Raw genomic sequence first — 482,393 nt, forward strand, 5'->3', positions numbered from 1 at the left:
CTTTTAACTAGCTCATGTGCAGCAAAACTGAAGGGTATTGATTCTTGAATTCCTGTTTCCCACCTAAAAAGGGCTCCTGAACCAGAATGGTATGTAGCAAGAACTGCTGACCTCAAACTCACTTTAAGGCGTCGTCCTAATGAGGTAGAAATACCAACGCCAGGACCCAACAAAAAGAGACTGCTACCCCAAGATGCTGGACCTGACCTGTATGATTATTCGTAATGTTTTCTTCTCAGTTTCTTGGACTCTTACAGATGAATCAAATGGACATGATCTTATGCAGATTTTAAATCAGATTGTTGGCTTTGTGGTCAATTGCCTGCATCCCGTACTTCTGGTTTACCATGGTGGGTTTCTCCCTTCCGAGGCTCTGATTGGATGGCTCTTAGAAAGTTTATTTTAGAAGAAAGGAATTATAGTTCTGTCTGGGCCACCATTGATATCACTAGATGGGACCCACTCACTCGGCCAATCAAACATACCTATTCTGACCCTGGCCATATATACGAAATTTCGCTTTAGGTTACTCAAGCTACATCAGAACAACAAGCTAAATTTCAGTCAAAAAATGTAAATTCTGTGCTCTCAGGAGGGACCCTTCCCCAGTTGTGGGATGGATTTGTCTGGCTAAAACACCAGGCTATTGTTGTAAGTTCTCTAAAGGCTCCCTATGCTGGGAACAGTCAAATCATACTAACTAGCCTAAGAACACTAGAAAATTAGACTGGGTGCCTTATGAAAAATGCCAGTATATCATTTCCCTTAAAGATAGTGATTGGTACGGAACAGATTGGATCAGACAACCAGAAATGTGCTGGGTGGCACCTGCCAGGACCCAGTGGCTCTGTGGGTCTAATCTGTGGCCCTGGGTGGCTGGGAAGGTGTACTTTAGGGTTCCCTTGGTCTCAGGGCCCCTTATGTACAAATTTAGATTTAACTCCAGCAAATTTACCATCCATCCGAGCCTGACGAACTGAGGGATCTGTGTTCTACCGGCATGATCATTCGGCAGCTATTTTTGTGCCTTCCCTAGGATTGGAAGATGTAATTTCCCACATTGAAACCTTAACAAAATTCACTCAGAAGCCTTTAAATGATAGCAACCAGGCTATTAACCTGCTAAATTCTGAGGTCTCTATGATGATGAAAGCTGTCTTACAAAATCAAATGGCCCTTGATATCCTCACAGCATCTCAAGGGGGCACCTAGGCCAAAGTTCAGTCCGAATGTTGTGTTTACACACCAGGCAAATCGTCTAATGTAACACATTTAATGACTCATCTGAAAAATCAGATGGCTGCCTGAGATGATCCATTTCCTAACCTTGGTGATCTTTAGGGAAGATGGTTTGGCTCTGGAAACCCATGGCTTAAATCCCTGCTTGTAACTTTAATAACATTACTAGCTGTATTACTCACAATTTTGTTGCAGCAAAAATAGAAGTGGAATTTTTCCTGAGAACAAGGAAAGTAAAGAGAACTGTGAGCAAACTAGAGAAGAAGCAAATGGGCCTGAAAGAGCTGATCACTCCTGGCTTTACTTTAACTGTTACTAATCTGTGCTGTAGATCTCTCAAAACTAACCTGCACCCACTGCCCTAACTCCGCATGAGTTACACCCTGCACCGACCTCCCCCAACTCTGCATGTTGCACCCTGCACCGACCTCCCCTAACTCTAGGCAGATTACATCCTGTACCTGGTGCTTACCTTCCCCACGCTTCTTTGCAGATCACCCCTGTAGCTTTTTGCATTTTAGAAAGAAGGACGCAATACCATAAACCAGAGACAGACCACGCACCGGCCTACCTGATGCCAGCTCTGACCATTTTGAAACAATGCAAGAAGAAGAATGAAGGCTCACGGCTTTGCGCTTATCACTTACCCCCGACCACGAGCCCTGTCTGTGCGATCCCCTCAGATTCCCCATGGTAGGGGCACGGTTCTTGAGGCGCTAGCCTGCTGCATTCTCCCTTCAGCCAGCTGAGAACTAAAGCCATCTTTCTATTTCCTCCAGACCCTGTCTCCATAATTTTTTATTTGGTGGGCAGAGAAAGCCAAGATTTTGGCCAGAACTATTTTATAAGATTGTTGTCGAGTTTCCCTGGTGGCTCATTGGTAAAGAATCTACCTGCTGATGCAGGAGACATGGGTTTGATCCCTGATCTGGGAAGATCCCACGTGCCCCAGGGCAGCTGAGCCCGTGGACCACAACTATTGAGCCTGTGCTCTAGAGCCCAGGGATCACACCTCCTGAAGCCCACACGCCCTAGATCCTGTGCTCTGCAACAAGAGAAGGCACTGCAATGAGAAGCTCATGCACCACAGCTAGAGAGCAGCCCCCACGCCACAAGTAGAGAAAAGCCCGCACAAGCAGTGAAGATGCCCCACGCCAAAGATAAATAAGATTATTCAGAAAAACAAAAGATTGTTGTCTCTTGCATTACACGATGTGTAACCAGGCCCCTGGCCAAATTAATGATGGCTAAACATCTTGAGTGCAGCACTTTCACAGCATCATCTTTCAGGATTTGAAATAGCTCAACTGGAATTCCATCACCTCCACTAGCTTTGTTCGTAGTGATGCTTGCTAAGGCCCACTTGACTTCACATTCCAGGATGTCTGGCTCTAGGTCAGTGATCACACCATCATGATTATCTGGGTCGTGAATATCTTTTTTGTACAGTTCTTCTGTATATTCTTCGGAGAAGGCAATGGCACCCCACTCCAGTACTCTTGCCTGGAAAATCCCACGGATGGAGGAGCCTGATAGGCTGCAGTCGATGGGGTCACTAAGAGTCGGATACGACTAAGCGACTTCCCTTCCACTTTTCACTTGCATGCGTTGGAGAAGGAAATGGCAACCCACTCCAGTGTTCTTGCCTGGAGAATCCCAGGGACGGGGGAGCTTGGTGGGCTGCCGTCTATGGGGTCACACAGAGTCGGACACGACTGAAGTGACTTAGCACTTAGCAGTCTGTGTATTCTTGCCACCTCTTCTTAATATCTTCTGCTTCTGTTAGGTCCATACCATTTCTGTCCTTTATCAAGCCCATCTTTGCATGAAATATTCCCTTGGTATCTCTAATTTTCTTGAAGAGATCTCTAGTCTTTCCCTTTCTGTTTTCCTCTATTTCTTTGCATTGATCACACAATTGCACTCATCTCACACACTAGTAAAGTAATGCTCAAAATTCTCCAAGCCAGGCTTCAGCAATACGTGAACCATGAACTTCCAGATGTTCAAGCTGGTTTTAGAAAAGGCAGAGGAACCAGAGACCAAATTGCCAGCATCTGCTGGATCATCGAAAAAGCAAGAGAGTTCCAGAAAAACATCTATTTCTGCTTTATTGACTATGCTAAAGCCTTTGACTATGTGGATCACAATAAACTGTGGAAAATTCTGAAAGAGATGGGAATACCAGACCACTGACCTGCCTCTTGAGAAATTTGTATGCAGGTCAGGAAGCAACAGTTAGAACTGGACATGGAACAACAGACTGGTTCCAAATAGGAAAAGGAGTACATCAAGGCTGTATATTGTCACCCTGCTTATTTAACTTCTATGTAGAGTACATCATGAGAAACGCTGGGCTGGAAGAAGCACAAACTGGAATCAAGATTGCCGGGAGAAATATCAATCACCTCAGATATGCAGATGACACCACCCTTATGGCAGAAAGTGAAGAGGAACTAAAAAGCCTCTTGATGAAGGTGAAAGCGGAGAGTGAAAAAGTTGGCTTAAAGCTCAACATTCAGAAAACGAAGATCATGGCATCTGGTCCCATCACTTCATGGGAAATAGATGGGGAAACAGTGGAAACAGTGTCAGACTTTATTTTTGGGGGCTCAAAAATCACTGCAGATGGTGACCGCAGCCATGAAATTAAAAGATGCTTATTCCTTGGAAGAAAAGTTATGACCAACCTAGATAGCATATTGAAAAGCAGAGACATTACTTTGCCAACAAAGGTCCATCTAGTCAAGGCTATGGTTTTTCCAGTGGTCATGTATGGATGTGAGAGTTGGACTGTGAAGAAAGCTGAGTGCCGAAAGAATTGATGCTTTTGAACTGTGGTGTTGGAGAAGACTCTTGAGAGTCCCTTGGACTGTAAGGAGATCCAACCAGTCCATTCTGAAGGAGATCAACCCTGGGATTTCTTTGGAAGGAATGATGCTAAAGCTGAAACTCCAGTACTTTGGCCACCTCATGCGAAGAGTTGACTCATTGGAAAAGACTCTGATGCTGGGAGGGATTGGGGGCGGGAGGAGAAGGGGACGACAGAGGATGACTTGGCTGATGGCATCACTGACTCGATGGACGTGAGTCTGAGTGAACTCTGAGAGTTGGTGATGGACAGGGAGGCCTGGCGTGCTGCGATTCATGGAGTTGCAAAGAGTCGGACACGATTGAGTGACTGAACTGAACTGAACCGAAACATCTTGAAGAAACAGATCACGTGTATAATAACACAGAATAATTGTAACAGTGTGATTCTAGATATGGGAAGAAGCAACAAGGGATAGATCTCCTGGACCATAATAGGTTAGTAGATCGAGGATCCAGAGAAGCTTTAATATCAGAAAGTGAAAGTGTTAGTCTCTCAGTCGTGTCTGACTCTGTGACCTCATGGACTGTAGTCCGCCGGGCTCCTCTGTCCATGGGATTCTCCAGGCAAGAATACTGGAGTGGGTTGCCATTTTCTTCTCCAAGGGATCTTCCCAACTCAGGGATCAAACCCAGGTCTCTTGCATTGCTGCTGCTGCTGCTGCTGCTAAGTCGCTTCAGTCGTGTCTGACTCTGTGCAACCCCATAGACGGCAGCCCACCAGGCTCCCCCGTCCCTGGGATTCTTCAGGCAAGAACACTGGAGTGGGCTGCCATTTCCTTCTCCAGTGCATGAAAGTGAAAAGTGAAAGTGAATTTGCTCAGTCGTGTCTGACTCCTAGCGACCCCATGGACTTCGGCCTACCAGGCTCCTCCGTCCATGGGGTTTTCCAGGCAAGAGTATTGGAGTGGGGTGCCATTGCCTTCTCCCTCTTGCATTGCAGGCGGATTCTTTACCATCTGAGCCACCAGGGAAGCCCTTCGATTATCTCCCAATGAGCCTAATCCAAAAATTAACACCTAGAGTGACGCATCAGTAAGAACTTTTGCCTGATATAGGATGAGCCTCCCAGCACTGTGGGGGACAAAAATTTGTCACGAGATGTCTCCCAAATATTGATCGAATTCTGGACTAAGGGGAGGAACTGAGAAGTGGAGTATTTCCTGCCATATCAGTTGACAACGAATATCACAGTCACCGCAATTGCAGCTGCCAGGGAAGGTGAGCTGGTGAGCCCTGAGGGACCGCAGGGAGGAAAGAACACCTGCCATCTAGCAGCCGTCAGACCGCAGCCACTCCTCCAGCGAGCCCGGAGGAAGCTCAGAATGTGAAAACACAGGAAACTGGCCCCAGATGGCTGAGGCGCATACAAAAGGGGTGATTTCAGAGCGCCCAGACGCTTGCCTCCTCCCATACATAGAAAAGCACTAAATTCCTTAACTTAGGAGATCTGGTTTTCTTTCATTCACAAAAATACGCTTGACATTCAGACTCCCTCCCGGCGTTAAGTCCTAAAAATCTCCACCAAGTAAAGCAGAACCCTCAACTTTAAGGTTGCATGTTATTGAGTCAACAGGGCTAAAGGATCTTTCTGAAATCATTGATGACAAGCACCGAGTTTTAAGTTTCAGCTGCGTTTTGGACACCTGCTCAGAAGAGAAGGCACAGGTGGGCCGTCACCTCCTTCCCCTGGAGGCATTGTCTGACTGCAGCTTCGGTGAGGTGTCCCCGGTTAATGGGGTGCAAGGAGGCCCCCTCCCCGACTCCATCCTGTCTCCCACACCGCTCACTCCCACTGTCTCTTGTCTCCACATCATCCTTTTAGACAAAGTACCGGAGGAGGAGGAGAAGCAGCTCTGTCATGCTTTCCTCTCCAGTTCCATCAGCCCCAGGGTTCCCACTCAGTCTCTTGAAGCCCCTGTCTGGGCTTCCAGGCACCGGCAGGCCCTCCCACTCCTGCTCCTTCTGTTAGAAGGTGTCACCTGCTGAGAGGAGAGCAGGGCGGGTATACCTCCTGGCCCCAGGTTCTTCCAACAGTCCCTTCCTCCTCCTACCCTGGTTCGCTGATTTGTTCTTTACTCACATGGTCGGGGGGGAGGGGGTGGGGTGCGCGGTAAGCAATCAGACTGAGATGGTTTTAGCCCCCAAACCTCCGCTATCTTCAGAATGTTTCCTGTGGGAAGATTGTGCATGCGGGCTAAGTCGCTTCAGTCGTGTCCGACTCTTTGTGACCCCACAGGCTGTAGCCCTCCAGGCTCCTCTGTCCAGGAAATTCTCCAGGCATGAATACTGGAGTGCGTTGCCATGCCCTGGATCTTCCTGACCCAGAAATTGAACCTGCATCTCTTATGTCTCCTGCATCAGGCAGACGGGTTCTTTACCAGTAGCGCCACCCAGGAAGCCTGGAAAGTTTGTATATTCATCCAAAACATAAAGGGTTCTGTGGGTCAGATAAGTTGGGGAAAAGAGTGAACAGAACAAGATTTAACAGATCTTTATATTGAAGGACTCTCTGTGTGTCTTTAATATGCAAATTTGCTTTGTAAATCAATAAGATGAAATAGTCTTCCGTTTTCCAAACATCGTGACCCTGGAACCTTTCTTCTGGAGCCAGGTTCCTTGGAACTCAACTTTGCTTCGTCTTGGGTGTCTCTGGACAAAAGCAGAGCTTATTTATTTCCTGAGGGCTGTGTTTCCGAGACGTTCCTCTCTCGTATTTGATGATAACGGGAGTGAGAATTCATTCAGTGATTACCAGGCACTGCCTGTCCTGAGTGCTTCTCGGACATTTTCAGGTGTAACTTAAACGTCTTTCAGATGAGAATGAGGCCAAGTGAAGAAGCAGTCTGCTGAGTCCCAAGCATGCGTAGCGGTGGAGCCAGAAAGGAACCCCTGGCGGTGCTTCCGGCCTGCCCCACCCCACAGCCCCCTGCCCTCAGCTGGGCCAGGCTATCATCACTGGCTCTCACAATCGTTCTTCCTGAAGCTGATCACCCCTTTTAGAAGAAATGCCTGCCCAATTGTGCCAAGGGCCCTGCCAAGCCCCTCACACGCCTGTCGTGTGCACCCCTCAGAACGACGTTGAATGTGGACTCCAGTAAACGCTCTTCCTGTCGTGTAGTCACTGGCTCCAACCTTGTACGTGATCATCTGTCAAAGCTGCAGCCCCCGGGGAGGCGGGTGTGGGGGCAGGGGCTGAGTCCGTTGAGCCCGTGTTGGCACACGCCGTCCACAGATGGGGACTTGCCAGCCGCTTTCGGAGGAAGGTGATCAGACCCTGGAGGAAGCAGCTGGCCCCACGCCCTCTGGCCGGCTAATCCCCTCCTTCCTGCACCGTCTCTTCCGGGGGGTTCTGGCTTTGAGGCTTTCCAGAGTCCCCGGGGAGGTCAGCCACAGACCCACCGAGGCGGCAGTGGCTCCATTGTTCAGCCCCTCCCTCTGTGCTTATAAATAGAATCCCATCCATCCCACAGCCCCGGCCGGAGATTCTCCACATTGTTTGTGGCCCTGGATCGCCAGCTGCAGAGAGCAAGTCTGTGCAGGCGGGGTGGGTTGGGGGGCTGGCCGGAGCCTCGGGCCCGCTTCGCAGCAGGCCGAGCTCATCCTCCTTTGGGTGGTTTTCACAGCCATGCCTGCCATCGAGAAGGTCCAAGAAGAGAATCCTTACCGTGGCCTGCGAGTCACACATGCAGGCCTGCCTACCCTGGCAGCCCCCTCTTGCTTCACCACCTTCCTCTGCAGGCCCTCTTGCACTTCCTCTTCCTCCAACGGCCGGTGGGCCTCCCTGCCTGCTCAAGGCTCTTCCACACTCGTCTCTGCTGCTGGGCCCTCCACTCACCCTGCAGGTCTCAGCTTGAATCTTTCTGCTCCCCCACCGGCGGCCCCCGCCCCGCCCCAGGCTGCCTGCCCTGCTCAGATTCAGCTGTGTCCCTCCCTGCTGCCATTTTGAGGCCCACATCGCAGTTACAATTATTCGTCGGTCAAACGCGTGGATTGTTGGTTTGTCTGGTCTGTTCCATGCCTTCTCCCCCCGCACCCCCAATTTTCAGCTCTGTGTGGGCAGAGGTCTTGTCAACCTTGTCTGTCCACAGCCCCCGATCGGGCCAGGGTGGTAGAGTCAGAAGCTGTGGGCAAAAGCCACCCAGGATGACTTTCCAGGAGCAAATAGGAGTTCCTTCCCCACCTCCCACCCAAAGCCAAAACCCAGCAGGGGAGGACATGGGGGTGGGGGCAGGGCTGCTGTTCAGGAGTGTGGAGCCAGCTGATCACACCAGGGCCACACAGTGTCCCCCAGCTGGGGGCCTGGCTCTTGGCTCTCTGCGCAAGCTGGCTGGAGCCCCCCACAGGCATCACTGCAGTCGCTGGCCCTGCGATCCCCACCCTGCCCGGTGGCCCCCGGGTTCTCAGCATCCCTGGACAGTGCTCGCTTGGGGCTGGACTCGCTGTCTGTGGCCCGCAGCAGGTGGCATTGGGGGGCACAGGCCAGATGCAGAGAGGTCTGGGTACAAAGCTGTCCTCCTGAGACTTTCCAGCTGGAACTGGTCGTGTCCTCCGGCCAAGTTAGAAGCAGGCAGAGGCCGCACGCCTCTCGGAGCAGGTGTGCACTAGGCCGTGCCTGCGCATCACCGGTGGCTTCCCGGGGAGATGCGAGAGACCCACGAGCTGTGGCAGCCCAGCTCAAGCAGGTGAGCCCCCGTGCCCGCCGCCTGCGCCCCCCACCTGGGCACAGCCTGCCATGCTTTTATCTGCTCAGTCCCTAAGGAGGGACAGGCCTCAGGCTGAAAGATACTCGGCCCCTGCTTCCGCCTGACTCATTCTGGCGCAGGAGGGTGCAAGCCTCACACACACACACACACACACACACACACACGCATGCACACACACCTGTCCAGGCTACACACACACACACACACATCCAGGCTGCAGGTTCCCTGCAAGTAAGAGCCGCCAGATCCACGACTCACACCGCCATGCTCCTCTCCAGCCCCACTCCTTGCTAATCTGCCCATCCCAGAGCCCTCCAGCTGGCCCGGGGGGTGCGGGAGGAGCAGGAAGGGCCGCGGTGCCAAATTTTGAATCACTGGCTGCAGCTGACAGAAGGAGCCGTGTGAGCCGATGGAACAGCTTGGCTGTCACCACCCGGCATTTTCAGAAGCACTTAGAATTCTCAAGTTCTGGGCTGTTTTGCTTTCAAATCACTTTCATGCTCTGCGTTTTAGGGAACAAAGATGTGCCCCAGTGTAGGGAAATGAAACTGCTATAATTGCAAGTTTTTACCTGCAGCGCAGCCCAGACCTCTGCCACCAGCCCTCCTGCCCAGGGCCCACGAGGGCCACGCTCCTCTCTTTGATCGAGTAGCAGCAGTTGCTCCGAGCTGCACTCAGGCCGGCTCCTCGTCTCCCCTTGGGGCTTCGAGCAGCTGATCCGCCCCCTGACCCCTGACTCTTATCTACAGCTGCGGCTTTCTTCATCTTGAGTCATTCTGGAAACAGGAATAAACATCATCTCTGAGACATTCAAGCCAAGTGGTGAGTGTCGCAGATGGTGGCACTGGTGGTCGCCGTCCACAAGCATGTACTCACGTGTCCTACTTCCTCTGTGTGTCTGCACAGCCGATCCCTCGTTAGACGGCGCACCCGTCACGTTTCCTCCTGATGGGCAGTGGGTCCGACTGCTCCAGCCACAGGCCCTCTTCTCACCAAGTGTGTTGCTGGCTGTGGGATGTGTGTTCTGGGCGGAGGCAGGCCCTCCCGTGGCCTTGGCACGCAGCAAAGCCAGCCCCGGCGGGACTCAAAGAAGCGCAGCCTTTGGGGGCTGAAAATGGTCATGTTCGATTCCATCCTCAATACAGAAGGGAATTCAGACCTAAAAACAGGAAGAAAGTGACTCAATCCAGCAAGTAGAATTTATTGGTTAAGATCATGTGGACACAAGGAATTCTGGGCTAGAATTCCATTCTCGCTGTGTGACTTCAGGCAAATCACTTAACCTCTCTGAGCCCCAGTTGTTTCACCTATATAAAAAGGGGAATGATTTTTAAAAAGGGGAGGAATGATAATATATTTGTCCAGATTTGTTGAGGATTAAATGAGACGTTATGTGTAAAGCTGGTATTATTATCCTCACTTATTAGACTGAGCGCAGCAGCCTGAGTTCCCCATACCTGACCTACTTCTCATTTACTGCACATAAGGAGCCTTGCGCTCAGTATATGACAATAATCGAAGAGCTAAAATGAGTCTGTTGCAAGCTCTGAGGCTCTTCTCTGCTAGCTGTTTATACTCCACAACAAATGAGCTTGACTGCCCAGAGCTAAATCTTTCTCAGAGCATTACAACTCAAAAAGATATGTGAGATAGGTCAGCTTGTGCAATAGATGTTCACTGGATAAGAAAAATAACCACAGTCAAACTGTGGTCAATATTTTATCTTCACATTTTCAGCCACGGGCCCTGAGAATCAATTATTCAAAGTTGTATGCTGGGACTCTAGCTATACATGGGTCCCTGTGGTCCTGGAAGGTGTTAGGGGGCAGCAGGAACATGTGGCCCATCTGAGACTCTGGCTCCACAGGTGCCTGTCGCTCAAAGGTGCAAACCGTGGGTCCCTAAGTGCCTCTGGGTGTCCCTAATGCCCTCTCTGCACACATTTCCCCGGTGAAATGGCACCCGTGAAGGTGAGATCTCACTTTTCATTCATGCATGTTAAAGCCAGCTCTCTCAAAGTGCACTGGGCCTGAAATTGGAAACTGCAAATACAGAGAAATTAAAATTCTGCCCCGAAGAAGCTTCTAGTCTGACTTTTGTAGTAGAGATCAGCCTTTTCATGATGGTGTCCATCCACTCTCTCTTGGATATAAAATCACAATGTACCTCGGACTTCTCTCAAACTCATTTCTCTTGGAAGTGGCTCTTCTTGCCTATAAAGGAGTTGTTTAGTCGCTCAGTTGTGTCCAACTATTTTGCAGCCCCATGGACTGTAACCCACCAGCCTCCTCTGTCCATGGGATTTCCCAGGCAAGAATACTGGAGTAGGTTGCCATTTTCTTGTCCAGGGTATCTTCCCGACCCAGGGATCAAACCTACGTCTCCTGTATTGGCAGGCGGATTCTTTACCACGGAGGCACCAGGGAAGCTCTATAAAGGAGTATTTTGTGCCAAAGTTATTGGATTAGGGAATTTGAAACAAGAAAGGACCCCAGCTCTGCTCATCATTTAATGTCAATCAGGGCACAAGAAGAACTGGCCTGAGCAGATAGAGCTAATCTATGCAAGTAAATTGAATTTCCAATTGGATTCTTAATCAAAGATGTTTATTTTGTCTTACCCGCTAAACTTCTGTCAAGAACAAATAGAACAGTCAGAGTACACTCAGCTTAGCTACCTGGTAACGGGAAACAGGACCATGGGGACCTATCTTACGGTGGTCCGTTGCCACTTGTAAGTTTATTAATGCTGTCCGACAGTGACTCCTGTTTATTTCCTGGCACTAACACCAGATTGGATGGGTAGGAGAGGGCAGAGGACTCGAGGGGAAGACAAAACCACTCATCTTTAAAGTAAACCTGTTTCAACCTGTATGCCAGAGGTTTGGACCAAGTTCCCAAACCTCTGGGCAACATCCTCTAGAAGGGTATGTAGGTCTAAAAATGGAAGTTTTTCTTCAACACAGAATTTCTTAGATTTCCTTCACATGCAAGGAAAATGACTTAGAAAAGGTTACCCACATGAGGTATTCCCAGCTGAAAGCATGGGGGAAATCTACAGAGAACCCTAGGTCCCTGTTGAGATGTGTAGCTATCATGAGACTTTCTACTGCATCAAAGCCTGTCAAGGGAGTGGGGATTCTTGAAGTTTGGGGGAGGGCCAGACTTTCTTCAGTGAGCATCAGCACTGCCTTGAATTGGTCACGGTTTTCAGCTGCTACTTATGAGTGAGTTCATAAACCTGAGGATCACTGTTGTCCTTGTGGATGGGTCATTATATTCCTATGAAACCACTGCCGTAATGCCTTTTTCAAAAAAATTAGTCGATGCCTCTAATTCTTGGTTGTTTCAGAGTTCTTTTCCTCTAGAAATTGTAGAAATGCGTGACACCGGCCCACAAATTCTTTTTTATTTCCAAGGATGCTGACTTTGTCTATTTCCAGGAAGATGAATTACTAGATACCAGATTTACCTTCTTTCTGAAACAACTAAAAATCCAGTCAGTTTTCAAGACAGTTGACAGCAATTGGCAAGTGACAGTGATCCCTGAGATTCAAGGAACAAATGAGGTGAATCCTACAACCGCCCCAGTTTCCTGCCTAGGGAACATTAAAGGGTCACAGCACCAGAAAGGAGCATCCGGGGGGGGCCGGTAGTCTTTCTGCATTCGTAAGGTGAAGTGTCAGAGAAGACAGAGGTGCACAGGGAGAATTCTGGACTCTGCCAAGGGTATCTCTCCGGTACGAAGCACTGATCAGCACACACATGTGAGGAAATCCCGTGTCTGGAGAAAAAGCAGCATGAAAGGATTAGAGACAAAGTCCTAAGGACTCCAGGCCATAAACTAGTGCTGGTTCCTATCAAGCAAAGTGGAAAACCTCATTATTCACTTAGCATTAGATAATACACTCAGAAGGGTCTTACCTCAGTAGTAGGGGGAAATTAATCCTAACAAAATGCCACTCTTATCTAACAAAGCTTAGAAGCAAGACCCAGATAAATAAGATCACTTCCAGATCCCAGAACTAAGCTCAGGAAACTCACAGGAATACAAAATACCCAGTACGCAATGAAATAAATTTCACAATGTCCAGCATCCAATCAAAAATTACCAAGTATGCAAAAAGAGAAATGTGAGCTGTTGTGAGGTGAAAAATCAATTGAAACTAATCCAGAAGTGACCCAGGTGATATAATTAGTGGTTAAGAATTTTTCAATCATTATTAAAACTGTATATGTTTAAGAAGCTTTAAAACAAAAAAAGACAACATGTTAAACAGGGGCATGGAAAAGACCAAAGTAGAGATGAAAATTATAATGTCTGAAATGAGAATATCCTGGATGGGATGAATACAGTATTATACACTTTGGAGGAAGATTAGTGAACTTGAAGACACAGCAATTGGAACACCCAAAATGAACCACACAAAGGGGGCTGAGAGAAAATTGAAATTGAGCGTCAATAAACTGAAGAGCAACCTCAGGCAGCTTAACGTATGTGTCATAAAACTCCCTGAAAAGAGAAGAGAGATGAGGGAAATACAAACGATATCGGAAATGTTAACTACACGAGTAAATATAAAAATTGGGGAGGGGTATTTTTCAAGTCTCTTGGACTATTTAGGGTCCATCAGCTACAGGTTAAGGATGTAGTACACCTCACGGGACTGGGGAAGCAGAGACGCACTCCAGGGGCACGAACCAAATGGCATAACAAAGAGTTGTAATCATAGACCAACAAACAGTTATAGCTCATAAGCCAACAAAGGAGATAAGATGGAAACATAAACCAGTCGAAAAGAAGGCAGGAAAAGAGCGGGGAAAGTAACAACAACAGAAACCCATTTGGATCTGGTTTTCTTTATGGGAAAGTTCTGGATGATAATGTCATTTTCCCATAAAGAAAAATCCAGGTCCAAACAACTTTCCTAGTGAGCACCAGCAAATACTTAAGGAAAAATAATGCCAATTGTACACCAACTCTTCTCAATAGAAATCACAGAGAATGGAATACATCCCAATTTGTTCTATGAGTCTAACACTACTCAAATAACAAAACCCAAAAAAGATATATAATTTAAAGGACACCTACAAATATCACTCATCAATATAGATGTAAGAATTTTTAACAACATTTTAGGCATCAACTCCAATTTATCTATCTATATAAGATAATGATCAAGTGGGATTTATTCTAGCAATTAATTGTTTAACATTTGAAAACCAATTAATACAATTATAGTAACAGAGTAAAAAAAAAAAAAAAAATATGATCATCTCAATAGATATGGAAAACACATTTGATAAAATCCATGGTCTAATTCTGACAAAAATTTTCAATGAAGTAGAAATTTTTTAAAAATCTCTTTGACTTGATAAAGGGCCTCTAGAAAAAAAAGCCCACTGTTAACATCATACTTAATGGTGAAATAATGCTTTCACATCAGATTCAAAACAAAGCAAGAATTCCATTCTTACCTCCTCTGTTCTATGTTGTACAGAAGTTCTAGCCAATGCAATAAGGCAAGAAAAAGAAACAAAAGGATCCAGATTAAAAGGAAGAAGTTAAACTTTGCTGCTGCTGCTAAGTCACTTCAGTCGTGTCTGACTCTGTGCGACCCCATAGACGGCAGCCCACCAGGCTCCCCCGTCCCTGGGATTCTCCAGACAAGAACACTGGGGTGGGTTGCCATTTCCTTCTCCAATGCATGAAAGTGAAAAGTGAAAGTGAAGTCACTCAGTCGTGTTGACTCTTAGCGACCCCATGGACTGCAGCCTACCAGGCTCCTCCATCCATGGGATTTTCCAGGCAAGAGTACTGGACTGGGGTGCTATTGCCTTCTCCTAAACTTTGCAGATAACATGATTTTCTATAGAAAACTCCATAAAATCTATACAACTACTAAAACTAGTAAGGAACTTTAGCAAGGTTGCAAGACATAAGGTCAATGTAAAAAGTCAATTGTATTTCCACATACTAACAATGAATAATCAAACATTGAAATTTAAAAAGCAAATACCACTTACAATAGCATCAAGTGTATGAATGACTTAGGTATACCTCTGACAAGATTTATGATACAAGACCTATACACTGAAAACTACAAAATATTGCTGCATGAATTTAAATAAAAGGAGAGATATATATGCATGAATCAGAAGACTCTATATTGTTAAGGGATGCTAATTCTCTCCAAACTGATCTACAGATTCAGTGCAATCCCATGAAAGTCACAGTAGGCTCTCTTTTTTTGAAGCTGATTCTAAAATCCATATTGAAGTGCGAACAACCTATAATAGTCAAAAGTGAAAGTGAAAGCCGCTCAATGTCCAACTCTTTGAGACCCCATGGACTATACAGTCCATGGAATTCTCCAGGCCAGAATACTGGAGTGGGTAGCTGTTCCCTTCCCCAGAGGATCTTCCCAACCCAGGAATCAAACCAGGGTCTCCTACATTGCAGGTGGATTCTTTACCAACTGAGCCACAAGGGAACCCCAAGAATACTGGAGTGGGTAGCCTATCCCTTCTCCAGCAGATCTTCCTGATCGAGGAATCGAACCGGGTTTCCCGCATTGCAGGCGGATTCTTTACCAACTGAGCTATCAGGGAAGCCCATAGTCAAAACAACATTAAAAAAGAAAAAGTTAGAGAAGTTAAGCTATTGGACTTCAAAAGTTATCGTGAAGCTGTGATATTTAAAACCATTCCACACCAGTGTCAAGATAAGCAAATAGATCAATGATACAGAATAGAAAGCTCAAATATAGATGCATACATATACAATCAATTTATTTTTGACAAAGATGAAGAGGCAATTCAATGGAGAAAGAATAATCTTCAGCAAATGATGCTGAACAATTGATAGTATATAGAAAGATAATTTCTATTAATTGGTCATGTGCTCTGTAACTGAGCTAAATTTGCTTATTAATTCTATTATTGTGTTTGTCTCTCTGTGTGTGTATGTAGATTTCTTTGCATTTTCTGCACACACACACATTTTTCATTTCATAGCAAATAGTTTTCTTTTTCCTTAACAACTCTTTGCACATTATATTTTTCTTTCTTTTTTGCTCTATGCACAAGGTTGAACAGAAGTGCTGAAAGTGGACATCTTTGTCTTGTTTCTTCTGCCCTCCAAGCGGCCACAATGATATGTCATATGGCTGAGCCTTGGCCGTGGAGAGCTGGGGTGAGGTGGGTGGAACTAGCAGCAAAAGGGTTTTCTGTAGCACCCAGGTTTCTGGATTCTCAGGCTGAATTTTCAGGACCCCTGTCCAGCTAACAGGGAAGCAGTGCTTCTTCCTAGGGTGTCTGTCTCCCTCAGAGCCCCCCAGGGAAGTAGATGGGTTGTAAGCAGGATTCAGACCTTTTTGGGCTCCCTGGCCATCAAACCCATCGATTCTGCCAATACTGCACCATTTTTTACATCTGTCGTTCCTATGGGATCGTTAGCTTCGTTTCATGAGGTAGGGGTGGGGAGCTGGATTCTCCTCCTCCATCACCATCAGCGAGCGGAGGAATGTGTCCACGTGTCAGAACTGCTGTGATGTATTTCTGTGTCGGAGCCGTGTGTCAAGAGGACAGCTGTGGAAGGTGGATGGCCCTGGAGACTGTCATGCTGAGTGAAGTAAGCAGAGAGAGAAGTACTGTGTGATATCTCTTATATGTGGGATCTAAAAAGAAATGATACAAATGAACTTATTTACAGAACAGAAAGAGACTCAGTGAAAGAGAACAAACTTAGCGAACCTAGAACTTAAGGTTACCAGGGGTAGGGGGTGGGGGAGAAGGATGTGGGAAGGGATAGTCAGGGAGTTTGGGATGGACATGTACACACTGCTGTGTTTAAAATGGATAACCAGCAAGGAGCTACTGCATAGCACAGGGAACTCTGCTCAGTGTTATGTGGCAGCCTGGATGGGAGGGGAGTTTGGGGGAGAATGGATACATGTGTATATATGGCTCAGTCCCTTCACTGTTCACCTGAAATTACCCAACGTTGTCAATTGGATATGCCCCGATACAAAATAAAATGTTTTTTAAAATAAATAAATAAAACATATATGAAAGAAAAATGAAAAAATGGATAACCAGCAAGGACCTACTGTATACACAGGGAACTCTGCTCAGTGTTATGTGGCAGCCGGGATGGGAGGAGAGTTCGGGGGAGAATGGAGACATGTGTATGTACGGTTGAGTCCCTTTGCTGTTCACCTGCAACTCTCATATCTTGCTAATTAACAGCCTTTTAAAATTTGCTAATAGGTACAGGACAGAGATGCCTAGCGGACTACAGTCCACGAGGTCCCAGAGTCAGACACGACCTAGTGACTACACCACCACCATGGCCTTGTTGAATCAACTGTACCGTGATACAAAATTTAAAGTTTAGGAAAAAAAGAGGACAGCTTCAGAAGCCTGGTCAGCTTCCCCTGGTGTATCTGTGCTGGAAATGTCAGGCTGTTTACAGGGAAATCCCTTGGCCTTGCAGGTAACAACATCCTAAGGGCTGCCTCAGTCTCTCAACCCACCTCGCCGGCTGCCAGGCTTAATCTCTGAGGCCCCGCCATGCAGAGCTCCCCACTGATCAGAGACACCAGAAGTCCCAAAGGGAACTCCTTTTCCACTGCTGACAGCCAGATCTGCAGCCAAAACAGAGCGATGGCTGAAAATCAGAAATCAGGGCAGATGCCCCGGCCACTGACCCACAACGAGGCCATCGGATGACCAAGTGGGAACACCCTGGCCACTAGGTCCCATCCTGTCCCTGCCACCTCTTATGATGGGCCGTGTCCAGATTAAAAGAACCAGGGATGATCAAGGTTCACCTGTGAGCACCCGCCCCTGAGGATGTAATGAAAGTGAAAGTGAACATCCCTCAGTCGAGTCCGACTCTTTGCGACCCCAGGGACTATACAGTCCATGGAATTCTCCAGGCCAGAATACTGGAGTGAGGAGCCGTTTCCTTCTCCAGGGGATCTTCCCAACCCAAGGATCGAACCCAGGTCTTCATTGCAGGCAGATTCTTTACCAGCTGAGCCACAAGGGAAGCCCAAGAATACCGGAGAGGGTAGCCTAGCCCTTCTCCAGCGGATCTTCCCGACCCAGGAATAGAACTGGGGTCTCCTGCATTGCAGGTAGATTCTTTACCAACTGAGCTATCAGGGAAACCCTGGGTGTAATAAAGGACCGTCTCAAAGGTCACTCTGAAGTCCAGGTTCACTATGGCACTTGGGAAAGGGCTTCCTCATCCTCTTACCTTCTACGTGCATCAAAATAACTTCATTTCATGGAGAAGAACCTTTTATAGGTAACTGAGTTTTTCAGGTAAGAAACATTTCTCTCTTTAAGCCCTTGGATCTTTTTCATTTAACCAGTTGGAGGGAACTCTTTCAAAGTGGACCACATAGGGACTTCCATGCACAGCTCTAGATCTGCCCATGTGTTGATGACTCACCGTGGGCAGCAGGGACTGGGGCTGTACCCTGGGACACGTCCGCCTAGTCAGGACCCAACGAGGAACGGGTCAGACAGAAACGCTTTAAAAAGGAAGGAAATGCGGACACCCGCTCCAGTGTGGATGAACCTTGAAGACAGGATGCTATGTGTGATGATAAAGCAGACACAAAAAGACAAATAACGTATCATTCCACTCATCTGGAGTGCCTAGACTAGTCAGATGCATAGAGACAGAAAGAAGGGTGGTTTCCAGGGGGTGCTGGGGAGAGGAGACTGGGGAGTTGTCACTGAACGAGCGCAGAGTTTCTGTCGCGTAAGATGAAAGAGGTCTGGAGACAGACCAGTGAGGGCTGTGCCACAATGCAGGTGAAGTGCGATGTGAATGGCACAGAACTGGATGCCCGAAAAACGGGTAAGGAGGCACACCATACGTGTGCACGTTCAGCCCCTTTATCCGTGCCGACCCTTTGCGACCCCAAGGACTGCAGCCCGCCAGGCTCCTCTGTCCATGGGATGATCTCAGCAAGAACACCGGAGCGGCTTGGCACTTCCTCCTCCAGATCGATCTTCCTGACCCAAATATCGAACCCGTGTTTTCTGCATCTCCTTTGGCAGGCCGAGCCTTTACCGCTGAGCTACCTGGGAAGACCCCACGTGTATGTTATCGCAATAATAACAGCAATCAATAACATGCCATCGGCCTTCTCAGCTAAGGATGCTAACAGTGCTCGGGGAGGATAGCCCATAAGCCAAGGTGAAGGCAGTGTTCTCCTGCAGGCCCACAGGTGTCTGAGCTCAGGACCAAGGTGAACGCTCTCTGTAGCCTTCAGTGCCTGGGGCGCACAGGGTAAAAAAGCCCACAGAGCCGGGCAGGCGCAGCCAGGCCGGCTGCCCATCCCAGGGAGGCTGCCCAAGGAGGGGTGGTAGACTTGGTGGAGAGTTGTCTTTTTATTGCTGATTTAATTTCATTACTGCTGGTTGGCCGTAGTTGTCTCTTACGATCCTCTGTGTTCCCGGGGTGTCGGTTGTAACTTCTCTTTTTCTCCTGATTTTATTGAGTTGGGCCTCTCTCTTTTACTCTTGATGGGCTGGCTAAAGATCTACCAGTTTTGTTTAGCTTTTCAAAGAGCCAGCTCTTTTAAGTTACATTGATTTTCGTAATTTTTTGGTCTTTATGTCTGCTCCAATCATGATTTCTTTGCTTCTCACGTTGAGCTTTGTGTTCTAGTTCCTTCGGTTGTAAAGTTTGGTTGTTTATTTGAGATTTTTCTTGCTTCCTGAGGTATGGCAATAAACTTCCCTCTTCCCTCTAGAACTGCTTTTGCTGCATCCCATAAAATTTTTAATAATTGTGCTTTCATTTGTCTCCAGGTATTTTTTGTTTCTTCTTTGATTTCTTCAGTGATCCATCGGTTGTTTAATAGTACATTATTTAGGCAACACATGTTTTTGTTTTGTTTGCAATTTATTTCTTAGAGTTGATTTCTAGTCTCCTTGCATTATGGTTGGAAAAGATGCTTAATATGTTTTTTCTGTATATCTATTATAGATTTTTGCTTTGTAGTTACCATGATAAGGGTGTGTGTGTGTGTGTGTATATATATATATGATTTATTTCTATTAATAATCACACATAATTATTTTAACTTGTTGACCTCTTAATTGCAAACCCATTTTAACTCTGCATTTTAGTCTTCTCCCCCCATGATTACTGGTTTTGATATCATATTTTGTAACTCTGTTTGGTGTATCCCTTAACTCCTTATTGCGGATATAAAGATTTTATTACTTTTGTCTTTTAACCTTCCTACTAGCTGTGGACATGGTTGCTTTGCTACCTGTACTCTGTACTGTCTTTACCACTGACCTTTTCCCTCTGTAATTTTCAGGCAATGTTTCTAGTTGTGTCCTTTTCTTTTTCATTTCTTGGAATGAAAAAGAAGTCCCTTTGACATTTTTCGTAAAGTCGCTCTGGTGACGCTGAACTCTTTTGGCTTTTGTTGTTATTTAGTCATTAGGTCGTGTCTGACTCTTTGCGACCCCCTGGACTGTAGCCCACCAGGCTCCTCTGTCCATGGCGTTTACCAGGCAAGAATACTGGAGAGGGCTGCCATTTCCTTCTCCAGGGGATCTTCCTGACCCAGGCGTCAAACCCGAGTCTCCTGCATTGACAGGTGGGTTTTTTTTTTACCACTGAGCCACCAGGGAAACCCCTTTGAGGTTTTGCTTATCTGTAAAGCTTTTTACTTCTCCATGAAATCTACATGAAAACCTTACCAGCGAGAGTATTACTGGTTATAAGTATTTCCCTCTCATCACTTGAACTGTATCATGACACTCCCTTCTGGCCTGCAGGGTTTCTGCTGAAAAGTCAGCTGTTAGCCTATGGGAATTGCTTTGTACATAACTGTTGCTTTTTCCTTGCTGCTTTTAATACTCTTTTTTTTTAAAATCTTTGTTTAATGCAGTGTATGTCGCTGAGGCCCTCTCTTGGTTGATCCTTTTGGGAGCTCTCTGTGCTTCCTGGACCTCCATATCTGTTTTCTTTCCCAGGATAGGCAAGTTTTCAGTCACTGTGTCTTCAAATATGTTCTCTCCTTTTTCTGGGACTGTTGGTATGCATGATGTTCCAGAGGTATCTTAAATTGTCCTCATTTCTTTTCATTCTTTATTCTTTTTGTTGCTGTCATTCAGATATTTAGTATTCTGCCTTCCAGCTCACTGATCCGTTCTTCTATATCTTCTAATCTACTGTCGATTCCGTATTCTGGTGTATTTTTTATTTCAGTTATTGTATTCCTCAGCTCTCCTTGGTTCTTTTTTATATCTCCTAACTCTTTGTTAAAAGTCTTTCTGTGTTCATCCATTTTTCTCCCGAGTTCTTTGATCATCTTTTTGCTTCATTACCTTGAACTCTCTGTAGGGTAGACTGCCTATCTCCACTTCACTTGGCTTTTCCTCTGGGGTTTCATCTTGTTCCTTTGTTTGCAACATGTTCCTCTGTTGCCTCATTTTTCTTAATTTGCTGTTTTTATTGCCAAGTATCTGGTAGTTTGGTTCCGTTTCCCGACCTTGGAGAAATAGCCGTTTGCAGGAGGCGTCCTACGTGTGCCCCGCAGCGCCTTCCCCTCTGGTCACCAGAGCTGTATGTTTTCTAGTGGCGCCCCCTCTGTGGGCGGCATGAGTCCTTCTGACTGCTGAGTGTGGTCCGGTGGGCGTGGCTGGCCCCCAGTCTGCTTGGTTGCCAGGCCCTGCCTGGGGTGGCGAGGCTGCCAGCCCCTGTCGCCAAGTCCAGGTCACAGGCTGTGGTATCCCAGCGGGGCGGGGGGTCCTGGTGTTGGTGCTGGCTCACTAGTGGGCAGAACCAGGCTCTGAGGTGGGTGGTCCTGGGGCCAGGGTTCCTGGAGGTACTGTCACCCCTGCTGGTGGGCAGGACCGATCCCTGAAAGGGCTGAACACAGGTTCTAGGTGCCCCAAAGTGGGTGCTGGCCCACCAGTGAGGGGGGCTGGGTCCCCAGGTGGCTTGCTGAGGGGTCCAAGGTGTCTCAGAGGTGGTGTGGGCCTGCTTTGCGGGGGGTGGGGCCCAGGCCTGGAGGGGTGGGCTGCAGGCTGCAGTGGTCTTGGGGCTGGTGAAAACTGATCGTGGGTGCGATCAGGGCCCAGGAGATTCCAGGGCTAGTGCCAGGCTACTGGTGGACAGACCCTGGTCCTGGGGTCTCTGGCTGCAGGGCCCAGGGGTCCCAGAGCTTATATCAGCCCACCGCTGAGTGGGGCCCAATCCCAGGGCAGCTGACTGAGGGGCCCAAGGTGTCTCGGTGCTGGTGGCGGCCTGCCCGGTGGGGAGGGCAAAGGCCTGACTCCTTTCAAATGACCACATGTACCCTGGGTCTCCGTGTGTGGGAATCCTGTGTGCGCCCTTTAGGAGCAGAGTCTCCATTTCCCAGAGTCCTCCCAAATGTACGACGCCCCGCTGGCCTTCAAGGACAGAGGTTCTGGGGGCTCCTCTTCCCATGGCAGACCCCAGGGCTGTGGAGCCTGCTGTGGGACTCAGACCCCCTTACTCCTCGGGGGAATCCCTGCAGCTGCAATTATTTTCTCATTCGCGGGTCACCCAACATGGGATATGTGTCTTTCCTACACCCCAACTCTGTCTCTGCTTCCCGCCGCGTCCCAGGGCTGGTGCCAGGCTGCCAGTAGGTAGAGAGTCCTACGGTAGCAAGTTGTAGGACTGTAGTGGTCTTGGGACTGGGGTTGGGCCTCCCACTGGTGGGCAGGCCAGGGCCCAGGGTTTCCTGAGTTGAGTACTTGCCCACTCATCTGTGAGGCTGGTCCCCAGGCTAGATCTGGCTTGCTTATGGGCAGAGCCAGGGCCTCAGGGACTCTGGGATTGGTTCCTCCCCACTGCTGGGTGGAGCCTAGTCTTGGAATCCCCGGCTGCCAGGGCCCTACGAGCCCTGAGTCTAGTGCCTGTCCTTTGAGCCCATCCCTTGAGCCTGTCCACCCTGGTGGACAGGGCCTTGTCCAGGCACACTGTAGGCTTGAGGGGTTTTTTCTTACTGTGTTTATCTTGCTGCACCAGATCTTAGTTGTAGCACTCAGGATATCTTCAGTTGCAGCAGGTGGGATCTCGTGTCTCGAGCTGGGATTGAACCAAGGCCCCCTGCGTGGGGAGTGTGGGGTCTCCGCCACTGGACCACTGGGGAGGTCCCAGCTCAGGATATCTTAAGGCAGACTCCCCGCTGGTGGATGGGGCTTTGTCCCCACCCGGCTCGCAGCTTGGCCTGAGACATCCCAGGCCTAGGGACGACAGGCTGGCGGGCAGGGACAGGTCCTGGCACTAATGACCTCGGGGAGGGTTCCAAAATGGCATTCGCCAGTGCCAATGTCCACACGGGCAAAGAAGCCCCGGGATCCGCAGCCAGCACCTGTGTCCCCAGGGTGTGCTCTGGTCGCCTCCTGCCTCTCCGGGAGGCTCTCCAAGGTCAGCAGGTGGTCTGATCCGGGCTCATTTCAAATGACTGCCTCCGTCCTGGGTTTCCGCGTGTGAGAATCCTGTGTGCGCCCTTTAGGAGCAGAATCTCTATTTCCCAGAGTCCTCTGGGCTTCCCAAATGCACAATGCCCTTCTGGCCTTCAAGGACAGAGGTTCTGGGGGCTCCTCTTCCCATTGCAAACCCCAGGGCTGTGGAGCCTGCTGTGGAATTCAGACCCCCTCACTCCTCGGGGGGACCCCTGCCGTTGCAATTATTTTCTCATTTGCAGGTCACCCCCCCCACTCAGGGGTACATCTGAGTGTCTTTCCTACTACACCCCAACTCCATCTCTCCTTCCCACCTCATCGTGATTCTCTCCTTGTATCTTCAGCTATAGATCCTTTCAGCTAGATTCTGGTCTCTCTGCTGAATGGTTCTGGAAATGGTTGTTCTGGAATTTTCAGTGTTTCCCTTGTAGGAGGGGCTTCCCTGGTGGCTCAGTCAATAAAGAAGCTGCCTGAAATTCAGGAGACCCAGGTTCGATCCCTGGGTCAGGATGATCCCCTGGAGAAGGAAATGGCAAGCCACTCCAGGATTCTTCATGCCTGGAGAATTCCATGGACAGAAGAGCCTGGAGGGCTGTAATCCATGCGGGCCACAGAGTCTGACACAACCTGGCAGCTAAGCACCATAGCCTGGTAGGAGATGAGCTCAGGGTCTCCCTACTCTGCCATCTTGGACCAGAATTTCGTTAAGCAATCATGTTTATCCCCATTCTCCATACCCACGCCCATATATTCTGCTCAAGGTCATGTGGCCCCAGTGAGCTCACTGTGACCCTCTCTGCCTCAGTGGCTGGGATGGAACAGGAGCTGCTGCCATCTGCAGAGACCCGAGAGCTCCTCCCGACACGCAGGGGGTCTGGTACACGGCCTCCACCACTGTCCTTCCCGGAATCATCTCTTGGTTCCCAAGTGATGGCACCTTCCGGAGAGCTGCTGCCACCGCTGCACAATTAACCCCAGGCATAGCCAAGCACCCCCTGTCCTCTCTGCTCCTAAAATAACGAGCATTCCTTCCCCAGGCTTGGCTCCAGCCACCATCTCTCCAAAGGGGTCCTCACCAACCCACCCCGGGGGGCTCTCCCATCTCCGACTCTCCAGGCAGTGCTGCTTCCCCACCCCACTCTCACGAGGCTCAGACTCTTTGGTTCATCCTCCAAGTCTCCCTGACAAAGCCTGCTCCTGCTCCTCTGGGAAGACTTGCCCACCCCCTGCTCATCCTTTGAAGCCTTTTACTTGTCTTCTCCTCGGGACTGTGGGCTCCAGGCTGCTGCCTCTCAGGCACAGAACAAACGACCTCATACACAGGAGATGACCAAAGTGCGTTTGTCAGGACGGCCCTGGGGCTCCAGCGGCTAAGACTCCGTGTTCCCAATGCAGGGGTCCCGGGTTTGATTCCTGGTCCGGGAACTAGATCCCGCAGGCCACAACTAAGAGTTCGCATGCTGCAACTAAATAAGATTTTGCAGGCTGAAACGAAGATCAAAGATCCTGCATGCTGCAATTAAGACCTGGGATAGCCAAATAAGTGGGCTTCCCCAGAGGCTCAGTGGTAAAGAATCTGCCTGCCAACGCAGGAGACACAGGAGACATGGTTTGATCTCTGTGTTGGAAAGATCCCCTGGAGGAGGAAATGGCAACCCACTCCAGTATTCCCACACTCCCACAAAGGAGCCTGGTGGGCTACAGCCCAGGGAATCGCAAAGAATCGGACTTGACTAAGCGACTGGGCACACACACAGCCAAGTAGATAAGTAAGTGAATGTTTTCTAAGTGTGTTTCTCAAAAAGGGAGCGCCGGTGTGTGCCATAGGACGGGGAACCTGAAAACATGTTCCATGAGGAAGCTAGGCAGAAAAGGCCACCTTTCTCATGATTCCATCCACACAAAATATCCAGAATAGGTTGATCTATAGAGACAGAAAACGGATGAGAGTTTGCCAGGGCTGGATTGCTGGGGAGGGGGTGGGCAGGCGATAGTTAATGAGTGCAGGTTTCCTTTTGAGATGAAAATATCCCCGAATTCACTGGTCATGTGTTCACAACTCTGTAAAGATACCAAAAATCATAGAATTGGACACTTTAAATGGGTGACTCTTATAGTATGTGAACTCTATCTCAATAAAGCTATGGGAAAAAAAGTTTAAGACACCCGTCTGGAAGACCAGCTAGCCCTCAGTGTATATTTGTGGAGGACGTGTGTGTGCTGAGTCGCTCAGTCATGTCCAACTCTTTCATGAGCCCAAGGAATGTAGACTGCCAGGCGCCTCTGTCCATGGGATTTCCCAGGCAAGAATACTGGAGTGGGTTGCCAGTTCCTCCTCCAGGGGACCTTCCCGATACAGGGATCAAGCCCACATCTCCTGCGTTGCAGGTGGGTTTTTTACCACTGAGTCATCAGGAAAGCCTCTATTTGTTGAGGATGCTGAGTCCTAAATAACCAACTCCTGTCATCAGGATGTTGTCGAGACTTTTAGCCACATTGAAAGAAGGAATCTCTGGTTTCTCATGTAAACCAGGGTCCAGGGTAATCCTTCTCAGGCAGCCCCCTCTGCACATTTAACATTGAGCACCACCCTCAGGGGAGGGCAGGAGGGCGGGGGTGCATGTCCCAGCTTGCAGATTAGGAGACATGGGCGAGCAGCCTGACCTCTCTCAGCGAGACAAGTGGCAGCCAGGAATAGCGCAAGGCGTCTAACTGCGTCCCGCCTGCTGTAAACAGCCAGCCGCGCCACCCTTCATCTGTCTGATTTTAAAAAGGACCATAAAATACAAACCAGGGCAGCAGCCCTGAAACCTGAGTTGGGCTCAAGCTGATGGAGAATTTCGGCGTTTCCCAGTCTGCAGGGACACGTGGGGAAGGCGCGGCGGCTCGGAGCTGGGCCAGCTTCTGCCAGGACGGGTGTCAACCGTGCGGCTCTGCCTCTCTGGTCACAGGCACAGAGGCCAAGCTCATCGCGAAGATGCACTTTTTTTTTTGCATTGGATAATTTCTGTCTTCCAGCGCCAGAGGGGCTGCTGATGACGCCTACTAAGCCTCATACTTGGGGACCTTGTGTGCCAGTTAATGAAGGAACAGTTAAGGGCAGTGTGGTAGAATTGGGGTGTGGTGGAAAATGGGGGGCGGGGTGGGGTAGCCAAAAAAGCCAAGTCAAAAGACAGCTGTTTGGCTGCAATGGGTGAGCCCCTGTGCTGCAACTGTTGAAGCCCGCGCCCTGGAGCCTGTGTAAGCAGGGAGGCCGCCGCTGGGAGAAGCCACGCACCGCAACTAGGAAGCGGCCCCCACCCTCTGCAGCCATAGAGACCCAGTGCAACCAAAAATAAATAAGTAAATAAATAAATCATTAAAAAAAGAAAAAGGCAGCTGTTTGAAAACAGCCCAGCTCCGGGCCTTCCCAGCTGAGGGACTTTGAGCGAGGCCCTCAGCCCTTTCGGAGAGCCAGTTCCTCGTCCACAGAAGACCATTTGATGATGTATAGGGACAGGAAGGGGCTTCCCGGGTGGTTCCGCAGTAAAGAATCTGCCTGCCAATTCAGGAGACACGGATTCCATCCCTGGGTAGGGAAGGTCCCCAGAAGCCATGGCAAGCCACTGAAGTACTCTTGCCTGGAGAATCCCATGGACAGGGGAGTCTGGTGGTCTCACAGAGTCGAACACGATTTAGCGACCAAACAACGACAGGGATGGGAAGGGGTGGTGGCAGACCAAGTGTTCGCTCTTTAGATGCCCGTCTTGGTGGGATTTCGTTCTACTGATGATTCGGATGGATCCTCGGTGGACAGTGTGTGCACACTATGGTCCATACCTATGACGTTTGCCTTAATTGAGGGCCCAGATCCCAACCAGAAGAGAAACAGTCTCCTTGGGGCCTTTCAGGCAGGATAGATAAGGACCAAGAGACCACTCAAGCCCAAGGAGAGAGTGAGTCCATGAGCCATTAGAAATGTCCAGGGGCCTGAGAGTATCACCAGCCTCTGGCTTTCTGCAGTTGACAAAAACCTGTCTCCCTCTTGGGCCCAAATGGGGTTTCCTCTAGGCCTCAGCCGAGCCACAAGGGAAACCCTGGTGGCTCAGACGGTAAATCATCTGCCTGCAACGCGGGAGACCTGGGTTCGATCCCTGGGTCGGGAAGATCCCCTGGAGAAGGCAATGGCACCCCACTCCAGTACTCTTGCCTGGAAAATCCCATGGATGGAGGAGCCTGGTAGGCTACAGTCCATGGGGTCGCAAAGAGTCGGACACAACTGAGCAACTTCTCTTTCTTTTTTCCAGGCCTCAGGGCCCAAACTGGAGGGACTCTGTCCAGAGCAGAGGCTGGGCTGTACCCAAAAGTGGCGTTAGAGGGGGAGGCAGGCTGGGTGTGGGGGGCTGGCGCATCTGCTCCTCCCTGGTGTCTTGGGGCAGGTGGGCCTGGCCCGGTCCAGACAGCCGACTCCTCACGCCCTGGCTCCTGGGGGGTGGGACGCTGCAACAGCCGGTGGGAGCCGGGTGTGTGTCTCACCCCAGTCTGGGGCTTCTAAATTTAACTTGCTATCAGCCTGAGAGGCTGGAGGCTTCCACCGAGTGATGAAATGCCACTTGGAATCCAGTATGCTCATAAGTGCTCCCCCTGCACAATCTCCTCCCAAATGTCACCCTCAAACGCAGGAAGCCATCTGAGCATCCTCGCATGTCAGCGTGAAGATTCGAATGTCCGAGCAACTGCAGACCCTGATGGGGTCCAGCCCGGCTTCCTCCTGCCGTGAGCCAGGGCCGCACCCCATTGTCTGTTGATACGTGCACACGCATACATTCACACACGTCCAAGCACACACACACGCATGCCACGGTCTCATGCGCAGAGCGCAGGAGCTGACTCTGAGGTCGAAAGCCAAACCACGACAGCAAACTGCACCACCCATAAGCCATCTGGGTGGAGGGCGGCCAGGCCCATTATGCAATTTCCTGCTGTGGTGTTTCAGACCCCGGAGACAGGATGCAGAGTACCGTTGGGATGCTGCAATGCGGCAAGCCCAGGAAGACACCAAACCAGCGACCACAGTGAACGGGGCCCCGGGATCTCTGCAGCCCGCTGACCGGGCGGCCCCTCCCAGGCAGGGACCCAGCGGGCTCACCCGGCTCACCGTGGCCCAGAGAACTGACCACACAGGGACTTCCTGTCGGGGGAGGAAGGCATTTCCTGCCTGGGGAACCCAGGATGGACTGAGCCACAAGCAGGGGGGCCTTCTTATTGTTTTCTTTGTTTCTGTTTTGTTTTTAATTTTTGGCTGCCCAGCAGGGCCAGCAGGACCTTAGTCCCCTGACCAGAGATCGAACCCGCGGTCCATGCAGTGGAAAGGCGGAGTCCCAACCACTGGACCGCCAGGGAGTCCCTTGGCAGGGCCTTGTTATTGATAGGCACCATTATTGGGCACCAAATGTGTGCGCCACAGTGACGCACTGTTGAGAGCACGCAGCGGAGTTTTGGGGTGGGGTTCAAACTCTGGCTCTGCTGCTCCCCAGATGCGTGGTCTTGGGCAGCTTATCCACTTGCATTCTCCCTCAGCTTCCCCATCTGTGGAATGAGGACCAAGATAACACCTGGGGTGTAGAGAGGGTTCAGTAAGTTAACACCCAGAACCCCAGTGGAATGGGGTGCTCGACAATGGCCTTGAGTCCATGGCCCACCTGTAGAGCCCACACCCACTCCAGGACCTCTGGGCTGCCCCAGCTCCCATACTTCCATAAGAAAGTTCGGATAGAAGATGGTATTTAGGATCAGTGCTCTGGCCCCACACAGCCGCTTTCAGCAGCTGCAGGTGTGGGCAGGATGCAGGGCCCTGTCCTCGGTTGACCTTGACTTAGCAGCTGTGTCTCCATGTGAAGATGGGTTTGCAAATCTGTGTGTAAGGACCCAGTCCACACACCAACCCTCCTGTCACACACTTTCTACTGTTTGCCAGAAAACCAAGCTGCCCCCAAGTCCTAGCTCCATCTCCAGTCTCCTGCTCCAACCCGGGGGCGCTGTGGGTGAGGAACCAAGGTCCCCAGGCTGTGGACCACAGAGGATGCGTCGGCAAAGTGACCCGCCTTCTCCTGGGTTCTCATCCCAGGCCCTTAGCACCAGAATCCCCAGGCTCCAGCCATGTACCCACCCCCAAACACATTCACCCGCGAGGCTGGAAATACAGAGCCATCAACACCATCCCACCCCCTTGCCAATGAACCCACTGCTTCAGAAACATCCAGATCCTAGCCAGGCCTACTTTAAAATTCCATTTTATTTCTCTTTGTATTTGTTGCTGTTGTTTTAAAAATGTTCACGGTACATTTTTTTTTTTTTTTTTCAAGAGTCTTGTGCCTCCTGGTAAGTGCACTGGTTTGCTTTCACAGTACTCTCCACGACGGCGGACGGTCCTTATTGCTGAAGGAGTGTGTCCACGCCGGGGAGTGGGGACACCGGAGGGATAGGGGTGGGGAGCCCAGGTGAGAAGCCTGGGTCTGTGCTCCTGATCCGAGAGGCTGAGGGACCAGACCCAGGCTAAGTCGAGCATCCTTAGCTGGACCTCCAGCCTCCCCAGGGTCTTCCCAGCCCTCTCTTTAGAAAGGCCGGGAGGGGCAGAGAAAAAGGGGTGAGGGGTAGAGGATGGGGGTGGGGAGTGAGCCAGGCAGCAAGCTGACTGGGAGCCCAGGCATGCAGTAGGCATGGAGGTAGGGGGGAGGCAGCCGGAGCAGTGATGGCCTCCAAGAGGGCCCTGCTCCCTCTCAGGGGGAGTGGGCTTGGGAGACTCTACCCCCCGAACAGCTCAGGACCACTCCTCCCCCAGTCAGAACTCCTCAGCGATGGCCCAGCCCAGAAGCAGCGCTGTGGTTCCTGACCCCTCGCCCAGAGCCCTCTCTCCTTTTTAGTGCAAGAAAGACCTGAGTGCAGAGAAGGGCCTAGCCGCCTAGAGGCCAGGTCCCGTCCACGGCAGCCGGACTTGGCCACCCCGGCGCCTCCACAGCTTGTCCCCAGGGTAGGGGGCCTCGTATCCCCCTCGCTGGAGGCTGTGGCCTCTCTGGGTGGCAGGCCTCCCTCCAAACACACCAAGGGAAGCTGGCTGTCTCCCCCCACCACCCCCCAACCCCGGGGCCTGACAGGGGTCCCCGAGCACCAGGTGGCCCGCCAGCCACACCAAGTTCTCCCCCCGTCCAGTGGTTCCAGGAGAGCTGCTCACCTCCCATTGGGAGCAGGCTCGGGAGATGGCTGGACAGTAAAGCACCCCTTGAATAAACGCAGTATCCCACGGATAAAGGAGCAGAACGAGGACTCAGTGACCCACGCCCTCCCACGGTCACTGGGGCTCCTCCAAGTGGCTCATCTGCAGCAGAAATGCCTTATTTCACTCATCTGACAGTTTTCTGTGCTTGATTACCATCCGTTAGAATGAGGGACCCAGGTGACGTCGCTGTGGGTCTGGCAAGCTTGGAGGAAGAGGGTTTCAGCTGGGTGTCCCTCAGCTCCTGCAAGCAGCAGACATTGTTAAAAAAAAAAACAACAAAAAAACAGCTTGGTGTCACTCAGGACCAGGTCCTGGGGCCCCCAGAGGGCCCTCGTTCCCTTCTGTGAGGACAGGCAGCGGAGGCGGGGTGGGGGTGGGGGTCTGCCTTCTGCCTTCCCAGACCCAGGAATGCCCATCTGTGGGGGCCCCCACCTCCAGCACTGCAGTGCCCAGAGCCTGTCTGCAGCCCTCCCCCAGAGTACCTGGGAGGGGCGTCCCCTGAGAAGATGCTGCAGGGAGGTGCAGGCCCTCTTACCTCTGAACTACAGCTGGGTAGGGTGGCTGGCCCCCTCCAGGCATTGGGGACCAGTGTGGATGGAAAGAGAAAAGCTGAGATGTGCCAACGGACCCATCCAAGGACCAAGATGCTGGAAATTCTTACCTGCAACTCACAGGACCCGCCCTCTCTCCTCCTAGCCCCACCCAAGGCAAGTTCTGGCTCCAGAAAAGACAGGTGGGACACCTCCGGCTCAGAGCTCAGAGCCCTCTCTGCAGGCAGTGGTTAGGGGATGGGGTTCTACCTGGGGCAGACAGAAGGAACTTCCAGGGCAGAATTGGTCTGTGGTTTCGGCTCAGCTAAAACGAAAGAATGAGCAGCTGGTTTTAGATCTACCTGGGCACCCCCGACCACGTGGGCAATACCCAGGAGGAGGGGCTTGGGGGCATCTCTCTCCCCATCCCCTCCTCCCTCGCCTCTGGCAGAAGATACAAAGTCCAATAGAAAAGAGATCCTGCTTTCTTTGTTCCGGGTTTTTTTTTTTTTTCCTTTAAAATCAGCTTAAGGCAAAAGTTTGGCAAAGCAAGTCTACATAAGGCCGCATGACGGAGGACGGGGCGGGGGCAGGGGGGTGGGTCTTTCCCCTGGAGGGGCCCGCCGCACCCACCAGGCTCATCACCAGCTCCTCCTCAGACCCTGAACCTCGTAAAGAGGCATTTAAAAAAAAAAAGAACAGAAAAAGCAGTTGTTTCAGGGTGTCTGTTGCAAATGAATGAACTTGCGAGGAGAGGAAAGGAGACCCAGGGCGACACTGACGGTGCACGTCGAGGGGTCGGTCCTGCCTGGGCCTCCCCCTCCCCCAGGAAAGCAGGTGCCAGAAGGGCGGGGGCGGGGCGGGGTGGGGAGGGGCCATCCCAGGGGCATTCGCACAGTGAGATCCGCCCCGCCGGAGAAGGTAGAAAGGTTGTATTTCGCTGAATGACCACAGAGTCCGTGTGGGGGGTTGCTTGAGCGGTGTCCTCATCCGGGTGTCACCACGCGGGCGCCCCCGGCCGCTACCGGTGCTTGGGCGGGATCACCACCAGGGGCGGCCCAAACTTGGGGCGCCACATGAGGACCTGAGCGTCGTTGGCGTTGGGCTTGACCAGGGCGCTGGGTGGGATGGGCTCGTTCTTGCTCAGGATTTTGGGCTGGTCCTGGGCAATGGGCTCCCGGAGCCGGGCGCGCTGGCCCAGGGGCCGGGTGGGGTTCACCTCGATGCTCAGCTGCATGCGCCAGTGCAGGGTCTGCAGGATGATCATGTCGTTGGTCGAGGTGTTGGTGGCCACCAGCCACGTGATGAAGCTCTGGTCCCGGTAGATGTTGGTCAGTTTGGCCACGTTGCTCTCACTGACGGGCACGGCCCACGTGACGCTGGGGTAGAAGTTATCGTTCATGCTGATGATGAACTTGGAGTTTCTCTTGGTGGGGCCCACGATGGTGCAGGTCTCTGTGGTGTTGCCGTACCACGGGTAGTTCACCCCGTCCGAGTCGCTGATGGCCTCGATCTTGCCTTCCTGGAGGTCCGGGAGCTCCCAGCTGGACCTGAGGATGGGAAGGCAGTTTACATCACCAGCCAGCCACAGGCTGGTCTGCATCCCTTTGTCCTGGGGGCTCACCTCTTGGGGTGGGCCGACAGGAAACAGACACCCCAGCATCAGGTCAAGGAATTGGGGCTCCCCTAGACCTGGCACCCCCCCCAAAAGCCACATCCTGTTCTCTTGCATCATCTCAGATTGGTCTCCCCCCTCCCCACCCCGGAAACCACTCTAGACAGGGGCTGGACTTTGGGAAGCCCTGGCTGCCCCTGGCCTCAAGGGGATGTGTCCCAGGGAGGGGCCTGGGGGCAGCGCACAGTAATGGGGAGCCCTGACATACGCTGTGCCCCCCACCCCAGGTCCTGGTGGCTGGTGGATCAGCCACATGCAGCCCTGTGGTTTCAGTGAGGGCAGAGGCCACTGATCGTGAGAGGCTGGGGGTCGAGGGGCCTCTCCTGAACACACAGCACATCAGGGCACCCTGCCTGGGAGTGCAGAGGGCAGGGAGTTTCTTTCTCTTGCTTTAGGGGCTGACAGGAAGATTCAGGGCCCAGTGGCTGTGAGGTCGGCACTTCTAAGAGTGATTCCAGTCCCTCCATTGACCAGCACGTGACCTAGGTCAAATGCCTGCGCTCCCTGAGCTTTGGTGTTAGCACCTGGACCAAAGGCACAGGAACCAGTGCCCAGAGCCCTCGCTCAGACTCTGTCCCCTCCCCTCCAAGTCTCCTCCACCACGTGTGGGTCTGGGCTCCCTGGCCCCCTGCCCAGCATGGCCAGCATCATAGGTAGTACCCCCTTCTTTCTGCTCATGTCAGCCTAGAAGAAGAAGCACAGTATGGCCTGAATTGCTCCCACCCAGTCAGCCCATCTTCGGAGCAGCAGAACCAAGAAAACCTGAACAGCCCATCTCAAAACACCACACTCAGTCCCTGCCTCCGGGCCAGCTATACAGTCAATGCCTCCTGGCCTTGCTGCAGCTGCCGGGGAACCTGCACTTGCAGCTTCAGGCCCAGCTGAGTACCAGCAGTACTTGGTCAGCCCGTCTTGCTTTCAGGGGTCTCAGTCTTCCTGGGGTGGAAGAAGGCGGCTGGGCTGTCTGTGGAGTTCAGACTCAAGAAACCTACTGGACTTGCTCAAAGTCTCAGCCACCCTCTCACTGGTGTGACACCTGAGCAAAGTCCCTATATCCCCTGGGCCCCAGACTCATCACCTTGTCCCACCTGGGGTCACGGAAGGATTCAGGCAGGAACATGCCAGCCCAGGGCAGGGCACAGGACAAAGGCCAGTGACTGGTGTCTGCTGGCACTCCTGTCGCCATGGCTATTGCTATAATAATAGCTCTCAGACAGAAGAGGACACTGGCCTGTCCCAAGTCACTCTGAGGACACGTGTGGCTGGACAGCAGCATTCGGGGAACCCACCCGTTAGAGACTCACCAACAATCACCTCCACCCCACTAGGCAGATAAAGTAAGGAAAGCTGCGGGTGGGGGTCTTTTTCCTCAGTGATTCCGCTGGGCAGTGAGACCTGGGCGCCTGCCACACCAGACGCTCTGCCCCCAGAATTCTGCACCTGTGTACACTAGCAGTTCTCTCCAGAATATATATTACAAAATGTATTTTTATTCACAGCAGCACTGTTCACAGTAGCCCAAATGTGGAAGCAACCCAAGTGTCCATCACTGGACGATGGATAAAGTGGTCTGTCCATTACAATGGAATATTATTCACCCTTAAAAAGCAAATTCCGACACACGCTACAACATGGATGAGCCTTGACATCATGCGAAGAGAAATAAGTCAGACACAAGAGGACAAACACTGTGTGATTCCACATATATGAGGCCCCTCGAGGACTCAGATTCAGAGACAGAAAGCAGGATGTGATTGCCGGGGGCTAGGGGAGGGGCACGGACAGCCAGGGTCCCACGGGTGCAATCTCAGTTGGGGAAGATGAAAAATTTCTGGAAATAGATGCACAACAGAGTGGATGTTTTTAATACCCCTGAACTTAAAAATGGTTAAGATGATAAATTTTATATATATCTTTGTTGTTTTGTTTAATCACTCAGTCGTGTATGATTCTTTGTGATCCCATGGACTGCAGCCCGCCAGTCTCCTCTGTCCTTGGGAATTTCCAGGCAAGAATACTGGAGTGGGTTGCCATTTCCTCCTGCAGGGGATCTTCCCACAGGGATCAAAGCTGCGTCTCCTGCATTGGCGGGCAGATTCTTTACCACTGACCCACCAGGGAAGCCCACGTATAACTTAATCATAATTTAAAATGCATTCCTGAGATGTAGCATTTAATGTTGCTGCTGCTGCTAAGTCGCTTCAGTCGTATCCGACTCTGTGTGACCCCATAGACGGCAGCCCACCAGGCTCCCCTGTCCCTGGGATTCTCCAGGCAAGAACACTGGAGTGGGTTGCCATTTCCTTCTCCAATGCATGAAGGTGAAAAGTGAAAGTGAAGTCACTCAGTCGTGTCTGACTCTTAGCGATCCCATGGGCTGCAGCCTACCAAGCTTCTCAGTCCGTGGGATTTTCCAGGCAAGAGTACTGGAGTGGGTTGCCATTGCCTTCTCCGATCATTTAATGTTAGCAATTAGTAAATGTGGTCACTACTGGAGGGATAATTAGGAATGTGATTTTTGCTAATTTTTCTGTTTATTTCATTAAAAAGGTCACAAATTAGCGTAACACCTGTCTCATAGGCCATCTCCAGCCCGGGGCCCTGAGCTCGTCAGACTCCAAGGAAGGAGGTCACAGTTGTGAACCTGGAGATTCAGCTGTCCCAGGGGGATGGCCGCCACAGACCAGAGAAGAGGGTCAGGGTCCCTGTCCTGAATTTCTCAGAAGCCCGTGTCCCACCTGCATCCAGCCTCCTGGAAGGCACCCACTCTACCTTCTCATGGTGTTTCACTCTTAAAAATTGTTTTTTGGGTTTTTTTAAGGCAGAAAGCCATCTCGCCAAAGGCCCCCTTTCACTTCCTAAGAGCTGGCTTGTTTGGGGGAGTGGGGCTTGGTACCCGCATGGCCCCCCTCTCTCTGTGTCTCAGCCTCTGACCCCAAAGCTTCAGGTTCCCTTTCCCCTACCAGCCCCCCCAGATGCCCACGCGCTGGCTCAGTCACAGACGGGTGACGTCCCCATGAGCGAGCAGACAGCCCTGTCTCACGTGGCGTATTACTCAGAACCAGGGCCAAGGGCGTCTGTTTTCACATCATCACAGGCCAGCTGAGCTAGCTGTGGTCTCGGTCCAGTCTCCGAGTCGAGGCGGTACGAGGGGGCGTGGGTAAGGGCACAGTAGCTGAGGGATGTGGGCCAGCCCGGGGCCAGTATCACCCTGGCTACCAGCTCTGGTCAAGTCACAGATGTCAGCTCCACATGGGTCCACCGTGGTAATCACACCCACCTTCCAGGTTTCTGTGATGATTAAACCTGTCGACACATACCACCTGGTACGCGATAAACAGCAAAACGTGGAAACTCCCGGAGAACATCTGAGGGAGGCGTGCCTCTCACACTAATGGATTTGCCAGCCCCGATGTGACCTGAGGCCTTCTGACCTCATTTATGTTTCCAAATTATCTGGGCTCTGAAAGGAATAGTTTCATACAGTTCCTGCCTTGAAGACTTCCTGTTTGTTCTACAGGGACCTCGGGCTTCGAGGCAGAACCTTGGTTTTCCGCTCCCAGCACACCCTGAGCCTTCTGGTTTGCAAGGTGAGGACAGTACAGCTACAGATGTCACCGAAAGGTCTGGGCAAGGCTCTCAGGTCCACACGGATGCCCAGCCAGCACCAGATCTAGGTGAGGAGGGGGATTTGTGAACACAAGCAACCGCCCATCTCTGCCCAGCGCCTCCTGTCCAGACCCCAGGGCAGGTCCTATCAGGCCTCCCACAGGGGAGCAGGGGACATGGTCTCCCCCATGTCCTCTCCCCCTTTGCTCGCCGGCCTACACAGGTCTTCAGGGCGACAGTGGCCACAGGATGTGTGGCACCAGCACAAAGTGAAAGTTGTTCAAAAGTTAAGAACTGCCACGTGGTAACCATGGAGCCAGGCACCAGGCCGGGGGCCCTTCAGAGCACAGGACCCCGCTGTGCCCACGCCCAGGAAACTGGCCCGCTTCCCGTCACTCTCCCGCCCTCATCCTGGAGGTGTGGGAAAGCAGAGGACGGCAGGCAAGTCCAAGCTTCAAGCCGGGCTGCAGATGCTTTCTGGGGCCTGCTGGCAGCACATCTGAGCCAGACTCCTGAGTTCCCCTCAAACCCCACTCCTTCTGCAGCGCCATCCAAAAGCCACTCAACAAACGTCTGCAGGAACCCCCACGGGCGCTGGCCACCCCGCCGTGGCGACCCGGTCATTGGCGATGTTGGGGGCCCTGCACCCTCTGGACGCCCGAATCCATCCCTGATTGCCCCCTTCTCACCTCCAGACTGCCCCCCGTACCCCCCCGCCTCGTCCCTGGCCACAACCCTTCACCTCTCCCAGGTCTCCTCCTGCCCTCTGCCAAGCTCTCCTCCCTGAAACACAAGTGATCTTTAAAAACACAAAATGGATGGCACACTTCCTTTCTCCAACCCGTTTAAATCTGCCGTGACCCCTCTTCCCCATGGCCCTGAAAGTCAGATGCAGGCGAAGCTGAGGGCCCCCAGGTGCATGCCTGCACGCGTGCGCACACAGTCTGCAGCGTGCAGACGCTCCAAGCAGTACGACTGACGGGGAGTGAGTCTGAAGGGGTTACAAAAGGCCTTCCCTGCAGGCCAGAGAAGGGGTTGAGGCTGTGCCAAAGGGCGCCCACAGAGGCTGGGGAGGGTCACCCTATGGCCCCAGGCCCAGCCACCAGCCCGAAGTTGGCTGTGCTCAAAGGCCTGTGGGTAGAGAGGGAAGGAAACCAGAGGTGCCCAGAGACCAGAGGTGTGACCCTCCTGTGGGCACTGTTTCCTCCCACCTCACCGCTCCCTCTGCCCAGGCCGCAGTCCCAGGGCCTGCCACGTGGGGAAAGGGCCCAACAGCACCTGTTTCAGTTTTCAGTTTTAAAAGCTGTGTTTTGTTTCGTTTTTAAAAAGCAAGCCATAGAGAAGTACCCAAAGTGAGAAACGTGAATCCTGCCTTCTGGGCCGCCCCCTTCCTCGGCAAGGTTACTCACCACACCCCACTCTGGTGAACATCCTTGTGAAGCTTTCTCCCTGCACATACCCAGTATATGTTCAGTTTTTAGTGACAGAATCTTGATGCGAGCCCCTCTTCGTCCTATGTAGCAGCCTCGCCATACTCTGCCCTGGAGACAGGACACTGGGGGTGTTTGTGGCTCTTTGCCACGATGGCCGGGGCTGGAGTTTCTGCCCGCACACACGTCCTTTCTGCCCCGCTCCTTCCATTCATGTATTCATTGACTCATTTGTTCAGTAGACATTTTTATGTGCTTACTACCTGCCAGGCACCAGGCCAGGGGCTCAGTTTCTGTTAAGAGATGCCAGAACTACTGGGTTGGCCAAAAAGTTCATTCAGGCATCTCCACAACACAAAGAACCCGAACAACAGTGCCAGAGTTGAAGGTCCCGTGTACTTATAATTCTGAAAGCTCATCTTCCAGAAGCTGCCCACATTGTACCCCCCACACCAGGCATTACTGATCCTTTCCATTTTTAACCCAGATCCTATCAGCAGAAAAAAAAAAAGCATCTCCCCATTTCATTTGCCACTCCCCTGATCATGGCGGTGGCCGGTGCCTCCCCGCACAGCCCGGGAGACGCCAGCTTCTGTTTTCTGCCCTCAGAAGGCGAGGGTGGGCATGATCGCCAGGCGGGGGCCGGCCCAGGGGCAGTTCTTTTGGGGTCGGGCAGTACCCCCGCCCCCAACTTCCTCCCACCCCAAAGCCTGGAAACGAGGACTTCCCTCTCCGGCCACCACCAGGGCCCCGCAGATGGGGGAGGCCGCCTTCCGGGTGCAGAGAGGAAGTACCGTCCCCAATTGTTCTGCCCGGCCCCCCGGGCAGGCCCAGGCCGCAGGAAGAGGCCACGTGGTCACCAGGCCATGCCTCCTGACCCGGCCCCAGACCTGCTGGAGCAGAGCAAGCCTCCTAGGGCAAGTGGCCTCGGGTCTGAGCAGCCCCAGCCTCAGCATCAGTGAGGACCTCTTGGACTCCTTGGGAGACCAGAGAGAGACCGGGGAGCCAGGCAGAGGCCCCTCCACCCCTGCCAGGCCCTTTCCCACTGGCCTCGTCATCCTGCTCAAGTCATCGCAGGTCTGGCTGCAAAAACCCTGAGAGGTCTCATCGCCAGAGATTCCCATGCTCTAGGCGGGTATGGGAAGCCGAACCCAAAAGAAGAAGAGCAACGACTCTAACACAGCAATCTGTGCTGATTCCTTGCCGGGCGCTGTGTAACTGATGATGAATGAATGCTAGTTACGGTAGGGATAGCAACTATGAAACCAGTGCTTTGTACACGCAGACACTGTGCTGAGTCCTCATCAGGCACTATCTCATTTAGTCCCTCAACAACCCCATTTCACAGATGGGAACAGTGAGGCTCACAAAGGTTGGGAACTTGGCCTGAGCTTGCCGTACCTGTGGATGGTGGAGCTGGGGGGCCATGCCCTGCTGAACAAGGGCACGGGCAGGTGGCATTGTCAATCCAGAGAGACCCCCATGTCTTGAGCTGTTCTCCTCCCCTCACCCCAAGCCTGCCCTTTGGCAAAACCTGGAGCCAGAGCCGGCCTTGACTTTGACTTTGGTCGTGAGCCAGATTCCCTGGGGGCTCTAGCGGGAGAGCAAATTAGGGATAATGTGAAGCGTCCCACACACAAGGGAGAAATTGGGACTTGTCACTTGGAAGATTGTGCCAGCTGACAGGTGGCGGCTAAGGATTGCGGAGGACGGGGCTGTGGAGGCAGGCATCTCCAACAGTATTTTTTTGGGGGGGGGGTAGCTTTTAAAGCAATGTGGGCTGAACCCCAAACGATATAGAATCCTCTCAAGCTGGCACAAGAAACTCACCATTTTCTAGCTCTCCTCTTTAAGCTGGGGCATTACTGGGGTTTGGCGTGTGGCATTGTTTCACTGCAAACATTTCCAACCCACAATGTCATTCAAAAGGGTTCTCCTCCTGGATTAGAGATTAATTTCAAGCAGGGATAATGTTTGGGGGTATTACGGGTTTTGGTTAAGTATTTGGAATTAATATTTTTAATACAAGAACAGAAACCCTAACCTAACCTTTGCACCTGGCCATCCGCTCCCCAGGCCTTTAAAGCCCAGGGGGGCTTCATTTTAAGGCTTCAAATTGCCTGGGTCTAGCCCAGCAGTTCTCAACCAGGGGTGACTTTTCACCCCTCCTGGGGACATCGGGCAGTGTCTGGAGACATTTTTGGCTGTTAGGATTGGGGGAGGGAGGCTTCTGGCATTGAGTGGGTAGAGACCAGGGACACTGCTCAATATCCTGCAACGCGCAGGACAGCCCCAGTCCCAGCAAAGTTAAGGGGCAGCTCCGGGCAGCCTGAGGCCACTGGTCACCCCACCTCTCACCACCCCTGACTTTCCTTCACATCACGGGGCTTAAAAAAGTGAAGAAGCCTCGTTATCACAGGAGGTTTGGGATAGGGAAGAGTCTTTCCATCCCATCAAAATGCTTCCATCTGGGACTTCCCTGGCAGTCCAGTGGTTAAGACTCTGAGCTTCCAATACAAGGGACGTGGGTTCAATCCCTGGTTGGGGAACGAAGATCCCATATGCTGCGTAGCAAAAACAAAATGCTTCCATTGGTATTCAAGCTGGCACAGCTGTCCAGGCTTTTTCTGGAGGCCAGAGCCTCCCCACCGGCCAGAGGAACCATGCTACTTGCTAATTCAGTTTCTTAATACAGTTTTGTTGATTAATAATCAAGCAGTTTCCAACTGTGCATTTCAGCCACAGGGCAGTCACCTACAGCTGTCCTCTCCTCGAATCCTCCCAGCAGCCTACAGGCACTTCTAACTCCCCATCCACAGATGGCAAAGCCTAACCTCCAAGAGGCAACTTGCTGAGGCCCCAGAGCCAGCACTGAGGTCATCCTGACCCCAGAGACTGAACTCATTAATGGCCAGTCCCTCCTGCCCCTCCAGGGAGCCTCCAACTCTGCTCTTTCTCTGGGGCTGGTCCCATCTCCACCGGGACCTCAGTGGACCCTGGATAAGGAGGTCCGTAGGACACAGGGGTCCCTACGCTGAGATGTGTTCCGAGAAGGGGAGAGAACAAAAGGAAACACATACAGAATGAGGAAAACGGCTTTCAACCACTTGAAAACTCAAATCACGCGACTCACACTGTTAACTGTTAAATTCTTAAGTCAGGGAATAGGCTCTGTGTGAAAGAGGAAGACCTGGGCTGGGGAGAAAATTCAGCACGAGGAGTAATTTACATCTATCTGAATTCAGCCACGATTCTTTTTACAGGTCCCGTCACCCACTCCCTGTCTGACAGGAGGATCATCACAGTAACGACAGCGTTACAGACAATAGTCACCTGCAGTAAGTATCTACTGTGGGCTTGGCGCAGGGCCGAGAGCTTGACCAATGTCACCTCCCGTAACTCAATAAGCCCATGCTGCAAGGCCTATGACTGGCCCCGATTTGCAGACGAGGAAACCGAGGGTCAGAGTGGCTAAGGTCACACCCTGGAAAGTGACAGAGCCTGGACTGGAGCCCAGGTCCGCTTGACTGCAGTCTAGGTGTGCGCTTGGTTCCTCTAACCAGGAACCAAGGACTGGCACAGACAGAGAAAGGTCAGCTCAGGTCTCCTGACGCAGGCCTGCCTCCAGCCATAGTGCCCCAACGGACCTGGAGCCACCAGAGGTAGCCCAAGGCCTTGAAGACTCACGGGTGGGGAAACTGAGGCTCCAGGCCAGGCCTGCTCCCTCCCCACCACACAGCAAAACTCAGCCCCTTCAATCCTCCGCAACTTTCCTCTTCCTGGCGCTCACAGGAGGAGGACGGAACTTTCCAAGTTCAGAAGGACCCTCTGACTTCCCTATTCCTTCTCGGGAAGAAAACAAGCTTAGCCTAAAAGCCTAGAAAAACCCTTGTGTCTTGCCAGTTGTCCCAGATGCCCTGCAAAGCCTGAGAATATTTTGGGCTTAAGACTTCTTAGGGAAGGTCCACACCAAGTAACTAAGAAGCGTATTTCCCTTCTTGGGATGGAAAGTCAGTACCATCTCCTGCCACCCCCGCCAACCCCGCCTGGTTTAATAACCACTTGGAGAGTCAGACCTGGAGCATAGATGTCAGGTAGACAGAGGGGAGCCGATGAGTGTCCAGATATGGCCCACGTGCCTCTCGGGGTGGCCGTGGTTACACCTAGTTTTCAGTTTTTCCATGATCTTCCTGTTGCCCTTGTAACATCAGAGTCACAGGTGGAGAAGCCACAAGATTTGGTGTCCCCTCCCCATCCTCTCTAATTTCAGGTGGCTCCGGGGGTTCTTAAATCAGTTTCAAGTCTGAGGGCAAGTCTGCTACAGGACGGGGGAGGTGTGTTGCAGGGGTTGATCCCGAGAGAGAGGCTGTGGGCGAGCATCCATGGCCACTCCCAGGGGTCTAGTTGGGGGGCTGCCTGGTGCCTTCAGAAGCCTCCTCGTGCTCAGAAACAGCTATTGTCATCGCCCTGTCTTAGGCACCCCTTCAAGTTAAGTCACTTCCCTCTCTGTCTACCACTGCTCTTTGCACACTCAGGGTGACCATCTCTAAGATCAGGGCACCTGCCAGGATCCTAAGAGGCCTCACCAAGCGCTACATTACCCCGAGGACATTCCAGAGACCGGGCTGGAGAGAAGAGGCCAGTGGGCTCCTCTCAGCTGTTAGGGGCCCCCTGGAGCCCTCTGCACACTGATGATGGAGGTCCACAGAAAGTGGCCTTCTGCCCCAGAGAGAGAGAACACTGCCCTGCAATGCAAACCAAGTTTCTAAAACCCTCTCCAACAAAACTCTATCCTGAACAGAGCAGAGCATCCCCCCAGGTCTTGATGTGCCTCCGAAAATGCAGGGGGACAAGATCAGGCTCAACACAGAGCCCTGCACGCTAACTCTGGAGGCTGTGGAAGCCCATCTCTCCTTCCCTGAGTGCCCACTATGACCACGTGGGCTGGCGGAGGCCTGAGCTGGGCCAAGCCCCTGCCCCTCCAGTGACCCGGGACAGCACGCCTGCTTTGCCAAAGAGGCACCCGATGGAGTGTCCCTCTGCTTCCTGGGCATCTTGCGGGGAGGGAGATGGGAACCCTGGGGGGAGCAGGGACAGTGGAAGGGAAGGTCCTAGAGCCGTGATCCCGATCTGAATCAACAGGCAAGCCCTCTAGGTCGCCTGGCCGAGGAGGACTCAGAGAGCACTTCCACGTCTGCCTCATGCCTCCCTCTGGCCCTGGAGAGACCCCTCTGTAGCCTCCCCGCCACGTCCCCCCCTTCTCCCCCCGTCAGCGGCCCCCTCCCCGAAGCTTGCTTTTGAGCAGTACTCACATGCCCTGCTCCCCATACTGGTTGTAGAACTCCATGTGGCTGCACGCCTGGATCCAGCCGACTATCCAGGTCTCCTTCTTGGGGATGGGCGGCATGACCACCTGGGCCGAGGCACGGAAGTGGGGTGTCCGGTAGCGGAGCACCACGCTGGAGGACTCATCGATGCTGGTGGGGATGGGGTCGATAGAGGCCTTCACATCGATCACCGTGATGCCTTCCCGGAAGACTCTGGCTTTGCCTCCGATGCTCTGAATGCAGCCCATGGCACACAGGACCACTCTGATCTCCAGGGAAGACCAGCAGTCCCAGGGGAAGCTGGGCATTGACAGGATGGAGGCCGCCGGACCCAGTGCAGACAGTAGTACAGCTCTTCAATCTCAAATCCCAAGACCGATATCCATAGGATAGAAGATTCACTGAGTCCAGGGGGTTCGCATATCACTACCGCGGGGCCACTTTATAAATAAGGATTTTGCTGCATTTCAAGGGCCCTGGGTTCTCTCTTCTGCGAGCAGTGAACAAAAATCACCGATATTCTTTGGGTTAAAAAAAGGAAAGTTTGGAGGTTAATGGATAAGCATGTTGTTCAGACATCCAGCCCTTCCCGTGCCTCACACGCGGGGAACGCAGCTCCGAGACGCTCCCTGAAGTCTTCGGGCGAAGAAGGCAAACGCCGGCAGACACATAAATAAGGAAGGCTGCGTCCCCTGCGCGGTGCCGCCACCCTGGCTGCCAGAGACCGACTTCCTGCCCTTCTGCCTTCCGCACGCGCTCGGGCACACGCACCCGGCCGCTCGCCCGGCCCGGTCGAATCAATGGGAGAGCAGTTTCTGTTCAGTCGGCCAAGGTCCGGGGGCCCTCGGGGGCTTCCAGGAGGGCGAGCGCCCGGCGCGGGCCGCCCGCGGGGTCCCCGTCGGCGCCCACTCGCGGGCGCGGGCCGACGCCCCCACGCGGGCGCGCCGCGTCCCCTCGCCGCTGTCGCTGTCGCCGCCCGCCGCCGCCGCCGTGCGGGGGGCCCCGGGGCTGCGCTCGGGCCGCTGCCTGGTTCGCCGCGGCCGCCGAGGACCTGGAGGGGGAGGTGGAAGGGACAGGGCGTCAAGGCCGGCCTCAAAGTTGAACCGAACTTTGCTGCGGGGGACGCGCTGGGCGGCGACGCGTGTGCGCGGGGCGCGCGGGCTGCGGAGCTGACCACGCACCTCTGGGCGGTCTCCCCGGAGGCGGCGGCCACCCCCCCAACACCCGCCCGCCCCGTCAGTGGCGGCCGCACGACCGCGCGCACCAGCGAATAATCGCCGCCCGTGACATCTCCGCTGACACCTCGCGGCCCGGAGGCGGGGTCGGGGAGGGGGAGGCCACTGCCTGGCACTGCAGTGGGCCTCGTGGACTTTGGGTCCTGGCACTGCCCCCACCTCCTCGCCGCCGGCGCCCCTTCCTGGTCAGACTCCCTCCGGGCCCTCCGCACCACGGGGGGCGCAGGGCCACCCTGCAGGCGGGTCAGGTCGGACGCACGCCCCTTCACGAGCCGGGGCTCCCCAGGCTCCTGAAGGGCGCAGTGCCCCTGCCCCACCGCTTTTATGCCCCTCTAGCCAGCCCCGAGTGGCCCCCCATCCCCGCGCGTCCGGCGCGCTCGCCGCCGCCGGGGAACTTTGGCGCGCACGCCCCCACCCGGGCGGCGCCTCCGACTCACCTGCCCCTCGGGCCGCTCCGCGTGCCCGGGCTGCCGCCCTCCGGACGCCCCCGACCCCACCACGGGTACGTCCTGGGGGCGCCCCCACCCCCTTTCTCGGGGAAGTGTCCTTTAGCTCTACAGGGGTTTGGGGGCCGGCGTGGACGACCCCCCGGCCCCCAAGTCCTCCTAGCTAGGGGCTGCCCGGCGGGTGGGGGTCGGGGGTCGGGGGTGGCCGGGGGCGGAGGGGTGAGGCTCGGGACTCTCTCGCCCTCACCCCGCTCGCCTGCTTTATTTTATGATCATCGTGAGCGTGCTGTCGCCGCTCAGCCCCGCCGCCGCGCCGCAGCCGCCTGGCGCGCCCCGCGCTGCCTCGCTCTGCTGCAGCATCGGAAAGGCAACCAGGTCAAACTTTGCAGAAACTCAGCCCCTGCGCCGGCCTGGCCCCTAGTCCGCCCGCAGCCGCCGGCCGGGAGCGCAGCGCACGCAGGGACCGCCGCCCGCTCGCCGGCCCCGCGGGGGTGCAGGTCCGCAGGGGGCGGCGGGCGGGCGGGCGAGCGGGCGCCGCCTCCTCCTCGCCGCCCGCCCCGCTCTCCACCCTCGCTCCCCGCACAGAGCCCTCCTCCCCACTGGTGATCCTCTCCCCCCACCCCTTGCCCCCCTCTCGCTCCCTCTCTGTCTCTGCAGCTGCTGGGGGAGCCGAGCCTCTCCTTGCAGAAACGACATTTCCTTTTTGGCTAGCTCCGGGAATTCTGGGTAGTGTAGTTCGGCTTCTGTCTCCGGTCCAGGTGGGCTGCTCCTCGTGCCCTTTGAACTCAGTGGGCTTTCCCCGGATCTGGGCAGGCGGAGGGGTGGGAGGTGGGCGTCGCCCTGGCCTGGCTGGTTGAGACAGCACAGGACTCTGGGGGAGGGCTCCAGGGCTGGGAGGTTGGGAGTGAGGGGAGAAGGGATAAAGGTCCCTGTGTTGTTCTCTGTGCTGGGCCTCTAGGCACCCCGACAGGTGGTCAGGGCCTGTTGGGCCCCAACTGTGATCAACACTGGACAAGCCTAGTCATTTCATTTACCATCAGCCAGCGCCCCCATGGGAGGCTTATCGTGTGTATTTCACAGAGCCTAGGGAATCCAAAGCTGGGAGATTTCCAAGACTTGCCCACCAGTCCCACCCAGGTGGGTGTCCCGGCTGAGACCAGGAGGTCTACGTGCAGAAGAGGTCCTAGAGGGGTTTGACCCTGGACAGGGGGGATCACTGTTAACCTCTCTAAGCATCTTCGAACCAGGACCCACCAACCCCCAACCCCCACCTTGGAACTGCCTGCCACCAGGAAAAGGGGGAATGGCCAGGTGGTTTGTGACATCAGAAAATCTGGTAGCCACACTAGAGCCATGCCCTTCTGCCATGATTTTGCCCACCACAAGGCACAGGGCAGGTGGTTCCAGCCAGAGCATCCTGACAACAGTGAGGGCAGGATTTGGAGGAGCAGAGGGTTCCCACCACTCTGAGGTCCTCTTTGAGGGGTGATCAGCCAGCCAAATGATCCATCTCATACCAGCAACCAGCTTGGGCCACAGGCAGGAAATGGCCAGTCGAGGTGGCCACTGTGTCGTGCCCAGCTGCACCTCTGCCATTGTCCTGATGACTGCCATGGGCCCTGAGCCTAATGAGGGGTCATCCCTTTCCAGATCAGCTAGTAAGTGGTTTATTCCTGGTCCTGCTGACTGAGACCAAGGTGTGGTGGCCCTTGGGATCTGCCTACTGCCAGAAGGGAGGAACCCCACAGGGCTCTGAGGGACCCCGTGTAAATTTCCACTTCTGGGAAGAAGCTTTCCCAGCCTCAACCCACAGTGTCCTCTCCCTGCTGTGAACTCGTGGCCTCCTCAGAACATCCTGCCCTTCTGGATGCACTTCAGCCTTCACCCACTTCAGCTGGTGGGTGAATTATTATGCTGTTCACTTTATATAGAGATATTAACTTTGGGGGTGTCCCTCTCATCTGCCCACACCATCAGCTCTAGTGCTTGGAATACGGGAGTGGATACCCAGTCCCTTTCTCCAGGGGATCTTCCCAACCCAGGGAAGGAACCTGGGTCTCCTGCATTGCAGGCAGATTCTTTACCAGCTGAGCCACAGGGGAAGCCTGCACTTCTTGCTCATCCTACGTGAAAGAACAGAAGTCAGAACCCGAAAGTGTCTACTAAGCAGCCAGGCCCCCGGAGATGATTTCCAAGAGTCGAGTGTCCTCGATGCCTCTTAGAAGTGGCGTTACACCCTGTAGTTCTGGGCTCGGTTGGCCTGCGTTCATGATGATGACGATAAGGTGTCCACCACGTGTCCATATGCGTGCGTGCTAAGTCACTTCAGTCATGTCCAACACTTTGCGACCCTCTGGACTGTAGCCCGCCAGGCTCCTCTGTCCATGGGATTCTTCTGGCAAGAATACTGGAGTAGGTTGCCGTTTGCTTCTCCAGGGGTTCGTCCCAATCCAGGGATTAAACTCACATCTCTTATGTCTCCTGCATTGGCAGGTGGGTTCTTTACCACTAGCATCACCTGAGAAGCCCACCACACCACTGAGCAGATATTATCTCTTCCGACCCCCTTAGCCCCAGGAGGTGGGCTGGACAGAGAGACCCATGGGTCAGGTGACCATGGTTTTCCAGAGTCTGCATGCCCCTAGATCTGGCCAAGTTCAAAGCCCACTTATCTCCTCCTCCCCCCTTGCCTGGGGGCCAGCCCCCTCTGAGCCCAGGGGGAAGTGACGCTAGAAAACCCTGTGTCTGGTAAGTCCCACCAGAAGACTGCTTGGGTGCCCATGGGGTGAGCAAAAAATAGAAAACCCCTGACCCTCAATCCCAGAGATGCCTCCTCTTCCACGTCACCTCCTAGGCTGTATTTTGTCTCGGGCTAGTTTGAGGGCCAGTTCTGCAGAGGGAGAGCACAGGTGGTGTCTGGGGGCCTTTTTCCCAGGCTCTGAGCTAAGGATGGGCACCCCTGGGCCCGCCTTGAGCGATGGAGGGTCTGAAAGGGCCAGCCCACACCTGCCTCCCCTACCCCGGCTCCCCATGGGCCCTCTGAGGTCCGGTGGCTTCCCTAGCTCTCGGGCCCTCCAGCCCTCCTGCCTCTCCGCACAGCCCTGCTTCCTGCTCAGCGTTTTCTGGAGTCTGTGGGTGTTGGGCACAGACCCACGGCTGTCTCAGCATATGTGAGGGCCCATGAGGCCTCCACACGAGACTGAAAAGCTGGCGTCAGCAGAAAAGAGGGAGGGGTCATCTGCTTGTGATGTGCCCAGCACCACGGGGACGCCCACATGCCCCCCTCAGACCTCAGTCTCCCCAGACTCCTCTGTGTTGATGTCACCGGTGAAGGGGAAAGAGCAGAGGTCAGGAGGCACAACCCCAACTCCTCCTCGGGGATGGTGAACTCCCCAACGTGGCAACTTAGGAGCTCTTAGTGCCGTTGGTGGGAGGACAAGGTCCCTCAGTTTGCAGCACGCTGGCCCAGAGAGGTCGTGAAAACCCAAAATCACACAGCAAACCAGAGGGAGAAACAGCCTGACCCCACCTAGCTGGGTTTATATATATAAACACACACACACACACACACACACACACACATTCATTGGCTGTGCCAGGTCACAGCTGCGGCACTCAGGATCCTTAGTTGCGGCATGTGGGAGCCAGTTCCCTGACCAGGGATCAAACCCAGGCCCCCTGCATGCGGAGCTCAGAGTCCTAGCCTCTGAACCACCAGGGAACACCCTGAGATGGGTTTTAACACAGTGTCAATGAGTCCAAAGCCCTCCCAGGTCTGCAGGAAAGCTGAATGCAGGGTCTCTTCATTGAACATTACTGGAGCCAGGGCCTCTGCATGCATCAGCTTCATGGCTCTCCATGACAACCCTGTGAGCCAGTCCCATCACCAGCCCATTCCACATATGAGGATACTGAGGCCTGATGAAGAAGGAGGAGTGGATAGAACCCCTCAATGGCTCTGAGACCTGGAGGCTGGGGGATTCGATGTAGCAGGCATTCTCACCAGCATTCCCTGCAGTTGTTGGTGTTCAGCTGCTAAGTCATCCGACTCTCTGTGATCCCATGGCCTGCAGCATGTCAGTCTCCCCTGTCCTCCACTACCTCCCAGAGTTTGCTCAAACTCATGTCCATTGAGTCAGTGATGCCATCCAACCATCTTATCCTCTGTCGTCCCCTTCTCCTCCTGCCTTCACTCTTCAGACCAGCATCAGGGTCTTTTCCAATGAGTCAGCTCTTCATATCAGGTGGCCAAAGTATTGGAGCTTCAGCTTCAGCATCAGTCCTTCCAATGAATATTCAGGGTTGATTTCCTTTAGGATTGACTGGTTTGATCTCATTGCAGTCCAAGGGACTCTCAAGAGTCTTCTTCAGCACCACAGTTTGAAAGCATCAGTTCTTCAGCGCTCAGCCTTCTTGATGGTCCAACTCTCACATCCATGCATGACTACTGGAAAAACCATAGTTTTGACTATACTGACCTTTGTTGGCAAAGTGATGTGTCTACTTTTGAATACACTGTCTAGGTTTGTCATAGATTTCCTTCCAAGGAGCAAGCGTCTTTTAATTTCATGGCTGCAGGCACCATCCACAAGGCCACAGCTGGTCCTCCAAGGGCTCTCAGCCTCAAGGGTGCAGTCATCATGAGAACAGAAAGGCATTTCACAGGTGGGAAAGCCCTTGTTTTGCAGATGGAAATGTTAAGTGCTGGAATTCTGTTGCCCTGGGAGACAGGGTTCTATCCTTAACTGTTCGGGACCAGACAGGAAGCCAATGGTGAGGCTTGAAATGTCCACCTGGGAGACAGGCAGGCCGGGTTGGTGGGCCAGGCAGGTGGCTGGAGGGGGACATGTCAAGAGGTGAGGAGGCTACAGGGCCCACCTGGCATGACTGAGACACCTCACCTCTGCAGGGAGTGGGCTCAGACTGGCCAAGCTGGCACAGCTAGGATCTCAGAGCAGGCTCTGAGCTAGCCTCCCCTACAGAGGGAGACACGGGCCCGGCAAGGTCACACAGGGAGGGCTCTAGGACTAGAAGCCAGGCCTCCTGGCCCCCAGGTCCGTGATAGCCTCACTCTCTCTGCAGGGGCAAATGTGCGTCATGGGGCCTTGCATAAAGCCAGGTGTCTAGGGTGGCCGCAAATATTTCCAGCCAAAGGCTCAGGCACACATTTCTTCTAGGTCTGATCAGCTGGCCTCCCCACCATCTCAGGCCCGTGTATTCCCTCCCCCATATTGACTGGACACCTGGGCTGGGCGCTCAGAAGGCACCAGGGAACACAGCCAGGGCCCAGACAGACAACAGACCTGCTCCCCTCAGCACTCACATCCCCGTGGGCCCCAGAGATGCCAAGAATGATGAATGGAGGTATTAATTAACATGAATAATAAATAGGTACAAATTCATACTTGAAACAGTTATGAGTAAGTATTGATTGCTATAAATTACGACGTGTATGAGTAAGTTGCTTTGATGAGCGTGTCCAGTAGCGAGCTTGGGGAGGGGAGGGTGAAGGATGCATGTTCCAGGGGTGTAAGGGGTGTGATGGTGTGTCAGGCAGAGTGTGTGGGTGACTGTGTGTGTAAATGGGTGTGTGTGACAGTGTGAGTTGGTATATGTGACAGTTGTGTATAACTGTGGGGTGCGTTTTTGTGTCTGGGAGGGGTATGTACGTCGTGTGTCCATGTGGGTGTGTGTATGAGGTGTATAGTCATGTGAGTGACCACAAGTGGTGTGGGTGCAGATGAGATTGTGTGTATATTTTGTATGGAGGTGTGTGCCTTGTGTGACGATGTATGTCACACAAGTGTGTGAGTGTGTGAGTGCAGAGGGCAGTTTGCTGGTTGTGCGAGTGTATGTCTGTGTGAGTGTGCACGATGGCGCACGTTCACGCGTAGGGGTGGATGTGAGCCCCTCTGTCTGTGGGTAAGAGTGTGTGTCTGTGCGGATGTGTGTGTGACGGTGAGTGTAGGGGGGAGCACGTTTGGGGTGTGAGTGGGTGGGCCGTAGGGGCGTGTGTGAGTGTGCATGTCTGTGCACGTGTGCGTGCAGGATGTTATTTTGGGGCTGGAGAGGATCCTTAATGAGCCTGTGGGATGAGCAGGGAGGGCGGGGGAGGGCTTGCTTCTTCCAGCCTGGAGCGCAAGGGCCAGTCCGCGTCCCCGGCTTCGCCATCGGAGCCGCAGTTCGGTGCAACAAACGCCTTCTCAGGTCTCTCGAACGTACCCCGTCCCGGCAGGAGGGAGCAGCGGCGCCCGGGTCCTGGCAGCGGCCTGGGCAGCGAGCACGGGTGCCTGCCACCGGTCACCTGGCACTGTCCCCCGGCGCCCCCACCCCGCCCGGGCATCCTCGCGGCGGCGGGGTTGGGCATCACCGTCCCGCGCGCCGCAGGTGCGGGAGGACGCGGACGCCGCGCCTCCGAGGCTTGCTCGGCCCGGCTCCCCGCGCGCGCCCCGCCGCCGCGAGCGACGGGGACGGAGGCGTGGTCAGCAGGCTGGGTGCGGCCTCGGATCGGGTGCGGCACTGGGAGTTCTCCAAGGTGCTAAAATAAACCCAGCGAAGGATCAGGTTTCCCGACCGAAATAACCCAGGAGCGGCCTTGGAAATGCGAACTGAGAAAGCGATCCGGGGCGGGAGCTGGCGGGGTTGGGGGAGGCGGTGATGAAAGATGCTTTTCGCAAGGCTGCCTCTCCCTCCTCTCCCCGCCAGCTCTGCCTCTCCCCAGAGTGGAGCTTCTCACCCCTCCCCTCCTCTTTTTGGGGCCATCACCCCCAAATAGCCCGCCTCCGCTTGGCCATCTATCTTTAACAGCAAGATTTGTAGATCAGAGCCCAGCCAGCCAGTCATTCCATATACGTTTATTGAGCTACTAGGTGCCAGATGGGCTTCCCAGGTGGCTCAGTGGTAAAGAATCTGCCTGCCAATTCAGGAGACGTGGGTTCGATCCCTGGGTCGGGAAGATCCTTGGAGAGGGAAATGGCAACCCACTGCAGTATTCTTGCCTGGAAAATGCCATGGACAGAGGAGCCTGGCGAGCTACAATCCATGGGGTCACAAAGAGCTGGACACGACTGAGCGACTAAGCAATAACACCACCTAGATTCCAGGCTCCCTGGACAACTTGTGCCCCCAAAGGAACAAACAGACAACAGGCCCTGCCTCACGGGCTCTCACTCCGCTAAACCCATGCAGAGCAAGTAAGTGTATGACGTGTTAGAAAGGAAACTGACCAAGGAGAGAATTAAAGGGCAGGAGAAGGTAAGGGGTATTGGGGTGATGTTTGAACTCCGAGGTATCCTGCTGGCTCATGCAATGATTCAGAGAGAACCCGTTCACCTCTGAGCTCTGGTGTTCTCGTTTGTGCCTCAGGGACTAAAAGCCTATGAAGCTGCGGCAACAGTTGAGACGCGGGTTTAGCTCTGAGTCTGCCAAAGAGCGATGTTAAGTACAAGTTAATGATAAATAGTAGTAGTATTTATCATATTTATCATATCATAACTGAGTATTATCAGCTCAGTAGTAGCAGCTGATCTATCTTAAACATTTAAAGACAATGAATAACAAGGGTCTATGATGTATAAACAGCTCTAGGCCCCAGGATGTTGCCAGAAAATCTCTCCTGCCTTCAAGTGACAGGCAGTGTGGCTAAGCGGTTGGGGCAAGGACTTTAGGCTGAGTCCTGAGACACTTCATTGCACACCACACACTCCTCTCTCAGTAACGGACAGTGCTAGAAGAGAGAAGTTATATGGACCAAGGGCCAGGTGAGGCGATGGTTCAGAGAGGCCAGGTGGTCTGCAGGCATGCGACCACCTTTGTCCTGCCCGTTGGTCTTGCATGGGGAGGGGGGCCTGACACATAGCAGACCCCAAAAAGTGTTCCAGGGGCTTCTCTGGTGGTCCAGTGGTTAAGACACCATGCTTCCAGTGCAGGGGGCACAGGTTCAATCCCTAGTCAGGGAACTAAGATCCCTCCTGCCACAAAGTCAGAAAAAAAAAAAATTTAAATGTTCGAAGAGGGAGAGAGCGAATGAGTGAGTGACAAATGAGGCCAAGTGGGTAGGGAACAGAAAAACTGTGGGAAACGGAAAAACTCATGGCTGGGAAGACAGCCTTCTGGCTCAGAGTTATAGGGATCGGCCAGCCCACATCTTAACTCTGGTCTTGCTTGATCAGCTCTGTGGCCTTATAGGTGATGTCACCACTCTAGCCTTTTCTTCCTCGGCTCTAGAAGAGTGTGGTTAGACTTGCCATGTTGGCTAGAAGTGTCTCTGACCCTGTCCTGGTTTTCTGGGTCTGGGCGCTGCAGTAGGTGGCTTAGGTTGACTCATCAGATCTCACGGGGTTGCATCCAAACACCGTTTTATCTGGTACTCGCTGCTATAGCCACTTATTTACATTCTGCCTCAGTGCACAGGGGTGTGTGTGTAAGGATGGCTATGCCGCCTAATACTTAATAGTTTTGAATAGTCACAAAATAGAAACAATCTACATGTCTAAAAACAGAGAATTGCTTCTACAAAGTTTGGCCCAGCCACATGAAAAAATACCAAGCAGTCGTTGAAGACTGATGGGTTGTCATGGAGACATTGCCAGGTCCATATTGTTATATGAAAAGGGAGAGGTTAAAAGGTTATATAAATACAGTCATACTTTAAATGCATATTTGTTTATCTCTGTATTTGCTATACATAGATACAGTTTAATAGATATTCTTTCTGATTGTTAAAATAATACTTGGTTGTCATAAAACATTTCAATAATTGGAAATGAGAAGTGCGAATTCCTTTGTAACCTGACCGTTCTCATGCTAACAGTCGTGGCACCCAGGCAATAGAATTTCATTTTTTTTTTTTGCAGCAACATGCAGTGTGTAGGATCTTAGTGCCCTGACCAGGGATGGAACCTGTACCCCCTGCAGTGGAAGCACAGAGTCTAAACCACAGGACCACCAAGGAAGTCCAGGGTTACACCTATATTATATCATCTGTATTCATTGAATTTATTGCTGTAAGACTGTAACATTTGATGATAAGAAAAAATAAGGCTCTTGGTAAAAATATACTGTTTTGGAAACTGGCTAGTTATTTCACAGGTGTATATACTATCTCCCCAACTATACAGAACTATAAGCAGGAAGAGATCAATGAAAGCATCAATTCAATGGATGAATGAATTCTAAGATGCTCAGAAGTGGGACAGTGTAGCCTGTGGTAGGAGCTCATAAAGGATTGGTGCCTGCTTCTCAGTTGCCTGCTTCTCAGTTGCCTCTCACCCCAGCTTACAGATGGAGGGGCAGGTCTCAGTCTGAGTGAGCCGCCTGAGGGAGAAAGAGAAGCCAGGAGTACTGGCAGGATGTGCCTGTGGTCAGTAAAGTAGAGGAGGCTGAGCTGGGGTTTGAACCCAAGGTTGACCCAATCCAAAGCCCACTTTTCACCACTCCTGGGCCAAAGTCCAGTTGGACTCCATGGCCCTCCCCGGCATGGAGCCCATTGTAGCCCTGGGAACCTGCCGGCAGCTCTTGCTAGGCCAAGATGCTGACACAGGCCTCTGGATATTAATAGCCCCTCTCTAGGCTGGGCTCCTCCTCCCCTCCTGAGGTCAGCCTGGATCATGGGCCCCACCCAGGAAGAGTAGGGGGAATGCCCTGCTGGAAAGCTGAGTGGGCACATCCCAGTCCCTGTGGTCTGCAACATCTGAGTCTGGAGGCCCCAGGGACTTCTTGGGATTTGGGCCTCACCTCTTCTGGATTTCACCCCACTGAGCCTCAGCTTCCTCATCTGTAAAGTGGGCATGATATCATGACTTTGCTGGAAGGCTGGTTACATGGTATCAATAAGCTAGAACACAGAGAGACCACAGTATACTGCTCACTCTCCATGCGTTCTGCACCCAACTTCATGTGCATCTGTCCGAGTTCAGGACAGGGCCGCACAGGTCATCATGGCCACACCCAAGAAGGTGGGATGTGACACAGTCTGGGACATCCTCCTCTGTGGCTGCATGGGCTGAGTGGAACATTCTGGAAGAGAAGTGCCAGGAATCCACAAGGAACCCCAGACTAAGGATTCCTGGTGTCTGGCTTCTCACCAGCGAGGTATGGAGGAGGGGCCAGACTTCGGGGGGCAGGTGGGTGCTTCTGAAAGAGTCACTCAGAGGGAGAGAGGTCTTTGCCTCATATGTTAAACAGACCAGTTCCTAATCCAGAAGCTTGAAGGCTCGCTACGTAGCAGGGACCCTGCTCAGCATTTTGCGTCAGTGAGACATCATCTCTTTGACTTCACAATAGCCCTTGGAAGGTGGACACTAGTATTTCTGTGTTACGAGAGGAAAAACAAAAAAGACTAGGCCCAGAGACACCAAGTGACTTGCTAGGTCCTACAGCTAGTTGGTGGCAGAGCCCCAGGTCATCCCCCATCTGTCTGACTCTGGAGCCCCCAGGCTGGTTCCAGGCGACCAGAGAGCACGCACCCCACCCAGGCAGCTTCCTGTCTTTGGGAGTCTATGGACCTGCTCCCTGGGAGGCTGCAGGGTGGATCTGGGGCTTCCCAGGGACAGGAGGGGGCTCCATGCTTGGGAGGAAACCTGTCTTCATCCAAGGCCTTGGCTGCTATAATAAATCATGACACCAGGGCATTCACTTCTAACTCTGCTGGTTGCCCTAAACCAGCGGCTTCTGTTTGAGTCCAGGCCCGGTCAGACCTTAAAGGGCTGTCAGATTGGGTTTCTGCAGCAGGGGAAGCCCAACTCAAATCCCAAATCCTTGAACTCAAATCCCTCTTGGCTTGCTCCTCTCTGGGTTGGCAGCCTCTCTTGCCCCCTCGGTCCATGTACCACCACATGGGCTCCTAGACCTCAGAGGAAGCAGAAGGCTCTCCCCTATCCGGGGCCTCTCACCTGCTCTTCCTTCTGGGGGAAAGCCCCCCACGACCCACAGGCCAGGCCTGGAGCCCCATTGTATGATCCAGAAACACATCCGTGTGATGCTTGCAATCATTCACACATGTCATTCATTTAATCCCTGCTGAACTATAACTTTTTCCGGGGGGACAGGGATGCACGTGGTGTGTTCCCTTCGCTACAGTGCCAGGCACCTCGTGTGGCACCAGGAGCTTGGGAACTATTTACAGGTTGCCCGAAGCTGCTACAGTGATCCCATCCTCCACAAAGCTCCAGGCAGCGGAGGCCACCTCCAAGGGGCAGATCCATTACCAACCAATTCATTACCCCTCCCTGAAATCAAGTCTTACAGATTGAACAGTGGTGCACTGAAGCCAAATTCAAGACTGAAAAATGTCAAAGCCCAGCCTGCCAGCTTAATGAAATGCTGGCACGGAGGGGAGGGGCTGGGCTCAGCCCCGCCCCCAGCAGACCCAGAATGATGCTGTCAGTGACGTCATTCACCCCATCGGGTGTCCGGAGAAGCTTCTGGCCTGGGCTCCGCTGTCTGGTCCATAGGACCAGATCCAAGCCGTCCAGGCCAGTGGGGCAGGTGGGCCTGGCTCCCCGGGCTCTGGGCTGCTCAGAGGGAAGCTGGTCAAAGCAGGGGTGAGTCAGGGGCCCACCTCTGGGCCTATGGCTGGGGGCTCAGCCAAGGCCAGACCTACAGGAGGACTACATTTCCCAGAGTCCCCCAGGTACCCCCCCCCACCCCCGAGCGAGCCATTGGGAGATTTAAATAGCCCAGGCCCGAGGCAGCCAGGCCCCAGCTGTGGACGCGTCTGCCTCCCGGTGGCTCCATTGGCGCTGGCCGGCACTGGGGGGCTCGATTGGCTGCCCAGCTGGCACTGACATTCCCCAGGAGCCGGGTGGCAGCCGGAGGTAAACAGCCATGTGCAGGCCTGCTCTCTATATTTAACAGCTGCTGAGGAGCCGGCAGGGAGGCAGAGAGCAGGGGCGGCTCCGGCGTCTTTGGGGGAGAAGGGCCTCACGGCCAGGCTAGTACCAGCCCTTGCCAGGAGATCGTCAACAATGCCCGCCTCCCAGAGCCGGGCCCGGGCCCGGGACCGTAGCAACGTCCTCAACCGAGCCGAGTTCCTGTCCCTGAACCAGCCCCCCAAGGGGGCCCCCGAGCCCCGCAGCTCGGGCAGGAAGGCCTCGGGCCCCTCGACGCAGCCCCCAGCCCCTGGGGACGGGGCCCGCGAGCGGCGCCAGTCCCAGCAGTTGCCTGAGGAGGACTGCATGCAGCTGAACCCCTCCTTCAAGGGCATCGCCTTCAACTCCCTGCTGGCCATTGACATCTGCATGTCCAAGCGCCTGGGGGTGTGTGCCGGCCGGGCCGCGTCCTGGGCCAGCGCCCGCTCCATGGTCAAGCTCATCGGCATCACGGGCCACGGCATCCCCTGGATCGGGGGCACCATCCTCTGCCTGGTGAAGAGCAGCACGCTGGCCGGCCAGGAGGTGCTCATGAACCTGCTTCTGGGTGAGTGCACCCGCCCGTCGTCCACCACCCACCCAGCCAGGCCTTGTGGAGGGAGCTGGACCCACCCCGCCCCTGCCAGGGCCAGCGGTGCCCCTCAGAAACTGACTGGAACAATCTAATGAGGTTAGCAGGAAGGGTGCCCCAGAAACAGGCAAGCCTCTGGCTTGGGGAAAGAGGGAGCTGAGGATGTCCAGACCATAGTCCCCTGCAAAGTGGGAGCCTTGAGAATGCAGAGCCCCAGCGGGAACTTCTGAGGAAGAGCCCTGCCCTGGGCAAAGCACATCGCTGCCCAGAAGCAACTTGGAGTGGGTGCCGGAGGCCTTGAGGGATGTGTCTGGGAGTCTGGCGGGTGCTCTGGAGTGGGGTGTCTAACCCTGTCACTCCCATCCCATGGATAGGTCCTTGAGTTCCTAGGCTGCTTGCAGGCAGCAGTTGGGAGCTGCCCACCCCCCCACCCTGCTTGGCTCAGGGACCCTGAAAGTTTCCCAGGATCCCTGGTGGGTGCAGGGGTCCAGTCTGGGGCTCCCACCCGCTCAGGGCCTCCTGGAGTGCTTACCTGCCCCTTCCCTTGGCGAGTCGCTGGAGGAGAGGACCTGGGGAGCTTTGGTTTGTTTGCAAAGTCTTTGCCACCGGCGTCTTTCGGTCGAGCACTGCCCCGTGCCAGGTGCCACGTGGGCCCATGTGGAAGGCAGGCCCTCCCCTCTACCCAGGAGGTGATGCCCAGCCCCCATCTGGCCCACCCTCCAGGCGCCTCCAGATCCCTGAGGTGCTTGGGCCCCTCTGCTGCCACCCTCCAAGCTGGGCCATGTTAATCTCCGGGCCCTTCTCAGCACAGCCACCATTTGGGACACAAGTGGGGGGCGAGGGGGCATGGCTCAGGCTAAGCCAACACTGACAAGGGGTCCCAGTACCGAAGGGGTGTGGGTTGGGCCCCTGAGAACTGCCATCCAGGGGAAGTTACAGTAACTGTGAGTCTTCCCGCTCGGGTCTCAGAGCATCTGGGGTGGGTGCTGCTGGTGGGATGTGGGGAGGGAGAAGTAGCAGACGTTCGTGCAGGAGATGCCGGGTCTGGTACATCAGTGTTTTCTTGTTCTTATTCCTAAATGATCCGTGTTACTTGCTGTTATTCCCAAATAAGCAGTCGCAACGTGGCTGCTGCTCTTACCGTTCCCACTTCACAAATGAGGAAATTGAGGCTCCTGTAAATAAAGCAACCTGGCCAAGACTTCAGAACTTGAGATTTGCACCAAGTCCTGCCTGACATCCTGGCCTGTGCTCTTTCTGGGCACCTGGAAAGCCCTGGGCTTGGGATGGAGGGGCAGAGCACGGTGGCCCAGGTGCCAGGCCGGGGGGCTTTGGGGGGCAGTGCATAACCGTGGTCTTGTCATCTAGTGCCCGTTGAAGCCTCAGACAGAGCGGTGACTCAAGAAAACTGGGAAGGGGGTGCGGTCAGGTTGCCTGGTGTCCAAGGACGAGCGTGGGAAAGTGTCCTTGAGCTTCTCTCTCAACCCCGCTCCCTAGACCCACCTGCACGGTCCGTGTGTGATGCTGGAAGTGGTGAAGCTGTACTGGTGATTCATTCAGCACTTACTATATGCCTGGTTTTTCATAAACCACATCATCATGTATCATCCTCACCACAACCCCCAGGGAGAAGCTGCTATGCTCCCTGTTTAAAGAGGGAGAAACTGAGGCACACAGAGACGCTTTGCCCTCAACCATGTGGCTAGTTGGTGATGGAGCCAGGACTGGAGCTGACATAACTCTGGCTGGTCGGGACGAGGCTTCTGGCTTTTACCAGCAACCAGATTCTATGGACACAAAGTTGTTTGTTTCGTAGGACAGAGAGCAGGATTCGAGAAATCTCCCTTCTTGAACAAGGACAGTTGTCTCTCAGTTTTTAAAACATCATTTAGTGAGCTCCACTTAGATACCAAGTACTATGCTATGGATGTCTTGTATTTTATGATGTTAAAATCTTTTTAATGACCGTATAATGTAAATTTCAATATACCCACTACACAGATGAGTTAACTGAGGCTCAGGGGAGTCGAGGGATTTGTCCAACCCCACATATCTGTAAGTGGTAGACCCAGGAACCAAGACAAGTCCTCTAGGCTGCAAACCCCTTGCCTTCCCGCTCACTTTTGGTCTGCAGGCCGGGCAGACCAGTGCACATTGAGGAGTTACCTGCAGAGAGGTCTCCCTTTTACCAGCACTTTTGCTGGCGTATCCAGGTACCAAGACCACGGAGGAAAAAAGAGCCCGGCCTAGAGAAACTGCTCAGAGCAGGCGGGGTGGTCTGTAGACCTGCATTCTTGGTGGGGATGTGGACCCAGAAAAGCAGCAAATAACTAAGGTGGGTTGATACCATGGCTCTGACCTGGCCTGCCAAGAGCGGCTGCCCACACTGCCTTCTGCCCAGGGATGACAGACCAACCTTGAGGGAAAAACTGCACAGACCAGTCTATTCTTTAGTCTTCGGGACCCTGGGCATGGGGTCAGGGGCTTTCAACCCTGGAGCTCTGAGGTTGGAATGGACTTGTCCTGGTCCTCACTCTAACCCTTACTCACTCTGGTCAAGTCAGGTCCCATCGCTGAGCCTCAGTTTCTTCATCTGTACATGGGGCGTCAGACCTGTGGTGGGGATTCAAGAGGAGCTGGCCAAGGACCAGGGACAGTGGGCGGCAGGTGGACGTGGACACTGCAGGGTCCAGAGGGATGAGGGGCCCAGCCCGGTCCTGCCTGCCTACTCTGAGCACCAGGGATCCAGCAGAATCCTGGGGGCAGAGCCTCCATGGTACCACTGGGACCTGGGCTCTCCTTGGCCCCAAAGGGGAAAACTCAGGAGCCTTGGGAAATGGAGCTCCAGCCACTGGACCCGGGAGAGTCCCAACTGGGCCGGGAGGAAGTCCTCCCTTCTGCTCCCTGAAATCTGCCTCCCTTGCCGGGGGCTGTGATGTGTTACACAGACTCTGGAAGCCTCAAAGCCAAAAGGGGTCTTAGCAGCTGGCACGGGCTTGGCTCCAGAGTTGGCCAGACCTGGGGGCACATCCCAGCCCTGCTGTGGGAACTGGGGCAAGTGACTTGGCCTCTCTGAGCCTCATTTTCCTCATCTGTCTAATGGGTTGCTAGGATACTTCCCTGAAGAATTACACATGGCACATACCCACGCCAGTTAATGCTTGTGGAACGCAATCAGCATTAGCAACCTCATCACTATTGCCATAGTCAAAAGAAGTCCCAGGTCCAGGGGCGATCCAGGTCCCCTCCAAGCTTCAGGCACCTGTGACGTGACCTGATTCCCCCCTTTGTCCTCTCTCTGCAATGCCTAGCTCGATGATCCCAAAGTAGGCAGGTAATAGGGGACCTGGGCCATTCCCGTTCACCAGACCTATCCTGGTTTCCCCCTGGGCCCATCCTCAGCAGGAAATGGTTTCCATGTCTTACTTCCATGATCTATAAAATAATCTTAATTGAAATGTCCCTGATTATGAAAATTGTATATTCCTTTTTTTCTATGTCATTTTTCATTGTGGGAAAATAGACATAACCTAGAACTTAGCGTTCCAGCCATTTTTAAGTGTACACCAGTTTGCAGTACAGGCTTCCGAGGTGGCTCAGCGGTGAAGAACCTACCTGCCAACGCAGAGGACCTGGCTTCCGTCCCTGGGTCGGAAAGATCCCCAGGAGAAGGAATATTCTTGCCCTGAGAACCCCATGGACAGAGGAGCCCAGCAGGGCTACAGTCCATAGAGTCAGAGATGACTTAGCGACTAAACAGCACATTCACATTGTTGAGCAGCCACCACCATCATCTCCAGAACCTGACCATCTTCCCAAACTGAACCTCTATGTCCATAAACACCAACTCCCCACTCCCCCTGCCCCAGCACCCAGCACCCACACTTTCTGTTTCTATGAATCTGATTCACCTAGGGACCTCGTGTCGGTGGCACCACACAGCATCTGTCTAGTGTCTGACTTGTTTCCCTAAGTACCCTGTCCGCAGGGTGAATCCGTACTGTAGCAGATGTCAGCGTCTCCTTCTTTAAGGCTGAATGATGCTCCATGGTGTGGATGGACCACGTTTTGTTTCTCCAACATCTGTTAGTGGACCCTTGGGTTGCTTCTAGCTTCTGGCTATTGTGAATAATGCTGCTCTGAACACGAGGGTACAAATATCTGTACAAACCCACGCTTTCGATTCTTATGGGTGTACACCCAGGATGTAATTGCTGGAACAGATGGTAACCCCAGGTTTAATTTTTGAAGAACCCCCCAGGCTGTTTTCCACAGCAGAAGAACTGTTTTACATTCCTGCCACCTGTGCACAAAAGCTCCAATTTCTCCACAAGTGTTCTTGGCCAGCACTTTAAAAAAAAAAAAATAATAGCTGTTTTAATGGATGTGAAAAGTGGTGTCTCATGCTTCCTTAGTGATAAATATGGAGAAGGCAGTGGCACCCCACTCTAGTACTCTCGCCTGGAAAATCCCATGGACGGAGGAGCCTGGTGGGCTGCAGTCCATGGGGTTGCTAAGAGTCGGACATGACTGAGCAACTTCACTTTCACTTTTCACTTTCATGCATTGGAGAAGGAAATGGCAACCCACTCCAGTGTTCTTGCCTGGAGAATCCCAGGGATGGGGGAGCCTGGTGGGCTGCTGTCTATAGGGCCACACAGAGTAAGACAGGACTGAAGCGACTTAGCAGCAGCAGCAGCAGTGATAAGTGGTGTTGAACGCCTTTTCATTATATATCCTTACGATGAGGAAAATTCAAACCAGGACAGATGACAAAGCAAGGGAGGAATTCCTTGGTGGTCCAGTGGTTAAATCTCCAAGCTTTCAGTGCAGGGGATGAAGGTTCAATACCTGGTCAGGGAACTAAGATCCTGCATGCCTTGAGGCCAGAAAAAAATTTTAGTTAAAAAAAAAAGAATGTCTCCCTTAAGCCCCTTCCTCAGGAATAACCACCGCTGCTGTTTGGGTCATGAGCCTCTGGATGTTTCTCTTTGCTTCTAAAATGACCTCCTGCCGTGTTTTGCCCAGCTTGGCCTCGTTCTCACGGCCCTTTCAGGCCTGCTGGGCCACGTACCTCCCATCTGGGCCCCCTGAATCCCTTCACATCAAGCATGAGGGGTTGAGAAACCAGAACCAACTCCTTCAGCCTAGCAGCACTCCCCCGCCAACTCCCCACAAGCATCTCACAGCATCCCCTCCCCCCACCCAGCCCCTGCTCACCCCCCCCCAATAATCTGTTCTGTCAGCTCCCCCACCTCCGGCCCCCAAGCCCTGCTCTGGGGGACAGCTTAGGTGACAAGCCCTCTGTGGGGCTTGCATAGCCTGTCCCTGGTTGATGGATATTTAGACTGATCCTAAACCCTCACTGTCGGGAGCACTCCGGCTAGAGACGCCAGCTCAGCTCCACAGAGAGAGAACATTCTCCACCCTTCCTGTCTCATCATCTCAGTGCGGCTCAGCTAAAAGGTCCCTCCAGTTGGCCTCTGGCCACCCCCAGATGGGGTCAGGGCCCCCTTGTTGGGAGGGAGCCACTGGGGGGTCCTCTTCTGTGTCACCGCACTCCCCCAGCCAAGCCTGGTGCCCTTCGACTTCTATCTATACCCATGGTTTTGCTTTCCTTGCACCCAGGAGGTCTTCTGAGATGAATCAAGCCACTTTAATATCTGGGTTCTTCAGGTGAGAATTAGGGAAACCTGCAAAGTTCTAGAACTCGCTTAGAGTCATGCCGGCCAGGGGAGTTAGGGACAGACCGGGACACTCCTGTCAGCCCCCCAACCCTGGGCACCGAGGGCTGGGGCAGGGTGTGTGACTGAAGACAGGGCCACTGTGGTCAGGAGAGATGCCTGGTTTGTACACACACACACACACACACACACACACACACTGCTCACACCAACATAGCAGAGGTCCCAGTGCCAAATGCCTGGAGTGTTTCTGCCTCTTCTCAGGGTTTCCCTTCCATCAACCTCTCTGCTCACTGCCCACGTCCCCAGAGCTGTGTTCTTCTAGAACAGTGCGCTGGTTTTTAAAATAACTGTTGTGTGCGCGTACGCACGCCCTAAAACACACAAGGCATAAAATTTGCCATAAGTGTCCAGTTCAATGGCATTAAGTTGTACAACCATGCCCACCACCCATATCCTGAATTTCTTTCATCTTCTCCAGCTGAAATTCTGCACCCATTAAGCACTAACTCCCCAGCCCCTGGCATCCTCTAATCTATCTTCTCTCTCTATGAATCTGCCCGTCCTAAGGACCTCATGAAAGTGGAATCATGCAGTATTTGTCCTTTTGTAAAAATAACTTTTTAAAAACGCACACAGATCATGCCTCTTCACGGTCAGAAAAAAAATGTTAATGCAGAATTACAAAAAGACAACAAAAATGAGCCTCATCCTCCCACCCAGTGAGAATCACAGTTAGTTAACATTTAGTGCGGTGACTTCCAGACTCTTTTCACCACGTATAGACACATTTACATCTTAATTTTACAAAAACAGCATTATCCTACTGTAAATCCGGTGTGGTCATTGGCCTTTTCCACTTAAACCCCAGAGCTGTCCTTCCGTGGCTATAAATACACATCTGCTTCATCATTCGCAGCGGCCCCAGAGCGCTCCGTCGTCTAGACTTGGCCGCAGTCTGGCCCATCTGTCTCCGACTCAAGGGCATCGGGTTGGTTTGGGGTTTTCAGCATCACGAAGGATGCTGCAGTGGACATCTTGACCATGAATCGTGGGGCACATCCCTAACTATTTCCCAGGGAGACAGTCCTACCCATGGAAGGGCTGAGTCAAGGGAGGCCTGCCATAGAGACTTCTGAGTCTGAATCCAAAGCCCTTCAGAAAGTTTAGACCGATTTACACCACCACCACCATCCTAGAACGCTAACCGGGCTGTTTCCCAGATTCCTAGAGGGAATGGAATGGGAGAGCAGAGGCCAGAGGAGTGGGTACCCCTCCTCCCAGCTCCAGGCAGTAAGAGATGTCGGTACTGTCTGTTCCTTGCGGGGTCCCCAGCTGCCCCTTCCTGTCCCCGGCCTGCCCTGCTGCTGAACTAGTCCCATGGTGGGCATCTCAGGGGGAGCAGCCAAGCTCGAGGGACCAGGAGGGACCACCCCAGCAGCACCCCCCGCTCCTGCCCACCAGAGTGGGAGAGAAGGTGAGCGCCAAGGCAGATTCTTTTCGCCTCTGAGGCATCCGCACGGCGGGTAATAGTTGTGCTTCCTGCAAAGGGATTTAGGCATCTGAGCCACCCGCCTGGTGAGAGGGGCAGGGAGTGGAGATTGTTGGTGGGGCCCAGCCCTGCAGACCAGGCAGCCTTTAGAGTAGCTTCTGGAATGACCCCCATTCTATCAATGAAGGGAGGAAGCTCAGCGGGAGAGCTGTGCCAAGGTCATGAAATTCACAAGCAGCCAACCTTGAGGCCCGCCTCTGATCCTGGAGCCCAGGTGCGCAGCCTCTGCCCTACTTGATGGCGGTGAGCAGAGGCCCAGGGAGGTTAGGCCACCAGCCTGGGTCACACAGCGCTGCAGTTCTGGCCCCTGAACTTGCTGCCAAGCAGACCTGTCCCCACAGGCGGGGCGCCCTGCCTCCCTCCCGGTCCAGAAAGAAATATAGGTCAGGGACCTCGACCTGCCATGTGAGCAGAATTCACGGAACCTTGAGTGACGGAGCCATTTGCTTCTATTTCTGGGCGCCAGAGTATGTGCTGACGTGTTAGAATCAGTCACAAGAGGGCTGGCCACGGTGCTGGGGGAGGGGAAGGCAGCCTGGGGGGGCAGTGGGAGGAGCTTGTGGGGGAGGCCCCAGGGCCATCGGCTCTGCTGGGGAGCCATCCCCCCACAGCCTCCTCTACACCCAACCCTCAAAACCTGGCAGCAGGCAATAGTAGGGGGAGAGACCACGGGCTCATCACACCTGTAGAGAAGCCCCCTGTCTAATTTACTGCCCATCTCTGCACCCCACCTGCCCCCAGTCATCTGGTACCCTGCCAGCCTGGGGCACCAGCCCCAGGCCTGGCCCTAGCCTAACATACTCAGGAAGCAGTGGGACCCAAGATCTATAGGTCAAGTGAATGAATGAAGGACCCGAGAAGCCCAGGGTGGAGGGGCAGTTTTCACCTCATTATGGCCTCAAGGGACAGAGCCAGCCAAAAATAGCAGATTTCCAAAGGCCCAGATGTGGGGTTTTCAAATCATGGCACACAGCCAGCCTCAGAAGCCTCTCAGGGGACAGAGGAGGGTCCCCCATTTCCAATAGCCCCAGTGACAGCCATGGGGCTACTTCTCTTATCCGTTCATATCCTGAGTCTCTGTTGTTCAGTCGCTCAGACTCTTTGCGACCTTGGGCTACAGCACGCCAGGCTTCCCTGTCCTTCACCATCTCCCAGAGTTTGCTCAAACTTATGTCTGATTCTTTGCGACCCTGGACTGCAGCATGCCAGGCTTCCCTGTCCTGCACCATCTCCCAGAGTTGCTCAAACTCGTGTCCATTGAATTGGTGATGCCATCCAACCCTGTCATCCTGTTTCTCCCTTCTCCTCCTGCCCTCAGTCTTTCCCAGCATCAGGGTCCTTTCCAATGAGTTGGCTCTTTGCCTCAAGTGGCCAAAGTATTGGAGCTTCAGCTTCAGCATCAGTCCTTCCAGTGAATATTCAGGGTTGATTTCCTTTAGGATTGACTGGTTTGATCTTGCAATCCAAGGGACTCTTAAGAGTCCTTCAGCACCACAATTTGAAAGCATCAATTTTCTGGCACTCAGCCTTCTTTACGGTCCAGCTCTCACATCCCATTGATTACATGACTACTGGAAAAATCATAGCTTTGTCTTACATTGGGAAAAAATGTTTTGCTGCTAAAAAAGTTTGAAAGGTGTGGGTCTAGCTCGATTCCTGGCCCATTGGTCTCGACAGTCCTCGAGGAGAGCTGGGACACCTGGCCTGGGGGCAGCGGGCAGCGAGGCAGAAGCCCACCTGGCCTCCAGCCTCCACATCAGACTGAAGCCCTGAGCCCAGCTCCCCGGTCCCAGGCAGCCCATGGAGAAGCAGATGCTGTCCGTCCCACCTACTTCCTCCTGGAACCCAGAGGCTCCCTCTGGGCACCTCTGCTGCAGTTCACACTCGTCTGGGAAAGCAGATTCCTGCCAGCGAGAGTTTGCCAACTTGCTGAGCCCTGGTTTGCAGCTGAGAAACTTGGTCACTAATTAGATAGATGGCCCACATGGCTTAGATGGTAAAGAATCTGCCTGCAATGTGGGAGACCTGGGTTCAGTCCTTGGGTTGGGAAGATCCCCTGGAGAAGGGAATGGCAGCCCATTCCAGTATTCTTGCCTGGAGAATTCCATGGACAGAAGAGCCTGGCAGACTACAGTCCATGGGCTCACAAAGAGTCAGACACAACTGAGTGACTAATACACACACATACACACACACACCCCCCACATCTTCCTAGTGGCCAGTGTCATGGTTCTGTCTAGGGACCCCATCCTGGTCCACATCAGTCCCACCCCCAAGCCACCAGCCCAGGATGCTGTGGCCTTCCTTCAGGTGCTGAGGGTCTTGGAACCTGGGCCAGATCATTTTGACACTGATGGGACCTCAGAGAAGGAAGTCCTTTTGCTGATGCACCTGCTCAATACCACCCAGCCTCCAGGGTCTGAATGCCTGGCTCAGGCCAGGCTGGGGCTTTGGAGTAACAAGAGCAGTTGTGCCCTCAACCAGCACGTACCGGGCTGTTCTAAGTACTTGGTAGGCACTAGGAGCTCATCTCATCCTGCGAGAACCCTTGTTACAGGTGGGCAGACTGAGGCTCCGACAGGTGAAGGCACTTGTTGAGCCAAGGAGCTGGGACTGGAACCCCACCTGTGACTCTGAAACCTGCACGTTTAACCCCTTACCTGTGAACTGCCTCCTCCCCAGGTGGCGACAGCCTGTCATGAGGTCGGGGAGTGGTCTTTCCGGACTGGAGAGGACTGGCTGCCTCCTCTCGGCCTGGCCTCGTCCCTTCGCTGCTCCGTTGGGCTCAAGGTCCCCGGGGCTCAGATGCCACCACCTTCCTCCAACTTCCACCTGCCCTTTTGGTCCCCTATGTCCTGCTGGGACTGTGGCCTCCATGTCGTGTGGGCTCCAGATTCTCCCAGCCTCAACCTGGGTTAGCAGCCTGCATACTGGAAGGTCTGAGCTCCTGGGAACAAGTTGCCACGCGGAGGGGGCGGGGCATGCAACAAGGTGGGCTCCCTCTGTTAGACTCCTCCCCCTCTCATGGACCGGCAGCCTCTGCATCCACCACTTCCTGCTTCTGCCCCCTCCCTGGGTGGTCCAGGATGGGCAGATATCAGCTGGCCCTATGGCTAATGAGAGGGGCAGGCCCCAGGGAGGGCAGGGCTTCAAATCCCCAACCAAGAGCCCAGACTGCAAGCAGCAACCCTGCAGAGGGCAGGGAGAGAGGATTCCTGCTCTGCCCAGGGAGCGCAGTGTTACCCGGGTGCCTGGACTTCCAGCCCAGGGACCACCAGATAAATACCCCGGGACACTCCAGACACTGCAGCTGGCCAGTTTCAAAAGCAGGTTACAGAACGGTGTGTGTGGAGCACGTCACAGCTTTTATTAAATCAACCCTCTGTAGGTGGAGAGAAGGTTCTGGGATAGTGGCTATCTCTGGGTGGCAGAATTACAGGCGATTTAAAATTTTATTTTGTCTCCTGTTTTGTAAGTTTTCTACAGTGAACATCAATTGTGTCATTTTTTTCCCAAAGATTTTTTTTTTCCCGTTTCTGAACAAGAACGATTGCAGGGCAACAATTTCAGTTATCTCCTGCGAAGTTTCCAGGAAAGCTGTCAGCGCCAGGCTGCCCTGATCTGTCGTTTGATACTAATCTTCCACTTTTCACTGGCTCCCCCTGTGTGCCAGGCACTGGGGGGGACCACCTCGTCTGGTCTTCTGGGGAATCCCTGTTGTAGCCCTGACCTCTTATGTCCCCCAAGCCCTTCCGTCCCAAGCAAACCCGGGACAGGCAGTTGCCCTGCAGGCACCGCGCCAGACCTCCTCTGGGTGCAGGTGGTTGTAATCTTGCCTTAGCGGTGAAAGAAGTTAGGTGACTTGCCCAAGGTCACAGGAGGCTCCAAGGCTGGGGCTCAAATCTGGGTCTCTGGGACACTTGTGAGCCCCCACCTTGGCTGCCTGGGTGAAACGGGGGCCTTGGCTTGGGGCCTTCGTCTAACGGCCCAGAGAGGCAGGGCATCCTCTCCAAGGCCACACAGCGGGGTGCTGGCGGGGGCCGAATGGACAGATTCGTGTCTCCCCTAGGCTCCCCAAATGGGAAAGAGCCCACCCCTCTGCCCCCGGCCAGGACTCAGCTAACACGTGGAGACCTGCCTTCTGTGTCTGATGCTGGGCAGAAGCCAGTGAACAAAACAGACACAGCTTGGCCCCATCTCCACGAAGGGATGATGCGAGGGAGGGAGTGAGAGCTGACGAGGAGCTGCTCACTGCCCATCAGGGAAGCACGGTGAGGATGACGGAGAGGAAGTCAGAGGGAGGGGAAAGGGAGCATCCAGAAAGAAAGAGGAGCAGAGTAGGATGCTCAACCTCCAGGGCTCCGTCTCGTCCCTGTAAAGGGAGGGCAACAGGGCTCCGCTGCCGTGGGAAACAGTTTGGTGGCTTCTCAGAAAGTTACACATCGTTACTGCACGATTGGGGAGCTTCCCTGGTGGCTCAGCTGGTAAAGAATCCGCCTGCAATGCAGGAGACCTGGATTCGATCCCCAGGTTGGGAAGATTCCCTGGAGAAGGGAACGGCTACCCACTCCAGTACTCTGGCCTGGAGAATTCCATGGACTGTACAGTCCATGGGGTCACAAAGAGTCGGATACAATTGAGTGACTTTCACTTCACTGCATGATGGAGCAATTCCACCCGTAGGAATGTGCCCCCAAAGAACTGCAAACAGGTTCTCAACCAATCCTCGTCCACAAATGTTCATAGCAGCATTATTCACCACAGCCGAAAGGGGCAGACCACCCAGATGCCACCAACAGATGAATGGATAAAAAAAAATTGTGGCAGGTCCAGACAATGGAATAATAGGCAGCCATAAAAAAGGAGTGGAAGTTTTGATGCCAGCTGCAACATATATGGGCCTCAAAAACATTATGGTATGGGAAAGAAGCCAGACTCAAAAGGTCTCACATTGTACGACTCCATTCGTATGAAATGTAGGGAACAGGCAAGTCCACAGAGCCGAAGGCAACTCAGGGGTTGCCAGAGGCTGGGGGAGGGCGGATGGGGACCGATGGCTTAATGGGGACTGGGTTTCCTTTTGGGTGATGAAAATGCTTTGGAACTCGATGGAGGAGGGTGTTTGCCCAACATTGTGGATGGTTAGTTGTATTAATAGTTAGTGTTAGTTGCTCAGTCATGTCCAACTCTTTGCAGTAGCCCACCAGGCTCTTCTGTCCATGGGATTCTCCAGGCAAGCATACCGGGGTGGGTTGCCACTTCCTCCTCCAGGGGATCTTCCCAACCCAGGAATTGAACCCATATCTCCTGCAATGCAAGGAGATTCTTTAAAGTCCGAGCCACCAGGGAGGCAATTGTACACATGAATCTCACTTCAACTTAGAAAAGATAGGTATGGTGACACCCTGTTCTTGGTACTGGAGGGGACTTCACTGAAGTTCTTAGGGAAAAACCAGCAGCCCAGAGCCCCTTTGGTCAGGATGAGATTCTCCAGGTGCCCACAGTGGCCCACAAGACCCCTGCTCACCACTCTCTCATTCAGCACCTTTACCTGTCCGAACTCCCCAGGGAGGGCTTCGCTAGTGGCTCAATGGGAAAGAATCCACCTGCCAATGCAGGAGATGCAGGAGACATGGGTTTGATCCCTGGGTTGGGAAGATCCCCTGGAGGAGGGCATGGCAACCCACCCCGGTATGCTTGCCTGGAGAATCCCACAGACAGAGGAGCCTGGCGGGCTACAGCCCATGGGGTGGCAAGTATCAGACATGACTTAGGGACTAAACCACCACCGCCATATCCCAGGGAAGTGTGTTCCAGGGAGAGGGAACAGCCACAGGCGAAGGCCCCGAGGTGGAAACCTTGCTGGGAGGTCCAAGTGGCCCAAGTGAGGAGGCGGTAGGGTGGGAGGGGGCAGGGTGGCGCTGACGACCTGGGGGCCCCCCTCTCTCCCACCCGCAGCCCTGCTCCTGGACATCATGACGGTGGCCGGCGTGCAGAAGCTCATCAAGCGGCGTGGCCCGTTCGAGTCGAGCCCCAGCCTCCTGGACTACCTCACCATGGACGTGTATGCCTTCCCCGCCGGGCACGCCAGCCGCGCGGCCATGGTGTCCAAGTTCTTCCTGAGCCACCTGGTGCTGGCCGTGCCGCTGCGCGTCCTGCTGGTGCTCTGGGCCCTGTGCGTGGGGCTGTCGCGGGTCATGATTGGCCGCCACCACATCACCGATGTCCTCTCCGGCTTCGCCATCGGCTACTTCCAGTTCCGCCTGGTTGAGCTGGTGTGGATGTCCTCCAACACCTGCCAGATGCTCATCTCCGCCTGGTGAGCCACCCGTCCGCGGGGTGGCCCGTCGGAGGAAACGGGGCTGTCAAGGGAGGGGGGAACCGGGCCGCCCCAGCTCATCCCCTCACCCCCATCGTGGTTGGAGGCTGGTGACGTCAGGCCGACACGCCAGCGACCATCCCATCCCTCCCACTGTGCGGGGTGCCCCCTGCCCCCTTAATCAGACTCTGAGTCCCTCTGTAGACGAGCTGGGGCCCAGCCGTGGGGCAGCCCTGCTGGGCTTCTGCTCTGGAGGGTACCAGGCCAGAACCACGCGGGGGGCCAAGTCTCGTCTTGTCCTTTCATCACCACGACCGTTGAGTTCCTGGCTGTGCCCACCTCACTGTAGCACGATGCCTGATGAAATACCCACGGCCCACCGCCCAACGCAGGTGCCATCACTATTAACAGTCACCGACAGCTTACTTAGGGCAGCGCTTTCCAAAGGGTGCCCCACCGGACACCAGCCTGCAAGACGCCTTGGGAGGAAAAATGGTCTTGTGGTCAAACAAATTTGGGAAATGCTGCATACACGCTGGACGTCCCCGGGGGCCGGGACTGGCATAAAGGCTCTGACAAGTCCTGCAGAAAAGCTTCTTGTCAAACCTTGTTTAATCCCTGTTTCCTAAACTTATTTGACCACAGAACCCTTTTCTCACGGAACAGCTAGGAACCCTCCAAGGAACCGCGTTGCTCCAGGGGCATTTGGGGAGACGCTGCCCAGGAGCGGAAGGGCCTGAGGCATGAGCTGGCCTCTTCCGGTGCTGGGCCCTGGAGCCCAGGGAGACCAGGTGTCCGGGCTGCTGCCCAGGAAAAGCCTTGGGCGGCAGTGCCGCTTTGGCCCCCAGGGGCCAGACTCTGTGTGACCTAATAGGTCGTGTCCAGGTCAGCCATGCCGGATGTGCAATTCACATGACAATACAGATGACATGCAGCCATCTCGCCTGTGTGGGTGTTTTTCCTTCTCTGATGCAAGTTTCCAGGTGGGAGAGTCCCTGTTAACTTGAAGGTAGGGGAGCCGATTCCTTTACCCCCAGTCAGGCCACAGGGTCAGGTGGTCAGGAAGCAGTGGGCTCCTAGGGCTGAGTTGCCCTTCTCCCTGAGGTCTGTGCTAGGGTTCCCTCCATCCCCAGGCCCTGCACTGGCCACTCTGCCCCAGGGCCTGGTTCTGATCAGTTTGGGAAGCCCCCACCGTGGTGCAAAGGGAGATCTCCCCTGGGGGCCAAGACGCCCCCTTATCCCCTGCTGGCCAGAGCCCTGACCCAAGGATGTGGTCGGTACCAGGACAGGGGAGGCGGGACGAGGGAGACATTAGTGCCAACCAACCGTGGATTCCTGTCCTGGCTGCCGTTAAGGAAGAGCCACAGACTGGCGGCTTAAAACAACCATAGCATGCTCTCTCTCAGTTCTGGAGGTTAGGAGTCCAAACTCAAGGTGTCAAGAGGGCCACACTGCCTCTGAGACTCTGGGTAGAATCCTTCCCCACCTCTTCCGTGGAGGCTCAGACCGTAAAGAATCCGCCTGCAACGCAAGAGACCGAAGTTCAATCCCTGGGTCGAGAAGATCCCCTGGAGAAAGGAATGGCTACCCACTCCAGTATTCTTGCCTGGAAAAGTCCATGGACAGAGAAGCCTGGTGGGCTACAGTCTGTAGGGTGGCAAAGAGTCAGACACGACCCAGCGACTAACCCTTCACTTCCACCTCTTCCGGTTTCTGGTGGTGGCTACATCACTGCAACCCACGCCTCTGTCATTTCGGGGCGTTCTGCCCTCGTCTGTTGTCCGTCTTCTCTTCCTCTTGGACTAGGGCCCACCCCACTCAGAATGGCCTCATCCTAACTTACATCTTAATCATGTCTGCAAAGGCCCTTTCCGGACATGGTCACGTCCGTAGGTGCTGGGAGTCAGGATTGCAATATCTCAGGAAGACACGATTGAACCATAAGAGGCAGGATCCTCTGGGGGAGAGACAACTTCCTCTCCCCGCCTCCCTGCTGGGAGTGGATAGAGATGTGGCCCAAGCCTACCTAAGGGACCAGCTGCTGATGATGAAGGGCGGGGTCTCCTGGGCCCAGAGCACCACCCCCTCTGCTAGGCCCAACCCTCCAGCCTGAATACCTTCTTCTCTAGATCCCACACCCTCAGGGGTCACGGTTCCCCAGGGCCAATCCCCTGTAGGCAGGCCCCAAGCTGCCCCTGCTCACCCTCCCAAGGCTTCTCTCTGGAGCCTCCTTTTCATCCAGACCTGCTGGGGGTGCAAGAGCTCTGCCCCTAGTCTCTGCCCTAAAGGAGCTCAGGGAGGCCAGACTCGGCCGGCCACCATGATATCGTTGTTGTTGTTCAGTGGCTCAGTGGTGTCCGACCCTCTGCGATCCCATGGACTACAGCATGCCAGCCTCCCCTGTCCTCCACTATCTCCCAGAGTTTGCTCAAACTCATGTTCATTGAGCCAGTGATGCCATCCAACCATCTCATCCTCTTATGTCCCCTTCTCCTCTTCAGTCTTTCCCAGCATCAGGGTCTTTTCCAATGAGTCGACTCTTCATATCAGGTGGCCAAGTATTGGAGCTTCAGCTTCAGCATCAGTCCTTCCAATGAGTATTCAGGGTTGATTTCCTTTAAGATTGCCTGGTTTGACTCTCAAGCGTCTTCTCCAACACTGCAATTCAAAAGCATCATTCTTCAGCGCTTAGCCTTCTTTATGGTCCAACCCTCACATCCGTACATGACTACTATGATGAAGACCCTCAACTTCCAATCTTGAATGCTGGCTGATCCGGGGTCTTCAAAATACATTCTGCATGCTCCCACAGACGCTCCTGGGGGGCGCGTCCATGCGATGCTGAGCAGAAGGGGTGAGGATGGCTTCCTTTGCCCCTTGCCCCCCACCCTTGGGAACCTGGGAGCCTGTCAATGGGGCGAATCTGGCTCCAGCTTTGGACAGGGGACACACTCCCGCTGTGCAAGGCCCACGCCTCCAATGGGCCCCCAGGGCCTCTGCCTCTGCAGGGGTGGGTGGTGGCCTTTAGAGTCTTTAGGATGAGGAAGGGTTTTCTGAAGAACGGAGGGCTCTCAGCAGACCTCCTAAGCTCAGGGTGGGTATTAGAATCCAAGTGCCTAACAGACAGTTAGGAGGATAATCTCCCTGGAGAGGCAGTGGGCAGCTTGCCCAGGAGAAACATCCTGTCCTGCAAAGTGTTAGCAGCACCGGGGGCTCGGGCCAGAGCCAGCGCTGACACAGCGGTCACCTCTCCGAGCCTGGTGTCCTGAACTATCAGACAGGGCTGACAGGGGTCCCTGTGGGGTCGTATGTGACCCAGGGGTGCTCCCCACGGAGGGGCACCTGGTGCAGGGTCCACCCTGCCATCCCGGAAGGATCCTGCCGGCCGGGGGGAGCCCGCAGGAGCAGAGCTGGGCATGGGGGGCAGGGAGGGGCCTGTGACTCCTTCAGGAACACCCCATTCCTGGAGAGACTGGAATGCTCACTCGCCTACGGTTAACGCACTTCAGTGATGGAAGCCAACAGCCGTTCTCACTTTCTTATGGTGAATTATAATATTTGGTTCTTAATGGTAAGCCCATTCTGCATACCTGGGATAAACCCCACGTGGGGTTACCCTAAGTGAAGTGAAGTGAAGTGAAGTCGCTCAGTCGTGGCCGACTCTTTACAACCCCATGGACTACAGCCTATCAGGCTCCTCCGTCCATGGGAGTTTCCAGGCAAGAGTACTGGAGTAGGTTGCCATTTCCTTCTCCAGGGGATCTTCCCTACCCAGGGATCGAACCCGGGTCTCCCGCATTGTGGGCGGACACTTTATCCTCTAAGTCACCAGGGAAGCCCTAACCTTTTCTAAATATCACCGCCTTGGGACTTCCCTGGTGGTCCAGTGGTTAAGGCTCTACCTTCCAATCCAGGGGCTGCAGCTTTCATCCCTGGTGGAGGAGCTAAGAGGCCCCATACCTTGGGGCTAAAGAAACCAAAACATAAAGCAGAAACAATGTTGTAGCAAATTCAATAAAGACTTTAAAAATGGTCCACATCAAAAAAAAAAAATCTTAAAAAAATAAATATCACCGCATGGGATTAGATAAAGATTCTGTTGGGACGTCCCTGGCGGTCCAGTGGTTAAGGCTCCATACTCCCAGTGCAGGGGACACAGGTTTGATTCCTGGGGTGGGGAGGGGTGAGAGCTAAGATCCCACATGGCAAAAAAAAAGAATTTGTTAAAAATGTGTATCCACAGGGGATGTTCACGTTGTCTCCTTGATTTGTTCGCGTCCACTTCGGTTACCAGGGTGAAGTTTGTATCGAGTTGGTTTTATCTCTTTTCACTCCTCTGTATCTGTCCCTCATTCTTAACCTCTCAGAGATCAGCTTGTCCGTGAAACTGGCATTCAAGCTCGTGACTTGGGGCGAGGCGAGGAGGGAGTTTATGGCTTCCTAAGTCCTTCACCTGCCTCATCTCACTGATTCCTCATCATGACCTTGTCCCTACTTCACAAGTGAGGAGACTGAGGCTCTGAGAGGGAAAGTCATTTCTCCAAGGTCACTCAACTAGGACTTGGCCGAGTCAGGATCGGAACCCAGGACCCAGTGGCCTAGGAGCAGAGAATCCTCTGGAAAACAGAAACACAGGGCACCCCACCAACCTTGGAGTGAGGCTTGGACTGATGAAGTGTTGGGCACAGGGGTGGGATGGCTTTTATCACTCTTTTTAAATATATATATTTATGTTTATTTATTTGGCTGCACCAGGTCTCAGTCAACACGCAGGATCTAGTTCCCTGACCAGGGATTGAACCTACGCCCCCTGCATGGGGAACTTGGAGCCTTAGCCACTAGACCACCAAGAAAGCCCCCTGCTTTCTTCTTTTTGCAACAGAGAGTCCAGTCCCACTGTGCCGGATGGCCGCTGGTGCTGTCTGAGCTTGCCCTTGGCCAGACTCTGTGGGCCCCGTCCAGACTGGATGTTGGGTAAGACAGGAACAAGGCCCACCGGCCCCGGTGCAGCCGCAAAGCTCAGCCTCGGTGTGTCCTCCCCGCTTCCTCACTCTGACCCAAACCCACCCCCAGCCCTGTGCGCCCCCACCTGCCCCTCCCCAAGCCCAGAGTCAGTCCTGAACTTGCCCAGCGCCCTCCTGACTCCTGGCATCATCCCCAGGTGTCATGGACAATGTGACCACTTCCCAGAACACAGAAGTTCACCTGGGTTTCTTTTGTCAAGGTCACTGGGATAGTGATCCAAGAGGGGCTCGGGGACAGGCTGGGGGTGGTCTGGGAAGAGTGACCTTGAGGAAGGAGTGCACACATGGGAGTCAGACCCTAAGGGCCCTAAGTTGTTGAGCCCTTCTGAGCCTCAGTTTCCCCCTCTCTAAAATGGGGATAATGCTACCTTGCATAATGCTGGAGCATCCAGAGCTGTGTGGCCCAGGTGGGCACACTGAAGGGTCAAGAAAGGAAGACAGAGCTTCTTGGGCTGCACCCGCCCCCCCCCCCCCAAGAACCACATGTCCCTGCTGGGCACTCAGGCACAGGGCAGGGTACTCTGGGGATCGGGTGAACTGGAACCAAGAGATGGGCACCTATCCATGTCACGGCGGACCCAGTGGCTTCTTTTCACAGATGGGGGCACTGAGGCCCAGGAGGGGTGTCCGGCCCACACCAAGTATGCAAGCACTATGCAGCCTGCTCTGAACCCCACCACCCACCTCGTGCTCCCCGGCTTCAGGCTGTGGGCGGGCGAAGGGCGTGTGAACTGACCCCTCCCACCCTGAGTCTGTCTCATTTCTCCTCCAGGTTGCCCAAAACCTCCTTCCAACAGAGCTGGGATTTAGGGCCAAGGAGGTCACCCCTGCTGACTCTGCATCTTGGTAGGGTCTCTACTGGATTCCTAGTTGTAAAATAAAGAACAGTAAGTTGGGGCTCTGAAGACCCCTGGCAGCTATGGCCTGGCGATGGCGGGCTGGCCTGGGAAAAACCCACTGCCAAGAACACACTATTGTGGTGTTAACAGACTGAACTGTGCCCCCTCACCGCAAATCATATGTCAAAAGCTTAACCCCCAGGACCTCAGAATGTGATTCTATTTGAAGACAGGACCTTTAAAGAGGCAATTAACTTAAAATGAGGTCATTAGGAGGGCCCTTGTCCAATGCACAGGTATCCTTATAAGAAGGAAAGTTGGACATAGACATGCGGAGGGACGACCCCGTGAAGACGTAGGGAGAGCACAGACCTCCACGAGCCAAGGAGAAAGCGAGACTGTTAGTTGCTCAGTTGTGTCCAACTCTTTGGGACCTGTGGACTGTAGCCCACCAGGCTCCTCTGTCCGTGGGATTTCCCAGGCCAGAATATTGGAGTGGGTTGCCATTCCCTTACTCCAGGGGATCTTCCTGACCCAGGGATCGAACCCTGGTCTCCTGCATTGCAGGCAGACTCTTTATCATCTGAGCCACAAGGGAGAGGCCTCCAGCATGGACTTCCAGCCTCCAGGAAATTGAGGGAAAGCATTTCTGTGGTTACAGCCACCCAGTCTGTGGTCCCTTATGGTGGCAGCTCTGGTTTATCAGGTCAGCTGGCCATCACCTGTCACCACAGGAAGAGCAAGCCTCAGGGGAGAATGGGACACAGGTCAGGTGAGTTGGGGATCGGGTGCGACAGGCTGCTTCTGGGCGACATGGGGAGACCACTGAACTAGGAGCTGCCCTGGGGGCGGCTCCTCTCAAGACACCGTCACCTTGTCCTGAGCCCCTGCCAGGGGGAGGCCACTTCCGGGCCGAGGCAATTGGTCCAGTTCAAAGTCCCCAGGTCCCAGCCCCTGCCCTGCCTGGGGAAAACTCCAGAAGGGGCAGGAGAAGGGGACGGCAGGAGCTCAAAAAATGCATGAACTCCAGGATCAGCCCCCATCTGGCTCCAGGAAGAGACAGAACATCTGGCCGCAGCGCTGGGCCCGGCATTTATGTAACCCGCGTGCAGACACACGTGGCTCGCCAGGCAGGCAGGCGAGGCTGGGCCTGGGCCCGGGCCGCACTCCATCTGACCTTCCGCTTGGGAAACGGTCCTCGTAGGGAGAGAGCTGTCGTGAGCCTGCGACGACACCAGGCTGGCATGAGCTGACAGCCAGGGAGCCCTCCCCATGCATCCCAGCCCCCAGCCCCAGCTCGGACACACACGCACGGACACACAGACACGTGGGCAGACTGGCTGGCCTCCACGTTCTCACATGTACAATTACGTGCAGGAGATTTCCAAGCCTCCTTTCAGTTCTAATGTTCTGTAATGTGCGTGTCTGTGGACACTCGCACATCGGACACTTCATGTGCTTGGGTGTCACACATGTGCATGCAAAACAGGAAAACACACACATGATCATCTTTGCACACAGATACATTTATACATTCACTTCCATATCCCAAACACTTCACAGTCGTGCACTGGCTCAAACACGCAGTGAAATCTCTCTACACGTCTTCTGGTGTGCATGCACCCTGGTGACGATGTACACACCTGGCCTTGCATATGTTGATACACACACGTGTGTGCTCTTGCAGGGTGTACACACTTAACCACATCTCATTTCTCTGCATGTCCATTGTTGACAGGTATCAGGCTCACCAGATTAAGCAAATAAAAATAAAGGATCAGGGACTTCCCCAGTGGTCCAGCGGTTTAGAATCTGCTATCCAATGCAGGAGGCACAGGTTCCATCCCTGGTCCAGGAACTAAGATCCCACGTGCTGCGGGGCAACTAAGCCCAGACACCACAATGAAGGACCCTGTGTGTGCCAACACAGATTGCCATGTGCTGCAACTAGGGCCCAATGCAGTCAAACACATTAAAAATATGAATAAATTCTATTACATCTTAAAAAAAAATTTTTAATAGAGGATTCAATCTTTAGGATATAGTGATACTCAAAAACTGTGCGTTTATCTGACATATTTAACCAAGGTGTCTATTTTATCTGGCAACCCAACCCTAATATGTAGTATAGATTCACACACACACACATACACATGAATTCATGAGGCCATCATGAGGCCCAGTCCAGGACATGCTGTTTCCCTGGGAGACCCTCTAAGACCTTCTCTGAGTCTGGTCATTAGAGCCCAGCTCTGGTCTGAGCAGAGCTCCAGGTCCCCAGTTACGGCTTTCAACAACCTAGCCCAGGACCCGGCTTGCTAGTGGGAAGAGGCAGGGCTTCCAGCAGGAGCAGCGTGCCAGTGGGGGCGGCTTGCTGGGACCCTGGGAAAGCTCCTCTCACCAACAGCCCAGCTGTGAGATCTGGCAGCAGCGGCCAAGCCCTGGGAACCCCACCCTAGCCCGGTTATCGTAGGGCCAGGACTCGAGGAGGGACGTCCAGCCGGGGTCAGAGATGCAACGTGAGGCCCTTGAAGCCGGTTTGGCTGCTGCTCCATTCTGGGGCTGCTTCTACTGCTGGGAGACGAGACAGGGCAAGGGGGTCTTGACATCCTGTTTCTTCCGCTTAAGTCCTTCAGCCAGAAAGGTCTGTAGAGGGACAGGATCGGGCAAGGCCCTAGGAGGGGCTTAGCTCTGGGAGAGGGGGTCCCGGGGGAAAGACCCAGGCCTGCCCCTCCCCACGTGACCTGGCCGGCCTCCCGCCCGCTCCCAGACAAGAGAGGAATTCTCGTCCTGAGCCCGGGGCCGGCAGATGTGTGATGAGTCTCCCGAGAGCCTCACAAAGAACAGGATGAATTTTTCTAAGGAAGTATCTGGTTATCTTGTTTTTTTGGTTACATAAGAAGACATTTTCATTATTTCATGGAAAACCAAAAGCAAAAAAAAATTTTTTTTTCTTTTTCCTTGCAGACATTTTTCTCCACCTTCCTAAAAACAGTGACGTGATTTTGACCCAAAAGTCACTGCACGCCTTAGCTTTGTGACCTGCTTTTATCCTGTATAACATATTGTGAACCACCTTTCTGCATCAATAATTCAACATCTCCATCCTGACTGAGAGCAGCCTCCAGTGATTCCTTGTATGGAAGAGACTCTCTTTTTCTTTTCCGACATTTAGATGGCTACCAGTTTGTTTTTAATTGCAGTGAAATTCACATAATATAAGATTAGCCAGTTTAAAGGGTACAATTTGGTGGCGTTTCTCACATTCATCAGGTTGTGCAACCACCACCTAGTTCCAAAATATTTTCATCACCCAAAAGGAAACCCAGGAGGGCTGTTTGTCCTCGCCCTCCCTCCCCCCAGCCCCTGGAAGACACGGTCTGTTCTCTGTCTCCATGGATTTGCCTGTTCTGGGCATTTCGCATGGATGGAACCACAGACTACGCAAGTTCTTGTGTCTGGCTTCTTTCAATTAGCATAACGTCTTCAAGGTTCAACCGTGCTGTGGTAGAGATCAGTACTTCATTACTTTTTATGACTGAATAATATTCTAATGAGGCTTCCCTGGTGGCTCAGTGCAATGCAGGAGACTCGGGTTCCATCCCTGGGTTCAGAAGATTCCCTGGAGGAGGAAACGGCAACCCATTCCAATATTCTTGTCTAGAAAAACTCATGGACAAAGGAGCCTGGCAGGCTACAATCCATGGGGTCACAGAAGAGTCAGACGCGACTGAGCGACTAACAACAACACTCCATCGTGTGGACGGACCACAGTCAGCTGTCCACTCCTCCCCTGATGGACGTCTGTGTGTTTGCAGCTTTTGGTTGTTGATTATTTTATTTACTGCTGCCCAAGTGTCATAGCGTCGGACACGACTGAGCGACTTCACTTGCACTTTTCACTTTCATGCCTTGGAGAAGGAAATGGCAACCCACTCCAGTGTTCCTGCCTGGAGAATCCTAGGAACAGGGGAGCCTGATGGGCTGCCGTCTCTGGGGTCACAGAGTCAGACATGACTGAAGCGACTTAGCAGCAGCAGCAGCAAGTGTCATAGCTTTATAAGTCCTGATATCAGATGGGATACATTCCTGTCTGTATTCCTCCTCTTCTGGAGTAGCACAATTCTTTGCTTGCTCATATTAAACTTTAGAATCACTGGTCAAATTGAACCTGGGTCTCCCGCATTGCAGGCCGACTCTTTACAGACTGAGCCACCAGGGAAGACTCAAATTCTAAAAAAGCCCCCATTAAGACTTCAGTTGGAATTGCATTGAGTCCACAGATCAATCTGTGGAGAATTGTCATTTTTATGCTAACTGGCCCTCCTGTCCTTAAGCATGGGATATCTGTCCTTTTAAGCCTCAACTTATTTTCATGGACTAGTATAATTTTCTGCCTAATTCTTACCTTCATTTCATTAGACGTATTCTTGCATCTGAGTGCTCAATTGCTCAGTTGTGTCCAGCTCTTTGTGACTGCATGGACTATTATATACCACCAGGATCCTCTGCCCATGGATTTTTCAGGCAAGAATTCTGGAATCAGCTGCCATTTCTCCCTCCAGGGGATCTTCCCAACCCAGGGATTGAACTTTCATTTCCTGCATTGGCAGGTGGACACTTTACCACTATGCCACCTGGGAAGCCCATAGACTTATTCTTGGATACTTAAAATTTTTGCACTCTTAGGACTGGCCCTACCCCCTTTTTTAAAGTACATTTTCCAGAGTCCTAGTATCTAGAAATGCAGTTATATTTTGTGTATTGTTCTTGTATCTAGGTGTCTTGCTAAACTCTTCTTTTTGGTTTCCTATGTCGGTGAGCATATCTGAAGATAATGTGTTTTGTTTTCTCTTTCCCAACCTTTGTGTTTTTTAATGAATTTTTTACAGTATTATTGTTAAGGGAGGATTTCCAATGCTCATTGTTGAACAAGAGCAATAATGGGAAGCATAACGTTTCTTTTCTGTCTTTGGCCTCACCGTGCTGCATGTGGGATCTTAGTTCCCTGACCTGAAATCAAATCCACGCCCCCTGCAGTGGAAGCACAGAGTCCTAACTGCTGGATTGCCAAGGAAGTCTGAAACATAATGTTTCTTATGTCTAATCTCAGAGGAAATGTTGCTAATGTTTACCCATTTATCAGCCAAGGAAATTCCCTTCTATTTCTGATTTACTCAGAAGTTTCCTACCACGAATTTATGCTGAACTTTTGAAAATACTTCTTCAGCATCTATTAAAATGATCCTGTAGTTGTTTCCTCCTTTAATCAGTTAATGTGTTAAATGCCATTGATTTCTCTAGCATTAAACTATCCCTTGCAATCTTGGCATAAATCATTCCATCATGTGTATTACACTTTTTTATACACTATTGTATTCAGCCTACTAATATTTTAGGTAGTATTTTTTTAACATTTTATTTTGTATTGGAGTATAGCCGACATCAAGAAGATCCAACCGGTCCATCCTAGAGGAAATCAGTCCTGAATATTCACTGGAAGGACTGATGCTGAAGCTGAAACTCCAATACCTTGGCCACCTGATGCAAAGAGCTGATTCATTTGGAAAGACCCTGAAGCTGGGAAAGACTGAGGGCAGGAGAAGAGGGGGACGACAGAGGATGAGATGGTTGGATGGCATTACCGACTCGATGGACATGAGTTTGAGTAAGCTCCGGGAGTTGGTGATGGACAGTGAAGCCTGGCATGCTGCAGTCCATGGGGTCACAAAGAGTTGGACACGACTGAGCGACTGCACTGAACTGATAGCCAATTCACAATGCTGCGATAGTTTCTGGTGAACAGTGAAGGGACTCACCCATGCATATACATGTATCCATTCCCCCCGAATTCCCTGCCCGTCCAGGCTGCACATAGCATTGATCAGAGTTCCCTGACTATACGGTAGGTCCTTGTTGGTTAAACATTTCAAATGCAGCCATGTGTGCATGTCTATCCCAAACTCCCTATCCCTTCACCCCATCCCCCCGCTAGCAGCCATAAGTTCATTCTCTAGGTCTATGTGTCTGCTTCTCTTTTGTAAATAAGTCCATTTGAACCATATCTTTTTAGATGCCATGTACAAGGATGTCATATGATATGTCTGCTTCTCTGTCTGACTTGACTTCACTGAGTATGACAATGTTCATTGCAGCACTGTTTACAGTAGCCAAAACATAGAAAAAAAAAAAAAAACTAGATGTCCATCAACAGAGGAATGGATAAAGTAGATGAGGAACATATATAGGATGGAATATTGCTCAGCCATCAAAAAAAATGAAATAATACCATTTGCAGCGGCATGGACTGACCTAGAGATTTAGTACTTTAGTATCCTTATGTTTTTGAGTGACATGTGTCCCTAATTTTTCTTTATTGTACTGTTCTTGTCAGTTTCCATGATCCACATTATATCAGCCTGGTGGAGTGAATCACCCTCATTTATTTCCTGGGAAACCTGGTGTGGTATTAGAAGGATTTGTTCCTTAGATGTTCACTAGAATTCACCTACAGATCATCAACTCCTGGTGTTTTCTCTCTCTCTCTTACTCCTTAATACTTAAAAGGATATTTAATTCTTTTTCATAGTTTTGTTTGGGGCTTCCCTAGTGGCTCAGTGGTAAAGAATCTGCCTGGAAGTGCAGGAGACACAGGTTTGATCCCTGGTCGGGGAGGATCCCACTTGCCGCAGAGCCACTAATACTGACCCCGCGTGCTCTAGGGCTGGTGCTCTGGAAAAAAAAAAAGCCACCACAGTGAGAAGCCCTTGAAGAACCAGGAGAGAAAAGCCTGAGCAACAATGAAGACTCAGCACGGAACAATAACAAAATAACAAAATTTACTAAACAAAAGTAACAAAATAAACAAAGTACTTTAAACATAGTTGTATTCAAGTGTTGTACTTCCTGATCCCATCTTGGTAGGTTATATTTTTTCCAAGTTTTGGACCATTTCATCTAAGTTTTCAAATGTATTGATACAGTTATTAATCATACTCAGACCCTGGACTTACCTGGAGGTACAGTGGTTAAGGGGTGGGAGGCGGTCCTTGGAATTTTCTCCTATTTTATGAGACCTGCAACACTTCCAAGAATAGTCTCCACCCAGGGCCAGTGGCTATAGAGCAGGTTTGTCCCTTGGAGCTCCCAGAGTCATCCTTCAGAAGCTGAGGCCCTCAAGCGCTGAAATGTGAGCCTGTTTGCCTGCTGCTGGAACCGCCGCCCTCTGCTGTGTCCCAGGCTTCTCACTGTTGCTGACTCTGCCGTGATGCCCCGGAGGGCTGGCCACTTGCCATGGGCTACCTGACCCCCCACCCACTGACCAGCCAGCCTCCTTTACTTTTAGAGTTCTCACGCCATCCTTTGATAGCTCTCCCCCACCTGCCTTGCCGCCAGACCCTCCAGGGCCACACGGTGCCATGGCCCAGCCTGCCTCACCTTTGGGTCCAGGCTCGCTGTGGTTTGTGCAAAGCGCAACCTGGTATCAGAGCGCTGGGCCGTCGGCATTGACTTTGACAGTGCCCAGCCCAGACCTTTTTCTGCATATTTTCTTGGCCATGGTTGGGCTGAGACCGCTGGGCCGTGAAAGTGCTGTGTAGACAAGGTGATAACTGAGCTCATTTGAAGGAACGGGACTGTGGCCGTGCAGAGCTTGCAGTGAAAGTCAGACAGACTAGGACCCAACCCTGGCTCCTCCACTTAGAGCTGGGTGACCCTGGACTAGCGACCTCACGCATCTAAGCTTCAATTCCTTTCTGTCTTTTTTTTTTTTTTTGGCCTCGGCTTGTGAGAACTTAGTTCCCTGACAGGGATGGAACCCATGCCCCATCCACTGGAAGTGCAGAGTCTTCACCAACGGACCCCCAGGGCAAACCCTAAGCCTCAGTTTCTTCATCCACACAATGGGAATCACAAAGATCTCTCGATCTGAGAGTGCTGGGGACTAGGGATGGTGCTTGTCTGAGTGGAGAGGCAGGCGCATGCCTGCCAGGTTGTTAGTGCTGAATCAATGTGTGTGCGTGCGTGTGACCCACAGAGAGGGGTTTGCAGCCCTGCCTCGGGTACCAGCGGCATACTTGGCCCTCTGAGAGGTAAGACCCTCCATCACCTGCAATCTGAGCCTTGATTCTCTCATCCTTAAGGGAGTGGACAGACCAGTGTGTGAGAATGATGGTGCTTTGAGACCCTGCCCAGAGGGTATATGATATGATATATGGCAGAAACCATATATCAATATACAATATTGTAAAGCAATTATCCTCCAATTAAAAAAACAAATAAAAATAAATCAGGCCAAAGAAGCAGCTGTCCCTCCCCCAGGCCCACCTAGCAAGGTCAGCGCTTCCAAGGGTCACACTCCAGCCCCCAGGGTTTTCTTGTGCCAGTTGAAGAATCCAGTGCTGGGGCTTCCTGTTGTAATAACCCCCTTCCTGTCCCTGGAGTGCCCCTTCCCCACTTGGTAAAACTCAGAAGAGGGGCCGGAAAGTGGCAGGCTCTATTTTCCCCACCTTCCAGGGGCGGTTGGGTAGAATGTGTTCCCTGATAATGAGCTGTGAGGGGCCGGGCCAGGGCGGGCTGCCCGACCTGTGCTGTGTGGAGCTGGCTGATAAGGGCTGCAGAGGGCCTCGGGAGCCAACGCCCAACCCAGGGATGGTACCCATCTCCTGCACTGCAGGCGGATCCTTTGCCACTGAACCACCAGGAAAGCTCAGATCCCTCATGCTGCAGCTAAAAAGTCCTTCATGCTGTAACAAAGACTGGAGATACCAAGTGTTGTAACTAAGACCCAGTGCAGCCAAATAAATAAATAAAAATAGTAAGAACTCTGTAATCACCCAGACCTGGGTTTGAGTCTTGGCTTTATCACCTAGTGGTAGCTGACTTTGCTTTGTGGGCCTCAGTTTCTTCATCCAAAAAATGGGAAGAACAGGTATGTTGTGAGACTTGGAGAACAGGCCATGTGTATCTCACCCAGGCTGGGCTCTGGTGTCTGGGAGGTGCTCAGCGAATAGTTTTAAACCATGACTGGGGAGCTCCAAGGGCCGGGCAGTCAAGAAATGATCCACCTCTCCCCGCCCCCCCCCCTTGCAGGGCCGTGTGGAAGTCTGGGGAGAAACGAGGATGTTGCACGGGGAATGCAGAGCGGCCTCCTGGATACTGGGGTGGGAAGTGGGTACAGAGGGCTGAGAGCCAGGGGCTGGGGGGCTGCTCTCCTGGGGGCGCCTGTCTTTTCACGCGTCTGCTGCAGTCTGGCTCCTCTGTTGCCATGGACACACCTGCATGGATCCCTCACCACCTCCTTCCCCGAGCCCAGATGCTCTTCCCTTCAGCCAGTGCCCACCCCATGTGACCAGAGTCCCTGAGACCCAATTCCAAATGTCTGGGAGAGTTCATCAGTTTGGCCATAGGAGGGGCCCAGCCTCTGTCTGGGCCCAGCTGCTGGCTGGGGGACGCCACGTTGGGCAGGCGGTGAGCTCTTTGAGAACCGGACGGGGCTGTTCTCCCACCCTCCTCCCTGCTCTGCCCCAGCTGCCGGGCCCACAGCAACAAGGACTGGGCTGGGCCCCCGGCAGGGCCTTTTCTGGAAGGGCAGCTCCTGCTCTCAGCCGCTCCAATGTGCCAGGCCTTGGAGGAGCAGTGCCTGGACCGGGTTCTCGCCTCCACCTCTAAGTCAGGTGAAGTGACCTGCCCCTCTCCCGGGCCACCTGACTACTCAGACCCGCAGGGCCCCCAGCCCGAGGTGGGCAGGGCAGGCAGAGAGAGGACGCTGGGGAGTCAAGGATATTCCTGACTCTTGTCTTGTGATGCTGAAACTCAAGAGCCCCCTGACTCAGCAGGATATTAATAAGCCTGGAGGGCTCCCAGGGGGCCAGCTCCGCCAGGGGCCAGAGCGGGAGGACTTCCAGCCCGCTGGCCTGGGATCTCCCTCCCCACATCCACAGCTGGCCCCACAGCCCCAGCTCCTTCCCCAGGGCCCCCTGGGAACCCCCACACCCCAACCTCTCCTGGTACGGAGACCCTCTCCCCATTGCTCAGGAGGCCTGGGTAAACCTCACTGAGTTAAGGGGAACTATCTAGAAGGGACCCAGGAGGAGAGACGGAGCCAAACATCATGGGGGTTGGGGGGCACGTGGTCCACCCTTCGAGCTCTGGGGTCAGGATCAAGTTCAAGCTTTAGCTCTCTCTAAAGTGAAAGTGAAAGTTGCTCAATTGTGTCTGACTCTTTGCGACCCCGTGGACTATATAGTCCATGGAATTCTCCAGGCCAGAATACTGGAGTGGGTAGCTTTTCCCTTCTCCAGGGGATCTTCCCAACCCAGGGATTGAACCCAGGTCTCCCGAATTGCAGGCAGATTCTTTACCAGCTGAGCCACAAGGGAAGCCGAAGAATACTGGAGTGGGTAGCCTAGACCTTCTCCAGCCGATCTTCCCGACCCAGGAATAGAACTGGAGTCTCTTGCATTGCAGGTAGGTTCTTTACCAACTGAGCTATGAGGGAAGCCCCTCTAACTTGGAGACTTGGGCCAAATCACTTAAGGATGCTGAACTCAGTTTCTTCATCTGTAAAGCGGCAGAGGGGGCGCTAACAGCACTTAGCCCAGGTTCGCTGCAAGGACCCCGTGAGGTGGTCCTCACAAAGGGCAAGTCCCGGGAATGACAGCTCCTCCTCACCTGTGACCCCTGCTGGTTTCAGCTGAACAGGATGATTGGTCCATTTGGGACTCGGTTTCTGTCCCACAGCGCCCTCTAGTGTGCAGAGATGGTTATTGCAGGGACTCCCTGCAGATTGTGTGGGTTCCCCTGCTCCTGAGCTCCGAAGGGTCCAAGAGGTACCTTTTCTGATCGACTCAAGTTCGTGACCCCTGTGATGCACTGGCAGTGCAGACAAAGAGGATGAAGACCCGCTCCCTTCCTTTCAAAGTTCAAAGCACACGGCAGCCTGGTTCGGCATCAGTGACACATTTGACGGGAAAAATCTATCAGATTTCTTTCAACAGAAAAGAGATGTTAGATAGGAAACTTCTTTATATCTTGCATTAAAGGAACAGGAGAATGATTTTAAAGGTTTTAGGAGTCCACTGTGGCTCCTTTGCCTGTGTGTGAAAGGGCTTTCTTGGTGGCTCAGGTAGTAAACAATCTGCTTGCAATGCAGGAGATCCTGGGTTTGATCCCCAGATGGGGAAGATTCCCTGGAGAAGGGAATGGCAACCTACTCCAGTATTCTTGCCTAGAGAATTCCATGGACAGAGGAGCCTGGTGGGCTACAGTCCATGGGGTCACAAAGAGTTGGATATGACTTTGCCTGTGTGTATTGAACTGTAACTTCCTCCAATTTTAAAGAAAAACTAGAGAAACATGACAATAAGTGAAACAAAATTAGGCACAGCAGTCATTGTTTTTACACAGTAGAACAGTTTTTAAAACAAGTTTAACCATGGAGTACTTTTTGAAAATAATATATTGATAAAATATTTTAAATGTATTAATACAGCCTTAAAATATAGCAGAGAAATGGTTTCACATATTGCCAGTAGAAATGACAAAATTTTTATTAACCTAGTATGCAGTAAACGGAGAATGCAATGGCACCCCACTCCAGTACTCTTGCCTGGAAAATCCCATGGGCGGAGGAGCCTGGTAGGCTGCAGTCCATGGGGTCGCTGAGGGTCGGACACGACTGAGCGACTTCACTTTCACTTTTCACTTTCATGCATTGGAGAAGGAAATGGCAACCCACTCCAGTGTTCTTGCCTGGAGAATCCCAGGAACAGGGGAGCCTGGTGGGCTGCTGTCTCTGGGGTAGCACAGAGTCGGACACGACTGAATCGACTTAGCAGCAGCAACAGCAGACCTCCGTAAGTCCTGTCCTGGGCCATGCCCCCTTCCAGCCTGAACAAGTCACAACCTCCATCACATGTCTCAGCTACAAATAGGAACACCAAGCCCGAGAGGCTACACACAGGAGCTGGGCACAAAGTGAACCAGGTGCCTGCACACCAGCACTTAGGGGATTGACTCCAGCCCAAGACCCCCACAGTGGTGGATTCAGAGAGAACTTGAGGACCGGGTCCTCGGGGGTCCCTTTTCAAGGCTGCCCAAGGGGAACATTTGCGGACGGCAGACCCAGTCTGTCTTCTCCCCGCCTCCTAGCCCCTCCTGCTCCCCAGGCTGGGCAGCCTGTTGGCTTAAACAGATGTCTGCTTGCTGAGGGTTCCCCAGGAACCCCCCCCATGCCTGCCTCAGCAGAAAGCACCCACATTCTAGGTCTCTTCCCTCCCCTACCCCCAATAAAACCCCTTCCATCTCTGGAGCTTCTGTGGGCAGAATGGGACCAGGGAGCGCAGGCAACCAGGGAACCAGGGCAGCATGGCAGGTCCTGGTGACCCCACAGGGCTGGCAGTGAGCTCCCCAACTTGGGGGTGTTTATGCAGAGTGGCTGGTCACGTGGCCAGCATGTGGGAGAGGTGAGCCCACCTGAGGAGAGCTGAATTAACAGATCTTACATGGTAAAGCATCTGCCTGCAATGTGGGAGACCTGGGTTCGATCCCTGGGTCAGGAAGATCCCCTGGAGAAGGAAATGGCAACCCACTCCAGTACTCTTGCCTGGAAAATTCCATGGACGGAGGAACCTGGTAGGCTATAGTCCATGTGGTCACAAAGAGTCAGATATGACTGAGCAACTTCTCTTTCGCTAAGGGCCCCTTCCAACCCAGCAGGTCTCTGGTTTTCTTCAAAACTTTCTAATTTCTCCTAATTTTTTTTTTTAACCAAAGTCATAAAAGAATAGAATTCAAAAAGAAACATGAGGCCCACCAATGTTCACGGCAGCACTGTTCACAGTAGCCAAGACATGGAAGCAACCTAAACATCCACGGCCAGATGAATGGATAAAGGAGATGTGATACAGCTTCTTCCTGGGTGGGTCCAGTGGCTAAGACTCCAGCCTCCCAATGCAGAGGGTCTGGGTTCAATTCCTAGTCAGGGAAACTCTGCCACAACTAAGAGTTCACATGCTGCAACTAAAGATCCCATGTGTTGCAACCAAGATCTGGTGCAGGCTAATAAAGTAAATAAATGTTTACCAATGACGACAACAAAAGATGTGGTAGAGTGCACCTCAGGGACTCAAGATCGTCTTTCACCTTGCGGTGTGTGACCCCCCGAGAGAGCTCACTTGGTCCTTATCACTGGCTGCAGTCCCTGACCCCAGCTGCCTTCTCCTGAGCGGGGCAGGATTCGGGTTCCTTCACATTCCAGACAGGCTGGCTCTCCCATGGCTCTGTGATAAAGAAAACCACAGACAGATTCCCACGAACTTGTGACAGCCTCGTTGCTGGGAAGGCAAAGCTTCCTTCTCGCCCTCAGCACTGCCCCAAGGAAGCGGGCAGGAGGCAGGTGGGGGACACAGAGAGGGTCAACTGTCTCACTTCAAGAGGACAAAAATTAAAGAAGAAATAGGAGGCAGCTCCATGCTGTGCCCACTCCTTCTTCCATAGCAACTTAACCTCTCTGAGTCTAGATCTTACAAACCCAGCTGTTCTGGTATGTACTCCTTTTCTAAAATTAAAACCCATGGGCCCTTTTTCATCCTGTCTTAACATTTACCACTCACATGTACAGGAGACTTGGGAGTTTACAAGGCCGTGTGTGCACGCTCAGTCGTGTCCATGGACTGTAGCCCAACAGGCTCCTCTGTCCATGGGACTTCCCAGGCAAGAATGCTGGAGTGGATTGCCACCTCCTACTCCAGGAGATCTTCTCAACCCAGGGATCGAACTCACGTCTCCTGGGTTTCCTGCGTTGGCAGGCCGATTCTTCACCACTAGTGCCGCCTGTCTCGTTCAATTCCTCAGTCGTGTCTGACTGTTTGTGACCCCATGGACTGCAGCACGCCAGGCTTCCCTGTTCTTCACCATCTCCCGGAGTTTACTCAAACTTATGTCCACTGAGCCGGTGAGGCCATCCAACCATTTCATTCTCTGTTGCCCTCTTCTCCTCCTGCCCTCAATCTTTCCCAGCATCAGAGTCTTTTCCAATGAGTCGGCTCTCTTCACCTGGGAAGCCCCTTATAAAGCTCATCAACGAGTCAATGCATGGCAAAAACCATCACAATATTGTAAAGTAATTAGCCTCCAATTAAAATAATCAATTTAAAAATTTTTAATGGAAAAAATCTATTATCATAATAAATTCTCACCACAAACTCAGGAGGAAAATAGTAGAAGTCTGTTTTCCCACTTATGAGATTAGAAAACCCACGCTCAAGACGAGGTCATCATGGATTAGGAAAGACTTTAACCCCACGACTCGAGTTCTTATATGAGAAAAGGAAAGCGTGGACACACAGACCTGCCCAGGAAGAATATCACGGGATGAAAGAGGCGGAGGTTGAAGTGACGTGTCTCCAAGCCCAGGAACATCAAAGATCACCAGCGAGCACCAGAAGCTAGAAAGAGGCGAGGAAAAACTGCCCCAGACCCTGCGGAGGGAACATGGCCCTTCTGATACACCGACGTTGGACACCAGCCTCAGAACTCTGAGAGAATGCATGCCTGTTATTTTGAGCCACCAGCTGATGGTACTTTGTTGTAGCAGCTTCAGGAAACCCATTCAACAGCACTGGAAGAAGAGAGGCTGAGTGAGAGATATGTCCAGAGGCCATCTGGGCCTGAAGCTCTGGCCCCTTCCGACTGGAGAAGTCTTTGAGGATTTCATTACCCATGTGATCCCTCCCATGTCATGGAAATCAGGCAAAGCCCCGTCTCAGTTCATTGCAGAGAAGGCTTTCACAAACATTGTACAGGGTTTTTTTTTGTTTTTAACTCTGAGTATTTTTTTATTTTAAAAAAACTTGTAAATTGAAATATAGTTGACTGTGATATTAAAAACATATGTTATACATATAGATATAATGATATATGTGATGGAATATTACTCAGCCATTAAAAAGCCATAATAAATAATATCATTTGCAGCAACATGGATGAACCTAAAGATTATCATACTAAGTAAAACAGGTCAGACAGAGAAAGACAAATATTACATGATATCATTTATATGTGGAACCTAAAACCATTCCCATCAGTTGGTCTTAGCACCCTTGTTGAAAATCAATTGATCATAAAGATGACTGTTTATCTCTGGCCTCTCAATTCTATTCCATTGGTTTATTTATCTAGCCTTATGCTAGTAACACTCATTTGACTACTGTAGCTTTATGGCACATTTTGAAACCAAGAAATGTGAGTCCTCCAAATTTATTCTTTTTCAAGATAGTTTCAGCCATTCTGAGCCCTTTGAAATTCAATATGAATTTTAAGATGGATTTTTCCATTTCTGCAAAAATACCATTGAGGACATCCCTGGTGGTACAGTAGATAAGAATTCGCCTGCCAACGCAGGGCACATGGGTTCGATCCTTGGTCTGGGAAGATTCCGCATGCCTCAGAACAACTGAGCCCATGCACCACAACTGCTGAGCCCATGCTCTAAAGCTCTCAAGCCGCGACCACTGAGCCTGCATGCTGCAACTATGAAGGCCGTGTGCTCCCAAAGAGGGAAGCCACTACAATGAGAAGCCTGTACGCCACAGCAAAAAGCGGTCCCTGCTCACCACAACTGGAGAAAGACCACACGGAGCAACAAAGAGCCAGAGCAACCAAGAAAAGAATAAACGATTTTTTAAAAAACACCATTGATATTTTGGCAGGAACTGAATGGAATCTGTATATTTCTGTGGGTAGTATTACCGTCTTAATAAGAGTTAAGTCTTCTAATCCAGTAACATGTCTTTCCATTTATGTAGCTCTCTTTTCATTTCTTTCAGCAATATTTTGCAGCTTCCAGGGTACAAGACTTATACTTCCTTTACTGAATTTATTCCTAGTATTTTCTTCTTTTTCATGGGATTATAAATTCATAATTATTCTCTTTATTTCCTTTTTGGATTGATCATTTCAGCACCTAGAAACACAACTGATATCTGAATGATGATTTTTTTATCCTACAACTTTGCTGAATTCATTTACTAGCTCTAACGGGCTTATTTTCAGGTTCTTTAGGATTTTCTACATATAATATTGGGCTTCCCAGGTGACTCAGTGGTAAACAGCCCACCTGCCAATGCAGGGGGCTCAAGAGACACAAATTCAGTCCCCAGGTTGGGAAGATCCTCTGGAGAAGGAAATGGCAACCCACTTGCCTGGGAAATCCCATGGACAGAGTAGCTTGGCAGGCTACAGCCACGGGATCGCAAAAGAGTCCAACATGACTTAGCGACTAAACAACAGCAATGGACTAACACATGCAGAACACTTGCCCAGACCTGCATGGAAACAGAGAACCTTGGGTATTTGTGGGTTGTCATTGTCTTCTCTAGGGGATCTTCCCAACCCAGGGATTGAACCTGGGTCTCCTGCACTGCAGGCAGATTCTTTACCATCTGAGCTACCAGGGAAGCCCCCTGTGTAGTTATTAGTTATTATTATTGCTGGGCTGGATGAAGCACAAGCTAGAATCAAGACTGCTGGGAGAAATATCAATAACCTCAGATATGCAGATGATACCACCCTTATGGCAGAAAGCCAAGAACTAAAGAGCCTCTTGATGAAAGTGAAAAAGTTAGCTTAAAACTCAACATTCAGAAAACTAAGATCATGACATCTGGTCCCATCACTTTAGGGCAAATAGATGGGGAAACAGTGGCTGGCTTTATTTTGGGGGGCTCCAAAATCACTGCAGATGGTGACTGTAGCCATGAAATTAAAAAATGCTTACTTGACCAACCTAGATAGCATATTCAAAAGCAGAGACATTACTTTGCCAACAAAGGTCCGTCTAGTCAAGGCTATGGTTTTTCCAGTGGTCATGTATGGATGTGAGAGTTGGATTGTGAAGAAGGCTGAGCATCGAAGAATTGATGCTTTTGAACTGGGGTGTTGGAGAAGACTCTTGGGAGTCCCTTGGACTGCAAGGAGATCCAACCAGTCCATTCTGAAGGAGATCAGCCCTGGGATTTCTTTGGAAGGAATGATGCTAAAGCTGAAACTCCAGTACTCTGGCCACCTCATGCGAAGAGTTGACTCATTGGAAAAGACTCTGATGCTGGGAGGGATTGGGGGCAGGAGGAGAAGGGGACGACAGAGGATGAGATGGCTGGATCGCATCACTGACTCGATGGACGTGAGTCTGAGTGAACTCCGGGAGTTGGTGACGGACAGGGAGGCCTGGCATGCTGCGATTCATGGGGTCGCAAAGAGTCGGACACGACTGAGTGACTGAACTGAACTGAACTACTCCTTGGAAGAAAAGTTATGACCAACCTAGACACCATATTAAAAAGCAGAGACATTACTTTGCCAACAAAGGTCCATCTAGTCAAGGCTATGGTTTTTCCAGTAGTCATGTATGGATGTGAGAGTTTGGACTATCAAGAAAGCTGAGCACCAAAGAATTGATGCTTTTGAACTGTGGTGTTGGAGAAGACTCTTGAGAGTCCCTTGGACTGCAGGGAGATCCAACCAGTCCATCCTAAAGGAAATCAGTCCTGAATATTCATTGGAAGTACTGATGTTGAAGCTTTAACTCCAATATTTTGGCCACCTGATGCAAAGAACTGACTCATTTGAAAAGACCCTGATCCTGGGAAAGATTGAAGGCAGGAGAAGGGGACAACAGAGGATGAGATGGTTGGATGGCATCACTGACTCAATGGACACGAGTCTGAGTAAACTCCGGGAGTTGGTGATGGACAGGGAGGCCTGGCGTGCTGCAGTCCTTGGGGTCCCACAGAGTCACACAGGACTGAACAGCTGAACTGAACTGGACTGATTGATGTTTCAGCAGTACGCCCCCTGCTGGTTCTGAAGAACTCACCGATTTAGCAGCTTTGGTTATGTGACAAAAGTAAAAATATGGCTAGTCCTGTACTGATAGAATAATCTCAAGTGTTTTTAATCTTCCGGGGGTTCCTAGAAAATTGAATGACCTGGGATGCTCTTAATGATCTGATTTGGGGGCATTTTCAAAACAGCTATAAGGCAGAATGCTCTTCATATTGTCTATTTAAAATATATGTATATTTATTTGGCTGTGCCGGGTCTTAGCTGATGCATTTGGGATCTTCTATCTTTGTTACGGTTTACAAACTCTTGGTTGCAGCACATGGGATCAAAACCGGGCCCCCCGCATTGGGAGCATGGAGTCTTAGCCACTGGACCACCAGGGAAGTCCTTCCTGTTGTCTTTTTTTCTATCTTCTATGGCACCTCTTTATGTGCCTGTGTTCCCATGGGTCTCTTGGAAATACTGTTATGAAGGTGACTGGCTGAACGGACCTCACCTTTTAGTATCACTATGTCCTTTTGAGAATATGTTACCCTTGTTCAAGGCCAGGGTGCGCTGTTGCAGGGATTTTCACTAGGTGGGAAAGTTCGCTTCAGTTTATTAAATATAATCAAGGGGCATCACGAGAAGACCCATCATGATTGTTTTCTGTTGTCCCTGATATCATGGAAATTTTGCACTTTATTCAGATTGTTGCTGTTGTCACTCTTACCACCGTAATCCCACAGGCAAGAACACTGTGCATCGCTGAGAACTCGGAGTAAGCTTGCAAAAAACCTTCTCCCAGAAAGTGAATCGGATCTCTACTAGGGCCTCAGACACCTCACTGATGAAATTGTTGATCCAGAAAAATGTCTGGCTTTTTGTGGTGATGGGTGGAGCCTTCCATTTAAATTCTTCAACTTCATGACTTTTTTTTTTTTTTGCCATGCCTGGTGGCTTGTGAGATCTCAGCTCCGGACCAGGGATGAAATCCGGTCAGTAGTGAAAGCGCCGGAGCCCTAATCACTGGACTGCCAGGGAATTCCCAGATGATCCTGGTAGATAAGCTCATTTCCCCCAGATGTTTGTTCTTCTGCAAGAATTGTGTTCAGGACAAGGTTTATTTGCCCCCCAGGTCACAGAGCTTCAGACAGGAGAAGCTGTGCCCAGATTTCTGATTGCATTTCTCCTGGATCCTTCTCCCTAGGTCAAATGTCTTCAATTCCTCCATTTAGCTCTGGAGATGAGTTTATAGGCTGACAGGCCTCGCTGTTAGCAAACAGCGTTTTTATTTGTCTTTTCAGAGTTCCCTTGCTTATAAACCTCTGGCGGGCAGGTCATTCCTCTGCCGCAGAAGCTCCATCTACTCAGTCACACCGTTTCCTGTAACTGCTCCAGACATTGTGGCTATGTGCTTGAGCACAATCTTCCAATCCTGGGTTCCAAACCACTTAGGACTTCCTAGGCTCGGTGGCTTCCCAGGTGGCTCAATGATAAAGAATACACCTGCAATGTAGATGTCTGTTCAATCCCTGGGCAGGGAAGATGTCCTGGAGAAGGAGATGGCAACCCACTCCAGTATTCTTGCCTGGGAAATCCCATGGACAGAAGAAACTGGCGGACTACAGTCCATGGGATCGCAGAGTCAGACACGACTTAGCGATTAAACAACAAGGTTCGGTGGCAAAGCGGGCGCCCTGCCAGGGGTCTCGTGTCAGACTACGACGTCTAGCTTGATCGAAATCTCCTCCACCAAGGTGCCCGATGGCATCCAGGCAGGTCGTTCCCGGGGCAGCGGCCGCCATCCCGCCTCGCCTGCACCTTTGGCTTCCCCCGGCCCCTCCATCCTCGGGCCGCACCGCCTGACCGGCCCCACAACCCCTAGGCCCAGGGCTCAACCCGTGCAGCCCAAAGGAAAGCACCGGGAAACAAGCGCCCACCCGGAGCGCGAGCCTACTCCCCGCGTCGCCGTCGGGACAACGCGAAGGTTTGGCCAACCCCTCACAGCATCTCGGCCAATCGACGATGCTCATCGGTAGATAGGCGGCGGCTCCGTCCAATTGTGTCCTTCCGATCACAAGCGGCTCGCCCAATCGCTAGGGGACGTAACCAAGGACGCCTCCGGAAGAAACTGGGAAGGCGGGGGAAATAGAAGGGGTGTGGCCACAAGGCCCCGCCTCCCATTCTGCGAGGCGGAGGTTCTGCGCGTGCGTGATGGAGCCTGGGGCGGCTAGGGTGGAGGCGTCTGGGCGTCTGGGCGTCCGGTCATGGTTAATTCTTTTTTTTTTTTTTTTTTTTTATTTATTTATTTTTTTTCATGGTTAATTCTTTACTGGAATCTTTTAAAACCTCTTGTCCACCCTGTGAGAGCTAGCTTAGCCGAAACTAAACATATCACACTGATCCCCTTATCCAATGACTGCTTCTGTTTATTCTAGAAAAAAAATCAGTAATATAAAATTTTGCTTATCACTTCTTGGCCTTTGGGCTAAGATCAAGTGTAGTATGGGGACTTCCAAGGTGGCACAGTGGTAAAGAATCCGCCTACCTGTGCAAGAGACGCAGAAGACGCAGGGTGAATCCCTGGGTCAGGAAGATCCTCTGGAGTAGGAAATGGCAACCCGCTCCAGTATCCTTACTAGAAAAATTCCATGGACAGAGGAGCCTGGTGGGCTACAGTCCATGGGGTCTCAAAGAGCCTGACATGACTGAACACAGACAAATTTTACTAATACATATACAGATTGATCCTCAACTGAGAGAGGGTGACAGGATCAAGCTGTGTAATACATACTGGCAAAGTTTAATATCACTCATTAAAAAAAAATTTTTTTTATTAAACTATGGTTGATTTGCAACATTGTGTTTAATTTCTGCTGTCCAGCACATTGACTCAGTTATACATCTATATATTCCCTTTCATATTCTTTTCCATTATGGTTTATCATAGGATATTGAATATAGTTCCCTGTGTGATTAAGTGGCACCCCACTTCAGTACTCTTGCCTGGAAAATCCCGTGGACAGAGGAGCCTGGTAGGCTGCAATCCATGGGGTCACGAAGAGTCAGACATGACTGAGAGACTTCACTTTCACTTTTCACTTTCATGCACTGGAGAAGGAAATGGCACCCCACTCCAGTGTTCTTGCCTGGAGAATCCCAGGGACGAGGGAGCCTGGTGGGCTGCCGTCTATGGGGTCGCACAGAGTCGGACACGACTGAAGTGACTTAGCAGCAGCAGTGATTAAAAAAAAGAATAAAGATGAATCAAGACTTCCCCGGCAGTCCAGTGACTAGGACTCCACCTTTCAAGAGATTGCAAGGGGCACAGATTCAACCCCTGGTCAGGGAACTAACACCCCACATGCTTCATGGCACAGCCAAAAAGAAAAGAATAAAAGGTGAATAAAAGGATCATATTTCCCTCTTCCCTAGTGGACCAGCTGGAATTCCCTCCAGAGTACTAGTGCCTCACTTTGGAGGCTCTGCCCTACAAGTCCATTTGTTGTCTTCAGAGACAGGAGAGTGGCGATGCTTTATCTATACTTTGGAGAAAGTCTGCCTAGAATGACCCCAGGCGAGTCAGTTAACCTCTCTGTGCAATTTCCTCATGGTTAAAATAGGAGTATTAACAATATCTTTCTCAGAGGGGATTGGGGGAAGATGGAGTGAGTCAATAATATGAAAGTGCTTAGAGCAATGCCTAACAGCACAGGATAAGCTCTTAAATGATAATGATGGGTGAGTAGGCGTAGTGTCAGAGCAGCTCCCCGCTGCTAATCTGTCCTTACTTCTTTTCAATTACCAGCTTTGGAGTCAGAGTGATCTGGTTCCACATTGATTTATTCTTCAAGCATGAGCCTCTCACCTCCTTGCTGTTGTTGGGTTGTTGTTGGGTCACTAAGTCGCAGCCGACTCTTTGCAACCCCATGGACCACAGCACACCAGGCTCCCCTGTCCACTCTCTCCCAGTGTTTGCTCAAACTCATGTCCATTGAGTCGATGATGCCATCCAACCATCTCATCCTCTGTCACCCCTTCTCTTCCTGCCCTGAATCTTTCCCAGTGTCAGGATCTTTTCCAATGAGTTGGCTCTTTGAATCAGGTGGTCAAAGTATTGGAGCTCTAGCATCAGTCCTTCCAATGCATATTCAGTGTTGATTTCCTTTAGGATAGCCTTCTAAGATGTACTTAAACTTTCTGAGCCTCCGTTTCCTCCTCCATAAATGAGAGGCGTGCTATGCTGTGCTTAGTCACTCAGTTGTGTCTGACTCTTTGTGACCCCGTGGACTGTAGCCCCCCAGGCTACTCTCTCCATGGAGATTCTCCAGGCAAGAATACTGGAATGGGTTGCCATGCCCTCTTCCAGCGGATCTTCCCAACCCAGGAATCCAGCCAAATGAAAGATGATGTACAGATAAAATGACAACATGAGTGTAACTTATTTATCTCGGTGCCTGACATTTAGTGGATTCTCAGTTTAAGAAAAAAAGAACTATCATTTTTGTTGTAGCAGAGACTAATGTGTTCAACAATCCCCACTTCCTTTTCCTCCAGGGCACTCCACTAGACTATATTTCCCAACCTCCCATGCTGGTAGGCAGGGACACAAGACTGAGTTCCAGCCAGTGGAGTGTGGGCAGAAGTAATATGCACACGTCCAAGGCCTGCCTTTCTCTGGAGTGATGGTAGAACTAGAGGATGGAAGGTTCCTGAATTCCCGAAGGAATTTCCAGAATTCCTGAATTCTGCTCCATTTGGAACAGAAGGAAATAGGAAAACCCACGTGGGAGAAATAAAAAAATAAACTTGAATTGAAATGCACCGCTAAAATGCTGGGGTTGCTTGTCACAGCCTTGAGCCAACCTAATACATAACCATTTCTCTTGTTATCATACTTTTTTTTTTGAAATCTCAACTCTCCTGACTTCAGTTGGCACAAGATTTGTTCTACAATTCAAAAGTATGCTGTTTGGTGATGGCATTTTAAATGTGTGCACCCTGCCCCCTCAGCAGGACTGTAAACCCATCTTTGAGCTGTTTCTTCTGTGCACCCTCCCTCGCAGTCCTGGGTCCCACACCCACGGAGCCCAGATCCTCCAGTGGTACCTGTGGAATGGTGCAAGGGTAACTATCCACAGATGGGTGCAAACGTCGTGCCCGGCTTCATCACATTCCTAGCTCCCCTGTTTTTCCTCCTCTCCTCTCCTTTTTACAGGTTCCTGTTTTAAAGAATGTTAATTGTAGATTGGAGTATAATTGATTACAATGTTGTGTTGGTTTTAAGTGTACAGCAAAGTGATCTGGTTACACATATACACATATACGGTCTTCCTAGGTGGCACTAGTGGTAAAGAACCCACTTGCTAATGCAAGGGACATAATGAGATGTAGATATGATACCTGGGTTGGGAAGATCCCCTGGAAGAGAGCATGGCAACCCACTCCAGTACTCTTGCCTGGAGAAACTCATGGACAGAGGAGCCTGGCGGGCTGCAGTCCATGGTGTCTCAAGAGAGTTGGACACGACTGAAGCAACCTGGCACGTGCATGCACGCATACACGTATATCTATTCTTTTTTTTTTTTTTGGCCACGTTGTGTGGCTTGCAATATCTTAGTGCCATGACCGGGAATCAAACCCATGCTCCCTGCATTGGGAACATGGAGTCTTAACCACTGCACTACGAGGCAAGTCTTTATCTATTCTTTTTCAGATTCTTCTCCAGTTTAGGTTATTACAGAATACTGAATAGAGTTCCCTGTGCTATACAATAGGTCCCTGTGGATTATTTTAATATAGCAGTATGTATATGTTAATCCCAAATTCCTAATCTATCCCTCTTCCCTTTGGGGAACTGTGTTTCTGAAGTCTGTTTTGTAAATAAGTTCTTGTGTATCATTGTTTTAGATTCCACATATGTGCTGTCATATGATAATCGTCTTTTTCTGACTTACCTCACTTAGTTTGATAATCTCTAGGCCCATCCAAATGGCATCATCTCATCCTTGTTTATGGCTGAGTAATATTCCATTGTATATATGTACCACGTCTTTATCCATTCATCTGTTGGATGGACACTTAGGTTGCTTTCATGTCTTTGCTATTATAAATAGGACTGCTGTGACCATTGGGGTGCATGTATCTTTTCAAATTACAGTTTTCTTTGAATATATTCCCAGGAGTAGGATTGCTGGATCATATGGTAGCTCTTGGGCCTCCTCCATGACTCAGCAGGTACAGAATCCACCTGCAGTGTAGAAGACAGGGGAGACACGGGTTTGATCCCTGGACTGGGAAGATCTCTTGGAGGAGGAAATGGCAACCCACTCCAGTATTCTTGCCTGGGAAATCCCATGGACATGGACATAGGAGCCTGGTGAGTTACAGTCCAAAGGGTCACAAAGAATTGGACACCACTGAGCATCTAAGAGCACACACACACACACACACACATGAAGTACCTCTATTTTTAGTTTTTTAGAGAACCTCCGTACTCTTTTCTATAGTGGCTACCAATTTATATTCTCGCCAACAGTGTAGTAGGGTTCCCTTTTCTCCATATCCTCTGTGGATTCCTTTTTCATTACCTCATTTATTTAGCAAATATTTATTGAACTCCTTCCAATGCTGTGCCAGGCACTGTGTGAGATTTGGGGATGTAGCAGTGAACACGCAAACACCATCCCAGTCAGAGGATCTTACAGCCTAATGGGCAAGACAAGCAAGCAGGATTTTCAATGTAAAACACTGGCCCATAGGCTCCATGAGCATCATATCTGTCTTGTGAGCCTTGGTATCCTGGGACTAGTGCCAAACAAGCCATAGAGATATGATGCTATGGGAATTTGGAGGTGGGTGTCAACAGGAAAGTGTTCTTAAAACAGGTGATATCCATGGGAATTCCCTCATGGTCCAGTGGTTAGGACTCCAAACTTTCACTGCAGGGGGCACAGGTTTGATCCCTATTTGGGGAACTAAGATCTTGCTTGCCATGCCACACAGCCAAAACAAACAAACAAAATTAATAAAAAAACACTAAACCCAGGAACATTAAAAAAAGAAAAAAACAGGAGATGATGTCCAGCCTGAGTGTTGAGGGTTGAGTAGGATTCCACTAGGCAAAGGAGGTTGTGTGGGTCCAGGGACAGTTTATTCCAGGCAAAGGGAACATGCAGTACCAAGTCAGCTGGCGAAACCTATGACCCTGGAAAGTGATGGGGTGAGAGATGAGCCTGGAGGGATAAGATCATATTTCAGAAGTCCAAGGAGGTTGGCCTGTGGCATTAAGGAACACCTGACAAGACTATCATCTGGTGTTTCACTGGTTAATTCCTCCCCTGCAAAGAATAGGTAAAACCTCAGGAGTGACTCAGTTAAGCTTCTGAGGGAAAAGCCATTCTTAGCCACTCTAGATGCTTTCGAACTGTGGTGCTGGAGAAGACTCTTGAGAGTCCCTTGGACAGCAAGGAGATCAAACAAGTCAATCCTAAAGGAAATCAATTCTAAATATTCATTGGAAGGACTGATGCTGAAGCTGAAGCTCGATACTTTCGCCATCTGATGGGAAGAACTGACTCATTGAAAAAGACCCAGATGCTGGGAAGGATTGAAGGCAGGAGCAGAAGTGAGCATCAGAGTATGAGATGGTTGGATGACATCATTGACTCAATGGACATGAGTTTGTGCAAGCTCTGGGAGATGGTAAAGGACAGGGAAGCCTGGCGTGCTGCAGTCCATGGGGTTGCAAAGAGTCGGCCGTGACTTAGTGACTGAACAACAAGTTGCTCTAGAAGAACTTTTGCAGGTGTGGCCCCTGACCAGTGGGGACCCAACCCAGGGCAGCTCAGCCATCTCATTATTCTTGCTACTTCATTTTTGTTTCTTTTGGCCTTGCCTTGTGGCATGCAAGATCCTAATTTCGGATCAGAGATCAAAACCGAGCCCCCTGCAGTGGAATCTTGCTACATTTCATATCCTGCAGCTGGGCCCCACTGGTTGTCATTTCCCCTCTCTGGCTATTGTTTGTGTCCAGTCCTCCGGTGGGATGATAAGATTCTGGACACCCACACCCAGCCTTTGTGAGAAGGGGCTTGCTGCCCTGATTATCACCCATCAATCGTTTTTTTGGCTACGCCATACTGCTTGCAGAATTTTATTCTGTGACCAGGGATTGAACCCAGGCCACGGCAATGAAAGCCCTGAGTCCCAACCACTTGACCTCCAGCGAATTACCCATCATTCGTGGTATACCCTCTTTAGACCAGCTCTATAGTTAGCTGCTAACCCACTGGCCCAGGCAAGTGGAAGCATCATGTCTTCATTCACTGTGTTAACTAGGAAGTAAGCATATTTACACAGCCATCTTGTTATTCAAACTTATTTAAAAATTTGCTTAAATTTTCCTCTAATTATTTTCCTTTCTTTTTGTTCATCTAATGCTACCCCAAAGATTTTGCTGCCAAACAAGTTCAGTATGGCATAAGGATCTGAAATCAGGCAAAACTGGGTTTGACTCATGGATCTGGTCATCGTTAGCTGCATTGGCTAGTTACCTACTCTCTCTGAGCCTTGCTTCTCTCATCTGTAAAATGGGGATGACAGATTCAGTGAGACAAGGTATGTGGACTGTTTAGCCCAACACCTGGCATGCAGTAAGCCCTGTAGGTGGCAGCCATTCCTCAAGATTCAAAAAATATTTATTGAGCACGTATTAGTATGCATGCACGCATGCATTATGAGTCATGTGCTCATAAAGTAACTCTACATGAGCCTACTTCTGGTAGTTTTTATCTGTTCTGCTTTTTAAATTTTTAAAAAATATTTATTTGGCTGCATCTGGTCTTAGTTGCAGCACAAGGGATCTTTGATCTTCTTTGGGGCATGTGTGATGTAGTTCTGTCAACAGGGATTGAGCCTGGGCCCCCGTGTTGAGAGCAGAGTCGTAGTCACTGGACCACCAGGGTAGCCCCTACTTTTATTTTTGTTGTTGTTTTTGACTGCCCAGTTTGTAGGATCCTAATTCCTCAAACAGAGATTGAAAGTGCCCTTGGCAGTGAAAGTAGAAAGTCCTTACCACTAGATCACCAGGGAGTTCCTTTTTCTGCTTTTAAATTATGAGAAGAGAAACATACTCAGGCACACTGTTTCCAAATTGTGGCCTACAGACCTCTCACCTCTTAAGGACCTAGAAGAGTCAAAACCATTTTCATAAGAATACTAAGACACTATTTGCTTTTTCACTGCGTAGACAGTTACTATGGTGGGTAAAATTGCTGGCTGCCTAGCTTGAATCAAAGCAGTAGCTCCAAACGGTACTATGAAAAGTTGCATTCTGCATTGCTATGCTCTTTGCAGAAAAAAAGGAAGGCCACTTCTGCTTTAGAATGACACTGATGAAGCCGTAAAAGTAATTTTAGTAAAGCTCAACTCTGAAGGACGTACCTTTTTAGTATTTGTCTCGCAAAATGGGAAGTACACAAAGGCACTTCACTGAGGCAGACCAAAGAACTCCGGTCGTCTCCAAGAAAGGCACTTGTGTGACTCAGTTGCCAGCTGAACTGGCTGCTTTCCTCAGTGATCACCATTTTCCTGAAAGACAAATGACCGCTATGGCTATTCAGACTGGGCTATAAAATAGATCTGCCATCCACCTGATTGCCCTCAGCTTGCCAGCCTCGTCATCATTAGGCCATCTGCTCCTCATGGGGACCCAGGAGACTCCTCAGATGCATTGGAGAAAGTGTCCCTGACTCCATAAATCCCGTTTCCCCTTGGACTCAGATGAATAAGCCATTTAGAAATAAAGTGTGCATTTCCCTTAAAATTTAAATATCACCAGGAAGGTTGGAAACCTAAATATACACGAGGGACTTTCCTGGTGGTCCGGTGGCTGAGATCTGTGCTCCCAATTGCAGGGGGCCTGGGTTCCATCCCTGGTCCAGGAACTAGACCCCTGATCTGGGAACTAGATCCCACGTGCCACAACTCAACGTCTCATGCTGTGACTAAAGATCCTGCATGCCCCAACAAAGATAAAGGATCCCATGTGCTGCAACTAAATAAAAGACCCGGAGCAGCCAAATAAATAAACAGATAGATCTTTAACATTAAAACAATAAATACATGCACGTGAACAGATGGCAGTAATGTAACCGACCGAGATCCCAGCAAAAGTGCCATTTCAAATGAGGATATTTTTATTGTGGTAAAATATACACACTGTGAGGTTTAACATTTTAACTACTTTAACATGTGTACATTTTGTACACTTGTAATGTTGTGCAGCCTTCACCTCTATCTAGTTTCATCATCCCCATAAGGAAATCCCACACCCATTAAGCAGTCACTCCCCATCCCCACTCCTCCCAGCCCCTGGCAACCCTAATCTGCTTTCTGTCTCTGTGGATTTGCCTATCTGGGGTATGTCGCATAAACGGAATTATATAACATATGGCCTTTTGTATCTGGCTTCTTTCTCTTTGTGTAATGTTTCCAAAGTTCATCCATGTTATAGCACCTAACAGTACTTCTTTCAATAGTTAAATAAATAATATTTCACTGGCACTAGTGGTAAAGAATCCGCCTGCCAATGCAGGAGATGCAAGACATGTGGGTTCCATCCCTGGGTCAGGAAGATTCCCTGGAGTAGGAGGTGGCAACCCATTCCAGTATTCTTCCCTGGAGAATTCCAGGGACAGAGGAGCCGGGCGGGCTGCAGTCCGTGGGGCCAAAGAGTGTTGAACACGATTGAGCAACTGAGCACGAGTCTACCACATTTTATCTACTCAGCTGTTAATGGACATTTGGGTTGTTTCTACCTTTTGACTACTGTGAATAATGCTGCTATGGACAGTCCTGTATAAGCTTTTGTTTGAACCTCTGTCTTCGACTCTTTTAGGTAAACACCTAGGTGTAGAATTGCTGGGTTATGTGATAATTCTATGTTCAATGTTTTGAGGACCCTCCATCCTGTTTTACTGAGCAGGTACACCATTTTACCTTCCCATCAGCAATATATGAGTGTTCCAATACATTCCCATCCTCACCAACACTTGTTATTTTCCATACAGGCATCCCAGAGGGTATGAAGCTGTATCTCACTGTTCTTTTAATTTGCATTTCCCTGATGGCTAATGATGTTGAGGCTTTTTTCATATGTTTGTTGGCCATTTGTATATCTTCTTTGGAGAAATGTCTGTTCAAGTCCTTTGCCCACATTTTCATGGGGTTGTTTGTCTTTTTGTTACTGAGATGTGTTCTTTAGATACTCTGGATATCAGACCCTTTTCAGATATATGGTTAGCAAATATACTTTTTTCTCAATTTGAGTTGTCTTCTCCCTTTTGCGTCAGAAAGTTAGATTTTGAGATCTATTATTTCTCCAGTACCACATTTCTGGAATCCTGCCACAAAGGGCAAGACCTGATTCCTAAATTCTCCTGCCAATGACCTTCCTTTATTCTTCCATTAGTCTTACCTCCTGGTCACGTGTCAACTCCTTCAGCTGGTATGGCTTCTCAGGCTCCATGCTGAGGAAGATTCAAAAATGGGAAGATTCTCATTGGGAAAGAGAACCACAATCCAGGAATCCTGCCATTCAGATCAGATCAGTTGCTCAGTCGTGTCCAACTCTTTGCGACCCCATGAATCGCAGCACGCCAGGCCTCCCTGTCCATCACCAACTCCCGGAGTTTACTCAGACTCATGTCCATTGAGTCAGTGATGCCATCCAGCCATCTCATCCTCTGTCATCCCCTTCTCCTCTTGCCCCCAATCCCTCCCAGCATCAGAGTATTTTCCAACGAGTCAACTCTTCGCATGAGGTGGCCAAAGTACTGGAGTTTCAGCTTTAGCATCATTCCTTCCAAAGAAATCCCAGGGCTGATATCCTTTAGAATGGACTGGTTGGATCTCCTTGCAGTCCAAGGGACTTTCAGGAGTCTTCTCCAACACCACAGTTGAAAAGCATTCGGCGCTCAGCCTTCTTCACAGTCCAACTCTCACATCCATTCATGACCACAAGAAAAACCATAGCCTTGACTAGACGGACCTTTGTTGGCAAAGTAATGTCTCTGCTTTTGAATATGCTATCTAGGTTGGTCATAACTTTCCTTCCAAGGAGTAAGCGTCTTTTAATTTCATGGCTACAGTCACCATCTGCAGTGATTTTGGAGCCCAGAAAAATAAAGTCTGACACTGTTTCCACTGTTTCCCCATCTATTTCCCATGAAGTGATGGGACTGGATGCCATGATCTTCATTTTCTGAATGTTGAGCTTTAAGCCAACTTTTTCACTCTCCACTTTCACCTTCATCAAGAGGCTTTTTAGTTCCTCTTCACTTTCTGCCATAAGGGTGGTGACATCTGCATATCTGAGGTTATTGATATTTCTCCCAGCATTCTTGATTCCAGCTTGTGTTTCTTCTAGTCCAGCGTTTCTCATTATGTACTCTGCATATAAGTTAAATAAACAGGGTGACAATATACAGCCTTGAGTTGGGACTTGCTTTTTTGGTACTTGGCATCCCATCTTCATTTAGAAGCCTCCTTAGTGAATTTCTTTTTTCCTTTCCCTCCTGGTGATCAGTTGCTAAATTGTGTCCAATTCTTTGCAACCCCATGGACTGCAGCCTGTTAGAATCCTCTGTCTATGGGATTTCCCAGGCAAGAATACAGGAGTGGGTTGCCATTTCCTTCTCCAGGGGATCTTCCCGACCTGAGTCTCCTGCATTGGCAGGAGGACTGAGCCACCAGGGAAGCCCTGTCCCTCAAAATTTTCACTCTCTCCTCTCAGCCAAAGTTACCAAGTTTTTAACTAAATGTACATGTATTCATTTGGCTGCACGAGGTCTTAGTTGTGGCACGTGGGATCTAGTTCACTGCCCAGGGATCAAACTCAGTCCCCTGCACTGCAAGCTTGGAGTCTGAGCCACTGGACCATCAGGGAAGTCCCAGAGTTGCCAGGTTTTAAATCTTATCTTCACACATCTTTTCTTCCCCAGTCTTGGCTCGTTCCCTCTCCTGGGTCTCTCTCCGTGGTGGAAAACGGAGGGCAAATTCGTAAGACTCAGGTGTGATGTTGAGAAACTGAAAGCACTCCAGCCCTGAACTCCCTTTGTCATGAGCCCCTCAGAGGAGACCTCGCTTTTAAGCCCATCTGTGTCAGATACTGTGGAGAAGGCAATGGCACCCCACTCCAGTACTCTTGCCTGGAAAATCCCATGGATGAAGGAGCCTGGTAGGCTGCAGTCCATGGGGTCACTAAGAGTCGGACACGACTGATTGACTTCACTTTCACCTTTCACTTTCATGCATTGGAGAAGGAAATGGCAACCCACTCCAGTGTTTTTGCCTGGAGAATCCCAGGGATGGCGGGGCCTGGTGGGCTGCCGTCTATGGGGTTGCACAGAGTTGGACATGACTGAAGCGACTTAGCAGCAGCAGCAGCAGTGTCAGGTACTGAGACTCAGATGTGATGCCAAGGTCTGTGCAGGGCCCAGGCTGCCTGTTCAGACCGAAGAGTCATATTTTTAGCCCAAGGCTCCCATTCCTGCCAGAGGGCACATTTGCTGGGATGTGGCCACTTTTCCTATTGACACCAGCCAGCCCATGGTCCCCTTCTGGGGCCCAGATGCTCCCATTTCTGGCCCTTCATTCAAGCTGGTCCTTCCATCTGGAATGTTCTTCCCCAGTCTCCTCTGATTAAACTCTACCCTTCCTTCAAAGCCTGGTGTCAAAAGCACCTGCTCCAGGAAGGCTCCCCCAGCCTCCCCGGCTGGAAATAATTTCTCCCTGGACTACGGTCTTTTTTTCCTTCAGTTAAGATGACCACATTTTCTGAACCGTAACTGGGACTCAGGCTCTCTGTCACTGGTACAATTGCCTTTTGGAGAACAGGTGCAGAGAATATGACAGCAAGCCCATCCAGGAATCCCTGGCGTGTGGGATCACTGCACAAGTTGTAGGCTCACATTCCTAGATTGTACTGCAAGTTACTGTAGTTCTGAGCCGGGAGAGTGTGCTGCTGCTGCTGCTAAGTCGCTTTAGCCATGTCTGACTCTATGCGACCCCATAGATGGCAGCCCACCAGGCTCCCCCGTCCCTGGGATTCTCCAGGCAAGAACACTGTAGTGGGTTGCCATTTCCTTCTCCAATGCATGAAAGTGAAAAGTGAAAGTGAGGTCGCTCAGTCGTGTCCGACCCTCAGCGACCCCATGGACTGCAGCCTTCCAGGCTCCTCCGTCCATGGGATTTTCCAGGCAAGAGTACTGGAGTGGGGTGCCATTGCCTTCTCCAGGGAGTGTGCTACTAGGTCAGAATCAGGCCTGGATGATTCAGACCCAGCTCAGGCCCACACCTGTATAGTAGGGAAGAGTATTTGTATTCTATTACACGTTAAATCACTAAAGGGATGTTGCCTGTAAGCCTCAGTGATACATAATGGCCTATCTCTGAGAACCGTGCCTCCCAGGTAGTGAGCGTTAAACTAAAATACCTTTGTTTAGCTCACCAGGAAACCTCCTGACCAGGCCCACCTGGTAAATGACTGCAGGAAGGGAGAAATGAACACAGATACTCCAGAGGCTGACCGGAACCAGGAAATGTTTGACTTTACTACCCCCTCTTTTTAGTATAAAAGAAGTCTGGATTCTAACTCAGGTAAGATGGCTCTTGGAACATGAGTCTATCATTTTCTCAGTTGGCCAGCTTTCAGAATAATCGCCATTCCTTGCTCCAAAACTCGTGTCTCAGTTTATTGCCCTGTCTTGCACAAGACTACAAGCTTGAACTCGGTGGCACCTGGAGGTAGCGAGAGCTTGATGAATCAGTTTTTATTTTTGTTGGGTTTGGTTTGTTGTTGTTGTTGTTTTAATTCCTCTCGAAAGTTTCTTGAATGAAGAGAGAAGTTATTTCTCACCTTGCCATTTCTCAGCACTCTGACTGGCTGCCATGATGGATCTCAGTAAATATTTTCTGGCTTCCCTGGTGGCTCAGATGGAAAAGAATCTGCCTGCAATGCAGGAGGCCTGGGTTCAATCCCTGGGTCGGGAAGATCCCCTGTAGAATGAAATGGCAACTCACGCTGGTATTCTTGCCCGGGAAACGCCATCCATGGACAGAGGAGCCTAACGGGCTACAGTCCATGGGGTCGCAAAGAATTGGACACAACTGAGTGACTAACACACACACACACAGTTTTTTCAGTCGGATGGAATGTCTTCACTAGACAGAATGAGTGGAGGCTTGGCTAAGACATGGGTGAGGGAAGGCAAGAGGTTTTGAGAACTGACTCACTGACTGACAGATGCATTTGTAAGAGGGCTGTCAGCTTCCTCTTTCACTCCTTTGGAACCCAGCTGTCATCTCTGAGGAAGCCCAGACTGTGTTTCCAGAGAGAGGGACCACAAGGAAGACCCTGGAGCACGAGAAACCTCGTGGAAGAAGAGACAGTGCAGCGGCCTCAGTGACCCCAGTCGTACCAGGTGGAGTAGAAGAACCCACCCAGTTCAGTGCAGTCGCTCAGTCGTGTCCGGCTTTTTGCAACCCTGTGGACTGCAGCACGCCAGGCCTCCCTGTCCATCACCAACTCCCGGAGTTCACTGAAACTCATGTCCGTTGAGTTGGTGATGCCATCCAACCATCTCATTCTCTGTGGTCCCCTTCTCCTCCTGCCTTCAATCTTTCCCAGCGTCAGGGTCTTTTCCAATGAGTCAGTTCTTTGCATCATGTGGCCAAAGTATTGGAGCTTCAGCTTCAATATCAGTCTTTCCAATGAATATTCAGGACTGATTTCCTTTAGGATGGACTGGTTGGGTCTCCTTGCAGTCCAAGGGACTCTCAAGAGTCTCCTCTGACACCACAGTTCAAAAGCATCAATTCTTCGGTGCTCAGCTTTCTTAAAAGTCCAACTCTCACATCCATACGTGGCTACTGGAAAAACCATAGGCTTGCCTAGACGGAACTTTGTTGGGAAAATAATGTCTCTGCTTTTTAATATGCTGTCCAGGTTGGTCATAACTTCTCTTTCCAGGAGTAAGTATCTTTTAATTTCATGGCTGCAGTCACCATCTGCAGTGATTTTGGAGCCCAGAAAAATAGTCTGCCACTGTTTCCACTGTTTCCTTCCTTGCCCTGAAGTGATGGGACCGGATGCCATGATCTCAGTTTTCTGAATGTTGAGCTTTAAGCCAACTTTTCCACCCATCCAAAACCCCCCAAATTGTGAGAAATTACAATTTGTAGTTGTTTAAATTTATGTATCTGTTTATTTTTGGCTGTGCTGGGTCTTTGTTGCTGCGAGCAGGCATTCTCTGCTGCTGCTGCTGCTAAGTCGCTTCAGTCGTGTCCGACTCTGTGCGACCCCATAGACAGCAGCCCAGGAGGCTCCCCTGTCCCTGGGATTCTCCAGGCAAGAACACTGGAGTGGGTTGCCATTTCCTTCTCCAATGCAGGAAAGTGAAAAGTGAGAGTGAAGTCGCTCAGTCGTGTCCGACTCTTAGCGACCCCATGGACTGCAGCCTACCAGGCTCCTCCGTCCATGGGATTTTCCAGGCAAGAGTACTGGAGTGGGGTGCCATTGCCTTCTCCAGCAGGCATTCTCTAGTTGTGGCTAGCAGGGGCTCCTCTCTAATTGTGGTGTGCCGACTTCTCGTTGCAGTGGCTTCTCTTGTTCCAGACTCAAGAGCTCAGGCTCAGTAGCTGCAGCACATGGGCTTACTTTTTCCTGAGCCATGTGGAGCCTTCCTGAAGCAAGGACCGAACCCGTATCTCCTATATCTGCAGGCAGATTCTTAACCACTGGATCACCATGGCATTCCTTGTTGTTGTTTTAAGCCACTAAGTTTTGGGGCTGCTTGTTACAAAGCAACTGATGACTAACAAGGCAGGCTCCAAGGTGTGTGAGATGAAAAAGGAAGAGCAGTAATAAGCAACATGTGCTGAATGCCTGCTAGTTGCCAGCTTGTGCTAACAGCTGATACCGTGTGCGCATCACCTCATTCAACGCTTGCGACAATCCTCTTCCCCAGTTTTCAGAGATTCAGTGAGTCAGAGCCACTTGTGTAAAGACACACAGTAAATGAGAATAAAGACAGAATCTAACTCAGAGGCATCTGACTTTGAATCCTGCATTCTTTTCAGACCATGGCTCCAGGCTGGGGGCAAGCCCAGGGGAACGGCATAGACTCAGTGCCTGCTTCAGGGCTGAGCATGGACACCCACCGAAGAGGTGAGTTCAGGTGAGCTGACTGGGCCTCTGTGCTTTCTGGAACCTGTGGGTTGTGTGCATGGCCATGCCATGGACAAGACTCAGGCTTCGAGTGGCTGAAGGGAGCCTTGGCTCTGAAGCCAGACGGGGCCACCAGGAGAGGCTTCCAGAGCTGTCCCTGGACTCCTTGCCTGGGTCAGTGCTTTAAGGCTGGCTTCCTGTTTGTGTTCTGTGTCCAGTGGTCCTCCACTTCCCTTCCCTTCAGTGGGACATTGATTTGCCAGAGCTTTCTGAGGTCTGGAGGGCGAGAGAGGTTCTCTTGTCCATCTCACAGCCAGGCAGTGGTGGTGGATGAAGGTCCAGTAGCCTCAATAGATTGATCTGTAAAATGGGGTTGATGATAGACCCTAACTCACAGAATCATGGTGAAGAGGCTGTGATATACAGAAAGTGGGAACGGTGCAACAAGCCCTCAACAAGCGTGTGTTCTCCTTTCTACTCAACTCTGTCATCAGCTCCCTATGGAAACTCAAGCAACTCAACAAATCTGTGTTTTAATTTCCTTACCCCAGAGTGCTCAATAAATAGTGACTATTCTTTTCGTGTGTGCATCTGGTTTGGGTCTTAGTTGCAGCATGTGAACCCAAAGGTGCAGCATGTGGGATCTAGTTCCCTGACTAGGGATGGAACCCAGGCCCCCCGCATTGGGAGCACCGAGTCTTAGCCACCGGACCACCAGGGGATGGAAAGAAACCCGGCAAAGTCTCAGACTCTCCAGGCAGTGGAGTGATGAGGGGCAGCTTTTCTGGCTTCCTTTTGAGACCAGGACTATAGGGCACCAGCAGAGGTCAAATTCTGACCCTCAAGATTCTCTGTCCCTTCATTTTTTTTCTCTTCTTTCATTCAATCATCTCTTATTAAGCACCTACGATGTGATACAGATTGTGGGCTAGGGGAATTAAGAAAATGAACAATTCACTGAGTCTGTCTGGAGAAGCTCCTAGTCTTGTAGGGGCCACAGATATGTACAAAGATGAGGACCACCAAGAAGACTGGGACTGTGATAGAGGGAAGGTTGGAGTGTGCCACTGGGGGTCAAAGAAGAAGAAAGTAGAAGGGAAAAAAAGAGAGACAGAGGAAGAAAAGGGAGCATAAATGGAGGCAACTTTCCAAAGGACTAAAAAGAAAAAAAAAAGACCTGAATATGACCAATGATGGGCTTTCCATGTTCCACGTGAAATTAACACAAAGGAAATAAATATCTATCCATAATGTGGTTTTAGAAAAGAAAATCATGAATAAAGAAATATATGTGTTATACAAAAATATTAAATTTCAATGTAACCAAAAACAGTGAACACATTTTGGGACAAATAAAATTATGGATTCATAAAATCTGCAATTGGCTGTGAGAAATAGATGGAATCCTCCCCCTGACTCAGTTTAGGGGTTCAGAGAGATTTCTCCACTCATAAGCATAGTTTCTGAATATTTAAAAGAAGAAGAAGAAAAAACCCTAAGCTGAACAAGCTATGGTTTTTCCACTAGTCATGTATGGATGTGAGAGTTGGACCACAAAGAAGGCTGAGTGCCAAAGAATTGATGTTTTTGAACTGTGGAGCTGAAGACTTTTGAGAGTCCCTTGGACAGCAAGGAGATCAAACCAGTCAATCCTAAAGGAAATCAACCTTGAATGTTCATTGGAAGGACTGATGCTGAAGCTCTAATACTTTGGCACCTGATGCAAAGAGCCAACTCATTGGAAAAGACCCTGATGCTGGGAGAGATTGAGAGCAAGAGGAGAAGGGGGTGACAGAGGATGAGATGGTTGGAGGGCATTACTGACTCAATAGACATGAGTTTGAGCAAACTCTGGGAGATAGTGAAGGACAGGGAAGCATGGCATGCTGCAATCCATGGGGTTGCAAAGAGTAGGACACACCTTAGCTACTGAATGACAAAAAAATAAAACAAAACAAAACACTGAACTAACTCTTGTCCATTGCTTCAGGCCAGCTCTCCCCAGCTTTGCCTCGCTTGGCCCACTCAGTCCACACTTCCTTTCAATGTTCCAGCTCTGACTACTGCTATTTACTTTATAGCTGTTGTTCAGTTGCCAAGTCATGTCTGACTCTTCTCGACCCCATGGACTGCAGCACACCAGGCTTGCCTGTCCCTCACCATCTCCTGGAGTTTGCCCAAGTTCATGTCCATTGAATCGGTGATGTCATCCAACCATCTCATCCTCTGTCGCCCTCTTAGTAACTTTAACAAAATGAAACTGGCACATTGATTGTTCCCGTCTACATTGCCCATAGTCTCTTGGGGATAAATGACCGCAAAGTCCAGCCCTGGTCCAGCCCTCACACTCTGATCCCTTTCTCCTTCCTACTTCTGTCCTCTCTAGGTTTTCAGTTCTGGGAGAGCTTGATGGACACTTCCAGGGTCCTGGAGAAACCCCAGGTACCAGCCCTAACTGACAGTGTTAGTCCAAGGAGTTGGACTAACTAACACTAACTAACACTGTTAGTCCAACAGCCCCTCTCCCTGCTCCAGCACCTTCGCCTTGTTTTCCCCACAGACCAGCACAGCTGGGGTCAAATCCTTGCTCCACCACCCATGATCTCAATTTCCTTATCCATCAAGTGGGAACAACAGTAACTGTCTCCCATGTATTGAGTTATCTCTTGTAAAGTGCTTACCAGCCTGCCCAGCCCAGAAAAGTGCTCAACAAATAGTACCTAGCATTGTGGCTGTTGTCACCCCAGAGAAGTGCAGGATGAAAATGATTTCCTGAGTCTGGGACAAAAGCCGGGTTTCCTGGTGCTCGTGAAGCACTCCATTTCAACTAGCAGGGACTTAGCAGCCCTTGCTGTCCCCAGAGGGCGTCACTCTCCTTTCACGTGCCCACTTGACTTTCTCTCTTCCTGCCATTTGTAGTATTTCCTAGCCTGTTTTCCAGAGCACTCAAAACCCTCCAAATTTTTCATCTTTTTTTTTTTGGTCCTCTCTCTCCAGATAATAAAAAGAGATAACCTCCTGATTCTTAAAGAGTTCCAGAGTCCCTTAACTCCCAGCCAAGAAAGTCAAGCGCCAGACACTCATTCATCTCCATTCCACAAACCAACCAACAGTCACTGAGCGCTACTACGTGTCAGGCACTACGGTGCTCAGTGCTAAGTATAAACTTCACCCTGATCCGAGTTAAGTTGAAGCGGGTTCACTTTCCTCCCAAGTCTGGCTGTGTGGCCTCGGACAAGTTCCTTCACCTCTCAGAGTCTCCGTGTCTCACCTGTGAATTGGAACAATCAACATCCGCCCAGCAGTTGGGATGAAACGAGACCGATCACTCCCCCGCGGCTGGCCGCTCCCCGTCGGTGCTGTGTGTATGGACAAGTGCCAGACACGATTTGGATTCCCGGCTCCAGACGCATTTCTTTGTCTTTGCTCTTTCAAATCGCTTGCTTTCCTAAGTGCCCAAGTATCCAGACTAAAAAGCGAGAATGCCTCCTGAGCCCTCAGAATGCCCCCTGAGCCCTCAGACCGCAGAGGTCTCCGGGGCAGCGTGCCTTCTCCCTGACCTTTTGTTTGGCCTTCACACACACACACAAACACTCAAGAGGCTGGGTTTATTATTGTCCGTCTTACGAAAATGTAATAAAGTATCTAGACTGGGCGACAACCTTGCTTTTGAATTAACAATGTATGATGCCTGCGGTTCCCTTTCCGGGCTTCTGTGAAATAACGTGTTGTAACAACAGCCGGGCTCCCCGTCTGGCGGCGGGCGCCGCAGTTCTGCGGGGGGGCGGGGGGCGGGGATCCGGGCTCTCACCGCCCCCCGAGCGCCCCCCCACCTCTCCCCACTCTTCCCAAGCCGCCCTGCGCCAGGGCCTCGCCCGCCCCTGGCCCCCTCCAGCCCAGCCCCCTCCTCTTCCGGCCCGCTCCGCCCGGCTCCCGACCCAACCCCGCCTCAGGGCCTCCTTCCCTTTCCCTCAGCCCCGCCCCTCAACCCCTCCCCCCTCACTCCCCCGGCCTCTTCAGGGGGCCCCCCATCCCAGATTCCCCCTCTCCCAGGCCCCCTACTCCCGGCTTCGTCTCCTAGGCCCTGCAGGCCCTCCCCTGGGCCCCTCGCGCGAGCTCGACCCCCTCTCCCGGGACCCCAGCCCCTCCTTTTCGGGCCCGGAGGCGGCTGGCGACCGCGGGTCCCCGGAGGCGCGGCAGGGGGCGCTGCGCGGGCTGAGGCGCGGCTGCGGGCTGAGGCGGCGGCGGCGGTGGCGGCGTGAGGAGGAGGCGGGCGGAGGCGGGGGCGACGGCAGGCGGGGGGGCGGGGAGCCGAGAGCTGAAGGGAGGCGAGCGGCGAGACACAGGCTCCGAGGCTCCAGCGAGCGAGCGAGCGACGAGCGAGCCGGGAGGGAGGGAGGGAGGGAGCGAGCGAGCGAGCAGCCGCGCCGCCGCCTCGCAATCCGCCGCCATCCCGCCGCTTGACCGCCGCCCGATCGCCATCGCCCGGCCCAGTCGCGCCCGCGGAACTACACCAGGTGGGCCCGGGGCGCCGGGCGGCCGGGGGCGGCGCGGGGGCCGGGGCGGCGGCGGCGGGCGCGGCGCTAAAAGATGGAGGCGGCGCGGCCCGGGCCGGCTTTTGTCTCTCTGTGGCGGCTGACTGACAGCGGCGCTCGGGCCGGGCCGACCTTTGTCCGCGATCGCGGGGGCTCGGCCCGCCCCGCGCCGCCGCCGTCGGCCCGCGGGGCCGGGCTGGGGGCGACCGTGGGGCGGGGGGTGCGGCGGGCGGCCCTCTCCCCATTGTTGTGGCGGCGTCGAGCGGCCTGGGCTCGGGCGCGCGGCGGGGTCGGGGCGCCCCCGGGGCCGGGGTCCTCCGAGGGAGGGGCTGCGGGGCGGCCGAGGCTGCGGAGAGCCCGGGGAGTCGCCTTTCCGGCCTAGATTCCGGCGGCCGCGGGTGTCTCGGCGGCCGGAGGAGTCTGGGCCGGTTTCCTGCCGCCCGGCCCCCCATCTTGCTTCCTCCTGAGAGCGGCCGCGGGATGCAGGGCCGGGGCCCGGGGCCGACCCTCGGGGCCGGGGGGCGGAGTCCCTTGCCCCCCGCCGGGTGTCCCCGAAGTTGGTGATCAGGGTTGCCGGCCTGGGTGCGAGGGGCCGGGGGCTCACAGCCGCCCAGACGGCCGCGCTTTGAGTGCGGGAACGAGAACATTATTTTCAAAACACTTAATGCTCTGTTGCTGAAAATGTTTAATAATAAACAGGATCTCTCCCCGCTCAGGGCCTGCCAGATGGGTTTTTTTCTCCCCCTCTCTTCCTCCCCGCCCCACCCCCAAGTAAAACCCAGCACTGTTGAAATCGCGGGCCTCTGAAGAGTGGATTTGCCTTCGTGAAATTGGAAGGCGTTTTTTTTTTCTAACCGTTTTTTCCCTCTTTCGAAATACCGTGGGAGGTCCAAGCCCACCTTGAGGCGAGCCGAGGAGGTGTTTTTCAGCCGAATGGTCGCTTGAAGGAAGTCGGGGGTAGGGAAGGGGGGCTGGGAGCTCTCCGGAGTGTGTCATTTGCTACATGGCTGCCCGAGAGAAACCTTTAGAAGGCTTTGGTTCACAGGATTGTTCAATTGTCCCTGAGATTGTTGTTTTTCTGTAAGGTTTTGTGTGCATTTTAAGTGGCCTTGTACATCATCCAGTTTGGTTCCTGTAACCGTCCGTTTGAAGTCTCAGCATGGTTTCTGGGAATCCACTTGCAGCCATCTAGCCCTTTTTGTGCAGTGCTGGGGTGTTAGGTGGGCCTGGGGAGGCCCTGACTTTGAGGTTCAAGCCCTGCTTGTGTCAAACAGCTCCGGTTCCCAGAGCCTTCGTTGACACACGTAGGGACATTGCATCCTCTCCCTCATAAGGCCTGGCACACAGTTGGTGCTTAATGGTGGTTTCTCCTGTGGCTGTTTGTACACCTGCCATCAAGTCCTAGGATGGAAGCTGAGCCACTGGTGGTGCCACCCTTCGTGCTGAGTGGTCAGGCAGATGCCACAGGTGCTGGGCTGAGGCATGGCCAGGGAGAAGGATTGCAGGGCACAGAACATCACTGGGCTCTTGCTTGTTCAGCGCTGGGGCTCAGTGGGGAGACCAGGCTGGAGAAGAGCAGGCTTTGGAGCCCTCAGGAGCTCCATCGACCTGGGCTGTGTGGTGGTGGGTTTCTCCCCTGGGATCCGGGTGCCTGCCCTTTCTGAGGCTGTTCCCGCAACTGGGTTTAAGGCACAGCAGAAAACATGAGATGCTCGAGGCTGAGGACAACAAGCAGAGGCCCAGGGAGTCCTGCCTCTTGAGGGTTACTGCTTTCTGTTGGGAATGGCAAATAAACATTTGCTTGGACACATGTGTCCCTTGGAACCTGGATTCTGGTCCTCATTGGGTTAGCTTACGCAAGTCTCAGCCTCAGCTCCTGCATCTGTAAAATGGGAATAATTACACCTTGCCTTGGGTATCTGTTGGGGCTCTTGGGAGCCTCACATACTATTTGCAGCAAAGCACTTCCATCCATGGGAGGGTGATGAAAATGTATGTATGTTTTTGTTGGTTATCTGGTTTTTTGGTGTCTTTTTAATTCCTGATCTTTTGCTCCTGTCATTTTGGTGGATGGAACCACCCCAAATTCTGTCCGCAGCTGATGTTTTGATTTTGCCTGGTAGCACCAGAACGGCCAAAAGAGCGAGGCTACTCAGCCAAGTCTGAGGTTTGTGCTGTTTATGGGAGACCGTAGGAAGGACTGAGGCTAGTTAGGGGAGACTGACCCCAGTCTTGGCCATGGGTAAGGACTGAGACCTAAGTTACCTCTGAACCAAACCTATAGCTTGTTTGTAAAGGGCCCTGGAGACTGCTTGAACATAAGGTGGTTCTGCAGTCAGTGGGGAATTTGTTTCAGTTCATTTTGGCATTCCCACAGCCACCTTGGTTTTGTTTTGTTCTCTGTGTGTGGTTTTTTTTTTTTAAACCTCCTTGGAACCTTCTGGCCTCCTGGCTGTGTGACTGAGACGTTCTAGTGGGTCAAGTCATCCTTTCAATTTCCCTGCTTCCTGCCTCTTGGCCCATCCTTTCCGTCTGATTTCAGTCTGGCCCAGCACTGTGGATGGAGGTTAGCTGGGTGGTGATGTAATGAATTCACTGCCCCTCCCACAACCTTTTTATTTACCTGTGAATTTCAGCTCTGACTGGCTCCCTAATGCTACCTGCACGGTGGAGGGGCTTGTTCCAGCCAGTTGTGGGTGCTTGTCTCTCCTTAAACATTCTGGGTCCTCTCCAGTCTCCTTCAAGCCCAAATGGGTAAAAAGGGAGTCTGGGGAAGGAAGAGCCAGAAAACCTTGGGAGAGAGGAATTTCAGGAATGGCAAGTCAGAACTAGTTCCTGCCCGGTCTAGTTGCCTGGAGCCTGGCCCAGGGATTTTTGTTGTGCCTTTTGGTTGGCCCATCCCCCACTCCCTTTTAAATTTCAGTTTTTTTTTTTTTCCCTGAAGGATTATTTATTGTGCTTTCAAGTTTTTTTTTTTTTTTTTTTTATTGCACAAAGTACTGACTCATGTTGCTAATGGATGTATGCTGGTTGTATGTCTCATTATTCTACCGCTTTAAGATTGCTCATTTCTGTATTTGTTTCTATTTCAAACCAGAATAGGCCAGTTGGGCCAGTACATGTATTTCTAAATTTGATAATGAGGCTTCTCTTTTGTCAAAGGTGTGTATCTTGCTGTGGGTGGGCAGGTGTTAAATAGGGCCTGTCTACACTAGATTTTAAAGCAGTGCATTTCCCTGTGAAAAAGAGAATTTCTGAGATGTTGGGGTTTGTGTCCTGAATTTCACATTTTAGTCAGGGCAAACTAGACTGGCTTCTTTTCCAATCATTGCTTGATTTCTTTCTTAAGATTTTTTTCCTGGGGGTTGTATAGACTTAAACCTTAGATTTGTCCTTTGAACAAAGAAATAAAGGCATAATTTGGAAAATATATGTACATATAACTGAGTCATTTTCCTGTACACCTGAAACTCAGTATTGTAAATCAACTATAAAATTCAGTGAAAAAATAAAAAGGCAACGAGGTATATCACAGGAGTATATTGAGTATCTTGTAATAGTGTATAAGGGAAAATAATCTGAAAAAGAAAAATATATGTAACTAGATCATTTTGCTGTACACCTTAAATGTGTTGTAAATCAACTGTACTTCAATTAAAAAAAGAAAAGTAAGGACGTCTCTGGTGGTCTAGTGGTTAAGACCACTAGAAGACTCTGTGCTTCCAACAGAGGGGGTGCGGGTTTGATTCCTGGTCAAGAAACTAAGATCCCACGTGCCTTGTGGCACAACCAAAAAATAAAGTAAAACAAAAAAAGAAAAGGCATGGCCTGTGGTGTTGGAGATGAGAGAGAGGTGGGAGATGGTGAGCTTTCTGATGGAATAAAATTGTTTGGACAGGCTTTTGGGTGAACAAGGTGCCATTTGGACTGGCGTCTTGTGCCATTTGGACTGGCGTCTTCCCCTGGGAACAGGAGGACCTGGGCTTTGCTGTAGGTGGTGTCGCTGTGCCTCTGTGGGTGGCACGTGGGAATCTGCTCTGGGAGGGAGGCCTGCCTTCCTGAGTTGAGCCAAAAGTCTTGGTTGGGCTTGTTCTGAGCTGTGCTTGCTTTTTTTTGGTGGTGGTTTTCTGTGTGGCCTGAGCTCAGGGCTGGGTTGCTCCTGTGAGGGTGTTGGCTTGTGAAGCTGTGCAGGTGGGGAGGTGTCTGTGGGCAGAGCGTGGTCTATCTTGAGTTGCTGGCAGTCCTTCACATTCTCCCAGGTGACTTCCTTCCGCTCTCACCTCTGCAACTGGTTTTGTAGCTCTGCTCTGTATTCTTCCTCCTTTCAAGAAAGCTGCCAGCCTTTTCCTCCTTGTGGTAATGCAGAAACAGTATGTGTTGCTTTTAGAAGTCACTGCTGGACTTTGGCCAAGCATGGTGCAAGGCTCTTTAAGTACTTTTCCCCCAAAAGCAACCTTTCCCCTGAGGGGTGGGGGGACTGCAAAATACTGAAAAGAATAAAGACAAAAATAAAAACACAAATCACCTCTAACTTCACCATCCAGAGATAACTGCATTAAGACTCGTGTATTTCTTTCCTTTGATTATATGTTTTTTTCAAAATTAGAAAATACTGCTGTATACACTATTCAGGGATTATAGATCCTCTTAACGTTATAGTATATTTCCCCGAGTTATTGAAAACATGATTTTTTAATAATTGTGTAATTGCTGTTACATGGATATGTCATGATTTACTTAATCCTCCATTATTAGATTGTTGTTACCCACTTTTTGTTCTTACAAATAAGACTTTAGGGAGCATCCCTGCTTACAAAGCCTTGGGTCCACATTGATGTTTCCTGTAGGTAGAATTCCCAGTTGGAGGGTGCGCAGGCTCCTGCTTTGGCTCAGCAACAGTGTCTCCTGCAGCCCTGGCTACCTCTATGTCCAGCCTCCGTCACAAGGTGGCTTCCTTCTTAGACCCCGGAGTTCTGGGTGTCTCAGTCCTGGCGAAGCCCTTTGATGAGCGAAGTTGGGGTCTTACTCTGTTTCCTGGCTTGGGTGCGGACAAAGGTCTCGATTTAGACATTTACTGTTCTGGGACTTATACGTGGATGCCCTGCTCATGTTCCTCAGGAGCTCGTGTCCAGTGGGGGGAGACGGCACCTCCTTAGAGAGGCCTTCCAGGCCCCCAGCCCATCTCCATCATCACCCTCCGTGATTCTTCCCTAGCCCTTGCTGCTGTTCTGTTTGCTTTTTTCCTCTTGCTTTTCTTTTTACAACTTTAAATACAGGGTTTTTGTTGTTGTTGTTTTAAAAAATTATTGTGGGATAGAAATGACATAAGATTTACCATTGCAGCCATTTTTAAGTGTGCAGCCTAGTGGCATAAAGTACATGCCCAGCGTTGTGCAACCACTGTCTCCAGAACTGCATCGTCTCTGCACGCTGAAACTCTGCGCTGATTAACACGCCCCCCCTCCACCAGCCTTCCCCCTGCCTCAGGCCCTGGCAGCTTCCAGTTACTGTTTGTCTCTATGACTTTGGTTAGTCTGGGTCCCTCAGATAAGTGGAATTGTCCGATATTTGTCCTTTGGTGAATGGCTTCTTTTACTTAGCATGGTTTTTCAAGGTTCATCTATCTGTGGTGTTGTGGCATGTGTCTGAATTCCATTCCTTTTTAAGGCTGAACAGTAGTCTCTTACAGGCTTCCCTGGTGGCTCAGCTGTAAAAGAATCTGCCTGCAATGCAGGAGATCTGGGTTTGATCCCTGGGTCGGGAAGATCCCCTGGAGGAGGGCCTGGCAACCCACTCCAGTCCGAGTGCCTGGAGAATCCCATGGACAGAGGAGCCTGGTGGGCTCACACAGAGGTGAAGGCGACTGAAACGACTAAGCAGCAGCTGCAGTCTATATTACACACACAGCGACCGCATTTTGTTTATCCCTTTGTCTGTAGATGGCCTACAACTTAGAAATACTTTGGGTTTTTTTGTTGTTGTTGCTGTTTGTTTCTGTGCTGCCCTGCATGCAGGATCTTAGTTTCCCCACTAGGGATCCATCCTGGGCCCCCTGCAGTGGTAGCGCAAAGTCCTAACCACTGGACTGCCTGGGAACAGCCCAACATTTTTGCTGTGTTTTTTTGACTCGCCCTTACGCCCCAGTGGAATGCGTGTCACATGAAGCGGATTCTTCGCTTCCCGCCTCCCGATGCTCTGCGTCTCACACAGACGGCTCTGCATATGTACACATCGGGTGAGAAGTTGAGCCCAGCTCGGCCTGGGTTCAGGCGGTCAGGGAAGGCCCTCTGGAGAACGTAGCTGACTTGAAGTAAGCACCTCTTGAAAATAGGGAGCCCTGGAGTATTAAAAAATGTGTTTCTAAGTTGAAATGCCTAGGCTGCAGAAGAAAGCTAGTGAGTCAGCTTGCTTTCCAGAGCGCTAGGCCCTTCAGTGTGGATGCGGTGAGAGTGCTGGGGGTGGGGTGGGGGGTAGGACTTCAGCTCCAGGCCTTGAGTTGATTTTCCCAACGTGCTTCGAGCTCTTCTCTGTGTGGAATTGGGGGGGTGAATCTCACTGCCGCACCAACTGGAAAAAGGAGGTCACCTCCAGCACTCTCTCCACGCTTCCTTTGTTTCTTTAGAGCTTTTTTTGGCAGGTGTTGTTTACATCCAGTTCAGAGCTTAAAGAACTGCTCTGTTCCAGGGCGTGCAGAACACACAGGCTGGTCTGGGAGGGCCAACCTGTCCGCGGGTCTGAATGGGCTGAGTGTTCAGAAATAGCTGGGGAGAGTGGAACACTGCCCCGAAGCATAAAGTGGAATTCTTTCTGATATAAAATTAATTGCAAAAATATACTTACTGGGGAAAAAAAAAAAGCAAATGTGTGTAGAAAAATGAATGATCTTCTCTTCAGCTTCCAAGGCAATAGGCGTCATTTATGTTCGGTGTGTTTATCCTTCTCATACTAAAGAGCAAAGATGGGCTCATGCTGCTGTTTTCTTCATTTTCAAACTTAATCATGAGCTTTTTTCCCCCAGACTAGTATATACAGATCTATCATACTGTTAATGTTTTAAAAATAATATTTGTAAGTTTTTTTTTTTAATATGCATGTGTATGGAAGAAGAAAACAAAAATAGGTCATAATCTTAACCTTGGCCCAGACAGTCCCAGTTGACTTGTTTTAGAAAGTACTTAGGAAAATTAAATCTATATTGAAAAATATAAGGGTTCTTCCCCAATCTCTCTGAAAGGAGACCGTTGTTTGAAGTTTTTTTTTTTTTTTGTGATTCCTAGCAGGGAAGAAAAATAATGCACATTATCGTGTGTGTGTGTGTGTGTGTGTGTAGACCTACAGCAGGCTGCCCCTCACTTAATGTCGTGGTGTGCTCCATGACACCTGTGTAGACTGATTACATCATTTATTTTAGCAACTACAGAGAATGATCTGTGGATTCACATGATTTTACCCTGTTTCCTATCGGTGGACATTGGGCTATTTCTAATTTTTGGATAATAATACAGTTTTGGTGAAATTCAGTAAAATTTGTCTTCATAAACATATAATTTGCATGTGATAACACTTGAGAGTATGTTTCTGTAGTGTGGGGTCTTCCCGTTGAGTAGCGTTTCGGTAAGAGTTCCGTTAAACTCTTTTTCAAAAAATTTTGTGCCAATTTACATGAAGTAGTATACGAGAGTGGGTGTTTCTGAACTGGGGGCTTTTCTAAGTGAATCATCATTTGAGGTCATTTTGGGCGTGCACGTTTCCCAAATTAAAAGCAGCGACTGTTGAAGGCTTCCTGTGGTCTGGTGTAGGATCTCAGCCTTTGATTGGCATTGACAGGCACAGCAGAGGTGGTGTTTCCCGAGGACTCCCAGTGCAGGTGCCTGGGCATCTGCTCAGATGAGGCCGGTGGGGGCTGGTGGGGCCGATGTGTGGAGAGGCGCAGGTAGCCAGGTTTACTTTGCTTTTCCTTTTCAGTTAAAGTCACGGTGCTTGGCACAGGTGTTTTCTTCTAGCCTTTGTGTATTCAGAGACCGCCCCGTTGGGGAGTTCTCACAGCAGCCCTTCCGCGGGTTTCTGAGGCTCGGTTACAGCCTTCGGTGGTCTTGCTGCTGGGATGCAGCTGACTGTGTGGGAGGGGTTTATCTGGAGGCCTCTGATCTCTTGCTCCCAGTTCCCTACTCATCCACTTGGTCTCTGGCCCCCACTTTCCCCGCCTGTCTATTCTAGGAGCTCACACCTAGTGGGCAAAGTGACTACGGAAATGAAGACCCTGGAGATGCCTGGGTGGGATTTCATCAGGCCAGGTGCTCCGGGAGACGAGTGCCCAGGGCGGGGTGCCGTGGGAAGTACAGAGTGCCGGCCCTTGCGCTTGCTATTGTTAGTTGGAACCTGAAGAGAATCCATCAGATTCCTTTTCCTGAGGGAGAGTAGCCCTTGGCTTTGGTCAGCTGTCTTCATATCCAGGTTCTTCCACTTGTGAGCTGTGTGATTAAGATGATTTAATCTTCTGGAGTCTCCATTCTCTTTGTCTGCAAAATGTCACAGTGACACCTGCCTCCTAGCATTGGGGGAGGATTCAATGGGTCCTATGCTGAAGTGTTTCTAAGGTGCCTGGCACAGGTGGGCAGGCGCTCAGTAAACAGTAGCTATTAATGGCTCCTGGATCCAGCACTAGCTGAGGGCCTGGGGGTTTGGAGCAGGCAGGTTTATACACTTGGGGCTCTTTAGTTTGCTAGAGGTTAGGGTTTCTAATTGTGTGCTTAGCCCTGTGCTGAAGATTTAAACCCAAGTCTCACAGCCCCTGCCCTCACCAGCAGGAGCTCAGTGTAACCAAGGGCCTCTCTGGGGCATTGGCGCTCTCCCTACTGTCCACTCTCTCCAAGGTAAACACCCCCAACAGGAGCATCTGATAACTGCCTGCTGCCCTTCACTGAGTTTGTTCTTTTCTTGGAGAGTTTTAGGTAAATGTCTTGAAAAGAATAAAGACAAGGTTTGTTGAAGTTGATGGCGTCAGGCAGACAGACCTTCTGGACCTTAAACAGACCTCCTTCACCCCTGTTTGCATATGTGAGCCTCTGGTTCTCAGTCTGCCCAGAGCGGGTGGAACTTGCCTCCCAGGGTTGCTCAGAAGCAGGACGCCATGTCGATTCTGTACCGCCAGGTTTGGTGGTGGTTTAGTCGCTCAGTCGTGTCAGACCCTTGTGACCCCATGGACTGTGGCCCGCCAGGCTCCTTTGTCCATGGGATTCTCCCCACAAGAATGCTGGAGTGGGTTGCCATTTCCTTCTGTAGGGGATCTTTCCCACCCAGGGGTCGATCCCGGGTCTCCAGCATTGCAGGCAGATTCCTTACTGACAGAGCCACCAGGAGTTCTCACAGCTCAGTTTACCCAAAACTAAAAGAATGTAGTGAAATGACAGGACAGGCCTGTGACACAAACCCCAAACACTCCAGAAAGCTCACAGAGTAGAAAATCAGTCATTCCTTGCAGTTGCTCTCTCTCTTTCAGATTGAGAGATGAGTGCTGTCTTAAATAATTTCGTTTTCTAGTAATGGGAATGTTTTAACCACCTGTGAGTGCTTACCCTGGCGTGACCACTGGGAAACGGGAGCTAGGAACCTGCCTTTATGTGTATATACTTAGATGTCCTGTGTGTGGTTCCCCAGCGCTGTCACTTTGGCCCTTTCCTGCCTGGAAAGGGCCATGGTCGCTCTCTGTCCACTTGGGTGAGTCCTCACGGCGTGTTGGTCGTGTCTGGCAGCAGCAGAGCGTAGGGTTCGCCAGGCACTGCTCTCCACAGAGCGTCAGGCGAGTGATAAGGTGTTGGCGTGGGGAGTCCGGGGAGCGGGGGCAAGGTGGGCGTGTGCTCTGTGGCGTGGCCTTGTCGGGAAGGGGCAGCACAGTCTGTGATAGTTGGGAAACGGGGGCTGTGAGAGCAGAGCTCTGTCTGGAGGGGGCTGGTCCTGTAATAGCCGATTCTCATTAATAACCCGCTGGGAGGGATTGGGGGCAGGAGGAGAAGGGGACGACAGAGGATGAGATGGCTGGATGGCATCACCAACTCGATGGACGTGAGTTTGAATAAACTCCGGGAGTTGGTGATGGACAGAGAGGCCTGGCTTGCTGAGATTTATGGGGTCGCAAAGAGTCAGACACAACTGAGCAACTGAACTGAACTGAACATCAGCCTGTGTGCGTGCGGATGCATGGCTCCTCTTCTCCAGTGCCGAAAAGACAGATTGGCATCCTCCTGAAAGCCCCTGGGCAACACTTGGCCCTCCTTTTTGGGGTTCTTCTTTTTCAGACCTGGTCTTGCCTGATTGGTGGCCCGGGACTGTCATCGTTCTGGGTTTCCTCTGGAGTCCGAGGCTTGGAGAATAAATGGCATACAGATTCCCAGACTACAGTCCTTTGGACATTGTTGGAGAGCGTTGAAACCAACCCAGCCCTTTTATCCCCCTGCCTTCAGTATGTGTGTGTGTTAGGCACTCAGTCGTGTCTGACTCTCTGCGACCCCATGGACTGTAACCCACCAGGCTCCTCTGTCCATGGGATTCTCAGGGCAAGAATACTGGAGTGGGTTGCCATTCCCTTCTCCAGGGGATCTTCCCGACCCAGGGATCAAACCTTTCAGGAGGATGTCGACCCCATAAATCTCAGCACGCCAGGCCTCTCTGACCACGAGGGGTCTCCTGCATTGCAGGCAGATTCTTTACCATCTGAGCCACAAGGGGAAGCCCTGCCTTCAGTATATTGGGATTTTATTTTCTTCCAAGAGGAGTGGCTTGGGGTGCTTAGTTATTGATGGACCATCTGTGTCACAGCACACACCCTGCTGCAGCGGCTTAGCTCTGAATGGGCATGATAGAGTGCGAGAGGGTGTGGTGCGACCTTGGCCTGGTCCTTCACTTCTTAGCCTCCACTCCCTCATCTACAGGAGCCACAGAGGACGGCCACCCCAGCGTTGTTGGCAGGATCCTCTGCACAGCTGTAATTACTATTCTGCCAGCCTGGTGGAGTAATTCCCTGCTCGGATTAGAGGGAGGCGTTGCCCTCCAGGTGGAATGCTTTGTTGCTAACAAGCCTCCTCTGGGGCCACGTGCAGCCTGAAGCTGGGGAGGGCGGTGGGTGGAGGAGGGCTGCCTGGGGAAGACAGGGTCTGTTCTAAGGGTGCTGTGTGCCACATCCCCGTGGGCATGAGCTGCCGGAGGGCTTCCCGTGTGATGAACCTGATTATAGAGGTCTGGGGTCTGAGCCCTGCTGGTTTCTCTGCACTGCGTCCCAGTTCTCTCCTTCCTCATCTCTCTGTCTGCCCTGCGGTTCTTTGGGCACAGACTAAAAATAGGCTTCACAGAAATGTCAGACAGTTCAGGAGTATTGGCCCATGTGTAAAGTTACATGTAGCAGGACGTTGGCTGTAGCATTATTTGTCACAGGACAAGGTTGGAAATCAGTTACATGTCTGGAGAGCGTGGGTAAACACATGTGGCACAAATGTGCAGTGAAATACCAGGCAGGCTTAAAAAGAGTCTCAGGGTGGTGTGCATTTTCTTGGGAAAAAAAAAAAAAAATGGCCACAGTGTGTAATAAAAAGCAAGCAATAGTAAAAGAAAGAAGTTTCTGCATGGTACAGTAACAACCCTCATCTATAGAATAACAATCCAAGACCACAAACTGCTGATAGCTTTACACAGCATCCACCAGGTTCACATTGTTACCTTTTGAGTTGGATTGACTTGTTCTGCGTATTTTAGGATCATTTGAATTTGTTACACTGAATGTGTGTTAGAAATACCTGTTAGTTAACAGAGATAACTAATTACAGAGGTAACCCATATAAATTCAAATGAAGACACATACCTATGGGCCAGACCCCTGGGTTGGTGCAGACTGGCTCTTGCCTGGTAAGAGCATCATCCAGGCTCTGAGTTTTGCTCAGACTTGCCTCAAGTGTCTCACCTCCTGGTTCCAGGGCCCTGGTGGGGGTCACAGGAATCCAACCAATTCAGTTATGTCTGTTTATATATCACTGGTCCTCAGAAATTGCTTTGTTGAGCTAGTTAAAAGGAACAATCCAATACAAATGCCATCTCCAACTTCTGTCCTCTGCTAAATCAGGTTTTACAATATGGATTGCGATGGCATTTGCAGAGTGCTTCTCACTTGATAATTTGCCATTATTTGGAGGCAGAAAAGGAAGGAGAAACGGAAATAGAGCTTATGTGTCCTGTGTCTCTTTTATTTGCCAGGTCCTTGGTAAGTTTTGACCCTGGGCAGGGAGACCTTTGTGTGGCACATCCGTCCAGCTGTCCATCCCTGGCTGTATGTTGAAATTGCCTTAAGTTTTTTATTTAAAATTTTTTTTTCTACTTGCTAAGTGAACTGCATGTTGAAAAGGTGAGATAGGCCAGTAGCTGTCTGCAGATTGCAAATGGATTTCTAGCTGAGTCCTCTCTCAGGCTTCAGCTCAAGCTAGTGTGCCGCTGAGCTAGGTGAACAGGGACTGACCCCACTGCCCGTGAAAGAAGGAGTTTTAAGAGTTTTAAGTAGATTAGCAATGATGATGATGGTCACCGGTCCCATTGAGCAAGTGCTGTGCTTGGGGACACGCGAGGCAGACCCCAGTGGGTGAGGAGCCTGTGGCCGGCGCACACCATGTGCCCGTTGGACCCTAAATTAAGAGTGGGGTTCTTTACCTGATGCTTCCCTGCTCAGACCCCACTCCACCCTGGGCCAGACTCTCCCTGCACAGTCACCGGGGCCCCAGGGGTACGGACAGAGCCTGGGAGAACTGTGGGCATTTTATTTTGGGCCTCAGGGCCCCTTGGTGGCCAGCATGGACCTTGTAATCACAGTAGCAGGTGTTTCTCCAGTGCCCAGCACTCCTGGAGGAGTGCCTGGATGTTAGACTTGACTGGGTTCAAGTTCAGGTTTTGCTGTGCCTTAATGGCACCCCACTCCAGTACTCTCGATGGGGGAGCCTGGTCGGCTGCCGTCTATGGGGTCGCACAGAGTCGGACACGACTGAAGTGACTTAGCATAGCATAGCAACCTGAAGCTAGTGACCTTGGGCCAGTCATTTAGCCTCCCTGAGCTTTGATGTCTTGTCTGTAATTGAGGGTACAAGTACTTTTCTCTAAGTGGCTATTTTGTTCCAAAGAACTCCTGTTTTAAATTCCAGCTTTATTCAAATGTGCTCATTAAGTTACTTTTGGCTGTTTTCTTTGTTAATTGTTCCTGCTTGCCTTCACATTCATTTGTGTCTTTTTTTCTGACTTCTTATCAGATGCTTAATTTCATTCTTCTCTGTTAGGAATTTTAAGTTTTTAGATGATTAAGTTTCCTCTGAGTACAAATTTGTCTTTGTTTCAGGTGTGGTGTTCTTTTCTCCATCTGTGCTATTTTCTAGGTATTCTGCAACTGTGATTTTGAATTCCCCTTTGAGTCAAAAGTTTTTTAAGAGGGAGTTTTAGGTTTTCCAACTGATAGCGTTATTTTTACTTCTGCTCTCATTACATCTTGTTTTATTGCACTGTGGTCGGAGATTTTTGCTTTTTCAGGATTTGGGGCTTTCCTTGAAGTCACACGTATAGAATAACTTTTTGAACATGTTTGCTGATGTACCTTTCACATGACTCATTAGTTTCTGTTTGAGTGGGCTTTAGATCAAATCTTACCTAAGACCAAGGTTTCGCGATTTCTGTGTTTTCCAATGTTCTCTACTTATAGTGATTCTTTTCATTTTTAAATTATTCTATAAATATAGGTTCATGACAGTTGTACTTTCATTGTGGAGTGTACTTCCCCCCCCACGTAAAATTGACTCTCTTCATTCTGCTTATGTGTCTGGCTTCTTTCATCAGTGTTATTACATGTATTTGTGAGTTTCACCCGTGTAGTTGTGTGTGAGTTTATTCCTTCTCATTTATCTTTTATCCAGTTTTATTGAGATATAATTGACAAGGTGTACAGGATAGTGACGTGACTTTCATACACTGTGAAATGATTACCCACAGTAAGTTTAGCGAATGTCATCTCATACAGATAACAAAATTAAAGAAATAGAAAAAACTTTTTTTCCTCCTGATGAGAACTCCTAGGATTTACTAACAGATTTTCATATATAACGTACTGCTGCTGCAGCTAAGTCGCTTCAGTCGTGTCCGACTCTTTGCGACCCCATAGACGGCAGCCCACCAGGCTCCCCCGTCCCTGGGATTCTCCAGGCAAGAACACTGGAGTGGGTTGCCATTTCCTTCTCCATGCATGAAGGTGAAAAGTGAAAGTGAAGTCACTCAGTCCTGTCCGACTCTGAGCGACCCCATGGACTGCAGCCCACCGGGCTCCTCCGTCCGTGGGATTTTCCAGGCAGGAGCACTGGAGTGGGCGCCACCGCCTTCTCCACTGTAACATACAGTAGTGTCAGTTATGTTTATGTGTTGTGTATTGCATCCGTGGTACGTACTTATCTTGTGACCGGAAATTTGTACCTTTTGACCACCTTCATCCTTTCCCTCTCCACTCCCCTCTGGTAGGCACATATCTGCTCTTTTTCTGTGAGTGAGTTATAGTTACTTAGTTACCTAATTACTGGCACTTTGTTTAATTGGCCCACAGCACTATATTGGTTCTTGGTACACAGCATAGTGATTCAGTATTTTTCCACGTTTCAAAAGATCACCACGGTAAGCCTAGTTACCACCTGTCTGCTCCTTCTCATTGTTAAATAGTATTCTGTTATGTGAATATAGTGGCTTCCCTGGTGGCTCAGACAGTAAAGTGTCTGCCTGTAATGCGGGAGACCTGGGTTCGATCCCTGGCTCGGGAAGATCCCTTGGAGAAGGAAATGGCAACCCACTCCAGTACTCTGGCTTGGAAAATCCCACAGGGGAGCCTGGTGGGCTGCAGTCCATGAGGTCGCAAAGAGTCAGACATGACTGAGCGACTTCCCTTTCACTTTCCTGTGAATATAGTATTTGTTGGTTCTAGTAGTGATAGATTTTTTAGCTTGTTTCCATTTTGAGCTATTCTGAATAGTGCTGGCTGCCATTAACACTCTGACACATCTTTCATGCGTGTGAGTATGTGTTCTCTTGGGTTCATACCTAAGAGTGGAACTGCCAGGTCACAGGCGAGACGCTTGCTCGGCTTGAGTGGACGGCTGCCTGTTTTCAGAGATGCTAGCGGTTGGCATGCCCGCTGTGGGGCAGGAGCAGTGTCCTTCACACTGTAGCGCTCGTTGTCAGGTTGTGTCGGCCCTCCCCACACTGGTCTCCGGATTCCGTGTCATTCCAATTCCAGACTGATTTCTGAAATTGATATGAAAATCAAAGGCCAAGGATAATCAAAGCATCCTTGAAGAACACAGCTGATGTACTGAAGAACACAGTGCTAGATGTGGGGACTTGGTAAGAACTACGGTAAGTAAGGCATCGCAGTGTCGGCAGAAGGACAGACAAATAAATGGATAGAATAGAACTGATCTTGAAACAGACTGCACATGAATAGTCACTTAATTTGTGACAAAGGTGCCACATGACAAATGGGAAAGGTGGCCTTCTCAAAAGTACTGGGAGGGGGCTTCCTCCGTGGTCCAGGGGTTAAGGCTCAGCCTTCTAACACAGGGGGCATGGGTTCAATATCTGGTTAGGGAACTAAGGTTCCACATGCCATGGTGTGGCCAAAATTTTTTAAAAAACATAATATTAAATAAAAAGTACTGGGAAAGTTGGATTCTCTGTATAGGGGTAGGGGGAGAATTTTTCTACCCAAAATCATATCCAGGATCAGTTTTAGGTAGATTACAGAGCTAAACATGAAAGAGAAAACAGCTTCTAGAATAAAACAGACTTAGCTTTATGATCTTGGAGAAGACAAAATTCTTTAAATAGGATACAGAAAGCACTACCAAAATAGGAAAGATTTATAAATTGAAGTGTACTTTAAACTTCCTATATTCTTGAGCAAAGATTACAGATGCTCCAATAACATGCAACACATACTGTTTTGTAATTGCCCAGATGCCTTAGAAGACCTGCCAGTTCCGTCTGCCCTGGGGACCCCGGCCCCGCTTTCGTCATGGCTGGTCCGCTCTTACTGTAGTGCAGCTGCCATCTTGGGCCTTGGGTGGTGGTCCCTCTGGGTCTTGTCTCTCTGTGCTGGACCCCTTGTTTCTTGCGTCCTGTGTGTATCATCAGTTGGGGAACGTGAGCATCGAGTAACAGCACCTGTCTTAAGCTGTCTTAAACAATAAGGAATTTATTGGCTCAAGTAAGTAGAACTCCAGAGGTGGGCAGGTTCTGGGTGTTGGTCCTGTGTGGGGTGTCCCTAAGGAACCAGGTGGGTCACTGGTAAGGAGGCTGAGTTTTTCCCTTAGACCAGGTGTGCCCCTCGCCCAGCCGGGTATGGGCCAGCCTCTCAGGCCTCTTGTCTGCCTGGGGGAGGACTAGGTCACTTCCTCTAGAAAGGAAGAAGGGAGAACTGGCTTCCAGGCAGGAATGGCTACTGCATTTATTTGCCTCTTATTCACTGGAGCATCTTTCCTTGCACCTTTCTAAGAACGTAAATGTTTTGTGGCCTTGTGTGAGTTGAAAACGTCCTTCCATCTCCACACTTGGCTCGGTCAGCTGGATACGAGGGTTAATGATGCTCATGAGAGTCAAGTCACTGGCTCATGAGGACTCACTGCCATTCCCTTTGTTCCTCCCCGGGACCTTTTTTGTGGGTCGTGGTTGGCTTTTGGCAGCTTTGGGGTTCTTGTCTTTATCCCTGATGTCCTGAAGTTTCCCGTTGTCCTGTGTTCTTTTTACACTCATTTCTCTGAGCACTTGGCAGGTCCTTGCAATCTTGTGTACTTCAGCTCTGGGAATTTCTCGTGTAATTTTTATTTGATAATTTCCCTCCTCTTGTGTTTCTGGAAATCTTAGTTAAATCTGGACCCTTGGATTAATCTAATTTGGGGTAGGAGTAGAGACTAGTATTCACTTATCCCCCTTGTTAATTTTTCTGGGAGATCCTTTGTCTTGCATTTCTTCTACTGATGTGAAAGTTAAAAATTTGTAAGAATAGTTTGGATTTATAGAAAAGTTGGAGGTTCTGTATATTCTGCTCCCAGTTTCTCTTAAAAAGATCTTCCATTATTATGGTCCATTCCTCCTGGCTACTTAACCAGTATTTATACATTGAAGTCTGTATTATTCACATTTCCTTAATTTTTGCCTAATGGCCTTTTTCTGTTCTAGGATACAATGTTTAGTTGTCACATTTAGGTTCTTCTAGGTTGTGACAATTACCAGATCTTCCTTGTCTCCAGTGACCTTGAGAGTTTTGAAGAGAGATTTTGTAGAATGCTCCTACTTGTGATTTGTCTGGTACTTTTCGCATGATTAACCTGACATTATGGGGGTTTGGCTGTCTTGTCTTTAATTCTTCCTTGGGCTTTTTCCTGTTTTCTGATTGCCCCTTAAGAGAAAAAAATCCTGATGCTTGCATGCTGCATCTTCTCTTAATTTCCTCAGGACATTAATTAAAAAAAAAAAAGTCTTTGTTTCCTGGGGCCTCGTCTGTTTCCTCCAGGTTCTTTTGTTTGTCTGTTTATTTGGTTTCTGTCTTTCAGTCAAGCTCTCAGATGAACACAGCTGATTGGAAAACCTGGTGGGTGGGTCAGAAGGAGCTCTTGGGGGTGGGGTGGGTGAGTGAGAAGCCATCCTTTTATTCTTGAGTCCCCAAGAGCCTGCATTTTTTGAGAAGACCCCTTCTTTGCCAGGAGTGTGGAGACCTCGAGGGAGGCAGTCTTGTTTGTCTCCCTCTCTCCTGTGAGGCCAACAGCAGAGGGAGTCTCAGGCCCTCAGGGTCTGCGCCTCAGGTTTTCACTTAGCTTCTGTTTTTAGCTCCTTTCTTCACTCCCACCACCCTCTTTGACCTGGTGTTCTCAAGTCCAGACTTCTCTTAATTTATCCAGAGGGGTGGGGAAGAGGGAGCTGACGTGGGAGGCTGGCTGTTGTACATACAGTCTTTCTGCAAGTGCTCCCAGCTCTAATATCCTCTCCCCGCTCCCACCCCTGCCCTGCAGTCTAACAGGGCACCCAGTGCTCCTAGAGCTCCTGAGCTCTCTGGAGTCCTGTTTCTAGGCCCCTGTAATCTCCTAAGTTTGTTACTACTCATGTCTGTTATTTGCTCAAGTTGTCCCTGTCGTTTGGGGTCTCTTTGTTGTTGTTTTTTAGAAGGTTTTGGAAAGATGAGCCATAAATGCCCGTGGTCCTTATGCCCTGTTTAACCAGAACACCCCTGCTTTTTAAAGAGTTTCTGTGAATCAAATGAAATTGAATGAAGGGTCATATCTGGGATGTGTGTGCACATGTAGATAGGTATACAGTCACGTTTACGTACGTATGTGTAATTGTGTGTGTGTGTGTGTTGATGACACCACTCAGCTGCTTTTTTCCACGTGATCAGTGGTGGTTGTCTCATAACATCAGGACATCTAGAGCTGCCTTTTGCAGTTGTGGCAGCAGAGGTTTGCAAGGCCCTGAAGAAAGGATGGGTTAGGATGTCTGGTCATTTGGCACCATGTCCTTACAGAGCTCTCTGTTCTCTTGAGAAGGGAGGGAGCCTGAAGATGCAGGGGGGCTGGGGGTAAGGGAGTGACCAGGCCTGTTGGTGGATTCCTGCTCTGCCATGGAGGTCTCCATCGCACCTTGGGACCACTATCTCTAGTCTCTGCAACAGCCTTCCAAGTAGATCTTCTGTCCCCACAGCGGGTTTGGGCTCACAGGCTCCTTCCATCTTGGCGATCTGTGTGGAGAGAGCTGCTGCCTGCTGGAGGGAATTGGTCCTCATGGGGAGGGCTTGCCCCCAGAGCCTGTGCGGCAGCACTGGCTGCTCCCTGGTGATAGAGCTAATCTCTCTCTCTCTCTGTACCATCCTCTGTTTTCAGCAGTGGATCTGTGAGGTCCTGGGGTTTGGGGAGGTTGGAAGGCGTGCTGTCTCCTGAGCTAAAGAAAAGCACTTCCTGCCAGTTAGTCCTCTTGCTTGCTTCCAGTGCCCAGACTCCAGCTGCTGCGGGTGACGTCATTCCTACAGGAAGGGCTTTGGGTGTAAACAGAGTCGCTGGTGGCGGGGAGAGTGACAGGCGCAGCCAGCTGGGCCAGCGGCCTCCAGTGCTTGTGCTCAGCTTGTCTGCAATATTCTCTAAGCTCTCCTTAAAATCGCTTTCATAATTTTTTTAAACAATGATCTGTTTAAAATTCAGATAGTTTTTGACTTCCGTTGCTGAACTCTTGAAGTAGGAAACAAAACCACAATGGAAGAGTAGCAGGAGGCAGATAATTAGCATCGCAGCCCAGTGGCCCCTGCGTCCCAGTGACTTGTGCTGGTGAAGAGGTCCAGCAGTGTGACTGGGAGCTGGGTGACGGGTGATCATTTTTCATTTTGTTTTTTAAGCTTCACGGTTTTTCTGTATCAAGCATATATTCCTTGTTACTAAGACATGTTGGGGGTAAATGAATGAGCAGGACCAGGGCTGTCCACCGCAGGTCTGTCCTCACCCCGGCGTGTGGTTGCCTTGGATACCCCTGCTTACTGCCCTCACGTGGGATGCCTTGAAACCGGGGCAGTTCAGTGCTGTTCAAAAGGTGGTTGCAGTGAAGTGTTGATCTCGAGGGTTCATCTCGAGGTGAAAAGATGTGATTAAAGCACATCTCTGTCTCCTAAGAATTAATTAAAGGCATTCACAGGCAGATCTTGAACCCCCGAGAATTTTCGGTCTTGGTTTGAAGGTCTGCTCTCTGCCGTCAGGGTCCATAGGCTGTGAGACCACAGAGAGGTCCCTGGAGCCTGGAGGTAGGCAGGAAGCTGGAGGCGTCACTGGCCGCAGAGGAGAGGGAAGATTGAGTAGTGTTGCAGGGCCAATGGTGCTGCTGAGCCTGGGGCCCGACCTGTGGGAGAGCCCTGGATCGCGTGTGTTGTGTTCTTCATTCATTTATTCCTGATGCCAGCCTTTGAGGTGCATAGCAGGGTGTTCATCTCAGTAAATCCACAGGGAAACCGGCCAGTGTGGAGGTGACATGCTGACCTGAGTTTGGAGAGAGGAGAGCGGCGGGGGTGGGGTGGGGACGAGAGTGGCAGGGGTGTGGGGTCGCCTGTTGGTCCTGGATTTGACCCTCCAGCAAGCATCGGGATGAGGTTGAAGGTGTCTGAGCAGGTGCCCGTGACCTGGTTTGGTTCTGGTGGGGGGTGTTTAGGGCTGGATGGGGTTCAGGGCAGCGGGGGGGCAGGGCTTGCAGACCCCATGTGCCGGAGAAGTGGGGGTGGGGAAGGGCTCTAGCCCCTGCAGCGTGGCCTTCGCCCTTACTGCCTTTATGTTTAACTGCTATAGCTTCCTGAGTGTGCTGTCTCCTGGGGGTGTGGCCCTCCTCGCATTTCTCTCCTGCATTGTTCCCACCCCTTTGTTGTCCCTCAGGCCTTTACTTTCCTTCTGCTTATTCTCCTTCCTGTGGAGGTTCGTGCTGTGTTCTGCAGTCATGCCTCACGCCTGTCCTGCAGAAACCTCACCTGCCTGGGGCTCCTGCAGGTGGAATGATTGGTCCCAAGCTCCAGCTTTGCAGGTGGGCCAGCTCCTGCCTGTTGGGGCCTGGAGAGATGTGGCGGGGGGTCCCCTACTTCTGGCCAGCCAACCTGATTTTCTGACTGGGGCCCTGAAGGGAGCCACTGAAAGCCGGAGGTGTGGAGTTGGTGGTGCTATCGCTGGGCGAGACAGCAGAAGCTCCCCTGCAAACCCAGGTGGGGTTCCCCACCCTCCACCCTCCACCACATCCTGGGGCATATGTGAACCCCTCTTGGTTGAGCCCATTTCCATATCTACTTCTCCCTTTAGACTAGGGGTCCGGTGGCCGCAGCCCCCAGTGCCGGCCCCCTTCCTGTTTCTGTGAATGGAGCTTCGCTGGAACCCAGCTCTGCTGCTTCCTGTGTTCTGGTCGCAGCAGTGCAGGGCAGGGTACTGTGTGCCGGAGGTGCCTAGTCCAGCCCTCCACAGGAGGCACCTCCACATGCCCAGCGCTGAATAGCCCCTCGGCAGCCACAGAGTGGGCAGCACACATCTGAGAACTTGATGGTTGGCACCTACCCTGTGTTAACGTTCTTTTTCCACAGATGCTGACATGTTGGAGAAGGATGGGATTATTTATTCATCTCATCCTGGATTGTATGGTGATGGTTCTTTATGTTCTGACTGAGACTGGACAAGCATACTGTCTGGCGACCATGTCCTTTCCAGACCTGCTTATTTCCTGACCTGTTTACCCAGCCTCGCTCTCCGCTTCCATTCCTGAGCGGTTCATGCTTTTTGGTGTGTTCTTTGTGGCAGTGGGATCTTTCTTTGCTTTCACCTCATCCCAGGTTGGGGGCTTCTGCTTGTGCCTGGTGACTGTGGCACCTAGGCTGAATGCACTGTTTTTGTGGCTTGTGGGTCTTCCCCGGGGACCCCCCCCTCTCTGAGCTCGCAGTGGGCCCTTCAGTGTCGGTGACTGGAGGAGAGAGCCACGTGGTGCTGGCTCCAGGTATCCTCAGGATTGAGGACTGCTCAGGAAAGCAGATGATTTGCCCAAATGTTGCCAGACTCAGGGACACCTGTGAAAAGCCTGGATTTGCCCCGATGTAAACCTGGCTGTTGTTGGTCAGCAGCATTGGCGTGTAGAAAATGTTTTGTTTTTAAGCACTTTGTCCAGTCCCGTCATCTGTACAGTCGCCCAGGAGGCACCCTTTGAGCCAGGGTTGCCACATGTCTGAGCCAGGGCACTCGCTGTCCCCCAGGCCGAGCCCCAGCAGCCTAGAGTCAGGGTCCCTGGGCAGAGAGTCTGCAGTCAGGTGTCCGCGCCTGGGCTCCAGGCCTGCCCCAGCACTCAGTGGCCTGTGACCCTGGACGGTTTACTGCTCTGTCCTGACCATAATGTAGTGTCCTTCTCTGTAAAGCGGACTGATGACCCATAGTGTCTTCTGAGCATGGAGGGCAGCGAGTGTCAGCGGGTGCCCCGCTGTCCCTGAGTGCTACCCTGGGGAGTCCCTGGCTGGGCGGGCGGGCATCTGCCGCTGGCTGGTATCCAAGTGGAAGTGAAATGAATCCTATTACTCGGAAATGGCTTTTTATAAGCTGGAAGCTGGGAGGTCCTCCCTCTAGTGGACGAGAGCAGGCGTCTTCTGGTGACCTGACGGCTGGGACTACTGTCTGGAGGGGCGGGGCCTGGATTAAGTTGCCTTTGTGGGCGAATCTTTCTGGCTCCTTTGTTCTTGTAGAGCCTGGCCTCTCAGCACTTTTAGGAAAGGAAAGTTGCCAGATTAGGCAGATCCGGATTTAAGATGTCCTTTTCTTCATTCCCCTAAAGTTGTCTTCACACAGATTTGGGGTGCTTTTTGCTTCTTTCTTTCTTGGTGAGAATGCCCAGGGACCCAGGCAGGGCCTGGGGAGGGCGGGCCTGGATGGTGGGGAGGGCTTCCAGTAGGAGGGCAGGACGGGGCTCTAGTTGCTGTAGATGGAGTACCAAGGACCCAAATTAGATCTTGTTTAGGAAAAAAAAAGCAACACCCCAGATAAGAATTCTGCTGCCTACAAAAGGGAGCGCGTGCAGAGCGAGAGCCCTGGCTGGGCTCCAGGCTTGCTCTGTGCCGCCCACAGAACCTGGAGTCTCCACTGGTTCGTCCCCAACGAGCCAGGCTGAACAGACATGCCCCTGACCCACCAGAAGCGTGTTCTCTGGCCTCCCAGCCTCACGAGCCACACCCACATGTTTGTCTCTGCCATGTGACAGGCTAGTGGAGCCCTCGACTAGTAATCTTTGCATGTGTATTGACAGACCAGAAACTCAGCAGATATTCATAAGCTGGGTAAAGCCATACCAGCAGTATTCTGGGCCTGATGTTTGTGAAAACCCAGGGGTAGGTAGAGCAGCCAGAGACGCAGGTGGGGCAGAGCTGGGCCCTAGACGTGACCCCGATTCTTGGAGGAGATGGATACCTGTGTGCTGCTGGGGAAACCAGAATGGGTTTATTTGTATTTGGTATTTGTTCAGTGAAGTCTTCATGCAAAGAACCCTTGCGTGCCCCGAGGCTGGTGTCTGTAACCTTGCTTTGTAAGGGGCCAGGTATATACCAGTAGTTGTTGCTCTCTGGGCCCCCTGCGGCCTCTCGCAGTTTGGCCAGGCTGGCTGTGTGTAACTGGCCTGCCCTGCTGGAGGGAGAATTGGGCCTGAAGGACGTCCATCTGTGCGCTCTACGTGGAGCCTTATGGTGAACAAGTATCAGGCCCCCTCCCCCACAGGGGCTGTTTCCATAGCAATGGTGACTCAGTCGCATTGCCTGTTAGCACCCCAGATTTCTGTAGCAATGCAGAATCCAGTCGTGATGTGTGGTGAGACGCTGCTTTGACAATAAACCACGTAATTTCATGGCCGTGGGTTATTAACATTGGGTATGTTTGATTTTAGAACCTGTTGGCATTTGTGAAATCTGGCTGTGGTCCCTCAGTCTGTGTGGGAAAACAGGTCTAGAGCGGCCGGTAGTGTTCTCAAGTACATAACTTGGTTAAAAAGTGGGAAAAGGGCCTTCTAAAAAGTATGCCTATGGGTTCAGAGCAGGTGTTAGCCCAGCGTGTTCCTGTCTTGGCCTCACTGAGGGGCTTTTGTCAAAAGGAGTAGAAAGCATATTCCCTAAACGTAGTACGTGCTCAGTTAGCATTTGCTGAGGGGTTGAGTTATTTAGAGGGTGTAATTCAAGCAACAATTGTTGACCGATTAACACTCCTTAGCTCCCATTGGTTCATTTATTTTCCTTACTTTTTTCCAGGATGCCAAGAGTGGGGGTGCAGTCAGGCTCTGGTTCCCTAGTGCTTCTTGTGGGGGGACTGGTTAGTTCTGAGTGGTGTGGTGTCACCAGGAAACCCACTGAGCGCTCTGTGTCCACTCTGACCTGTGTGCACTCTGACCTCTGCCCCGGGGCCCAGGCAGTGCAGAATCAGGGAGATCTGTTTGTATCAGTGAACTGGTGGAAATTTGGACTAACGAATACTTATTCCCTAAGATTTATTTTTTATTGCGGTAACACTGGTTTATAACATTGTATGTTTTATCTGTACAACTTGGTGTTTCTATTTCTTGTGCCCCAGAGCATGCTGACCACAAGAAATGAAGTTTCATCCATCATACAGATGATCCTTGGCCATTTTTTCCTCTTCTTGTCCCTTCCTTTCTGCTCACCACTGTTCTCTGTATCTGTGTGTGTGTTTGCTTTGGTTTCATTTATTTTTTGTTTGTTGGTTTGATTTTTGTATTCCACCTGTGGGTTGAAATCATACAATATTTGTCTTTCTACATCTGATGTATTTCATTTAGCATTATACCCTAAAGGTTCATCCTTGTTGTCACAAATGGCAGAGTTTTGTCTTGTATTTCATTGTGTATATGTATCACAACTTCTTTATTCGTTCATCCTTTTGGCTACTGTAAATAATGCTGTGATGAACATTGGGGTACATACATCTTTTCAAATTAGTATTTTCGTATTCTTTGCATAAATTCCCAGAAGTGGGATTGTCAGGATTATGTGATAGTTCAAGTCTTAATTTTTTTGACTGCCCAGAATGTCTGATGAATAATTTTTATTTCACTTGTCTTTGTTGGTTTGGTTTTTAATTCAGTAAGGAATAGTGTATCTGGATTTAAGTGGGTGATGCTGCATCTGTAGTCCTGCAAGTTGTGTGGCTGGGAGGAAGGCACCGCTGGCTTTGTTTAGAAGTGTTTGTAGGTTCAGGGGGAGCAGAGATGTGGCTGTGACTTAGCGTTTCCCACGACAGTGCTAAAGTGAGACATTCTGGAACATGCTTCTTATTAATCAGCTATGTGACTGCAGACGTGTAGGCTGGACGTGGGGCGGAGGTTGTATCCCAGGCCCAGCTCAGGGCGTGGACACATGGCAGTGCCTGCCTGGTAAAGACGTGTTGAATGAATGAATATATTAGTTTTCTGTTGTTGCTGTGACTGATGACCATAAAACTCTAGCGGCTGAAAACAAAACAGACACATTCTGTCCTGGTTCTGGATGCTGGAAGTCTGCAGTGATGTCGCTGGGCTGAAGTCAAAGCAGCGGCAGGGCTGCGTTCTCCTGGGGGCTTTCCTGGCCTGTGCAGCTTTTCCGGGCGGCCTGCACCCCTCTGCTCTTAGTCCTCTTCCACCTTTAAAGAGCCTTACTCCAACCTGTGCTCCTGTTAACCACTCAGACTCTGACCCTCCTGCCTCCCTCTCTAAGACCCTTGTGATTACATTAAGCCCACCCGGATAATCCAGGATGATCTGTCCATTTCAGGATCCTCAATTTAATCATACCTGCAAAGTCCCTGTTGGCTGGGAAGGTAACATACTCACGGGTTCTGGGAATTAGGGCATCCACACTTCCGTTACTCAGCAGGCCGCGGGAGTGTGTGGAGAGTGCTCAGAGTCCTCAGTGGAGTAGTGCCCTACTGATGAATATGAGACTGCACCCCTCTGCCTGGGCGGCTCCCACTTTGGTGGGGCGCCCTGCTTGGACCCCTGCTGGAGCTGTAGGGCCTCCTCAGGGGTGCCCATCTATTTCCCGTGTTCAGGGCTTTTCCTTTTAGACCCAGAGTCAGCAGATTTTGCCAACCACATGTCCTGTTGCATATTCTTTATTTTTTAAAAACAAGTGTGAAAATGGGGGGTGGAAATCATCTTTACCTTGAGGGCCTTACAAAATGAGCCATTGACTGGGGCCTGACTAGTATTTTGCCAACCCATGGTTTGGACTGAACCCTGCAGGCTGGGGCTGCCTATGGCTGTCACCTTGGGGGCAGTTTTCAAGGGCTCTTGTTAATAGTGTGATGTGTGCGCGCACGTGAGTGTATTGGGAGGGGTTCATGTTCCTACCCTAGTGAACTTTTCTATTGTTCTATCTGACAGAAACATCTGAAAATTAGATCTTATCTAGTCTTAATGGAGAATTTCAGGTGGTTTTCCATTTGAAAGCTTATTAATTACTGGTCATTTTGACATGGGACAAGATCCAGTCTCTTTCCTACAGGGCCTTGCAGCCCAGCGTTGGGAAGCAGTCTGGGGAGGTTAGTTATTACCAGTTCTGACTGTGGCAGAAACTCCCTGTGTGCAGCTTTAGAGGCGGGGATTTAAAGATAGAGGGTGTGTAGCCCCTGGCATGTGGGCAGGCACCAGAGAGGGAGCTGGCGTGGAGCGCTCTGATGGGCCATCTTGGTGAGCACTTGCGTTTGTTTCTTCATGGGCCTGCTCTCCTTTCCTGGCCACTGCCACACTGTTGGCCTCCTGGGGCCTGAGCGCTAGGCTGCGTGGGGGCCTCTCCCTGGCCGGCTGTGGCTGCCTAAACCGGGATCTGAGTGAGGAAGGGAGTTAAGTACCCATCTTGGGTGGCTCTGTCCTGGTGGCTCACTGGTAAAGAACCCACCCATCTGCTAATGCAGGGGATGCGGGTTCCATCCCTGGGTTGGGAAGATCCTCTGGAGGAGGAAACGGCAACCCACTCCAGTATTCTTGCCTGGAGAATCCCGTGGACCGAACAGCCTGGCGGGCTACAGTTCATGGGGTCCTAAGAGTCAGACATGACTTAGTAACTAAGCCATGCCACACCGTACCTGGGTGGCTGAAGCCCTGTGGGGAGGAGAGGGGCACTTCCGTGAAGGAGGGTGACTGCTGGGTAGGTGACCCCTTCACATTGTATGCAACTCAGGACGCTCAGCCCTGGGTATCCATCGAGGTGCTGGAGTGTTTCCAGATGCAGAGCGTGTGCTTCTCTGTTCCTGCACCCGAGACAGTGACGGCAGGGCTTGAGTGTCATGTTTCATGTGACATGAGTGGAGGGACGGATGCGCCCAGCTCACTGGCTGTGCTCCTCCGGCCGTGCTGGCTTCAGAATAGGGCGAAACGACTGCAGCAGCTATGCCGGGTGCCTGTTGTGAGTCATGGATGTTTTCACTTCCGTTTTGTCATTGAAAACATTTTATCACTAGGCCTAAGTTGATGCTTTAGCTTTTTTCCCCATATGTTAATTCCAGTGGGAAGTAACAGTCACTTGTACAAGTTTTTGTTCTCCCACGATCAAACTTAGAACCTAAAGCCAAGGGTGAGTGTAGAATGAAAGCACTGGAGCCGGTGGTCCTCAGTGCCCGGCACGTGGCCTCACTGGGTATTTAAATTGATGAATGCCAAAGTGAACAAGGAAGGTGCTTCTGGAGGAGCCAGCGGAAAGGTAGAAGGTGGCACTCAGGAGACGCTGCTTCCTGGGCTGGCCTTTGAAGATTTTCTCCCAGTGGAGGGCAGGTGTGGACAGTACTGCCCACATGGGCTCCTCTCCCCAAGGAGGCCTGCTCTCCTGTCCATGCCTCAGAGAGCCCTGCTCTTGGTGCCTGAACAGGTGTTTCCCTCTGGGTGCTGGTTCTTTGGTTTGAAAAGCGCCCATACCAGCTGCTTCAGGTGATTTCCTGGCTGTACACTTCCTCTGGCTTGGTTTTGCTCATCCTGGGAATGGACAGCTTTCCATGAGGAAGGCGTTATTTGTGATGTTACATTGTTGTGCTACAAGGGAATGAGCCTTTGTTTTTCCACCTTGAGGAGCTGTCCTTGATTCAGAGGGCCTGATGTGTGAAGTTTACCTCTCATTGTGGCTGGTGAGTGAGGGAGTGCAGCTGATTTGCAGGCAGGGAGAGTTCCTATCATTGGAGGTGGGGTGGTGTCTACAAGATGCTCTTTAAATGTGAGAAAGGCTGCCTGTGCGTGGGAAGGGCATCTTTCTAGGGACAGAGTCCGAAGCTTTCTTCACATCTTCAAGGAGATCCATGATCCCTAAGGATTCAGTTCACTGGATCAGAGGTTCTGGTGGATTAACACTTTTTTTTCCCCCCATTTCAAAGGTAGATCGGGAGCGGTGCCGAGAAAAATTTCCTTACTAGATGACATTTCATCGCAATGTCCGATCGTTTGGGGCAAATAACCAAGGGCAAGGATGGGAAAAGCAAGTATTCGACTCTCAGCCTGTTTGACAAGTATAAAGGAAAATCAGTAGATTCAGTCAGATCCTCAGGTAAGAGCTGGTGGGGGCCCAGTACCCTGTGCTCTCCCTCAGGTGAGACTTTCGGGTCTAGGACCAGGAAAACCTAGGGTCCCCTGTCTGGTCAGACAGATGTGGTCCACACAAGCCAGTCTTCTGGGCCCATGGGGTCACCCGCATAGTTACTGGGGAGGCCATTACCCTCTACTTCTATTCCTGACTGCTGTAGCAGGATTTTTTCCTCATCTGTCTTGTCTTATTGAAGCTCTGGCTATTTTGAGCCCGATGGGTAGAATGGAATTTAATTTGCACTAGAGTTACCCTTTTTAGCTTTTGTGGTTCTGCTGTTCCGGAACTTGGTGGGAAAATTTCCTGTTGATTCTGTCCACACCCCCTGAGAATCTTTTGAATGTCGGGGGCCCTGCTTAGGCTTGGCTGAGTCCCCGCAGTCCTGCTGTCATGAGGCCAGAGCAGTCTCCCCTTGCAGAGGGCTGGTGACTGTGTGGGATGGACGTTTTGGGGCCTGGCTCTTCACTGTGTCCTAAACTTAAACTCCCTGAGCCTACTGCCCACAAGTAACCGGAAGCCTCTGCAGTGGCTTCAGCAGCCTGTGTCTCTGAAGTCCTTGGTGAAGTGACTGCAAGTTACGACCAGGCACTTTTGTGTGTTTTTGTTTCTGTTTAAAGTATTTTTATGTATGTATTTAGCTGCACTGGGCGTTAGTTGCCACACGCAGGATCTTTAGTTGCAGCATGAGGGATCTTAATTGTAGCGTGTGGGATCTAGTTCCCTGACCAGAGATTGAACCCAGCCCCCTGCATTGGCACTGCAGAGTCTTCAGTCACTGGACCACCAGGGAAGTCCTTCTGTGTGTGTTCATGGCAGATCTGTCCCTCGTGTTTCGTTTGGTTGCCATTGTCATCATCACTTAGAGTTTAGAAGAGCAGCTGAGTAAACCCAGCATCTCTGCTTCCGTGACTTCCTGTGCAACATCTCTTTCCATCCCTCCCCCCGCAGTTATTCCTCGACATGGCTTACAAAGTCTTGGGAAAGTTGCCACGGCCCGGCGCATGCCACCACCTGCAAACCTGCCAAGCCTGAAGTCTGAAAACAAAGGAAACGACCCCAACATCGTGATAGTACCCAAGGACGGAACAGGATGGGCAAACAAGCAGGACCAGCAAGACCCAAAGAGGTGAGAGTGAGGGGTGGGCGGTGGGCGGGAGTTGGAGGATGTCTCTTCCACCTCTCCTCCTGCTGCTGAGTTGTTTCTCGCTTCCTGGCTCCTAGAGCCAAACAGCAGGGTTTCTGTGAGCCACCTAGTCCCAGTGATCAGTGTCCCTTGTGCCTTATTAAAAAAGCCCTCGTCACTCCCAGAGGAGCTTATGCAATGACTCGAGCCAGTTCCTGCACAAGCCACTGTGGACAGAGCCGAGTGCTTGATTTTGGTTGGGGTCCCCGGGTACTGAGCCCCAGGTGGAGAAGGAGGAGCCTTCTGCATTGAGGGATCGCAGCGCCCCACACAGGCAGGTGCCCTGCTCCCCACGACCTGGTCACTGAGGAGAGCCACACTGGGTCCAGGCACTCCGCGTCAGTATGCAGCTGCCCTGCATCGGGGACGGGCAGGAAAGCATCAGGGAGGGACATGGTGTCACTAAGGCCGGCAGGCAGAACCTGGCTGCTGGGGTTTGCTTGTCAGGCGGTGGAAACGGAGCAGTTTGGCCTCGTCCACCTTTGTGTCCCTGAGGTCTGGCTGCTGATACTCTGGACCCAGAAAGTAAAGGTGGCCCAGATCACGGCCTGCCAACCAGGGTCCTTTTCTCTAATTGAAAATGGCCCAAAGCTTCCTGTAGTTAATTCAGACAAGATGTAGAGAGTGAACAGATTATTTGGCCAGGTGATCGATCAGTAATAACCAAATATTGTAAACATTTCCTAACAGTCTGAATAGGAATCGTCCCGATTCATGGTATAGTGTGACTTGTAGAATCAGACACTGCTGTGTGATTTCTAGCCAGGCCATTTATTAGCTTTGTGGAAGCTGGGGAACCATTTGACTTCTGACCATCAGTGTCCTCCTGTGAAGTACAAATAACCCCTGGCTCCAGGGGCGGCTACAGGAGAGGGACGAGAAGACACGGGTTACGTGCTTGGCACAGGGCCTGGTGGGTAGCAGATGTCAATGTTACTCTTCCTGTCAATCATAAACACTGCAGCCTCTAATGAAACTGATGCTACACGTTTCAGTGTAAGCAGTGAAATGCCTCTGCTACTGCTAGTTCTAGAGAGAGAGGACAAAAGCTCGCTCCCTCCTTTTATCCAGTCTTAATGCACCGTCGGCATGGCATCAAGCAGCTTGAATGGGGCTGGTGTGCTAAAGCATGTTTGCCAGCGAGAAGTGGAGAGCGTTGGTAGTGGCGGCAGACACCGGCACTGTGTGTCTGCTGCCCCTCCCTGGTGGTCGGGGAGGTGGCCAAGTGGGGAGGGCCACCCCTGCTGGGACACGGTGTGTGGAGCACACAGAGAAGTTCGCTGTGGTTTTATCTGTCATGGAAGAGAACCTGGAGATTGGCACATTCTAGGCCTTTCGCCTGTGTCATTAGAAGAAAGCAGTGGATCCACATGTGTTGTCATAGAAAGATGTCGGGTACGGAGTAAAACACAAGTTACTGAGGTGTGTGTGTGGTGTTAAACCACTTGTGTTAAAAAGTACTATGCTAACGTGTGTAGAAAAATCTGCTAGAGTTTCTCTCTGGAGGATGAGATGGTGACACATTCTGTATTGTATGTATTTATTTTTGCCTTGAGCATATATTTTTTTTTCATAAACCAATAGGTTAAAAAAAAAAAATCTCCTGTTTCAGAGTGGTCAGCCCCTGAGGAGCTGTGAACCCTTGGTCAGGAGTGAGAGGCGGGGGCCCCTCCACCCACCGCTGTAGCCGCCCTTGTGGCAGATCCTCCGTCTCTTTGTTGTTCGCCCCTTTGTTGTTCACAGCGGGCTTTCAGTCTTTGCAGACAGAAGCTGTGCAGGAAGGCAGAGAACTGGCCATCCTGTTAGGGGTCGGTGAGCAGACCTCATATGTGGTCCAGTTTCTCGTTCTCTTGGCCAGCCTAGGAGTCTGCCGGGTGGAGGTATTTTTATCCGCCAGAGGAGGTTGGAGTGTGGAGGGACCCTGAGGCCATGGCCTGTCTGATCCTCATGTGTGTCCTGCCTTTGTCCAGTTCCAGTGTGACGGCCTCTCAGCCGCCGGAGTTGCTGCCGCAGCCGGGTTTGCAGAAATCTGTCTCCAATTTGCAGAAGCCGACACAGTCGATCAGTCAGGAGGTAGGTGCTGGGGACCCTGTCGCCGAGAAGGGTGGCTCCATGTGACCTGCCCAATCCAGAGGCCAACCTGAAGAGTGACTTTCAAGAAAGACCCAGATTCAGGATAGAATGTAGATGCCTAGCTGGATTCCTGTTGGCTTAGCTCAAGGTGAGTCACCTGAGCAGCTGCATGCTAGATCCGGGCCCCCCAGTGTCTCCCTGGAAGCGAGAGCCATAAGGAGACAGCAAGCATTAGGCCACAGGAGGTTCAACAGTCTGGTGAGTTTAGAAAGCAAAACAAAGCAGTCGCCTTCACTGGGTTTTCTTAGTGTCAGACTTTCTCTCTGTATCTTCAGTATGCTGATGTGTCCTGGGTCTCCAGGTGAAGGACATTGTGGACAGCAGTCCCTGAATTTACTTGTCCTTGGAAATGTCTTTTAGCAAACTGTCTCTGGGGACTAGCGTTCTCAGAACACACTTTGTGGAATAATGAGGTATAATCCTTCATTTGTTGATGTATTTCAGACACCTCTAAACAGAAAATCATGGTTAATCAAGAAGTCTTACTGTACTTGGTCCATCAGCGTCTGTGGGTTACAGAGGCTGGTAGCTGGAAATCTGGACAGATACCTGGCACTCGCTGGCTGTCTTAAAAGAACCACTCTGTGGGGAACATTCATGGCTTTGCCAGAGGGACACCCTCCTCCAGCCAACACTGAACTGTGCTTTAATTATTGTTATTTTTTGAACTGTGCTTTTAAATCAAAGGAAAAGAAGAAAAAAAAAATCTACGTTCATGTGAGACTCCATGTTCACCAGCCTAAGTCCACTGAGGCGTGTTGAACAGTGGGTATCATGGAGTTCGTGTCTCTTTCCCAGATTTGAGACCGAGTGCAGTTAAGGGGCCTTGGTTGTTTCTGCAGCCCTGGCTCTGTGTCAGAGCTGGCTCTTCGAGCCCGTTGGAGATGAGCTCACTGCGCCCCTGCCGCGCGGTGCCTGGGCTCCTGTGGAGCATGGGTGCTATGGGACTGTTGGGGTTGGGTCTGGCCATGCCCTGGAGCCAGCCCGCGGCCCCTCTGTCTGGCGCTTCCTGGCTTTCCTCTCCTGCAGAGATGGTGAGAGGAAGAGACCCCCAGTGTTTTCCGGCTTTGAAACCTCATCTCAGAGGCAGTTCGACTCTGGGCACATGATTTGCTGCAGTGTTAGTAACCCTTCCTTGGCCGGCCCCATAGGCCTTCTCTTCCAGTTTGGTGCCCTTGGTGGGTGAGGGCCAGGGGCCCTGTGACTGCAGACCCCAAGGGGGTGGCTGTGGGATAGCAGTGACCTGGGGCCTCTGCCTCCTGGTCTGGAGGCCTACCTCCGGCCCCCAGCTGTTCAGACTCCCCAGGGCTTGTGGGCATTCCAGGTCACTGGGGCAAGTGTTTGATAAATGAGTTGTTGCACCTGGTCAGCTCTGCCTTGCAGGCTGGAGAGACCACCGTCTGCCCTGAGCGTGTGTGGAGGTGGCAGCAGGGGAGGAAAGAAGGAGGAAATTATTTGATCTGGGATCCAGTCCAGTGGGTGATGAGCCGTCACGCTGCGTCAGCTTGGTTTTGTGTATCTTTACCTTCAGTTGTTAAGGCACGTTGCTGGGAGAGGCAGCTGAGCTCAGTGGTTGGGGACCTGAAGGGGCTTTGGACCCTGGCAGGGTGGGAACAAGTCCTGGTCCTCCCTCCCTAGTTGGGTGTCTAACCCAGGTGACCCTGGTGTGCCTGGCACCTGGTCTGCATGTAGGGAGCTTTCAGCAAAGCTGCGCCTAGCTGGCGAGCCCAGATTAGGCGGGAGTGGAAGGCTGGGCTTGGGGAGTCGGGCCTTGGAAGATGACAATAGCCATGGGAAGTGGTACTGGGCTGGCCAGCGACACAGCAGGCACGTCAGCTTTCCCACGCGTGTGTTCTCTTAGCAGTGGCAGTTTTTAAGGTACGCACTGGAGTTGGGTTTGGTCTTGTCCCTGGAGCAAGACAGAGGAGCTCTGTGTGGGCACGTGTTCCAGGCTGTGGCTCCGGCTCTGCTCTGTGACCCTGGGCTGGCCGCTTGCCCTCCGGCCTGCTCTGTATCTGTCATGTGGCCAGTGCTTCCTGAGCCCGGGCTGCTTCCTGAGTGGAAGGCTATGTGGCAAGCACGTGTGCTTGGGTCCTGCCCAGCTGGTGGTAGTGGGTACAGCGATGTAGCCTCGGGGCACCTTGCTGTGACACGGTCGGGGCATGGACAGCAGCCCGCTGGGCTGGCCCTGTTCTCATTCTCTTCCTTCTTTCAGAATACAAATTCAGCTCCAGGTGGACCAAAGTCATGGGCACAGCTGAATGGAAAGCCAGCAGGACACGAAGGTGGTAAGTGAGCATGTGGTGTCGCACTGGGTTGTGGGAGGGACGAGTACCTTTTCTGGACTGTCCCAGTTCAGTCCAGGCGGTCTTTAGCCTGAAGCTTTGTGGACTGTCCTTGCTGAGCGAGGTACTGCCTTTGCCTGGGATGGAGGCGCTGATTCTGTGGACCATGTCAGCTCTCTGGTCTCATTGAACATTATCACTGAAGACAGTCCCCCAGGTGTGCGGAGGAGACCCCAGCGCTGGCCCTGCACACCCTGGTTGGTTGAGCTGCTAAAGGAACAAGTCCTCACTCAGCGAGCACCCGCCTCCTCCCTGCCCCACCAGGGAGGGGCTGGCTTGCGGCCCGGGTTTGTAAATCAGCAGCCCTGGGAGCTGAGCTGCTAGCTTTTGGACGGTGGCACCAGAGCAGGCAGAGGTTACGTGGGGTTTGTTGCCATAGTGTCCTGCCTGACACAGGGAGACACACTCAGACAGCTATTCAGCCCAGGGATGGCGGAGGGCGCGTGGGAGGAGGAAGTGTCCAGAGCCTTAGGTCAGTGCTGAGTGGCACGCTGAGATGGCCCCAGGGCAGGCCAGGGTACAGTGGCTGCGTGGTGCGGCGGGGGGCTGGGCTGTGGGCCCAAGGTCAGCAGGTGTTTTTGCAAGGAGCCAAACATCCGGATTTCTCTCTGGACTCTCCTGGTTTTCCAGTATTGGGGGTGTGTTTCTAGCACGGCGTGGCACCAGGCAGCGCTCCGAGCTGGAAGGAGAGGGATGGAGGTGTGAGCGGCTCGACCACAGCTGCCCTTTCCTCCATGACCAGCGCAGGCCACCGTCTTTACCCTCAGCCCTGTCCTGGCATTGCCTCTGTCTTCTGCTCATCCCTGCCGGCCGAGGCCTTGCCAGGCCACACGTGTCATGGTTGAGAGTAGACACCAGCTCCACGCGCCAACTGCCCTGCGCACCTGGCTGCTCTCATGCCCTGAGCACGGGCCCTTCTGGGTTGAGTTGCCATGCAGAACGTCCTCCGTCTCCAGTGGGGATGTCAGTCAGTTGGTGTGGCGGGTACACGCAGCTCCAGCCGGGAGGGCGAGGTGGAGGGAGCCAGACAAGCAGAGAGGGGTGGGTGGGGGGTGTGACAGGGCCTTTCAGACCTACACAAGGTCCTTCGAGAGGCTTTGTGGAGACCGTTCACTGGGCTGTTCACAGTGGGTCTTTGCTCTCTCTACCCTCTATTTCTGTGAAGTTGAAGTATTTTTAAGTAAGTTCAATGAACTTGTTTTTAATGAACAGGAACAATAGAGGTTACTTGAATTGAAGTTGGCACAGCTCTTATGGAGGGCAGCCTGGCACTGCCTATCAGTACCAGCCTGATACCCTCTGACCTGGCAGTTCCTCTGTGGGGCGATCACCCTGCAAGTGATACCTGTTACAGCTGTGTGACACAAGATCTCACTGCCACATTGTAATCGCAAAAGATTGGAAGCAGCCACTTGAAATGTCCATCAAATTATGGTACTTTAATGAAATGCTGTTTGGCTAGAAGGAAAAAAATGCAGTTTTCTACTGATCTGGCAAGCTTTCCAGGACATATTCTTAAGTGAAAAAAGCGTAGAATAGTACTTAGAGTATTTTATCATTTGTGCAAAAAATCAGGATGAGAGAAAATACATTTCTAGAAAATGTATGTGCATTAAAAAAAAAAATCTCTGGAGGGAAACATAAGAGGAAGGAAGAGAGGGAACAAAACAGAAAAGTGCATATTTTGTGAGGACATTTGACGTAGCTCAGGGCTTCCCTGGTGGCTCAGATAGAAAAGAATCTACCTGGAAAGCTGGAGACCCCAGGTTCAGTCCCTGGGTTGGGAAGATCCCCTGGAGAAGGAAATGGCAACCCACTCCAGTATTCTTGCCTGGAAGATCCCATCGACGGAGGAGCCTGGCGGGCTGTAATCCACAGGGTCGCAAAGAGTCCCACACGACTGAGCAACTGACACTTTCACTTTTCTTTGATGTGGAAAGATTGGGTACCTGGGTGGGAGGAGGGTTTCTGTTGATTCTTCTTTAAGGCTTTTTACCTTTGAACCTTTTGATTTACTTATGGAAATAAAACTTGGTTTAGAAAATAATTCTAAAACACAGTAAAATATCCTGTCAACATGTGGTAGCTCTTCTGGGAGGCGGCAGAATCCAGTAGCCCAAGAGGAAAGAAAAGACGTGTGCTGACTATGACCCCTTCTACGCGGGGGTTACAGCCTGTGAGGCTTCCAGGGCTGTGCACAGACATTGTCACGACTTTGGCACTGTTGAGGTTCTTCCGGAGTTGACAGACTCTGCATGTGGAGGGTGGTCCCGGGCCTGTTTCACCTGGACCAGGCCCAGGCCTAGGCCTGCCTGTGTGGTTCAGGCAGAGGCCGGAGGTGCGTGGCCCGCGGGCTCTGCTGCCTGAAGCACCAGCAAGCAGGTCCCTCTGGGGCTGTGCGAGAAGCCCCTGACTGTGCTGTCTCTGCTCCTCCTGGCAGAGAGCAGAGGGCAGGAGGGAGTGCTGGGTGAGCATTACCTTAGGAGTATGACTTTGCTGTGAATGCTGGAGTTCTTCACCTTCTACTTTTTATCTCTGGAGGGCAAGTTTTATTCATGATTAGAATATCAGCTTCATGATTATCAAGACAGGAAAAAAGTACTAGGCTTTTATTGTTTTTTTGGTTATTATTTTGACTTCACACTGTCTACTTTTTTGTGTGTGTGTGGCCACATGACATGTGAGATCATTCCTTGACCAGGGGTGGAACCCATGCTCCCCTGCAGTGGGAGCTCGGAGTCTTAACCCCTGGACCACCAGGGAAGTCCGTCTGTTCATGCTTTTAAAGTATTGACTTTCATATTTCACTCCTGCCAGTGACCTTTTGATACAGTGAGGCAACTGTGAGAGCAATGGTCCTCCTTCCTGACACCTGGCGATTGTCTCTCAAGTGAATCATTGGTTAGTAATGTGTCTGTTTACCCCCCTGGTGGGTTCATTTGACCCCCCCTGGACCTTTTTACTAAGGGGGATGGTGAACGGATGGCCACCTTGAGCTTCTGCACTAACCCTGCTGCCTCTTTCTCACAAAGTCTGCTGTCGTCAGCAGGTCCTCTGATTAATGATTCCTAGGGACAGACTTGGGTCTGTCTGGGGGTCAAGGTGAGCCACGGTTGGATATTTTACTGTGTAATGTTGCTGCTGTTAAGTTTGCGTGGTGCTGCACACGCGCTGTGTGTTCCCTGAAGGGACCAGTCCCGCTCCAAGCCCTAAAATGCATCACTTTTCAGTACCCGTTCATCGAAGAGATGATCTCAGGGTCCCAGTGCTCCTTGCTCTGAGTGGTAGGAGCGACGCTCAGGAAAGGCTATTTCTCTGCAGGGGTTGATAGTGTTGGGGACTGAATGAAAGAACAAGGAAAGAAGTTGTTCCTGGGATTATAAGAGTTAGAGTGTTTGGCCTTGCAGAACTTGAGGAGCTTTGTAGGAAATGGTTTACTAGAGTGGACAGACAATCCAGGAGGCAGTGTGAGCTGTGAGGTGTTGGGGAGGGGCGTTACCTCCACCCAAAAGCTGCTGACTCCACTGGATAGGTTTCCCCAAAGACCATGCTTGACTCCCCCTGCCCAGGACCACCGCCGAAAGGACGATACTGCCTTCCTCCAGGAGTGGGAAGGAAGGCTCAGACCACAGTAGCTGCCATACCCAACCCCTGCTGTCTGTGACCAGCTCTGGCAGGGGGCCTGCTGCGGTCTGCAGGCAGCCTCCCCTTGTCACCCTCAGGAAACCCTGGTGCCACTCTGTGGGCACAGAAGGCCAGCACAGACGGCACCGCGGGAAGCAGCGCCCTCAGAGTGGTGGGGCCGCCAGTGTGCTCCAAGGCTGAAGCAGAGAACCATGGACCCCAGTCTCACCTGCCCCCTGAGTCTTTCTGATTCTCTTGACAGGTTTAAGGGCCTCAAGCCGACTGTTATCCTTCTCTCCCGAGGAATTTCCGACGCTGAAAGCAGCTGGAGGGCAGGACAAGGCTGGCAAAGAAAAGGGCGTCTTAGATCCGTCGTATGGGCCAGGACCAAGCCTCCGCCCTCAGAGTAAGTGAGCTGCAGCCCCCGTCTGGGAACAGGAGAGTTCCCCTTCAGCTTCTACTTCTCAGACACGAGCCATCTCTCAAGCAGCCAGGCTCCCTGCCTGGAGAGCACAGCTGCCGATCCTGTACCGGGTCCTTGTGTCTGTGCACTCACTTCCCGCGCTGGGCTGAAGGTCGCGCCTCCCTTCCCGTCCTTTGGGTCAGTCCAGGCCTGTGTCCGTCTTCCCAGCAGTCATCGGAGGCTGTGCTGTGCCTGGGTGGTCACGGTAGGGACAGCTGGACCAAGGGCCAGTTAACTTGATTCCCAGTTCAAGAGCTTATCTTCTAAGCAGTGGTTTCCAGAGCTAGCTGAGTCCTGTCAGAATCACTTGGGCGTTCGTTAAGTCTGATTTCCAGCCCTCTCCTACCCACTAGCCGAATTAGAATCTGTTTTTTAACATGTTTCTCTGGTTGAGTAGCCAGCCCAGCACTCATCTCCATGGCCCCTCATCTGGGGTCTGGCCAAGGGGTAAGCAGGGTTGTGTAGCAATTCTTATCGGTAATACTTTTTTTCATAGCCTTGGGTGGTTAGAATTTAAGGTGTTGTTTGGGAATGGGATTTTCCATCAGTTTTAATCACGGATTCTGAAATAGCCCTTGAGGTGGGGAGTTGATCAGGTTTTGAAATATGAGAGACTTTTTTATCTGCTTGTTTTGATTAATTCCCAAGTTATCCCAGAGTCAGAATGGATATCCTATAAATGAAATGATCACCATGCAGCTCTTTGATAAAACATACTGTCTTCTCAGTGGTCTATGCTGGGTTATTTTGTTTGTTCCAAATATATAATCAGATTTCTTAGGCTAAAAACATCAACTTTCTGGGATTAATTAAGATGAGCTGCTGTAGGACTGTAACAGTTTAGAACTAGAAGAAGTTTCTGGAATCAGTTCTGTCTCATTGTTTGAGAAGATGAACAAGCAGATGACCTTGGGTGACCAGGGCTTGGCTAAGGTCATGTACAAGGGGACTGAAGAGTTGGGAACAGAGTGACTTTGTGGCTCCGATCCTGGGTTCCATTCTCTTAGGGGTCAAGTACTCAAGGACCTTTCATGTTTCAACTTCTGTAACTATAAGTTGACTAAAAAGAGAAGTCTTTTTGGCTCATCTGATTCCTTGTTGGCCTGTAATCCCACCAGGTTTTGCTACGTTGAGCAGGAGAAAGCATCATCTTAAAACGACGGTCAGAGAGGGTTGGCAAATTTCAGTCTGTGAACTGCAGGAGGTTCCCCCAGGCCACTGTGGGAGCAGGTGGGATGAGGCCTGGGCAGGGGGGCCCAGACCCTTCCAGCCCCTACTTGAGGGGACCAGTAGCTGTTTTCTACATCACATCTAGGAAGTCCCTGACTAGAGTTAGCACTGCTGAGCAGTGTTTGAACTTGCGTCAGGAACTCTGGTTCCAACATCAAGTCCAGTGCCAAGCCCGGTACCAATCCCAATGGGACTGGGTCAGTATTAGTGGAAACAGTGGCCCAAGACTGCTCTTATGGGACCTTCTGGGTCTCTTTGGGGTGTTAGGTCTCAGGTTGTGTGGTCTCTGAGTTGATGAAGGAAGACCACCCCTTGTTTACACTTGCCTTCCCTCTGAGGAGACTGTGTTTTGTGTTTCTCTGACAGTCAGACACCCTCAGCAGTTTCATACTCATTGGCCAGATGTCTGCCCCCCACCTTCCCTTACAGACTTGACCAGTCGACTCAATTCTTCACTTTGGGTTTTTTTTTTTTTTTTTTTTTAATTTTTGGTGAGTGAGGGGGGTCCCTTGACCTTCAGAACCTCATACAATCCCTCCTCCCCCCTCCTCTTTCCTCTCCCCTTTTGCCCCCTTTCCATTTCCAGATGTGACAAGCTGGAGGGAGGGCGGTGGGCGAAACATAATTTCTGCCACGTCTCTGAGCGCCTCCCCAACTGAGCTGGGCAGCAGGAATTCGAGTGCGGGAGACGGAGCCCCCTCCTCGGCGTGCGCCAGCGAGTCTAAGGACCCCTCGCTCCGCCCGCCTCAGCCTGTCCGCAGAGGGGCTTCACAGTTCTTGGGGAGTGTATACCACCCACCTACATACCATGACATGCTTCCTGCCTTTGTAAGTCTTCAGAGTGTGCATTCTGTCCCCACAGAGTCAGATCGTTCATGTCCAGCAGAACCTACTTCATGGGGTTGAATGTCCTCCGTGGGCGTCCCCCATCCCCGCCCAGTCTCTCTGCCCTGGTGCCTTACCCTGAAGGTTTCCATTGCTTTTGCATTTTCATTCCCCCTGTTTCAAATTTTAAGGGCCTCTGGCTTCTTTCCCTGGTGATGCGGATGTTATCTTAACCTTGGTTCTTTTAGAAGAAGGAGAGGCAGGTATTCCCCAAGACACAAGTCCCCAGATTTGTGTACTGATGGCAGGAAAAATGGGGGAGATGGTGATAGGATTAATTGGGAAACCCCAAGACTTTACTGTTTCTGTTTCCCATTTGCCAGAACAAATTCTGGTGCCAGTGGAACTTAGACTCTGGGCCATTACTGGAAAACCCTGTTCATTGATGTTATGTTTCAGATGTGTTCGCCACAGTCATCAGAGAACCAGGGTACAGTGGAACGAGGATCTTTTCCCCTTCCTCAGCTCCGTCTTGAACCCCGTGTTCCTTTTAGACAGTTCCAGATGAATGACCAAGACGGGTAAGGCCATTGCATTGTAGTCACGGATGTAGAAGTCACCCTGGTTGGTGATATTGGGACAGTACAGTGGGTTTACATAGGAAAGTGCTTTGAGACCTCAGAAGCTAGAGACCCACCTGATACTCCAGGGTGTGTGGGAGGGCTGGCCTCTGGGGCAAAACGAGAGGAGGGGTTGTGAGTTCAGGTTCCTGATAGTTGTTTATTGCTGTCACCGTAGATTTAACACCGAGCATCTAAAACTGTAAAATGAAGTAGAACTTCTCTTGGGGATGTATTTGTTGATTATATGTTCTTTAAAAAGGGGAGGATTATAATATCAAGGGCACACGTGAACCTTTGCAGTGAGGGATGTAGTTTTGGAGAAGTATTTGGGTTTGCTTCCATCTGTGTATTTGACACCAGCCCAGCGTCTTTACCCTTCTCTCTGTCATCAGAAAAGAAAATAGACTGGGAGTGAGCCGCCCGATCCGTCCACTGAGGCCGCTGGTGGAGCGGGTGCCACGACCCACCATCGTCAATGCAGAAAACCTGAAGGGCCTCGATGACCTGGACACTGACGCCGACGATGGCTGGGCAGGTGGGTGGTGGCATTTGCCTGTGGGCTCTCGACTGGCGGTTCAGCAGGCGGGGATTGCACTCTTGTTTCTGCTTCTTGCCAAGGTTGGCAGTTCCTGTGACAGAGTCTGCGGGGACCCCTGAGGGCAGGGGCAGCAGACGGCCTTGGGCCCTGAGAGGTCCTTGCTGGTGCCCTTCCCAGCAGTCGCTGCCTCACGCAGCCACGTTGTCCGTCTTGGTCTTTCATCTTACTCTTGGAGGGAGAAAGAGTTTTTGTAACGAAAGAGTTAAAACAGGAGTGTGATGAGCCCCACACAGTGCCCTGTCACTGCATTTCAGCAAGTTCCAACATTCTTCATTCTCATAATCACCCACACTCCTGATCTGATTATTTTCTTTAAAAATTCTTTTGGATGTTTGTTTCCAAGTAAAAGGCACACATTTAGTTGTACAGTTTTGGTAAACCCATGTGCTTGAGCAGCACAGCCACGTCAAGACACAGTGCTCACTTGTCCCTTCCCAGCCAGTCTTCCTCCTGACTCTGCCCAAGGCCTCCCCCTTCTGATGAATCCTAACTGCAGATGGGTGGAGTGGTGCAGCTTTCCTTCAGCTGTAAGGTTTGTGAGATCCATCAATGTTATTACGTATGTCCGTGGTTGCTTTTAATTACTGAGGTATGTGTCATTGTATCAAATCCTGTAATTTGCCCGAAAGTTTATTATGGATGCTGTTGTCCTTTCTCTTGAGTTAATATCCAGTAGTGGAGTCGTTGGTTAAAGAGGAGGTGTGTGATTAGGTTTGTCAGAAGCACGCAGACCTCCGTGGTGGCTGGTGTGCACTCCAGCGGCAGTTCTGAGAATTTGGCTCTGCATCCTTACAGTGCTCTGATGTTCATCTCTTTAATTTTAGCCATTCCAGTGGGTGTGTAGCGTTAGCTCATTGTGCTTTTAATTTGCATCTTGCTGATGAGTAATCATACACTCGTTTTCATGCCGATTTGGCTACTGGTATCTTTTTTGAGTGTTCAGATACACATCCTTGGAGACTTAACATTTCACAAAAGTTTTGATCCATTTTCTCAGCACTGCGTTTTGATTAGCAGAAGTTTTAAATTTTGGTGAAGTTTAACTTATAAATTTGTGTTTTTTATGGTTTATTGTGTCTTTTATAAAAATCTTTGTCCCTCCTGGTGGCAAAGAAACTCCCTTATGTTTTATAATTTTAACACTGATTTTTAGATGTGTGGTCCATGTATTAATTTGTATATGGTGTGAGATGGGAGTCAGGGTTCATTTTAATCCAACAGGATACCCAGTTGTTCTACACCATTTGTGACAAGACTCCTCTTTCCCTGTGGCATTGCTTTGACACCTTTGCCAACAGTTGATTGATCACATAAGTGTGGGCCTAATTCTGGACCCTGTTCTATTTATTCATCCTTATGCAATACCACACTGTAGCTCTGTAGTAAGTTAGTGTAAGTTTCCCAGCTTTGTTTATTTTTAAGGTTATTTTACTCTTCTAAGTCCATTTTCATATAATTTTAGAATCTTTTTTTTAAAAAATGATGTATGTAAGATTTGTAATGATATAGATATCACTCTTTTTCATCCCTGATAATTAGGTAATTTGTATTTTTTTCTCTTGTTCACTTCTGCCAAGAGCTCATTAGTTTTACTCATCTTTACAAAAAGCTTTTGGCTTTAGTTTTCTCCATTGTTTTGATTATTTTCTAGTTCACTGATCATTTTAATTGGAACTTCCTAGATTTCTCATTTAATTCCATTGTAGTCACAAGGACATATTCTGTGTGATTTCCATTCTTTCCAGTTTATTAAGACTAGTTTTATCACTAAGATACGTGGTCTGTTTTGGTGAATAGTCCAAGTGCATTTGAAAAGAGTGTATTCGATAGTTGGATATCACATTCTCTATGTATCAGTTTAGTCAGGATGGTTGGTAGTGTTGTTCATAACATTTTTGTCTAGTTCTATCGTTACTGAAAGTAAGGTATTAGACTGTCGACTACAATTGCAGATTTATCTGTTTCTCCCTTTAATTCTGTCAGTTTTTGCTTCATTTATTTTGAAGCTGTTCCACACATTTTTTATTTTTATGACTGATGTGCTGACCGTTTATATTGTTTTCACATACTCTTCATCTCTCCTAACACTTCTTTTTTTTTTTTTTTTGTGTAGTAAAGTTTTATTAAAGTATAAAGGAGATAGAGAAAGCTTCTGACATAGGCATCAGAAGGGGGTAGAAAGAGTACCCCTCTCCTAACACTTCTTGCTTGGAGTCTGTTTCGCCCAGTGTCAGATCATTGTTCTGACGGTATTTATTGCTGTCGTGCTGTGTTTTTGCACCCACACCCTTCAGCCCACTTGTGTCTGTATGCAGCGCGAGGCTCTGGGAGATGGTATGTGATCATACTTGCTTTGTTGTCAGATCTAACTCTAACTGGATTGGGCTTTTTGTCACATCCCTTTTTTCAGTGATATAATTCATGTGACAGATTTTCATATTATATAAAATTTGCCCCCTTAAAGTCTACCATTCAGAGATTATTAGTATATTAACAAGTTTGTGCAGTCATCCCCACTGTTGAATTCCAGAATATTTCCATCACCCACAGAAGAAGCCCCATACCCATGAGCACTCACTCCCAGTGACCCCTCCCTCCACACACAGCCTCTGGCAAGCACCATCTACTTTCTGTCTGTGGATTTACGTGTTTTGGATGTTTTGTACAAATGGAGTCTCACAGTAGGCTATGAGGCCTTTCACACCTGGCTCCATCACTCAGCATGATGTCTTCAGGGGTCATCATGTTGTAGCGTGTGTGTGAACTTTTTTTTTTTTAATATGGCCAAATCCTGTTCCATTGTGTGCATCTGCCGCATTTTGTGTACTTGCTCATCAGTTGATGGACACGTTCTGCCGCCTGAGCCACTCGGGTTGGGGAAGGCCCTGGGGCGAAGCAGCCACTCTCAGATCTCACCTCTCGGGAGTGTGTGTTGGCGGGGAGGCCTCCTGGCTGGTTTCTACCTGCTTCTGCTCACTCCTCACCTTCTAACACACTTGCAGAAAACTTGGTCTGCACAGATTTAAGGACTGTTCTCTTAACAGCATTAATTTAACCAGGGAGGCTACTGTGCTGTGACCAAAGCCAGTACTGTCTTTCGCTTGTATTTTTGTTGGTGTTGTTTGTTTAATTTATTTATTTTTTAATTGAAGGATAATTGATTTACAGAATTTTGTTGTTTTCTGTCAATCTTCAACATGAGTCAGCCATAGGTGTACATAAAGCTCCTCTCTTTTGAACCTTCCTCTCTCTCTCCCCATCCCCCCGCTCTAGGTTGATACAGAGCCCCTGTTTGAGTTTCCTGAGCCAGACGGCAAATTCCTGTTGGCTATCTATTTTACATATGGTCACTTGTATTTGTTTTAACATGATATGTGTTTATTTGGCTGCATCACGTGTTAGTTGTGGGATCCAGACCCCTGAGCAGGGGTCAGGCCTGGGCCCCTGCATTGGGAGCGTGGGGTCTTGGTCTGTGTCCTCCACTTCTCTCTGCAGTGTGTGTTCTGGTGGTGGCAGCCGGGGGTGCCCCTTAGCCAGGTGGGCTGGCGCCCTTCTTGCCTGGAGGCAGTGCTCCCCCCGCCCCCAGCGGTGCTCTTCCCACTGTTGGGATGTGCATCTTGTCTCCTTCTTGCTGGCCCTCCTCCTGTTGCAGGCCTCCATGAAGAAGTGGACTACTCCGAGAAGCTGAAGTTCAGTGATGATGAGGAGGAGGAGGAAGTGTTGAAGGACGGCAGGCCAAAGTGGTAAGGGCGCCATCCCTGCTCACAGCACCGCTCCCGGTGGCGGGGGTTGAGGGGGGCATGTGACACTTTACAGATGTTTGTGCACTGGTGTTCTCAGAGCTCCCGTGCGCTTTGCATGTCCTGATCACCCCGGCGACCTCACGTGGCCAGACACCGTTTCCATTTTGCAGATGGAAGGACAGCTGTTTGGGGGCGGGGAGCCAGGGTGGTCACCAGGCGTGGGTGGCTGAGTCCTAGCTGTTTAGCCACCGTGCCCGCATTTTTCCCAAGTGTGTCTTGTAGACTGACTGTTCTGCAGACTGCCATGAGTGTGTGGTGCCCCTAAAGGCTTCTCTGGCCAAGCAGACTTGGGAAACCGCCTGGGTTCAGCTCTACTCCAAGGGTGCCCAGAGCCTAGGATGTGCGTGCTACAGCCTGCTGGGGATCTGGGCGTGGGGGGGGAGCCGAAAGTGGGGTATGCCACGTAGCCTAAGCATATTTGACAACTTGAATCTTTTCTCTCTCTTTTTTTGGATCATTTCATTGGATTGATGCTTGCTCCCAATACCATTTGGAAAATACTTAAATTGTAGTCTAGCCAGTCTAGTTTTTAGCAGAATACCAGTAGCATGGGCTTGTACTTTTAAAGTAGTACCTATAGTCGCTTTAATTTGCATCCCCACCCCACCAGCACCCCAGTATTGGCAAATGTGGATGCTTCTCTTTGTATGGAATTGCCTGTTTCCTTTGTATATATATCTGTTAGACTTACTGTGCTTTCTGTTAAAATGTGAGTACTGGTTTATATTGCTTAGATAGTAGTGTTTTGGTATTTTTTCCCTTTGTCTGTTTTACTGTCAGTAATTGAATGTTTATGTAGTGGGTCTGCAAGTCTTGTTGTGTCATCTTCGGCTTCATGGCTCCTCTTCTGCAGGGAGCTGGTAACGCTCTTCTGTCACTCTTCCTCAGCTGGCACACAGGCAGTTAGCTAATTGAGGCTTCTGTAATTTATTTTAATGCTGCTTGATTTCAACTGAAGCTTTGGATGCCCTTGGGAAAGAAATATCTATGGGTCAGTTTTTGGAACTAAGCTCAGAAGGAGATGTGATCCAGAATTTAAATCAGTGGAAATGTGAAGCCCTGTAGATTCATTGGAGCAGCAGGCCACTCCGTTCCTCTCTCTGAATTGATGTGACCTGACTGTCCATCTGAGAGAGTGAGACTCTGGCTGTAGTGACCAGGGACACACCACATTGAGTCCCCAAGCCGGCCACCACTCAGTGTTCTCTGAGCTGGCTGAGACTCCTCCTGCAGCCCCCACACGCGATGGACTCCCGAAACCTCCCTGGCTCCATCCCTTCCTGTTCACTGTCTCTGGGAACACTGGGACCTGCATCCTTTCTTTCACGCAGCATCCAGAGGCTGGCCGGCCTGTCCCTCCTTCCCTGTCACCGTCGCCCTGTGGCTTAGTCATCGTCTTTGATAGACTTGGGTCTTTCCTGGCAGATCCGGAACCTTTTGTTGGCCCTACACCTCGGCTTGCCGTCAGGAGGCACCGGCAGTTGTTGCTCTGTCTCTGGTCTTCTGACTCTCCTCACCTGCCTCATCTCCCTCCACCTCCAGAGCGTCTGTGCATGTGTGTGTGTGCTTGCAGGAGCACGTGTATTAGCCAGGCCTGACTCCCTGGCTTTCTCTGTGCTCCCCCTGGGCTTTTGGGCACCACTTCTGCACTAGCAGAGGTGTGAGTAGATGCACACGTGTTTTGTCACAGAGCCTTTGTTTGCACCACAGCGTGTAAAGGTGAGCACCACTCAGCAAGCCTTCCCGGAGCCTCTGCTGGCATCTGTCTCCTCCTCCTCTATCCAGTGTGTGCGTTGCTCCTCCTGCTCTTTGTAATGTATCACTTAGTGAGCCTTCTGCTGTCGTGAGGAGCATTTGTTCAGTCCTGGGACGGGGCTTTGGCATAGACAGAAGGGCCTGCAGTGGGAGGCCTGGGTTCAACTCTGTTAGCTCTTTCTTGTGAACAGCTCCCCAACTTCCCGGAGACTCAGTGACCAGCTCTTTAAAATGGAGGAAGTAGAGGCGTTTTTGTTTTTGTTTTTTTTGCAGTAGATGAAGTAATGGGTGTGAGGCATCCTGACTGGAGCTGTGTCTTTAAGACCGACTTGGTAAAATGGGTGCTGGTGTAGGTGCTCTGGATGGGTGCGCCGTGGGTCTTTTATGAAGGAAATCAGTTTGTAGAAGCTAACTTTCGAATTGCTAATGGTCTGATGAGACCATGCCTGGGCCAACCAGGAAAACCAAGTCTTCACGGTTTGTCCTAGGAACAGTTGGGACCCCAGGAGGCAGCGGCAGTTATCCTTGAGCTCTGCAGACAGTGCTGATGCCAAGCGCACCCAAGAGGAAGGAAAAGACTGGAGTGAAACAGGAGGCGTGACCCGTGTCGTCCGGAAGGTGCCGGAACCTCAGCCGCCTTCCAGGAAGCTGCACAGCTGGGCGTCAGGCCCTGACTACCAGGTACCGTGGGCACTGCGGGGGAGGAGTCCTGTGCCCGTTTGGCTGGGGGACATGGATGTTCGTGTGCGCATACACAAGCCGTTTCCAAGTTCAGCTGACTAGAGATCCAAGGCAGAGACTCCAGCAGGTCACCTGAAAGGCTGTTCTGTGCATTTACAGTGAACAGGAGGGGATGGAGCCAGGGAGGTTTCAGGAGCCCACCGTGCGTGGGGGCTGCAGGGGGAGTCTCAGCCAGCTCAGAGAACACTGAGTGGTGGCTGGCTTGGGGACTCGATGTGGTGTGTCCCTGGTCACTACAGCCAGAGTCTCACTCTTTCAGATGGACATTCAGTTAGGTTTCACTGAGTTCAGTAGTCTGGTTGGTTTTCTGAAAAAGTCTAAGCAGACATTTCTCTCTCTCTTTTTCTAAGCTATTTTAAATTGGAGGATATTTGCTTTACAGTATTGTCTTGGTTTCTGCCCTACATTAACATGAATCAGCCATAGGTATGATATGTCCCCTCCCTCTTGACCCTCCCTCCCTTTTTGTTTTTTTTTTGACCGCACTGTGCAGCATGTGGGATCTAGTTCCCTGCCCAGAGATTGAACTCGGGCCCCCTGCGTTGGAAGCGCAGTCTTAACAACTGGACCTCCAGGGAAGTCCCTCTTTTTATTTTTTTTTAAAGTTAAAAATTATTCTTTTAAGATTTTGAGAACAGTCACAAACTTACAGAAAAGTTGGTGTAATGCAAAGAATATTTTTTCCTGAGCCGTTTGAAGAGTAAGTTGCTAGTCTGATCAGGCTCCACCATACAATGAATGCTTCTTAGGTCAGCACAGTCGGATCCAGGAAGCTCGCGTTGACGTACCACTGCCACCTCGTCGGCAGACTCCATCCCACTGCCCCCACTGCCCAGTTGATGGTCTTGGTGCAGAGGAATCTGGGTCAGGGTCAGGTGTTCTTCAGTGTGAAGTGGACCCTCAGCCTCTGCTCCGCTTTCCTGAGGTTGACGCTCTGGAAGATCAGAAACCAACTGCTTTGTGCAGTGTGCCGTTTGTCTGGAGCTTCCTCATGGTGGGGTTCAAGGCTTCCCTTTTTTGGCTAGAGTCTCTCAGAATTGGCACTGACTGTTCTCATTGCTCCCGCCTGGGTGACCCTGGTCCCTCTCTGCCTGCTGTGACAGCCTTACTTTAATCTCAGGATTGAGGTGCTGGCTACTGGGTTTCACAACATCGAGCTTTTACATGCACCACAGATTCGTAATTGATAGCAGTTTTGTGGCTAGTTACTTTAAGACTATGAATATCCAGTTTCTCATCAAATTTTTAATTATATTGTTTCTGTGGATGTTCAGGTTTTCTTTGGTTTGGGGGCTTCAGGCTGGCAGCCGGGTGCTTTTCACTGTCTCCATTCTTTTTTTGAGGGATTCCTTGCTTTCTGGTAGAATAAGCTTTTCCAAGCTCATTTTGTCCTTATCTAGCTTTGGAGTCAGCCTTTAATGACACTTATAAATCAGTATGTGGGCACCAGGAGTGCTGCTGCTTCTGGCCTTTTCCGTGGATAGTTGGGAAGTGTATGTACGTGAGAGAGACACACACACAGACACATACACATGGAGTTGGGGAATGTATGTATGTGAGACACACACACACACACACACTTCATTCTGGCTGTTTTCCGTTGTCTCCCTAGTCTTCCTGTTTCTACCCTCACCCTGTCCCTTGCACAGGTGCCCTCCTCAGCTCCTCAGATGTCAGCCCCTCTCCCAGAGACCCTGAATTCCCTGCTGAACCATCTCTTCTAGAAGTTCCTTCCTCCTCCCACTTGATTGGGCTCCACCTTCCTCATCAGCCACACCTCCATGTGGACACCCTGCTCAGCTGCCTAGGTTCTGACCCTGCCCTGAGCTGTCTGACCCCCTGGGCGCAGGCCTGGCGCTGCTGCATTGCCTGACTCTGAGATGGAACTGAGCAGGAAGGGTGAGCTGCGGAGGGGAGGCATTCATTTAAACAGACTGGCAGCCTTGCCATTTCCAGTGCCCTGTGCTGTTTAAAGGACTTCCACGTCTTCCTCTAAAGTGAAAATACCCGTTATCTTGAGTCTTTTGTGCTGAGCACATATCATCTCTTGCTAGGCATTGTGCTCATACAGGGGACACAAGAATGAAAACAGACTCAGTACAGCTCTTAGGAATTATCTTGCGATTAACCCAGATTTCATCCTTATATTGGGGTTGCTCAGTATTCAAAAGAAGGTTCTTTTTACTTTGATCTGCTCATAACAACCCTGAATTATCTTGAGTGTTTTTATTATTATCTAGAGTCAACAAAGATAAAATCTCTTATCATTTCATGAATCCAAATTTCTGAAAAGATTGTCACAGCTTAAATGTTTTGCAGAATATTTAGTTTATAAAATGATAGCTCACTTCCGGCAGTTTTGAAAGGCATATGTATAGTTTTGATGAGATGCACATACCCTTTGATGGTATTTAATTTCTGGGAAATTGTGAAGGGAATAATCAGGGGTACGCCTTAGGGATCATCCAGGTGTCCTGAGCATCAGGGGGTGAGATGTGTCCTGGTGAAGACTCGAGGTGAGATAGTACACGGCTGTTACAGTGCCTGGACAGATGGCAGTGGTCGGGGCAAAGTAAAAGGAGAGTGCACACTTGGCCCCAATTAGATTATGTAAAAAGTACCTTTGTGCTTCTAAATTAGACATTTATAATCTTGTAGTAATTGTCTCTGGATTATAAGAAGTTAGTTTTTAGAAGAAAAATCACTCTCTACTGTCACTGCTACTTACTGCCTTTATGGAGGTGTAATTTACATAAAGGGCTTCCCTGGCTTCTCAGTGGTATAGAACCTGCCTGCCAGTGCAGGAGACATGGGTTCAATTCCTGGGTCAGGACTGTCCTGTGGAGAAGGAAATAGCAACTCACACCAGTACTCTTGCTTGGGAAGTCCTGTGGACAGAGGAGCCTGGCGGGCTACAGTCCATGGGGTAACAAGGAATCAGACACAACTGAGCAACTGAGCACTATTTTAAACCTGAGGCAGCCTTTCTCTTGAACCTTATAGTCCATGGGGTTGCAGAAGAGTCGTACAAGACTTAGCAACTGAACGATGACAATTAAAATACAAGAAAAGACACAACAGATCTTGGTTTTATATGTCTGATGACTTTTCAACAGTTACATTCATCTGTGTAACTATCCCTCAAAACAAGAAGTTGCTGTTTTTCTGCCAGTTGTATGTCATTAGACTTCCAGCGGCTGGGGTCCAGGGACCCAGCCCATCCTTTGGACTGCTGCATATTCTGCCTGCAGCCTCTCTTCCTGCAAATCAGTAAGAAATCTTCCCAGAATGGAGAGGTTTTCACACTGCATCGTTGGCACCCTATTGGTTGTCTAGTAACTTAACAATCAACTTGAGACTTAAAAGTAGATAAAATACCTTGAAGAGATGTTTTTAGAGATGCTGTTTCGTTTTTACATTTGATCAGTTTGAAACCTCACGTGTGAGTGTGAGTTCTGGTGTCTTGGGGCTCTTTGTATCCAGAGGTTCATCTGCTTTCGTGGGAGGAGCAGTAGGGCAGCTCTGTGGCTGAGGAGTGATGAGCATGTGGTTTTCTGCTCCTGTTCTTTAGCAGTGGATACCCTGACCTTGCGTGCCCAGAGGTGGCTGCCGGAGTGCCTATTCTCTTGAGTGTTTCCTGCATTTCAGTCATGGTGTTAAGAGGTTTGCAAATGATTCCGTGCACCTTTACAACCCGGAGGGCTTCCTTGATTATCAGCAGTTTCCAAAAGAGAAATTAGGGTTTAGACTGTTGGTGCTTGCCCAGCCCTCTTTCCAAATACAGTGTAGGGCAGAACAGGATCGAAGCTCAGGTCCTCTTGCCATAGGCCTCTTGAAGGTACCCAAGGGTCTTGAGAAGGGAGCTGACCCCCTCCAGGTGGTGACCTGTCTCTGAGTTGTGACATCCTCTGACCGTCTTCTCTCAGCAGAAATCCTCCATGGGCACCGTATTTCGGCAGCAGTCTGCCGAGGACAAAGAGGACAAGCCCCCACCGCGGCAGAAGTTTGTCCAGTCTGAGATGTCCGAGGCTGTGGAGCGAGCCCGGAAGCGCCGGGAGGAGGAGGAGCGCCGTGCGCGCGAGGAAAGGCTGGCTGCCTGTGCTGCCAAACTCAAGCAGCTTGACCAGAAGTGCAAGCAGGCTCAGCGGGCCAGCGAGGCCCAGAAGCAGGCGGAGAAGGAAGCTCCCCGCTCTCCGGGGGCTGAGAAGGTGACTCCCCAGGAGAACGGCCCTGCCGTCCACAAAGGTGAGCAGTGAGCCTGGCCCCTGACCTGGAAACAAGGGCTGTGTCGCTGGGCATCTCCCTGGCTTCTTAGCATGAACTGTGGCCAATGGCTGGATACACAGGGATCCCAGTTGTTAAGAGTTCAGGCCTGGATCAGGGGCCTGGGTTCACGTCCTGTTTTCACCACTGAAGCCAGCTGGCCACGTGCTTCCCCTCTGACAGCTCCCCTCTGACTTCCCACTTTCCTCGCCCATGAAGTGGGTTGGGGAGAGTTTGTACCCACCTCCTGTGCTCAGGGTCCTGGGAGATGATGTCACGAAGCACATGGCACATTTCTACATGCAGAAGCACCCGCCTTCTCACGGGTGCTTCTAACGAAGCACTGTCTTCGTTACCACTACTGCTTGGCAGAGGAGATGTGGGTGCCGGAGGACCTCAGTAGGAGCACAGCACTCTCTGTGACGCTGAAGGAAGCCTGCCCACTTTTTAGAATACATTTTCCCTGATGTTATTCCTAAAAGGACTGGATCACGTGGCTGCACTAGAGACACCAAACAGTGTTAAGTGGTGAAGGGTGTCTCTTGCTCTAGTTTTTAATAATATGATCAGTTATGTTCTTTGTGACTTTCTTAAATGAACTTAAACAAAGTCTCTAAAGTAGAGAAGGGCCTGATGTTAGTTTTAGTTGCTGAAAGCTTCTCAGATGGAGGGCGTACCAGTGACCTGGTGGTCATCAGCGCCCTTTTGGCCGAGGAACTCAGATGCTGGTCCTTCTGTAAATGCTGTGTCACTGAAGTCTGGGTGAAGCCTGGGCCCAGTGTCAGGGACCTACTGAGGGGGCAGTAGAGAGTCAGGGAGTGGACCGCAGGGTGTAGAGTGGGCCTGGGTGTGGGATGTGTCCCCGGCTCTTCCATATGCCCCCTGCCCATCATCATTCCTCTGGAACGCTGCCCTACCTCCAGGCTTTGCACTGGTGTTTGCTCTCTGCAGTAGATTTCTTAAGAATGGAAACATCAGTTATAATAAAGCTGGAAAAAAGAATGCAAAGCTGGGATGGGGAAGACAGCAGGGGATTCCAAGGGGCACAGTCTTGGAGATGGTAGGGAGCATTCCATTTGAAGTGCACTCCGTGGACTGGCCCAGTTAATGCTCACAGAAGCCTCGTGGGATAGTTGCAGCTGTCGTCCTCAGAGGGGCTGCCTGGCTGGCCTGACTCACATAAATGGATGGAGGTGGGGGCACGTGGGCTCCCTTTGAGGCCTCATCCACTCTGTTGCGCTGGGTCCATTTTAATAGACCCTCTCTCACTTGGAATTGTATCCCAGCTCTACTGCCGACCGTGCGACTTCAGGCAATTCATCTGATCTCTCCACCCTTCGTTTTCTAATCTGTGATGGGGGCCAGGGGGAGGCTGTGAGCTTGGGCATGGGAAGTGTTAGCCCAGTGCTGGGGTTTGGGGATGCAGATAGTTTAGCAGTGGAAAGTATGTGCCTACAAGAAAAAGCATTTGCCATTAAATATTCACTCAGCCAAGCTTTCATGAACTGACCTGGCCACTCCCCAATTACTTGTTCTGTAGGCTCCCCTGAGTTCTCTGCCCAGGAGACCGCCAGCACGTTTTCAGAAGAAGCCCCCACAGCTCCTCCAGCAGTGGCTCAGAGCGGCGGCAGTGAGGAGGGGCCCCGGGAGGCTGGCTCCCCTGCACAGGAATTCAACAAGTACCAAAAGTCACTCCCTCCCAGATTCCAGCGCCAGCAGCAGCAGCAGCAGCAGGTAAACAGGAGACGCTTAGCCCATATTGTAAACAGACCCGCCCCTCCGTCTCCCTGGCCCCTTCAATTAAAGCAGATGACACCCACCCTCCTGTACCCCAGTTGCCAGCAGGGACATGGAGAGTGGGGGCCTTGGAGATCAGCCCTGGCCTTTCATTTCTCCAGGTAATTCATCCTCTGGATGAAAATCTTTGTTGGTAGTTTGTGGACCCTGTTGGCTAGCATTGAAAGGAATGGCTGGTGGTGTCTGAGTGGTTTTTTCACTGAGAGGTGTACAATGTGGCCACTCTTCAAACTGACGGCGGCCCCACCCTGGAGCCTCTCTGGGAGGAAGAGGCCTGGGGGCTGTGTGGTGAGCACTGGAGAGGAATGTTGGCTTTGAGTTAAAGGCGGAGGCTTGTAGGATTCCGTCAAACAGCTTTGGGTTCTGGTGCTAACGGTGCTGCTTATCTAGCCATGTGGGGCTTGGACAGGTCAGTGTGAAGCGGAAGGAATGAAGCCCTGACTCGGCGTGGCGGTGAGGAGTCTGCGATGCCTGTAGACTAGTTTATCGGTGGTCCAGTAGTGTCTTTATTGGTGTTCCATTAATGTTCTTAAAATGTTGTCTCTCTCTCTGTTTTGGCTGTGCTGAGTCTTCGTGGTGGCATGTCAGCTTCTCTGGTTGCAGAGTATGGGCTTAGGTGCCCTGTTGCATATGGGATCTTAGTTCCCTGACCAGGGATCAAATCTGTGTCCCCTGCATTGAAAGGTGGATTCTTAACCACTGGACCCCCAGGGAAGTCTGGTAAATTATTGTTAGTAATCGAAAATGTTCCAAAATGCGGGTGCCCTGGGGAAACAGATCAAATTTTACACCTTTACCCAGAAGTTTTTTAAAGTTGCCTTTACAACCTTCACCCCAGACCCTGTTTCCCTTGGGCTCCTAGGAAGCATTCCAGAAGCCCACCGTGGCCTGTGTTCTAGACAGTTAGGTACATTCATTGTGCTGTTGTAGTTTTGTACCGTGAGCAGGCACCATGCAGTGACTCCTGGGCTTGGTGAAGATTTACTGCCCACTGGAGAGATCTCTGGAGTCACTCCAGCCAGACACAGTTGTAACAGCTGCTCTAGGGAAGCCTTCTGGGGAGGGTGGGGATGGGCAGTGACAGGTAAATCCTTCCTGAAGAGTAGGAGAAAGCCTGAACGTGCCAGAGTAGCCTGAGGGAGTCTGGCAAATGGACTGTCTGGTCAGCTTCCCTGGGGACCTGGGGTTTAGACAGGAGGAGGAGCTGTGGGCAGAGCCCTAGAGAGCTCCGCTTACTGAGTGCCGAGTGCTCCTAAGAGGTGCTGGGAGCACCGGCGAGCCATCCGGGGAACCCAGCCCAGGCTGGAGTTGAGCCTGCTGGCTGGTGGGATAGGGCATGCTGGGTCAGCTGTCCCACTTGTTTGACTGTATCTGTGTCTGGCCAGGATGCTGGTTTGGGGTCCGCTTGTGAGGAAAGCCCCGGGGGTCACTGGTGCTGTGGAGCAGGTCTGAAGTGAACCCTCATTGGGTCTAGGTCCTTGATTTTTAATACTCTTTTGATGTGTTAGTTCATTCATGCAGTGAACTCTTTCCATACCATGTCTGATGGTAGAGGTGAGTGGACTGCAGTGAACTTGGCATATGATCCCCTGATATAGGGAAGGGAGGCAACCGCAGGAGAAACACCAGTGCTGTGAGAGCCGAGAACAGGGTGCCTGACCTTCCTTGGAACTTGTGGCAGGCTTCCCAGAGGAAGTTCTCTTTAAGCTGAAACCTGAAGGAGGGGTGTGGGTGAACAGGTTTGGGGCCCAGGGAACAGATGGCCCAGCGTGTTTCCAAGGCCTGAAGCAGGCAGGCAGGCAGGTGTGTGGACTGGAGGCTGGGGCAGTAGTGGGAGGTGATGCTGGAGAGGCAGATGGGTCAAGACCCTATAGATCACATGTAGCCCCATGGATCCCAGCTGTTAGATGGAGAACTGTGGAGAACCCAGGAGGACTCTGGCCGTGATCAGGGTATCGGAGTGTGGAGAATGAATTGAAGGGACAGTGGGGGCTGGGGATGGGGAGGAGCATTGGGGAGAGGTGCTCTGGGAGGTGTGCTGGTCACGTGTCAGCTCCAGGAGAGCCTTTGATCTGCGTGAGCACCCAAGCTACCGTGTGTAGTGGAGGAGCCCAAGGGCCCTGTGTGACGACGGGATGGCTGTGCATCCGTCCTGGGAGAGGGCCTGGGCCTGAACGTGGTCATGCGTACACTGGGGCCTGCCCTCTCTGGTCTTCTGTCTGGGTGGGTTTTCCCTGGAAGCGTGTGTATGCGGGCATGCGCAGCCTGTCTGCTCCGTGGCACCTGTGCAGCCAGGTCTCTGTCTCTGCCAGGAGCAGCTGTACAAGATGCAGCACTGGCAGCCGGTGTACCCTCCGCCGTCCCACCCGCAGCGCACCTTCTACCCGCACCACCCCCAGATGCTGGGCTTCGACCCCAGGTGGATGATGATGCCCTCCTACATGGACCCACGGATCCCGCCCACTCGGACCCCAGTGGATTTCTACCCCTCGGCCCTGCATCCCTCAGGTAAGCACCAAGGTGCAGTGAAGGCCAGGGTATGTGGTGTGGGCAAGGGCGTTGCCTTGGGAGGTAGACAGACCCCACCTGGATTCCAGTCTGGCCTCTGTGCAAGTCACATATCCAGTCTGAGTTATAACCTCCTTGTTTGCAAAATGAGGGTGTAATAGTACCTCCTACAAAGAATTGTTAGGAAGAGACTAAGATTATGAATCATAAATTGTCTTTGTTAATTTTCATATCTCTGCTCCATTCTTGAGTGTTCTTTATGTTCTCTCTTTTCCTTGATTAGTCTTTCCCAAGGTTTGTCAAATGCCATTTTTTTAATGCCATTTTTTAAAAAGTATCTTTTGAGGTTCTTAATTCCTGTCTTTTATTTGGTTTTTATTTCATTAATTTCTGTCCCCCCCATTATTTCCACTGAAATTATTTTGTTCTTTTTCCGATTATGTTGGATGCTTAATTAGATCACTAGTTCCTGAGTTTTCTGATGTATTTACGTCTCACCTGAGTTTATGAGCCATTGAGTTTTAAAATAACATTTTTATTACTGTACAGTTTTAAATATTAGTCTGATTTTGAGTGATTTTTAATGGTATATTGTAAAATTTCCAAATACAGAGTTTTAATATCATCCATATGTTGTTAATTTCTACTGTGGCTGCCTTTTGGTCATATATCATGGTCTGTATGATATAGACGAGCAGTCAAAATTTTTTTCCATTAATACCAGATAATAAATATTTTAGTCTTTGAACTGCTACTCCAGTTTTGCTGTTGTAGAACAAAAACAGCTATAGACAATAGTAAGTGAATGGGTGTGGTTGCTTTTCAGTAAAACTTTATTTTTAACAAGTGGCAGATCAAACTTCACTCAGGGGCTTGAAAAGAAGTATTCTCCTATTGGACATGGTCCATTCAAGTGTGCTTGCTGACTGTGCTGTATGAAGATCTATCATCACAGTCTTTTTACCCCTTTGATCAGTTTCTAGAGGTGTGTGAACATTTTCCACCGTGATTGTGGATTTATCAAATCTTGTAAATGTGTCAGTTTTTGGTTTACCTATCTGGAAGCATGTAGGCTTGGGGTGACTGCATCCTGTTTCTTGTATTTTCGCATCGCACCTTTGTTTCTTGTGTTTTCTACCTTTAACAGATCTGATGATAATTTCATTCCAGTTTTCTTTTGATTAGTATTTGTGTGGTATCTTTCTACCCCAACTTTTTATTGTCAGCCTGAGCCCTTTGTGGAGGAGAATATCTTTGTATGTTTAAGATGTGTCTGGTTTTACCCACATTGAGTGGGTAAAACTGTGACTGTAGTTACCAAAGTTGTTCCCTTTAGATTGGGGGCATAGGTGTCAAGTTTTCCGATTCCTTTTGTTTTCCTTCTGCATTCTGTTTCTACTGTGAGTGGTTAGGTTAAATTCTAACACGCACCCTTGACTTAACAAAGGCTAATCAGATTACCCTGAACCTGAGCTCTAATTCAGGAGTCTTTTAATTTTTCCCTGGAATTTTAATTCTTCCCTTGTTTTGATGCTTGCGAAATTATTATCTTTGTTGTTTTATTCAATCTATGCTTGTTCAGATCTGTCTATATGTTTACTAGTGTCTTTGCTGCTTATCCTTCCATCTGAGCTCCATTTATTTTTTCAGAACATACATTTTGTCAAGGCCTCTACGAAAGTTTTTTGGCGATACATATTCTTCACATGGGGCTTCCCAGGTGGCACTAGTGGTAAAGAATTTGCCTGCCAGTGCAGGAGACATGGGTTCCAAACCTGGGTCTAGAAGATCCCCTGGAAGAGAAAATGGTACCCCACCTCAGTATTCTTGCCTGTGAAATCCCATAGACAGAGGAACCTGACTGGCTACAGTCCATGGGTTACAAAGAGTTCAACGCAACTGAGCACTATTTTTCATCTATGGCAGCCTTTCTCTTAAACGATAGTGTAGCTGGGTATAGAACTCTAAGTTTGCAGTTACTTTCTTTTAGGACTGTGAAGATAGTATTCCTTTTCTTCTGGCTCCTGTGTCTGGTTTGTGTTGCTTTAAGATCTCTTTGTCTTTGGTCTCCTGTAGTTCTTTCTCAAAATGCTGTGTCTAGGTATATATCTATATCTATCCTTACTTTATTCTGCTTAAAACTCATAGTGCTCAAATCTAAGGTTGTATTGCTTTCATCACTTCTGGGAGTTTCTCTTCTAATTATCATGTTAACTATTTGCCTTTTTTCATTCTTTGTATCCTTTCTTCCTATGTCACCCACTTAGATTATTTGTACTGATTGTGCTGTACAAATGCCTGCATCATCATCATTCTTCTCACTTTGCCTCCAGGTCTCCTGAATACATGAGAGCTGATTTTTGTGGTACCTTCTGGGAAAATGCTTAGAATTATTCTCTAATTCCTTGTTCTCTCCAGCTGTGCCTAATCTGCTGTTTTTATTTTTTACTGTCCAGTGGGTTTTTAATTTCATGACTATTTTTATTACTAGACTTTTTCTCTCAAATCTTTTTTTTTTCCTGTGTTTTATATTTTTTGTGAGTTTTCAATTCCTTCTTATTTGCTTTTAATCATATAAACCGTAATTCTCTGGTGTTTAGCATTTTGATCTGTTTTCTGAAGTTCTTAGGGACGGTGCATGATCCTGTGGACTTGCTGTGGACTTGTCATGGTGGAATGCTTTCCTGGCAATGTTCTGGGAGTTTTGACTCATAAGTTCATTTCCAGCAGAGCTATTCTTACCTTGGGGATTTGGTGCAGCTTGATTTGAGAGTGTATCCCTCCAGGGTGGCTCTGTGTTTTCATCTGCCAGCCTAGAAATACCTTTATTGTAACTCAGGAAGTTTTTGGAGAATTCTAGGGGTGTAAATCTGAACTCCACTCTACTACCCCCAAGCCTGTGTGAAAGCTGGCATGTGGCCATGAATTCCTCACTGGGGACTGTTTTCCTTGACTTGACCCTGGCCGGGTCACTAGCTCAGTCATCTCCCTGTCCTAAAGAGTGTGAGGTTTTTCTGGTCTGCCTTGTAATTGAATGCATAGCCCTTTGAGGGTCTTTGTGTAAGCAGCACCTCAGCTGTAACTCTCTGCCTTGTGCAGAGAAACCCCATCTCTTGTTGGGGGGTGAGGGGGTGGTATTTAGGAGCACAGCTGTAGGTTACTACATCTGACAGATGTGTCCCTGGGTCCCCTCTCAGGAGCCCTGGCTCGTGCCTCTGGCCCATGGCTCTTGCCCATGGCTGTGGTTTCCGCTCCCTGGGGGTTTCCTGGTTTGGGGGAGCAGAGCTCTGCAAGTGAAATGTGTAACATGTTTTGTGAAGCGTTTTTGTGATAGGAGGTTTCTTCAGGTGATATGAGCTGCCATATTGCCAAAAATAGTTCTGTGTAGTGCTCAGCAGTTCTGCCTACCTTGTGATCAATACTTAGTAAACGGGGTGTAATTTTAGGATTCCAGAGAGGGTCCTTGACCACATGACTCAGACTACCTTTGTGCCGGAGTCGTATATTGGTAACCTTTGGACAAAGCATCCACAGCTGAAAGAAAGTATAAAATCACTAGCCTGATGCAGAATCATTTTCCTGATCAGATTATCTCAGCTTGAAAAATGGGCACAAAAAAAACTGGCCCAGTAATTAGCTTTGTGAAATATTTGAAAAATCAGATCCTCTTTTCTACACAGACTCTGGCCCAATGGGAGGCCTTTAATGTCATCTACAGCATCCCATCTGGTAGAAGTGGACAGAGGGGCCCTAATGAGGGGGTGCCGTCTCCCAGGCTGGTTTGTATCTCATTGGACCAAGATGTCAGCTTATCCCTGTCTCCTCGGGCCAGTTAAGAGTTGAGTGTCATCTGTGTGTCCCCTTCTTCCCTTCCCTGGAGAGAATGTGGATTATCACTATAAGCTCAGGGGCAGAAACAAGCAGAACTGAAATCCAGAGCCCTTTCTGAATCTTGCAGGGTTTGGAAGCAGGCAGACTCTGGCTCCTTGGTGCGTGTAGGCTTCCTGGAGCATAGCCCATCTTCCCTGTGTCTGTGCAGGAGACCCTTGTCATCTCCCGCTGCTGGCTGCCTGGCCCCTTAGCTTTCTGCCGCCAGACATGAGCTCTCTAGTTGGTTGTGTCCTGTTTCCATTTGCCAGTTTTTCATATCCTTCAACATAGGCGCTGTTCATCAGGAACTAAGATTGGACCTCCAGGGTCTTTGAACAGGCCTTTCAGATGGCGTGCCTGTGTGCTTTCAGAGGTTCTGTGATCAGATGACGTGAAGCAGGTGGGATGCTGCATCCGCGTGATAGTCGGGGCAGCTTGTCTCCTCTGGGCCTGTAGGCGACCCATGGCTTGCTGAACGAGGTGACCGATTAGCTGTTTGCCTTCTTCAGGATTGATGAAACCCATAATGCCCCCGGATTCCCTCAGTGGGACTGGCTGTCGCTCTGAGGACCAGAGCTGTGTGCCCCCGCTGCCAGAAAGGAAGGTGACCGCCATTGACCCTGCCCCCGTGTGGAGCCCTGAGGGTTACATGGCGTTGCAGAGCAAGGGCTACTCGCTGCCCCATCCGAAATCCAGCGACAATATGGCCATGGACATGCATGTCAGGTGAGGCGACGCTTGGTCCTGCTGCCCTGCAGCTGAAGGAGGAATCTTGGTCCTCAGTGAGATGGGCTCTGGGAGGAGGCCCTGTCCCAGGAGACACCGCCCTCAGGGAAGGGGCTCCTTGGGAGGGACCAGTGTGCTCTGGGAAAGGAGAGTGAGATGAGGATGGCTGGGTGCTTTCATGTGAGAGGCTCCAATGGTGACTGAAGGCCCAGGAGGAATCCTGGGGTCAGAGGCAAATCCCACAGAACCTTGGGCCAGGGCCACGGGGTGGGGTTGAGCACATGTGTTATGACTCCTTCCTGTGAAAGTAAGGTGAGCTGGCTCTGCCAGCCCAGCACCCCAGACTCTTCTCGGACTTCCCGGCTCCAGCGTGTTTGAACCAGAGGATGCCCAGCTGTTCATGGAGTCCGCCAGCCACTGATCATCACTCTGGACTCCAGGGGCTGCCACCAGCCCATGGCCCAGCATCTTTGAGGCCCATTTAAAGATAGAGCGAATGTTCGTGCCTATGTTTTTTTCTTTTCCTTTTTAAAAAAAAAAAAATTTTTTTTTTTAAACTGTGTTCAGCGTGGAAACCAGGAACCAGGCTCCAATCACATTGACTGATTTTTCTGGTTCCTTTTCAGGAGTGAAAGCTCTTACTCTGCCTCCCCCGGAAGGTCAGGGGGCGTGAGTGCCCAGCGCGAGCTCCTTGAGGAGAGAGGGCAGGAGTACTTGAGCGCTTCTGACAAGAAGGCCCCAGCAGACTGTGACTCCCGTGTCTCCTCTCAGAGAGTAGGCCAGGAGCTTTTGTTTCCACCCCAAGAAAATGGGCAGGAAGCAGGCACTCCTGGGAGTCACACCCCAAACCTCAGGTGCTCCCCACTGGAGCCCGACTTTGCCCCCACGGAGAAAAAGCTCGAGTATGGTGACTGGGATGTGAACCACCAGTCAAAGGTTGCCAACCCAGACGCTGCGGTTGAGAAGGAGGTACCGCGGGAGGAGCCACCCTTCAGCGTCTCCTCCTGGGAGAAGGAAGGGAGCCCGAGCAAGCCGCCGGCTCTGGAGCCCGAGTGGACGCCAGAAGCCCGGGGCACTGGCAGCCAGCACCCGGAGCAGACCAGCAGGACCCGTAGGTCCGGCCCCATCAAGAAACCTGTCCTGAAGGCCCTCAAGGTGGAGGACAAGGAGAAGGAGCTCGAGAAAGTAAAGCCGGAGCTGGCAGAGGGCAGCACCCGCCTGGCCCGGGAGCCAGGGCCTGTCCATGAAGTGGCTGAGGACGAGGACCAAGAGAACGACCCCGCACTGGCCAATGCGGCCCCGGCCACCTCGGAGGACCAGGGCTTAGCCCGTGCCAGCTTGGGCCGTGAGGCCAGCCGTCCTGAGGAGGACAACAAGCCGGATGGGGCCCCGGAGGCCAGACCCTCCAGGGAGGCCAGCCACACACCCCCGACCAAGAGGAATAACTGGATCTTTATTGATGAGGAGCAAGCCTTTGGGGGCCGGGGGCCAGCCCGGGGCCGAGGCCGCGGGTTCCGAGAGTTCACCTTCCGCGGGCGGCCCACCGGTAGTGGCCTGTGTGGCGGGGGCGTCCTTGGGGCACGCGGCCTCTACAGCGGCAGCCAGAGGAGTAGCCGGGGCCGGGGGCCGCGGGAGTTTGGGCCGCCGGATGACTTCCCCCGGGCCAAGCCCCGGCGGAGGATTGCCAGTGAGACCCACAGCGAGGGCTCTGAGTATGAGGAGCTCCCCAAGCGGCGGCGGCAGCGAGGCACTGAGCCTGGGGATGAGGGTGCGCTCCCGGAGCGGGAGGAGGCCACGGGAAGGAAGGGCGACTTCAGGGAGTCCTGGCGGTCCGGCAGGATGCACCCTGAGGACCATGGTGGGCCTGAGGCCAAGAACCGAGGTCCCCGGGCCTTCGGGCGTGCCCTGCCCCCGCGTCTGAGCAACTGTGCATATGGCCGGAGAACCTTCGTGGCCAAGGAGGTGGCCCCTTGGCCCAGCCGGGGTCCTGGCGCCTCCTGGCAGGAGTCTGGCGCCTCTGACGCATGTGGAGCCCGGCGGCCCTTAGACAGAGACTACATCCCAGACGCCTACAGACGCCCCGATGCCTTGGGCTCCCGGGGCTTCGAGGATGGCCGCCTGGAGGACCGGAGGGCCTTCTTCCAAGATGACCACGCCGCAGAGTCCGAAAACGCAGAGAACCGGCCCTTCCGGCGAAGGCGGCCTCCGCGCCAGGACAAGCCGCCCCGCTTCCGGCGCCTCCGGCAGGAACGGGAGGCCCTGGGCCTGTGGGGGCCGGAGGACGAGCCACCTCTGGCAGCCGGCCAGTGGCCAGGCCGTCCTAGACCCTGCCCCGGGGACAGGAGCAGCGCCTCAGGCCGCAGGTCCCCTGAGCTCGCCTATCAGAACTCCTCCGACCACGCCAACGAGGAGTGGGAGACGGCCTCCGAGAGCAGTGACTTCAGCGAGAGGCGGGAGCGGCGGGCCGGCTCCGAGCTGGACCCCCAGGCTGATGGCAGCCCCTCTGGGGTGAGCGCAGGCGAGAAGAAGGAGCTGGCCAAGCGGAGCTTCTCGGGCCAGAGACCCCTGGTGGACAGGCAGAGCCGGAAGCTGGAGCCGGGAGGGTTTGGGGAGAAGTCTGTTAGGCCAGGTGGCGGTGACACTTCTCCCCGCTATGAGAGTCATCAGAACGGGACGCCTCTGAAAGCCAAAAGGTAAACCAGAAGCAGAGTCCCGGGTTCTTTTTTATTGTTATGCTTCTGTTAGCCGGTGTTTCCGGCAGCACCTCACGCATGCTGTCCCGCCGTATGTCAGGGCCCCGACTCCTTCCCCCTCGTTGTGTTCCAGGGTGACTGCCAGGGTGTGTGAGCACCTCCGTCATTGGCTCTCACCCTGCTGTCTGCTTCTCTTGTGGTGTGTTGTTGTTGCTTCAGAACCAAGACTAGAGGCCCCATCCAGTAGTCCCCTGCAGTGGCTGTCCCAGTACCACTCCATGGTTCAATCTCCTTATGTTTCCTTGGAGTCCACCCAAGGGGCCACCAGCACAGGGTTGGGATCACTCCCTGTGTGTGGCACCTGGTGAGCACTGGTCTGTTCCCCAGACTCCTCGGCCCCCGAGTGTGTGCCAGGCAGTTTCTTCGCTGGGGCACTGCTGGCCTCCTGGCCCTGCAGAGAGATCTTCCCTGAGTGCCTTTGCTTTTCCACAAAAGACAAGCAACCCTATCCCAGGGATTACCCCCCACACTTGATGATAGCCAGGTAGCAAGCAGGGGCTGTGAGTGACTCCCAAGGCCCAAAGGGCACCTCTCCGGACTCGGAGGCGTTGGGGTGGGTATCCTGTGCTCAGTGTCTGCTTGCTGCCCACAGCTGGCCTGGGATCAGGGTAGGGGCAGAGCCTGTGCAACCTGCATCCCTGATGTGGCTCCGGCTCCGCCCAGGTGCCAAGGAAGACAATTATCCCGCCTCCCGGCCGCCTCAAGAGTTCAGGGCACATAGGCTTGGCCTGTAGTTCACTCGTATCTCTGAACAAGGCGCCACAGGAGAATGTGGATTCTTGTCAGTGTGGGTCTAGAGGAGCTTTCTAGGCCCCAGATGCCAAGACCTGGCTTTCCTTCTGGTTTCTGCCCCAGAGGACTGGCAGTGGAGCGAGGCCTGGGCTCCCTCTGCAGCCCAGTTCTAAGCCTTGCCCCTTATCTCTTTTCTGGAGCCCTACAGGGTATGGTAGGCAAAGGGAAAGGACAGGAGTACTAGCTGGGGGAGGGGGTGAGCACAGAGCAGCTTTCCCAGGTGCTTTGCTGGAGCAGTGGTCTGGGGCAGCCTCCCCACGGGCTCGCGACAGCGTGTAACCAGCCACCCCTTCTGCTGGGTCGAGGGGACAGCAGGAGGAAATGACGGAGATGAGGGCTGAGCTTGGTTGTGTGCTGGGCATGTATGTGGTTTCTCCTTCTTGGGCCACTTCTGAGCTGATGAGATCCTCCTTCCTCTCTAGGTCCCCAGACGAGGCCTTGCCTGGAGGTCTTGGCTGCGGCAGTGGGAGCGGCCATTACACGCTGGAGCGGGCAGCCCATGCTGCCTCTGACGTCACCGAAGCCTCCTGTGAGAAGGCAGAGAAGGAGGCCAAGCTGGCCGCCCAGAGGTCAGGCGAGCAGGGAGAGACCATGAAACCATTTGACCTGAACTACGGACGTGAGTGTCAGCTCACATCTTCAGGGGAAGAAGGAGCCAGGCAAAATGGCAGGGGGATGGGTCATGGCCACCACCATGGGTTGCTGAGTTTGCCCTTTCACTGAATATCTTAGGTTCTGGGCACGTACTGGGTTAAGAGCAAAACAGGAGGGATTCCTGCCCTCGTGTTGCTCACAGCCCTGCTGCACTCCTGTAACAGCCCTGCAGCGTCTGTTTTAAAAATGGGAAGCTGAGCCCCAGAGAAGCTGAGTGGTTTGTCTAGGGTCACACAGCTGGTTAGGAGTGGAGCTGGGACTTAGGTGTGTGTGTCTCTGAGGTCTGTTTTCTTAACTGTGACCTGTTTGGTTTGAGATAACAGTGCATTGCAGGGTTGTGAGAAGGGTGTAGAAATCCTCACTGGGTTTCCTAGACCCTGGTAATGGTGAATATGCTGAGGCCCAAGCCAGCTAAGCGCCTGGCCTTTTGAGCTGACTCAGTGCTTAGTTATCAGGTGTCCGTAGGGTTTGGTTATCCTTAGCTTTCAGTAAATGGAACCATTGCCCTTCCTTGTGAATCTTGGTTCAGACGCCATCATTGAAAATTGCGGATCCAGCCCTGGGGAGGAGAGTGAGGTGGGCTCTCTGGTGGGCGAAGGCTTCATTGAGGTCCTGACCAAGAAGCAGCGCCGCCTGCTGGAGGAGGAGAGGAGAAAGAAGGAGCAAGCCGTGCAGGTACGGGACGCGCTGTGACGCAGGGACACCTGTAGCCTATGGCGGCAGAGTGTTCTGAATTCGGCCCGGGCTGGGAGAGGAAGAAGGGCATACTTGTAAGCAGGCACTGCCTCCCAGGGCCCACTGTCGCTGTGCCCGTGGGGTAGATGGTGTGATTTCCCTGCTCTCAGAGGGTAACTGATCCTTGGTGACACCAGCTGAAATGGGCTGAGCAGGACCTCTGTCAGCTCCTGAATCCAGCCTGCTCCTACTGTGATCTCAGGTCTCAGCCCACTGGGCACTTGCAGGTGTGGTGTCGTCAGCACTGCAGTTCCCGCGTGGTTGAGGTCTTAACCGACGGTTGGTGAATCTCTGGAGCAGTTTCCGGGTGTGGTTTTGGAGCCCACGGTCGTCTTCCGGGGGGGACTCATTTTTCAGGTCTGCCATCGAGGCTGGACCCTATCACCCTCTTCTCCGTAGGTTCCTGTCAAAGGCCGAAGTCTCTCCTCTCGAATTCCTCCTCGGTTTGCAAAGAAGCAGAACAACCTGTGCCTGGAGCAGGGTGATGGGCCTGTGCCCGGCAGCAGCCTGGGCACCGAGATCTGGGAGAGCGGCAGCCAGGGTAGGAGCTTGTGTTTGGACCCCGAGGCTCGGGCCGCCTCCCAGGCTTGGGGCCCTTCTCAGGGAGGATTCTGCCCTGGGGCCACGAGCACAGGCACAGCACTGACTGTCTCCTGGCTTCCTCTGCCGAGTCTGCGGTAAAGCCTTCTGAGCACCACGTGCCACTGCAGCCTCTGAGCAGATGTAAGAGTCTCCCTGCCTGAAGCATGGTGGCGAGCAGAGCATTCTGCATCCAGTGACGGGAGTGGGCCCCACCTCGCCTGGCTGAGGTCGCCCAGGAGTTGGTTTGACTGTTGCCCATGTCAGTTATCCTTCCTTCTTACTTGAGGGAGAGCAGTAGACAACTATTTGGAGAACAGGAGTCCATAGCTTTCCCATCCGTGCTGTGCGCCCTTTCCTTGCCAGAAGGAGGTTTCTGTCAACTCCTCCCCAAATGCTGTCTTAGACTTGAAACCAGACTAGGGTGGCCCTTAATTTATAGAAAATCTGTTTCCCTGAAGTTAAAAGAATTTCCTATCCAGTGGTATTTTTCTGGTAATCTTTCATTTTAAAATACAAAACCATATAAGCAGATTGTTCTTGAGTTCCTGCTCTGGGCAAGGCCCTGCAGGCCGGGCAGCGGGAACTGGTGGGATCACCATTGCTAGCTCTTTATTCAGAGCAGCCAAGGCTTCCAGAGCCACATGACAGACACCCAAGAGCCTGGGTTCTGAGCCTGATGCTCTTAATTTTACCACACGGCCTGTCGTCATGCTTGATTAAAACCTTGAGTGTAACACATTTCCATGTAATAATGGGAAATTGTTAACTCTGACTGAAAGTAAAATAGCCTTTTAGTAAATTTTGGTATCAGTCAGTTTGGTTTTGTGAGAGTGGTGGGTGTCGCAGCGTAAATGTCCAAAAACACGTACCCCCCAGGTTGGTCAAGCAGGGCGGACCAACTCAGGTCGCCCTTGGCTATCAAGGCTTTCCCTCCTGGCTTGTGCAGTGTCTCGTGGTTGCTCAGACCAGGGATGTGTGGATGGCTTCAGAAGGGCCCTGGGTCTTGGGAAAGAGCTTGGGAGGTTTTGTGCACACAGACAGGATCTGTGACTTTTGTTGGATTCTTAAGAATGATTGAGCTAACAACAGTTGAGTAATAATCAGCTTGACTCGTTCAAAGACTTGTAGAGAGATGCCAATTTGTAGAAATAAATAGTTGGCTTTTGTGAAAAAAGCTTTACCACAGCAGAGGTAGTGATACAGAGTTCTAATCCCTATGAGTGAGAAGTTGCTGGTGTGTTTACCTGGAGCTCATCGTCCATGAAATCTCGGGAACCTCGTTTATGGAGATGTTTCTGGGGATGTTGGGAAGTTGAGTGAAGGTGTCAGACTGAGGAGGGAGGTGGCTTGGAGAGTTTGTGTGCGCTGCCTGTGGTCGTGTTTCTGGCTTGGTGGTCCCTCTTTGATGTCCTGACTCTGTCTTCCTCCTCGGCAGCCCTCCCCCTTCAGGCCTCGACCAGTGACTCCTGGACCAAAGCTGCCACTGCCTTCACCAGCGCTGAGCCTGGCTCTGCTGAGGTGAGTGGCCCCCAGGCACCAAGCGTGTGCTCACAGTCCAGGGCCGTCACAGCCTCCCGCCCAGGCTCTCCCTGGCCAGGCAGTGAGCCTGGCCCATTGCTGGTCTCCAGTCTTGCTTTCAGGTGTGTGGGAGGGAGAAAGAGGGGATGGCAAGGGAGTACCCACCCTGGGTCCTCGGCGTCTGGCCATGCTTACAGTGCAGGGGCCCACATGTACCGGAGATCACGGGCTTGGGCCAGGAGACACGTCATGCCCCAGGTCTCACTCTGCGGGACTCAGGTGCTGACTGGCCGTGTGTCCTGCACAGCAGGGCTTTAAGAGCAGCCAGGGAGACAGCGGTGTTGACCTGAGCGCCGAGTCCCGAGAGTCCTCAGCGACCTCCTCGCAGCGCAGCTCTCCATATGGCACCCTGAAGCCCGAGGAGGCAAGCGGGCCCGGCCTGGAGCCCAAGGCCGATGGCCACAAGGAGCAGACTCAAAAGCAGTCAGAGCCAAAGGTAACCTGGAGCCTGGCTCTCAGGGGCCAGGCTAGGCAGAAGGGCTGGTGTCTTTTGTTTTCTTTTCCGGCTCTCGGTTCCTTGGAAGCTAGAGGTCAGGGTCACTCCAGGCTCTGTGTCTCAGCCTCTTTGCTTTTCTGTCAAGGATTCAGAACAAGGCTCAGGACAGAGCAAGGAGCACAGACCAGGACCCATTGGCAATGAGCGCTCTCTGAAAAACAGAAAGGGCTCCGAGGGGGCTGAACGGCTGCAGGGGGCTGTGGTTCCCCCTGTTAACGGGGTGGAGATTCACGTGGACTCTGTGCTGCCGGTGCCACCCATTGAATTTGGAGTCAATCCGAAGGTGAGGCTTGAAGTGTTTCTTATACCCGCCTCCCCAACCCCCGTTTTTGGTGCTTGGAGAGGAAGGAGGGGCCTTTCCTGGAGGAGCAGGGTGGTAGGTGCTGGCAGCACTCCAAGGGATGTTGTGGGGTGGCAGCGTGGGTGAAGAGCTGTGTGGGCTGGTCCCGTCTCCCTGCCAATGCCAGGCAGGCTCTCAGACCACGCAGGAAGCCAGGCAGAGAAGGGGATGGCCGCCTTGCTTGGGGGCTGTCGGGGAACAGCTGGCTGTTCTGTTCACGTGGTGAATACTGCTTATTTATTTCTGTGGCTGTGCTAGGTCTTAGTTGCATCACATGGAGTCTTTGATCTTCGTTGTGGCACATGGGCTCTAGTTCCCTGACCAGGGACTGAATCCGGGACCCCTGCATTGGGATCCCAGAGTCTTAGCCCCTGGACCACCAGGGGAGTCCCGTACTGGGTGTTTTGAGTTGCTGAGGCTATGGGTCTACTTCATGTGTGTCTCTGCCAGAAGGTGAGCCAAGGTGATTTCTGTGGGCTTTATTCCCCCTTTTTTTTCCCCTAGGACTCGGATTTCAGCTTGCAGCCTGGCTCTGCCTCTGGTCCTGCGGGGAATCCAGTTGTCAAGCTTCAGGACGCATTGGCCAGTAACGTAAGTCTATGCTTCTCCCACCTAGCTCGGTTTGTGTCTTGGTGCCGTTTCTAGTTACACGCCCGTGGCAAGTTGTTCCATGCCCTGGTTTTGTGAACTTAAAGTGGAGTGGTGTCACTCCTAAGGTCTAGTGTATTTGGCACTTTGTGATTCCAACCTTTCCCGGTTCCACGGTCACACACGTTTGAGAATGCTGTGGTAAATAAACAAGTTTCTTTACTCTTCAGTTTCTCAGAAATCCTGTGACCTGCAGGTGGGTGGTGGGCACGGCAGGAAGTGGGTCTAGCGCTGTATTTCTGACCATATTTCTAGGGCCTCTTTTCACGGTTTGGGGGAAGGGGCTGAGACAGGAACTGGGACCCCCACGCCGTGCAGTGTGGCCTGCGTGCAGGCCGCCAGCCGGGCTTCTGTTGCCGAAACATGGCAGCCCTGCTGGAAGGCTGGGTCCAGGCAGGAGGGGTGTGGCTCCCCCACCTGCAGGGGTCCCACCGTGTTCTTCCCTCCAGGCCGGGCTGGCCCCCAGCATCCCCATCCTGCGGCGGGACCACCACATCCAGAGGGCCATCGGCCTCTCCCACATGTCCTTCCCTACCGCCGACCTCACTCTGAAGGTAACTCGGGGCCCAGCTTGTGAGGGGGCAAGAGCAAGCAGACCCCACCCCAGCACACCCCCTCCCCGCACCCCAGGGCTTAGCTTTGTGCCGCCCCCTGCCTTCCGGGTGGTAACTTCCATCTCCCCCCACCTTCTTGCTTCCAAAGATGGAGTCTGCGCGCAAGGCTTGGGAAAACTCGCCCAGCTTGCCGGAGCAGAGCTCGCCAGGAGGCGCCGGCTCAGGCCTGCAGCCCCCATCCTCCGGGGGGACCTCCAGTGGGGTCAGCTATAGCTCCTTTGGCGGCGTCTCCATGCCCCCCGTGCCAGTGGCCTCGGTCGCACCTTCTGCATCCCTTCCAGGTACCTCTCCCCTGGTCCAGCTCAGGGATGCTTCTCCATCCCCTCGAGGGAAACACAGGGTTCGTAGCCCTGAGCACGGCCCCGCCTTGACCTAAGGAGTGTGTTCCTGGCTGGGGGCCACGGGTTCCTGTGTGCTCTGGTCTCTGGCACTTGTTGCTCTTGGCTTCCAACCTTGGGAGGCGACAGGACTCTGTGACCTCGGCAGGGCTCTCTCACCTCCTGGAGAGAGGCCCCAGCAGAGAGACTGTCGCAGGAACAGCTGTCTGAGCCTTTCCCCCTCCTCTGTGAAATAGCACAGGGTCGTGATGGCCAGGTGTGGGGTCACCATGCTGATGAGATGAGCTCATACCTGGGAAGGGTTTTGTATCAGCTGAGCCTCAATAAGTGGGAGCCAGTTTTACCCCAGTTGTCGCTGTCCTTGTCACAGCGTCAGTGCCCAAAGGAGCCCGTGGGGATTCAGGGGGCCCAGCTGCCAGCGTCTCAGTGATGCGATTCCAATAGATCCTTCTGACCCTCCACTGTGGACTCAATAGCAGGGAGATGAAGAGGAACGCGACTGAGAGACCATGGCAGCCTCCTTTACGACCGAGCCCTTCCTGGGTGTGCGGGGCGGTGGGCGAGAAGGGAGGCCGGCTGCAGTGGCCCCTTCCCCAGGCTGCACAGGCGCCCAGGGCCAGCTCTGCCACGTTCCCTCCCCCACTGCTTCGCGGGACCTTCTGGGACAGTGAGACTTGATCCTGTTCCCCTGCCTCGAATTCTGTTTCCAGGCAGCCACCTGCCACCTCTCTACCTGGATGGCCATGTGTTTGCAAGTCAGCCCCGACTGGTTCCTCAGACCATACCTCAGCAGCAGAGTTTCCAACAGGTGATGCCGGCGAGACAGGCGACCCAGGGGCATGGGGGAGGGCGCAGCACGGGGCGTGATTGGCTGCTTCACGTGCCCGTTCACGGCCTGTCTCGTGTTCTGCACCCTCACGTTACAGCAGCCAGGCATTGTTTACTGAGTGAGCACGTGAGAGCCGAGGAGGAGGGACAGAGCCGAGTGCTCTGGACCACTTAGCTTTCCTTTCCTGACGCTCTCCTTCCTGCACCCTAGCCGGGGAATTCACTGAAATGGAATTCTCTTTGGTAATCAGGTATCCTTCTGATGAAGAGAAGAAAGGCCTAGACTCCCAGGCATGGATGCGTTAGAAAGAGGTAGTTGTAGAAGTGAGCAGGTGTCTGTGTTCACGCACAGTGGGCACACTGCTGTGCTGCCAGGGGCCGCGTGTGGGAGTGTCCTCCTGAAGCTGGTGCTGGGCCTTCCACGGGGGGTCCTGTGCCTGCAGAAACCAGGGCAAAGCGCCGCCCCAGGGGCAGAGGACATGGCCCGTCCTGGTCTTTTCAGAGCGTATTCTTAAACATGATGTCGTTTGGTTCTGCAAGGTCTCGTAACTGGGTCATACCGCACGTATTTCTCTGTCCGTGGCCTTTTCCAGCCACTGTTTGGTTTCTGAACCTGCCTCTGTTGGTCGTGGAGCTCGGGCTCGTTCGTCCCGCTGTGCAGGGTCTAGCGTAGGGATGGTTGTGCTGGTTTGGGGTTGCTGCCAGTTCTTTGCTCGCTCCCGAGAAGGAAGGAAGCACAGGCAGGCTGTGTTGAGTTCACGTTGAGGGCGGTGTTGGCTGCCCCAGGGAGAAGGACCGGGGTAGGGGTGCCGGTGGCGGGCTGTGAGAAGCAGCTTGCAGGGCAGGGCAGTGACCACCCGCCTCCTGTCTGCAGGCTGCCGCTGCCCAGCAAATCCCAATTTCCCTTCACACGTCTCTACAAGCTCAAGCCCAGCTGGGACTGAGGGGCGGGCTGCCCGTCTCCCAGTCTCAGGAGATCTTCAGCTCCTTACAGCCCTTCAGGTGAGATGCCTAGGTGGGGCTGGTCCCTTGGCCACCGGTTGCTGTGCGCATGTCCGAGCAGGCTGGGAGCTGGGGAGTGAGCTGTGCCGTGGGAGAGGCCGTGGGCCCAGCCTTGTCTTTTGTCCCCGAGTCCTCCTGCCCCCTCCCTGCTCTCCCTCCTCGTTGCCTCCAGCCCGCGCGCTCAGCATGTCTGTCCTGTGCTTTTGGCATCACACAGGTTTTCCTGTGTCTCACACAGCCTGTACGTCTGCTTAATACGGCGATGTTCATACTGGGGTCCCTAGACTAGCAGCAGCAGCAGCGTCTAGGAGCTTGTTGTAAATGCAGGTTCTCAGGCCCCATCCCAGGCTTCTGAGTCAGAAACCCTGGGGCTGAGCCAAGAGCCCGCGTGGGAGCAAGCGCCCTGGGGTCTGAGGTGAACCAGCTGGTGCAGCCGGCCCAGCCGCGTGCCTGACCTGACCGTCTGTCTGGCTTTTGCAGGTCTCAGGTGTACATGCACCCCAGCCTGTCACCGCCCAGCACCATGATCCTCTCCGGAGGCACAGCCTTGAAGGCCCCCTACTCGGCGTTCCCAGGCATGCAGCCCCTGGAGATGGTGAAGCCCCAGTCCGGCTCGCCCTACCAGCCCATGAGTGGGAGCCAGGCCCTGGTCTACGAGGGCCCGCTCAGCCAGGCGGCTGGGCTTGGCGCCTCCCAGATGTTGGACTCCCAGCTCCCGCAGGTCAGGAATTCAGTCATGCCTGCTTCCAGGCCCCAGATCTCTTTTCTTCATGACCATTTTCCCCTGTATCTGCCTCTTGACGCGCCCTGGCTTCCGTGTGGCTTGTGGCTGCTGTGACTGGTGCCTGGGCTCAGGCCCGGGCCGGCTCCTCCACCCACCATGAACAGCCCCGAGACCTGGCTTCTCCTGCAGCCTCTCCCCTTACCCGGGCTCAGGGGTGCTGAGTGTCCTCTCTTGTGCTCACTTATGCTTCTAGACGCTCTAACCCTGGCCGTACCCCCACCCACCATATGCTGCAAGCGCCAGGCGACAGGATCTCTGGTTCCATGTCCTCCTGGCCCCTGGGCACCATTAGACTGTTCTGAGGGTCACTCCCTTCCTTTGGCCCCCGGATCAGTCTTCAGCTCCACTCCCGTGTGGTTCTCAGCAGGGCGGACGTCTCTGTGGATGACCCTCCCGCAGCCTCCTCACCCCCGGGGCTCTGCTCACCAGTCCAGGGTCTGGCCTAGTCCCTGCCCACAGCTGCACCTCTCCGGCTTAAGGGTCCTACCCGGTCACCACCTTGAATTTTTTCACCCCCTCCCTCTAGTGACCAACTACTTCCAATCACTTTTTAACACTGCCTCCTACTTCCCTACTCCTTGAGGGATGGGGTGCACCATGGCTTGTAGGATCTTAGTTCTCTGAACCTGTGTAGTCTGCAGTGGAAGTGTGGGGTCCTAACCACTGGACCACCGGGGAATTCCCCCCTCCTTGTCGTTTGTACTCAGCTTCCCACCCCCACCTCTGTGCTCACCCAGGTTAAACCCTGGTCTGTCTCTGCATGTGGATGGATTCAGGCTAAATAGAGACCCTCCAGACGGCCCTCCACAGACACAGGGTCCTCCCCACCCAACACACAGCCCCCTGCACGCACAGTTCCCGTTGGCTGGATTCAGACTGAATACAGATCTCTCCAGACAGCCCCCTGCACTCACACAGGGCCCTCCCCACCCGATGCACAGCCTCCCTGGACGCACAGTTCCTGGTGGTCTTGGTGCCTCGCCTCTTTATTGCCTTCTCCCCCACCTTGATGGTGCCTCCTATGTCCACAAAGAAATGTGAGTCGTAACCAGGAAGAGACCATCTACAAGCTCCCAGAACCACGGTTCTGAAGGCCAGGAGGAGCCCTGGGGCAAGGGCGGCAGCCGTCCTCACCCACCTGGGTGCTGCCCTAGCACGCGTTAGCGCCTGCCACCCTCGGCCGTGAGGGTCTTCCACCCTGCGGCCGCATCCCCAGGCAAACCTGTCTTCCTCTTTCTTCTAAAAAAGGAAACCCTCTAAGGACATTAGCCCACTCCACATTACTGAGCCTAACCTTCTTCATCCTCCTTCTCCTGCCCGGTCAGTAGCATCTAACCTAGGGGTCAGACTCGCTGGGCCGTGGGGACGCTGCCCCTGGTTCTCTGCCCTCCCTGAGGCCCTCCTCCTCCGTCTCCTCTGCCGTTTCCTCCTCGCCTCCCCTGGCAGTAAGTCACTGTGCCTCCTGGGCTCTGTCTAGACCTGTGCTTCTGAGCCTCATCCCAGCTCAGCTCTCCCTGGTTCTGTCTTCAGTCCAGACCTGTCTCTTGGACTTGAACTCAGACCCAGTGAGCTGCCTGCCATTTCTGCTCACAACTCACAGTATCTCAAACTTAAGGGAAACAAACTTCATGTCCAGCAGGGTCATCTTTGGGTTCCTGTTCCCCCCAATCCCCTATTGATGCTTAATCCCATTCCGTCAGCTGTACCTCTGAGAAGTATTCAGAGTCTGGGCCTTTCTCGCCCTGTCTACCCTGCTCCCACCCTCACCCCAATCAGGGCTCTACACAGGGTACGTGTGACTGCCACTCGTCTCAGTGATGCGATTCCAATAGATCCTTCTGACCCTCCACTGTGGACTCAATAGCAGGGAGATGAAGAGGAACGTGACTGAGAGACGACATGTGGTGACCCCCAGACCCTGCTCCTGAGGGTCTCCTGACCCACCTCCCTGCTCTCTCACACCTCGTTCCAGCCTTTAGGAGCATTCCCTTGGGCCTGGTGGTCCCCGACTCATCCTGTCATAACAGGCTTCAGAAGGATCCAAAGATGCTGGGAACCCTAAGCCCCAGACCCTGGTTGTTTTCCAGACCCTTTGGAGGCAAAGCGTAAAGGACTCCTGCCTTTTTGTGCCACAAAAGGGGACACAAAGATACCCTTGCTCTCCCGCTCTCCTCTCTGGGGGATTCGCTGGGTCACTACTTAGGAGGAGGTCTCTGGGCCTCGCTGACCTTTCTCTCCCTCCCCTTGACCCCCGCAGCCAGCCTGTGGTTCTTTTCTCCTGCTCTCCCTAGAGTGTAAAATTAGGTTGATTTCTGCTGTGGTCTGTCAAGAATCTCTCCTGCTGGGGGAGGGCCTTGGTTCCTCGTCTGGAATGAGAGACCCTGGAGTGCAACACGGGCTTGCTCTCGGACGTGCGTGCCATCCTCCTAACTATGCCCCTTGTCCGGCAGCTGACGATGCCCCTGCCTGGCTCCCAGCTGCCTCTGCCCCGGTACGGCTCCGGGCAGCAGCCCCTGCTCCTGCCACAGTCCATCCAGCTGCCCCAGGCGCAGAGCCTGTCAGTCGGGGCCCCCCGCAGGATCCTTGCCCCCGGGTCCCAGCCTTCGGTCCTCAACACCAGCAGAGAGGTGAGGCTCACTCCGTCTTGCTGTGATCCTGGGATGAGGGGCAGGGTAGTCCTGGCCTTGGGGGTCCCTCCTGGTAAGTCAGGAGCCATAGCTGTTGTACAGCGTGGAGGCTCTGGGCCTCACCAGACGGCTGGCTTCCTGCTCTCTGCCAAGTCCTCTCGGTCCCAAGGCAGGAGCTCCTTGCTCACCTGTCACTAACAGCATAGACAGGCCTGGGTGTGTGGATCAGGAGAGCCTTACGGGGCTGCTGCTGAGGTCTGGGGGCCAAAGCCCTTGCCAGCTCCAGGGTTCCACACAGGGCGGCCTCGGGATGGTGCGCAGTCCATCCTCCCCATCTCATGGTACCACCACCCCCACCCTGCAGCCCCGGCTCTGCCCAGGGTGGTGGTGTGGGGGCAGCTGTCCCCAGGGCCCTCCTGTGACTCTGTTGCTTCCCTTCCCGGTATCTCTAGTCCTCTCAGATGGAGATGAAGGGCTTCCACTTTGCCGACAGTAAACAGAATGTTCCTTCAGGAGGCTCCGTGCCGTCACCACAGGCCTACAGGTAAAGCCCATCCTGGGGTTGGGCGCTCACAGTGAGCCCGCAAGGTGCAGCCATGGGCCCCGGGAGAGCAGGGCGCTGAGGTGGGGTCGCCTTTGTCAGCCCACCTGTCACCAGGAAGCTGCAGTGCGGGGATGCAGGAGACTCGGGGCTGGTTCTGCTTTTAATCATTATCATAAACTGTTCTGATGCCAGAGAACTTTGTGGAGAAATAGGGAAAGGAAAGGTTGATGTTACGATAACATCAGGCCCGACCCTGGCTACTGGCAGCCTTCTCACCAGATTCTTCGTAAAAGACTCACTGGCATGGGGGGTGCACACTCTGGAGCGGGGATTCCTCTCCTGGGGCCACGTGTCCCCATGGGCTTCTGACCCACCAGGGCTTGCTGCTCTGGGCTCACAGGCATGAGTGGACCTCCTCTGGATCTGCCTCCACCTCTAGTAAGTGTTCCAGGTCGCTTGCTGGATTCAGAGGGGGCTTGGTGTGTGTGAGCCATGGGCTGAGTTATGGCTGACCCTTGAACGATACAGGGGGTAGGGGTGCTAACCCTCCACGCGGTTGAGAATCAAGTATACCTTCACAGCCGTTCATGCCCACGGTTCCCTATTTGAGGATTCAGCCCACTGTGGGTTGTGTAGTACGTGTATATTGGAAAAAAATGTGTGTGTAAGTGGACCCCGTGCAGTTGTTCAAGGGTCAGCAGTTCTTAGTATGTTAGCGTCCAGTTCTGACAGCTTTTGCACCGGCTGGGAAGGCCCCACACTCTGGGGTCTGGCCCAAGGGTTGGCACAGTCAACTCTTGTTAACCGTGGAAGGTTCCTGGAATTCCCTCCTGTTTGCCCGTGAGGAACACAGGTGTGCGTGACCTGCAGGGCCTGTGCGAGGTGACCGCGTAGCTGTGGCTGAGCTCACCCCCCACACAGCCAGCCGCCTGCCCCCTCGACCCGGGGCGTGGAGGCCGGTCGCCCTCCTTCACGTCAGTCCTTTTCCAGATGCAGTTCCTGAGAAAGGGGTTTTTGTCAATTGCCCCCTGATTCATTATCTTTCCTGTTCTTATTTTCACTCTCTTGGCTTGACTTTTTTCCTGTTTGTTGTTTTCAAGCATATTTTTCATACAGGCCAAAACAGGCATATTTTTCATACAGACCTGTAAAAAGTATGTATGGGCAGCAGCAGCAAACAATGAGTTTGGGTAGAAAAAAGGAAGCTTCAGGCACAAACAGATTCCCCTGCTGCCACAGGCAGGTTTTATCCCCGTCTGATTGGAGAGCCTTCCTTGGAGGCAAACCCGGAAAAGCCACGCTCACGTAACCAGAGTCGCTTGTGTCCATTCACTGTTGGCACGGCTGCAGCAGCTTTGTTTTTGGGAGAACACTTAGAAAAGACAAAGTGTAGCTGGTAGCCTTTGTTGGTGTCTTAGTGGGGTTGGGAGAATGGGAGTGGTTTACAGTGCAGTGTTGCCCACGTTTTCTGGAGACAGGGCTTCAGATGCATGCCCTGTCAAAGAAGGGTTCCTTGACCAGATATTTCCGGCGGGGGTGAGCCCAGGAGGGCTTGCTGGGGAGTCAGGGTGCACCTCAGCAGAGAGCCTGCATTCCTCTGGCCCTCAGGGGGTCTTGTTGAGCTCTTCTTATGACCTTTGACCACAGAATCCTTTTACACATGTTTTTTAGTCACTAAGTGGTGTCCGACTCTGTGGCCCCATGGCCTATAGCCCACCAGGTTCCTCTGTCCATGGGATTTCCTAGGCAAGAATACTGGAGTGGGTTGCTATTTCCTTCTCCAAGGGATGATCCCTGTGTAGGGATTGAGGCCGCATCTCCTGCGTTGGCAGGCAGATCCTTCACCACTGAGCCACCAGGGAGGCCCTTTTTCCCACACAGCACCTGATTGATTAACATCCTTGGGGCTAGTTGTCTGTCAGTGGGACACATGCAGAAAGGGGATTTACATTTTTATTACTTTTGGTATTATTCTCTGCTACCTACTGCCCTTCACTTCCCAAATGAAGACTGGAAGGATGCTTGGCACAGCGCATGTATCAGGCTTTCGGGGGGCGGGGGGCACGCTGTGTAGCTCGCAGGATCTTAGTTCCCCAGCCAGGGGTCGAACCTGGGCCCCAACAGTGTGAGCACCTAGTCCTAACCTCTGGATCACCAAGGAGTTCCCTTCTTTTTAAAGTCTAAACTCCTATTGGAGTTTAAGCTCATTTTTATTTTTTATTTATTTCATCAATTATACATACACATATGTATCTGCCATGGCACTCGGCTTGTGGGATCTTAATTCCCTGACCAAGGATTGAACCCAGATCCATGGCAGTGAAAAGCCGAGTCCTGACCACTGGACACCAGGGAATCCCTTCATGTGTCAGGTCTTACAGCCCTTTTGTCTGGAGCATCAAGTTGGTCCAGAGCCTCCAAACCTGAGAGACGGTTGGTGACTGTCTGTCCTTTGGTCGGTGTCTGCCCATGGTGGGGACCTGGCCACCGCCCCTCAGGTGCATCCTGTGAACTGGGTTGGAGGTGCCAGGGCCCCGTGGCGACACCCTCGCCCCCCGTGCTCTGGCTGTCTGGGTCTGTATCCTCCGATGGAGGCTTGACTCCGTTTCCGTGGTGACGCGTGTGTTCTCACCCCCTCCTTTGGTTTTTTCAGGCCTAGCTCTGCTAGCCCCAGTGGGAAGCCCTCTGGATCAGCAGTTAACATGGGCTCTGTGCAGGGACACTACGTTCAACAGGTAGAAGATGGCTTTCCAGACCCTCCAGCCCTGGACGCTTAGGCCCGTCTCCAAGTGCCAAAAGAGGAGGGACTGTCCAGCCCGTTTGCGTGCTCCTCTTAGAAAGAGACATGCCCTGGTGCTTAGAGAGTGGGCGCCGGGAGCCCGCATCCCTCCTGGAGAAGGCGCTTCTCCTTTTGCCGGGCGTCTGGATCCTTCCTTGTTCTGCTGAGAAGGGAGGATGCGGATTCCTCAGAGGAGGTGACGCCGGAAGGGGGACTCTCCCTCCGTAGCAATTGGGCTGTGAAGGCGCTGGGACCCGGTTAGGCCCGGGGGTCAGCTCTAGAAGCCGGGGGTATGCGGGCGCGTATGCGCCTGGCGTGTGTGCCTGTGCGTGCCGGCCTAGTAAGTGCTGTGTCTTGTCCTTGTCTTGGCCGGGTGGGGTCCAGACGGATTGACATTCTCCCGTTTATAACAAGAGGGCTGGCTCAGCATCTTTGCCTTCAGCACGATCTCTTCACTCCTCTAAAATGTGACCAGGCTCCAGAGCTCAGACAAGTCAGGTGTGGGATGTTAGCGAGACAGCCTTCCCGGCTGGTGGAGGTAGAGGCTCCGTTGTTCAGTTCACTTCTCCTAACTCAGTTCCCCAAGGGTCACTCTCTGAGTTGCTAGGCCTTAGCTTCTAAAGCTTTCTTGAGAACTCACAGCACCGTGTGAGGGGCAGAACCAGGCTGCTCACTCGGTGACACCCCTCACTGTGCAGAGTTGCAGCGTAAGGGGGCCCTGGCTGTGACTCTGGAGGTCACATTAGGGGCTTGAGGAAAGGCTCCCACAAAATGGGAGTCGGGAGGGTTGAGGATCTGGGAGGCCGAGTTGGACGAGAGGCCCCATGCCCCTGCAGCACGGGCTGGGGTGCACTGATTTGAGAAGGTCCCTGGGGTGGCCTTGGGTGGGCCACTCCTGCAGAGGCCCCTGGGCGGCACAGATGCTTCCCCGGGACCTGGGCCTCCTGCCTCTCCGAATCACTCACTCAGCGCCCTGGGAGGGAGCAGAACCTTCTCAGGCCAGGGTCCTGCCCAGGAGAGGCACTTCTGAGTCTTGGTCCTTGACTGGAAGATGGGCTTCTTAGGGTAGCTTTCCTCTGACGCAGGAGCAGGAAGAAGGTGGTGGGGCCATGGGTCCTGGCAGGTACGTCCGCGCAAGGCTGACTTCCTCTGTCTCCGTCTGTCTGTCCAAAGGCAAAGCAGCGAGTGGATGAAAAGCCCGGCCTGGGAGCCGTGAAGCTGCAGGAGCCACCCTCAGCCGCTTCCCCGCTGAAGCGAACTGGAGCAATCAAGCCCCGGGCGGTCAAGGTGGAGGAGAGCAAGGCCTGAGGGGCTGGGCCCGGCCTGCCCGGGAGGACTCTGCCCTTGGCCTCGCCACCGCCTGATGCTGGGGAGTCTCACCGAGGGATCCCCTGTCCACCTGCCTGGCCCGGACTTCGAGATCTCCCTTCTCTCCTCCACTCCCGAAAGCTCCGTTGTCCAACCGGCTTGTACCCGTGGATCTCTGGCATTGACCTGCTTGCTTTAATACGAAACGAACAAGCAAATGACTCCATTCCCATCTCCTTTCCATCACGACCGCGGAGTGACCGAGCGTGGAGTGACCGAGCGTCATGCCATGCAGACTAACCCCGCCCTCCCCCGCTTCTTCCCCTCCCCGCCTCCCGTCCCCGGGCACCGTGGTCTGGCAGCAGGGCCGTTTTAGTTTGAGGCTTTTTGTTTTAAAAAGCAGCTACAGGTTTTTACAGAAGAGAAAGGAAAAGAAAACAAAGACACAAGCTTTGTATAGCTGGACTTTGTCTGTCCTTTGCCACCCTCTCGCTGGCCGCCTCCTATCGCAGTAGTTTGCTGTCACCTCCCCTGCTCGATGTGGTAGGTCGCTGCGGTACCCGCAGGGGTGATGCTTGGGAGCACACCTCTTCTGCTCTCTCTCTGCTGGTTACTCGTAGAAAGAAGTGGTTTCAGACACTGCTCCTGAGCTCAGGAAGCGGTGACTTGCGGGGGGTGGGGAGCAGGCAGGTGGACTGGCATTTCAATGGCTTCCAGCCTCTGGGCTGATGACCACAGGGAGCTTATGGTCAGCCCATTGACGTTGATGTTTTTAGCGTAAGAATGACACAGAACTTCTATCTCAGACTCTTCCTAAAGCTGGTGGGGACATTGACCACTGGGAACCTGAGGTGAATCATGAAAATAAAAGGCAGTGGTATGTCCCGTCTTGACCAGGGTGGTGTGAGCTGACAGCACCACCCACCCCCCTGCCCCCCATCAGTGCCTGCTGCACCCACAGGGCCTGATGTCTTCTCATGCTCCCTCTCCTCCGAGCTGCCTTGTCTCTCTGGGTCCTCTGTCCATCCACCTCTCCTGCAGCTCAGCACTGGAAACCCCGCTGTCCTCTGTGGCGACAGGCGCCTGGACCATTGTCACAGGAGGTGACAGGTGTGGTTGGGGCTGTAGCCGCAGCCTGAGCTCTGGGAGGAGGCAGGAGGGCTTGCTTCTCTCTCTTTCTCCCCTCCCAGCTGTAGGCGCAGGCTATGGGGCCGGATAGGCCTGAGCGGGGCAGTGGGGTCTCCAGTCTTTCCAGAGGCCAGAGCAGGGCCCAAGGGGAGGTGGGCGAGTGCAGGGCTGGCAATGCTGCCGAAACAGCCCGCCTAGCCTGTTAACGTGTGCAGAGCTATTGCTGTCCAAATGTGGAGGCATTTTATGCTAAGTCTCTGTTTGATTTTAAAGTAAGAACTAGAAGGAAATCATCCTAAATTCCAAGGAAAGGTGAGGGGAAATTTGAAGTTTTGCCTATGCTCTTGAGAGAACTAAGCGCTCATCAACCTGCTGTTGCTGGCAGGTCTGGGGAAGACTTGGCTTGGAGGATGGGAAGCAGGGAGATGGCATGGCCCGCAGGGTCCGCCCGCAGCGTTGCCCCAGGTGGTGACGGCTACTTGGGCTGAGACTCGAGGCTCTGTTTGGTGCGGAATGCTGGGAAAGAAGGGCCTTAGGAACCGTTGTAGGCACTCGTTGCTCTTCGCTGTTTTAAGGAAGTGTGGGAACAACAGGCTTCTGGCAAAAGGTGCAGGGTTTCAACGTTTAATCAGTGGTGTCCAGCACTCCCCTCCTTGCCTCCACTCTCAGACCTTACTTCTCACTGGTGTGTTATTTTGTTTTTTCTTCTCCTTCATCCCGGAGTTTTTACTCTGCAGTCCTTTCTTGCAGGGCTGCCACTGGATGGAGCTCCCTGTGCGCTCACCTTCCCTTTTCTCCCTTCCCCCGCAAGCGCCTGGCTACTGTCCCCACTGAGACAGGGCTCCCCTCCCCTCCCGTGGCCCCTTCAGGGGCCTCGCCCTCACAAACAAACGTGGCCAGACCCCTCACACCTGATTCCAGTGCACATTGTCAAAGGAAAAAAGGCTTTCTCGTCTCGAAATGCAGCAGGACAGGCCTGCACACTGTTACAAACTCGTTAAGAGGTGTCCTCTCAGGGGACCTGCCCTCAGAGTGACAGTGCTTCCTGTTTGAGGAAAAAAATGAAAGGGTCACCTGTTCCCCAGCCCTTTTCTCTACCTACTCCTGTGTCCCCCCCACCCCCAGTAAAAACAAAACACTAGAATTTATTTATATGTATTGATGTCGTAGGTCTAGGTGGAAAAAGAAGTAAATGTTTCACTGCTCTATTTATATATAATGTCTGAATTATTCTGTGCAGGAAAGGCCAGGAAAATTGCATGTGAGGTTCAGTGCGTTTACCACCTTCGTGTGCCCAAGCTGCAGCCTCTTTCTGGATGAGACACAGATTTTACATTGAATTCTGGAGGCAGAGGGCGGGCCCTGGGCCCGCCCAGCACCCCATCCCTTCCTTGGTCTGATGAAATGCAGTAATTAATGCAGAGATGTTTTGGGGGGCAATCTCTCTCCTTTCATGTGGTTTTAGAGCCAATCTCCAGGTAATGGGACTTGGGGTCATATTTTGCCTTCACATCTCCATCCTCAGAGTACAAATCCACACAGAGGCCTCTGCCAGAAAGCCTTGGGTCGACTAGCGCGAACACGTAAACACTAGAACTCAACAATTTTCTGCTCCTGGGCAGGGTCAGGGGTCAGAGCCCTCTCACTTGGCCTTCAGCTGCTCAGATTCCCCTGCTTTCCCATGCTGGCTGCTCCACCCTGGCCGCTGATGATGCATCCTGTTCCTCGGCAGCCAGTGACCCTGTAGCACGGTGTGTCGTCCAGCATCAGTTCCTCTATGGGTAAAACCCAAGAGCGTGAGCTCGAGTGCCCACGCGGCCTCATCCACCCCCTGAAGGCTTCTTTGCCAGCTGTATTTGGTCTGGTTTTTGTTTCCCGTTTTGAATCAATGTTACTGTTTTCAAACTTGGAATTCCTACACTTTGGGCTCCAGGTTCCTTCAGGGAGAAAACTAAAGAATGACTATTACCCAGAAAAATCGGTCGGTCCGGTTCCAAAGCCATGGTCATTGCAGCAACTTCTGGGGACACTGGGGTGTCTTGTTACATATTGACATCAGTTCTGTCCAGCTCTGCCCTCACCCTCCTGTCTTGTAGATCTGCCTTCTGGACGGTTGACGAGGTTTGCCAAGGGCTGTGGAGGCTCAGAGTGTGCACTCACAGGCATGGTCTCAGAACTGGCCCGCTGAGGCAGCATGGGGTCAGCGGCTGAAGCCCCCTCCCTCCTGTGTGGTTTCCCTTCGTCGAGTAGCTGCATGTTACCTCTCAAATCTGTATTTGTCCCATTTTTCTTCTTGCAGAGCTAGCCTGGGTTAGAAGGTCTGTTGGAAATGGCCTTCGAGCACCAAGGACGCTAGGGTACTTAAACTTAGTACTGTTCTGTGATGACTGGGAAATGCAGACTTCAGAAAGCTGGCTCTTCCAGTTTGAAAAGTGAAGCGGACCTAAGACATCACCAGGACAGGAGCGGCTCAGTGTTGGCGTTGGACGCTGTCGCCCAGCCGTGCCCTCCACCGGGACCACCAGTGCACATCTGGCCAGTGATCTTCCAGGCGCATCCAACCTGCGTTCACCATTTCTCCACCCCAGTTAGGTGACCTCCAAGAGGCAGCAGTGTCCTTGAGGCCCTGCCTTCGGCATGTTACAAAGCCTCAGAGCGGAACTCTCTGCTGAGGCTCTCTGTGGATGACCTCCTTCCATGGTGAAAAGGGGGTCCTGCACACCAAGCTTTCAACCTCATGCCTTGCATAGTAAAAAGCGTTAGGGTTTTTTTGTTGAGAGGGTTGTGTTTTTTGTTTTTGTTTCTTTTTGATCTTATTTTGGCCTTTCCTATCTTTGTCTTTTCATGTAGACCAGATATTTGAAAGGGCAGACGATGGCTAAAAGGTGTAACGTGCAGCTTGTTTCTACGTGGTTTGGGGGAGCTTTTACCTTAGATGGGAAAATGGAACCCTGGATTCACCAGGCCATGGTGGCACCCTCCTCCTTCACCCTTCCCTCCGGTTCAGTACCTGTTGTTTCTCCTTTCAAATATGTGATTGTACTAGCTCTTTCCATATGAAAGAATTCTCCTTATTTAAATAAAAAAGTTTAAAAAAAAGACCCACTGAAACCAAACATGCTTTGTTAGGCTGTGTGTTCCTCGACCTTGTCATTTGACTAGAAATGGAAGAGTCTTCCCCATGTGTAGAAATGGAGAGAGACTGGGCAACGTGAGGGTGAGGAGGGGCTGAAGCCTGGGGTTATGAAGGTGGGTCTTTGCAGTGAGTGGACCTTGGCACTGCCTGCCCCCCTCACCCCACTCCCCTTGAGAAGGGGGTGGGTCACAGGAGTTAAGTGCTTGGCTGGTGTTGTGTTGCCACTTTTAATGTCCCTTTTTTGCTGTAATAGAGGTCATAAACTACAAAGTTTTGTGGTACTTTGGGCTGGGAAAGCAGAGCAAGCCAGGTGTGGGCCATGAAGGATGGAGAGCTAGGATCTGGGTTCGAGCTGTAGTTCTCGGTTCTGCCCTCCACTAGATGTGTCACCTTGGGAAAGACACCACTGCCCAGAGCCACAGTTTCCATAATTGTAAAATGTGGGTTGTAAACAGTACCTACTGGGCAGGGTACTGTGGATGCAGAGGCCATGGCAGCATTCAGCACAGTGCCTGGCCCCAGGTAAGGATGTAGGAAACAACACATCCAGTAAGTTTAACACTTTCCAAAAAGAAACCCTGGGCAGGCATGACCCCTGGGTTCCCTGCTGCTGGGGACCGGCAATTCACATTTCCCGGAACCTGGCCGTGAGGCAGCCCCGGGGCCAGCAGGTGGGAAGGCCTGGGTCCTCAGGACCAGACGGCCTGCACTTTGAGAGCCCAGCCCCACCCCTCTGGGTCCCTGGACCTCTCTACACAGCTGGGGTGAGGTCACCTGCGCTACCTAATGCTGGGTGATAGGGGAAAGGCAGGAAAGAATCGTAATTCCTTATTAGACTTGTAGTACCCTTCCAGCAGTTTAGTCGCTAGGTCGTGTCCGACTCTGCGACCCCATGGATAGTAGCCTGCCAGGCTCCTTTGTCCATGGGATTTCCCAGGCAAGAATACTGGAGTGGGTTCCCATTTCTTTCTCCAGGGAATCTTGCCCACCTAAGGGATGGAATCGCCTCTCCTGCATTGGCAGGCCGGGTTCTTTACCGCTGAGGCACCAGGAAAGCCCGTCAGGAGTACTGACTCCCAGACAGACCAAGGTGGGCTGAAGAGCAGGGCTGCTTTCCTGCCTGTTAATCGTCGGGTCATTCCCTTGACCGGAAGACGCCGTGTCCCGCTGCAGAGCAGGCTCGGAGGGGCCCCACGGGCCGGAGTGTGGGGGGGCACCGCCGGGCCGGGGATGGGCCTCCGCCTCACACCGATCGAAATGCCGATACGTTCGCACTGTGTCGTTTAACAGATGTAGCCATGTGTCTTGTGGCGCAAAGGAACCTGGACTCCCCAGCCGGGAGTCACAGACTTAAAAGACTGACAGCCCTCCGGGATGTCGCACATTCTCAGAGCGCCGATCTCGGCTCGCCCAGTGCGCACGCGCGCCGTCCTCGCCCAATGCGCAGGCGCGCTGCACCCTCCCCGGCAGGCGCCCCTGGCGCGGCGAGTTGAGCGTCGAGCGGGCCAGTGGGCAACAAAGAGTGCCGAGCGGCCTCACCCCCTACCAACGGTCGGCCTAGCCGCTCACCCCCGCCCCAGGCAGGTCTGAGGCGCAGGGAGCGGCTCTGCGGGGACCTGAGGAAACAGCAGTACGTTTGTGGCGCCGGGGGCCAGAGCCCAGGCGGGCCTCCCGGGCAGGTGAAACCCTCGGGAGAGAAGCGGAGTGCCGGGCAGAGGAGCGGGGCTCCCAGGGGGGACAGGGTCCCCGGAGAGAAGGGAGTGCCCTGGGCAGACGTAGCAGCAGGAGGGAAGCTTGTCGCCCTGAGGACAGAAGGGGCCGCCGCAGGCCCGAGGCGGCGTTGCTGTCAGAACGCGGGGGAGGGTGGTCCCCACGGCACCTGCGGCCTCCAGAGAAAAGTGGACCCGAGGGATGGGGGGAGCCTCGGGAAAGAAACGGGGTGCCCGGTGTAGACGCGCCCTCGAGGTGAGAAAGGCGGCGCGGCGGGAGGGCGGCCCTTGGCGCAGACGGGGAGGCTCTGAGTCTCGGGGAGTGGGGGCGGACGGAGGTCACCGGCTGTCAGCCGGCCACACTGCCCAGGCGGGCAGGGGCCCCGGGTCCTACGCTGTCACTGACCAGAAGGGCTCCGCAGATGGTGCTGGAGTGAGGGGCTTTTTAGCCCTGAGGTGGCCACCTCACCGCGTGTGACTGCTTGTGAAAGAGGGTCCTGATGTCACAGCCTCCTCCTAGCCTTCAAGGGAGCCACCGGTGTTCTTGGTGATAGCTTTTCCTCTGCTTTCCCAGGGCATCCTCCTCCCCCGGCCGGCTTTTCTGCAAGATGTTGGGGTTCTTGCAGCAGCCTGTGATGGTGACCGCTGAGGTGAACTTGAATATGGTAGCTCTGACCGCGGTGGGATTGCTGAGCCGGCTATGGCAGCTTGCCTATCCAAGGGCCGTGGTGTAAGTCAAGCAACTCGATTCTGGGGGCCTCCAGAAGGAACTAATTTTTTTCAGTGCATTGATGGCCAAAAGTGCCTTTTTGAGCCCCATAAAATGGGAGAGCCAACTTCTGGGCTTCCTTGGTGATGGATGGCAGTTAGAGGAGAGACCAGCTTGTCCCAAGGACAGCCCTTGCAGAGTCCACCTGTTCAGTCTTGCCCCGTAGGTCAGGAGTAGGTGCAGTATCCATGGTGGGTGACCTTTGACAGTCTGGAGAGTGGAGGGCAGAAGACTGAGGAATTTGGAAGCAAGTCCTCACTGATGGTAGAGTGCGTTCTTTGTCATAATGAGAAATGATTGTTGTTATTATTAAAGGGCTGTTAATGATGTGATTAATATATGTGTTTCTTTCACTTAACTTTTTATTATGGAAAACATCAAACATATACAAAAGTACAGAGAATGATGTTAGTCACCCAGTTGCAACAGTTACCAGCTCATAGCCAACTCCCTACCTGCAGTGGATTTTTTTGAAGCACATCATAGACACTATATTTCATTCATTAAACAATTTAGTATCTTTAAAAGATCAGGATTCTTGAAAATCACAGGGTCACAGTAGCATCATCATGCCTAAGAAACTGACAGTAATTCCTCTGTGTCAGCAAATGTCCCTGATTGTCTGAAAGAGGTTTGCTGCAGTTGGCGCCTCTCCCTTTTACACCTGCGACTGTTTTGTTGGGTCACCAGCTCTTATTCTCTCGGTTGCAGACGTGCAGGTGGACAGCCAGATCAGCTTTGTGTCCAGGAGGCCTTTGGTAGACTGGCTCGTGGTATACCCTAACCTACGTGCAGGGAGAGAAGTAGATGCTGTGTCAGGAAAGCCTCCTGAAGGCCCAACTTCCAGGGGGTGTTTTCCCTCCTATCCTCGTGGGTATGTGGTGCTGCACACGTGTCTTAATATTCAGGGACGCCATGCAGTTGGGGCAAAAGATCCAACCTTGACTGGTCACTCTCCAAAGTCATTTGGAAGCAGAGGTGTACATTGATCCTCATGCCTTTTGTGTACCGCTCAGATCTCCAGCTGAACATAACGTGGGTTTGCTTTGCAGTTTTGATGAAGTGTATTACGGGCAGTACATCTCTTTTTATATGAAGCGGATCTTCTTTTTGGATGGCAGTGGACCACCGTTTGGCCACATGCTTTTGGCCTTGGGAGGTAGGACTCCTTAGTAATAGAAGTGGCTCTTTAACATTTAAACATGGAAGTTCATGAAGGCAGAAGCGGTGTCTTATTTTATTTATTTATCTATTTGGGGCTGCCCTGGGTCTTCGTTGCTTTGCACCAGCTTTCTCTAATTGTGCCGAGTCGGGGCTAGTCTTCACTGTGGCACACGGGCTTCTCACTGCAGAGGCTGCTTGTTGCAGAGCACAGGTTCTACAACACCTACAGGTGCGCAGGCTTCAGTAGCTGCCACACGTAGACACATGGGCCTAGCTGCTTCGTGGGTCTTATTCTTTTCTTTATCATTGTTCCCTGTTGCCTGCCGCAGTTTGGTGCTTCAGAAGTATTTACTGAACAGGATAGTTACTGATTCATCTTTTGTTTTAGGTTATTTAGGAGGATTCGATGGTAACTTTCTGTGGAACAGAATTGGAGCAGGTAAAATATCATTGTCATCTCCCTTATTAATGTGCACGTATTAGAATTGAGAGGAAGTAGCTATTCTAGAGATTAAAAACTACGGTTTATTCATCTGAATCCAGGGTGTGATAGTTTGGGTACAAGTGAAAGACTTTCAAAAAGTCCAGTAAATTCCTTAATGCTTACTTGTAGTAAGTGTGTTATCCTTGGTCTTTGGTACACAAAGCACAGTGTACGTGGCACCTGTACGTGCCACTGTCTGTGGCGGGTACCTTTTGTACATATACGTGTGTTGCCACAGTGTTTTTGGAAACAGATTGGGTAAATCTGTAAATAAGCGTTAACTCATTTCAGAGTCCTCAGCATCATCCCGTACTTACTGAGAACCGGCCCTTGACCACATGAAGCCGTGGCCCACACACTCGGTCCCTGACGAGACCCAGCCTTGCAGACTCGCGCTGTGGTCCGTGGGCATGTGCGCCATGTGAGGAGATGTGGTGGTGTAGGGAGGTGGGTGTGTGCCCCATGCGCTCAGCCCCTCTGTGCTCACTCTTCCAGAATACAGCAGCAATGTGCCCGTGTGGTCCCTGCGCCTGCTGCCGGCCCTTTCGGGGGCCCTGTCGGTGCCCATGGCCTATGAGATCGTGTGGGAGCTCGGCTTCTCTCACTGTGCTGCCACGGGGGCTGCTCTGCTGCTGTTGATTGGTGAGGCCCAGGCATCTGCCTGCTCCGGAGGGGCCAGGTCAGCCCCTGCGCTGACCTCTGTCTGCGTCTCTGTGGCCCAGGAGGGCTCGGGGTTTAGTGGATGTGCCCCCTCCCATGTCTGCTACTCGCAGGACAGAAGGAAGCATGTCCAGGGTGTCCAGATGAGACTCTGAGAGTCACCTGACTCCCAGGCTGGGGGTTGTGCATAGGTCTGTGTGTTCAGACTGTGATGTTCTGGAGGGGCAGCCAATGTGTAGCAGGGCTGCCCAAATGATGCTCCTCTGTGCGCGCCCCCCACCCCTGGACCATCGCCCCTGGCAACCCAGTCTGTCCTTGAATGAGAACCTCCCCCGCGCCCTACTCCCCTTGACCAGTGGAGACAGATTCAGGAATGAGTGGGTATTCCTCAGAGGGGACTCTCTCAGCCCAGGTCTGTGAACAAATGAAGTTAAGTTAGATGAAAATAAACCAGAATTCATGTCTGTTGAGTGACAACCCTAACTGGGTCCCGTGCCCACAGAGTGTTAGAATGTCCAGGCACCCTGCAGAGTTGGTGTTTCTCTACAGAAGAGGAAAACGAAGGTTCAGGAAGGGCCATTAACTTCCAGCCAGGTCGAGCCCCCACTTTCCACCTCCAGACTCTGGGATGTTTGGCAAGGACCCTTTTTTGTGGACATTCACCCTTGCTCCCTGACACCTGATGCCCGTGTCCTTTTCCCAACAGAGAACGCTCTCATCACTCAGTCAAGGTTAATGCTTTTGGAATCAGTGCTGATATTTTTCAATCTGTTGGCCGTGCTGTCTTACCTGAAGTTCTGCAACTCCCAGAAACACAGGTATGGAGAATGAGACATAGGAGTCCAGGGGCTTGTCCACCTGAGCAGGTCTGATGCCCTTCCACGGGGGACAGCTGCTCCGGGCATCTCCACTGGCTCTTGGCTCCTGACTTCATAAATAATTCTCATCTCTCTATAAACTAAATGGAAACATCTTCTGACCCAAAGGAGAAGTTGTATCAGGAGGACTGCTCTTCGGGGACATGAGAAATCTTTTCCTTGTACCTGGAGCTCAGCGTAGCCAGCTGAGATCTCTGAGGCCGTGCCTTCTCTGGCCTTTGGGGGAAACGTTCTGAGGCCTCAGCTCTGCTTCTGTGCTTTGCTCCAGGCCCTTCTCCCCGAGATGGTGGTTTTGGTTGGTGCTGACAGGCGTGGCCTGCTCCTGTGCAGTTGGGTGAGTCTGGTGCACTGGGTCTGGGGCGGCAGCCACGGCCTCCACGTGTGTCTCGTCTTGACTTCATCCTGTGTCTTTAGCATCAAGTACGTGGGTGTGTTCACATACTTGCTGGTGCTCGGGGTTGCTGCCGTCCACGCCTGGCACGTGATAGGAGACCAGACGCTGTCAAACGTAGGTGCTGATGCCAAGGGGTGGGGCGGGGCTGGCCTGGGGGCAGGGCTGGGGGGGCAAGGCTGGGAGGTCAGGGGCGGGGTGGGGCTGGTAGGGATCAAGGGTGTAGGTCTGGGGTCAGAGTGAGGCTGATCCTGGGGGAGCAGGAGGTGGGGCTGGGCTGGGGGTAGAGCTGAGGGCAGGGCAGAGATATGGTGAGGTCGGGGGTGAGGCAGGGCTAGCTGTCGAGGGGCGGGGAGCAGGACGAGAACCCTGAAAGGAGGACTGGGCCCGCCTTCCCCCGGGTGGGGCGATGTCCCCTCCATCCTCTGGCAGGTCCGTGTGCTCTGCCACCTGCTCGCCCGAGCGGCGGCCCTGGTGGTGCTCCCGGTCCTGGTGTACCTGCTGTTCTTCTACATCCACCTGCTGCTGCTCTGCCGCTCCGGGCCCCACGACCAGATCATGTCCAGTGCCTTCCAGGCCAGCCTGGAGGTAAAAGTGCCGTCCTAGAAAGAAGACCACACTAGACTCGGGGTTTTCTTAATGTAAACCACCCCAGGCGAACATCAGAGGGAAAACCAAATGGGGGAAGTGAGGCATGTCTTCACTCTCTCTATACTAATTCTGAATGTGCCAGTGGCATGGGAGGGGATGAGGGGTCCGCCCTCTGCAGTGTGACCTGCGGGTAGGTGCCAGGCTGCACAGGACAGACATATCTCTGGTGTTCATGCAACTCTCTTTGCAAAAATAAAAATAGGCTCCAGATGAGGCGTCGGGAATGTAGAGCCTGAAGTCGGTGGACCTGCTCTTAAGGGCTGGCTCTGCTGACGGCAAATTCTCTGAGTGTTCGGGCAGATTTCTTAAATCACCATGTCTTGAGTTAGTCAGATGTAATTGCTGTTATCACAGGCTACGAGTACGAAGTAAATGAGGATGAGTGGGGGGAGCTCCCTGGAGGTCCAGTGGTTAGGACTCTGCACTTTCACTGCCAAGACCTGGGTTCAATCCCTGGTTGGGGAACTAAGATCCCATGTGCCACATGGCATGGCCCCCCAAAAAATAAGGACAAGCAGGGGAGGGGGAGGTGAGCGCCTCCCCAGGGGCTGCCTCTAGTCATTGGGAATGTGTAACGTGCCAGGATTATGTCACACTTGACCATAGCTGATGGTGTGACTGTGGCCCGGATGTGGGGAGGGGCTGTCAAAGGGGCTGGCTTGGGAGTCACGTGTGTGCTCTCTCTCTCTCTCTCCCTCACTGGCCACCCCTGTGCTCCTGCCTCAGGGGGGGCTGGCAAGGGTCACACAAGGTCAGCCTCTGGAGGTGGCCTTCGGTTCCCAGGTCACCCTGAAGAATGTCTTTGGCCAACCCGTGCCCTGCTGGCTTCACTCTCACCAGAGCACCTACCCTATGATGTAAGTAAGGAAAGTCATGTTTTCAATCCAGAGATTATAACATGTTTTGGGGCTTTTTTCCCCCACATTTTTGCTGTTACCAATTTTCACTTCATGTGAAGGAGCTTGTGAGAATGAAAGAAATGGAGCTCTCAGACCCTGGTGTCACTGAGTCTCATTATATACCATCGCTGGAGGGACCAGCCCCTCTGGGATGGAAACATACCTGACGCCTCACTGGGTGGCGTCTGTAGCGACCTTGGGGGAGGTCGTGGGCCCCTGGCACCCCACCCACAGTTGCACCCTCTTCTTGCAGATATGAGAACGGCCGTGGCAGCTCCCACCAGCAGCAGGTGACCTGCTACCCCTTCAAGGATGTCAACAACTGGTGGATTGTCAAGGACCCCGGGAGGTGAGTACAGGTCGGGGGACAGCCTGGCCTCAGTCCCTGGCCTCCTCGTAGCTTCAGGACCAGGTCTGTGCCAAGAAGCCTGCGGTCAGGGACATAGCAGCGTTCCTAGCAGGTACAGTACAGTTCAGTTCAGTAGCTCAGTCGTGTCTGACTCTTCGCAACCCCATGGATTGCAACATGCCAAGCCTTCCTGTCCATCACCAACTCCTGGAGTTTATTCAAATTTATGTCCATTGAGTCGGTTATACCATCCAACCATCTCATCCTCTGTCGTCCCCTTCTCCACCCGCCCTTAATCTTTCCCAGCATCAGGGTCTTTTGACATGAGTCAGCTCTTTGCATCACGTGGCCAAAGTATTGGAGTTTCAGCTTCAACATCAGTCCTTCCAATGAATACCCAGGACTGATTTCCTTTAGGAAGGACCGGTGGATCTCCCTGCAGGCCAAGGGACTCTCAAGAGTCTTCTCCAACACCACAGTTCAAAAGCATCTTTTTGGCACTTAGCTTTATGGTCCAACTCTCACATCCATACATGACTACAGGAAAATCACATCCATACATGACTACAGGAAAAACCATAGCCTTCACTAGACGGACCTTTGTTGGCAAAGTAATGTCTCTGCTTTTTAATATGCTGTCTAGGTTGGTCATAACTTTTCTTCCAAGGAGTAAGCATCTTTTAATTTCATGGCTGTAGTCACCACCTGCAGTGATTTGGGAGCCCAAAAAAGAAAAATCTGCCACTGTTTTCACTGTTTCCCCATCTATTTGCCATGAAGTAATGGGACTGGATGCCATGATCTTAGTTTTCTGAATGTTGAGCTTTAAGCCAACTTTTTCACTCTTCTCTTTCACTTTCATCAAGAGGCTCTTTAGTTTTTTGCTTTCTGCCATTAAGGGTGGTGTCATCTGCATATCTGAGGTTATTGATCGTTCTCCTGGGAATCTTGATTCCAGCTTGTGCTTCATCCAGCCCAGCCTTTCTCATGATGTGCTCTGCATATAAGTTAAATAAGCAGGGTGACAGTATACAGCCTTGACGTACTCCTTTTCCTATTTGGAACCAGTCTGTTGTTCCATGTCCAGTTCTAACTGTTGCTTCCTGACCTGCATATAGGTTTCTCAAGAGGCAGGTCAGGTGGTCTGGTATTCATTCCCATATCATTCAGAATTTTCCACAGTTTGTTGTGATCCACGCAGTCAAAGGCTTTGGCATAGTCAATAACGCAGAAGTAGATGTTTTTCTGGAACTCTTGCTTTTTCTTTGATCCAATGGATGTTGGCAATTTGATCTCTGGTTCCTCTGCCTTTTCTAAAACCAGCTTGAACATCTGGAAGTTCACGGTTCACATATTGTTGAAGCCTGGCTTGGAGAATTTTGAGCATTACTTTACTAGCGTGTGAGATGAGTGCAATTGTGTGGTAGTTTGAGCATTCTTTGGCATTGCCTTTCTTTGGGATTGGAATGAAAACTGACCTTTTCCAGTCCTGTGGCCACTGCTGAGTTTTCCAAACTTGCTGGCATATTGAGTGCAGCACTTTCACAGCAGCATCTTTCAGGATTTGAAATGGCTCAACTGAAATTCCATCACCTCCACTAGCTTTGTTCGTAGTGATGCTTCCTAAGGCCCACTTGACTTCACATTCCAAGATATCTGACTCTAGGTGAGTGATCACACCGTCATGATTATCTGGGTTATGAAGATCTTTTTTGTACAGTTCTTCTGTGTATTCTTGCCACCTCTTCTTAATATCTTCTGCTTCTGTTAGGTCCCTACCATTTCTGTCCTTTGTTGAGCCCATCTTTGCATGAAACGTTCCCTTGGTATCTCTTCTTGAAGAGCTCTCTAGTCTTTCCCATTCTGTTGTTTCCCTCTATTTGCACTGATCACTGAGGAAGGCTTTCTATCTCTCCTTGCTGTCCTTTGGAACTCTGCATTCAGATGGGTATATCTTTCCTTTTCTCCTTTGCTTTTCGCTTCTCTTCTTTTCACAGCTATTTGTAAGCCCTCCTCAGACAGCCATTTTGCTTTTTTGCATTTCTTTTTCTTGGGGATGGTCTTGATCCCTGTCTCCTGTATAATGTCACAAACCTCTGTCCATAGTTCATCAGGCACTCTATCTATCAGATCTAGTCCCTTAAATCTATTTTTCACTTCCACTGTATAATCGTAAGGGATTTGATTTAGGTCATACCTGAATGATCTAGTGGTTTTCCCCACTTTCTTCAGTTTAAGTCTGAATTTGGCAATAAGGAGTTCATGATCTGATCCATCCCATGTAGGGCCACCCAAGATGGATGGGTCATGGTGGAGAGTTCTGACAAAATGTGGTCCACTGGAGAAGGGAATGGCAAAACAACCTTGCCTTGAGAACCCCATGAACAGTATGAAAAGGCAAAAAGATAGGACATTAAAAGATGAACTCCCCAGGTGTGTAGGTGCCCAATATGCTACTGGAGATCAGTGGAGAAATAACTCCAGAAAGAAAGAAGAGACGGAGCCAAAGCCAAAGCAACAGCTAGTTGTGGTTGTAACTGGTGATAGAGGCAAGGTCCGATGCTGTAAAGAGCAATATTGCGTAGGAACCGGGAGTGTTAGCTCCATGAATCAAGGCAAATTGGAAGTGGTCAAATGGGAGATGGCAAGAGTGAACGTCAACATTTTAGGAATCAGCGAATTAAAATGGACTGTAATGGGTGAATTTAACTCAGATGACCATTATATCTACTACTGTGGGCAGGAATCCCCTAGAGGAAATGGAGTAGCCATCATAGTCAACAAAAGAGTCCAAAATGTGGTACAAATAAAAGAGTCTGAAATGCAGTATTTGGATGCAGTCTCAAAAATGACAGAATGATCTTTGTTCGTTTCCAAGGCAAACCATTCAATATCACGGTAATCCAAGTCTATGCCCCAACCAGTAATCCTGAAGAAGCTGAAGTTGAACAGTTCTATGAAGACCTACAAGATCTTCTAGAACTAACACCCAAAAAAGATGTCCTTTTCATTTTAGGGGACTGGAATGCAAAAGCCAAGAAACACCTGGAGTAATGGGCAAATTTGGCCTTGGAGTACAGAATGAAGCAGGGCGAAGGCTAGTAGTTTTGCCAAGAGAATGCACTGGTCACACCCTCTTCCAACAACACAAGAGAAGACTTCACATGGACATCACCAGATGGCCAACACCGAAATAAGATTGATTATATTCTTTGCAGCCAAAGATGGAGAAGCTCTAAACAATCAGCAAAAACAAGACCTGGAGCTGACTGTGGCTCTCAGATCATGAGCTTCTTATTGACAAATTCAGATTTAAATTGAAGTACAGCACAGCTGCGGTCAATGTGATGATGATGAAGGGGGCCACACCAGGAAGCGTGGAAAGTGACCTGAAGTTTCAGAAAAGAGTTAAATGTGTATGTTCACCTCGTACGAGGAACACGCTGATGGGGTGGCTGTGAGACTCCACAGAGCCTGAGCGAGGACCCCACGAATCCGCCCGTGCTCTCTTCCAGGCACCAACTGGTGGTGAACAACCCCCCGAGGCCCGTGCGGCACGGCGACGTTGTGCAACTGGTGCACGGCATGACCACCCGCCTCCTCAACACGTGAGTCCCTGCCGCTGCTCAGGGTGGGCGTGCCCGCATCACCGCCTTGGGTCCCGCTCTGCAGTAGGTGTCGAGGGCGGGGAGGGGAGACCTCAGTGATGGCACGTGGGCTGGGAAGGAGAGTCCCACCCAGAGTGAAGTGTGGGGCGCCCTGGCAGATGGGGGCACCTGCTGAAAGGAGAAGCGAATTCAAGAAGGCCATGAGCTGGGGGACAGAGCCAGGAACCCTACCTGGCCTGATCCCTGGGCCACCTCTGCTGTCCTTCTACCCAGCCTCTCGGGTCATCCACGTGGCCTCAGGGACCCCGCCCTCCCCTCCTTGGACATCTGGGCTCTCCATGCCACGTCTGCCTTGTCCTCTCCCCCTTCTGCCATCCCTGGGTCGGGAAATCCACGGGGCTCCAGTCCTTTCTGCCCTCACTCCCAGTCCCGGTGAGAATCGCCTGCCCTCTGCACACGGCAGGCACCGCTCCCTCTGAAAACTCACACTTGACCAACCTCACGTCTCTGCCAAGAGCTTCCAGGGATACCCAGCGTGACCGTCACACTCAGAATAACTCCCCACTCTCTCCTGCCTGCCAGCCCCCCCGGGACCTGGCCCACTGACTCCCTGGTAGACTTCATGCCAGTCACCGTAGCCCCCCACTGCCCCCAAAATGACCCCGTGCAGCCTCCCTGGGGCCTTTGCTTACTCTGTCTGCCTGGAATGTTTTTCAGCTCAGACCCTACTGCCATCCCCACCATGGCCCACTCTTTCACTTTTTTAAAGAATAATTCTTTTCATTTATATTTTGGCTGCACCGGGTCTTCACTGTTGCCTGCAGCCTACTCTCTAGTCATGGTGCTTGGGCTTCTCATTTCAGCGGCTTCTCTTGTTTCGGAGCACCGGCTCTAGAGCTCAGGCTTCTGCAGTGGTGCTGCGTGGGCTCTGTAGTTGCAGTCCCCGGGCTCTAGAGCATGGGCTCAGTTGCCCTGCAGCATGTGGGATCTTCCTGGAGCAGGGATAGAGCCCGTGTCTCCTGCATTGGCACGCAGACTCTTTACCACTGAGCCAGCAGGAAAGCCCCCACGCAGTCACTTTATTCAGGGGTCAGCTGAAATGTCCCTGCACCAAAAGCATTTCTTGTGCACTGTGCCCGCCGGGGTCAGTGTTTTTTGTGGCACTCACAGGGCCTGCAGTCATATCTGACTTCTCCAGGGTCATGAGGGCCTCTTCCTTACTGCTTACTGCGGGTCCTCCCCCCATGTGGTCCCGCACAAAGTCCGATCAGGCATGGTTTCCCCGAAAGTAAACACGGGGAACTGACGTCCCTGGGCACTTGTTTTGCCACAGAATTCTTGGTGCCCCAGCCATTTCCGTGACCTGGCGTCAGGGAGCCCCCAGTGGCCAGCCAGGCTGTGCTCCCAGCTTGGTTTATCCTCTGCGAAGGGGATGGTGAGCCCGTGGTTTAGATGGACATCTCCCTACTTCCCCATCATGTGCGTCCCTGGAGGTGTGGTCACTGCAGGGCCTCTGCACTCTGTGAGGGATTTAGTGCCCTGGGGAATGGCAGCCGAGGTGCTTGAAGGTTGAGCTGGCTTTGTTTCCTGAAAAAAAGTGGTTTTTTTCCTCCTTAAAGAACAGCGAGTGCCTTTCAGGAGAGCTTGGGGCGCCCCCAGCAGCGCTATTTGGTTTTCCAGGCATGATGTCGCAGCCCCCCTGAGCCCCCACGCGCAGGAGGTTTCCTGCTACATTGACTACAACATCTCCATGCCCCCCCAGAACCTCTGGCGGCTGGTGAGTCCCCGGCGACCTCGAGCACAGGCATCACAGCCCTTTCTGAACCGCGTTCTGGAAAAAGTGCCCCCCTGTTCTACAGAAAGGGGGAGCCAGGGGATTTTCCTGTGTCCAGGAAGGAGCTGCGGGCTGGTGGGTGGGGACGGGGACCCCACCCCCCAGCACCTCGCACAGACCTCTGGAATAAAGGCGATGGCACTGTCTGGGATCAGCCGTGTCAGCTTCCCTTGGGGGACTGTCCCCTAGTATCAGACCAAGCCAGCCTCACTGTGGTGACTGGTCTTCATCTTTACATTTAACGAAACCTGAAAGAGAGTCAACTAATGGCCTAGATCTACTTTTACAGGACATCGTGAACAGGGAGTCGGACACGGATGTCTGGAAGACCATCTTGTCAGAGGTCCGCTTTGTACACGTGAACACCTCGGCCATCCTCAAGGTCAGTGACACCGCCTCCCGGTCCTGCCCAGAGGGACAGACTGAAGGGGGGCCATGGGGGGTTGCGGGGTCTCTGTAACTGCTCAGAACTGAAACCTGGCGTGAAGCTCCCTGAAGGAGAGCCACTGCCCTTGTGGGTGACCTGGGGTGGGGTCCCCCCAGCTGGGCGGGCCTGGGCCCTCCATTAACGATCCCCCCACCGTCTTGTTTTGCCAGCTGAGTGGAGTGCCCCTCCCGGACTGGGGCTTTCGGCAGCTGGAAGTGGTCGGGGAGAAGCTGTTTCGGGGCTACCACGAGAGCACTGTGTGGAACGTGGAGGAGCACCGCTACGGCAGGAGTGAGCGCGCCCGGCTCCTGGGGGTGGGGCAGCCTGCGGGCTCCAGGCCCCATTGTGGAGCCTCCCCCTTCCCACCCCACTCCCTCCTGGATGGGCGAGGGGGCAGTGCCACCGGAAGGCAGGGCAAAGAGAGCTTTTGACTGGAAAGATGGCCAGGCGGGTGGGGGACCATGGACCATGTCCTGCGGGTTCTTTGGAAAGCAGTGGCAGCTGCCGTGGGCGGCTCCCTGACCGGGTTCTGCTCGCGTCCCCTGGTCCCTGTGTGCCTGCCAGGCCAGGAGCAGAAGGAGAGGGAGCTGGAGCTGCACTCCCCCACCCAGGTGGACATCGGCAGGAACCTCAGCTTCATGGCCAGATTCTCCGAGCTTCAGGTGACAGGCGGGCGGACGAGTGGCTGACCTTGCCTTTTGCCGGGAGGGCCACGTGGTCTGTCCAGTGTCAGCCTTCTAACTGGGACCTGCCTCGGCAGGGAGGGCCATTGCCCTCTGTCCTCTGTCCATGTCATGCCCAGCACCATCAACCCCCAGCCTCCCGGCCTTCCCGCTGTGTGGCTTTGCCGGCAGTAACTGTCAGGAGCCAAGGAGACATGCAGCAGTGTGGCACTGCTCCCAGGTCAGGTCGATACGGCATAGCTCCAGGGAAGTCAGAACCGGGCACTCAGCATCCCCAGCGTCAAGGCGCCCTTAGCGCCCCATCCCATCCCTTAATTCACAAACTGGAACCCAGGAGAGGCGCCTCCTGGGCTGCCTCTGCAGGTGACCTGAGTGAACTTGAGGTTGGCCGCCCCCGTGAAAGGGGCAGCGGTTTACTCCGCCCCCTGGCAGATCCCTTGGGTGTGAAGGGCGTCTGGCTGTCCAGTGACTCCCAGTGGCCTCTGTTGTCTGCAGTGGCGGATGCTGACGGTGAGAAGTGACGATTCGGAACACAAGTACAGCTCCACGCCGCTGGACTGGGTCATGCTGGACACCAACATCGCTTACTGGCTGCACCCCAGGACCAGTGTAAGCACGGCGTCTGCGGGCAGTCAGCCCATGCCTGAGAGGCCTGTGGTGTTAAGAGCAGCCACTGCGTCCGCCCAAGCCCTGGCCTTCCCTGCCGTCCTGACAAAAGCCAAGGGCTTCTTGTTCTCCAAGGGCTCTGGCAGCACGGGGCCCTAGCTCCTCTGAGGTGCTGAGGGGTCAGGTCCCTGCGTGTCTGCAGGGAGGGACACCCGGCTTTGCTGCTGCCATGGCAGCGCATGGTTCCCCTTGCCCAGCCGATGTGGTTTTTAAAACCATCCCACTTGATTCCCCTTCTGGCATCTGGTGTCCAGGCCGGTCAGTGCTCTGCTTCCCTGTCCAGCTAGTCTTCACCTGGTGGGGCAAACGTAGCACGTGGTCTGTGCCCGGTAATGACTTAAGCTAGGGGGGTGCGGCCCCCTTTCCCCCCACGGACGTGGGGGGCCGTGGCTTGCTGAGAAATGGGCACTGAGGACCTTCTGCATCAGCACCCCCGTCCCCCTCCTTGTGAGCCGCTCTGCTGTCCAGAAACAACCCCATCCACTCCCGGCTCTGATTCTACTTACAGAGCCGAGCACCTTCACACGTCCGTCCTAGCTGCCAGGGCCGAGGGTGGGTGGCGCCCATGCCTGCCCCAGGCCACACCAACTGGCCTCTCCCTCCCACAGGCGCAGATCCACCTGCTTGGGAACGTCGTGATCTGGGCCTCCGCCAGCCTTGCCACCCTGGTGTACGCCCTGCTGTTCATCTGGTACCTGCTCAGACGCAGAAGGAGAGTCTGCGACCTCCCTGAAGGTCTGTGCCGCGGCCCATGCACCTCTCACACCCCATCCCTCTGGTTTGGGCTGGAGCTCCGTGTGCTTCGGGCCACATCAGCAAGCACAGCCTTGGGCCACTTCTGTGTTTCTGCCCCGAGGGCACTTCTGTCTTTTCCTCAGAGACAGGATGCTATTCTCCAGTCCCCATGTCACCTTCAAGGCTTCTCCAGGGCCATGCAGGTGTCGGGCCTGAATTGTTCCCTGACCCCAGCACCCCTGGAAGTGGCTGATGGAACAGAGCTGCCAGGAGGCACTTGGGGGCTGGTTTGCAAGAACAGAACCCCCCTTAAAACCGTTCTGATACAGGAAAGGAGCCAACGCCGGGGGTGGGCCCCGAAGGCCGCCAGGGGCGGGGAGGTGCCCTCTCTGGGCTCTGCTGAGCTGGTCATTCCACTAGTCCCAGCTCCTGGGTGGGTGCACGGTGCAGGCCCGCCCCTGCCCACTGAGGAGTGAGACTGAAGACCCGCTGGGAATCAGGAGTCAGCTGGGCCTGGCCCAGTGCTTGAGCATCTCAGGACTGGGACGGCAGGGGCAGCAGAAAGTCTGGGAGGTTCTTAGGACACAGTCTGCTCTTCCTTCAGAGACGGTGGAGGCACTGGGATGGGAGACAGAAAGCAGGGGCCGCGAGTTCATGGGCTCGCTTGTGGATGATGAGGCGAGCCTGCCTGGCAGCAGGGAGCCTCCCGGCTCAAGATGGCCTTCCCTGCAGACCGCTGGCTGCGCTGGGTGCTGGCCGGGGCTCTGTGCGCCGGGGGCTGGGCTGTGAACTACCTGCCTTTCTTCCTGATGGAGAAGACGCTCTTCCTCTACCACTACCTGCCGGCGCTCACCTTCCAGATCCTGCTGCTGCCCGTGGTCCTGGAGCACATCAGCGACCACCTGTGCAGGTACAGGGCCTTGGCAGCCACGCGCCCGGGTCGGGGGGGCAGGGTCCTGGGGGAGTCATGAATGGTGATTCCAGCGTGGTGTGGACGGGGTTAGCCAGAAGAAGCACTAGCAAGGCTCCTGGGGTTCCGAGCACAAAGCTAAAGCTGGTGGGAGGTGAAGCCAGGGGATACGTGCGGAAGGACCTTTGGCCTGGAGGAACAAAGAAGGGGAGGTGAGGGGCGGCCCAGCAGATACACCAGGGGGCCTGTAAACCAGAGCAGGTCCTGGAGGCTGGTCCTGGGGCAGCTCAGGAGGGCGGTTGTGTGCTCCTGCTGCTGAGACGGAGCAGGAGCTGGGGAGTTCAGGAAGCAGAGAAGTGAGGAGGAGTGCTGAGTGGGTCCGGCAGGACTTGACGAGGGCTGACACTCCGGCCGGGGCGCCGAGGGGACCTTTCAGTGGAAAGGGTCAGCCCCCGCACCGTGCTCTGCTCCGGGCTGGCAGGTCCCAGCTCCAAAGGAGCCTCTTCACGGCCCTGGTCGTCGCATGGTTCACCTCTGCCTGTCACGTGTCGAACATGCTGCGCCCGCTGACCTATGGGGACAGGTCGCTGTCACCCAGTGAGCTCAAGGCCCTTCGCTGGAAAGACAGCTGGGATATCCTGATCCGGAAATACTAGTGGGACACAGACTCACCGACGAGCGGCAGGGCTGGGTCGGGACAAGGTCTTGGATGGGCGTGTTTCCAGCAGGCAGGCAGAGCGGCTCTGAGCTTGGTGGAGACATGGGCTTGGCTGGGATTCTGCTCTGGTCTTGTTGAAGAAATGGCCCTCCGACAGGCACCTCGTTTTCAGCAAAGTCTGTTTTCCCTGATCATAAAGAACATCTCCTCACTGGCGCCTTCTAAGAGCCCCGTGCACTCACTGAGTGTGGAGCTGCTGGGTGGGACTCATGACAGCCGAGAAAGGGCAGGGAGGGGCTGGTTCTAGTCGACCCAGACAAGGGCCGGTCTTGCTCAGAGGCCGGTGGTGGGCTCAACCCAGGCCCCTGCTCCTGCTGACCTAGGAAGGCCCCGGGGACTCCCCCTCATGGTTCAGTGGGCCGTGAGACCTTGAACGCCAGCCCAAGGGGGCTCGGGGAGGCCGGCCGTGACTCCTCTTGCTGGCCCCAACCCCCACCCAGAGCCTGCCGAGAGGTGAGCAGTAGCCTGTCATCCAGCACATTTTCTGGTCCTGATTCTGCCTTTTTTTGTGTAATTAAAAAGGGGACAAACTGGCATTCACATTTGGTGTTATTTATTGATTCTCTCCAAAAAGAACAGTAAACTTGACAAAACCGTCAGTCATCGGAAACCAGCCCTTGAGCTCAGCCAAGCTCGCCCGACGTCCCTGTGTAACTAGTTAGTACTCGAAAGCTGGCCGCAAAGGGGAGGGACCACTTTTACAGTAACAGCTGCCACGTGGAAGGGGGACAAACCAGGACAAGACCACTAGTGTCTGGGAGGCAAGGTCACTGGGCAAGCGCAGGGGGCTGGCCGCTTTGGGCCACACCATCTCCTCACGCTTCCGGTCTACACACGCCTTGGCCATGGGCGACACCAGGAAAGGCCTGTCCAGATGGCAGCCTGGGCTCCAGGGGGCCGAGCGGGACACTGTGCTCACAGGAAAGCAGGCAGGGCTGGGCCGGGGGATCCTGGCTATGTGTCTGGTGCTAGTTAAGGAAAAGCTTGCTCCCCAGGGCTCCCTCCTGGCTCTGCCTTTGGAGCATAGGCCAGAAGGAAGGACACCTCTCCGTGGCTCCTTGCGTACCAGATCAGTGTGTACCAGGATCACGACCCACTGGTGGGTCGTGAAGCTGGGTTACTAGGTCACAGCGAGGATGGTGTTCGGAAGCCAGAGTAAACAGAAAACACGTGGTTGTATATAACAAGTAAAATGGAAGAGGGTCATCTTCAAACTTGGGTTCCAGTTACACGTGAGTGAACCAGGTCACAGTCTCTCTCGCCGGGGGTTCACCGTCAAAATCACGGTGACCAGGCTGTTCTCCCAAACACGGGCCTCGTGTACCGCACGTTGTGTGGCCTTTCTCAGCAGCGAAGAGCGCTTCCAGCCCCCGTGACTTGAGGAAGCGGGAGAGGAGGTCAGGGCCGCCGGCAGAGAACCTGTCATACCGTCTGGATGACTTGTCCTGGTCTCCCGAGTTAGCCGGGACCCCGACAGCGCCCCGTCAATGGCCGCATGTTTCGGGGCAGGCAGGCCTCTGGGGGCCCGTCGGGTGCCGAGCAGCCCGCTCCTCAGTGTGGCCTGCTGCTGGACTCCAGGTGCGAGCGCTTGCCCGAGGCCAGTACCGCAGGGTGCTCCCCCGGCTCTGGGAATGTCCTCTTGTGGCTGCGCCCGTTGGCCCCCGCGCGGTGCCACTTGCAGATGTCGCCGTTGAGGATGTCCTGGATGTGCTGCACGATGAGGTTGATGGCCACTGTGGGGACACACGGGCGGGGACACACGGGCGGGGTCAGCTGCCGCCCGCCCAGCCACCACCCGCCGTTACCCACGAGGCACACGCTTCCCTCCACGAGGCATCCACCTGCCACCGAGCCTTAGCAGGCAGACCAGTGCCCGCTGGGGCTGGGCATGGTAAAACCGACCTGGTGTGGTGGCGCGGGTTTCTGTCAACTAACCCTGGGTGTAATACTTCTTGCCAACAATGGACTCTCTGTCAAGCAGTCCTCCATGTATTTTTTTTCCTCACCACCTTTACTGAAACTTAACTAACATCGTACGCTGTGTAACCTTAAGGTGTAAGACATGTTGCGTGTTCTAAGTGTGTTGTGAACCTCTGCCACACGTGTACATGGATGGGCCTCATCCCCCGGGGCGTCTCAGTAACCTGGACGGGCCGGGCCAGGCCTGCCGTGTGGCCCTGGGGGTGGGGGTGGCACAGGCCTGCTCCTTACCCATGTTGTCAACCCCTCGAGGGATGATCACGTCTGCATACTTCTTTGTCTACAAGGCAAGAAAAGGAGGGTCTTGTGAGATGCTTTCAGCGTGCCTGGGCCTAGATGTGGGGCACACGCGCAGGCTGCCATGAAGGGTAAGGAGGCGGGGGCAGGGGCTCAGGTGAGAGGCTGCGAGCCCAGAAGTGAGGGAAGCTGAGCCGAAGCAGCGGGAAGGGATGGCTCGCGTCTGCCGGCTTCTTGGAGATGCTCCTCTGTGAGCACCACGGTCGGGCCGGTGCTCTGCGCTGACCGCCTGGCGCTCCCGGCCGGCTGAGGTGGGGCGCCCTCCCAGTGCACACGGTGCGGAGCCCTGCGAGAAGGGAAGTCGCAGGAGCTGCTCCCCTTCCTGCCTCGCCCCTCCTCTGCTCCCTCACGGAGTAGCCCACTCCTGTCGGGCACTATGGTGCTGCTGAGGAGGGACCCCCAAGTGCTGCTGGGGGGCGCAGGGGGCACCTCCGAATGAGCTGAGTGCCGCCGGTGTGTAGGCCTGGGCCAAGGAGGCCTGTCCCAAGAGATGAGCCGCGGGGGCCGGGGGAACAGGGACACACTGGGTCCTGGGGCAGCCGCATCTGCAGGCAGAGGAGACCCAGGGCTGAACTCCCATGGGGCTGGGCCACTCTGCTGGGCTGTGGAGGCAGGCGGGAGCGACCAGCTGAGGGCCGAGAAAGGTCCTAGTGACGGGGACACAGGTGGCTTGGTCACCTCGCCGAGGCACCCCGTGAAGGGGACGGGTGGGGAGGGACTGGCCGAGCACACTTCTGCCTCCATCTGGGGGCACCCGGTCACACCTGGCGTCCAGAGCTTCACGGTAAACCACCTACTTTTCAAAAGTATCTTTCTGGGGATAAGAGACTGAGAAACAGTCAATTTCCTAATCATTTTCTAGAAACTCCAAGACCATGAGTGTAAAATAAAATGTTTTCATGAACTAGCAAAGAGAGAACTCCTTTGTCCCATTTATCTAAAGCAGGAATCCTGCTTCTAATTCCTCTGGGTGTGCCTCACTTTACCCTTTAGGAAACAATACCGTGAAATTTCCCTTTGAATCTCTCCACCATCCTATCCAGTGAGAGAGGTGAGATGGAGGAAAAGACAGATGGCCGCACAAGTGAACTCCTCCTCTACATGCCAGCTGGACCTTCCTCCACCCCCGAGAAACACACGGTGTGGGGGAAGTTTTTAAGCACCTACTGTGTGCCAGACAGCACTTTGGCAGCCAAGAGACAGAGATCCCTGCCCCCATGGAGGCCCCCCCTGCTCCTGTTCAGAAGGGCTGGGGGGAAGGAGAGGCACAGTGTGGGCAGTAGACGAGCAGTGCCCTGGACAGATGCAGACAAGAGCCCGGGAGGAGGTGACGCCGGTGCACCGGGTGAAGCCTGGCACGGGGAGGAGGGGTGCGAAGGACAAAGGACCCATTCCCAGCTGAGAACCGCTCCCTGGGACCATGGGCACGAGAGGCTAACTTCTCCATGTATACAGCAGACCGCGTCCGTCCACGACTCGGCTCTCACAGAACGGGCACCAGGGGGCCTTCTGACAAGGGGGGAAAGGAGGTCCCTGGGCAAGCGGAAGGCGGTACCGGCAGGCAGAACTCCTCGAAGGCTGGCTTGACGAAGGTGGTGTACTGCGTCAGGATCTGCTCCAGGTCCCGGCCCCGCTGCACATCCCGGAGAACTGCGGCGACAGGAGAGAGCAGGGGCCTGCAGATGCGGGGGGGCCTAGGGCCGGGCTGGCCAGGGGCAGAGGGGCCCACGTCCACCTTACCTCTCCGAGACAGCCTGACGTCGGAGTCAGTGTCCACGAAGAGGCGCAGGTGGAACATGTCCCGTATCTCCTGGCTGTAGAAGACCAGGATGCCCTCGAACAGGACCACGTCTGCGGGGTAGACCACCGTGGTCTCCGCTAGCCTGCGGGGTAGGCCAGGGGAGAAGCCTGCCGTCAGCATCAGACCCTGGGCACGGATGAGGGAGGCTGTCCCGGGAACCAGTGGGGCACAACCCCAGGGTGGGAGGGGTGTCCTCACCAGCCCCCCGCACACAGCCCCCTTCTCCCAGAACCACCCGCTTACCTTGAGTGTGTCACAAAATCATAGGTGGGGACCTCGACCGTTTTGCCCTCCACGATGTTTTTCAGAGTCCTGTGCATCAAATCGTTATCAAAAGCATCTGCGGGGGTGGAACAGAAGGCAGGGCAAGTCCTTATGCTGAGAACTCGCTCTGCCCTGGGGTCTGCTGGGTGCGGGTGCTGCCAACGACCCTAAGGAACATCTGGCCCGGAGGAGCCCCCACGACTTCCATCTGCAGGGCCCTCTGCAAACCACAGGCTGGACCTGTCCTCACTGCCCCAGGGCAGTGCCACTGCCTGGGCTGCTGTCCCACCCACAAGTCTGAACACACGGATCTCCTGATCAGCCAGTTCTGGGAGGTAGGTGAGCTAGGCATCTTGCTTCTAGTTCTGAGAAATAACACAGACTAATGCTTCTGGGACCTTCTTCCCATGTGTGCCCTGGGAAGGAATAAAGACGGGAGCCAGCCACTGGGCAGAATCGTCTACTAGCAGCAGGGAGGGGCAGCATGGCTATCCCCCTCACCCACCCCCTCTCCACCTGTTCCCCTGGCCCCTGACCAGACCAGGAAAGGGAGCTTCAAGGCCTCTGGTTCTCGTTCACCCACTGCTGGCCTCTCGAGGACTCTGCCCCAGTGGAAACAGTCTGCATAGCAGGCCCCTGATAGCATGAAGGCATTTAGGTTTCTCCATGACCACAACTGTGGCAGAGCAGTGGGCCTGAAGACCCTTCTGAGCTGCAGACTCCCTGACCGGCTCCAACCGATGGAGCCTGGAGCTCCTGCAAGGCCCAGAGCACATAGGAGAGACCCCGGGCTTAACCCCCAATCCGCTCTACAGAGGTTTAGCCACGGACCACCTGGGGCCACTTCCCCATCCACGGCCAACTCTGGACCCAGTCTCAACGGTCTGCCCTTCTCCCCCACTCCCTCCCAACCTTCAGAGCCTCTACCTGGGTGGTCGAAGTTGTACTGTCCCTTCAAGGCCTTGGCCTTCTGCTCCGCGGTCAGGACCTTATAGAACCTGTCTTGGCTCAAGATGACCAGCTTGCGCTGCCGGTGATCCACTTCATTCTGTCCCAGCAGCTCCATGATCTTCTCGCACACAGTGGACTGGGAAACACACAAACAGGAGCCCCGCCTGGAGACGCCCACCCCGGCGCATCAGCTCCCGAGCGGCCGCGAGGTCAGCGGCTGCGCCTGGCGGGGAGGGCGCTGGGGTGCACCAGTAGGGGCAACGCGGACCCGGAGGCCACGAGCGGCCAGGCCAGCCGGGAGCTTGCGGGGGTGCCCCGGGGTCCAGCGACCCGCTCCCCGCCTGGCCCGCCGCGGCCCCAGCCCCTCCGCCCCCGGCCCTGTCCACGCCCGGGAGGTGGGTGGGGAGCACCTCGCAGCAGCTAGAGGCGGGGGTCTCCCTCTGAACTGAGGCCCGACAGGCCGCGCAGAGTCCCGGGGCGCCCAGGGTAACTCGCAGGCCCCGCCGCGCAGCCCAGCCCCTTACCTTGCCGCTCGCGGTGCCGCCGCTCACGCCGATCAAGAAGGGCCGCTGGTGAGGGCGGTCCGCCTCGGGCCCGGCGCCCTCGCAGTCGCCGCCTCCAGCCGAAGCCATCTCCGGCGTCGCTCGACCGCATCTGACTCCCGGCTCCCGCCGCCGCCGCCGCCGCGCAAAGGTCGGAGACGCCCCCCACCCGGAGCTCCACTTCCGGGAGACACGCGGCGCGGCAGGAGGTGGGGCGGCGGGCGCGCGGGGCACGGCGGGAGTTGTAGTCCCGGTTGGTGGCTGAGGGCGCCGCGCATACGTGGGCCTGGCCGGGCCTTCCCTCTGGGCCTGGAAGGCCGCCGAGGCAGCCGGACCCATTGCCGCGACGCCGGGTTGTTTTTTATTATTTGCTGCAAAAGCCAAAAGCCAGTCGGTTTCGCAACTGGCTGCAGTAGTCTCCAAATGTCGGGCGGCCTCCGAAAAGGTTCCTTCTGCCCGCACCTCCGCGCTGTCTGGGGTTAGGGTGGGAGGCGTCAGAATGATCCTTCAGGGCCGCAAAGTCGGGGGGGGGTGCTTGGGCATAGTGAGGGGTCGGACTCCTGAGCCCCGTGACCCGAGTTGGAAACTAGAACCGGTTCTGCAGCCTTGTGTGCGGTCACCCAAGAGCACGCTGTCACCTCCACACTGGGCCCCTGTGGTCAGCCCTTGCCTCCACCGCGTGGGTCCAGTCCTCTTGCCTGGGCACAGGCTTAGCCCTGCCCCTGTTGGCCTTCCATGCCAGCCGAGCCTCCACGTTATCCCTCCTTCCTCGAGTTTCTTAACACAACCCTAAGCCTTCAGTGTCCCCCACTGCCTCTGGCCAGCAAGTTCCCGGCCTCCTCAACCTGCCCCTTACATTGAGGGCAGAAGTCGTGGGATGACTTTTTGACTGAGCCCTAGACAAGCTGGGAAGAAGGGACCCTGTCTGCTGGATTCCACCTGTGCCCCTGGTCCAAGAAGGCAGATACCGACCCATTCCTGTTGTACATTGTCCTCAAGGCATCAAGTCTCTTGCAAGCCTAGCTCCTGCTGCACTGTGAGCCCTCCATGAATATTTGATGAAACTGAAATATGCAGGAGAGACTAACATGGAGACGTCAGGCGAAGTCACTATTTATGTCACTTTGGAAGCATTAACCCATTTCAGCAAGGGTTACAGGATGGTTCTGATGCGCGGTGGAGGGGGGTGGTTGGGCCTCCTGAGTCCTGAGGACCTGGGCAGAGGGAAGCGGATGAAGGGCGGCTGGGTCAGCATGAGAAAGCCCGCCCCACCAACTGAGAGGCGCTTACAGGGAAGCTCAAAGTAGGGCATTCACATGTTCACGGACAAGGTTGGGGACCAAGCCCCAGGGTGAGAGTTAACAATGACTGACCGCCATGTTTTCTTACTCCCCAACTGTTAGGGGGGATGTTGTGATTTTGTGAAATTAACGTATGTGAGTGAAGACAGGGCAACTGATGGCCGGCAGAGGTTCAACAACAGAAACGGAAACAGAGAAGTTTATTACTCCCGGGTTCTGGAGGAGGTACAGCGCATGCCTGGAGGGGTCACGCAGGAGGTCTGTGCAGAGTGCAGAGAAGCAGAGAGAAGCAGACCCTGGGGCGTAGTCCTTTATCAGGATCCCTTGGTGGAGTGCTTTGGGGTTCCCAGACTAGGACTGGATTGGTTAATTCAAGCCAAAAGAGTAGGGTTTTGCTAGAAAGTTAGACTGTGAAGAAAGCTGAGCGCCAAAGAATTGATGCTTTTGAGCTGTGGTGTTGGAGAAGACTCCTGAGAGTCCCTTGGACTGCAAGGAGATCCAACCAGTCCATTCTGAAGGAGATCAGCCCTGGGTGTTCTTTGGAAGGAATGATGCTAAAGCTGAAACTCCAGTACTTTGGCCACCTCATGCGAAGAGTTGACTCATTGGAAAAGACTCTGATGCTGGGAGGGATTGGGGGCAGGAGGAGAAGGGGACAACAGAGGATGAGATGGCTGGATGGCATCACTGACTCTATGGACACGAGTTTGGGTAAACTCCGGGAGTTGGTGATGGACAGGGAGGCCTGGTGTGCTGTGATTCATGGGGTTGCAAAGAGTCGGACACGACTGAGCGACTGAACTGAACTGGGGTCTTATCTCTAGGACACTTAAGACATAGAGGTGCTAGACAGAAGGCGGGGGTGGGGACTCTTGATCACAAGAGCATGTGTTTGCTGGTGAACAGGCTGCTATCTAGGGTGTGTGGGTGTGTGAAGGGGCTCGAGTCAGTTTGAGGTCTCTGCAGGCAGTTGGCCAAACACAGTGGATGCCAGGCAGCAGAACGATGGAGCATCTTAGTGAACTCTGAGCAGGGAAATCCCACAGTGAGGCTACCGTGCTCAAGGCACATAGAGGGCCTGGCATAAGGCCTGGCTCTGAGGAGGTGCCTGTTCTGTCTTCATCTCTGCCTTTGCCTATTTGGCATTTGTTCCTCACAGGGCCAGTTATATTAACTATATTTTTTGTATGTGCACGTGTGCTCAGTCGTGTCTGACTCTTTGTGACCCCGTGGCTGTAGCCCACTAGGCTCCCCTGTCCGTGGAATTTTCCAGGCAAGAATACTGGAGTGGGTTGCCATTTCCTCCTGCAGGAGATCTTCCCCACCCAGGGATCGAACCCACGTCTCCTGCATTGGCAGGCGGATTTTTACTGCTAGTGCCACCTGGGAAGCCTATTTTTGTGTGTGTATATTTATATATATTTAATACTGACACTTTTGTGGGGAGGGCGGCGTGCTGTACAGGTTGTAGGATCTTAGTTCCCTGACCAGGGATTGAACCCTGGCCCTTGGCTGTGAAAGCACAGAGTCCTAACCACTGGCCTGCCAGGGAATTTCTGTTATTCTTTTGTATTCTTCTTTTTAAAAAATTATTATTATCTTTTGGCCACACTGCATGGCACGTGAGATTCTAGTTCCCCAACCAGGGATCAAAGCCGCAGCCCCTGTGTTGGCTGCTCAGAGTTGGAACCACTGGAAGTCCCTTCTTTTTTTTATATTTATTTATTTGGCTGTGCCAGTCTTAGTTGTGGCACTCAGGATCTTTGACTGTTTTTGTGGCACGTGGGATCTAGTTCCCTGACCAGGGATCAAACCTGGGCCCCCTGCATTGAGAACTCAAGAGTCTTAGCCACTGGACCACCAGGAAGTCCTCATTTTTGGTATTCTTGTTGCTCCAGCACAAGGCTAGCCACTGGTGAGGGACAGCAAAGGGAGCCCATCTTTCACAAGCAAACCAGCCCACCCCCAACCAGCTCTCATCTAACCCTACATGCTCCCACCAAGCCCCAGGCCCACACGCCGTTCCAGACCTCCCACCCCGCCCTCTGCCCGGCTGACTCTTCCCAGCATGCCCTGGTCCTCTCCCACAGCTGGACCGGGCTAGCTCCTCAGTGTTCTCCGTGGAAAGCACGGACCACAACTGCAACTATGGAGCGGGTTTTGCAATCATCTGCTTGATGTTTGTCTCTAGAGCTGAGCCCTGAGCCCGGTGAGGGCAGGGCTGTGGCTGCTTGTTTGGCCAACTCCGCCATGTGCAGGAAGCATCTGTCATTGCTGAATGAGCTGAATGAGTAGTGGGGTTGAGACTCAGCCTTGATTTTCTCAGAACCAGGTGAGGCAGAGCTCTGGGATTCTTGCCCCCATCTTCACCATTGCCCCACCGGGTCAAGTTCATAGGAACACAGGAAACCTGGCTTTCCAACGTGGCCCTCCTCCCCCATCCCCTTAGCCAGCCCCACTGCCTGCAAAAATTGTCGGTTTATCCCCCTCAGGTCTTTAAGCTTTTGTTGAACACAAGTTGATGCTCAGCACTTGGGTTGACCAGGTGCCTGACATTTTAAGAGAATTGCTAGTTTCCCAATCCCAGGTGTAACTCATGCTCATTGCAGAAAATATATACACACAAACATGCACACGAAACTAAAATCAACCCTAACCCCTCACCCGAGGAGAACCATGGTGTTGTATTCTGGTATTTGCTCTTCTGGTCTGATACAGCTGTGGCTAGATAGTGAAAGTTAAACAAGGTCTGGTTATATATCCTGAATAGGAGTAAAGCCTTACACAACCTGTCAAAACTGCAGAAATAGCAGGAATAAACCCACGGATCATTACAAGTGTGTGTGTGTGTGCACACGCTCGGTGTGTCCAACTCTTCACGACCCCATGGACTGTAGCCCTCCAGGCCCCTCTGTCCATGGGATTTCCCAGGCAAGACTGGAGTGGGCTGCCATTTCCCACTCCAGGGAATCTTCCTGACCAGGGATCAAACCTGTGTCTCTTGCATCTCCTGCATTGGCAGGTGGCTTCTTTATCATTGCACCGCCTGGGAGCCCATGAATAGCTGAAGTGGTAAACGGTTAATAGTAAAACTTGATTGTGTAAAAGACAGTTTTTGAACAAAGAGCTTGCAAAGCAAAACACAGAATAAGGCTCAGGGTACGTTATTATAAAGCAGCTCGGGCAGTGAAAGGCAGTTGACTGTATTCTTCTCCGTGATTGATTATATTAATAATGCTGGGATTTTCTTAGGTGATAGGGAATGGTTCCCTACACCAATTCTGGGAAACGGTTTCAGCTGTGCTTATGATTTCCAGAGGCAGAAGGAAGGAATGACTCCAGTCAAGTTACTCTTGCAGAATAAGCTACATTAAATTTTGTTTGTATGGCTTAACTGTCACGAAACCAAACTCGAGTCTGTTTGTCTGAACGTAACAAAGCCAATCTACTCACACCAGGTTGTGGTGAAGGAAAACGGAGCGTTTATTGCAGGCACCAAGCAAGAAGTCCAGGACAAGCAGTGCTTAAAAGTCCTGAACTCCCCAAAGGCTTTTAGGGAAGGTTTTTAAAGACAGGGTGAGGGAGGGGGTCTTGCGATGCACGATCAGCACTCCGACATTCTTCTGATTGGTTGGTAGTGAGGTAATCAGGAATCAACATCATCAACCTGCTAATTCTAACTGGCCTGGAGTCTGTGTGCTTGTGGGCAGCAGACAGTTAACTTCTTCCACCTGGTAGGGATTTGGGTATGTGCAAAACAGCTCAAAGGACACAGCTCAGAATATTAACTATAGCCCTGGAGGAGGAACTAAAGGTCCTTGCCTTTAATAGCTAAACTATTATTATTTTGTCTTGCTTGACTGTTTTTCTTTCTGCATTTTCTCACTTCTCTGATTTAATGTACTCTTTAGAACTTGGGCTTCCCTGGTGGCTCAGCTGGTAAAGAATCCGCCTGCAATTGGGAGACCTGGGTTTGCTCTCTGGGTTGGGAAGATCCCCCGGAGAAGGGAAAGGCTACCTACTCCAGTATTCTGGCCTGGAGAATTCCATGGGTTTTACAGTCCATGGGGTAGCAAAGAGTTGGACACAACTGAGTGACTTTCACTCACACAGGACTTGGGGAAGGCATAGGACACTCGTGGTTTTTCTACAGACAAGAGGCAGGTGGAGGATATGGCAGGGGTTGGGGTCTGTTCTGGGAATGCCACATAGGGTCCTGCTTGGTGTCAAAACTGGTTTTGTCTACCCAGGGAACGTTCAAGGCTGGTCTTCGTTTGTTTTTTATTTTAACAAACCCATTTTCCTGATGGGGAAATTGAGAAGCAGAGAGATTACATGGTTCACCCAAGGCTTGTGGCTGCAAATGGACCTCCAGTCAAGAGCCAGGCCCCCACGCTCGCACACATACATGCTCCAGACGTGGAGGAGGGCATCGTCCGCCCAAGAAAAGAAAGGGAAATACGGTATCCAGGCCTTGCGAGAAGGCTCTCGTTGCCAATGGTTGAAGCCCAGTTGCCCATGAAGGGGCCAGAACCCGATTGTGCCTTGGGGGCTGGGAGTCAGAGTCACAGCCCCACGCACAGTAGCAGGTTCTAGAACTGGCCCTCTGCATATGGCTGGAGACTGAAGGGACTGTGCTTTTGTGAGACTGAAGCAAGCCGCTCCCCCAGTGGCTCTGGGCAGAGTCCTCCCGCAGAAAGTGGAACGGGCCCTCCACGTGGTACAGAAACGCCAAGTGGAGAAACAAGATGGTTCACCAGAGGAGCCACCCGACTCGTGCTGCAGGCGCACGTGCGGCTCACGCAGGGCATCTTTAGAGGTTTACTTCTGCTGACCATGAACTCACGGTGATGCCGAAGCCCGTGAGACCTGCCTCTCGTGCAACAGCAGGTGCAGCAAATGGGCCGATTCATATCTGAGAAGACAGGGAAGTCTGGCATGCTGCAGTCCCTGGGGTCTCTGAGTTTGAAATTACTTTCCAATAAAAAGTTTTAAAAACCATTTGAAGAGAAAGCACATGGACTAGAGTGTTGTCCAGTCGCTCAGTCGTGTCAACTTCGCAACCCCCTGGACGGCAGCACACCAGGCTTCTTTGTCCTTCACTATCTCCCAGAATGTGCTCAAATTCATGTCCACTGAGTCATGGACATGGTGATACTAGCTAACCATCTCATCTTTTGCTGACCCCTTCTTTTGCCTTCAATCTTTCCCTGCATCAGGGTCTTTCCCAGTGAGTCAACTCTTCACATCAGGTGGCCAAAGTATTGGAGCTTCAGCATCAACCCTTCCAATGTATATTCAGGGTTGATGTCCTTTAGGATTGACTGGTTTAATCTTGCAGTCCAAGGGACTCTCAAGAGTCTTCTCTAGCACCACAATTCGAAAGCATCATTTCTTCAGTGCTCAGCCTTCCTTATGGTCCAACTCTCACATCCGTATACGACTACTGGAAAAACTATAGCTTTGACTATACAGACCTTTGTCAGCAAAGTGATGTCTCTATTTTTTTTTTTTTTTTTGCATCACCACAGAAAAGACATTATGAAAAACATACAGATTTTAAAAGGACTAGATGAAAATTCTAACCGTGAAAAGTAAAGACTGACACAATTTTCAGGGACTCCCCTGGTGATCCTGTGGTTAAGACTCCACACTGCCAATGCGGGGAGTGCACCTGTGTGTAAAACTCAAGCCCTAGACCACTTCCCTGGTGGTTCAGCTGGTAAAGAATCCACCTGCAATCCAGGAGACCCTGGTTCAATTCCTGGGTTGGGAAGATCCCCTGGAGAAGGGATAGGCTACCCACTCCAGTATTCTTGGGCTTCCCTTGTGGCTCAGCTGGTAAAGAATCTGCTTGCAATGCAGGAGACCTGGGTTCGAACCTGGGTTGGGAAGATCCCCTGGAGAAGGGAACGACTACCCATTCCAGTATTCTGGCCTGGAGAATTCCATGGACTGTATAGTCCATGGGGTTGCAAAGAGTCATACACGACTGAGTGACTTTCACGAATAATGCTAGACCACTGAGACCACTAGTCTACTACAGGGCACAGACAGAACCGCCCCCCAACCCCCAAACCCTGGTCCCCTCCTCCAGGGTTTGCCTCCTCTTCCTTGGTCCCAGGGATCTCTCTTCCCATCTTGGGAGCTCAGCTATGAATTGAAATTGCTGTCTGGCTTGTGGGTGTAGTTTATCTAGCATTTCTGGATGTTGGAGTAGACCTGCTTTGAATTCTCCAATCTGGCAAGTCTCAGGGAACAGAAGTGTCACACACATTGTTTTAAACCCCAGAAGATTTCATATGAAAATCTACACTGCTGGCTTCCCTTGCTGGGAGACACAGAAGGGGAGACTGGGCACTCTTCGGATCCACAAGGCCCTTGTTGGCCACCAATGCATCCAGCTGGGCTCTCCGGCCGGCGGGTCTCCCGCACTCCTTCACCGCCGTCCCCCTCCGCCCGTTCCTAGCTGGGCCTGGGCTGCGCCCCTCCGACTCGGCCCCCTTCCTCGGGGCCGACCGGGCGCGGGTCTTGCGGAGGCGGCCAGGCCACACGGGTTCGGGCCCCAGCGGCCCGGGCGCGCGAGGAGCCACCTGTTGACCCAGCCGCGAGCAGTCCTGCGGTCAATGATTAACCGGCCGCGCAGCGCGCACCAGGAAACCCGAGCTGTCCGCGAGAGCGGAGCCGGGCCCGACGGCGGCGGCGGGAGGCGTGCAGCCTGGCTGGTCGCGCCATGGACGCAGGTAAGGGCGGTGGGCACGGTGCGCGCTCCCACCCCGGCCCGGCTCCCGGGGAAGGCGGGGGCGACCCCCACCCCGGGCCCCGAGGCTGGCTCCGCGGGGTCCCAACCTAGCCCTGCCCTGGGACGCCTCTCCCTGCCGCCCGGGACTGGGGGAACCGGCGGCTGCCGCGGGAAGTTTCGGGGACCTTGGCTGTGCCCCCGTCTGCAGGGTAGGCGCCCCCGCGGGAGAGCTGGTGGGGGGCGACCCTCAGGTCGGCCCCCGGGCGGGCAGCAGGTGCCCCTGCAATGGCGATCTGGGGGGCCGTGTCCCCCGCACCCCACGCCCGGTCCTTTCTCTAGTAACTTTCTTCGCCCCTCTGGTCAGGCTGAAGTCCTTGGAGCAGGGGAGGGGCGACCCTGGCGGGGTTGGGGGGCAGAGATGGGGAGAGCCCCCGCAGACTGAAACAGGGACCGAGGGAAGTGGGACGGGGGCGCGAGATAGAGAGCTGGACGGACTGCGTAGGGGGCGCGGGAAGGCCCCGCAACTTTGGCGTCCGCGGCGCAGCCAGCACTGGGGGCGGGGGGCGCGCTGATCCGAGAATCCCCTGGCCCCAGCCCTAACCTCGGGCGGGCCAGGGGCTGCTGGTGACGGCGGGGGGACCGGAGCCGCGGACGGTGCGGTCTGCCTAACAACCCCCGCCTCCACCACCAACCTGGGGCGGGGGCGCCCCTAGGTCTCTTCTGCAAGGGTCTCCCAGGGGGTTGCTGCTGCCAAGAGGGACCGGGCCCCGCCTGGCTTTATCTGCCGCCGCCACCCCAGACCTCCAGGAAGCGCCCCCTCTTCCCCACCCTCGAGTACCTCCCACCCGGCTCCCGGCCCCCCTTTTCCGGCTGGAATGTCCCGGCGAGGCTCAGGTGTCAAGAACTCGAGAACCCGAGGCCGCGGCGCGGCAGCCCGGCCAGCGAATGTATTTACTCTGCGGCCCTATCTCCGCGCCATCGGGCCAGGTATTTGTCCAGGCCGCCCGGGACAGCTGCGGTTTTTGTTATGATAACTGGGGCAGGGGCTGGCGTCTCCGCGGGGCGCTCGGTGCCCGAACTAGGGGGAGGGTGGGGAGGTTCAGGTTACAGCTGCGAACCTCAGCGAATAAGGCCCACCTGGGGCTCCCCTGGGACACTCCTGTAGGAGGCTCTCAAAACAGAGCCTGGCCATGTGTCCACTAGTGTTATCTTTAAAGGATCCTTTTACTTTTCTTGTCCCCATTTACACGTGAGGGAAGGGAGGATGGGGAGTTTAAATCTCTTAAATTCGCACAGATGACAAAGCTGGCTCTGTTTTTTGTTTTTTTTTTTTTTTTAAGATAACTGAGACACTCAGCTTTAAAAGAAGTTTTTTGGCTGCGCTGGGTCTTCCTCGTGCTGGGGCTTTTCTTGCAGGCGCCGGGGCTCTCTTGTGGCTGGGGGAGGAGGGGTGCTATGCCTTTCCAGTTGTGGGGTGCCAGCTCTCTCTAGCTGTGGTGGCAGGCTCAGTTAGTTGCCCCGCGGTGGCATGTGGGATCTAGTACCCTGACCAGGGATTGAACGCGCAAGCCCTGCATTGCAAGGCAGATTCTTAACCACTGCTGGCTCAGGGTCACTGCAGACATAATTATTCTCAGGGCCTGGCACCTGATAAATGCTTCAAAACAGTAGCTGCTCACTTGAACATCTTCGTGGCAAAGCTTCATCCACTTAGCAGCCATACAGGCACCTAACCTTGCTGAAATGATGGTGTTTTGGTAGGATTTGTTGTACAGAATTGTATTTTTTCTGAAGTATGGTCGATTTCCCGCGTTGTGTTAGTTTCGGGTGTGATTCAGGTATATATCCACTCTTTTTCAGATCCGTTTCCATTACAGTTTATTACAAGATACTGACTCTAGGTCCCTGTTATAGGTCCTTGTTGTTTATCTGTTTTATATATTAGGAGTTCGTGTGTTAATCCCAAACTCCTAATTTATCCCTACCCCCCAATTCCCCTTTGGTAACCATAAGTCTGTGAGTCCATTTCTGTTTGTTGTCTGTTTTTGTAAGTAAGTCCATTTGTATCATTTCTTAGATTCCACATGTAACTGATATATGATATTCGTCTCTGTCTGACTTACCCACTGAGTGTGATCATCTCTCCATCCATCCCGAATTGTATTTCTGAGCCTACAACACTAGTCCACTGGAGTTGCCCAATGACAATGTGTGGGACTGAATGTCTGGCTGGCTAGGTGCCTCCACCTGGGTGCGTATTCAGAGGGTGATTTGGGGGCTTTGTGTACCAGCGGAGGTGGATTTTGGCTGAGAGCTTCCTAACTCCTCTTCCCCACAGTGGCCCTTTTGTTGCTGTTGCCTTGATTATTTAAAACCTGCAGCCCTGGGTGGCTGGGTGGGTGAGGTTGGGAGCTGCCCTGGTGCCTCCCCCAGGAATATTTAGGCTAGCCCAGCCCTCCAACAGATCAACAACCCTGAAGCGCCCCCTCGCACCCCCAGATCCTTCTGGAAGAGCCCAGCTCTCTGGGTCAAGCTTAGAAGTCACAGGTCTTGCTGATGTTGTGTGACCTCATTTCTCAATGGTTTTCATTTCCCCTGTCTCTTGCACATTCCTCAGACTGGCCAGAACACCCTTCCAGTTTCTTCCAGCCGCTTCCTAACCTCAGATCACGGACCCCGTCTTAGCTGAGGGTCCAAGCACTGTACAGCCACACACTCATCTCATTCCCACGATGACCCCGAGAGGTGGTGGTGTCCCCATTTTAAGGATGAGGAAACCGAGGAGGCCCTGGGTGGGGAAGCAGCCCAGGCAGTCTGGCTGCTGAGCCCGAGCTCCTGGTTGTGACCCAGACCCTCATCCCAGGGACCTCCCTGGCGGTCCAGTGGTTAGGACTCAGCATTTTCACAGCTGGGGCCTGGGTTCAATCCCTGGCCGGGGAACTGAGATCCTGTAAGTTGAGTGGCACCGTTGGGGGAAAAAAAAAAGACCCTCATCCCATATCCACCAGTCCAGCTCTGCCCCGGGCACTGAGGGAGGAGGGAAAAGAGGCATGCGTGATTCACCCTGCCGCTCTTGCCAGCTCATTTCCCCTCCTCCCCTCCGGATGGGGTTGGGCTGGGTGCACCCCACTGCACCCACCAGTCCCCCCACTTGTCTGTATCCATCTGGCGCTCTACCTCCCTTCTGGCCCGGCCACTGTGGCCTCTCCCTTTATTCAGCCTCTGCCTGCCCCCCACTCTCCTGCCCACATCCCGGTCCTTCCTGCTCCCAGAGGAAACATTCTGTATCAGTGATCAGTTGGCTTTTGTTGCAGAACAAACCAGCTCAGAACTTAGTGGTCTAATACAGCAGGCATGTGTTGTCAGGATCGTGTGGGTCTGCAGCGTGGGGCCGACTCCCTGGGGCTGAGTGGTCTGGGGACTGGCAAGGCATTGCCTGTGGGTGCCCCCATTCTCCTCCTTGGGGCCGGTCCAGTGGGTGGCAGAAGGATTCCCAGCGCCGAGAGAGAGCAAGCCCCAGTGTGCAAGTGTTCAAAAGCATGTTTTTTTCTTTAAAGAATGTCATCACTTTATTTGCGGTATAATTGAAGTACACCAAGCTGCCTCTATTTAAAATGTGCGTTTTGATCAGTTTTGACATATTGTGCATCTCTCTTCAGCAATCAGTACATCAAAATAACAATCTTCTTCTTTTTTTTTTTTTTTTTACTATTTATTTAACTGTACCAGGTCTTCACTGTGGCATGTGGGGTCTAGTTCCCTGACCAGGAATCGAACCTGCACACTCTGCATTGGGAGTTCAGAGTTTTAACCATTAGACCATAAGTCCCAAAATAACAGTCTTTACCCCCAAAAGTTTCCTTGTGCCCCTGGTAATCCCTTCCTGTGGCTATGGGTGGCTTTCTGTCCATCTCAATGGCACATTATTCTAGGATTTTATATACATGGGATCATATAGCCTGGACACTCTTCAACTGGCTGCCTGTCCATGGCTTGATGATTTAGCGATCCATCCACATGGGCTTCTGTGCATATCCAGAGTTCATTCCTTTTTACTGCTGAGGAGTTGTAACTATTAAACGAATTACAGGTGGTCCCCAACTACAAATTACAGATGGTTCAGTGGTCTGGTTTCCGATTTGACAGTCGTGTGAAGGTGACGTGCATTTGGTAGAAACCGAACTTTGCGTTTTGAGTTCTGGTCGCCGCCGCCCTGGCAGCCTGCAGTCTGCTTCCATCACAACGCTGGCGGCAGCAGGGCCATGGCGCCCCATCACCCACTGAACCACGAGGGTACATTGCAGCCATTCTGTACCCACTCAGCCATTCTATTTTTCACTTTCATTCCAGTGTTCAGTGACAGGAGATACTCAAGCACTTGATTGTCAAATAGGCTTTGTGTTGGACAGTTTTGCCCAGCTGTAGGCTGTTGTAAGTGTTCTGAGCAGATTTAAAGCAGGCTGGTCTAAGACTATGATGTTCTGGAGGTCAGTGTACTAAATACATTTTTTTTCCCCCCAACTGCATGGCTTGTGGGATCTTAGTTCCTCGACCAGGGATAGAACCCATATCCTTGGGAGTGAAAGTGCAGAATCCGAATCACTGGACCACCAGGGAATTTCCCTAAATGCATTTTAACTTAACAATATTTTCAACTTTTGATGGGTTTGCTGCTGCTGCTAAGTCGCTTCAGTCGTGTCTTTGATGGGTTTTTCAGGGTACAAACCCCATTGTGAGTCAAGGAAGATCTGCACTCTCAACACTTGGGTGTTTTTTTTTTTAATATAATTTTATTGTGTGTTTGTTTATTTTTTGGCTTCATGGGGTCATCTTGCAGGAGGGCTTTTCCCTAGTTGCAGAGAGCAAGGGCTGCTCTTCACTGCGGTGGACAGGCTTCTCATTGCAGTGCCTTCCGTTGCCGAGCAGTGGCTCTAGGGTGTGTGGGCTTCAGGAGTGGTGGCACCCGGGCTCTGAGCACAGACTGGCTCAGTAGTCATGGTGCACGGGCGGCACGTGGCATCTTCCCAGACAAGGGATTGAACCCGTGTCCTCTGCATTGGCAGGTGGATTCCTCTCCACTGTGCCACCAGGGAAGTGCCCAGCACTTAAAGAAGCCACATTTTAAAGAACCCATATTTATTACTGTGCAGTCTGGGGTGGCTGGGTGGGGTGCCTGTGTCTTGAGTGTCTCCTGAGGTTGTAGTCAAGTCATCAGCTAGGATACAGTAACCCCAAGACTCAGCAGAGGCTGAAGCACTGCCTGCAAACTCACTGACCTGGTTGTCCTCAAATTTTGGTGCCTCATGGGTGGTTGGCTGTTGAACAAGGGCCTCAGCATCCTGCCATGTCACGTGGGCCTCTCCTATCACGGCTCATTTCCTTCTGGAGTCACCAGAGACACACGGCAACTGAGAAGAAGGCAGGAACTTTTTAAAACCTAATCTCAGAAGCAGCTGCACATCTGCTGCCTTAGTCTCTTCACTGGAAGTCATGCAGGGGCTTCCCGGGTGGCGCTAGTGGTAAAGAACCCACCTGCCCCTGCAGGAGACGGGAGAGAGGGCGGGTTCGATCCCTGGGTCAGGAAGAGCCCTTGGAGAAGGAAATGGCAACCCACTCCAGGATTCTTGCCTGGAGAATCCCCATGGACAGAGGAGCCTGGTGGGCTACAGTCCATGGGGTCGAAAAGAGTCGGACACGACCGAAGGGACTGAGCATGCATTCGGGAACTTCTGTGATGGTCCAGTGGTGAAGAGTCTGCCTTGCAACGTGGGAGACACGGGTTTGATCCCTGGTGGGGAAACTAAGCTCTCACACGCGACTCCTGAGCCTGCGTGCTCTGGAGCCAGTGCACCGCAGAGCTGTGAGCCCCAACAGAAGAGCTCCCACGAGGCGACTGTGACCCAGTGCAGCAGATAAATACATCAGTGTGTGTGTGTGTGTATATATTTTAAGTCACTCAGTGTGGTGGACACTCAAGGGGAGAGAATTATGTGTTGGGGGTCAGGGCTCATAGAGGGTGCCTCCTGCAGACATAGTCCAGCGTATGGACACGGCACAATTGCTTTATCCATTCAACGGCTGTGGGCTCTTGGTTGTTTCCAGTTTGGGTCTATTGCAAACAGAGTTTTCTGTAAACATTTGTGTGGTCATGCGTTGTTTGTATTTCTCGAGTAAATGCCTAGGAGTGGAATAGCTGAATCTTGATGGCGTATGTAAGTTCAACTTTTTAAGAAATTGTCAAACTCTTTCCCAAAGTGGTTGTTACTGTTTTATTTTCCTATTTGCAGTGTTTGAAAGTTTCCATTGCTCTACATATTTGCTACAGCTTGCTAAGGTCAAGTTGGTTGGTTCTGTTTCTTTAATTTTAGCTATCCTAATGGGTGGTGATAGCTCGTGGCTTTAGTTGGCATTTCTAATTTTTAAAATAATTTTACTTATTTGGCTGTGCTGGGTCTTCGTTGCTGCGGGGGCTTTCCCTAGTTGCGACGAGCGGAGGCTACTCTCTGGTCACGGTGTGCGGGCTTCTCGTTGCGGTGGCTTCTCGTCGCAGAGCACAGGCTCTAGGGCGCTCGGATGTCAGTGTTTGTGGCTCGTGGGCTCAGCAGTTGCAGCTCCCAGGCTCTGAAGCACAGACTCAATAGTTGTAGCTTAGTTGCTCCATGGCATTTGGGATCTTCCCAGATCAGGGATTGAACCTTTGTCTCCTGTGTTCTTAACCAGTGAGCCACCAGGGAAAGCTGGCATTTCTAATTTTGATGGCATTTCTGATGACTAAGGACGTGGAGCATCTTTTGTGTGCTTACTGGGCATTTGAATGTCTGCTTGGAAGTGTTTACAAGTATTTTGTCCACTTTCTTATCGGGATATTTGTCTTATTATTGAGTTTGAGTTCTTTATACAGCGTTGATAGAACCCTTTGTCTGATAGATGTGATAAGTTTTCTCCCACTCAATGACTTGCCTTTGTAATTCTTTAGTTCAGTCGCTCAGTCGTGTCCGACTCTTTGTGACCCCATGGACTGCAGCATGCCAGGCCTCCCTGTCCATCACCAGCTCCTAGAGTTTGTTCAAACTCATGTCCATTGAATTGGTGATGCCATCCAACCATCTCATCCTCTGTTGTCCCCTTCTCCTCCCACCTTCAATCTTTCCCAGCATCAGGGTCTTTTCAAATGAGTCAGCTCTTCGCATCAGGTGGCCAAAGTATTGGAGTTCTTAGTAATGTCTTTTAAAAAAAATATTTATTTGGTTGCATGTGGTCTTGGTTGGAGCCTGCGGGATCTTGCGCTATGGCACCCGGACTTTCTAGCTGTGGTGCGTGGGCTTCGTTGCTCTGTGGCTCGTGGGATCTTAGTTCCCCCACCAGGGATGGAATCTGTATCCCCCGCGTTGCAGGGCGGATTCTTAACCATTGGACCCCCAGGGACATCTCTGCGTCTCACACCTTGATGTGTTCTTTCTTCGTGGTCGCCCAGTTCAAACTTTTCTGTTTGCCTCGTGACTTTATTTTTGGTCCATGAATTCTTTAAGGGGTATTATTTAATTTTCAGATAGTTGATGTTTTCCTAGATACATCATTAGTATTGGTTTCTAATTCTCCTGTGGTCAGTTGGGATGCAGTTGGGATGATTTCAGTTCCTTTAACGTTGATTTGCTTTATGGCCCAGTATGTGGTCTGTCTTGGTAAATATACGTTGTGTTCTCGAGAAGAACGGTATCTGCAGTTGCTGGGTACAGTATTCTATAAACATCTGCTGGATCAAGATGCTTCGTAGTATTGTTCAGATTGTCCGTGTGCTTCCTGATGGTTTGTCTGGTTCTGTCAACTGGTGGATGAAGGTATTAACATCTTCTGTAGCTGTACATCTTGCATGTTTCTCTCTAACTCTACCAACTTCTGTTTCGTGTAAATTGAAGCTCTGCTATTAGGTACATGTGCATTTATAATTGTTAACGTCCTCCTGGTAAATTATTCTTTTTATTATTAGTGTTTCTCTTTATTGCTGGTAATACGTTTTTTGTTTGTTTGTTTTGGCCACACCTTGCAGCTTGTGAGATTTAACCAGGGATTGAACCCAGGCGCATGGCAGTGAAAACACCGAGTCCTAACCATGGGACCACCAGAGAGCTACCTGGTGGTGGTCTTAGTCTGTTTAATGTGATCAAAAGAGCCCATTCCAGCCTTTTTTGCTGAGTTTGTGTGGCCTATCTTTTCCTACCCATTTATCACTTCTGAGTATTTTAAGTGTTGTCTCTTGTCATTTGCTTTGTAGGTCTTGGTTTTTATTTGTTATGTCAATCTCCGATTTTTAATCGGAAAGTTGAGATCAGCATTTATTGTAATTATTGATATGTTTTTAAATTATTGATATAATGTGTGTTGCTCAGTTGTGCCCAACTCTTTGAGACCCCGTGGACTGTAGCCCCCCAGGCTCCTCTGTCCGTGGAATTGTCCAGGCCAAAATACTGGAGTGGGTTGCCATTCCCTTCTCCAGGGGATCTTCCTGACCCAGGGATCAAACTCAGGTCTCAGGCATTGCAGGCGGAGTCTTCACCTGCTGAGCCAGCAGGGGAGCCCATTGATATGATATTTAAGCCACTTGTATTGTTTTCACTTTGTCGCCTCTGCTTTGTTCCTCTGGTTTCTACCCCCTTCACTCCTGTGCTGTGCCCGCTTCCCAGCTTTGTGGGTATTAATTTGAATATTTTTCTAGTATTCCATTGTAATTTATCTCTTGGTGTTTTTGCTGCATAGTTTCTGGTTATCTTTTTTAGTGGTTGTGCTGTTCCAACCAGGGTTCTTGGCCTCCTTCGTCAGTGAACTCGATCAGAGGTCAGACACAAAATCCAGGCAAGGCTTTATTGAGGGCCCTGCTGCGGCGGGGCTGGGGGATTGAGAGCGAGTAACAGGTTCCCTTGCTTCCTCACTTGCTGAAGAGGTGGACCAAGCTGCTTCCTTATATGGGGTGAGGGTAGGGGTGTCCAGGGTCCGGCTGGAGGGGTGGCTTAGGTGGCCTGCCCACTCCTTGGGAGGTTGTGTGTGCAGAGGGCATGCACAGGACCATGCATTTGCTCCCAACCCTGCTCCCCAGGCTCTTGGAAACTGGCAGTTGGGTTGTTTGTTTTTAATCTCTTTGTATCTTTTTGTCCACAGTGTGCCCTAACTGCACATGCATGCTGTTATTTTTAGTCCCATATGGACTCTTTGTATTTTGTGGTTGGAGGAGAGGTGTGTCCAGGTGCAAGCACTGAAGCAAAGGGTCCCAGGCTCCAGGCCTGTCTCAGGTCTAAGGATTAAAATACATACCTAACTTCTCACAGTCTCCTTAGAATTAGTATTGCATCACTGTCAGTAAGGTGTAGAATCTTGTAAATTTATAGATCTCTTTACCTTCATCCCCATGCATTAAGCTTTTATAACTTTAATAAGTGTTATAGTTTTCACATGTACATGTTGCAAACTCATCATAATATGTTATAATTTTGGCTTTCAACAGTCATACATTAGAGGATTTAAGAGGAAAAAATTATCTTTTATATTCACCCCAATTGTTATACGTCTATAGTTCTTCCTTTATTTCTCAAGTTCCAAGTTCACCTCTGGTATTATTTCTTTTCAACCCAAAGACCTTTTTTTAACCTCTCTTACGGAAAGGCTCTGGTAAGGAATCCTGAGTTTTCTTCCATCTGAGAATGCCTTACTTGCGTAGGCAGAACTCTAAAGATGGTGCCTGTGTTTCCCTTCCCTAGCTATTCTGCCAAACGCCAGTACAGGTGCTGCTGTGAAGGGATTTTTACAGACGGAATTCAAGTCCCAAGTCAGTTGATCTTAAAGTACAGATTTTTCTGGATGGGTCTGACCCAGTCAAATGAGCCCTTTAAATGCAGAGATCTCTACCCAGTAGCAGAAGGGAAGACAGGGAGTTTTGAAGCATGAGAAGGATCTGATGTGCATTCCTGGCTTTAAAGATCGAGATGGTCATCTGGGAAGGGTGGTGAGCAGCCTGCAGGAACAGAGCCTCAGAGCTAGAATTTGCCAACAACCCAAATGAACTTGGAGGTAGATTCTTCCTTCGAGGCCCATTCCACTTAACACCTGGATGAAGACCCTGAGTTGAGTCAGCCGGCACTTCTGACCTACGGAACTATTAGCCAGGACATGAGTGTTCGGTGGTCTTTCCCCATTTAAAAAAGCTGTAAAATGCACATATCATAAAATGTACCATCTTAACAATTTTTCAGTGTACAGTTCAGTGGTACTGAATGCATTTACATTGTTGTGTAACCATCACCACCATCCACCTCCGTATTTTCTTTCATCTTTCCAAACTGAAACTCTGTCCCCATTAAATAGTAACTCTCCTCCTCACCCCTCTTCCCCAGTTCCTGGTAACCACCATCCCCCTTTCTGAGTCTGGTCAGAAAACTAAGATCATGGCATCTGGTCCCATCACTTCATGGGAAATAGATGGGGAAACAGTGTCAAACTTTATTTTTTTGGGCTCCCAAATCACTGCAGATGGTGACTGCAGCCATGAAATTAAAAGACGCTTACTCTTTGGAAGGAAAGTTATGACCAACCTAGATAGCATATTGAAAAGCAGAGACATTACTTTGCCAACAAAGGTCCGTCTAGTCAAGGCTATGGTTTTTCCAGTGGTCATGTATGGATGTGAGTTGGACTGTGAAGAAAGCTGAGCGCCGAAGAATTGATGCTTTTGAGCTGTGGTGTTGGAGAAGACTCTTGAGAGTCCCTTGGACTGCAAGGAGATCCAACCAGTCCATTCTGAAGGAGATCAGTCCTGGGTGTTCTTTGGAAGGAATGATGCTAAAGCTGAAACTCCAGTACTTTGGCCACCTCATGCGAAGAGTTGAATCATTGGAAAAGACTCTGATGCTGGGAGGGATTGGGGGCAGGAGGAGAAGGGGATGACAGAGGATGAGATGGCTGGATGGCATCACTGACTCGATGGACATGAGTTTGGGTGAACTCCAGGAGTTGCTGATGGACAGGGAGGCCTGGCGTGCTGCGATTCATGGGGTCGCAAAGAGTCGGACACGACTGAGCGACTGAACGGAACTGAAGGGCCTCAGACAGTGGAGTCTTTTTGTGACTGGTTTATTTTACTTGGAATAATGTCCTTAAGTCTCTTCCATGTTGTCAGAATTTCCTTCCTTTTAAAGGCTGATGATATGCAGTTGTGGGGATAAGCCTCGCTTTGCCCATTCGTCGGTCTGTAGACCCTTGGGCTCCGCCTTTCAGTCTCGTGGCCGGTGCTGCTGTGAGCGTGGGTGCGTAAGCATCTCTCCCCTGCTCTCAGTTCTTCTGGATGTGTTCCCAGAAGTGGAATTATTGGCTCCTGTGGGAATTACTTATTTTCTTTTTGGTTGCGTTGCATGGCTTGTGGGATCTTAGTTTCCCAACCAGGGATTGGACCAGGGTCACAGCAGTGAAAAGTGCCGAGTCCCAACGACTGGACCACCAGGGAATTCTCTGGAAATGTGTACTTTTTTGAGGAATTGGTTTGTTTTCCACAGTGTCTGCACCATTTTACATTCCCACTAACAGTGCACAAGGGTTCCAATTTCTCTACATCCTCGCCTCTGGGTTTTTGTTTTTTACAAAAGTAGTCATTATCACAGCTGTGAGGTGGATGGGCGTTGTATGCCACTGCGTTTACGATAATTTGTTGTACAGCAGTAGAAGAGGCACACGTGCCTCCATCCTGAAGGACTTTTCCTTTAGATGTTGATTTCTGGGTTGCAAGTTTTCTCCATCAGCTGTTTAAGATGCTGATCCTCAGCTGTCTCTTTGACTGTCTATGGAATTCAAATTGCTGTTCCCCTGTGTGTGTGTGTGTGTGTGTGTGTGTGTATATAATGGGTCATTTTTCGCCTCCAGTTTTCAAGGCTTTGATGTTAAATCTTTTGGTTTTGAGAGTTTGGTGGTGTTTTGGCTGCGCTGTGTGGCATACGGGGATCTTTAGTTCCCTGACCAGGGATCAGACCCGCACTGCCTGTAGTGGAAGCTCAGAGCCCTGCCCGCTGGACCGCCAGGGAGGTCCCCGAGAAGTGTTCTGATGCTGTGTCTGCGGAGTTTTCTCCCACAGAGCGCCTGTTGTGGATATTTAGAGTTTGATGAATTTGTGTTGTGTAGGTAGTTAGCCATTATTACTGCAAATGTATTTTTCCCAAAATCTGTCCTGGGACTTGACATGGAGTTAAGACCTTTTCCTGTTACCATAGGCCCCTGAAGCTCTATTCTGTTTTCCCTTAATCTCTGTCTGTAGGATTGGTGCTTCTTCAAACTCACTATTTTTTTCCCTGTCACCTCCGTTTTAATATTGACATCAGTGAATTAAAAAAAATTCAGATATTATGTGTTGAAAATTTCTTGTTCCTTTTTTTAAATCCATGTCAAACTTTCTAATTATTTATTGAGAATGTTTTTCAAGTGTGTTTATCTTTGCTCATGGAGTTTGTTATAACAGTTGCCTTTTCTGATAATTCCAACATCTCGGGTAGACATATGTTGATTGTCTTTTCCCTTGAGGACTGGTCACATTTGCCTCATTCTTGGTATGGCGAATGATTTTTGGATTGGGTCCTGCACACTGCACATATTATGTTGTATAAATTCTCAGTCCTAAAGGAAATCAACCCTGAGTATTCATTGAAGAACTGACGTTGAAGCTCCAATATTTTGGTCACCGCATGGGAAGAGCCAACTCATTGGAAGAGACCCTTCAATCTGGGAAAGATGGACAACAGAGGGTGAGATGGTTGGAGGGTGCCACCGACTCAGTGGACATGAGTTTGAGCAAACTCTGGGAGATGATGAAGGACAGGGAAGCCTGGAGTGCTGCGGTCCATGGGGTTGCAAAGAGTCAGACACAACTTAGCGACTGAGCAACAATAAACCCTAAGTCCTGTTATAGTTCCCTGGAAAGTCTGGAGTTATTTTATTTGATGAAGCAATCAACCTAGGTAGTTTCAGATCGCTAGTTGGTGTACCTTCTATAAGTAGCATTTCCAATCTTGGTCCAGGTTTCTGGGTTTTTTATTTGAGGTGCAATTGGCATTACATTACCGTAGTATCAGGCGTACAATGTAAGGATTCAATATCTGTATACTGTGTATAATGATCACCATAGGAAGAAAATTGTTTTCTTGTGATGAGAACTTTTAAGAATCAGTCCCCTAGCTACTTTCAAATATGTTGTTGGTTCCGTTGCTAAGTCATGTCTGACTCTGATCCCATGGACTGCAGTACCCCAGGCTTCCCTGTCCTTCACTGTCTCCCAGAGTTTGCTAAAGCTTGGGTCCATTGAGTCCATGATGCCATTCAACTGTCTCATTCTCTGTCACCCCTTTCTCCTGCCCTCAATCTTTTCGAGCATCAGGGTCTTTTCCAATGAAAGAGACAGCTCTTTGTATCAGGCGGCCAAAGTATTGGCGTTTCAGCTTGAGCGTCAGTGCTTCCAATGAATATTCAGGGTTGATTTCCTTTAGGATGGACTGGTTTGATCTCCTTGCTGTCCAAGGGACTCTCGAGAGTCTTCTCCAGCATCATATTTCAAAAGCATCAATTCTTTGGTGCTCTGCCTTCTTTATGGTCCAGCTCTCACATTCATACATGACTACTGGAAAAACCATGGCTTTGACTATCCAGACCTTTGTGGGCAAAGCAACATCTCTGCTTTTTAATACGCTAAGTTTGTCATAGCTTCTTTTCCAAGGAGTGAGTGTCTTTTAATTTCATGGCTGCAGTCACCGTCCACCGTGATTTTGAAGCCCAAGAAAATAAAGTCTGTCACTGTTTCAATTTTTTCCTCATCTATTTGCCATGGACTGATGGGACCAGATGGCATGATCTTAGTTTTTTCAATGTTGAGTTTTAAGCCAGCTTTTCCACTCTTTTCTTTCACCCTCCTTAAGAGGCTCTTTAGTTCTTCTTTGCTTTCAGCCATAAGGGTGGTATCATCTGCATATATGAGGTTGTTGATATTTCTCCCGGCAATCTTGATTCCAGCTTGTGCTTCATCCTGCCTGGCATTTCTCATGATGTACTCTGCATATGTAAGTTAAATTAGCAGGGTGACAGTATATAGCCTTGACATACACCTTTCCCAATTTTGAACCAGTCTATTATTCCATGTCCGGTTCTAACTGTTGCTTCTTGACCTGCATACAGGTTTCTCAGGAAGCAGGTAAGGTGGTCTGGTATTCCCATCTCTTTCAGAATTTTCCACGGTTTATTATGATCCACACAGTCAAAGGCTTTAGCCTAGTCAATGAAGCAGAAGTAGATGTTTTTCTGGAATTCCCTTGCTTTCTCTATGATCCAGTGGATATTGACAATTTGATCTCTGGTTCCTCTGCCTTTTCTAAATCCAAATTATACATCTGGAAGTTCTTGGTTCACGTACTGTTGAAGCCTAGCTTGAAGGATTTTGAGCATTACCTTGCTAGATGTGAAATGAGCTCAATTGTGCAGTACTTTGAATATTCTTTGGCATTTCCCTTCTTTGGGGTTGGAATGAAAACTGACTGTTTGCAGTCTTGTGGCCATTGCTGAGTTCCAAATTTGCTGGCATATTGAGTGCAGCACTTCAACAGCAGCATCTTTTATGATTTGAAATAGCTCAGCTGGAATTCCATCACCCTCACTAAAGCTTCTAAGGCCCACTTGACTTTGCATTCCAGGATGTCTGGCTGTAGGTGAGTGGCCACACCATGGTGGTTATCTGGGTCATGAAGATGTTTTTCGTATAGTCCTTCTGTGTATTCTTGCCACCTCTTCTCTATCTCTTCTGCTTCTGTTAGATCCTTGCCATTTCTGTCCTTTATTGAGCCCATCTTTGTATGAAATGTTCCCTTGGTATCTCCAATTTCCTTGCAAAGATCTCTAGTCTTTCCCATTCTATTGTTTTCTTCTATTTCTTTGCATTGTTCACTTAAGAAGGCTTTCGTATCTCTCCCGGCTATTCTCTGGAACTCTGCATTCAGTTGGGTTTATCTTTCCCTTTCTCCTGTACAGTATTATTGGAGATTCACCATGCTATACACTACATCTCCAGGACTTATTTGTTTTATAACTGAATTTATACCTTTTGACCCCCTCCGCTGACTTTGCTCACCCCCATCCGCATTTCAGACAACCACGGTCTGTTCTCTGTATCCATGAACTCGGGTTTGTTGTTTCCGATTCCACATGTGAGTGAGGTCGTGCACTGTTTCTCTTTCTGTCTGACTTACTTCACTTGACATAATACTCTCAAGGTCCATCCACATTATTGCACATGGGAAGATTTCATTCTTTCTTAGTGGCTGAATAATATTGTAAGTGTGTATAACGTATTTCAAGGCAAGATTTTTGTTAATATGTTTACACACAAACACACACACATTTTCTTTATCTGTTCATCCATCAGTGGATACTTAGCTTGTCTTAACTACTGAAAATAATGCTGCAATGAACACGTTGAATGCATATAGCTTTTTGAGTTAGTGGATTTTTTTTTTTCCTTCAAAGACCCAGATCGGAATTTCTGAGTCATACAGTGGTTCTTGGCTTCCTTGGTGGCTCAGTCGCTAAAGAGTCTGCCTGCAGTCTGGGAGACCTGGGTTTGATCCCTGGGTTGTGAAGATCCCCTGGAGAAGAGAAAGGCTACCCACTCCAGTATTCTTGCTTGGAGAATCCCATGGACAGAGGAGCCTGGTGGGCTACAGTCCATGGCGTCACAAAGAGTCGGACATGACTGCGTGACTAACTTTTTTTTTTTTTTTTTTACAGTAGTTCTATTTTTAATTTTTTTCAGGACTCTCTATACTGTTTTCCATAGTGGTCACACCAATTTACGCTCCCACCAATAGTGCATGCACATGGGTTTTCTTTTTTCTACTTCCTCGCCAACACTTGTTATTTCTCTGCTTTTCGATGACAGCCATTCTAACAGGGGTGAGGTTTGATTTGCATTTCCCTGATCAAGCATCTTTTCAAGGTACCTTCTTGGCCCTCTGTATGTCTTTGGAAAATGTCTGCTCAGATCCTCTGCCCGATTTTTAATTGTAGGTTTATTTTTTGCTATTGAATTATATGTGTTTTTATAAATATACTTTGGATATCAACCCATATAAAATACATGATTTGCAAATATTTTCTCCTGTTCAGTAGGTTGCCAGTTCACTTTGTTGATGGTTCTCCTTGACGTGCAGTAACTTGTAAGTTTGACGTTGTCCCAGCTTGTGTGTTCTGGCTGTAGTTGCATTTGCTTTTGGCTTCAAGGGGACTTCCCTGGTGGCTCAGATGGTAAAGCGTCTGCCCACAATGCGGGAGACCCGGGTTCAATCCCTGGGTCAGTAAGGTCTCCTGGAGAAGGAAATGGCAACCCACTCCAGTATTCTTGCCTGGAAAATCCCATGGACAGAGGAGTCTGTAGGCTATAGTCCATGGGGTCACAAAGAGTCGGACATGACTGAGTGACTTCACTCACTTGGCTTCAAATCTAAAAAACAAAGTCATTGTCAAGACTAATATCAAGAAGCTTACTGCCTGTGTTTTCTTTTGGGAATTTTATGGTTTCAGGTATTACATTCAAGTCTTTAATGCATTTTGAGTTAAATTTGGGGTACTGTGTTCGTTTATGGGTGTGGTGTAGTGGGCAGAATGTACTGTTGAATCTTGTTTGTCAATATTTCCTGTTGAGGATGTTTGCATTGTGTTTATCATGGATACAGGTTTGTATTTTTCCTGTGGCATCCTTTTCTGATTTTGGTATCAAGGCAATGTTGGCTTCATAAATGAGTTTGGAAGTGTTTTCTCCTCTCTCGGTTTTTCATATAGTTTGAGGATTGGTATTGACTCTTTGAGTATTTGGTAGCCATCTGGTCTTAGAGTTCTATTTGTTGCAAGGTTTTTGATTACTGATTCTCCTTAGTTCAGGAAGCAGTCTGTTCAGGTTTTTTTCTTTATGATTCAGGGGGTTGAGCTGTGTGTCGAGGAATTTGCTTGTCCTCTGGTTGTCAGATTCGTTGGCGTGTAACCCTTCATGGTCTGCAGGAGCCGCTGGATTGCTGTGGTGTTGATGGTAAATGTGTCCTCTATCGTTCTTAATTTTATTTAAATCTTCTTTTTTCCTTAGTCTAGCTAAATATTTGTCCATTTTGCTTATCATTTCAAAGAAGCAGCTTTTAGTTTTATTAATATTTTCTATTGTCTTTTTAGTCTCTATTTCTACTCTGATCTTTGTTATTTTCTAACTTCTACTAGCTTTGGGCGTCATTTGTTCTAGTTCCTTGAGGTGTAAATTTAGAATATTTATGAGATTTCTGATGTTGTATAGGCATTTATTTTTATGAGCTTTGCTGCAGCTCAAGTGTTGGTCTGTTCTATCCATTTTCATTTGTCTGAAGGTATTTAAAAATTTTTTTTCTTTTGATTTCTTCTTTGACCCATTGGTTGCTCAACAGCATGTTGTTTCATCTCTGTGAATCTTCCAGTTTTCTTCCTATAATTGATTTCTTGTTGGCAAAGATGCTTGGTGGGATTTCAATCTTCTGAAGTTTAGAAAGGCTTACTTTGTAGCCTACTATGAACTATCCTGAAGGATGTTCCATATACCCTTGATAAGAATATGTATTCTGTTTATTTGGATATACATTCTGGATATGTGTGTTTGAGTTTATCTGGTCTAACATGTCCTTTAAGGTTGCTGTTTCCTTATACATTTTTTTAATCTGGGTGATTTATCCATTGATGTAAGGTGGATATCAAGGTTCCCTATTATTGTATTGCTATCAATTTCTTTCTTTAGGTCTGTTGTTATTTGCTTTTATACTTACGCACTCCTATGTTGTGTTCAAGGCAAATTGGAAGTGGTCAAACAGGAGATGGAAAGAGTGAACGTTGACATTCTAGGAATCAGCTAACTAAAATGGACTGGAATGGGTGAATTTAACTCAGATGACCATTATATCTACTACTGAGGGCAGGAATCCCTTAGAAGAAATGGAGTAGCCATCATGGTCAACAAGAGTCAAAAATGCAGTGCTTGGATGCAATCTCAAAAACGACAGAATGATCTCTGTTCGTTTCCAAGGCAAACCATTCAATATCACAGTAATCCAAGTCTAGGCCCCAACCAGTAATGCTGAAGAAGCTGAAGTTGAATGGTTCTATGAAGACCTACAAGACCTTTTAGAACTAACACCCAAAAAAGATGTCCTTTTCATTATAGGTGACTGGAATGCAAAAGTAGGAAGTCAAGAAACACCTGGAATAACAGGCAAATTTGGCCTTGGAATACGGAATGAAGCAGGGCAAAGACTAATAGAGTTTTGCCAAGAGAACGCACTGGTCATAGCAAACACCCTCTTCCAAAAACACAAGAGAAGACTCTACACATGGACATCACCAGATGGTCAACACCAAAATCAGATTGATTCTATTCTTTGCAGCCAAAGATGGAGAAGCTCTATACAGTCAGCAAAAACAAGACCAGGAGCTGACTGTGGCTCAGATCATGAACTCCTTATTGCCAAATTCAGACTGAAATTGAAGAAAGTAGGGAAAACCACTAGACCATTCAGGGATGACCTAAATCAAATCCCTTATGATTATACAGTGGAAGTGAGAAATAGATTTAAGGGCCTAGATCTGATAGATAGAGTGCCTGATGAACTATGGAATGAGGTTCGTGACATTGTACAGGAGACAGGGATCAAGACCATCCCCATGGAAAAGAAATGCAAAAAAGCAAAATGGCTGTCTGGGGAGGCCTTACAAATAGCTGTGAGAAGAAGAGAAGCAAAAAGCAAAGGAGCAAAGGAAAGATATAAGCATCTGAATGCAGAGTTCCAAAGAATAGCAAGAAGAGATAAGAAAGTCTTCCTCAGAGATCGATGCAAAGAAATAGAGGAAAACAACAGAATGGGAAAGACTAGAGATCTCTTCAAGAAAATTAGAGATACCAAGGGAACATTTCATACAAGGATGGGCTCGAAAATTAGAGATACCAAGGGAACATTTCATACAAGGATGGGCTCAATAAAGGACAGAAATGGTATGGACCTAACAGAAGCAGAAGATATTAAGAAGAGGTGGCAAGAATACACAGGAGAACTGTACAAAAAAGATCTTCAGGACCCAGATAATCACGATGGTGTGATCACTGACCTAGAGCCAGACATCCTGGAATGTGAAGTCAAGTGGGCCTTAGGAAGCATCACTACGAACAAAGCTAGTGGAGGTGATGGAATTCCAGTGGAGCTATTTCAAATCCTGAAAGATGATGCTGTGAAAGTGCTGCACTCAATATGCCAGCAAATCTGGAAAACTCAGCAGTGGCCACAGGACTGGAAAAGGTCAGTTTTCATTCCAATCCCAACAAAAGGCAATGCCAAAGAATGCTCAAACTACCGCATAATTGCACTCATTTCACACGCTAGTAAAGTAATGCTCAAAATTCTCCAAGACAGGCTTCAGCAATACATGAACCGTAAACTTCCAGATGTTCAAGCTGGATTTAGAAAAGGCAGAGGAACCAGAGATCAAACTGCCAACATCTGCTGGATCATGGAAAAAGTAAGAGAGTTCCAAAAAAACATCTACTTCTGCTTTATTGACTATGCCAAAGCCTTTGACTGTGTGGATCACAATAAACTGTGGAAAATTCTTCAAGAGATGGGAATACCAGACCAGCTGACCTGCCTCTTTAGAAACCTATATGCAGGTCAGGAAGCAACAGAATTGGACATGGAACAACAGACTGGTTCCAAATAGGAAAGGGAGTGCGTCAGGGCTGTATATTGTCACCCTGCTTATTTAAGTTATATGCAGAGTACATCATGAGAAAGGCTGGGCTGGAAGAAGCACAAGCTGGAATCAAGATTGCTGGGAGAAATATCAATAACCTCAGATATGCAGCTGACACCACCCTATGGTAGAAAGTGAAGAGGAACTAAAAAGCCTCTTGATGAAAGTGAAAGAGGAGAGTGAAAAAGTTGTTTTAAAGCTCAACATTCAGAAAATGAAGATCATGGCATCTGGTCCCATCACTTCATGGGAAATAGATGGGGAAACAGTGGAAACAGTGTCAGACTTTATTTTTTTGGGCTCCCAAATCACTGCAGATGGTGACTGCAGCCATGAAATTAAAAGACGCTTACTCTTTGGAAGGAAAGTTATGACCAACCTAGATAGCATATTGAAAAGCAGAGACATTACTTTGCCAACAAAGGTCCGTCTAGTCAAGGCTATGGTTTTTCCAGTGGTCATGTATGGATGTGAGAGTTGGACTGTGAAGAAAGCTGAGCGCCAAAGAATTGATGCTTTTAAACTGTGGTGTCGGAGAAGACTCTGGATAGTCCTTGGACTGCAAGGAGATCCAACCAGTCCATTCTGAAGGAGATCAGTCCTGGGTGTTCTTTGGAAGGAATGATGCTAAAGCCGAAACTCCAGTACTTTGGCCACCTCATGCGAAGAGTTTACTCATTGGAAAAGACTCTGATGCTGGGAGGGATTGAGGGCAGGAGGAGAAGGGGACGACAGAGGATGAGATGGCTGGACGGCATCACCGACTCGATGGACGTGAGTTTGAGTGATCTCTGGGAGTTGGTGATGGACAGGGAGGCCTGGCATGCTGCAATTCATGGGGTCGCAAAGAGTCGGACACGAATGAGCGACTGAACTGAACTGATGTTGTGTGATATAACGTGTGATATGACAAATGTCATATCTTCTTGTTGGATTTGAGCCCTTTGTCATTTTGTAATACCTTTTTTGTTTCTTACTACAGTCTTCATTTTATAGTCTCTCTTTGTTATATAAGTGTAGCTGCCTCAGGCTTTTGGGTTTCTATTCTTTTTTGGTGTGTGTGTGGTCTGCAGACTCACATCTGCAGTGAGTCTCTTATAAACAGAATATCTTGTCTTTTTATCCATTCAGCCACTCCATGTCTTTTGGAAAATTTAAGCAGCAGCAGCAGCAAAGTAATTGCTAGGTATGCACTAATCTGTGATTTTGTTCATTGTTTTCTGGCTGTTTTTCTGGTCCAGTTTTAAAGTCTTCCTTATGCAGGCCTAGGTCTGTACCCTACACATGCATCTTGAGGGTGAGTCTAGGACTGGTGTGGATCCTTTCTAAGATGACTGACTTCCTGGATGTGAGATTTTCAGGAGTAAAGCCAAGGACGTCCTGGGCAAGCTGATATACATTGGTCACCCCAGTTCACACACAGAACTAGGTGACTCAGAACCCCTCCGAAGGTACTTCTCTAGGATTTCCCTACCCTCTCCCTTCTGCAGGGGCCCTCTCCTGGTTCCTTTGGCCAGAATGACAGAGTTTATCGTGGAGTTTTAGCTGCCCGGTCATGTGGTTCTGGGGCTGGAGCTTTGAGCTTTGAAGGAAATGAGAGGGGAAAACAGGCAGTTCACCCCCTTTATAGTCACTTCTGTGTTTTGACTACACTCCATAGTCTGCCTACTTTTGTCCACTTTTCAGGGTCTTCTTTTGTCTAGCATTTTTAGATCAGCAGGAGAGAGAGGCTTTTTAAAACTGGAAAATGTGTAAGACTTACCGTCTGAACCATTTATAAGTGTACAGTTCAGGGGCATTCAGTGCGTTCACGTTATCGGGCAGCCATCATTATCACCTCCCTCCAGAAGGCTTTCATCCTCCCAGATGGAACTGTCCCCACTGATACCCGAACCTCTCATCCCTCCCAGCCCCTGGTAATGTTGAAAGATACAGGTTTTTAAAGCCAGTGTTTGCAAGATGTTTATTAATGTTCCGTGGGCCAAAGCAAGTCACATGGCCAAGTCCAGCCTGAAGGGGATAGAGAAACAGGAGGGGCGGCCCGGGTGGCCCTGTGGAGTGGAAGCGCCAGCACCTATGTGGGTCTCAGGAGAAGCTGTGAGTGAGACCCTGGCTGCTGGGAGGAGGTGGGTGGGAGCTCTCAGGGGCTCAGTGCTCCTGCTGTCGGGATCCCTCCCCTGGGGAATCCTGACCTCTGATTTCACCCACCTGCTGTATGGGCGGTGGGAGTGGGAGGGATGGGGGCGAGGCTGGGGGTGGGAGTGGGATTTCAGCAAGGCTCCCCCACCCTCAGCAGCACTGTGCAGTTATGTCTGTTTTCTTTTTCTCTCTGCCTTCTATAACCCCTAAAGACACTCAGGAAATGAACTTCAAAGCCACACCCTGGGATGCCCACCCAGTTCCGGACCGGGGGTGGGGGGTGGGGTCCTGTCCCAGCCCCCTTCCAGCCTGTGCCTCGAGGACCGGAGGCCTGGAGGGGCTCAGCTGGTCAGGACGCTCTCAGGGGGTGCAGGGGGGTACCTTCAGGACTTGTTGGGACCGGCTGGGCGCCCGCAGTTTATTGAGTGGATGCTGGAGGCCAGGGCCAGGCCTAGAATGCAGCTGAGAGCCCCTCTTCGGGCTGCTGGGTGGGCTTCTCTCCACCCAGTGTTCCTTGGCTGCTCCGTTCCCCTCCCTGACCCCCGTTCACGTCTCTGTTCCTTCTCCGCCTCAGTAGGCTCTTGGCCCTTAATGACCTCCTGGCTCTCCCTGGTCCTCGAGTAGCCAGGTCCAGTGACTCCAGAGCGGAGAATCTGATTGGCTCAGCCCATCCTCTCAGACCAGCTCCCATTGGACGGTGTCTCAGCCTATGAGGGGGCTGCCCTGGGCTGAAGCATCTGCCTTGGTTCCATCTGCTGGGGCATCAGGGCCCTGGGGGCAGGACCACGTCCCTGCAGGTGCAATCAAGAAGGGGCACGGCCCGCCTTCCATCCCGCTGGCCATCTGTACTGGCTGTGTGGCCGCCAGGAAGGCACATCCTCTCTCTGAGTCCTGGTTTTCGTGTCCCCTTCTTGCACTTTGGATAGAGCTTCAAGGGTGCAGGGTTGGGGAGGTCTGAGTGCGGGGTTCGGGGCGGTCAGGGTCGGCACGGTCACTGTGACTCTCCTTGGAGGGGCTGTGTTCTGGGGTCTGTGAGGAGGACTCCCTCCTGGTCCGACAGCCTTTTGGAGGCTCACTGCCTCTGCTGTTTCTTCCCAGGAGCGGATGCGAAAGGGGGCGGCGGCCCCGCGGTCCCTGAGGACCCTGCGCGCCCCAGGCTCCCGCAGCTCCCGCGCCGCCCGCAGCTCCTGGAGGAGGACCAAATGTCCAGCGAGGAAGCGGCTGCCGCGGACGGAGGGGACGCCGAGGCGCCAGAGGGACCCCCAGGCGACCCCCCGGCCGAGGCGTCCGCGGCGCCCCCAGCCCAGGCCCAGGCCGTGGCCGCGGGCGAGGCCCTGCAGATACCCAAGGCAGCGGCCGGTGGGGTCCCCAACATCGGCTTCGTGGGCGAGCCCCCGCCCTACGCGCCGCCAGACCCCAAGGCTGCGCACCTGCTCTACCCGCCGCCCTTCCCGCCGCCAGTGCTCTTCCCGCCTGCGCCGGCCGCACCGGCCCTGTACCCGCCGCCCGCACCGCTCTTCCCCGCGCCTACTGCGCAGCCGCTCTTCGCGACCTTCCCGGTGGTGAGTTAGCCCGCGGGACCCCCGTCTTCCCCAGCCACCCTTACAGAGCACATGGCTGTGCCCCGCGGGCGCAACAGAAAGGGGCTTCCTCCGCCTAGGGAGTGGGCGAGCCTGGGCGGCCTCACAGGAGCCGGGGGTCATTTGAGCTGGGTTCTGCGGGTTGAATAGGAGTGTTCAGGGAGAGGCGAGGAGAGCCCAGCACAGGCGTTGCAGTGTGGCCAAGGCTGGTGCATCCTGGGAGTGAGGGTGGTTGGTCCAGCTTATTGAGGAGTAGATAGGAAGAGGTGGGGGCTCCACTGTGAGGGACCCCAGGGCCTTTGGTAGGGGATGAGTTGATACAGATTTTTAGAAAATCCCTGGCTGCCTGTGGAGGAGAGCTTTGAGGTCTCCCCACCCCCTCCCTGCCCCCGTGGGAACAGTGGAGGACATGGAGACCCTGGTGGCTGCAGCCTGGACTGAGCAATCTGTAGGGGCAGAACCCCGAGGATTCCGGGGGCTGCGTGACAGGTCGGGGTGCTTAGTGGGCAGGAATGGGGCCTTGCTCCCCAGGTGGCCTGCAGCCTGGCTGGGTGAGGCTGGGAGGTGGCAGGAGTGACAGCTCCATGGCTGTCGCCGATCATGTCCTCATCCTGGTGTTTGGAGGCTACGGCCCGCTGTCTTACCACACCGTGGCCTCTTCCCCTGTAGTACAACAGCCCCGTGGCAGGCGTGCCAGCCCCGGCCCCGGCGGAACACAGGCCCCTGCCCAAGGACTACATGATGGAATCTGTGCTGGTGACCCTCTTCTGCTGTCTGCTCACCGGGCTTATCGCCATTGTCTACTCCCACGAGGTAGGAGGGCGTGGGCGGGGGTACCCTGGTGCAGCCTCCAGGCCTGCCGTGCCCAGGTCCCCAGTGTTCCCCCCACCCGAGAAGGCTGGCAGAATTGGGAGATCGGTGCCCAGTTCTCTGGGGTCCTGGCCCCCTCCTCTGCTGTCTCTTCCCCTTACCACTCAAGATCTGCTCTAGAAGATTCCACTGAAACAGTCCACACGGGGGTGTGAATGATTCAGGTCCAGGGGACTGCCCGTCCCATGGTGCTTGTGTTTCAACTTAGATTTTTTAAAACATAATTTTATTTAATCTGGGCTCTGGTGGGTCTTAGTTGTTGCAGGGGCTCCTCTTGTTATGGAGCGCCCAGGCTCTAGAGCACAGGCCAGTAGTGTGGCACGTGGGCCCACCTGCTCCATGGCATGTGGGATCTTCCCAGATCGGGATCGAACCCACGTCTTCTGCATTGCAAGGCGGATTCTATACCACGGACCCACCAGGGAAGCAGCAGGGACTTGTGTTTAATCTGTCCATCTGCTCGTTTATTCTACCCACCCACCTCTGTCTGTCCTTCCCAGCTACCCGTCTCTCCGTTCACCCGCTACCCACCTTTCCATCCACCATCTGTCTAGTCTCCATCTATTCATCCACCCACCCCATTCATCTGTTAACCTGTCTGTCCACTCAGCCATCCGCCTGTCTGTTCATCCACCATCCACCCACCTGCCTTCTTGATAACACCCTTTCTTCTTCCTCCCTCCCCACCATTCCTGACCTTGATTCGGCCCTGGGGACTCGGCATGAGGCTGTCCTGGTAGTAGGAAGGCCCTGGGGCTTCTGCTCAAGGCTGACCGGATGAGAGCCCTGACGTCCCCCGGAGGTCAGGCTTCCCGGTCGTAAGCAAGACGGGACCGGGGCGGGGGGCTGAGTGAGGACCGGGCCCCTCAGGTGCGATTCTAGAGGCTGCTGCCTGTGTCAGTTCTGGCCCCACCACCAGCTGCGGGGCCCTGGGGTGGGTCACTTAACCTCTCTGAGCTGTTTGCTCATCTTCAAAGAGGGGCCAACAATGATACTGAATTCTGGGTTGTTGTGCGGATGGTGAGGGATGGAGCCTGGAGTGCGGATGTGGGTCAGGCCTGCGGCCAGCGCCTGGGAGCTGGCCACCACCGCCTCGATCGCTGCTGCTCCCACGTGAGCCGTGGCCTGGACAAGCCCCCAACTGCCTCGCGGGGTCAGCTGTCCAGTCTGTGCGCTGGGGCCGGGTGGGCTCTGGGGTGTCGCCGGGAGGGAGCACGGGGTCTGGGTCTGCTCACTGCTCCTTTGGTCTCGTTGCAGACCCGCGCAGCCCTCGCCCGGGGGGACCTGGCCCAGGCTCAGGAGGCCTCTCGCAAGGCCCGCTCGCTGGTGCTCTTCAGCCTGCTCTTCGGGGTCTTCGTGTCCACCAGCTGGGTTATCTACGTGGTGGTTGCGCTCTACCTGCCTTGAGGGCTGCTGGCTCCCTCAGGGACTCCAGGTCCTCAGCCAGGCTCCTTCTGTGGACTTGAATTCCCGCCAGCGGCCACCTGTCACCCAGAGGGGACCCAGGCGGGGGGCTGGAAGACGGTGGGCTCTGCAGTCCACGGGACCCCTGTGGCTGGGCCTTGGCGTCCTGGCCTGAGGGGGCCCCAGTGCCCCGGTGGCTCCAGCTGGGGGACAGGGGCCAGTGCCCCCACGCCCAGGCCTTCTCCTGACCTTGAGGGACCAGCGCCCTCCTCTCCTCAGAGCCGCTGGCAAGGACGTTGCCACCTCTGGCCACCCGTGCCTGCAGGGCCAAGCTGCCCGGCTCTCGCCCTCCCTGTGGGAGCTGAGAGGAGCAGCCTCCCCTTTCCTGGGTCGCTCCCGCCCGACCCAGGAGGCAGCCTCTCTCTCTCCTGCTGACCCCTCGCCCCAAAGCCCAGGCCATGACGTCCGGTCAGTGGACTTACAGCAACATGCCAGGCAGGGCGTCTCGTGGCTGCTTTGGGGGTGTTGCTGGTCCTGGTCCCTTCGGGGGCTTTGGGGTTCCCCCCTCATGTCCCTCTGGGATGCTGTTCTCTGCCCATGCTGCCGTGGTGTCTGACTCGTGCACATGGGCTGGAGCAGGGCGGGAATTTCTGTTGGGTCTTCCCTGGCCAAAGGTGACAGGAGAGCAGGGACGTCTACCCGAGGGAGAAGAGGAGGGGACCAGCAGAGTCACGAAGGTGGACAGCTCCGGGGGGCTCTCTGAGCGCCCACTGGGTGCCAGTCACTGCCCTGGCGCCCGCCAGGACCGGGAGCTGAAGCAGGAGCACATCCCGTCTTGATCCTTGGGATGCTCCCGGAGCCCGGGAGATGCGGATGCAGAAGAGAGGCAGGACACTGCGTGGAGCTTGAGAGGTGGCCTCGTGGTCCAGGCCGCGGGGCTGGCCCAGATTAAGGCTCTCAAACCCTAAAATGCATGATTGTCACGAAAGAGGAGGAAACGGGATTTAGGGGTCCATAGACGCCGGACGGCCACAGCGACTCCTGTCACTAAACTCTCTTAAGTAAAATCAAAATAGAAATCATGCAGACCAGTGTGCTGCTAGCCTGGAAGCCTACAGGAAACACCTGGGAACCTTGTTAAACTACGGATCCTCATTCCGTGAGCGGGCCCAAGATCCTGCAGTCCTCATTCCTGCTCCCAGGTGCCGCTGAAGCTGGTAACTGGACCAACTTGATGTGGGTAAAACCGGTAAACCAGGACCAAGCCAAGGGCGCCCCCTAGAGTCTGCGCTCAGCACTGTTGTGAGGTTCTAGCTAATGAAACAAACAGCAAAAAATGAAATTTGTAGTATGAAAACTAGAAGAGAAAAAATGACGCTCTGGCTAGAATATGCAAGAGCCCATGAAAAATTAGAATAAGAGGACTCAGAAAAGTGATTATAATAGTCAGTAGCAATATTCAGTTAAAAGTGGAAAAAATGTAAAATTCCACTCAATAGTGATTGAAAAAACAGTAAAACTTAGGCATAAATTTAACAGGAAAAAAAAAAACAATTTTTTTAGAAGGAAAGTACATGTGTTATAAGGCGCCATACAAGGAGTCTGGGACAGCTAGTGTTTGGACAACAAAAAAAACCCAATGCCTCTAAAAAGAGCAAAGAACAAAATGCCATGCTATGCTATGCTAAGTCACTTCAGTCATGTCCGACTCTGTGTGACCCCATAGACAGCAGCCCACCAGGCTCCCCCGTCCCTGGGATTCTCCAGGCAAGAATACTGGAGTGGGTTGCCATTTCCTTCTCCAATACATGAAAGTGAAAAGTGAAAGTCAAGTCGCTCAGTCGTGTCCGACTCTCAGCGACCCCATGGACTGCAGCCTTCCAGGCTCCTCCATCCATGGGATTTTCCAGGCAAGAGTACTGGAGTGGGGTGCCATTGCCTTCTCCGAAAGAACGAAATATCTGCATAGAAAGATGTAATATCATAAAATATCTAGCTTTCTTAAACAGACTTAATGAAATTCCAACAAGAAAGCCAAGCTTTTAAAACTGACAAAGATGTTTAAAAGATTAATATGGAAGGAAAATGCGCAAAAATTGCTAATTTTTTCAGTTTAATGAGGGAAAACTATCTTCACCAGATTTTGAAACCTACGATGAAGCTGCAGTAAACGCAGGGTGCAGCATGGCTTTGCCACAGAACTGGAGTGGTGAAACACAGAAAGCCCAGAAAGCATTCCAAGTGTATGCGGGACAGTAATTTCTGGCCCAGATAGCATTTTGGTTGAGTCGGGGCGGACAGTAAGCAGAGTTGGGTAACTGGTTAGAAAAAAAATGATTCTCCTCCTGTTGTATAAATAAAGTCCAGATGGTTTACAGAGCTAAGTAGTATGAAATAAAGGTGTACTAATCTTATATGAAGCTTAGGGGAGTATTTTTATAACTTCAGGGTGTTAGGCAGCGTGGAAGGGGCGGCCTCCCAGAATCTGGAATACTGTCGAGGAGAAGACTGGTAGCTTTGAGTTGTGTGTGTTAAGGAAGAACTTACTTAAACCGTCGGATGATTTTTACTTATCAGACTGGAAAACGTTAGATTGATTCCGGAGCTGGTGAAACCTTGACCCTCTCATTTGTCGCTAGGGCGGTGTGCATTGCTACCCTCTTGGTAGAAAACGGACTATGGTATCTATCAGTGATATGTGTACTAGGTGTTAATGTGCATGTACGTGCAAAGACCAGAGTCTGGGAGCATGTGTTCCAAACTGCTGAGAGAGACTGCCTTTGGGGAGGGACTGGCACTTGTGCAACACACGGCTGAAGTGTAAAATGCGGGAGTATTCATGGGTTGTGCAATTAAAAAACAAGGAAAAAACGTGTGTGCCTTTTGACCCAGTCATTCCAGTTTTGGGATCCTCCAGGGTCGAAGAAGCCATCCGTTTGGACAGACGTTTGTCAGTGTTGTTACTGAAGGGCCCTGAAGGAGAGCTGGCTGGGGCAACTCTGGAATGAAAGCTCTGAGGACACTGGGCCGCGTCCTGATTTGGGGGATGTTAAAATACACGTCTGAGCATCGCAGCGGGGTGGCGTCGAGGTGTTTGACTCGGAGAGTGGTAGAGAAAGGCCTTCCTGAGAAGGCTGAGTGTGGGTGCGGGCGTCCCCAGGTGGTTCCATCATTTTGCATTCCCACCAGCACCTGTTGGGGGTCCCAGGTGCTCCACAAACTCATCAGTCCCTGGTTTTTGTCAATCTTTTACATTTTAGGGCTTCTGATTGTTAAAACTACGGTGATATTTCAGTGTGGCTTTAATTTGCATTTTGCTGACTAATGGATGATATTGGGCTTTCTATCATGCTCATTAGCTATGATGATGATTTGATGATCTCTCTTAAAGTTTTATTTATTTTTGGCTGCTCTGGGTCTTCGCTGCTCTTGAGGGGGTTTTCTCTAGTTGTGGCGAGCGGGGGCTCCTCCTCTGTGCTGCAGGGGCTTCTCACTGCGGTGGCGTCCCTGGTTGCGGGGCACAGGCTTTGGTAGTCGCAGCTTGTGGGCTCAGCTGTTGCAGTGCGTGGGGCTAGGTGCTCTGCGGCATGTGGGATCTTCCCAGATCAGGGATGGAGCCGTGTCTCCTGAGTTGGCAGGCGGATTCTTCCCCACTCCGCCACCAGGGAAGTCCTGGATCGCTTGTGCTTGTTCAAGTCTTGTGCCCGTTTTTGGGCTGGATTGTCTTTTTCTTATCAGTTCAGAGGAGTTCTTTGGTGCTTTCTAGGTATGAGCCCGGTGTGAGATTCAGGGATTGCAAATACCTTCTACTTTTGTAGCTTCCCTCTTTATTCCCTTAACAGTGTTGTCGGATGAAAAGAAGTTCTCAACTGTAATTATGCAGGTTTGTCTTTTCCTTTATGGATTGTGTTCTTTTGGCTTTAGAAAAATTTCCCTGCTCCTGGGCCATGATCAGATATTCTCTTTTGTTGTCTTCGAGATCTAGAAGCATTATTGGTCTCTTTTTATATTGTTTTCAGATTTCCACCCAGCTGGACTAGATCCTAGAGGTCCGTTTGTCTGTTTTGGTTACCACAGTCATACTTCATTTCTGAGACTTGATAGTAAGTCTTGCCATTGAGTGGGTCAGGTCCTGGCACCATCTTTGAGGGTCTGGATCATTTACAATCATTTGTATGCACAGTAAATTTTAGAATTAACAATTCACCTCCCAAAAGCACTGGGATGTTGGCTATGATCGCTGTAAGTCTATAGATTCATATGGGGACAACAGACATCTTCATAACACTGTTTTCCCAACAAACGTGGTGAATCTCACGTTTAACAGGTTGTTTAAACAGTTCCCTTGATTTCTTGTGTGTGTGTGTGTATATACAGAAAACCTGCACGTCTTTTGTTAGTATCCATAGGGTATTTGATTTTTTGCTGCTATTATAAATGTGATCACTTTGTTGTTACTTGCTAGTGTACAAAAACGCAATTGATTCTTGGCTTTGAATCCAGCACCTCTTTCTAAATTCACTTATTCTGGTAACTTACCTGGAGATTCTGTTGGATTTTCAATTTGCACGGTCTCTTCTATGTATAGTATTATAATCTATATATATAATGAGTTTTTGGTTTTCCTTTCCAGTCCTTACTCTCCTTACACTGGCTGGGACCCCAAGTACAATGCCAGGTAGCAGAGCTGACAAGGGCAACCTTCTTTTTCCTTGTTTCAAAAGGAAGGCTTCCACATATCCTGTTATCAAGGAAGTACTCTTCTATTCCTGTTTTGCTAAGAGTTTGTGTGTGTGTGTTTAATTACACTTTTTAATCATGCACGGGGAAATTCTCTGTGGTCCTGTGGTTGGGACATGAGCCTCCATTGCAGGCAGGATCCCTGGTCAGGAACTAAGTTCCTGTGAGCCACTCAGCTTGGTGCAAAAAAAAAAAAAAAAAAAAAAAACCCATGCACAGATACTGAATTTCATTACTTTTACACATCTGCTGAGAAGGTTATCTCACTTATTCTCTTAATATGGCAACTTCATGTTGATTTTCAAATGTTAAGGTAACTTTTCACTCCTGGAACAAGCCATCCTGATCATGACGTGTTATCCTTTTTAATACATGATGGATTGTTTCTGGATATTTGCTTTACGATTTCTGGTACCTGTGCTCATGAGTGAAGTTGATCTGTAATTCCATTCTTATCTGTGGCTTTGATAGCAGGGCTGTTACACGAGTTGGGGGCTTTCCTTTTGGAAGTGTTGTGTAACATCATCACTTCTTAGTGTTCTTGAGAGGGGCATGTAAAGCTCCTCTCCAGCGTCATAGATTTGTTCATTTCTCCACAGCGGCTCTCGCCTTAGACATTTTGAGGCTATGTAGTTAGATGCAGTGCAAAGAGGCATATATATTTAGAAATAGTTAAATCTTTCTGTTGCATGTACCTTACAGCTTTCCAGGGATCACTTTAACTCCAGTAGTGTCTTTTGCCTTTTTTTTTTTTTTTAATATTAATATAGCTACACTAATTTTTGGGCAGCTGTATTTGAAAATAAAAGTATGGAAAAAGACATACTCTGCTTTCTGTCTGAACCTTTATATTTTAGGTAGATACATCTTGTTAACAGCACACAGATTTTTGTCTGACAGTCTGCCTCCCAACTAGAGAATGTAGTACATTTATTTATTGTAGTTAAAAAAAAATAAGGGTTTGAATCCACCATCTCACTGTTTGCTTTCTACTGGTCCCACCAGTGCTATTCTTCTGTCTCCTTCCTTCCTTGCCTTTTATTTATTTATTTTTCAGTTCAGTTCAGTTTCTCTCAGTCGTGTCCAACTCTTTGCAACCCCACAGACTGCAGCACACCACGCTCCTCTGTCCATCACCAACTCCCAGAGCTTGCTCAAACTCATGTCCATTGAGTTGGTGATGCCATCCAACCATCTCATCCTCTGTCGTCCCCTTCTCCACCTGCCTTCAGTCTTTCCCAGCATCAGGGTCTTTTCCAGTGAGTCAGTTCTTTGCATCAAGTGGCCTAAGTATTGGAGTTTCAGCTTTAGCATCAGTCCTTCCAATGAATATTCAGGACTGATTTCCTTTAGGATGGACTGGTTGGCTCTCCTTGCAGTCCAAGGGACTCTCAAGAGTTCTGCAACACAGCTCTCACATCCATACATGACTACTGGAAAAACCATAGCTTTGACTAGACAGACCTTTGTTGGAAAAGTAATGTCTCTGCATTTTAATATGCTGTCTAGGTTGGTCGTAACTTTTTTTCCAAGGATCAAGCGTCTTTTAATTTCATGGCTGCAGTCACCATCTGTAGTGATTTTGGAGCCCCAAAATAGTCTGTCACTGTTTCCACTGTTTCCCCATCGATTTACCATGAAGTGATGGGACCCGATGCCATGATCTTGGTTTTCTGAATGTTGAGTTTTAAGCCAACTTTTTCACTCTCCTCTTTCACTTTATCAAGAGGCTCTTTAGTTCTTCTTTGCTTTCTGCCATAAGGGTGGTGTCATCTGCATATCTGAGGTTATTGATATTTCTCCCAGCAATCTTGATTCCAGCTTGTGCTTCATCCAGCCCAGCATTTCTCATGATGTACTCTGCATATAAGTTAAATAAGCAGGGTGACAATATACAGCCTTGACGTACTCCTTTCCCAATTTGGAACTGGTCTGTTCCATGTCCAGTTCTAATTGTTGCTTCTTGACCTGCATACAGATTTCTCAGGAGGCAGTTCATGTGGTCAGGTATTCCCATCTCTTTCAGAATTTTCCACAGTTTGTTGTATTCCACACAGTCAAGGGCTTTTTGGCATAGTCAATAAAACAGAAGTAGATGTTTTTCTGGACTCTCTTGCTTTTTTGATGATCCAGCGGATGTTGGCAATTTGATCTCTGGTTCCTCTGCCTTTTCTAAATCCAGCTTGAACATCTGGAAGTTCATGGTTCACGTATTGCTTAAGCCTGGCTTGGAGAATTTTGAGCATTACTTTGCTAGCGTGTGAGATGAGTGCAATTGTGTGGTAGTTTGAGCATTCTTTGGCATTGCCTTTTGTTGGGATTGGAATGAAAACTGACCTTTTCCAGTCCTGTGGCCACTGCTGAGTTTTCCAGATTTGCTGGCATATTGAGTGCAGCACTTTCACAGCATCATCTTTCAGGATTTGAAATAGCTCTACTGGAATTCCATCACCTCCACTAGCTTTGTTCGTAGTGATGCTTCTTAAGGCCCACTTGACTTCACATTCCAGGATGTCTGGCTCTAGGTGAGTGATCATACCATCGTGATTATCTGGGTCGTGAAGATCTTTTTTGTATAGTTCTTCTGTGTATTCTTGCCACCTCTTCTTAATATCTTCTGCTTCTGTTAGGTCCATACCATTTTCTGTCCTTTATTGTGCCCATCTTTAAGTTGCCATCTGAAAAGTTTCCTTGGTGTCTCTAATTTTCTTGAAGAAATTTCTAGTCTTTCCCATTCTATTGTTTTCCTCTGTTTCTTTGCATTGATCACTAAGGAAGGCTTTATCTCTCCTTGCTATTCTTTGGAACTCTGCATTCAGATGGGTATATCTTTCCTTTTCTCCTTTGCCTTTTGCTTCTCTTCTTTTCATAGCTATTTGTAAGGCCTCCTCAGACAACCATTTTGCCTTTTTGCATTTCTTTTTCTTGGGGATGGTCTTGATCACTGCCTCCTGTACAATGTTATGAACCTCCATCCATAGTTCTTTAGGCACTCCTTTGAATCTATTTGTCACTTCCACTGTATAGTCATAAGGGATTTGATTTAGGTCATACCTGAATGGTCTAGTGGTTTTCCCTACTTTCTTCAATTTCAGTCTGAATTTGGCAATAAGGAGTTCATGATTTGAGCCACAGTCAGCTCCTGGTCTTGTTTTTGCTGACTGTATAGAGCTTCTCCATCTTTGGCTGCGAAGAATATAATCAATCTGATATCAGTGTTGACCATGTGGTTATGTCCATGTGTAGAGTCTTGTGTTGTTGAAGGGTGTTTGCTATGATCAGTGTGTTCACTTGGCAAAACTCTATTAGCCTTTGCCCTGCTTCATTCTATGCTCCAAGGCCAAATTTACCCATTACTCCAGGTATCTCTTGACTTCCTACTTTTGCATTCCAGTTCCCTATGATAAAAAGGACATCTTTTTTGGGTGTTAGCTCTAGAAAGTCTTGTAAGTCTTCCTAGAACCATTCAACTTCAGCTTCTTCAGCATTTCTGGTTGGGGCACAGACTTGGATTACTGTGATATTGAATGGTTTGCCTTGGAAATGAACAGAGATCATTCTGTCGTTTTTGAGAAGGCTTCCAAGTACTGCATTTCAGACTCTTTTGTTGACTATGGTGGCTACTCCATTTATTCTAAGGGATTCTTGCCTACAGTAGTAAATATAATGGTCATCTGACTTAAATTCACCCATTCCTGTCTATTTTAGTTCATTGATTCCTAAAATGTCGATGTTCACTCTTGCCATCTCTTGTTTGACCACTTCCAATTTACCTTGATTCATGGACCTAACTTTCCAGGTTCCTATGCAATATTGTTCTTTATAGATAGCATCAGGCTTTACTTCCATCACCAGTCACATCCACAATTGGGTGTTGTTTTGCTTTGGCTCCATCTCTTCATTCTTTCTGGAGTTATTTTTAAACATTATTTATAACTATTTATTTTTACACTTTATTTTAAACATCCTTTTTGGCCGTGCTGGTCTTGATCGCCGCGCAGGCTCTTCTCCAGCTGCAGTGAGCTGGGGCTCCTCTCTCGTCGCGTGTGTGTCCTTCTCACTGTGGTGTCTGCTCTTGCTGGGGAGCATGTGCCCCAGGGAGAGCGGGCTCAGTTGCTGTGGCTCCTGGGCTCTACTGCACAGGCTCAGTAGTTGTGGAACACAGGCTTTATGGCTCTGGCACATGGGATCTTCCTGGAGCAGGGATTGAACCCGTGTCTCCTGCATTGCAGGCAGATTCTTCACCACTGAGCCACCAGGAGTGCCCCCTTGCCTTCTTTTAAATCAAATTTGTTTTTTTCCTTAACTCCTTTTCATCCTCTCTGCTGGCTTGGTAGTAATGCGTTCTTTCCCTCTATAGTGGTTCCCTAGGGAGAACACACTTGCGTTCTTCCGAGAGCGTGGTACTTTTTCCCCTTTCTAAACAATTTAAGAGTCAACTCGAGAATCCTCTGCTTGTGTCTTCTTCCTGCGTCACACGCTGTTGATATGGATTTTATTTTCCATATCTGAAACCCCATGAGACATGCTTATTGTTTGATATAGTTCCTGCTCATTTAGGTTTACTACATGTTGACTTTTTTTTTTGTGGCTCTATCCCTCTCTCCTGCATGTCTGATTTTCCATTTGGGATGATTTCTGTTCGGCCTGAAAACACTGTTCCATCTTGTCTTGATGTAGGTCTGGTGATGAACTGGTTTTGTTCTTCTGACAGTATCTTGATTTTTTGCCTTCATCCTTGAAAGGGATTTAGAGTGAATACGGAAGTGTGACTGGTGATTTCTTTTCAGTACTGAAGATACACCGTTGACTTTCATCCCCAGGCACTTCTGTTGGGGAGTCTCATTCACGGTACCTTTGATGGTAATGTGTTTTTTTTTTTCCCTCCCTTGTCTACCTAAAGATATTGTTTTCGTTTTTGTCTTTCAGAAGGTTAGGACCATGCCGTGCCTGGATGTGTACTCTCGCCCTCCCTGTCCGTGGGTCCAGCCAGCCTCGGGTCACGTACTGTGCGTCAGATTTGGGGTGCTGACCCCTGGGGGCAGAGGGCTGACTCTGGGACTGGAGTTTGGTATCCACAGCGGGTCTTGAATCCAGTCCCCTGTAGGTACTAAGGGACCACTGTATTTCTTTTTAATTATCCCACTTGGCATTCATAAGGTTTCTTGAATTTAGGGCTTGATGTTTTCCAGTCAAGACCAATCAGAAGGCACAAACTATGGAGTAATTTGAACAGAGAAAGATTTTAATGGAAAGAATTATTAACTGTAAAGGGAATGCTAAAGTTCCCCTGGGGTGAAGATGAATACCCCAGGAAAGCGGGTAGGCCCTCAGGTAGGCGCTTAGGAGGGCCACGAACCCAGAGCCAGGATTCAGAGCTCGTCGTTGGAGAAGCTGTGGTCGCAGCCCTCTGCGGGGCGGAGAAACACCGGCTCATGCCGGCCAGAGCTGGTTCAGTGCTGAGGCTGAGGGTGGGCACAGAGGGTGGCACCCGGCCTGGGGACCACAGCGAGGTAACCAGGTCGGGACCGCAGGCTTGCCGAGAGACGGCCAGGTTCGGGGGAGGGTATGGCCGGGGAAGAAGGTGCTGGACGTCTGCAGCCACGTGCCTCTGGTTTCCATGAGGTCACAGAAGAAGGAAGTGGTCTGCACTCCAGGGGCCACCACCACCACAGTCTCCCTGCAGTGACAAAACCCTGTGCTTCTCTGCACATGAGAAGCGCTCACGGCCACGCCGCAAGCGTGAGGAACAAGACATTGACCACCGGCACAATCGATTTTGGAAAACTTTTTAAAAAACAGCATTATTGAGGTATGATCTGCATGTCCTTTGGAGTGTAACGGCGCGTGCAGGACGTTTGCAGAGCTGTGTAAGCGCTGCCGCTCAGCAGTTTTCAGACAGTCCCATCACGCCGACAGGCCCGTCGTCTGCTGCGGCCCACACCCACTCCCAGGCGCTGCGCCGCCCTGTCTCAGGTTTGCTGTTTGTGCACATTTCGTTTAAACAGAAGCAGGAAGTGTTTTTGAGGCTCATGTGTGTTGCGGGTCAGTTCATTCCTTTTTTTTTTTTTGAATCGCTGAATGGCGTCCCATTGTACGGAAGCACACTGGCTTGTCCTTTCAGCAGCCGATGGCCGTGTGCATCCCTTGCACTTTGGGGCTGCTGTGAACCACACTGCTGTGAACATCGCTTCCGCTCTGCGGCTTTTCCTTTTGCTGCTGGTACTGCAGTGACACAGACGACCTCTCACCCCCATGTCTCTTCCCATCTTGGCTTTTGTCATTGTGTCTCTTCACGCTTCATCCGGCCTGTAGCCCCTGAACTACCTCTGGCTCACTAATGCTGTCCAACGTGTTCACTGAGTTCCTTGCGTCAGCTGATGTGGAGTTTTTTGGTTTTAGAATTTCCATGTGTCCTCTGTTTGTTTTCCAACTAGTTGCCTCCACTCTCGATTCTGGCCTACACCAAGATCAGAGCAAGCATCGTGCTTTCGCGTCTGCGCCTGCTAACTGTGGAATCCCTGCCTCTGCAGGTCTGACTCTGTCCGTTGCTTCTGGCCTGGATCTGTCCGTGTCTCTTGCCCTGTGTTCCTGGTTATTGTTCTATCAGTTCAGTGTAGTTGCTCAGTCGTGTCCGACTCTTTGTGACCCCACGGACTGCACCACGCCAGGCCTCCCTGTGCATCACCGACTCCAGAGCCTGCTCGTTCACTGCTGTATATGACGCGGGAAATACCTGGAGGCCGAGGATGGCGCCTGCCGCCTCCAGTGAGGCTCTGCATTTACCCCGGCAGGTGTGCAGGTGCTGGCATTCCACTTCCAGGGACCGAGATGGTCTGAAGCTGGCTTGGCCCCGCGAGGGCTGGGTACTCATCGTCGTGGTCATGCTTTTATGCCTGGAAGGCTCCCTTGAGGGCTCTCAAAGTATAGTCAGTTCTGGACTGTCTTCTGTTGTTTTACATCTTCCTCTTGTCAGAAGTGCTGCTGAGCCTCTTAGACACCTCTTCTGGAATTGGCAGGAATGTGACCCGAGTGTCAGCATCATGGATTTCTGCCCAGTAATTCTTCCTTCTCTTGCTAGCTCTCAGATGGATTCAGGCCTGGATTTAAAAATACTTGGTTCAGCTTTCTTAGCAGGGGAGCTGGTCTGAATTACCTAGCATGCCATTCCCAGAAGTGGAAATTCCTTCTTAAATATTTTTAGAATAAGCTTGTCAAGAACCACATAAAATTCTGGCAACTATGAAAGTCTTTATTGTTTTTAAAAATAATTCGTCTCCTTACTTTCGGCTGTCCTGGGTCTCACTGCCGCGTGGGCTTTTTTCTCTAGTTGCAGCGGGCGGGGCTACTCTCTAGCTTTAGTCCACGGGCTTCTCACTGCGGTGGCTTCTCTTGCTGTGGAATCATCCAGGACCAGGGACCGAACCCATGTCTCCTGCATTGGCAGGTGGATTCCTTACCAGTGAGCCACGAGGGAGGCCCCAGCTATTAAGGTCTTCATTATTTTTGTTTTTAAATCTTATTTTTTCATTTTATAAAATACATAATTTTACTGAAGCCTAGTTGACATATAGCATTAGTTCCAGGTGTACAGTGTGATGCTTGATATTTGTATCTATTGTAAAATGATCCAGTTAACAGGTATCACCACACAGGTAAACTTGTTTTGTTTTTTCTTGTGATGACAACTTTTAAGATCTACCCTAGTGGCAACTTTCAAATATGCAATATGGTATTGCTAACCAGTCACCAGGCTGTGCAGGACACCCCCATGACTTATGATGTAACTGCAGATCTACTACCTTCTGACCCTCTTCGCCCACTTCCCTCACCCCTGCCTCCAGCCACCACCAGTCTCTTCTACCTGTGAACTAGGTTGGTTTTGTACTTTTTTTCCAAATCCTCACCTATAAGTGAGGTCCTATGATAACTGTCTTTCTTTGGCTTATTTCACTTAGCATAATGCCCTCAAGATCATCTATATTGTTGCAGATGGCTAAATTGTTAAACATTTCTTTCTTTTCGGCTGCAGTGGGTGTTCACTGCTGCACACAGGCCTCTCTAGTTGTAGCAAGTGGGGGCTACTCTTTGTTGCCATGTGGTGCTTTTCAGCACGGTGGCTTTCCTGTTGCAGAGCACGGGCGTGCGGGCTTCCATAGCTGTGGCTCACAGGCTCAGCTGCCTGTGGCATCTGGAGTCTTCCTAGACCAAGGATCAAACCTGTGTCCCCTGCATTGGCAGACAGATTCTCAACCACTGGACCACCAGGGGATTCTAAAATCTCATTTTTTATGGCCGAATAATATTCCCCCGTGTGTATATACACCACATCTTCTTTATCCATTCATCCATTGGCAGACACTTAGGTTGCTTCCCTGTCTTGACTGTGGTAAATAATGCTGCAGTGAACATTGAGGGTGCTTACAGGTGTTTTTTCTTTAACAGATAAAGGTTTATCCATTCTCATAACTCCTGCACCCACATACAGCTTTTGGAGTTTGTTTTTGTTTGCTTTGGATAAATACCGAGAAGTAGAATTGCTGGCTCATACAGCAGTTCTGTCTTTACTTTTTTCAGGAGTCTCCATGCTGTGTGTCTTCCACAGTAGTCGCACCAGTTTACATTCCCACCAACAGTGCGTTTGTTATGGTGGTTCCGTTGCTAAGTCGTGTCTGGCTCTGTGATCCAGTGGACTGCAGCACTCCAAGCTTCCCTGTCCTTCATTGTCTCCTGGAGTTTGCTCAGATTCGTGTCCCTTGAGTTGGCGATGCCATCCAACCATCTCATCCTCTGTGTCCCCCTTCTCCTCCTGCCTTCAATCTTTTCCCAGCATCAGGATCTTCCCCAGTGATGGATTTCCTTTTCTCCACCTCCTCACTGATGCTTGCTTTTTCTTTTCATTTTGATGATAGCCATTCTAATAGGTGTGGGGTGGTATCTCATTGTGGTTTTGACTTGTATTTCCCTGCTGGTGAGTGGTGTATCTTTTCAGGTATTTGTTGGCCATCTGTATGTCTTCATTAGAAAAATGTTCAGGTCTTCTGTCCATTTTTTAAAAGTATTTTTTGCTGTTGAGTTGTATGAGTTCTTTCATATATTGTGGATATCAACCCCTCTTAGATAAATGACTTGTAGGTATTTTCTCCCATTCAACAGGTTACCAATTGGTTTTGTTGATGGTTTCTAGTGTAGAAAGAGTAATTTGATGTAGTCCCCCAACTTGTATGTTTTTGCTTTTGTTTTCAGATTTACAAAATCATTGTCATGTGATGTCAAGAGGCTTACTGCCAATGTTTTCTTTTGGGAATTCTGCAGTTTCAGGTCTTACATTCTTTAACCCATTTTGAGTTAGTTTTTGGGTATGGTGTAACAGGTTTCCCAGCACCACTGGTTGAAGAGACTGTCCTTTCCTTATTGTGTGTTTTGGCTCCTTTGTCGTAAATTGACAGTATATGTGCTGGTCTGCTTCTGGGCTCTCTTCTGGTGATCTGTGTGTCTGTTTTTATGTCAGTTCCATACTGTTTTGATTACCATAGCTTTGTAATATAGTTTGAAGTTGGAGCACATGATGCCTCCAGCTTTTTTCTTTCTCACGGTTGCTTTGGCTGTTCAAGGTCTTTTATGATTCCACACAGACCTTAGGATTATTTCTCCTATTTCTATGAAAAATGCCATTGGAATTTTGATAGGAATTGCATTGAATCCGTACATTGGTTTGGGCAGTATGGATATTTTAACATTAATTCTTCTAATCCATGGGCACAGATTTTCTTTCCATTTATTTGTCTTCTTTGATTTCTTTCACTAATATCTTAGAGGTTTCAGTGTACAGGTCTTTCACCTCCTTGGTTAAATTTATCCCTAGATACTTTGTGTGTGTGTGTGTTTTTTTGATGCAGTCATAAATCATATTGTACATGAGATTGTTTTCTTAATTTCTTTCTGATAATTCACTATCAGTCTATAGAAATAATACATTGATTTTGCATTCTGTAACTTTACTGAATTTATTAGTACTGAATTCATTTATTAGTTCTAACAGTTTTTTGGTGGAGTTGGAGGTTGTCCATATATAATATCATTCATCTGCAAATAGTTTTCTATCTTCCTTTTCAGTTTGAATGCCTTTTTTTCTTGCCTAATTGCTCTGGCTGGAACTTCTAATACTTATGTTGAATAAACATGGTGAGAGTGGGCATCTTTGTCCTGATCTTTTTTCTGGCTGTGCTGCACGACTTGAAGGATCTTAGTTCTCTCACTAGGGACTGAACCGCCACCTTGGCAGTGAAAGCGCTGAGTCCTAACCACTGGATCTCCAGAGAATCTGCTTTCGTGTCTGTGAGCATGTGTCTTGTCCTGATCTTTTGTCTTTTTGCCACTGTGATGTTAGCTATGGGCCTGTCACATGTGACATTTATGTTGAGGTATGTTCCCTCTATACTGTGTACCTTTTGTTGAGAGATTTAATCATAAATGATGTTGAATTTTGTCAAATACTTTTTCAATATCTGCTGAGATGGTCTTTTGGGTTTTATCCTTCATTTCGTTAATCTGGTGAATCATTGATTTACAGATGTTGAACCACCCTTGTGTCTCTGGAATAAATCCAACTTGATAATGATGTATGATCCTCTTCCTGCATTGTTGAATTTTGTTTCTAATTTTTTTTTGAGGATTTTTGCATTTATGTTCCTTAGGGATATTGGCCTGTAATTTTCTTGTGGCAGTCTCATCTGGTTTTCATATCAAGGTAATTGCTGGCTTTGTTTAAAAACAAACAAACAAACAATTTGGATGTGTTTCTTCCTCTAGTTTTTGGAAAAGTTTGAGAATTCGTATTATTATTTCTTCTTTGAATGTTTGGTAGAATTCATCAATGAGGCCACCTGGCCTCAGGCTTTCATTGAAAAGTTATTGATTGTTGATTCAATTTCTTTACTAGTAATCAGTTCAGATTTTCTTCGATTCAGCGTTGATAGGTTGTATGTGTCTAGGAATTTGTCTTCTAGGTGTCACATTTGTTAATTTGTTGGCATGTAATTGTTCACAGCAGTCTCTTTTGAGCCTTTGTACTTCTGTGGTATCAGCTGTAACAGCTCCTCTTTCATTTGGTTTTGTGTCCTCCGTTTTTTTCTTGGTGAGTTTAGCTAAAGGTTTATCCATTTTATCTTTTCAAAGAGCCAGTTCTTAGTTTTATTAATCTTTTCCATTGTCCTTTTGTGTGCGTGCTAGGTTGGCTTCAACTAAAGTGTCCAACTCTTTGTGACCCTACGGACCATATCCCGCCAGGCTCTCTCTGTCCATGGGATTTTCCTGGCAAGAACAGTGGAGTGGGTTGCCATGCCCTCTCCAGGGGATCTTCCTGACCCAGGGATCAAACCAGCGTCTCTTGCATCTCCTGCATTGGCAGGCAAGCATTAGTGCCACATTAATTTGTTATTTCCACTCTGATCTTTATTTCCTTCCTTCTACTAACTTTAGGTTTCATTCGTTCTAATTCCTTGAAATTTAGTGTTTGAGCTTTTTGTTTCTTGATTTAGGTGTTTATTATTGCGGATTTTCCTTTTAAAACTGCTCTTGCTGCATCCTGTAAATTTTGATATGTTGTATTTTCATTCTCCTCAATGTTGTTTTTTACTCTGACCTCATAGTTGTTCAGCAGTATACTATTTAATTTCCAAATATTTTTGGATTTTCCCATTTTCTTGTAATCTTTAGTTTCATACCCTTGCAACTGGCAAAAATGCTTGATATGATTTCCATCTTCATTCATTTAAGAAGACTGTGGCCTAACGTGTTATTTATTCTGGAGAATGTCCCGTGCGCCCTTAGAACAGTGTGTTCTGTTTTTGGGTGGAATGCTCTGTATGGATCTCTAAGTCCATCTGATCGAATATGTTTAAGGTTGGTGTTTTTCCTCATTGACTTTGGATGGTCTACCCACTGATGTAAGTGTGGGTTATTAAAGTTCCCTACCGTTATTGTTAAGTCTCTCTTTAGGGCTATTAACATTTACTTTGTATATTTAGGTGTTATTTGGGTGAGTACTTACTTACAAATCTCTTTTCCCTATAAGGTCTTGCACATCTTTTATTGGGTTTATTCCTAGTATTTTAAGAAGTGTGATGTTAGTATAAATTGTATATTTTTAGGATGTTTTCTAGTGAGTGTGTGCATGCTCAGTTGCTGCAGTGGTGTCTGACTGCGACCTTGTGCACTGTTGCCCACCAGGCTCCTTAGACCATGCAGTTCACTATAGACAGGGACATGTTTAGTTTTTTGACTGTAGTTAACTGCCTTGATTTTCTTAAGTAATCTCTTAAATTAGCTAGGATATGCAGTATAACAATGAAAGACAAAGTGATGGTGGGGTCCTTACCTTGGTCTATTTTAAAGGAACTTGTTTGAATATTTCATTATTAAGTATAATGTTTGCTTAGGGTTTTCGAAAGTAACCTTTATCAGACTAAGGAAGTTTCTGATTTCTACTTAAGTAAAAATTATGAGTGGGTGTTTTTGTTTTTAAACAGGTCTTTCTGAGTACTGAAGTGATCATGTGATGTTCCTTCAATCTGTTAATGTATTTATTCGGGAGACGCTAGGCCATGTTGTGAAAATTTATAAACCCTAAAATCTCAGCAGCTTAATGATTAGCACAAGTTCATTTTTCGATTCATGTAAAGCCCGGTATGGAACAGTGGAAGTGGCTCCTGACTGGGCTGCCTCCAGTCAGGCTCCTGCCATCTCCACACTGGGAATCTTTAGGTATGCCATGGTTGACAAAGTACACGTGGAGATGGCATGCCTGGTCCTACGTCCCCAGAAGGAAAGGTGTCCCAGGTGGGACTGTCCGATAAGGGGTCAAGTACATTGACCGATTTCCGATCACTCCATCCTTGCATCTGAGATGAGCCCAACGGGGAGTACTGATTCGCGCATCCTGTGGTGTGGGTTGCTTCTGCATCAGCAACTTCACCTGCAGCTTTCCAGCCCTCGTCTGGTTTGATGTCCAGGTGGTGGTCCACTCATACCAGGCTGCTTCCCCTTCTTCTGTTCTCAAGGGCGTTTGCTTAAGATCGAAGCTACCTGTTCAGTATAAATTACCTGTTAAGCCTGCCTGGACCCGATGTTTGTTAGTGGATTTCCAACTCAACTTAATTTCTTTACTGTCACGCACCTCTCTGTAGTGCTTCTCTGGGTTGTAGTGTTTTACTTGTATGATTTTCACATCGAGAGGCTCTATGAGGTAAAGCTGACTGCAGAGTGCTTGGTATGTAATACAGGCTAAGGAGTAACAGATACTGTTCCAGGTGTAGCTTGCTGAGCATTCACAGACTTTGTAAGGTAGAGCTGTCCTTGCTGCCACTTCCAGGTGGAGAAACTGCCAGTGCTGAGAAGGGATCACAGCGACGGGGACAGAAGGCCCCTCACCCCTCCTGCCCTCAAGGTGATCAAAGAAAGGAGACAGCTCAGATGGTCGCTTTGACACGCGGCATGCGGTGCACACACAGGCGGCCGCGGCTTTCATCTGTGTTTATTTTCCTTTCATATAAAAGTTACAGGTTTGAAATGTCTGCAGGAAGATGCCACGATCAGCCGGTTAGTCTAGTTGGGGATATATTACAATGTAATAACACTGGGAGGTGGTGGGGGGAGGCGCTGCTCAGAATCGGGGTTTAATTTGGACCTGGCACATGCCTGCCTTTGCCTTGACCCACTCACACCCGCAGGTGTGAAGGGACCCCCATAGGGGACTGAATCCTCCCGAGGGTGTCTTTGTCACACAGGCTGGCTCGTACACCTGACTTGGCCCCTAAGCCAGACAAACCACACAGCCAGGCTGGCAGCGCCTAGAGCCAGGGATGGGTCTCCAGGAGGTGGATGTGGGGAACCCTGAGCCCAATAAGTTAAAACACACACCACACCTGCTGTCCTCACGCAGGGGGGGGTCACCTGGCCCACCTGCACGGCGTGCCCGGTCTGCTCTGAAGTGAGGGGTGGCAAAGCCCCCCTGCACCCCAGGTCATGGCTGTGGGAACCACAGTCCACATGGTCCTGGGTCCTGAGCCACGGAGGCCCGGCTCCGCACATGCGGCAGCATCAGCAGAGCCAGCCAGGCCGGGAGGGAGGTGGGAGGGAGGCTGAAATGAGAGGACTCAAAAAAGCGGGAACAAACTAAAACCCAACCCCACACACAGTACTGTTCATAAACAGCGACTCTACACACACATTCCTTAAATAATAAAGTGACGCGTTCCGCCCAAGGATCACTGCTGAGGGGTCGTAGCTGACATTTCAGACTCCTCCCCTCTGTGTACAGGACAGACACTTCTCAGTAAAAACTGTTTAGAAGCCCATGAAGGACTCAGAGTGACAGGGCTGTTTCTTTAAATAGTCAACAGAGATTGCTTCCACTCTTTTCGTTCTGTTGAAACTGGGCTAAGCCTGGATCGAGCCTGCTGTTTGCCTGCCCGAGTCCCAAACCCAGGAACAGTGGGCACTCAGTGATGTGAAACTAATCAGGAGGGGGTGGCCCACTCGCACGCCTAGGCCTGGCTGGCATGGAGTCCGGTGGGCACCTCTGTGTGCGGAGCCCCCACTGACCTTGCCTCGGATTGTCAGCCTCAGCAGCGAGAATGGCTTAGGGGAAAGCGCGCCTGCCCCTGAAGACGCCATGCCTGGCGGGCGGGTCTCTGCAGCTGGGACCCTGTCCTCCCATGGGAGAGCCGGCAGAAAGAGCCTCCCACGCGGCAGAAAGGGCTGGAAAGCAGCCCGTCTGGCCCCAGCAGGCTGGGGACAAGGCGGGAGGGGAGCCCACAGGAGCTGGAGTTTAAGGCACATGGCAAGCGACAGAGGCGGGGCCACTGGCCCACCCTCCCCTCTCTGAAGGGACTCACCAAGAGCGCCGGCCCTGCTTAGCTGGAGTGATCCTTGGGGGGGGTCACGGCCTGCCTGCCCAGCTCCCACAGTGCCCGGGTTGGGGGGTGAGGGCGGGGGGAGACGAAGGGGTGAAACAGGACCGACACGGCTGCTGCTCAGGCTTGGCGAGGGCAGGCCGGTACCGTGAGCGGAGCCCCAGCTCCGGGCTGCTAAGGGGCCCCCTGTCGTACCTTTCCAGGCCAGGTGAGCAATGCCCCCCCTCCTCCGCTGAAAAAGCAGCACGTGGGAAGTGAGAGGAGTCTGCCCGGTCTCCCCGCCCACCTGCAGGTCCCGTCATCCATGGTCACCGGGCGGGCAGCCCCGGCCCGCGGGCCCCTGCCCCTGTGTCACAACAGCAGACTCAGACAGCGCCCCTGTCTCTCAGTCTGCTGACCACGTGCTCTGCGGCTCCCGGGCTCGGGGAGGGGACACAGGCAGAGCGGAAGACGGTGCGAAAGAAGAACCCCAACCAAACCCACACCGCCGGGTCACGGCTCGGCTGTGAGAGCTGCCTGTGGCTCCGCCATGGCTGGGGGTCTGCTCCTGTGCAGGACGGAGCCGGCCACGGGCTGCGGATGCCTGCCTGGCACGGCAGGGGCCTGCCCGGGCCACCGCCACCGCACAGGTCCAAAGTCCCTTCAGCCTCGGAGCGGCCCTGCGCCTCTCTTGGGCGTTCTCCTCACCCGCGGCAGCCGCCCCTAGGTCTTTTCTTCTCTATCTGTCTTCCTCCTCGTTATGTTCCTGGGTTTGATTTTCAGAGAGAGTTCCCATAGGGCCTCCTCGGCCAGGTGGTCACTGAAGTCGTTGAAGAAGTTAATGATGTCGTCATTTCTCCGGATGTCGTAGTGCCTGGGGGAGGAGGGGGCGGCCATGAGGGCCACCAGCCCTGGGACCCCCACCGCCCAAGCGAACGCAGGGGGCGGGTGTGCCCCCGCTGGCCCTCAGAGCTAGGGGCTCCCCTCTGCTCGGGCCCCAGGGAGACCCCGCCAGCCCCCCAGGACGGCCACACTCACGCCTGCTGGAAGCACCGCATGCTGTCCAGGATGTTGAACTGCTGCCAGCGTTTGGAGAAGTTCACCTTCCCGTCAATATAGTCTGGGTTCCCCAGGTGGACGAAGGTGAGGTCCTGCAGGATGAGCCCCCTGGGAGACAGACAAGCTGGTGAGCACCCTGGGGGCGGCTCAGAAGGCAGCAGGTTTATGGGCCGGCGCCCCATGAGCGTGTCTGGGTGCTTGTGCTGCTTCTGGCGGGAACTCCTGACTCAGGTTCTGGGGCTCCGGAAAGGCAGGCTCAGGCCTGCCTGCTATGTAGGGAGCCCCACAACCCTTGTGCTGGCCTGGCAGAGCCACAGTCCACCACGTACAAGCAACAGGGACAGGAGAACAGAACCCCAAACTCGGTGGTGGTGGGGGTCAATCCCTTGGGTTATTGGGTGCAGTCACATGCTTTCACAGAGGGCATGAAGCCACCTGATGGGGGGTGGGGCGGTTCCCCCAGCCGGGAAGGCGCAGTCCGCAGCTGCCCACGGAGCCGGGGTGGGACGGAGGCAAGGAGGGGGCTGTGAGCTATAAAAGCCGTGTTTCTGAGGGTGCAGGCCTGAGGGACGTGCCCCCGGACACTCAGCCTCAGGTCACTGTGGAGTCTCCTGTCCCTCTCCTGGAAGTCCCCGCTGTCCACTACCATACTAAGGGATCTGACATGCACAAGAAACCCACTTAGCTCTGATTTTTCCTGCTGTTTCCCAAGCATACGTGCCATGGATTCTTTTTGGTGAAAACGCCTACCCTCATCCTGGCCCACAGGGGGACCCATCCAGAGCTGCCTCAGCCAAGTACTCCCAGGGTCCCTGGGGAGACTGGAGGGACCTCGGGCTGCTGTGAGGTGCGGCCAGGCCCGGGACAGCTAAGCAGAGCACGGTGCCACAGGCCTGTCCACATGTGCGCCTGCACACGCTCAGGGACGGGACAGGGGGAGGAGCAGCGGGACGGGGAGGTGGGCAGACTGAGCCTTGTTGCTGGACCCTCGCTCGTCTCTGCCGTCTAACAAGGAGCACGTTTTAAGTACAAGCACAGGGTCCAGGTTGGAAACCTTTCCCCACGGGTTTGTCCACGGGGCAGCGAGCGAGGGGACCCCGAGGGAGGCTGTACTCACAGGTATGGGATGCAGGGCGGTTCTACCTCCGAGAGGGCGGCCCGGTAGGCGCGGAAGGATGACGAGCTGTCGATCAGCGTGCAGTACTCGGCCAGGCCCTGGTGGGAGGACGCGTCGTCTGTGAGCGTGGCAACACCGAGCGCCGACCCAGAGCCAGGCCCCCTGCCCCGGCCGCAGGCAGGCCAGGCCTGCTGTGGACACAGGGCCACTGCAGAACCACGTGTCTAAGCGGCCAGTGCCCATGTGAGAGCTGGGTCTGGAGCTCGGGCTGCTGCTTGGCTGTGCTCAGTGCCGCAGGCCGGGCTGTGCTGCTCCCTCCCCCTCAAGCCTGCCTTCCCGCCTCTCTACACTCAAGGCAGGAGAGTGGTGACATTGCTGCTCTGCACGCTGGGTGGGCTGTGCCCCCTCACCTGTCACGTGCCTCCTTCTCCAGGAAGCCTTCCCTGCCTTCTCAGGCCCTCTTATGGGTTTCTAGAGCAGCTGGGGGGAATGTCCCACTTCTCCAGACACCACTGTTCCATAACTGTCCCTTTATATTGTCGGGAGATGACTCCCAGGGAGCCCGGCCAACACCCAGCCCCGTGGGCCTTGCCTTGCTTCCCTAGGAACAGCTCCCACGCCAGGATGAAGGTGCCCCAGGACTCCTGTGATGTGGCCACACTAGCCTCTGTCCCCTCTGATGGGAATTCCCCTCCCTTCCCAGGACACGCCTACTCAGGTCTCAAGGTGACCAGCACCTCCTCGGGGCCTCCCGGATCCCAGACTGGGCCGGGCCTCTCGGTCACGTGTTTGCTCAGCAGCCCGTCCTTCTCCCTGAAGCGCTCCACCCGACAACAGGTCTGGCCTGGTCACAGGGTACCCCGTGCCTCACACGGCCCACCCGTAGCAGCCCCTGGGGAAGCTGGGCCTGGGCACTGCCTCCCACGCCCACAGGGCCCAGTGACGGGAAACCAGGCGGCACCCGCCCACCTCTGAGGTCTGTTTCTGCCACTCCAGCCTGCGAATGGGGGCCGAGTCCAGCGCCGAGAGGATGGCCAAGTAGGAGTTGAAGTTGTTCAGCTTCCGTAAGTGCTGCAGGGAGGGGGAGGCAGCCGTGAGGGAGGGCGGGGACGGGTCGGGGGTCGCCTCTGGGGAGGGGGCCCCAAGTTACCTTCATGATCTTGATGAACTTCAAGAGCAGCCGTTCCCTGTCTTGGGCCTTTTCCTGCAACATGATTATCGACCGGACCCTGCGTAGACCGAGGGTGACAGCTGAGTGACTGGTCTCCCTCCGGGCCCCTGACTGGCCCTCAGAGTTGGGCATCGGAGGTGGGTGCCTGCACCCACTGGCCACGAGCCCCTGCCCACCAAGGGACCAGTGCTGAACTCCAGGATGGGGACCTCTGACCCCATGGATGTGGGTGTTCCTGGTGAGCGCTGACCCCGAGCACCAGGGCGGCTGCAAACACCCCGTGACCAGCCTCAGGATCAGCTCGGGAGAGGAGGGGGCGTGTGGGTTAAGACGCCACCGTGCAGGCCACGAGGGAGGCCACCTCTTAGAACCTCAGCCGCAGCCTAAGGCCAGGCTCGCATGAGGACCTCATGGTGGCCTCAACCCCGTGCTGGCCAGAGGAAGTGCCCCCATCGTCTGACCCATCGGGGCACCGGCACTGAGTCTGCCTTGAGGAGCGTGGCTCTGAAGGGCCCCACCTACCCTCCTAGGGAGGACCCAGGGTGTGTCTGGAGCCCCCAGTGCCCAGCAAGGGGCAGCTGGTGGCGGCACTCAGGGCTGCGTGGACCGGAAACCTCCTGGGCCTCTGTGGGGCAGCTATACCAAGCACATGCTGAGGTGCGAGAGGCTTCTGGGGGAGCGGAGGGGAGCAGGCCGAGGGGGAGAGGCCCTGCTTTCCCCAGCACACTATCTTCAGAGTGCTTGAAAAGTCCCACACGCTCCCTGGTGCTGGCGATGGGCTGTGTGTGGGTCAGGATAAGCCTGCCTGGCCGCCACGCCCTGACCATCCTCTTTCGGGCTGAGAGGCTGTGGGCGCCCCACATCCCACTGTGGAGCCAGTGGCTCTGCTGCGTTACATCGTAAACGCTCTATGGGGTTTCACCCTGCTCTCAGGGGTTAAGGCTGAATCAAGTATTAACAGAGCCGCTCCTTCGCTGTTCTTCAGGCAGGCAGTGTGCCGGATCAGCCCTGGGGCCGTGGGGCCCTAAGCAGTGCAGGATGACAAAGCTAAGACCCTCCCCTGAGGCCATGGATGGCAGACATTACTAATCAGTCCTGGCCAGAGTCCTCCTCAACTGGTCCCCAGGGGGCCCTTCTCAACACGCAGAACACGCTCTGTCCTGCCCTGCCTCTGGGTCACAGTGAATGCTCACAGGTCTCCAGAAGGAGCAGGGAGGGACGAAAGGGCAGCCCTTTCCCCTAGCCACGGGCACTCTGCGAAGGCACCACGGCCCGGCAGGAGGGTCCGCGCCGAGGCCCGTCTCACCAGTAGGACATGTTGTTGAAGTGCTCCGTGAACTGGGTCAGGTTCGGGCTCTTCTCCTCGTTCTGCTCTTTAGCCCAAAGCAAAACCTCAGGAATCTGAAAAAAGCAGGGGGACCAGCTAGAACCCGGGCCCTCCGGCTCTGCTGGGAGAGGCAGCTCCTCTCACTCGGGGACGAGCAGCAGTGCTCACCCGGGCCAGGGACAGCCCCCACCCCGCCAGCCCCACGCATGGCTGTACCTCTATTTTATAAAAGAGCTCGGCGTCTAGCAGAGTCAGCTGCTCGGCTATTTCATGGCTGTGGAAGTCGTGCAAGGTCCCGGGCCTGGAAGAGAGAGGCACTATATGAGCGGTGGGTGGACAGTACGGTGGGGGCCTCCCTGCAGGCCTCAGGAACACGACCTGTTTCACAGCCACCCAGAGACCGAGACGCCAACGAGGAGGTGATACACCAACACACCCCCACAGCCATGGGAGAGGGGCAGGCGGCAGACTGGAACCTGTACACAGATTCTCAGAATGGTCCGGGTGGCACGGGGGCTTTTGAGAATTACCAACAGTTGCTATATTAACACCAGAAAGAACTCAGTGCTGCCCACATCCTGAAAGGCACTCCTGCCCCCCGTCCTGGGATGCCCACACGTGCCCTGCCACCCCACTTCCTGTTAAAATGGGATGGCCCACACATCACCACCCAGGAAGACAGGCCCAGCCTGGGGGACCCCGGTGGCTGGCCCTGAGGAACCCCATCACAGGCCCGGTCAGAACTGGACATGGGGCTGGGGACTGGGGAAGGGGTGCGCCGAGTGAAACGGGAGCGGCGGCTGCTAGCACCTCTCTGCTGGGGGGGCCCGGAGCAGCCGGGCACACAGTGGGAGCTCACCTGGCTGCCACTCCCCGGGCCGCCAGGGGCTGGTCAGAGTTGGCGCACCGGAGCAGCTTCTTCTGGTCGACCTTGTCCAGAATGTTCTTGCGGAGCACGCGTGCTAGGCTGAGCTCCCCGCTGCGCACCAGGCGGAAGACCAGCTCCATCAGCAGCTTCAGGATCTCTTCTGTCAGCTCTACCAGGCTAGAGACCCAAGGGCCACGCAGGGAGGAGCAGGAGGCAAGCACAAGAAAAGGGCTGCTGGCACCAGTCCTGAAGCCCCCAAGACCCTGAGGGCCACGGGACACCCCGCAGCAGAGCTGGGAAACTGCTGGTGGGAAGGGAGCGGCAGAGGGTCTTGGGGTGGCTGCCTGTACCCTGCACCCTGCCGGCAGAGCCCCCATGGTGGCAGGTAACTGCTGTCCTCTCGGGGGATGCTCGGAAGCACTGGACAAGCACGAGGGGCCATGCTGGGCCTGGGCTTGGAGACAAATGCTGCCCCGGAGGAGCTCCGGGCCCCGTGGGGGTGATGGGTCAAGAAGCCGTCTGGGCTCTGCGGACCAGACCCCCCAGAACCTCCCTGCACTTCCTCCTCACAGTGTGCCCCAGCCCCACCCCGCGGTCACTGAGGTCACTCCCCAGCAGGTCACCTCCCTGAGGGCAAGGCTGGGGGTGCTCTCTGGACCCAGGAAAGGAACCTCGTGCTCTGTGTTTGTTAAACGAAGGGAAATGGCCAAGTGCCACTCAGCGGAGCAGGGACAGCTGCAGAGGGCACGAGAAGGTCCCTCCCGATGCTGGTGGCCGAGGGCACTGCCCCCACGAGGAAGTCAGGGCCAACTAGGTCTGAGGGGCCAGGTCATCCTCCTGGGGCTCACGCTGAAGCTGGCAGGAGCGAGCTATCCAGGACCCTGGGCGGGGCAGTGGGCAGGTGACCCAGGAGGCGCAGGTGGAAATGTGACGGGAGGCTCAGGTCTCTGGGGAAGCCTGCACGCCGACACCTGCGGCCTGCCCTCCCGCGGGCAGAAGGACTCACCAGAGCTCGTCCACCACCCGCACCAGCACGAAGAACGTGTTCTTGCTCACACGCTTCTTGAATGTGTCGGCGAAAGGTGAGAACTTCTCGTACGTGGAGCCCGAGTTAAAGAAACAGCCGTCCTCGCGGGCAGGGGTGGGAACGTGAAGGGAAGGCCGCCCTCCTCCTCCTCCTCCTCCCTTCCTGAGTGAACCCTGGGAACATGGGGAGGGCAGAGGCCTGTGCGGGGTGGCAGGGCTGTGAGGGGGCTCAGCCCGCACCTATTTGACCCTGAGGATCGCTCTTGACCACCAGCCTCTCCTGCCTGCAGAGCTGTTGCCTGCATGCCCAGGCCTGCCTCTCTGCCTGGGTGGACCTGGGTGGACCCAAGGTCCCTGTGACGCACTGACACACAGCTGCCTCCTGAGCTCAGGCAGAGGAAAGCAGTTCCCTGGGGGAGGCGCACAGCCTGGCAGGGCAGGTCACTCTCGTCATCCATCCCCAGGTCCTTCCCCAGCTCTGGAGACCCACTGCCCTGGGGTGTCATGGCTTCTCGCTGCCCTCCTGGGTTCGCCGTCTCCGGACCCTTCTCGGCTCCCTGCCACCCGCTCTCTAGAAATGCACTTGGGAGGGAGTTGCAGACCAGGGACCGTGCTGGTGCCTGCCGCACCAAGGCTCGCCAGCCAGCTGTGCCCAGGGTCCTGGTGCTGTGACTTGTCCACTGAAATGCCTGAAGTGGCCACACAGAGTATATGCTGCGAAGCCGGGTCTGGGAGGCCTGGGCATGGGTGCATTTCCTCCACACTGCCATGCGGGTCCCATGACCCTCTCTGAACCTCGCTTCCCCTAATTATACGTGGTGGGAAATAGTATCAGGGCACTGCCGTGCAGTGACATAAGTACATAAAATGCTATCAGAGCCGAGTGAGGTCGCCCGTGCAGCGCTCTGCACCACAGCCGACACCAGGAGGGTCTCAGCAGGTGTGAGTCACTCATCACTGAGCCAGGACTGCGGCCACTGCAGGTGTGAGGCTGGAGGGCAGGAAGTCTGTGCGTGGGCCGTCTGGTTCTGAGGGCCCGGGGCCTCAGGGCGGGTCACAGAGGAGACGGAGGCCAGGCGGGGGACGCCTGGGCACAGGGGAGGGCGGGGAGAGTGGAAGGACTCAGGCCTGCCCGCCTAGGGCTGGGCTGTCCAGCAGGTGGCAGCCACGGGCTGTGACGCAGGACGAGGCCGGGAGGGGACCCACTTCTGGGACAGGAGCTGCAGGTCAGTCTTGGCAGGAGGGGCAAGACTACATCTGAGAAAGAGGCGACAGAGCAGGTCCCTGCCGGCCTTGGGTCTTCCTTGGCCACTGCTGGGGGGCGTCGTCTCTGAAAGGGCGAGCCGTGGACGCTGAGCTTCTGTCCACTGCTGGGCCTGCTGGCAGGTGGAGGGGCCGGGCCTGCCCTGGGGTTGTTCCCTGGAGTCCTAATGCCCTCACGTCCCGTGCACTTTGTACCTGTCACCCCCGGTGCCCAGGGCTCAGCTCCCAGAGGCTGCACATGCCAGTGACCTGGATCCCCGGGACCCACACACTCCCTCCCTCAGGGTGCATTGTTCTCGTCATGTCCGACTGTGTGGGCTGCAGCCCTCCAGGCCAGAACACTGGAGTGGGTTGCCATTCCCTTCTCCAGGGGATCTTCCAGACCCAGAGATAGAACCTGTGTCTCCTGCATTGGCAGATGGATTCTTTACCGCTAGCACCACCTGGGAAACCCCTCAGGGCGTATCAGGTCCTTCCGTCTCAGAATCACCCAGTGATCACAATGGCCACCAGGCAGCACTCTCTGTTCCAAGCACATCACGTAACGTCACTCGGCCCTCTCAAGACAGAATGAGGCTCAAAGGAGCCTGGCCTGAGGCCTCAAGCCGGGACATACAGAGCTGGGCTGGGCACTGCCCCTCATCGCTGCCCCCACCCTGCAGACGGCTCTGTGAAGGAGGGTGAGGCGGCAAGGATATCTGTACTGCAGCTTCTGGATGAGCTCCTCAGGAGTGATGAAGGTCCTGTAGGTGGTCAGGAAGGCCTCGCAGTACAACACCAGATCTGGAGGGAGGAGCAAGGAACGAATCAGCTAGCCTGCTGCTGGTATGGGCATCGATGGGCAGCATGCCCGCTACAGGACGCGCTCCCCACTCTGACCAGACGCTGAGGGCCTCTTGTTTGCCCAAAGACTTGACGATTCGAGTCTTAACCATCACGGGCAAAGAGAACACAATTCAGACCTGTCAGCAGGGCTCTGAAGCTAAGTGACAGGTAACGCTCAGGGGCAGCAGGGCCCAGGAACAACCGCCTTGGGAGTCCCCACACAGTGAGAGGCTGAGGGAAAGGCCTGGGGCTCTGCCTGGCACATCTGGCACACCAGGTGCAGGCTCTGGTGCCAGGGGAGGGAGGGGTCCCCTAGGAGGAGCCTGGCCTGGAGGCTGGGTGGTACTCGGGCTGGCCGCTCCCACTCAACACCTCCCTTTCCCTTTAGGGAGCTTCTCGTCGGGGATTCCCAAACTTTCCAGATTCACAACGGTCCCTTTATTCACAGCTGTGACACACCCTCCTAACCAGGCAGTCTCTGACACTGAGGAAAAATAGGGGAGTTTTAAATGAAGGTCCCTCCTGGAGACACAGGACCTGGTCAAGCTAGTGAACTTCAGGTTATCCTGTGCTGGAGCTAAGGTTTGAGTCTGGATTTGGCTCCCAAGCCTGTGATTCTCCCCATGAGGCTGACCTGTGATCCTCCCTGTGAGGCTGACCTGTGGTCCTCCCCATGAGGCTGACCTGTGGTCCTCCCCATGAGGCTGACCTGTGGTCCTCCCCATGAGGCTGACCTGTGGTCCTCCCCATGAGGCTGACCTGCAGTCCTCCCTGCGAAGCTGACCTGTAATCCTCCCCATGAGGCTATGGCCCTCCCCGTGAGGCTGACCTGCGATCCTCCCCAGGAGGCTGATCTGCAGTCCTCCCTGTGAGGCTGAGTGCACACTTGCTAGACACAGACCACTGTCTGCTGTCTTTTCTCATCCCTCCCCCAACTCGCTGGGGGGAGGCCCTGAGAACCCCTTCTCCAGCTGAGCAGCCCCACCTGGTTGAGCCCTGGCTCCTGTCCCCTGCCCTCCCTGATCACCCTCAGGACAACGAGGGGAGAAGCCCCCCCTGCACCCATGTCTGGGGCATGCTGGTGGGGCCCGGCCGGCAGAGTGGTGACCTGAGGGGGGCTCAGGGCAGGGGCCACAGTGGGGTCAGCGGCACTGGGCTTGGGCTTCCTCCTGGACTCCAAGCACCGCCCCCCGGCACCACCCAACTCCTGTCAAGACTGGGCTTCTGTTCAAAGAGGGATGAGGAAGCAGAGATGGGTTGAGCACCAGCCAAGGCTTGCTTCTGAAAGAAGGGGTCTGGGGCTGCGCCCTGAGCCTGGGGCCTCCAGCCAGTGGTGTGGTCTCTGGCCTGCAGGCAGCCCCTGCCTGAGGAGTCTGCTATGGCCCAGGGCCTTTAACTCAACGTCCATCCCGGGGACAAATGCTGGAGCCTCAAAACCCCTCCATGGAGAAGAGTGAGTGGAAGCCCCCAGGGGCAGTAGGGCCGCGTCCCCAGGCACAGTCAGTACTGGCTGAAAGGTCTCGGGGCCGCCCTGCCCACCGGGCTCCCTCTGGCCTGGGCCACAGCCCGTGGCACCTGGCAGGTCAGCAGCATCCTGCTAAAAGCCGAGGTCTGAAGCTGGCCCCCATTCAGCCTCTCTCTCCAGGTTGAGGGCGGAGCTCTGGTCGGTGCAGCAGGCGTGGGGGAGGGGGCACTGCAGAGGCTGTCCCGGGGATGCAGAGACCTCCCCAGCACTTCCTATGTGCTAGGTGTGTTTCATCTAAGCTCATGCAACCTTCACACCCACCGGGCACCTAACCGCTTCACAAAGCTGAGTCAGCTTTGAGGCCGGGCAGGGGCTAGAGGCCGCCTGCCAGGGTTCAAACCAAGGGTCTCCAAGACTGTGCAGCGCTCGGGTCAGAAGAAACCCGCAGGGCAACAGTGTGGCTGCGGAGAGTCTGCGGGAGCCATTTCTTCTTTTTCTCCGGTTTTCAAATTTTCAGCAATGCAAACAATTACTCTGGTACTGATTTCCTAATTTAAAATTTTCCATCTGGGCGACATACTTGGGGAAACCTGCTGTCAAGACGCGAGGACCAGGTCGAGTACAGACATGAAATTGGGGGGTTAGGGTTTCAAGACTGAGGTGTTTCAATTCCTCCACTCCCTACTTCAACGCTGCTGTTCCGTCACCTGACAATTTAAAAAATGTAAAAAGGAAATGGATGTGGGGGGAGGCGGCCCCTCCCGCCTGACCAAGGTCACGGGCGCTGGCCTCATGGCTCCCCTCCCCCGCCCCCAGAACACAACCTGGAAGGCCTGCGCCCTCACCAGCGGGCAGGCGGGCCCTGCTCCTCCAGCCCTCCCGAAGGCCCGGGCGGAAGTGCGGTGTCTCTGTGCCGAGGGTGGGAGCCCCGCTCGGTGCCGGTACCGCTGCTGGGGGACTGGACAGAGTGTCTGCCCACAAAGCTCCCAGAGGAAAAGAGACGCAGCCCAGCGCGGCCGTCAGGGCCGAACATCAGGAAGAGCAGAAAACGCTCCCCGTACGTCAACATGACTTCACTGCTGTGGCAGGCGTGTTGTTGCTCAGGCCCTGTCTGTGCAGTGCCCGCAGGTGCTGAGCTCTGTCCCGGAAACTCGCCCCCTGACAAGGCCGGAGCCCCACTACCCGCACGCAAAGCACCCACTCAGAGAGAGAGCTGGGGCGTACAGGCGCTGGCCTTGCATGTGGGTCACTGTCCACCAGTGGTGCCCACGTAGGACCTGCAGCTCCGACCCGCTCAGTGCTAGGAGGGAGGGGGGCAGAGCTGTGGCTTCAGCGGGACCCCCCGCCCCCGCCGAGCTCTGCACAGGGCAGCCGTACCTTTCCGGTCCGTCTCCGTGGCATGGACGAGGAGGATGTCGCCCGACCCTCCACGGACGTCTGGCCCGTCATCGCCCTGCAGGAGCACAGCAGAGGAGGGCATGGGGCAGAGTACAGCCGTGAGAGTCGGTTTAGGGACGAGCTGACAGACCCCCCAGGTCCTCACGGCACCCCCACGCTCCGGGAGCGGCCCGGCCCAGCTGCAGAGGCCAGGGTGCTCATCCGACCCGCACGCTCCACAGACGGCACCGGGCACCGAGGACACTGCCAGGTCGGGGACCTGGCTCCCAACAGTCCTCCAGCCCACGGGTCAGAGAGCGGAGGAGGGGACGGGGGAGCCCACAGGGAGGCAGGCAGGACTGGAGGGTGCAGGACGAGGGTGCAGACGGCAGGCTGCTTCCAGGAGAGCTGCAGCAAGCTGCCGAACCCACACCTGCTCTCTGGGGGAGGGACACACGTTCTTCCCAGGAGCCCTTAGAGGAGTGAGATACGTCACAAAGATGCTGAGTTATAGCCAGTGTGGCTTATACTGACCGCAGCCTGTCTATTAAGGGAAAAGTCTTATTTTCCTAGGAGCAAACGGAGGCGTTCACCCATAAACCTGGCCTGGAGCCAAGAAAGAGCTGTCACAGGACCAGAAGGCCCAGGCTACTCCCTGTAATCCTGAAGGAGACCGCCCAGCGCGTGCCTCCGCGTGTCTCCAGCACTCGCCCTCAGAGACGCGGCTTCCTCTCTAGGGCAGGCTTTATCCCTGGAAACCCAGGGTCCTGGGAGCATCCTGGATTTCTAGCTAAGGCAGGGCAGTGACGCCCAAGACCTGCTTTTTCTGAAGAAACTTCTGGCAAGTCACATCATTCTCTCTGCAGAGGAGCCAGCCCCCACCTTTTGGTTCCTCCAGGCCATGACAAGGCCATGTCTGTCATGGAGAACACGTGTGTAGAACAGGCTACCTCCCCGGGGAGGGGTCAAGGCCGTCACTGGGAGCTGCTCCCCCGAGTCCCCAGGGTTGCTGGGCAGCAGGGAGTGGAAGGCCCTCTCAGCTCAGCTCCTCGGGCGGTGACAGGTTTGGGCACTATGTTCACCAGTGAGGCTCTTCTGATAAGACACGGGCTGGAGGCAGCCGTGTGGCCAGGCCTGAAATCCCTTCATCGGTGTGTGCCTCCCCCGCAGAGAGAGCCATGTGGACGGTTCTGTCACTAACATGAAAACACCCTGAACTAAGGAGGGCCCAGCACACAGGGCTCCATGCTGAGCACCCACGTGGGCTTCGTTCTCACCACAGCCTCCAGAGTCCCATCATCTGGGGCTTATGGAGGACAGGCCACTTGCCCAAGCTCACTCGCCAAGTGTCGGAGAAGGGACAGCACACTTCCTCTGGGCAGTCGCCAGTGTGCCCAGGGTCCTGGAGCACCTACAGTGGCCCAGGCACGGGGCCAGGACAAGAGGGTGCAGAGCCCACAGCCCAGGGCCACCGGGGGTCAGCACTTGGCTGCAGCCTTTCTGTGTGGGTCACTTCCAGGTTCCCTTCTCAACACCCCTTCACCCTCTCTCTGGGCCAGACGCTGCATGTACGGCCTGTGAGGAACCCACCTCTTGCTTGAGGGTCAGCCTCGCCATGATCTCGTTGTGGTCGATGAGGGAGAGCTCGTCCACCTCCTCCTCTGACTGAGCCTCTGGAGCGTCTGGTGACTTCCGGGCCCTGGAAAGAGATGTGGTTTGTGTTGTGTCAGCAGGCCTGGGGCTTCAGGCACCTGCGGCCGAGGCAGCGTGACCCGTGCGTGGGGTCCGGGTGGTACTGATGCTCCCCGAGCAAGTCTTCCCTGGACCGCAGCTCCACGTGAAGACCAGACCCGCTCCCACCCCTCCACAGGGGGTGGACGGATGCCGGGACGCAGACTGGGTTTCTAACTCTGCTCCTGATGAGCTGTGTGACCTCAGGACAGTCCCTGCTCTCTGCGTGCTCCATTGGTTAAGTGGAAGGGATTAAGCACACAGATCAAGAAGGTTCCACTGAGAGCTTTGATGAAGTAACGGTCTCAGTCATCTGCATCAAGGCCCACCGCACGGACGGTCAGTACTCCAGGAGAGGACAGCACAGGGCCAGCGGGGTAGGGGACAGGCCAGCACGCATCTCAGTGCCACTCCAGGTCTTGCCCGGGGCCACTTCTCTGGGAGACTGAAGAGCGGGAACCAGGCCCTTGTCCTTGGAGCGCTGGTGGGGACAAGGGCCAGGGGGCCTGAGGGTAGGACGGGCAGGCTGGGACTGAAGCGCTGAGCAGGAGTGTGGGGAGGAGAGAACCCCCAGAGGAAGCACATGGGGAGTGGGGGGGCACGCAGCAGGCAGACGGCCGTGGGATCTGTAGGCACCTTGCTTTCCCCCAGGGTTTTATCCGTGATTCCCATCATTCTCATGAAGGACCCCGTGAGCCACGGACTGGCCTTGTGGTCAGAGGCCTCATTTTTAATACTCAGTATCTAAGACATAAGGTGTCTTGGCAAGACACCTCTGCCGCTGGGTGTTAGAGTAGAACACCCACCACCCCTTAACACTCGGGGAGACCTGAGGCGCCGCGTCACACAGATGGACCCCATGGGCACGACTCTGAGGAGCGGCCAGAGCAGGCCGGGTGGGCAGCCCTCGTCAACAGTCCCCTGGGGAAAGCTTTCCATTTTTTCCCCTATCTCTTGCTGTTTTCACCATATCTTTAACCATTTATGCCCTCGCTTGACAAAAACAATGGGTATTGCTTAGCTCTGCACCCAGGACCCCCAGCCAAACCTTAGCCAAAAGAGTGAGGAAAAATTGAATGTGTGAACATCTCACAAAGAAGGGAATGTCAGCATGAAGTCGCAGGTGGCAGAGCTGATAGGCGGGTCCTGCAATTACCCTTTCTACGTGCAGGTTGGAGAGTTACTACGTATTTCCACAGCCGGTCAGGTTTGACTCAGGCCAACACTGAGAATGTTACCAAAGATTACAGAGACATATGGCTAAATGCAAACATGAATCCTGATTGACCTGGTTCCAAAAAAATCAGTCTTATGAGATATATGCTGTCTAGGTTTCTCACAGCTTTTCTTTCAAGGAGCAAGTGTATTTTTAATTTCATGGCTGCATTCATTGTCTGCAGTGATTTTGGAGCCTGGGAAGATAAAATTTGCCACTGCTTCTGCTTTTCTCCCATCTATTCGCCATGAAGTGATGGGACTGGATGCCACGATCTTAGTTTTTTTAATGTTGAGTTTCAAGCCAGCTTTTTCACTCTCTTCTTTCACCCTCATCAGGAGGATCTTTACTTCCTCTTCACTTTCTATCATCTGCATATCAGAAGGAAGTTCTTATTACTCTTCTTGGGTGTGATAATCATACTGTAATCAGGCTGGCACTTTTGAGGCATGCTGAAATATCTAGGGACTGAGAGTCATATTCATAACAGTTTCGAATACACACGACATACAATATACACACTACCTGTAGAAACTCACCATAAAAAATTTGGGGGTAGGAATCTTTTATACTCCATTTTACTTGAACTCGTAAGAGGCGGAGGAGAGGTTGGCTTAGGATTTGAAGAAGAAAACACTGTTATGGATAGTTGTAAGGCGAACAATACGTGTGCACATACTCAAGAAGCAGTGGCTGGCTGTGGGCTGGCATGGAGGCCTTTGAGGGGTGGGATTATGTTACATCGGCAAGCACGGAAACAACGCTGATTTCATCGCCCACTGACATCACCATCAGAGCTCGCAGGCGACCGGGTCCGTTTTCCACGGGCAGCACTACTTGGAAAGGCATCTTTTCTTCTGAGCAGCGGGTCTCAACAGTGGGCTTAAAATATTCAGTGACCCACGCTGTGAACAGATGTTCTGTCGCCCAGGCGTTGCTGTTTCACGTACAGAGCACAGGCAGAAGAGAGTCAGCATCACTCTTATGGGCCGTAGGATTTTCAGATGGTGAATGAGCACTGGCTTCAGCTTCAAGCCACCAGCTGTGTTAGCCCCCAAGAGAGTCAGCCTGTCCTTTGAAGTTTTGAAGCCAGGCACTGACTTCTCCTCTCTGGCTATGAAAAGCCCGGATGGCATCTTCTTCCAGTGGAGGCTGTTTCCTGTGCCGTCTAGTATAGCCTCCCCCATGGATGATCTGAGCTGGGACTTCTCGATGACCTGCTGCAGCTCCTGCGTCAGCATCTGCTGCTTCGCCTGCACTTGCGTGTTATGAGATGGCTTCTCTCCCGAACCCTCATGAGCCACTCCTGCCAGGTTCAGAATTTTCTTCTGCAGCCTCCTCACCTCACTCAGCCTTCACAGAATTGAAGAGATTAGGGTCTTTCTCTGGATGAGGCTTAAGGGAGTGTTGGGCTGGTTTGTTTGTTCTTCTATCCAGACCACCCAAACGTTCTCCGTACCAGCAGGAAGGCTGTTTCTCTGTCTTATCTCGTGTGATCTCTGGAGCAGCCCTTCTAATTTCTTTCAAGGACTTTCTTTGCCTTCACAACATGCCTACCGGTTTGGTTGGTGCGAGAGGCCTAGCTCTAGGCCTGTCCTGGCTTTCAAAATGCCTTCCTCGCTGAACTCCATCATTTTTAGCTTTTGATTTAAAGTGACACAGGAGCGATTCTTCCTTTCACTTGAACACTTAGGGGCCAATGTGGGGTTATTAACTAGCCTAACTTCAATACTGTGTATCTGGGGACAGGGAGGCCTGAGAGGGAGGGAGACGGGGGCGGCTGGGGGTGCGGGGGATAGCTATTCGGAGAGTGTGGAGCAGTCCGAACGCACACCGTGTTTATTGATTCAGTCTGCCATCTTATATGGACACAGTCTGTGATGCCCCAAAGCAATTACCATAGTAACCTCAAAGATCATAGATTGTCATAATGAATACAGTAATAGTGTATAGTTTGAAATCAATATATAGTTTGAAATCCTGGGAGAATTAGCAAACTGCGATGCAGAAACACTAAGCAAGAAGATGCTGTTGGAAAGACGGTGCCCACAGACTGGCTTGACGCAGGGCTGCTACAAACTTTCTATTGGTAAAAAGCACAGCATCTGCGCAGCCCAGGTGTGAACACAAACCCCCAGAGGCCTTGCGGGCAGGGGTAGTGGTCACCGGATGGCAGACACGCTGTTCTCAGGGTGCTTGCCCCACGAGGGGCTTTTCCTACCTGTCCCCGCTGTCCCTGCCCTCCTTCCCGGGCACACAGCTGGCCGATGTGGCGTCTCTGGAGTGTCCATCCTTCGCCGCGGGTGACTCCTGGGAAGAGAAGGCAGAGCTGGGTGTGTGACAGCTGCCCCTGTTGGGCTGCTCTCCGCAGAGCACCTGCCTGCATGCGGCTTCGGAGCGCGACTTCCCAGGGAGTGGCCTGAGATATAAACGCGTCCACCGCGACCGGCACACAGGAAGCACGGCCTCTTCCGACCAGTACCCTGCCTTCAGGGAGAGTGAAGGCTCCACTACCCAGAGCCTCTGTCAGCTGCCGGCCTAGACGGAGCCATCCCATCACCTCCCGGCAGAAAGGGCCGCCCCAGGGGCTACCTACCACACAGCCAAGCTCAGCCAGTGCATGCCCTTCCTCCGTGGCCCTGACCAACACCCTACCAGCTGGCGGTCATCCACGTGCCCGGGCACACAGAGAAACAGAGGCTGTGGGGAGGGACACAGCCCTGCCCCTGACGCCAGAGCTGAAAGCTACGGCCCTGCCCGCTGTGCCTTGGGGTGTGCAGCACACCTCTGCTGACCTCCTAGTCACTGACGCCCTCAGCACCGCAGTGCTCACCTGACCCCATCACGCTTCCCAAGGGCCTCGTTGCTCAGGAGCACAAGGCAGCCCTTCCCCTCCTCCAGCACCCTGGCTTCTTCCCAGGAACCTGGCCCACCCCTCTCAGTGACCACACGGCCCTGGCACCCCTGGTCTGCTGCCCGGGCTGCAACAGAGAAGGGGGGACCTGGGGGGCGGGACACAAAGATGCAGAAACGTCCTCATGGAGGGTCACAGGGGGAGGGGAGCCCAGGAATGTCAGCCTGGGACGGGCTCCGTGTACAGAGGCTGACCTGGAAGATGAAGGGGACACCTGGGGAAAAACAGCTCTCGGGGACCAGGCTGGATTCCACCAGAGTGGGAACTCCACCTCATTCTACAGCTTGCTAATGCCTGAAGTGGGGCCTGCTTGTGTGGATATCTGAGGTGCTACGGGGTCATCATAATAAGAGTGACCATGCTTTCAACGGCTGGGCCCTTTGAGCTGACCCCAGAGGAGGACGGAGTACCCTCAGGGTACCCCCTCTAGAGACTGGGCCTGGCTCAGGGTGGGAGAGTTATTCTGGAAGGTTCTGCACTTGCTCATGTTTTGCTGCAGCAAAACCTGGACAGCTGACTGCTCAGCTGAATCACGGCCCCTCAACTGCCTGGCACTGGCACAGCAGAAGACCAGGGCGACCACGACGGTGTGAGGCCTGGGAGTCTCACCAGCTGCCCTGGGAGCAGGGGCGTGGTCGTGGAGCATGCTGGTGGAGGGGTGTTGGTTTGGAGAGCTCAGTGCGGGAGAGGGAGAATTCCCCGCCTCAGAGGATGGACAGGAGACAGGCCTCAACACCGGAAGATGGGGTGGGAAGAAATCCCTGAGAGTAGCCAACCGGGGCCGAGCCAGCTGCTCTGTGATTCCCAGCAGGCCAGCCGGTCAGGCTGCAGGGGACCCATACGCGGAAGCAAAAGCAAAGAAGGCTGCACTGGAAGCCCCGTCCTCTCTGAAAGCCAGGTCGGCCCCGGGCCCGGCAGCTCTTGAGTAGGAGGCTCAGGCCGACGGGAGCCTCAGGCCGATGGGAGCAGGGCCGAGCCGCAGGCCTGGCCGCATGCACGAGGCAGCCCGAGGTTACTTACTCCTCGAGGGCGGGCCAGCTCCTCGCTGCTCTGGCCAGAGCAATACAGACTGACGTAGTCCCCCTCACAGGCGTGCTCACTCTGGGGGAGACAGGATGAGAGATACCCACCTGTGATGGCCCCGCCAGGCTGGCCCTGACTGGGACGTTCTTTCTCAAGGAGGGGAAGATGGTGCCCTCCATTCCCTGGGGATCTTCCCAGGGTCAGGGGACAAAGCTGTTTTTCCACTCCCTGCCTCTGTCAGAGGGGACTCAGATTTCCTGCTGGAGCTTCTCCAAAGATGTCAAGGGCACTTTAGCCCTCAAAGTGCCCTGGAGGAGGCATACTCCTCCGTCTCTGCTGTAGCAGGGACAGCAGGGGCCACAGCATGGCACAGGGGGCAGTCACAGAGGGCAGGAGAATGTGGGACGGTGGGCAGTCATGGAGGGCAGGGGACGGGGGGCAGTCACAGAGAACAGGGGGCAATCACGGAGGGCGGGGGATAGGGGACGGGGGGCAATCACAGGGAATGGGGGGCAATCATGGAGGGCGGGGGCAATCACAGAGGGTGGGGATAGGGGACGGGGGGCAATCACAGGGAATGGGGGGAAAATCATGGAGTGCAGGGGCAATCACCGAAGATGGGGATGGGGGATGGGTGCAATCATGGAGGACGGGGGACAGGGGACAGTCACAGAGGACGAGGAGCAATCATGGAGGGCGGGGGATAGGGGACGGGGGCAATCATGGAGGATGGGGGATAGGGGACGGGGGGCAGTCATGGAGGACGGGGCAATCATGGGGGGCGGGGGGCAATCACAGGAGTGGGGGGCAATCACAGAGGACGAGGGATGGGGGATGGGAGGCAATCATGGAGGGCAGGGGATAGGGTACAGGGGACAGTCACGGAGGACAGGGGTAGTCACGGAGGACGGGGGGCAATCATGGGGGGGGGCAATCATGCAGGATGGGGGGCAATCATGGAGGGCAGGGCACGCAGGATGGGGGGCAGTCACGGAGGGAAGGAGACGCTGGAGGGCTGGCTGCAGGCGCCTGCACTTGTCCTGCCCTGTCCCCGTCCCCGGGCACAGCAGCCTTGCCCTGAGCCCGGAGGAGGCACTGCGGGCCGCCTGGCCACACGGCAAGCAGGCCCCCACCCCCAGTGCCACAGCAACTCTACACGCAATTGCCTCTGGGCCATCAGAGGCCTCTTTGCACTTCTCTAGAATCTCCCAACTGCACGGAAGACCAGCAGGATTTACACCTGACGATTAGGACAACAGATCGTCTCTAAGTAGCCACTGACCATCTGTGGAAAATCAGATCCTAGTTTGCTGGGAATCCACAGGGAATTCATTTCTGTTCTGGAAGCTGATGGGCTACCATCTCACCAGGGGGCCCTGTGCACCCCTCAGCCCAGCCACACTGCGACGGGGCCAATGTCAGCAATGGCCTTGACAGCGAGAGTGGGCGGAGGCTTTCTCAGAATGTGCAGCCCCGCGTGGAGGTGTGTGTGTTGAGTTCTCACCGAAGGCGTCTGGGGCGAGTCAGTGAAAGAGGTTTCGGAAGGAAGGCAGACAGTGTTCCCGTGAAAGCTGCTCTCCTGAGAAGATGAGAGAGGCCCGTCCAGGGTGCTGGGAGGCAGACTGGCCACGGGCGGCACGGCTAAGTCAGAGCTCTGAGACTGGTGGACAGGTGGGAAGTGTGGAGAGGAAGAGGAGGTAGACGGAAGGAAAGGCTGGACGGAAGCTTGGCTGTGAGGCACGAAATCCTGCGAGTAGGACCTAAACACGGACTTGTACTACAGAGTCAGAGTGGAACACAGACACGAACACGAGAGGAGGGGAGAGGAAAACAGACAAGAGAAAAAGTTGTTAGATTAACTCGGCTGAGTCGTGACGGGCCGATCATGGTCTTTCGAACGAGGACACCACTCAGGCCAAACCACCCCTGCGGCCCTCTGGCTGGAGGTCCCCCAACCCTGGCTCGGCAGCCCCTTGAGAAGAGCCTGAAGACCACCCAGAGCCGTCCTCAGCGTCTACACGGCGGGACGCGGTGCCCCCCCAAGGAGAGCAAGCCCCCATCCCACACTGTGGAGGTGGGGGGTCCCATCCTCTGTCAGAAAATTGAACCTATGCAGCCCCATCTATGCCGACTGTCCTTCCAGGAACCTCATGACTGAACCGAGCGTATGCAGATACCTGGTCACATTTACTCATTTTGACTCTTTTTTTGATGAATCTCTCTGATTTTAGTTCTTGAAAGTCAAATACTGCAAGCCTTTTCAATATTGTAGTCACTTCAAATCCTTTTGGAAGGGAAGTGATAAGCCTTAAACATGGTTGAAAGAATTGTGCTCCCAAAACACTAAAAATTTATGAGTACATTTCCCTTTCTGTCCATCTTTTTTCTTTCTTTCTTTAACAGACCAAGTGCAATGCCTCTGACGCCCCCTTTAGGACTGCAAGGCTCCATTCTCCGAGGGTCCCATCATGAAAGAAAAGCCTGAGATCAGGCTGGGCAGAGAGCAGAGCCTGGGAGCACAGACTTGGGCCTGGGCTGTGCTGTGGAAGGAGGGTTGGAGACCACCAGCTAACAGTCCTGGGGTGGCCAGGCCTGCCCACTGTCCTGGAGAAACGGGGACGAATGTGCAGCAGGGGCTGAGTTTGGAGCCCCCGCCAGGCTCACTTCCCACCATGAGGGGCTGGAACTTGACAAAAGCCCGCCCCCCAAAACAAACAGGCACACCGCTCGCTCAGCTGTCCTCTCTACATGTTGGCATAGGATTTTTTTTTTTTGTGAGGCGTGTGGGATCTTAGTTCCCTGATCAGGGGTTAAACCTGGACCCCTGGCAGTGAAAGCAAGGAGTCCTAACCACTGGACTGCCAGGGAATACCCGGCACAGGATTTTTGAAATCCATGAAGCAAGAGGAAATGAAGAATTAAACTAATGAGAGGCTAAAGCCACTCATCACTTTAAGCGTTTCTCTAAAGCTACACTTCAACCTGGGGGGAGAGCTGCTGTCACACAAGGGACAGTCACACTCCCCTCTGCCCCTCATCAGCCTCCTCGGGCTGTGGATCACAGTTCAAAGCTCCCCTGCTCCTTGGTGAGGCCACGAGCCCCATGGCTGTTGATTTATATCCGACCCAGGGTACCTGCCTAGAAACTGACTGTCCCCACACATCTTACTCCCATCTAACTCAGAAGCTCAAGGCCAACCCAGACACAGGGGAACGAGTGAAGAAGCACGGCATGACAATGAGGCCTGGGTTCCTGTCGGTCTCATCTGTCCACATGCCTTCTTTGGGAAGAAGCCCACGGCGGTGGAGCCCTGGCTCAGCTGTCCTCTCCCCAGGGCCGTGGGGCCTGAGCTTCCACGGGGCACCCTCTCCAGGGCCGGCAGCCGACGCCTTCCATCTGACCTCTCAGAGCAGCCGTCCAAGCCAGGGCCTTGCTGTGGGTGGCGAGTCTGGCTTTGGGGGCTGTTTCACCTCTGGAGGATGCTCCCCCCACAGCCACAGGGAGGCGCTCTCAGTGGCTGAGAAGGTGCCCAGAGGAGACCACGAGTGAAGTGCATCAGCCGAGGGAGGGGACGGCCCGGCCAGTCCCGGGAGACCGTCTGAGGGACCCCTGCGCTGGCTGCGCTGAGGCAGTGGCTGCAGACTCTCGCAGGAGTCCGGCCCCCAGGCCTGCCGGACACTCGCTCCCACACACAGGGGCCTTTCCCTGGGCCACGACTCTGCCTCGCTCACAGTTCACCTACAGTGCTGCTATGGTCGGAACATCAGTGCCCCTCCAAATTTGTATGTTGAAATCCTCACCCCACCAGATGCTAGGGTCTGTGCTACAGAAAAGAGGCTCTACCCTCTGCCATGTGAGGACCAAGAAAAGTCCGTGAACAGGGAGAGGGCCTCACCCAACCATGCTGGCCTCCGGAACCGCGAGAAACACACTTGCTGTTATAAGCCACCCAGGCTGCAGTAATCTGTTATAGCAGCCACAACGAACCAGGCCAAATGCTGGCTCTGGGGTCCTGACGTGTGCTCACTGACACCCCCACACCCCTGAAGCATGAAAACGCACAGAGCACTGGAGTGGGCCCTGCAGTAACCAAGCCCTAACTTATACACACGCGTGCACGTGCACATACACACACACACAGTGGGTGCCTTTTCTGGAAGCTGAGATAACTGCTGAGGGCACGTGCGCAAGTCATACAGACCTGCACTCGGGTCCTGAGCTCTACTTGTGTGACCTCGGGCAGGGGTTGTGAGTTTTGGAGCCTCAGTCTCCTCCTCTTTAAAGCGGGGATGGAAACAGCAGTTCTTCCCTCCCAGGGGCTCTGTGTGCATTTACTGAGACGCCCTGTAAGTTTGGCTGGGTGACAAGCAATCAGCGTCAGCTCTCCTCTCCTGCCCTCCAAAATACCCTCAGGAGCGCCTCGAAAAACAGAGCCAAGGCGTTTAATTAACTCAGTACATACTTACTGAATGAGGGAATGCTTAGGAATGGCTCCTAACACTGTTATTAACCAAGGTGCCCAGAACGTTGCCTGACTCAGCAGTGTCTCAACAGCGGGTGCAAGGGGTCGTGGACAAGCTGCCTGGGCTGTGCAGGTGTGGGTTCGCAGGGGAAGCCACCGCGGGTGAGGACGGCAGAGGAGAGGGGCGGCCGCCAGGGAGAAGGGAAGGAGGGTGCGTGTCTCTGGGACAGAGCGGCTGGCTGCTCTGCCCTCCTTCCCTCAGCAACAACCAGGCTGCCTGGGCTCAGCTCTGGTATTCTAGCTATGCGGTCCTATGGGACAGCAGCCAGGCCTGAACATCACCTTCAGGGGGCGGCGGTGGTGGTAGGGGGTGCGGGGGAGACACAGGGCTGCTCTCTAATCACCACCAGGCCGGCCCCTCCCTGGCCCTGCAGGCTCATGCCCGTACTGCAGTCAACAAATCCAGTATCCACCGCCTCCCCCAAGCAGTGTTTCCAGGCCCTTTAAGATCACATTTATTTCACAAGGGCAGGGAGAACGCAGGGCTGGCCATGGAGCAGAAAACACGCCTTCACCACAGCCTGGAGTCTATTTTAGGATCTGGCTGGTGCCGGGCTTTGCTGCTGCGCTCCGCGGCAGGAATTTTTATTTATAGCTGGAGTAAGACTGTCTGGGCCCAGGAGTCTATAATGGGACGAGCTGCCTGTTGGGAGGCGGCATGTTTCTGCGGGAGATCTATGGGGGCTCGAATGACTTCTGGGGAGAAGGGGCACCTGGCCCCCCACGTCAGCCCTGATCTCACAGTCAAAAGTGCCAGCAAGAGCCATCTTGTGATGGTGGGGATGGCAGCTATTCTCACTGAAGGTGTCTTGCTGGGCAGATGAGGTGCTGAAGGTTTTATGTGAACCACCTCATTTACTCTGCACCAAATTATAATCCTCCTTACGAAGATGCAGAGATAGGCTGGAAGGGCAGCCATGGACCTAGTAAGCCACAGCTGGGCTCAGCTCGACAGAGATGCTGCTGGGACAGCCCCCTCACACTCAGGGAGCACTCTGGGCATGTGACAGGCCCTAAGTTTGCGATCCTGCAGCTCTGCAGGGTCCGGTCTACTCACTTCGCTCGGACACCTCCCGAGTGATGACCAGCCTGCAAGAGGCAGTGAGCCAAGGCCTGACATACACGTCAGATACGTAGAGCAAAGGTTTACCCTCGTGAGAGACACAGGAGCCACTGACTCTTTGAACTACACAGCTGAAAGAACCACCAAGAGTCTTCTGGGTGTAAAGGAGGAGGGAGACCGCCTTGATGGGTGGCCAGTCATGTGCTAGGTAAGCAGAGCTTCCTGAAGCTGGCCAGGCACCAGTTTCAGTGCCACTTCCTTTCCATTATATCCTGGCATGAAAGATGACTAGGGACAGGCCCTGCGCTGTTGGCAAGAAAGCAGGAAAGTAATCTTCATAAGAAAACCTCTGATTCCTCAACATGACAGATATTTCATCTAATCCCTGTGACTATCAGAAGACCGGGGCCCAGAGAAGGCGGTCAGCATGCCAACAGCCGAGGGCTGGAGCTGTAGGCCAGAGGACCTTGACCGTTACGGCTACTCCAGGGTGACTCGGGCAGGCCCCAAGCTCTGAAGAACATCCAGCCCTGCCAATCACAGCGACTCCATGGTGACTCGGGCTCCACGCTCTAGAGAACGTCCAGCCCTGCCAATCATGGGAAATGCACTCATCTGAGTGAATGGACTGACTGTGGCCGCCAAGTGCTCGGGAAGTGAAGAAGTCGCCAGAGATCAGTCATTACTGTACACCCTTGGCTCCAGCAAGGCTCGTGACTTCAGGGTTTTTGAACACTACTTGGTGAAAACAGATAAGCTCTTGGACAGCTTGTTTGGGGGCTTAAAGTTTTATCCATCATTTGGGAGAAAACATACTCAAAGGAGCTGTAATTCGAGGGTGGTTTGGGCTTTCTTCTCCTATAGTGAGCCGGTGGGAACCACAGCCCAGGGCCAGTCCTGGGCTCAGCGGAAGCGGCCTTCAAACAGGGCCTGCGAGTGTCCGCACAATATGGGCCTCAGTTATTTCTCTTGGAAGGAAGTAAAGCTTTTAGCCGACGCAAAACACACAGCCTCGATTTCCTGGGGAGGGATCTCCTGGAAACAACCACATCTTATTCGGTTCTCAGATGGGACATGACCCTTCCGAGGTCACCAGGAAGGACCCTTGATAATGGTTCTTCTCACTCCATGGGGCAAACTAGCTACAAGACTGCCTGTCTCCTCTCTCCTTCCTGGGCCCAGTTAACTATGTGTTTACAAAAGCTGTCTTAGGCCCAGAGAGAACTTCCCTCTTTGAGGTGCCTGTGTTAATTTTTAACTATTACATGTTAGATAATGTCAGAAGCAGAGTTTCTGAAGCCCAGTGGCAGGGTCGGAGGCCGATGCTGAGAGCTCCTGTGCTCAAGGCAAGGAGAGACACTGCTGTGGGTCCTGTTGTGGGAGCAAGGAGCCAGCGCCCAGCTCACCCAAGGAAGGCGACACTGACGTCACGTGTGTCCAAAAAATGCCTTCTCTCTTTAAATTCATTTAAAATTCTAATTTGTAATTCTACAACAAAGGATGTAGAAGAACAAAAATGTTCTGCTCAGGAGAATTTTAGGACAAGTGAAAGCAGGAATTTACTACGTTTTCTCTCATGTTTCATACTTTTGCATTTGAATCACAAGATCTTCCTTGAAACACACTACATTTTTGGCCAATGGTTTCATGGCTAATTACATTTTTGTGAGAACCTCCAATACATCTTGGGAGGCTCTGTATATTCCTTAAATATTAAGCTTCGGGCTTCCCTGGTGGCTCAGTGATAAAGAATCTGCCTGCCAGTACAGGAGACAGAAGCTCTACCCCTGCTCCAGGAAGACCCCACACGCTGCAGAGCAACGAAGCCCATGCTCTAGAGCCCAGGAACCACAGCTGCGGAGCCCACGCACCACCACTGCTGAAGCCCGTGCGTGCTAGAGCCAGCGCAACGAAAGAAGCCACTGCAGTGAGGAGCGCGAGCACATCGAGAGAGGACCCGCTCACTGCAGCCACGGAGACCCGGCACTGGCAAACAAATAACATCGTTTTAAGAAATGCTTTTCTGCATTAAAGAAAGAAACATTAACCTCGATAACGTCAACTCTTCATAGGAAGATTTAGTACGGATTCCACAGTGATCTGAATTTAGTTCTAGAAATACAGCTCCACTATTTTTCACTCAGTGTGGCTTTACGCAGCACAACAGGGGCTCTAACTCACACCTACTCTTAGCGCTCTATGGAGAGCCTGCGGCTACACTCTGTCCTGCATCAGAACACTGTCAGGACAAAGAAAGCGCGTCTCTTGATGTCCGCGCACAGGCTTTTCTTTCTCCTGAACCTTCTCGGGTCTCAATGCTTACTGGCCATTGAACAATTCATAGACATCAACCTGACACTGTACTTTTCATGATGGGGATCTGATTCTAACCTCAGCTGACTTAAAACTCTTATCTAGTGGTTCAGCTTCTCTAGTCTGGTGTCTCCATCTCCAGAACATGGGTAAACATTCCATCACAGAACAGGAAGAAGAGCCCCTGACAAGTTGCCAAGCAGCCTGAAATCACAAGAGTAAAGGCAACCGTCAGCGTGTAGCCAGCACCCCTTAGGGGTCACGTCACACAGGACATTCCCAAGGACCCGGGGGCCTTGTGGTCCCTGACCAGCAGGACTGTCACGGACTACAGTAGGTCAGCCGTCATCAGCGAGGGGAGACAGGGAAGTTCCTGTCTGAAGCTAGTCTGCAAGAGCTGTCCACAATGACATGAGCACCGACAAGAGTCGGGGAGTCTTTAGGAGGGACAGAAGCAGCAGGGGCAGAGCAGCTGCTTTGGGAGCCCCCAGGACAAGGTCCCTGGGCCCCGGTCCCTGGCCTTTGGGCGTCCACGCAGGCAAGGCAGGCTCACCCTGGGCTCAGCGTGGGGGCCTGACACAGAGCCAGGCTGCTACCTCTACCTGAAGGGGTTAGGAACCCACAGGAGTGCTGGCCTGCCCATGCCTCCTTCTCACAAGGCTGTGTCTGGGCTCGGAGCAGCAGTAAACTCAGTCACACTTCAGGGATACGCTGGCTACACGGGCACCTGGTTGTTGAGGAAGGGCAGAAAGGCACAGGGGGAACGTTTTGGAGGAGCCACATCGCACTTCAACGGCCCAGCAGACTGGAAGAGCCTGCGAAGATCTCAGGCCAGACTCAGAGGGGCCTGCAAAGACTCCCGCGCGGGTGGCAAAATAGCCCTGCTTTCCTCGCTGCTGACAGTGCTGGGGGCCGCTCTCTAGGAAACCCTGGGAGGTCGGGCAGGCCGACGGAACAAAGAGCCCAAGAGAGGTCAGCTCAGAGATGAACCTGCCTGCCCTGGGCCCCTGGTACTGCCCACGGACCCTCCCTCTTCTCTCAGAGTAAGTTTGCTCTGAGCAGGCAGGAAGCCAGTGAGGAAAAGATGTCAGGAAGACACAGGGGACGGCGGGGGCCTACTTAACCAGCAGGAGGGCACACCTGCTGTGGTCCACAATCTTCCTTCCTGTCTCCCTCTCCTTCTCTGTTTGGCCTTTCCACCTGTCAGATCCCTTTGTCTCAGTGATGGCTGGTGACAGGAGACCGAGGAGGGGGCGGACAGAGTAAGCCTCTCCTGGGCAGGGTCCTAGAAGGGCCCGTGTGCTACAGTGTGGAAGCCTGGCCCGGCTCTCGGAGGATCACGGCCAGCAGCTCTACCCAGCGTCCCCATTTAAACTGAAGTCCTCAACAGGACACACACGACTTTCTTACCCGAGAGATTTTTAAAAACAGAAGACAGTCATTATGGGTATTTCTGAAGTTCTTCTTCTGGGTCTTCTAGAAGTTTTGATTCTCCAGAATCATTTTGGAAGCCAAGATAGTAAAGAAAATATTTCAACAGAGTCCTAGCATCCAGCTATATCTCTTGGTGACAGTTAATATCAGTGAGCCAAGAAAGAATAGGCATAGAGGGAGGTGGCTTTTGTAACATCAGTGTTATAATGTCCAGAGGACTGGAAACCCTAATGGTTATTAACAGGTTCCCAATAATATTCTGGTCAAGGGTAAAGTGAATATGGACCCAACTCAGAGCTTCCAAGATTTCGCACCACTAGGGTTCAGAATAGAGAAAGTGCAAGCCCAAGAAGGGCCACAGTGGGAACAGCAGTGGGAATCCAGGGTGGTGAGAGAAGGACTGGGGCTGGAGGGACGGGAGTTCGGGGGGAGGTGGGAGTCAGGCAGTCAGCATGGGCAAGGCCGCAGCGAGGACAGGGCAGACGGCCAGGGGTACGAGTGATGGAGGAGAATCCAGGGGTGGGAGGAGGACGCCAGCGCCACATCTGAGAGGTGTACCTCAGTGGGCCTCCCTCAAACACTTACCCGTGCGCCAAGGGGCAGGCATACTGCAAGGCCTGGTGGAATTCGAACAGGCACGAGGGGGCCGGCCGCCCATTCCCGGGGGTGGCTGCACCTAGCTCTCCACATCGTTCTGGCCTCACAGTAGCTCATCATTTCCCTGAACACCTTCTTCTACCAAACTGGTCTTAATGTCCCAGATGCCACATGTCTGAGCAGCTGTTCAAGTCTCCTAGAATCATAGCGCATGCCGGGAAGGAAAGGGGGTCTGTGGACCGGGGGGCTAAGCAGACCCAGACAAAGATTGTGAAGAGGAGGGTGGGCACCTCCCAGGAACGGCAGCAGGACACGTCTGGGCACAAGTGGGGAAAGAGCGGTCAAGGCTGGGCCCAAGCCCAGAGGGCAGCACCCAGGAGAAAGCAGCAGGTTGCGACCGAGGGGCAGGTTGTGTGAAGGGCTGGCTGTTGCTACCCCTCCGGCCGCTCTCCCTGGACCTCAGTCCTGAGAGTTTATACTTGAGACAAGCTTCTACTCCCCATCTTCAGGCAGGTCCCTCACTGACCTTCATTTCCCTGAAACGTTAACTGGCCATCAGACCACAACTCAGGCGCCCCCTCCTGACACCATCCTGCCCCCACTGCCCACAGCCTTCCCCAGACGTCTGTGACTCTCACCCTGCTGCCCACGCCCTGCCTGAGCCGGAGTCTCCTTTCCGCTTGACTCATTCTGCCTACTCCCTTGCACGGGCTTCTCAAGGACGACGGGCCATCCTGCTTGCACTGGATCCTTCTGGCTGCCTGACCCCCATCGGGAGTAGCTCCGTTCTTAGCAAATTAAATCTTCCGTGGGATCCCAGAAAAGTGACTAGGAATGCTTCTGCAGCACCTCCTTCATGTTAAATCAACCAGTGCAGGCTCACTGCTCTGCAGTTCCCTCGGCAAGGTTTCCAAATTCCTGTTATAAGGCAGAAGCAACAGGCCACTGGGCAAAGAACTTCATATTTGGCACCTGCTATTTTCCTATGAGGCAGCTCTTGGGAATTCCATGCTGGACTGATGACACAAGTCCAGGGATGAAGGAACAAAGACATTTGGCAATGAAGCGCTGCTCCAAGAGCACATCAAAGCCCTCTGTCTGGGGCTCATCTCAAAATGTAAGCAGAGAATATACATGAAAAAAGTACTGGTATTACAGCTAAATAATTTCTCTGGGGTTTCTGCATTTCAGATGTCAAGTATTCCATATATTTAGGCCATTACTAACATCTCTTGAGGCCTGGAGGGGCTTCGCTTCAAGTGAACTAAAGCACCCTTCTTAGCTCACTCCCCTCAGGCTCCTCTGTGGAGCTGGTGCTGAGATGCAGGATGCTGTAAGACTCCTCTGTGTGCTGAGGGGAAAACTATGACATACTCATACCCCAGCTTAATCTAAAATGTCCTCGAGTTCTCTTTAATTCTATAGTATACAGTCCTGTTCATTCAGTCTCCTCCCCAAACTATTCAAAAGGGATGTTGTAGACATTCTTAGGAAAACTCACACTTACTTTCTGTTCGCAGAAGAGAGGGGAAAAAAAAAAAAAAAAACCACATCAAGACCTAGGATTGTCTCAAGGCCAAGTTTTGCAAGATTTGTGAAAAGAGCTGCCAGAGGTGGCTGCTGAGGAAACAGAGGTCGTCTGTGCACCAGAGCCAGGGAGGGGTGGGGAGTGGTCCTGCCTTGCCCGGCGAGGTCTGGGAGCTGAAGGGAAGACTGCATCCCAAGGTCCCCTCAATGGGGAGGACCAGCTTCACCTGGGCGCTGGTGGCTCCCAAATATGGAGAACAGACAAAACCACACTGGGAACCCAAGCTTGGAGAGGGCTCTGATGTCACCAGGTCAACCCGGTCATTCAAGAGGGCAAAGGAAGTCCAAGCAAGTGAAGACATCTGCCCAGGCACTCATGCACAGGATCAGAACAAGCCAAGACTAGAACCCAGAACTCTAAGACAACAGCAATAATGACCGACGTGCCAAGCTTACTACCTGCCTGGCAGTTTCTTGTGATTTTACTTAATCCTCCCACTCACAGAAGAGGAGGCAAGGAAAAGTGCCACCCTAGAGGACTGAACTTGAGGCCTGGGAGGATGTGAGTCACCTTGGGACAGGTCCACCGAGCTCCCTTGGAGAGTCCTTTCCTGAGCGCCGACACCCAGGGTGCCACTAGACAGAGTCAGCAGGAGGTGCGGGCGGTCAGCTTCTTGAACAGATGCAGACCCCAGAGGAAGACGGCAGACCCGCGCAGCCTCCGAGGTGTCAGCGCATGTGTATCTGCAGACAGCAGGCCAGCCCTCCTCCTGCCGCCCCACCTCCACAGGGTGACCTGCGGAAGGGCCCGCCCAGCAGAGGTCGAGTCCACTCTCCTCCCCAGGCTGCGCTGCCTGGGGCCTGACCCAGAGGACGCATGCCAGCCCTACGATGAGGCCTTATGATGCCTCCAAGTATCCATCTGTCTTCCTGGAGCCCAGCCAACTGCCCTGTGAACAAGCCCAGGCTGGCCTGATGTGGCAGACAGGTCAGGAGGGTCACTGCCAGACCAGCCCCCGCTGGGGTGCCAGGGATGTGGGCAAGTCCAGCCCTTGGCAGCCAGGCCTGTCCCGATCAGCACAGCTGTGCTGCTAAGCTGTGTCCTAGGCAAGGCTTCCCTGGTGGCTCACCTGGTGAAGAATCCACCTGCAATGCAGGAGACCTAGGTTTGATCCCTGGGTTAGGAAGATCCCCCGGAGAGGGGAAAGGCTACCCATTCCAGTATTCTGGCCTGGAGAATTCCATGGACTGTATAGTCCATGGGGTCACAAAGAGTCAGAAACGACTGAGCAACTTTCACTTTCTGGCAAGGACAAATGGTTACTGCTCTTTAAGCCACAGGTTTTGGGGTGATTTGTTACATTAGCAAGAGGTAGTGAAAGCTAACTGACACAGCTCTCTTAACTTCAGCTCCATCATACTGGGTACAGCCTGCTCTGCTTCCTACGTGAGGAATACTCCTTTTTAAACACAGAACACTACAGGGCTGACCCAATGCCCAGTGGGAGAACAGAATAAAAAGGCCAAAACATCTCTGCCAGTTTACGTCTGAGTGATGATGCCCTGAGCGTGGCCACCAGGAGTCCCACCCCAATCCGCCCCAGCCACTCTCACCAACCTTCGGGCCACCTTTCCTGTCTGGGGTCTGTGGAGGGCTGGAGCCGGCGACAGGCAGCAGCATGCATGTCGGGAGGCATAGGCCACGAGGGAAAGGTCTCGCTCCCCAGGTTCCCGGTAGCGAGTGCAGGGAGCGACTCACCGAGGGCACAGGTAAGCTGCCGTGCCGGCTGAGAAAGGAGTTAGAGACGGACACACTGATGCCCTGAGCGGCACTGCCGTCCTCGGGGGTGAAGGCCACTTTAGTTTGCTGGACACAGTAGGAGACAGAGGAGAAGGAAGAAGCAGCACAGGAGGCCTGCTGGACAGAGGAGCAAGGGAGGAGACGGGGCAGGAGGGAGAGAAGCAGAGAGCAGTCAGGCACGTGCACATGGACGGGGCAGGCTGCTACCCGACCTGCCGGGACCTTCTGGAGAGAGAAGGCTTCTCGGCCCAGCTAGGGGTCAAGGACGCCCGTCGAAGGCGAGCTGGGGGGCGGGTGCCCTCTTCACTCCTGTGAAGAAGTGGCGGTAAGATGGAAGGAGCCACGAGGATTTGTGTGGGCACCCCAGCTCCTCCGCTTCCTCAGGGCCCCGGTGCTCCTCTGTGGGAGCGACCACGCTTCAGGGTGCAGAGCAGGAGCCAGGCGGCCCGGGCCCTAACCTTGGCCTTGCCATGTGGGGCTGGCTTGGCGTCGGGCGTCACACGACGCTCTCTGCACCTCAGGTTTCCGGCAGATGGCTGTGTGTGTGTGAAGCACCTAGAACCAGGCCGCCTTCAGGGCACATGGGCCCACAGGTGTACCTGTCATGCTCACTTCTGTCTGGAAAACAGGGTCACACTTCTCACACTGGCACCGGAGAAGGGGCGCCCAGCAGTCACACACGGGGTGTCTCACGTGTCCCGGCTTCCGCCTCTGCTGGGGGCTTTGAGCCCGTCTCTCCAGCTCTCTCAGCCTCACTTTACTTAAAGTGGGGGTGACAGGGGCCACGGGGGAGGGGATATTCACAGGATGTTTGCCCATCCTCCAGGGTTCCCTGGCAGCCTTTCCCCAGAGAGCCCCTTGGACCGCCACCCCACCTCAAGGTGAGGTGATGTGACTCTCACGGGGCTGGGACTCAAGCGCATCCCTCAGGGCTCTCTCCCCAGGGCTCGGCTCTGTGGGCACCACAGGACACAGAGGACACCCAGGGCTGGGCGATGGACACCTGTGTACCCAGCAGGAGGGGCTGAGAAAACCAGATCTCAATCAAACTGGCCTAGCTGTTTAACTAAACATTTTAGGTCAGGGGTCCCTGAGGCAGGCATCTATGTGTCTGTGGTGAACAACAGAGACTCACATTCGGGCATATTCAGCTGTCTGTGGGGAGAGCAGGGCAGGCGAAGAGCTGAGACCTGAGCACAGCTGGGGAGACACAGCTGGTCAGTGCAGGACTGGAACCCAGACCCCTGGCCTGAGCCTGGCCCACCTTCCACAAGACAGGCTGCCCCCGCCCCAGAGCCCCCTGTGCAGGGGCAGGCTCGGGGACTCTGGGACCGGGAATGGGCTCAAGGCCCAGTTGCAGGACTGCTGAGGCCCAGGCAGCTTCCAAGAGTGACCTGAGGACCTTCACCGTCCGGCCATCTGCCTCCCGGAACAGCCGGGGCAGCGTCCCCTCGCAGGGGATGAAGGCGGCCCTCTCTGGTTAAGACGAGCAGACTGGTCAGCACGAGAGCAAGACAGCACGTGCAGCTCTGACAGACTGCCCTCCTGGGTGTACTTTTCCTAGAGAGCTCGGCTGGACGGGGCGCTTCGATTCTAGAGCCTGACCCCAGGCCCCGAGGTTAGTAAACTGGTGGCGGAGAGAAGAGGGTTGAGAGGTGCACCCGAGTGCCCCCGCTGGTCCCAGCGTCTCTCCAGCCTGCCCACGGCCACACGGCCCCTCTGTGCTGCCTACACGGCATCCTGACACAGGAGGGTTCTAAAGGAGGAAGGGCGTGCCGGCCTGGGACACAAGCAGCTCTGTGTCAGCCGCCTGCTTCCACAGGGCTGGTCCTCACTGGGCCAGCCCCGGCTGGCGGTGCAAGTGCTTGGGCAGTGAGGCCCACCATGTAAATCGAGGCCACAGATGGCCCCGCACAGACCCTGCCCTGTGCTGATTGACTCCCTCCTTTCGGGGAGGTCTATATTGGAGCCACAAAAGAGAGAGAGAAAAAAAAAGACTGTCTACAGAGAAAGCAAACATTCTGAGTACAAGCCAGTCCCAGCTGCAGGGGCCCGCTCTGGAGGAGCAGCCACTCCTGCGGGGGGAGATGTGAGCAGGAGAGCAGGCCCAGCGTCCTGGGCAACTCGTGGGGGGCCCCCCACTTACCAGCTGCCGCTGCTTGGGGGGCAGGGCGGGGGGCGGGGCGAGATCGTGTGCGGCGTCGCCGGTGCTGAAGGAGTCGTTGAAGCCATACACCTCCATGAGAAGCTTGTTCTTCTGCTGGTACACGTGTTCCTTCTGCGGCGTCTGGTAGAACATGGAAGGCTGTGGCTCCGAGTAGTCCTCAAGCAGCTGCATGTAGGCCAGCACTGCGCACACAGAGGGACCAGGCTGGGCGGGCCACGCACAGACTCCTGCCCGCCCCACAGCGGCCAGGGAGAGGGCCCGGGGCAGTCTGCGTGACCGCCACGTGGACCTGGGTACCGCCCGCGTGTCACGCGGCCTCTGGAGGAGAGGGTGGCATGGGTGTGGGGCGGGGGGCAGGCTCTGCGGGAACTCCCTTCCTTTCCCCTCCTTCCCGTGAATCTGGAACCACGCTGGGAAACAGCCTGTGTTTAGAGAAGCGCAGGGGCACACCCACTCCTGGCCGAGAAGCCCTTGGGGTTTTCCAGCCTCTCGAGGACAGGGCCGTGGCTGGGGTGCAGGCTGCTGGGCCCCCTGCCCATGCCTCCATTCTCAGCTCCTGGACCGTCCCTGGGGCTTTCCGCATGTCTGTTGTGGCCGCTCTTCCTGCAGCCCTGCAAGCCCGACGCTCCCTCCTGAGCGACTCAGGTCACCGAGGCCCCTCACCCGCATCCCCGGCCCAGGAGCCCCTCTCAGCCCCGCGCTCCATCCCTTCTGGGCCCTTCTTGCGGCTCCTCACGAGCTATGGGTTTCTCCTTCACGAGAATGGGTTTCTCACATTCATCTGATCGTCACTGAGCACCTGCGACGCGTCAGGAGCTGACCGAGGTGCTGGCGCTCCGCAGGGGCCAGCAATGGCTCTTAGACCCGTAGGGGGCTGACCCCCTCCCCAGGGAGACAGAAAACAGGCTGAGATGGGGGTGTCCCACAGAGGACGGTGAAACAGGGAGGCGAGGGGGCTTCTCCAGAACACGGTGAGGACACGTGGAAGAGTCTTCCAGGAGGCACAGAGCCCCAGGCTGGGACCAGGGTCCGCAGGGCAGTGCTCTGCGGACAGTGGGGCCCCGCGTGGCGCGGGGCCGTGTGAACCGGGCAAGGAAGGGGCCTGAAGCACGGAAAGGCCCCCACCTCAGGAGCTGGCTGTCTCGAGAAGCTGGGAGAAGACAGTTTGGGGGTGCTGAGGCTGTTCAGGTGAAAGACCCCATGGGGGTGGGGACAGCGAGCGGTCTGACTCAGGAAGAATCGTCAAATCGGGGGCAAGAGGATTTACTGCTTCTCGCTTGAGGGCGGAAGCTGCTGCCTGAGGGCAGGGACCCTGTGCCTCCCGGCGGCTGCTCTATCACCGGAGTCTCGCACACCGGTTCACAGAATGAGCGAGCGAACAGAACCCACGGCCCAGCATCCGCCCTGCCGTGCTGAAGCGGGCTGCAGCCCCCGTGGGTCTTGAGGAGGCCCTGCAGGTAGGCAAGCCCCTCCGGCCACCAAATGTCACTCTCCCGTCCTGACAGAGGCTGTCGGGAAGCTCCTACTCCAGAAGGCCACACGCTGAGGGCAGAAGCGCTCAGGCGGGGCGAACAGACCCTCTCCTCTCTTGGAGCCCCTCAGGCAGCCGAGACCTGGCCCCTGAGCTCCGACTCGAAGCTGCAGCCTCACCGTGGAGCAGCCGGCTCCTTCCTGCTGGGCCCACGTGGTGCCACCGGTGGAGCCCTCTCCTCATGCGGGACGTCTGAGGGGACCACATTTCTTCTCCTCACGCGGGGCATCCGTGTGGACCGCACTTCCTCAGTCACACACGGGGCGTCTGTGTGGACCGCACTCCCTCTCCTCACACAGGGCGTCCATGTGGACCGCACTCCCTCAGTCACACGCGGGGCGTCCATGTGGACCACACTCCCTCTCCTCACGTGGGGCGTCCGTGTGGACCGCACTCCCTCAGTCACACGCGGGGCGTCCGTGTAGACCACATTCCCTCAGTCACACGCGGGGCGTCCGTATGGACCACATTCCCTTAGTCTCACATGGGGCGTCCGTGTGGACCGCACTCCCTCTCCTCATGCGGGGCGTCCGTGTGGACCGCACTCCCTCTCCTCACGTGGGGCGTCCGTGTGGACCGCACTCTTTCCTCACACGGGTCGTCTGTGTGGACCGCACTCCCTCAGTCACACGCGGGGCGTCCGTGTGGACCCCACTCCCTCTCCTCACGTGGGGCGTCCGTGTGGACCCCACTCCCTCAGTCACACACGGGGCATCCGTGTGGACCGCACTCCCTCAGTCACACACGGGGCGTCTGTGTGGACCCCACTCCCTCAGTTACACACGGGGCATCCGTGTGGACCACACTCTCTCCTCATGCGGGGCGTCCGTGTGGACCGCATTCCCTCAGTCTCACGTGGGGCGTCTGTGTGGACCCCACTCCCTCAGTCTCACGCGGGGCATCCCTATGGACCGCACTCTCTCCTCACACGGGGGCGTCCATGTGGACCACACTCCCTCACCCCACGTGGGGGCATCAGAATAGACTTTACTTCTCACTTCCAGTGGTGACGGATCAGCCCCATCTTCAGAGCCAGACCTTCCTGAAGACCCTAGAGGGTTCTGATGAAATGACTGCTGGAGCTGACTGAACCTGGGGGCCTTACGAAGCAGGGAGGGCTGGCCAGGAGAAGAAGCCCTCTCGGTCACCCTGATCTACTCGTGTGGACCCACCCCGCCCCGCCCTCCCCTCCTCCAGATGGTGGCGGGAGCTCTGGGGTGTCAGCGGCCTCTGTACACACGTGTGCTCGGCGGGTAAGGTGCTTTCGTCAGGAATAAGTACTGGCCTACTCAGTGTGACTGTGCATGCCCCAGGAGGGAGCAAAGGGGTGATGGGGCCAGAGAGGAAAGGACACCAGCTCCGAGGCTGAGAAGCCCCGGGCCCTGGGGTGAGGGCACAGGGTACACAGCCGTCAGTCTGGAGCGGGTGTGTCCCCCTTGGTCACAGCTCAGCGCCACAAGCACCCTGGGTTCCAACATTAAGACCATGGCAATGACAAGTTTGCAGGGCTGTCTTCTGTGCTTTCAAATGACCAGAAAGTTGCCTTAACTGGAGAGCTAAACCAGTCAGACTTTCAGGCTAGCTGGAGAGGCGCAGAAGGAAATGCCCCTGGAGCCTCTGTCTGCAGCTCCCTCCACGCCCTGGCTTCCTGTGAGGGAACTTCCATGACAGACGGGAATGATACCCTCAGCCCCGTGGAGCTAGCTCTCCCTTCACACCGAGGCCACTACCCAAGCAGGGGGCATCCAGGGCGGTCACTAGGCGGGCACCCTTCTGGGCACGGGCCGAGCACACACACTTGTCTGGGGTTGGAGCGTGGGTTCCACACCCAGGTCACAGCAGTCTCCTGCCAGACGCTCCCACCAAGGCCAGGGCATCCTGGGTGCTGGGCTGATGTGGCTGCACACAGAGAGACGGTGGCAGCCAGTCTGCCCATGGAAAACAAGGCAGAACCCTGCAGGTGACGTGGGGAGAAGGTGGGCAGAGACCCGGGCCACGTGCAGCAGTCGGGGAGCGAACAGAAAAGCAAATTCCACACAATGCTCCTTGGGAACTGGATGGCCAACTCACACTTGGGAAACACTCAGAATACAAAACCCCCTAAGTTCAGCTCTACCCCCAGGCCCTGATCACATCAGGTATCAGAGCCTCTTGTCCAAGCAGCAACCCCAGACTCGAGTCATCGCATGGTACTTCAGGGTCTGTGAGCAGAAGACAGAGTGGGACCAGGGGCTTCTCTCTAACGGCTCCCATGCACTGCCAGGAGCCTGAGAGAGGCCCTGGGGTGGTGTCTGCCCTGCTTTGCTCCGATGCTGCTGTGACGCTGCCCTGAGGCTGCGGTCCCTGTTTTTCTTGGTCACCACATGTTCAGGCCAGGTCAGCTGACTGCCATACGAGAAGCCAAACACTCTGTGGAGACCAGGCCTGAGGTTCTGCTGAGACCATGAGGAGAGGTCAGCTCACCAGGCTTTTAAGAACAACCCCCAGGACTGACAACACAAGGCTCCCGAAGTGTCCCTGTACGTGTGGGTCTGCCTTTCAGAAACAATGAGGCCACTGGTTTGACTCTGATCTACCGTTTCAATAAACGCAACACCGCTTTAGGGCACAAAAGGCATGACCCCATAATAGCGTAACAAAAGCTTACTGTGTTTGTTTTTCTTCTCGGGGAGAGGTGGCGGTTTTTCTGGGTCACCCGTTGATTCAGAAACAGTGAAATCACCCATGAAGTCGACAGAGGCTGAGGAACCTCCTTGCTGAAAGGGAAGAATAGCAGCAAAGGGCGTGAAGGGGACGGACTGGACGGAGGCTGGGTTCTGCAGGTCATCCTCGGAGATGTTGTCGTACTGTGAGGGGTGTCGCTCGTAGGACGCCCGGCAGCCAGAGCTGTCCAAGGTCTGGGAGGCTGCACTCCTGCGCTTCTTCTCGGGCAGGGCTGGCGGCACGTCCGTCTGCTGCCCCGGGGCTGAGGACCCATCTGGCTGGGGACAGCTGCCCAGAGGCAACTGGAGAGGATGGCCAAGAAAGGGAGACCCAGACTCCCCCAAGGACTCTGGCAGCGGGCTGAGGTTACAGGCCACTTGCTGAGGTATCTGGTCTGCGTTGGAGAGGTCTTGCTGAAGGAACTCGTAGTCAGGATCGTAATGATCTGCATCCACACAACAGGGGAAGCACACGGTGAGCCCCCGGCCCCCACAGGAAGGAAAGACCCCCTCCTCTTCCCTGACCTGTCCTGCTCAAGGGACACGTCCCCGTCTCATCCACAAAGACTCCCGCTTTACTTTATAGGATAAGCTTTTCTACTGCTTATAAAAGTAAAACTGGATGAGAGTATGACTGGTACGTAGCCTATTCTTCACACTTTCCCAGATTTTTAAAAGTTTTACCTAAAAGAAAAACACGCATGGCCACTGTAGAAAACATGGCCAAAAACACTATGCCTAAAACAAAAATCACCCACAGTCCCATAACCTAACTATAATCTCTGCTGACCACTAGATGTATTACCTGCAAAGTTTTTTCCCTCTGGATTCTGTTTTTTGAACTCTAAGAAAACACCATATAAGCAGTCTTGGCTTGATCCACTGGTCGTTAACTCAGGACTGGTTTTTAGCACAGCTGCATACTATTCCTCCAAGGGGGCATGTCACGAGTCTGCTGATTTCCTACACTGAGTGGTCAGGTTGTTCCTAGTCTACCAGGGCTCTTCATGATGCTGAGATTAAAGTCTCTACATGGAAATCCTCCTATAAACCTCGGACTGTGTTCCTAAGATGAAAACTCTCAGAAGTGAAATGTCTAGCTCACAGGACATGAACAGTTCAGTGCCCTGTACGCCTTCTGCCAAGCTGCCGCAGACCCTCCTCTGGCCCCACCACCCGAGGTCAGCGCGTGCTGCTCACTCGCCTTCGTCCTCTGTCAGAAGCTGCCTGGGGCCCTCCCCTCCATTTACAGTTCTTAGCATGTGGGCTCTCCTTGGGCAAAGGGAGTCTAGAGACACACTGGCGGACCAACTGTAATAACAGTGACCGCTGCCATGTCTCTGTGGTCTCACAGTGTTACTGCAATAAACTTTCAACCCCCTTTGGAGACAGACTCTAGTATCCTCATTCTGCAGAAGAGGACACCATGGCTCAGATCCTGATGGACTTAAGGTCGACAGAGCCAGTGACTGGCCTCGCTGTTGACCTCACAGGAGCCACCGGGACGCGCGAAGCTGGCGGTGGTGACATGCATGCCTGTGGCTCACCTAGTGTTTCACAGCTTGTGTTCCGGGAGCACTGCCCGCTGTCCCTGTCCAGAGAGGACAGCTGCTCGTCCGACTTGCTGAGCTTGCCGATGCTGCTGCAGGGCGACAGGCGGGGAGACTCACCGCTGTACGAGTGGCTGCCTCCCGACAGCCGTCTCTGTGCGTAACAGTCCACGTCAAAGTCCTCGTGTGCAAAGTGAGAACAGGCCCAAGTCACTGCTGGGGGGTGGCGGCTGAGCCCAGGGGAGGGAGCAGGTGCATGTACTTAGCGAAGGAAATAGTGGGACGTGCAGAAACTGGCTGCAGGCAGTAAACACCACACACGCGGCGCCTCTGAGAAAAGGCCTCTACAGGCGCTCGGAGCATTCTGACCAAGGGAGGCCCTGGGCTGGGCCCTGTCTCCTCACCCTGGGAGGGAACCCCACCACGGCCTGCAGAGGGAAGGACCACTCAGGAGCGGGGGCTGCCCAGGGAGAGAGCTCCTCCCTGTGACCAAAGACAGGGACTTAAGACCACTGGGCTTCTTTCAGTTTTAGGAACCAATGCACCAGACCCAAAGTTGACCTCTGCCTTTCTGGATGGGAGTAATTACCTGCCTATTAATTCCAACAGGCAAACTGGAGCCACTGGTGGCTCGACTCATGGGGGCCACAACGGCCACACGCGTGGGGGACGGAGCCGACTGTCTCTTCTTCGGGGGCAGTGCTGGTGGAGGACTGAAACAGAGCAAGGAGCCGTCAAACCAGACAAGCTGAGCAAAAGCTTTTATACAGGCGGTAGGGTGTGGGCGTGAGGTTCTTACATTATTAGACACGGATCCTACTTTCTACCCTTTCGACTTCCACCCCACTCCCCTTCTGCCGAAAGCCTAGCATCTGAAAGTCCCTGCTTTTTCCTTTCATGACAAATGGTACCAGGTTCTGCTTGGCTAGGGCTAAAAGGCAGTGGCTGGGAGTTCTCAGGGCGAGGGGGCAGGGGAGGGCGAGGGGCCGGCACCGGGCCGGACTCTTGTCCTCTGGAGACAGCGTCCTGAGGAAGGTCAAACCACCAGTGTGCCTGAAGAGCAAGTTCTTCCCCTAATGGCACCATCTTCTTTTTGGCTGGCACCATCCGTTTGTGAGATTACAACAGAAATAGATGAGAGAGCTAGAAAAATAGAAAGTACCTGTTATCAACCACCCTAATGCCAGGTAAGGGGGGCTTGGGGGGTGCAACCTCTTCGTCCATAGAGTCTTGGAGCCCCTCGGTTGACTGTGACAGGCTGGTCGTCTTGTTTAGTATCTCCATCTCTCGATCCGTCAGGGGGAGCTCAGACTGGCTGGAGGGTTGAGGAGAACTCGGGGTTACAGAAGGCCCCAGGGCAAGCACAGACCCCGAGAGTGTCAGGATGTGACCAGGGCAGGGAAGTGTCCAAGGGGCCCAGGACACAGAGCTGACACTATGCCCTGGGCTCCATGGCAGAGATGGGGTTTCAAGTCCAGTTCGATCACCCACAGAAGCTTGGCCACGGCCCCTGAGTCTGCACCTTTGTCTCCTTATCTGTGAGAGGGATCTCTGGACTGCGCGATGCTCGAAAATGCCCCCAAATGAAGGTGTTATTATTTTCACTAGGGGCTGTGAGTAGAAATTATTGCAAGGCCTTAAACTGTCCACATCACCCTCAGTAATGCTCTCAAGCCAAACCCCTAAAAACCCAATCTGTCAAAGTTGTTTCTCATCATGGGAGGAAGCAGGTCAAGAAGAGTGTAGGTAGGGTCACTCTGCACATCACATGGTGTCCTGGGAGAAGACCATGTTGAGACCAGGCAATCATTCAAGATAGGTGTGAGCTACACACACTTCATGGTAATCTGGGCTCTTACCCAGAGGTCACTGAGAAGGGACCACGGGCCTCACAGGACACGGTCTGCCTGGCGGGGGCTCCCTTCTTTCTCAAGTGTCCACCGACCGAGACCGCAACCCCTGGAGGGCTTAGTCAGCACTCACCTGTCAGGTTTGCAGGCTGGGGAGCTGGGTTTCACAGGGCTTGTTGGAGACGGATGCCCCTGCTTCTCGATGGTGAGTCTGACCAGCTCCTACCCCCACACAAGAGAAACGAGGTGAGACACGAGGAGAGCTCCTACGCTGAATGTCCTGACAAGGTGGGCCAGCTGTCTGCCCTCCACCGCTCAGAGTCCCCACTCACCCTATGGGCGAGTATTGTTTGACTCAGGTAATCTTCATGACTTCCCAAAACATGTCCTACCCGCCCAAAACACCTCCACAGCGCGCAGAGAAGTTTCGCATGCATAAAGACACTTCCTCTTGGAAGGGGGAAATGACCAGCCCACTGTCTCAGAATGACTAAATTCATCACACAAACTCCTGGCAGTGACTCCCAGTTGGTTTGTGGAGAAGACCTGCTCTGAATTCTCTGAAGCCAGGATGCTGCCTACTAACGATTAAGCTTGTGGTCTGGGGTAAGGTGGTTTCCCAGAGTGAGCTATCTGTGGGTGCAGCATCTGTGGGTACCCAGAGATGATGAGTGGGGATCTTTGTCACCTGACAGAAAGTTCAGGGCTTATCACCTATCAGAGAAATGACTTTAGAAAATAAGTTTTTTTAATAGGAGAAAAAAAAAAGGCAATTAGGGTTTACTTGGTTTTCTTTCAATGAGAATGCATTTCCCCTGACTTTGATGACCTTTATGGCTGCATATTCCATATAAGACCCACTCAAAAAATACAGAATGAGAGACTTCCCTGGTGGTCTAGTGGCTAAGACTCTGTGCTCCCAATGCAGGGGACCAGGGTCCGATCCCTGGTCAGGGAACTGGATTCCACATGCCACAATTAAGACCCAGCACAGCCAAATAAATAATTTTAAAAACAAAAAACAAAAAACAAAATGTTTCCACCATTCTCTCTAGTCTATCTGCCCCACCTCAACTGACTACTTTCTCACTTCTGTTTCTTGGATCACTTCTGCCTAAAACTTGATGTAAGTGGAACCGCACAATATGTACTTTTGCGTCTACCTTTTTCTGAACAGCTTTACGCCATAAAATCCAGCCATTTAAAGCGTGCAATCCAGCGGGTTTTAGTCTGTCCACAGTGTTGGGCACCATCAGCACAATCAACCTCGGGGCTCGTCATTACTTCCAAAGAAACTCTGCACTTTTCGGGGCCCCTCACAGCCACCAACCCACTCTCTGTCTCTATTCGCCCGTCTTCTTTTGCTCAGTGTAAATGGCCGTGTCTGTGTGTGATCCTTCTGTTGCCGAGTTATATTCCAGTGTATGGATAAACCAATTCCTTCATCCATTCTCCTGTTGATGCACTCCTGGGCAGGACCTTCTTGTGTCTCAGGAGAAGTTCAGGCTTTCATCATGAACAACTATTTCTAAAATTACAGAGGAGGCAGCAATGGAAGAAAGTGGGGCAACATGGCAGTGTGCCCCTAGATCAGACTGCAAAGCTTCTCCAACTTAAAACGCATTGCCCAGCAACCGCAACAAGTATGCGAAGGCAAAGAGTTAATACCCTTCATGGTATTCATTTCCTTCATGGAACAAGCATTCTTTGAAAAAACACAAAAACTAGAAAAAAGGTGAACACACCAAAAAAAATACCAAAGAAATTTACAAATGTAAAAACCAATGGTCAATAATCATTAGAAGTTCTCCAGTTCCGATGGTAATAAAAGCAGAAACTTCCAGACTTCCATGATAGAGGGAAGAAATGATTTGGGGAGTCTTTCTAAAAGATGACTACTTGTCAGTTCACATCAAAAGCCTTAAATATCTGCATATATTTTATAACAATTTAACCCAAGGAAAATAACATGGATATGTAAAAAAATTAAGCCACAAAGAATGGTCACTGCAGCATTCTATGTCACAGATAAAATCAGACTAGTCAATATTCCAGAATTAAATATTCACTACTAGGTACTGATGCAGGTTAGGAAGCAACAGTTAGAATTGGACATGGAACACAGACTGGTTCCAAAGAGGAAAAGGAGGACGTCAAGGCTGTATATTGTCACCCTGCTTATTTAACTTATATGCAGAGCACATCATGAGAAACACTGGGCTGGAAGAAACACAAGCTGGGATCAAGATTGCCAGGATAAATATCAACAACCTCAGATATGCAGATGACACCACCCTTATGGCAGAAAGCGAAGAACTAAAGAGCCTCTTGATGAAAGTGAAAGAGGAGAGTAAAAAAGTTGGCTTAAAGCTCAACATTCAGAAAACGAAGATCATGGCATCCGGTCTCATCACTTCATGGGAAATAGATGGGGAAACAGTGTCAGACTTTATTTTGGGGGGCTCCAAAATCACTGCAGATGGTGATTGCAGCCATGAAATTAAAAGACGCTTACTCCTTGGAAGGAAAGTTATGACCAACCTAGACAGCATATTAAAAAGCAGAGACATTACTTTGTCAACAAAGGTCCGTCTAGTCAAGGCTATGGTTTTTCCAGTGGTCATGTATGGATGTGAGAGTTGGACTGTGAAGAAAGCTGAGTGCCAAAGAATTGATGTTTTTGAACTGTGGTGTTGAAGACTCTTGAGAGTCCTTTGGATAGCAAGGAGATCCAACCAGTCCATCCTAAGGGAGATCAGATGTTGAAGCTGAAGCTCCAATACTTTGGCCACCTGATGCGAAGAGCTGACTCATTTGAAAAGACCCTGATGCTGGGAAAGATTGAGGGCAGGAGGAGAAGGGGACGACAGAGGATGAGATAGTTGGATGGCATCACCAACTCAATGGACATGAGTTTGGGTAAACTCCAGGAGTTGGTGATGGACAGGGAGGCCTGGGGGTCTGGAAGAGTCGGACACAACTGAGTGACTGAACTGAACTAGGTACTGATTACATAAATTATGATAGAATCAAACAATGGACCATTATACTACTATTAAGAAAACTCAGAACAAGAATATATGATAGTGTGGAAAGACAATACAATGTTAAGTGGAAAAGAACCCACCAGATGGTACACTGGTGGACACACAGTATGTTTTGGAAACAAAACACAACCAAAAACACATGTATGGAAAAAAAGATGGCTGTGAAACACCCCTTATTCTCTTGCTTTTGCCTCTCTGCTTTTTCTTAATTTGCTACAGTGAACACACAGTAATTCTGAAACACCAATTAAAAGAGAAAACAGGCATACTCCATATAATCAGAGTCAGTGTCACCCCACTCTGCCACAGTCGATGCCTGTTCCTGGAGAGATGAGGAGGGTGGCGGCCGCCCACAGTCAAGGACTGGGAGAAGAGAGGAGAAGGTCTGCCTTGGCCGTTAACCACCATCTACAAGTTAAACATGACCCCCCACATGCTGAAGGAACAGCTACCTGGCTGGTGATTACAGACGAGGTGCAGAGCCAAGGGCTGACGCAATCAGAAGAGGGAGGCAGACCCCCGCATCCTGTCACCTGTAGAGGGATGGGGGAGGCAGTTTACCCTGGGGGTGCAGCATCAGGGGGAGTCCTTGGAAGCCCCACACTCATGCTCATGCTCTTTAAGAGCAGGGCAAGGGAAGACAGAAGTGTGTACACTCGCATCTGCCGAGGCAGGAAAACATTCCACTAATTCTTGAGCAACTATAATTAGAAGGCCATCTTTCTGGAGAAGCAGCTGTGCGAAGCCAACTAATGAACAACAGCAACAGAATCATTGAAGATAGCACACGTGTGCAAGTGTGCACCCGCATTCCAGACCAAGGCAGAGCCTGGCGCCCCCGGCCCCCACCCCGCCAGGCCCAGGCCCAGAGCCGCAGGTGAGGGGCATGGTCACCATGCCCTCCAGCCCAGACAGGCTGGCCAGTAGGCCTTCATGCTCACAGGTAGTAAGAGTGCCCTTAGAATGGGCGCGTCCTTGGCAACTGTCCTAACACCCTCAACCCCGATGAAAGCCCTATGCCCTCCACTGAAGCCAGATTTCTGGGAGGACGTCAGACTTTCTGGTCCTCCTACGCACAGGTTAGGAGAGACTGAGAGACGACTGAGACTGGGTCCAGAGCTGGCGGCTGTGCATCAGACAACTGCCGGTTCACAGAAAAGCAGTTTCCAAAAGCCAGAAGGTATTTGGAAAAGTTCCTTTCTAAATACATAATGCTTCATTTCTAGGTTCATTTTATTCATACTGAGTGATCACAGAGATGCTTCCATCTGAAATGACCCTCGGTTCAGGGCTCAGGTAAGACACACTCCTATCTGTTCTCACCTTCTTGGTCTCTGCCTGGCAGAGGGCACGTGGGCTGTGCGTGGGGAGGCCAAGCCCTCCGGGCTCACATGGGAAGAAAACATGCTGTAGCTGGCAAGCGCCCTCCTCTGCAGCCGGGGGCCTGCTGCTCTGCTCAGGCCACGTCCCGACCTGTCAACATCTTTGTCTCTGCCGGGCCCTGAGCTTACGGCCACAACACAGCCCCTCTACTGGCGAGCTGTCCGCTGGACGCAGACCACTGGGGAGCTTCCTGTAACTACAGAGATATAAGGCCATCACAGGGCGCCCCAGACCCTGTGAGACTTCCATGGTGACAAAAAGGGACTTTCCTCGCCCCAGCCTAAGTGGGGCGTGGTGTCAACAGAGCAGAGGAAGTGTCTTCCTTCCCGTCCGTGCTCAGCACAAGGTGCCCGCGGGCAGTGGGCTGGCAGGGGACTCCTGAAGGCTGCTTCTGGAGTTCATAGCAGCTTCAACACAAGGCAGCCAGAGGAGAGCTCAGATTCCATCAGCCCAGAGGCGGGGCCAGGCCAGCATGGGGAAGGGGTGTAACTGAGAAACTGAGCACTTGTGTCTTCAATAAAGCTTTCAGGAGTCATCCCAAAAAGGCCCTGAACAAGCTTACTCTATCACTGAAAGCCCTTCCCCTGACTGTAACTAAGCAGAGCGTTATCACAGCCCCAAAGGAGCTGCTGCTGCTACAACTTCTAGCTGGATAGGAAGTCCTTCCACACCCAACACCCGTGAGAAGGAAAAAGCAGTAAATGTTCAGTGCAGTGCTTCATGTCAGCAGGTCTACTAGAGAAAATACTTGGTGAACTGCTCAGAGAGTGGACTGGGGAGGGCTTATCTTACTTTAAGATACCCTGTAATTTAAAAAACATACCCACAAAACACCCCCAAACGTGGAGTGTATGAACCTGAAATGAACCTGAAATAGCAGCATGATGCCTTTTCTGACTTATGAAAGTACATCACACAGTTCCTACACAGCAGTTTCCTTCTATACGTACCTTGTCGTCTTCCTCTTTCCCCTTTCCTCTCTTTCTCCGCTTCCGTAACGCAATGAATACTAAGAATACTGCACACAGGAAGTACGCAAATAGAAGGTACATAGGACAGACCATGTAGCCCTATGGCCACACAAAGAAGAACTATTTCAAATAACTGCAAATTGACGGATAACCTGAAGGTAAAAAATAACTCTGACATATCTTTAATAATTTCTAATACTCATGCTGATGGAGGAGGTTGCTGTTATTCTGAGACTACTGTGTTTGTGTTCTGAAAAAGACAAATGAGTCATTACGTTGATATTTTTGAAAACTCGGATTTTTCAGAGTGGGAGGAAGGAAATTAAGATATAAGCTTGATGACAGTAAGTTAAAACTCCAGTGGTCCTGGAAGTGAACTGGAACTACCAGAATAAACTCAGGACATGTTTTCTCTTAAAGAAACTAGCACGTGGTCAGTTAGGAGCAACGAGGAACTGTGGAATGAGGTCTCTGAACACCATTCCCCGAGAAAGGGGACCAGAGCTCTCTAAAGGAATCTGGCTGATACCAGGTTGGTGGGAAGAAATGTACTAGGTGATTACAACTCAATAATAATGATAATAAAAAAAAGATAAATAACACAATTTGAAAATAAGCAAAAGATCTGAATAAACGTTTCTCTAAAGGCCAGTAAGCACAGGAAGAGATGCTCATCATCATCAGCCATCAGGGAAATGAAAAGCAAAAGCACAGTGAGGAACTGCTGCAAGCCCACTAGGCAGTTGTGTCAAAGAAGCCCATGGTGACAGGTGCTGGTGAGGACGTGGAGAAACTGGAACCCCCGTGTATCGCTGGTGGTGACGTACAACGGTAGATCTGCTTTAGAGATCAGTATGGTGGTCTGTTACGAGATCAAACACAGAGTTACGATATGGCCCAGCCCTTGCAGTCTTAGGCGTATACCCAAGAGAGATGAAAACATATATCCAGACAGACAGACAGACACGACTGAGCAACAACAACCCACACAAAAACTTATACCTGAGTGTCTGCAGCAGCAGCATTACCCCAAACTGCCAAAAGGTAGAAACAACTGAGACGTCCATATGTCCATGAATAAATAATATGTGGTGTATCCATGCAATGGAGTACAGTTTGACAATAAAGAGATAAAGTACTGATACACGCCACAGCATGGATGAACTTCAAAAGTATGATGCTAAGTGACAGGACCAATCACAAAAGGCCAAACGGTATAGTACATGAGTCTATTTATACATGTAAAGTGTTCAGAAGAGGCAGATGTACAGAGACAGAAAGTAGACTAGCAGTTACCAAAGGCTGGGGGGATGGAGAGAACAAGGGCAGGGTCTGGGGACAGTACAAAGGGTGTGGGGTTCCTTTCTGAAGCTATGAAAACGGTCTAAAATCAACTGTGGAGTTGGCTGCACGATGCAGAGAAGATCCTAAAAATCACTACACTGTCCGTTCTAAATGGGTGAAGTGTACGGTGGAGGCATTATGTCTCAATAAAGTTATTACCACATTCACACACAAGTCTACAAGATGAACCCAGAACATCTTTTCATACCCCAAAGTGAGAAAACTATCAAAGACTTCTGGGATCACGTCAAAATGAACTCAGGAAACAATGTGAAGAAGCTGTCACTGCTCAAAGACGGGACGGGAACACCACTACAGGTCCTACGTGCAGTGGGCTGGACACAGTGTGCTTATACGCCTGCGTTCAGAATGTTCCAGTAAAAATCTCAATCCACGGGTCATGTTAGAGGAAGCTGAGAAACACTCTTTCTGATAACCCGTAAGTAAAGAAAGGAACTGAGCGTTGATCCTGCCTCTTCTCTGGGAATTATAACACAGGGTAACCATGACTGACAAGGGGAGGTCTCTCTCAAAGTATTCCTGCTAAGGAATGAGGAAGGGAAGGCAGGAAGAATTAGAATGCTGCCATTTAGCAACCCCAGGGAATGAACCATCTAAGCAATAACCATCAACGGCTATTAACATCAAAAAGGGAAAGATGCTTCTAGAAGGAACTGCAGGGCAGCACCCAAGAAACATTCTTCTAAATACACAAACTTGAATCTGATTCAGCCTAATTTTCCAGGAAATTCAAGGGACAGAAAGAAAAGTGAAAGTGTTAGTCGCCCAATTGTGTCTGACTCTGCGACCCTATGGACTGTAGCTCGTCAGGCTTCCCTGTCCATGGGATTCTCCAGGCAGGAATACTGGAGTGGGTAGCCATTCCCATCTCCAGGGGATCTGTCTGATCTAGGAATCGAACCCAAGTCTCCTGCACTGCAGGCAGATTCTTTACCATCTGAGCCACCAGGGAAGCCCTCGAGAGACAGAGGAACATGTTAAATAATACTGTAAAGATGTAATCAGCAAAGCCAGAGTATGGGAGACTCTCAGGAGAAACAACCCCTCCTTAAACACACACAAATAAGCTGCAAGGATAAAACTACAGAGAAGGGAGAACTTTAGACACCTATTAATGAATAACAGTGTGTGGAATTTATTTGGATATGAAATTGAAAAACAAACTGTTTAGAAACAGCAAGTTACTCCCTGCAGGCCAAATCCAGCCAAGGGCTTGCTTCTGTTAGGTAGTTAGCATAGGACAAAGGAGTCCAGAATGGCGGTGGCGAAAATAGAACAAAGGAAGGTCCGACTGACGACTGACGGAGTGAGGACCTCAGGTAGATCAGCGCTCCTGGCTAGCCCAATTTACATAGGGCAGACCCGGGGGAGGGAAAAAACATATAAAAAGAGGAGCCAAAGGGTGTGTGGGGGGGTTGTCTTTCTCCTCTGCATGCACACTCTTTTTCTCTTTTCTTGGCGTCTTTTGGGTCCGCATGCCCTCACGTCTCGAGGATGTATTTTCCTTTATTTTCTAAATAAAACTGCGCTGTAACACAGAGCTATAACACTGTCCGAGAGCTGTGACACGCTGAGGGCTTTAACGTGCATCGCGTCAAATTTTTGTTGTGATGAGACAGAACCGAGGAAATTACACACCCTGACACTTCTGTAAGGCTCTCAAGGTAAAAATGCTTTTTTAAAAAAAATGAAATTAAAACAAAAAACAAAGACTACGCACCAGGCCAACATGCAGCAAAGACCAAGCACAGCCCCAGAAACCTAAAACATCTATCTGGCCCTTCGCAAAAAAGTGCCCTGCTCTGAAGCTATGTGCTAAGGTATTTACAGAGGAACGGATGTTAGGATGTCTAAAATTCGCTTCCAAATAAACCAGAGGGGCAGGAAGAGGTCTGGAAGGAACAAGACTGGCCAACCATGGAAGCTCTGAGATCAGGCTTCATTACACTGTTCTCTTTTTGCAAATGTCTAAACTTTGTCATAATAAAAAATCTTAAAATAGGCTGAACAGGGAATAAAAGCGATGGCTGATCTTAAATGTCAGTGTGGCAGAGACAGCCAGGTGCCCCACGGTATCTGCTCTTCTTTGTTAACAGAATTTCACTCGGGCACATGACTAAGTTCTGGCCAATAAAATGTGAGAGTTTGTGAGGCCTTGGAGTAAGTACCAGCAAATAGAGAAGGCACAACTTCCTATTCTCTTTTCCTCCTTGCTAGTACTTGTAACTGATGGAGACTGAACAGCCATTCTGCACCATGAAGTGGAATCTGTGTGTTACGATGATGAGAAAGCAGGACAGGAGAGCACATCCCGGCCAGTCTGTGAAAATGCCACACTGGCCTTGGAGTGCCTATCACTAGGCATCTTACACATGAAGGAGAAATAAAGTTCTACCTCTTGAAGCCAGGATTATTTTGGATTTACTTTTAGTCAAATCTACCCGTAGCTCATACAGTCAGGAAAATATTTCTTTCAAAATATTCACCTTATTCAAGGTGAGTCTGGTACAGAAGAACAGTTTTGGTTGGTGACTGTCAAAGGACAGAACTGTGGGTATTCCAAAGTTTTTCCCCCAGGTCAGTGCAAGAAGGCGGCTTTTTTCTTTCCCTCAATCAAAAAACTAAATGTGTGTGTGTGCTGTTGGAGAAGCTGGAGGACTCAGCAGGGAGATCCAAGAGGATCTGAAAAGAGGTAGAGCAGAGTCTAGAGAGACGGGTAAGAAGCTGTACACCTGAGAGGAGAAGGAATGCTGGAAAGGCAAAACAAGGAAGAGGTGGAGTCTTGGTTTTGAAAGGACAAACTCGTGTATCTGTTTGACCTCAAGAAACTCAGTCCTCCAACAGCCAAGTCCTGGGCTGGAGGTGGTTCCTACAGCAAATGGGAAGAGAGGGCCTTTGAGTTAAGTGGGGAGTCAACTGTCAGTGTTATGACAACTTAGACCTTAACAACAAGTGCCAGCACCACAGGTTCCAGATTGTCCCTGCTGTCTTGACTGACTCCAACCACAGATATCCCTTGGTGACGCAGGCCAGGTCCTGCTCATCCTATAGGCTTCAGCCTGCCTGGGAGCATCCCTGGGGAAGCATCTCTGATCACCCTGAAAAATGAAGGTCCCCAAGACCCAAGTAAGACCTCATGCCCATTTTCCTCTATAGCCCCATTCCTATTATAATTAATTATACAATTACGGGTCTTTGGCTGTTGCCCTTTCCACCTTTAGATTGTAAATTCCATCAGGTCAGGGACTGTGCCAGTTTTATCACTATCTTCCTAATTCCACCACACTGCGCAGCACACAGGAGATTCTCACTAATGGCTTCCTGAATAAAAGAAACAAATCTAAATTTCCCAAGCTCCTCACTGAGAGAATCTCTGTTCTGCTTAAAATATTTTAGGGACAATTGTGTAAAAGTTCAGACACTGACAGGTTCATAATCAACAGGTGTCTCTTTCTTGCTCCCTCCCCTCTCTCATCCTGGTCAATCTGAAAAAACCCGATAAATTTTCTTTTAGACAACTTTTCAACTGACAGTGGCGTGTTCATGATCCCATAAAGAAAATCCACTTGGGAATGTCACAAAGCTTCATGCCTGGAAACTCTTGTATTTGTGACGTTCTGACTTGTTTTAAACATCTTATTATAATCATGCAGTAGAAGGAAACGTTAACAATGTCACCTGAGAAATAACACTTGTCAATAATAGCATTTCCAGAAGCCTGAACAGGAAGAGGCGAGGCGAGGCAGAGGTGCACACACCCTGATGGCGAATCGTGGCCCTGGTCACGTCTCACTTGTCCTGCTGACCTCAGAGAGTGACCAGGAGGCCTGCATGGGAGAATGTGTGACCAGGTGCCAGGTCTGGAGAGCGACACCAGGCCCTACACAGCAGCGACCGCGGTCTGCCTCTGTAGGTTTCATGGCCAAAGCTGGTGGTACAGGGCCTAACTGTTCTGGGGATGAAGAGACTGGGAACTCTCAGAGGATGCTGTGATGGTGTCCAGTCCCGCCTGCCTCTGAGTAAGCTCCAGGAAGTCCCCGAAGACAGAGCAGCCCTATACAGAGCTCATACAGAGCAGGGAGCCACCCAGATCACCCCAGTCCACACGGTTCATTCCAGCTGCTGCTGCTAAGTCGCTTCAGTCGTGTCCGACTCTGTGCGACCCCATGGACGGCAGCCCACCAGGCTCCCCCGTCCCTGGGATTCTCCAGGCAAGAACACTGGAGTGGGTTGCCATTTCCTTCTCCAATATTCATTCCAGAGCAGTGTGGAATGTTAAGTAACACTTTCTCAGCCTTCCATTTGTAATTTCTACCCATCAGGGGGTCCTTACTCTACTCTCCAGAGCTTCTGGGGAATACCTGTCCAGGGAGGCAGCTTTTAGGAGTCTAGTAGCATGGTTGAATGGGGAAGGAAGTCTTTGGACCTAGAGTAAGTACCCCGGCCGCCATTTTGGACAGGAAGGTCTAGAGAGGAGAACACCACAGTTTTTCAAGCCAAGAGGTCTATTTGCAAAGTGCACCTCTAGCACCACATAATTAATAATAAACAGCAGCTAAGATCTGAGTGCTTCGCATGCCAGACATAGTTCTAAAAGCTTTACATGCATTAAATAATTTAATCCTTCCTACAGCCCCATGATATAGGGTGCCATAACTACATGTGTTTTATAGATGAGTTAACTAAGGTTCAGAGCACTTGAGGAAATTGCTCCAGTTCACAGACTGGTAAGTTGAGGTGAACGCGGGTGTGAAATCTAACTGGGCTCCAGCCTAGCCCTCCTTCCACGATATCACACAGCCTCGTCTAACAGCAGGGTCCACACCTGTTCACCGCTCACAGCCCTCGTCCTGACCTGCAGGCTCCCACCTGTTTTCTGCCCTACATTCTGCCTTGCTCCTTATTCACTGGAACTTATTTTCTCAATTAGGGTTTGTCCCTTGGACCCCAATTCCAGAACCATAGAACCTTCCTTAGAAGGACTTTGCTTCCCACCTTAACAATGATTCATAATTTTCTATTATGCCATTTCTGACTTCCCTGGGTAGTAAATTCACAAACTACATCATAGATTTCAGTTGTACTTCTAACTCTTCTCAATCCTGCTTTTCTACTAATCCTGCTTTCATACTCTAAGAAGTTCTTAGAATATGAAATGGTAGCAGTTGACATGCTGGGAGTTTTGCTAAGAGTCAACGCAAGAACAGTTTCCACCAGCCTTTGTCGAGCTGGCAGGTGTGCCCAGCCAGAGCTGCAGTATAAAGACTCAGTGCAGATTTAACACAAGGCCCAGGACAGGCTGCCTGCCTCCGGCAGCTTTTCTAACTATGGGCCCAGCCCACCAAAGGTGATGCGGCCGTAAGAGCATGTGCACCAGAGAGATAGAAACAGCTGTGAGACAGAGCGGCACCCAACAGCAGACACTGGAAGAGGTTCACTCCGATGTTCAGGAGTTCAGGAACGAGTTCTTGTGAGACCAACAGCTGGCAGTGAGGCAGCTCCAAGTCCCTGCTGAGGCCCACTGGGAACCCGCACGTACCTTCACTCCATCCAGCACGGCCTTGATGACCCCCTTCACAGTTGTCACCATCTCTTTATCTTCTGAGTTCACGCCTTCCAGCATCACTTGGTCAGACCAACGGATGAGATTGGCGAGACTTTGGTACACTCGGCTGTAGCAGGAGGAGAGGGCTGAGCTGGAGGCAGGAGGAGATTTTCAAGAGAATATTAAGTCTTCTGTTTAGCACAGACCTAGTTTCTCAGTGACTCGGGTTTCTCAGTCCTTTCTATAAAATATGCACCTCCTTTTAATAAATACACTTTTCCTCCCTGAACCTATTTTCTTCCATCCGATGAAAATTTTGTGGAGCTTTATATTCTGGTCTAAGTTTTTTTTCCATTTCTCAACTATAACGTATAAAAATTCCACCACGAGAGTTTACGTGCTTTTTCAAACTTCACATCTTCCACGAGATTCTGATAACGTCTCTCAAGGAATGGCCCACCTTCCTCTCCTCCGAGTAAGTCAGAGTGTTGTACACTTCTTATTCTGAATTAGATAAAAACTCATAGGCTGCTCTCACCTTCCGAGATGGCCCACACTCTATGGAGTGTGTTTCTAAGTAAATCCACTTCTTACCTATCACTTGGGCTTCCCTGGTAGCTCAGATGGTAAAGTGTCTGCCTGCAATGCAGGAGACCTGGGTTGATCCCTGGGTCGGGAAGAATCCCTGGAGAAGGAAATGGCAACCCACTCCTGTACTCTTGCCTGGAAGACAGAGGAGCCTGGTAGCCTACAGTCCATGGAATCACAAAGAGTAGGACACAACTGAGCAACTTCACTTTTCACCTCTCACTTTGTCTCTCACTGAATTCTTTCTGTAATGACACACTGAGAACCTAAGCTTCAGCCTGGATGGGAGGGGGTTTGGGGAAGAATGCATATATGTATATGTATGGCTGAGTCCCTTCCTTGTTCACCTGAAACTACCACAAATAATCGGGTGTACTCCAATACAAAGCATTTCTGGTGTTAAGAAAGTAAAAACCCATATGTGTCATGAGGAGCCAACAGGTTTGTGGGGTTTTAGCAGGCAGGGTCTTTTAGAGAACAGCTTTTTTTTTGTATCTTAGTTCCAAGACCAGGGATCAAACCTGTGCCCCCTGCAGTAGATGAGTGAAGTCTTAACCACTGGACCACCATTTCCAACAAGGGAAGTCTCAAGGAAAAACCTTTAAATATGAGTTCAAAGAGACCTGAAATGTACTAGAATTCCTTCTAACATTGGCTTGGCTTTGTCATCCCCTGCAATAAACCATGGTTGAGAAGTCAGAGGAATGCACTAATGAAGGGTACTTTAAGAAGGGTAAGTCAGAGGCGAGGTGACCCATGGTGGTGGCAGAGGTATCAACTTCGCAACAACACAAAACAAGCCCCAAGTACTTTCGGAGGCCCTAACAATTGTAGAGTAGAGGCCAAAATGAAGATGTTTTATACCTTACACATATTTCTAAAATAACTAAAGATAATTATCCTGAGGATTTATGGAAGGAATTATTTTTCTATCTTTTAATATTATGTATTACAATAGAAGAAGACCAAAAGTGTAGAAAATTTGTGGACTGCTACCTCCCCCATTAAAAAAAAAAAAAGAAGCTGATATTAGCAGCCAAAGGTATGCTTTTTCTCCACAGATATAATTGTAAAAAAAATACATAATATTGTAAGATGATTAAAACAGCTTCTAAAAATAAAGCCATTAAAAAAAAACACACACACCTGAACCAAACAAGGCTCGAACAAGAAGCTCTTCAGAATCAGATAAGGAGGAAGAGAATTTCCAGGAGACTGGTCTCCTACTCTGCCGTTCACTCTACCCCGTGCGTGTTCCAACAGGGAGAAAAGAAATGTGAAATAGGAGCCGCAAGAAAGCCAGGGTTTGGCTGCTTTAGAGGATAATATAAATGCAGAGTATTCAATGTAACACCTATTCTCTTAGGAAGGACGACTAGGAGAATAAAACAAAACTTTTAGACTTTCCTGGGGGCTGGATCATAGGTGATGTGGTCTTGAAAGGGAAGGTGCTCCTAGCAGTTCTGCCTCTCCTCCCAGATGAGGCCTTTTTAAACAAAGACTGGCCTCCCAGCCCCGCCTGAGCGGATGCCACCAAAGCACCTGGTGATAATTAGATGAAAGAGCTGGGAGGGGTCACTTTTACGTGATGCTCAATTCCTACCTGCACTGGATGTTAACATTTTCCTGAAATCACCTAAAAATACTGGTAATTGTGTCCACCCTTCACATCATTAGCTTGGAGGAAGAATAGTCCTGTGTCTAAATGTAACAGGAAGGACATTAAAAAAGGAAGGAGGTTCCTGTACCATAAAAATGTCCAGAGGACCAGTTCATCTGCTTCCAAAATGGAGCAAAGCCGTCTACATGGAGGGCGAGCAGGGATCCTGCTCTCACACTTCCGTTCATTGCCCACAAGCAGCAGCCAGCTGCTTGTTCACAGGCCTGTCACCACTGCCCTGGGAACAGGGGAGAAGGGGAGCCAAAAGTCTGCCTGCTGGAACCCCACCCACAGAGCAGGCAGGATAACACTCTCCCAGCCAACAAACAGGCTTCCCGGGGGGCTCAGCAGTCAAGAATCCACCTGCCAATGCAGGAAAAGCAGGTTTGATCCCTGGGTCAGGAAGATCCCCTGGAGGAGGGCATGGCAACCCACTCCAGTATTCTTGCCTGGAGAATCCCATGGACAGAGGAGCCTGGTGGGCTACAGTCCACAGGGTTGCAAAGAATTGGACATGACTGAGCAACTAACACACATGTAACCAACAACCGTGCCAGGAGGAATGAGATGGTGGAAGGAAGCTGACAGAAACATTTGAGGGAGTATATTCGATCACGTTAGGGAAAGCAATAAAAATATCATAAATTGGCTTTTGAAAAATTTCAGGAGGAAAAATATCCCTTAAATGGTATTAACCAAAGGACTACCAGGAAAAAAAGAAAGGGAAAAAACCATTGTTTCTTGTGGCCACACCCAGGCATTTCTCTTTTCCCCTCAAGGAAATGGTTATAGATGTTAAGTAATTATAAAACCTCCCCACGGACAGAAACACACCCCAGACCACTGTCATATCACTTGATCAAGTCTCCCAGAGCTTGCATGTCTAGAAAGTAGCTTCCCCAGCAGAGCTGTTGGCTGACATTTGGGGGCGTGAGGCTCGGCAGCAGCGCGGGGCCAGCGCTCTCACAGGACTTGGTGAAGGTGGCCATGCTGACTCTCCCAGGGAGGGGGGCACACGAGGTGGTGGGTGCGGGGCTCCAGCAGTCGGCACCCATGTGGTCACACTCTGCTCACATAACTGTGAGTCTCTTCCCTCCTGGGACACACCTGCCTGCTGCCCTGGTTCCTCTGGTTGTCTTCTCCTGCTCCCAGTGCCCATCCAGCGCCTGCCTTGACTTCAGGTCTGGCCCCAGCGTCTCCTCCCCCAGGAAGTTTAGTAAGTGTGACTCTCTTGCAACTCGCCTTCCATAAAATTGGCACCTGGTTAGACAGTGGGGGAGTTGGTGTTTTCAACCAGATCTGAAGTCTCCCATGGTGGGCCCAGCCCATGAGAAGTCTATCAGAGCATTTCACAGAAAGCTGTCTATGCACCTGAAACCAGCTTACTGTTAGGCACATTCCCCCCAAGGAGAGCCGCACCAGGCCCGTCCACAAGCCGGGCACTGGGGACCTACTGGGAAAGCACAGCACTTGTCTCACAGAGGCCTCCATGGGCCTCTAACAAGGCACTGAAGCAACTGGTTGCCCCTGAGGCTTGGGTACATGACGGCAGCCTACTGTGGAAAATGAAGACAGAACCAGGCAAAGCCCTATCAACACTGTATCCTTCCCCACCAACTGGCTCCAGTGAGCTTCCAGCCAGAAGACCACCAGCAGAAGCAGAAGACAGGGCTCAGCAGAATCTACAGGGCCCAGCAGAAACCCCAGGGCAGGTAGCTTCTTGGAAATGAAGATACTGCTTGCTTTATCTCCCAAAAGAAGAAAATCATGCCCTTCATTGCCAAGGTCCGAAAGCGGTTCATAAACGCTTAGCCCCGTGGGGCTACAAGGACACTAAACCATCCTGGGGAACTGAAAGAGAGATGTTTATCCCCAACAGGCACCAGGGAAGGAAAACAGAGCCAGCAGGCATCTGACAGCCTCTCATGAGAAAGCTCCTGCAAGACTCTCACTGGAGATTACATTCAATCCTGCTTTTCTTTCTGTGGTTAACAACAAACACAGAGGCAAGCCGCTGACTAACCTTTCAGAGGAAAATGAACTCTAGCAAAAAAAGAAGCACTACCCAACAAAAGCTGACTCCATCCCCGTACCTGGCTTCCAATGAATCCAGCCGCCGTCTGGGAGGACCTGGCTTGATACAACTCAAGGTTTCACTAGTCCATGCTCTACTGGGATTCCTCTCTGCCTTTTTTGGCTTAATAATGTAAGCGGTCAAGATCTCTAAGCAGCTAAATACTGGCAGGATTTGGTGTCACAATAAACTATGGTTAACACAGGGAACTGGGGAAAATGTGTCCGAATCAATAGGATGATTGCCAATGAGCCAGCCAGTATGAAAAAGGAACCCCAGGCTTACCCGGAGGCCACCCCCCAGCAGCGGTGGTGTGCTTCCTCAGTGTCGAGGCCTCGTGAGTAACAGTGACCTCAACCTTGGGAGAAAGCCAGGTGGCGACCACGGGGCAAGGCTGGGGGCAGGGGCTGGAGGGCTCCTTTTCCTCCTGGCACTCCTTGCTGTTCGCAGAAACGTTGGGTGTGAATGGCCCCCAAACCAAGGTGCTGCTATGCCTCCACAGCTGTAACACACCCCACAGCAACTCACCTGTGCTGAATTCGAGGGTCGCTCTGCACCAGGGGTAAGATGGCCTCCAGCACCTTGCTGGCGGACCCTGGGAGCATCTCCAGGACCTTCTTATCAATAGCCATTTTGTCCACAATGGTCTTAAAGTAGCGCAAGGCACTGACAACTTCCTTCTCTTTCTCCTCCAGCCAGCTCAGGTTCTGAAAGGAAATGTTAAGCATAAGGAGGGAGGAGAGAGATTAAAGGGAGTGACTTTTAAAAGAAATAAATAAAATTTCCTGTAGACCACTTTGAGATTGATGCCACTGGAAAGGGCTTCTTGCTGCAGAAACTAAGTCAAATTGTTTCCCTAAGGACTGCAATCAGGATACAGAGGCCAGACTTGGGGCAGAAGAAGGGGCTGGATGGAGAAAAGCAGTTTAGGTATTCTTAAGTCCCTTCCTAGACAGAGACAGACTCGCCCGGGGTCTCCTCCTCCACTACACGGAACTATCACTGCTAATCTCAGCAAGTATAGTGAGGACTGATTTGCTGATGGCTGTAGGATGCTTGGGTACTGTGCACGTCTATCCAGGAAATCAAACTGAGAAACCCCAGGCCTTTCAAGGTCCTGGGGGCTGTGTGAGACTGGTCAGAGGCATTAGTGCTCAAAGCCCATTCTCCAGGACTCCTTGTTGGATTTCCACATTTGACCTGCAGACGCAGTGCCCTCTCAATGAGATGAGATGGCTCTCCCAAAGGACCTGGAAGCCCTGGGGTGAAAGGGTGAGGAACTGGACAGACAGCAGAAATTCAGGCACTGCTCCTGCCACAACCGCTAACAGCATCCAGAGTATCTCTGCTCCTGAGGAAAGCTCACCAAGGAAGAAAATAAAAACACAGAGCCCTGGACCTCCCAGCATTCACATTCCCACACCCAAGTCTTTCCTCTTTGACTGGGGGGTCCCTTGAATCCACGGTCAGTGGGTAAACACACTCCTTACACTGACCCTGAGGTCAACAACCCAGGTCCCAGCTGGCTGGCAGGGAGAGGGAAACCAAGAATAATCGTTAAGATAGATAAATCCAAAAATGGATAATCTATTCAAGTAGAATCAATTACTTGCCCAGGGCAAATTAAGGGTAGTATATGTGAGGAAAACTCCCACCTATGGGCTCTTTGTGCTCCAGAGACTATATAAACAAAATCCACCAAGAAGAAGAAGATAATTTCTTAAAAAAGGAGATTTAAAACTATACATTAAAAAGTGATACATAATAAAGTGATTATGATTCTGAACACTAGTTCTTTTAAAATAACGAGGAACGTCATTTTAAATTAAATTTTTAAATAGTGGATTTCATGGGACTATCAAAGAAAAACCACATAGATGGAATTAAGAAGTCATTAGTCCCTTTAGTGGGACGACTTTCAGAGACTTGATTTAGCTCCTCTCAGTGGGTGCACTACCCCAAAGGTGCCCTGTAGAGCACCAGGATACCATGCTCCCATTCCCAGCATGGGGGTCTCTGCCCTCACTTTATTTTTCTCTTTTTACCAACTGACACCTTTATTTACCGTCCGTTTCCAAGGGCCAGGCACTTGCTTCTCTAGCTCAAGGCAAGAGCGCTCTGCTTTGCCTAGGCCTACACGGGGCTCAGAGGAACCTCAGTCTGAAGGAATCATGGTGCCGTGCAGACATCAAACGTGACTACAACCACACTGGCTGGCTGGGCAAGAGGACGATGGCCACAACACTGCCACCTCAGCACCTCAGAACTCCTCAAGCGGCATGACGAAACGGGGAGGAGGCCGGAAATGTTTTAAGAAAATGTGTCCCCAGGTTTGCTAGGGAGAAAGGGGCTGACCTGAAGATGGGAGGCCTCCAAAGTGGCAGGTATTTCACAACAGAGAATTCTCCTGTCATTTGCAGAGAGATCAAACCAGGCTGCCCTGGGCTCCTAACAGAGGCGTGACACCCCGCAGAGTCGGGTTTCACCCATTAATGCTCCAGCAGATTCTACTCCCTGACTCAGTGGCCTCTGAATGCTGTGCATTCCCCCCACTCTCCAGCTGTTAAAACCATGGCTTCTCACAAAACGCAGCCAGCAGTCAAGAGTTTACAATGAGACACCCAGAAGAAGCAGGCCCAGGAACCAGGACCCCGAGGCCAGGGCCTTTAGAGGCAGGGGCATCCACCTGCACACTTCCTTGTGCATCAGGGGTTAGGGGCCACCATGGCGCAGACAGACCTGGAACCACCCGAGGCCAGCAGGCTGGGGGAGGCCGCGATCCCAAGGCACCACTGGGCTTCAGGCTCCTCGTGTGCAAAATGGGAAGACTAGGTGGGCTGCGCTGGGTGGGCTGAGGAGGCTTGTGGGGGGTGCTCGGGGAGAATATTTGTGGAAGCATTTCATAAAATTAAGGGAATAGCAGATTCTGATTAAGCAACCTTGGCCCAGAGCCCACACTTTCTGTGTACTAGGAACAGTGAAAGCTTGTGTGCACAGTCAAGGTGAGAAGGAAGACATCGTGATGCCACCCAGGACAGGGCCTGGCACAGGGAGACCCGCGGTAAGCTGTGGGTGAATCTGAATCTATTCCTGTCTACCTGAGCTACAGCTTCCCAGGTAACATCCTGGGAACAATGAGACTATACACAGAAACATTAAGTTGTAAGACAGTAAGTAAGAGTTAAGGATGACAGCAGATGACAGGCTATGGTAAGATGTCTCTGACAGAGTCAGCAACGCTCACACCCTGGCAGGCAGACCCCCAACACTTCCAGTCCTGACTGTGAGCGTCCATGTGGGTTTGAACTCACTCTGGATCATGCAGGTGACAGGGCATGGAAACTCCACCTTTCTTAAAGGGTGATGACCCGGAACCAGGGGATGCTCTTCCTTGGGGGAGGATCTATACAGCTCCTTCCTAGAGAACTGTCTCTCAGCCACGGCATGGGCATTTTAGGACAGATGATTCTTTGTTGTGGGCGGTGGGGGAGGTGCTGTCCTGTGCATTGCCCAACACCTACCAGCATCCCTGGCCTCTACCCACCAGATGTCAGTAGCACCTGCTTCAGTCTCCTGGTTGTGACAACCAAAAATGTCTCCAGACATTGCCAGCTGTGCCCTGGAGTCTGCAGGAGCCCCCCCTAAGGAAAGGGTACTTGAATGTCAAGTTGCCTCTATCATTTCTCTTGGAATAAAGAAGAAAGCGGCGGGGAACGCCAAGAAGTGAGAGGCTGGAACAATTCCCTATCAGAGTTCACTAGCAAAACACAGTGCTTAGCGCGCCATTTTGCTCTGGGCCCTCTGGGCAGCGTCAGGTGACAACTGACACTCTTCTTGGTGTTCCATGTAAAAGCCAGCTCCAAGGGGCGGCTAAACAGATTGGAATTTAAAAAATAATAATTGTGGTACAGACCAAATCTTGCACTTTATTCCTCTCTTCAATCTGGAATTCAGATCAGTCTGGTAAACAACGCACATTTCATTCTTGCTCTCTAGCTTCTTTTTGTTAACAGATGGGGCAGGAAAAATGATTCAGTGAAAGACTCTGGACTGAAAACCTTTATTTTCCCTACTTTTAACTAGTATTTTAAGGTATTCTGCTGGTCAACACAAAAACAAGAGGAAGTACACCACAAAACCCAACAACCGTGTGTTTCTGTGGCAGGGCAGTGTGTGCTGGTGGCGTCAAATCCACAGTGGGGCTGTAACAGCACTTCTACAGACTACACTGCGGACAGTTACTAAAGAGTTGAGAATCTACTTATCTGACAGGCTTGTCTTTATTTTACCTCGCTGAGTTTAATTTTGTTTTTATGTTCAGTTATGTGTGGGGATTAGCATTAGGTTTTTTAGGTATTAAAAAATAAACTTTCATAAAGAGTAAACGTAACACGGTCAGAGTTTCGACGTGATGTCTGGTGGCTGTGTTTCAATCTCTGGGTCACCGCTCTTTGTATGGCTCTTTGTATGGCTTTGCTCCATAGCCCTAGTTTCCTTGTCTGCAAAATTTAAGTTTCCACCTCCCAGGGATATAATGAGAATTAAGGGAACGAGTGAAAGCACTGAGCGTGGGGCTAAGAACAGGCTTGGTAAATGCTAGCAGCACAAAAGGAGTCCCTGGCTATGAGACACTGGTTCTGTGCTATCTCATCACGCTCAGGAGTCTTGCGAGACATTTAAAGAGACCTTACACTTTACACGCCCTTCTTCTTCTCAACTGTCCAGAGCATCTTAGCAGCTCAAGGAAAGAACAGCTGGTCTTAAGAGATGAGACTCACCCGTTCCCCCCGAACCCGTTGGACCCAAGCAGCACACCCAAACCAATCCCCGAATCCCCAAGCTTTCACCGTGAGCACTGGGCTTGCTTTGCTCCGAAGACCATGGAGGCCTGGATAAACTTTGACTTTTATCCATGGCTCCTTGGACTGTTTCCTGAACAATTAAGCCCACAGTTGCCACCCAACTGAACACAACGATATTGCAACAGAATTTTTTTTTTCCATCCCCAAAACCATGGGCCAGGATTCTGCAGTAGAAGGCAAGGCAAACCCAATTGTTCTTAGCATCACACTGACCTTCTGCCTTTGAGACCTGGAAGCCACAGCACTGGTGGACATAAACTCTACTGCCTGCTGCTCCAGATCCAAGGGGATAGGGTAGCCCTCTGGTAGAAATCTGTCTGTTGCCTCCTGGAAGAGAGGAAACCTGGATTCCTACAGAGCTTGAAATGGCCGTTTTAAGCTGAAGGGAAGGGGTTGATGAAAATCAACAGCTGTTGCAACACATCTGGCTTGACTGGCCCTGCTGAGGTTCCTGGTGTTTGAGGGCATCTTCAGTTGGGTTTCAAGGGTTTAGCAAGTTTCAGAGCGTGGACCCTGGAACCAAATGATGGATGTTCTGGACATCACAAATCTACGTGTGTGTGTCGGGGGGCAACATGGGCCTCTCTAGGGGCATGGAGGCTGCGTCCTGGGGTGTGAATGTGATGCTCTGAGCTGTGTTAAATGCCCAGAGGATGACATCTGGAAAAGAACTGTTCTAGCCAACTGATCTGGACTCTTATTAATGGGAGAAACACTCACCCATCCTAAAAGTTTCTATTTCACAAGGACACAGAAGGCCCCACCTGGAACTGTGGAGCGCTACCGGAAAGGTGCTCTGTACTGAAAGCTCAGTCCCCAGGGCATGAACTCAGAAACAGCACAAACACATTGTTCAAAGCAGGTGCAGGCCAGCAGAAACACCTGGAGTCAGCTTACTTTGTTCACGGGCTTCTCTGGAATCTTCACAGACACCTCGGCTGGTTTTCCCTTCTTTGATGGCGTCCTCTTGATTTTGGGCGAGTGGAATTTGTCCTTCAGCTTCATGGTGAAGGAGGAGAGATGAGAACGCTGAGAGTCTGAAAACAGAGGAGGTACTGACTATTAGAGGCAGAGTGAGAAGAAGCCGTGGTTCATTCGCCTTCTGTGGAAATGAGTGTTGTCCTCAGGCAAATCGTTCCCCTTCTCTGTTTGAGGTTACAAAGAAAAGGAAACATGGATCCATTCGAACTCTTTTGCTTGCACCTTTCAATTTTTGCAATTTCCTTCTAAGTTAGGGTGAAAGCAGTCAAAATGGGTGTGGAAAACGAACACGCAAATACTTCCATGCGTCCCTATAGAGTTCATCTGATTATCTAACCAACGTCCAAGGGAACCGGCTAAGATGAAAAGACACCACAGTGGGACCGCAGAAGGGCTGGACATGAGAATTGGGAATGAAGGCCCTTTTGAGTGGACCTCCTCAATGTCTGGTTAGGGAACTGCAACAAGTGACATGCGTCAGGCCTCAGAGCTGGCCGTGGAGACTGAAGTAGACCTAAGGTGTTCAAAACCCTCAGGGACACAGTGAAAGACAATTTGGTTTCTCAACAAAATCAGGAACAAGACGAGGGTGTCAGTTTTGATCCCTGTTACTCAATTTTGTACTCCAACACAAGCCATCCAGATTGGAAAGGGAGATATAAAACTGTTGGTAGATGAAATAATTTTGTATATGAAAAATCCGAAGCAATCCACTAAGAAACTAGTACTAACAAACAAATTTAGTAGGCTCACAGGATACAAGATGATATACATCATAAACAAGGTCACAGACAAGAATCAATTCTATTTCTACACAATAGCAAGGAACATTCAAAACAAATGTAAGAAGCATCCATTCACAATCATCAAAACAAATAAAACACAAAGGCCTAAAACTACATTTAAGTGACGTACTGATATGCTACACCATGGATAAATCTCAAAAACATGATGCTAAGCGAAAGAAGCTAGTCACAAAAGACCACATATTGTATAATTCCGTTTATCTGCAATGTCCAGAACTGGCAAATCTCTAGAGACAGAAAGTATTAATAGATGAGAGGTTGCCTAAGACTAAAGGGAGCGGAGAGGGATGGAGAGCGGCTGCTGGTGACTAAGAGGTTTCTTTTGGTGGGGGAGAAGTGTTCTAAAATTAGAATCTGGTGATCGTTACACAACCCAGTGAATTACTATAAAAAAAAAAACCAACTTTGAATTCTACACTTTAAAAGAGTCGTGTAGTCAGATATGTGAATTCTATCTCAATGAAGCTGTTGGGGGAAAAAACAAAGAAACCAACCCAACGAGCAGCCTTCCTTCATTTACTACAGCACTTTCCAGGATTTGAAACCATCTTATTATTTGTGTGTTTATCTCCTAACAAGAACGCACTTGCTGAAGACTGTACCTGTCCTGCTCAAGCCTGCGTCTCCAGTGCTAACACTGTACGTAGCCCAGAGAAGATGCTCGGGAAACATTAGTTCAACAAATGAACAAATCGGCCAAAGAGAAAATACCCCACAGAAAGCACTGCTTCTTTGGCTGTCAGAAATTTATAGAAAATACTTGAAAATGGTTGACAATTAGGGAGAACATGATTCTATGCAATGGAAAAAAAAAGTAAGTGTATTTAAAAAATAAAAAAATACACTCCCTTTCAATTTTCTCAGCAATTTAGTACTAAAACAAAACCAAAAACAACAAAAAAACCCTTCCAAATAAATGACATAGCACCTCTATTACAGGCGTGTCACTGTGTCTACTAGTGCTGGCTTATCAGGGGCCAAGCCTCAATCCTCTTGTCAAAGACCTTCAGGCTGCAGGCAGGATCAGATACACAATTCGCCCTTTGCAATTATCTAGGAGCCCCTTGCACTCTGGACTAGAGAGAGGAGCCAGGCCTGACCTTCGTTCACAAGGGCAGTCAAACCAAACCCAGCCTCGCAGCTGTCTGTCCACCAGCCAGAGCTGCAGGAAGCTCTTCTTAGAGCCCAGCAAGGACACAAATCCACAGAGGGCTGGTGCGCCTCTCTCCTCAGCTGGAGCTGCTCGACGTGGAGCTCCGGGGTTCTCGGTACCAGTCCTCGCAGGTGGCGCCAGCCCTGGGATTCGCAGCATGCCAGCAGATGGTGTGATTGCTCCGGCTCCCCTCCTCTTCCCCACCCAAGCAGGGGGGCCCACACAGTTTATACTTGCTTCTTTACAACAACTTCGGTAATTCACAGGGTAGTTAAAAGGCCGGGCAGTTGTAGTCAGACTGTTTTGAGTCAACAGACTTCAGCAGCACCTCTTAAGTCTCAAGTTTTGTCTGAGAACATTGCTCTACCTGAGATGTCTGATGTGGCGTAGGTTAAATTACTGGCTGCGGTAATGCAGGAAGGTGCTCGTCCATGTGCAGGGCACATGGCACCTGCTCAGTGCCTAAGTGTGTGATGTGGACTGGCTGCAGGTCAGACCGGGACACTCTGCAGCACTGAAGGTGTTTCTCAGGATCCCAGGGAATGGCAGGCCTCACACACGCCCCTCTCTTCTCCCGTTAGTGCTGAGTGGAAGTCTCAACCCGGCCGGAGCCCGCTGGTCTCTGCCTCTCTTTCAGGCTGCTCTTCTTCCTGCCCCCACCTGCTCCTTAGAACGCTGGCCTCAGCATCCCCAACGTCACAGCACATCCTTCTCCAGACAGGTTCCCAAGTCAGATGCTTGGGTGTGACTTCTACCCTGGTGAGTAAGACCGAAAGCAGGGCAAGAGAAGCAGACACAAACGGGGAAGTATAGGCAGGATGCGTGGTTTCTTTGGTGGTCAAAGATCTTCAGAGACACAGACTGGGCAAGCCAGCTTCCTCCTCCTCCTCCTCCAGCCTGCTGCCCTGCATAGCTATTACACACGGGTAGGCATGGGGCTGAGGGATGGCCAGTTTCACTCTCTGCCATCAGGACCAGGGCAGAACCAGGGTAGGCAAACAGGGTGTGGAGGCCCCCCTCAACCCCCGATTATGACCGAGCGGCCAGGTAAGGACACCTTTGCCAGAGAGCAGCCAGAGCCACCCAGGAAGTACACGGCAACAGGCTCTGGCTGTCCCGGGGCAGCTGGGAGTCCACATCAGTACATAAAGAAAGTGCGTATCTACCAATAAATTTCCCTCCTTGGAGTACTTAACAGCCACAGACAGCCACCTCTAGCACAAGATGCGATAAATCAAGCGGAAAGAGCAGGTTCTTTGTCATGACAACCAACCTCCTCAAGTTTGGAAATCAAGGGCAGCACAAATGAGGACAGGCTTCGACTTGGAGGCTGCTTGTCGTCTCTGCCTTGAAACAACAGCTTAGCAACAAAGCCTTTCGCACAGGTTTCAGGAGGTTTGGAAGGGCACTCCAACTATGCACCTGAGAGCAGATAAAGCACCATGACGACCAGTGACGGCAGAGTGGGTGGACACAGGGGTGGCAGCTATGTTAGGGTGATCCTACCAACACGCCACACACAGACGTGTGCGACACATGCACACCTGCCACACACTTCCGGACCCCTGCTCACTCCCTCGTGTGTGTCACTCATCTCGGTGGGGGGCAGTGCCAAAGAGATGGTCACACGACTGCAGAGCTTCAGGTAACTTCACCGACCACTCTTCAACTTCTCACTTGGGAAGTTACACATCAGGTTTGGTAAATGTGTGTGCTAAGAGATTTTCTAGCACTGAAATTAAAACAAAATTTTGAAAGATTTCATACACGAGTCTATACAACTTACAGAGAAGGAATGAAATCCATGCATCCAGTGGCCTCACCCACCACATGGAACTTCCGGCAATGATGGACACGTTCCCTGTCCACACTGTCCAACGTGACGGCCGCTCGAGGTTGCCAAGCGCTTGGAATGTGCCTCGTGCGACCAAGAACCTGAGTTTCTATTGGAATGCAGAGAAACAGTAAGAGAGGCTGGCGGCTGTCCCACTGGACAGCGGGGCTCAAGAAGCAGAACACTGGCAACCCCACCACCCCCTCCACACGCCCCGTCGTGATGGTGTCTTCCTGCCCAACGGCGGGTAGCTGATTCTGAATTTTGTGCTCATCACGCCTTACTTTTTATGCTAGTTTAGATCTGTAAGTAGAGTTTAATGAGTAGGTTTGTGAAGCTAACTTAAGGGATACTATACTGTCAATACTCCTCTGCTCTTGCTTTTTCACTCAATGGTAGGTCTGACATTTGCCCAGGTGACGTGTGCAGAAGCGCTTCTGTTTTCAGTCCTGTGCAGTCCCACGCCTTCTGTCATGCTGCTTTTGTTCACCCACTCTTCTGTCAGTCAACGCTGGGTCATTTTTGGCGTGTTTGCTTCTATAAACAGCACTGCTCTGACCTTTCTTGTACATGCCTCCTGGAACACACTCGAGAGCCTCTGTGACAAGAGCCCCTGGACTAGAGTACACACCACATCTCATCCGAGGGCTGCTGCCAAGTGAGCCCCGGAGGGTCTGGGCCTCTCTGCGGCCCCCGCAGCGCCACACCCACCAGGACCTGGGCTTGCCAGACCTGCACACCTTGTGACAGGGCCACACCTAACCAAAGAAACAAAAGCCTCCTGCACGTGGAGGCGCCACAGCTGGTGTGTCTCACTGTGGTCTATCAGATTTGCTGGGAACGACCTCAAAGGTCACGGACAGAACTTAAGAAAACAAACCCTCAACCACTGCTCGTGTACGCGTGGCTTAGTCGTGTCCGACTCTTGCGACCCTGTGGACTGTAGCCCGCCAGGCTCCTCTCCATGGGATTTTCCCACAAGAACACTGGAGGGAGGTGCCATTCCCTCCTCCAGGGGATCTTCCTGACCCAGGGATCAAACCTGCCTCCCTTGCATTGCAGGCGGATTCTTGACTGCTGAGCCACTGGGGAAGCCCAACCACTGCTCGGTATGGCATTTGCACCAAGGAGGGTCAAGAACCCCCAATGACCAACCTGCGAGTCATTTCTTCCAGAAGAAGAACGCTTACATGACCTCACAGTCAATTTCCGCAGAGACGGCGTGATATGACCAAGAGCAGCACTGCCCTGAGGGGCTGCCACAAGCTGTAGGTGGGCTGCAAGACAGACACCCTTCTCCATCCAGAGGGAGGCTGAAGGAGAGGCACGCAGCCTGTTCCTGGAATCACATCTCAACCCAAACCAAAAGCACACCAGAGCCAAACCAGCTTCTTCCAAGCAGTCTGCCAGGCGTCACTGTATCATCCTTGAACTTTCAATGTGCCCCTCGGCCATGCTGAACGGCCGTCTCTCCTTGCTGCTGACAAATGCACTTGCCCAGTGGCCTTTCAGACGTCATCTGTAGCAGCAGCTGGGATCCCAACTTAGCAGCGTCCCTGTCAGGGCTTAAGTCCGCCTTGGATGGGGGAGTCTACATAGCAACCACAGAGGACCACACAAGGTCTAACCTGCACCATGCGAGGTCCACCCAGGACCACAAAGTCAGGGTCAGCGTGGATGACACTTTGAGGCGGCTCCAAGAGCATACAGCCAACCCTGAGAGACACGGTGGCGGCTCCCCCCCGCATGATGGCGCAGGGCGCAGGGCGCAGAGCTGGGCCCACACACAAGCCCGGGTGGCGTGTGTGCGCTCCCAGCACCCACACCCCGGCTCCCAGACGGGCCGAAAGGACAACCAGAGGGGAGAAGTACACACGGATACTAGCAAGAACCATTTTAAACATGAGGATTTCACATTTTTAAGAGGTCTGCCTGCTTATCTAGAATCGTACAGACTGTGACTGCACAGGCAAAGACACACGTGAGAGTGAGTGGGTCATGGGCACGGCCGGCAGGACGGGGGCTCTGGAGTCAGGCAGCTGGTGCTTTAACTCGCGCTCGGCCTCTCTGCACTGCGGGCTGCTCGCCTGTAGAGCCAGCATAACCTCAGGACCCACCTGCCTGGGTTGCTGTGAGGGTTAAATGTGATCCTGCATGTCAAGCATTTAGCAGAGGACCTGATACACAGCAGACACTGAGTCCACAGCACCCGCTGCTGTTATGTGATAACACCGCCAATGCTCTGCCAACACGCAGTATGGCAAAGGCTAAAAATAATCCTAGCCTGGCAGAGCGCAAAGTAACCTGATGTTTTATTTTTTCCAACAATTTCATAGTAAAAGATCCTCTTTCTTACGTAACATAGGATTATTCACATTCAAACACAGGGAAAACAATTTCTGGAGTGCCGCAACACCACAGGCTCTTATGGCACGAGAATCTGTTCATATTACCCTCTGGTGTAGGAAGTCAACGGATAGCTGTGATGTTGCTGGGGGTACTAATGGAAATAGCAAGCATCTCCTTTTTCCTTTTATCAGCGACAAAACTGAAACAACCTCATTATAAAAATCTGAGCACTGCAAAAACATATAACACAGAAGGTGAAAATCCCTCATAACTCCCCGTCTCTGTCATACAGAGCTGAAGTATTTTTGTGACTGGCTTTTTTAGCTGGGTGATATGCTGTGGCCATTCTTCCACGTGAGCACAGTTAATGCGTGAATAATGTCCTAATGGAAGGCAAACCACAACACGGTCAAACGGTCTCCTGACCAAAGGTTCCCAACTCCTGCTCTTCCAAAAACAGCACAGGAATAAACACCCTCCCGCTGAGCCCGCTGAGCCCCTGCCTGAAACTGGCTCCTAGAAAAGGCACTGCCAGGCCAAAGGGCATAAGCACTGGACACCTGCCAAGATACTGCCCAGCTGCCCTGAGCTGGGTGCAGGCCTGTGGGGGCTACGCCGAGGAGCGAGACCAGGGGTGCAGGCAGGAGATCGGGCCTGGGGACCCACCCCTGCAGGCTTCACTGCAGATCCGACAGAGCTACTGGTTTTGCTTTACTTGTGTAACTGTCAGGATTAAAAACAGATTTGGAAATGAACAGACACTTCACAAGAGATGAAATCCAAATGGCCAACAAACAGATGATAAGGTGCTCAGTCCCACTGGTTATCAGGAAACAATAAATTAAAACCATATAGCAAGGCTACGACATACACACCAGGATGGATACAAAGAAAAAGGTGCAAACACTCCACACTGGGGGGTGGAGAGCACGGGGCTCCCCCTCCCTCCACGGCTGCAGGGACGAGGCAGGACAGGCACCAGGCACTCGCTTCCCTGAGGCTGAAGGCTAAGTCTTCCTCACTTTGGAACCTGGCACTTAGCCCCAAGACTGGCACACAGTGAAAGTGAATAAACGATCGTTAGTGAGCACAAAGACACAAGAATCAACGACTGACTGCAACAGCTAACAACTACAGCATTCAACCGGCACCAGACAGCAGGGTCTGATTAGTGATGTCGATGGGATGGTTTACACCGATTTGTAAGGTAATTGTCTGAGGAACACCGACACACGAGTCAGACACAACTGACTCGTGTCAGCTGAGTCAGAGACAACCAAGAACTTTCTCTGCTGTGCTGGTTCGGCTTGGGTCACCCGGGTTGAGAGAATCCTGTTCAAGCTACTTCCAGGGAAAAGATGAGAGAAAAACCAGACGTTTCGCTCTCCCCCTCGAGGTCTCCAGAGGACAACAGACTCTCCAACAGAAACACAAGGCCACATGTGGTTTCAAATTAAATTATCCACAATGTTATAATTTCAATATACAACTAAATAAAAATTATCAGGCGAGACATTCTACTCTTCTCTTTCTTTCATACTGAGTCTTCAGAACGTGGTCTCTTGCTGGACCAGACACTTTTCCAGCACCCTCTGCAGCTCGAGGCCCTGGGAATGGCTGGCCCTCCCCGTCCCTGCGAGGAGGGCTGATCCACTGGCCTCCTGACAGGAGGCACCTTGGGCAGGCTGGATTCAAGGGCTTCTGGAACGTGCCCTGAGGTGCACTTGCTGAAGGACTAACCGCGGGGGGCCCTCTCACCCCCAGGCTGGGTGTTCTAGACTCTGAGGCCCTCTGCCCCCATGGAAGGACTGCAGGATCTCAGTGAAGCCCCCACCTGGCACAGGGCCAGAGAGCCTGCGGAAACTCGCTGTGCAAGGTGAGAGGACCAGGGCAGAGGAGGGAGACTTTCAACAGAAGACTTTTCTGACAATCGCAGCTTCCCAGCAATGCAGGCAGCAGGGAGCAAGGACAGACACCTGTGGTGGCAGTGACATCATGTCCTCTGCTTTGAAACGTGGGCAAAACGAGTGACACGGACCACCCCCGGCCGAGGGCAGCCCTGTGAACTTACTCCCACCCCACCCGCAGCTCCGACATAAGTGAAACCCCCTCAATGCTTGCAGCTGTGAGTAAGCTGCCCATTGGGGCCTCACTGTTCTCATCTGTGAAATGAGAATAACGGTCCTTGTCTCACCTCTCAAGGCTGTCATGGATGTGATAAGTACTCCATGTAAGGTTCCTTAGCACAGTACTGACACCTAGTAAACATCAGATAAATGTCATCTGCTGTTACCCAAATGTTCTGAGATAAATGCCACCACTCTGAATGGGCAATTACTATTTCTTCAACACAGCAGATTTTACAAAATTAATTAATGCTCATACTGCTGTGGCATGTGGAACTACCCCAACCAGGGATCAAACTGATTCCCCCTGTGGTGGAAGTGTGAAGTCTTAACCACTGGCCCACCAGGGAAGTCTGTTTTAACACAGCAGAATTTTTAAATGGAGGAGATAACTCACTGAGCCAGGGCTCTTATGACTGAGTATTTTTCTACATGTGTGTTTTACTTTAATTTTAAAAAGCTGTATTCAAAGAAAAAAAGTACAGCAGAGATGAGAAGAGGAGCTGGACTCTTGGTGACATCGTCTGAGCTGTTAGTTTTATTTGTCTGAGGCTCAACTTCCAGCAACTTGGGGGTGGGGTGGGGAAAGAGGTGAATTCAGTAACTAAGTGTCCTTCAGGATTTAAACAGAAACCACAGCCTCCACCAGGTAAACTTGTGCATGTGAACACAGCCTGGAGAGGACATTGTGGGGTGGGTGGCGGGCCTCCTGCCAGCAATCTGTCAGAAAGGGCACTGAACAGTTTCCCCCATACCTACTCCAATTATTAAAAAATGGTCAAATAACGGACGATATCCCACGAGATGAAAAGGGACCCTCTGGGATTTATAGCTGCTTCCGTCCCCGGAGCCCAACATCAGCAGCTAGTGCATTTAAACACCCTACTGGAAGCTGGGTGATCATCACATTAACTCAGGGAGGGATAGGTTCTCAGCACCATTTGGCAGACGCAGAGACCAGGTCCCAGGGGCCTGACCCCCTGCCCCCTACCCCCACAACATGCACACACACACCACAGATAAGGCGACTGGAGAACCACTCAAGGTCAGCCTGTCCCCAGGGTCGCCAAGTACCAAGGAAGGATTTCTTTGGGATTGACTCTGAGATTCTCAAAGCCACAGACTTCAGAGAATTCCAGAGACATAAATGAGTCATTTCTCTCGAGTGTGTTGCTTCTAGAGAAGACAGAAGGGAGAGGCAGAGCAAGCATGTCAGCACGCCCGGCTGAGAGCAGGCGGCCCATCACCATCGGGGTTCCGGCTGCACCGGGACACGGTCCACCCTCACCTTGTCCTCAGGTGGAGCTGTTTGGAGCAGCCTCTGTCCCTCAGAGGAACTTGCATGTTAGGACTGGTGCCAGTTCAGAATTCAACAACGCTCCTCAAGGGTCGCAGAGCCTACGTGCGGCTCTGTGAGGCCCGCCTGGCCGCCTGAACAGGGGTCAGCAGTGGGGGGATGGGAGCACCCACAGGCGGCCAGCGGCTCCCGCCACCAGCTGCTCCAGGCCCTGCTCAGGGACCCCCCAGGAACGCACGACGTGTCAGGCCACCCTCTGGGCTTCCAAAGGAAACACATTTTCATTTGTCAGTGAGCACATGTTCCTTTTTTGTTTTTTACTTCACAGACAACAAGAGAAGGAGCTGGGAGTCACAAGCGCCCGCGGTTTGGGACGCTACAGGAATCGCTTGCTGGCAAATATGGAATAAAGCAAAGGGACAGGGTCCCCTGGACCACCGCCTTCCGTCCCCATCACCGCAGAGAGACAGGGTGCATCAGAGGGCGTGGGGCGGGCCCACAGGCCTCCTCCTTCAGCCGCTCACCCACTTGTTCCACACACATTTACACGCTGAGGAGCAGGACCCCCTCGTCCCCTCCAGAGAGCCCCCAGACTTGTGAGGGGAGCCAGAAGAGTCCTCAGTATGGTCAGCGAGCAGCCCTGGGATGGAGACATGCCCGGTACAGGCAGGGCCCTTCGGGCCGCTCAGAGCCCGCTCAGGAGGAGGGCAGCTCTTGGTGCCAGCAGGAGTGCCTTGGCACCCGGGGCCCCTGCGTAACAACCCAGCGGGCTCCTCAGGGCAGGAGAAAGGGGTGCACCTACAGGCTTCGGACATTTCACATGGGAACCGACGGAAGACATCAGAGGCAGCAAACAGGGGGCTGGTTTGGAAGAGGCCTCAGAGACCTGTGAGGGACGCCGAGGGACCTGAACATGCCCATGTCTCCGAAGGCGCACTTCCGGCTGCCCAGGCGTGGAGCGGAGGAGAAGGTCGTCACCCTCACCCCTGGCAGCAGTGCCTTTTCTCTGGAACCAAAGGGGCACTGGGACGAGCACCTCGTGACAGACCGCCCCCTGCTCCCGTCCCCCAGGCTGTGTCCAGGGCTCTGTTCCCACAAGAAGGTCGATCATGTGCGTTCATATACACATAGGGAAAAAAGCCAGACCCTACTCTGCTCCACACGTTCCGAATCAAGCTGGGATCAACCCCAGCCTCTGGGGGTGGGGACCAAGGTGGTCCCGGCTGCCCCGCCTCAGAGGCCCCGCTCCCCACCCGCTGCCAAGTGAGGGATGGGAAGCGTGGGCGCCAGCAAGGATCCCAGTCCTGACAGAGGCTGCCGAGGCCTGGGAACTGCTCTCCCGCCAGCCTAGGGCCCAGGCCTCCCGAAAAAAGGTGGTCCAGGGCCCCTCCTCAGCAGCAGCTGGAAAAGTATTAACTGCTTCCAGTCGTTTCTCTTCCTCAGGGGACAACTTCAGCAGAGCAGGTAAAAACGCAAAGAAGCCTAGAATGGAAGACAGTTCCCGTGCTTGGGACATGCCCCCACCCTCTGCTTGTGAGCCACCACAGCTGCAGATGGTCTAATGGCCCACGGGAGGCTCCGAGTGGCCTTGATAATCTGAAGTCAGGCTGGTCTAGTCAAAGCCAGAATTTCATCAGCTCAGAGCCTGAAATCCAGCCCAATCCGTGTCTGGTCCAATGTACGGGTGCCCATGCACAGGGACTGCAGACACCAGGGAGGGTGGCAGCTGCAGCCGCTGGGACCATTTCCCGCAGCCGGAGTGTGCGCACGACTGAGGCGCTCCATGGAGGACCCTCCAGGGTGGGAGATGGAGGCTGAGGAACAAGGGACAGACTAGATGCGATCCTAGTGCAGCTTCACAGCCCCCAAACTCAGAGAGAAAGAACCCTCAGTACAGCCCGGATGAAGCAGAGCCTAGGTTCAGAGGCAGGAGGGCGCGTGTGCCCCACGGGGAACAAGCCGGTGCCCACGGGAACAGGGCCCCGTGCTCGCCGATGCGCACCACTCTCCACCACACCCTCCCCACCCTGCCCCCAGCCCGGCTTCCGACTCAGATGGCACGTCTCAGCGTGGGCTCCTCTTCCTCTTTTTTTAAGCCAGAGACTAGCAAATATGCTGTTTATTAGATGTGTTCACAGCTTTGATCACCAGGGAAGCAAGTCACCACAAGAGCAGAAGAAAAGGCTTTCAGGCCAGCCAGTTCTGCTTGTAAAAGTGATTCACACCCTCTGGAAGAGACCAGGACCCAGGCAGCTCACTCGGAGCATTGCATCAAAGGGCTCCTGGCCATGCCAGCTCTTGAGTAAGATGCCCTCGGTGAGGAGGTCTTGGGCATGGTCTCTTAGCCCAGGTCATACACACTGACTCTTTCCTCTTGGGAGGTGGGATTACGGGTGGAAGTTTTTAACCAACAGCTACTGAAGAACTCGTATTTCCATGATTGCTGGAGTTGCCAACATTTGGCTAGAAAGCGCTACAAGGGGATTTTCTGAAATCAAGAAGGCTTCCCAGTTCTCACAGAAGTTATACCTTTACGGTCTGTGATAAATAACAGATGGCCTCACAATATGTACTTTTAAAGACAGCTCTTCAGTGGCGCTGGCCCCTTCCCTGGATCTTGGACGCAGCCAAATGACATTCCTCTCTTTCCAAATTCTCTCTCTTACTCAGAACTCTACCAAACCTACTCCACCCTAGTGAGTGCCTTTAGGAAAAATCCAGTTGTCTCATTCTAGAATCCTCAGGGCAGGAGACAGTGTGCATTTTTTGAGAAGGAATCTCACTTTCCCCTGTTCTCCCTCAGCAGCCGTATCCTTGAAGTCTCCTAGAATTGAAGCTCTTTTTATAAAGGACCAAATCTTTGCATAGGAGGCGGCTTCCTGCCAGTTGTCTGCAGGCCTCTATCCTGGCAGCCTGGGGGGAAGAGCACACACAGGCCGTATGGGGAGAAGGCAGAGACCTGTGGTCTCAAAGTCAGCTGTTCGCAGGTAACACTCACTTTTCTGCCGAAAACAGGCTGAACACAGAGTCCAGGCCCTGGCCCTGCGCACAGCGCGCTCCTCCCACAGCCAGATGCTGGGCATTTGGTCCCACAGCAGGTCTGTGGTTTAACAGGAATGGAGGCCCTGCCCTTGAGTAGTTTACAAGCGAACAAGGAAGTAAAGCCATACACCCAGGGCTCCCACACACAGCAGAGCAAGACAACTGCTGAAGAAACAAGGGGTTTACTTCCTAAGAGACCCACAAAACTCTTAGAAGGAAGCCCTAGAGCTGTAAGCCTAGAAGACACGCAGACTTCAGCTGTGAAAAGTGCAAAGGGATGAGGGCTGATCTGGGTGAGAGATGAACTGAGTACGCCCTGGCCACATGGGGTGGGAGGGCAGACACGTGGCCGATCCCTCCTGCTGACGATTACTCAGGTCACAACCCATTGGGAGGTCCCAAAACCAATTTCCTGGATGAACGCATAAAATGTGATACAAACCATCTGAGGCCACTGCTGACAGTAAGGCTAAACGCTTCTTGAGACTTATTTCAGTTACGACCAACTTGAGATGCTGAAGACCCCACTCCCTGGGGAGCATGGGGGGGAAAACGCTCTAACTAGGACAAAGAGGAGCCACAGCTCAGGGTCCTGTATGGGCCATCAGGACCACAAAGCTAGTCTTGACCAGAAGTGGCCTGGACCGTGGCTGAGCTCCCCGACCTAGGTCTGGAACTAAGAATCGGGCACAGGGGCAGTGCCAACAGGTGCGTCGCTTCTGAGGCAGAGGGGTCAGGAGTGCGCAGGCTTTTCTGACCACCTAGCATGGTAAGAAACGTTTTACTTTGTGATCAAGTACACAGAGTATATTACAAAACCTGAACGTGTTCAAGTCTTTCTCACTTTTCAATCCCTTGAGGTGATTCTCAGTCTTCCGTGAGAGCAAAGAATTGAGGTGGGGACAGTGGGGCAGACAGTGGCACCGCCCTGACCTGGAACTGCTCAGAAGGCGGGCTCTGCACCCAGCCCTGACCTTGTGGGCAGGCTCTCTAGGGAAGAGACCCAGGGACTAGGGCTCAGCCAGTCCTCCAGGCAACTCTGCAGCATGATCAAGTTTGAGAAGCACGGTGTTTGAGGATGAAGGTCTGGGGGAAAACAGTGAAGCTGTTAAGAAACTCCAAATAGTGGGCCAAAGAACGGGAGGGGTGAACAGCAAGCCTAGCAGGGCCAAGTGCACACAGGAAGTGACACAGGCAGGTGGACCCTTGACTCTGACAGAAGGGGAGGGTCTCATCTCAGAACATGCCTCAGGACAAGCCCCTCCGGATAGGGAGAAAGACTGATAAACTCAAGGCCTGGGGGCGGGGCCCAACCACCAGTCTCAGCTGATGAATCCCAACCAGCTCCCCCAGGCAAGAAACTCGGGCTGAGCCAGGTCTCCTTGGCTACACGGCGAGTCAGAGCAGGAGTAAGACAATGAATAAAACGGGACCAACCACATGCAGAGTTCTTGGGATACCGTATTCCACCCAGAACTGGTGGACCAAAGTGATACATCATTGCTCTTCCTTCTGTTAATAATGCCGTGCTTCCTTACAGGAGGCATCTACTTTGGTGATGTCTCTCTGCCCTCAAGTAAACTGTTCTGACAGTGATTCTCAAGAGGGTAGAGAGGTGGGCCGAAGACAGGGCACTGGTCTAAAAAGGTATAAACGAGACACCTATACACATCTGCACTTGCAGCCAGAAGCAAGCTGAAAGGAGACAGGCCGAGGTGTCTGAGTGACAGTTAGGGCTGCGGGTGACAGGCCCCCACGCTGCTTGGCCCTCGAGGCCGGAGGTCAGGTCCTCACTCTACACTGCCCCCAGCCCGTGAATGCATTGTTTCTTTCATGGAAAGTGAAGAATCTTTAGTCTCTTTAAAGTGCCGGCACATTCGAAGACGAAAGGTGCATTTAAGATGGGAAACCTCCTATTTCCCGGAAAGCAAGGAAAGGGACTGCCCAGGACCAGCCTCCCCAAATGCAGATCCTCCCAATGTGACAGCGAGCGGGGTGCTCCCGTCACCCAGGCTCTGTGTCTCCAAAAACCCGCGCCGCGGAGTGAAGGGGACGAAAGAAAGTCTGGTGGTGTTCAACCGAAGCTCCTGAGAGCCACCAAGTGACTGAGAAGGAACACATGTCACTTCATTTCTTGCAGGACGTGCGGGTCCATCATTTACCCATCGTGACTTAAATCTCCTAAAAGACAGCTTTTGTTCTGCAACTTGTGTCTGCCAGCCACAATGTCCTCAGAACTAAACACTGTAGTACAAATACACAGCTTCCAAAAAACTCGTGGATATGTTTGCAAACTGTGCAAAAATCAGTGGACTGAATCTGTAAGTGGGTCTACACGCTGCAGAAAGTTTGGCACATTTTTAAGGCCACCTTTTCAAATGTTTTTGGTTCCAACTTTCTTTACAAACTGAAACACCACCACAGAGAAGGGATCAAAATAGATTTAGTTTCTTTGCAATAACAGTATTTTTGTATTCTTTGTGGTAGAGGCTGAGAATAGTGTTTTTAAATTTCTCATCAAAACAAAAATACTAGCATGGAACTGTGTGTCCTGAAGCTCAGCTGAAGGCCAAGCAGTACGGGGCTCCCACGTTATCTCCAACATTCATTTCTGAGGCGGTGAGCCAAAACCAACCACGCAGAGGCCAGTTCTGGAATGCTGAACCAGGCAGCCTCTTGCATCCAATCTCACGGCGCACTGTTCAGCTTTAAAACTGATCTCCTACTTAGAGAAGCCCGCCTCGTAGAGCTCAGCTCACACCTCTGTGCAGTACAGCTGGCCCTGGGCCAGCTCCCCACAACCTGAGAGGCCACCCTCTGGGCCTCTGCCCAGGGACGAAGACTCTGGAGCTCCACACACGGGTCAGGAAACACTTCTCTCCTGCGTCATGTCCCCCTTCTAGGGCCCGAGCCACGTGGGGCCCATGGCACTAACGCGGCTCTGCTGGCTCGGGGGTGGCCGGAGCTTAGGGAGGTGCAAACTGACGGCAGCCGTCTGGTGAGGGTCAACAACCCCCGACACGGCCCCTCCTGCTCCTACCTTAAGGCCACAAGCCAAAGAGAGTGCCCTTGAAGTGAGGTCCAGCCTGGGCTGGCTGCCAGCAGATCCCCGGCCCACCCCCTCGCTCCTCTTCAGAGGGAGAGGAGCCCCGTGGAGACGACGACCGTGCGAGGGGAACACGGCACAGAGAGCTTCTCAAACCCCTGACTCCTCGAGGCCTGGGGTGCAGCGGTGTCAGACAGACAGGGTACCAGTGCCGAAGGGTGACAGGGACGGGAAGTCTGAGACATCGATACAAGGGTGACAAGTTCTATAAAAGCCAGGCCCAAGCCCCGAGCCACTCAGCATAGGGCGATGAATGATGGGACCTCAGCCTGGGTCTCCCAGAGGTGGACTGAGGCAGGGTTCAGGTGCGAGTGGTTTCTGTGGGGGGACCGCCAGTGGGAGGTGCAGGGGACGAGGGTGGGAGACAGGGAAGCAGAGGGCGTCATGGAAAGGTGCGCATCAAAGCCCGCTTTAACGGTGGGCAGCCACACTCAATGGACACGAACTCCAGCAAACTCCGGGAGGTAGTGGAGGACAGTGGAGAGGGGCGTGCTGCAGTCCATGGGGTGGCAAAGCGTCGGACACAACTTAATGACCGAACAACACTCACAACCACGTTCAATCCCGCAAGGCCTCCGGTTTACACTGAAGCCTGAAAGATTCACTGCAGTTGGCCAGATTTTCCTTTTCTTTCTGGGGAGCAGTGCTCCTGGGAGAGGGCAGGGCATGTTTAGAAGGCCAGGGTCGGCAGGGTCAAGGTGAATCAGGAGACTTGACAAAAGGTCAATAAGGAGAGGTGGGTCCTGCCGGATCAGGGAGCCTGAAGCCCCCAAGGCTGCTGGGAAATGCGTTTCCCAGCAGGTAATGCAGCAGAGGGCTTAGCGCGGGCTTTCTTCACTTGCTACAGAAGCTAAACACGGTCCCCAACAGGTTGAGACACCAGCCACCCTGAGGCTACCTTCCTTTCCATGAAGAGATTCATTACCAAGGGACTGGTGGTCTTGCTGTCTAGACAAAGTGAATTCCCCCAACCCTGTCTTAACACAAATTGCCACCAGGCAAAATCCAAGTCTGCAGCACGGCCGACCTGTCTTTAGGCCGCAAGACCACAGGAAGTGGGAGCAAACAGGAACTGAAGGCAGCTGTTAACCCAACCTGTTTCACACCACATTCGCTTAAAATAGTCCAGAGTTTACTGAGTGCTCACTATGCCAGAAAGTAATGTGAAAACCACTTTAAAGATGAAGAAACTAAGGCTCAGAGAAACTAACTAGGCCCAAAGTCACTCAGCGACTGGGGAAGTGGCCTGAACTCAGACTCTGCTCACTTTGCGGCCAGCTGACTCAACCACGACACCAAAGTGTCCTCCTTAAGCATTATCAGTGACTGAGTCTTTCTGAGTGGAAAGCTACTAGGAAGGAGGAGGCAGGGTGATGGAAAGTGAAACAGTGTGCACGGGAAACACCTTCCATAACCTCTTTCTGCCCAAACTGAATAGCTTCTTGCTCCAAGCCTGGCTGCCTGTCAGACATCCTTACCTATCCCAGCCAGAGAAGGCAGAGAAGGGCTGTGTGTCAGAAAGCCCCGGAGCTCCGAGTTTCCATCCAGAATGCTCCACCAGAAAAGGGAGCCTTCCCACACTGTTGATGGGAATGTAAGTCGGCACAGCCACTGTGGAAAATAGTCTGGAGGGTCCTCAAAAACACTGAAAAAGAGAGTTGTTGTATGATCCAGGAATCCCACTCCTGGACATACATCTGAACAAAACTATTTGAGACGATACATGCACTCCTATGTTCACAGCAGCAATATTTAATAACCTATTAAATCCTGTACATGACTCAATCACAACAGCCAAGGCCCGGAAACTACCTAAATGCCCATCGACCGGTGAACGGACAAGGAAGATGCGGTGCACACACAACAGAACATCACTCGGCCATAAAAAGAGTAAAATAATGCCATTTGCAGCCACAAAGATGGTTCTAGAGATTATCACACTGAGTCCAGAAACAGAAAGACAAATACCGTACTTGTCCACATGTCTGTGGAATCTAAAATATGACACCAATGAACTTACCTATGAAGCAGAAACAGATTCCCAGGCATAGAGAAGAGAAGGACTTGTGGCTGCCAAGGAGGAGGTGTGGGGGAGGGACGGATTGAGAGCTTGAAATCACCAGATGCAGACTACCATATATAGGATGCATACACAACAAGGTCCTCCTGCACAGCACAGAGAACGACACTCAACATCCTGTGATAAACCATAAGAGCAAAGAATATGAAAAAGGAGGTACAGAAAAAGATACATGTATAACTGCATCAGTTCAGCAGAAATCAACACAACACTGTAAATCAACTTTAAATTATAATTTAAAATTTACAAAATTATTCTTAAAATAATTCAAATTTTTGTAATTTAATAAATTACATAAGAAGTGCCCCACTATTCCCAGTTCAGTACCAACCACACAGTGTGGAAATCACCTGTGTGGGTGGCCAACTCTCCTGGGAGGCAGGGTCCCATCCACAGCTGACCAGGCACCAGGGCTGTGCTAACCTCTCTCAGACACTCAAGAGACATCAAGGACACACCCGGCAACGACGCGAGGCCTCTCCTCAGCTCCCAGACAAACCACCCCTTTGATGGGCAGCAGATACCGTCACAAACAGGCACTGGCCACAGGCACTTTTGCAAGAGTAACTAACAAATATCTGGAACAACATCTCTCGGCCTCTGGTTCTGCCCAGAGTTGTCTTTCTTCCTAAGAAAGAAACTGGGGAATGTGGTCACCAGAGCAGTCTGCCGATTTAGAGACATCAGGGTACATTTCTCTTTCCTGGAAGTCAGAAAGTGGGAGGAAAGGTTTGGCTTTTAATGTCAGTTCTAACACTCATTAGTTTTGTCAGTGAGGTAAGGTGCAGCTTCTTCAAATCTCTTGTCTCATCTGGAAAACAAGGGCAATCCGCCTAGATGATGGTTCTCAAAAGCGGGCCCTGACCCACCAGGTGCAGCAGCCCCACCCAGGATCTCCTAGGCCCCATGTATGGGGGCTCTGGGGGTGGGCCCAGCAATGTGCTTTAGCTGCCTTCCACGGGATCCTGATGCACACCAAGTCTGAGAACCATAGGCCAGCTGATTCCCCTTCTTTCTTCATTGGTTTATAAGACCACTCTTCTTTATTCTTTTCCCACCTGCCATGCTACAGACTTTATGGATCCAAAGAAACACTCACAGAGCATCTACTGTGTGCTAGGGGCCGCCTGGGGAACAAGACCAGGTGTGCCCTGGGGCAGGCAAGCAGGTGAGCAGGCTCTACGACGTGCACGGTGGACATGCACAGGCCTTCTTCCAGGTACTTTGCTGGATCAGCAGCACAACCCTATTTTCCAGCAACTTTCTTCTTTAACCACAATCTTCCTCCAAAACTTACTACACTTTAAAAACTAAAGTGTGCATACAAGCCGAGATGCAAGGTGCCAGCAAATAAAATATTATTGTATGGCTACTGATGAAAGAACTGGATTATGTAATGCCCAATTACAAAATAAGCACGGGAAATCCACTGGAAAATTTCTTGAAGGATAGAAAAGAATAACAGTGATAACATTTCTTCCCTCCTAAAACTACTTTAGTGACTCACAGTGTTTACAAGTCTTTATTTTATTTTAGGCACAAATAAACACCAGGTGACATTTTTAGCAGTCCATTTTGCTTCAGGAGGTATACGCAGGAAATGAAAAAGCAAAAACAAAAGCTAAAATGCTCTACCCTAAGGGGAAAGACGAAACCCAACTACCATAACATTAAAAACAACTAAAATAAGCTTCTTCCCTTATGCCTAGTCAAAGTTGCTCAGTTGCGTCCGACTCTTTGTGACCCCATAGACTATACAATCCATGGAATTCTCGAGGCCAGGATACTGGAGTGGGTAGCTGTTCCCTTCTCCAGGGATCTTCCCAACCAAGGGATCAAACCCAGGTCTCCCGCATTGCAGGCGGATTCTTTACCAGCTGAGCCACAAGGGAAGCCCCCACCTTACACCTAAGGGTCCTGCTAAAAGCACATGCCAGGAGTTTTTTTTCCTTCCCGCTTGGTCCAAGGGACCAGGGAGGTGGAATGAAACCTGGTCAGAAGGCAGACAAACAGCCCAGATGCTGCTGCTGCTGCTAAGTCGCTTCAGTCGTGTCCGACTCTGTGCGACCCCATAGACGGCAGCCCACCAGGCTCCCCGCCCCTGGGATTCTCCAGGCAAGATCATCGGAGTGGGTTGCCATTTCCTTCTCCAATGCATGAAAGTGAAAAGTGAAAGTGAAGTCGCTCAGTCCTGTCTGACTCCTAACAACCCCATGGACAGCAGCCTATCAGGCTCCTCCATCCATGGGATTCTCCAGGCAAGAGCACTGGAGTGGGGTGCAATCGCCTTCTCCCAGATGCTGCAGAGCTCATCTTCAACACTGGCTGCACCAAGCCCACAGACACGCTCCAGGAGGGCTCCTCAATCAAAATCACATCACAGGATTTGACCCCAGAGCAGAAGCAGAAATCAGAGATCTCACGCAGGGTGTGCCACGGGTCAACAAGCTCTCCTCTCCATTAGTTAAAACCTGTACCTAATAATTAACACCCACAGCTGCTTCTACTCAGAAGTAGGAACAAAGCAACTCTTCCCAGGCAGGTATTTATTTAGGCAACACTAGGCACGTAACTAATAAGACAGTTTAAAAGAGAACACACTCAAAAGCTTGGAGCACAGTATTTTCTGTGACTGGGCCAAGATCATCTGGTTCTTAAATCTCCTAGCAGCAAAAGTAAAAAGGCAAAAAAGCTGGGTTAACTTTGGACCATCCAGAGAAAATGAACCAACTCAACAGACGAGAGGTTCTTTTCCTGGTACAACATTCTAGAAAGAATTTTAAAGGGGATGTAAAGGAACACCGTGAATTGAGTCCTCAATCTTGGATTTACAAGATCTACAATGCTCTTCAAACAACCACTTAATATCTGCTATCTATTAAAAAATCAATAACCCAATAACTTTCTATTGGTGAAGACACTTCTGAGGAATGTAAGCTACTAACACAGCCTGGTGTGTTGCTTCCAAGAGCTCCAGCTTAATATAGAAATAACCTTAAAAAACTTAATGGAAATAGGAAATTTCCTCACCTATTTTTGGCAGAAATGAGATGGCAGTCCGAGGCCTACCCTCAGCGCGGTCCCAGTCCTGATGACTAAGGCCTGCCCCAGGACTCTCAGCACTCCCGGGGCGAGCTGGGACTTGGGGTGAAAAGAGACCCAATCAGATGGTGCACCTGCAGGCCAGCCCCCAAGGAGGCTGCGGGAGGAGAACCGGCCACCCACTTCCTCCTCCGAGAAGCTCTCTTCAAAGCGCCCCACATTTAGGCAGGCAGCCAAGATGACACAGGGGGGCTGGAGGTTTGGCTTTATCATTGTCCCTCGTTTTTGGTAGGTGAAGTGGACAGGTCTGGAAGGGCAGGAGCAGGGTAAAGAGGGCAGCAGGCATAAGACAGGTCCAGACGTCGGGGGTCCTCCAGATGGGGGAACGGCACTGATAGAAAGGAGTGGACACGAACGCGGCCCAAGTGTGGGGAGTGGGAACCCCACTGAGGCTCAAGGGAGAAGTCGGGCCCAAACCTCAGCCCTGGACAAGAAGGGGGCATGCAGGCAGCAAAGGATGGATGGGTCATGGCGCCCTGGAAGCTGAGGCGGACTGCAGAGAGGACATGCATGAGGTCAGCCCGTGCGAAGTGTCCATCCCTTCCACCATGACCACAGCAACATCCTGAGCAGGATGTCTCTTATCGGGGTCCTGCCAGAAATACCTTGTTAGACCAGAGAAATGACTTCAGGACCACTTTTGGATTTGCTGGGTGAGGCAAGAAGGGAACTGGAGACAAAGCTCAAGGGGCTGAGCTCAGATGTGCCCTCAGGAGGTGAGCTACTGCTGGGTCGGGTGATCAGCCCCAAGAGATCGGGCGGCTTTCCGGGACCACCTGAGGAGCAGAGCAGCAGGAGGAGCCCTCGGGCTGAAGTCTGGCGGTAACCAGGCAGGGACAAGGCTGCAGTCAAGCCTGGCTCCACCACTAAGTAGATCTGAAAACCTGGACGTTAGTTTAACATCCCTGCTAACAAAAGGGAGACAAGCAGTAGCACCCCCTGCAAAGGGTTACTCTTATAAAGGAAAGAATATGTATTTATGTATGAGAGAATTAAACTCTCTTACACAAGTGACCACATCCCTACAGGTCCGACAACTTCTGGCCTCTTTGGCTTGGGCAAAACAATGGCAAACACAGAGCGACATTTTTAGCGTCTATTTTGCCTCAGGAGGTATTACACACAGGAAATGCAAAAGCAAAAACAAACGGTAAAATGCTGTACCCTAAGAGGGAAGGCCTTCTAGAGCTTCTCTGATTTTATATTTAAAAAACAGGGGAGAGGGGCTCCCCTGGTGACTCAGTGGTTAAGCATCTGCCTGCCAATGCAGGGGATACCAGTTTGATCCCTGAGCCAGGAAGATCCAATGTGCCACGTGGCAACTGACCCCCTTGCACCGCAACTACTGAGCCAGCGCTCTGGAGCCCGGGAGCTGCGACTACTGGGCCCTCGAGCCCGTGCTCTGCAACAAGAGAAGCCACCGCTCCACAGTGGAGAGCAGCTGTGCTCACCGTAACTAAAGCAAGCCTGCAGGGTGGCGAAGACTTAGCACAGCCATAAACAAACCTTAAAAAAAGCAAGCAAGCAAGCAGGGGGAAATACTACACAAACACATCTATTTACTTGACATATATGCAAATCTTTCTGAACCATCTGAGTGTCATGCATCAGTGGGTCCCTTAAATACTTCAGTGAGTAGCTCCTGAGAACAGGGATATATTCCACATCACTGCAGTGCAGGGACCGGCTTCGTACAATGTAACACAGATACAACACCGTTATCTAAGTCACGATTTCCAATTCTGTCAAGTGACCAAACTAAGGACAACTTCTGAGAAGGAAACAACCCACTGCAGACTCCCAGGATTTGCCTGGATTTTTATAATGCTAAGTATGAACCAATAAAAAGTGGTGTAAACACCTATGTTTTGTAGTGTAATAGTTTTCTGTTGCTGAGTAACCAAAAGCATGCACATATATTAGTGTGCAGTTTCTGTTGGTCAGGGTCCAGGCACAGCTCAGATGGGCCCTCTGCCAAGGCTGCAGTTGAGGTGCAGGCAGGGCTGATGTCTCATCTGGAGGTCTGACCAGGGAAGGGTCTGTGTCTGGTCTCCCTCAGGCAGCGGGCAGAAGTCGTTTCCGGGCAGCCACGGACTAAGGGCCGCAGCTTCCGGCTGAGTGCAGGCTGGAGGCCACCCTCAGCTCCTTGACACACACGACCTCTGACTTCTCCAAAGCTCGCAAGGGAAGATGTCTCTAGTCTGTCTTAGAAAGACAGTCTCCTGTAACAGAGGGACACCCCACCACCTCTGCTACGTTCTCTCAGTTAGAAGTGGGTTAGGGTTAGGGTTAGAAGTGAGTCGCAGGGCCATTCACACTTAAAGGATTAGACAAAACGTGTGAACACCAGGAGACAATCATGAGGGCCACCTGAGGGTCTGTCTGCCACATGCTTATAGCCCCTATACAATTATAAAATCAAATTAAATTTATAATTCAAAACATTTATGTTAACAACACTGGTTTAACACCTGGGCAATGGTTTCTTAAAGCGTCACCAGCTACAATGTGAACACGGTATGGAAAGGCAGGGTGGTGTTCTGGGTTCAAGACACTTAACCAGGTCAAGACGATGACGCGTGCTTAGCACTGTTCTCCACTGAAATCAAGATGACATCATTTTAGGGCTTCCCTGGGGGCTCAGTGGTAAAGAATCCACCTGCCAAGGCAGGAGACACAGGTTCGATCCTGGGAGACGCGGCCGCTGAGCTTGTGTGCCGTGACTGCTGAGGCCCGTGAGCCCTAGAGCCCGCGCTCTGCACCAGGAGATGCCATGGCAATGAGATGCCGGCACACCACGAGAGGGGAGCTCCTGCTCTCTGCAGCTAGACAGAAGCCCACACAGCAACGGAGACCCAGCACACCAAAAATGAACAAACAGATAAAGAGCTTTGAAAAAGATGACATCATTTCAGCTTTTCAGGTAGTAGCAATGCATTGTCTGCACATCAAGTCGACCTGTTCTCTAATCGGCCCACCACCGCTGAAGCACAAAGAGCGAATGAGGGGCTCCATTAAGCTCAGATGAATTCAATTACGTGCACTTGAAAAACAGAAAAGGGGAGGGAGGAAGGGAAAAAGAGAGGATAAATACTTTAAGCAAACCACTCTCCATCTCTGTCAAGAGCGTAAGACCCCAGGTACAAGTAAGACACGAGAGGTCAAACGACGGTCTCCAAAGCTCCTTCACGCCTTCTGTGGTGTGAATGCCTCACCTCACCAGCGGGATTCTGGTATTTAAGGATGACAATGTTCTTTTTACCACATGGTACCCAAACACAAAATGAACCTCTCCATTTGCTCTAAAGCAGGGGTCAGCAAACTTTCTTTAAAGGGCAAAAGAGTTAAGTATTTCCCACTTTGTGGGGCATAAGGTCTGTTACACTACTAGACTCTGCCATCTTCACGGGAAAGCCGCACAGATGACGTGAAAAAGAACGGACGTGGCCGTGCCCACGAAACTGTTCACACAAACAGGCAGCCACGAGGACCGGACCCCAGAGTGCTGGTTTGCACACCTCTGGTCTAAAGAGACAGCAGTCTGTATCCACGCTGAAAGTTCAGCTCGCTTTGCTGGCCTCCTACAGGGATTCTCCAGGGTACCTTGGTTATGCACGATTGCTGTTTTCTGTTCTTTTGTTCAAATGCAACTCCTCTGTCTGTAGAAGATGCAACCCCCCTGCATAACAGCACCAGCACACAGAACCATCACGTGGGCCCTGAAATCAAAGGCAAGCCACCACCCGGACTATCGACACACAATAGCTCGGCTCCCGCTGGTAGAGCAGTTGTTTTCTGACCTCCCTAGACCTCCAGAACAGGTGACTGAGTTAGAGCTCCTCTGCACTGCAGGGTAAGTTGACCTCCCCTCTCCTCCTCTAGGCAGCAAGAGGGGCCTTTGCTCCCAGGGCTCTGCTCAGTGCTGGACACACTCGAAGTTCTCAGTAACATTCGCTGAATGAAGTAAAACGTCAGAGCCCACGATATGCCTCCTCAGCCCCAGATACTTCTCATTCACGGCCCTTGAACGTAATGACACAGTTGTACTAGAATTATTTAGTCTAATTATGAATGGGGTATGAATGGGGGTGAAAAGGAAGACATAAAATGAAAACATTTCGACTGCTGAGGTTCAAAATTGTACCAAGATAATAAAATCGCCAATCGTATCAGTTATGTTAAAACAAACTGCTAGCCTCTGGCTTCTTAAAAATACTGGAAAATTTGAGAACGATCAATTAATAACCAATTATTTTTGAGTGGCCAACTGAATGTCTTGCAGAGGGAATTCTATTCACCTCTTCCCCACCCCCAACCACCAAAAGACTGTTCTCAACTATGTTCCCTTTAGAATTCATGTTTTGAAACATTGTGAGTAAAGTGATACTTAGATGTTTCTTTTCTTTCTTTTTACAATTTTTTTGCCTGTGTTGTGTGGCATACAGCATCTGAATTCCCCAACCAGAGGTGGAACCCGCACCTCCTGTAGTGGAAGCATGGTGTCTTAACCATGGACTGCCAGGGAAGTTCTGGCTTTTTTTTAACTGGCAGGAAAGACGACACATAGAGGGACTTTAATTGGCTACACTCCAGTATAAAACAAAAAGTAAAAAAAAAAAAAAAAAAAAAAGACGCATTTTAGCCATTTGTACAACCACCTTCCTATTTAGAACTTAGAGCCTGCCCAACCCCCAGGTTGGTGCTTTCTTTTAATATTTATCTGGCAATGCCAGGTTTTAGTTGTGGCATGTGGGATCTAGGGGTTTCCCTAGTAGCTCAGCTGGTAAAGAATCTGCCTGCAATGCAGGGGACCCCGGTTCGATTCTAGTTCCCTGACCAGGTACTGAAGCGGGGCCCCCTGCACTGGGAGTGCAGAGTCTTAGCCACTGGCCCGCAATACCCTTTCAGCTGCCTGTACCAGCGTCGGCTACCCACATGAGCACACTCGACACAGCAGTTCCCCAAGAATCACGCGAGGCCCTCATGGAGGGAGGCTTCCTGGGACCTCCGAATGGAAAACACTCTCACTAGGAGCCCAACTGCCCATGAAAAGAAGTAAGAATGACCCACAGCCAGGTCTCTTCTCCCCTCTGAAGGTCAGGACATGTGCGGTTACATCCCGGGACAGAGCTACCTTGAGGAGACAGTGCTGGCAACGCCATGCCAGGCAAAAGGCAGGCCCTTCAAAATGGACTTGGAACACTGTCTCTCCAAGTCAGTCCCTTTAAAAGCTCCCAAATCCCATAAGTCAAGACCTTTGGGGAGAACTGAGTCAATCAGTCTGAGTTTGCAAACACCTGCAGTCAGTGGTTTTGACTCCTGTGGTAATACAAATAGAGAAAGCCCTGAAAGAACCACAGTTCACTGTTTGTATGTAAACCGAGTAAGCAACAGCGGGTTTGCCCCCGTGCTCATCTCAGCGAGCGGCGGCCACTCGTGGACACGAGCCCAGAACCTGGCCGTCTTCCGGCTGCTTCCACCCTGCCATCCCCACGCCTGCCACCGTCAAGGCCTGCGTATCTCCCTTTCCGAGTAGCCAGGGGCTCTGTCCTGCTGCCACCGCCCTCGTCCAGCAGCCACCGCCTGCGGGGACAACTGACTCAGCCTCCGAGTCCATTCCTGCCCATTCCAGTACATTCTTGCACCAAAGTCAGGGTCATCTTCAAGCACAAATCCAATCTCTCGCTATCTCTTTCACAGACAGACACACACACACCACTTGACACGACGATGTCTTTTCGCCTGTCAATGCTCTTCAACCCAAGGCTTTGGCTGGAGAGGTACATGTGAGTGGCCCCTCGCCAACCCCGGACCATGGCCTCGGGGCCTTTTCATGGTGCTTCCTCATCTACAGGGTCATGTCCCCACTCACCCCCACCCACAGGCCCTGCTTGTTGCAGCTGGCTAACTCTGACTTAACCCTCCAGACCTCAGCTCTGCTCCTTCATAGCATTTGTCAGCCTGCCATTTGAATTCTGTCAAATCAGAATTCAGGCTGGGAAACATTTGTGCCTCACAGCATCTCACATAGCAGGTGCTCAAACACCTGATAGAAAGTGAAAAGAGAAATTAATCAACAAACTATCCACTCAATGCTTCAATTGCTTTCACTGCATTGGGACTCCTGAGATTTAAAACTCAAGCCAATTTCAGTCTCAGCCTGGGGTAGGGGGGCGGGATTCACCCTACCTCCTGATTTGCAACAGACAATTTAAATCATTCAAATCACACCAATCAATGCCCACAGCACAGTAGCCATCAGCAGTAGCCCAGGAATGACAAGGGGATCCCACACACTTTGCACACATTGGAGCCAGAGGGATGTAGACACCAATCCCAGTTAGGCTACTGGGTAAAACCTGGAGTAAGTTTAACTTCTGGGTCTGTTTCCTTCCTGTAAAGGGGGCTGACACCGCCTTCAGCCCTGACTCTTTTGGTAGCAAGGGACACAAAGCACATGAAACACGTTCAAATAAAAAGAAAGGTTTAAGGTAAGTAAAAGCTTCCCAGGTGGTGCTAGTGGTAAAGAACCCACCTGCCAATGCAGCTGAGATGTAAGAGACAAGGGTTCCATCCCTGGGTCAGGAAGAGCCCCTGGAGAAGGGTGCAGCAACCCACTCCAGTATTCTTGCCTGGAGAATCCCCATGAACAGGAGCCTGGCAAGCTGCAGTCTATAGGGTCGCACAGAGTCGGAAGCGACTGAAGCAACTTAGCACGCAAGGTAAATACGAGTAAGGGGTCTCCTGGGAATCCAAGCCAAGCTCACCCAACTGTCAGGAAGGGTGAGAACCAAGAAGGCGGCCCTGAGGACCAGCGTCCTTCACCTCTGCCTCCGCCCTGGTTCCATGTCCCATCGAGATTCACTCCCTTAGGGAGCTCGCTCGGCGGCTCTAGATGCCATCTTTATGTCAAAACTCCAAGTTCATACCTCTAATCCAGCCCTCTCTCCTTTTGAGACTTGCATACTTAACTCTCCTCTCAGTACCTCCATTTGGAGATCTAAAAGGCACTTCTGCTTAAACTCCTGACCACCCCCCTCCCCCCCACAGCAGCTCCATTCTCAAAGTTAGGGGTTCAGGCCAGAAACTGTGAAGTCCCTCTTGACTCCCCATCTTCTCTTACAACTCTTATCCAAGCAGTCAGGAAACCCTGTTAGTCCCAATCTTTGAAATCCCTCAGACCCACCTGCCCTCCATCGTTGTGTGGCAGCTCTCCAGACCCTGCTCCAGCTTCTAGCAGGGCTTCTCTATTCCCCTACACGCACAATGGAGTGATCCTGTGTGTGTGCGCTCAGTAATGTCCCACTCTTCTGTGACCCCATGGGCTGGAGCCTGCCAGGCTCCTCTGTCCATGGGATTTTTCAGGCAAGAACACTAGAATGGGTTGCCATTTCCTCCTCCAGGGGATCTTCCCAACCCAGTGATTGAACCCACATCTGTGTGTCCTGCGTTGTGGGTGGATTCTTTACCTGATGAGCCATTGGGGAAGCCTAGGAAAACTGAAGCCAGATGGTTTCACTGCTCAGCTCAGAACTCTGCAACACCTGCCGTTGCCCTCGGGATGATAGTCAAAGTCCTCACAATGGTCCTCAAAGCCCAAGAGGATCTTCCCTCTCTGGCCAGTCATCCCAGCCTCTCACACCTCCGTGAACACACCTACCTACTATTCCGCCTCCTGGAATGTCTGTCCCCCAGGTACACGCTGAGCCAACCCCCTTTCTCCAAGTCCTGATGCAAACCTCACCGTCCCAACAAGGCCACCCTGCCCGCCCGCTTTACCTCTGCAACCTGACCCTTCGGAGCTGGGACTCCTGGTCCCCTTCCTCTGCCTCCCACAGCACTTCTCACATGCTCTGCAATTCACTAGTGTATGCATGCTTCCTCTGAGCCACGACTCATAAAGCAGGAGCACATCATGGCTGCCTACCTCCAATTCTTTAGGACTCTTTAGCTCAAATGCCCACCAGTGATTAGACTGTCGCTGAGTCCTGGTTCAAATTCCTGAGCCAGAACCAACTGGCCCAGCTCATCCTTCCAAGGCAGGTCACAAGACACAGGTCAACGGTCAGCTGCTTGTGGAAGAGCCGTCAAGGGCAGAAGGTCCTCTGGGCAAAGCTGAAACAGAGCAGAGCCAGCTGGAGCTATCTGGTGGGGAGTACAAGGTCCCTGCAGACCACAAGTGCAGCGCTGTGTGATAGCAGAGCGCCAGCACAAATGCTGGAGGACGCCAAGAAGAGGCCTTCTAGAGGCCAAGGAGAAGGCCTTGATTAGAGCAGGATCTGAGGAGACGTCTGGCTCCCCGTACTCACCTCAGCAAGAGCTGTTGTGGATTAAGTGGTCCCTTCAGGGTCTGGTCCACTGGGAAGAGCTTCATCATACTCTCAGGTAACTTAGGCATCCTAGCCATAAACAGATTTTGTTGACATGGATAATTGGTAAAAACACTAAATATTAAAAGGAATGGATTAAACTCTGCAGGCAAGCAGCCTTTCTTTTCTTTAAACCTCTCATTGTTCCCCCTTTCACTGCTGAGGATTTTATAATCATCAAAAGACAGAACGATCTGAGTGAGCCGGGTGGTTCTGGTTCACGGTCTCAGGTGCGGCCAGAGCTGCGTCACCTGGGGTTTGACCAGGGCCGTCTCTGAGCTCACCCCCAGGTTGCGAGCAGGAGGGGCCTCAGCTCCTCACCCAGGAGCCTCTCCTCACGACAGGGCAGCTTGTCTCTCCCAGAGCAGCAGATCCGAGAGAGAGAACACACTGACCTTCAGAGGTGACAGCCATCTAGCGCTTGTGCCCTAGTCTACTGGTCACGTGACCAGCCCTGATGCAAGACGAGATGGACTGCACCTGGGCTTGTGAGCGCCAAGAGACAGGGTCCCTGGGGCTGCCTTGGAGGCTGCTAACCACAGGTGACTCGTGCAGACCAAGGCCTGTTTTCAAAGGGCCCAGAGCTGAGATGCTTTTTTACATTATTGCTGTTGTTTAGTCACTAAGTCATGTCCAACTCTTTGTGACCCATGGGCTGCAGTACGCCAGGCTTCCCTATCCTTCACTATCTCCCAGAGGTTTGTGTTTAAAAAAAAAAACAAACACTATAAAGGACTGTAAAAAAAAAAAAAAAAGAAGAACAATATGTGACAGAGACCATACACAGCCTGCAAAGCCCATATTATTGATTATACGGCTTTTTATAGAAAACATTTGATGACTCCCCTAATGTAGACTGCTTATTATAGATGATTGAGGGGATTTCAAGGGTAATTTTGACTACAGGCAATGTTTCCCTTATGACCTGACTTCAGAAACTAGCCCCCAGGTAAGCAACTTCACTGAAATACGAACTCAGCAAACTACAGCTCTGAATATGGTGATGCCACTGGGAAATGAACAGGTCATCATAACCCGAGCAGAGAGAAATAGCATGCTGTGCCCCTATGTAGGAAGTAGAGAAATACCAACTCAGTGAATGAATGAGTAAGAAATATTACAAGCACACATCTTGGAAGCACAGAGTGACCATAAAGTATGAAAAATCTTCACTCAATGATTTATAACGTAAGACAAAGGGGAATTTTACACAGTCATTATCGTAGCTAACTCCATCCTTTGTTCACACCTCCTTGTACTCTATGAGGTAGGGGTTATTAGCTGTCTTCATTTTTACAGATGAGCAAATTGAGGCTGACAGCAATTACATAATTTCCCCAAGGTTTCATGATTAGTAGCAGGATGATTTCCTCCTACAGCAAAGCACATGAGAGTACAGAGCAGCTCTGCACTGGGGCCTCCGGGCTGACAGGCGGGCCCCCCACTGCCCCAGGCCCCCCTCCAGGGAGGCTCTCCCTCTCGCTCCGCTGGAGGAACCCCAGCCCAGGGACTTCACGGGACAGCGAAGCTCCTGGGCTCCCTGTAAGCAAGGTTACTGAGACCTACAGTGCTCAGTTTAACCTAATTACTCATTAAGGTGCTCCCTTTATCCAATGAGAGCTTTAAAAAAGTATCTTCCCCGTGGTCTTTGCTTTCCAACCAAGTATCTTCTGAGACTGTAGAACCAGCACCCAGACTGACTCCAGCTGTCTCCCCAGTGAGCTAAGTGAAGGGCAGCTGCTGGAGCCCCGGGGCCCACAGAGTCCAGGCACTGGAGTGATGGCAGGGCTGAGAGAAGGCTGCTCCTCTTGCAGCAGACAGAGGGCTGTCATACACAGGACCCAGGACGCCCTGGCAGCCACTGCGCCAGGAGCTGATTGCATTTGAGCCCTAGGCCAAGGGCTTCCTCCGTGAACGCAAGCAGACCTCACTCGGTCTGAGAGGTCTCTGAGATGCCTTTGCTTGTCCACTCAGGTCTCAGGTTCAGGAACCTCAGGGGAAATGACTTGTTGGAGGCTACCCAACCAGCGGCAGAGCCGAAGTTCCCTGATGCTAAGGCTAATTTTTCTACCTTCTGGAAAGTGCGAAGTCCAGCTGGGTGAGGAGACAAATGTTAACCACAACAGGTTCTGGAGGGAGGCAGACTTTGGCAGAGGCAGTTGACCTTGGACCAGAAGCAGGGTGTCTGTGTCAGGGACAGAGGGCAGAGGCAGGGATAACGGTACACACGGGAGGCCAGAAAGCCTGGAGGCACCGGGGCTGTGAAGCGGGTCCTGAGGACCGGGGCGACTATGTGGACAAGCGCTACAAGGAGCAGGACAGCCGGCTGAGAAACGGCGCGCACAGTCTGTCAAAGCGCAGTGAGGGTCCGGCTGACAGCGGACACGTACGTTTTGTGTCAATCAAGGTCCTAATTACATACACCACTGTGACCTCAATGGGATTCTAATAAACACAGCTGGCCAATCCCCACAGTAAACATGCAAACCACAACAATATAACTGCCTCCCTCAGTCCATCTTAATTATGAGATAATCATCTTCAAAAATGTTATTCCCTTGCCCAACAAAGAGAGGAAGCAGCACTCCAGTCTGCTTGTGCACCCACAGTCTCAGGACGGGGGGGCAGAGGGAAGACCACAGAAAGCAAGGTTTGGGCCCCAACTCTGCCCCCGACTAGCTGTGTGATCCTGAGCAAGTCACCAGACACTCACTGACCCTGTTCCCCAATCTGTGAAATGAAGATAAAATACTATACCCATCACACAAAACTCTTGGGAGGCTCAAATGCAATACACTTGGCTCCCAGACCTGTTTGCAAAGATGGCCACAGTAATCCCCTTCGACTTCAAGGGCCTTCCATCCAGAGGTGGGTCTCTCTCTTATCTTGAATCTGGGCTGTCCTGAAACATGCTTTTACCAACAAGATGAAGCGGAGGCAACACCGTGCCGGTTCTGACCCTGGGGGCCTCAGGAGGCCGTGTGCACCTTGCTCTCCAGGAAGCCTACAGCTGCCAGGTGAGTGACTTCGGGCCCCGGCTGGAGCAGAGGTGAGCCTCCAGGCAGCTGACCACAGACACAAGAGGGACCCCAGCTGAGCCCAGGACTCCAGCCTAAATCACCCCTTTCAGAAGCATGAACTAAATTAAGGCATCGCTGGGTCACTAAACACTGGGGCCACTTGTTAGCACTGACTGAGTGCTAGAGTGGTACTCAAAACACACAGCTGCTATAGCGTCTCTCTCTGCCAGGAATTCCCCAGTCCTCAATTTTTCCTTCTCTACTGGATTATCCTCAAAGACAGTGGAGTAGAAGGAGGTGCACTCATCTTCTCCTGCGAGAACTCCAAAATTACAACTTGCTGCTGAACAACCATCGACAGCAGAATGTTGGATCCCACCAAAAAAAGATACCCCATGTCCGAGGGCAAAGGAGAAGCCCCAGCAAGACAGTAGGAGGGGTGAAATCATGCTTAGAATCAAACCCCATACCCGCCAGAGACGCTTGGAGGGCTCAAACAAAACCTTGTGCACACCAGAACCCAAAGACCCCAGAGACTGGGCCAGACCTGTGTTTGAGTCTCCTGTGGAGGTCGGGATCAGCACTGGCCTGCCACTGGGGCATGGGCTCTGGGTGCCCCTACCTGGGTTAAACAGGCTGTGGCTTAAGTCCTCTTGGAGGAGGTCGCCATTAACCCCACCATGGAGCCTCTGAGCAGATGACCCACAAACTGCAGAACAATTATATTGAAGAAATTCTCACAGTGTTAAGAAATTTCTAGGACCCACAACAGATTTCCCAACCTGGGGATCTGGCAAAGGGACCGAGAACCCCCATAGAATTTAACTTTGGAGGCCAGTGGGATTTGATTACAGAACTTACACAGGACTGGGAAACAGGCTCTTGAAGGGTACAAACAGAACCTTGTGCACACCAGGACCCAGGAGAAAGGAGCCGTGACCCCACAAGAGACTGCCCCAGACTTGCCCGGGAGTGTCCGGGGGAGGCGTGGTCAGCGGTGGCCTGCTGCAGGGTCGGGGGCACTGAGTGCAGCAGTGCATGCACGGGACCTTCTGAAGGAGGTGCCATTATCTTCATCACCTCCACCGTAGTTTGGCCTCAGGTCAAACAACAGGGAGGGAACACAGCCCTGCGCATCAACAGAAAATTGGACTAAAGATTTACTGAGCATGGCCCTGCCCATCAGGACAAGACCCAGTCTCCCCCACAGTGAGTCTCTCCCATCAGGAAGCTTCTGTAAACCTCTTATCCTTCTCCAACAGAGGACAGACAGAATGAAAACCACAATCACAGAAAACTAATCAAGCTTATCACATGAACCACAGCCTTGTCTAACTCAGTGAAACAATGAGCCATGCCATGTAGGGCCACCTGAGACAGATGGGTCATGGTGGAGAGGTCTGACAAAATGTGGTCCACTGGAGAAGGGAATGGCAAAACCACTTCAGTATTCTTGCCTTGAGAACCCCATGAACAGGATGAAAAGGCAAAATGATAAGACACTGAAGATGAACTCCCCACGTCAGTAGGTGCCCAATATGCTAGTGGAGAAAAGTGGAGAAATAACTCCAGAAAGAATGAAGAGACAGAGCCAAAGCAAAAACAACACCCAGTTGTGGATGTGACTGGTGACGGAAGTAAAGTCTGATGCTGTAAACAGCAATATTGCGTAGGAATCAAGAATATCAGGTCCATGAATCAAGGTAAATTAGAAGTGGTCAAACAGGAGATGGCAAGAGTGAACATCGACATTTTAGAAATCAATGAACTAAAATGGACTGGAATGGGTTAATTGAATTCAGATGACCATTATATCTACTACTGTGGGCAGGAATCCCTTAGAAGAAATGGAGTAGCCATCATGGTCAACAAAAGAGTCCAAAATGCAACTTGGACTTGGGTTCCACCTCAAAAATGACAGAATGAGCTCTGTTCGTTTCCAAGGCAAACTATTCAATATCACAGTAATCCAAGTCTATGCCCTGACCAGTAATGCTGAAGAAGCTGAAATTGAACGGCTCTATAAGATCTACAAGACCTTCTACAGCTAACACCCCCCAAAAATGTCCTTTTCATCATAGGGGACTGGAATGCAAAAGGAGGAAATCAAGAGATACTTGGATTAACAAGAAAATTTGGCCTTGGAGTACAAATGAAGCAGGGCAAAGGCTAACAGAGTTTTGCCAAGAGAACACACTGGTCATAGCAAACACCCTCTTGCAACAACATAAGAGAAGACTCTACACATGGACATCACCAGATGGTCAACACCGAAATCAGACTGATTATATTCTTTGCAGCCAAAGATGGCAAAGCTCTATAGAGTCAGCAAAAACAAGACCAGGAGCTGACTGTGGCTCAGATCATGACCTTCTTATAGCCAAATTCAGGCTTAAATCGAAGAAAGTAGGGAAAACCACTAGACTATTCAGGTATGACCTAAATCAAACCCCTTACAAGTGTTGGAGAAGACTCTTGAGAGTCTCTTGGACTGCAAGGAGATCCAACCAGTCCATTCTGAAGATCAGCCCTGGGATTTCTTTGGAAGGAATGATGCTAAAGCTGAAACTCCAGTACTTTGGCCATGTCATGCAAAGAGTTGACTCATTGGAAAAGACTCTGATGCTGGGAGGGATTGGGGGCAAGAGGAGAAGGGGACGCCAGAGGATGAGATGGCTGGATGGCATCACTGACTCGATGGACGTGAGTCTGGGTGAACTCCGGGAGTTGGTGATGGACAGGGAGGCCTGGCGTGCTGCAATTCATGGGGTCGCAAAGAGTCGGACACGACTGAGTGACTGAACTGAACTGAACTGAAGTGAGTGACAAATAGATTCAAGGGATTAGATCTGATAGAGTACCTGAAGAACTATGGATGGAGGTTGGTGACACTGTACAGAAGGCAATGATCAAGATCATCCCCAAGAAAAAGAAATGCAAAAAAAGGCAAAATGGTTGTCTGAGGAGGCCTTACAAATAGCTGAGAAGAAAAGAGAAGCTAAAGGCAGAGGAGAAAAGGAAAGATATACCCATTTGAATGCAGAGTTCCAAAGAATAACAAGGAGAGATAAGAAAGCCTTCCTCAGAGATCAACGCAAAAAAATAGAGGAAAACAATAGAATGGAAAAGACTAGAGATCTTTTCAAGAAAATTAGAGATACCAAAGGAACATTTCATGCAAAGATGGGCACAATAAAGGACAGAAATGGTATGGGCCTAACAGAAGCAGAAGATATTAAGAAGAGATGGCAACAATATACAGAAGAACGGTACAAAAAAGATCTTCATGACCCAGGTAATCACGATAGTGTGATCACTCACCTAGAGCCAGATATCCTGAAATGAGAAGTCAAGTGGACCTTAGGGAGCATCACTATGAACAAAGCTAGTGGAGGTGACGGAATTCCAGTGGAGCTATTTCAAATCCTGAAAGATGATGCTGTGAAAGTGCTGCACTCAACATGCCAGCAAATTTGGAAAACTCAGCAGTGGTCACAGGACTGGAAAAGGTCAGTTTTCATTCCAATCCCAAAGAAGGGCAATGCCAAAGAATGTTCAAACTATTACACAGTTGCACTCATCTCACACACTAGCTAAGTAATGCTCAAAATTCTCCGAGCCAGGCTTCAACAGTATGTGAACCATGAACTTCCAGATGTTCAAGCTGGATTTAGAAAAGGCAGAGGAACCAGAGATCAAATTGCCAACATCTGGTGGATCATAGAAAAAGCAATAGAATACACAGGAAAACAATAGAAAAACATCTACTTCTGTGTTATTGACTATGCCAAAGCCTTTGTGTGGATCACAACAAACTGTGGAAAATTCTTAAAGAGATGGGAATACCAGACCACCTTATCTGCCTCCTGAGAAATCTGTATGCAGGTCAAGAAGCAACAGTTAGAACCGGACATGGAACAACAGACTGGTTCCAAATTGGGAAAGGAGTACGTCAAGGCTGTAAATTGTCACCCTGCTTATTTAACTTATATGAAGAGTACATCATGGAAAATGCCGGGCTGGATGAAGCACAAGTTGGAATCAAGATTGCTGGGAGAAATATCAATAATCTCAGATACACAGATGATACCACTCTTATGGTAGGAAGTGAAGAGGAACTAAAGAGCCTCTTGATGAACGTGAAAGAGCAGAGTGAAAAAGCTGGCTTAAAACTCAATGTTCAAAAAACTAAGATCATGGCATCTGGTCTCACCACTTCATGGCAAACAGATGTGCAAACACTGAGAGACTTTATATTCTTGGGCTCCAAAGTCACTGCAGATGGTGACTGCAGCCATGAAATGAAAAGATGCTTGCTCCTTGGAAGAAAAGCTATGACTAACCTAGACAGCATATTAAAAGCAGGGACATCATTTTGCCAACAAAGGTCCATCTAGTCAAAGCTATGGTTTTTCCAATAGTCATGTATGGATGTGAGAGTTAGACTATAAAGAAAGCTGAGCACCGAAGAGTTGATGCTTTTAAATTGCGGTGTTGGAGAAGACTCTTGAGAGTCCCTTGGACTGCAAGGAGATCAAACCAGTCAATCCTAAAGGAAATCAGTCCTAAATATTCATTGGAAGGACTGATGCTGAAGCTGAAACTCCAATACTTTGGCCACCTGATGCGAAGAGCTGACTCATTGGAAAAGACCCTGATGCTGGGAAAGATTGAGGGCAGGAGAAGGGGATGACAGAGGATGAGATGGTTGGATGGCATCACAGACTCAATGGACGTGAGTCTGAGCAAGCACCGGGAGTTGGTGATGGACAGGGAAGCCTGGCGTGCTGCAGTCCACAGGGTTGCAAAGAGTTGGACACGACTGAGTGACTGAACTGAACTGAATTATTCACATCTACATTCATCACGACTTTATTTCTCCCTTTAAAAAAGTTCTCCCTTGGGACTTCCCTGGTGGTCCAGTAGATAAGAACCTGCCTGCCAATTCAGGGGACACAGGGTCAATCCCTGGTCTAGGAAGATCCCATATGATGCAGAGCTAAGCCTAGGCACCACAACTATTGAGCCCATGCTCCTCAACAAGAGAAGCCTCCACAGTGAGAAGCTCCACACATCGCAGCTATAGAGTAGCTCCCACCCTCTAACTAGAGCCTTTTCACAGCAACGAAGACCCAGTGCAACCAAAAATAAAATAATGAAAAAAAAAAAGCTCTCCCTTGGCCCTGCTACCCTCAACAACTATCAACGTGTCTTTGCTCTGTGTTGCAGCAAAAGCCCTCAGGGAGCTTCTCATGCCCACTGTGTCTACTTCCTCTCTGGCCTTTCTCTCTCACATCCCCTTTCACCTCCAGCACCGCCCTGAAACTGGTCCAGGTCTCCAGTGAATGCCACGGCCCTAAGGCCAGTGCTCAAGTCTCGGTCCTTACGTGACTAGCCCCAATCAGCATCGTCTGTCAGCTCTCGTCCTCTGCCCCTGACACTGTCTGCACCCGTTTCCCAGGACAACACAGTCTCCGAGTCGCCTCCTGCCTCACCCCAAACTCCTGATTCTGGGGTGCCCCAGGGCTCAGTTTCTGGTTTCCTCTCTAACTCACTTCATCAGTAATCTCTCTCATCCAGTCTCAAAAGTCAAAGACCCTAAAAGGCCCAGATTTCTTCCCTGAAATCCAGACTCCAACACTCATCCTGCCTAGTGACCACCTCTTTTAGGTCTCTATTTGGCATCCCAAACTCAACCTGTGCCAAACGCAACTCCTGACCCCCTCCCCTAACCCCCGGGTCCCCATCCACTCCTCCGCACTCTTCCATTTATAAGACAAAATGCCCAGACCAAAACACCTCTTCTTCTCTCACACCCCACACATTACCCCTGAGCAAATCCCACTGGTCCTCCCTTCAAACCCCATCACCCACAAGGCTCTGCTTCGTCCTGACCTCAATCTCGCTGGTCCCTCCCAAGTCTGCTCCAGCCACGCGGGCCTCGCAGTGATGTGTCGGCCCCGGCCCTCTGCACGAGCTTCCCGTTCTCCAGAGCGCATGTGCCCACATGGCACGGCCCTCCCACTCGACTCCTCAGAGCTGAGCCCTCTCCCCTCTCCAGCCTCTGCAACACTACCAGCCCCTCTCCCAGTCTGACATCCCCTCCCTGCCTTCTTTCTGTGATGCCTATCATCTAACAGATTATATATTTTACTGTTTGTATTAAACTATACACTTTAGAAGCCAATGATGTCTTAATTTTTCATTAGATATCTCTTGTGCCTAGAACAGTGCCTGACACAGGAGCCATTCAATGAATGTTTGTTGAATGGATGAAAGTTTGTCAATCAGTGAATTAGTATAGAAACAATGGAATGTTTTTACTATAGTGCCCCATTTAATGGTAAAGGAAAACCATTTAAGGCCTCCATATTCAAAGTACCAGGTTCTTCAAACCTTCCACGATCTCTTTCTCATTGTATTTTTACAGATAAAGACCTGAATGGTGTGATAGGCTAGAAAACAGAAGGTTCAGCTTAAGTAATCTCAATTTTAAAAATAAGGCTGTTAGAGGGTGATATTTAAGTCCTTTCTCTGGCTTGAAACATGAATAGTTCTGGTGACTGACAAGTGACCTGCTTCTGAGTTCCCCAGTAATAATGACAGCTGCTGCTGCTGCTAAGTCACTTCAGTCGTGTCCAACTCTGTGCGACCCCACAGACGGCAGCCCGCCAGGCTTCCCCGTCCCTGGGACTCTCCAGGCAAAAGCACTGGAGTGGGGTTCCATCGCCTTCTTCGAATGATGACAGCAGAGAGCATCAAACCAAAAGGACCTCGCAGATCAGGGTTAGCACACGCCTGCCGGCAGCCCGAATCCTGTCAGCCTCTCGGTTGCACGTTCCTTGTATATAGCCTGCAAGGGAAGAATGGTTTTCCCATCTGCCATAAAATGGTTTCACCTTAGCTGGTCATATAAGTACCTACATAACAGGCTTGATTTTGCCTCTTGCCCTGCAAAGCCTACAAGATTCACTACCTGGCTCTTTAAATTTACCCACTCCGGACAAAGACGAGCCATCCTAAAGCAAATTCCTCAGCTGCAGACTACAAAATCCCCAGACACAAGGACCTAGGTATTTCAGCAAGATGTGACTTCCAAAACTAAGTGTCCTACGTAACTGCCAAAAGGTAACTAGAGATAAAGTGGCCAGTGGCCACTGCTATTATCTTAAATACTGGTAACACCCTCCATGTGGCTGGAAAAGAAATAGCCAAGCACGGAAATGTATTTTACGCATGTTCCCAGGGTAAAGCATATCCTAAAACCAATGGCTAGGGGTAGATATTGTTCTAAATTTGGAAATATTTGGTGACAAAGCGAAGTTTCCTTCCCTTTTCTTATCCACGCCCAAAACAACACCCCATGTTTCTCATGAGAAAAATTCCATCACACTTATGGCTTCCATTTCCTACATTTGATCTTTCACTTAACAACAACAAAAAAAGACTAATGGAAGCCCATAAAGTATCCAGATCTCTTAGTACCAAATCTGGCATACAAGAAGCTACCAGCGTTATTGTAGTATTATACCCAATATGTTATTACTGTATTATTATTACATCTATTATTGTATCACATATACTTTGCATATGGTAGATACAATATAAAACATATTATAAACACAATGTATTGAACATATATTCTATAACATGTAAATATACTTATAAATAGAAAATACATAATCATATATACAATATGCTGTATCATTATATATCTTTATTACATATTATATCACTGTTATACTACTATCCTAACACTAAGCCACTAAGTAGCTGGAGATACTAAGCCACAAAGTAGTTGCAAGACTTCAGACAAGTTATTTCATTTTTTTTCCCTCTGTTTTTTGGCTGCACCTTGCAGCATGGGGAATCTCAGTTCCGCAACCAGAGACTGAACCTGTGCCCCTGCCCTGGGAGCGCTGCATCTTAACCGCTGGACTGCCAGGGGAGTCCCATTTCACTTCTAAGCCTCGATTTCTTCAAATCGAATTCCTGGCAAAATTAGGGAATCATTTTAGAGTTTTACCACTCTTTTCTAGCCCAAGACTAATTCCAAAAGCATGCTAAATAACCTTTGCTTTGAAAAGTTCTCCTGCCCGGAAGCCTGTGCATGGTCACACCCAATCACGACTTGGAAGCCCACAATGAACGGGTGTGGACATCATCTTTGTCCATCACAGTAATATCCTGATGTTCTGTACTTGTTGACCCAAACTGCCCTTGCAGCAAGCTTTGGAGCAAGCAGTCTAACAGCATATCTATTTTAATAACATTTGGGTTGGTGCCCAATCACGTAGGAGCATTTGGGGAAATAGTAACGAATCGTCCCCCAACAGGAACAGGAAAGAGGAAGAGTCGGTCCTTCGTCACCCTGCTGAACAGCGAATGTTAACGCTAATGACGCTACTGTATCATTTCTGGGCTCACTCTGTCCCTTTCACGTGAGGAAATCAAAAGTGTTTAATAATAATCACTGCTCCCTGGAAGGCAAAAGACAAAAAGTTGTGATGGTAAATGAGAATCCCTGAAATCTTATCATGCCTTTTCTCTGTGAAACTCAACACTTGAATGAGACTGAGCCAAGTCCAATGCAAAAGTCCATGGGAAAACAGAAATTTGAAACAAAAATAGATTCTTAGCCCTGACAATGGCTCCTGAACTTCCCATCCCCTTCTCTGAGCCCCATGCCTGCATCATGGTGGCATTAATAAAACCAGTTTAAGTTTTATAAGGAAAACAATTTCAAAATGACAACACTCAACACAGATGTGCTTGTGGCTACCTGACAAATTTATGCATCGCTCATGAAAATGTTAACACATACATGCCTTTTGGAAAAACAACACAGCAATAGCCCACAGCAGGTTCCTGGACTGGGAACTTTACCTTGAGAACTCGTGCTAAGGAGATCATCTAGCAAATCACAAACATATGAATACAGCTGCTTATTGTTACCTTATCTCTTACAGCAAAAAGAGGAAAACAATGTCAATATCCAGCAGCGGGTGCATGATCTACCAAGTTATGGAAGAGCAACGTGATAGAATGTCACAGTCCTTACGGGAGCGCTAAAGACCACATATGGAAAATACGCATGTGAGTGCAGCAGCTCTGGGAAAGATGGCCAGTAAACAGCTCGTCCTTCGGCTCACCTACCAGGTTTCAGACATGCAAGATGCATTCTCCTCTTGGCATTTTGTCAATTTTTTTCCAATTTCTTCTTTAATAACATCTTTTCACCTAAGATAAAATGTAAATTCCCTGTACTTAACCTAAAAATAACAATAATAAACTCTTACTGAATGTATACTACTTGTCTGGTACTGTCCTAAGTATTTTACATGCATAAACCCCTTGATCCTTGCATCACCCCGTGAGGTAGGTACTATCTACAAAGGAGAAAACTGAGGCCCAAGAGTTAAGGAACTTGCCGACCATCAGCCAGCTCGAAGTGGGAGACCAAGGCATCAACCCTGGCACCTGGGCTCCGGTGTACAGACTCTTAACCACTTTGCAATTAGGAAAGAGACATTTCAACATTATTCAGGATGGGAAAATGGATCCTCCTGGTTAGGAACATATTCCAGTTAACTAGGAACAGCTCAACTATGCCCAGTCCTGCAGTAACTACTTTCAAAGAAATTCAGCACCATACAAAGCACCCCGGGGACCACGGTGCCCAGCAGCATCCATGCCTTCTGCAGGTACTGAACAACAAGGGAGCTCGCACACACGAGCAGCCATGATCGGTGTGGATGATCACTGATTCACAGCTCACCAGGCACCTCTGAGACCATCTGGCATGTGATCCCTTCAACTGAGGGAAGGAAGTGGGTAGTTAGCCAAGCTCCCACTGATAGCTGGCCTGTGTAAAACCAGGGTTCGTTCTATTACGCAACGTGTGATAACACAAATGACTATGATTCATCAAGTGCCTGAGTATGCTAAGGGCTATGACCCCTTACATATATTATCTCATTTAATTGTGCACAACAGTCCTTTGAGGTATGCGCTATTATTAATGTCACACAGAAATCAGGGAACAGGTTGGGATACGTAAAGTCGTGTGGCTGGCCTCTCTCAGCGGGAAGGCCCTGAGTGGGGTGCCGGGAGCGCAGCACCCAGCCCTGCACGTTCTGGAGCATGTTCCGGAGCATGGCAGCCCCCAGAGCGATGGAGTGCGGGCAGACAACAGATGGGGGTGGTGGTGGGGGGAAGGAGGCCAGCTCCAGCTGCAGCCAGAAAAGCCATCAATGGTAATGATCTGGCACACTAGCCAGCTTGGGACAAGCTTGTAGAGGCAAGTCTAAACACCGCTGCTGACTGGAATTCAGACAATTATAAATTTGCCCCTGTGGCAGAGGAACCAGAGAGCGTGCTGAATTTATGCAAATCCGTGACTCCCCACCCCAACCCCGGCCAGGCACCTCCTTCTCGGGGCTGCAAAGCCCATAGGCAGCCCAGCCTGGGAAGCACATTTTTTACAGTCAGTGCTTCCACTGAGGGTGTTTGTTTCACTCACTCACACCCAGCTGTGTACAAATATGCAAATCATTAATATTTCCATTTGCCATGCCAGTGTGGCCTCACACTGGGGGGTTTTCTGAGGGAGATAACCCTGTGCAACTACAGCCACAACGTTTAATTCCCAAGGAAACGTCTGCTCATGTTGTATTCCCCAAAGCCAGAATAACCACCGTCAGCCACCCTTCAAGTTATTCCTGGGGGTTGGAAAAGGACCAGAAGAAACAAGGAAGTCCTCTGAGAGCAGGGGAAGCAGGTGTGCTCCACAGAGGTTCAGTGCAGCTCTAGGCTGAAGGCTTCCCCGGGTGTCTGGGTCAAGCATCAACAACCAGACGCTGACGAAATGATTTAAGTACCTTTAGTGAAGCAATTTTTTGCACTGAGAACAACTGTTGATAAATTTAGTCTTTGTGAATTCAGAACTGCTGTAGGATACAGGAGGTTGTACGTGTTTTCATCCCCCAGTGTCTCTACTTTGGGCAGAGAACCGCAAAGCCGGAAGGCAGCACCAGTAGCACCTATCACGCACCAGGAACCACGCAGCGCCTTTCATACCCCAGGCACACCTGTGGTAGAACCGGGAGCCAGGCAGCACTCAGCTCGGCCACCGAGTGCCATATGCTGGGCGGGTGTGGAGGGCAGAACCACAACCCCGACAGACAGCCCTCGGGTTTTGATCAGGTCATGGAGTAACCAGATTCACTTGTTCAAAGTCAGACAGCAAGACAGGGCAGGGCTCTGGCTGGCTGGACCATGGAGAATCATAGAAGCTACTGCCTTATCCCGTCTCCCATCCTATATTTTTGGGCAGGGACCTGCTAGAACTCAGCATGGTAATACAAAAGATTCCAATTTATCAACTATGGCAAGTATTCGTTAGTGTAAAAACCAAAAAAAGGCTGTACTGTCTCTTTCTTAAGTCTTCAGTTTTGAGAGCTGTAAGAAAAACTAGGATTTTAAGAGTCAGAGAGTGTAACGTTGGTCCCTTCAAAGAGTCTACAGCTCACACTGTTTAAAATCATTAGAGAGACATTACTGCGTGTAAAATGCTCTTTTAGGGGGACAGCAAGCAGAGACAGTGAGAGTCATCTTTCTCAAACTAGTATTTTGTCACCTCAGTTTCTTAACTGCCCAGATCTACACAACATGGGAGCAGAAACATAAATGGTCTAAAAAGCAGATAATGATTTCCTTTAAATGTCCCTTCAGAATTTATTCTGGATCTGACCTTCCTAATCACGACTGTCTGGCTCAGGTTAAAGTCTGCCATGGCAGGCCAACAGACAGGCTGGACAGCAGTCAGAGGGAGCCAGGGCCGTTGCAGCAGCCTGCAGCAACCACACAAGAGGCCAAGACCCCGTTTCACTTGCCCCTAAAACAAGGCACTGATTCCACGCCGCGTGCCCTCCAGCCTGGAACCATCAAGTCAGTCCCTGTGATCTCATGTCTGTGCTGAGCCTGGACTTCACATCAGGCTCAGGGTGGTGACGGGGATTCACAAAATCACTCCCGAACACTGTTCTGAAATTACTGTTTCAAAACATCAATAGCCTTTACTGACAAAGACAAACTGTGAAGAACAGATAAACTCCACACCCATTATTGTGGGTCCTTGGCAGAGCATCCACAGATGCTGGATCGGAGAATAAACTTCATGTACGGGATCTCCCGTGCACAAACCAAATCCCTACACTGGCAGAAACGTGGCCCTGGTCCAAAGGATCTGTGAAGACCCAGAAATCAGCGGCAATTAATTGCTCTTTTTACCCTCAATTCGCTGTGGATTCTGAAATCCCTGCCATCACTCCCTCTCACTTACATTTCTGAACACAACTAAACAACACAACACAACAGCTTTCATTTTTGTCTGTAAACCCAGCTGCTTCCAGTGGAAATGTCAAGAAGCTTTCATTCATACATATTCCTAAGGAAAACCAGAGACAACTTGAAAGTAAGTAAAATGTTAAATTCCTGTTCTAACACTGGTGATTTGTGTTATTGGATCATGCGGCTTTGCTTCTCGGTAACTGGAGATACCAGCCCACACGGCAGTAAGAGACAGTGTTGCATCCCAGCCCACAAGTAAACACCCGTGTCTGCTAAGAGTCATTCTTTTGAAGGACAAAGTATTATGACATAAAAAGCAACTGCTTTTTTTTTTTTTTTAATGTTTCTCTCCCCCAAGTGAGTAAAGTACATTAAAGAAAATATAACAAATCTCATATATTACCTGTTTTTCTTACCTATATGCAAGTGTTCACTCACTCACCTGAACCATTTTAGAGTAAAATTATAGTCAGTTTAACCCTTTCCTCCTAAATACTTCAGCATGACGATACCAAAATGGACATTCTCCTACATGACTCATTACCACCAACACACAATGGTTTTAGCAACAGTTTCCAAATACCATCTACCACCCAGTTCATATTCAAATTTCCTGGTCTGTCCCTCAAATGTCTTTCATCGTTTTTTTATTCAAAGCAGGATTTGATAAAGGACCAGAAAGGAGTACCTTTTCCAAACTAGCTCGTCGACTGATGGAAACTTAGAAGGGTAATGGTAAGTTCGCATCCCACTGACTTTTTTCAAGAAGGAAAAGAAATTGTCCATAACCTGACCACAAAAGACAACTATCACTGACATTTCCATGCGTTCCTCCCAGTTTATTTTTTCTGTTCATACAAGCACGCCTGTGCACACACTTGCGATCAAACTGTCTTGCTACAGGTCAGGTGCTACCTCCCTTCCTTTTTGGCAAGTGGAGATCAAAGAGTCCATACCTGATGAAGCCCTGTGGGCACTATCTTTGGTATTCTGGTGCCTACTGGGTCTGCGAACTGCTGGTCTGCTAGGTTAATAACAGTGAGAAAGGGCAGCAAGGGCCCTGGGACCCTGCTCAAGGGTCCTCCAGTTTCAGGCACACCACAGCACACTGCTGTGGTCCCTCTGGCTTCTTCCTTCTCAGAGCTGACGCTAGCACAAGGCCGAGTGACACGCGGAGGCGGTGATAGGTGCTGCTGTCCTGTACCATGGACGTCGAGGACAGACAAATACAAGGTTGTTCTTTTTTTTTTTTTAATAGGAGATACTTTGAACTCTTTGGAAGAAAGATGCTATATATTTAAAAGCTATTATTAACATTCTCTAAACCAAACTGTCACTAAAAATGCAAACCTCCTGGATATCAAAATTTTTCTTTGGGATATTTTTTAAAACTGAAAAATTTCAACCCAGCGACATGTGCTGCACTAAATAAAAAATCTCAAACTGAACTAAAGTTTTCAGCCAAGTCAGGCCATCACAGAGCTGCAAACCATTTCATTCCTTAGCAGAACTGTCTGTTTATTGTCTCCAGACCATGCTGAGCTGGAAGCACGGTCTGACCTGCAGGCTCAGGTCTGGTTTTACACCGAAGCGTCCCAACAGATGGCGGCCGAAGCCCTTCTTCCTGGGTACAAAGCGTGGGGTCTTCTTACCTTGTTTCCAGGGACACAGGTGGCTTCGTTTCAGGGGCTTCTGTTTTTCAACAGCATTGCCCATTCTAAATTAAGCCAGAGGATCACAGAGCCCTTCCAAGCCCAAGTGTCTTTGCTGAAGAGCAAACACAGACCAAGTCACCAGCTGGACAGGGATTCATCTCTCAGACATCCCCATCACCCAGCGGCAAGCCCATGCAAAAAAGACTTGAACTCTGCTCTGAAGGTCTTTGCTTCCTGCCTCTCCAACTCTCTTCACTTCCAGGGAGGAAATCAGAATACAAGCCTTGTTACCGCCCTGGCGGTGGGTCTCCGGACCCGTCTATTCTAGGAGCACCTCCTCGGCTTTCCTGACACTCCAATACTCATCGCCACAGCAGCAGCCTCGGAGACTGAACTTCATTTCCAAACCCCATCAAAGCTGCTTTTCCTTGGGGGAGGAGTGGGAAATCACATGATCAAGAAGCTGAAAGCTAAAAATAGACCAGTTTGGGGGTGTGCCACAAGAAACATTGTCACAGAGACCCCAGGGTCACACCTTCTTTTTAAGGTTCTAGCCCTTAGACCAGTGTGCATCACGGGACAAGTTCCATCGGCGAAAACAAACTGACTTCATTAAGACTGTGTTTCCAAGGGGAAAAGTAAACAAACATCAAAATGCAAGCTGCACTTCAGTTTCCAAAGAAGAAGAGCTCAGAGGACAAACAGGAATTTGCAACCTCAAGCTCCAGTCATACAGTCTACGTTGGAATTAACATTTCTGGAGAAAATGCCGCACCACCTAAATTCTGAACAACAGATTTCCTGGAAGAAAAGGCATGAAATCATACACTTTTTTGTGGGGGAAAAAATTAAAGAAAAGAAAATGTCAAGGTACACGGAAAGATTTCACTGACTGAGATCCCAGAGCCTGAGGGTAGAAAAGCTCTTCAGGAATCTCTGGAGCGCAGGCGGTGGGGAGACTGAGGCCCCACACCCAGGGCCAGATTCTGGCCTGCCCACGGAGCACAGTGGCGTCGGTTTCCTCATCCGTTAGCTTCGCAGAATGCCGAAGTCCCACCTCCTCAGCTGCGATGAGGACCAAATAAGACAGACACTTAGGAGTCCCCTCGGGACATCGTTACCACCATCAAGTCACACAGTTTGACTGTGAAACTACAGTAGCTCGGAAGGCAAATACCTGGCTTCAGCCAATTTGGCCAAAGGCATGCAATCAAAGTGACTGGAAGGTAGGATGGGGAGCCAGAGTAAAATTTAAAGACAAAAAAAGGCCCATGGAGCCAGAGAGATGGCATCTAAAAGGCACTCGGTGCGCCAGGGCTTCCACTGCTCAGCGTGCTGCACCACGGCCAGGGCGCCACACCGGCCACGGCCCCTTCCAAGGGAGCAAGAGAATCCTGCCGGCGTGTGCAGGACCAAAGAAGCCACATCCAGATCTCTACAGGAGCCTGAGGTTTCTGATTCCCATCTACCAACACAGAAGTCATTTTCACACGATCGTGGCCCGAGAATCCAGACTTCTCAAAGCCAATAGCACGTGTCTGTTCCACTTGCCCAGTGACCGGGCGAGAAGGAGAGCGGGTGCTTCAGGGAGGGCACTACCACCCACAACCCTCATACTGCGCACGGAACGCTCCTTCCAGTCAAACCACAACCACGAACTGGGAAAGAGCGCAGACCTGAGCCCCAGCCGCCCGGAGGGGCCGCGGCTCGAACACCCACAGCACACCCAGCGCCCCATCCGCATCACCATCAGTGACGGCCCCACCCTTCTGACACATTCTGAAGGGCCCTCAGTTTCCTTCCCCAAACCGTAATAATTTTCCTCAGGCAAGTGTTCAGTGCCAGATATGTCTGACCTCATTTCTTCCACAAGAAATTTAGTTCAACTTATCTATAGAAGCACAATAGATCAAAGAAGTTCTTCTTTTGAACCTGCATCCTAATGTCTCTTTTCACCTAAAGAACGTTTTAACATATCAAATGCTCTGCACACAATGCCGCCCAGCACCAGCAGAGTACCCAGACACACAGATGCCTAATGACGGATGGACAGACAGGCAGACAGGAGGACTAAACAAATGAAGACGTCTCTGCCCGCCCCAACAGATACAGCCTACAGTGGGTGAGCCAGAGCTTCTAGTCCGCAAACTCTCCTTGTGGCAAGAGCCAGGGCACAGGCCACCAGAGCACTGTTCCGTCTGCCTTCGCCACTCCTCAGCTCAGGCTGAGTCCCCAGTGGGGAGCGTCACCCGCATCTTTCTCAACCCTGTTGGTCTGCAGAGCCCCTGATGTCAGGGACTGGCCGGGTCTGGGTCAGCTCCCCGTGTGCCGGAGCACGCACGACAGCGGTTCACTGCTGGAAGCCGGGCTTGAGGCCGACTCCGCCACTGCTGAGCTAGAGGCTGCCACGTTCGACCCCTGAGGAAAAGATCCCCAGCTCCAGACAGCTGTGTTACTGCCGAACCTTCCAAACCACCTGGAGATGTCCCTGAGAGCAGCTCTGAAGGGAGGACCCTGTGGGTCAGCTGTGTCTCAGGGGACCTCGGCCTCCCAAAAGGATTCCCTGCGAACTGCAGGGGGCTGGGGACAGGGAAAGATGAATCTGACGGGCTTTTCTTAGATAGCGTCTCCGGGTTTGTCCCTGAAGGGCAAGTGACCATCTAACCCACAGCTCGGGGGGACACGGGGCTCTCAGGTGAGAGCGGTCAGAAGAGAAGCGCCTCCCGAATGGCAAGCGCACGGCCAGCATCCTGGCCTCCACGTCCTGTGCAATCACCCCGAGGACGCCGCGAGGTAAGGCTGCTGTCAGTCAGAGGCCCCGGGATCGGGAGCATGACTACCACAGGCCCCAAGTCGCCGACTCATGGAACAGCAGGGCCTAAAGGACACAGACGGACAAAACCGTCTCCCCTAAGAGCTTGGGGGGGTCGGGGGGCGGGCAGAGCTGGGGTCAAGGCGCCACCCTCAGTGACACAGCCAGATCCAGACCCCAGAATCTTAACTCTTGGCTGGGCAACCTGCCACCTCTCCCTCCTGACCAGACAGGGGAAGGAGCGGGAAACGCTGGCTTTGGAGGAGAGCTGGCCCAATCTGGAACTCTAGCTGGGCACCTCCCAGCTGGGTGACTTTGAGAAAGGAACTTGACCTCCCTGGACCTGATTTTTTCATATGGAAAATATGTACTAGCAGGTTGCCTACTTCATAGGGCAGTCTAAAGCTTTAGATGATATTTTAAAGGTGCCTGGCACACTTAAATAGTTACTGGGTTTCTTTAATATTCTTTTATCATCTATGAATATCCAACTTTAGAGCCAATACATTAAAGATAAATTCTTTGCCATCATGAGGGATATTTTCCTTCTGTATCAGTAAGATTCACTGTAACATTCTGGTTAACAACCTACTCCCTTAGTGCAAATAGTTTCACTTACAAACATTTGTATCATCAGAATAATACAAGCAACATAAGCTGGGGAGGTAGCACTGCGTCTATTGACGTCTCAAGTGTTTACCGAGTCCTATTCTCAATGCAGGGATTCCCTGGGGACTCAGTGGTAAAGAACCTGTCTGCCAAGCAGGAGGCATGGCTTCGATCCCTGGATTTGTAAGACCCCCTGGGGAAAGGAATAGCAACTAGCTCCAGTATTCTTGTCTGGGAAATCGCATGGACAGAGAAGCCTGGCTACAGCCCATGGGGTGGCAAAAAGGGTTGGACATGACTTAGGGACTAAACAACAACAATAACAACACCCTCAATGCAAGCTGCAACTGGATTCAGAAGAGACCTTCGTCAGGGAGTCCTGCAAGGCACTGCCCACTGCTCAAAAGAGAAAGGTCTGGGATGGCTGTCATGCACAACTTCAACCCCCACCCCCGCGGGCAGGAGACGGAAGCTGGGCTCGCCAGCGGGCGCCCAGAGCTGACGTGTAGCTTCGTGCACGGAATTTGTCTGCTGGGAGGAAAGGCTGATGTTGGTCACTTCCCCTCCAGAGGAAAACACAACAATACAAGGAAGCACCAAGCACGGTGGGAATGTTCCAAAGCGGGAGCTGCAGCTCCGTCCAGAGCGCAAACAAAGGGGAGGGCCGGCCTGGAGGCCAGACCAGCCAGACCGAGGCACAAAGTCTGGGAGCCAGTCTGCTCGGTGCCCTCAGCCCTGCTTTGAAGTGATGTTTCTGCCCAGCGCCACGGAAATTGCTGATGGCGAAGGCGCGTCTCGAGCAGTGCGTCACAGGAAACGCAGACCGGGGCTCTCTTACGACACACGCATGCACACTCACAGGTCAGTCTGACTGTTATGGCCTGAGTGGCCTGAGACTCACCCCACAAATGGGGAGACTCAGACAAGGCAAGCAAAGAATCACTCAATTACCACTGTAGTCAGTGCTGAGAAGCTCAGGGCAGGGGAAGCAAGTCTATCAGGGTCACCTAATCTAATCTGGGCGGTCAGGGAAGGGTGAGACTTGGAGGAGGAGCTGCCCAAGCACACGGGGAAGCACGTCCTGGGCCAGAACAGCATGTGCAAAGGCCCTGTGCAGCTGGAGGTATGCGAATGGGGGAGGCGGATGGGGGTCAGGTTGGGCAGAGCCTTTGAGGTCCAGGGTTTCATCTCACGGGCTTCAGGGGATGTCCAAAGGGTTGACCAATGCACGTGCATTTATTTTCCTGGGAAGAGAAGTCCCTGGCATTCATTAAAGTCCCAAAGACTTCCAAAAGGTTGAAATCCACAGAGCTAGTCCAATCCTCTCATTCCAAAACAAGGAAACTCAGGTCCTCTTTTGAAGGAAAGACATCTTCCCAAGGGTTCACAGATAACCAGAGAACCCTCCTCACTGGATCTCAGGCTGGTGTTTTTCCACAGCTAGCCAGCTGCCTTCCTCCGGCAGGGGAATGTCAACAACAACAAAGCGCTAACCCTCACTGAATACGGATACTGCGTCCCGCGCAAGACGGCTTTGTTTCTGTCCAGGCAGGCCCAGAAGCGACACTCGACAGAACGACCCGTGAAGCCCTCCAGTCCATCGCTCCTGGGGTTTGACCCAACCTGCAAAATACCAAGAGCAGGACCCCCGATTCCAAGGCCCCCCACAGCAGACCCTGGCAGATGATGCTGGCTCATGAAGGAAGGGCAACAGCGGCAGAGTCTCACTGCTCAGTTAGCATCTAGCCCTTTAAAGAAGCAGCTGCTCGCTCGCTGTTCTTTCTGAAGTCATGACGGGCCAGGAACAAAACTGCAGGACATGGAAGGGAGGAAGCCCACACCCTCAACTTTATCAAATCCACCTGAAACTGAGAGAAATGAACTATTTTTTCAAGTGAACAAAAACAGTCATTTTCTCCTTGCGACTTACTTCACAATTACATGGACTACTCAAGGGAAAGTATGTGTGGAGAACACCTCCTGAGCTTTGATGCTTCCTGGAAGACCCAAAAGAGGAAGTCACCTCCCGGAGTGACAGGCATTAGAGGCCTTTGGGAGTCTAGTCCCCCAACTTCCTCTCTCACCTTCCTCTCCCACATCCCCTCTCAGGAGCCTTTTCTTTAGCCACAGGGGCAGTGCCTGGTGAGAACCTGCTCCTGTGAGCCCGCCTGTGCTGAGTCCCACCTCCTTCCTCTCCAGTAAAGCAGATGAAACCCAACGGTCAACATCTGGCAGACTGTCAATGGGTATCCATCAAGGGGACCCACAATCTCTGCTTCAGTTGGAATGTGACAGGTTCAGAAGAGGCAACATCCTCACTGGGGAAAGGCTCCCATCACCTTCCTCCCACCCTCAAAGCCCCCAGGATCTGTGGGCTCCTGCCCTTTACAGCGGAGAAGGCAATGGCACCCCACTCCAGTACTCTTGCCTGGAAAATCCCATGGATAGAGGAGCCTGGTAAGCTGCAGTCCATGGGGTCGCAAAGAGTTGGACATGACTGAGCGACTTCACTTTCACTTTTCACTTTCATGCATTGGAGAAGGAAATGGCAACCCACTCCAGTGTTCTTGCCTGGAGAATCCCAGGGACGGCGGGGCCTGGTGGGCTGTCATCTATGGGGTTGCATAGAGTTGGACACGACTGAGGTGAGTTAGGAGCAGCAGCAGCAGCCCTTTACAGCAGCCCACTTGGAGATGTCACCCATCGTGACCAGGCAGCCTCAGCACGGGCGGGGCTGGGGGGAGCCTCAGCAGCACTCTCCAGGAAACACATTCCTGGGTAAAGATGCACAGCCTTCCCCACTCTGAGGCTGAGCCCACCCCAACACGTGCTTTTGTCCTCTCATTCAAAGAGAATCCGTGAGCTTCCCATGTGCCTCCCGAGCTCTGGTGACAAGGCAGCCAACAAGGAGCTCACCTCCTTACAAGAGAGGAGAGCACACAAGCAGCAGCAAAGGAACATCATATTAGACACCAACGACGAAACAGAGGCAGGGCTAGGGGACAGTGAGGAGACAGCTTGACGGGGTGTTACTTCAGGCCCCAGGGGACCTGGGAGCAGAGGCCTGCGGGGCGGGAGGGGGCACCCGTCACAGTCACCCAGGACAGCTCTGACTCAGGAGCTGCGTGCTCCCTGTGCGAAGCTCACCACCCCCACCCCGGGGCCATGCACTCCCTGAGCGAGAGGGTCAGCAACCCCCCAGGTCACGGGACAGCACACAGCGGAGGCAGCCCCTGAAGCCAGGCTCCTGAGCCCCTCTTGGCTCCCTGTGGGGGCGGGAGGCATCACCTCTATACCTGGGGCAAGCGCGCGCCAGGCAGAGGGAGGAGCAAGGGCACGGCCTGAGGCAGGAGTGTGCTCGGGAGCCTCCAAAAACACCCAGGGGAGAAGCTCAGGCGGCCGAGCCGCAGGGCAGAACAGCCAGGGACAGGGCTGCAGGCGGGCCAGGCAGGGCTCTGGCTTTCGGTCACGGTGTAGAGCCACGGACGGCCTGGATCAGCCCGGTTTGATCTAATTCACGCTCTGGCTGTTGAACGAAGACTGGACAGCTGTGAGGGGGAGTGGGGACCCAGAAGCCAGTCGGGAGGGCACCAGGGCAGCACAGGGAGGGGCAGCACTGGCTGGAGCACAAGTCAGCAGAGACGGGTGAGAGACGGGAGGCCGGGCACACCCGGGGTAAGCCCAGGGGACCGGCGGGTGGTCAGGTGTGGGCAACAAGAGAAGAGTCCGAGAGGACTCCCGGATTTTATGGGCCTGATCAGTTAGGCCAAAAATGTCATTATTTAGTGACTTCCCTGATAGTCCAGCGGCTAAGACTCCACGCTCCCAATGCAGGGGGCCTGGGTTCAACCCCTGGTCAGGGAACTAGATCCCTCGTGCCAGAACTAAAGCTCCTGCCTGCTGCAATGAAGACTCAAGATCCCATATGCGGTGACTAAGACCTGGCGAAGCCAAATAAACATTTAAACAAAAAAAAAAAAACCTCTTTTAAAAAATGGCATTATTCACTGTCATGGACACCCTGGGAGGAGCCAGTGATGCGGGAAGTAAGGTGGTGAAGCAGGAGCCCTGGTTTAGTTTAGACACATCAAGTCTGATGCTGACAAGACAGCTAAGTGGAGATGTAAGCGGGCAGTCTGCAGTTCAGGGGACAGTTGGAGGCTGGACACGCACATTTGGGGATGACCAGTATTTAGATGGCATTTAAAGACAAGGGACTAGCACAGGCGTAGAGAGCAAACTTATGGTTACCAAGAAGGGGAGAGGAGATAGGATGAACTGGGATATAAGGAGCGACATATACACAGTACTATGTATGAACAGGTAACTAATGACGAACTGCTGTATGTATAGCTCAGGGAGCTCTACTCCACGATCTGTGGTGACCTAAAAGAGAATGAAATCTAAAAAAAGGAGTGGGTACATGTATCAGATCAGATCAGATCAGTCGCTCAGTCGTGACCCCGTGAATCGCAGCACGCCAGGCCTCCCTGTCCATCACCAACTCCCGGAGTTCACTCAGACTCACGTCCATCAAGTCAGTGATGCCATCCAGCCATCTCATCCTCTGTTGTCCCCTTCTCCTGCCCCCAATCCCTCCCAGCATCACAGTCTTTTCCAATGAGTCAACTCTTCACATGAAGTGGCCAAAGTACTGGAGTTTCAGCTTTAGCATCATTCCTTCCAAAGAAATCCCAGGGCTGATCTCCTTCAGAACGGACTGGTTGGATCTCCTTGCAGTCCAAGGGACTCAAGAGTCTTCTCTAACACCACAGTTCAAAAGCATCAATTCTTCAGTGCTCAGCCTTCTTCACAGTCCAACGCTCACATCCATACATGACCACAGGAAAAACCATAGCCTTGACTAGATGAACCTTTGCTGGCAAAGGAATGTCTCTGCTTTTGAATATGCTATCCAGGTTGGTCATAACTTTCGGCTTCCCTTGTGGCTCAGCTGGTAAAGAATCTGCCTGCAAAGCGGGGAGACTTGGGTTCGATCCCTGGGTTGGGAAGATCCCCTGGAGAAGGGAAAGGCTACTCACTCCAGTACTCTGGCCTGGAGAATTCCATGGACTATATAATCCATGGGATTGAAAAGAGTCAGACATGACTGAGCGACTTTCACTTCATGACTGATTCATTCTGCTGTCAGCAATAAACTAACAACATTATAGATTATACGCCAATAAAAATTTAAAAAAGAAAAAAAAAGACATGGGACTAGACTGCTGAGGAAGAGACTGGAGGACTCAGCCCTGCTGCTGCTAAGTCGCTTCAGTTGTGTCCGACTCTATGCGACCCCATAGACGGCAGCCCACCAGGCTCCCCCGTCCCTGGGATTCTCCAGGCAAGAATGGGTTGCCATTTCCTTCTCCAATGCATGAAAGTGAAAAGTGAAAGTGAAATCGCTCAGTCGTGTCCGACTCTAGCGACCCTATGGACTGCAGTCTACCAGGCTCCTCTGTCAATATTCCAAAACTGAGAGTCTGGAAGAGCAGAGAATCCAGAAAAGGAGGGCTGAGATGGACGTGTCTACGTGTAACCACAACACTTACACATTAAGACAAGCCAGAAGCTTGTTTAAAAAAAAAAAAAATACCATGATGTTTTTAAAGTACTAAATTTTAAACAAAATTTCAGTTTTAGAGTCTGGTTCTCAGGTCCTAGGTGCTTAGTTTTAAACTGTCTTGCTAATCATGGTGACAAATCAAACTAATCAATTAGCTAATGTCCCAGGGCACAGTATACACGGAGTGTGAGATTCATCAGAGTTTTCCTCATAGCTGCCAACCTTCTGGCATCTTCTTGTCAGAGCTAATTAGAGCACTGCCTTTCACCTCGCAAGATGCTGACAAGAACACTCGCTGGAAGAGGAGGAGCTGTGAACGTCGTCCTTCTCCTGCTGGTCCCCTGTGCCAATCTTCTTCACTCTGAGGTGTCTGTGCTGCTCATCCATTTAAAAAGGATTCATTTCAGTACCGGGCAATGGTTTACCCTCATTCCTCCACGTGCCAACCGACTAAGTCACGTAAACCTCAGCTTTCTCATCTGTAAAATGAAGTCACTCTCAGCTCCCCACGGTGCTGCTAATGGGATTAAATACACACAGTACAGCTCCTGGCATCAACGTTTATAAACTGTTTTCTACATCCCTCCTCACCCTCCAGGAGCCACTTTTCAGGTTAGATCCCGAGGAGTCTTTTCATTCCTCTCCATACTTAACTTTAAGCAGTGATTCCCAAGTGCCCCCATCCCAACACCCACCCCACCAGCAGCACCTGGGTTGTCATTCTGTCTCTCAGTCATGTCTGACTCTTTGCAACCCATGGACTGGAGCACGCCAGGCTTCCCTGCCCTTCACCATCTCCTGGAGCTTGCTCAAACTCAGGTCCGTTGAATCGGTGATGCCATCTAACCATCTCATCCTCTATTGTCCCCTTCTCCTCCTGCCTTCAATCTTGCCCAGCATCAGGGTCTTTTCCAATGAGTCAGCTCTTTGCATCAGGTGGCCAAAGGACTGGAGCTGCAGTGTCAGCCCTTCCGATGAATATTCAGGGTTGATTTCCTTTAGGATTCACTGGTTTGATCTCCTTGCTGTCCAAGAGACTTTTGAGAGTTTTCTCCAATACCACAGTTCTAAAGCATCAATTCTTCAGTGCTCAGCCTTCTTTATGGTCCAACTCTCACATCCGTACCTGACTACCGGAAAAACCACAGCTTTGACTATATTGACTTTTGTCGGCAAAGTAATGTCTCTGCTTTGTAATACACTTGTCTAGGATCACCTGGGTACTTGTTAGAAATGCCAGTTCTCAGCTCAACTCCAGAACTGCTCAAGCAGAAACCAGGGGCTGGAGCGAGCACAGCAACCTCCAGGTGCTAAAACCTGAGACGTACTGGAAAAGGTGGGTCGCATTCTGGGGCACCCAGCAGGTCCTCAGAACAGGGACCCCCGACCTGTCCTGTCATCAACACCTGCTAACATAACAGGCTGTAAAATGCCAATCTGTCATAAACACAAACTTCCTACCTTTCTGGTTGTTTTCTTTAAACGTCAACTGTAGCACTTGAATAAAAAGTCTTAAAAAATTCAACCTCCATCCTTCTTTCTACAGCAACAGGGAAAAGAAAATCTCTAACTTAACCCAAGATTACTGTCCCCATATAATTATTTTTCCAATTCTCTCCGTAAGACTTGACACAAACACTAAGATCCTTCCCATCCATTCCAAAGAATATGAATTTAAGATCTGGTTAATCTAACTTTTCTCACAAGGAAAATACATTCTGGTTGTTGTATGTACATGTTTATTGTTGCTGTTGTTGAAAAACCAAATAGTCCTAGGTTTTGATGCTTCCATGAATTCAGCAACTGGAATGTAAGAAGTGGCAGATGCCCACAGGGAGAACAGGGCCAAAACCGAACTCAGCTGACCCTCTAGGGACTCTATAGCCCTGACCCCGCCCTGGAACAGCCTGTATTTCTGAAACAGCTGTCTCACTGCAAAAACAAGACCCTCTCCAGCACAAACGTGTGGCACTCAGGAGCTGTAAATGATTCCAGATCAGGACACTTCTGAGAGTGACAGGGAGGGTGCTATTAATAATCCTGCCAGGACAGCAGGTGGGGCCGGGATGTGAGATCGTCACCCCATCTGTCGCGTCTGCCTGAGCCCAGTGATCTTCAAGCTCTTTTTCCTGAGGTGTCCAGACATCTAACTGCAAGGCGAGGCAAGAGTGATGTTTATAAGCAGAACTCTAGAGCCTGATTCTTCGATCAAAGGCTAGACCTCGCATGGAGGGGAGCCCTGGACAGGCTCAGTGCAGACCCGGAGAGCAGGTGCCTGGCTCAGTTATCACTGTGCCCCAGCACCTCTCGTCAGGAACTAAAGACAGCAGGTGCTCAAGAAAGCAGCTCAGAGCCTGAATCAAGGCTTCCTGCTGTATTTCCTTGACTCTAAAAGGTAAATTCCTTCATAGTTTCACATTTGAAATCAGAGTGTGTTGTTTTATTATCAACCCTGCTAAGGTAATTTCCTGAGAAGTGTTACTGTATCACTAGTATGTCTTACATGTGTTGGTGCCACAGGATTGAAAGACGCAGTGACTGCCTATCACCCCAGATTCATAGACATGTTCACGATACTCGTGGGATAGAGACTTGTGACAATCTCGAGGCGACAACTCCTAAAGGGAGGCACTGTTTCATCTAACACTACCAGCGCTTCCCTGGCCTTAAAACTCTTAAGAGAAAGACTGGACCTTGCTTCCGTAGGCCATCCTCTCTCGGCCCCTCCCCCAAGTCAATGATACCTTCTTATGAATGCGGCCAAGAGCCTGGAATCCGATCAAGCAGAGCTAGTGCAAATCCCATCTGTGCGGTCCAACTCAGTGGGTGCCGACGAGGACGGTCTCCAGGCAGAAGATTGGACGGAAGTCCCCGACAGGCTTGTGAGGATCTTACTAAGAGCCCTCAGCGTGTGCCAGACTACTGCACCCACTGAGCTCTGGGCTCACCTCGACCTCTACACCTCCAGGACTTCTCTCCCACTCACAGCACTGCCCTCCTCAGACCAATGAAGGATGAAGGACGGGAACCAAAGGCTACCACAGGGCAGCAGTGGGTAATCCCTGCTAGGACGGCCCTTAAGGAGCTGAGCGCAGCTGAGGAGTGTCGTGTAAGGTGGGTGGGGGGGTCCATCCTGGCTGAGAAGTTTCCGGCTCCACAGAAGCCCACATCTCATGATCATACAGGCTCGCTCAGTTATAAAAGTCGCTGCTCTCAGGGAACCCAGAGTATCATGTCCCATGGGTACCTGTAGTTCACCTAGAGGTCCTCCCAGCCCAGATGTAATTCATTAAACCAGAGGTCATTTCTAACATGAGCACTGCTCCCTAGTAATATATTTGGCATATTCCATCATTTAAAAAATGTTTTAATATAACTTACCATATTTAAGATTGAATAACTATAATACAAATAAATACTAAAAAATAATTGGTATCCACAGTACTTTTTTAAACGTATTGTCATAAAACTTACTGTCTTCACTATCTTTAGGTGTACAGGTCAGTGGTGAGAAGTGCATTCACACTGCTGGGCTACTCTCATTACCATCCACTCACAGGACTCTCTTTGTCCTGTAAAACTGGACTTAAACACTAATTACATGTTAAACAGTAATTCCCCATTCTCCCTTCTCCTAGCCCCTGGCAACCGCTATTCCACTCACTTTCTGTCTCAACGATCTGATTATTCTAGGTGCGTCACACAAGTGGGACTGTACAATCGTTGTCCTGTGTCTAACATTTCACTTAGCACAAAGTCCTCAAGGTTCATCCATGCTGACAGGATGTCCCTCCTTTCTAAGGCTGGATAATGTCTCACTGTGTACACACGTATCACACTTAGCTCATCCATCATCTGATGACAGGCACCTTTTGGCTATTGTGTGAATAATACTGCTATGAAACCGGATACACAAATACCTTTTTGAGTCCCTTCCTTCATTTCTTTTGGGTCTATTACTCAGAAGCAGAATTCTTGAATCATACAGTTATTCTATTTTTAATTTTTTGAGAAATTGCCAGTTTTCCATAATGGGCACACCATTTTACATTCTCACCAAGAGTGCAGAGGGTTCCGATTTCTACATGTCCTGCCCAACGCTTGTTATTTTCTCATGTTTTAAAGCAGACATCCTGATGGGCCTGAGGCGCTGTCTCACTGTGGTTGCGGGATACATGTCACTAATGGTTAGCGATGCTGAGTATTTTTTCATGTGTTTATTGGCCATCTGCATATCTTTTTTGGAGATGTCTACTCAAGTTTTTTAATTAGGCTGTTTGATATTTTCTGTTTGTCAAATGCCAGGCAACAGAGCTAGTTAACCAAAGTCAAATTCTATGCAGATAAACAATAATGATGTCCATACAATGGAATACTACTCAGCTATAAAAAGGAGTACACTAAATAGAAGCAGTAACTTCATGTACCTCAAAGGCAGCATGCTAAGTGAAAGAAGCCAATTTCCAAAATTACATGCTGTATGGCATTCCGGAAAAGACAAAAGTATAAGGACAGAAAACAGACCAATGGCCACCAGCAGCCAGAAGTGGAGAAACGGTTTGACAGCAAAAGGACAGCGGGAAGTCTTTGTCTTTTTCCCTCCTGGGGTGATGGAACTGTTCTCAATCTTGATTGTGGTGTGTGTGTATTCAGTCACTCAGTTGTGTCCTTCTCTTTACGACCCCATGGACTGTAGCCCACCAGGCCCCTCTGTCCATGGGATTTCCCAGGTAAGATTACTGGAGTGGGTTGCCATTTCCTCCCCAGGGGATCTTCCAGACCCAGGGATCAGATGCATTTCCTGCGTCTCCTGCACTGCAGGTGGATTCTTTACCGCTGACTCACTGAGGTTACACAAATTTACAGATAAGTTAAAACCCAAAGAACCAGAAACTCAAAAAAAGGTCAGTTTTACTATAGGTAAAATTTTAAGAAATTCACATGCAGAAGGGGAAAGGGCTCTCCGTTTATCCACAGAGGCACTGTGCTAACCACTTTACAAGCATCATCTCATGGAATCCTTACAAAACTTCAGGAATGCGTAAATACTGTCACTCGAGCCCAGGTCTGACTAAACTAGGAGAAACTAAGTCCTGATTATTCAGACACCCAAGATTCCATTTGATCGTTCCAAGATCAGGGGTGTTTGCAAATTATTATTTATCAGACACGACTGGAGCGACTTAGCAGCAGCAGCAGCAGCTTTCATGCACTGGAGAAGGAAATGGCAACCCACTCCAGTGTTCTTGCCTGGAGAATACCAGGGACACGGGGAGCCTGGTGAGCTGCCACCTATGGGGTCGCACAGAGTTGAACACGACTGAAGCGACTTAGCAGCAGCAAGAATTCAGGCTTGGCAGGACCACGTCCACACGTCATCTTTCTCTCCAGGGACTGGGTCCACAGGGTGCCTGTCAGATCCTTAGCGGCACTTAATGACCTTAAAAAGCTCAAGAACCACCGCTTCCTATCGAGGTCCAGGGAGGGTCTGAGGCCTGCCCAGAGGACATGGCTCTGGGTGACAGCGCCAGGCCGGGAGGGAAGTCCCCTGATACTCAGGCTGGCGCTCTCCGTGGTCCTCGAACGCCACAGTTCCAACCAGCGCTGGTGACAGTGACTCATGCTCCCGTGATGATCTGAGTCTACAGGACCCTCCCAGCAGGAGGTGCGCTGCACGACCAGGCTGGGACCAGAGTACACAGGCCTGAAATGGAGCCCAGGTTCCCAGTCCAAGTCCCAGCTCGGTCAAATATAAAAACTGCATTCTACAAGCCTGCACATTTAGGGTAATTAATAGACAGCTCCCCCGAAACAGACAAGGGAAAAAAAAAGCAAGGATAGCTCATATAGGAAAGCGTGCTTCTGATCTGCACCTTTGGGTTTCTGATGAGCTCAGAGAATTAGTATTTGTAAGGTACCCTCTGACAAGCTGAGGCAGAAGCACAAATTAGTGTGGTGACGATAATTAAATGAGAGGTTCTTTAGCTCCTGGACCGAACGGTTGGAGAAAGTGAAACGGGTTGACTGGGCTTTGATCTGTCTGCAAATAGCCCTGTGCCCTGCGCGAGCTGGACTGACACACGTCCACCCTCGCTTATCAGAAAGGACCGGGAAAGCACGGGTAGGAAACCAAGCCTCAAAACAATACATCCGAATTTCTAAATCTATTTTAAACTGTGAAAATTAATCAAGGAGGAGAAATAAGGGGTATGAAACCAACCCACTTGCCGATTCAAAGTAATTTGTAAGTTACCTGCACACAAGGCCCTTGGAGGGCTTCTGGGGTTTTGGCTGTCACAAAACGAAGGCAACACCTTATGATCACTTCACGTTCAGTGTTGAACAAAGACGGCCGAGTTAACCCCGAGAGTCTCCCCGACAAGGAGAAACTGAGGTGGTGTCTCTGGGATGGAGCAAAAATGCACCTGTGGGTGACCAGCCCTGCTCTGGCTCTGAGATGAGCCGCTGCCCACAAGCACAGGCCCATCCCTTTTAGACAGACTTGCAGACAGAAGCAGGACTTCCCTACCCCCGCTGCACGTGACAGGGCACTGGTGTAGCTGAAATGACACGCCTCTTCCCATACGTTATCTCTTTGGAGGTCTATTACTCAGTTGTAAAAACCTATTTCCTGGAATTCAACTTGGACGGAGACAGACACACACAGACACACCCTGCAAGGAAATACCTGAGGAGCCAGAGACCCTCCCTCCTGTGACTGCTGAGGTCTGAGCTTCACTTACCGCACGACCACTAAAGGAAATGGTTGTTTTAGAGCAGAAGGGGACATGGGGTAGGGACAAAAGCTAATGTTTATTGTGTCAAGACTCTGCTACATGCTTCATGGGCATCATCTCATTTAATCTTCTCTCAACACCATAAGGTAGACCCTGTTAGAATTTTCTTTCCCTTTTACAAATAAAGCACTGAGGCTTAGACAGGCAAAGCCACCTGCCCACAATCCCACTGTTCCGTGGAGAGCTGGGTGGAACTGCAGCCGGAGGACTCAGCCGAAGGCCACGCCCCCCGTTCCGGGAGTCCATCTTCTCATCTTCTGTGGGGGGAGATCGAGGGCTCAGAGGGCACTGGTCCAGGCCACAGTGCAGACCCAGGGGCCACGAAGCAGGTCTCCTGAGCTCTAGCCCCAGGCTCATGCTGCCTCTAACATGCATGAGTATTAAGAGAAGTATGAAAGCCTAGATCAAGTCTCCTGCACAGAGTGCAGGCCAGATCATCAGCTTCCTGAGGGCGCAGATGCCCCCAAACTTCTCAGTACCCCCGGTGCCGTGGCAGGCAGCTGGATGCTGGGGGAACAGTCGGCTGGTGCTGTATGGATGGAGACGTGCTGAACGGATGGAGGGGTGGGTGCGGGGGTGGACGGACAGGTGACTGAGTGGGTGAGTGAGCGGGGTGGCTGAGTCTGTAGGTGGGTGGATAGAGCTACGCTGACTAAGGCCCTCTTCCCACTGTTTACATCCAAAGTAGATTCCCCTGCAGTATTTTTGGCAAACCAAGCCGCCTCTATACCCCAGAGACCAGAAGCTGTTTCATAAATCTGTAGGCAGATGTGACGCCACCTTGACAGTCCTGCAGAGGAGCTGGAAAGCCCCAGGGGGAATCCCAGAGCAGGTTCCAACCAAAGACTACGACAGCGCCCTCGAGCCAGCCACCCTGCAGCCCTGCAGAGGAGGAGCAGAGAGGACAGCTCCAGGCTCTGTTGGGGGGCAGGGGGGCAGAGGAGCACATGCCCTGCAGCAAAGGGAAGGATGACTAACCCAAGTTCCCCCGCAAGCCCCACCTCTCCCTCAGCTCACGACCCGCCTCCCTCTGAACTGTCACGTGGCATAAAACTCGCCACTTCTCTCTTTATAGCAACAGACCCAATTAAATCATACAAGGATCAGAAGGTAAAACTCCAGAGCACACAGGAAGTACTCAACAACTGTGAGCGGTCACCCTTCTCATCTAGGAGAAAGGCTGTGTTACTCTGACACCATTTAAGAAAAAAACAGACAAACAAAACCTAAAACAACAGCCAAAAAAGCCACTAATGCCTATCAAAGGGTTCTGAAAGCTATAACGGAGTATGTTTTATCGTGATGATGGATGGCTACAGTGCCCTCCAACACGAGTGTCATTAAAAACCAACAATCCTAATTCACACCCTCTTTGATATTGCAGACTAGACTCACAAAGAATCAGCGTAAGAAAGGGTGTGGAGATGGGTCTGTCCTCCCCATCAGGTGACAACAGAGGCACAGGAGGCTCAGAAAGATTAAGCCACCTGCCCAAGGTCGCTCAGCAAGAAGGAGGGATTCCTGCCCGCCCCCGCCCAGAGCCGGAGCAGGAGAGCCAGGGGAGCCGTGCCATCTCAAGTGCCCCAAAACTGTCAGGTGGCCTTTAAGTGCAGCAGCCTCCTCACTGGTGGAAAAGTCCCTGGAAATGTGGACGTTCATTTTGACCCAAGTCACAACAGTCGAGAGAACAATGCCGTCACAGCCAATGGAAATATGGGAAGAATAAGATGTAGTCAACTGAGCTTTAGTCCTATCTTGGCCCCAGAGCAGTACGACCACAGGCAAATCTGAGCTATTCTGGGACCTCAGGATCCCGCGCACAAAGAGAAGCTCCGCATGGAGTTTTGTCCTCCACAGCGCCTCGCTCCCGCTGTGAGGACTGGCAGAGACCACGTGTGGAGAGCACACAGAACGGAGTCTGGTCTCGGCGCGTGGGAGGAGCTCCAACGCCAGCCACTGCCACTGCTTGTATTTATCACTGAAAGGAGGGGTTGAGAGCAGCCAATTCCAAGACCATGCACAAGCACCCATCTATTTATTCACAGTCACTCAGAGAGAGAGGGCACACGTGATCATCCACAACCAGAAAATAAATACAACCTCTGTCTCCAAGCCAGAGGTTTTGTTTGTTTTTCTGTTTGCTTGTTTGGGGCCAATTAAGTGGCTACTTGGCGCCATCTCATCCTCCTGTTCCCTCATCCCACGTCCACGCTTTCCTTCCCTCAAGGGCTGTAAGCCCTTCTGCTTGGGGGGTCGGGGGCTGGCTCCCAGCGTAACAGTAAGTGTGTTGCTGGGAGCACCCCTGTCGAGTCCACGCCAACGCCTGCACCCTGTCCGCTGTCCCCAGCCCAGGAAGCACCACATACCATCCTGGGCCTCACAGCTCCGTTTCTTCTAGGCTTGAAAAGGAGGGCAGAGGGTCCTGATCACGAAAGTTAACCTGCAGTAAAATGACCGTCTGAAGCCAGCCAGCCAATGAAAAGCAAGCAAGGAGAAAGGGCATCTTTAAGGGACCAACGGGAACCAGGGATCTGAGCTGCTATGACACAGGAACTGTATTTTAAGAAGACGGGATCCAGACTGTAGCCCAGGACAGAGTCAGAGAACCATCATCTATCTTCCAAACCGCAGCCTGGAAGAAACAAGTGGGGAGAAAGAGGAATTGAGACCATCTGAGGCCACTGCATCTTCGCTCACAAAAGAAGAAGTGGCAGGAGAGACTCTGCTTAAACCCCTGACCCAGAAGAAAGGGGAGCCAGCAGAAGCCCAGCAGCCCAGCTCTCCAGCCCCTCAAAGACAGCAGGAACTGTACAACCACTCCATACAGAGTCAGCAGAGCACGCAGCGAGTCCAAAATCCTGCTTAGAGGCCGAAGGAAAGAAATGACAAGTGCAGACAGGGCCTCCCGTCATGGCGCTCGTCACAGAGCGGGCTGGGCAGAGCAGGCATGTGCTGGCTGCGGGTTGCAAATGAAAGGCGAAACCCTAACTGCCCAACACGAAGGAGCATGGCCTAAGAGCGCCAGGCTCCTGCTGCCCCAGAACCATGCACGGCCACGGTCGCCGGCGGCCCCGGAGTCTCAGGCTGCACAAGCCTCAGCCTCCACCATGCCCTCGCGCTCTCCCAACAGGGCCTCCGGGCACCTAAGCTCAGTCTCCTCACCCATTTCTGGAAGGATACACTGAAACACTGATCCGTGCATGTGGTTAACCCAGAACCCCAACTATCTGCACACCCTTATCAGAGTACTGGTCCAACTAATACACCAAGGAACATCCTAACTGGCGAGTCAAAGCCCAGAAAGAGCTCATTTAAAGAGGATTTTGAGACTTGGGATCAGAAACCTGAGTTCATCCTTTGACAACATTAAACGAGATTCACAGTGAAGAGTTCTTGAGCACCTACTGTTTTCTAGACACAGTGATGCCAACACCAAGGTGGACCCAGCAGACACTCTGCCTCAAGAGTCTGCTGATTTTTAACTTGAGGAAAGGAAACTGGGGCTTTGGTTTCTGAATGAGCTAAACAGTATCCTTCTATCCAGAAGGTTCCTCTGGGGCCCTCCCAGGGAATGCACTGTCTCTACTAGAGGAAGAGAAGGCACAGAGAGCCTAAAGGCAGTCAGCTCTGGCAGAGGCGGCTGAGCACGTCCGGGAAGCGGGTTTTCACACCGAGCTGGTGGAAGACCATGGGGGCGCCTCGCGGTGCCCAACAGTCAGCGAGCAGCCTTCCTAGGAACTAAAGAGGGCCTGCTGCTTGGAGAACCCTGCTCAACGTTACGTGGCAGCCTGGACGGGAGGGGAGTGGGGGGCAGAAAGGACACACGTATTGAGTATGTATGGCTGAGTCCCTGTGCTGTCTACCTGAAGCCGTCACAACACTGTTAATCAACTGGACTCCAATATCAAATAAAAAGTTAAAATAAAAAAACAAACCCTCATAGATAAACTTAAAAAAAAAATACAGGCCTTCTGCTTTAAAACAAAACAAGGACATGCTAATTTTAGATTCCCCCTTCTCCCCCTTCACAGCACAGATGGAGAAAATGAGACCCAAAACGAGAAAAAGACTCTCCCAAGGTCACAACGGTCCAAACGGTCCAACGGCCTGAGACAGATGACCACAAACTCAGATGACAGGTCCCTCGGCAATTCACAAACTGGTTTTTTCGTTTGTTTGGTTTTAAATCCTAAAGCAGCCTCCAGGCACGGTGGGAGCCGAGTCCGAGGAACACCTGCCGGGTGGCAGGGCGCCGGGGGCCTTGGGGGTGCGGAGCGGAGGCCCTGCCAGGCCGCTCTTCTGTCCATCGCGTCATCTTGTTATGGCAACGGGAACGCATTCAGCTGGCCGGAGCTAAGACCCAGCCCTGTGCTCCAGGCGTGCTCCAATCCGGGCCGGCCTGGGACGTGACTTTTCTGCAAGCTCATACATGACTCATCTTTACAGGCCTCCTATCAGGTCTGCTGGCTGCAAGGAATCCCATTCAAACCACCTCTGCCCACAGCTGCTCAGGAGCCCAGGCAACAGGGGGTTGCTGCGGTTGACTTTGTAAAACATGGTTAGCCTGCATCTGTGCTATTTCTTACCTCCTTACGATACAGCTGGTGATGTTAACGTTATTAGTATCTAGGCAGCCTAAAGACTGCATTGTGTGCTGAGTCCTGCCTGACTCCTTGCTTCCCATGGACTGTGGCCTGCCAGGCTTCTCTGTCCATGGGGATTCTCCAGGCAAGAATACTGGAGTGGGTTGCCATGCCTTCCAGGGGATCTTCCCAACCCAGGGATCAAACCCAGGTCTCCTGCACTGCAGGTGGATTCATGGCAGGTGGATTCTTTACTGACTCAGCCACCAGGGAAGCCCAAAGACTGCACTGGGCCTACCCTAATGTAACAGGATTAAAAAACAAACAAACAAAAAAAACAAAAAAAACAGAAAAGAAACTTAGAAACACGAACAATCAGATTAAGCTACTGTGTCTCCAGCAAGTTAGGAAGCCCTAAGCAATGCTCCCTAAAGGGGCCGGGGGGAGCCGGGGCGCAGGCGCACCATGACCCTGGGCAAATCATCAGCCTTCCTGGGCCTCAGCTGCCCTCAGGGGAGAGGAGGGCTCACTGGCCCTGCTCTGGCCCCCAGGACTCGTGGGGATCGCTGAAATGAGGTCGTCAGTCGATGCACTCTGGCCAGAGACTATAGAAACTGTACGCCTGTTCAAGACCGTTTTGATGTTATCCCCGGCCCAGGAACTGGGAAGGCCAGGCCCAGCAGGGTCCGGGTGGCTGCATGGGGTAGACTGTGTCTCCCATCAGGAGGGCTGCGGGAGGGAGGGAGTCAATTACCGAACCTGCCCTGAAAGTGTTGCTATTTATCGACTGGATACATTTTGAGCACATGGATACTTGTCCGGGTAAAGGAAGTATTAAGATTTAAGAGTTTTAAAACTGATCTAGGAGGACTCTCTCTGGGCCAAAAGTGTGCAGCCTCCTGTGAGAGCCTGGGCTTGTACTTTTCATCTGTTCTGAGAAAACACAGTGACAAAAAGTTACTATGACTGCAAACAAGGTAAGTTTTTCTTTTTAAAGAAAGCATCCTCACCCATCTGAAAAACCCAGCACCTGAGTCTGAGACACTATTTATTCTGACCTGAGGCAGGGTGCTGGCCGAGTCCAGAGCCGCGTCAGTCAGGGCCCCACAGAGCAGCCCGAGGCCACGAGGAGTCGAGAGAGTGGCCAGAGGGTTTGGTGATGGATGAAAGTCCTGGACAGACCCCCGTGGTCTGCTAGGAGCACACGGCAGGGAAAGAACCACTCCTCTCAAAAAAAAAAAAGAAAATAAATAAATAAATAATAAATAAATAATTTACATCTCCTCCAGACGGATCGTGTGGCTCTGAGACAAGAATCCTTCTTGCATCACGAACACTAGAACAACGCCAGGACCCTAGGAGGTTCTGGATAAACTACCAACCTGGAACTGAGGAACGAGCCCCGGAGATTCTGAGGAGTACAGTTGGTGAAACAGAAGCCCCCTTCTTCCTACCCCCTCGGCTGGGCCCATTTAACTGCTCACCCCTCACAGTTCCACCAAAAGTCTGATGCCATCCCCGGTAACCCCCCAGCACCCCCGACCCTGCCAGAGCTAAGGCCTGTGTGACCACAACGTGCCCCCTGAGATTATCGCCATTCCCCAGAGCCCAGCATAGCGCCAGACCCCAGGTGCCGACCCCTCGATCAGTGCCGAGCGAAGGGATGGAGGAACGGATCCATGAAGGAATGGAGCAAAGATTTCAAAGTCCAGATAAAAAGCAACAAACATGAGTGGTGGCTTCTGCGAGGAAAGGGACGCATGCTGGAATGCTGCCAGTCTGAGTGGGGAGCAGGCGTGGGCGCTGGGGTGGCAGCAAGGGGGGGTGGCCCCGCCAGAGTGGCTCACAGCAGCAGGGCCCAGGGTTACCAGGGCAGCCTGCTTTTCAAAAGAACCAGAAACCCAAGACTGGGGAGTGATCTCCTGATTTTTAAACGCGGACCATCAAGAACACACGTGGCTCACACACAACACATCTATGGCCTGAATCCAGCCCACAGTCGCTGGTCAGTTGCCTCCGCTCATCAGGCGAAAGGGGTGTCCGGCTTCAGTTCCCTGCACGTAGTGTGTCTGCCGGGAGGAAGCGTGAGCGCACTGACCCCAGAGCTGCGGACACAACCAGCATCAGGCTGGCCGGCCCCCAGGTGGCCCGGCACTGCGCACACCTCCACGGTGCAAGTCCTCAGAACAGGCCCCTCAGTTCCCCTGGAGAGCCTCTTCTCCAAGCCTGCCCTGCCCACAAGCTCACCCCGGGAGCTCCCTAAGCCGTCTGGCTCTGCTTGCTCCCTGCCTTCCCACTACATCTGGAAGACACCGGGGAGGCTCCCCCCTCCCACTCCAGCAGCCTTCCTGGCCTTCCAGGTTCAACCCTTCTCCACTGAGCCTCAGTGGACAGGCCCCAAGCAGCCAGCAAGCTGACCCTGTGCCCCCCTCAGGAACCCAGACTGTGCTGAACCCCCACTGGGCCTGGAGCAGATGACTGCAGACAACCTGATCTGGTCCCTACGGAAGGGTCTACCCTCAGAGGAAGGGGTACCTATGACCCCGACGCCAGGCAGGCTCTGCTGAGGAAGTAAACAGGTTGAAAGGCAGCACGACAGACTCAGAAAGATCTCCCTGACAGCTGAAGGGGCTGAGGCTCCGGAGGGAGATGGGGTGGGAAGGGCGGCAGGGGTCCTGGGCTGCATCAGGCTTCTCTCATGCTCAGAAAACCCCGGCTGCCTTAAGTCCCGAGAAGTCAGAGAACTGGTCCTATTTTCTGAGTCGAGATTATGAACACGTGGAAACAACTCTCCTGCTCAAGTCAACAGAAAACAGCAAAACCTGACAACAGTGACCGCTGGCTAGGTGTCAGGCTCTACAATTCACCAGAGCCTGTTCCCCTGCTAACAAGTGGCGCCTCTCACCTGAGGACCTTTCCTTTACACGAAACACCCTGCTGGTGGCCTCACGGTAGGTCCATTTAGAAGAAGAACGCCAACAGAAACCCGAATGGAAATCTCGCTGAAGTGCAAAGTTGACGGCCACCTACGATGACCAGCAGAAAGCGCCCGGAAGGTGTACCCTTCATCCCGGAGTGTCCCAGGCTCCTTGACAGCTGTGTGTGGATCACAGCAAAGGACCTGAGGCAGGACCGACCTCCCTCCAGCTCCACGTGAGGGGCCAACCTCAGCATTTCTGGCTCAGCCACCTCCCACCATAGGCACCTTCCTCCGGAGCTTTCCACATCCTCGGTCAGCCTCGGCCCCCCATCTCCACGGGGGGCACCCTCACCCTCTTTTCAGAGCCTTCCCCTCATCTGTGCCCACAGGCCAGCCATCTGGTGGCCCAGGGTAATGCTGGGGCCGGCTCGCCCACCCTCAGACGAGCTCCTCTGAAGGCAGGCACCGCTTGCTTCTACATCTACTACAGCTCCTGGCAGAGGGGAAGGCCCAGGGGTAATCTGTGTGGAGAAGACCTGGCCTCAGGCCCCCTTTCTCCCGGGAGCAGTGAGATGCAAGAGGGCTGAGCCTGGAAAGCAGCCTGTGGGGCTGGGGGGCGGGGGAGAGGAGGAGGTGCTTTTCATTGTGTTCTTTTGACTTTTCCATGACTTTCAAATTTTTCAATTATCCTCATAATGAGAGAAAACCCTGTTGATGCTGTTTTTTTAAATAAAGCAGCCAAGTTTTCCCCAACACTGTCCAAGAGACATGGCGCATCCTGAGAAACGCTGCACAGATTAATCAGAGGTGCTTCTGAAACAGCATGCGTGCTGGCAGGGAACTCGTGGTCAGCAGACTCAGCCCTGGGGCTGGAGAACAATGAGAAGGACACCCAAGAAACAGCACCTGAGGCCAAGGGCGCTGCCCCGAAAGAAAGCTCTGGGGCCTCCTCTCCCAGAGCAGGGCATGGGGCCGGGGGCAGGGCCGGCCTTCAAGACACCACTGAGCCTGTCACAGCGGAACCACATTTGCTCTTACAGACAATCGGTAAGGATTTAATAAGCCCGCTGTTTAAGGTGCTCGGCACAGAGCCGGATACACAGAAAACCCTCAAGAAAGGCGGTGAAAACGTCCTTCCTGTATTCAAGCCACAGCCTGCAAGTTACGCGGCCTTCTGGGTCCACTTCCGAGGCGCTTCTCAGAAAAGTATTCTGGTTCAACCTGGGAAACCAGCAACGTCCAAAATCAGTGTAACCTGCCGTATTTCCAGTCCCCGAAGAGCCCACCTTCCAGAGCTCAGCTGCCAAGGGGATGACAAAGTATCCGGTTATGACAACCAGTGGCGTCCCCGCTCCGGGAGCCCTGGACCCAGGGATGTGTCCTGCAAGGTGTCTCCGGCTTAATTAAGCCCTGCGCCCCAGGTGCACCGCCCCCGAGTTGCGTCTTTGGAGACTACGATTTCCCAGCCCGGGGAAAACACAGGTAACCGGAAGGCGAGGTTCTGAGACCTCTAGGAAGACACAAAGAGATGAGGCTGGCAACGAGCTTTCTAACCGAACCCCAGACCCAACCAGCTACCCGTACGCCCCCACTTCCAAGGGCTCAGCCTGAAACCAGAGGAAAGCTCGCCCGCGCCCTGAAAACGCCCAGAGACACATCCTGCCCCGCTGCCTTTGAAGCCTCCGAAGTGGAGACGTCTGGTTCAATTTAAACTCGAGGCTCCTCAGAAATGACACATACATTGTGGCTCGGCTCCGTTCGCCGCCTGAAGGACGACCACCCGCCGCCCGGCCACTGGGACACGCGGTCGCTGCCCGGGTCCCCGGCCCCTTGTCTCAAAGTTCACGCCGCGGGCCGAGCGGCGCGCACCGGCCCGGCTCGGCCGCCCGGCCCCCGGCCCCCTCCCCGGCCCCGCCGGCCTGTGGCCCCGGGAGCGCCGCGCGGCCCGGCCCCGCCGCCCGAGACGCGTCCCGCAGGCCCGGGGTCGCTTTCGCCCCCGGAGCCCGGCCAGGCGCCTCACCTGCTTTCTCGATCTTGCCGGACATTTCCGGGCTGCGCCGGAGGCCGAGGCCGCCGCTCATCGGGCCCGGGCCGGGCCGCTGCGGGCGCCACAGGCCGGCGCGGCCGCCGCTCGCCTCGGCCCTGGCTCGCCGCGCCTCAGGCCCGCGCCGGCATGGCGGGCTCCGCGGGCCGCGGCCTGTGCGCTCGGCCAGCGGCGCCCCAGCCCGCCCGGGGGTGCCCGCCGCCGCTCCGCCTCCTCCGCTCCCGCCGCCGCCGCCGCTTCCCCGGGCCCGCGAGCCGGCCGCAGCGCCGCGCCGCCGCCCGCCCGCCCGCCGGCCTCGGCCGCGGCCAGAGCGCCACCTGCCGGGCGCGGCCTCCGCGCCGCCGAGGAAGCAGCGCCCCCTGCCGACCCGGAGCCGGCCGGAACTTCCCGCCCGGGACGCAGCGCCCCCTGCCGACCCGGAGTATCCACGCCAGGGCGAAGGACCTCCCCCTGGCCACCAACCCACACCTGGGCCTCCGCGTTCGCTGCCCGCACGCACGGACCCTCGACGCTAGGGCGAGGGGGGTGGCATGGACCACCCTGGACTCAGCCTCCTCTGCTCTAGAATCAGGCTCTCCAGCTCAAGGCCTGAGTCTGATCCCAACCAGGACTCAGCTTGCCCTGCTGACTTGCCCCCCCGCCCCCCCCGCCCCTCACTTGGAACACAGGGCTCCCACCCAAACTCTTGTCTCCACGCCAGGGCCGGTGACTGACCCCACCCGCATCCAGAGCCCCCTGCTGGCCCATAGCCCATAGGGACACAGTGACCCCCTGCCTGCTCTATTCACTTGACCCCTAAATGTGGACCAGGGTCCCTTCCAGCCTGGACTTCTGCTGGGCCTTTTCTAAGCACAGTGATGACTTCAGTAAAAGTCATTGATTTAAGAATCAAAGATCATATTAAGCCTACAAAAATGTGCACAATCACTTATTCCCTCCAAAGAGTTTATAACTTGGAGAAGCAAAGTTAAATCAGATAATGCAAGTATAAAATAACAGATTTTAGTAACACAAAGGGTATTCACATGTGGAAAAATCTCCAGCACCTTGCTCACTGTCCTTAGCCCAAGATGGAGTACAAAAGATGAGTTCAGCTTTCCCCCATTTCCTTCAGGTACACTGAATAATTGAGATGGGGACAGATTCTGGAAGGGGAGCACAGAGAAGAAATGGTATTAATAATCGACATTGCAAAGAGTCTTGTTCACCACTCCCTGCACCCTCTGGTGGGCTTGCTGATTCTGTAACTGAGAGCAGGCCTTAGGTAGCAGCCAAATTTCCAGAGTCATCAGTGCCAGTTCTCTAGGGGTCAAAGGCAAAGCCAAAGATTAACACATTCATCTCTCTTTTCCAGCTGATGAATGGCTGCTCTGAGCCAGGGTGGGACGGCTCTACTCTCTTGGCAGTTGCAACACCGAGCAAAACTGACCCTTGGCCCCAGACCTCCTCCCCCATGCTCCCAAAGCTGTCCCCAGCCCTTCTAGGTTTCTGAGTCAGTCTTTTAGGTCCAAAAGTCTGTGTGCAAAGCAGAAAATTAGTCTGAATAGCTGGCCTGGTCAGGGTTCATGAGAGTGGAACCAAATATTAATATAGTTAATAAATTGACACATCAAACAACAAAAGGTTTTCAAACAATAAAGTGCTTTACAAATGGACATGACTGTAAATAAGGGTCATGGAGTTTATTTAATAAAGGGTATTCATCAAAGCTGTTTCTGGGGACTTCCCTGCTGGGCCAGTGGCCGAGACTCCATGCTCCCAGTGCAGCTAACCCGGGTTCGTTCCTGGTCAGGGAGCTAGATTCCCACACGCTGCAACAAAGATCCAGGGTTCTGAGTGCCGCAACTGTGACCCGTCACAGCAAAATAAATGAAACAAATTTACAGCTGAGCCACCAAGGAAGCCCCCCAAATTTAAAAAAGTTGTTTGTAATAGAACATATGCAAGGTGATGAAGCAAACACATTCCTACAGCTTTGTTCTTCCTACCTTAAGGCCTTCTCTCCTGCCGCTCTTTCTGCCTGGAATATTCCCTCTTCCTCTTCTCCACCTGGTTGACCCCTAGTCATCCTTCACTTCTTGACTTAACTGCCACTTCTACAGGAAATCCTCCCAGACGCCCCCAGTGGGAGCAGCTCCCTGTACTGGTCAGGATGCTTGATTTCATGGTCAGAAACCCAGCTCAGCTTGGTTAGGGCAAAAAGGGGATTTGTCAGACATCGTAACTAGCAAACCAAGGATACAGCCAGAACCAACAGCTACCTCTAGGCTCTGAACCTGCAACATCACTCCTCTAGGTTGGCTCTATTTCCAAGTGATGTCTCTCTACCCAGTGGCTATGTTGGGTACCAGCTGACTCTCCTTAGCCTAGTTTAAGTCACACACCTGCCCCCAAGCCAATAACTTGCAGGTGGGGGGATGGGAGGAGAAGGATGCATAAACTGGCCAGGCTTGAGAATTGCACTGATTACAAGAAAGCCTGGGAGTGGATGCCATAGAACCAGCAACTGGGAACAGGGAAGGGTGATGCTCAAACAGTACCTGGGTTGGCAGTGGAGAGACTTCCGTGGTGGGCCAGTGGCTAAACTCCATGCTCCCAATGCAGGGGGCCTGGGTTTGATCCCTGGTCAGGGAACTAGATCCCACATGCTGCAACCAAAAAAGACCCCACATGCCACAAGAAAGAGAAAATCCCATGTCCTGCAAGACCCAGTGCAGCTGAATTAATTAATTATTTTAAAAAGCATTTAAAATTATTTTAAAGCTTCATTGCTGCTGCTGCTGCTGCTAAGTCGCTTCAGTCGTGTCCAACTCTATGCGACCCCAGAGACGGCAGCCCGCCAGGTTCCGCCATCCCTGGGATTCTCCAGGCAAGAACACTGGAGTGGGTTGCCATTTCCTTCTCCAATGCATGAAAGTGAAAGGTCAAAGTAGAATCTGTCTTGGGAACAGATGCTAATGAAGCAAAATCCATGGACATCCATCTCAGCATCTCAGAGGGTTAAGACCCTTGCAGCTTCCTATATGTCTCCTTGATAGCACACACCTCCACATATTCAATTTCTCGTTATCTGTTTAATGTCTGTCCCCTTCAGGACACTGTGAGCTCCTACAGGCAGGGACTGTCTCATCTGTACCCTTGGGATTTTAATTTATGGAGGTGACTGAATGACAAGGAGAGGCCAATGCCATTGAGAGAAGGATTTAGTACTTAGACTTCTTGAGAGGAGGCATACCATACCATGCGGAGCCATGTGGGGAGCATCAGGGTGGTCAGAAGGCAGAAGTAGGGGTGAGAGGAATACTCAGGATAGGGTTTTTTTTTTTTTTTCCCAGGAAAGGCTAGGAAGGGTAGGGTAAACAGTTTAGGATTGACTAGTGTGAGCAATTCCAATGGGCTCTGGGCAAAAGGGCTGGGCTCTAGTTGCCTTGAGTGTGTGCTCAGCCATGTCCGACTCTTTACAATCTCATGGACTGTAGCCTGCCAGGCTCCTCTGTCCATGAAACGGTCCAGGCAAGAATACTGGAGCGGGTTGACATTTCCCACTCTACAGAATTTTCTCGACCCAGGGATCGAACCTGAGTCTCTTGCGTCTCCTTCACTGGCAGGTAGATTCTTCACCACTGTGCTGCCTAGGTAGCGCAGTTGCCTAAGGGCAGAGGAAACACTGGTGTGGTGTGTGAGAGTCATGTAACAGATAAATTAGAGAACCATATGGAAGCAGGTGTGTCTTCTTATAAAGTGGCTGGGGCCGAAGATTCAGATGGGGTGGTTTGTGTACGAAAGGTGTTCTCCCTTCTGCATCTCTAAGAATTGGCTAGCCTCTCCCAGGTCAGCAAAACTTTGAAGATGCTGAAATATCATGAGATAGACATGGAAAACAAACTTATGTTTACCAAAAGGGATGGGGGGTGGGGGTGGGGAGGGATAAATCAGGAGTTTCGGATTAACATATATACATGACTATATATAAAATACTCAACGAAGACCTACCATATAGCACAGGGAACTGTACTCAATAACCTATAATAATCTATTAGGGAAAGGAATCTGGAAAGGAATATATATATATATATATGTGTGTGTGGGTGAATCACTTTGCTGTATGCCTGAAACTAACACAACATTATAGTATGGATATGAGAGTTGGACTATAAAGAAAGCTGAGTGTAAAAGAATTGATGCTTTTGAACTGTGGTGTTGGAGAAGACTCTTGAAAGTGGAGATCCAACCAGTCCATTCTAAAGGAAATCAGTCCTGGGTGTTCACTGGAAGGTCTGATGTTGAAGCTGAAACTCCAGTCCTTTGGCCACCTGATGCAAAGAGCTGACTCATTTGAAAAGACCCTGATGCTGGGGAAGATTGAGGGCAAGAGGAGAAGGGGATGACAGAGGATGAGATGGCTGGATGGCATCACCGACTCAATGAACATGAGTTTGGGTAAACTCCGGGAGTTGGTGATGGACAGGGAGGCCTGGCATGCTGTGGTTCATGGGGTCGCAAAGAGTTGGATGTGACTGAGTGACTGAACTGATACTTCAATTAGAAAATATAAAAATAAAATTTCAATGCAAAAAAACAGCATGAGATACAGAAAATGAAAATCATTATTGGTGCCAAGCCCACATCTGACTTGTACTCACGGCAGCAGCCCAGGGAAAGGGCTCACTCAGTACCTGCATGGGTGCGGCTGGGCCCTCTCCCAACAATCCAGGGAGGGGTGGACCAGATGACCACTACATAGCTCTGCAGACTCCACCATGGAAGGGACAGCAAGGTGGCCAGGAGCTTCCTGAGAGAGCCTTCTTAAGACTGGGGCCTTTTCCAAAAGGGTAACATCCCCTTCTTGGCACTTGCAGACAATAGTCACCTACGGGAACAGCAGAAGTTCATGAGCCCAGGGTGGAAAACAACCAAAGAGAGTCTGGTGCCTCCAGAGCTTGTGGCATCTTGGCTTGTTGACAGTCACTTCACAGGTGTCTGCCTGAACTCCCAACTGTGTCGTCAGTTCAGGGATGATCACATCACGGTATCTGATTGCAGATCAGAGGGGAGGTGGATTCCATACTATTTAATAGTATGCAACAGTATGAGGGCTGCCTGGGGCTCGCGTGAGTTCAGTCGCTGCTTCAGCCCTCACGGCAATCCTAGGAAGACGAGGTCTAGATCAGGAAGTATTTATTTGATCATGTTTGTGTTGCTGTCGTTCAGTCGCTAAGTCCTGTTTGACTGTTTGGGACCCCATGGACTGCAGCATGCCAGTTTTCTCTGTCTTCCACTATCTTCCAGAGTTTGCTCAGATTCATGTCCATTGAGTTGGTGATGCAATCTAACCATCTATCTCATCCTCTGTCCTCCCCTTCTTCTCCTGCCCTCAATCTTTCCCAGCAGCAGGGTCTTTTCCAGTCGGTCGGCTCTTCCCATCAGGTGGCCAAAGTATTGGAGCTTCAGCTTCAGCAACAGTCCTTTCAATGAATATTCAGGGATGGCTTCCTTTAGGATTAACAGGTTTGCGGTCCAATAGATACCAGTTTCATAACGGCTTGGCAAAAAGAATTTATTAGAAAGCATGGCGGGGGTGTTGTCTCACAAATAAAACTGAACGGCAGGGAGTGCAATGCCTCCCCGGCACCTGACCTGCACATGTGGCCCCTTATCCACCCACCACCAGGTCCCCTCCTCTCCCACCTCAGCAGGCAGGCGGGACCCCTGAAGCATGCTTATTCCCAAACCTGAGTTCCAAGACAGATGATCTGATTGGCCCAGCTCCAGTCAGAGGCCGGCTTCTGGTCCAGTTGGCCAGGTGGGCGGGGTTACACCTTCCAAACATCAGCTAGGGTCCAACCTTGCTGGTTGGGTAAAGGTAGGCAGATGCATCTTCTACAGTGAAAGTTAGCCCCCTTGGCTGAGTGGGTTACATAAAGACACATTTCTAGTACATGGTCAGCCTGCTCCAGGCTCATGTCTTAACCTCTGCTACTATAATAGGGAAGAGCCTTGGTATTCTATTACAAGTTAATCACTAAAGGGATATTGCCTATAAGCTTATATTACACATAATGGCTCATATCTGGGAACTATGCCTCCCAGGTAATGAGCATTGAGCTAAAATACTCCCCCTTTTTTTTTTAGTTCACAGGAAACCTCCTGACCAGACCCAGTTGGTAAATGACTGCAGAAAGGAAGAAATGAACACATCCCCTTGGGAGGCTGACTGGTAGGAACCAGGAAATCTTTTTTACTCCCTCCCCTTCTAGTATAAAAGAAGCCTGAATTCTAACTCATGCAAGATGGTTCTTTGGGGCACACATCCATCATCTTCTCGGTTTGCTGGCTTTCCAAATAAAATTGCTATTCCTTGCCCCACCGACTTGTGTCTCAGTTTACTGGCCTGTCGTGTGGCAAGCAGTATGAGCGTGGACTCGGTAACACTTGAACTTCCCTAACCCACACTTCTCCTCCAGTGTCTCACAGTACATTCCATGACGCTCCAACTGTGTTCAGTTCAATTCAGCTCAGTTCCATCCTATTCACAGAGACAGCATGTCCTTGGTGTACTGGCCTCATGAGAAAAACAAAGACGAACAAGACCTGGGTCCAGGTCTCCAGGAGCTCCAAGGGAGTTGGGGATGGAACTCTCAGTCCCTCCAAAACTCCTCTATGAGACTGGCTGTGATGGAGTTCCAGCGGGGGCTGGGGGGCGGGGTGTGTGTGCCCACCATGATGTCGGGCTGTGAGGGTATTTATCTCAACTCAGAGCATCAGGGCAGACCGAATAGAGGAGACAAATGCTTTCGTGACTTTGAAGGGCACTGGGGATACATTTTCACTGAGATTTTGCTCATCATTCATGAGTGTGAGCGTGAGTCCCCCACAGCCCCCTTCCACCCAGGTGGCTTCATTCCCCATCTGGTTGCAGGGCTCAGGAAACCGGGGAAATGTCCACAGACATCCTCTAAAAGGTGGGGACAGATGTCTGGGTCAACTCTGCCCTATCTAAATGTGGCACCGCCCAGAGACTTCCCTGGTGGTCCAGGGGACAAGAATCCACCTGCCAATGCAGGGGACACGTGTTCGATCCCTGGTCTAGGAAGATTCTACATGGCGAGTAGCAACTAAGCCCGTGTAGAGCCTGTGCTCCACAACAAGAAGCCACCACAATGAGAAATCTGTGCACCGCAACGAAGAACAGCCCCTGTCTGCTTCAACTAGAGACAGCGCATGCAAAAGCAGTGAAGACCCAGCACAGCCATAAAACAAAAGTAGCATCTCCCAGACTGACCCCCGCAGAGCAGGCAGGACACTGGCTTCATGGTACTTTGGCTTTTTCTCAGCAAAGTTGGGGCTTCCCTGATATCTCAGTTGGTGAAGAATCTGCCTGCAATGCATGAGACCCTGGTTCGATTCCTGGCCTGGGAAGATGCCCTGGAGAAGGGAATGGCTACCCACTCCGTATTCTTGGGCTTCCCTGTGGCTCAGCTGGTAAAGAATCCGCCTACAATGCGGGAGACCTGGGTTGGATCCCTGGATTGGGAAGATCCCCTGGAGAAGGGAATGACTATCCACTCACAGTATTCTGGCCTGGAGTTTTCCACAGACTATAGTCCATGGGTCACAAAGAGTCGGACACAACTGAGCAACTTTCACTTTTGGGTAAGTTAACAGACTTCTTGTTCTGGGTACTCAAAAGCTGATATGAAACACGGGATTTCCCTGGTGGTTCAGTGCTTAAGACTTCGTGCTCCTGATGCAGGGGGCCTGGGTTTGATCCCTGGTCAGGGAACTAGAGTCTGAATGCTGCAATTAAGACCCGGCACAGCCAAAAAAAAAAAAAGCTGGGTATGAAACAGACACATTTTTCAGTCCTGACACATAAGGTGACTACAGCCTTGACAACTGATTAAAATGGGGTGGTTGAGCCCGCAGCTGAAGCCTGCCAGCGTGAGAGGCCTGGGTGCCGTCTTCTCCTCAAGCAGCTCAGTGAACCTGCCAGAGCCTGCTGAAGGAGGAAGTTATGCAAGAGATGCAGTAACCGGTGATCAGCAAATAGCAGAAGCACAGGAACGCACATCTCTCCTGCCCTCTAGTGAGCATTTAGAATTCTAAACTCCGTTGGGTCAAAGCCATTTTTAGAAAAGCACTGTACTGTCATTTTGCAAATCTTTAAGAAAATATGTGCCATCATTGTGCAAAATAACAGAAATCCAGAAGTGACGGTCTCCCTTTCACTCATGAGAGGGAACAACTTCATGTATATCTTTCCAGATTTCTCTATATTAAAAATAGTGGGTTGGCCAAAAAGTTTGTTCAGGTTTTTCCATACCATTCCATCTTATGGAAACTCCTGAATGAACTTTTTGGCCAACCCAATATATCCATTCCATCATCTGAAACTCCATCACCTGGTCCCATTACTTTATGGTAAATAGATGGGTAAACAATGGAAACAGTGACAGACTATTTTTGGGGGCTCCAAAATCACTGCAGATGGTGACTGCAGCCAAGAAATTAAAAGACGCTTGCTCCTTGGAAGAAAAGTTATGACCAACCTAGACAGCATATTAAAAAGCAGAGACATTACATTGTCAACAAAGGTCTGTCTAGTCAAAGCTACAGTTTTTCCAGTGGTCATGTATGGATGTGAGAGTTGGACTATAAAGAAAGCTAAGCACTGAAGAATTGATGCTTTTGAACTGTGGTGTTGGAGAAGGCTCTTGAGAATCCCTTGGACAGCACGGAGCTCCAACCAGTCCATCCTAAAGGAAATAAGTCGTGAATATTCATTTGGAAGGACTGATGCTGAAGCTGAAACTCCAATCCTTTGGCCACCTGATGCGAAAAACTGACTCATTGGGAAAGACCCTGATGCTGGGAAAGATTGAGGGCAAGAGGAGAAGGGGATGACAGAGGATGAGATGATTGGATGGCATCACCAACTCGATGGACATCGAGTAAACTCTGGGAGTTGGTGATGAACAGGGAGGCCTGGCGTGCTGCAGTTCATGGGGTCGCAAAGAGTCGGACACGACTGAGTGACTGAACTGAACTTAACTGAATATTCCCATGCACACACTTAAGGGTTTTTTTTTTTTTTTTAATGAATTGGTTTAAAAGGTACAAATCATTTGGCGTGACCAAAGCTGGCTAGATGCTCACCAAGACCACTACTGCCACATGGCCAGCCTCCTCTTGCTGTGAGGAGTGGCCATGTATGTTCAAGGTCGGATAATGACATGTGGTTAAAGTAATGATTGTCATTTCCTTGCCCAGCCCATAAAAACCTCCCACACCTGATTCTCTGCTCTCTCTCTCTTCTCTTTCTGCTGTGGTGAAGGTGGAAGATGGGAGAAGGCTGTCCTTGAATGGTTGCCTGGAGCAGAGCTTTGATCCTTCTCGTGGACCTGCATGGGACTGACGATATCGATAGATAGATAGATATTTTAAAGCAATGTGCTATCATTTACATATATATGTATGTATAATACATACATCGGAGAAGGCAATGGCACCCCACTCCAGTACTCTTGCCTGGAAAATCCCATGGACGGAGGAGCCTGGTGGGCTGCAGTCTATGGGGTTGCGAAGAGTCGGACACGACTGAGCGACTTCACTTTAGCTTTTCACTTTCATGCATTGGAGGAGGAAATGGCAACCCTCTCCGGTGTTCTTGCCTGAGAATCCCAGGGACAGGAGAGCCTGGTGGGCTGCCGTCTATGGGGTCACACAGAGTCGGACACGACTGAAGTGACTTAGCAGCAGCAGCATAATACATACATATGGGCTTCCCAGGTGGCTCAGTGTTAAAGAAACTGCTTGTGACTGCAGAACACACAGGAGATGGGGGTTCTATCCCTGGGTCGGGAAGATCCCCTGGAAGAGGGAATGGCAATCCACTCCAGTATTCTTGCCTGGGAAATACCACGGACAGAGGAGCCTGGTGGGCTATAGTCCAAAAGGTCCCGAGAATCCGACACGGCTGAGCACACCTGCACAATAAAAAAGAGCTAGAAATAGCTTTTCTCGACGAGGAGGCTAGAGAACACACGTATACCACCAAGTAAATCACTAATGAAAATAAAGATGTACATTAAGTCCCCCATGAAGTCCATGGGATCGCAAAGAGTTGGACAGGACTGAGCGATTGAGTATGCACGCATACATACATAGAGAGACTGAACACCTTTCTTGCTAATGCATATGAATCTTCCTGATACTTTGTAAAAGCTGTGTAGCGTTCCACTGTATGAATGTATAAGAATGTATTTAAGCATCTTCTTCTTGATGAACACTTATGTTTCCAATATTTTGAAACTATAAACAAAGCTGCAATAAATAAGGTCAGTATATCTTGTGCGTGTGCATGCTGTCGCTTCAGTCATGTCCGACTCTTCGTGGCCCTGTGGACTGCAGCCTTGGAGTAGAAGAGGTACATCATTGAGTCCAATGTGTCACTGAGCAGATGGGGAAACTGAGGCCCAGGGCGGGGCAGGATTGCCCCAGCCTCCTTGAAGGTGGGAGGGGTTGGAGGGTGAGCCCTCTTCTGTCCTGAATCACGCCAGGGGTGTCCTGGAGCTCTGGTGACCTCACACACAACACAGCAGGGAGAGGGGCCTGGCTTGGCTCACGGGGACCGAGCTTCCTCATGCTCCAGTCGGTGATCCTGCGATGCTGCCCTGAATGGGGAGGGGCTGAGAGCCCCACGGGGATGGCTCAGGGGCCCGCAGCGGCCAGGCCTGGTGATGAGAGAGGGGCAGGCCGCTGGGGCTTGAGGATGCAGCCCTGCCTGGGGGGGACACACCCGGCCCAGGCCCCAGGCCGCCCGCAGCAGACTGGGCTCTGGTTGTGACACGAGGGGTAGGGAGGGTTGGGCAGATGGCCCCGAGCTCACAGCTGGACACTGGGGACTGGAGGACACAGTCTGCACCTGGCAGGGGGTGTTCCTCCCTTCCCCCCAACCCCCCGTCACCCTCTTTCCACAACCCCCCCTTCTTCTGCCACCCCCGGCACCTGATTATGAACTAATCTGTGTCTCCCCTCAAATTCATATGTTGAAGCCTTAGCCCCCAGGACCTCCAAATTTGTATTTTTGACTGTAATTAGGAGCCGTGGCTGCGCGGACACAGGAGGGCCTAGAGGAGCTATCCCACGCTGAAGCTCAGGAAGGGCGGTGGTGAGGAGATACCCCTCATCCAAGGTAAGGAGAAATGGCTGCGCTTTGCTGGAGCAGCCGTGAAGAGATACCCCACGCCCAAGGTAAGAGAAACCCCAAAACACGATAAGTGTTGCAAGAGGGCATCAGAGGGCAGACACACTGAAACCATACTCACAGAAAACTAGTCAATCTAATCACACTAGGACCACAGCCTTGTTGAACTCAATGAAACTAAGCCATGCCTGTGGGGCAACCCAAGATGGGCGGGTCATGGTAGAGAGATCTGACAGAATGTGGTCCACCGGAGAAGGGAATGGCAAACCACTTCAGTATTCTTGCCTTGAGAACCCCATGAACAGTATGAAAAGGCAAAATGATAGGATACTGAAAGAGGAACTCCCCAGGTCAGTAGGGGCCCAATATGCTACTGGAGATCAGTGGAGAAATAACTCCAGAAAGAATGAAGGGACAGAGCCAAAGCAAAAACAATACCCAGCTGTAGATGTGACTGGTGATAGAAGCAAGGTCCGATGCTGTAAAGAGCAATATTGCATAGGAATCTGGAATGTCAGGTCCATGAATCAAGGCAAATTGGAAGTGGTCAAACAAGAGATGGCAAGAGTGAATGTCGACATTCTAGGAATCAGTGAACTCAAATGGACTGGAATGGGTGAATTTAACTCAGATGACCATTATATCTACTACTGTGGGCAGGAATCCCTTAGAAGAAATGGAGTAGCCATCATGGTCAACAAAAGAGTCCAAAATGCAGTCTCAAAAACAACAGAATGATCTCTGTTCGTTTCCAAGGCAAACCATTCAATATTACAGTAATCCAAGTCTAGGCTCCAACCAGTAACACTGAAGAAGCTGAATTTGAACGGTTCTATGAAGACCTACAAGACCTTTTAGAACTAACACCCAAAAAAGATGTCCTTTTCATTATAGGGGACTGGAATGCAAAAGTAGGAAGTCAAGAAACACCTGGAGTAACAGGCAAATTTGGCCTTGGAATACGGAATGAAGCAGGGCAAAGACTAATAAGAGTTTTGCCAAGAAAATGCACTGGTCATAACAAACACCCTCTTCCAACAACACACAAAAAGACTCTATACATGGACATCACCAGATGGTCAACACCGAAATCAGATTGATTCTATTCTTTGCAGCCAAAGATGGAGAAGCTCTATACAGTCAGCAAAAACAAGACCAGGAGCTGACTGTGGCTCAGATCACGAACTCCTTATTGCCAAATTCAGACTGAAACTGAAGAAAGTAGGGAAAACCACTAGACCATTCAGGGATGACCTAAATCAAATCCCTTATGATTATACAGTGGAAGTGAGAAATAGATTTAAGGGCCTAGATCTGATAGATAGAGTGCCTGATGAACTATGGAATGAGGTTCGTGACATTGTATAGGAGACAGGGATCAAGACCATCCCCATGGAAAAGACATGCAAAAAAGCAAAATGGCTGTCTGGGGAGGCCTTACAAATAGCTGTGAAAAGAAGAGAACCGAAAAGCAAAGGAGCAAAGGAAAGATATAAGCATCTGAATGCAGAGTTCCAAAGAATAGCAAGAAGAGATAAGAAAGACTTCTTCAGTGATCAATGCAAAGAAACAGAGGAAAACAACAGAATGGGAAAGACTAGAGATCTCTTCAAGAAAATCAGAGATACCAAAGGAACATTTCATGCAAAGATGGGCTCGATAAAGGACAGAAATGGTATGGACCTAACAGAAGCAGAAGATATTAAGAAGAGATGGCAAGAATACACAGAAGAACTGTACAAAAAAGATCTTCACGACCCAGATAATCACGATGGTGTGATCACTGACCTAGAGCCAGACATCCTGGAATGTGAAGTCAAGTGGGCCTTAGAAAGCATCACTACGAACAAAGCTAGTGGAGGTGATGGAATTCCAGTGGAGCTATTTCAAATCCTGAAAGATGATGCTGTGAAAGTGCTGCACTCAATATGTCAGCAAATTTGGAAAACTCAGCAGTGGCCACAGGACTGGAAAAGGTCAGTTTTCATTCCAATCCCAAAGAAAGGCAATGCCAAAGAATGCTCAGACTACCGCACAATTGCATTCATCTCACACGCTAGTAATGTAATGCTCAAAATTCTCCAAGCCAGGCTTCAGCAACATGTGAACCATGAACTTCCAGATGTTCAAGCTGGTTTTAGAAAAGGCAGAGGAACCAGAGATCAAATTGCCAACATCCGCTGGATCATCGAAAAAGCAAGAGAGTTCCAGAAAAACATCTATTTCTGCTTTATTGACTATGCCAAAGCCTTTGACTGTGTGGATCACAATAAACGGTGGAAAATTCTGTAAGAGATGGGCATACCAGACCACCTGATCTGCCTCTTGAGAAATCTGTATGCAGGTCAGGAAGCAACAGTTAGAACTGGACATGGAACACAGACTGGTTCCAAATAGGAAAAGGAGTTCGTCAAGGCTGTATACTGTCACCCTGTTTATTTAACTTATATGCAGAGTACATCATGAGAAACGCTGGACTGGAAGAAACACAAGCTGGAATCAAGATTGCTGGGAGAAATATCAATAACCTCAGATATGCAGATGACACCACCCTTATGGCAGAAAGTGAAGAGGAACTCAAAAGCCTCTTGATAAAAGTGAAAGTGGAGAGTGAAAAAGTTGGCTTAAAGCTCAACATTCAGGAAGCTAAGATCATGGCATTCGGTCCCATCACCTCATGGGAAACAGATGGGGAAACAGTGGAAACAGTGTCAGACTTTATTTTTCTGGGCTCCAAAATCACTGCAGATGGTGACTGCAGCCATGAAATTAAAAGACGCTTACTCCTTGGAAGGAAAGTTATGACCAACCTGGATAGCATATTCAAAAGCAGAGACATTCCTTTGCCAACAAAGGTTCGTCTAGTCAAGGCTATGGTTTTTCCTGTGGTCATGTATGGATGTGAAAGTTGGACTGTGAAGAAGGCTGAGTGCCGAAGAATTGATGCTTTTGAACTGTGGTGTTGGAGAAGACTCTTGAGAGTCTCTTGGACTGCAAGGAGATCCAACCAGTCCATTCTGAAGATCAGCCCAGGATTTCTTTGGAAGGAATGATGCTAAAGCTGAAACTCCAGTACTCTGGCCACTTCATGCAAAGAGTTGACTCATTGGAAAAGACTCTGATGTTTGGAGGGATTGGGGGCAGGAGGAGAAGGGGACGCCAGAGGATGAGATGGCTGGATGGCATCACTGACTCGATGGACATGAGTCTGGGTGAATTCCGGGAGTTGGTGATGGACAGGGAGGCCTGGCGTGCTGCGATTCATGGGGTCGCAAAGAGTCGGACACGACTGAGCGACTGAACTGAACTGAACTGAATTGACTGTATTAATTTGACTGTATTTGGAGACACAGGGCCTTGAAAGGTGATGACATCAAAATGAGGCTGTTAGGGTGGCCCCTCATCCAATTCTGTTGCTGTTTAGTTGTTAAGTTGTGTCCAGCTCTTTGTGACACTATGGACTGTAGCCCGCCAGACTCCTGTCCATGGGGATTCTCCAGGCAAGAATACTGGAGTGGGTTGCTGTGCCATCCTCCCAACCTAGGGCTTGAACTCAGATCTCTTACATCTCCTGCATTGGCAGGCGAGTTCTTTACCACTAGTGCCACCTGCGAAGCCCATATCTTGCCCATTCCTGTTATTATTCCTGCAGGGCAGGTTCTTATTCCCTATTGTTTTAGATAAGGACACAGATACACAAGAACCTGGGCAGTGGAGAACAACATGGAATAGTTATACTTGGTTATGGGATGCACTTGGAGAGGTAGTAGAAATGCAGTGTTTAAGATCCTTGAAGTAAGAAAGAACCAGGTCCCAGTTCTGGTCCTGCTCCTTGCTAAGCAACCCTGTACAAGTGACTTAACCTCTTTAAGCCACAGTTTACTCATCTGTGACATGAGGGTAATGCTCGTGCCTGCCTCATATTGGTGCATCTGTAAAATGGGAATAACAAATTAGGGTCATGAGTATCTATCTCACAAACTGACCAAGGTTCAGTGATGAAGAAAGGAAGGAAGGACAGTGATCCCTGAAGCATGGAAACAAGCAAGATAGCCTTATGACTGTCCCAGCTTAATGCCCGGAGAGTTTCCAGGCCATAGAGCAGGGAGAGGGACCCAGGCAGAGCCTCAGGGACCCCCTGAGTTGAGATGACAATGCTGAGAGTCTGTGAAGAGCAAGGCAGACAGAGTTCACAAGACAGAGGGGAGATGAACAGGTGACTACAGGGCGACCTTATAAAACCAGGCGTGGGGGAGACAGGGCAGACTGTGTTTCCTGTTCCGGAGGAGGACCGAGGGAGGGGCTGAGTCTCATGGGTCGATTTTCTCCTTCTAAATTCACCAACCAGGGGGCTTCCCTGGTGGGCCAACGGTTGAGTCTGCCTTGCAATACAGGGGATGCTGGTTCCATCTCTGGTCCAGTAGGATCCCACGTGCCTTGGGGCAACTGAGCTGGAGCCTCACAAATACTGAACCTGAGCACCCTAGAGCCTGTGCTTTGCAACAAGAGATGACACCACAGTTAGAAGCCCGGCCATCACAACTAGAGAGGAGCCCAGATTGGCTGGAACTAGAGAAAGCCTGTAGGCAGCAACGAAGACCCAGGGCAGCCTAAATAAACAAATGAACAAACAAAACTCTCACCAAGCAGATTGAGCAACTCCTCCCCAGGGGTGGGGTGGGGGGAGTGCAGGCAGGGGCAGAGAGGTGCTAGGAGTTTATGCAATCCGAGCTCTATCTAGAAGGAAGAGTGCGGAATACAGGAGAAGCAGCAGTACTGTAGACCACTGATCCCTCAACACGCTCTCCTCCCGGCTCTGGGATTATTCTGAGATCTGGGTCTGGATCCTCGGTTCCTCTACCCATCTGCCTGTCACAGGATCTGCTCAGTGGACCCATTTGCTGTTGTCTTGGTTGATTATTTATCTTGCTGGATAACAAACTGTCTTTGCATTTCGTGGCCTAAACCAGTGCAGCTCTTGGGTACCGGTAAGAGTTCACCTGCGTGGCCAGCATCTGATCTTGATGGCATCCGCCAGGGGCTGGATTTGGAGGATTAATTTACCAAGGGGCTTCTCCAGGAACCTTCTGGGCCTCTCTCTCTGTCTCCACAAGGCTTGGGTTTCTCACAGAACAGGGGGCTTGGGGAAGATGCACTTGGAACATGGTGGCTGACCCCAGAGAGGCTGGAAGCAGAAGCTCCTAGGACAATTAAAGGCCACTCCGGGACCTGACTGGGCATGGCCTCCACCCCTGGGGTTCTATTGGTCAAGCCTTCCATCCCTGTGGTCTATTGGTCAAGCCTTCCATCCTTGATGTTCTATTGGTCAAGCCTTCCATCCTTGTGTTGTATTGGTCAAGCTCTCCATCCCTGACATTCTATTGGTCAAGCCTTCCATCCTTGCTGTTCTATTGGTCAAGCCTTCCATCCTTGCTGTTCTATTGGTCAAGCCTTCCTTCACTGGCATTCTATTGGTCAAGTCTCCATCCTTGTGTTCTATTGGTCAAGCCTTCCATCCCTGTGTTCTATTGGTCAAGTCTCCCATCGGCCATTCTACTGGTCATCTACTGGGACCATCCCTATGTCCCATTGGTCAAAGCTGTCCCAGGATCTGCCCAGATTCAAGTGGTTGGAGGAATGGACTGCACCTCCTGATGGGGGTTGGCAACGTCACTAAAAATGACCATGTGGGACAGCAGATGATGTCCTGATCATCTTGGGGAGGTTCATCTGCCACAGCCCCTGCTTCCAACCCCGAGTGGACTCCACCTCCAGCTCAGATTTCCTCCTGAGCCCCCCATGGCCTGCTGAATATCTGCCCGAGGCTGTCTTGTAGGCAGCTCAGTCTCAAAAATGTCCAAACCTGGACCCAGCCTTTCAGCCCCTGAACCTGCTTCTCCTCCAGGGGTTTCCTATTCAGAAAGTGCCATCTTGCTCCACGGGTTGCCAAATTCAGAAGCCTGGGCATCCATCTAGCCTCTGCCTTCTTTCAGCCCCCTACCCCACAATTACAAATGCCCGGAGGCTCTCCTTTCCCCTGTCATCCCACCTCGCCAATCTCCTTGCTCCTCATCTGGGCCTCCATCTCACACCAGTGTTATTCCAACAGCGCCCTAGTGCGCCCCCTTCATTCTCGTCCTTCTCACACTTGTTCTCTACGCTGAGGCCGGAAAAATCTTCCTGCTAAAGCTGAGGGTGTCAACCTCCCCGTTAAAAAGCCTCAGCCCATCACTCTTAGCACAAAGTACCAATGCCCGCTCTCATCTTCAACCTCAACTCTCTTTGACCAGGCCCACCAGGCACGCCCAGGACCCCTGGCCACCCTCAACCACTTGAGCTTTCCAAGTGTGCTGGGCTCCTGCTGTCTGGACCTCGGCAACTTCTGTCCCCTTCACCGAGGACTCTGCCCTCCACCCATCCCTCCATCCTCCTTGAGATGGCTCCATCTCTTCCTTCCAGTCCCACTTGAAATGTGACCTTTGAGAAATCCACTACTTTGGAGCTTATCACTCAAGTAAAACAATATTTTACCAGGCAAGACAAGATGTATGCACAGTAAACAGCATACATTTAAAGTGTATGAGTTTTGACAGATGTACACACCCGTGAAACCACCATCAATAATCAAGATACAGAACATGGCCACCACTCCCAGAGCTTTCCTCATGCCCTTGGCATTGACCCCCTTCATCCACCACTGGCCCCAGGCAATCGCCGACCTGCTTCCCGTCACTCTAGATTCTTCTCCATTTTCTAGAATGTGATGTAACGGAATCATATGCATGTGTCCTTTCTGGTCATATCTCAGTTTTATACTTTCTTGTTTGCTTTGGGGGCATCTCCCCCTAAAAGGGTGCAATATGTGTTTACACTGTGCACAAGGCCTGGCACACAGTAGGTGCCCATGAATATTTGCTGACTCAATCAACAGACACCAAGACCTCAGGTAGCCTCTCTGGGGCAGGAGCTATTTTGGCCAGGGAGATCTTGAGTCTCTCTAGCCAACCAAGAGAGCAGGGAGCATGCTAACACAAAATTGTCTTCTTGGGGGCTTCCCTGGTGGCACAGTGGAGAAGAATCCGCCTGCCAATGCAGGGGACGTGGGCTCGATCTCTGGTTCAGGAAGATTCCACACGCCATGGAGCAACTAAGCCTGTGGGCCACAACTACTGAGCCTGAGCTCTAGAGCCTGCGAGCTGCAACTACCGAAGCCAGAGCGCCTTAGGGCCCGTGCTTTGCAACGAGAGGAGGCAGCACAGTGAGAAGCCCTCACACCTCAGTGAAGAGTGGCACCCGCTCGCCACAACTAGAGAAAAGCCCAGGCAACAGTGAAGTCCCAGTGCAACCAAATACATACATACAGTAAAAAAAAAAAAAAAAAAAGTCCTAGCTCTCTGTTTTAAAAACAGAGGATTGTCTTCTTGGAAATCCCCAGCCTGTTCTGGTAACCCACACCCCCCACCCACCCCCAAAACCCCCAACATGACATCTGGTAGACCCACAGTTCTCAGCTCACAGCTTCCTTTGGGAAGTCACCTTCTTTCAACGGTTTTTTTGTGGTAAAATATACAGAACATGGCATTTATCACCGTAACCATTTTCAAGTGCACAGTTCAGGGCCAGGAAGTACATTCACCTTGTGCGCGACCATCCCCACCGCCCATTTCCAGAACTCTTTCATCTCGCCAAACTGAAACTCTGTCCCCATTAAAACTAACTCTCCATTCTACCTGTCATCCCTACCCCCAGCCCTGGCGAACACCATTCTACTTCCTCTCTCCATGAACTTGACTACTCCAGGTGTCTAAGTAGATCGTACAGTATTTGTCCTTTTGCGTCTGGCTTCTTTCACTTAGCATGAGGTCCTCAAGGTTAGTTCATCCATGTTGTGGCGTGTGTAACGTCTCACAAATTTCCTTTTCAAGGCTGAATAATAATAATAATATAGTTATTTATTATATGATTAAATGTATAATCATGTATTAAATTGTATAATAATAAATATAATCAACAGAAAATAATATGCAATAAATAAATGTAATATAATTAATATATAGTTGTATGATAAATATAACAAATACAATATTTTATAGACTATAATTGCAATATTATATATAATTTAATACTTATATATTATATATAATGGGCTTCCCTGGTGGCTCAGATGATAGTCTGCCTGCAATGCAGGAGACCCAGGTTTGACCCCTGGGTCAGGAAGATGCTCTGGAGAAGTGAATGGCTACCTACTCCAGTATTTTTGACTGGAGAATTCCATGGACAGAGGAGCCTGGCATTAATATATAATTATATAATAAATAGATGTTATCAGATCAGATCAGATCAGTCGCTCAGTCGTATCCGACTCTTTGCGACCCGATGAATCGCAGCACGCCAGGCCTCCCTGTCCATCACCAACTCCCGGAGTTCACTGAGATTCACGTTCATCGAGTCAGTGATGCCATCCAGCCATCTCATCCTCTGTCATCTTTCAGGACTTGGAATAGCTCAACTGGAATTCCATCACCTCCACTAGCTTTGTTCGTAGTGATGTTTTCTAAGGCGCACTTGACTTCACATTCCAGGATGTCTGGCTCTAGGTCAGTGATCACACCATCGTGATTATCTGGGTCGTGAAGCTCTTTTTTTGTACAGTTCTTCTGTATATTCTTGCCATCTCTTCTTAATATCTTCTGCTTCTGTTAGGTCCATACCAGTTCTGTCCTTTATCGAGCCCATCTTTGCATGAAATGTTCCTTTGGTATCTCTGATTTTCTTGAAGAGATCTCTAGTCTTTCCCATTCTGTTGTTTTCCTCTGTTTCTTTGCATTGATCACTGAAGAAGGCTTTCTTATCTCTTGCTATTCTTTGGAACTCTGCATTCAGATGCTTATATCTTTCCTTTGCTCCTTTGCTTTTCGGTTCTCTTCTTTTCACAGCTATTTGTAAGGCCTCCCCAGACAACCATTTTGCTTTTTTGCATTTCTTTTCCATGGGGATGGTCTTGATCCCTGTCTCCTGTACAATGTCACGAACCTCATTCCATAGTTCATCAGGCACTCTATCTATCAGATCTAGGCCCTTAAATCTATTTGTCACTTCCACTGTATAATCATAAGGGATTTGATTTAGGTCATCCCTGAATGGTCTAGTGGTTTTCCCTACTTTCTTCAGTTTCAGTCTGAATTTGGCAATAAAGAGTTCATGATCTGAGCCACAGTCAGCTCCTGGTCTTGTTTTTGCTGACTGTATAGAGCTTCTCCATCTTTGGCTGCAAAGAATGGAATCAACCTGATTTCGGTGTTGACCATCTGGTGATGTCCATGTATAGAGTCTTTTCGTGTGTTGTTGGAAGAGGGTGTTTGTTATGACCAGTGCATTTTCTTGGCAAAACTCTTATTAGTCTTTGCCCTGCTTCATTCCGTATTCCAAGGCCAAATTTGCCTGTTACTCCAGGTGTTTCTTGACTTCCTACTTTTGCATTCCAGTCCCCTATAATGAAAAGGACATCTTTTTTGGGTGTTAGTTCTAAAAGGTCTTGTAGGTCTTCATAGAACCGTTCAACTTCAGCTTTTTCAGCGTTACTCGTTGGGGCATAGACTTGGATTACTGTGATATTGAATGGTTTGCCTTGGAAACGAACAGAAATCATTCTGTCGTTTTTGAGATTGCATCCAAGTACTACATTTCGGACTCTTTTGTTGACCATGATGGCCACTCCATTTCTTCTGAGGGATTCCTGCCCGCAGTAGTAGATATAATGGTCATCTGAGTTAAATTCACCCATTCCAGTCCATTTGAGTTCACTGATTCCTAGAATGTCGACATTCACTCTTGCCATCTCTTGTTTGACCACTTCCAATTTGCCTTGATTCATGGACCTGACATTCCAGATTCCTATGCAATATTGCTCTTTACAGCATCGGACCTTGCTTCTATCACCAGTCACATCTACAGCTGGGTATTGTTTTTGCTTTGGCTCCATCCCTTCATTCTTTCTGGAGTTATTTCTCCACTGATCTCCAGTAGCATATTGGGCCCCTACTGACCTGGGGAGTTCCTCTTTCAGTATCCTATCATTTTGCCTTTTCATACTGTTCATGGGGTTCTCAAGGCAAGAATACTGAAGTGGTTTGCCATTCCCTTCTCCAGTGGACCACATTTTGTCAGATCTCTCTACCATGACCCGGCCATCTTGGGTTGCCCCACAGGCATGGCTTAGTTTCATTGAGTTCAACAAGGCTGTGGTCCTAGTGTGATTAGATTGACTAGTTTTCTGTGAGTATGGTTTCAGTGTGTCTGCCCTCTGATGCCCTCTTGCAACACCTATCGTGTTTTGGGGTTTCTCTTACCTTGGGCATGGGGTATCTCTTCACGGCTGCTCCAGCAAAGCGCAGCCATTTCTCCTTACCTTGGATGAGGGGTATCTCCTCACCACCGCCCTTCCTGAACTTCAACGTGGGATAGCTCCTCTAGGACGGGTGGCTCAAGCCCCCCAAAACTCCAAACTCCTTAAGAACTCTCAGCAAAGCCTTTTCTTACTCTCCACCTGATGATCACCACTCTGCCAATCATTAGTGAGCTGGACCCCTAACAGTTGCTCACTGACAGTTGCTCAGTTGGGGGAGGGGCCCACTCCAGCATGGACCAGTGGCTGAGCAGGACCACTAATGGTTGCTCAGATGTTATACTTAATATTAATTTGGGCTTCCCTGGTGGCTTAGAGGATAAAGCGTCTGCCCACAATGCGGGAGACCTGGGTCGATCCCTGGGTAGGGAAGATCCCCTGGAGAAGGCAATGGCACCCCGCTCCAGTACTCTTGCCTGGAAAATCCCATGGACAGAGGAGCCTGGTAGGCTATAGTCCATGGGGTCATAAAGAGTTGGACACGACTGAGCGCCTTCACTTCTTCTTAATATTAACTATATTTATTATTATGTATTATATTTATAATTATTTATTATAATGTATTTCACTTAATAGCAGTATATTTAACATATTTAATCTATTTGCTATATTAATGTTTAATATGTTTAGTTATATATTTATTATGATGATTATATAATTTTTTGCTTATCCATTCATCCATTGAGGGACACTTGGGTTGCTTCCACCTTTTGGCTATTGTGCATAATGCTTCTATGAACACGAGTACATAAATATGTCTCAGACATTCTGCTTTCGACCCTTTTGGGTATAACCCAGAAGGAGAATTGCTGGATCATATCGTAATTCTATTTTTAATTTTTTGAGGAACAGCTATACTGTTTTCCAGAGTGGCTGGACCATGTGACATTCTTACCATCAGTGCACAGGGGTTCCAATTCTTTCACATCTTCACCAACACTTGTTATTTTCTGTTTTGTTGTTGTTTTTTTTTTCATAATGGCTGTGAGGGAAAGTCCGCTTCTGAGAGCTGCCTTGTCCCTTGTCAAGGTCGTCTCCCAAGAGAACCTTGATCTCTGAGCCACACAGATCTCAGTCCTGGGAAATCTGTGTGATCCCACAACTTGAGAGTCACCAGTGGAAACCTGAGGCAGTTTTGACTTTTCGGTGTCAAATGGGTCTTTGCTCAACAAACATGTATTATGAGCATAACTCAGACAGGGCCTGGGCCCGTGGTGGGACCTGGCCCCCCAGCTCAGTTGGCCCTCCCCTTGCCTGCACCGTAAGGAATTCCATGGAGACGTCTCGTTCCTGGACAATGAGGACTGGACCAAGAATAAACCTCCTTGCTGGTTCCTCTTGGCGCCCATCCTTGTTCTCCTCGCTGCTTCCATCTGCTTTTCACTCTACACTATCTTGTCTTATTTTATGAACCCTGTAAGCCAGTTTTAATTAGGTTTTCCTCCCAGCACAAGGCAAAACGTAAATAGAAATAAATGAGAAATTGAAACAAGAGTGGCCTGTGGATATAATTAGCAAGAGTCTAATTTTAAGCTGACTTAATCAAAATACTCTGTGAGGAAGTCTTGGAGATATAGTAGTCCCAAGCATCACACCTACCTTCATGCTCATGACCCCCGTGAGTGGCGTCAGGACCAGCTCTTCCCAGCGGCCCCCTGCAAGGTCTTCCACGGGCATGCTGGGATTGTCCATGGATGACGACAGTGCTCCCCATCACCACGCGGCACTGCTGCCATCTGTGCAGATCCTGGCCCCCATCTTGCCCTCTTTCCCTCCTGTAGGTGAACTGGCAGTGTGGTGTGTGTTTCCTGCTTCCCCCATCCTCCCAGGGACCCTTGCCAGCCAGGCTTTCCTGCTTCTGCCAACCAGCTCTTATCTGCCTCCCTGTTCCTGTCCTCTGGCGCCTGGTTGCTCCCCCAGGACCCTCAAACATCTTTATTACTTTCCTGGTTTATAGAATGAACACGTGTTTGTTGTAATATTTTTCAGCTAACAGAACTTAGGGGAATGGGAAAAGGAGAAAATCATCCTAAACTCCACAATTCTGTGATCATCACTATTAATATTTTGGCAGGGAACCTTTCAGACCTGTTTTCCAAAGTGTGTTCCTTTGACCAATAGCCCTGAGAAATGCTCCTTAGGGAATAAAAGGGATTCCATGGTCAAAAGTTCCTAGGAAAGGGACTTCCCTGGTGGCCCAGTGGTTAAGACTTCACCTTCCAATCAGGGGGTGTGGGTTTGATCCCTGTGGGGAGCCGAGATCCCGCATGCCTCTAGGCTGAAAAAGCAAAACATAGAAAGGAAACAGTATTGCAGCAAATTCAGTAAAGACTTAAAAAATGATGGATTAAAAACAAAAACCTCCCCAGGAAGAGCTACACTGTATTCACAGAGCATCACAGTTCATGAGCAAGGTAAAGACACTGAATTCAGCTTCCTTAAAATCTTTCAGAATAACCCCAGGAACCCAGATTGGAAAACATTATTTCAGGGTCTTTCCTAAGAGCTGACTCCATATACAGGCATAAAAGCACTCTTTTTAAGAAAGCTTTATAAAAAATCAGAATATACTAAATAGCCCTTTTGTAAGATTTTATCATTCATTTTCCTATGTTAATAATTATATATCATCAGTGCAATTTTAAAATGAAACTTGATAGATAATAAATGCACATGGATTGAGATCCCAGACATAGATCCCACAAGTATGCCCACCCGAGTTTTGACAAAGGTGCAAAAAAGAATTCAGTGGAAGAAATACAGCCTTTTAAACGAATGGTCCTGGAGCAAGTGACCATTCATATGCAAAAATATGAACATCAACTTAAATCTCATACCTGGTACAATATTAGCTCAAAACGGATCAAAGACTTAAAAACTGTGGAACTATAGAACTTTTAGAGGAAATAAAGGGAAAACCATTTGGATCTAAAGGCCATTTTAAGGGAATGAAAATACAAGCCATAAACTGAGAGAAAACATTTGCAAACCATATATCTGATGAAGGACTAGTATGTAGAATACCTAACACTCTAAAATCAACTTATAAAAAAATGAATAATCCAGTTAGAAAAATGGGCAAAAGACATGAAAAAAGGATATATTAATGACAAGAAAGCAAATGAAAAGATGTTCAACATCATTAGCCATTAGGGAAATGCAAATTAAAACTACAATTCAGTCTCACTACATGCCTATCAGAATGGCAAAAATGAAAACACGGAGAGCCCCCAATTCTGGTGAGCATGCAGAGAAACTGGCTCACTTACACACTGCTGGTGGGAATGGAGCGTGGCACAGCCCTCTAGAAGACAGCTGGGCAGTTTCTTACAAAACTAAACACACGGCCATCGTATCACTGGGCAGTTACACCCCCGGGCACACACCCCAGAGAAATGAAAACGAGTGTTGACGCAAAGACCTGTGCACCGTGGAACAGGACTCGGCAATAAAAAGGAATGACTTCGATACGCACAACAGCTGGATGGATCTCCAGAGAACTACGCTGAATTTTCAAGAGCCAGTCCCCCAAAGCTATGTATTGTCTGATTCCATGCATATGAAGTTTGTGGAATACAGTTCTTGCAAGGGTGAAGAACAGATGAGAGGTTGCCAGCAGTTAAAGAGGGGGCGGGAGGGAAGTGGGTGTAACTGTGAAAGGAAAGCAGGCAGGATCGACGCGGCGACGCGATGAGAACGTTGACGAGAACGCTGTGCATCCTGTCTGTGTGACCGTCAGCGTCGCGCTTGAAGCACTTTGCTAGAGTTGACCATTTGGTAAAGGATACTCGGGCTCTTTCTGTATTATTTCTTTTGATTACAGGTGAATCTAATTATTTCTAAATAAAAGATTAAAAAGAAACCAATGTATCTAGACAATGAAAAGTGGGTTCCCCCTTCCCCAGGAGCACCACTGATCAGTGTTTGCGCCTCTGTATTTCGCTGACTGGACGTGCCGTATTTTATTGCAGTGGTCCCTGACCTTTTTGGCGCCAGGAACCAATTTCTTGGGAGACAGTTTTCCCCTGGACTGCCAGGGGGGTGGTTTCAGGATGACTCAAGCGCTTTAGGTTTACTGTGTCCTTTATTTCCAAAGGGCTTCCCTGGTGGCTCAGATGGTGAAGAATCTGCCTGGAAGGCAGGCGACCCGGGTTCGATCCCTGGGTCAGGAAGATCCTCTGGAGAAGGAAATGGCTACCCACTCCGGTATTCTTGCCTGGAGAATTCCATGGACAGAGGAGCCTGGCGGGCTACAGTCCATGGGTCAACAGAGTCAGACACGACTGAGCGCCTATCACTTTCCCTTCACTCATTTCCAACCTAATGCTGCCCCTGATCTGACAGGACATACCAGTCCATGGCCCAGAGGTTGGGGACCCCTGCTTATTGGGCCGATTCCATGCTGGTAGAGCTTACATTGTTTCTAAATTTACCATTACAAGCCATGTTACTATGAGCCTCCTTGTGTATATATCTTTGCTAGAAGTAACATTTCTGGGTCAGGAAATACCCATATGTGAAATGCTGATACACGTTGCCATATTGTCCTCTGGAAAGATTGTGTCAATTTACATTTTCCCTTGATGTGTTCATCCTCTGACTGCACAATACCTCTCTCCTCATTAAGCCACACTTTAAGAAAGGGCATAGCCAAAAAAAATTCCAGATAAACTTTATTTCTGCCTTACATACAATCCAGGATGTCAGAATGAAAAACAAAGGCACATCTTCCTTATTTACAAATTCCTACGAGGCAAATGCATCAGCTCATCACTTGGCTGTTTTTGTTTTTGTTTTTTAATGAAAAGACAACGCTCTAGATTTTAGAAAGATCAACCATTCCTAGCTGTGATATGACATTTCCTTTAGTCTTCACCTGAGAAGTCTTCTTGAAATCCTGTCTACCCTCACTTTTGCTGCTCTGAAAAGCAAACCATGTAGCCTCTCATTTGCTAGAGGGGGAAAAATTAGTTGTCACAGTTGTCTATGCCCAGAAAGTTTGAATAAGACAACCCGAAGGTCAGTGCCAAAGGGAACGTCATTTTGGCTTGATAAAGTCGGTCCTGGGCTAGAGAGAGTTCACCGGAGACTCGCTGTGCTGTCACTTATGGGTTGGGAGGGCTTGGTCAAGTTACTTATCAATAAATGTGTCCTTGAGAGTAAAATGGGTGCAATAATAGTGACCAAGCTTGTAAGGCAGGGAGTGATGCCTACCATAGCTTGATGCCTTCACAGGAAGGATGGAGAAAGGAAGTTCCAAGTAAGAGAGTTGATTCATAGAGCATCAGCTGATCAAGGGAGAGGGCAGGGCCGGAAGACAGTGCTCCTGACTCCCACCCAGCTGTCGGGACTCCCCTGCTGGTCTAGTGGTTAAAGAATCCGCCTTTCGATGCAAGGGATGTGGGTTCGATTCCTGGTGGGGGAACTAAGATTCCACATGCCGAGAGCGACTAAGCCTGAGCACTGCAACTACTGAACTACTGAAGCCCATGCACTCCCAAGCCGTGATCCACAACTAGAGAGCCCGTGTGCTGCAGCAAGTGATCCTGCACGACGCAATCAAGACCCGACACAGGGGAAAAAAAGTTTTCTAAAAAAAGCCAACTCTGGCTTTTTTTCAGAGTCCCTAAAGCAACTCTGAGCCTTTCAACTTGTAAAGTTAAGGGAGGGAAAGTAAGTTGCTGAGTAAGCGCTCAAGAAAAGACACAGCATGGTGATCCACAGGCGTGCCATGCTTTCACCTTTGCATCCATAAGCAGCCTGCTGCGTTGTAGACAGAAGGCTCAAAACCCCGCATCCTTTTCCCAACCCATGGGACTTTGGTGCTCTTAGTGTCTGACCCCACTACCAAATGTGCCTTCGTGCAAAATCTGCAAACCAGCATCTGCACTCACAGCTTTTTTTCTTTAATTAAAATAGCTTTTATTGCCTTTTTTTTTTCCATATTGCAAAAACTGTTACACTTTTATTATAGGAGGAAAATGATGAAAATTACATAGAAGCAAAAAGAAAGGGGCAAAAAAGCCACCATCCTATTCTGCAGCTTTGAACTAGGAAATCAATTAAGTACATTTCAGGAAAGGAAGCCATCTAGGAGGATCCTTTGGGGTTTTCAAAACAGTGAATAAAGGCCAGCCTCCCTGGGATCCTGTCTGTGCTTCACACGAGTGGTCTCTGCGGGGCCCCACACCGTCCCCAGGCCCTTCTGGCCTCAGAGTCCCACCCACCACTGCCCTGCACTGCCCACCACTCCTCCCCTCCCTCCGTGTCTCTTGGCTTTCACTAATGAAGCAGGATAATCTTAAGTGTACAGCTTGACTTTTTACATGTGTGTACACCGGTATAGCCACCATCCAGAACAAAATCTAGAGTGCACACAGCCCCCCCACCCACAGGCTCCCCCAACTTCTTGGAGGCAACCCCTATTCTGACCCCTACCATCATAGATTCACTTAGCCTGGTTTTGAATTTCATATAAATGGGAAGTCTGGGTCTTTCCATTGCTCAACATTATGCCTATGAAATTCACTTATGCTGTACATGTAGCCCCTTTTCATTGCTGCGTAATATTCCATCACAGGAACCGTTTAAGACTGCCACAACGTAACTCATCCATTTTACTGCTGATGGACATCTGGGTTGTTTCCAGGGTTGAGCTATTATAGCTAAAGCAGTTGTGGACATGGGGCTTGTCTGTCTGTGGACAGAGGGTGTGTGTTTCCTGAGTCCAGGTGCTGACACAGGAATGCACATGCTGGGTGTATGCATGTATTCCAAGCTTTGGCAGGCATTGTCAAACACTGTCCCCAGGTGGGGCATCAGTTAACACTCCTGCCTGTCTCTCCGCTTTTAGAATGTGCCGTGATGATGCAGGTAATCATGAAGCATACACTGTAGAGTCCCACTGCTACTCTAAACTCCATTTAAGGGACAGAGACACCATATGCCCTGCAATTCTATTTTCCTTCTTGCCTATTTATGCCACCTCCACAGGGTCCATACACACACGCACGCACGCACGCACACACACACACACACACACACACCTGAGCCAGGCACCTGAACAAGGATTCCCTGGTGCCCGTGATCCAGCCTGATTTCTAGCCACGCCCTCTCTCCAGTGCCTGTGAGGTCTTGCAGGCTTCTCCCACTTATGTCCTGGATTGGCCAGGGGCGGGGGCGGTCACTGTGTGGTCGCGCCCCCATAGCACCAGGCAAGGGAACGTCTCTGCAGCTCTAGGATAAGAAAGGTAAGGGCGAGCGTCTGTCTGTACGGCGGGGCTGTGGTCGGAGTCCTGCATGGAGCCACTAGAGGGCGACACAGCCCCGCAGAAGCACCACATGCCCAGCTCCACTCTGAACAGGGAGAGGGGCTGAGCGGGCAGGGGCTGACCTCGCTTCTCACTCCTCAGGGACCCATCTGTCTCCCTCCTTCACACCCTGGGGTGGAGCGCTGGGGCCCTTGGATGGGCGGTGGGGGGTGGGCGGGGATCCAGGGCCCACTTGGCTCTTGTTCCTCCCCAGCTTTGGTTTTTGGGAGAATCATTGAATCCCTCTGTGCCTCAGTTTCCACATCTGTAAAATGGCAACAATTGTACCTCGCTTACTCCATGGGTCTGTTGGGAGGGTTCCTTCAGGTAATAATTATTAGTGAGAATCGTAATAACAGTTGTCGCGGGCGTACTCTCTGCTGGAGTCTGTGTGGCACTCAGGGCTGGTGCTTTAAAGCATTCTCTCCTAGAATCCCCACCTCTGCCGTCTGAGGACCGGGGAGGGGAGGGAGGGGAGGGAGGAGGAGCCGCGTCTACGCCATCCCCACCCCCACCCCGGCAGGTGCCCTGCTCCTGGCTGGACTGCACACTTAGCTCCTTCCTTTCTGCCACAACCCACCCCGATCGGTGCTGCAATTATTCCTGCTGCGTGCAAGACTGAGGGGCCAGCTGACCCGGCCGAGTCGCAGGAGCCAGGTTGCGGTCCCCCGACTCCACGACACAGTGTATCCACAGAGCCCCTGATGAGAGTCGCAGGACAACACTGGGTGCGCGTCTGTGAGCCCTGGGGCATCGTGTGCACATGTGGCTGTCACCTCCCCCGGTGACATCTGTACTGCTGTTATCTGAGGATACAAGCCCACAGGTGGCTCCCCGGGGCTCACTGTACCCCCCACCAACCTTGCTTCTCTCCCCATAGTGTGAGGAGGGAGAGGGAAATCTATGCCCCTGGGAGGCGCCCCAAAAGTCCTGGGGCTCAAGGGACAGTGGGGTGGGGACTCCTGTGGTGTCAAACCCTCCTCCCTACTTCGTGCCAGAGCGGCTCTTACAATCTTTGTATATTTTATTCTGGAAAAAGAGTTCTGATGCTAAAATTAACTGCCCCCCCGCCTTGCTAAATGTTCAAAACCACTAGACTAGGTTATTCTGGAGGTCCCTCAGAGTTCTAAATATTTTATGAAAACCTTTCTTGAACCTATTTCTATTTTTAGCTGAAAGTTCAATTTACCTTTGCCCTACTGAGTGCAGACTTCTTCTTTTTTTTTTTTTTAATTTTAAATTTTACCTTATTGCATTGCAGGCTTTCCCCACCCTCATATCTAGTCCTGGCGTCCCCAGCTTTTCTATGAAGCCTCTATTCTCCCCTGTTTCTGGCTTTATTTTTGTGACCTCACCGGCCCCAGCCCTATGCCTCCTGTTTTCTCATTCTGAGTTGGCAGCCTGACCTTACTCTCTAGGGTTCGTCACAAGACCACCATTTAACACTATCGATCTGGCCCTTTCCTAGCCCGAACTTGCAGCGTTTCTCACAGAACAGCAACCAGAAGCCCACAGGGCGTTCCAGGGATGGGCACCAAGGCCCGGTGGGAGAGAGTGAGACCGGAAAGAGGAAAAAGAGGCTCATATATACGTGCACATTTGTTTCATCAACATCTACTGATCGACGCTTCCTACCTTCTCTTTTGAATGCAGAGGTGAATCCATTCTACTTGAATAAATTCCACAATTGAGCAGATTCCCTATCCCACCAGGGAATAAAGTCATGTGGCAAGAGCGCCCACTTGCCCTGTAAATAAACTCTATTCCAGCCTCATCCGCAGCCCAGCTCTGAACGAGCACCTCACTCTTTCAGCAGGGACTCCTTCAGATGTCGCTGTCCTCTGAAGGACACAGTGTCCTTCACCGCAGAGCCCCACCCTCCTCAGCCAGCATAAGAATGAGATGATCAATTGCATCAGCCAGTGATCAATCCAGAAGTGCCCATCGTCTGCCTCAAGAGGACCTCGTAGTGTTAGAAGCATTGTGGATGGGGGAGGCAGAAGAAAACAGAGTCTCCACACGCAGAATGGAACTGTGCTTGAAACTGACATGGCCTTGGCTTTGGGCGCTGCTGGGAAATGCAGCATGGCTGCTAAGGGAGGGGGCGGTTTAGAACAGCATCCGCATCTTTGCCCTGACCCTCACGGCCTTGCCCAAGCTCCTGTCCAACTGGGGGTTCCCTTGCCTGTGCTCATTCGCCATTGTTGTCATCGTCCAGTCACTCAGTCGTGTCTGACTCTTTGCGACCCCATGGACTACAGCATTCCAGGCTTCCCTGTCCTTCACTATCTCCCAGTTTGCTCAAACTCATGTCCATTGCGTCCATGATGCCATCCAACCATCCCATCCTCTGGCCATATGGACCCTTCTTTAGCGGTGGCACTGGGCCAACCTCTTCCCCATCCCCAACCCTGCACACATCCTTCTCTTCATATGTGAACCCCATACCCTCTCTCCCCTCAGCCCTTGTTGGCTTGACCGTCACACAGACAGCCCCCTAAAGGAGATTAAGCTCCTCCATCACCATCCCTCCCTCCAAGACCGTCACCCTTCCTGGCACAGGACAGCAGATCTAAGAGGTGATTATATGTTATTCATGAATCTTGGCTTCCAGACTGGACTATGAGCTCGGTGTCTACCTGCCCCGGCCTCCAGCCCATTCAGGTGCCCCCTGAATGTTTGTTGAATAAAGGAGAACATCAGCTGATGCTCACTGAGCAGCTGGACCACAGAGGCAGAGAATGTGTCACAGGGGGCATCCTCGTGGGCAAGAGCTGATGGGAAAGCGTCCCAGGGGATATACCCTGGGTATAACCCAGGACTAGGCTCCTGGGGGGTGGGAGGGGGTGATGGTGGGCAGGCAGGAGATGAGATGAACCTGCCATCTAGGTCATGTGGACATGGGCAAGAGACGGAGCAAGGCAGCCAGAGATGGCTCAGACTGGTGAGCTGGTGTGGATCTAGGGAGAGAGGGGTCAGCCCGGCTGCAGGGGTGGGGTCAGGGCATGTCCTTTCCATGGCAACAAGCCTTTAAGTAATTAATGCAATTGCTACTTATTGAGGGCCTATTACTACGGCATGGGGTCCTGGGTGCTGTGGGTATGTTGTTGTTCAGTCGCTCAGTTGTGTCCGACTCTTTGTGACCCCATGAACTGTAGCACACCAGACTTCCCTGTCCATCACTGTCTCCCAGAGTTTGCTCAAACTCATGTCCACTGAGTTGGTGATGCCATCCAGCCATCTCATCCTCTGTCGTCCCCTTCTCCTCCTGCCCTCAATCCTCCCCAGCATCAGGGTCTTTTCCAATGAGTCAGCTCTTCGCATCAGGTGGCCAAAGTATTGGAGCTTCAGCATCAGTCCTTCCAATGAATATTCAGGGTACAGCCATAAACAAAGTCCCTGCTGTTATGGAGGGTCCAGTCCAAGCAGAGAAAGAGATTAAAGCAAATACACATCCATTCATCTGTTAATGGACATTTGGATTCCTTCCCGTTTTTGGCTATCAAAAATTTAAAAGTGGTGGCATATCAGAACCTCCCCAGAGGTCCAGTGGCTAAGACTGCGCTCCCAGTGCAGGGGGCCCAGGTTTGATCCCTGCTCAGGGAACTAGATCCCACAACCTCAACTTAAGACGAGAGCGGCCAAATAAATATATCAGTTCAGTTCAGTTCAGTCGCTTAGTCACATCCAACTCTTTGCAACCCCATGGACTGCAGCATGCCAGGCTTCCCTGTCCATCACCAACTCCCGGAGCCTAAATAAAATCAGTAAATAAATATAAACTCACTGGACCAGTGCTCAGCCAATAAAGAGAAGAAACTACCAATACACAAAACCACATGATGCTGCTGAGTGAAAGAAGCTAGATTTCAAAAAAAGAGTATGTGTTAGAGGATTTCATTATATACAAAATCTAGAAAATGCAAACTAGTCAACAGTGGCAGAGAGTAGGTCAGTGGTTGCTGGGGGCGGGTTGCAGGGGCCTGGGAGGGAGCCCACAGGGGCACAAGAGAACTGGGGGTCAGGGGGTATCACAGGAGCCTGCTGGGCTGCTATAGTAAAGCACCGTGAACCGGGTGGCTAAAACAACGGCAGTCTATTTTCCATCTTTGGGGAAGATCTCTGAGATCAAGGCGTTGGCAGGGCTGGTTCCTTCTGAGGCCTCGCTCCTTGGCCTGCAGGCGGCCCTTCTCTCCCTGAGCCTTCGTGTGCTCTTCCCTCTGTGCGTGTCTGTGTCCTGATCTCCTCTTCTTATAAGGACACCAGTCAAGGACATCCCCGCGCGGTCCGTGGTTAAGACTCTGAGCTTCCACTACAGGGTTATGGGTTTGATCCCTGGTCAGGGAAATAGATCCTGCATGCTGTGTGGTGCGGCCAAAACATTAAAAAAAAAAAAAAAAAATTTAAAAAAAAAAAAGGGAGGGGGAAGGGGTAAGCCGCAGGGCATCCTGGCAGAGGTATAGATTTCCGAAAATGCCGGGAGACTTCTTCGGTAATTAGTCAGATGGAGCAAGTGTTCTTACCGTCATTCCAATTTTGGCTAGAAAACAAGAATAAGAACTGAATTTTTTTAAAAATAGACTTTTTTTTTTTTAGTGCTATTTTAGGTTCACAGTAAAACTGAGCAGAAAGTACAGAGATTTCCTGTATAACACCTCCCCACCATCAAATTCTCTGCCATCAACACCCCCACCATCAACACCCCTACCAGACTGTACATTGCTGCGGTCAATGAACCTACACTGACATGTCGTTATCACCCAGAGTCCACACGTGGTTCACGTGAGGCTCACTCTTGGTATGTACTTTCTGTGGTTTGGACACATGTATGATGACATGCGTGTATTACAAAGTCATAGAGTATTTTCACTGCCCTAAAAATCCTTTGTCTTCCTGTTCATTCCTTCCATGCACAACCCCTGGCAATCACTGATCTTTTTACTGTCTGCATAGTTTTGCCTTTTCCAGAATGTCATATAGTTGGAGTCGTGTACTATGCAGCCTTTTCAGATTAGCAATATGCACCTCATTTTCCTGGCTGGACAGGTCAGTGTAATATTCCACTGCACTGATGTACCACAGTTAGTTCATCCATTCGTCTACCGAAGGACATCTTGGTGACTAAGGATTTTTGCAAACATCAGGTTTCATGAATAAATTCAAATGTACATGTAGGAGAACTCAAAATGAAGAAATACAAAGTTTATTGGAGGTAATGATGATTTTCTTAAGGCAATTTTTATTTTTAAAATGTATTTACTTTGGCTTCACTGGGTCTTCGTTGTGGCTCTCGAGCTTTCTCTCTAGTTGCATCACATGGGCTCAGTTGCCCCACAGCATGTGGGATCTCAATTCCCTGACCAGGGATTGAACTGGGGTCCCCTGCATTGGAAAGCAGAGTCTTAACCACTGGACCACCAGGGAGGTCCCAGGTAATGATGATTTTAAAGCAGAAGCCACCACTGTTTGCAGCAGGCTTGGCAAAGGGCTTCATCTTACTAACCTTGATTTGGTCATTTATTCCACATGCGTTTACTAAGCACTGACCGTGTCGAAGGGCTTCCCGGGTGGCTCAGTGATAAAGAATCTGCCTGCCAATGCAGGAGACGCAGGTTCGATCCCTGGGTTGGAAAGATCCCCCGGAGGAGGAGGAAGTTCCATTTCCTCCTCCAGTATCCTTGCCTGGATAATTCCATGGACAGGGGAGCCTGGTGGGCTACAGTCCATGTGTTGAGAAGAGTTGACCATGCATAACCACGCCTTCGTACTGTTCCAGGTCACGTTATGGGGATATGCTTTGAACAAATTGGACATAAATGCTGACTTCATGGAGCATCCCTTCTGCTGCTTTGGAAGCAGCCAGGCTGGGAGGGGATTCTGAGGCTGGTGGGGACTCCCTGGGGAGAAGGCTGTGACTCCTTAGTGACAACAGCTGTCAGGAGGGGGGCCTGAGCTCTTTGTCTGCCACAGCTGTCCTGGCTCATGACTGTCATCCCAGTGTAAGCACTAATATCCCTTTTCCTGGCTGGGCTTTCTGGTCATGAGGTTGGGTTGGGGGGAAGGGGCCGGGGGGAGGTAGGTTGCCTGTCCTCCTTAACCTGGGAGAATCACAAAAGATACGCAGAGCCTGGAAGATCCCCACATCTTCCCGTTAGTTCACACCCCTGAGATCAGTCACTAAATTTAGATTTTTCTAGATTTAAATATTAATTTCATTGATTGTATTCTTTAGATCAAAACTTGAAGACACCCGCCTCAGTGGGTGGGTGGGGGGAAGCCAATATATTATAAATTGAAAACATTTTGAAGACGATGCCAGGGGGAAGGAATTATGAACTAGAGGGAGAAGATGTAAAACATGCTTTCGATTTATGGCGTCTTTTAAAAAATTCACATTTTTTGCTTTTAAAAAATTGATCACCTGCTCCACACGAGACTCTGCGCTAGGTGCTCCCACATCGCATTCAATTCTCTCCTAGTCCTCCTTGGTATGTGCTTTTCACCAAAGGGGAGCCTGACTGCCTCGGAGGAGGACGTGGGAGAGTGGATTGGAAGCCGGGTGTCGTCTTTCCCGAGTGCGAGGCAGCTCTTGAGCCTCGTGGGGGAATGACCCTGTTTCCTAGGAAGTATCTCACCTAGAAGCTGGGTAAGAAGAGCAGGAGCAGAGTGTCCCACACGCACAAGCCAGGAGTGAGAGAGCATGGAAGCTTCCAGAAGTGAAGAGCAGAGCCGTCTGGCTAGAGGGTGGACTAGGGGAGCAACAGCAGAGCCAGAGGCGTTATTGTCATGGGAATGACTGATACCTGGGCCCTTACGGTCAGTCTGGTATATTCATTTCGTTCCTTCCTCCTGCAGCCTGTGAGGAAGCACTGCGATTATCCCCATTTTACAGATACGGTAAACAACGGGCCCTGATGCTGGGAAAGATTCAAGACGGGAGGAGGAGGGGGCGACCGAGAATGAGATGGCTGGATGGCATCACCCACTCAATGGACATGAGTTTGAGCAAACTCCAGAAGATGGTGAAGGACAGGGAGGCCTGGCGTGCTGCAGTCCATGGGGTCGCCAGGAGTCAGACACGACTGAGCGACTAAACAACAACAGATGTGGTATCTGAGACTCGGGTGGAGTAGCTCGCCCAGGGCTCTAGCCTAGGCCTGCCTGACTCCAGAGCAGACTTTATCCAGAAGCTGCACGCCCAGCCTTCAGACCCCTGGCCCGGGCTGTTACCCACTCCAGCTTGGCCTGCGTTGAACTTCTGTGGCACTGGGAGCCCCGCCCAGACTCTTGACGATGGCCCGGTTCCTCTGCAGGGTCCAGCCCCCCTCCTCCATGAGCAGAGCCAGAGATGTATACAGGCAACCTGGACACTGAGCACTGCTGGGCCGCCGCTGTGCTGGAAGAAAAACTCCCATCGATTGGGGTGTCCCCAGGGTCTTCCCTTTCTTCCCTGCCTTTCTCCGTGGCCAGGAGCCCCTCTGGTGGGGGCTGGCAGGATGTGAAGGTGACCCCAGGCTGCCTCCAGGAGGCTGCGCCTGAATAAAAGCCCAACCGACAAACGGGGGAGCCAGCAGGGAGTGCAGTCAATATTTCAAAGTCAGAGCACAGAAACGGGGTTTGGAAGGCAGGACGGCCACGGGGCCAGCATGAGCGGTGGTGGAAGGCCCTGCTCAAACCTTCTGTGGTGCCAGGACCCAGCAGTGGCCCCAGGTGCTGGCAGACAAGGCTGGTGTCCCTTTTGGTGGGTGAAGCTGGTGCCACTGCTGGGGATCCTGGCACAGGAAACCTGCTCCCCAGGATTCAGGGCACAAGAGAGCTCTTCAGCCTTGGCTGGTCTCTGCTTCTCTTGGCTGCAAAGAGGAGGAGAATGGAAAGGTTGGATCAAAAGCTCTTTATAGCTTTGCACTCTAATTCTTGGCCCATCCAGTCCGGCCAAGGAGAAAAAGCCCACTTCTACCCTGCCTACCTCTGACTCCACTCATCCCAGCAACAAGTGTTGACTGAGCACCAACAATGTGCCAGGCACTGTGATGATAAGCACTGGCAGTCCAGCGGTGAGCTAGGCATGAGGTCCGTTGGAAAAAAATGGCCCCCAAAGATATAGTCACGTCTCAATTTCCGGGATCTGTGAGTATTGCCTTATATGGCAAAAGAACAAATGTTATTTTGGTGGGAGGGGAGGGTCTTTGTAGATGTGATTAAGGACCATGAAATAAGGAGACCATCCTGGACCCTCTAGTGGGCCCCAAATATATCATGTGTTCCATTTTTTTCCGTTTTGTTTATATTCACTTATTTTCTGGATTCCACATATAAGTGATGATATACAGTATTTCTCTTTCTGTGTCTGATTTATTTCACTAATCATAATACCCTCCAGGCCCATTCATGTTGTTGCAAACGGCAATATTTCATCCTTTTTATGGCTGAGTAGTATTCTGCTTTCTTTATCCATTCATCTGTTGATGGAGACTTAATTTGCTTCCCTGTCTTTCCTATTGTAGATACTGCTGCAAGCATTGGGTTGCATGCATGTTTATGAGTTAGTGTTTTTATTTTCTTTGGATATTTAGTCAGGAATATGGAACTGTTGGATCATATGATAGTTGTATTTTTAGTTTTTTTTAGGAAACTCCATATTGTTTTCCACAGCAGCTGCACCAATTTACATCCCCACCAATAGTCCAGGGTGAGGAGGTTCCCTTTCCTCCACATGCTCACCAACATTTGTTATTTGTGGTCTTTCTGATGATAACCATTCTGACAAGTGTGAGGTGATAGCTTAATGTGGTTTTGATTTGCATTTCTCTGATGATTCATGATGTTATGTCACCTTTACATGTGCCTGTTGGTCATCTCTGGTATGTCTTTGAAAAAAAAATCTATTCAGTTTCTCTGCCCTGTGTTTGATATTTAGTTGAACAAACTGTTTATATAGCTATTAACCCCTTGTCAGTCATAACATTTGCAAATATATTCTCCCATTCAGTAAGTTGGGTTTTTGTTTTATCAATGATTACCTTTGCTGTACAAAAGCTTTTAAGTTTAATTAGATCTCACTTATTTATTTTTGCTTTCGTTTCCTTTTAGAAGACAGATCCAAAAAAATATTGCTATGATTTATGTTAAAGAGTGTTTTGCCTACAATTTCTTCAGGGAGTCTTATACTTCCATAGTTGTAAGTTTAAAGACCTTGCATTCAGGTCTTCAATCCATGTTGAGTTTATTTTTGTATGTGGTATGGAAAACCGTTTCAGTTTCCCTCTTTTGCACTAGCTGTCTGGTTTCCCCACCACTCTTTACTGAAGATGCTGTATTCTCCCTGTCGTATACTCCTGCCTCCTCTGCTGTGATCCATTGACTGTAAGTGCATGGATCTACTTCTGGGTCGTCTATTCTGTTTCACTGATTTATGTGTCTGTTTTTTGGCCTGTACTATATGGTTTTATTTGCTGCAGCTTTGTGGTGACATTAGAGAGAATGATACCACAGCTCTGCTATTCTTTCTCAATTGTCTTGGCTTTGTTTTCATACGAATTTTAGAATTACCTGTTCTAGTTCTATGAAAAATGCCATTGGATTCAATTTTGATAAGGATTGCATTGAGTCTGTAGATTGTCTTGGATGGTATGGCCATGGAAACTACTAATTATTCCAATCCATGAGCATGGTCTATCTTCTCTAGTTTGCCGTCTCCATATCCCTCATCAGTGTCTGATAGTTCTCTCAATACAGGGCTTTGATCTCCTTCGGTAGGTTTATTCTGAGGAATTTCATCCCTCTTGATGTGATGGTAAATGGGATTGCTTTCTTAATTGCTCTCTTTTTAAAAGTGTGTTTATTTGTCTTTGGCTGTGCTGGGTCTTTGTGGGTGCACAGGCTTTTCTCTAGTTGAGAGCAAGTGGGGCCCCCTCTCAGGGTGTAGTGCGCGGGCTTCTCACTGCACAGTTTCTCTTGTCGGGGCTCCCGGGCTCTAGAGAGCAGGCTCAGTAGCTGTGGTGCATGCGGCTTAGTTGCTGCACAGCGTGTAGGATCTTACCAGATCAGGGATGGAACCCGTGTCTCCTCCACTGGCAGGCGGATTCTTTACCGCTGAGCCACCAGGGAAGCCTTAATTTCTCTTTTTGATACTCTGCTGTTAGTGTATAGAAATGCAACAGCCATATATATTAATTCTGTATCCTTCAACTTTACCAAATTCATAGATAAGCTGTAGTAATGTTTTGGTGGCATCTTTGGATTTTCTATGTATTGTATCATATCTGCAGTGACCGTTTTACTTCTTCTTTTCTGATGTGGATTAATTTTATTCATTTTTTTGTCTGATTGCTAAGGCTAGGACTTCCAATACTGTGTTGAATAAAAGTGGCTAACGTGGGCATCCTTGTCTTGTTCCTGATCTTAGAGACGATGCTTTCAGCTGTGCCAACATCCAGTGTGCCCAAGGGTTCCTGCTCTTCCCACGTGATGTCCTCCCAGTACCCTGGGCCTCGCTGTCTCTTGCTGTGGCCCCGTTAAAGCCCCCCTTTTACAGATGACTCCATCCCAAGACACAGAGAGGTCTAATAACCCATCCTGGGGTTTGAGGGCTCCAGCACAGCCACAGTGGCTGTGGGGAAGGGGGCTGCAGTAAGTCAGGGCCTTGCTGAGCCAGCATTCTGGCTTGGCTGAGGGAAGCTGGGGCCATCCGTGAGGTCTCGGGAGACTCCACAATGGAGAAATCTCGCCTCCCCGGGACCCAGATGGCTCTGCCACTGCAGCCACCCCTCAGTTCCTCCTGGGGAGAGAGGGCAGACAGAATGGCCGCCAGGAGAAGTCAAGCGGGCCGGCCGGGCCCTGGTGGGTGATGGGGATGTTTCCAGCCCTCTCTGAACCCAGAATCATCTATTCAGGAGGCAGACCCCTCCCTGATGGCCGGCCTGGGCAGAGGGAGCCAGGTCTGTTGCCCATGCGGGTCACGCGGCCACCTCTCCCTCCCCTCGCCCTCACCTCCCCTGACGCTCTGTTGGAGCCAACACCTTTCAAAAGAGGATCAATGCAGGCAGAGGGATTTTTTTCCAAAGTAACAATGAGGTTCTCTAATTAAACTTCTCATAAGCTCTTAAATCCAGGGAGCTTTTCTGGCTCATCTGAAAGTTGGGCTCTGACATTTAGAGAGGGATGACCTCTGACTGGGGAAAGGATGACCTCTGTTCTGGGGCTGGGGAACGGCCTCCCAGCTGCCCCTTCCCTTCACTGTGGGTGGCCTCGCCAGCCTCTCCCACCCTGGCTAACCCGCTGCTCATTCCCAGGTGGCTCTGCTGGCTTCTGCCAACCAGTCCTTACTGGGCACTTACCATTCGCCGGGCAGTCAGGGACAGGGGCTCCTGGCCTGCCGGAAGACCACAATCGAGTTCTAGAGAGGAAGGACACGGGGATGGCAGTTGGTACAGGTCACAGAATGTGAGCTTGAAAGGGACTGAGAGGGATGTCCCTGGGGGTCCAGGGGCTAAGACCCCCATCCCCAAGGCAGGGACCCTGTTTCCTTCCTTGTCGGGGAACTAGATCCTGCCTGCCATGGCTGGATCTTGCTTGCCGCAATGATGCTGAAGATCCCAAGGGTCCAAACTAAGACCCAGCGCCCCCTAAATAAATCAATATTCAAAAAAAGGGGGGCTGAGAGACCCTTAGGAGTGCTGCCCTCGCCCATGCCTCAAGGGGAGGCGCTTCCCCGCATCAGCCAGGGAGTCGGTAGCAGCCTGGTCTGGAACCCAGTAGATGGTTCAGGTCAATAGTTTAATAGGCACCGTTTGCTTACTTGCACGTGTGTGTGGTCAGTCGTTTCTGTCGTGTCCAACTCCTTGCAACCCCATGCACTAGCCCGCCAGGCGCCTCTGTCCATAGGCGTCTCCAGGCAAGGTACTGGAGTGGGTTGCCATACCCTCCTCCAGGGTATCTTTCTGACCCAGGAATCGAACCTGTGTCTCCTGCATTGCAGGTGGATTCTTTACCAACGAGCCACCGAGGAAACCCACTGGGCACTTACTGCGTGCTTGTAGGATCATCGAGAAAGCAAGAAAGTTCCAGAAAAACGGGCACTTCTGCTTTATTGACTACACCAAAGCCTTTGACCGTGTGGATCACAACAAACTGTGGAAAATTCTTGAAGAGATGGGAGTACCAGACCACGTGACCTACCTTCTGAGAAATCTGTATGCAGATCAAGAAGCAACAGTTAGAACCAGACATGGAACAACGGACTGGTTCACAATTGGGAAAGGCCGATGTCAAGGCTGGATGTTGTCACCCTGCTTATTTAACTTCTATGCAGAGTGCATCATGTGAAATGCTGGGCTGGATGAAGCACAAGCTGGAATCAAGACTGCTGGGAGAAATATCAATAACCTCAGATTGCAGATGACACCACCCTTATAGCAGAAAGTGAAGAGGAACTAAAGAACCTCTTGATGAAAGTGAAAGAAGAGAGTGAAAAAGCTGGCTTAACACTCAACATTCAGAAAACCAAGATCATGGCATCTGGTCCCATCACTTCATGGCAAATAGATGGGGAAACAGTGAGTGAGAGATTTTATTTTCTTGGTCTCCAAAGTCACTGCAGATGGTGGCCGCAGCCATGAAATTAAAGGACGCTTACTCCCTGGAAGAAAAGTTATGACCAACCTAGATAGAATATTGAAAAGCAGAGACATTACTTTGCCAACAAAGGTTCGTCTAGTCAAAGCTACAGTTTTTCCAGTGGTCATGTATGGATGTGAGAGTTGGACTATAAAGAAAGCTGAGCACTGAAGAATTGATGCTTTTGAACTGTGGTGTTGGATAAGACTCTTGAGAGTCCCTTGGACTGCAAGGAGATCCAACCAGTCCATCCTAAAGGATATCAGTCCTGAGAGTCCATTGGAATGACTGATGCTGAAGTTGAAGCTCCAATACTTTGGCCACCTCATGCGAAGAGTTGACTCATTGGAGAAGACCCTGTTGCTGGGAGGGATTGGGGGCAGGAGGAGAAGGGGACAACAGAGGATGAGATGACTGGATGGCATCACCGACTCGACGGACATGAGTTTGGGTAAACTCCAGCAGTTGGTGATGGACGGGAGGCCTGGCGTGCTACGGTCCGTGGGGTCACAAAGAGTCAGACATGACTGTGTGACTGGACTGAAGCGAAACACTCTACCCCACGGTATCTCACATGGCCCCGTTACAACCCTGGGAAGTGGCCGCCCCTTTTTGCAGATGAGAAGACGGAGGCCGTAAGAGGCTATGCCATTTCCTGGGTTGCTCGTCAGCAGGAGAGAGAGCAGGACTTGAACCCAGGGCCGTCAGGTTCCCAGGGGTGAGCTTTGAAGGCTGCCCCATGCGGCCCGCTCTCCTCCGGGTGGGAGGGATGAGAACACGCGTCCGGGTTGGGAGGCGTTTAGAAATTCAGGGAAAGAGCCAGCCCCGGAGTCCTAGGTTGGCCCCAGCTCCCTCCCGGCCCCGGAAAAGGACACGGTGTCCGCAGCTCCCCATGGAGTGGCAGGCTGGCACATCCCTGCAGGGCGCCTGCAGCCTTGGGCTGCAGCCACGGGGTTGGTGCCAGCCCCACGGCGTCATCTGAGGACGTTGGGAGGCTGTGCTCCCTGCAGCAGCTGACAGGCTGTTCACTCCAGTGCCCCCGTGGGGTTTCTGCTCTGTGGCTGGAGAGCCTGCAGTCCAGTCCAGGGAGACAGCCCGAGCCCGAGAAGCTCCCTTTACAATACACGAAAGGGCACTACAAGGTGGCCCAGCAGGGGGCCTAGGCATTCTGCCCATTTTCCAGATGGGGACCCTGGGGCTCAGAGACGGGATGGGACTGCCCAGGGCTGCGGTCCACCACCAGGCAGACTTGAGACCTGGGGCTCAGGCTGCAAGTGATACGGGGCCTTCGTGAGTTCCTGGGGCCCTGGGTGCCTGGAGAAGCTTGGGCCTGTTGTACCCCAGCCAGGGACCCTTGCACACAGGTCCCCCTCCCGGTCCCCCAACACCAGCAGCAGAGCAGAGAAGGCAATGCTTCAAGAGCCAGGCCCCTTCCCCTGGGAGAAGGGAGGCCAACAGTCAGGGTAGGATGTAGAACCCCAAACTGCAGAGACCCACAAGAGACAGAAGTTAGCACCTTGCAGCCCAGAATAAGAGTGAATCAGAGGGACTGCCCAGGCGGTCCAGTTGGCTAAGACTCTACAGTCCATGCAGGGGGCCCTGGTTCTATCCCTGGTCAAGGATCCCACATGTTACAACCAAGGTCCTGTATACTGCAACGAAGATCCAAGATCCTGAGCACTGCATCTCAGACCCGGCACAGCCAAATAAGTTTTTTTTTTAATAAAAAGAGTCTATCAGGGTTTCCCTCTTGGCTCAGTGGTAAAGAATCTGCCTGCCAATGTGGGAGGCATAGGTTTGATCACTGATCCGGGAAGATCCCAAATACTGCAGAGCAACTAAGCCCGTGGGCCACAACCACTGAGTCCAGGCGCCGCAACTACTGAAGCCTGAGCACCCTTGAGCCCGAGCTCCGCAACGAGAAGCCCCCACGAGGAGAAGCTCTGCATCGAAGCTGGAGTAGCCCCCGCGCTCCACAACTGGAGAAAAGCCCCCCCACGCAGCAACCAAGACCCAGCACAGCCAAAAGTAAGCAAGTAAATAAAATTACATACATATAAAAAGAGTGAATCAGAGGTTAAAAGCCAGACCACGATGCTGACAACCGCACTGGGTAGGGTGGGAACTGTGGGGAGGGGGAGAGGAGGGGGCATTACGGAGAGATTTCACCTCTTTGCCTTCTCCTCCTCCTTCTCCTAGAATCATTCCTTCAAGCAGGGGCCTCCAGTTCTCCCTAAAATGCACGAGGCCTCCCATTTCTCAAGTATTCCATGTTCCCGAAGCACGTTTTTATATCTACAGTTAAATGACTTCAGGCTTAATCCCCATGTCTCTGGCCAAACCGACAGCTCTCCACAGGCCTGGGCCCCACCTGCTTCACTCCAGCTGCCTCCCTGGGTGAAATAACTCGGTGGCCTATGCCCACTCTGGGGGTCCCGGAGCTCTTCAGGACAGGGAAGCCGAATTCGGATGAGTTGAGCCCAGGGAGGGCATTGGAACAGAGAATGTGGGACTCAGGTGCCAGCCCTTCTCTGCAGGGAGTGACCCATCAAAGCTGACAGTAGGTGGGGGGGAACGGGATCAGGTTTCACCCAGACGCTGGGTCACGCTCTGATCTGACTGGCAAGTGTGGCCGGAGGACTCGAGGCGCCAGCCCCTCTCCCCCAGTTTTCCCTGAGCTGCTCCTGGGGGTGTCACTGGGGATTGGCCTCCCTGAACATGTTCCCTGCGGCCTTTCAGGGGGATCTGCCTGCTCTTGACCTGAAGCCTGAGCTTTCTAAAGGAACCCTCCGCCACGGGTCTCCTCCCCCACCCTCCACTGTGCAAGGGAGACAGCAGTGGGGGACAGAACAATGCTCCCCCAAGACGGCCACATGCTAGTCTCCGAACCTGTGAGTACGGAGCCTGGCTCAGCAAGGGGACGTTGCATGTGGGATTAAGTTACAGATTACCCTGGATCGTGTAGGTGGGCCCGATGTAATCACGTCCTTATAAGAGGGAGGCGGGAAGGTCAGAGAAGGAAACTGTGATGATAGAGGCAGAGGTCAGAGACAGAGGTTGACTCTGAACGTGGAGGAAGGGGCTGGGAGCCGAGGAAGGCTCTAGAAGCTCAAAGGGACAAGGGACAGAGTTTCTCCTGGAGTCTCCAGGAGGAGCCAGATCTGCTGACACACCTTCGTATGGGGACTTCTGACCCCCAGAACTGGAGGACGACAAACAGGTGTTGTTTGTTCCAAGCCACTGAGGTTGTGGGAATTGGTTAGAGCAGCTCCAGGCAACTAGTAGAACAACTCGGCCATTCTGTATTTGTCCCTCCCCACCCTGTTTTAAAAATCATTTCTTGATGATGAAAAGTATACTTGCACTCTCTTTTTTTAAAAAAAAAAATTTACTTCATAATAATAATGATGTTATTATTACTGTGTCAGGTCCTGGTTGCATCATCCGGGATCTTTCGCTGCAGCACATAGTCATGGCTCGTGGACTCTCTACCTGGGGCACGAGGACTGTCTACCTGGGGCACGAGGACTCTCTACTGTGACACAGGGACTCTCTACTTGTGACAGGTGGACTCTCTACCTATGGCTCGTGGACTCTCTACCTGTGGCTCATGGACTGTCTACCTGTGGCGCGAGGACTCTCTACCTGGGGCCCGAGGACTCTCTACCTGGGGCCCGAGGACTCTCTACTTGTGGCATGAGGACTCTCTACCTGGGGCACGAGGACTCTCTACCTGGGGCACGAGGACTCTCTACCTGGGGCGCGAGGACTCTCTACCTGGGGCCCGAGGACTCTCTTCCTGGGGCCCGAGGACTCTCTACCTGGGGCCCGAGGACTCTCTACCTGGGGCCCGAGGACTCTCTACCTGGGGCACGAGGACTCTCCACCTGGGGCACGAGGACTCTCTCCTGGGGCTCGTGGACTCTCCACCTGTGGCTCGCAGGCTCAGCAGTTGCAGTGCATGGGCTTAGCTGCCCTACTGCGTGTGGGATCTTAGTTCCCCAAGCAGAGATTGAACCCATGTCCCCTGCATCTAAAGGTGGATTCTTAACCACTGGACCCCCACCGCACCCTGATTCCATTTGATACTGAAGTGCTTATCTGTAGTTGTTTGACCTCAGGAGGCCATTTGACCCCTCTGGGCCTGTCTTTCCTCATGGGTAAAAAGAGAGGAATATTCCCTACTCCTCACAGCTTTTGTGGAGGTTTAGATCTTCATGACCCAGATAACCACAATGGTGTGATCACTCACCTACAGCCAGACATCCTGGAATGCGAAGTCAAGTGGGCCTTAGGAAGCATCTCTATGAACAAAGCTAGTAGAGGTGATGGAATTCCAGCTGAACTATTTCAAATCCTAAAAGATGATGCTGTGAAAGTGCTGCATTCAATACGCCAGCAAATTTGGAAAACTCAGCAGTGGCCACAGGCCTGGAAAAGGTCAGTGTTCATTCCACTCTCAAAAAAAGGCAATGCCAAAGAATGCTCAAACTACTGCATGATTGCACTCATCTCACACTCTAGCAAAGTAATGCTCAAAATTCTCCAAGCCAGGCTTCAACAGTATGTGAACCGTGAAATTCCAGATGTTCAAGCTGGATTTAGAAAAGGCAGAGGAACCAGAGATCAAATTGCCACCATCTGCTGGATCATTGAAAAAGCAAGAAAGTTCCAGAAAAACAACTACTTGTGTTTTATTGACTATGCCAAAGCCTTTGACTGTGTGGATCACAACAAACTGTGGAAAATTCTTAAAAAGATGGGAATACCAGACCACCTTATCTGCCTCCTGAGAAATCTGTATGCAGGTCAAGAAGCAACAGGTAGAACCAGACATGGAACAACAGACTGGTTCCAAACTGATTGGTAAAGTGAGGCCTGGATGGGAAAGGAGGAAGTCAAGGCTGGATATTGTCACCCTGCTTATTTAACTTCTATGCAGAGTATATCATGCAAAATGCTGGGTTGGATGAAACACAAGCTGGAATCAAGATTGTCGGGAGAAATATCAATAACCTCAGATATGCAGATGACACCACCCTTATGGCAGAAAGTGAAGAGGAACTAAAGAGCCTCTTGATGAAAGTGAAAGAAGAGAATGAAAAAGCTGGCTTAACACTTAACATTCAGAAAACTAAGATCATGGCATCTGTTCCCATCATTTCATGGAAAATAGATGGAGAAACAATGGAAACAGTGAGAGACTTTATTTTGCGGGGCTCCAAAATCACCGCAGATGGCAACTGCAGCCATGAAATGAAAAGACACTTGCTCCTTGGAAGAAAAGCTATGATGAACCTAGACAGCATACTAAAAAGCAGAGACATTACTTTGCCAACTAAGGTCCGTCTAGTCAAAGCTATGGTTTTTCCAGTGGTCATGTATGGATGTGAGAGTTGGACCATAAAGCAAGCTGAGCACTGAAGAATTGATGCTTTTGAACTGTGGTGCTGGAGAAGACTCTTGAGAGTCCTTTGGACTGCAAGGAGATCCAACCAGTCCATCCTAAAAGAAATCAGTCCTGAATATTCATTGGAAGGACTGATGCTGAAGCTGAAGCTCCAATACGATGGCCACCTGATGTGAAGAACTGACTCATTGGAAAAGACCCCGATGCTGGGAAAGATTGAAGGTGGGAGGAGAAGGGGATGACAGAGGATGAGATGGTTGGATGGCATCACTGACTCAATGGACATGAGTTTGAGTAAGCTCCAGGAGTTGGTGATGGACAGGGAGGCCTGGCCTGCTGCAGTCCTTGGGTTGCAAATAGTCGGACACGACTGAGCAACTGCACTGAACTGAACGCAAGAATACACGACTGCAGCCCACCCTGGTGCTGGTGTTAGTGTGAGATGCCCAGGCCCACACTCCTCTAGCTTGATTTGAAAAGGTGCCTGACTGTTGGAACATCACCAAAGCGTGCAGCCGGTCACGGACCTGTGTCATCACCCTCTCCAGGCCTCACTTTACCTGTCTGTGAAGATAGAACACCTGCAGACCCGGCTGTCAGGCTGGTCCAGCCTGCAGACAAGCTTTGTGAAGCCTGCTCACTGTTTAAAGAAAAAAAGTGAAGTCGCTCAGTCATGTCCGACTCTTTGCGACCCCATGGACTGTAGCTCACCAGGCTCCTCCATCCATGGGATTTTCCAGGCAAGAGTACTGGAGTGGAGTGGGTTGCCATTTCCTTTTCCAGATGATCTTCCCGACCCAGGGATCGATTCTGGGTCTCCCGCATTGCTGGCAGACGCTTTACCATCCGAGCCACCAGGGATCCCTGATAGCTCAGCTGGTGAAGAATCCTCCTGCAAGGCGGGAGACCCAGGTCCGATCCCTGGGTCAGGAAGATCCACTGGAGAAGGGACAGGCTACCCACTATTCTTGGGCTTCTCTTGTGACTCAGCTGGTAAAGAATCTGCCTGCAAACCTGGGTTTGATCCCTGGGTTGGGAAGATGCCCTGGAGAAGGGAAAGGCTACCCACTCCAGTATTCTGGCCTGGAGAATTCCATGGACTATACAGTCCATGTGGTCACAAAGAGTCGGACACAACTGAGTGACTTTCACTTTCGCTCACTGTTTAGAAAATTAAAATAAGCTGTCCAGGTTTAAAAATTGTGAATTGCATCTTAAAATTCGATTTTGACCTTCTTTTGAAAAAAGGGGCCTGTTCCTACACTGCAGGGGTGACCATAGCTCAGGGAGAGCTGCCTTTTTGAGACCAGGCCCGTGGTCAGGGGGCTTGTGACAGTCCCCATCGCTGCCTGTGACCACACCCTGCCTGTTCCTTTCACTCGTGTGACCTGGCTGTTCCCACAAAGGCCTTCGAGTCCGTGAGTCTAGTATGATACGCTCTCAAAGTTCTCCGCCTTTGCCCCCTGTGATCCTCTGTTTTGAAACAGCTATGCGCCTGTGAGCTCTCATTTCTGAGATGCCGCGTCTCTGGAGGCCTTCTTAGAACTGCTTTAAATTCAAGCCAGTCAGGCTTGCTTAATATTTAACACCTTTGTGAAGCCAGAGCCCTCAAGGGCGCTCACCGCGCAAGCGCTCACCGCGCAAACGGCCCGGGTGGCTGTGTCTTCCCCTCTCGCCCGGTCACGCGCCCTTTCCCCTCCTTCCGGTCTGGCTGCCTCTGGTCAGGTTGTGCTATTCACAATGTCTGATCCTCCAATGGCCCCCTTCTCCCTTTCCAAGTATTACCACCTCAGACCTGCCAGAAGAGACGAGAAGAAAAATCCCCTGTTTTCGGAAATGAATGATGGTGCCTGAGAAACTCTCGTGGGTCAAGGGCATGAACTTGAATTCTTGGGTGTGGCAACCTTGAGATGGCCCCTGTGTGGGATTTTTCAGCTTCCTTTCTACGTTCTCTTCAATATTCTAGACAATTTGAGTTGTTCTTCCAGTGATTTCTGGATGATGAAGATATTTCTAATATTAAATTGAAGATCACCAGCTTTGGACTGACTCCATTTCGAAGGATGGACCTTAGGGTCCTTGGTCCTTAGAGGCAGATGCTGATTCAATGCCAACAGTCCTCTGCCTTGGGGATGTCTGTCCTCCGATGCCCAAGGCAGGAGTCGGAGCTCTCTGACTTCATCTCCTGTCCCCCTGCAGCACCGCCTCACCACTGTCCCCAGGCCATGATATGAATTGCTGACCCTGGAAAATGCACAAAAAGGAAACTGAGGCACAGACGAGGGCAGGTTGGTGAGAGGACAGAGCCTCTTCCTACCTGTTGCTCTCTCCAGATGCCCACCCCTTTCCTCCTCCCTGCCTGGCTGGGAGGGACATAGGGGCTGCTGCGGCCCTGGAGAGGGGGAGAGGAGACGTTCTCCCTTTAAACATGGATCAGCAGCTCTCTCTGCGGCGTGCCTTCCTTAAAAAGAGAACTTGTCAAGGTTTACATCAATAATAGATAATGGTGCATCGCTGTGGCAGGTTCCAGCCAGAGGCTGTTTTGATATTTCCCAGAGAATTTGTCAGCAATCGCACAGTCAAGGAGGAGTGGGGGCTGAGGGGGTGGGAGGGGAGGCAGCACCTTCATTAATTTCTCCTCATTTGCATTCTCACCGTTAAATAATGTATTGATCATTCTCTGTGCTTGCAGTCCTCTCCCGCCCCCGAGCCATGCTGGGGTCCTCTCCACTATGAGTGATGAGATGATCGCTGCCCTTTGACAGCTAGGGGAGTGTGGGGGGCAGGGCGGGGTGTTTTGGGGACACCACAGCCCCTCTGAGCCTGCCCCCAGGATCCTCAAAGACAGGAACTCCCGATGTCCCGGGTACCCTTATCTTCCATTCATTAAGTCCTTACAGGAGCTGGTCCTGGACCAAGTGGTTTGCAAGGGCAATGCTGTGAAATCCTTGCCACAGCCCCGTGAGGATGGCACTGTTGTTAAGCCCATTGTACAGATGATATAAGTGAGGCTCAGGCAGGTGACAAAGCCAGGAAGCGGTGGAGCTGGGTTTGAACTCTGCTCTGCCTGGCTCTAAAGTCAGGGCTCTGGATCTCTCAACCTGCAAACCTCACACCCACCTGGGAGGCTTCCCAAGGGCAGTGGGGAAGCCACCCTACCCTGGAGCTGAGTGAGAGAAAAGGGCAGATATGTGGTGAGTTGGGAAAAGGCTGGTCGGCTCTGGGGTGGGGAGGAGGAAAGCAAGGTTAGGTGGTGGACAGTCGGAGTCACTCCAACGCAGAGCTGACACTGGCTTGCAGAAGTTCTTGGGAGACAGATTTGAGGTCCCTGGGACCCATGATAACAGAACGAGCCTGCTTTGGAAGGGTGTTTCAGAGAAGGACATCCACCTGCCAGGGGTGCCTGCTTCCAGTGCTTATATCTGAAAACAAAAGACCGCCACTGAGGGATGTCTACCCCAGCTGGGGATTTACTGATTAAATGAGGCACTTTCTACACACCAGAGTATTATGCAGCCAGTAATAATGACTCCAGTGGTGTTTTTATAGAGATATGCACAATTATCTGTGTGTGAACAACGCTGGGCCTGAGGCCGGGGTGGAGCTTGACCCCGTGTATGGAAAATCGTGTCCACCAGGGTGTACTCGGACACGTGTGTGGAAGGGCAAGAAGGTGCACTGTGGTCTCACCCCACCTGGCTCGGGGTGGTGGGACTTGGGCAATTTTTCTTTTCTTTGTATTTTCCTATATTTCCTAATTGCTCCTGGACATGTATTGCTTGCACGATCATCAGGCAGGTAGATAGAGGGCTGTGAGGGTACCCAGAAGAGGGAAGACATGACCACACGACCATAGGGACTTCGCCTTCAGCGTCCAGGGTGACATCTGACATTGCACCTCTGTACTCCCATGAAGTCACCCTGAGCAACTCCTCCATGCATCGGCTTCCTCCATGCTCGGAATGTCCTTCATTCTCTACCGAGTCTGTATCTGGCATCCCGCTAACGTCCGGCCCTGCAGAGGGACCTGGGATCAAAACAGACAGACCCTTCAGAGAGATTCAGTGACTTACTCAAGGTCACAGCTTTGAGGAGGGGGCAGAGCCTGGGCGGCAACCTAGGTCCCCGAATTCTGAGCTGATTACTCCGCCCGCCTCTCTGTCCTTCCCCAGGTAATGGACCAGGTGTGCCGAGGGCCAGGCTGGGGGCTGATGACGTAACAATGGCTTCCCCAGGAAAGAGAGCTGAGCTTTGCCACATTCAGGAAGGGTTCCCCTTTCTGCCCAGAGTTTCACATCAGCACATCACCACTATTTTTCAGAGTTTCATTTCTGCCTTATCTCTTGTGGTCAGATGGGCCTGGGGGAGTTCATAGTCTCTAATTTGCTTCTTTTTTTTTTTTTTTTTGGCTACTCCTTGTGGCTTGAGGGATCTTAGTTCCTCGACCAGGGATCAAACCCACGCCCCCTACGGTGGAAGCGCAGAGTCTTAACCACCAGACCACTAGAAAATCTCGATTTTTTAAAAAATATATACATCACTTTGTTAATTTTCTTTCAATTTAAATGGTAGACATTCGAAACCTTTGTCCTTCTAATATTCTGGTACTTACAGGTTTTTCCTCAGCTTAATCGAGATGTAACTGACATAAAACATTGTGTAAGTTTAAGATGAGCAATGTGTTGCTTCGACACACTTGCATATTGCAGACTGATCATCACCATGGCGTTAGCTAACACCTCCATCACGTCTCATAATTACCATTTCTTTTTGTGGTGAGAATATTGAAGGTTTGTTCTCTTAGCAACCTTCCAGGATATAACACAGTATTATTAGCTGTAGTCACCAAGAGGGCCTTATTTTCAAATTAGCTTAGGGCTACTTGGCCTGAGTGGAAAATACTCTCTGTGCTGAGAATGCCACCAGAGGCTCCCGGGGTGTGGAGTAGGGGTGGGCGGGGAATTACTCTGTGTCTGGAGACTCCCTCAACTCTCACAACCCCTGGGGAGCACCCAGTCTGGCTGATCAGTTGCCCTCATGCACCCAGCTCAGTGCTTTATAAGCGAGACCTCACCTGGTCCCCCAGCATCCCTATGAGGCCAGTGCTGATAATGTCTTATTTCAGAAATCGATAAACTGAGGCCTGGAGAATAAGTGAGACGCTCAAGCTCACATTGCAGAGCCAGAAATCAGAACCCAGCTCTGCTCAGCTCAGAGCCTGACTCTGGAATCCCTGTTTGTTGCTGTTCAGTCACTCAGATGTGTCTGACTCTTTGTGACCCCTGGACTGCAACATGCCAGACTTCCCTGTCCTTCGCTATCTCCCAGAGTTTGCTCAAACTCATGTCCATCCAGTTGGTGATGCCATCCAACCATCTCATCCCCTGTCGTCCCCTTCTCCTCCTGCCTTCAATCTTTCTCAGCATTAGGGTCTTTTCCAGTGAGTCAACTCTTCTCATCAAGTGACCAAAGTACTGGAGCTTCAGCTTCAGCATCGGTCCTTCCAATGAATATTTAGGACTGATTTCTTTTAGGATTGACTGGTTTGATTTTCTTGCTGTAGAAGGGACCCTCAAGAGTCTTCTCCAGCACCACAATTCAAAAGCATCAATTCTTCAGTGCCCAGCCTTCTTTATGGTCCAACTCTCACATCCTCACATGACTACCGGAAAAACCATAGCTTTGACTAGATGGACTTTTGTCAGCAAAGTGATATCTCTGCTTTTTAATACACTGTCTAGATTTGTTATAGCTTTCCTTCCAAGCAGCAAGCATCTTTTAATTTCATGGCTGTAGTCACTTTCCACAGTGATTTTGGAGCCCAAGAAAATAAAATCTGTCGCTGTTTCCAGTTTTCCCCTTCTATTTGCCATGAAGTGATGGGACTGGATGCCATGATCCTAGTTTTTTGAATGTTGAGTTTTAAGCCAGTTTTCAGAATCCCTGAGCTCTGTGCAGTATTATAGAGAAGAGTGCAGCCCCTCACAGTGGCAGGGGGCAAGAGACGTGAGGATGGGGAAGTGGCAGAGGGTCTCTGGAAAAGGGCAAGCTCAGGTGGGGGGTGGCAGAGCCTGTTGGTTTGCCTGCCCGTGGGGACCCTGAGGCCCCGTGGGCTGACTGGTGCCCATACCTTCCCAGGAACTTAGTTTGGTTCATGGAGAGAGCTAGTGACACAGCTGTACTGGAAACTGAGTTTATGGATCTATACAGACTTAATAGAGATCAATATAAACAGGAGGTGGGAGTGGAGGTTATGGATATAAACATATATCTAGACTGTAGCTAAATCAGAAGTATAAAGACACAGCAATCATTTCCTCATTTGTGTGTTCAGTAAACACCTGCTGAGCCCCCAGGGGCCGCAGCCGGGATGCTGGGCTCAGGGGGACACACAGGTGAAAAGGGTGCAGTACCAACTGTGTCCACAAGAGGCGCCCTGAGAGCTGGCGCTGCTGAGCCTCAGGGCCCGTGGTTACTTCCCTGACCCACTGGGACCACCTCTGCGAGGATGCTGGGGACCCGAGACCTGGGAGACAGTGGGGGAAGCTCTGAGTCATGGATGGGGCTCCAGCCACAGGTCTCCAGTCTCCTTCCTGCACGGCCTTGGCTCTCAGGAGTGTGGGGGCTGGTCTGCCTTTCACTGGGTCCCCAGTGCCCAGCCAGCACAACCCGCTCAGGGCTGCCGTGTTGAACAACCCCGGGCAGCCCATCAGCTCAGGTTCTGTGGGAATGGTGCTCCTTGGGCTTGTGCACCTCGGTAGCCCTGGTCTCTGCCCCGACCAGTAGCTCAATAAATGCACCACGGAGGGGGGTTGCTCAGGAGGCCACACTCAGACTCACCGACCACCCTCTTGGCTGATCCGTGAACCTGGACACAAACCCTTCTCACCTCTGGGAACGTCCAGATCCCCTCAGGCTCAGCTCAAGTGCCGGTGAGCACGCTACCCTCCTTCTTGTCCCCGTCCACACTTCTACCCCCTGTCCACGCCCACCTCTGTGATGACGGTAAACCTTAGCAAGCGGTTTACTGTGTGCTGGGCACTGAGCCATGGTCCCAAACAAGCCACCCACCTCATCTCATTCTTACAACAACACAGGGGGTTGTTGCTACCTCCCCATTTTACAGATGACAAAACTGAGGTGTGGAGAGATGAAGCAATTTGCCCAAGGTCACACAGCCTGGAAATGGCAGAGGTGAAGTGATAATGCCAGCCTCTCTGACCCAGAGCCCCCACTTCCATTGTGCTAAGCTCCACATGCTGCATGGGCCCTGTAGCAGGTACATGGTGACCCATGTGTCTGCTCTGAGCTCCTCGAGGAAAAGGAGGGGAGTCAGGATCCTCTCCCCAAACTCTGAACGCTCCCCCCACCCCACCCCCAGCCAGTGGGCATTTCAGATTCACTACAGGAGACAGTGCTGGTTCAAGATGTCCCAGGGCTCAGGTCTGCAGTGGATGGGGGTCAGAAGGGGAAGGAGAAGAGAGACAGGGAGGGCAAAGGGGGGTCACCACTCAGGGGCACCCCGGGCTAATGAGCGGAGAGGCAGAGAACCACCAGTGACAGGGCAGAGCGGGAAGAGAAGCAGAGATGAAACGTGTGGAAGCACCGAGTTAATGGAACTACTAAGCGCTTCATATTTCCTAGCTAATGAGGCCCCCTCTGCAGGAAGGAGGGGCCGGGACAAAAAGGCACTGTGGCTCAGTGGTGACTCCAGGCACTGGAGCTAATGAAGTCACCGGAGACTCGGAATTCCTTGGGCTCATCTGACTCAGCTCCGGGGTGATGCTGTTTTCATTCACCAAAGGACTTGACCAAAGAGGGCAAGTCCCCTGTTAAAATGATACGCGTGGGGGGCAGGAATTTGGAGTGGGGACAGGAACACGGCGAGGGGTCTAACACGGACGGAGGACCCGGGATGGATCCAGGGACTGGGAGGGTGCTCCCAGGAAACACGTCTGAAAGGGTGGAAGGAAGCCAGAGTCTGCCGAGCGGGGCCAGGGCTCGGGGGCGGGTGCACACACTCTCCTGGGAGGCGGCACAGCGCGCACACTGCAGACACACTCGGACACTCGACGAAACCCATGAATTGATATTTATCCAGCACCTCATGCGTGCAAAGGGCGGAGACCAGCAAGGCTGGGATCCCAAGGGAGCTGAGATCTGTCAGCCTCCCAGCTGGGAGCAACATCCTCCCCGCTCTCTGGACACACCGCGCGTTTCCTCCTCCCTCCCCGGTGCCCCCGCCCCGGTCCTCCCTGCAGCTCCTCCTCCCTGGCCCCGGGTCTTTGCACCTGTTCCTCCTCCTGCCTGGTGTGCTCCCTGCTGTCGACCCCCTCACAAGTCTCTGCTCGGACGTCCCCTCCTCCAGGGACTGCCCCTGCCTCCCTAGGTGAGGACAGGGCCTTGGGTGATATCTTGGTCTGCTGGCGTTGCTGTAACAAACCGAGTGGCTTAACAACAGAAACGTGTTCCCTCATGGTTCTGGGGCCAGGGTCCAAAGTCAAGGTATGGACAGGGCTGGTTCCCCCTGGGGGCTCTGACTTCATCTGTTCCACCCGTCTCTGTCAGCTTCCAGGAGCTTCTGGTAATCACTGGCGGTCCTTGGGTTTTGAGACTTCCCTGGTGGCTCAGATGGTAAAGTGTCTGCCTACAATGCAGGAGAGCCGGGTTCAATCCCTGGGTCAGGAAGATCCCCTGGAGAAGGAAGTGGCAACCCACTCCAGTACTCTTGCCTGATAAATCCTATGGACGGAGGACCCTGGTAAGCTATAATCCATGGGGTTGCAAAGAGTTGGTCGCGATTGAGAGACTTCACTTTTCACTTTTCTTTCACTGCAATCTCTGCTTCCATCCTCATGTCACCCTTTCCTCTGTGTGGCTGAGTCTTCTTTTTAGTCTCCTTTAGGGACACGATCATTGGATTTAGGATCCACCAATCCAGGGTGATCTCAGTTCAAGATCTTTACCCTAATTATATCTGCAAAGACCCTTATTCCAAATAAGGAAATGCATTCTGAGGTTCCGGTGGACATGAATTTTGGGGCAATCCCACTGAACCCACAGTCCGGCTGTACAAATCCACCACAATTGGAAATAATCCATTATTGGTGTAATTACCTATTGGATGCTTATCTTTCCAGTTGGACTTTCGGGTTTATGAGAACAAGGACCCGAGTGCCTCCGCAGTGCCCAGCCAGGCACGCTGTGACTGTTTGCAGAATGAATGATGAGGCTGGCAGGCTCTTGGAAGGGAGGTGAGAAAGGGTACACCCAGGGCCACCCCTGCCTGGAGCTGTATCTTTTAATCCCAGAATGAAGAAGAGCGTCCTCCAGACAGTAAGAGAGGAAGGGCTTCTATAGACCGGCTGACTGTTGGCAAGCGCTCAGGACAGGATGGGAGGACACGGGTGGGGGACCCCGAGACACTCTCTGATGGGGGGGTGCCAAGGAGAGAGTACCAGGGCCCAGAGTCAGTCCCACACGCTTAGTCATCAGAGATCTGCACTGAGTGTCTTTAAAGAACTTCAGTTTTCCTTTAAGTCTTTTCATTTTGCTTCCCTGTTGTCCAGGCTAACAGTAAGTGAGGGGACACAGAGGATTAAAGAGGGCCAAGAGGAACCTGTAAGGGGGCTGTGAGCTTAAATGAGGATGCGGGGGTGCAGAGGCCAAGGAACATGGAGAGTCTGGACACATCACCAAACGTCTTGCTCCCTGCGTGAGGCAGAATGTCAGTGTGGCTAAGAGAGCAGGCTCTGGACTCAGGCTGGCCTGGGTTTGAAACCCAGATCAGTACTCGCTAACTGGGGGAATGTGGGCGAACTCCTTGTCCTCTTGGAGCCTTGTTCTCCCATCTGTAATGTCTGTTTCCAAAATGCATAGACAGGACTTCCCTGGTAGTCCAGTGGTTAAGACTCTGCACTCCCGATGCAGGGGGCATGCATTCAATCCCTCGTCAGGAAACTCACATGCTGCAATGAAGATCGAAGGTCCCACGTGCTGCAACTAAGACCTGGCACAGCCAAACAAATAAATATTAAAAAAAAAAAAAGACAAAGCAGCGTCAGGATGTACTGAGAGCACGGCACTGTGCCTGGCACACAGTAGGAGCTTGTAATGTATGTCACGGTAGGAGGACATAGGGGGGAACTCAGGGAATTGCAAACAGGTTCAAAATCTCTGGGCTGAATTCTTTAAGGCTTTTCAATTCACTCTTGAAGTCCAGGCCTTGTCTGGCCAGGCACCACTGTAACCATCCCAGCAACCAGCCAGCCTCCAGCATCTCCATCAATACTGACTGGCTGAACAGAAGCTGAATGAATGAAGGCATGCTGGTAACCCTTCTGTTCTCCGCACGCAGAGGTTATTCCCCACTTGCCTGGCCTTTCCTGCTTTCTGCTGTCCTCAATCAGCCTCCAGACTGCACTGGGACCACGGATACTTACAGAATCCTTGCCAGTGTTGATCGCTGAGATGGACAGCACCTCCAGCCCTGCCACCTTGCTCGCCCCTCCCCACCACTGGTGACTCCAGTGAATTTGATGATTAATTCCCCTCTAGAAATGTTCTGATGAAGCCGCACGCTTGCGCCAGGCAGCCTCCCACATCAAGGATTGTTTCACACAGCTGCTTCCTCTGAGAGTTGTGTCCATTAGCTTCTGCAAGGGTCATGCAGTTTAGCTGGTTCCAAGGGACCACCTCTGAGCAGACAGTCCCTCTGGAGGGAAGCTGTCCCCAGCCTGCCCACAGTGGGGAAGGTCGCCACTGGCCAAACCCAGTGACCTGGAATCTGTAGGAGGAAGCAGATACCTGGTGGGGTGGGGTGTTTTCAAAGGAGAAGAGATTAAGATGAATCACGTAGTATTTCTGATGTTCAGCCATTTGTCCACCCAGGAAAATGGTGATTCAACCTAATGGGACCTTCTGAGATGCTCCTATAGAGAGGGAGGGAGGGAAGAGGAGAAAGGAGTCAGAAACAGGTCTGGGCCTGCTCTGCTCCCTGTCAGCTGTGCAGTTTGGGGAGCGTGGCCTCATCTCTGTGAGGGAGTGCATGAGTGATCACAGCCCTGCTTCATGGGGAGGGCATGCAGGGTGCCTGCATCACCGCCTGCCCAGGTGGCTGCTACAAAGCTCAACAGCACACTGGACTGCAGCTGTCTTAGCACTAATCAGTGAGCTGTGGGGCAGGGGGAGCGTTCGGGGTTCTCCAGCTCACTTTCCTGGCATTCATTTCTTTAGAGTTGCTTCTCTGGCAAAGGCACCCAGGGGGCTCCAGAGACTTTAGGGAAAATGCACAGTAGCTGATACCAGAGAGGTGAGTCCTCTGGGGCCCACTCCCACTGGCGGGTAAGCCAAGGCCTCATGTCAGGACGCTGCCTGACGTGGACAGGATGCTGGGCAAATGCTTGCGGAATGAATGAGGCAGATGTTCTGGTTGACCTCTTGAGAGACTGAGAACTAGGCTTTGTGAGCATGAGACACACACACACACACACACACACACGCCAGGATGGAGGTCTGAGAGTGGGCACAGTAGGACAGCTGTAACCAGCAATCTGGGGTGGGGCAGGGAAATCACTGGCGCTTTGACCCCAGTGTCCTGGCGGGGCTGGCCTGGGCGCTCTCCATGGTGCTGAACCACCATCTAAGCCAGCGGGCCCAGCTGCCTCACCTTTGTCTGGGCTCAGCTGAAGCCTCTCCACCTTCTTTTAGAAATTCTGAGCCCGGGGAGACAAGTGGCAGGGTGGGAAAGGGAGGGTAGAGAGTGAGAGGTGACTCCAGACAAAGGCTGCTGGTCAGATACCACCGATGCCGGACTGCTGGAGGGGCAACTTTTGTTTCCCCATCACCGTAGTCCCTAAGCAGTAACTCCCCACTGTGCGAAACCTGGGCACCCCTCCTCCACTGACTGCGGTTCGATGCCAACTTTATGGTAAAAAGCAAACCCATCCCATGTCTCCAGACCTAGGATCTGTGCTCACACCCCTTCCTCTTGGCCACCAGCTCTTTGAGGGCCAAAGCATTCACTCTGTTCCTTTTTGCCCAAGCCGTTTGCTCACCTTCCCCTTGTCTAATCTACCCATGCTTTGCATCTTTCCAGGTCCATCCTCAGTGTCTCCTCCTCCAGGAAGCCTCTCTTGACCACTTCAGCCCACTTTGCCCTCTTGCTCTTCTGACCTCCTGCCGAGCTTAAAGAGCCAGGTTTAGCAAGCAATGCTTCTCGAGCTGTTCCCCGTGAGCTTTCTCTCTCTCACCACCTAGCCGAGGCCTCTCAGAGACTCAGATTCTTGTCCAGAATCGCCGAGCCTGGACTGTGTGTGAATGTCATCGTCACTGCCATCAGTAGCAGAAGCCCGTCAACCGCCAGGAATGAGCGCTAACACTGCTACAGCTGCGCTGGCTCTTCTCTCACTTCATCTCACTGGAAACTCATAAAACTCCTTGAAGCAGGTCCAGTTATTATCACCATTATAACGGAAGGCTCAGAGGGATTGAGTAACTTGCCTGAAGCCATACATGCGCCAGAGCCAGGGTTCAAGAGAAGGTCTGTCTGACCTCAGAGTCCAGCTCTTAACTGCCAGTCCATCAGACTCACAGCAATAACCCATAACTGAAACACATACTGAAACCAGCTCTGTTTGGCTCTTTACTTGCAGCAAAATGCTAATCCCCAGAGAACCAGTGCTGGAAGAACAGACACAGTACGATTTTTCTACCTGGATGGAGCAGAGCACTGCAACCTTGCCCAGCCGCTAAGAGTTGCACTAATTTCTACAAACATTTATTGAGCACCGACTGCATGCCATGCCTTAGGCATTAGGATGGATGAGCACTGAGTTACATGGTCATAAATACAGTGCATGCTGACCCTGCTGGCCCGTGACACCAGCTTTCAGAGAATCAGAAGAGGAGTCAGTGGCCAGGCCTCACCTTTCTCCTGAAGGCCCAACCAATAGGTGGCACCAGCTTCTCTGGTTTCAGAAAGACCTTGGCACATTCTGAAAATTGCCTAGACTCCCAGAGAGATAGAGGGACATTTGGGACTGGGGTTCTGGAGTTTTCAGGAGACGGTGAACCATAGATACTACTTGTCTTGATGGCTGCTCTGCTTTGTCAGGCTCTTGGATAACATCAAACCACCCAGGGAAGCCACGCCGGGCCATCAGGATGGGGTTCTGCCTGTGTGTGTGGTGCTTGTGCGGTGAGGGGTGCACGCATACACCTGTGCACTTCTGCACTTCTTTTCAATTAGAGACATATCAGTGCTGACAAGAAACAGGAGCAGGAACATGATGAAATCATAAGGTTATTGGAGCATGGGTGCACGACGGGGGAAATAAGATAAGTGAAAATCAATTCTCCCCTGTGTGTGTTTATATGTGCGTGTTTATGTGTGTGTGTGTGTAGAACTCCAGCCAATGAGAAAACGCTGCTTCTTCTGCTCTCAGAGCTGGTGCTGAGCAGAGCTAGGGCTCTCTGGGGAGCTCCTGGAGTTGCAGGGTTGGGGTGAACAGGGGCCCATGTGATGCTGGAGCAGGGGCCCGGTCACACTTCTCTCACTCCACGCCCCCCACCCATCAAGCCCCTCTGGTCAGTTCTGTCCTGCTCAAAGCCTTCCCTGCCCCCACACCCTCCTCCCTGCCTCTCTCCCAAAGGGGCTGTCATCATGTCTAAAAGCCCAGAGCTTTAAAAAGAGCCTTTCTCTCCTCAAGCTTTGATTCTGCCCCCGTTTCCCCCGGGTCTGCTGGAGAACAAAGTGCATGCGTGAGTGGGAACGTGTCCCTCGTGTTGGCCTTCATTTCAGGCTCCATCGACCAGGGGGGAGTTCTGATCGCTGGCTCAGTGGCTTCCTCCTCTTCCCGCTGTAGCAGAGTCAATGTCCCCATGTGCTTCCTGAGTGAGAGAAGGGCTTCTAGTTGCTACCACTCAAAAGGAGAACTCAACAAATATTAGTGCCTACTGTATGCCAGACACCATTATAGCTCATGGGATCAAGCGGATGTCAAATCTTTAGACAGCAGCTTTGGCTCTCATGGAGTAGCTTTGCCATCAACCAGCTGTCAGACCTTGAGCAAACAACCTCCCTTTTTCCATCTTCAAAATGGAGAGAACAAGAGTGTCTCATGGGCTTCCCTGGATTGGTGCAGTGGATAAGAGTCTGCCTCTAATGCAGGGGACACAAGTTCAATCCCTGGTCTGGAAAGATTCCACATGCCACGGGACAACTAAGCTTGCACACCACAACTGAGCCCATGAGCCTAGAGCCTGTGGCCCACAACAAGAGAGCCCACAGCAACGAGAAGCCTGGGCATCGCAATGAAGAATAGGCTTGGCTCACCTCAACTACAGAAAGCCTGTTCATAGCAGTGCAGACCCAGCACAGCCAATAAATAAATAAGTAAAAGAGTGTATCATGTACCCATTACCACAATAATGCTGCATAACAAACAACCCCCAAATCACAGTGGCATGCAACAATTAGCATTTATTTCTGTGGGTGGAAGCAATGTATGCCCCTTCCAGGCCTGGCCCCCAAAGCCTCCTGCATGGTCTTTCATAGATTTCTCTTTCCCTGCCTCTTCCTCAGACACAGAGGGTCCAGTGAAGGACCTCAAGACTTTAATGCAAGGGTGGGAAAGCTATGGCCCTCCACTTGTTTTTTTTTAAATAAAGCTTTATTGGAACATGGTTACGCACATTCCTTTCCGTGTTGTCAGTGTCTACTTTCACACCACAATGGCAATATTGAGTAGCTGCCACTGTACAGCCTGCTAAGCCTAAAATATATTTACTATCTGGCCCTTTACAGAAAAAGCCTGCTGGCTCCTGCTCTCGGGGATGGTGGAGCCACTCGTTGGAAGGAGCCTGGGTCACTGGGTGACTGCACAGAGCACAGTCTCCCAGTCTCCCCTTCTGCCGTTAGCCTCAGGGGACTGTGACACAAATGAGAAAGAAATCGTCACTGTGACACGGCACTGAGACTGGAAGCTGTTTGCTACAGTGGCCAGTTGGCCCCGCATACACACTGGCCCAGGAGCTGTGATTCTGGCAGCAGCAGAAACATGGCTGCCAGTCTGTCCACTCACTCTGTGCCCCGCACACCCGAGGAAGCTGGCTTGTCTCCAGGCTGGTGCTCCTGCAGGACCACAGTCCCTCAGATGTGGTGACCTTGATCTGGGGGAGGTTACTTTTACAGAGTGGTGGGCACCCTTCTCTCTTCATGGGAGATAAAACAATGATACTAAAAAGACTTGAGAATGGGCAGAGGGAAGCCCCCAGGCAGCCCACACTGGTGCCAGCCCATTGGTCTTGGAGAGGCAGGACAATCATCTCAGGGAACGTGACCTTGAGGGTTTGCCAATTACCGGCTGTGTGATGCTGGATACATTACTTAACTCTCCGCCCCTCAGTTTCAGTTTTCTTATCTGTACAACGTGATCAACAGCCTGTCTATGCTAGAGTTGCTGCTAACCTGGGATCTTCAGCAGCGGGGCACCCCTTCTTGGAGGGGCGTTACATTACAGGGTCACTTCTCGGTCACTCTTATTTGAAACACTCTTACTCCTGGAGCCACACCCTCTTCTGAGGAAACCCTGCCCCCAGTCCTGACTTCCCAGACACTCTGGGCACCGCTGCCTGTCCCAGGGAGTCCGTGTTCATCGGACGGGGCCAAGCTACCCCTTTCTCTCCTGGGATTCTGACCTAAGAGGAACTGGGGTCAGCGGAGAGGGCATGATGAAATGCTGCCAGGGGCTGTGTCGGGCCACATACCAGAGGAACCAACAGAGGAATCCAACAAGAGAGAAGCGTGCACACCCACGAAGGGGAAAGCCCACGTCTCTAGGAGACAGTCTGCCCTGTAGAACCCTCGGATGTTCTGTATCTGCACGGGACGGCTGGGCAGGCGGTGGCTAACAGGCTCAGTCTTAATTACAACCTGGCTCCTGACCACCTGAAGTGTAGCCGGCGAGGCTAAGGAGATGGACAGTGAACCTCAGTTAACTGAGATAAACGTAAACTTGGCTCACGGTGATTCTGGTAAATTCCTTTTAATTCAGGTGTGGCCAGTGGCTGTCATCTCAGACAGTGAAATCCTAGCACCTCCTTGCCATCCTCCAGCCCCTGCCCCCTGATTAAGCTTCACTGGGTGGGGTGTCTCAGCGTGGGGGCAGGGCCCCCCAAGGCTATGGGGTGGGTGGGTGTGTGGGTGTGTGTGTGTGTGTGTGTGTGTGTGTGTGTGTGTGTGTGTGCGTGCATGCGTGCGCATGTGTGCAGGGCGGGGGGACATGACAGTCTGGAAGGCAGATTTCTGTAGATCACACCAGGAGGTCTGATGGAGAACCAAACGAGGCCCACCTGTTCCCTTCCCTGGGTGTGGCCTTGAACCTCCGTTTTTACAGCATTTCCCTGCATAGAGCGTGTCACAGCAGAACCTCCGAAGTGAGCTGCTCTGGGAATATGTCTCCCAGGCCATGAATCCCTAACCAGCATCACTGACCCCGTGCCCTCTCTGCACAGCCCTTGGTCTTGCTCCTCCCTCTGACAGCTCTGGGGACAGCGAAGGAAAGAGGCGGGAGCAAGGTCTCAGATTTTCTGGGCACAGACACCTGCTCAGCGCCTGTGCTGCCCTGGGTTTGCTGGGCAAGCCAGTTAACCTCTCTGAGTCTCAACTGACTCTGTCGAGAAGGGGAGGGGAGGCACAGGGGGCCACTGGCTGGTTGCTGGGTCACACTACACATTGCCTGCTGAGCCCAGAGACAGCCAACAACTTGCTTCTAATCACACAGCCTGGAGGAAAAAAGCCTGAGTCCCAACTGCCATAGATTGGAGCCTTACAATGTGATCTCAGTCCCAGGCTAACCTGTGAAAGGGGGAAAGCTGCAGCAGGTGGTGCGGGCTGAGGAGCTGCAGAGAATGGGGGGGCACGGCAGAGAGCCGCGGCCCTCACGAGGACCTTGGAGCTGGAGCAACTGGGGGGCTCCCGGGAAGAGAATTTGGAGGCCAAGGGGGCTGTGTCCCCACCCTCCTACCTTGGCTGAAATGTCGGCAGATTCCATGATCCTGACCGAACCTTGGTTTTCTCATCTGTAAAATGGGATAACCTTAGCAACAAGGCTTCATGATGTGAGAATTTGTGAGAATTCAGGATGCTGTCGTATTTAAAGCTGGTGCGTAGTAGGTAAACAATCCAGCGGGTGCTAAGAAAGAACTGGGAAACAGTCTCTTGGTACCTCTCTATGCTCCTAAAGCAAGGCTGGGAGAGACTGCACCGGGGGAGCCCTGGGTAGGAGGGGACTGGTGCTGACCTTGGATGACCTTCCAACTCTGAAAGGCCAGAGGATATGGGAAGCTCCTGATCCTCCAGTCAAAGGTTTAAACACTCACTGCCCCTACTGGCCCCCACCCGCTGAAGGAGCGCAGGGAGGAGGAGGAAGTCTCTTGGCTTCTCTCCACCCAGACTTGCCCTGGGGTTCCCAAGAACCTTGAATTCATTAGTGGCTGCAGCTCTGAGCCTTGATTAAAAAGATGCCGTCTTTTTTCCCCCTCTTTCCTCCTTAGTTCTCTCCTGAGCAGTGATTTCAATGTGCAGCCAGCTCTCTGGGGTGGAGAGGAGGGTGGGGCTGGGATCGAGCCCCCCACCCCAAGCCTCCTCTCCCCCGCCCGCCCCCCAGCCCCAGCTGCAGGCGGGATCGGACACACCTGCGGTGCACATTGATTGCCTGATTAAGGGGGAGATTGATTGGTCCCTGCTGTCATTAGCATATAGTTAGCAGTGACCTCTCTGCTTGGCCTCCGGCTGGTGGCTCTGACCTGAACGGATCAGTGAGCCTGATGGGAAACAGAGCTTGGTGAGAGGAGGGGCAGGGCGAGGGGGGCAGAGCTGAGGCTTCCCAGGGCCCAGGGGTGAGTGGAGGGGGAGGCCCCTCACCTGGCCCAACCCAGGACCTTCCACTGTGACCAGTGGACCTCAGTTTTCCTCGCTTCTGTAATATGAATCTTTCAAAAAATTTTAATTTGTTTTTGGCCACGCTGCACAGCATGTGGGATCTTAGTATCTCCATCAGAGATTGAACTTGAGCCCCCTTGCCTTGGAAGCGGGGAATCTTAACCACTGGACCACCAGGGAAGCCCCTTTCCTGGCTTCTTAGTGGGGAAATTGAATGCAGCTCTTCCTAAGAAAGCTTCGTCTGAATCAGCAAAGAGCGGAGCCCCTCCTCCCAGACTTCCCGCCACCCCCCACCTCCCCAGCCCCTCTGCTCATCTGGACTGAAGGTCCCTTCAGTGGAGCTCTCCTTCCTCTTGAAAAAGTCCTTTCGCGCCCGTTGTCCTGCAGAGAGAAGCCAGCTGCTGGGGCGGGGGTGGTGCAGAGAAGCCTGGTGTCTCTAGTCGGAAGGTCCCTGGGGCACCCACAGACCTTGATGTGCACCCACACAGCACTTGGGATCTTTGTTTAATGGGTGTCTCCACGTAGGGTGCCGGGGGCGGGGTCCCTGGTTTACCCACAACTGTGATCCAGCACAAATACCGAGGTGGGGGTGCATACCGTGCCCCCCACCCCCCACCCCCACCAACCACCAGAAGAGAAGGGTGTGAAGCCGTCGGTCTGTGCAAAACAGAAAGAGAGACACAGACGTCGAGAACAAACATGGACACAAGGGGGGAAGTGGGAATAGGACGAATTGGGAGATTAAGATGGACACACACACCATTGACACCACATGCGAAACAGATAAACGAGAACCTGCTGTGGAGCACAGGGACCCCACTCAGTGCGCTGTGGTGACCTAAATGGGACAGAAGTCCAAAAAAGCAGGGACATGCGTACACACGCAGCCGATTCCCTTTATTGTACAGCGGAAACTAACACAACATTGCAAAGCAGCTATAAAGCGAAGACTGCTCAGTCGCGTCTGACTCTTTGCAACCCCATGGGATTCTCCAGGCCAGAACACTGGAGTGGGTAGCTGTTCCCTTCTCCATGGGATCTTCCCAACTCAGGGATCGAACCCAGGTCTCCCGCGTTGCAGGTGGATTCTTTACCAGCTGAGCTTCCAGGGAAAAAAAAGCAGCTATACGCCAATAAAAATGTATATATTAAAAAAAAAAAGGGTACAGAAAACTAGCTGCATACAGTGTACAATGAAGCCACTGTTCTACCTGCTCAGTGGCTGTGGAATTTGAAACTTTTTCACGGGGCAAAAATTGTAAACACTGTGGGCTCATGGGAGAGGTTGGGGGCGACCCCAGCGCCCCAAGCCCGCCTGATGGAATTGCCCAGCCTCGGTGGGTCCCTCCCCCTGCTGGTCCTCAGAACAGCACCCTGGGCGGGTCCTGGAGAGGAAGCGCGCGGTGCAGTCTCAGCACAAACTCTGGGCTCAAGTGTGAACCCCAGATGTGTCACTTAGAGACCCTGCCACCGTGGCCTTCCCCGTGCGTGACACAGGGTGATGATGTCACTACCCTGAAAGGATCTCTGAGGCACTCAACAGAGGTCACTGACTGCGGTGTGGAGTGAGCGCTCACCAATGGCGAGCTGTAGAAGGGGACTGCCTGTGTTTTCCCCTGGCGATCGCGCATACAATGCCATGTGACATGCTTTGCTTATTGACCTCCTGCAAGCACACACTTCAGAAGCAAATACAAAGGATGGTATGAGCCCTGTAACCACGCGCAACGTGTCTCATCCGTCCTGGGGCTGGATGATGCTGCCAGTGCCCAGGGCCCTGCAGGCGTGCAGCTGCTGGGCGGGGTGAGGCTCCTGGGACTCAGGGGCTCTGGGGCTCTGTCCCTGGGTCCTGGCTCAGCCCTGTGGCTTGGGACACCTCCTCCGGTGCTCTGTCCCTGGGGGCTGGCTCAGCCCTGTGGCTTGGGACACCTCTTCCAGGGCTCTCAGAGGCAACAGTGGGGGAATTCCCCAGTGGTCCACGGGTTAGGACTCTGCATTTTCACTGCAGAGGGCCCAGGTTCAGGGAACTAAGATCCCACAAACCATGCAGGGGGGTGGTTGCGGGGGAAGCAAAAAAAGAAAATGAGGGCTTCCCTGGTGGCTCAGTGGTGAAGAGTCTGCCTGCCAATGCTGGAGACATAGGTTCGACCCCCAGTCTGAGAAGACCCCACACGCCACAGAGCAACTAAGCCTGTGCACCACAACTACTCAGCCTATGCTCTAGAGCCCGGGAGCCGCAACTACTGAGCGCAGGCGCCGCAACTACTGAGGCCCGGGGGCCCTGAAGCCCGTGCTCTGCAACAAGAGAAGCCTCCGCAATGAGAAGCCCGCATCACAGCTGGAGAATAGCCCCTGCTTGCTGCAACTAGAGAAAAAGCCCACGCAGCAATGAAGACCCAGCACAGCCAAAAATAAATAAAACAGCACACATTTATTTAAAAAAAAAAAGGGAAAGAAAGGAGACAACGATGACAATGAAGTCAAGCCCAGACACTCCTCTAGCTACAAAGACCTTGTCTCCAAACAAGGTCATATTCCCAGGTATGTGGGGTTAGGACCTCACTACATCAACTGTGGGGGGGCATGTTTCAACCTAGAGCAGGTCACTTTGAGCGCAGAGTGAGGGGACAGTGAGGGGTGGCTGTGGAACGCCTCCAGCCTGGTCCAGCCCTCCGGGAAGCAGACAGAAACCCCTGGGACTCAGGAAGCAGCAGCTCGTGGGGGCGAGATTGGGCTTGGCTGTTGGCCACTGGCCCCCCGGCTGCGGTGCTCGGAGCTGGGAGCCTCCAGCGGGGGCCTGGCAGAGCTGGGTGGTGCCAGCCAGGGGGGCGGCCCCAGCTGGCTGGGCCGGAGAAGGCTTCCTGTGAAGCTGCAGGCTTTGAAACCTTGACTAATAAGGTTTTCTTCTCTTTCTAAGTTGAATGAGTCAGTAGCTTCATATAGGACCCCATCTGTTCACCCCATCGCTGCCAGTCGGATTCTAGGCCCTCGGCCAATTCAAAAACCAAACCAGCTTAGGAGGAATCTGCTTGACAACTCGTTTTGCGAGTGTTCTGTTTTCCCTGGTGGAAGGGAGGCCTCTTGACTGCCCTTCTGGGTCCTGCCTCCGGAATGAATCTAGAATCCCGCAGCCAAGCAGCCGGGGTGGCGCGTGAATTAGCACCAGGGGGTGGAGAGCGATCAGCAGACGAGTGTCAGCCAGAGAGAAGGGAGGCGCGTTCAAGGTTGGCAGGGAGGTCCACGGCGACCTGGGCCTGTCTCAGTTTTACCACTTGGTCCCTTGTCCCGTGAGCCTTTCTTTTCCAGGATGTCTCTCCCCCAGGACTTCGGTCCCCCGGGGAACAGTGCCCGACACACGTCACTAAGAATTGTGGGATGACGAACAAGTGTCTGGGGAAGGAGCCAGAGCGCCACCAGGACTGGTCACAGGTGGGCTTGCAGTCTCCTGGTGGGGTCCTGCCTCCATGCTGCAGCTGGCTGACGACAATGCCCTGGGATTCTCCAAAGCCAGATACACTGCTGGAGGGGAGTGTGTGTGAAGTAGGAGGCCCGCGAGGGTAGGTGCCACCCAGAGGCCAGGCTCCAGCAAAGAGTAAGCAAAATCTCCTGTGTGGGGTTTAGAGGGGGGTGGGGAGTCAGAAGAGTGGAACAGCAGGAACCATATGTGCAAAGGCCCACTGGGGAGGGGTCCCAGACATGGAGGGTTCAGGGGGCCACAGGTCAGGGTGGCTGGAGGCAGGGCAGGGCCAGGGGAGACGCCCACAGGACAGTCTCGTGAACTCGTCAGATCTCCAATGAACACCGCTGTTTTTAGGACCCTCACCGCTTTCGGTCAGAGCCTGGGCTCTCTCCTCCCCTCCTCCAGCTGCCGACCTCTGTCTTTTGATGCTGATATGATCAGATCTCATCGGAGCCTTCCTCTCCTGTCTCCCCTGACTCCCGGCCGGCCCAAGGCCCGTCGTCCTGGGTGCTCATCAGACCTCACCAGCTTCCCTCGGAGCCTGACTCCCGGTTGATGCCACAGTCACTTCTGGGCGTGTCTGAATCCGTGCCACGTGCCCTCCTGGCTGTGGGATTCCCTGGATGGGGACTTCGTCTCACCGGGTCACTGTTTGTTTAGCTTGGCTCACGGAGATGCTCACAAACCCCTCCTCAGAGGAAAGAGTGATGCCACCAGACGGGGAACTGGTGCTCCTTGGAGGGGCTGGAACTCCTGACAAGGGCGGTCGACGGGCAGAGAGTGCTTCCAGGTTCCGCTCTGGGTTCAGAGTTCTATCCTGCCACTGACTGGCTTAGCGGCGGCCTCGAGTAAGCCCTGCAACCTTTCTGGGAGGTGTCACCTGTTTCCTGAGCAGGGCAGTGGGCGGAGTCAGTCAGAAAATATGGACAAGGAACCCTGGGCACAGAGCCTGGCACGGGGCGGGCTTGGTAGGCAGTGGCGGTCCAGCCATCAGGGGAAACACGGACTGAAACCACCAGCCCTGGGCAGGCAAGACGGTGGCCTCCTGCGTGAGTGATCTGACAACAGGAGGCCCTGGTAAGGAATGTGGAACTAACAAGCTGCCCC

General features: G+C 51.6%; 8 protein-coding genes, 1 long non-coding RNA gene and 2 other non-coding genes across 51 annotated transcripts; 6 read left to right on the forward strand and 5 right to left on the reverse strand.

Moving 5' to 3' along the window:
* Positions 1-29,555: 29,555 nt before the first annotated feature.
* LOC139185869 (uncharacterized) lies at positions 29,556-31,610 on the reverse strand. The gene is made up of 2 exons (XR_011569470.1): positions 31,090-31,610; positions 29,556-30,795 (listed from the first exon to the last, which is right to left on the reverse strand). It is a non-coding gene; the product is annotated as an uncharacterized lncRNA (long non-coding RNA).
* A 391-nt stretch (positions 31,611-32,001) lies between these two features.
* FAM78A (family with sequence similarity 78 member A) lies at positions 32,002-44,016 on the reverse strand. Of its 2 annotated transcripts, none has more exons than XM_019971035.2 (2): positions 43,111-44,016; positions 32,002-32,634 (listed from the first exon to the last, which is right to left on the reverse strand). In XM_019971035.2, exons 1-2 carry the CDS (start codon positions 43,431-43,433, stop codon positions 32,106-32,108), a joined length of 852 nt encoding a protein of 283 aa, XP_019826594.1. In that variant the 5' UTR covers positions 43,434-44,016; the 3' UTR covers positions 32,002-32,105. The 2 variants fall into 2 exon arrangements, with proteins under 2 accessions (XP_019826594.1, XP_070655536.1); XM_070799435.1 differs by lacking the exon at positions 43,111-44,016 and adding an exon at positions 41,875-42,181.
* A 12,190-nt stretch (positions 44,017-56,206) lies between these two features.
* Positions 56,207-71,740, forward strand: PLPP7 (phospholipid phosphatase 7 (inactive)). 2 transcript variants are annotated; one of them, XM_070799437.1, is made up of 2 exons: positions 56,207-57,346; positions 70,442-70,573. In XM_070799437.1, the coding sequence occupies exon 1, from the start codon at positions 56,773-56,775 to the stop codon at positions 57,340-57,342; it is 570 nt and encodes a 189-aa protein (XP_070655538.1). In that variant the 5' UTR covers positions 56,207-56,772; the 3' UTR covers positions 57,343-57,346; positions 70,442-70,573. The 2 variants fall into 2 exon arrangements, with proteins under 2 accessions (XP_070655538.1, XP_070655537.1); XM_070799436.1 differs by having other exon boundaries at positions 56,222-57,223; positions 70,442-71,740.
* Positions 71,741-115,798: 44,058 nt separating this feature from the next.
* Positions 115,799-119,264, reverse strand: LOC139185963 (proline-rich protein HaeIII subfamily 1-like). The gene is made up of 3 exons (XM_070799842.1): positions 119,261-119,264; positions 117,136-117,196; positions 115,799-116,834 (listed from the first exon to the last, which is right to left on the reverse strand). The coding sequence occupies exons 1-3, from the start codon at positions 119,262-119,264 to the stop codon at positions 115,799-115,801; spliced, it is 1,101 nt and encodes a 366-aa protein (XP_070655943.1).
* Positions 116,089-200,521, forward strand: PRRC2B (proline rich coiled-coil 2B). 13 transcript variants are annotated; one of them, XM_070799438.1, is made up of 32 exons: positions 116,089-116,238; positions 144,183-144,352; positions 145,337-145,514; positions 147,542-147,644; positions 149,920-149,992; positions 153,936-154,079; positions 155,953-156,194; positions 156,651-156,772; positions 157,207-157,349; positions 161,065-161,155; positions 163,459-163,651; positions 167,638-167,956; positions 169,515-169,708; positions 172,084-172,279; positions 176,659-176,875; positions 177,502-179,568; positions 180,843-181,039; positions 181,604-181,749; positions 182,209-182,350; positions 183,827-183,909; positions 184,217-184,405; positions 184,551-184,748; positions 185,310-185,396; positions 185,903-186,007; positions 186,156-186,348; positions 187,116-187,213; positions 188,108-188,235; positions 188,716-188,956; positions 191,470-191,646; positions 192,099-192,190; positions 194,844-194,925; positions 196,143-200,521. In XM_070799438.1, the coding sequence occupies exons 2-32, from the start codon at positions 144,238-144,240 to the stop codon at positions 196,275-196,277; spliced, it is 6,690 nt and encodes a 2,229-aa protein (XP_070655539.1). In that variant the 5' UTR covers positions 116,089-116,238; positions 144,183-144,237; the 3' UTR covers positions 196,278-200,521. The 13 variants fall into 13 exon arrangements, with proteins under 13 accessions (XP_070655539.1, XP_070655542.1, XP_070655544.1 ...); XM_070799441.1 differs by having other exon boundaries at positions 184,220-184,405; XM_070799443.1 differs by having other exon boundaries at positions 172,090-172,279.
* On the forward strand, positions 186,827-186,912 carry LOC139185992 (small nucleolar RNA SNORD62). Its single transcript, XR_011569570.1, has one exon. It is a non-coding gene; the product is annotated as a small nucleolar RNA SNORD62 (small nucleolar RNA).
* LOC139185991 (small nucleolar RNA SNORD62) lies at positions 190,829-190,914 on the forward strand. Its single transcript, XR_011569569.1, has one exon. It is a non-coding gene; the product is annotated as a small nucleolar RNA SNORD62 (small nucleolar RNA).
* Positions 200,522-201,987: 1,466 nt separating the features above from the next.
* Positions 201,988-218,616, forward strand: POMT1 (protein O-mannosyltransferase 1). 7 transcript variants are annotated; one of them, XM_019971037.2, is made up of 20 exons: positions 201,988-202,220; positions 202,825-202,980; positions 204,072-204,178; positions 204,572-204,622; positions 205,163-205,309; positions 206,034-206,145; positions 206,474-206,539; positions 206,620-206,713; positions 207,029-207,184; positions 207,974-208,104; positions 208,400-208,495; positions 212,011-212,103; positions 213,784-213,880; positions 214,227-214,319; positions 214,535-214,655; positions 214,929-215,026; positions 215,543-215,656; positions 216,322-216,448; positions 217,181-217,358; positions 217,840-218,616. In XM_019971037.2, exons 2-20 carry the CDS (start codon positions 202,859-202,861, stop codon positions 218,012-218,014), a joined length of 2,178 nt encoding a protein of 725 aa, XP_019826596.2. In that variant the 5' UTR covers positions 201,988-202,220; positions 202,825-202,858; the 3' UTR covers positions 218,015-218,616. The 7 variants fall into 7 exon arrangements, with proteins under 7 accessions (XP_019826596.2, XP_019826595.2, XP_019826597.2 ...); XM_019971036.2 differs by having other exon boundaries at positions 201,988-202,171; XM_019971038.2 differs by lacking the exon at positions 201,988-202,220 and adding an exon at positions 203,731-203,893 and having other exon boundaries at positions 202,840-202,980.
* On the reverse strand, positions 218,613-224,095 carry UCK1 (uridine-cytidine kinase 1). Of its 3 annotated transcripts, none has more exons than XM_019971039.2 (7): positions 223,894-224,093; positions 223,346-223,505; positions 222,398-222,494; positions 222,094-222,236; positions 221,909-222,003; positions 220,288-220,336; positions 218,613-219,809 (listed from the first exon to the last, which is right to left on the reverse strand). In XM_019971039.2, exons 1-7 carry the CDS (start codon positions 223,999-224,001, stop codon positions 219,628-219,630), a joined length of 834 nt encoding a protein of 277 aa, XP_019826598.1. In that variant the 5' UTR covers positions 224,002-224,093; the 3' UTR covers positions 218,613-219,627. The 3 variants fall into 3 exon arrangements, 2 of the variants coding, with proteins under 2 accessions (XP_019826598.1, XP_019826600.1); XM_019971041.2 differs by having other exon boundaries at positions 223,346-223,533; positions 223,894-224,045; XR_011569471.1 differs by having other exon boundaries at positions 219,732-219,809; positions 221,793-222,003; positions 223,894-224,095.
* Positions 224,096-231,871: 7,776 nt separating this feature from the next.
* Positions 231,872-260,635, forward strand: PRRT1B (proline rich transmembrane protein 1B). Its single transcript, XM_070799475.1, has 4 exons — positions 231,872-231,955; positions 255,007-255,470; positions 256,158-256,301; positions 257,616-260,635. Exons 1-4 carry the CDS (start codon positions 231,946-231,948, stop codon positions 257,763-257,765), a joined length of 768 nt encoding a protein of 255 aa, XP_070655576.1. The 5' UTR covers positions 231,872-231,945; the 3' UTR covers positions 257,766-260,635.
* A 15,344-nt stretch (positions 260,636-275,979) lies between these two features.
* Positions 275,980-413,118, reverse strand: RAPGEF1 (Rap guanine nucleotide exchange factor 1). Of its 19 annotated transcripts, none has more exons than XM_070799468.1 (28): positions 412,913-413,048; positions 359,046-359,191; positions 341,229-341,368; positions 340,545-340,658; positions 335,998-336,176; positions 331,142-331,298; positions 318,970-319,058; positions 318,149-318,301; positions 317,576-317,699; positions 316,984-317,167; positions 315,382-315,882; positions 311,183-311,385; positions 308,995-309,153; positions 297,283-297,555; positions 295,776-295,856; positions 294,063-294,151; positions 290,485-290,593; positions 288,895-288,970; positions 285,923-286,010; positions 283,945-284,034; positions 282,930-283,115; positions 282,287-282,371; positions 282,050-282,144; positions 280,723-280,801; positions 280,542-280,643; positions 279,573-279,670; positions 278,435-278,563; positions 275,980-278,270 (listed from the first exon to the last, which is right to left on the reverse strand). In XM_070799468.1, exons 2-28 carry the CDS (start codon positions 359,173-359,175, stop codon positions 278,120-278,122), a joined length of 3,864 nt encoding a protein of 1,287 aa, XP_070655569.1. In that variant the 5' UTR covers positions 359,176-359,191; positions 412,913-413,048; the 3' UTR covers positions 275,980-278,119. The 19 variants fall into 19 exon arrangements, with proteins under 19 accessions (XP_070655569.1, XP_070655557.1, XP_070655556.1 ...); XM_070799456.1 differs by having other exon boundaries at positions 359,046-359,222; positions 412,913-413,022; XM_070799455.1 differs by lacking the exon at positions 412,913-413,048 and adding an exon at positions 362,136-362,256 and having other exon boundaries at positions 359,046-359,222.
* Between the last annotated feature and the right edge of the window lie 69,275 nt (positions 413,119-482,393).

This window comes from Bos indicus, chromosome 11 (genome assembly GCF_029378745.1).
Source record: "Bos indicus isolate NIAB-ARS_2022 breed Sahiwal x Tharparkar chromosome 11, NIAB-ARS_B.indTharparkar_mat_pri_1.0, whole genome shotgun sequence".
In the NCBI taxonomy this organism is placed as follows: Eukaryota; Metazoa; Chordata; class Mammalia; order Artiodactyla; family Bovidae; genus Bos; species Bos indicus.

What these genes read in the sequence shown, in the direction of transcription:
- POMT1 (XM_019971037.2), top strand. Translation starts at nt 202,859, where the DNA reads ATGTTGGGGTTCTTGCAGCAGCCTGTGATGGTGACCGCTGAGGTGAAC. An exon ending in GCCTATCCAAGGGCCGTGGT is followed by an intron (nt 202,981 to 204,071) that starts GTAAGTCAAGCA and finishes TTTGCTTTGCAG; the next exon opens with TTTTGATGAAGTGTATTACG. An exon ending in GAGACCAGACGCTGTCAAAC is followed by an intron (nt 206,714 to 207,028) that starts GTAGGTGCTGAT and finishes ATCCTCTGGCAG; the next exon opens with GTCCGTGTGCTCTGCCACCT.
- UCK1 (XM_019971039.2), bottom strand. Translation starts at nt 224,001, where the DNA reads ATGGCTTCGGCTGGAGGCGGCGACTGCGAGGGCGCCGGGCCCGAGGCG. An exon ending in GATTTTGTGACACACTCAAG is followed by an intron (nt 222,237 to 222,397) that starts GTAAGCGGGTGG and finishes CCTACCCCGCAG; the next exon opens with GCTAGCGGAGACCACGGTGG. An exon ending in TCGAGGAGTTCTGCCTGCCG is followed by an intron (nt 220,337 to 221,908) that starts GTACCGCCTTCC and finishes CTTGCCTTGTAG; the next exon opens with ACAAAGAAGTATGCAGACGT.
- PRRC2B (XM_070799438.1), top strand. Translation starts at nt 144,238, where the DNA reads ATGTCCGATCGTTTGGGGCAAATAACCAAGGGCAAGGATGGGAAAAGC. An exon ending in AGCAGCAGCAGCAGCAGCAG is followed by an intron (nt 169,709 to 172,083) that starts GTAAACAGGAGA and finishes TGTCTCTGCCAG; the next exon opens with GAGCAGCTGTACAAGATGCA. An exon ending in AGGACGCATTGGCCAGTAAC is followed by an intron (nt 185,397 to 185,902) that starts GTAAGTCTATGC and finishes TCTTCCCTCCAG; the next exon opens with GCCGGGCTGGCCCCCAGCAT.
- LOC139185963 (XM_070799842.1), bottom strand. An exon ending in GTGGGCTTGGACCTCCCACG is followed by an intron (nt 116,835 to 117,135) that starts GTATTTCGAAAG and finishes CCTCGCACCCAG; the next exon opens with GCCGGCAACCCTGATCACCA.
- RAPGEF1 (XM_070799468.1), bottom strand. Translation starts at nt 359,175, where the DNA reads ATGCATCCTATATATGGTAGTCTGCATCTGGTGATTTCAAGCTCTCAA. An exon ending in CCGTGCTGGATGGAGTGAAG is followed by an intron (nt 319,059 to 331,141) that starts GTACGTGCGGGT and finishes GTGTGGGGGTAG; the next exon opens with GAGCTGGTCAGACTCACCAT. An exon ending in GGCAGAAACAGACCTCAGAG is followed by an intron (nt 279,671 to 280,541) that starts GTGGGCGGGTGC and finishes TCCTCCCACCAG; the next exon opens with GGCCTGGCCGAGTACTGCAC.
- FAM78A (XM_019971035.2), bottom strand. Translation starts at nt 43,433, where the DNA reads ATGCCCAGCTTCCCCTGGGACTGCTGGTCTTCCCTGGAGATCAGAGTG. An exon ending in CAGTATGGGGAGCAGGGCAT is followed by an intron (nt 32,635 to 43,110) that starts GTGAGTACTGCT and finishes TCCCATCCTCAG; the next exon opens with GTCCAGCTGGGAGCTCCCGG.
- PLPP7 (XM_070799436.1), top strand. Translation starts at nt 56,773, where the DNA reads ATGCCCGCCTCCCAGAGCCGGGCCCGGGCCCGGGACCGTAGCAACGTC. An exon ending in GCTCATGAACCTGCTTCTGG is followed by an intron (nt 57,224 to 70,441) that starts GTGAGTGCACCC and finishes TCCCACCCGCAG; the next exon opens with CCCTGCTCCTGGACATCATG.
- PRRT1B (XM_070799475.1), top strand. An exon ending in TCTTCGCGACCTTCCCGGTG is followed by an intron (nt 255,471 to 256,157) that starts GTGAGTTAGCCC and finishes CTTCCCCTGTAG; the next exon opens with TACAACAGCCCCGTGGCAGG. An exon ending in CCATTGTCTACTCCCACGAG is followed by an intron (nt 256,302 to 257,615) that starts GTAGGAGGGCGT and finishes GTCTCGTTGCAG; the next exon opens with ACCCGCGCAGCCCTCGCCCG.